General features: G+C 46.6%; 1 protein-coding gene across 1 annotated transcript; it reads right to left on the bottom strand.

Annotated features, from left to right (window-relative positions):
* Positions 1 to 123,555: 123,555 nt before the first annotated feature.
* Positions 123,556 to 382,101, bottom strand: LOC146861088 (uncharacterized). Its single transcript, XM_085645143.1, has 11 exons — positions 381,282 to 382,101; positions 313,067 to 313,254; positions 240,960 to 241,078; positions 221,107 to 221,196; positions 176,143 to 176,272; positions 175,002 to 175,141; positions 174,011 to 174,213; positions 173,009 to 173,118; positions 168,403 to 168,544; positions 155,982 to 157,989; positions 123,556 to 130,212 (listed from the first exon to the last, which is right to left on the bottom strand). The coding sequence occupies exons 1-11, from the start codon at positions 381,338 to 381,340 to the stop codon at positions 130,135 to 130,137; spliced, it is 3,267 nt and encodes a 1,088-aa protein (XP_085501269.1). The 5' UTR covers positions 381,341 to 382,101; the 3' UTR covers positions 123,556 to 130,134.
* Positions 382,102 to 576,716: the final 194,615 nt, after the last annotated feature.

The following is a 576,716-nucleotide window of genomic DNA, read 5'->3' as shown; positions in this document are numbered from 1 at the left end:
CGTCATCAGCCAGGATAGCTTGACTCCAGTGGCATAGTGAGCACGGGTCCCACGTCTGGGAATACCCATCCCACTTAGGGCGAAAAGCGTTACAACAAACAAATGATGGACGGAATGCTGACAATGCAGACATTCTCCCCCAGTCAAGAGATCTGGGTTAAATCCATCGTTCTTTTGCCCACTAAGCCACCCCAGTTCAGACATGGCCATATGCAAATCAGTCTTGACCCTGTGCCTCATGGGAACAGTCCAGCCCGAACTGCCAAGCCATGTCTTCCCTGGACCGGAATCAAGCATCCTAGGACCGGTTTCTGGCTATCAGCCGTCATCAGCCAGGATAGCTTGACTCCAGTGGCGTAGTGAGCACGGGTCCCACGTCTGGGAATACCCATCCCACTTAGGGCGAAAAGCGTTACAACAAACAAATGATGGACGGAATGCTGACAATACAGACATTCTCCCCCAGTCAAGAGATCTGGGTTAAATCCATCGTTCTTTTGCCCACTAAGCCACCCCAGTTCAGACATGGCCATATGCAAATCAGTCTTGACCCTGTGCCTCATGGGAACAGTCCAGCCCGAACTGCCAAGCCATGTCTTCCCTGGACCGGAATCAAGCATCCTAGGACCGGTTTCTGGCTATCAGCCGTCATCAGCCAGGATAGCTTGACTCCAGTGGCGTAGTGAGCACGGGTCCCACGTCTGGGAATACCCATCCCACTTAGGGCGAAAAGCGTTACAACAAACAAATGATGGACGGAATGCTGACAATGCAGACATTCTCCCCCAGTCAAGAGATCTGGGTTAAATCCATCGTTCTTTTGCCCACTAAGCCACCCCAGTTCAGACATGGCCATATGCAAATCAGTCTTGACCCTGTGCCTCATGGGAACAGTCCAGCCCGAACTGCCAAGCCATGTCTTCCCTGGACCGGAATCAAGCATCCTAGGACCGGTTTCTGGCTATCAGCCGTCATCAGCCAGGATAGCTTGACTCCAGTGGCGTAGTGAGCACGGGTCCCACGTCTGGGAATACCCATCCCACTTAGGGCGAAAAGCGTTACAACAAACAAATGATGGACGGAATGCTGACAATGCAGACATTCTACCCCAGTCAAGAGATCTGGGTTAAATCCATCGTTCTTTTGCCCACTAAGCCACCCCAGTTCAGACATGGCCATATGCAAATCAGTCTTGACCCTGTGCCTCATGGGAACAGTCCAGCCCGAACTGCCAAGCCATGTCTTCCCTGGACCGGAATCAAGCATCCTAGGACCGGTTTCTGGCTATCAGCCGTCATCAGCCAGGATAGCTTGACTCCAGTGGCGTAGTGAGCACGGGTCCCACGTCTGGGAATACCCATCCCACTTAGGGCGAAAAGCGTTACAACAAACAAATGATGGACGGAATGCTGACAATGCAGACATTCTCCCCCAGTCAAGAGATCTGGGTTAAATCCATCGTTCTTTTGCCCACTAAGCCACCCCAGTTCAGACATGGCCATATGCAAATCAGTCTTGACCCTGTGCCTCATGGGAACAGTCCAGCCCGAACTGCCAAGCCATGTCTTCCCTGGACCGGAATCAAGCATCCTAGGACCGGTTTCTGGCTATCAGCCGTCATCAGCCAGGATAGCTTGACTCCAGTGGCGTAGTGAGCACGGGTCCCACGTCTGGGAATACCCATCCCACTTAGGGCGAAAAGCGTTACAACAAACAAATGATGGACGGAATGCTGACAATGCAGACATTCTCCCCCAGTCAAGAGATCTGGGTTAAATCCATCGTTCTTTTGCCCACTAAGCCACCCCAGTTCAGACATGGCCATATGCAAATCAGTCTTGACCCTGTGCCTCATGGGAACAGTCCAGCCCGAACTGCCAAGCCATGTCTTCCCTGGACCGGAATCAAGCATCCTAGGACCGGTTTCTGGCTATCAGCCGTCATCAGCCAGGATAGCTTGACTCCAGTGGCGTAGTGAGCACGGGTCCCACGTCTGGGAATACCCATCCCACTTAGGGCGAAAAGCGTTACAACAAACAAATGATGGACGGAATGCTGACAATGCAGACATTCTCCCCCAGTCAAGAGATCTGGGTTAAATCCATCGTCAAGCGATCCTGGCTGATGACGGCTGATAGCCAGAAACCGGTCCTAGGATGCTTGATTCCGGTCCAGGGAAGACATGGCTTGGCAGTTCGGGCTGGACTGTTCCCATGAGGCACAGGGTCAAGACTGATTTGCATATGGCCATGTCTGAACTGGGGTGGCGTAGTGGGCAAAAGAACAATGGATTTAACCCAGATCTCTTGACTGGGGGAGAATGTCTGCATTGTCAGCATTCCGTCCATCATTTGTTTGTTGTAATGCTTTTTGCCCTAAGTGGGATGGGTATGCCCAGACGTGGGTCCCGTGCTCACTACGCCACTGGAGTCAAGCTATCCTGGCTGATGACGGCTGATAGCCAGAAACCGGTCCTAGGATGCTTGATTCCGGTCCAGGGAAGACATGGCTTGGCAGTTCGGGCTGGACTGTTCCCATGAGGCACAGGGTCAAGACTGATTTGCATATGGCCATGTCTGAACTGGGGTGGCGTAGTGGGCAAAAGAACAATGGATTTAACCCAGATCTCTTGACTGGGGGAGAATGTCTGCATTGTCAGCATTCCGTCCATCATTTGTTTGTTGTAACACATGATTCAGAGGCAAGGGTGTCTCAGGGGACTGTAGTGGGCACACTGCTCCATGGTCCTGGAATGATCTGACTGTAACATGAGCGACCGTCCCGGCACTATGCATATCTCCCACTCAAGCACATCATGTCTGAGGCCACAACATTGGTCATGCATGCTGCAAGTCTGTTAATTTGAAACCTCACACTCCTATGTTGAGAGTCAGCATCAGTGCCAACAAATATGGACCCCCAAATGACTGAACAGGACAGGGCACAGGCAAGGTACCAACACATGTCACAGACCACCCCCACACATGATGCAGAAAGCAATGTGCACTTGGATTAACTGGCAGCCTAGATGACCATGTGCAATAGTGTTTACACACAGACCAGGGAACACATGTCAAGGAGGGGAAGAGAGGAAGAACAGCACCGGTTGACTTGGGGGGAAAGGATATGCACTGCACATATAAACCCTGGCAGTGTATCCAGGCGACTGAGCACTTCCAAAAGCTGGTGATACACAACAAACACACATGTACCTACCCCCTTCCTGCTGCTGCATCTCCTGTAACCGCCTATCCATGTCAGGGAAGACCACCGCCAGGACACGCTTCATCTGGTGGGTCAGGCGTCGGCGCCCGCCGTGGGGGCGTGGAGGTGAGTCCTTCAGCAGGACCCGGGCGATCCTCCGGGTCCAGCACTGGATGTCCTGCCACCGTTTTCTTACTTGGGCTAGGTGCCGACTGCGACCCTCCACCGTTCTCACGGCCCTGACGGCCTGCTTCCAGATCTCCCCCTTGGCGTAGGCAGTTACCTGTGAGGATGACAAAGTGAGACAACATCACTACACCTGCTCCATGTCAGAGAGACACACATTTGAAGATCTTTGATATGTTGAACAGGGCATAGGATGCTGCCAAGGAATTGCATCTCAGTCATATGGGCATTGGCCTCTGTGGAAGCCCCAATGCACTACATGGCATATAAAGTACACAGGTGGCATGAGGGGTGCGACACACTCCATGAACATGGCACACACTGTGCATCACAAGCAACACCAGACTGGTGGACAGCACCTCCAAGCAGTTATATGCCCCAGGCCACTGACGCAACCTCAGCAGAGTACACAGACACACACAGGCACAGAGGAGTACATAGTGATTGGTCAGATTCATTCGCATCTTACGTTTACTCCAATCCCTTTCCACATACACCAGTGACAGCATTTGCATCGTTCAAAATTTGAGAATCATGTCAAGTGAACAACCACTTTGAAACATTGTATTTTGTGGCCAACTGACTTTTCCAGGCCACCTGATGGAAAATTTGAACTGAACTCTGTATCCATGACAACCAGCATGCATTTAGTGCCTAATACGTGTCCCTTATGTGTCCCCTATGTAATTTTCAAATCCACACACAGGTACGGTGCGTTTCACACGTACCCCTACGGCACCAGTTGCACAGTGCCTTTGACACGAACGTGTACGCAGTGGTAGTACACGTACGTGTCCGCAATGGTAGTACACGTACGGGTACGTGTACTACCAGTGAGTGCCTACACGTACGTGTACTACCAGTGCCTACACGTACGTCTAGGCACTGGTATTACACGTACGGGTTTTGAGCAACAAGAAATTCTAAGAAGATCTTAAAACTTCTGCAAAGCATCAGCAATGGAAGGGCATTAACCTAGTGCCCCTAGGTGCTACCTGGAGGCTGTGCGTTGCTGCAGCCAGGCCCCAGGTTATGGGATTCTGAGGGAAGGGGGGGCGTGAGAAGGCTACAAACATGGGTGTGCTGCCTGGCTTTTGGGAGGCTCCCAGGCCATGATAGTCTCTAACTTGGCCTAGAGGGGCTGCATCTTACCCCTGCCCACCAGGTGACCAAAGTACACTACAGACCCCTGCGCTAGCTAGCACTTACTGGCCTTGATAGTCACAGCTGCCTGTTGCAGAGCCTGAAGCACTTCCTGGAGGTGAAAGAAGTGGTCCTTTCAGCTGCTACTGTAGACAGCTATATCATCCAGGTAGGCAGCTGAGAAGGCCTCCATACCAGCAAAGACCTGGTTCACCAACTTCTGTAAGGTGGCCTGGGCATTTCTGAGTCCAAAGGGCATCACATGAAATTGGTAGTGGCCCTCTGGAGTGGAGAAAACTAACCTCTCCTTGGCACTTTCTGTTAGAGCAATCTACCAGTACCCTGATGTAAGATCAAAGGTACTTAAGTACTGGGCAGCTCCTAACCTGTCAATAAGCTCATCAGCCCGGGGATGGGATAAGCATCTGCCTTTGTCACTTAGTTTGTCCCTCTATAATCCACACAGAACCTAAGTTCATATGTGGTGCCGGTGGAGCAGCTTTTGGTAGGACTGGATCAGGAGGTACTTGGAGGATTCTATCACTACCAATTTCAGTATTTTACAGATTTCATTCTTAATGCTGACCCCAACCTTATCTAACAACCTTTAATATTTATTCTTAACAGGGAGGTTGTCATCCGTGTCCACATTATGTGTACTCAGGTGGGTAGTCTCAGGAATAAGGGAGAACAGCTAGGAGTACTGTCCCAACACTTAGAGGCAGTTCAAGAGTTAGACTGGGGAAAAGGATTACTACCTCCACCAACACATCTTTCTTGGAGTCTAAGAGGTCAGGAAGAAGTTCACTCTCCTCCTCCTCTCTCCTCTCCATCTGTCACCAACAGCATGGTGAGCTCAGACCTCTCAAAGCGGGGTTTGAGGTGATTGATATGGAGCACCCCGCCGGGAGGTCTTGAGGTCCACCAGTTAGGTGGCCTTACCCTTCCTTTCAATCGCCTCATAGGGCCCAGCCCAATGGTCTTGGGTTGCCCTGGGCTCCATTGGTTCTATCACACACACTTTCTGTCCAGGAGTCAATTCCACAGTGGTTGAACTTTGGTTATACCACTGCTTCATGACCTGGTGGCTGGTTTCTAAGTTGTCAGAAGCTTGCTTCCCCAACTTAGCCATTTAGCTTCTGAAGGCCAACATGTAGCTCACTACATCCTGGGGAATCTTCACGGAAGCTTACTCCCACCCCTCCTTCACTAAACTCAGAGGTCCTCTAACAGGGTGACCGTACAGAAGCTCAAAGGGGCTGAAACCTACTCCCTTTTGTGGCACCTCCCTGTAGGCAAACAACAGGCATGGCAAAAGAATGTCCCACTTATTCCTCAGGGCCTCAGGTAGGCCTCTAATCATGCTCTTCAAAGTATTGTTGAATCTATCAACAAGCCCATTTGTTTTGTATGGTAAGTGGTGGATAACTTGTAGGTACCCCACAATCCTTCCACACTGACTGCATGTATGTAGACATGAGTTTGTGGCCCTGTCAGAAACAACTTCTTTGGGGAAACCAACGTGGGTAAAAATTAGGCCTGGGCGGTGAACTCCGCTCCGTTCGCGGAGTTTGCGGAGTTTTCTGCACTCCACACTCCGCGGAGCACGGAGTGAAGAAAACTCCACTCCACGTAGTGCAGCGGAGTTTTTTTCCTGCTTGCGAACGGTAAGTTCGCGAGCGTGAGCTGCAGCTCAGGTAGAATTTCTACCCGAGCGGCAGAAAAACCAGCGCGAACAGCAGTTCACTCTGCACTCCACCACTTGCGGAACTTCGCTGAGTTTTTTTGTCACTTTGCAGAGTTCTGCATAGGAAAACTCCACAAACTATGCCCAGGCCTGGTAAAAATCCCCATCAGGGCCTTTCCTGCTGCAGGTGAAGTCATGGTCCTCAGACGGATTGCCTCTGGGTAATTAGTGGCATGATCCACCAGAACCAGGATAAACTTGTTGCCTGATTCAGCCTTGTGATCCATAGGCCCAACAAAGTCCACTTGCTTTAAGAGTTTGCCAATGACAGGCAAGGGATTAAGGGGGGCTTTCTGCCTTTGCCCTGTTTTCCAACTGGCCTGGCAGGTCACACAAGTCCTACAGAATGCATCTGAGGAATTCTTGATCCTAGGCCAATAAAAGTGGGTATACGCCTTGCAAAGGTCTTGTCTTGGCTCAGAAGTCCTGCCAGGAGAATTTCGTGAGCCAGCTTCTGCAGGAAGGCCTGTAGCACTGTGGGACCACCAGGACCCTTGCTGTCCCATGAACAGGAGACTTAGACTCACTGTAAAGGAGGTTATCATCCCAGTAAATGGGATGATTCCCAGGGCATCACCAGCTACTTGGGCTTCAGCCTGTTGCCTCATGTCCTCAAATGTTGGACACTCCCTTTGTGCCCTACAGAACTCCTCCTTGGTGGGTCCTCCTTCTACATGCCATCCAGTTAGTGTAGGCAGTTCACCAAAGGATGCAATGCCCTCCTCAGTGGCCTTCGGGGTGGCCACCGCAGGTGCCCCATCTATTTGACAGGAAGTACATTCAGGGGCTAGTTTCCCATGCCCTCTGCCTTTTCCCTTCTTAGCAGCTGGTGTGTGGTAGCACAGATCCACTCAGGTAACCCCAACACCTGCACATGAGCCTTAAGCTCCACTTCCTTTCTGGTAGTGTTCTCAGGGTCATTACCAAGCAAATAGTCCACAGGTATGGCAGGGCTCACAGCAACCATCATAAGACCTGAGACCCCCTCCCACTCAAATGGAACAAGGGCTACAGGATAGTGACCCTCTCTGTTGTAAGCCACCACAACCTGATGGAATGTATTGGGAATTACCTGCTCTGGGTATACCAGCTGACGTCTTACCATAGTCATGCTGACACCTGTATCCTTCAGGACCTCAAACGCTTGCCCATTGATGGTGACCCATTAGCTATACTTGGTAATATTAGAGGGCCCGTGGATCTTAGAAACCATCTCACTGTCACCCAGGGACACTAGGGTAACCTCACTAAACTCCCCCTCATTAACTGAGACAAACCCCTCTCCCAGCATTACACTAGCTATCCCTGGAGTCTTTCCCCCAGTGGGAGGCAGTGCTCTTTTTGGACACTTGGGATCCCCTTTGGAGTGTCCATCCACAAAGCGCACATAGCACTTGAGAGTTTTGGGCTGCTGACTTTTGTCAGTGTAATTTTTCTTCTGGTGGTCAGATTGGGAATGAGACACTTTGCCCTTTGAGTTATTTTTGGGGCCTTTAGAGATATCTGTCTTTTAATCTCCCCCTCTTCTGGTGGGAACCCTGACCATCCTTTTGGGAGTCCCCTCCAGATGCCTTCTTGGACACTCTGGTGTTGACTCAGATGCCCCCCTCCTTCGCAAGCTTCTTGGGGTCAGTACGCTTGCCATCAACCAGGTGTTGGCTCAGATCTGGAAAACAAATGTCAAGCATGTGTTTGTTAAATATTAAGTTGTAGAGCTCTAAATAATCATTAACCTTACTGCCTGTAACCCAGTCCTTCAGTGCCCATGCTTGTGATGAGATATTGTGGCTGCCCCTGAATCTGAGCCTATACTTCTCAGGAGTCAGTCCACACTTACTTTCTAGGATGGCCTTCATAGCAACGTGGCATGTCTGGTCCTCTACCTCTAGTGTAAGGAGTGTGTCCCTTCCCACTGTGGACATAGACTACCACCCCAGAACTCCTCTGGGACCTTGTGCACTCTTAAGCCACTTCATAGGCTGCAAACCATTTGTCTATGTCATTCCCCACCACATAACTGGGCACCAAATCTTTGGCTATCCGCACACTGGACTCACCAAAGGACACTGCAGGTATGCTGACACCATTACTGTTTCTGGACCCCACTTATAGGGCTATAATGTCCAGCTCTTTGAGGGTGAGCTCATTGGTCAGTTTTCTCTTCTCTGTGGCCAGCCTCCTCTCTTCTCAAGACAGCTCCAATTTAGCAAGCTCCACCTTTAATTTCCTTTCTTCCCTCCTGTCTGCCAGCTCCTCAGGGGACAGGTTTTTGGAGGAGACACTGCTCTCTGCTCTGGGAATCACCAGAGCTTCCAGCACATTATTGGCCCCCTCTACAGGCAGTCCCAGAGCCATATCAGACTCCAGAATCAGTTTGTGCTCTTACTTACGAATTTCCTGCAACCTGGGTACCTGCCCAGACTCTCAAGGCTGTCTGCTGCGCCACCTTCCTGGCGAAGCCTCTTGTAGAACCTTGAAACTCCTTGCAAAAATCTCTCAGCTGAGGCACAGTGTAGAACTCTAACCGGGCCAGCTTGAAATCAATTCCTGCAGGTGCAGGTGCTGCTTCACCAGAGTGAGATATAATTTAGCAGAAAAAATCAAAAGGCCAATCAGGGAGAATTGAAAAAAATCAATATCATTTTAGTATGGAGTAGTAGTGAACAATTGGTTACAATATATTATATTGCACAAACACAGGTCCTATCCTAAGCCCTGATCCCAATATTAGAAATGTGGTTTCTTGTTGGCAGAGGTATGCACTCTGTCCAAGCAGGAGCCACCACTTCAGTCAGGGCAAGCTAGATACACACTAAAAGATAGCCTGTGCTCACCATCTGGTAGCTTGGCACAGAGCAGTCAGGCTTATTTAAAGAAATGTCTAAAGTATTTGTGCAACATACACACACACACACACAGTAACACAATGAAAACACCACACAAATACTCCAGACAGGGCTAGAAAAATACATTATATTTTTAAGAGTAAAAGAAGACCAAAACAACAAAAATCCAATAAGTATAACAGGAGTCAATACTTCTGAAAGATTAAATAAAATAGTAGGGCTTAGAAGCAATTAGTGCGTAGGGGTCACTTGAAATCGCGGTTGACTGGGGTAAATCCAAAGTTCAGGTCAATCGCAATGGAGAGCAGGCTGTCTACAGGACTCGCGCAGATCCTGCTGAAAAAGTACCTTGGATGTCTTTGATGGCTCTGAGGCTTCAGAACAGGGGGCAAATCAGCAAGCCCTCGGAGTCACTCTGGGTTCAAGTGAGATGGGTACAGTCCTTCTCCTTAACAGGGCCGAGATCAGCAGGCAGCAGGGTAGCACAGCAAAGCAGAAAAGCAATTCTTCTAGAACAGCAGTCAAGCAGAGTGGCAATCCTTCTAGCACAGCAGTGTTTAATCCTGGCAGAGTTCTTCACAGGTCCAGTAGTGTGCTGTCTTGGTAGGGTTAGTATATACACCAAGTTGTGCCTTTGAAGTTGGGTGACTTCAAAGCCGGCCCTTGACGTGCACAGGTCCCCCTTTCTTCCCAGCCCTGGCTCCAGACTATCAGTAGGGGATTATCTGCCCTTTGTTAGGGAAACAGGACACTGCCTATTCAGGTATGTCAGCTCCCCCGCTCTCTTCCTACCCAGGAAGAGCTATAAGAATGCAGTTAAATGCAGATAAGTTGTCTGTCACACCCCCTTCCTATGTTTGTTGCTGTCTAGAGGGAATGCACAAAATGTAGCTGTCACCCATCCCAGACGTGTATTGGAGACAGGCTGCAAGGAATACAGAGCAGTAAGAGCAGAGAAATGTCCACTTTCTAATAGTGGCATTTCTAAAATAGTAATAAATCCAACTTTACCAATAAAGAGGGTTTATTATTATTGTTGTTTCAAAGATATGAAACATCATGCAACTACTCCTTTCTAATCAGGAATTACAGCTAAAAAGTATATTAAGGAATTCCCAATGCTATCCTAAGGGAGGAGTAGGCCTCCCAGTAGTGAAAAACGAATGTGGGTGTTTGTCACTACCAGGACATGTGAAACTTAGCAGTACGTCTTAACTTTTATTTACACAGTACCCTGCCCTTAGGGCTACGTAGGACTTACCTTAGGGGTGACGTGTAATAAAAGGGGAGTTCAAGTTTTGGCAAGTGGTTTTAAATGCCAAGTTGAAGTGGTAGTAAACTGCACACACAGACCTTGCAATGGCAGGTCTGTGACACGCTTGAAAGGCTACTTGTGTGGGTGGTACAATCACAGGTGTATGAAATTTAATAAAATATCTACTTAACCATGGGGCAGGTTGGTTCATAAATCTGCTTGTCCTGTAACAAAATCCACTTGCCCCTTTGGTGCCATGTACTGCAGTGACAAATTATGGCTGCAATCTCATTACATAAGAGCTCTGATATAGCCTCTCTGATTATGCCAGGGCTCATACCATAGTAGTGATTGAATACCTGCAATCCCCTTGTGTTGTCATGTTTCCGCAGATCTACATACTGGGGCTGAAGGTAGTGGTAAGCAATAGTTCTAGGGTTAGAATGCCCTTTTGCGTCTGTGCAAACCTACTAACTTGCATGTTTTAAGGGTTTTCAACAACTGTTCTCTAATATTTTTCCATACTGAGAAATATTGGAAATTTACTCCTGACAATAGCAGACGTAAACCTTCTTCCAGAGTTAGGAAAAAAGTGGTTGGAGGGAAAGTGAACTTGAAAACATGAAGGGCCACATGCATCAACGAGAAAACTGCTCGCAAACGGGCAGATTAGCAGAATCTGCCCCTTTGCGACCGGTATTTTTGCATTTAGGATGCATCATCCCAATTGCAAAAATCGCAATTTAAGGAATCTCTAAATAGCGATTCCTTAAATTGCGATTGCATTTAAGGAATCCCAAATTGAGATTCCTTAAATGCAATGCATTAAAGTTAACAAATTTGCGATTTCGCTAATAGGGGGAGCAAATTACCATGAAGTTGAACTTCATTGTAATTTGCAAAAACTTTGAAAAATGCACTTTTGTGTATTTTTCAAAGTTTCATGTTGCGCACACACATGCCCTTAGAGCATGTGTGTGTGCAACATATATGCACAGATCAATTTCAGGGGTGCAATAGGGTGTCATTTTGACACCCTTGCACCCTTGAAATTGCATGAGCAATTTGCGAGTACCTACTGGTACTCGCAATTTGCTCATGCAATCTCCAATTCATTCCTATGGGCCTGGAGGCCCATAGGAATGATTGGGTCGGCATTCCTTAATTGCGAGTCGCAATTAAGGAATTTGTAGGAATCGCTATTTTTATAGCGATTCCTACATGCATTGGCTTTTGCAATTCCTTAATTGCGATTCCTTAAAATTCGCAATTTAGGAATCGCAAAAGTCTTTGTTGATGCATGTGCCAGGAAGATTTTTGCATGAGCACATCTACACATTAAAATTTGCTCATACTAAAATGCAGTTCACAAATATTTTCTGGGAGTACTATTTCTTGTCCTACTTCTGTAAATTCTTGGGAATTCACGAAAGCTGTACAGCTGCACTTAATGCAATGACATATACCATGGATGCACTTTTGAGACTTTTTAATAATTGAGCCCCTAATTTGGTCTGGGGTTGACCGTGACCTTTTGTGTTTATTAAAAATCTGTCTCTCTCTCTCTCTCTCTGTATTGGCTGGCTTCACTGTGAGTGACAGCAGTCTGCTCTTTCACAAGGAGCATATCGGCACTTAAAGTAGTTTTGTTCAGTGTCAGACCAAAAAACAATTTTGTTTTTTGCTAATGTTTGTTATAATGGTGAGGGACCGGCAGCTCCCACACCAATAAGGTTTTACAAAAACCATGCCAAAACAAGTCACATATTGACAAAACTAAAAAGCTGCTCACCAATTTCACACCTACTGGATTTGCCAATGCTTGTTTAGTTTTGTTTCCCATAATCTTATTGAAACTGCTTACACTCATTTTCCATTATGAATATTTTTGGAAACTACTAGCATACATCAACACATGTTACTAAATGATGCTACAAAGAAATGGCACATGAAATTGTACAGTAGTTTAGCAAAATGTTTTTTTCCTGCTTTCATCTTTTTTATGAACATTTTATTTTCAAAGCGAAGAATCATCAGTCTGGCTTTCAAGCTTCTGCAAATATTTGGATCAAATCAGAGAGTATTCTGGGAGCATTATACATATCCTCATATTGCTAAACTTTGAAAATGTGTGTACACATTTTTATAGTGGAACCACTGTCAGTAGTGCAGTCGGAGATTACAACATTTACTTTGAGCGCTCCACACTAATAATAAAGGCTTTCAATTAATGAACCATGATTACAAGTTTGAACAGCATTCACATATGGGCAAAAATATTACCTTAACTGCAGACAGTGCCCTTCCCTGATCCATAATGTGGGACTGCAAACTGGCAGCCAAAAGGTTTGTGCTGCAGGGGGCTGGGCCTACTTGCACCAAGGACAAAATACAAATAAAAACGTATTGCCTTTGACCCCAAACAATATGTCCTGGGTGTTGGACTATGGGAATTCCACATCTCTGAATCAGTGCTGCACACCTACTAGTAGCATTTAGGTTACAGGCCCTGGGTGTAAGGTATACCACTTTACAAGGGACGTATAGGTAAACTAATTATATCAATTAGGAATACACCATTGTCATCATGTTTAGGGGAGAAACACATGCACTTTAGCACTCTCAGCAGTGGTAAAGTGCTCAGAGTCCTAAGGCCAAGAAAAAGATACAGCAAAAAGAGGAGGTAAGCAGGCAAAAAGCTTGCGGTAAGACCACCCTAAGGATGACAAATCTAACAAAGAGTTTCACAGAGTTACACAAAAAAAGAAGTGAGGAGGCATCAATGTGATCCATAAATGTTCCTGGCCTTGCACCCTAAGCATGCCAGGAATACTCAACTCCACTGTCCTGCTGACATACCATTTCCCACTCTCTGCAACTCAGACTCCACATTGTGTCTTGTCTACATCCCTCACAGGCAGAACAAGGACTTCATTCATTAATTCGTAAATCTTCTCACCACCTCATCCTTCTGCCATGCACACACCACCTTCTTGGATTAATTCAACCTCCCAGACCAGCAATTCTTAACCTGAGCTCCATGGGCCCCTGGGGGTTTCCAATGCCTACTCAGTGGGTCTGCAACTGTTTAGAAAATAAATATCAGCAGACTTGAAAAGTACACATAGCTAAAAGGCAAAATTGAGAACATATTTTAAAATGCTGTGAATTCGAAACTGGGGACCAATATTTGAGTTGGTATTGTTATCTTTACTTGTTAAGGTAGCACAAGTACAGCAAACAGAATCTCATATGGACAGTTGGTGACCTCAATGAAAGCACAGATATGCACCAATAAAAAAAGCATGCATCAGGAGCAAAAAAGACAGAGCAAGAATATTTAGTGAGTCTCATCATGAGCGAAGTATTATTTCTTTGAACAAATCTTGCTATAGCTAATTAAAGCACTATTCTCTTCCAACAAAGAGCAATTATTATTATTTCTTGGACTCTGAGAGTATTATGCGGAATCCAACGAAAACTTTGTTACCAAGACCAAGAGTGTGAGACAACTCAAGATAAATGTGTTTTATGAATGGAATGCCCATAAGCGGAGTACTTCTGAAGTGATAACAAAAGATATTGGGTCTGGTAGAGCTTTGAAATGTTTCAATCCAGATTTAATGTGTAACATAACTGTTGATGCAAGTAATTAGGGTTGGGGTGCTATTCAGAGTCAACCGGAGCAAGCAGCTGATAATACAATTACTATTGCTTCCAAAAGCTTTAAACCTTCTGAACAAAAATATTTTGTCATAGAAAAGGAGACATTAGCATGAACCTGGGCAGTTGAATGGTTTAAACAACTTATTTGGTGTTGGACTTGGCCCTTTGTTCAGGGTCATCTCTGAACTTTTTGCCTTCCTCCTAGTCTTTTTTCTGACCTGGTGTTGGTGGTTTTAGGACTCTGGGCACTTTAACACTGGTGTCCAGTGTAAAGTGCGTGTGCTCTCTGTGGTAAACATGGTAAGATTGGTCTACACATGTTTGGCGTATTTAATTTACCTGTCAGTCCCCAGTAAAGTGGTATCTCATATACCCGGGGCCAGTAAATTAAATACTACTGGTGGGCTTGCAGCACTGCTTGCGCCACCTACCAAAGTAGGCTTTCAAACCTGTCTCAGGCCTCTGCCATTGCAGGGCTTGCGCGCGCAGTTTACTGCCGCTGTGACGTGGCACATAAAGTGGGTGCCACGTCTGTGACTCCCCTTTTACTACATATCAGTCACCCCTAAGGTAGGCACTATCTAGCCCTATGGGCAGGGTGCATTGTAGGTAAAAAGTAGGACATGTGCCTTAACTGTGTGGCATGTCCAGGTAGTGACAAACAGCCATTCTGGTTTCTCACTACTGTGAGGCTGCCCTCTCATAGGAATGCATTGGGGATTCCCTGATAAATTCCTGATATGAGAGGAGCAGCGTGGTCAAGTTTGGTATGTTTGGAATAGTGGTAATAAATGCTGCGTAATGGTGTGCGCAGATTTATTATCACTATTTTAGAAATGCCACTTTTAGAAGTTGGCATTTCTGTGTGCTATGTGTCTTTGTGCCTGCCTGATGTGTATTGCATGTCTGGCTTTGGAGTGACAGGGACTGGGGAGGTGCCGAGGGTCCAGAAGGGCTGGGTGAGTCAGTGCTAGGCTGAATAGGCAGATCTACATTTGTAGTAGTAGTGGAGTAGCCCCTGACCCTGAATAGGTCTGTGCCTGCCTTGAACAATGCTGGCTCCGCCCCCCCTGTGGTGTGTCTGGGGCCAGGACCTGCAATGTCAAAGGGGACTGTTGGGCACTGTAAATAAAATATTGAGTGCCCCCCAGAACTGGTTTTGACTGGATCCCCAAGCCCTGTGCCAGGGCAGAACAAAGACCTGGCTGGTACAAGTATTGGGGCTGTGACCCCATGGAAGTTGAACCTGCTGTGTGCTTTCTTGGGGCTTTGAGGCTGAAGGACTGCTGGGCAAGGAGGAACTGCCGTGGGACCGAGCTGCTGCTACCTGGGGGTCCCTACGTGCTGGCCTGCCTGTGCCCAGCTCTGCCCTTAGTGGCATTAGACTTAGAGCGTGGTGAGCCCTGGACTTTCCCCCTGGTTTGCTGGGGAGCTGCCTGCCATTGCACCAAAGAGTGCGCTCGGAGAACACTGCCAGGCTTGAGGGGGGTGATCTGCAGAAAGCGCGTGCTGAGCGCTTTTGCTTCCTTGCCCTTGAGCCCTAGAAGGGGGCTCTTGCTTCCCGGCGCAGCAAGCGTGGGGCGCTTAAGGATTCCGTTAGTGCCGCCAGAGAGCGATACCGGTGTCTCAAGAGGAACAGAGCCTCGCGGGCTCCCTTTGTCAAGCTTCACGCCTTTCCCTGCAGCCGGTCGTCTCTTGCTGAGGAGACCCGGAGACCACGGTGAGTGGGGCCTGCAAGGCACACTGGGTACTGGTTTTGGGAGAACCGCTACACCGCCAGATCGCAGGTAGTTACCACATGTAAAGGCGAGAAGCCCCGGTGAGTGGGGCTCGGTGGGCATCCTGTTGGTGCCGATTTGGGTCACACAGATGCACCACCAGATCGCGGGCAGCTGCAATGAGTGACATACGAACAGGGAGGACGCAGGTGAGTTGCACCCCCCTCCCCTTCTGTGAGGATAAAGGAAGTGCTGCATCGGCAGCCTAGAGCCCTGACTAAGGACATAGGGCATTGCGGGGAAGTCCCAGACGGGCCCCCCGAGGAAGGCCAGTTGGCCTGTGAGCACCTGGTGTGCTGGTAGGGCGCAAGGCCCTAAGGTGATGTATGCACCTGGGGAGTGTTACTAAGATGCATTGCAGATTTGATTTGTGCAAAGTGTCTGTACCAGTAGTTACTGGTTAGTTACTACTTATCTATGCATAATGTGTTTATGCCCAGTGTTTAGGCTCATGTGTCTATGCCTAAATGTGATTACTGCATAATGTGGGTGATGCCCCATGTGACTGATGCTTAATGTGTTTGTGCTAAGTAATTACTGGTTGTTTTTATTACTTACCAGGTCTGATGGTTCTGACAGCAGCCCGATTGGCCCTGTCCTGTATATAAGTCCCCACTAAAGTGATACCTAAGTGCCAGGTGGCAGGGTGTACATTTGTGATTACATTCTAATGTGTTTATGAGTAATTCAAAGGCAATTGTTTTATATAACCTTGTATGGAGTTTCTTTTGTGCTATGCCTAGTGGGTTGCTGCTGTGTGTGCGTTGCACATACGCTTTACACATTGCCACTCGGATAAGCCTGACTGCTCGTGCCAAGCTACCAAGGGGGTGAGCAGGTGTTATCTTCAGCGTGTAACTCCCTTGCCCTGACTAGAGTGGTGGTTTCCGCCTGGCTTTAGCACAAGCCCTAGCCAACCAGAAATCCCATTTCTAACATTTGGGCATACAGATACTATATTGTCACCGGCCATAACAATTAGTGCAAATTTTAACAAAAGAAAACAACATGAATTTTTTTGCTGACTTGAATAGGTTAACTGCTCCGATAAATTAATATCAATTTGGTGTGGGTTATATTCAAGAAAAAATTGTAATGTGCTGATTGCCTAGCTCATCTAGCCAATTATGAAAAGTCATATGAATATGCTATGGATGACCGAGAGGATTCCATCATTGCTAGTTTTGTAGATGGTGAGATTACTGATATGTGTATTAAAAATAGGACCAATGGGCTGAGTGCTTACTGAATGATCAAATATGAACTGACATTTTGTGTTTTATTGAGCAAGGTTAGCCTAATGAAAGGAATAGTTCTCCAATATTACAGCCATTTTGGAAAATTAAATAAAAGTTGCCGGTAGAAGATGAGTTGAAGTGATATAGTTACAAATTTGTTCCCCCTAGCGTGTTATGGCAGAGGCTTATAAAATGGTCTTACTGTGGACACAGTAGTAGAGATATGACAAAGAAATGACTGTAAGAGGGCTTTTAGAGCTCTATCTTGCGCAATCAAAGTGGGGTTAACTCCAGAAATAAGGAGATGTCGCGCGGCATATAAGCAAACCCAATATTTAGCAAAGCGGATGTTTGATGAGTCTCGTTGGAGGGATTTGTTGTTATCTTGTAGGGATAGGAATTGGAGTAAATTCTGGCATCTAATCAAATGGGGAAGTGGTGTTGATAATCCTAATCCGGTAAACCATGTATCTCCTGAGGACTGGGTTATCTTTTTTTAAACACAGTTCGCCTGTTCCAACTCGTCGATCCCGTTTTCCTTCTTGTCTGACTCAAGAGTGGGGACACTATTATTTTTTTATGCAGAGGTGGAGCTTGTATTAGATGGTCTACCGGCCGGGAAAGCACCAGGCCCGGACGGGATCCCTTCCGATATATTTAAAATTGAACGTGTAAACTGGGTTAAATATATCCAAATACTGATTAATGGTATCGCAGGAGGCGCCCCATTACCCGATTCATGGCTCGGGGCTGAAATCATCCCTATTTATAAAAAGGGTGATCGGGCCCTGCCATCTAATTACAGGCCTATCAGCCTGATCGATACAACTCAGAAGCTGGTGGCCAAAATTGTACTTAATCGGGTATTAGAGTGGATAGTCGAAAATGACATACTATCAAATTTCCAGGCGGGTTTCCGGAGCCATGTCAGCACTATTGACCAGGTTTTCAGATTTATGATGTTGTATTGGAATACAGTAGTGCTGGGCGGTGGTGTCCTATATGCAGCTTTTGTGGACCTTAAATCCGCCTTTGACCTGGTTCCACGAAATAAGCTTTGGGAATCCCTGGAAAGGGCTGGGATGCCATTAGAGATTTTATCGTTCATTGTAAGGCTCCATGGAAATAATTTTGCTTGTGTGAGATGGGGAGGGCAGGGTGAGACTACTAATAGTTTTAAAGTGGCTAAAGGCGTGCGTCAGGGGTGCGTGCTAGCTCCCACCTTATTCTCCCTTTTTATTAACAATGTCGTCCCCTACTTTACTGATTATCCCACGGATGCCCCCACACTTGACGGGTTAAGAATACCGATTTTAATGTTTGCGGACGATACTCTTTTATTGTCCAAAACTAAGCCCGGCCTCCAACGTGCTCTGGATCGCTCCCAACTCTTTTGTAGTGATAACGAGTTGGAGGTTAACGTTGGGAAGACAAAATTTATGGTCCTTCATAAGAGGAAAAAACTCAGCACTACACTTAGAATGAATGATGCCCCTATTGAACAAACTGATTCTTTTGCATACTTAGGGGTGAATCTGGGACGGAGACTTAATTGGAACCATCAGTTGGATCTCTCGGTAATTAAACATAATCAGTTAGCGGGAGTCCTTCTAAAAGAACACAGATCCTCTTTAACTAAACCCATAGCTCCAGTAATGAAGTTGTACCATGGGAAGGTTAGAGCGTCAATACTTTACGGTGCGGAACTCTGGGGTTTTGAAAACTTGCGACCCCTGGTACTTGCCCAAAATAAGTTTTTGCGATCTCTTACTGGTTTACCTCAATCTACACCCCTAAAACCATTGCTGCAGGATTTGGGGTGTGTGTCTTTTGAAGAGACAGCAGGGTTTAGACCATTGGTGTATTGGAGACGCTTGTGGACTACCCCAGAGTTAGCACCTTACGCTTTGGCTCTTAAACATCTTATAGGGGTGGATAAGTCCCGTCAAATCCCTTGGCTTTACAACATCAGAGCGGTCCTTATGGCTATGAACCTAGGTCATCTAAGGTTAGATCCAGAAGGGACTCCCTTCCCATCGAAGAATGAGCTTAAGAGACTGTATGTTGAGATGTCCCAATTTAAGTCTCACGCCCAGATTACCAGGGATTCATTAACTGATCTCTTTATGGACCATAAGGTCGATTATTCTTTGGAACCCTATTGAGACATTATTATTGGAACCGGTGATAGGAAGTTGTACCATCAATTCAGAGTTGGATGCTTACCCTTAAAATCTTTTACTAAAAATTGGTGCAAACATCAGGGTTTAAATACGGATACTTCCTGCCACTGTTGCCCAGGGATCCCTGAGACTATTTCTCATGCGTTATTTGTTTGCCCAGCATACAGAGCACCCCGCATGAAGTGGATCAAGCCCCTGTGTAAACAGCTAGGCATAAGCTCTGCGCAAACCGCTCTGCGTATCCTCAAGTGTGACACTAAGGAGGTTATTGTAGTTGCTGTGTGTTAGACCTGTCAGCCCTTTGGGTGGTCCCTCCTCATCATTATTTATTTTGTCCCACTTTTGCCTCAAACCCTGTTTGAATTTTTCCTTTTTGGGAACCACCAGACTTTTTCGTGTTGCTACAGATTCAGGGAGCCATTTTAGCTAACCCTGAAACTTCTGTCTGAGGGCCTGGAGCACAAAATGGTGGCCACCTGTGACATCACCAGCATCCACTGGAACCTACCAGCACCTTCCAGAACATTCCAGAACTCTGTGACAGTTGGAGGCGGTTTAGAATGTTGGGAGGTTAAGACAGAGTGTTGGCAGTTGGAGCTGGCAGTTGGCACCTGACTGGTGAAGGGAGAGCAGCACAACAGTGAAGGAGGAAGGAGTGAAGCAGCAGGGGTGGAAACTTGTGCCTGGAGTGGGGTCCATAAACCCACCCTTGATACTAGTCCCTACTGATGGATCCCAGCCTGTAGCCCTGTGTGGGAAGAAGCCAGAAAAACTCATCCTAAGGACCTGGACAGCAGGAACAGGCCTTAGAAACAGAAAGCAGCAAGATCCTGACCTGGAAACTGGTTTCCCTGGAGTCCGGCGTCGAGTAGCCTGAGACCTGGAGCCCGAGGTGGAGAAGCGGCGCTGACTGAGGAAGCAGACGTCGTACCCGGAGCTGCCTGAGGTCGTAAGAGGGCGCCGACGGAGGTCGTGAGGAATACCAGAGGTCGAGGAGGAAGTCAACCGAGGTCGAGTGAGCGGCGTCATCGGAGGAGTGAAGTCCGCCCTCCGGAGTCGTCGGAGACCGAGGTGAAGTGTACCGGAGGTCGGGAGTGAGGATCGCACTCCGGAGTCGCCCGGAACCTGAGAGGAGGAGCACCGGAGGTCGGGGGTGAGGATCGCACCCCGGAGTCGCCGGAAGTCGACATCGAGGCCAGGCCGGCCGACGTCATCGGAGCCGAGAGCGCCATCGGACCGGAGCCGCCCGAAGTCGACATCGAGTAAGAGACTGCCGACGCCGTCGAATCGGAGGTCGAGATCGAACCGAGGCCACCGACATCGGACCGGAACCGCCTACCGGCGTCGTCAAAGAACTGACATTGTGCCGAGGCCGCCGAGACCGAACCGGAACCGCCTCACGGCGCCGACACGACTCCAGCGGCGTCGGAACATCAGAAAAAGGGCAGTAAGTGGAGTAGAGGGCGCCTAAGGCCCTGTGGAGACCTGAGAGACTGCTCTAAGGGGCTAGGGAGGTGCTGAAACCAACCTGACTGTGCCTGGGGTGAACTGGGACTAACCTAGAGAGGTTGTGTGGAGAGAGAAAGCCAGGGCACTGGTATTCCCCCCTTTGATCTACCTCAGTTTAGGCCTCAGCCTTGTCCCAGCCAGGGAGTAGCCCCCCCTCAAGCCTTCCACAACCCTACAAGCTGTGCCTGGGCCAAATCAGCCCTTAGAAATTGAAGTCATCTGATTACATGAGTGTTGCTGTATACTTTTAATAATTTATTGGGGGCACTGTATTTATTGAGTTTTTACCTATTTATTGCTTCACTATATTTATAGGTCCACAGGACTTGATGGTGTACAATATTTATTGGTACAGTATTTATTGCCTCAAAATATTTAATTGCCTGTATTACCTGCACTGATATTTATGTCCCTTGTATTTATGATCATCCCTATTTATTGAATTTTCAGATAATATTTATTTGACCTGCTCTATTTAAAATTTGTATATTGTGATTGACCTATCTATTTTCCCAATCAGCAACTAAGAGAAAAAGATAAAGAAACATATTTTCATAATTTTTACGGTGTAGAGTCGTTTTTGGAACGGATGCACGCCTGGTTATTGTATGGGTATATTGTACGCTTAGCACGGTGCCTGATTCCTGACCACTCGAGCCAAGCTACCACAGTGTGTCCGGAAGACCACCACCACCCTTTCTAGTGTGGGAGTGGTTTTCCAACATAAATTGGTGTTCAGCGGTGGGATAGAGCTGTGCCTACATATACTCAACAATAACTGTGGGTAGTCCATAGGCCTACACCGGGAGTTTTCTCAAAGCGGCCTTCCTAATTGTGGGATTTTGTTTTTTCCAAATTTACTCTGGTGGTGGGAGGAGGTATTATTAAAGGTACCCCCCTGCATTGTTACTGCACAAAACCTGTCCTCTAACCTGAGTGGGCGAGATGGAGTTTGTACTAGAAAACCTAGAAACGTACACTGTGGCCCAACTCAGGGAGTTTTGCCAGCGGGAGGGGGTGTACTGTCCCCCAGGAGCAAAGAAGGGTGCACTCCAAACCAGCTTAAGGGCTTGGGGGGAGGCACGCAGGGAAAGCAAGGCTGAGGAGGAAGACAGGGATGGAGAGCCTGACCCCGAGGGGGCTGAGATGTACCAACCTGAGGTGGGGAACCTGTCAGCAGGGCCCAGGACACTTTCTAGGAAGGGCAGCACTGTCTCTAGTGGGGGCTTATCCGAAGTGGAGTTAGCAGATCGGAGGGAGAAAAGACAGCTCACATGGGACTTAGCCAAGCTGGAGAAGGAGAAGGAGGAACAGAGGATGGCTCATGAGACGGAGAAACAGAAGATGGCTCATGAGATAAGACTGAAAGAGATAGAGCTTCAGATCCTAAGAATTGGGGCACCAACTGTTCCTAATGGTGGCAGCAAAGACCAAGAAATCACCAGGGAATCCAAACCTTACCTGCCAAAGGACATAGTAGCTAGCTATGGGGCGGGTGACGACATCGCCAAGTGGCTAGCAGCCTATGAGGTCTCGTTGAGGGCCCATGGGGTTCCAGTGAAGTATTGGGGAGGAGGATTGTATAAGTACATGCCTCCCGCTGGTAGGGATGCTTTATTGGCCCTCGAAGAGGATGAGCAGACCCACTACCCCACCATGAAACTGGCGCTCATCAGAAAGTTTGGACTAACACCTGAAAAGTACAGACAGAAGTTCAGGGGTAGTCACAAACTGGGCACACAGAATTGGGTGGACTTCCTGGACTATGCAAAGAAGGCAATGGAAGGTTGGATTCAGGGCAGTGAAGTGAGGAACTACGAGGAGTTGTTTGACCTAGTACTGAAGGAACACCTGCTCGAGAAATGTTTCCCTGAACTGCGGCAACACCTGGTGGATAGCAAGCTGACCAGTCCCCGGAAGCTTGCTGAGGAGGCGGACATTTGGGCTAGTACCCGGGTGTCCACAAGGGGGACTGGAGGGGATACTCAAAAGGCCGGACAGGGCGCCCCCCAGAAGAAAGAGGGAGGGGAAAAGAAAAAGGAGTTCTCCAAAGGCCCCCAAAATAACTTCCAAGGGAAGGGAACAGGATTCACCTCTAAGGCTAACCCACCCAGTAACCCTAATCCTGGCCAGAGTCAGCAGCCAAGGGTTGTCCATTGCTACGAGTGTGGTGGCGTTGGACACTATAAAGGAGACCCGAAGTGTCAGAAACGATCACCCCCTCCCACTGGAGGAAAGACCCCCGGAGTAGCTAGTGTAGTGCTCGGGGAGGAGATGCCCTTAACTAAGGGAAGGGAGTGGGCGGGTGTCACTTTAGTGTCCCTGGGAGAACGGGAGATGGTTCCTAAGATCCAGGTGCCCGCAAATACCGCAAAGTATGGGCAGTGGATCACCATCAACGGCCAAAGAGGGGAGGCTCTGAGAGACACAGGGGCCAGTATGACTATGGTGCGTAGCCAGCTGGTGTCTCCAGAGCAGGTAATTCCCGATGTACTCCACCCAGCCGCGATGGCTGACGGCAGAACAGGCCACTATCCCGTGGCCGAGGTTCCCTTTGAATGGGGGGGGGTTGCAGGTTCACTTCGAGTTGCCGTAAGCCCTGCCGTGCCAGTCGATTGTCTGCTGGGAAATGACATGGAGCACAACGCTTGGAAGGAGGTGGAATACCGGACTCACACCGAGATGCTGGGTACACCTGACTGGGCCTGTGTTAGCACAAGGTCCGCGACTACCCGAAGAGGGAGTTCATTCCGGCTGGAGCCTGGAACAAAGGCCCAGCCAGCTGCCAGTCAAGGGAAGAACCGAGGACAGGAGGAGCCTGCCTCGGCGTCTCCACCCCGTAGGACGGATAGGCCACCGGAGGTGGTGGACTAGGAGTCTGCGGAGGGGGACGTTACCAACCTGGAGGACCTACCCATCCCGGCCGAGTGGCACGTGGAGGGAGGCCCGACCAGGGAGGAATTCTGCCAGGGCCAGAGGGAGTGCCCTACCCTTGAGGGGCTGAGGCGACAGGCCGAAGCCCAGGCAGCAGGGAACGTTGAGGGGAACTACAGTGTTTACTGGGAGGATGGCCTCCTCTACAGTGAACCCAAGGCACCCCTACATGGATCGTCACGAGCCTTGGTAGTTCCTCAACGTTATCGAGCCTTCCTTTTGGAGTTGGCTCACGAGATACCATTGGCAGGACACCTGGGGCAAGACAAGACCTTCGCCCGTCTTGTCCCACACTTTTATTGGCCTCAGATGAAAGTGTCGTCCGATACCTACTGCCGGACATGTGTGTCTTGCCAAGCCAGTGGGAAAACAGGGGTGAAGCTGAAAGCTCCCCTGGAACCACTTCCTGTCGTTAGCACCCCCTTTGAAAGGGTGGGCATCGACATTGTGGGTCCATTAGATCCACCAACTACAGCTGGTCACAGGTTCATCCTGGTTCTGGTGGATCATGCCACACGGTACCCAGAGGCAATACCTCTGAGGACCATAACAGCACCTGTTGTGGCTAGGGCCCTGATGGGAATCTTTACCCGAGTGGGTTTTCCCAAGGAAGTTGTGTCCGACAGGGGGACCAACTTCATGTCAGCATATATGCGGGCAATGTGGAAGGAGTGTGGAGTGACCTACCGGTTCACAACTCCTTACCACCCCCAGACCAATGGTCTGGTGGAAAGGTTTAACAAAACCTTAAAAGGCATGATCAGAAGTCTGCCTGAAAGCCTGCGGAGGAAATGGGACGTCCTCCTACCCTGTTTACTCTTTTCATACAGGGAAGTGCCACAGAAGGGAGTGGGCTTCAGCCCCTTCGAGCTTCTGTATGGGCACCCTGTACGTGGACCTCTTAACCTGGTGAGAGACGGATGGGAAAGAACTCCCAGAAAGCTCCCCCAGGATGTGGTGAGCTACATGCTGGCCTTCCGGAGCCAAATGGCTAAGTTGTGGAAGCAAGCTTCTGACAACTTGGAAGCCAGCCAAGCAGTGATGAAGGCGTGGTATGACCACAACGCTCACCCGGTGGAGTTGGAGCCTGGCCAGAAGGTGTGGGTGATCGAACCAGGAGAGCTTAGTGCCCTTCAGGATCGCTGGTCAGGACCCTTTGAGGTGTTGGAGAAGAAGGGTAAGGCTACCTACTTGGTGGACCTGAAGACCCCTCGTCAGCCCCTGCGGGTGCTGCATGCCAACCGCCTCAAACCCCACCACGAGAGGCCCGAAGTCATCTTGATGATGGTGACTGACGGAGGAGAGGACGTGGAAAGCGAGCCTCTCCCTGATCTGTTTGCGTCTCAAGAAAAGGATGGGTCGGTGGAGGGAGTGATTCTCTCCCCATCTCTAACTCCTGAACAGCAGGAGGACTGTCGCCAGGTCCTGGGGCAGTACTCTTCGTTGTTCTCCCTTGTCCCGGGTAGGACTCACCTGTGCGTCCATGACGTGGACACAGGAGACAGCCCACCTGTGAAGTCCAAGATCTACCGGATGTCAGACAAGGTGAAGGCCAGCATTCATAGTGAGGTCACTAAGATGCTGGAGCTAGGAGTGATTGAACCTTCTAGCAGCCCCTGGTCCAGTCCGGTGGTGTTAGTACCAAAAGCTGCACCACCGGGTGCCCAACCAGAACTGAGGTTCTGTGTGGACTACCGGGGACTGAATTCAGTGACAAAAACTGATGCTCATCCGATCCCTAGGGCGGATGAATTGATTGACCGGCTGGGAGCTGCCCAATATCTAAGTACCTTTGACCTTACTTCGGGGTACTGGCAGATCTCTTTGACTGATGGAGCAAGGGAAAGGTCAGCCTTCTCCACGCCCAATGGCCACTACCAGTTCTGTGTGATGCCCTTTGGGCTCAAGAACGCACCTGCCACGTTTCAGCGCCTGGTAAACCAGATCCTCACCGGAATGGAGAGTTTCTCTGCTGCTTATCTGGATGACATAGCCGTCTTCAGTAACAGCTGGGAGGATCACTTGCGTCACCTGCAAGCTGTTCTCCAGGCCCTGAGACAAGCTGGATTGACGATCAAGGCCAGCAAGTGCCAGATCGGGCAGGGGTCGGTAGTGTACCTTGGACACTTGGTGGGTAGGGGAGCGGTGCAACCCCTCCAGGCGAAGATCGAGGCCATCATGGCCTGGGAACCCCCCAAGACACAGACTGAGGTCCGAGCATTTTTGGGCCTCACGGGATATTACCGCCGCTTCGTGAAGGGGTACGGTACCATCGTAGCCCCCCTCACGGAGCTCACGTCCAAGAAACAACCTCGACGGGTAGTCTGGACGGAGGCTTGTCAGCAAGCCTTTGAGAGATTGAAGAAAGCCATGTGCGAGGCCCCGGTCTTAAGGGCCCCAGACTTTTCCAGGAAGTTCATTGTCCAGACAGATGCATCAGAACATGGCATTGGGGCAGTGTTATCGCAACTCAACGAAGAGGGCCTGGATCAACCCGTGGTCTTCCTATCCAGGAGACTACTTCCCAGGGAACAGAAGTGGAGTGCAATAGAGCGTGAAGCCTTTGCAGTGGTATGGGCTCTGAAGAAGTTGCGGCCATACCTGTTTGGCTCGCACTTCCTGGTTCAGACCGACCACAGACCCCTTCGCTGGCTGATGCAGATGAAGGGGGAGAATCCCAAGTTGTTGAGGTGGTCTATTTCCCTACAGGGGATGGACTTTCAGGTGGAACATCGGCCTGGAGTGGACCACGCCAATGCAGACGGTCTCTCAAGGTATTTCCGCCTTAGTGATGAGAACTCCCAAGGGGTTGGGTAGCTCTCCCCACTTTCAGCTGGGGGGGACGCGTGTTAGACCTGTCAGCCCTTTGGGTGGTCCCTCCTCATCATTATTTATTTTGTCCCACTTTTGCCTCAAACCCTGTTTGAATTTTTCCTTTTTGGGAACCACCAGACTTTTTCGTGTTGCTACAGATTCAGGGAGCCATTTTAGCTAACCCTGAAACTTCTGTCTGAGGGCCTGGAGCACAAAATGGTGGCCACCTGTGACATCACCAGCATCCACTGGAACCTACCAGCACCTTCCAGAACATTCCAGAACTCTGTGACAGTTGGAGGCGGTTTAGAATGTTGGGAGGTTAAGACAGAGTGTTGGCAGTTGGAGCTGGCAGTTGGCACCTGACTGGTGAAGGGAGAGCAGCACAACAGTGAAGGAGGAAGGAGTGAAGCAGCAGGGGTGGAAACTTGTGCCTGGAGTGGGGTCCATAAACCCACCCTTGATACTAGTCCCTACTGATGGATCCCAGCCTGTAGCCCTGTGTGGGAAGAAGCCAGAAAAACTCATCCTAAGGACCTGGACAGCAGGAACAGGCCTTAGAAACAGAAAGCAGCAAGATCCTGACCTGGAAACTGGTTTCCCTGGAGTCCGGCGTCGAGTAGCCTGAGACCTGGAGCCCGAGGTGGAGAAGCGGCGCTGACTGAGGAAGCAGACGTCGTACCCGGAGCCGCCTGAGGTCGTAAGAGGGCGCCGACGGAGGTCGTGAGGAATACCAGAGGTCGAGGAGGAAGTCAACCGAGGTCGAGTGAGCGGCGTCATCGGAGGAGTGAAGTCCGCCCTCCGGAGTCGTCGGAGACCGAGGTGAAGTGTACCGGAGGTCGGGAGTGAGGATCGCACTCCGGAGTCGCCCGGAACCTGAGAGGAGGAGCACCGGAGGTCGGGGGTGAGGATCGCACCCCGGAGTCGCCGGAAGTCGACATCGAGGCCAGGCCGGCCGACGTCATCGGAGCCGAGAGCGCCATCGGACCGGAGCCGCCCGAAGTCGACATCGAGTAAGAGACTGCCGACGCCGTCGAATCGGAGGTCGAGATCGAACCGAGGCCACCGACATCGGACCGGAACCGCCTACCGGCGTCGTCAAAGAACTGACATTGTGCCGAGGCCGCCGAGGCCGCCGAGACCGAACCGGAACCGCCTCACGGCGCCGACACGACTCCAGCGGCGTCGGAACATCAGAAAAAGGGCAGTAAGTGGAGTAGAGGGCGCCTAAGGCCCTGTGGAGACCTGAGAGACTGCTCTAAGGGGCTAGGGAGGTGCTGAAACCAACCTGACTGTGCCTGGGGTGAACTGGGACTAACCTAGAGAGGTTGTGTGGAGAGAGAAAGCCAGGGCACTGGTATTCCCCCCTTTGATCTACCTCAGTTTAGGCCTCAGCCTTGTCCCAGCCAGGGAGTAGCCCCCCCTCAAGCCTTCCACAACCCTACAAGCTGTGCCTGGGCCAAATCAGCCCTTAGAAATTGAAGTCATCTGATTACATGAGTGTTGCTGTATACTTTTAATAATTTATTGGGGGCACTGTATTTATTGAGTTTTTACCTATTTATTGCTTCACTATATTTATAGGTCCACAGGACTTGATGGTGTACAATATTTATTGGTACAGTATTTATTGCCTCAAAATATTTAATTGCCTGTATTACCTGCACTGATATTTATGTCCCTTGTATTTATGATCATCCCTATTTATTGAATTTTCAGATAATATTTATTTGACCTGCTCTATTTAAAATTTGTATATTGTGATTGACCTATCTATTTTCCCAATCAGCAACTAAGAGAAAAAGATAAAGAAACATATTTTCATAATTTTTACGGTGTAGAGTCGTTTTTGGAACGGATGCACGCCTGGTTATTGTATGGGTATATTGTACGCTTAGCACGGTGCCTGATTCCTGACCACTCGAGCCAAGCTACCACAGTGTGTCCGGAAGACCACCACCACCCTTTCTAGTGTGGGAGTGGTTTTCCAACACTGTGGCAAAGTTTTGATCTGCGTGTTGGGTTATAAGAAGGAAATATCTGCAAATTTAAAAGCTATTATTGGGTTTTATGAGTGAATATTGCTTGTATTGTTTTACTGTTATTATACTAGTCTTGGTGTATTTAATATTTGTTTTATGTAATTTATTGATGTGGCTTGTACATTTGTTGATGCTGTGTCTTTTATGATTTTTAATCGAATAAAGACTAAATGATGATGATGATGATGATGATGACTGAATTAAATGTTTGGGTGGGCCAGAATGGACATTGGTGTGGAAATATTTCTAGATTGATGTGCAATATGTGCTAACGCTGAGAAGTCATTAATTACCCATGAAGCAAATCTCACTCATGTGCAGTCTCCTGACATACCATGGCATACATTAAGCATTGACTTCCTTGGTCCAGTTAATTGATTGAAGCTGGAAATGAGGCATCTCAATGCGTTACTTTTTTGTATTACTTTTCTTAATGGTTTGAACCAAATTTTGCTGAAGACGCTATTCCAACTAACAGAACCACATTTTTATAATATTGTTTTGTTAGAGAATTTAACCTTGCTGTTATGGCAATGAAGTCTTTTGTAAAAGATTGTGCCATTCAACATAGGCAAACTGCCTTTTACCATCCCCAAGCAAACGGAATGACAGAGAGTTCCAAGTGCATACTGAAAGAATGCATTCAGTGGACTGTGGCTAATAAATTTGATATCTCAAAGGCGTTGAAAGCAATAACATGGACACAAAGGAACACTTTGTTCTCTGTCACCAATGAAACTACTTTTTAGTTCAAGTCCGACATCACAAGCTGCCAGGTTGTAAAAGACCTATTGTACAATTATAGTGTCTGCACATTACTTACCACAGGTTGGCTTTATTGTCACTATCATTAGCTTGCTCTTTATTTAGTGCGCTCTTTGAGTATGCCTTCCTCTTCTGTGTATGTCCCTCCCCTGGACCATGGCTTTTTTACTTGTGTCCTTCCACTGCATACTCACTTTTCAGGAAGTACGTTTTTCTTTTTGGTGAAGTACTATATGGTAGTGCCTTTGTTTCCTAGCTGTCTTCCTCATGTACTTCTCTTCTCCTCCCTCTGCTGCACTCTGTGTTACTCTGTGTTACTTTCTCGTCCATGAGTTTCTCCTCGCCCTCTCCGTTTTGGGCAGGCCCTTGTGTGCTTCCGCCACATGTTGCTTCTTGGTTGTGTGCTTCTCCTTCAAGTGTTGCATTTCCCCTCACTCACCTGCACCCCACTGCTTCCCCATCCATCGTCCTGCTCCCCGCTGCTGTCCCCATCTACTCTCCAGCTCCCTGTTGCTGCCACCTACCCGCAGTTTTTTGTAAATGTATTTTTTAGGAGGTCTAGGTAGCAAATTGCTGCCTGCGCCCATCCACATTAGAAACCTTTGCACACCTTTTCATCTTTGAGCACTGCGCCATCTGCCCTTAACTTAATCATTGTATATATGTCATATCACACCTATTTAGGAGAATAAATGGAGTGAAATATTGCTCATACCAAGAGATAGAGTTATATTGATTATACACGAAATGAGTCCCACACAACCATTTGCTGTTTGTTTAGAAGCCCATGATGGCAGCATGAAACAGGATGGTTGTGTGGTTGATTCAGGGGTTAAATGATTCAATATACATGTACCTTTTTCAAACTGTGACAATGCACTAAAATAAATGTGACATGTACTTACAAGTGGTATAACTGTGTCTTTGCACTAATTAATTTCTTGTGGCTTCATAAATGTTTTTAATTTTTATACAATCAGAGAAATTTAAAAAAGAAGAATGAATTTACAAATACAATGAAATGACAAAAAAGCAAAATTAGTTGTATGACTTGTCACGTCCAGTAATGGGCTGCCCATAGAGCTCTAGTGAGCCAATAGTGAAAGTATATAGGTCGTGGGATCTCCTTTCTTATTCTGGCGGTGGCAGCATGAACCATTGGCACCCATCCCAGAACCAACTGTAAGGTGTTTACTATGCTGCTGAGTGGTCAGACAGAAATTCACACGGTGGTCACCAAGCTCCTGTGGCCCCTGGAATGCCTCTTCTTTCCTGGGAGGGGATAGCGGAAGCGTGTTGTGGCAAAGACTCCGACCGCAGCATCGCTGATAGCCGAGGTGTTTGGGCTGGGAAAGCTGTGAATTTCCCACTCTCTGCCCTGCAACACAGGGACTAGGGCTGAAGGCCTGGCGCCAACCCAGCCTCTCCGCCCTGGGACCCTGCCTGTTAAGGCGGCAAGAAGAAGTGAACGGGTGAGCTGCCCGTGGGAGCCCAAGGCCCTCACTAGTGCAGCCCAATAGTGCCAAAATCGGCAACATTCCCCATCCCCCCCATAGCAATATCCTGGAGAAATAAATAGACAAGACACCTTCTTTGTGGAGAAAATTGCTGCAGGTTTATTTGCATAACAAATATGCCAACATGGTGGATTATCTTACGGGCGATCCCAGGGCAGGCAGCCCCTCGCCGCCTGCCCACCTGATGAGCCAAATTACACCGTGGCCATAGCCAATCAGTGTTTGCCAGATTTGGGGGAGGGGATAACCCCTCCCACCGGTGGACCGCCAGTCCACCCCATTACTCACGCCCCCAGAAGGAGGCGGAGCGTTCCAGGCAACCCACAGTTGCTCAGGTCCACAAGCGCCCGTAGGACTAACGGGGCGCTGTCGCTCCTCCAAGGTCCAACGCGAGGACCTCCCAGGGGATATTTGGCCTTGGCACTCTTGTTGTGCTTGTGCAGAGGATACCCCTCTGTACCTTACAGCCTCTGGATTGCCCTGTAACTCCGCCTGCAACACAAAATAATAAGTTAGACAAACTCACACCCCCACCCCCTGCCAGTAGGGAAGGAAACGGCGTCATGGCCGTGGGAAAAGAGGGTGCCCAGTGGGCGGGAGGGGTATATATACCTCACCCCCGCCCACTCATGCCCGGAAGTGACGTGGGCATGCGGACCCTTAGGGGGTTGTAAACACTGGGCGGTTGCCTCGTGTGCCATCATGTGACACTAAGGGGGGCCGCCCTCTGAGGAGGGTCCCCTTCGTGGACCCGGGGCAGCCCGCATAGTGCCAATGTCGGCAACACTCCCCATCCCCCCCCCCCCCCAGCAATATCCTCGAGAAATAAACAGACAAGACACCTTCTTTGTGGAGAAAATTGCTGCAGGTTTATTTACATAACAAATATGCCAACATGGTGGGCAATCCCAGGGCAGCCAGCCCCTCGCCGCCTGCCCACCTGATGAGCCAAATTACACTGTGGCCATAGCCAATCGGTGTTTGCCAGATTTGGGGGAGGGGATAACCCCTCCCACCGGTGGACCGCCAGTCCACCCCATTACTCATGCCCCCAGAAGGGGGCGGAGCGTTCCAGGCAACCCCGGTTGCTCAGGTCCACAACCCCCCGTAGGACTAACGGGGCGCCGTCGCTCCTCCAGGGTCCAACGCGAGGACCTCCCATGGGATATTTGGCCTTTGCACTTTTGTTGTGCTCGTGCAGAGGGTACCCCTCTGTACCTTACGGCCTCTGGATCGCCCTGTAACTCCGTCACAGCTCTGGGTGTGGACACCGTCACCCCAGGGCCCCCCGCCAAGCTGGGCCTAGTTACCTACACCCTGCTGATTCCAAGGCCTCCCCCAGATCAGGCAAGAACAGGTCCATTCTCACTCTGGACAGGTATAACCCCTTTGTTCGGTGAATTTTCGCATGGTGCTGTTAGACCTCCTGCGCGAGGTCTCCATGGCTTCTTCTGATTGCCCTCCTACCCAGGAAAGTCAAGTCATTGCCTCCCAGGTGTATGGCCAAAATTGTTGGGAGGGGAGACACCCCCCCCCAGTCTGTGTCGCAGCCTCTACAGCAAGCTGTTCTGGCGCATGCCTGGGACCCCCACTCACAGGACGCCCGGAAGGCCCTCCCCCCAGACTGTTGGTCCTGGCAACTAGAAGAAATGCTAGGTTGCAAAACCCCCTTTGTTGAGCACTGCCCGCTATTCTATACAACTAATCCAAAATTCTGTCCCATACGGGGATCGAACCCGCGACCATGGCATTATAAGCACCACGCTCCAACCAACTGAGCTAACTGGCCAAGGCTTGCACATATTTGCCTAATAACACTGCACCCCAACAAACTTCAGGTGCCTCACAGGGGTACCTATGGTATCTTCACCATTCGCCTGTACATAAAACACTTAACCTGTCATCCGGCCACTCCCCTGGGTGGCTGTTGACGGATGTACCTTTTAACACACTGGGTTTCACCTCATCCCACCTGCATGATGCGCTCAACTGACAAGCCTGCCCAGAATGCAGGGCTTGCTGCCCCTTCAAGAGAGTGCTTGCAAAGTTGCCTGCCAGGACCCGCAAGCCTGACATTTAATCATGCCTTCCATACCCGTTCGACCGCAAAATGGTAAGGGCCGCGCTGTCAGCATGAACCAGAGTACCCCTCTCCCGACGGGCCAGGTAAGGGGCGACCAGACACACTGGGCCATACATCTATCTCCCATCTGGGTGTAACAGAATACCCTTCAGCCAAGCCTGGTTGGAATTTGCCCTTCTCCCTACCCCTTGTAAGGGTGGACCACACCTGCCCGTCTTCCTAGGCCAAAATTGGGAAATTAGTCCCCTTGTGGGCTGACCGCTCCCAAGGATATTTTGCTTAATTGAAGCAACCTGTATCATGCCGCTGTGGATCAGAGGACATGGAGTAAACCTATGGTCAGTGTACCTGTACCCTCTTAACTATACAAAATGTGCCCTGATAGTAGTCAGTCTTTGTGATCCTAACCCTCTATTCCAGCAATATTAGGGTACCAGCACCCTATTGGGAATGGCAAACTCACGCCCCAGCTGACAGGATAGAGCCTATTCGTACTCGATCCAAAAGACCCAACCGACACCTCAAACACTGACAGGAGGAGGCCTGCAAACCTGCCCCCACTGTGTGTAAACAACAACCTGTGCAATAGTTGGGGAAGCTGCCACCCAGAAAACCCTCCCCGGCACCCGGGGGTCATGCAGTTGCTCCTTGGCCTGAAACTAACGACGTTCACAGGTGGATGAAGTCAAAGGACCCATCCCTCAGCGCATGCTTGCAATCTGTCCCCTGCATCAGCCTAGTCAGAGATAACGACTGCAGGGAACATGCCGAGCAAGTTGTCCCCAATTGCCGGCCCAGGTCCCCACCCTCACGTGAGTAACCCATGGCCAGACTCCTGCTGCCGCCTACCAGAATGCAGGCCTGCGTGTGGAAAAGCTACTGGAATGGGGTGAACAATCAAGCGGTTTGCCTGCACTTTCTAAATATGTGAATGCTCAAAGTCCAATAACTTGCCACCTCTACTCTTTGTGCTGTAGCGCTCCAAGCACCAGTGGCATTTTTCTAAGAACCGGGTGCTTGAACCTATGGGCCTATTGGAGCTGAAGAGGGAGGTGCCAGGCTGAAAGAAAACCCACGGGGGGGCCCACTAAGCACAATAAATATCCTAGACCTCCCCCTAGAAAGGTAACAACCCCTCAGCCTCTGAAACTTGAATGAGATCAACTGGCTGAAGCCGTGGCTAAACTTTAAAACAATTGTTTGCGCTCGGGCCTGTCAAAAGTAAATGTTAGTCCGTTATAACTGATGTGCAAGATCCAAAAGCCATAGGCTCTCCATGTGTTTGTTCCCTGTCCTTACCACGTTGTGAAGAAAGCTTGGCAACTGAGGTTGACCTGGGCTATTCCAAACCTAACCTGGGCGTGTTAGCGCACCTTCACCCCGAGGGATATCTTGGCACTGATTAACAGGTTATTATTGCACCCAACTCGGAGGTACTCATTTTATCTGCCTCAGGAGGGTGAAAGGCTGAGGGGGCGGCACACTATCTGATGGGATGGCCTTAGTAAAAGGTTGCCCCCAAGAACATCAATCTGAACCCTGCTAAAGGGTCATGTGTGCAAGACCTGTCTTCTTGAGTGCGGGGCTTGCTAAATACCTTCCTGCTAGCATAAAATTCCGGATGCCTTACCAATACCAACTGAAAGTATGCGTGCCCCGGTAGCTTATCACCCTTGTAAGCTGGCACCTCAGCCTTCCCCCTAATGCTCTACAGGGTGAAAGGCTGAGGGGGGCGGCACACTATCTGATGGTATGGCCTTAGTAAAAGGATGCCCCTCAGTACTTTCAATATGCCCCCTGCTCAAGGAGATTGAAACCAAGTATTGATTAACAAGCATGCTCCGCTGTTGCAGGAGTCTTGCCCATATGCTGGCCCAGGTGTACCTTACGGGGTAAGTATCTTGCACCGCAAACCAATGTCCCCTTTGCCCCACACATTGCTCCTGCTGTGCTGCCACTCCCAGTAACATCACAACTGCTAACCCTGACATGCCGTTAAGCATCAATATACAGAGATAGTGACTTGTGTTTTCAACATTGGAACACAGCAGCAGCTCACTAATATTACTGCAAATAACATTGGAACACAGCAGCAGCTCACTAATATTACAGCAAATAACATTGGAACACAGCAGCAGCTCACTAATATTACTGCAAATAATTCCTGTGACACCCGCCATTCTATTTTTTGAGGTCCTGTTTTGGTCTAAGAGATACTTAATATGGATGTTGCGTGAAACCAACACAATATATCTCTGCAAAATAACTAACATCTTCACACACATCGCCCGCGTGATTGTGTAATACTTATACTGATCTGTAGATAAAAGCATGACAGTCATCCCTGTTCCACTCAATTTGAATCCATTACCAGGAGGCATACTATACCTGTACATTCCTATGAATTATGGGTCTTCACTTCGTGTTTACTTCACTACCCACATTTGTCCGGACATCTACGTGCGTGAGAAGCTCCTTATTTTGGACAATCCCCAGAAGTTGACCAACCATCTTATCACAATTGGCCTATTTGGTGTAAACATTTTAAATAATTCTTAATGTTGTCCGCACAATGGAGCAAACTAAGCTGGTATTATATAGGACCGCATAAATAAGTTCCCAGGCTGTTTGTGTTGTTCCTAGCCGTACACCAGGAACCACCATATAGCACTGGTAAAGTAGCTGCTGGAATAGCAGTAGTAGCCATTGCAGCACTTGAATAAAGTCCATGGGCAACTTCCTCACAGTGTGCTATAAAACAAAAGAGGCTGTAAATATAAAGCCTGGGTCGAATATGTGATGTGTGCATCACTGTGACTTTTTGTGGCAGGGTGAAATATATGTTTGTGTCCTTCCCTCTGCATTGTTCAATTCCCAATTGTATATCCCCAATATGATCTGAAGATGAATGAATGTGATAGTTATCCTTGTACATCACAATGCAATCCAGTTAAGGGACAGGTGACCGAGGATGTGTTTTATACCTTGTCTGATCCCTTGAAGTGCCGAGCGCATTCCTCTTTGAGCCGATAGCCTGCATGGGGCGAACCTGCGACCATGGCGGAACCGACAATGGCCCAATAACGCAATAGACGGCCCAGCTAGAAAATTAACAGTGATGTAATTGTCAAGCAAGGCTATGCCGATACACCCTGCACCGCAGGTATCCTGATTCATCAACTTAGACATCCCACACACCCCTCCAAGAAATGCTATTTGTTCAGCACTTACACTTCTAGCTGGTTCTAGCAGTGACTCACGAAGAGACAAGCTCATGTAAGTAATGCGTAGCAGAAAGGAAAACAACGGAACCCGTTTGCTGCCCCCACATGTCACGATGCTCGATGGAACTCCCAGCTCATTAGGTCAGCTGGAGCATGTGAAAACTTTCACTGCACGAGGAGAGCGAAGTGGTTAAACTTCCAAATATGTAAAGTTTAGTAAGCCCGCGAGAAGTCATATGGTTAACCTTCCATATATGTAAAGTCTAGGAACCTCGAGAAGCCATATTCAAGTGAATATAAGCTTTACCAGAAGGCATTACAGACTGCTTACGACGCTACTCTCTGCAATCCTATCGCACCGTAAGACTTGAATCACAGGAGATAACCCAGTTACACCAAAATATGTCTAGGGAATGTCCCCCATACTCCTTCAAATGGGTTGTCGGTGCGACAATAAAATTCACTGACACGTGTATAATGATGTCCATGACCAAAGTGGACCACCTGCTACAGTTATACCCATGATCCCCCACCTGCAAGCACAGTCTGCACCAATATGGCATCGGTCTCTTCTGTGTTCCTCCCCCCCAAAAGAACATACAATACATGGAGTATCCCTGGTATTACATGTTGGACACACGGAGATTGAGGGAAATGCCCAGAATCACAGGTTTGCAAGCCACCGCCAAGACTCGAACCAGAGCTAGGGCAGACCAGGTCCGGGACACAAGCGGGGCCCCACAGTGAGCAGGCCGGGTGGGTGGGGTGGGGTGGGGTGGGCGGATTACCCCTGCACCCACCCGGCTAACCTAGACTCCCCATCGGCAGTTACCTCCTGCAAATCAACCTAACTATGAAGGCATCAGGCCATAAGCGGCACGGCGGAGGCACGGGCAAATCTATTTGCCAGTGCGTACCAATGTCCCCTGCAGTCTAAACGGGGGCATTGCAGTGCGGGCAAAGAGCCTAACAAAAGCTGGAAATAATTTCCGCTCGCCCCCTAACCAAGCAAAGGCGCAACCACCACTGCGGGGGGGGGGGACGTGGCTGCGGCTCAGAACTGATTGCGGTGTCGCTAGGGGTGTGTACTCACTTGCTGTTCTAAACCCAAAGGTCCCACTGCAGCCTACCCACGGGGGTTGTTATGAACCAAGCTTGCCTCTGCCACATTGGGCTAGCCCATATGTGTGCTGCCTTGTATACTCACAGCAGCTGCATTTCTCTTCCAAGTTGCAAAGAACTGGCAGCAGCGGGACTCGGGGGTCTCTTAAGAGTGGCGTGGCCTAAGTAACTGAGGGCGTGCTTGAAACACGTCCGTTCCGAAACTGTGCTTGGACTAGTGTGCCGCCCTACCTGTCTATGGCTGTTTCGTTCATTGCATCCAGGTGATGATATAACAAGTAACATCATACCTAAAGCCAGTCAGGCCTGCTGGCATTGTACTGGATGTGGTAGTATGAGCTGGATAAGTAGCACTCGAGAAGGTCCGCAATCCTTACACCAGCTAGAGCGGACCAGGGCTGGGGCACAAGCCGGGATCCACCGGCTGGCCGGGAGGGGGGCGGTTGGCCCATGTGACCGCCGAGCTCGGTAACCCCGGTTCCCTGCATCAGTCAGGCCCCCATCCCCACAATCTCTAGCCCCCACCGGAGGCTCCTGCACTCAGGCTCCACTTCCGACCACGTGAAGAGAAAGTTGCCGGGGTGGGCGGAGTCTCTGCGGGCGTAGAACTCGTGCGATGTGGAGCTGCCGGGGCCAGCCCTCGTTGTAACTGCGCACCACCGGTGCTAAAACCCCCACTGTCGGGACCAGCACCAGGAGACCTGCCCGCCCCGAGAAGCTGAGGTAAGACCTGCCCCGCAGTCCCCCCAACACTGACAACTCTGCCGCTGTCATACCTTCTGCCTTATTCCCTTCACATTGCCTTTGGCGTTCGGGTGAGGTCTGAACCTCTGCACTCTGCGCCGGGTAGAGTAGCAATGATAGCCGCTATACACCTGTTACGGCTCGGAATCATGGGACCCCAGACCGCCTCATGGGTCCAAAGCACCCGTTGGCGTCCGTGCCCCTTAAAGGCCCATGCCGGGGCCCCACAGTTCCGAAACTGTGCTTGGACTAGTGTGCCGCCCTACCTGTCTATGGCCGTTTCGTTCATTGCATCCAGGTGATGATATAACAAGTAACATCATACCTAAAGCCAGTCAGGGCTGCTGGCATTGTACTGGATGTGGTAGTATGAGCTGGATAAGTAGCACTCGAGAAGGTCCGCAATCCTTACACCAGCTAGAGCGGACCAGGGCTGGGGCACAAGCCGGATCCACCGGCTGGCCGGGAGGGGGGCGATTGATCTTACTAGATCACCAAGCTTTGGGATCCTGACAGGCCTTGCTGGGATGGCCGGATTTTCCCCAGTGATGGTTGGCTTCAGGAGCACGTTGCTTTGTTTACTTCTTAGCTCATTTAAGTCCTGTAAAACAGCCAAACGATCTTTGATATCAAACTTTTTATTTTCCATCACTGTGCCTTGCATATCAAGGTCCGGAATCAACATTCTAGTTTCAAATAGGACTTCATATGGAGTGACACCCCCTAGAGAACTTCTTGGCAAGTTGTTAAGTGCGCTCTGGACCCCATAAAGATGTTTGACCCACCCATCACCCGAACCTCATACCCTAGCTGTTATAGACTGCTTTATGTCCCGTTTTTTTCATTCCACAACAGAATTTCCCTCAGGATGGAATGGAGAAGAATACCGCAATGCTACGCCCAAACTGGCCATGGCTTCTTTGTAAGCTCGAGAGCTAAACGCAGGACCCTGGTCAGAATGTAGTGTGCCAATTGCGTATGTGCCGATAAAGACTCACAAATCTTTTATAACAGTTCAAGCGTCAGCCAAGCGCTGAGCCCACATCCATAGGAACCTAGAACACGAATCCACTGCGACCATGATATATTTCAATCAATTCAAATACTTTATTCAACACTTAAGTTGTAAAAGTGACATAAAAACAATGTACACATGATTCCAATACAGATTTACATTTAAAAATGCATGTTGTAAAATAGCATATAATAAAATTATCAGTACGCAAAGATACATTGATAAACCAGCCCACATGATATATCAATCCAGTCAATTGCCTAGTGAAGAATCACTTTGGCATTTAATCAGTTTAGACCGAATTGCCCAAGCCCACTTAATATATTTTGACATTGCAATAGTAATGGTCGGGCTTGGGTCGGTAGACAAGATTCTCATAGCTACCTCATATCTTCGGATGCCCATCAATCGACAAACAGGTAGTACCCATTTCTTACGTGGAATGGTATACAACGGGCAAAAAAGGACAAAGTGACTCATAGATTCAGTCTTGTCCAAACACTTTGGACACCTATTTTCAGACCCCGCTGCCCAATGGGATGTAAATGAGCGCACCGGGAGTGTGCCTATCCTAAACTGGAAAAAGAATTTACGATCAGACGGTACTTCAATTAAGCCCCAAAATGGTTCCAGTCTGACATCAACCTTAAATTCCAGGAATCTGCCGGTTAGAGTAGATGAGCACCCCTTAGCAAATAATTCTAGGCCGATCATCTCCCAATATCTAATTTTCAAAGAGTCTTTTGAGGGGAAAACTGCATTGGAAGGGTCGTCCCATAGATCTCTCAGCCCCATGCGATATAATAATAATTTTACTGATTTCAGCCATTCAATCTTATGGGAAGTATCTTTTTCTTTAATTTCCTTTAAGCCCGTTGCATAGTGACCAAGCTCATCAGTTGTCCATACCCTACACCAGTATAGCAAGGGACGCAGATATGCTACGTCTTGCAAGGGTTTTAAGCCAAGATCACAAAAAAGAGGTATCAAGGGAGTGCTCTGGGGAACGCCAACAGCTTTCCGAATAAACTCCTTTTCCATGGTATTTAAACGCTGTGGATTTCTACCATATCCCCACAACTCAGACCCATACAGAGCCGAGCTACGAATCTTCATCTTATAGATCTCTAAAAATGGCTCCATAGGTTGAGACTGCGAGGTTTTAAAACGTTTCATTAACATACCAGTCTGTTGTTGGAATAACGAAAGATCTATATGGTTATTCCAATGCATATTTTTCTGCAGAGTTACTCCCAGATATGTAAATGCATCTACCTGCTCTAGTGGGGATCCATTCATTAAAATTACGCCTTTAAATGGCCTATACATTTTGTTGGGTCTAGGACCATTAAGAACCATGAACTTGGTCTTTGCGACATTGATTTCTAGTCCACGCAATAGGCAAAACTCTTCGAAACGCCGCAAGGTAAGCTGGAGGCCACTCTGAGTTTTCGAAATCAGCAGAGTGTCATCCGCGAACATGAGGACCGGGACGCGAGCTCCTGCCAAAGCTGGGGCATCAGTGGGGACACGGGAGAGGAACTCGGCCACCCCGTTGACGAAGAGTGAGAACAGAGTAGGTGCCAAGACACAACCCTGCCGCACACCCCGCTCCACGGGGAAGGAATCCGTGACGTCTCCCGGGCTACCCCAACGTACCCGAGCAAAATTGTCCTCATGTAGGCAGATGACAAGTGCCAGCAACTCCGGTGCCATCCCCAGCTCCCTGAGTACCTGCCACAGTTTGCCACGCGGGACCAGATCAAATGCCGCCCGCAGGTCGACAAATACTGCGTACAGGACGCCTTTGTCCAATACCACTGTCCTCCAGTATAATATTAGGAATCTAAAAACCTGGTCAATGGTGCTGGTCTTGGGACGAAAGCCAGCCTGTAGGGGGCTCAAAATATTAGCATCCTCCATCCAGGACTGGATTTTGCCCAAGACCAGCCGTCCAACGATTTTTTGTATGGCATCTATTAGGCTGATAGGCCTGTAGTTGCCAGCCAAAGTCTTGTCTCCTTTTTTGTATATCGGGACTATTTCGGCGCCTTTCCAAGATTGAGGTATGGCCATGCCCTGGGCAATAGCATTGGCCAGATAGGTAATGTAAAGGCGCCATCTCTGTCTATCATATACAAACACATCTACAGGAATTAGATCCATACCCGGTGCCCGACCCAGATTTGCAGTATCGAGAGCTCTATCTACCTCTTTACTGCTAAAAGGTGGCTCTTTATAGAAGTCGAGTTCATATTCAAGTGGGCTATCATCTCTGTCTTTAGCATATTGGTATTTAAAAAACTTTATCCAGGAGTCTTGGGGAACACAATTATGTGGACTTTCTATAACTTCCCCCCTTTTCCACTTAAAAATCTCCCAAAACTTCTTTTGATTCTTTCCAGTACATGTTATCTTAAGATCTTGCCATTCACTCTCCTCCCACTCTTTTTTGGCGTTCCATTGTACCCTCTTATAATTACTCCGTGCTTGCCTTATTTTATTCGAGTCCTTTTGTTTAAGCGCAGTTCCTAGTTCTTCCCGGGCTTGTTTACAATTACTATTAAACCAATTCACTTGCTTTTTTTTATAGGACCGTTTTACTAAAGTTGTTTCACAGAAATGATTTTTGAGTTTAGCAAAAAATGTAGTGTGTATATTCTCTACAACTAGGTAGGGTTGGCTATTATTACAATCCATCCCCATTAGTATCAACACCTCATCCAGACTGTTTTTTATATTGTCCACAAGGTCGGGTTGTTGTAAAACTTTTTCCCACTTCAGGTGGCGTTCATCATTTGTTAGCCGAATAGGCAAACCTTTCGTAGTAGTTACCTTTTCTGATCTTTCTCCCATTCCTGATCTAAAATGGGCTACTAATGGGTTATGGTCACTTTCGATTCGAGGTTTTACCATCATATCCTCAAGGCCATGCCACATTCCAAGATGGACCAAAATATAGTCTATAGTGCTAGACCTAGTACCATTATCAAAGGTTTTGCACCTCGCCCTATCAGAGGGTGTCCTACCATTTGCCGCCCTCAGTTGGTTGGCCAGGCAGAACCCCTTAAGATACAGGGCAGCCTCAGTCCATTTACTTACTGTTGTTGTCTCGAGTTGCGGGATGCCCCATCTTAGGTCCTCCTCCTCCGTTAGGAGCAGGTCATGATATATTTATAATTACCATCCCTTTGTTATGGACCGCAGTGGTCCAGGTAAGCACATGCTAATGGTTTATCTGAAATTAACAGGGGCGTCTGCGCAGGACGTTTCACAGTTGAGACTTTCATCTTCTGGTATATTTCGCAGTCCAAAACATAATTCCTGGTCTGTTTCCTAATGCCTGGCCACAAATATCTCTGTTTTAATAACGATACTGTGGCGGAAACACCTGCATGGGCAGAGGCAATTCCTTCATGTGCTGCTAGGATTAGTCCTAATCTATGTTCCATGTTTGGTATTACCCTATCCCCCACTCCAGGGATTCGAGCAAACAGAACATTGTTCGCATCAATTATATATGAGTATTTGAGTGGAAACTTTTTAGGTAACGCTGCACCGCTGCCTTTGCTTGAAGCATTGACAGGCAGCATTATTTCACTGTCTATTTTAGTTTTTGAACGAGTGATTGCAGCTACGAAAGCCGTTTGCACAGCCCCTTTCGCGGCTTCATCAGCCAATGAATTCCCTTCAACGTCAACGCCATCACGTTGATGACTCAGCGTGTGTATCACGTGAGTGTTTTGTAGTCCGTTTCGCAACTGAACTACTTGTTCCCAAAGCGTTTTATGCTTGATTGTGCCACCTTTTGCATCTTTGAAACCATTTTGAAGCCAATTCTGTAAATATTAATTGTAAGATTGAACACAGTAAAAAGAATCGCACACTATGAGTGTGGGGAATTCGCAATCCGTGTTTTCAAGTGCCATCTTGAATGCTTGTCCTCCTAGAAATTGCGTTTTTGTGACCATTGGTCTGAATTTGCCATCGCGCATACGATCTTTAACGATTTGCCATGCTGCACTGTAAGCTTGTTTACTCTCTGTAGCGGGCTGTGCAGATCCGTCAGTATAAATTATAAATTTGTACTGATCAAGAGGGAGAATTTCAGTAGGCAGAGGACATTCATGTTCTTATTGCAGGAATGCTTGTGTTTTCAAATAAGGATCAAAAACATATTCAACATCAGTTGCAGCAAGAGAATTAACCCATTGTATCCATCCTGGATGTAAAGCTTTTGCATTTGGAATGCTAGCTTTAGTAACTGCCTCTAAGGCTGGTACAGGGGTGACGGTCATAATGCTTTTCCCCTGTGCTAGCGCTCTTTCTTTTGCTACAGCGGTTGGAACTGCTGTCAGAATCTTTTCTGTAGAAGTGAATTTAATTTCTGCTTGTGTATACAAGTGTGATTTTGTATGCAAGTGGTACTTTTTCACCTTCGTTAAAAGTTAAGTAGGTGAATCCGCATTGACCCGGAATGATTCTGATCACTAAGTTGCGTACGTTTACGCGTGTCTGTAAATGTTTAGTTGCTAACATGTCTGTTTGAAGTGAACGCAGAATTTGTGTGTGTTCTTGTGTCCACGTTGTGGCTTTGAAATCAGGTTTGATTAATTTCTGCGTAGTTTAGAATGTATGTTCTTCCAAAATTCAGGAAGCCTAGATTCAACTAAGTTTTTCAGTGTTTTTGGAGGTTGGAGCAGCGCACACTTTTCTAAAAAAGTTGGGTGCCAGGCTTTCGGAGTATCTTCGGCTGCGGAAATATTTCAGGATGTCTTCCCCTGAGTAATTCAACCTGTCACACATGCTTTCAATTACAGTGATGACATACAATAAATTTGGGACAACAAAAAAAGGGCATGAAAAGGTCCTTACACCTGTGTGGCAATTACATGCTGATGCAGGTCTCACTTTGAATGCGGTAAAGTGTGACTTTCACAAAACCAAACTCAAATTCTTTGGGCTCATATTCTCTGATGGAGGAATGACTCCTGACCCGATAAAGTGCAAGCATTATAATCTACTTGTCCCCCACAAGATATAACCATGCTGTTATCCTTCTTAGGCATGGCTAGTTATTGCTCAAGATACATTTGTGACTTTGCTACAGTGAGTGCCCCATTGAGAGACTTAACAAAGTAAAATGTTCCATTCCAGTGGTCTCCTAAATGTGAACAAAGTTTCAACGACACAAAACATGCGATTGAGAATTCAACTGAAATGGCCTACTTTGACCCCAAGTTACATATTGAGATCACAATCGATGCGAGACAGAGGGGCAATCGTTGCTCAACACAATGGCCATCTGAATGTCCAGAGACACATTGTAGCCTATGCCAGTAGAAGCCTGTCTGAAACAGAAAATGCCTACTCTCAGCCAGAAAAGGAGTGTCTGGCTGTAGTGTGGGCCTGCGAACATTTTCATGTGTTTTTATTCTGGAAATGTTTCACTATCATCACAGACCACCAGGCGTTGCTTGCTATCTTTCGAAGCCCGAAAGCTAAGATGACCCCTCATATCGAGAGGTGGGGGTTGCGACTGCAAGAATACAACTATGTGATTGTACACAAGCCGAGGAAAGATCAAAACCCTGAAGAGTGTCTCAACTTCATTGTGAGGTCGATCTCGCCAGCAGCTCTATCCATTAAAAATATTATTGCTCCTACGAATGCACAATAAGGACATACTCATCATTAAAAACACCATTACAATGCAATCTTGGAAGAAAAGTGTTCGACCCTTTCCTGATGATGTTGAATTTCAAAATGTTTTAAAATGTACAAGATGAGTTATCCGTCATCCAAGAAGGTATTATACTGAGTGGCTCAAAAATCGTCATACCTGTGAGCCTGAGACAGCAAATCATTGAACTAGCCCATGAAGGACATTGTGGCATTATAGCCACCAAAAGAGCCCTAAGAGACCAAATGTGGTTCCCTCGCCCAGATGAACGAGTTGAAAAAAAGCTGAAAGCGTGCCACCTTTGTAACTGATTATCCCCCAAGGTGACACAACATCCATTGACAATGTCTGACCTTCCTGCACATGCCTGGGAGAGAATTACAATTGATTTTTTTTTTAACCTCTAGGAAATGAACATCAGTTCATGATAGTGATTGATGAATATATGCATTTTCCTTTAGTTATAGACTTGTCATCGACAATCCATGACAAAGTCATTGAGCAGCTTAATAACATCTTTGATGATGGGGCATTCCTGCTATTCTCAAATCTGACAATGGCCTACCTTTCAAAAGCAAAGAATTCAAGACGTTTCTTTTCCGACTCAATGTCAAGCATCAAAAGGGTACACCTCTCTGGCCACAAGCCAATGGTATCGTTGAACAATTCATGGGCAACCTCAAGAAGGTAATTCAGTGAGCATCAATAGAGGGACTCGATCTCAACCAAGCCATGTGTCAAGCCCTTCATGCCTATCGATCAACTCCTTACTCCACAACTAGAGACAGTCCTGCCACCTTGCTATTTGGTAGAGTCATCAGAACCAAACTACCACAATGGACATCGGAACAAACGAATGTAGATGAGGTTCATGTCACAGACACTTCTCAAAAGTGCAAGACAAAAACATATGCTGATCAGCGCCGACGCTACTAGGAAACAGTCCTCGGAAAAGGGGACTGGGTACTGGTCAGACAGAAAAGAAAGCGAAAAACAGACACTCCATTTGATGTTGACAGTTTGAGGGTTGTAACGTGCAAAGGATACATGGTGACAGCGCATCGTCCCAGAAAGTCCATCACATGAGACTCATCATACTTTAAACATCTATCTCGATGTTCATTAGTTCCTGATTTCACGAGTGAGGCGACCCCGTCTACCTGTCCAGATCAAGCATCTGAATCGATGCCATCGGCATCTGATCAAGGAATCCCTCAACTACCTCATACCATCCAATCTGGCCGACCAGTGTGAGCATCTCTACAACTCATTTAGGAGCTATGATACTAATGCTGTCCACTGTTTATTTAACAAATGGGGAGATCATGGGCCCGATTCACAGAACTAACTTAAGACAAAATCCTAAACTTACTACTATTTTGGTATTCACAGAGGGCACTTACTCATTTTGGTATTCACAGAAGACACTTACTCACTTCGGTATTCACAGAAGTTAGGAGTCCTAACTTTAGGACTCCTAAATGCCTTCTGTGAATACCGAAAGTCTTAAAATTAGGATTTTTCTCAGTTTAGAAGTCCTAAAGTTAGGAGTCCTAACTATACTACCACTAAACTGAGAAAAATCCTAATTTTAAGATTTTCGGTATTCACAGAAGGCATTTAGGAGTCCTAAAGTTAGGACTCCTAACTTCTGTGAATACCGAAATGAGTAAGTGCCTTCTGTGAATACCAAAATAAGTAAGTGCCTTCTGTGAATACCAAAATGGTAGTAAGTTTAGGATTTTGTCTTAAGTTAGTTCTGTGAATCGGTCCCGTAGTGTCTTGAGGTTAAACACTTGCACCCTTACGGTTCTAGGCGAACTCTAAACAGAAATTACGTAATATGCAGGGAGGTGCTAAGGTGTGGTTATAAAAGTTATGACGCAGCGTTTACAGTGTAGTTGTATGTTGAAGAATAAACACATATATTGCAGAGCTCCGCATGCAGTGTATTTCATTTGCATGTTCCCGGGCTGGGCAGGAAGCTACAGTGGGTGTGGGTAGAGAGAGAGAGAAAGGAAAGAGAAATAAATTACAGGTAAAGGCAGAGAGAGGTAGATGTAGACAAGCAAAGTGATGAGGTAGTGACAAAGAGATAAGAAAAAAGGGGTGACTGAGAAGAGGTGAGTAGAGGCAGTGGTCGAAGTGTGCGGGCTTGGAGGGGCACGATGTGCCCATACTTTTTTAATGTATGAAGAAGCATTCCCCTACTTTATGTGAAAACACAACCAGCCCAGGACGGTTAATTCCGATAGTTTAAATGATTCCACTGAAGTATCATTCAGGGAGTCTCTTGTGCTTTGAAACCGTTGGCGGGCAGACAGCTAAACAATAAACAAGCCTTCTTGCCAGGGTGCCTGCTTTTCGGAAATAAGTGCAAATGTATGCAACTGGTTAATCTGCAAATGTAAAGGGTATTTGAGAGCCAGTACTGGCTTTAATTGATGGAATCACTTCATGCTTTGTGATGAGAAAAATGTACTCTTTTTGAGTGGTAGTGCAAAGGAGTTACTAGCTGAGCTGTGCAGTGCTTGCCTTTAAGGGACAGCAATATAAACAAAAAATGTATTACGTACAGTCTGGCTAGTACTAAAATCTATATTTTGGAAGCACCATTTCATCTTAAACATGTTTGCGCATTTTGCAGCAGTCTGTTTTGCATTACACACAGTTTAAGTTTAAAATAATAATTCACAGTACAGCACTAAAAATACACAAGTCACTATTCTCCAGTGCACCAACCATGACTTAGGGCCAGATTACGAGTTTGCGTACTGCCGCTGTGGCAGTCCCAAGAAGAAAGCCACAGCAAATATTTGTTCATATGTGTCGCGGCATATGTGTATATTTTGACTGCACAAGTGTTGAATGTACACAAATGCATGACACGTGAAAAAAAAACTACTACGAGCACTTTCCCATTGCTGGAGTCTGGACCATATGTGCCCAGTCCAGTCAATGGGTAAATAATACAAAATGGACCTACCTGGATTTCGGCGCCAAGAGGGTCGTTTTCTTCTAGGTCAAGATGCTGATGTGAAGGGAGACCCGGAGGAAGGGATCCACATGGGAATAGGGAGGGAAGAAAATGAAATGGGTGACTATGCACCCCAATTTCTTTGATTCTGCCGACTCGAAGTAGGATGTATTCCCACCACGGTCAGCTCGGCAGAAAGCTAACTTGTAACTCTGACAGCTGCTTTTGCCCTACTGCCATTGAGGTGATCTGCTTATTGCTGGCAGAGGCGGCGGTGCTCAGGTGGTCTTTCGTTCAGAAAACCGCACTCACTGACCACGCCCATATTGCATGCAGCATCACAATTCCCATACGTTTTTTTGTGCACTTCAACCACTGAGGAGAGGTGAGAAGTAAGGAGAGAGACAGGACAAAGAAAGGTTTTTTTTAATTAAATTGCCAGGATTTTTGACTGCCCAAACGTTTCGCTAAGGGTACCTTGGCTGATGTCTTAAAACGTTTCTGCAGAAGTGCCACCCTCGTCAACAAAGAGATGTGAGTAATAGCGAATTACAGAACAAACATGCAGCCGAAGAGTATGGAAGCTGCGTCAGAAAATACCGTTAGAAACGGGCTCCACGGAAATAGAACACTGAGCCGAACGCTCTAAGGAACAATACCAAGTAATTATAGGGAAAACGGGTAGAAGAACAAAAGGAGAGCACATAACAATTCAAGATATAACAGGCCGATATATTTTCTAAGAACGGTAGCAACCCAAACTGTTCACATCAAACACACGCAATCAATATTTTTGTTGTTCTCCTGGCAATAACAATTTCCGCTTGTCCGTAAACCGTGGTGGCCTGCATCAGTGACTAAAGGCTGACTTCGTGCGTCGCAGGTCCTCCCTTTCAGGGTCACCCACCGTGCATCGTGCGCATCTCGCCACCGCGTTCCCCTCGGGCCGGACCGTGGAGCCCACCTGCGCACAACCGCGCACTTCATTCCCGTTGAGAGAGCAGGGCGTCTGTGACACCATCTACGTGAGGTGACGGGGTCTTCGAGAGGACACGAAAGGCCTTATTCCACCCCGGGGCTGGAGTAATTGGTGCACCGGTCCCAGGAGCAGTCACTGGAGCGCACACTGTCTCTCAGCTGGCACGCAGGGGGAGAGCGCTAAAGTGTGTAATCCGCCTGACGTCGAGTGTGAGCGTGGTGTCACCGGCAGTATTGAGGTGCGTGGGTGCGTGCTCGCCTGCGTAAACCTGTTAATTTGTGGACAGTGAGCGCATACTTTCATGGGGTACCTGCACGGTGTTGTGTAGGTGTGGAGTTCCATTTTTTTTTCGTTGTATGTCTAAGCCTGCAGGTGAACGCATACAAGTATGTTCTTGCAGGTGTTTAAAGGGGGTGAAACGACTTCATATCACAAGGGCAGGCAGTTTCCAGTTCTGGGCAGCCCTTGAATAATATGCATAGTCATAGTCATGCTTCTCGCCAACTGGACGAACACTTGATGACTGGTTAAAAAACATAGGGGCATATTTACAAGGGCATTATCTCCGCTTTAGCGGCACTTTTTGCCGCTAAAGCGGCGATAATTTCATCGCCCTATTAACAAGGCGGCACTACCATGCATTAGCGCATGTTAACTGCCATTTTTGTAACGCCACGCATCTTAGCGATATACATCGCTAATGAGGTGCACAGTAGGCGTACCTTACCGTAACACCGTGAAAAAAGGTCCCCAACAGGACAGCACGTTATTTACAACGTGGCCTCGGAACCACGAAGCGATGATGGAAGCCGCGCTAACCGCGGGTTACGCCGGATCCTTACGCCTGGTCAAAACTTGACTTAGGCATGTTTTGAATGGGAGGTGGATTCTTTGGTTACGTCCACACTTCCCTATTATCAAGCTTTTCATTAGCGTGTGAAATCATCGCTTGATTTCACACGCTAATGATGAATATCACCATCTATCGCAGGTTTGTACATCGCCTGTGGCAACGCATTGTAAATATGCGGCTAACCCGGCGATGTAAACCAGCGATAGGCGGCGATATTCCAAATCGCGCTAAGCGGGAATTCCGATGTGTAACGCGATTTGTTGTTAATATACCCCATAGAAAGCGCAATTTTGGATAAGTGACTGGTCACCGTATGCGAGAGTGCAAGTGTTTATTTGTTCATGCAGGTGCACGGTGGGTGTAGTAGTTTGCATGTTTTTGCTGGTTTGTCCATGCTGATTGACTTGCCGCTGAAGGTTGGTATGTCTTTGCAGGTAACTATATTAATATGTGCTGTTTATGCAGGATTTGTATGTGCAAACATAATCTTTAGGGAAACTAGGGCTCAGCAGTGGGACCTTACTTCCCTACCCCAAACAGGTACTAAGTAAATACGTTTTATACGCATAGCCATATTTCCTCAATGTACAAAGTTTTTTCAATTATTTTATAGGTAAAGGGTTTTCCTTAGACAAGGACTGATTCACAAAGGTAAATTTACATTTGTGAGTAAGTTTACTATTTTTTTACTATTCACAAATTACGAATCAATAGTAAGTTTACTGCTGCAGAGAGTCCACAGTCAGGTGGAGAACTCTGCACATAAAAAGATAGCCCTGTACTATATTTTTATGTCCAGAGTTCTCCACTCTGACTGCAAAATCTTTGCAGTTGCAGCCCTGCTAAGTAACACGCATCAGGAGTTAGACTAACGCATTTTCGTTTGATGGTCTGCATCACTGCACTAAAATGCATGTCACAGATTTATAGCGCTTCCTGACAACATTGGAGCTGCGTGGAGCAAACCAAGACAGATGTTGGGTCTGTATTCCATTAAATAAAGCAGCGCAAGCCTGGTGAGTGCAGTGCACACACTGTGTGCTGCCTGCCCACAGCCTGCTGCACACAGATTGGGAAGCATTGCAACCAACTACAGCTAAATTTAAGTGGGAGTTCTCTGTGACCGCTACGACACCCACCTAAATTCCTTTCTCTGATGTGCAATTATGTTAGAAGAGTGTCAAGTGTGACACAAACAGGCAACACTTTTCCTACTGTGACTTTTGCATGATGAAGTTTTTTGGTCAAAGTTTCAAACATTTAACAGTACTAACCGTGCCTCTTCTAAAAACCAACATCGAACATTGTTTAACCAGCTTGCTATTAAATCCAGTGTTGTTTCCTCCTATCAAGAAATTACATTATCCTAAGCTGAAAAAACCACAGCTACCATAGTTGGTAATGTGAAGATGGCCACCACATTGTTTTCTGATAGCACTCTTCGCTCCACTTTGGGAATGCTAATTGACTACTACATGTATGTAATCTTACTGCCAATTTGTTATTTTTAAAAAGATGGGTGGCAATGATTTTATATTGGGCTTGGGACAAGTTGGTGGTGTTCTGTCATGGAGGTCTTGTACCTGGTGTGTGCTTCCGAGGTTTTGCTGTTCCTCCATGCTTTCTCGAGTTGTCCACAAGTGCGCTAGTATTCTTCAAGGTCCGTGGTGAACCAGGTGGCTTTTGTGGTGCATTGTCTGTCGGAATTCTGGAGGGGTAAGCGTGTTGGCGCAGTCGCTGATCCATCTGTGGAATTCGTTGGGTGCAGAGTTGGCTTCGGTCGTGGTGGGTGGAGGAGTGCGCCTGAGGGCGGAGTTGAGGTGCTCTTCGGAGATCTTGCTCCAGTTTCTGCGCAGGGGGCGTGGTGTAGGTTTGTGTGTGGTGGGTTTCGGGAAGGAGAAGTTTGTTCGGGCTGGCGGTTGTGAGTCGGAGGGAGTTTTTGTGTACGATGGCAAGTTCACCTCCAGGATGGTTGGGACGGTCTTTCCTCTGGATCTTGTACCCTTTGGGGATGGTGGTTGCGATGTCGGGTGCGGAGCTGGCATTGGTCCAGGTCTCTGTGAGGAAGGCAACACCGGGCGAGAGGGTGTTGAGGAGGTCCCAGATCTCTACTGCCTTGAAAAGACCAACGACCACAACACCTCCACCCTCGTGGACAACCTCGCCAACCTCGGACTTAAACAACTAGTCACTTCCCCCACCCACATCGCAGGTCACACACTCGACCCCATCTTCACATCCAGCAATCATATCTCCTTCTGCCACACTACGGATCTCCTCTGGACCGACCACAGCTGCGTTCACTTCATCTACAACAAGCCGAAACCCATCATCCACTCCCAACCTACCCTGCAAAGAAACTGGAACAAAATCACCACGGACCAAATCTCCGCATCGCTCCTTCGAAACTCCCCAGCCCTCTCTTCTAACGCCAACGAAGCCGCCGCCAACCTCACCCTATGGTTATCCAACACCGCCGACACCTTAGCTCCACTGAAAAAACGTCAAAGCAAACCTGGCAGCAAGAAAGCCTCATGGTTCAACGATGATCTCAAGAAGTCCAAGAAACTCTGCCGCTCCCTTGAAAAGGCCTGGAAAAAAGACCCAACCACCAGCACCAAGGACGCCTTCAAAAGCGCCACCCGCACCCACCACCAACTGATCCGAAAAGCCAAGAAAACAGCTTTCAAGGATCGACTTGACAACAACGCCCACAACAGCAAGGAACTTTTCAACATCGCCAAGGAATTTTCCAATCCCTCGGCCAACTCCAACGACATCACCCCCTCTCAAACCCTCTGCGACTCCCTAGCCTCTTTTTTCCACAACAAGATTGCAGACATCCACAACAGCTTTGACAACCAACCCGGAAACCAACCCACCCTACCATCTGCTGACCACCTTCCCCCCGTGAACACCCTTAACGCTTGGAACCCAATCTCCACTGAGGACACCATCCGCCTGATGAATTCCATCCACTCAGGATCCCCCACAGACCCATGCCCTCACCACATCTTCAACAAAGCAGACTCCGTCATAGCACCGCACCTCCGAGACGTCATCAACTGCTCCTTCAACTCCGCTACCTTCCCAGAAGACTGGAAACACGCCGAACTCACTGCCCTTCTGAAAAAACCAACAGCGGACCCCACCGAACTCAAAAATTACCGCCCCATCTCGCTTCTTCCATTCCCGGCCAAAGTCATCGAGAAAGCCGTCAACAACCAGCTCGCCGCTTTCCTCGAAGCCAACAAATCCCTCGACTCCTCACAGTCCGGCTTCCGAGCCAAACACAGCACTGAGACCGCCCTCATCGCAGCAACAGACGACATTCGAACTCTACTGGACAACGGAGACACAGTCGCCCTCATCCTCCTCGACCTCTCTGCAGCATTCGATACAGTCTGCCACAGCACCCTTCTACAACGCCTCAATAACATCGGAATCCAAGGAAAAGCACTTGAATGGATCACCTCGTTCCTCACCGGAAGAACCCAGAGAGTCCACCTTCCTCCATTCAAGTCCGAGGCCTCTGAAGTCATCTGCGGCGTCCCTCAAGGATCCTCACTCAGTCCCACCCTCTTCAACGTATACATGAGCCCCCTCGCGGCCATCGCACGCCGACACAACCTCAACATCATCTCCTACGCGGACGACACTCAACTAATCCTTTCTCTCACCAATGACCCTAGCACCGCCAAAACTAACCTACACGAAGGAATGAAAGAAGTTGCCGAATGGATGAAACAAAGCCGTCTGAAACTGAACTCAGACAAAACTGAAGTCCTCATCTTAGGTACATCCCCCTCTGCATGGGACGATTCCTGGTGGCCTGAAGCCCTCGGAAAAGCACCCATCCCGACAGACCACGCACGGAACCTAGGCGTCATCCTGGATTCTTCACTCTCAATGAACAGACAAGTCAGCGCCGTATCCTCTTCCTGCTTCAACATTCTTCGCATGCTCAGAAAAACATTTCGCTGGATCCCCCTCGAAACAAGGAAAACAGTTACCCACGCTCTTGTCACGAGCCGACTGGACTACGGAAACACCCTCTACGCGGGTACTACCGCAAAGCTCCAGAAGAAACTCCAACGAATCCAAAACGCATCAGCCAGGCTCATATTAGACATCCCTCGCAACGAACACATCTCTGATCACCTTAAAGACCTCCACTGGCTACCCGTCAATAAGAGGATCACCTTCCGACTGCTTACCCACGCACACAAATCACTCTACGACATCGGACCAGATTGCCTCAACTCTCGACTGTCCTTCTACACCCCCTCCCGCCAACTACGATCTTCCAGCCAAGCCCTCGCCACTATACCTCGCATCAACAAGACCACCATGGGAGGCAGATCCTTTGCATACCTGGCTGCTAAAACATGGAACTCACTCCCCGCCTACCTTCGCCTCACCCAGAACCACCTAGCGTTCAGAAAGCAGCTTAAAACGTGGATATTTGACAAATAACCCTCCTCCCCTTCCTAAGCGCCTTGAAACCCTCTGGGTACGTAGTGCGCTATACAAATTCTATGACTTGACTTGACTTGACTACTGCGTGTGTGTGTAGGGAGTGTACATGGAGGAGGATGCAGCTCAGGGGTTTGGGCTGGCTGGCGTCCAGTGGGTTGATGGTGGCTGTAGGGGTCCAGAGGTGGGAAAGTGCGGTGGCGGTGTCTGCAGGAGAACTGGCCTTGGGTGGTGTTCATGGATGGCCGCGGACGGGCTTGCATTTGGTGCTCCTTTGTTGCGCCAGCGGCCGCCATTAAGTAGGCGTCGGGGGAGGGAGAGCAGTCGGGAGGTGGCAACAGGCAGGGGGAGCGGGGGAGCGGGGGCGCGGGGGCAGCAGCGGCGGCAAAGGGAGCAAAAGCAGTAACAGTGAAAAACAGGCAATTAAGACACAAAACAAGACAAAATGGCACAAAAGGCAACAAGGCACAAGAGACAGAGGCACAAAAAAGACAACGGGACACAAGGGGCAAAGGCACAAAAAGAACATCCACAAGAGATAAATGCACAAAAAGACACAGGCATAAGGGACATGACTTATGGTGAATGCTGACTGGTGTTGCACAAGCCTCCATGTGCCTCAGCGCGCATCAAGTCAGCCCGCTCAGGCCAATCACAACAATGCTCTCATGCTGGACCTGCATGAGAGCAGTGCTGTGATTGGCCTCTGGGAGCCTGTGCAGTGAGCACCAGCGTCCGGAGAGGAGCACTGAAGAGGCGGCTGCAGAGGCAGGGAAGTGTGTTCATTTATTATTTCCGCCGTCCCCTCAGCGTTCCCGTTTCCCCACCACTTCAAAATCAGAGCAGCCCTCATTGGCTTTGTGGATGCCCCTGAATATAACCCAGTGTCAGAAGATTGCACCGTAACAGGGTTCACAGATTTAACTGGGGTTGACCGAATGCGGCTCAATAATAGTTGCTGGATTGGGGTCCTGAAAGGTTTCCACAAATTTCCAGCACTAGATAGAAGGGAATCTGAAACTTGATTCCTGGAAGTCAGTCTTTTATCGAATACAAGTCCCCTTAATGGATCCCAGGTGTGCAGGCCTTATGGCGAATGCTGACTGGTGTTGCGCTTTCTTCTTGAGCATCAATGAGAAAAAATTACAGCCCTCCTTTAGAGCCACCAACATCAAAAAAGTAAAGGAGGCAACACTCTATTTTTTAAAGGAAAGTTTCATCTAATATTTGTATTGGATGTTTACATTTCTTAATTAGCATTCAACTATTCATCCAAGGCGAAACACTAATATGAATTGATTTTAGCCTTGGTATATTGTACATCTTATAACTGTTTTATATTAGAAAAATTGATTCTGTCATGTATATTTCGAATGACTGTATTTAAAAATATACAATAAAGTATCACCCAGTAGCTTTTAGATGCAGAATCTTCTGTGAACAAGGCAAGGAATGAGATATGGGGTTGGCTGTAAACCTATTCAGAGCTCTCAAGTTGCCTAGGTCCATGAGTAAATAGCTCACTCACTCCGGGTTTTTTGTTGCATCCAGGGGTTTGTAGTTCCAGAACAACAATTACCAGAGCTCAAAGTTAATAGCTGGACTGGATGGATTTCCCATGCATGGAATGGAGAAACGTTAGCGCTCTAAACACACAAAACTTACCCATTTAAAAGAAATTTGGCATTGGTTGAGTAGTGAAGTGAAGTGAGGAGTGTTGTACTCTAAGCCAAATGTATATTTTTATTTCAATGCTGTCATCTTTGAAGACTGTGCTCTGGATCACTTTATTAAGAATACGCATGACCTTCCAGCAGGGCTGTAGCCACGGGGGCATTTAAGAGCCGGGCCAGCAGATAAGAAACTTTGCCCCCCCCCGCCCACAAACGACCAAGGCACCTGGCACAGTTTAGAGGTGCGGGAGTTCAGAAGGTGAATGAGCAATACAAATGCATTTCAATTTTGGTTTTATTTTGGTACATTACCTGCGTGTTCCAAGACAGCTTAAAGAAATGTGATGCTTATTCTTTTATTGTGGAGATGTTCACTTTTCTTCCTTTGACTGCAACGTGAGAGGATTTTGTAAAATGAACAGTCGCTGCTTGTACTGAACAAGGGTGGCGGGGCGGGGGAGGGGGTAAAAAAATAATATCACTTACCTTGTAAGTGCTCCGCCTCTCCTCCATCGCCATCTCTCGTCTGCTTCAGTCTGGCCGGAACAGGAGGCACAGAGGGTCCCCTAAGCCAATCACAATGCTGCTGTTAGCAGCGTTGTGGTTGGTTTGAGCGCCGTGGTTCGGCACTCAGACAGACAGTGGGAGCCTGTGAATGTTCCCCACCAGCCTTTACAGTACATGTTAAGTGGGCATGACTGTTTGGCTTACTCAAGATGGCCAGCCAAACAGCCATGCGCACTTAAGTGCACAAAGTTTCCTCCTCCCCCTGCTGGCTGTGACACAGCCAAGCCCCACCCACCCCAAAACCTGCCTCAGTATGGAAAAATAAAATGATAACAATGTCGTGCTGTTATCATTTTATTTTTCCTTCTTTGCACTGCTGAAAAGCAGTGGGCCAACACTCCTCTGCGTCTGCGGAGCCACTACTGAAAATGAACTATGTTTTAATCTCTGTGTGGTACAGACAGGGCCACTAGGGTTATACAGCAATGGAGGCCTAAATTATGCAGCAATTTTAACTAAATTATTCGGCAAGAAAACAAAAATTGTTCTGTTTAATGCGACACGATTTCTTAATAGTAGTACTTCCTTATTTTGTTATTTTTGCACATGTTAGCACTGTCTGGGCAAAGGTTTCACGTTATTAGTACCAATTTCACATCCAAATACCGCTCGCAGTAAGTAAATAAAAGGTGATCAGTCAAGGTTTCCGAAGGGCCTTCCACTGCACGGCAGTATGCATTGCAGCATTTTTAGCAACTTTTGATCTGTTTGAGCTAGAAACAAAATCTGCAGATTATGCAGCAGATGTTGGATTATGTGGCAAATGAGGTAAATTCATAATTACGCTGTAAAGACCGTGGCCGCAGAATTGCATAATTCCAGTGGCCTTGTGTACAGAAATTGCGAAACAAATACTGTAGGATATCAACTTGTTTCTAAATCACAAAAAATGTAAATACCTGTAAATTAACTGTAAAAATATTTCAACATATACCAGCAGTTACAAAAGCACAAATTACATTTTGTTTTGTAACTCTGAAGTAATAGAAACAAAGATTTTAATAGGATCTAAATACATCTTGTATATGCACTAGTGATAAATATTGTATTGTAGTGATCATTTGTATATCACTTACTACCCTTATTTGTGGCACTGAAGTACTTACCTACATGGGCAGCAAGGTACGCCAGATAGGGTGCTATGTGTTTAAAAGGATGTTGTCTTTGTTCTTGGATCCAATGTGGGAAGTTTTTCCAGATCAGGTGTGATGACCACTGAGGTGCGGTTATCATATTATGAGATGCAGAGCGTAGCAGTGTGGCGAATGATTCGGTGTGAGAAAGACACACAATTTATGTCTTTTCAGTATAGTGGCAGCTTTGAACAGCTCTGTAGGCCCCATTATGGCATTTCTTATGATTATAGTCTGCCTAGGTGGTTACTGCACTGGGTTATCCAATCAGAAATTTTGGGGCAGATTTGCTTAGATTTCTCGCAACAGAATGCAGTGAAACATCTTCCTGCACTACTCTGCATGAAAGACAGAGGGCAGAAATGTGCAATTTTTTACAAAGATATGGTACATTTCAGCTGTCTACTAACATTGGTGCACTGTGTACTGCCTAGCACCAATACAGATACTCTTGTGCACAATGCAGCGCACATAGGATGAGGAAGTAGCAAGAAGAAATAAATGCATTTCTCCTTGTTATGCTTCACTGGGGAAGGTGTACCATTTTGACTCATTCCCAAGTTTACCAGCTTTAGTAAAGCTGAGAATGCACCAAATTCCACAAGTGGGTGTGTGAGAACACCTGTGCTCCACCCATGGAACACCTTCCCAATGCACAGTAACTCAAGGCACCAATATGAACTGCCTTGTATTACTTCGTATATACTAAAGTACACAAAGCCACACAAGGTGGCTTTGCATTCTTAAGTAAATACCCACAATTATTTTGCATCGGGCTGCACCACAAAAGTGAAGCAAGCCTGACAAAGAACCTTAGTAAATCTGCCCCTAGTGTATAGTTCTGGGACATACTGGCATTATTGAAGGGAAAGAGAAGTGGAGAGAGATGCTGGGATGGGTATTGTTACTATCATCTCATATCTGAAAGCCGTTGTGCGTTGTAAAGAAGTGGCCATAGTGTATAGATATTTGGGACCTGCAGTCATGGACTAGATTAAAGTCTTTCAATTGAACCTACGTGTGTGACAGATCTCTTCATTTAAGGATGGCTGGTTTATTGGCTGCTCAGTACTGGTGATGGACAACCGTTGTAGCAGATATGTCGTATGTGAATGTAAGAAGTGTAAGATACAGTTTGCTACCGACTGCTGAGATTTATGATATTAGTATCAGTGTAAGCCAGAAATGTTATGTATGAACTTACATAACTATATACCCCGACGTAGTGTAGGTCAGCTCTCCTTAACTTACCTGCCTACCAAAAGTAGTTTGTTGATTGGGTTGTTTCCAATCTGTGAATCTTAAGCTGAAGATTGAGTTTGAGGGTGCAAATGTCTTTTCTGGTTCTGTTGTAGGGATGTGTGGTCAGGGCCGGCTTTAGCATTGGTGGCGTCCCGATTGACATTGGTTGTTGGAACCCCCCACCTCTGCCACAGATTAATTCACTACCACCCTTAAACAGTGCCTCTCAAGTCTCCAAATCACTCTCTCTCTCTGTCTCCCTCAGATGCATTTAATTAGTTTTATAGCACTACTCATGCCAGTGTAGGATGTCATAGCACTTTACATCACACACACTACACAGAGACAATTAATCATTGATGTGCAAATCAGTGTATAGGGAATGATACTTAAGACAGAGGACCACAAGGTGTAGGTGTCACATGTCATCCATACTGGTAGGCAGTATAGCTTAATAGTGCTTGGTCTGGAGAAGCACAAACTGAATATAAAACGTAATACTATCGTTGGGGGTTCTCTTTAATAATCAGAACTGACTTCTGTCCAAATTAATCCTTTTTCCAACATTAGAATAATGAAAGACTGGTAAAAATCATAACGCTCTAATTTATACCTTGCAGGTTGCCTGCAGTTCTTTGATGACAGTTAATAGCTCACTGTTCTATGGTAGGATGTGAACTTATAAACTGCAAGTAACAAAAGGATCTCTCTGACAAAAATAATAACGCACTGACCTATTTACATTATACGCACTTTGTAATCTTCCTGGGATAGGTTCTTTGCAGCAGGCATATTAACCCTCTGCGCTACCTTACCAAGAGTCAGGACATCCACTAGACAAACCACTGATATTTCTGTAGGAAAAAAAATTGATGACAGATTTATCTTGAGATTTTTATTGTTGGCTGAAAATAGATGGAAGCCAGGAACACTAGCAGCAGGTGCTTTTAAAACCCTTATACACTTGCAAACACAATGCCCCCACCTGAAGGCAGCACCTGGTGCAGTTGCACCGCCTTAGAGCCGGCCCTCTGTGTGGTGGGGTAGTTGTCTCGGAAATAGCCATGTTTTCAACTGTCTCCTAAATGATATAGACTGCTTGATGCTTCGAATGCTGACTGGTAGGGTGTTCCTGAGCTTGGCAGCTTATAATTAGAAAGCAGTGCCTCCTACAGATTTCTTATTAGAAGGTGGTATGATAAGTGGTGCAAGTCTCAAGGAGTGCAGTGTTATGATTTGTTTGTATTGAGTCAATTTAGTTTTAAGTATAGCTGTCCTTTTCCTTTGAGGTTCTGTGAACAATGCAAAGTGCCTTGAACGTTGCCTTTCCTGCTATAGATAGCCAGTGGAGTGATTGCTAGACTGTAGTCATGTGTTCTCTTGGGTGAATTCAGAGAAAAAATATTGCAGCAGTATGTTGGATAAGTTGTATTTTGCGTATCATAAATGTGAGTGTGCCAAGATATAGGCTGTTGCACAGTCAAGCTTGGAGAGTGAGGATGACTCGCATTTTCTGCTGGTATCCAAGGTATGGGAGGATGCAACGTGGTGTTTACATAGTGCAGAAGGTACTCTGTTTTACGGTGTTAACATGTGGTATCAAATATGGGTCTGAATCCATGGTTACCCCTAGGTTTCTGACTTTTCTTGATATTGTCGGAGGGGCCTCATATTCCTTAGGCCATAAAGCAGTAGGCTGGTATTTTTGTCACTGTTTGCAGGTCATAAGCTCTGTCTTTGAGATATTTAGCATTAGATGGTTATTCATCATCCATGTGTTTAAGGCCATAAGGTAGTCATCAAGTTTTAAACTGTGGAGGTCTTTCAGACCATCCATTTTTAGAAATTATTTAGGTGTCATCCACATAGCTGTAACAGGTGAAGTTGAATGATTTAACCAGGTTGGGTAAGGAGGTTAGGTAGATGTTGAATAGTAGAGGGGATATGATTTACTACTGTGTTGTATGTAAGGAGCTGAAAGAAAAGCTAAACCTACCAGTCATTCGGAAGCAACATCCAATCAGGAAACTCCAGATTCCGATATGGCATGGTGCTTTCCTTAGCCCATTGTGCTGAGACAGAGTTCTCGAGTCAGTTACGACTTATATTACATTGCTGTAGCCTACACTGGCCTGTGGTGAAATATAGCCTGGTGAGATTAGGTATCCGCTCTACAGATTGTTATTTTGTTTACAGGAGCCACATAGTTTGTTAGGTTAATGTGCCTGCTGCAGAGCGGTACAAATACCCTAACTATCAGCAGTGTGAATGTGAAATGACCCAATATAGCCTGCCAAGTCACAAAGGGCTGCTATAACTGACTGTCTTTCAAAAATGGTTTAATATCTAGATAAACCTGACAGAGTCAACACACTGAGGATTTATCTCCTTCCCCCAAATAATGTGGAAACCATAATCAGGGCATTTGAAGCTGAAAGTATTTGTATTATAATTGACCTCTAAGGAACATCGACAACATTTTTTGATTTCTGTATAATATAATTTAAGATCTGTGCAGTATGTATCTGCTTTTTGAACTTGATTGACTCCTATGAAATTCTGCTTTATCTTTATCTAATTTATGGTCATACCAGATAAATTGCTGTTATGAGGTCCAATGTAAATAATTTACTAAATGCTAAATATAAGGTGAACATTTAGGGTACTGTTTTTATTGGGAGAAGTGTGGGAACGCTGGTTAGTAGGAATATTATGAACCCTCATAGATTCTGGAAATTTCCTTCAGAGAAATACAAAGAAAATCTGTGATTTAGCCTAAGTTTGGAATTTGCAGGCCATTCTGGGTAAGAAAAACTATTGGAATTGACACAAACTACACCACCCCAACCTTCCCTAGGTACCTTGTTTGAAAACATTTTGGGGTCTGGAAGGTTTCTCTGGGTGCAGACCGAGTCCTGGCTTAAGTACCACAGCTACCTGCATTGCCAGAATTGGTCAATTTGCAAATAAAGAATCTTGATCTTTCTTTGTGTTTAAGGAGCCTTAGTAGACATTTCTTTTCACCGATGATAGCTCAGTCACATAAGTGGAGAACTACTGTTATTAGGAGAAGTGTAGGAACACTGAGTGGTTGGACATTTGTGGATCCCCATAGATTCCATTATCTGGATCCACTTTCACTTTCATTTTGCTGTGTAGAATCAGTGCACACAGTGTACTGCGCAATACAACAAAACAAAAATCAAACATGGAACTCATGGGAAGCATTTCCCTCGGCTACTGACTTTGATTATGGAAGAGAAAACGTTTCTGGTGTTTTTTCCAGAAACATTTTCTTTTCTAATACTGTGGATGACTCATTGAAGTCCACTGAACTGTGAAAGTAGTGTGGTGGACATCAATGGGTCGCATGCCCTAAAGCCAGTCGAGGCTCGCATTACTCGTGGGTGGTGGAGCGGGGGGATCGCACGTGGTTGGGGGGGTGTTAAAAGAAAAAAAGCCACACTTCTGGCACAGCTGTTGGACTAGTGGTCAGCAATGGACTGGTGTGTCAAGATGGAAGAACCGATATGCAGGTTCAGGGGTTGCCTTCGCATAAATACGAAGATATGGGGAACTTGATGGGGGTACTTTGGACTGTTCAGAGGGAGCAGGGACTTATGACGAGATCTCAATTAACCTTTACCCTTGCTGTTGGGCATCATCTTAAGATGTATACAGTGCTGGGAAACCGAGTACTCACCGCTTGGTTTTGGTGGTGTTTTGCTGTCCCACAAAACTCAATAAAGTCTGTTATAAACAATGTGGTTAAACCATAATTTATGCTCTGACCAACAGTCTGCTATCCATCATTAATTCCAATGCCAATCAAACTCATTTTTCTCCCTATTAATCTTATGGCTTTTAATTATTGATGATGGACATTTAACACTGCATTTTCAAAACATGGAGCTGAGAATTATTTGGCTCATTCCTTTCTTATTCACTTGCTCTTTGTCTTGAAGCAACAGGTGTCCTTAACATGACACTTCTTAATTGCCTGACTCTAGCAAGTATTTGGGACTGTAGGGTTCGAGGTGAATGTGGATTTTTATCTTCATCTCATAATGATTTCCTGTGGTGCAGGGACTGTACTGAGGATTATGCCATTGTCCTCTGCCATCTCCCATTCCTCCCCTTGCATTGCTTCAGTTTCAACCTTCTTATGTGTTTTATGTGGAAAGAAAATGTAAAATTACAAGGGGTTTACAGCTATCCTTAATAATAATCTTGTCAAATATATAATGCCATGTAAAGAAACAGATATCTATTAAAGTCTGTTTCATAAACAAATTTATATGACATATTTATATTGTTTAATTTTAGAGTAATTTAAAAATAAACTACGCCATGAAGTACAGTTCTCATATTGTAATGCAAAAGTGCTAATTAATTGCACTTAAGAATGACCTGTCTCAGAACAATTAGTTCTATATTTTAATGTACTAATTTTTAACACTCTACAAACTTTTTTTTTCTTTTTCTTCTTTTTATTAACCAACAAAAAGTCGACATTATAGGGCACTGGAAATGCGTACATATATGCTTCGAGTCTAGAGCATACATGGGTACAAACATACAAATTACACCGCATAATAACAGAGGCTATGGCGTAAGCTGGTCGTCTGAAACAGGGTCCGGGGGGGGGGCACAAATACATCTGCAATAGTTATTCCATTTGCTCCATATGGAGGACCATTTTCTGGGACATCCACGGGAAACATACACAGTTTTTTCTCTGAACATGCACCAATCCATGTCGTTTTTCTAGGAGTCCACCCTGGGTGGCTCCTTCGTACCCCATAACTGCGCTATGTTCCGTTCAGCTATCATTTGGCCCAGCGTAGCCCATATCTTATCTCTGCTGTTGAGGTCGGTGGGCTCCCAGATATTCAAGAGGCATCTCTTGGCCTCCGGCCGTATGACTACTCCTGACACCTGACTCATACATTCAAGCACTCATGACCAATAGGACTGGACAAGGGGGCACTCCCAAATGATGTGCATAAATGAACCAAGCTGCCCACATCCGCGCCTACAGTCACCCTCATCCATTCTTCCCATTTTAACCAGTGTTGGTCCAGAAACATATATCCTGTGGAGGATCTTTAACTCAACCAGACGTAGTCTAGAAGAGATGGCAACCTCCTTTGGGGAGGCCAGAGCCTCCTGCCACTCCCCATCGTCTGTCTCCATCCCGTCTCCCTCTCAACGCTGCCTCAGGAGTATCAGGGGATCCGGTGTGTTATTAACCAGTTTTTTGTATGTAAGAGATATAACCCCATCTGGTAAGTAACCATCTAAAAGTCTGTCCTCCAGTGGCGAAGCGTCCGATGGGGAGGTGTCCTTGGGTAGGTTCGACTGTAGTGTGTGTCTAACTTGCAGATAGCGGAAGTACTCTGAGTCTGCAAGGTTGTGGCTTTGTTGCAAATTGGAGAACGACAGCACCGCCCCGTTTTTCCACAGGTCTCCGACAGTAAAAATTCTGATCAGGTTCCACTTGTCGAAACCCTTGGTGGTGCCCAGTGTGACTAGCCTTTCCGAGTCCCACAAGGAAGTCTCCAGAGTGAGATTCCCTTCCCACCCTAGGCTCTTGCTAGCAGCGTGCCATATAGCCACCAAATGTTTGGTCAGGCCTGTAAGGGGATACCGTTGGGGCCTAGAGTAGAGGGCTCTGTAGTACGTGCCCCTGGGAAGTAGCAATTTGTCCATCCTGTAGGTAGGATCATCTCCAAGTTTATATACGCAGTGGTTTATGGCAGCCAGGTGCGCGGCCCAGTAATATCTCTTTATGTCGGGTAGACCGATACCCCCGTCATACCAACCCAGGACCAACTTCTGCAGCGCAATGCAAGGCCTACCCTCCCACAACAGGTTCCTCTGCAAAGCTGCTATCTCGCTAAACTAGCTGGCTGGGACTAAGTCGAGGGAATTCTGCAGCGCGTATAAGAAGCGTGGCAGTGACATCATTTTAAATAATGCCGCCCTCCCCAAGAGTGAGAGCGGGAGCTGCTTCCAAATGGCGACATCACGTTTGAGCCTCATAAGTGGGGGGAGTAGATTACGCTCATAGCAGAGCCTGGGGTCAGCCGCGATAAAGATACCCAAGTAGCGGAAGCCCTCGCTTGCTATTTGCATGGGACAGTCACGGGGCGGGGGGGGGGGGTCACCACTGAGAACGTACAGAAGAGACGTACTCCAGTTAATTCTATACCCGGAGTATCTCCCGAAGATAGTAAAAATGTTGAGGACGACTCGTAGGGAGGACTTAGAGAGGCCAAAAATAGAAGTATGTCATCCGCGTATAATGAGATGCGGTCTTCCCATCCCGCATTCCACTTGAGCCCTCGAATTGAGGGACTCCAACGGATTCATGCCGCCAGGGGTTCCAGGGATAGGGCAAAAAGGAGAGGTGAAAGGGGACACCCCTGATGGGTCCCCTGACCCAGACCAAAGACCACTGATTTTTGTTATTGACTACCACCTGCACCAGGGGCTCAGAGTACAGGAGCCACACCAAGCCAATGAAACCAGGGCAGAAGCCCAGCTTTGTCAGGACCGCAAAGAGATAGGACCACTCTATTGTATCAAACGCCATCGAAGCGTCAAGCGAAAGTACCACCGTCGCCTCTCGAATTGTGCCGAGTCTGCCCAGGACGCTGTGAAGGCATCGTAGGTTTAGCGCCGTATTAAGGTGCGGCATAAAGCCCGATTGGTCAGGGAGTATGAGTTTACAGATTACTCGTACAAGGTGATTTGCCAATGCCTTAGCTAGGATTTTGGGTTCGGCATTCAACAGGGAGATGGGCCTATAGGAGGAGCATTGATTCTTGGGCTTTCCATCCTTGTATATCGTCACCAGAGTTGCTACATGTTGGTCGTTTGGCAGAAGTCCCTTCTCAAGGCTCTCATTGAACATATTGCGCAGGTGGGGAGCAATAACGTCCTGTTTCAATTTGTAGAGCTCGATCTGCAGTCCATTGGGGCCGGACGTCTTGCCGGGGTGTAGACCCCGGATTGCCTGTGCCAGTTTGTCATCCGTGAAGGCACTGTCAAGCGTATCCCTTTCGTCCGCAGTAAGGGCCGGCATACGGATGTCTCTGAGGAGCTGCTCTGAGTCTGCAACGGGGAAGGTGGAAGTCGACCTATACACAGAGCTGTAGTAGTCTACAAACGTATTCGCGATTGCTTGTGTGTCAGTCACTATATGTCTCCCTTCGTCTGTCAATTCCGGGACTAATCTGTTAGCCAGTTCTTTCTTGTCCAAACAGGCCAGCAGTTTCCCGGCCTTGTCCCCAAGATCGTAGAGTCTACCAGCTTTTTCTCTCCCCAGTGCTTTGGCCATGTCTGTAGCAATGTTCCTATACTCATCCCGTTTAAGCTGCAGGGTATGGAGCGTCTATGGTGTGAGTACCTCCGCCTCCGTATCTTCGAGGTGATGGATCTCGCTCTCCACCCGGACTAGCTCTTTGACCTTATGTCCATGCATGTCCCATTTAGTAACCGTTACTCACTAGAATCTGTATTGGCCGCCCATTTTGCTGTGTGTGAACATGTGCTGCATAATAATATCATTTTATATCTGGGAGCCCCAACCCAACCTCCTCCTGTTGTAATTTTAAGCTGTTGAGAGCCACACGGCTTCTCCTTTCTGTCCATACCAACAATAGCAATAGACTGTCTAGTTGTTTGAATCGGGCCAAGTGTAGCAGTCATAGAAAGTTTAGTATCATGTAAAAACATCTGGGGAGAAACAGCATCTTAGCACCGACAACCCTCCAGGATTGCAACCCTTCCATTACCCTGCCAACATTATATGCATACTGTTTCTAGGGCGGTACCGCTATAATTATGCTAAGATATGTGAATTTATCTGCCTTCCAGTGAAGGCCAAAGTCTACAGGACTTTACGCCAGGGCTCTTAATGGGAATAGTATTGTTTTATTTCTGTTAAACTTCAGGCCCGCTACCCTACCAAATTCGTCTACGTGTGCCAATAAACTCAGTAACAACTCAGCTGTGATAAGTAAAACAGAACATCATCTATGTACAGAGAAAGCACTTGGGTGGTGTCTCTTAACTGGAACTCCCCAGTCCCTCAGCACCCTCCGAAGCTTCACAGACAGCGGTTCCAGCGTAAACACAAACAGGAGTGGTGAGAGTGGGCATCCCTTTCTGGAACCCTGCTGCACCTCCAAGTCCTCAGACACAACTCTCCAACTCTTAACTTGGGCTCCGGGATTCGTGTAGAGCAACTTGACCCAAGCACAAAAATATGTCTTGAATCCCATCCTTTTGAAGATCTCCACTAAGTACTCCCAATCTAGTGTATCAAAGGCCTTAGCGATATCTACTGATGCCATGACCAGCTCCGTGTCAGTCTTACTCTGAGTCCAAAACATGCGTCAATTGTCGCAGATTCATAGCTGTGCTATGACCAGATATAAATCCACACTAGTCCACATGGACCAATAGGCCCACCACCTGTCAAAAACGCAACTCTAAAATTGTACTTAGGACCTTAGCATCCAAATTACTCATAATCAGTGGTATAAGAGGTGGCATCCGATAAGTCTCCCCCCTGGTTTTAGTATCATATATATATAAGACCCTCCCGTATCATGGGAGGTAATTCGGCTAGTGTCCGGCCTCCCTGAAGACCTCTAGATGTTTTTCATTGTAGGGGCTTAAGCAATTAGTAAAAATCTATCAGGAAACCAATGCTACCTGGAACCTGGAGCCGACAGACCTTGATGAACTGGATGCTGCACCTCCCCCCCCCCACCCCCCACCCCCCCAGCGCCTTGAGAACCTTGCGGGTGAGTAGTTGTGCTTAATAAACCCATGATCGAATGATTGAACTTCATTTGTGGACAGTGACCACAGGGACCCCCACAGCTCATCCAGAGTAACGTCTGCTTCCAACTCTTCCCTAAAAGCCTCAGGTACTCGTGGGAGCTCCAGCTCAGTCAGAAAGAATGCTTTGGACTCTGTAGTGGCTGGGTCCTCACTCTGGTACACCTCACTTAGATGTCCCCAAAATGCAAGATTAATTGCAGCCAGTTTTAGGGCCTGTACACCATCAGTGTGCCTTATCATCATTGCTGCCGACTCACTGTTTAGAATCCAAGCGAGCAGTTTACTGGGCTTGTCCCTTTCCCTATATAGGCACTGACTGTAGTCCCTTCGAGTCAACTTGTCAGGCCTGTCCAATAATTCTCCCAGGGTCCTGCTTGCATCTGTCAGTTCCATCTCAATCTCCTCCCCTGTTGGTTCCCTGCGCTGTAGGCCCACCAACAGGTCCTTCTGTGGGGCCAGATGTTTCTGCAGGTGTCACTTAACCTCATACACCTTACCAAAACACACCCAAGGACCACCGCTTTCAGTGTTTTCCATTCATTCCTTCTAGTGGTCATGGGTCCCCTATTGGTCATCAGGTAGGAAGCCAACTGTTCGCTTAGGGCTTTCTGACACTATGATTCTAGCATTAGTCTCCAAGACAGGGACCCGTCACACCCGCTGCCCCACTCGACCAACATTGGGGAATGGTCTCATAGAAATCTTGCAAGGTAGTGCGTCCCCTGAACCCAGGAGAGAAAATCTCATGAACCCAGGATTTGAACCAACCTACTAAAAGTAAGTCTTAATGAGTGTCATGAGCATTCCTTATCTAGCGAGTGGAGTACTCTCCACAAAGCGATGTTTCCTGTGCTGGACATTACTTACTGTAATGCAGTCCCTATGTAAGGCTTTGTGTTATATTTCAGAGGGTATCAAGTCCCTCATCTAATACACAATTGAAATCTCCCGCTCATAATATCGGGACATCCAGGCAGTTCATCACCAAATCCTGCATCCTATAGAAGAAGCTCTTGTCATCAATATTTGGTGCATAGAGATTATGGATACAAATCTCTCTCCCATTCAAAGTCCCCTGCAGGAGGACATACCATCCCTCCAATTCTGCTTCAGAGTATGTAAGTCTGAAGGGTACCCCGTGGGCCACTCACACAGAGACAGCCTAGCGTATGCCGAATAAGTGGACAAATAGTTTTAGTTCTCCAGTATTGGGGTATCATTCATAGATTTACATGCTTGAATCATTCCCCGTCATCGAAGTGGGAGTCCCACGGCACATAAAAAGCAGTACGAATTACTCTAACATTAAAGTTAATAGAGAAAACCATTCGCTTTAATATCTTGTCCTAGTCATGGAGATGGTCCATACTCCAGCCACAGAGGCTCCAGGCTCTCAGATTTTCTACTGCACGTCATGTGAAGGGAGTCTCCCTGAGCTCTGCTCACTACTTTCTCTCGGCCTTCTGGATTTCTTCAGATCTTCAATCCAACATGTCTTCTTCTAAAAGATCCCTCTTCAGGCATTGTGATTCTTGTGAGAAACTAAGACTTGATTCTGAGGATCCCCACAAGAAGTGTATCTACTGCCTTTACCCTGAACACCAGGTGAGACTGTAAAATCTGCAGCACTTTCTCTCAAAAAACCTTGAGAGATAGAGAAGGACGGCTTCTTCTGTGGCTACAGACGCTTAAAAATAAAAGACAATCCTTTATCTGACGAGGAGAGTGATTCCTCATTAAAAACCACAACTTCTAAGAAAAGAGCTAATGAGGCGGAGCTGGTATCTCCTAAGGCTGCTAAGGTGTTAAAAAAGCATCACCACACCTCAAAGCATAAGGACCAGCCTTCATCTTCTAAAAAAGATCCAGCCTCTCTTGAGGGTCAGTCTGTGCCCTCTTCGCCTTCTAAATCTTCTTAAAAAATGAAGCAGGCATCAAGGTCTCTTCCAGAGACAACTTTACCTTACTAAAATGATGCTCCGTCGACGAAGCCGTCAACTACACCTTCGTCGGCGAGAAATTCTGTCGCCACGACTACGACGACATCATCCACTTTTTCACCTTCACCTCAGACGAAGATGATCATGTTGGCAGCATCTTCTCCATCGACGTTAGTCTCTGTGATGGTGAGACTGTCATTGAAGACCAATTCGTCTTCTTCGTCGACGGAAAATAAAGGACTCCTGTCAGGACCTTCGTCGACACCGCGCCTTGCTAATTAGGTCCTCCCCTCCTGTTTCTCCGTTACCTTCAGCAATGCAACAGCAGGACCAGGAGGCTCACACCACTGATGAAGATAGAGAAGACGTAGAGTTAGATCAGATATCCCTTCCCAATGAATGGGATGACTACCAGAACCAGACACAATCGCCTTCCACCACACCTCCATTAGATTCACCACCTGAGGACATAGAGGGTTTCGATTCCCTTATGGAGAGAGCAGCAAGGGGGTTTCAACTTCCCATGACAACTAAACAAGCTGATTGTTTCTGGTATGATTTCAAGGAACAGACAAAAAGACAGGTTCGCTCTATTCCCATAGTAGACTTCATATGGCAAGAAGGCTTAAAAGTAATGAAGACACCAGCCTCAATTCCGGTAGTCTTGCCTAAGTTGGAGAAGAAATTTAAGGCTCCTGATAATTCGCCTGCCTGCCTTATCGGGCAACCTAAGCCGGATTCTGTGATCTCGCAAACGGCTCAACGCCGTGCAAGAAATCCTGTTTCTCCACTGTCGGCCTCTCTGGATAGAGATGTAAGACATCTCGACTCCATCGGTAAAATAAAATTCCACCTTGGCGGCAACCACAGTTAGCGTGGCCAATTCGCTTGCCATTCTAGGCAGATAAGACAGTCAAATGTGGTCAGACATGTCGCCCTTTATAGAAATGCTACCAGAAGAATCCAAAGCTGAGGCGCTCAAATTTCTGCAGGAAGGAGAAAGGATCTCGGCTGAGATCATCGATTGCACAGTGGATGTTTCATCCACAGGATTCCGCCAACTGGCTGGAGCTGCAGTCCAGAGGCGTCAGGGCTGGCTAAAGGCTGCTTCTTTCTGACAAGAAGATCAGATGAAGGTGATTGACATGCCTCTTGATGGCGAATCCCTATTTAGACACCACATCAACGAAGCCCTTCAGACCATCAAGAAGGACACAGATACTGCAAAGGCTCTTGGCACTCTACAATTCAAAAAGCAGCCCTTTTATGGAGCAAGAGGACGCGGTTCGTCCTCCTTTCGGGAAGGATACAGCCAGTACATCAAGTACTAGCCATATCAGGGTCAGCAACAGTCTTTTAAACAACCTCCTGCAACTTCCTTCAAGCACTACAGGCGAAAAACCGCCTTCAGAGGCAGGGATAACCCCAAGAAGCAGTGACAGAAGCCCACGACTGGCTACAGTTCCCATCAATTCTGTCAAAGTTGGTGGGAGAATTTCCTTTTTATTTCCTGAATGGTCTGCAATAACATTTGACAGATGGGTTTTAGATATAGTTTCCAATGGTCACACTTTGGAATTTTTAAAGATTCCTCTGAACTGCCCTCCCAGAGGTCCCCCTCCTGCTCATCTGAAAGAGCTTTTGTCTCAAATAAAGATAATGTTGAGATAGGGAGCGATTGAGGTGGTACCCGCTGTACAGCGAGGAACAGGGTTCTATTGGAGGTTTTTCCTCATAGGAAAGAAATCGGGAGAGTGGCGGCCCATCTTGGACCTTCGTTGTTTCAACACATTTCTAAAAAAGCAATCCTTCCAGATGTTGTCACTTCGGGAGGTGCTTCAATTGAGAAATCAGGATGATTTCATGGTGACCCTAGATCTTCAGGATGCCTATTTTCATATCCCTATCCTCCCCAGGCACAGGAAATTCTTACGCTTCAGAGTGGCTGGCAGGGATTTATAATTCTGAGTCCTATCATTTGGCCTTCGTTCTGCGTCCTGAGTGTTCACCAAGGTCCTAGCACCAGTGCCAGCTCACCTTCACCAAGCAGGAATTCAAATCTTCCCTTGTCTGGACGATTGCCTCATTAAGGCAAAATCCTTCGCAGTGGCAAACACTGATACCCAACAATGTCTCTCTCTCTTCCAATCATTAGGTCTTTCCATAAATTTCCCAAATTCTCAGTTAATCCCCTCAAAGGTGAAAACATTCTTAGGGGCAACCTTGGACACTCATCAGGCAAAGGTCTTTGCTTCACAGGAAAGACATTAGAAGATCCGCAAGCTGACAACTTCACTTCTCACAAGAAAGTCCACAAGTACAAATCGCTTCTGGGAATGTTGTCCTACTGCATTCCCCTCGTTCCCAACTGTCGCTTGCGGATGAGACCATTGCAAGAGGAACTGGACAGTCAGTGGCTGCAAATTTCAGGGTCCTTCGACGATATTATCAGGATAACACCTCAAATGAAAGAAGCACTCCAATGGTGGACTCACATTCCGAACATAGCCACAGGCCTTTCGTTCCTAGTGGATTTGCCAGGTTATATAATAACAGCCAATGCATCTCTCGAGGGGTGTGAGCACATCTAGAAGGACTGACAGTGAAGGGAAAATGGGACACCCATCAACGGACATTACACATAAACCTTTTAGAGTTAAAAGCAATATTCCTGGTCCTGAAATCTTTCCTCTTGATAATATCAGGAGCTTCAGTATTAATTCGGACAGACAACACAACAAGCAAACTCTATTTAAACAAACAGGCGGGGACAAGATCAACTATGCTATCCCTACAGGCCCAGCAGATTTGGGATTGGGCAATTCAACACCAAATAACATTAACAGCAGAACATGTTCCAGGAGTAGCAAACATCCTAGCGGAATCCTTGAGGTTAGACCTATATGCGACTAGTCTGAACCGCAAATACCAATTCTTCCCAGTTGGCTAACCCAACAGGGATCGTACGGAAATGCGTTTTCGATAAACTGGTCAAAGATTTATGCCTATGCTTTTCCTCCGATTCCTTTAATCCCAACGGTGCTTCGGAAGATGAGAAAGGAACCCTGCCTAATACTTCTCATAGCTTCCAGGTGGCCTCGCCAGTTCGTTCTGGTTCACAGAGTTTCTGCTCCTATTGGAGTGCAGACCCAGGTTGTTACGCCCATTACAGAACTTGCTGACAATGAATTGCGGCCAGGTCTGTCATCCGTACCCAACATCTCTATGATTAGCAGCTTGGCTTCTGAACACTATGAGTTTGCCGACTTAGTAATACCGGCTGACTGTTGGGAGGTCCTGGCTAATGCTAGAGCTCCTTCCACTATTAAGACTTACAAACTCAAGTGGAAGAGAGTCTCTCATTGGTGCGTAAGCTCTGAGGTGCACCATATTTAATCTTTACTGGAACAATTACTGCCTTTTTTCCTGCAGCTGGCCAAATCTGGCCTTAATCATTCTACTAATAAGGAATTCCTTGTCGCGATTTCCAGGTTTCGGCGGCAGAATGGGTCACAGTCGCTTTGGTCATCAAGAATAATAAAACAATTTCTTAAAGGATTGTTTAGAATGTTCCTTCCAATTAGGCGTCCACCTCCGCCGTGGCATCTCAACATTGTTCTAACGCAGCTTCTGAAGGCCCCATTCGAACCTAGTTATTGGGCTGACTTAAAATACATTACATGGAAAACGTCATCAGCCAGATGAGTAAGCGACATACAGGCTTTCACCCCTCGTCATCCTTTCCTCCAGTTCACTACAGACTCTGTCATACTCCGTACAAATCCTACCTTTATACCCAAGGTCCATTCGGATTTTCACCTAAACGAGCCAGTTGTATTGAAAACTTTCTTCCCAAATCCACACTCACCTGCGGAAAGATCTTTGCATTCCCTGGATCTAAAAAGGTGCATAAAATCCTGCTTACAGAAAACAGCCAGCATACGTAAGGCTGATCAGCTTTTTGTGGCTTATGGAAGAATCAGAAAGGGATATCCTGTCACTAAACAGACTATAACACATTGGATATCTTCTGCAATCCAGTTTTGCCGTCAACAAGCAGGTAAACCTCTACCTTCAACAGTGAAAGCTCACTCTACGAGAGCAGTTTCCTTTTCAACGGCTCTCTTTGCCGATGTGCCTATTCAACAGATTTGCAGAGCAGCAACCTGGTCCAGCAGGCACACTTTCACCAAACATTACTGTCTGGAAGCTGCAAGTAATGCTGATGCAGCTGTGGGACAGGTGGTGCTACGTAATCTTTTTCAATAAAGTGAGCCTCTATTCTTCCCACTTTCCTTTGTGTTTGACAATTGCTGTGAAGATAATTGATATTATTGTTTTTCTATACATATGCATTGTCAGATACTAATGTATGTAGATACATTTTTTATATGCATGAGTAGGTTTATACGTATATAAATATATATATATATTTTTTCACTGAAAAAAACATAGGTTTCAGACATGTTATAGTTAGGAATTAGCATTTAAAAAACCTTAGAAATTCACTGAAAAAAACATAGGTTTCAGGGCTGTTATAGTTAGCTGGACATTTCACTCATACAAAACCATTGCAATTCCTCCGTTATAGTTAGTTCTGCTAACTATAACTCGCGCGCCCGCAATCCACTGCTGATGATGTCACATATTACATCATTCATGACATGGTCAGTGACATTACTGATGACATCACTGATGACATCTCAAATGACATCACTGATGACATCACTGATGATGAAGTGCGGCTCGAGGCATGGAGAGAGGAACTGTCAATTCAAGCTAAAGGTCGAGCACGCTGCATACCCGGAGGGATGCCCTGTGCAGGTTTAGTGCGCTGTACCTGGAGGGACTGTGCTAACGCTCCATACCTTTTTGTGGGGGGATGCACTGTCACCCCATTGTGTGTCTACTGCACTGTCGGACTGTTGTAGGGCTCACTATATCATCCGTTCGGTTGTCAGTTGTGAACCAGTGTGCACGCTGCATAAAGGTGTGTGCACAGTACCGCCTGCAGGGGGATGAGTGCCCTGTGATTTCCGCTGAACTGTGCGGAGAGTGCATTGTTCACCTTGCAATGTCAGGTCTGTGGATGTGAGTGGTCTGTAGGCTCCCCTGAGCTGTGCATGGATGGTGCAGCGCTAAGGGGATGACTGCACTCACTGTTAGCCTCGATATAGGTAATTATATGCTGTTCGCCCTTACTTGGGGTGAGTGCACAATACACCCTGCTGAGGAGGTTGATCGCAACTGCAGGATTGACGAGTAGGGACTGCACTGTCGGGTATGCAGCAAGGTGAGTGCACTGTACACCCATGCTATGGTGTGTGTGCACCAGTATTCTTGTCGTGTGAGTGAAGTGCTTTGTACTATTGTATCGTCAGGTCTGCTGCGTACACCTTGCTGTGTTGGAAAGAATAAGTGACCGGTTAATCCTGATGTGGGGTGAGTGCGTTGTCAGCGCTGCTTTTGTTTTAACTACATTTATTGTGATTGCGCAGTGGGGAGAGCAACCCTATGCAATCCACACCTTGAAGAAGGGTGAGTGCACTGTACACTCTGCTGTGAGTACACTGTTACCAAAAGCACATTAGGTACTCACTGTTTTCAACTTGATCACGGGGTTTCTCTCGGACCGGGTTGAAGCTGGTTCAAGGAAGGAGGGAAATACGAACCCAGCGCAGGAAGCAGTACTTGAAATCCCGCCTCCTATTGTCGTAGGGTGACTGTATCAACGGTCATCCAGTCAGAGGAGGAGGCGGGATCCTAGAACTAGAAGAATGTTCTGAGCTACGTCAGAGATCCAGGCGAGCCGAAAATCCGACCGAAGTCCTGGAAAACCAGCAGCTTCGATTAGCGCCTGCTTGCCCTCACCACTGCCTCACCCACACTCTGTACATGCATGACTAGGGCGATATTGAAGTCAGACGTCCACCACACATGTGCAGGGTGTGTTTGTACACAGCTGTGCTGCACTGCTAACAGAGTGCCGCAGCCTCAGACCACCAGTCTCCTTTCAATCTCTTTCTCCTTCTTCTGAGACTGGTGGGGCTCCGCCTCATACACCCTCATGCAGGAACCGCGCCTGCTGACTGGGGAATTGAAGGTGTGAAAGACAAGTGTGTAGGTGGTTAGAGGACTGCATGCATAGTGTATAGGCGTTTGAAGCAGTCCATGTGCTAAGGCCTGGCTCAGTGCATGAGTACTTGGGTACGGACTGAATGATTAGAGTACTGCAAGGAGAGTGCCTGGGTGAATTTATAAGTATTTGGGCTTTGGCGCAGTGACTGGATTAGTACATGGTGCTGAATGGGTCACTAGAGGAGTGCAAGGAGAGTGACAGGGTGTTTCCTGGAAGTGTATGGATACTGACTGGGAAATTGAAGGTGTGACAGACAAGTGTGTAGGTGGTTAGAGGACTGCATGCATAGTGTATAGGTGTTTGAAGCACTCCATGTGCTAAGGCCTGGCTCAGTGCATGAGTACTTGGGTACTGACTGAATGATTAGAGTACTGCAAGGAGAGTGCCTGGATGAATTTATAAGTGTTTGGGTTTTGGCGCAGTGAATGGATTAGTAGATGGTGCTGAATGGGTCACTAGAGGAGAGCAAGGGGAGTGACAGGGTGTTTGCTGGAAGTGTATGGATACTGACTGGGGAATTGAAGGTGTGAAAGACAAGTGTGTAGATGGTTAGAGGACTGCATGCATAGTGGATAGGCGTTCAAAGCAGTCCATGTGCTAAGGCCTGGCTCAGTGCATGAGTACTTGGGTACTGACTGAATGATTAGAGTACTGCAAGGAGAGTGCCTGGGTGAATTTATAAGTGTTTGGGTTTTGGCGCAGGGAATGGATTAGTAGATGGTGCTGAATGGGTCACTAGAGGAGTGCAAGGAGAGTGACAGGGTGTTTGCTGGAAGTGTATGAATACTGACTGGGAATTGAAGGTGTGAAAGACAAGTGTGTAGGTGGTTAGAGGACTGCATGCATAGTGGACAGGCGATTGAAGCAGTCCATGTGCTAAGGCCTGGCTCAGTGCATGAGTGCATGAGTACTTGAGTAGTGACTGAATGATTAGAGTACTGCAAGGAGAGTACCTGGGTGAATTTATAAGTGTTTGGGTTTTGGTGCAGTTTTAAAAAAAAAATTCAGTTGGGTACTGGTGGTAACTGACTCTGACTAACCAGTCCTAGAGCCAGTGCTATGCTAAAAGACAGTTAGAATACAGTTAAAACACCTACATACACTAGGGAACACGTTGGGGTACCCCTGTGATTAGAATGACCTCCTCTGTAAACCCCTAGTACATAATAGGGCAGGGGGATTATAACTACCTCTTAAAACGCACCACATGGTGCGTTTGCACACTGGTGAAGGGGGGGGGGGGGCTGAGCTGACGTATGCAAACACGCCCTGTGGCCGTTTTAATTTGGGGGATAAAGTCCCCTTGAATCCTGAGTGTCCCTTGGGTCCAACTAGCTCACCAAGTATCTCCAGTTAGCGCCTGGACCACCTCTCTGTAACGCAGCGCAGTGGCACTGGAAGCACCTGGTGGACTAGTTAGCCACCAGGGTCATTCAAGATTGAAGGGGAATTATTTCTCCATCTTAAAACCCGCCACAGGGCGTGTTTGTACACGTCACCTCAGGCCCCACTGTGTAAACGCGCCCTGTGGCTGTTTTAATTTGGGAGATTAAGTCCCCTTGAATCTTGAGGGTCCCTAGGGTCCAAGTAGCCCAATAGGTACCTCCAGTAAGCGCCACAGAGCTGCATTATAGAGAGGTGTAAAAACGGGCACGGCCTGGACCACCTCTGTGCAACGCTGCGCAGTGGCGCTTACTGGAAGCACCTGGTGGACTATTTAGCCCCCAGGGTATCTCAGGATTGAAGGGGAATTATTTCCCCATCTTAAAACCTGCCACAGGGCGTGTTTGTACACGTCACCTCAGGCCCGACCCCCTCCCTTCACCACTGTGTAAACGCGCCCTGTGTCCGTTTTAATTTGGGAGATTAAGTCCCCTTGAATCCTGCGTGTCCCTAGGGTCCAAGTAGCCCACGAGGTACCTCCAGTAAGCGCCACAGAGCTGCGTTGCAGAGAGGTGTAAAAAGGGGCGTGGTCTCTGAACACCTGTCTGTAACGCAGATCCGTGGTGCATACTGGAGATACCTGGTGGGCTAGTTGGCCCTCAATGACCCTCAGTATTGAAAGAGAATTAATTCCCCCCAACTTACAACTCGCCACCGGGCACGTTTTAAGTTGGAGAATTAATTCCCGTGATTTAAAAAAAAAAAATTTTTGGGGGCCTTGTGGGACCCCCTAAGCAAGCCCAGGGGGTCAGGGTGTTTCTACCCTGCCCCCTTTTTGCGTTTTTTTCTGTGCTTTCTTGTGCCTCGGTTCCACCGAGGCACAAGATGGCTGCCAACACTTCCTGGTTTGAAGTGTTGACAGCCAATTAGCATAAAGCTCGTGCTCTGGAGGATCCGCGGCCCTAGATATATCTATGATTTTACTTTTCAATTTCTCAGGAACTACTGAACGGATTCACACCATTTAACCAAAAGGCACGACTCTGAACCAAGGGCTACCTTTTTGCCAAATTTGGTGTAATTCCGTTCAGCAGTTCGGGCTGTAGCTGCGATTAAAGGTTCCTATGGAAAATTGCATGGGGAAAACACGTTTTGGCACCCCCTTTTTTTCTCGTCCCCCGCTTGACGAATCACCTCGAGACTTTCAGGATAGGAGCAGACCGGAGTGCCCCACCAGTTTTGAAAATTTCACGAAGATTCGTCAACAGGCGCCAAAGTTATTCCAAATAGAATGTTGCGGATTTCCTATGGATAATAGGTCCTAACTATAACTACCTACTGGCGACCGCCAGTAGGTAATATCAATATATATATATATATACATAAGTATATGAATTAGTGGTATGAGAATTTGCTATACACTTGGTGATGTACAAGATTCTGTACATTTTGTAAAAACATGCATACCTACGGTACAACTGATATCTATTCAGATTCAAGCATGTAACTCTATGAAAGATACCCCAATACTGGAGAAGAAAATAAGTTACTTACCTGTAAACTGTGGTTCTCCAGTATTGGTATCTTTCATAGATTCACATGCGACCCACCCTCCTCCCCATAGAGGCTCCCCAGGATTATTATTAGGTTTATACTACACTTGTGCTCGAAATTCTGAGAGCCTGGAGCCTCTGTGGAGAGGGTTCTATAGGGTGCTGTCACTTGATTGGCTGGAGTTTGGACCATCCTAATGACTAGGACGAGATATTAAAGTGAATAGTTTTCTCTATTAACTTTAATGTTAGAGTAATTCTTACTGCTTTGTATGTACCTTGGGACTCCCACTTCGACGACGGGGAATGATTCAAGCATGTGAATCTATGAAAGATACCAATACTGGAGAACCACAGTTTACAGGCAAGTAACTTATTTTCTTTCTCTACTTCAGAGTCTTTCATATGTGTCTGCTGGAGACATGCTATGTGTACCTTATGTCCACTGAGGTAGGTCAAGACGTTGTAGTGTTTTACATAAGTGCCTAATCCACAGACATTTAAAGTAAGAAAATTATACCTATCACATATCATGGGTCCAATGTATACTCAGATGTAGGCGGTCTCTCCCCCTCCGTCGCCCCCCCCCCCTTAATCAGGATCCCCCTCAAGTCATTAAGAGATCGCTTGGACATTGAGCAGGAAAGTATTGTGTCACAGCTTTTCTGAACATTCAACAACCACCCCCACCCACAGACCCACCCCTGGTAAACACTTCAAAACATCATAATAGCATGTCTGCTCCAATGAACTCCCCCAAAACAAGTGGCAAATCCTGATACCCACTGTAACCTTAAACACTGTTCTAATGAGTAGAATATGTGAAGCGAGTCCCACCCCGTGTGCCTCAAAATCAGAAGCGGTCAAGGCACTCTGTAGTGGGCCCCCTCAGCTTCACCAAAATAACCCTAAAATGAGTTGTCCTCAATCGGATATTAGCGCATAACATTTAAGCACCATAACTTGCACAAACCATATTTGCAATTGAGCCAAAAACTGCTTTAGTGCTCTCCATCCCCCAGAGAGATGGGGAGTATAGAGCATTCAACCATTTGCTCCTTATCTTGTCATGTTATGTTATATTAATTACTTATTGGTATAGGGCAACGACTCATCCCCGAGGGGACATCTGGGAGCTGTGACCGGGAGGTGGATGAAACATAATAGCAGCTGATTAAACAGCCAGGTTTTAAGATTTTTTTTAAACCTGTAAAACTGGCACATGCCTGAATAAATAAGGGAAGTCTGTTCCAGTGGAACGGGAAAAGGTAGGAGAAAGCCCAGCCACGGTATTTCAATGTACGAATACGTCAGGGCATAAAAGTAGTTCATTTTTTGATCTTAGGTTCCTGTCAGGGAAATACAAGAAAAGTCTGTCCTGTAGATATTTTGGACCTGAGCCAGACAAACATTTGTAGGTAAGGTAGAGCAATTTGAACAATACTCTCTTTTGGTGGGGAGCCAATGAAGAGCTCTGAGCCTGGGAGCTTACAGTGTTCGTGGAGGCAGAATGTTAACCATTTCGGCAGCGGTGTTTTGGAGCACCTGCATTTTGGATCAGAGGGATTCATTTGACGCAAGGATTATGGCATTGCCATAATCCAAGCAGCTGATGATTAATGCCTAGTTGAGCGTCTTCCAAGAGCTCAGCGGAAGCTACTGAAGGATTTTCTGAAGTAGGCGCAGTGTGCCAAAGCAGGTGCCGCAGGTAGAAATGATCTGGTCTTTCATGGACAGTTTGTCATCTAACAGTATGCCCAGATTTCTGACTGTTCTGCTGTGTTAAGGGACTGGACCAAATGTAGCCGGCCACCAGTCATCCGTCCAGTGGAGCTGGGCTTTCCCAAACACAAGAATTATCAGCTTTGCCCCCATTTAAGTGGAGACAGTTGAGGGACATCCAAATGGCGATTTTTCTCATGGTGGCGACAAATCGCTATTTGACATTCTCAAAGGCTTGCCCAGATGAGATGACTAGCTGGGTTTCATGTGCATAAGAAATAATTTTGAACCTGCAGGACTTAACTAGTTGGATTAGTGGGGTTACATAGATATTAAAGAGCATAGGGCTCAAGGAGGAGCACTGAGGAACCCTCTTGTCCAACGAGATGGTTTTAGAGTGAAAAGACAGGCTGGACCATGTCTTTGAGAAAGTCTTTGAACCAGTCAAGAGCGATGCCCTGGATAGCTATCAGGTGGAGACGCTGTATCAAGGTGGAGTGAGGGATGGTATCGAACGCCGCCAACAGGTCAAGCAGGACCAGCATGATGGAGTTTCTGGCATCCAGGAATAGCCTGATAGTATCTACAACTGCAATTAGGGCAGTTTCAGTGCTGTGGGAAGGTCTGAAGCCTGACTGTGAGGCGTCCAACAAACTATGATCTTCCAAATAGCAGGAGAGCTGTTTGTTGACGTAGGTCTCAGAACTTTGCCCAGCAAAGGGAGAAGAGATGACCCCGCTCCTTCAACAGAGCACCGATCACGAGGAGTGGGCCAACTGTGTCACCATTGAGTCCTCCATGCTTTCCAAGGTCTCCTCTACGGATAGTTCCCCTGTGGACATAATTTCCTCGTCCACAGCCAAAGTGCCATCCTCCTGTACCGATCCATTGTTCCAGGAGCGCTCATCTCCTTCAGTGAATCCCAGATTGTTGCTGTGTGAGCGCCCTTCTGCTTCCTCAAAACTATCTTCCAGAGTCCTGGTCACCGCCATCATCTTAGGCATCTGATCCCTAAGTGTTTTTTTATTTCTTGTTGTAGGGTTCCTATTGATGCTCAGCAGTTTTCACCCTGACGGCTATGTTATGCAAGTCCGTTCAATGATGATTCACCTCAGTGGATACCAAATCAATTTTGCCCTACAACGCAGTCCTGGAGCCCTGTATAGCTGCCATAATTTCTGACCTCAAGGGTCCCCGGAGTCTTCCGATGTCATGGCACGTACCTGGCATGTGGCACGTTGGGCAGAACCCTGAAGGGAAACAACCTTTACAACGCAACTATTACATCGCACTACACTTACAACACAGGCATTACAACGGAACATCCTTTACAACGCGTGACACTACAACGCATACCATTACAACGCATACCATTACAACGCAGACACTACATCGCATGTCACTACAACGCAGGCATTACAACGCATACCATTACAACGCATACCATTACAATGCAGACCATTGGAGTTAGAATATTAATTTTTAACCCCTACACTATCCAACACTTACCCTACTGTTGCACCCCCTGGAGTTAGAATAGTAATTTTTAACCCCTACACTATCCAACACTTACCCTACTGTTGCACTCCCTGGAGTTAGAATAGTAATTTTTAACCCCTACACTATCCAACACTTACCCTACTGTTGCACCTCCTGGAGTTAGAATAGTAACTTTTACCCCTATACTATCCAACACTTACCCTACTGTTGCACCCCCTGGAGTAAGAATAGTAATTTTTACTCCTATACTATCCAACACTTACCCTACTGTTGCACCCCCTGGAGTAAGAATAGTAATTTTTACCCCTATACTATCCAATACTTACCTTAAATGCAATGTAACATTATGCGTTGTAATGGTATGCGTTGTAAAGGTAGTATGCGATGTAATGGAATGCGTTGTAAAGGTAGTTTTTTAAAATGCGTTGTAGTGTCATGCGATGTAATGGAATGCGTTGTAGTGGATGTTGCGTTGTAAAAATTGCGTTGTAAGTGCATGCGTTGTAAAAGTATGCGTTGTAACGTCATACATCCACCCTGAATTTATTGAGTGATTGTTTTGGCCTGCATAGCGTGGGCAGCCTAGTCTTTTCCCATGGCTCAATGCCACTGCAGTGCTCACATCTCCCCAACTTAGGGCCTCTCACTCCTGAGACCCGCTGATCTCCACTAGGGCTTGTCTTTGCCCACCGGCCTCTTACCCAGCTGGCCCCTAGTTCTATGGTGACAGCAGGACCAAAACGGGTCCAGTAATGTGAGGCAAGCTGGGACAACCCAACGTCCTCTGACAGTGCTCCAAGCATGGCAAAGTGGGACACCGGGAGAGACCCCAGAAGGGCCCAACAAGACGCAATTAGGCAGCTATGTTTTCAGGCAGGCTCCCAAGAAGCGGCTCTGATAGTATGCCGGGCTCTAATATTCTTTGTCCTCATCTGGCAGCCTGCCCAGCCCAACTTCAAGTCATCTGTTTCTGCAATCCAGATGGTGCCCAATGCTCTTGAACCGAGGGATACCTTTCCAATATGTCTGCCTATGGTCTCACCCGGTGCAGCTCTCCAGTTCCCAAAGGGTTAGTTGCCTTGCCCCTTGTGTGCTCCCCCGAGCCTCCTCACCAGACCCCATGGGCCCAGAACTGCCCTGTGAGGCCCCGAGGGGGGCAATATTAACAAGGTGCTTCCAGTGCACTCTGCAAAACAGGCCCCCAGCGACCGGACCCAACTAGCAAGGCCGTATTGCCACTGCGGTGGTTCAGTAAAGCCTCTAGGGAGCACAGGTCTCACCTCCCTCCTCTGCCGTCCTCCGATGCTTCCGGCCAAAGGAGCCCTTTCTAAAAAGGCCGCCACCGGTATCACCTGGTGCATCCTTCCAGGCCTCCAAGAATGAGTGGCCTTGTCTCATGGGTGCTCCACTGATTCTCCTCACCAGGCCCTGCGGGACCAGAAAGTCCAATCGAGCCCCTCAGGCCAATAGGACCAAATCACTTCACTGGCATGCCACAGTGAGGGCCCCCAGGAACCAGCACTCGGCCATCTCTCTCCTGAGGTGAAGCGGCAGAGCCTCCAGGGAGCATAGACTTATCCACCGCATCTCTCCCAGTTAGAAGCGGTCAACATTCGGTGCCTTCTGTACCCTCGGGCTTCGTGTTTGAAAAGCGCTCCAATAGTGATTGCTGCTGTCTGTTTTTATGAGCAGGATTCCTTAGGATTTCATGTTAGGGCAACAAAGCCCTCTAGCCGCACATCCCCACAAAATGCCCCTCACTGGAAAATTACTTAGCACTGCATTTTTGAACATTTACATCTCCAGTTACCTACAAAAAGCGAACATCAGTAATCAAAAGAAGACACTGCTCTCTGTTTAAATTATGCACATTACCACACATTGAGCGTCGGATATGGTCTGTGCATGGAATATATGACAATTCCCATATCCTTAGGAATTGTCTGTACGAGTCTTGATGGCCACAGACATGGGCTCACCTCTAATGCATACTCATTCAGTCTCCTTCACTTCTCTCCCACGTCTATTTCATCCTTCCCTTACTGTAAAAAAAAAGGCATGTTCACCCTGATTTGTTTGAACACAGGGTACCCGGTATTTTGACCTCTGGGACACTGGGTGTGCTAACCAGCTCCCAGAAGCATACAATCTGCCTTAGAACTAAAACATGTTTAAATAAAAATGCATAACTGTTTGGTGCAATGGCACAACAATGAGATTTGAATGTCGTATTTTCACCACTTACATTTAAACTTACATTTAAATAGATACATACCCTTAAAAACACTTTTTATGCACAGACAGCAGCATTCTGCATTGCAAAATGCAACAAGATAGCCTGAACACTATTTGGTAGAAAACTTAGCACCTCTTAGATTAAAAACATATGACAAGAAAGATCAAAAATAATATTGCGTTTAGACCATCTATCCTTGTCAAATAAGTTTGATGAGGTATTGTATTGGCTGATTGAACTTTATTAAGTATTAGCAAACAGTTTGAAGATGGAAGGTGAACCAGGAAATGGAATCAAAGTCGTATATAGAAGTCCATCAGTTTTCTTTATTAGTAATGGTAGTAAAAAAGGCCATCATTTTTGCAGAGCATTGTGTTCAAATGACCATCTCCAAAGGTTTATTGACAATGGGCATCAGGGATTCCCATACCCGGCGGCTCATACCCAGGCCATATCTCCCTTTGTGAAGCCTTTCACAGCATGAACTGGCTGCAGCTAAGTCTTGGAGGGTGGGGATTTTCTCTGATCATTTGTGGCAGGAGTGGAAAGGCGTTGGGGAAAGCCAGAAATACGTTGAGGGAAGCTTGGAGCAGCCATTTTGGGTCTGAAATGAAAAAGATGCTGGGAAAGCTTTGGCGACAAAGCAGTGCTTAATTTGTAAAAATAAAATAAGTGCCAGGGCTCTCGTCGAGAGGCCACTTCAGTTTGCAACACCCATTGACACTTCGAGCCCTGCCAATGACACTACCAACAGAACTACTAACCATCACACCCTACAAGTGTGACAATTCAGACTATTGCAGGCTCCCAAAGTAATAAGAGTGGCTTGGGAGGCTGGTATTAGCCATTTAAAATATTTTAATATTGAATTAATCATACCCCCAGGATATTGCGACACAAAAACTGAAATTTTGCAGCACAACAAATGAAATTTTGCTGCATTATTGAGGCACTTTATTTTACTCGTAATCATTCCTTTGCAGTCTTAAATGAATGGAAACTGTTTTAGCAGAGTATTCCACTTTCAAATAGTCATGTTTAAAGTGTCTGAGAGTATTTGTTTGCAATGCTAAGTCCCAGAGTCCTGTCATGGCTGGCAGCAACATTTTTCTCATGTTGCTGGCAGCCAATCAGAGAACTTGCGGGACTCTGACTTCCACAGGGGCGAGATGGCCCAAGGGAATTAAAGATCCCAGGAGAAATCATAACTCTCTACTTTCAAACTGGCACGCCTGAGAGAGTCTAAGACACTCTTGCACGCCTAAATGCACCCCTGCTGGGTCCTGAAACAAGAAGGGAGCTGATGCGTTGGTGCCCAACACTGCTCCCCGCTTCCTGTCTATTCTCACCCCGAAAGAAGGCGCAACCAGTGGCATTAACCCTTCCACTCTCCTGCCACTGATCCTGCTTACAAGCCTACACCATGGTTTGCTGTAATTCGATTATCTCCCAGCTGCATGTTAGAATTGTGTAGTAAACAAGTTGAACACGTGATTATACTGACTGATCCCCCCCCACACACTTTCCACCTACCAACACCCCCTCCTTCAGGCCACAAGTCCTAAAAAAAGAAGTGGGGGGACTAACCAAGTTAGGTAGTTTGCAAGAGACATCATGGCGCGTGTCACCATAGCACGTGACGTCACACGCGCGACATTGCACATGGGGTCACAGGAAGTAATCTCTCTGGAAGTGACATCAGATATTAAGACCTCACAAATATGTTTATCAGGTAAATCGTAAGTACATTTAAACACATTATCAGATTTAACTAATTAGATTTTGCTTTGGGCTTGTGCCAAGAAAAGGGGTGCAATCCAGACGCAAAATCTGGGCCTCAACTAATAACATATTTTTTTTCAAAACATTGCCACAAAGAAATTGGCAACAAAGGAGTACCATGACACTACATCTCTTGTGCTTAATTGGTTGCAAAGTCTGCATTTTAAAATATTTTATGGGGTTAAGGCATCTGCTACAGAGGTGCCCAGTAAATCTCAGGGAATATTAATAATGGTGAGATAACTCTGGAGGTTAAAGCATTTGTTGGAGAGATCTGTGTTTTGTATAGTCGCAAATTTGCATCAAAGTATTATAGAAGGTTAATGTGTCTCCTGCAAAGCACATCACGTACGATTCAGATGAGAGATTTTTATTTTATTTAGCTAGGTAAGTAAGTTACTGCTTTGAACACAGAGATCCTTTTGTTAATTGCAGTTTATAAATTGTAATCCTTATAATATAGTACTGTGAGCTATGAAGGACGTGACCCCTACACATTATAACCCTCACTGACTCATGTAACACATCTTGTACATTGATTTTACACACTTACATGTTTTATTATTATAGCCTTATAGCCCGCCGTAGCGGGCTATACCGGCTGTTAAAGGCCCGCTGCAGCGTTAAAGGCCCGAGCCGAAGGCGAGGGACTTTAACAAAGCAGAGGGACTTTAAAAGCCGGTATAGCCCTGCTACGGAGGGCTATAAGGCTATTAGAACATTCTGCCACTAGAGGGCAGAATGTTCTAACAAAACAAAGCCTTCAGGGAGCGCAAGGGGATTCAAATCCCCTCAGGCTCCCTGAAGTCTTTGTTCACAGCCAGAGCTGTGAACAAAGACATATTGGAATGTTGGTGCTCCGGGCTTATACCAGCCATTATAAGCCCGGAGCGCTCCATTGTTTTCAATGGAGCTCCCAACATTCCAATGTTCTAATAATGTATAATGTGTATGTTATGTAAAGCACTCTGACTCCCTGCATCGGGATGGGTAACGCTATAAAAGATATAAAACAGTACTATTTAAATTGTTATATTTTTTAAATACTTGGACAGACCAACACACCTTGCAGTGCATGCACTTACTTACATAAAGGTACTGAACAAAGTCAAAAGCATGCCTTTCTTAAGTACTTGAGAAGGGATAACAAGTTTTGTGCCTTTGTTTTCCCTCCGTTGTATTTGCATTTACGTGAAGTTCAAGGCCAGGTCCAGTCAGGATACTCGATCAAAAGGAGCCACCTGATAGCCCCTTAACTTGGCCTTTATCTTCGGCCCATCTGGAGGTGACAATACAAAAAGCCCCCCTTGCTGCCTGCACGTTGTGGCTGAGACCCGAATGCAGGAATTGCCCTTCACGCGTGGTGCATGAAAGGGAGTATTTGCCTGTTTGGACAGGACTGCTGCAACTTTCTGCCGCCCAAGCCCTAATTAGACCTGAATTCGCGGGCACTTTCGTAAAAAGCACGGCCTTTTTACAAAAGTGCCGATTTCGCAATTATTTAGCAAATCGCGAAATCCTGGAGGGTCTAATTAATATACAACTGTTGTTGTGTCCATCTCTAAATTAGACAGACAGCGCCACCATGAGGCAGACTGTCATAAGCGCGTGTGTTGACAATTAAGTGCTGGTGCCGAGCACCAGACACCACCGGCTCAAAATAAGCATGAAACCAAGCACCTTTCAGGACAGGAACTGTGTCACATTGTTGTATTAGACTATGAAAGTGCAGGAAATTTAAGACCTGATTTAGAGTTAGGCAGACAAACGTGATGAATATCCCGCCCACTAGTGCCATTGGATATAATACACTTGTACTGCTGCGGATGGAGTATAACTTGCAGATGTAACTTATCTACCAAAATCTATATCAGGCCCTTAGTTTGATATTTGTTAATTGCCTTTTATAAACGGGGAGCTGCTTAGAACAAAAGACGAGACTTTCCTTCTTTCTGCTGCAGGATCTCCATCTGCCTGATAAGCCTGTGCCCTTATTTGAACTTCCCTCCTGAAGTGGGAGAGTGCAGATAGTCTTGAAGAATGAGGAAGTTGAATCGCCTGGAAGAGAAAAAGAACAACAACCTGGCCTTTCTGCCAGTCCTAATGCCTAATGAAATGCCTCTCCTGTGTCTGGCAAATGAAAGCCCCTGTAGAATGAGCAACTTGGGGCTGCTTCAAAACCCAGGAACTGACTGCAACTGGACATTGTGCAGTGGACCTGAACAGGAGCTGTGGGAGACCCTGCTATTGGAACCCGATAAACCAGTCCTGAAGATCTAGACATGTTTTTCATCATCTACTTTTTGAATTAGCACAGTTCCTGCTACAGGTGAGTAGGACTATTTTTATAAAGATATAAATGTTTCTCTGGGAAGCTGGTACCCCTTAGGGCATTGCGTTCTTTGAATGCCCAAAACAAATGTTATGTTGCCCTCGTGGCTGTGTTTGGTAACCATGCATTACATGTATCTTTGCTTGAATTTGCTTCCTAGAAATTACCAAGAATATGCATTTCAATTTGTATTTGCTATAACTTTTCATTTCTATCCCACAGTCCCTTCTTTTTGTGGCATTATAATTCTCGTTTTAACTAAGTTGACTGGACATTTTTACTTTGTTTATTGTTTTTCTGGTCCGTGGTCATACGTGAACTGCGCACAGTTCCACAAAGGAAGTCTCTGCTTGAGCCATCACCCAAGGGTTAACCAGGTAGTCCTCACAGAAACGAATTTACCTTACAAGAGCCACACTGGGCTTTGCAGGAGTTCACTCACAACTTTTCTTTACATTGTGACATCTCTCTACCCTGGCTTAACGAACCGGTTATGTGCAGTGACTTCAAAAATCAAATTCTCCACCCACTCCTCTCTGGCATATCCCATCTTCAGGTATACCAAGCAGAAACTCATCGAGTCACAATTTTCTTCTGTCACACATTCTACCAGTATGGTACAAGAAGAATTTGTATTATAAACTTTGTAAAACAAAAACATACTTTAATTTATAACAAAACAGGCCATATAAATCAGGCTGTACATAGGAAGCTGCACAAACTCGCACACAAATACAATTTTCTTTTCAAATAAGACAAAACGGCACCACACACACGCCAGAAGTCATGAAGTGGCAAATGAAAAATGAATATATAAATGTATATACACTCATACATACATACATATATGTATATATTATATAATGATTCAATGTATGTACAGTATATAACAAATACGATTGTAATACGCAGTGTGACCATTACAGGGGTACATAGCATGTATGACATGAAGGGTTGCGCATCCCCGAAGCAATATTAAAGTGCCCTCCTCCTAGGGAGAGGTGCTTGGCAAACCCAATTACGTGCAGATTCTTTCAACCACATATTGCGTTACATATGGAGCCAGTACATCTGGTGAAAGAGAGGGTCCGGGAAGCTTGGTGGTAGCCAAAGATGTGAGCAGGATCAAAGACTCTCTACACAGCAGCACTGCTGCTCCCATGAGAGAGGCCTTGGGAGGTAATATCTATAACACCATTGCTCAAACAGGTTAGCTATGCCCATCCCCAGCCTTTCTCGTGGGGAGGTTACATCGTGAACCCCAATTGCTGCAGATGTTTAAGGTTAGGGGTCTTTTGTTCAGAATGTGACTCATTCAGCAGTGTAGGAGTGTGCAGGCTAAGCTGCAGTCACTAGTAGAGGCTGAGTCCTTGTATACAAGTGTAGCCCATCTGATCTCTGCCAGCGAACAGCTTATTTGAAAGGATATACCACCCAGTTACCCCATGCATGCTGTGTTTCTGTAGGCAATGAGTGCCCAAGCCCAGGGCGGTAGCAGCCTATGAGTTGTCCACCTGAGGCATATCCATGGTGTAGTTCCTCAGATACATGCAGATTGCTTTCTTATTCTTGCTTCAGCTACACAAGAAGCCACATTCCCAGTGCACTATGAACTTGTAATATTGCCCCTTAAGTTCACTGGGATCTGGCAGCTCCTCAAAAAACACAAATTACGGTCCTTCAGGTAAAGTTCATAGAACTGAAGTAAGCGCGCATGACCAAAATGTGTGGCAAACACTGGTGACTCAATTTTGTGAGCTTGTACTATGGGTTCAAAATGGAATGACACCATGGCCATCCCTTAACTCTCAATCACTGTACTCCGTGGCCTTTGCTGTTTCTTGTGGTGGCACCTCCACATGGGTTAAGATCACGACAGGAGGCACTTTTGGCACCTGCACGTGTAGGAAAGGCTGTGAAAATCCATTACCTTTGGCACCTCCATGTAAATAGGAGATTGTAACAGGCTGCCCTTAGTACTTCACAGCAGATATCCATCAAGTGTTGGAATTAGACAATCAAACAAGGGAATAATGAGAAGATTAGGGTGTGTTTTATCTACGAGGGAACAAGAAGTTTCACTGAGACCTTTTCTAATCACTCTTCCTAGTACGTGGGGAATATTTGGAAACATAATAGGGGGTGAAACTAGAATCTGCTGAAGAGGGGAGGCCAGCAGATTGATGGTAGCCTGAAAATAGAAACAGAGAGATTGCAACAAAGCATTAAAATGGAGAGATATGATGCAGCACAGAAGGAAAGTATACAAAGGGAGATAATGCAATGGTAGAGGATGAGGACAGAGACTAAACAATACACAAAGGCAGAAGAACGAGAAAGACAATGTAATCAAGGGAAACACAATCAAAAGAAGATCAATGCAGAAAGAGAATGCAACATAGAAGGTATGAATACAGAGGAAAATAGTGCAATGGCGAATCCATAATCACAAAATGAGAGTGAATCAGGACATAAGCAGGAAATGCACTGCACTGAAGATGAAGACAGAGCATCAGAGACCACACAAGGAGAAGGAGAGAAAAATTCAATGGAGAGACGAGGTGCAAAGAGGAACATGATGCACTGGAGAGATCACGAGAAAAGAAAAAATACATAATTAACAAAGGAGGAGGGAATGGAGACTACACAACTGAAAAATGATCAAGACAGGCAGAAATTTTCAACAAAGAAAGTATGAGGGCAAGGTTAAATTAATGAAGACAGATGTAGAGAATACACTGGAGGGAGGGTTTGCTCTGGGAGGTTATACAATGCAGACAGTTGAGTATAAAGGGAAACAATGCTTTGGGAAAACAATGCTTTGGAGAAAGGGCGAGCACAGAGAATAGCAATGGAAAGGAGAAAGGATTAAGACAGGTAACGAATCCTACACAGAATGAGTACAGAGGGGGACAATGTGATAAAGAATGTAACAAAGCAAAATGAGAACAGACATTGGAGAATCAGGACAAAAGCAGACAGTGCTTTGAAGAAGACAGGACATAAGGAGACAATGTAGAGGACTGAGGATACCCAAAAGGATGCATGTAGTGGAGAAAGATTAAGGACTGTGAAGCAATGACATTGATAAAGGGTCGAAACAAGATGACCTAGCAAAAAGGAAAACACAAGAATAGAGGGAGATGATGCAAAGAAGACAAGATGATGATAGGGAGACAATTCAATACAGACAATAAGGACAGAGGGAAACTGCATCAGGGTAAAGATCAGGACAGTCTGGAATCCTGGCTTATTTTGGCCCTGGTGCCAAATCTATAATGTGCATTGAGGTCTAAGCCTTTCCTTGACAATACGAAGTCCAAGACCTGTCCTGTGAATTCAAGTGGTCCACCAAGCATACTCTCATCGTCAACAGATGGCTACTGGCCTGGTCGCGGGTTGAACATACAGCAGTAGTGGTAGTGTACTGTACTTTCTGCAGCCTTAGCGTGACCAGACCTTTTTATCTGTGTCCATTGGAGTAAGGCCCATTGGCCCCACTTGTGTAAAGTTCTGCTGTTATATGAAACCCAAAACTTTGTGGTTTGTATGTTGAGAGGCTGTATATATACAGTATATGTATAACGTGGTAGTTAGACTGCTTGTGTGTTTGAGTCAAAGTACTGAAGCCCGTGGGAACCATTTTATTTGTCCCTTGTTTAGCAATGGACAAGTTGGAGGATGAGGACAGCTTCCCCAGACAGTGAAAGTGTATTGTGTGCATTCCTGTGGCTGGAGTGTGCAGTTCTATGACACTGAAGTGAGAAGGAAAGACACCACAAGGCTATCTTTAGAAATCCAAAGAAGACTTTGTTAGCAAGGATGAGTGCCCTGTGATTTCCGCTGAACTGTGCGGAGAGTGCATTGTTCACCTTGCAATGTCAGGTCTGTGGATGTGAGTGGTCTGTAGGCTCCCCTGAGCTGTGCATGGATGGTGCAGCGCTAAGGGGATGACTGCACTCACTGTTAGCCTCGATATAGGTAATTATATGCTGTTCGCCCTTACTTGGGGTGAGTGCACAATACACCCTGCTGAGGAGGTTGATCGCAACTGCAGGATTGACGAGTAGGGACTGCACTGTCGGGTATGCAGCAAGGTGAGTGCACTGTACACCCATGCTATGGTGTGTGTGCACCAGTATTCTTGTCGTGTGAGTGAAGTGCTTTGTACTATTGTATCGTCAGGTCTGCTGCGTACACCTTGCTGTGTTGGAAAGAATAAGTGACCGGTTAATCCTGATGTGGGGTGAGTGCGTTGTCAGCGCTGCTTTTGTTTTAACTACATTTATTGTGATTGCGCAGTGGGGAGAGCAACCCTATGCAATCCACACCTTGAAGAAGGGTGAGTGCACTGTACACTCTGCTGTGAGTACACTGTTACCAAAAGCACATTAGGTACTCACTGTTTTCAACTTGATCACGGGGTTTCTCTCGGACCGGGTTGAAGCTGGTTCAAGGAAGGAGGGAAATACGAACCCAGCGCAGGAAGCAGTACTTGAAATCCCGCCTCCTATTGTCGTAGGGTGACTGTATCAACGGTCATCCAGTCAGAGGAGGAGGCGGGATCCTAGAACTAGAAGAATGTTCTGAGCTACGTCAGAGATCCAGGCGAGCCGAAAATCCGACCGAAGTCCTGGAAAACCAGCAGCTTCGATTAGCGCCTGCTTGCCCTCACCACTGCCTCACCCACACTCTGTACATGCATGACTAGGGCGATATTGAAGTCAGACGTCCACCACACATGTGCAGGGTGTGTTTGTACACAGCTGTGCTGCACTGCTACCAGAGTGCCGCAGCCTCAGACCACCAGTCTCCTTTCAATCTCTTTCTCCTTCTTCTGAGACTGGTGGGGCTCCGCCTCATACACCCTCATGCAGGAACCGCGCCTGCTGACTGGGGAATTGAAGGTGTGAAAGACAAGTGTGTAGGTGGTTAGAGGACTGCATGCATAGTGTATAGGCGTTTGAAGCAGTCCATGTGCTAAGGCCTGGCTCAGTGCATGAGTACTTGGGTACGGACTGAATGATTAGAGTACTGCAAGGAGAGTGCCTGGGTGAATTTATAAGTATTTGGGCTTTGGCGCAGTGACTGGATTAGTACATGGTGCTGAATGGGTCACTAGAGGAGTGCAAGGAGAGTGACAGGGTGTTTCCTGGAAGTGTATGGATACTGACTGGGAAATTGAAGGTGTGACAGACAAGTGTGTAGGTGGTTAGAGGACTGCATGCATAGTGTATAGGTGTTTGAAGCACTCCATGTGCTAAGGCCTGGCTCAGTGCATGAGTACTTGGGTACTGACTGAATGATTAGAGTACTGCAAGGAGAGTGCCTGGATGAATTTATAAGTGTTTGGGTTTTGGCGCAGTGAATGGATTAGTAGATGGTGCTGAATGGGTCACTAGAGGAGAGCAAGGGGAGTGACAGGGTGTTTGCTGGAAGTGTATGGATACTGACTGGGGAATTGAAGGTGTGAAAGACAAGTGTGTAGATGGTTAGAGGACTGCATGCATAGTGGATAGGCGTTCAAAGCAGTCCATGTGCTAAGGCCTGGCTCAGTGCATGAGTACTTGGGTACTGACTGAATGATTAGAGTACTGCAAGGAGAGTGCCTGGGTGAATTTATAAGTGTTTGGGTTTTGGCGCAGGGAATGGATTAGTAGATGGTGCTGAATGGGTCACTAGAGGAGTGCAAGGAGAGTGACAGGGTGTTTGCTGGAAGTGTATGAATACTGACTGGGAATTGAAGGTGTGAAAGACAAGTGTGTAGGTGGTTAGAGGACTGCATGCATAGTGGACAGGCGATTGAAGCAGTCCATGTGCTAAGGCCTGGCTCAGTGCATGAGTGCATGAGTACTTGAGTAGTGACTGAATGATTAGAGTACTGCAAGGAGAGTACCTGGGTGAATTTATAAGTGTTTGGGTTTTGGTGCAGTTTTAAAAAAAAAATTCAGTTGGGTACTGGTGGTAACTGACTCTGACTAACCAGTCCTAGAGCCAGTGCTATGCTAAAAGACAGTTAGAATACAGTTAAAACACCTACATACACTAGGGAACACGTTGGGGTACCCCTGTGATTAGAATGACCTCCTCTGTAAACCCCTAGTACATAATAGGGCAGGGGGATTATAACTACCTCTTAAAACGCACCACATGGTGCGTTTGCACACTGGTGAAGGGGGGGGGGGCTGAGCTGACGTATGCAAACACGCCCTGTGGCCGTTTTAATTTGGGGGATAAAGTCCCCTTGAATCCTGAGTGTCCCTTGGGTCCAACTAGCTCACCAAGTATCTCCAGTTAGCGCCTGGACCACCTCTCTGTAACGCAGCGCAGTGGCACTGGAAGCACCTGGTGGACTAGTTAGCCACCAGGGTCATTCAAGATTGAAGGGGAATTATTTCTCCATCTTAAAACCCGCCACAGGGCGTGTTGGTACACGTCACCTCAGGCCCCACTGTGTAAACGCGCCCTGTGGCTGTTTTAATTTGGGAGATTAAGTCCCCTTGAATCTTGAGGGTCCCTAGGGTCCAAGTAGCCCAATAGGTACCTCCAGTAAGCGCCACAGAGCTGCATTATAGAGAGGTGTAAAAACGGGCACGGCCTGGACCACCTCTGTGCAACGCTGCGCAGTGGCGCTTACTGGAAGCACCTGGTGGACTATTTAGCCCCCAGGGTATCTCAGGATTGAAGGGGAATTATTTCCCCATCTTAAAACCTGCCACAGGGCGTGTTTGTACACGTCACCTCAGGCCCGACCCCCTCCCTTCACCACTGTGTAAACGCGCCCTGTGTCCGTTTTAATTTGGGAGATTAAGTCCCCTTGAATCCTGCGTGTCCCTAGGGTCCAAGTAGCCCACGAGGTACCTCCAGTAAGCGCCACAGAGCTGCGTTGCAGAGAGGTGTAAAAAGGGGCGTGGTCTCTGAACACCTGTCTGTAACGCAGATCCGTGGTGCATACTGGAGATACCTGGTGGGCTAGTTGGCCCTCAATGACCCTCAGTATTGAAAGAGAATTAATTCCCCCCAACTTACAACTCGCCACCGGGCACGTTTTAAGTTGGAGAATTAATTCCCGTGATTTAAAAAAAAAAAATTTTTGGGGGCCTTGTGGGACCCCCTAAGCAAGCCCAGGGGGTCAGGGTGTTTCTACCCTGCCCCCTTTTTGCGTTTTTTTCTGTGCTTTCTTGTGCCTCGGTTCCACCGAGGCACAAGATGGCTGCCAACACTTCCTGGTTTGAAGTGTTGACAGCCAATTAGCATAAAGCTCGTGCTCTGGAGGATCCGCGGCCCTAGATATATCTATGATTTTACTTTTCAATTTCTCAGGAACTACTGAACGGATTCACACCATTTAACCAAAAGGCACGACTCTGAACCAAGGGCTACCTTTTTGCCAAATTTGGTGTAATTCCGTTCAGCAGTTCGGGCTGTAGCTGCGATTAAAGGTTCCTATGGAAAATTGCATGGGGAAAACACGTTTTGGCACCCCCTTTTTTTCTCGTCCCCCGCTTGACGAATCACCTCGAGACTTTCAGGATAGGAGCAGACCGGAGTGCCCCACCAGTTTTGAAAATTTCACGAAGATTCGTCAACAGGCGCCAAAGTTATTCCAAATAGAATGTTGCGGATTTCCTATGGATAATAGGTCCTAACTATAACTACCTACTGGCGACCGCCAGTAGGTAATATCAATATATATATATATATACATAAGTATATGAATTAGTGGTATGAGAATTTGCTATACACTTGGTGATGTACAAGATTCTGTACATTTTGTAAAAACATGCATACCTACGGTACAACTGATATCTATTCAGATTCAAGCATGTAACTCTATGAAAGATACCCCAATACTGGAGAAGAAAATAAGTTACTTACCTGTAAACTGTGGTTCTCCAGTATTGGTATCTTTCATAGATTCACATGCGACCCACCCTCCTCCCCATAGAGGCTCCCCAGGATTATTATTAGGTTTATACTACACTTGTGCTCGAAATTCTGAGAGCCTGGAGCCTCTGTGGAGAGGGTTCTATAGGGTGCTGTCACTTGATTGGCTGGAGTTTGGACCATCCTAATGACTAGGACGAGATATTAAAGTGAATAGTTTTCTCTATTAACTTTAATGTTAGAGTAATTCTTACTGCTTTGTATGTACCTTGGGACTCCCACTTCGACGACGGGGAATGATTCAAGCATGTGAATCTATGAAAGATACCAATACTGGAGAACCACAGTTTACAGGCAAGTAACTTATTTTCTTTCTCTACTTCAGAGTCTTTCATATGTGTCTGCTGGAGACATGCTATGTGTACCTTATGTCCACTGAGGTAGGTCAAGACGTTGTAGTGTTTTACATAAGTGCCTAATCCACAGACATTTAAAGTAAGAAAATTATACCTATCACATATCATGGGTCCAATGTATACTCAGATGTAGGCGGTCTCTCCCCCTCCGTCGCCCCCCCCCCCTTAATCAGGATCCCCCTCAAGTCATTAAGAGATCGCTTGGACATTGAGCAGGAAAGTATTGTGTCACAGCTTTTCTGAACATTCAACAACCACCCCCACCCACAGACCCACCCCTGGTAAACACTTCAAAACATCATAATAGCATGTCTGCTCCAATGAACTCCCCCAAAACAAGTGGCAAATCCTGATACCCACTGTAACCTTAAACACTGTTCTAATGAGTAGAATATGTGAAGCGAGTCCCACCCCGTGTGCCTCAAAATCAGAAGCGGTCAAGGCACTCTGTAGTGGGCCCCCTCAGCTTCACCAAAATAACCCTAAAATGAGTTGTCCTCAATCGGATATTAGCGCATAACATTTAAGCACCATAAATTGCACAAACCATATTTGCAATTGAGCCAAAAACTGCTTTAGTGCTCTCCATCCCCCAGAGAGATGGGGAGTATAGAGCATTCAACCATTTGCTCCTTATCTTGTCATGTTATGTTATATTAATTACTTATTGGTATAGGGCAACGACTCATCCCCGAGGGGACATCTGGGAGCTGTGACCGGGAGGTGGATGAAACATAATAGCAGCTGATTAAACAGCCAGGTTTTAAGATTTTTTTTAAACCTGTAAAACTGGCACATGCCTGAATAAATAAGGGAAGTCTGTTCCAGTGGAACGGGAAAAGGTAGGAGAAAGCCCAGCCACGGTATTTCAATGTACGAATACGTCAGGGCATAAAAGTAGTTCATTTTTTGATCTTAGGTTCCTGTCAGGGAAATACAAGAAAAGTCTGTCCTGTAGATATTTTGGACCTGAGCCAGACAAACATTTGTAGGTAAGGTAGAGCAATTTGAACAATACTCTCTTTTGGTGGGGAGCCAATGAAGAGCTCTGAGCCTGGGAGCTTACAGTGTTCGTGGAGGCAGAATGTTAACCATTTCGGCAGCGGTGTTTTGGAGCACCTGCATTTTGGATCAGAGGGATTCATTTGACGCAAGGATTATGGCATTGCCATAATCCAAGCAGCTGATGATTAATGCCTAGTTGAGCGTCTTCCAAGAGCTCAGCGGAAGCTACTGAAGGATTTTCTGAAGTAGGCGCAGTGTGCCAAAGCAGGTGCCGCAGGTAGAAATGATCTGGTCTTTCATGGACAGTTTGTCATCTAACAGTATGCCCAGATTTCTGACTGTTCTGCTGTGTTAAGGGACTGGACCAAATGTAGCCGGCCACCAGTCATCCGTCCAGTGGAGCTGGGCTTTCCCAAACACAAGAATTATCAGCTTTGCCCCCATTTAAGTGGAGACAGTTGAGGGACATCCAAATGGCGATTTTTCTCATGGTGGCGACAAATCGCTATTTGACATTCTCAAAGGCTTGCCCAGATGAGATGACTAGCTGGGTTTCATGTGCATAAGAAATAATTTTGAACCTGCAGGACTTAACTAGTTGGATTAGTGGGGTTACATAGATATTAAAGAGCATAGGGCTCAAGGAGGAGCACTGAGGAACCCTCTTGTCCAACGAGATGGTTTTAGAGTGAAAAGACAGGCTGGACCATGTCTTTGAGAAAGTCTTTGAACCAGTCAAGAGCGATGCCCTGGATAGCTATCAGGTGGAGACGCTGTATCAAGGTGGAGTGAGGGATGGTATCGAACGCCGCCAACAGGTCAAGCAGGACCAGCATGATGGAGTTTCTGGCATCCAGGAATAGCCTGATAGTATCTACAACTGCAATTAGGGCAGTTTCAGTGCTGTGGGAAGGTCTGAAGCCTGACTGTGAGGCGTCCAACAAACTATGATCTTCCAAATAGCAGGAGAGCTGTTTGTTGACGTAGGTCTCAGAACTTTGCCCAGCAAAGGGAGAAGAGATGACCCCGCTCCTTCAACAGAGCACCGATCACGAGGAGTGGGCCAACTGTGTCACCATTGAGTCCTCCATGCTTTCCAAGGTCTCCTCTACGGATAGTTCCCCTGTGGACATAATTTCCTCGTCCACAGCCAAAGTGCCATCCTCCTGTACCGATCCATTGTTCCAGGAGCGCTCATCTCCTTCAGTGAATCCCAGATTGTTGCTGTGTGAGCGCCCTTCTGCTTCCTCAAAACTATCTTCCAGAGTCCTGGTCACCGCCATCATCTTAGGCATCTGATCCCTAAGTGTTTTTTTATTTCTTGTTGTAGGGTTCCTATTGATGCTCAGCAGTTTTCACCCTGACGGCTATGTTATGCAAGTCCGTTCAATGATGATTCACCTCAGTGGATACCAAATCAATTTTGCCCTACAACGCAGTCCTGGAGCCCTGTATAGCTGCCATAATTTCTGACCTCAAGGGTCCCCGGAGTCTTCCGATGTCATGGCACGTACCTGGCATGTGGCACGTTGGGCAGAACCCTGAAGGGAAACAACCTTTACAACGCAACTATTACATCGCACTACACTTACAACACAGGCATTACAACGGAACATCCTTTACAACGCGTGACACTACAACGCATACCATTACAACGCAGACACTACATCGCATGTCACTACAACGCAGGCATTACAACGCATACCATTACAACGCATACCATTACAATGCAGACCATTGGAGTTAGAATATTAATTTTTAACCCCTACACTATCCAACACTTACCCTACTGTTGCACCCCCTGGAGTTAGAATAGTAATTTTTAACCCCTACACTATCCAACACTTACCCTACTGTTGCACTCCCTGGAGTTAGAATAGTAATTTTTAACCCCTACACTATCCAACACTTACCCTACTGTTGCACCTCCTGGAGTTAGAATAGTAACTTTTACCCCTATACTATCCAACACTTACCCTACTGTTGCACCCCCTGGAGTAAGAATAGTAATTTTTACTCCTATACTATCCAACACTTACCCTACTGTTGCACCCCCTGGAGTAAGAATAGTAATTTTTACCCCTATACTATCCAATACTTACCTTAAATGCAATGTAACATTATGCGTTGTAATGGTATGCGTTGTAAAGGTAGTATGCGATGTAATGGAATGCGTTGTAAAGGTAGTTTTTTAAAATGCGTTGTAGTGTCATGCGATGTAATGGAATGCGTTGTAGTGGATGTTGCGTTGTAAAAATTGCGTTGTAAGTGCATGCGTTGTAAAAGTATGCGTTGTAACGTCATACATCCACCCTGAATTTATTGAGTGATTGTTTTGGCCTGCATAGCGTGGGCAGCCTAGTCTTTTCCCATGGCTCAATGCCACTGCAGTGCTCACATCTCCCCAACTTAGGGCCTCTCACTCCTGAGACCCGCTGATCTCCACTAGGGCTTGTCTTTGCCCACCGGCCTCTTACCCAGCTGGCCCCTAGTTCTATGGTGACAGCAGGACCAAAACGGGTCCAGTAATGTGAGGCAAGCTGGGACAACCCAACGTCCTCTGACAGTGCTCCAAGCATGGCAAAGTGGGACACCGGGAGAGACCCCAGAAGGGCCCAACAAGACGCAATTAGGCAGCTATGTTTTCAGGCAGGCTCCCAAGAAGCGGCTCTGATAGTATGCCGGGCTCTAATATTCTTTGTCCTCATCTGGCAGCCTGCCCAGCCCAACTTCAAGTCATCTGTTTCTGCAATCCAGATGGTGCCCAATGCTCTTGAACCGAGGGATACCTTTCCAATATGTCTGCCTATGGTCTCACCCGGTGCAGCTCTCCAGTTCCCAAAGGGTTAGTTGCCTTGCCCCTTGTGTGCTCCCCCGAGCCTCCTCACCAGACCCCATGGGCCCAGAACTGCCCTGTGAGGCCCCGAGGGGGGCAATATTAACAAGGTGCTTCCAGTGCACTCTGCAAAACAGGCCCCCAGCGACCGGACCCAACTAGCAAGGCCGTATTGCCACTGCGGTGGTTCAGTAAAGCCTCTAGGGAGCACAGGTCTCACCTCCCTCCTCTGCCGTCCTCCGATGCTTCCGGCCAAAGGAGCCCTTTCTAAAAAGGCCGCCACCGGTATCACCTGGTGCATCCTTCCAGGCCTCCAAGAATGAGTGGCCTTGTCTCATGGGTGCTCCACTGATTCTCCTCACCAGGCCCTGCGGGACCAGAAAGTCCAATCGAGCCCCTCAGGCCAATAGGACCAAATCACTTCACTGGCATGCCACAGTGAGGGCCCCCAGGAACCAGCACTCGGCCATCTCTCTCCTGAGGTGAAGCGGCAGAGCCTCCAGGGAGCATAGACTTATCCACCGCATCTCTCCCAGTTAGAAGCGGTCAACATTCGGTGCCTTCTGTACCCTCGGGCTTCGTGTTTGAAAAGCGCTCCAATAGTGATTGCTGCTGTCTGTTTTTATGAGCAGGATTCCTTAGGATTTCATGTTAGGGCAACAAAGCCCTCTAGCCGCACATCCCCACAAAATGCCCCTCACTGGAAAATTACTTAGCACTGCATTTTTGAACATTTACATCTCCAGTTACCTACAAAAAGCGAACATCAGTAATCAAAAGAAGACACTGCTCTCTGTTTAAATTATGCACATTACCACACATTGAGCGTCGGATATGGTCTGTGCATGGAATATATGACAATTCCCATATCCTTAGGAATTGTCTGTACGAGTCTTGATGGCCACAGACATGGGCTCACCTCTAATGCATACTCATTCAGTCTCCTTCACTTCTCTCCCACGTCTATTTCATCCTTCCCTTACTGTAAAAAAAAAGGCATGTTCACCCTGATTTGTTTGAACACAGGGTACCCGGTATTTTGACCTCTGGGACACTGGGTGTGCTAACCAGCTCCCAGAAGCATACAATCTGCCTTAGAACTAAAACATGTTTAAATAAAAATGCATAACTGTTTGGTGCAATGGCACAACAATGAGATTTGAATGTCGTATTTTCACCACTTACATTTAAACTTACATTTAAATAGATACATACCCTTAAAAACACTTTTTATGCACAGACAGCAGCATTCTGCATTGCAAAATGCAACAAGATAGCCTGAACGCTATTTGGTAGAAAACTTAGCACCTCTTAGATTAAAAACATATGACAAGAAAGATCAAAAATAATATTGCGTTTAGACCATCTATCCTTGTCAAATAAGTTTGATGAGGTATTGTATTGGCTGATTGAACTTTATTAAGTATTAGCAAACAGTTTGAAGATGGAAGGTGAACCAGGAAATGGAATCAAAGTCGTATATAGAAGTCCATCAGTTTTCTTTATTAGTAATGGTAGTAAAAAAGGCCATCATTTTTGCAGAGCATTGTGTTCAAATGACCATCTCCAAAGGTTTATTGACAATGGGCATCAGGGATTCCCATACCCGGCGGCTCATACCCAGGCCATATCTCCCTTTGTGAAGCCTTTCACAGCATGAACTGGCTGCAGCTAAGTCTTGGAGGGTGGGGATTTTCTCTGATCATTTGTGGCAGGAGTGGAAAGGCGTTGGGGAAAGCCAGAAATACGTTGAGGGAAGCTTGGAGCAGCCATTTTGGGTCTGAAATGAAAAAGATGCTGGGAAAGCTTTGGCGACAAAGCAGTGCTTAATTTGTAAAAATAAAATAAGTGCCAGGGCTCTCGTCGAGAGGCCACTTCAGTTTGCAACACCCATTGACACTTCGAGCCCTGCCAATGACACTACCAACAGAACTACTAACCATCACACCCTACAAGTGTGACAATTCAGACTATTGCAGGCTCCCAAAGTAATAAGAGTGGCTTGGGAGGCTGGTATTAGCCATTTAAAATATTTTAATATTGAATTAATCATACCCCCAGGATATTGCGACACAAAAACTGAAATTTTGCAGCACAACAAATGAAATTTTGCTGCATTATTGAGGCACTTTATTTTACTCGTAATCATTCCTTTGCAGTCTTAAATGAATGGAAACTGTTTTAGCAGAGTATTCCACTTTCAAATAGTCATGTTTAAAGTGTCTGAGAGTATTTGTTTGCAATGCTAAGTCCCAGAGTCCTGTCATGGCTGGCAGCAACATTTTTCTCATGTTGCTGGCAGCCAATCAGAGAACTTGCGGGACTCTGACTTCCACAGGGGCGAGATGGCCCAAGGGAATTAAAGATCCCAGGAGAAATCATAACTCTCTACTTTCAAACTGGCACGCCTGAGAGAGTCTAAGACACTCTTGCACGCCTAAATGCACCCCTGCTGGGTCCTGAAACAAGAAGGGAGCTGATGCGTTGGTGCCCAACACTGCTCCCCGCTTCCTGTCTATTCTCACCCCGAAAGAAGGCGCAACCAGTGGCATTAACCCTTCCACTCTCCTGCCACTGATCCTGCTTACAAGCCTACACCATGGTTTGCTGTAATTCGATTATCTCCCAGCTGCATGTTAGAATTGTGTAGTAAACAAGTTGAACACGTGATTATACTGACTGATCCCCCCCCACACACTTTCCACCTACCAACACCCCCTCCTTCAGGCCACAAGTCCTAAAAAAAGAAGTGGGGGGACTAACCAAGTTAGGTAGTTTGCAAGAGACATCATGGCGCGTGTCACCATAGCACGTGACGTCACACGCGCGACATTGCACATGGGGTCACAGGAAGTAATCTCTCTGGAAGTGACATCAGATATTAAGACCTCACAAATATGTTTATCAGGTAAATCGTAAGTACATTTAAACACATTATCAGATTTAACTAATTAGATTTTGCTTTGGGCTTGTGCCAAGAAAAGGGGTGCAATCCAGACGCAAAATCTGGGCCTCAACTAATAACATATTTTTTTTCAAAACATTGCCACAAAGAAATTGGCAACAAAGGAGTACCATGACACTACATCTCTTGTGCTTAATTGGTTGCAAAGTCTGCATTTTAAAATATTTTATGGGGTTAAGGCATCTGCTACAGAGGTGCCCAGTAAATCTCAGGGAATATTAATAATGGTGAGATAACTCTGGAGGTTAAAGCATTTGTTGGAGAGATCTGTGTTTTGTATAGTCGCAAATTTGCATCAAAGTATTATAGAAGGTTAATGTGTCTCCTGCAAAGCACATCACGTACGATTCAGATGAGAGATTTTTATTTTATTTAGCTAGGTAAGTAAGTTACTGCTTTGAACACAGAGATCCTTTTGTTAATTGCAGTTTATAAATTGTAATCCTTATAATATAGTACTGTGAGCTATGAAGGACGTGACCCCTACACATTATAACCCTCACTGACTCATGTAACACATCTTGTACATTGATTTTACACACTTACATGTTTTATTATTATAGCCTTATAGCCCGCCGTAGCGGGCTATACCGGCTGTTAAAGGCCCGCTGCAGCGTTAAAGGCCCGAGCCGAAGGCGAGGGACTTTAACAAAGCAGAGGGACTTTAAAAGCCGGTATAGCCCTGCTACGGAGGGCTATAAGGCTATTAGAACATTCTGCCACTAGAGGGCAGAATGTTCTAACAAAACAAAGCCTTCAGGGAGCGCAAGGGGATTCAAATCCCCTCAGGCTCCCTGAAGTCTTTGTTCACAGCCAGAGCTGTGAACAAAGACATATTGGAATGTTGGTGCTCCGGGCTTATACCAGCCATTATAAGCCCGGAGCGCTCCATTGTTTTCAATGGAGCTCCCAACATTCCAATGTTCTAATAATGTATAATGTGTATGTTATGTAAAGCACTCTGACTCCCTGCATCGGGATGGGTAACGCTATAAAAGATATAAAACAGTACTATTTAAATTGTTATATTTTTTAAATACTTGGACAGACCAACACACCTTGCAGTGCATGCACTTACTTACATAAAGGTACTGAACAAAGTCAAAAGCATGCCTTTCTTAAGTACTTGAGAAGGGATAACAAGTTTTGTGCCTTTGTTTTCCCTCCGTTGTATTTGCATTTACGTGAAGTTCAAGGCCAGGTCCAGTCAGGATACTCGATCAAAAGGAGCCACCTGATAGCCCCTTAACTTGGCCTTTATCTTCGGCCCATCTGGAGGTGACAATACAAAAAGCCCCCCTTGCTGCCTGCACGTTGTGGCTGAGACCCGAATGCAGGAATTGCCCTTCACGCGTGGTGCATGAAAGGGAGTATTTGCCTGTTTGGACAGGACTGCTGCAACTTTCTGCCGCCCAAGCCCTAATTAGACCTGAATTCGCGGGCACTTTCGTAAAAAGCACGGCCTTTTTACAAAAGTGCCGATTTCGCAATTATTTAGCAAATCGCGAAATCCTGGAGGGTCTAATTAATATACAACTGTTGTTGTGTCCATCTCTAAATTAGACAGACAGCGCCACCATGAGGCAGACTGTCATAAGCGCGTGTGTTGACAATTAAGTGCTGGTGCCGAGCACCAGACACCACCGGCTCAAAATAAGCATGAAACCAAGCACCTTTCAGGACAGGAACTGTGTCACATTGTTGTATTAGACTATGAAAGTGCAGGAAATTTAAGACCTGATTTAGAGTTAGGCAGACAAACGTGATGAATATCCCGCCCACTAGTGCCATTGGATATAATACACTTGTACTGCTGCGGATGGAGTATAACTTGCAGATGTAACTTATCTACCAAAATCTATATCAGGCCCTTAGTTTGATATTTGTTAATTGCCTTTTATAAACGGGGAGCTGCTTAGAACAAAAGACGAGACTTTCCTTCTTTCTGCTGCAGGATCTCCATCTGCCTGATAAGCCTGTGCCCTTATTTGAACTTCCCTCCTGAAGTGGGAGAGTGCAGATAGTCTTGAAGAATGAGGAAGTTGAATCGCCTGGAAGAGAAAAAGAACAACAACCTGGCCTTTCTGCCAGTCCTAATGCCTAATGAAATGCCTCTCCTGTGTCTGGCAAATGAAAGCCCCTGTAGAATGAGCAACTTGGGGCTGCTTCAAAACCCAGGAACTGACTGCAACTGGACATTGTGCAGTGGACCTGAACAGGAGCTGTGGGAGACCCTGCTATTGGAACCCGATAAACCAGTCCTGAAGATCTAGACATGTTTTTCATCATCTACTTTTTGAATTAGCACAGTTCCTGCTACAGGTGAGTAGGACTATTTTTATAAAGATATAAATGTTTCTCTGGGAAGCTGGTACCCCTTAGGGCATTGCGTTCTTTGAATGCCCAAAACAAATGTTATGTTGCCCTCGTGGCTGTGTTTGGTAACCATGCATTACATGTATCTTTGCTTGAATTTGCTTCCTAGAAATTACCAAGAATATGCATTTCAATTTGTATTTGCTATAACTTTTCATTTCTATCCCACAGTCCCTTCTTTTTGTGGCATTATAATTCTCGTTTTAACTAAGTTGACTGGACATTTTTACTTTGTTTATTGTTTTTCTGGTCCGTGGTCATACGTGAACTGCGCACAGTTCCACAAAGGAAGTCTCTGCTTGAGCCATCACCCAAGGGTTAACCAGGTAGTCCTCACAGAAACGAATTTACCTTACAAGAGCCACACTGGGCTTTGCAGGAGTTCACTCACAACTTTTCTTTACATTGTGACATCTCTCTACCCTGGCTTAACGAACCGGTTATGTGCAGTGACTTCAAAAATCAAATTCTCCACCCACTCCTCTCTGGCATATCCCATCTTCAGGTATACCAAGCAGAAACTCATCGAGTCACAATTTTCTTCTGTCACACATTCTACCAGTATGGTACAAGAAGAATTTGTATTATAAACTTTGTAAAACAAAAACATACTTTAATTTATAACAAAACAGGCCATATAAATCAGGCTGTACATAGGAAGCTGCACAAACTCGCACACAAATACAATTTTCTTTTCAAATAAGACAAAACGGCACCACACACACGCCAGAAGTCATGAAGTGGCAAATGAAAAATGAATATATAAATGTATATACACTCATACATACATACATATATGTATATATTATATAATGATTCAATGTATGTACAGTATATAACAAATACGATTGTAATACGCAGTGTGACCATTACAGGGGTACATAGCATGTATGACATGAAGGGTTGCGCATCCCCGAAGCAATATTAAAGTGCCCTCCTCCTAGGGAGAGGTGCTTGGCAAACCCAATTACGTGCAGATTCTTTCAACCACATATTGCGTTACATATGGAGCCAGTACATCTGGTGAAAGAGAGGGTCCGGGAAGCTTGGTGGTAGCCAAAGATGTGAGCAGGATCAAAGACTCTCTACACAGCAGCACTGCTGCTCCCATGAGAGAGGCCTTGGGAGGTAATATCTATAACACCATTGCTCAAACAGGTTAGCTATGCCCATCCCCAGCCTTTCTCGTGGGGAGGTTACATCGTGAACCCCAATTGCTGCAGATGTTTAAGGTTAGGGGTCTTTTGTTCAGAATGTGACTCATTCAGCAGTGTAGGAGTGTGCAGGCTAAGCTGCAGTCACTAGTAGAGGCTGAGTCCTTGTATACAAGTGTAGCCCATCTGATCTCTGCCAGCGAACAGCTTATTTGAAAGGATATACCACCCAGTTACCCCATGCATGCTGTGTTTCTGTAGGCAATGAGTGCCCAAGCCCAGGGCGGTAGCAGCCTATGAGTTGTCCACCTGAGGCATATCCATGGTGTAGTTCCTCAGATACATGCAGATTGCTTTCTTATTCTTGCTTCAGCTACACAAGAAGCCACATTCCCAGTGCACTATGAACTTGTAATATTGCCCCTTAAGTTCACTGGGATCTGGCAGCTCCTCAAAAAACACAAATTACGGTCCTTCAGGTAAAGTTCATAGAACTGAAGTAAGCGCGCATGACCAAAATGTGTGGCAAACACTGGTGACTCAATTTTGTGAGCTTGTACTATGGGTTCAAAATGGAATGACACCATGGCCATCCCTTAACTCTCAATCACTGTACTCCGTGGCCTTTGCTGTTTCTTGTGGTGGCACCTCCACATGGGTTAAGATCACGACAGGAGGCACTTTTGGCACCTGCACGTGTAGGAAAGGCTGTGAAAATCCATTACCTTTGGCACCTCCATGTAAATAGGAGATTGTAACAGGCTGCCCTTAGTACTTCACAGCAGATATCCATCAAGTGTTGGAATTAGACAATCAAACAAGGGAATAATGAGAAGATTAGGGTGTGTTTTATCTACGAGGGAACAAGAAGTTTCACTGAGACCTTTTCTAATCACTCTTCCTAGTACGTGGGGAATATTTGGAAACATAATAGGGGGTGAAACTAGAATCTGCTGAAGAGGGGAGGCCAGCAGATTGATGGTAGCCTGAAAATAGAAACAGAGAGATTGCAACAAAGCATTAAAATGGAGAGATATGATGCAGCACAGAAGGAAAGTATACAAAGGGAGATAATGCAATGGTAGAGGATGAGGACAGAGACTAAACAATACACAAAGGCAGAAGAACGAGAAAGACAATGTAATCAAGGGAAACACAATCAAAAGAAGATCAATGCAGAAAGAGAATGCAACATAGAAGGTATGAATACAGAGGAAAATAGTGCAATGGCGAATCCATAATCACAAAATGAGAGTGAATCAGGACATAAGCAGGAAATGCACTGCACTGAAGATGAAGACAGAGCATCAGAGACCACACAAGGAGAAGGAGAGAAAAATTCAATGGAGAGACGAGGTGCAAAGAGGAACATGATGCACTGGAGAGATCACGAGAAAAGAAAAAATACATAATTAACAAAGGAGGAGGGAATGGAGACTACACAACTGAAAAATGATCAAGACAGGCAGAAATTTTCAACAAAGAAAGTATGAGGGCAAGGTTAAATTAATGAAGACAGATGTAGAGAATACACTGGAGGGAGGGTTTGCTCTGGGAGGTTATACAATGCAGACAGTTGAGTATAAAGGGAAACAATGCTTTGGGAAAACAATGCTTTGGAGAAAGGGCGAGCACAGAGAATAGCAATGGAAAGGAGAAAGGATTAAGACAGGTAACGAATCCTACACAGAATGAGTACAGAGGGGGACAATGTGATAAAGAATGTAACAAAGCAAAATGAGAACAGACATTGGAGAATCAGGACAAAAGCAGACAGTGCTTTGAAGAAGACAGGACATAAGGAGACAATGTAGAGGACTGAGGATACCCAAAAGGATGCATGTAGTGGAGAAAGATTAAGGACTGTGAAGCAATGACATTGATAAAGGGTCGAAACAAGATGACCTAGCAAAAAGGAAAACACAAGAATAGAGGGAGATGATGCAAAGAAGACAAGATGATGATAGGGAGACAATTCAATACAGACAATAAGGACAGAGGGAAACTGCATCAGGGTAAAGATCAGGACAGTCTGGAATCCTGGCTTATTTTGGCCCTGGTGCCAAATCTATAATGTGCATTGAGGTCTAAGCCTTTCCTTGACAATACGAAGTCCAAGACCTGTCCTGTGAATTCAAGTGGTCCACCAAGCATACTCTCATCGTCAACAGATGGCTACTGGCCTGGTCGCGGGTTGAACATACAGCAGTAGTGGTAGTGTACTGTACTTTCTGCAGCCTTAGCGTGACCAGACCTTTTTATCTGTGTCCATTGGAGTAAGGCCCATTGGCCCCACTTGTGTAAAGTTCTGCTGTTATATGAAACCCAAAACTTTGTGGTTTGTATGTTGAGAGGCTGTATATATACAGTATATGTATAACGTGGTAGTTAGACTGCTTGTGTGTTTGAGTCAAAGTACTGAAGCCCGTGGGAACCATTTTATTTGTCCCTTGTTTAGCAATGGACAAGTTGGAGGATGAGGACAGCTTCCCCAGACAGTGAAAGTGTATTGTGTGCATTCCTGTGGCTGGAGTGTGCAGTTCTATGACACTGAAGTGAGAAGGAAAGACACCACAAGGCTATCTTTAGAAATCCAAAGAAGACTTTGTTAGCAAGGATGAGTGCCCTGTGATTTCCGCTGAACTGTGCGGAGAGTGCATTGTTCACCTTGCAATGTCAGGTCTGTGGATGTGAGTGGTCTGTAGGCTCCCCTGAGCTGTGCATGGATGGTGCAGCGCTAAGGGGATGACTGCACTCACTGTTAGCCTCGATATAGGTAATTATATGCTGTTCGCCCTTACTTGGGGTGAGTGCACAATACACCCTGCTGAGGAGGTTGATCGCAACTGCAGGATTGACGAGTAGGGACTGCACTGTCGGGTATGCAGCAAGGTGAGTGCACTGTACACCCATGCTATGGTGTGTGTGCACCAGTATTCTTGTCGTGTGAGTGAAGTGCTTTGTACTATTGTATCGTCAGGTCTGCTGCGTACACCTTGCTGTGTTGGAAAGAATAAGTGACCGGTTAATCCTGATGTGGGGTGAGTGCGTTGTCAGCGCTGCTTTTGTTTTAACTACATTTATTGTGATTGCGCAGTGGGGAGAGCAACCCTATGCAATCCACACCTTGAAGAAGGGTGAGTGCACTGTACACTCTGCTGTGAGTACACTGTTACCAAAAGCACATTAGGTACTCACTGTTTTCAACTTGATCACGGGGTTTCTCTCGGACCGGGTTGAAGCTGGTTCAAGGAAGGAGGGAAATACGAACCCAGCGCAGGAAGCAGTACTTGAAATCCCGCCTCCTATTGTCGTAGGGTGACTGTATCAACGGTCATCCAGTCAGAGGAGGAGGCGGGATCCTAGAACTAGAAGAATGTTCTGAGCTACGTCAGAGATCCAGGCGAGCCGAAAATCCGACCGAAGTCCTGGAAAACCAGCAGCTTCGATTAGCGCCTGCTTGCCCTCACCACTGCCTCACCCACACTCTGTACATGCATGACTAGGGCGATATTGAAGTCAGACGTCCACCACACATGTGCAGGGTGTGTTTGTACACAGCTGTGCTGCACTGCTACCAGAGTGCCGCAGCCTCAGACCACCAGTCTCCTTTCAATCTCTTTCTCCTTCTTCTGAGACTGGTGGGGCTCCGCCTCATACACCCTCATGCAGGAACCGCGCCTGCTGACTGGGGAATTGAAGGTGTGAAAGACAAGTGTGTAGGTGGTTAGAGGACTGCATGCATAGTGTATAGGCGTTTGAAGCAGTCCATGTGCTAAGGCCTGGCTCAGTGCATGAGTACTTGGGTACGGACTGAATGATTAGAGTACTGCAAGGAGAGTGCCTGGGTGAATTTATAAGTATTTGGGCTTTGGCGCAGTGACTGGATTAGTACATGGTGCTGAATGGGTCACTAGAGGAGTGCAAGGAGAGTGACAGGGTGTTTCCTGGAAGTGTATGGATACTGACTGGGAAATTGAAGGTGTGACAGACAAGTGTGTAGGTGGTTAGAGGACTGCATGCATAGTGTATAGGTGTTTGAAGCACTCCATGTGCTAAGGCCTGGCTCAGTGCATGAGTACTTGGGTACTGACTGAATGATTAGAGTACTGCAAGGAGAGTGCCTGGATGAATTTATAAGTGTTTGGGTTTTGGCGCAGTGAATGGATTAGTAGATGGTGCTGAATGGGTCACTAGAGGAGAGCAAGGGGAGTGACAGGGTGTTTGCTGGAAGTGTATGGATACTGACTGGGGAATTGAAGGTGTGAAAGACAAGTGTGTAGATGGTTAGAGGACTGCATGCATAGTGGATAGGCGTTCAAAGCAGTCCATGTGCTAAGGCCTGGCTCAGTGCATGAGTACTTGGGTACTGACTGAATGATTAGAGTACTGCAAGGAGAGTGCCTGGGTGAATTTATAAGTGTTTGGGTTTTGGCGCAGGGAATGGATTAGTAGATGGTGCTGAATGGGTCACTAGAGGAGTGCAAGGAGAGTGACAGGGTGTTTGCTGGAAGTGTATGAATACTGACTGGGAATTGAAGGTGTGAAAGACAAGTGTGTAGGTGGTTAGAGGACTGCATGCATAGTGGACAGGCGATTGAAGCAGTCCATGTGCTAAGGCCTGGCTCAGTGCATGAGTGCATGAGTACTTGAGTAGTGACTGAATGATTAGAGTACTGCAAGGAGAGTACCTGGGTGAATTTATAAGTGTTTGGGTTTTGGTGCAGTTTTAAAAAAAAAATTCAGTTGGGTACTGGTGGTAACTGACTCTGACTAACCAGTCCTAGAGCCAGTGCTATGCTAAAAGACAGTTAGAATACAGTTAAAACACCTACATACACTAGGGAACACGTTGGGGTACCCCTGTGATTAGAATGACCTCCTCTGTAAACCCCTAGTACATAATAGGGCAGGGGGATTATAACTACCTCTTAAAACGCACCACATGGTGCGTTTGCACACTGGTGAAGGGGGGGGGGGCTGAGCTGACGTATGCAAACACGCCCTGTGGCCGTTTTAATTTGGGGGATAAAGTCCCCTTGAATCCTGAGTGTCCCTTGGGTCCAACTAGCTCACCAAGTATCTCCAGTTAGCGCCTGGACCACCTCTCTGTAACGCAGCGCAGTGGCACTGGAAGCACCTGGTGGACTAGTTAGCCACCAGGGTCATTCAAGATTGAAGGGGAATTATTTCTCCATCTTAAAACCCGCCACAGGGCGTGTTTGTACACGTCACCTCAGGCCCCACTGTGTAAACGCGCCCTGTGGCTGTTTTAATTTGGGAGATTAAGTCCCCTTGAATCTTGAGGGTCCCTAGGGTCCAAGTAGCCCAATAGGTACCTCCAGTAAGCGCCACAGAGCTGCATTATAGAGAGGTGTAAAAACGGGCACGGCCTGGACCACCTCTGTGCAACGCTGCGCAGTGGCGCTTACTGGAAGCACCTGGTGGACTATTTAGCCCCCAGGGTATCTCAGGATTGAAGGGGAATTATTTCCCCATCTTAAAACCTGCCACAGGGCGTGTTTGTACACGTCACCTCAGGCCCGACCCCCTCCCTTCACCACTGTGTAAACGCGCCCTGTGTCCGTTTTAATTTGGGAGATTAAGTCCCCTTGAATCCTGCGTGTCCCTAGGGTCCAAGTAGCCCACGAGGTACCTCCAGTAAGCGCCACAGAGCTGCGTTGCAGAGAGGTGTAAAAAGGGGCGTGGTCTCTGAACACCTGTCTGTAACGCAGATCCGTGGTGCATACTGGAGATACCTGGTGGGCTAGTTGGCCCTCAATGACCCTCAGTATTGAAAGAGAATTAATTCCCCCCAACTTACAACTCGCCACCGGGCACGTTTTAAGTTGGAGAATTAATTCCCGTGATTTAAAAAAAAAAAATTTTTGGGGGCCTTGTGGGACCCCCTAAGCAAGCCCAGGGGGTCAGGGTGTTTCTACCCTGCCCCCTTTTTGCGTTTTTTTCTGTGCTTTCTTGTGCCTCGGTTCCACCGAGGCACAAGATGGCTGCCAACACTTCCTGGTTTGAAGTGTTGACAGCCAATTAGCATAAAGCTCGTGCTCTGGAGGATCCGCGGCCCTAGATATATCTATGATTTTACTTTTCAATTTCTCAGGAACTACTGAACGGATTCACACCATTTAACCAAAAGGCACGACTCTGAACCAAGGGCTACCTTTTTGCCAAATTTGGTGTAATTCCGTTCAGCAGTTCGGGCTGTAGCTGCGATTAAAGGTTCCTATGGAAAATTGCATGGGGAAAACACGTTTTGGCACCCCCTTTTTTTCTCGTCCCCCGCTTGACGAATCACCTCGAGACTTTCAGGATAGGAGCAGACCGGAGTGCCCCACCAGTTTTGAAAATTTCACGAAGATTCGTCAACAGGCGCCAAAGTTATTCCAAATAGAATGTTGCGGATTTCCTATGGATAATAGGTCCTAACTATAACTACCTACTGGCGACCGCCAGTAGGTAATATCAATATATATATATATATACATAAGTATATGAATTAGTGGTATGAGAATTTGCTATACACTTGGTGATGTACAAGATTCTGTACATTTTGTAAAAACATGCATACCTACGGTACAACTGATATCTATTCAGATTCAAGCATGTAACTCTATGAAAGATACCCCAATACTGGAGAAGAAAATAAGTTACTTACCTGTAAACTGTGGTTCTCCAGTATTGGTATCTTTCATAGATTCACATGCGACCCACCCTCCTCCCCATAGAGGCTCCCCAGGATTATTATTAGGTTTATACTACACTTGTGCTCGAAATTCTGAGAGCCTGGAGCCTCTGTGGAGAGGGTTCTATAGGGTGCTGTCACTTGATTGGCTGGAGTTTGGACCATCCTAATGACTAGGACGAGATATTAAAGTGAATAGTTTTCTCTATTAACTTTAATGTTAGAGTAATTCTTACTGCTTTGTATGTACCTTGGGACTCCCACTTCGACGACGGGGAATGATTCAAGCATGTGAATCTATGAAAGATACCAATACTGGAGAACCACAGTTTACAGGCAAGTAACTTATTTTCTTTCTCTACTTCAGAGTCTTTCATATGTGTCTGCTGGAGACATGCTATGTGTACCTTATGTCCACTGAGGTAGGTCAAGACGTTGTAGTGTTTTACATAAGTGCCTAATCCACAGACATTTAAAGTAAGAAAATTATACCTATCACATATCATGGGTCCAATGTATACTCAGATGTAGGCGGTCTCTCCCCCTCCGTCGCCCCCCCCCCCTTAATCAGGATCCCCCTCAAGTCATTAAGAGATCGCTTGGACATTGAGCAGGAAAGTATTGTGTCACAGCTTTTCTGAACATTCAACAACCACCCCCACCCACAGACCCACCCCTGGTAAACACTTCAAAACATCATAATAGCATGTCTGCTCCAATGAACTCCCCCAAAACAAGTGGCAAATCCTGATACCCACTGTAACCTTAAACACTGTTCTAATGAGTAGAATATGTGAAGCGAGTCCCACCCCGTGTGCCTCAAAATCAGAAGCGGTCAAGGCACTCTGTAGTGGGCCCCCTCAGCTTCACCAAAATAACCCTAAAATGAGTTGTCCTCAATCGGATATTAGCGCATAACATTTAAGCACCATAAATTGCACAAACCATATTTGCAATTGAGCCAAAAACTGCTTTAGTGCTCTCCATCCCCCAGAGAGATGGGGAGTATAGAGCATTCAACCATTTGCTCCTTATCTTGTCATGTTATGTTATATTAATTACTTATTGGTATAGGGCAACGACTCATCCCCGAGGGGACATCTGGGAGCTGTGACCGGGAGGTGGATGAAACATAATAGCAGCTGATTAAACAGCCAGGTTTTAAGATTTTTTTTAAACCTGTAAAACTGGCACATGCCTGAATAAATAAGGGAAGTCTGTTCCAGTGGAACGGGAAAAGGTAGGAGAAAGCCCAGCCACGGTATTTCAATGTACGAATACGTCAGGGCATAAAAGTAGTTCATTTTTTGATCTTAGGTTCCTGTCAGGGAAATACAAGAAAAGTCTGTCCTGTAGATATTTTGGACCTGAGCCAGACAAACATTTGTAGGTAAGGTAGAGCAATTTGAACAATACTCTCTTTTGGTGGGGAGCCAATGAAGAGCTCTGAGCCTGGGAGCTTACAGTGTTCGTGGAGGCAGAATGTTAACCATTTCGGCAGCGGTGTTTTGGAGCACCTGCATTTTGGATCAGAGGGATTCATTTGACGCAAGGATTATGGCATTGCCATAATCCAAGCAGCTGATGATTAATGCCTAGTTGAGCGTCTTCCAAGAGCTCAGCGGAAGCTACTGAAGGATTTTCTGAAGTAGGCGCAGTGTGCCAAAGCAGGTGCCGCAGGTAGAAATGATCTGGTCTTTCATGGACAGTTTGTCATCTAACAGTATGCCCAGATTTCTGACTGTTCTGCTGTGTTAAGGGACTGGACCAAATGTAGCCGGCCACCAGTCATCCGTCCAGTGGAGCTGGGCTTTCCCAAACACAAGAATTATCAGCTTTGCCCCCATTTAAGTGGAGACAGTTGAGGGACATCCAAATGGCGATTTTTCTCATGGTGGCGACAAATCGCTATTTGACATTCTCAAAGGCTTGCCCAGATGAGATGACTAGCTGGGTTTCATGTGCATAAGAAATAATTTTGAACCTGCAGGACTTAACTAGTTGGATTAGTGGGGTTACATAGATATTAAAGAGCATAGGGCTCAAGGAGGAGCACTGAGGAACCCTCTTGTCCAACGAGATGGTTTTAGAGTGAAAAGACAGGCTGGACCATGTCTTTGAGAAAGTCTTTGAACCAGTCAAGAGCGATGCCCTGGATAGCTATCAGGTGGAGACGCTGTATCAAGGTGGAGTGAGGGATGGTATCGAACGCCGCCAACAGGTCAAGCAGGACCAGCATGATGGAGTTTCTGGCATCCAGGAATAGCCTGATAGTATCTACAACTGCAATTAGGGCAGTTTCAGTGCTGTGGGAAGGTCTGAAGCCTGACTGTGAGGCGTCCAACAAACTATGATCTTCCAAATAGCAGGAGAGCTGTTTGTTGACGTAGGTCTCAGAACTTTGCCCAGCAAAGGGAGAAGAGATGACCCCGCTCCTTCAACAGAGCACCGATCACGAGGAGTGGGCCAACTGTGTCACCATTGAGTCCTCCATGCTTTCCAAGGTCTCCTCTACGGATAGTTCCCCTGTGGACATAATTTCCTCGTCCACAGCCAAAGTGCCATCCTCCTGTACCGATCCATTGTTCCAGGAGCGCTCATCTCCTTCAGTGAATCCCAGATTGTTGCTGTGTGAGCGCCCTTCTGCTTCCTCAAAACTATCTTCCAGAGTCCTGGTCACCGCCATCATCTTAGGCATCTGATCCCTAAGTGTTTTTTTATTTCTTGTTGTAGGGTTCCTATTGATGCTCAGCAGTTTTCACCCTGACGGCTATGTTATGCAAGTCCGTTCAATGATGATTCACCTCAGTGGATACCAAATCAATTTTGCCCTACAACGCAGTCCTGGAGCCCTGTATAGCTGCCATAATTTCTGACCTCAAGGGTCCCCGGAGTCTTCCGATGTCATGGCACGTACCTGGCATGTGGCACGTTGGGCAGAACCCTGAAGGGAAACAACCTTTACAACGCAACTATTACATCGCACTACACTTACAACACAGGCATTACAACGGAACATCCTTTACAACGCGTGACACTACAACGCATACCATTACAACGCAGACACTACATCGCATGTCACTACAACGCAGGCATTACAACGCATACCATTACAACGCATACCATTACAATGCAGACCATTGGAGTTAGAATATTAATTTTTAACCCCTACACTATCCAACACTTACCCTACTGTTGCACCCCCTGGAGTTAGAATAGTAATTTTTAACCCCTACACTATCCAACACTTACCCTACTGTTGCACTCCCTGGAGTTAGAATAGTAATTTTTAACCCCTACACTATCCAACACTTACCCTACTGTTGCACCTCCTGGAGTTAGAATAGTAACTTTTACCCCTATACTATCCAACACTTACCCTACTGTTGCACCCCCTGGAGTAAGAATAGTAATTTTTACTCCTATACTATCCAACACTTACCCTACTGTTGCACCCCCTGGAGTAAGAATAGTAATTTTTACCCCTATACTATCCAATACTTACCTTAAATGCAATGTAACATTATGCGTTGTAATGGTATGCGTTGTAAAGGTAGTATGCGATGTAATGGAATGCGTTGTAAAGGTAGTTTTTTAAAATGCGTTGTAGTGTCATGCGATGTAATGGAATGCGTTGTAGTGGATGTTGCGTTGTAAAAATTGCGTTGTAAGTGCATGCGTTGTAAAAGTATGCGTTGTAACGTCATACATCCACCCTGAATTTATTGAGTGATTGTTTTGGCCTGCATAGCGTGGGCAGCCTAGTCTTTTCCCATGGCTCAATGCCACTGCAGTGCTCACATCTCCCCAACTTAGGGCCTCTCACTCCTGAGACCCGCTGATCTCCACTAGGGCTTGTCTTTGCCCACCGGCCTCTTACCCAGCTGGCCCCTAGTTCTATGGTGACAGCAGGACCAAAACGGGTCCAGTAATGTGAGGCAAGCTGGGACAACCCAACGTCCTCTGACAGTGCTCCAAGCATGGCAAAGTGGGACACCGGGAGAGACCCCAGAAGGGCCCAACAAGACGCAATTAGGCAGCTATGTTTTCAGGCAGGCTCCCAAGAAGCGGCTCTGATAGTATGCCGGGCTCTAATATTCTTTGTCCTCATCTGGCAGCCTGCCCAGCCCAACTTCAAGTCATCTGTTTCTGCAATCCAGATGGTGCCCAATGCTCTTGAACCGAGGGATACCTTTCCAATATGTCTGCCTATGGTCTCACCCGGTGCAGCTCTCCAGTTCCCAAAGGGTTAGTTGCCTTGCCCCTTGTGTGCTCCCCCGAGCCTCCTCACCAGACCCCATGGGCCCAGAACTGCCCTGTGAGGCCCCGAGGGGGGCAATATTAACAAGGTGCTTCCAGTGCACTCTGCAAAACAGGCCCCCAGCGACCGGACCCAACTAGCAAGGCCGTATTGCCACTGCGGTGGTTCAGTAAAGCCTCTAGGGAGCACAGGTCTCACCTCCCTCCTCTGCCGTCCTCCGATGCTTCCGGCCAAAGGAGCCCTTTCTAAAAAGGCCGCCACCGGTATCACCTGGTGCATCCTTCCAGGCCTCCAAGAATGAGTGGCCTTGTCTCATGGGTGCTCCACTGATTCTCCTCACCAGGCCCTGCGGGACCAGAAAGTCCAATCGAGCCCCTCAGGCCAATAGGACCAAATCACTTCACTGGCATGCCACAGTGAGGGCCCCCAGGAACCAGCACTCGGCCATCTCTCTCCTGAGGTGAAGCGGCAGAGCCTCCAGGGAGCATAGACTTATCCACCGCATCTCTCCCAGTTAGAAGCGGTCAACATTCGGTGCCTTCTGTACCCTCGGGCTTCGTGTTTGAAAAGCGCTCCAATAGTGATTGCTGCTGTCTGTTTTTATGAGCAGGATTCCTTAGGATTTCATGTTAGGGCAACAAAGCCCTCTAGCCGCACATCCCCACAAAATGCCCCTCACTGGAAAATTACTTAGCACTGCATTTTTGAACATTTACATCTCCAGTTACCTACAAAAAGCGAACATCAGTAATCAAAAGAAGACACTGCTCTCTGTTTAAATTATGCACATTACCACACATTGAGCGTCGGATATGGTCTGTGCATGGAATATATGACAATTCCCATATCCTTAGGAATTGTCTGTACGAGTCTTGATGGCCACAGACATGGGCTCACCTCTAATGCATACTCATTCAGTCTCCTTCACTTCTCTCCCACGTCTATTTCATCCTTCCCTTACTGTAAAAAAAAAGGCATGTTCACCCTGATTTGTTTGAACACAGGGTACCCGGTATTTTGACCTCTGGGACACTGGGTGTGCTAACCAGCTCCCAGAAGCATACAATCTGCCTTAGAACTAAAACATGTTTAAATAAAAATGCATAACTGTTTGGTGCAATGGCACAACAATGAGATTTGAATGTCGTATTTTCACCACTTACATTTAAACTTACATTTAAATAGATACATACCCTTAAAAACACTTTTTATGCACAGACAGCAGCATTCTGCATTGCAAAATGCAACAAGATAGCCTGAACGCTATTTGGTAGAAAACTTAGCACCTCTTAGATTAAAAACATATGACAAGAAAGATCAAAAATAATATTGCGTTTAGACCATCTATCCTTGTCAAATAAGTTTGATGAGGTATTGTATTGGCTGATTGAACTTTATTAAGTATTAGCAAACAGTTTGAAGATGGAAGGTGAACCAGGAAATGGAATCAAAGTCGTATATAGAAGTCCATCAGTTTTCTTTATTAGTAATGGTAGTAAAAAAGGCCATCATTTTTGCAGAGCATTGTGTTCAAATGACCATCTCCAAAGGTTTATTGACAATGGGCATCAGGGATTCCCATACCCGGCGGCTCATACCCAGGCCATATCTCCCTTTGTGAAGCCTTTCACAGCATGAACTGGCTGCAGCTAAGTCTTGGAGGGTGGGGATTTTCTCTGATCATTTGTGGCAGGAGTGGAAAGGCGTTGGGGAAAGCCAGAAATACGTTGAGGGAAGCTTGGAGCAGCCATTTTGGGTCTGAAATGAAAAAGATGCTGGGAAAGCTTTGGCGACAAAGCAGTGCTTAATTTGTAAAAATAAAATAAGTGCCAGGGCTCTCGTCGAGAGGCCACTTCAGTTTGCAACACCCATTGACACTTCGAGCCCTGCCAATGACACTACCAACAGAACTACTAACCATCACACCCTACAAGTGTGACAATTCAGACTATTGCAGGCTCCCAAAGTAATAAGAGTGGCTTGGGAGGCTGGTATTAGCCATTTAAAATATTTTAATATTGAATTAATCATACCCCCAGGATATTGCGACACAAAAACTGAAATTTTGCAGCACAACAAATGAAATTTTGCTGCATTATTGAGGCACTTTATTTTACTCGTAATCATTCCTTTGCAGTCTTAAATGAATGGAAACTGTTTTAGCAGAGTATTCCACTTTCAAATAGTCATGTTTAAAGTGTCTGAGAGTATTTGTTTGCAATGCTAAGTCCCAGAGTCCTGTCATGGCTGGCAGCAACATTTTTCTCATGTTGCTGGCAGCCAATCAGAGAACTTGCGGGACTCTGACTTCCACAGGGGCGAGATGGCCCAAGGGAATTAAAGATCCCAGGAGAAATCATAACTCTCTACTTTCAAACTGGCACGCCTGAGAGAGTCTAAGACACTCTTGCACGCCTAAATGCACCCCTGCTGGGTCCTGAAACAAGAAGGGAGCTGATGCGTTGGTGCCCAACACTGCTCCCCGCTTCCTGTCTATTCTCACCCCGAAAGAAGGCGCAACCAGTGGCATTAACCCTTCCACTCTCCTGCCACTGATCCTGCTTACAAGCCTACACCATGGTTTGCTGTAATTCGATTATCTCCCAGCTGCATGTTAGAATTGTGTAGTAAACAAGTTGAACACGTGATTATACTGACTGATCCCCCCCCACACACTTTCCACCTACCAACACCCCCTCCTTCAGGCCACAAGTCCTAAAAAAAGAAGTGGGGGGACTAACCAAGTTAGGTAGTTTGCAAGAGACATCATGGCGCGTGTCACCATAGCACGTGACGTCACACGCGCGACATTGCACATGGGGTCACAGGAAGTAATCTCTCTGGAAGTGACATCAGATATTAAGACCTCACAAATATGTTTATCAGGTAAATCGTAAGTACATTTAAACACATTATCAGATTTAACTAATTAGATTTTGCTTTGGGCTTGTGCCAAGAAAAGGGGTGCAATCCAGACGCAAAATCTGGGCCTCAACTAATAACATATTTTTTTTCAAAACATTGCCACAAAGAAATTGGCAACAAAGGAGTACCATGACACTACATCTCTTGTGCTTAATTGGTTGCAAAGTCTGCATTTTAAAATATTTTATGGGGTTAAGGCATCTGCTACAGAGGTGCCCAGTAAATCTCAGGGAATATTAATAATGGTGAGATAACTCTGGAGGTTAAAGCATTTGTTGGAGAGATCTGTGTTTTGTATAGTCGCAAATTTGCATCAAAGTATTATAGAAGGTTAATGTGTCTCCTGCAAAGCACATCACGTACGATTCAGATGAGAGATTTTTATTTTATTTAGCTAGGTAAGTAAGTTACTGCTTTGAACACAGAGATCCTTTTGTTAATTGCAGTTTATAAATTGTAATCCTTATAATATAGTACTGTGAGCTATGAAGGACGTGACCCCTACACATTATAACCCTCACTGACTCATGTAACACATCTTGTACATTGATTTTACACACTTACATGTTTTATTATTATAGCCTTATAGCCCGCCGTAGCGGGCTATACCGGCTGTTAAAGGCCCGCTGCAGCGTTAAAGGCCCGAGCCGAAGGCGAGGGACTTTAACAAAGCAGAGGGACTTTAAAAGCCGGTATAGCCCTGCTACGGAGGGCTATAAGGCTATTAGAACATTCTGCCACTAGAGGGCAGAATGTTCTAACAAAACAAAGCCTTCAGGGAGCGCAAGGGGATTCAAATCCCCTCAGGCTCCCTGAAGTCTTTGTTCACAGCCAGAGCTGTGAACAAAGACATATTGGAATGTTGGTGCTCCGGGCTTATACCAGCCATTATAAGCCCGGAGCGCTCCATTGTTTTCAATGGAGCTCCCAACATTCCAATGTTCTAATAATGTATAATGTGTATGTTATGTAAAGCACTCTGACTCCCTGCATCGGGATGGGTAACGCTATAAAAGATATAAAACAGTACTATTTAAATTGTTATATTTTTTAAATACTTGGACAGACCAACACACCTTGCAGTGCATGCACTTACTTACATAAAGGTACTGAACAAAGTCAAAAGCATGCCTTTCTTAAGTACTTGAGAAGGGATAACAAGTTTTGTGCCTTTGTTTTCCCTCCGTTGTATTTGCATTTACGTGAAGTTCAAGGCCAGGTCCAGTCAGGATACTCGATCAAAAGGAGCCACCTGATAGCCCCTTAACTTGGCCTTTATCTTCGGCCCATCTGGAGGTGACAATACAAAAAGCCCCCCTTGCTGCCTGCACGTTGTGGCTGAGACCCGAATGCAGGAATTGCCCTTCACGCGTGGTGCATGAAAGGGAGTATTTGCCTGTTTGGACAGGACTGCTGCAACTTTCTGCCGCCCAAGCCCTAATTAGACCTGAATTCGCGGGCACTTTCGTAAAAAGCACGGCCTTTTTACAAAAGTGCCGATTTCGCAATTATTTAGCAAATCGCGAAATCCTGGAGGGTCTAATTAATATACAACTGTTGTTGTGTCCATCTCTAAATTAGACAGACAGCGCCACCATGAGGCAGACTGTCATAAGCGCGTGTGTTGACAATTAAGTGCTGGTGCCGAGCACCAGACACCACCGGCTCAAAATAAGCATGAAACCAAGCACCTTTCAGGACAGGAACTGTGTCACATTGTTGTATTAGACTATGAAAGTGCAGGAAATTTAAGACCTGATTTAGAGTTAGGCAGACAAACGTGATGAATATCCCGCCCACTAGTGCCATTGGATATAATACACTTGTACTGCTGCGGATGGAGTATAACTTGCAGATGTAACTTATCTACCAAAATCTATATCAGGCCCTTAGTTTGATATTTGTTAATTGCCTTTTATAAACGGGGAGCTGCTTAGAACAAAAGACGAGACTTTCCTTCTTTCTGCTGCAGGATCTCCATCTGCCTGATAAGCCTGTGCCCTTATTTGAACTTCCCTCCTGAAGTGGGAGAGTGCAGATAGTCTTGAAGAATGAGGAAGTTGAATCGCCTGGAAGAGAAAAAGAACAACAACCTGGCCTTTCTGCCAGTCCTAATGCCTAATGAAATGCCTCTCCTGTGTCTGGCAAATGAAAGCCCCTGTAGAATGAGCAACTTGGGGCTGCTTCAAAACCCAGGAACTGACTGCAACTGGACATTGTGCAGTGGACCTGAACAGGAGCTGTGGGAGACCCTGCTATTGGAACCCGATAAACCAGTCCTGAAGATCTAGACATGTTTTTCATCATCTACTTTTTGAATTAGCACAGTTCCTGCTACAGGTGAGTAGGACTATTTTTATAAAGATATAAATGTTTCTCTGGGAAGCTGGTACCCCTTAGGGCATTGCGTTCTTTGAATGCCCAAAACAAATGTTATGTTGCCCTCGTGGCTGTGTTTGGTAACCATGCATTACATGTATCTTTGCTTGAATTTGCTTCCTAGAAATTACCAAGAATATGCATTTCAATTTGTATTTGCTATAACTTTTCATTTCTATCCCACAGTCCCTTCTTTTTGTGGCATTATAATTCTCGTTTTAACTAAGTTGACTGGACATTTTTACTTTGTTTATTGTTTTTCTGGTCCGTGGTCATACGTGAACTGCGCACAGTTCCACAAAGGAAGTCTCTGCTTGAGCCATCACCCAAGGGTTAACCAGGTAGTCCTCACAGAAACGAATTTACCTTACAAGAGCCACACTGGGCTTTGCAGGAGTTCACTCACAACTTTTCTTTACATTGTGACATCTCTCTACCCTGGCTTAACGAACCGGTTATGTGCAGTGACTTCAAAAATCAAATTCTCCACCCACTCCTCTCTGGCATATCCCATCTTCAGGTATACCAAGCAGAAACTCATCGAGTCACAATTTTCTTCTGTCACACATTCTACCAGTATGGTACAAGAAGAATTTGTATTATAAACTTTGTAAAACAAAAACATACTTTAATTTATAACAAAACAGGCCATATAAATCAGGCTGTACATAGGAAGCTGCACAAACTCGCACACAAATACAATTTTCTTTTCAAATAAGACAAAACGGCACCACACACACGCCAGAAGTCATGAAGTGGCAAATGAAAAATGAATATATAAATGTATATACACTCATACATACATACATATATGTATATATTATATAATGATTCAATGTATGTACAGTATATAACAAATACGATTGTAATACGCAGTGTGACCATTACAGGGGTACATAGCATGTATGACATGAAGGGTTGCGCATCCCCGAAGCAATATTAAAGTGCCCTCCTCCTAGGGAGAGGTGCTTGGCAAACCCAATTACGTGCAGATTCTTTCAACCACATATTGCGTTACATATGGAGCCAGTACATCTGGTGAAAGAGAGGGTCCGGGAAGCTTGGTGGTAGCCAAAGATGTGAGCAGGATCAAAGACTCTCTACACAGCAGCACTGCTGCTCCCATGAGAGAGGCCTTGGGAGGTAATATCTATAACACCATTGCTCAAACAGGTTAGCTATGCCCATCCCCAGCCTTTCTCGTGGGGAGGTTACATCGTGAACCCCAATTGCTGCAGATGTTTAAGGTTAGGGGTCTTTTGTTCAGAATGTGACTCATTCAGCAGTGTAGGAGTGTGCAGGCTAAGCTGCAGTCACTAGTAGAGGCTGAGTCCTTGTATACAAGTGTAGCCCATCTGATCTCTGCCAGCGAACAGCTTATTTGAAAGGATATACCACCCAGTTACCCCATGCATGCTGTGTTTCTGTAGGCAATGAGTGCCCAAGCCCAGGGCGGTAGCAGCCTATGAGTTGTCCACCTGAGGCATATCCATGGTGTAGTTCCTCAGATACATGCAGATTGCTTTCTTATTCTTGCTTCAGCTACACAAGAAGCCACATTCCCAGTGCACTATGAACTTGTAATATTGCCCCTTAAGTTCACTGGGATCTGGCAGCTCCTCAAAAAACACAAATTACGGTCCTTCAGGTAAAGTTCATAGAACTGAAGTAAGCGCGCATGACCAAAATGTGTGGCAAACACTGGTGACTCAATTTTGTGAGCTTGTACTATGGGTTCAAAATGGAATGACACCATGGCCATCCCTTAACTCTCAATCACTGTACTCCGTGGCCTTTGCTGTTTCTTGTGGTGGCACCTCCACATGGGTTAAGATCACGACAGGAGGCACTTTTGGCACCTGCACGTGTAGGAAAGGCTGTGAAAATCCATTACCTTTGGCACCTCCATGTAAATAGGAGATTGTAACAGGCTGCCCTTAGTACTTCACAGCAGATATCCATCAAGTGTTGGAATTAGACAATCAAACAAGGGAATAATGAGAAGATTAGGGTGTGTTTTATCTACGAGGGAACAAGAAGTTTCACTGAGACCTTTTCTAATCACTCTTCCTAGTACGTGGGGAATATTTGGAAACATAATAGGGGGTGAAACTAGAATCTGCTGAAGAGGGGAGGCCAGCAGATTGATGGTAGCCTGAAAATAGAAACAGAGAGATTGCAACAAAGCATTAAAATGGAGAGATATGATGCAGCACAGAAGGAAAGTATACAAAGGGAGATAATGCAATGGTAGAGGATGAGGACAGAGACTAAACAATACACAAAGGCAGAAGAACGAGAAAGACAATGTAATCAAGGGAAACACAATCAAAAGAAGATCAATGCAGAAAGAGAATGCAACATAGAAGGTATGAATACAGAGGAAAATAGTGCAATGGCGAATCCATAATCACAAAATGAGAGTGAATCAGGACATAAGCAGGAAATGCACTGCACTGAAGATGAAGACAGAGCATCAGAGACCACACAAGGAGAAGGAGAGAAAAATTCAATGGAGAGACGAGGTGCAAAGAGGAACATGATGCACTGGAGAGATCACGAGAAAAGAAAAAATACATAATTAACAAAGGAGGAGGGAATGGAGACTACACAACTGAAAAATGATCAAGACAGGCAGAAATTTTCAACAAAGAAAGTATGAGGGCAAGGTTAAATTAATGAAGACAGATGTAGAGAATACACTGGAGGGAGGGTTTGCTCTGGGAGGTTATACAATGCAGACAGTTGAGTATAAAGGGAAACAATGCTTTGGGAAAACAATGCTTTGGAGAAAGGGCGAGCACAGAGAATAGCAATGGAAAGGAGAAAGGATTAAGACAGGTAACGAATCCTACACAGAATGAGTACAGAGGGGGACAATGTGATAAAGAATGTAACAAAGCAAAATGAGAACAGACATTGGAGAATCAGGACAAAAGCAGACAGTGCTTTGAAGAAGACAGGACATAAGGAGACAATGTAGAGGACTGAGGATACCCAAAAGGATGCATGTAGTGGAGAAAGATTAAGGACTGTGAAGCAATGACATTGATAAAGGGTCGAAACAAGATGACCTAGCAAAAAGGAAAACACAAGAATAGAGGGAGATGATGCAAAGAAGACAAGATGATGATAGGGAGACAATTCAATACAGACAATAAGGACAGAGGGAAACTGCATCAGGGTAAAGATCAGGACAGTCTGGAATCCTGGCTTATTTTGGCCCTGGTGCCAAATCTATAATGTGCATTGAGGTCTAAGCCTTTCCTTGACAATACGAAGTCCAAGACCTGTCCTGTGAATTCAAGTGGTCCACCAAGCATACTCTCATCGTCAACAGATGGCTACTGGCCTGGTCGCGGGTTGAACATACAGCAGTAGTGGTAGTGTACTGTACTTTCTGCAGCCTTAGCGTGACCAGACCTTTTTATCTGTGTCCATTGGAGTAAGGCCCATTGGCCCCACTTGTGTAAAGTTCTGCTGTTATATGAAACCCAAAACTTTGTGGTTTGTATGTTGAGAGGCTGTATATATACAGTATATGTATAACGTGGTAGTTAGACTGCTTGTGTGTTTGAGTCAAAGTACTGAAGCCCGTGGGAACCATTTTATTTGTCCCTTGTTTAGCAATGGACAAGTTGGAGGATGAGGACAGCTTCCCCAGACAGTGAAAGTGTATTGTGTGCATTCCTGTGGCTGGAGTGTGCAGTTCTATGACACTGAAGTGAGAAGGAAAGACACCACAAGGCTATCTTTAGAAATCCAAAGAAGACTTTGTTAGCAAGGAGCTTCCTGAACACTATCATTTGGTAGATGGTAGGGGTGAAGGTTGGGACTACAGAATCTATTGTTCAAGGTGAGGACGTTTCTAGGTCAGGCCTGTCATTTCCTGATTACTGCTTCAAGAAGAATTACGAAAGCCAGGTGAAGAAACCTCACACTTCAGTGTGCCCATGTTGTAGATGCTTCTGATTGAAGACAGACCCAATGCTATCTGCTGTGAGAAGCATCACTGTACAAAAAAGCTGTGTCTGGAGAGCAGCCTTAGAAGAACACTTGAAAGAGAACTAACCCAAACTAGTTGCGAAGTTTGTCTGGAAAATGTGTATAATAGTGTGATCCAAACGCCGCACTTTGTTCCTGTTCCAGGTTCTTCATGACAACGGAGATTACTCGAAAAACTGTAGTGTGAAAATGGCTGCCTTACACCCAGCCTCCTAGAGATGCGTGGATATCAAATGAAGTCTGCACATTTTGCTGGAATAATTGAAGGTCTGTCTAGTGCCTAGAGACTTGCCTGTGTTTTACGAGAGGGAAGACTGTGCCTGGCCCTGCAGGAGAGACTATCCAGGATGTTTCTAGTGTGGGGAAATCTCTAAGACAGCAGACTGACAGAGTGCACTAGACAAAATCCGTGCTGCAAGTGGCCCCCCAGGACTTCCTCTGTGAGTTCCAACGAGAAATGCACCTGAAAGACTACTATGTCACCACCATCCATATGCCCCTGATGGCTGCTGTGGGCCATGATTTGGTGCTGCCGCCTTAAACAACATAAAAAGCTGGAACTTTGCTGAGGAAGAGCTGATCAGAATGAGAAGGCTGGAACTGCCTGGGGCATCCACCTGTGTATCATTTGACCCAAAAGAGGGTCGCAACTACCAAGCTGTAGGATTTGTCTGCACTGGCCCTGAAGAGAACCAAAACTGCCAAGGCCATAGAATCTGCCTGCTTTTTTGTCCACATGCTGATCGCAACTGCTGAAGGCAATGGGATCGCTACACCAATGCCAAAATGTATTCATCAGTCCTGCCGCGAGGTAGAGCACAACAAAGAAAACAGGCTGAAGTTGACTGCCTCTCAACAACTGAGAAATCTACGAGTGAGTACCACAGGTTCCCACCTGTGGTGGGGACCGAGAACTGTATTTTACTAACTCAAGCTCAAGGATTTGAAAATTATTCTGCCCACAACCACAACAGGGGTAAGATCTAAGTGACTGTGCAATTAAACCTGTGGTAAGCGTTATCTGTACCTGAGCATAACGCATTCCTCTGCTAGAGATTGCTAGGTGACTATAGTGAATAGAGTAACAAACTGTATTTGCAAACTAGACTGTGCTGCTGTGTAATTAAAAGTACATTCTTCTTTTTTTTAAAAGACATGCACTAGGCTAAACATTAAGTAAGTGTATGTGTTGGTTGATTGTTGAGTCCTAAACTCTTGCACCCCCTCCCCCCAAACTGCCTCCATAAAAAGGTTTTGTCTGCTCACTCTCTCTATCCGATGAGTCAAGAGTAGAAAATATTACATTTGGCCCAGTTCGCAGAGTTATACTAGTACACAACCTCAACCATCATGACTGGGGCCCAGGAGCCTCTCAGCTGTGTGGCCACACCCTAATGTGGTCTGACAAGGACAGATGGAACCTGCAATAGAGAGGATGAGGACAAACAGACAATGCAATGCAAGATGTGCAAACAGGGAGGTGATGCAATGTAGAGGTAAGCATAAAGGAAGACAATGTAATACAGATGAGATGTGCAGAGGGGGGAAATGAAGGGAAGAGAGACTGAGCACAGAGAACAGCAGTGCAATGTGGAGGGTGAATGACAGAGACAATGGAATGGAGAGACGATCAACATGGAGACAATGCAACTTAGAAATAATGAGGTCAGATGTAGGCACTGTGATGGTGAAGTGATCAGGACAGAGTGGCAATAGAGGGAAGAACGGGACAGAGAGAGGCAACCCTGTAGAGAGAGAGGACGAGCCAGCGCTGTGATCAATCGTAAAGAAAGACTTAGACAAAGCAACAGAGGACAGATTCTGGAAAGATGTTGCTAAAGAAAGAGGAGGAATTCTGCAGTATATGAGGAGATACTGCAGGGAAGGTATTGAACGACGAACTTAGTCCTGTAAGGTGGACATATATGAGGAAGATGCAGCGGTAAAGTGAAGGTGGACAGAGGTGGAGGGGGAGGGGGAGGGGGAGAAGGCCTGGAGTGGCGATAGTGACTGTCAGTGCAGTGATGTGGATGATAAAAGCCTGCACTGAGGTTATGACTGACAGCGTGAGGGCAGGTCAAGAAAGATGGTGAGCTATGAAGCTGTACTCTGAAAAGCGAGAGAGGAGCATGCCATGACTGTACAACGACCATGGAGAGAGAGATGAAGACTGTGGTGAGGACTGGGAGGAATAGGGAAGATATGACAGTGCAGTAAAGACAACGAGGAATGAAAACTGGTTATAGGGAGTAGGAAAAGATAGTGGAAGAAAGATATTCCAGTGAGGTCAGACAGGATGAAAACAATGCAGCAAAGGAGATACACAGTTGGAAGAAAGCTGAAAGATGGGGTCTCATTAAAGGTACTGTTACTGCCAACACAATAACAAAAAACAAATGCTGATAAGACTAAAAGTTGAAAATGATTCGCCTTGTAGCCTTTTTCGTAACCTGGGCTCTTTGGGCTGAATGAAAATGTGGGTATACAGCTGCCTTAAATGATTTAGAACAGAGTAGAGAATAGCGCTAGTCATTTAGATCTTGTCTCAAAAGCACCAGGCACTGACAGGGTCACATAAAGTTTGATGCAGTCGCCCCATCTGGACCGCTCAGTGGTCTGTACTGCTCCTAAGCTGCTGAGTTGGTGCATTATATACAAGTGTAAGGGGAGAGGATGTTTTAAATTGTGGTGTTATGAACCACGGGACATTCCCACCAACACACACAGCAGGCTGGAATCTAGGGAATTGTGCTGCATTTTAGGTGGCATTGTTAAGAATCAGTGTGTGAGGGGTAGAGGTACGTGCTGTCTTTTAGCCGGGATGTGCTTATGAGCCAGAAGGCAGGGGGTGAATGCTGCCTTGCAGTGGTGACACACGGATGGGCATACTAAGGGCAATGATCACCACAAGAGGTGATGGCTGGATGCATGGGCCACACAGTGCCTATTCTGTACTCCTCTGATCAACAGCGGAACCAGCGGGCCGGCTGTCTAGAGGCTGGATGTGTTCATGTTAACACAATCCATCAGGCATTACATCTAAAGGACAAACTTTCATTGTTGCATTCCTGGGTCCATGAAGGGTGACCGGTATTGTAGTGCAAAGAATAGATGCTTTTAAGGCCAGGTTATCCCACGGTGCTCTTTCATCCATCCATTCACTCATTCACTTGTCCAGGTCTCAGGAGAAAATGTGTCTTTGCGTAGGCGCAGCTGGTGTGAATCCCACTGCAACATTCTCATCTGTCCGTTGACACTGCTGTAAAGGAAGTATAGAGAAGACAGGTCTTTAGTCGGGGGCAAAGGACAACAGTGAAAACTTTCCAAGGAGAAGAATTTGTCTAGTGTGTATGCTAGTTTTACCAAACTTTTTCAGCTTTATTCATTAAGATTAACATTGGATAAGATATGGATTTGCCCAAAGAACAAGTTGCTTACCTTCGGTAATGCTCTTTGTGGTCGATACTCTTATCTAATCGCAGATTCCTCACCTTTAGAATATCCCCAGAAACCAGACTGGATCCAGAAGATTTTTCTAGCAATGCTCCTGCGCACCGATGGGTGGCACCATGTGGCCCCACATTCATTTTGTTCCATCCCAAAAGTGATGGTAGAGCTGCATGTAAGCGGCGCCCCAGCAGGTTAACATCAGTTTCTTTTTTGACGGAACCCAACAATAATCAGATGTGCAAGTGGGAAGATTCCTAAATTGGGAACTTTTTAGATGGAAATGAGACTATTCTACAGAACTGCGAGGCGGGAGGGCAGTGAGCAATCTGTGGTTAGGTATGAAGAGCATTATTGAAGGTAAATAACTTGTACTTCTGGTGTATACTTCTAACCACAGATTCCTCATCTTTACAGCATATCGCAAAGCAGTACCTCTAAAGGGGGTGGGCCAATGGAATGGCTCAAGTTAAAAAAAAGTCCTGCAGGACCGAACAGGCGAAATGCCCATCCCATCAGATCTGCTTGTCAAGGTAATAGTGCTTTGTGAACGTTTGTACCGATGCCCACATCACAGCTTGTCAGATATCAAGAACAGGCACTCCATGTGCAGGCGCAGCTCTATCAGACTTGGCCTAGTAGAACGGGTCCACAATCCCTCCATGAGCTGCTTTTTAGCCAGTAGGCAGACGATCTTAATGCAGAGGACTATCTTTTTCTATACTGCCCGGCCCTTTCCCCCCCCCTGAGAACAACACAATGAGCTGATCATTCACCCGATGTTCCTTGGTGCGATCAATGTAAAAGTTTAAATCTCTTTTGGAGTTTAGTCGATGGAGACTCTACTCCTCTTTAAAGGCTGGGCAAAGAAAGTTGGGAGGGTGATGGATTGTCCAAATTGGAAAGAAGTCACAATGTTTGCTAAAATGGTTACACTGGTCCTCAGCACCATTTATTTTGGAAAAAGGAGGTGTAAGGTGGCAGCACCCCCAAGATGGCCGCCTGAGTGGGAGGCTCCCTAGGCGCTCCCGGTTTGGGGATTACCATTTGGCGAATATCCCCGGAAAAACAACCTCACCGGCCCAACACTCACCTGCCCCCTGGACCGGACTGCGGACACCGCCGAACATTCCCACAACAACGGAGTTTGGCAGTCAACTTACCCGGATTTTCGACCTCCGCAGCTCAGGTCGGCGCCATCGCTGCCCGGACCCTGGCGCCTCTCTGCTGGTGTCCAGTTCCCAGGCTGGTTCGGCACGTTGACCTGGTGCTGCTCTGAACGGTGGCTGCATGAGGACGGATACCACGTCGGTGAGTTCCTGACCAGCGGTGTCAGTTCCCGGACCCCCGTGCCTGCCCCGGTGAGTCTGGAACCCCTGGCGTGGGGGGTCGTGCCCGGTGTAGCGGAGCCAGCGGTGGGAGCTCTCTTGCGGGCCAGGGGAGCTTGTGGTGGGATCCTTGCTGCCGTCCCTTGCTGCCGTTCCTCATGCTGGGAGCTGACTTGGCCTCACGATCTGCACTGGGGCTGTGGCCAGCTACGACTGCGCGTTTGGGCGCCGTCAGCCCGCCTTCTCACGCGGAGGGCTGCGACTCGTCACTGCCGTCAGGTCATCTAATTTCCTAGGAATCGTCATCTCTCTGGGGCCTGCCAACCCGGAGGCTGCCCTGGTGCCATCGTCCCATATCCCAGGAGCTGCCTGGGTCCTGCGCTGTTCACAGGACTGGAGATCAGCCTCTGGTGTGCGTGTGCTCACGGGACCGGAGGATGACCGCTGTTGTGCTCTCCATGGCGCCATCAGGCCCCATAAATCCGCGCGATGGTGTCTAATGAGCCCCTCCTTTGAAAATCAGAAACGACCGTGCCAGGCTATAGCGAGCCGCGTGTCCTATTAAATATGAATAAGTACAGGGACCGATGGCTGCCTGATCCTAAAATGGCGGCCCCTCGGTAAACTTGGGGAACATTGCTCTTTCTTGTTGGGTCAGGGGAACATCATATAAGATAAGGAGGCAGCGCTTCGAAATCATATTGCTCATAAACCATCTGAGCTGCAAGTTTCTGTCGATATCTACACAGTAGCCATTTCACCGGCAGACTGCTCTTTGCCTGACCCTAAAATGGTGATAGTGTGAAGACACTCCAATCACCCTACATTGCCTGACCATGAAATGACTGAGCTCCTAATACAAAGTGATTATCCTCACCCTCACCACCTATCTTTCAAGAGCGGCTAACCACTTATCCGCACCCTCACCAGCTATTCTCTCAAGAGCTGCCAACCAGGCTCCTACACTAAGAGTGCGTTCCCTTGTGGCACTGTCACAGTACAATTCTGGCTCCCACACGGTGGGCAGCCCACCTTGCTGCATAACTGTCCCTATTGGTGCTTGAGCAGTCCACCCGAGCCAATATGGCAAGACCTGGCCTGTCCACTATGGGGAAAAATTCTTACACTCTGGTCTACCCCCCAAACCTCTCCAAAACCACCACAAAATCCTTCAAGCACTCCACCCTGAAAAGACACCCTGAGACACTGATCTCTGACCTGCGTTACAGCGCAGACAACGGCACAGTCATGAATGACCTCGTCTTCTATTCTAGAAGAACATCTGCCTGGCGCAAAACCTTTGCTCACTACTTCAATGTATGTGCTACTAAGAACATTCCGTACAGCACTAAGCTAACTATAGCACCCTCCTCAACCCTGCGAGCTGACCTCATCATCACTCTCTATACAAACTGCATCGTTTTGATCCAAGCCTCGACCAAAAACTTGAATAAATTTACAGACCTCTTTACCCTCCTCAGAAACCACGTGCACGACACTGGCAGGGTAATTAGGTCCCGCCCTGATGAGCCCTCATCCAGCCCATCCAACGTGGCTAGCCACCCACAAACCTCTCTAAGATCTTCCAACACTGGCCACCCTAACCTCTCCAGCAAGTCTCCCGGTCTTGTCAACAGAATCACTTCTAGACCTTTGGTCCCCTCCCTACTACCTCCCCAAGTAGACCATGTCACCGGTACGACCTCACTGAACTACGATACAGGTCGCACTTACCTTTCCCGCACCGCTGAGTCCTCAGCCAGCCCTTTCAGCATGGCCAGCCACCCACTAACCTCCCTTAGGTCTCCCATCACTGTCCACCCGAACCACTCCAGCACGTCTCCCGGCCTCACCAACAGAATCACCCCTAGACCTTCGGTCCCCTCTCTACTAGCTCCCCAAGTAAACTATGTCACCGTTACGCCCCCTAAGACTTACAATACAAGTCCCGCTTGCCCTTCCTGCCCTCAATCCAACCCGCAAAGGGGCTCCAACATAGATCCTATGGCTTACAACACAGGCCATACTAGTCCTTCCCCCCATCACCTATTCACGCTGTCAGAACTGCTCCCGAACCATTGCCCCCCTGCCCTCTAGCACCTCCTTCTTATAGGGACGTTGATTCTCTGCACACCAAAGCTGCCAAACTTACCCAGAGCATTCATATTTCCATCCTGGAGCTAATGAACCTCCTCCACCTCGCTGAACTCTCCCTCGCCAACCTCATGCCCCTGCCAAACGCCACCCCCCCACATTTGACAGAGCTCACTAAACAACCTCTTCCGCTAGCCTTGAGACATCTTTGCCCCGCAAGCACACATGCCACCTCTCAGAGGAAGAAATCCGTGCTCTTGTCCTATCCTACAACTCCACCTTTGCCACTCCAAGTCCACTAGATCTCACTGAAATGGAAATCCTTGCCACCCTCCGAGACTACAACTCTACCCCAGCTATCCCTCATACTTTAGATGCAAAGGCCGAACACGCCATCTGCACGGTCACTATCAACCCCAACAGACCAGCTACCCTCCGCAACAGAATTGTGGTCAAGAGTAATCAAGCACCTGTTCACCTGTCCGCCCAGACTCCCGAACCTCCTTCCAAATCCTCTCTATCTGGTCTTTTAATTAATTGCCGGTCGGCAGCTAAGCATGCCGCGGATATTGCGGATCTCATCCTCTTCAAAAATCTCGACTTAGCAATCCTTACCGAATCATGGCTCAACGAATCCTTATCTCCATTCCTGGACCTCCTAGTCCCTCCTAACTACAACATCGCAAGGCTAGACAGACAAACTGACAAGAAAGGAGGAGGCATTGCCTGCATCTACCGCTCTAACCTTCTGGTCACGGAACTTCTGGTGGACACCACTAAATTCTGCGAATACCTCGCCCTCGCTATTCACAGCAACTCCACCCTACTGTGCAACCTGCATATCTTTTACCACCCCCCAGGCATGAACGACTCCTTCACCGACCACCTAATGGAAATCATCACAGCTAAGAGTCCCAATATTGCCAATGATATTTTCCTTGGTGACTTTAACTTGCACTGGAACGATCCAAAGGATTCACATGTCAATGCCATCAAGGACCTCCTGGCTGATCAAGCCCTGACCCAAGCCTGCTCACTACCAACTCACTCAAAAGGGGCCACCCTTGACTGGATTATCTCCAAAGAATCAACAGTCAAGCTCATCTCTATAGACCCATGCGACTGGTCTGACCACCACGCCATCACCTTTCTCCTACCTGGCACCCACAAGACAAGGGCACCGCAACCGGTGATTCCTAAACGCGGGATCAGAGCCACTAAGAACCTGGACCGCAGGGAATTCGAGGCTCGCTGCAAATCCGACCTCCCCCCCCTCCCCCCCCCCCCATCGCATATCACAACAGTCATCGGCCTCAATGATCACTATTCCGCGTCTATTTCAAACATCCTGGATGATCTAGCCCCACTAAAGCTGAAAAGAACCCAAATCAAAGACAGAAACCCCTGGTTCACGGGATCCCTTAACAACGAGAGGAGAGTCCTCTGAGAAGCTGAAAGATCCTGGAGGCAGCACCCCTCCGCCGCTCATCTAAAACTCCTCCGCCAGGCCAGAAATGCCTACAACAGGAACATACTCAAGTCTAAAAAAAGACTTATTCAGAACCACACTAGAGAAGGCCAAGAACAGACCCCACAAGCTCTTCGAACTGGTCAAACACCAATCTAACAAATTGGTCAAAACTTCAAAAGAAACCCCCAAGTCTCTTATATCCTCAGAGGAATTCTCCTCCTTCTTCGCTGACAAAATCTCAGCCCTCGGAAATGAACTCAACTCCATCACATACCCCCAAACACCTCTCGACCCGCCTCCTCCAGCCACGTTGCCCCCTCAAGCTTCACCCAAAAACCATGCTCACTGGTCTGACTTCAAACTCGATGACGACGACTCAGTGTCCAAAATCCTATCTTCCCTAAAACCTAATAACCATTTTAATGACCCGCTTCCTTCCAACTGCCTAGCTGCCGTCGCCCAATCCATTATTCCTAGCTGGACTACAATAATTAACGCCTCTCAGGCAAAACCTGTCTCCTAATCGTCCTGGACCTATCCTCGGCCTTCGACACGGTCAACCATGAAAAACTACTCGAACGCCTCAAATTCAGGATGGGTTTGGATGGTACTGTTCTAGAGTGGTTCAGGTCCTTCCTCCAAAACCGGTCCCAGAGATTCCTTGTCAACGGCAACCTATCGGCACCATCCCCGGTCACGGTTGGAGTCCCTCAAGGATCAACAATTTCCCCCACCCTCTTCAATCGCTACCTGGAACCGCTTACCGAAGTACTACGCACTGCTAATATCTCCTATCATATGTACGCTGATGACACACAGATCTACATCAAAACCTCATCTCTCGAAGAGATCCTCACCCTGAACGAAGCCTTGAAACTCACTGTCCAATGGCTCGCATCCAATCAACTCGAACTCAACGCAAAGAAAACTGAATTTCTCCTGACTGCCCCGCCCTACACCAACCTTGACCTTCAATCATGGATTAAGGCTAGCACAGCCTTGAATTGCCCACCGACCATCGTGGATTCGGCCAAATCCCTGGGAATCACCCTCGACAGCAATCTGAACATGAGGGACCACATCAACTCAATGGCCAAAGCAGCCAGATTCCACCTGAGCTACCTTAGGAAATTGAAACCCTTCCTCGATGCTCCCGACCTAAAAATGACAGTCCAAGCACTTGTCATCTCTAGACTGGAATATGGCTGTTCTACCCTTTCGGGTCTACCCAAGATCTCCCAGCACCGCTAAAAGCCTGCCTCCACGCGGCCGCTAGAATACTCACCGGCACGAGGAAATACGACCATATTTCCCTGCACTTGAAAGCTCTCAACTGGCTTCTCCTGGAGGCAAGAATACAGCTCAAAGTAGCATGCATCATGCACAAGGCCTTATATTCTAACTCTCCTGCATATCTGAGGCAGAAACTTGTGATTTCCGGAGGAATCAGAAACTCCCGATCTGCCAGAGACCTCCTGCTCCAACCTGCACGCTTTTGGAAAAAAAAAACTTACAACCGGGCATTCTCCGGGGCTGCTCCAAGAATATGGAACTCTCTCCCACCTGACATCAGAAGAATACCCTCTCTGACTCGCTTCAAAAAGGATGCCAAAACATTCCTCATGGGTACATTTCTCGCTTAAACTTTGCCTCTACCACCACTACGGCCCTAATCTATAGCCATCTATTGCCTCCCTTCGGATTATCTAGCTCGCCCCATCAGAAACCTGGGACCTTGTCGCGAACATTGGTTAACGTAATCTGTAAATATGTTATCTCGTCTTGAGTATTTGGATATTTAATCTGTAAATTTGTGCCCTATCTCCCTTATTTATCCTGCACCCTGCCCTCCCTCATTCGATCCGCAACTGGATGATGCTATGCCTATTCTGTACATGACTATGTTTTCCTGTAAAGCGCTCTGATACCCTAACGCTCTATAAAACACATAAATAAATAAAAGCACCTAGAGCGCTTTGAGTTCACTCACACGACAAGCTGAAGTCACCATGAACAGAAACACAGCCTTTATGGTCAGGAGAAGTAGTGAACAACTATGCACTGGTTTGAATGTCATGCACATGAGGAAAGTGAGTACCAAATTAAGATCCAACTGTGGTATCACAAACGGTGTAGGAGGAAATAAATGAATCAAACCTTTTAGAAATGTCATCAGAATGAGTGATTTGAACAAGGTTTGTTGGTCCGCCAAATGTAAAAAGGCACAAAGGGCCAACAGGTAAACTTTAATGGTGCTCATTGAAAGTTCTTGATGGGCCAGAGATAAAACAGGATATCTGAACCATTGGCCTGCATTGGATCAGTATTGTAGGTGCACACCAGGCTACAAACTTGTCTCCACGCATGGAGGAGCAGATTATGCAGATTTGGGGGCAGGGCCCTGCCCTGCTACTGTAACAGACAGTCCTCCTGGAGTTGTAGCCTGATCAGAGTACAGATGCTCATACCCAGAAGTTCCAGACACCACACTCTCCTTGCCCAATCTGGAGCAACTAGAAGTCTTAGCCCCAGCGTTCCAGATTTCTTCAGAATTCAGGACAACAGAGGCAGAGAGGCGCCCAGAAGTCCCGTGCTCCTCTTCATACGGAATAGATCTCCGAGAGACAGCCTTCTTGGTAATTCAATCACACAAAAGTATTCACATTGAGCGTTCTCTACGGTAGTGAAAAGATCTAACCAGGGTTCTCCCCACTGTTGGAGGATGTCCTGTGCCACCTTGGGGAGTAACCACCATTCGTGATCCAGCACGTACTGCTACCTGAGTTTGTCTGCCCTGGTTTTTCCAAGATCCTGCTAGGTGATTTACAACCAGAGATGCCCTGCTTTCCGGTGAGCTCCAGACACAAAGGGCCTCCTGGCACAAGGACCCTCCCCTGCCCTTACTGTGGCAGTAACACATGGAAGTGGCACTGTCGGTGAGAACCAGAGCCAGTCTCCCCTTGATGGCCGGTAGGAAGGCATTCAGTGACAGCGGAAGGTCTGCATCTCCAACAAATGTGTAGACAGGTCTCCTTCAGAGACAAGATAGCCTCCCGATCCCCAGAGTGACGCATCCGTAACCACCGTCAGCTGTGGATGGGGAAGGAAGAGGGATCTGCTGCCGGTTCACTTGCGGTTGAGCCACCACTGCCGGTCTTTTGCAGTCTCCTGGATGGATTCAGATAGGTTCCTCTGGTGCTGGCCCCACTAAGACTTTAGGTTCCAATGCATGGTCCGGATATGCCCCTTGCCACTGACAAGATGCAGGATGCTAAGAGGACCAGAAGCCTCACAGAGACTTTCACTGAGACCCAGGACTGAGGCTTAAATGTCTGGATAACAGCCCAAATGTCCTGGAATCGTCGTGGTGGAGGTAAGGCCTTAACCCGCACTGTATCCAGAATGACTTCAATCAAAACAAGCCTCTGTGAAGGAGTTAGGCGTGACTTTGGCACTTTGATAAAGAACAGCAATGTTAGGAGGTTCCCCATTGTCTGGAGGTTGTCTACGATTGACTGTGGTGATCATGCCTTCAACCGCCAGTCACCGAGGTAGGAAAAAAATGGAATCCTCAGCCTCTGTAGGTCTTTTGCAGCCACCACCATCACTTTCATGAATACCCAAATCAGCACTGGTGAGGTTGAAAGGGAGCATGGCAAGTTAAAAATGTCCAAGGCACACCTTAGACTTCAAGTTGCACCTGTGGGACTGCAGAATGGATTCAAGTAAAAAAGGACTCCTGCAGGTTTAAAGCCAAAATTCAGTCACCTGGATCTTGGGCAGGCAGACCTTGGGCCAATATAGATCTAAAATAGGTTGAAGGCCTCCGTCCTTCATCGACATGAGAAAATAGCGGGAGTAACTGCAAGTCTCTATTTCCAGGGCCAGGATCTTCTCTATGACTCCTTTTGCAAAAAAAACGTACACTTCTTAGAGCAAGATGGATTAATGCTCCTCCGAAAGATGCTCTGATGTCGGCTTATGGTGTGACGGGTCTATTGGGAATAAAGGCAGGGCATAGCCCCAATGAGCTATTAGTAGGACCAACCTGGTGGATGTTATGGTTTGCCACTTGAGGAGGAACTGCCTGATCCTACTTCCTCCATAGTGGCCGTGTGCCACAAAGGACAAACTAAAGCTGCTTGGATGTTGTCGCTGCAGGGGCATGTGGCTGGGAAGTGTGTTGCCTCAGATGACCTCAGAGTTGCCTAAAGAACACCCCAACCCCGAAAATATTGGGACCCTGTTGTAGGGATGGTGGGCCTTAATGTTACCGATACGACCACCATCTGGGGTAGACATGAAAGGGGCAAAACTGTTGAAGGTACTATCATGCAGGGGTGTAAGGATTAGGCTAACGTAGTGTGGCTTTTCCTTCCTTAAATCATTCCAACTCTTAATCAATCTTCTTGCCAAACAGGCAAAATCCATCAAATACCATTTCCATTAAAGAAATTAAAATACCGAAGAACACAAAAAGAAGCAGTCCACTATAATCGTATATAAGACAATATAATAATCTTCTTTTTTCAGACTCAAAGTATATATACTGTTTGTTTTTTATTCTTTGCACAAACACTTGTACTCTCTGTTGTTGATGTTGTCTTTAATAAAAGCAAACAGTCGAGACATGTTTTGTCCGAAGACTTTCTCAAGGCTGAAAAAGGTACTGTCAGGTAACGTTGATGGTATCCAACTCTTGAGCAAGGTAAAGCTTCAATTAGATGAAGCCCATATATTTGCATACTGATTGTGACAGAAGAAGCTTATTGATGGTACCAGGACCTCTAGTTTATCCTGCGCTAGTATAACACAAAGGTTAGTGATGAAAGGTACATGTATCAGTATATGGGCATGATAAGCCTTGCAGGGCGCGATGGGGCCTCCTGGGTGTCTGTGTCAGATGTGGCTTCTTCTGCCGCACACAGTATGCGCCTGAGGCGGATTCAGGAGACACAGGTGGCGTCGAGGAGGCAACCTCACTGGAGGACTCTGTAAATCCTTGGGGTCCAAAGGTGCACCAGAGAAAGCAGGAAAGTGCAAAAAATTTGCAACATATTCTCTTGAAAGGCCTCAATCTGTTGCAACGTCGCTGATGGACCAGGAAACTCGGGATGCATTTGAATCAGAGGCGGTATTGGCTCCTTGGTAGAGGACCGGGAACAACACTGAGAGGCACCCTGACATCCTCGCAACTTCTCAGGTTGAAAGTAGAGGGACTGGGACAAATCCTACTTGGCCTTCTTGTTTCTCTGCTTCGACTTCCCACGATGAGGACCTGTTGTGCTAACATGCTAGAGAGTGGGATGAAGTTCGCACCCTCAACTTCGAGTGGGAGAAGGAATCCTAAGACTTCTTGTGTGGTCAGCAACATACAGCTTCACTTTGTGCTCCCAAATCGCCTTCAGGTACATATGGGCACACTTCTCGCAGGACTTGGAGTCATTAGCCGAACCCAGATGCTGGAGGCACACTTCGTGGTAATCTGTCAAAACACATTTAATTGCGACAGTCCTTACAAGGTTTAAACTTTGTAGTTTGCGGACATAGTTTCCTTGCACATTGGAAAACAGAATTGTGCAAGAAACAACTCGCCAAAGATAAGGAAAAAGTTGGGAACAAGGTCTGGGTTCGCATACGAAGGTGTGGAAAGAAAGGAACTGATGTTGTTGTACAAAGCTGACACTTGTATGCAGCTTCACTGTCACTTCCAGGGCGGAACATATTTAGCTGGACTGCATCACCTACCGGTGAGCGGGACAATTGCTGTAAATATCTTTCAGATTCAGTCTGGTGCCTGAGGATATTATAAAAGTGAGGAACCTTCGATTAGAAGTATCCATCAGAAGGTGCTCTTATGTAATCAGTGTATCTTTAAAATTCAGTTGAGCGACAGTAAGTGTAGCTTGTAAAGAAGTATTTCCAAATTACCCAGGGACCAACCATATTTTCTCGGGAACAAAACCATAATGAACAACTTGTAACTTGTGGTCTAACGGTAAAATTCTCCAGGACACTCAAATTAAAAAAATATTTTGCAAGCTGGCACAATGTCATGAATTTGTTTGCAGTGACACCAGTGCAAAGGATCTGGAATGTACTGCTATCTACTCAAACAGCTGGCACAATATCATGAATCTGATGGCAGGAAACATCCATTACAATGCATGCCATTACAATGCATATCCCTCACTGGCCATATCCCTCACTGACCGTTGTAATGGCATGCGTTGTAATGGAGGATGCGTTGTGATAGTTTGCATTGTAAAGGTATGCGTTGTAATAGTTTCCATTGTAACATCATACATCCGCAGTGGCACCAGTGCAAAGGATCTGGAATGTGCTGCTGTCTACTCAAAAATTGGAGCAAATGGACAGTGGCAAATTGCAGATCCTCTATGCTGGTGTCACTCAGAATAATGTCCCAGCACTGTACCAATCTGCTAACTTAGTTTCTGTACGATAATTTTTCAATCTAAAACTATATAGTTTAGTTTCTATATGTAGGTGTATGCATTTCATTGTACAAAAGTATCTGATTTCTTGAAAAAGTTGGGATTGCATCTTGCGACAGACATCTGTTCATGTGCATATGATAAAGTATTCAACGTATGACCTTGTTAACAAGACAGTCTGGGCATGATGGTTGCCACCAAGTCTACAATATGATCATAATGTTTGCACTCATTGTGTGTGTTTCAATTATTATGTCAAATACAGTATTTTCAAAATAAATATTTAATTACTGAAACATTTAATAGAACCTATTGTTCTTTACTAAAGTGAGAAAGTAAGGAAATTGTTATTTACCTGCAACATCTGTTTTGAACTTGTAGTCATGCAGATTCAAATTCTGTGCACTATACTGCCATCTAGTGTTGTGTTCAGAATGCTGCAACTGTTTTTACTCCAAAGTCTTTGGTTTGGAATTGAGCATAGGCAGAATGACTCACAGTTACACTTCTCTAAAAACTTAATGGGACTTACACTTCATCTCGAATTATATATTTTGTCTCCACTGGTAAACAGGTGGTGGGACAGGAATGCCTCCTACAAGTAAACAGGTGTGTGCCCCTGCCCTGAGCGCCTGACTGCGCATAAACTGCCATCTTTACTTCTATTTTAAGCCTAGTCACTCAAACCTAGCATTTATAATGAGACCTAGGCCTATCCATGGTAATGTAAGGTACAGAATCTGTTCTATGACCTTAGATGGGGAACATGGGCCGAACAAGGTGTGTTCTCATAGTGGGCATTGGAGTATTGTCCAAGCCCTGGGTGTATCACACAAAGCCATGGTGGCATCGTACCGTTCGTGTTCTGTAAATCAGTAGGGTGATCAGTACTGCATCAGTGAGGCGCAAATATGCTTGCTCCATTCAAGTAAAGCTCCACAGTTATGTAAAACCCAAAACCTTGCATTGATCTCATGTCTGCATGTTGAGTACCTGTATGAGCAGTGAGCGTCTAGCAGAAGGACTCTTTATAGATCTAAGAACTGGGGCAAGAGATGTATTTCAGATGCCCCTGGTTTACCACGGACCATATGGGGATGATGACAGCTTCCCCAAACAGTGGAAGTGTATTATCTGTATTCCAGAGGTTTGTGGATGGAAAAGCAAGACACTTATGTGAAAGAGGATGCAGACAGGACTACCTTTAGAAATTCAATGAGGGTCTTGTTAGCAAAGGGTTGGCGATTAGTACTTCCTGAGCACGGCCTTTGGTAGATGATTGGGGTCAAGAGTGAAACTGCAGTTTTTCAGGTTAAGGTGGGAACATTTCCAGGCAGGGCTTGCCCTTTTAACAGTCCCTAATTACTGCTTCAAGAAGACTGACAACAGCCAAGTGGGAATGCTGTCGCTGAGGTGCAGCTTGGAAACAACACCTGTTGCTTCTAATTGATGGGGAGGTGGGATGGGTCTCTTATGGACCTACTGTACTAAACGCAACCCGAGTGTTCCAGGTAAGTAACGTTTTCCATTAGCAGTATGTTTTTGTAAATCACATGCATAGACTCTGAAGCTACACCATCCACCCCCAAGCCTGTGGATTACAGAAAGTATTAGTATTAATAGTAAAAAAGAATGTAAACAGTTTGACCCACTTGTGCTTCATTCCTGGCATCAAAACAGAAATGTTTCGTAGATGTGTGGATTGATGACCATATAGAAGTTTTACAAATGTATTATCAGGGAATGTTTCCAACAAAATACATAGTGGTTCTTTTTTTATGTATGGAACGTGCCTTTGGCTTCTCAAATGATGTGTTTCGCATGAGCTTAACAAACAATGCACTTTTTGGTGGATATTCTGTCTAACTGTATATTCCACACTTTTTGTTTACTCCCCAGGAATCAGACTGGATGCGTATTATGATTAGCAGTACTACTATGCACCGGGAGGTGGCGTTGTGCAGAGCTAAATATGAGCTCCACCCAGTGCTTAATTTGTAAAATATTAAGTGCCAGGGCTCTGACCAGGAGGCCAATGCAGCTTGCACCACCCATCGCCCCTGTCATCACTGCCAAAACAACTACTAACCCTCTCTCTCGCATGTAAATGCGACAGTAAAGATTATTCCAGGTCCCCAAAGGTAAAGGAATGGCTGGGGGAGGCAGGTATTAGTCATATTTTAATGTATATTGTTTCTCTAAACAGCTGATATACTGCTCCTTTCTAAATTACATGAGCAGCGGCACCTTGTGGCAGACTGCCCTAAGTGTGGTGTTGACAATTAGGTGCCGGTGCCGAGCACCAGAAACCAATTAAGTGCCGGTGCTCAGCACCGGAAAGCTCCGGCTCAAATTAAGCACTGGCTCCACCCATGTCGATATCAGTTGTTTTCTAGACTTTCTGCCCTCCCAGACGTAGAGCCCCTCAGCAGATTGGCTGTGACCAGTGTGCAGATCTCTAGACTTGGGACCGTTTTAATTGGAGAAATGAGACCAGTTCATATTTAGGGGAGAATGGGAGGTGTGCTGAGGAATTGGCAATTAGATAAGCGTATCAATCAAAATAAGCATTATTGAAGGTAAGTATCTTGTTCTTCTGATGGATACTTCTAACTGCAGATTTCTCATCTTTCGAATAAATACTACAGCAGTACCTCCAAGGTGGTGGGTCTGCGAACTAGTTTAGACCAGAGTCCTGCAAGATTGAGCTGGCAAAGTGCCTGTCTCGACAGACCATGCTGTCCAGGCATTAGTGCTTTATGAACGTATGAAGCAACTCCCATGTAGCAGCCTGAACAGGCACTCCGAGTACCAATGCAGTGGTGGCAGCCTTGGCGGAATAAACCCGTAAGCCTTCTAGGTGCTGCTTATTTACCAATGCATACCAGACTTTGATACAGCGCATAATCCTACGAGATGGCTCTCTTTTGCACTGCCTCGCCTTTTTTTTTTAAACAGCTTTTATTATCTTTTACACAATTCTCACAGTATACAGAATCTCTGTTGCGAGTAAGGCAATTGCACAAAAGTATCTAACTACCCATGTAACATGTAAACATATGCTGCTTCTCACATTACAATTGCCTCTAATATTGCTGTACGGTTCCATGCATGGTCTGCTTTCGTATCCCCCCTCCCCCAAACTCAAACTTAAACATCTCCTTCCCCCACCCCCGGCACTGCTGTCTCCTATAACTACCGGATGTCATCCTGTGGTCTCTCCGCGCCTCACACGTCACATTATGTGCGCCGCTATTCTCTGGCCGTTCTAAAGTTGCCCAGATCCTCCTCAGCGCATGGGGCCCTACTGATCCTAATCCCCTGGCGCCTGCCCTCCCCTTTCCCCCTGGCTCCTTCTCTGCTGCACTGCCGTGCCTTTTTTGGCTAAAGAGAATCCAACAAAAAGCTTATTGTCCACTTGATGGGGCTTGGTACGAACGATGTAAACGCTGAGAGGTCTTTTAGGATATAATAAATAGAGCTGTTCCTTCTCCTTAGAGGGATGAGGGGGAGTGAAAAACACCGGAAGGGTGATGTTTTGCCTGATGTGAGAAGGCGTCACCATTTTTGGAAGAAAGGAGGCTCAGGTCCCCAGTACCAACTTATCTGGAAAGAAAGTTGTGTATGGCGGGTTGGAGGAGAGAGGGCTTCAACTCACTCACATGTCATGCCAATGTTACAGCGATGAGGAAAACTGGAAACATATTGAAACTATTTTTAAAAAACACATTATAACAGGTGATGTGAATAAAGAAGGCTGATCTGACGAACTCAAAAAACAGAAGGAGCAGATAAATAAACTTGCTGGGCTATGGACAACACAAAAAGCAATACTTCAGAGAGTTTGGCCTGAATTTTGTCAATCTGCTGAGTTTTGCACCAAGCCACAAATCTGTCCGAACGACAGGCGTATACCGTTTTTGTGGAGGGATGCCTGGCTGCAAAGATGATATCAACAGCCTCAGAAGGTAGGTTGAATGTAGTCAACTGCCACCTTCCAATCTTCAAGCATGGAGGTGCAGACTTCGCAAGCCTGGATGCAAGAACGAATATTCTCCTGAAGCGCCAGCCTGATCGGAGGACAAATGCTCATGCCCATTAATCTGGATACCATACTCTCCTGGTCCAATCCTGGACCACTAGGATACCATGGGCCTGGTCGTTCCTGATCTTCTTCAGAACTCGGGGAAGGAGACGTAGCGGTGGAAAGGTGTACATGAATACCAAGCTCCACTCTAGGCAAAATGCATGTCAAAAAGAGAGCCACCTGGGAAGCTTGAGCTCACAGAAGTGTGGACATTGCAAGTTCTCTGTGGTGCTGAAAATATCGAGTCAAGTTTCTCCCCATTCATCAATTATACCTTGCACCATCTCCGGATGTAACTGCCATTCATGATCTGCTACATAAGTGTAGTCCACCATGTGATTTAGAGATCCCATCAGGTGGTGCACCACCAGAAAAAATGCCCTTGAGTTCCAGACACTTCCAGAGGCATAGCACCTCCTGACAGAGGGTCCACAACCTGACCACGTCCTACTTGTTGCAGTACCAAATGACTGTGGCCTTGTCCATGAGCACCTGTACTAGCCTCCTTTTGCTGGATAGCAGGAAGGCTTTCAACACCAAGCGGATGGCCCGCTGCTTCAAGAGGTTGATGTGGAGCCGGGCCTTCGCTGGAGACCAAATGCCTCTAATCTCCATCCCTCCCGTATGGCCTCCCCAACCCAGCAGCAATGGATAGGTGACAGCTGTTAGCTAAGAGTGGAGTTAGGGTAGGTGTCTGTAGCTGACTCGATTGTTGTCCAGCAGCCACCACTGCAGGCCATTTGCAGGCTCGTCCATAATCTGTAAGTAGGCAGAAAGTTCCCTCAGGTGCTATGCAAACTGGGCCTTTAGAATGATCTCACTGAGGAGTCTGCATATGCCACCTGGCATGCTTGACCAGCAGGATGCAGGAGACCATCAGTCCCAGCAGCCTCAGAGTCATTTTCACTGAGATCTAAGGCAGAGGCTGAAACATACGGATCATAGCCTGAATATCCTGGACTTTCCATTCCAGGGGGAAGGCACAAACTTGTACTGTGTCTAGAGCAGGTCAGATGAAAGGGATCATCTGAGAAGGAGTCAGCTGTAACTACGGCAAGAGGTTTGCCATAGTCTGGGCGTGGGTCATGACTACCTGGGGAGAGCCTGCCTTTAGCAGTCAGTCGTCGAGGAAGGGGAACCACTGACCTCCGAAGATGTTCTGCAACCTTTTTTGTGCACGCCCAAGGGGCACTAGTGAGGACAAAAGGGAGCACAGCGAACTGAAAGTGCTCCTGCCCGACCACGAAAGCGTCTGTGGGTCTGCAAGATGCGGATGTGGAAATAAGCACAAGGAAGTAGTGGGAGTAACACCTAACTCCTACTTCTGAGGTCGGAACCCTCTCTTTGGCCCCTCTGAGGGCCGGCACTTACTGTTGCAAGAGGGACAGCTAGTCCTCTGTCAGCCACTGTGAGGACAGTGGAAGGAAAGGGGGTGAAAAAAAATGGAACGGCGTAGCCCTCCATGGACTACTTTTAGAACCCACTTGTCTGAAATGATAGCTTGCCACCCTGGGAGAAAATGTTAAATCAAAACAGGGCAGCTTTAGCTCCTGCAAGGGTACACCAAATAGGGTTTGCGGCTACAGCATCTGGGAGAGTGAGGGACTGTATGCACATTACCCATGTCATCTTTGTGTACCATGGCCCTTGTCACAAAAAAGCTGTATGGTCTGTTGGGCTCATTGTGTGGGTGGGTGCTAGTGGTATTGAGAACCCCTACCATAGCCACAGAGGGGGCATAACTACTAGTGGGGCTGACACGTTGGAACAAAGGAGGGTGCTGTGGCCCTGCTGTCTTTAAAGTGCCCGACAGCTGAGTCTATCGTTTAACCAAAGAGGGGAGAGCCATCAAAGGGCATATCCAATAGCAATGATTGGACATCCCCAGAGAAGCCCATAGACCTCATCCAGGCACATCTTCTGTGTGTCACACTGGCGCCAACTGCCCCGACCAAGGCAATCTGTAGTGTCCAACCCAAACACAAATCATGAATTTTGCCACATCGCGTCTGTCCTGAATTGCTTGTCTAAGATTGGGGCGTTTTCATCAGGCGCAGGAGGTACGATCTGAGCAGCAAAATCCCAAAGGGCATGAGTATAGCAGATACAATAAGCAGCTGTTAATGACGGACCGCAATTCCAGGCTGGTAGAGCACAACATGTGTTTTCTGAAAAGTCTCAAGATTCTCTATTTGAGGGGTTAGTAGGGAAGGCACTGGGGATGATCTTGCTTGTGGATTCCTGCACCACCAAGCTCTCTGGAGTCAGATGCTTGTGTAGGAGGGCTTTATCAACCAGGACAGGGTGATGGCGCCTCGCTTTCTGCCTATTCACTGGTAGTCCGGAATGTGCCTTTGCTCTTATTCACAGAAGGGTGTCTCTGAGGGTCTCATTGGGAGGTGGTAGGGGTTAAGTAGTAGTTTGTTCGAGTTGGAGTACTTTTTGGTAAGAACATTGGTGTTCACCTCCATAGTGGGCAATTGGAGGCCAAGAACCTCAGCCGCCTTCGGTATTACAACTGCCAAAGAGGCGTTTTCTTCAGCAGCTGGCTTAGGTGGCGAGACCAGTCCAATGTCTGGAGAAGTATCTAGTCCACTGGCATCTTGCAGCTCATCATACAAGTCGTCTTAAGTATAGGGTTGACCAAATGTATTTCCATCATCGTAACAGCTGTTATTGAACCAATGACAAAACGATTGTTGATGATCTGGGCCCTTTCTTGAGACAAAGGCAATATATCAATTTCCAATGGGTTGCCAGAAAGCTGTGACCTAGTGGGACCAGGATGTGGCCTCCGTTGAAGTCACAGTGGTCAGCTCAGAAATCACTATCTGTTTTCTGGGGTCAGCATTGGTGTCAATGCCTTAGGGTTTGGCGTAGGTTGTAGTTTACAAGAACGACATCAGCATTGAAGCCAGTGCAGGGCCCATAAAGTGTTCAGAGGTTCCAGCTGGCACTGTGGATGGATCGGCCAGTGGAGTTTCAGGTGGAGGTCCTCGCAATTCCTTGGGGCTCAGAGGTACACCAGAAGGAGGCCGGAAGCACACCATAGAGACGCAGCCAAGCTTTGCAGAACTTGTGGATTTGTTGCAGCTTTGCCAAAGGACACTAAAATTCGGGTTGCCCCGGGACAAAAGAGAGAATCAGCTCCAGTGGAATAAAACTGAGAGGTACATTAACACCCACACACCTTCTCACGAGTTTGAGAAAGGCGGGAAGGGTCCGAGTCCCGCTTGGACTTACTTACTCGAGGACTTCAACCACGACAAAGATCTACAAAGGTAACAATTTTGAGAGCGGAAACTGAACTTTCCCTTCAACTGCAACTGTACAGGCATGGAGTCCAGAAGCATACAGCTTTGAATAGCCTCATTAAGGTGCAGTTGCTACAGGTCTTGGAATTGTGTTTCCACCGAAGCACCGAAGACAAAGTTGGTGGAGAGCTGCAACAGATATTTGCTTGCAACAGTCCCTACAAGGTTTGAACCCTGTGGTTTTAGGGGGTGACGTTTGTTTTGCACACTGGTCACTTTAGGTACGTTTTGAGAAAACAGTCTTGTGAAGAGATGAGGGGTAGCTCTGGATCTGCATCTGGTGGCAGAGAAAGAAAGAAACTGACAACTGTGTACATTGGGGGGGCTAATATGCAGCTCCACACATCAATCCTGAAGTGAGACAATGTTGGTGTGGAGCTGCACGATGCCACCTACCATTGCTTAGAAGTACTTCTGAAATTTTTCCAGATCCAGTCTGACACCTAGGGAATAATCAAAAGGTGAAGAATCTGCAGTTCGATGTATCTATCAGAAATATCTGGATACATTTCAAAGCTCAACATGCAATCTTTGACTTTGAAATGTTTTTGCCTAAATGAGGGTGAGTAAAGGATACAAACTGCTTTGTCTTCCTAATAGTTTTGTTCCGTCCATATAGTACATCAACAAGTAAAGGGTTCATTCTGTTTGTCTTGGTGACTAGGGATGAATGTTTGGAATTCTAGTGACTAGCTGACATGAAAAGGTGATATAAATGTCGGTTTGTAGAACCACCCTATCCATATGTACTTGCATTTATGGTTCCTCTACAGATAGAATCTCTAGTTCACAGAATCTACTTAATCAACAGCAGGTAATAACTTTTCAGGGCAAAGCCTGCAATGTAAAGAACTGTAAAGGGCCAACAGGCAGTTCATTAATTATGTGAGTTAAGTCAGTCAGTCAATTATGTGAGGACAATATTTAAATACCACGAGGGGCTAACATAGTTCTTGGTGAGATCACTCTTCAAGCTCTCAATGAGAGCTTTAGCTGCAGGAAACCTTGACATGGAGGAGTGTTGTCTGTTTTTGCAAGTGACAGCTGCTAGAATAACTTGACTGTAACTGGAAAATGTACAGACTCTCTTTTATGCCGATTATACTGTCATGTTGGATCTTATAAAATGAGAAAGTAAGATATTTGTAGCTTGCAACTGAACTCCTGTAAATTAGAAAATGCAAATTCCAATACCGACTTGGGAGTAATTGATAGGACAAATTTGAATTTTACAGAACATGTTATATCTTTGAGAAGTTTTAAATGAAGAAATTAAGTAAAATGTAGTAAACGTGTTGCTCTATCGCAGTTAGATGCTCGTACAAAAAGATACTGAAAGGATTCAAAGTGCTGAAATCATGATGTAAAAAAGATGGGCTGGATTACCATAAGAAATTGCCAGGTATTTATGAGGCTATAATAGCGCTTGGCTGAATAATATTTACGTATTATAAAATGTTTTTGAATTTTTGGGGCCAAATTATTTTTCTGATTATTTGTATCTGATGATAGAAGCTTTTGCTGGATTATTATTTTTTTTTAAAAGCATATTGAAATGTGTTTAGTTACCCAATATAGTAAGACAATTCATATAGTCAAGTAGAATTTAACTTTTAATGATGAAGAGATTAAAGCTATTACTTCTCATAACATCTGGAAGAAGAAGATGAAATCAGCTGTAAAAGTTCTGTCTTGTAATTTTGATTATGTACTATGTAAAAATAGAGCAAGAATGGTCACACCTGTTTACCTGTGAAAGAAAGATCTCCCTAATATCACCAGATGATGGCTTTTAAAAATAAAACTGGGTAAATTCTAACAAAAACTTGCATTATTTATCAATCCATAAGAAAGAAAAGGATACATATTTTGTCTACTGGTGGAATAGCTGGGATTTCATTGACCTATATAATTATATTTTGTACATCTTTAATCAATTTGTGTAAACTCTTGCTGCTGCCAATAATGAGCTATTTACAGATTTGTAAAACTACTGAAATTATTTCTTATTTAAAGCAATGTGAAAATATTGTTTTTCGTTTTAAATTGGGAAGGTTATTTAATGCTTGAGAGGGCAAAATGAACTTCCTCTTACTAAAAAATTTAAGTTAGGATTAGCAGAAAAGTAATGTAAATGCTAATAATGAACTGCTAATACTGTATGCTAATTTTGTAAAGAAAGAAGGTATTCAACAAACATCCAAGTGACCAATGGATAATAGGGTACTATAAGTGGTAAAAATGTGTATTTATCAGCATAACACACTAGCAGTGTGCTTTCTTGCAAACTTGAAGACCTCGTGAGCCTTATCACAAGAGTGAGCATTTGAGGTCTGGGTGATTAATTTACACATGGCTGGGTCAAAGCTGAGGTAGCATGGTGTGCAAAATAACAATGGACTGGGATGCGGCCCAGATAATTACCAGTGGCTGAGACTAATTCAAGCATTCCATCCATCACTTTTTGTATACTTCATTGTGCCAGCCTAAGTGGGATGGGTATGCCCAGACGTGGGTCTAGTGCACACTGTGTCACTGGAAACAAGCTATACTTGGCTGATGAGCCCTAATAAGGATAAAAGCAGTCCTTGTTGCTTGTGTTCGGGCTGGACTGTTTCCATTGGAAAAGGGTTAAGAATGATTTGCATACAGCTGGATCCAAATTAAGGTGTCATGGTGTGCAAAATAATGTTGGACTGGGATGCAGCTTTTGTAATTACCAGTGACTGTGATTAATTCAAGCACTCCAGTCATCATTTTTTGTATACTTTACTATTTAAGAGTAGAGGCATCTCTACCTGGGGTCTCTTTACTGCAGCCTTTATTGGAGCCGAGAAATTTAATCCATGAAAGAGTTGGCTTAATGGTGACTGATGTAAACAGGATTGAAGTATCTGGCTTCCGCTTTAATTGGACTGAAAAGATTGTCTGACTGTGGTACCTTAAGGTCACTGCCCCACCAATCTGTTATACAATAATCTTTATTGTTGCGATACTCCCAGGGATTTTACTATCTCCATATCTTTTTTGACTTCATACAAACGACCGTCTACCTGAGGGCCAAATAAATGCTACCTGTCATATAGCATATTGAAAGTACAGCTGGCCTGATTTCTAAGACACTTGGTCATGCCTGTTGATTCATTAGGATATTATTGTTCATTTGACAACCAGTCTGTCTGTAACATCCAGGGCACTACTTATACCACCATTAGTAAAGTATTCCCCTTTGCTACAATGTCTTCCCCCTTTTGAACTTCAGGTAGAATCTGTAGTAGATATTCCCTCTCCCCGCACCGCAGCATGTCATAATGGTTGCCCTTATTGAAACACTTTTCCTGCTGCATCAATACATTTGCTTTTCTTGTCAGGAGGTGGCCCATCTGTGGCGCCCTGCTGATAAGCTCTTTTATGTGCAGTATGAACCACCACAGGGTCTTGGCGCCTGATTCACAATGGGCCTCCACACTTGTGACAGAGGCCCCACAGTTGTGGAGGAGTCTCCACACTTGGGCGAAATTTCCGTGATGAGAATTCTCACTGCGGAATTTCCGCCCAAAGTGTGGAAACTCCCCCGCGACTGTGGGGCCTCCGCCACGAGTGCGGAGGCCCTCTGGGAATCAGGCCCTTGGTGTTTTCAGCCTTCAATATAAAGTGTGACTTGTGGGGCTGCTCTATACTTTTTCTCCACTCTAGGTGTCACTAAGCGCATCTTCATTGATGTTTTTGAAAAAAATATATATATTTTAAAACAAAGTGCCTGATTTAGAGTTTAGTGGATGGTTACTCTGTCACAAACATGATGGATATTCCGTCCTCCATATTACAAGTGCCATTAGATATAGTGCACTTGTAATACGGTGGATGAAATATCCATCAAGTTTGGGACAGAGCAACCTGTTCGTTGAGCTCTAAATAAGGCCCAACGTCTTTAGCAATGGTAAGTATAGAACCTCTTTTATGTCATGTGCAGTAAATTGTCAATGAGGACATCAATCTCTTCCTGCTCTATGGCCATGGTTGCCCCATACTGAGAGGCTGTTCCTTGTAAGATGAAAAGGCAGGCCAAGGTTTTGTAGGGGGAAGAGGCCTTCGTGGAGTAATAGCCTAAAGATTACTCCTTCTCTGAGTTCAATATATTTTATTTTCAAGCATCATATCCAGATTTATCCTGTTGATGCTTTTTTTGTATTAGAGATGCCTCATCTGAGTCTAGTGTTAACGCTGGTGATGTATCTAGTTCCCTTGTGGGTCTTTGTCCTTTAGACCGTTTAAGAATCTTATGTGTCTTTTCATTGGAGCAGAAATTACATGAAGAGGTTTTCATTTTGGCAGCCTTATGTCTTCTATGTAGGCTATCGCGAGACTTTCCCTGTGAATTTTCTGGTTACTATGCGACCCGTGACTAAATTAATACATATTCTCCTCTACAATTGTGTGCATCTTCACCCTCAAAACAGTCAAAATTTTTCCATCAACTTTGGGACCTATGTGGAGCCAAAGGGGGGTTTCATAGCCAAAAGTACGAAAGACTTCTTTTACAGACTGAGTAATGGTATACTTAAGTGACTGTTTGCGCGGCCAGCCTTTAACTAGATGCTCTTTGGGCACCAATAATTTATTTTGGGACTGTTTGCTCTCCAACTCTAAGGCTTTCCTTTTCCTGTGTGGCCTTTTTTGCAGTCAATGTCCACCCTCTGGAGTGAACTTGGTACCAAGGAGCAGAGGATCCTTTCGAATCGATCCTCCTTGGGAGGTCGCCATTTCCTCCTCCATACGTGTAATGTGTGATATGGTTTTGGTACACCTACCCCTGAGCTTCAAAAAGAGTAAATCTTTCTTTAATGTCCTTGGAGTCAGAGGGCTGATAGTGTAAATGTGACTGGCCTTGAACCTCTTTCTATGGGTCAGCTATCAGTAGGACTGTATTGGCGCTCCAGCTCAACACCACTTTCAATCTACTTATATGTTTCTTAGACAGCTTCACTTGTATCTCCATTCCATGGTGAACACAGTGTATATGTTTGGCTTGTAACACTTACATGGCTAGCGCACTGAACATCTAGATTTGCTGCGATCTTGAGGAGGGCATAAATTGCAAACCCGATGAAGATCGCACTCTGCAAAACCAACTTAATTATCCTCATTTGACATGATATCCCAGTCAGCGGATCGTTGGCATGGCACTGAAATTTTTAACAATATTCGGTCATTGAATGAAGCTCTTAGGTGTTCATTGTGCCCAGTCAGCTTTGAAATTCTCTTACCTAGTCTCGATGCAGCTTCTGCACAGAGCACCGTCATTCAGCTTTAAACCTGATGGCAGAGCAATCTGAAGTGCAGTCTGTGAACCGTCGCATTCTGGGTTTTGGTAGTGTGATTATGAGTCATTTTGCATCCATTCAATTCCAAAACAAAGACTTTGAAGAAAAATAAACTGGAGAATTCTTAACTCAACACTAAATGTAAGGATAGTGTACAGCATGTGATCTGCAACAAAACACGCCACAAATTGTCTGTTGCAAAAAACAAAAGAAATCCTAATACCCTCTTTTAAAAAAGTCAGGTTATGATCCAAAAGCTAAAAGTGGGACTTCTGTCAACAAATGGGGTATTTTCCATTGCTTGTCCACTGCATTCCTCTGCTGCATTTTGAGGACAGGAGAAGGCAGCCACCCCCATGGATGAACCACCACTGACTTTGACGAAAGGAAGACAAACAGTTCTGGGGACTTAAGGCTGCTGCAAATGCCTTCACACTGGTGGACCAAATTACATTGTTTGGCCTAACACTATTTCTTGTAATGTCATTAAAACATTGACAATAAATCTCCAGTGATGTCCCTATTACCCAGGAGGAAAACACCCAGCAGCTTAGGGACATTGTTACTGGAAACATATCCCCAGTTTGGAGGTACAGTTTCAGTATCCACACAATTCTTCTAAGCAATCATGGCATGGTCTCTTACTGCCATGTAGCTGTTCACACCAAAGCAGATCTCGACATGCAGACAGGAGCTGCTTCAGTGAAAAGAGCTCGCATCCCAGGTGGGGAACTCAACATCAGACAGATCACCCTCCTCCGGTGGCGTCGAGTGGACTGGTGGCTTGTCTGCCCAGGCCTAGATCAGGCCAAAGATTTGTGCTCAGAGTCACTGTATCTACTCTCCAAGTTGATGAAGCCCCTCTACTGCACCTTCTCCTCCTCAATGTCCTGCTCAAATATAGTATCAACAATCAACTGCCCCACCTCACAATGACAAAATGAATATTTGCATGTCAGTAAACATTATCTCTGGCACTTACCTAGCCAGACAATTAATGCTTAGAGTTATCTCTAATGCCTTTTCGTTGTATTTGCTACAGCCAGCAAATATGCACCCCTCATCGTGCAAGCAACCACGTCTAGTATCCCAATCACCATCTCCTCCTCACTGTGCCTGCCCAGAAAATTAACATTAACCTCAATCAACACCTCACCTCATCATACCCACTTGGTAAGTGCTTCCCAAATCTGCACCCCATCCCCACTAAAGTTCCATTTTGTATCCTCTAAAGTGCGTCCACTTTAAAGTGGTACTATTAATAATCAATATACTATTCTCAGTGTGCTTGCTCTGACTACTGCTCTGCTGTGCTTTGCTGCCCCAGTAATCTCCCTGTAGCGCTGCCATCAGTCCACGGTTGACCAAAAACACACATCTGCCCTGCTAGGGCGTGCAATACCATCCCAGCTTCTCACTGTGCGTCTCCAGATGTTGGTGCTACACATAATTAACACCCTCTCCTCAATGTGCCTGTTTTGCTATGCCACTATTAGTCTCTCAATTACCTCGAGCTGAATGTTGTAGCTGAAGAGCTGCTGGCCATCAGTTAAAGACACAGATGGACAGCCAGGTTCGAACTGGCAGAAGGATGACATGCTGAAACCAGGGTCCATCTGGGAACCTGTAGTTAAACCCAGTTGGCAATCTTCCGGAATGTTCTGGAAAAGGTAAGCGTCCCCAGCAGAGCTAAGAGCACAACACGCCTCCAAGCGTTGATGATGGGGGATGCTGCCTTTGAGCGTTGAAGGGGCAATCGTGTCATAGCCACATGGAGGATACATGTAGTCTGTAGGGGCAGATAGTCCCAGTCGGGCATGAGAATCACGCTCCACCACTTGGCCACCCAAGTCGGAAGACGTGTGATACTCTGATTCGTCTACAAGGCCACCAGGCATAACAGGACTGTCCTGGTGGGCTGGGGTCAGCCTGCAAGGTGCAGAAGGCTGGAATGTTGCTCTGCAGAAAGAAGAGGAAAATGGCTGACGCTGGGAAAGCATCTGCTGCTGCTGATAAGCTTGACCTACTGCAAGAGGCGTTTGTGTGTGAAAGTGTCGGTCTTGAATGTTGCTTACTGTATTCGCCTGCCCCTGATAATACGCCATGCCATTAACATTCCCTTGAGAACAAGCCATGCCCTCTCCTTCAAAACATGATTGTCCCCTGTCTCGAGAATATTGAACACCACCTTCAAGGAGGACTTGCATATCCCTCGCCTGTGAATACTCCATACTGGCATCCCCGGGAAGTCTCTGTAATGGGGCTGTCCACTGGTTACTCGCTGTTAGCGGGCCCTGTGAGGATTGTTCTATCTCTGTTGAGTCTACCACTGAGTGTCCTGTCACCAGTGGTTCCCAAATGTTTCTTGTGTTGCTGTCCAAATGCTTTGGAGCCACACCCATTAGGTTTTGAGGGCTCCTGAAGGACGAGGTCAGGGGGACAGTGTTTGTTGCCACAGGCCAGCAATGCGTATGAACACGAGTGGATGGTGCCTGCTGGTGGTGGGGAGCAAATGGTGTATCATCCTTCTCTGATGGATTACGGCAGTTGAGGTCCATTGATTGCCTAGAAAACTCTGCAGGGTGTGACCCTTCAGGTGACTGAAACACCCCCCTTGAGCTGGAAAAATCCCCTGGCAGGGGGCACTGACTACTGCAAATGGCTGGATTCATTTTCATTTTCATCTGATCCGGAACCTTTGGCTTGTCTGAACTGTCCTCTGTATCCTGTGGCACACTTGGTGGGAAAGGATCCTGAAGGCCAAGTGCATTTTTAGGTGGTAAATGCATCATTGGTTGGTGGAGTCTATGAGACCCTTCATGATCCGGGCAGGGCCTCTGGTTGCTCCCAGACTCTGAGTTCTGCCATCGGCTGGTCAGAGATTTAGGATTAAGCTGTCTTGGTGTCATGGGCTGGAGGTAGACAGGTGCCGGGCTCGCTCCATCAGGGAAAGGAGTGTTGTTGGACTTCTCCTGCTTGAACAGAATATCCTCCAAGAAGGAGGTCACTTCACTGCTCAGGTGGCTAATAACATTAGAGTGTCCATTCATGTCCTGTTCCATTTGCAGAAGGTTGTCCTCCAAGCCTTCCAGGTCTAGGTCACCTACGTCCAAGTCCTGCAGAGTGCCCTCACCTGCTTCACTCTTCTCAAGCAGTGTCTCCAATATAGCCAGTAGCGGGTCATCTTCTTGCTTGACGCTTATGCCTTTGTGGTTGATCTGCCAGTCTTCTACATATTTATTCATGATTTCAGGAAGAGGGAAGTGGTTCTCAGTTCCTGGATGCGATACATATACTGCTTCATCCTGCTTCATCATGGCCCCAAGGATCGAGCTGGGATCCACTGACTTCTGCTCCACCTCTGAGGCCTTGTGGCCTTTGAAAATTTTTGGTTTTGGCGGAACAGGGTCGGGGAACTGCGGCAAATTGTTCTGGTAGAGGACGGCTTCCCCTGTGGTAAAACTGAAAGGCAGTTGTAGAGCTCGTTTGCGCAGATGCTCCTCGCCTTCCTCGTTGCTGGAAGAAAAGATAAAAAAACAAGTGCATTACTACAAACTTGGCAAAGCAGCACACAAATGTTTCTTGGTTAACTCATGCCCAGCAAAATATATGCGAAGTAGAGCACAGAGGCTGAACAACTGAAGTGTAAGAGAACAGATGACTAGCTAAAGAAAACACATAGGGAAACAGGAGTAAATTGAGTAGCACAGCAATAGCTATGGGTTATTACAGGGACTGTGCCAGAAAGCTAAATTGTAATACAGTGTTAGTATATGGCTAGCACACGAGTAGCAAAAGGCGTTGAGAACGAGAGGAAGCAGAAGGGTGGCACAGTGAAAGAGAACACAGGAGGGTGTCACATGGCGAGCAAATGGATATCACAGGGGTATTATGTGCATAGTATAGAAGAGGCATAGGGGTGCATTGGGCAGGCGTACTCTGAAGGACTTTTTGAAGCTGTGCTACCATGTTCACTTTTTTATCTGCTTTATATTTTAACTCATTAGGAATAAACAATCAGACAGTTCACTGAAGGGGCCACATCTTTTAACAAAAAAAGGACTCAATAGCGGAGCCCAACTCTACTAAAGGCATGTACCAAAAGTGCTCCCCTGACCAATGGTTGCTACTGCTTCCTTATACCAGGTTATGAGGTGACTAGTGGTGGGGCCAGCATGTCATAAATTGGGGGTAAATGCCTTTATTAGATCTCGCCTAGGCATCGCGCATGCGCTGCTCTAAGAGATGACCTTTAGAAATTGGTCAGCTCTTTTCAAGCACTCGTGCTTGTGCTGGCATCCACCTTGCGGGAGCGAGCAGCGGCGCACGCCGCCACGCTAATCGAAAACAGATGGCCCGCGCACCGCTGCTCGCTCCCGCAAGGTGGATACCAGCACAAGCACGAGTGCTTGAAAAGAGCTGTTTGCATTTGCCTACTCGAGGTTGCTTAAACTTTCAGCGCGCTATGAACTTGGAAACCACCCTCCCCCTCATATTCATTTCCTTACATCCGTGACGCGGGAACTGTATACCTCCTAATGAACTGCTTATAAGTAAGTGAATCCCCTGTTTATCTTAAGGAGGCACGTCGTATCTGCATTACAGATCTAACATATTGGCTGCCGCCTGCGAGGTTTGTGTCCCCAGGGTACAATCGTGGACTTAAAACAGTGCAGCAAGGAGATGTATATCTACTCTGTGTGGTGAGGAATTGTAAACTTCGGAAGTTTAACTCTCTTCAACACCCTAGGATTACGCTCTCTCGCGTGCATTCCGTCTCTCTCGTTTTCCTCTCTCCCCTTCCTTCACTGCCTCTCTCCCTCACTCTAGTCCTCTCCTCCTTCTCATGTTCTCATCCTTTCTTTATCTTGCACTTTCTCTCTCCATCTCTGTATCCTCTCCCCGTGTATCTTTTTTGCTCTCTGTGACATTGTGTGTCTAAAGCACACACACTTGATTATATTTGTTTATATCAACACACCGACCCAGTCCGCTTTTCCTGTTTACCATTGGTTACGTGCCTTTAAATTTTGTTTTACACTCTATGGTTGTCTAGACACTCTATCCCTTGAGTACGCCATCACTAAGGGTTTCTCATGAAAAATAACAAGATTCACGGTAAGAATGTTTACATGGTCACACAGTATTTTTCACTAAGTTTACGGCAACAGGACACTGAAAGCAAAAGAGCATGTGACTTTAGTCCACCTGTCATTATATTCGGGAATGCGACTGTTTCACTTTTCTATTATTGAGATCCAGATTCCTACGTGGACACTGTTGGCGCTTTATGTGCTCACACATTTTACGAACTGCTGCATGATTTGGTTTCTCTTCATCGTTGCACGCGTACGTACTACACGATATTTCCACGTAATTTACTTCAGTGTACCAGTCGTAATGCTCCTGCATGCTGGGGAAAAGACACTGTCTTGCTTTTTGACTTAAAATGGCAGCTTTTATGATACGATCTGTGCACGTCTCATTCATTTACTTTTCATTGATTTGTTCACCCTCCCCTTTTTACTTACCCTTTCAGAAAGCAGGAATCTTCACCAAGTTGCACCACTGGTCTCCATGTCATAGCCATACATATTTAAATCACCGGAACACCCAATTCATTTTAATCACGTATACTTACCCTGTGTTGCTGGTTGTGTGTATTCCACCAACATTCATTTATGACTTTCCAGGAGAGTATATCCTATCCCCGAGTAGGGGGAGGAGCAATTGATTCACTGTATTAAACACATAAATTGTTCTGTGTTGCAAATGAATCTTTCAAATTTTTGTAAATGTAATGTCTTGCTTTATCGTGCTATCTCATGCGCACATGCCCCTTTTTTTTTAACCTTCACCCTCTTCCACCCAGGGAATCTCCATGCTTCTAGGTGGTCATAGCAATTTACATATTTAAGTTTCTCTGAAATGGTAACACAGTCCCACTGGCCTTTCTCCTCACTTTTGCCTTGCATGTTTTAGTGTTGCATTTGAAGCCGCACATGGAAGCACTTAATAACCAAGTGCACATAAAGCTTCTCTTTTGTGCTACCTATTACCAACCTTCTTTAATGGTGCAACATTGCTTAAAACTAAATCCACCCAACCCTCCCCCGAAACCCTATTCTACTGCATGGCTAAACACTTATAAGCTCCCGTCGGCGAGACCTATTGGCTATGCCAATGCTTCTTACCTGTATCCCTGGTGGGCAGGCTGCCTCTTCAGTAAAGGAGTACCCAGTCATCGACCATAACTGTGGTTCATGCCTTGCGGTATGTATGCAGAGTTTGTGGTTTGTGTGTTTAATGTGAGTCAGAAATCCATCTACTAACACTGGTGGCCATTGTTTTACATATCACTAAGGCATTGTACGCCGCACTTCAGGAGTTAACTTTAGTTTATTTAGTGACCATCCATTGCCACAAAGCACACCAACACCAATGCGTTTGGACTTCAAAGTCTTGTTCACTTTTTGTAGTCGAAACGCGTTGGTGTTGGTGTGTTTTGTGGCAGTGGATGGTCACTAAATAAACACTGCTGTGAAAAATAATTACTGGAGTGTGGCGTACAACTTTTTGGTGAGAATTAATTGCAGGGCATGGTTCCGCCCTGAACACCTGCACCGACCGTGGTAGCGAGATGTATTTGGAGCCAATTTGGAGGAATATATATATATATATATATATATATGTTGTCTATGCACCTCACCTGCAGCACCTCAAGATTTACACTTCATATGGAGAACATCTAAAATAAGGAGAGTGGAAGACCACAGTACCCCACAGTTAGAAATTGGGTAGTTGGTTGACTGGGGTGTGAGCCCTGGTCAAGCAGCAACCACAATCCTAGACACGGTGAGGCACAAGCAAACCCCAAATTGACCTGTGCTCAGTCCCTGGTAGCTTGGCACGGAGCAGTCAGGCTAAACTTAGAGGCAATGTGTAAAGTAATTGTGCAGCACTTCAAACAGTAAAACAGCGAAAACACCACGCTAAAAAATCCCACACCAGGTTACAAAAATAGAGCTTAATTGAATACATAAAACAAGACCAAAATGTAAAAAAATCCCATCAGTATAACCAGAGTTACCGTAAAACAAACTGTGTAACCAGAGTTACTGTAAACCAAACTGTAAACCAAACTGTAAAACAGCAACCAAAAACATATAGGGAAAACCACGGCTATTTGGTTGCGCTGGACGGTATAAAAATTTTAAGTTCAGGTTGACCACAATGGAACGTGCATCGGCTACAATCCCAGATTAGTCCTGCTGAAGTTTTACCTTCTCAAGTTTTTATGCCAAGGGTACCGCTCGCATTGCAGAGGGTCGGGAGCAGCAAGTAGAGTGTCGCTGGCAATGGTCGGTGTGGCACAAAAAGCCTGCCCAGGCATCGCAGACTGGCAGGATGGAGCTTCGCTGGCAGCGGTTTGTGCTGATTTTTGCAAGCAGCACTGTTCAATTGCGAAATAGGCCCATTCGCCGTCAAGAGGAACCCAAAAGCTTGATTTCAAGAGTTAAAGAGCCACACCAAGGGTCCTAACCTGAAGGCAACACTTGGGGGAACTCACTGAAGACTGGACCAGGAACTGTGGGGAGCCTTTATGTCCCTGAACCTTTGAGTGACTCTGTGGTCCTGGGTTCAAGATGAAGTTGTAGGTCCAGTTCTTCTTCCCCAGGCCAGAGGGCTGAAGGTCAGCACAGAAGGCCAGCAGTTCCTTTATAGCAACAGTCCAGCAGAGTGGCAGTCCTTGTAGCAGCACAGCAGTCCTTCTTCCTGGCAGGTCCACAGGCCGAGAAGCGGTGGTGTCTGAGTTCCTTCTTTTATACACAGTTGTGCCTTTGAAGTGGGGAGAAGCTTCTGGAGGCATGTATTTGAAGTGCACAGATGCCCTACTTTCCCTGCTCTGCCTCCAGACTAACTACAGGGGGTATACAGCCCTTTATGTGGAGACAGGACACGGCCCATTCAGCTGTAAGTGAGGCTGTGCCCAGCTCCTCCCTCCCATCCAGCCAGTGATTGCCCATTCAGACACATCCAAGCTCCCATTGTGTGTAGCTGTCTAGCAGGAATACACAAAGCCCAACTGCCAACTACACCCAGTCATGTGACCAGAGTCAGGCTGTAGGCACCAAATAGCTAAGACAATAAAATGCCAACTTCATAACAGTGTCATTTTCAGAATTGTACTTTAAATCCTGACTCAACCATAAATTCGGATTTTAAATTAGGATTCCAGAGACACCAACCATGAACGAGTTTTCTCTTCCCATTTGTAAATTACACTTATAAAATGCAATACGGCAACACCAATGTTATTCTATGGGAGGGCTAGGCCCTTGCAGTAGAGTTTTTCACTACTAGAGCATGTAAAACTTAACAGTACATGTCTAGGGCCTACCTTAGTGTGACTTACATGTGTTAATAAGGAAGGTTTGGGTCTGGCATAAGGTTAATTTTGTCTGGTTGACATGGCAGGTTAAAACTGCACACACAGGCTCTGCAATAGCAGGCCCACGACATGTTTAAAGGGCTACTTAAGTGGGTGGCACAATCGGTGCTGCAGCCCCACTAGTATTTATTTAGGGGCCCCGGACACAAGATGTGCACTTTAATAAGCCCTTAGAAGTAAATTAACTATGCCAATTGGGTATAAGTCAATATTACCATGTTTTAGGGAAAGAGCACAAGCACTTTAGCACTGGTTAGCAGAGGTAAAATGTGCAGATTTCTAAGGCCAGCAAAAACAAAGTCAGCAAAAACAGAAGCTCTGAAGGCAAAAAGTTAGGGGGAAGCCATGCCATGGATGCCAGGTCTAACACCTACTGAAGAAATGTAATCAAAGCTTTCTGACTAAATAGGCAGATCATAAATCTTGTAGACACATGAATACCAATTTCAGGACTTTTTTGTTTTTTAAAACGACTCTGGCATTAACAAGAAGCTAATGGAGCAATTTCCTGATATCCAAAACATGACTTTATTTAAGTGGCCCAAAATTTAACCGAACAAGAACGTAGAAGAGCTTGAAATGTTTCACGGCAGCAACCACCACCCTATACATGCTTACAGGTACAAACTTGAGTAATTTTTACAGCTTAAACCTGCCATTCTGATACTTTGTCTATCTGCAGAATTAGACTCCCCTCAGATTTTTACAAGTGTAATTGAGTTTGGTAGAGATGGTTCATACAGCTGGAGGGTGCGGACAGAGAGATGAAAAGTGAGGGTATATCTGGCATCAAGTAGAATAACTTTTTGTCTGTATTCAGTTTCAGCCCGTTATTTACTATTGAGTGAGCATTCTCATACAGACCGGCTGCAATACCATTAACTTCATATTCGTGACTGAATCAAAAATAACTTTGTGTGTCATCAGTTTATGACTCGTAATTTAACCATTCAGATCCAATTAGTTGTAACCAGGGCCCAATGTCCAGTTAACACAGAAAAACTGGCAATGCCAAGCCTAGTGGCGCTGGCTTACCTCCAATGAGCTAAATATTGGTACTCTTGAGACAGTAACTTGTGCCTCACTTGGATTACAAGGAGACTCTGCTCACCAGTTTACAAACAGAATGTCCAAATCTAGATGGCAGGAGTTTGCAGTGATCTACAGCAGTAAGTGGTGCAAAAAGAACAACCGCTGTGGATAAACCTTGGACTCTAGAGAAATCCTTAATGGTGTTATCAACCAGAGGAGGAAAGAAGCAATCCTCTGACTGGATCCCTACATTGGCCAAGCAACTGAAATCTGGCACAGATGTAACCCCGGGAGAATGAGTTGCCTAGGAGCCATGAGATGACTGCAGCCAGGCTGGACCGTTTTACAGGAACAGAATTTCAACTCTCACTAAATCAACCCAGGTCATTCTGACATACTCAGGAATGAGTGGATGCAGTCATTCAGGCCCACACTCTACAGGCTTAGTAGTATAAGCTTGTTTTAAGTATTCTCTAACAAAGCACCAAGCCCAAGAGGGCTGTGTCACCTCTACCTTGGCCCCAGATTAGTGTCTAGTGTGCCATTGCAATCCAAAGTAGGTGGGCCAGTCCTAAAGGTGTGAGGGCAGTGCTATAGTCTACTGTGCATTTGTTGTTGGGATGTATGACGTTACAAAGCATACATTTACATCGTGGTACATTACATTGCGGTTTTGACAACGCAAGTCGTTACAACGACTTGCGTTGGAGGGCGCTGGACTTAGGAGTAGTATAATTTACTATTTCAACTCCAGTCTACGTACAGTAGGGAAGGTGTTGGATAGTAAATTATATTATTCCTTTTCCTAGAGCGCCATCTAGCGCAAGTCGTTGTAATGACTTGCGTTGTAAAAACCGCGATGTAATGGCATCGCGATGTAATCCCCGCGTTGTAAACGATGTTTCCCTTGTTGTTGGCTCCTAATTAATTATCTCATTCTTACCTGGTTCTGCAACTTCAACTATCTGAAATATGGCTGCAAGAGGGAATTTGTTAGGAAGGCAAGGTACTAAACTAATGCTGTCAGGTAAGGGGATGGCATAAATACACCAATGCATACACTAACCCACACACAAGGTTGTGAGCTTCACGAAATTGGAAACAGTACAGCGCCACTTGGGCCCCATGCACACTGGTCTCCTTATACCCCCAAGTTGTGAATGGAGAGCCTGCTTCATGATACAGCGTGTGTACCTCCTTGCTTGCTCATCTGTTGTGATACCAAGGCTGGAACCCCAGTTTCTTGTTTCAGAGTATATAGTCTATCATTTCGGATGTGCATGACTGGCTACGAGTATCAATGTAGTGTCGATAACACCAGTCGTTCCTTGCAAGGACCACCCAGCACTCAATGCAGAAGGAAATTACAGATGCAGTTCATGTTGCATCTTTCTAAGCAAAAATATTATTGTCTTTACTGTGCTCCTTCTGACACAAGGTACAGTTCTAGATGGAGGTGATGCATATAGCGTGAACCACAATGGTTCTTAGTTATGGCTTCAAAAGGTGAATGCAACATTTGTGCCTCCTTGGCTAATGCAGACTATTGTTTCAAACAACTAAATATCTACTTCAAAACCCCATGTGCGTTCTGTGATTGACAAGGTTTAAAAAATGTACTCTCTCCGAGAGAGAAGCTGCTGGCTAAGCTCTAATTCTTAAATCTGAACTGAGATCTAAGGTAACAATAGCACATTATTCACTGCATAAACCAGAGGATCCCTAAGACTGCAATCGGACCACTAGGCTTATAAGAAAGCTGAAAAACGTGTCAGAGGCAAAAAAGTCAATAACTAGGGAAAGAGGAACCTCTAACAATCCAATCCCTAAATGGTTTGACCAGTCCTGCACGAAGGCCCTTTTAAATTGACATCAAGCACTTAGATCTACCCCAAGGGACGCATCACTGGTTAAGACCCTAAGGCTTCGTTACTCAGAGGCCAGGAAGCAAAGAACCAACACTCTCAAGGAAGACGCTTGGGAGAAACTTCATCAAGCGGCTCTCTCAAAAAACTCTAGGGATTTTTAGAGAGTCATTAATGCCCCATTCCTTAAACCTTTGGAAGATCCGAGCACCGCATGCCACGTAGACGAGGATTCTTAGATCGCACACTTTTCCTCTATTTTTAACTCCCATACGGAGGGGTTGGTTAGCCAGTTGCTACCAAATAGCTCCCCCCACAAATCTGCCCATGTGTTTTCACTTACAGGAAATTACATTGGCCCTCTCACAGTCCTCCACTAATAGAACCCTTGGCCTAAATGGCACTCCAGTAGACCTTTTTATGGAGAACCTCGACCTGTGGGGGCCGGTGGACACTAACGTTTTTAATGTAATAGCCGCAGTGGGTCCACCTGATTCGTGGAAGAGGTCTATTATAATTTCAATTTACAAAAAAGGAGACAAAGCCCAGCCCAAAAACTATTGTCCAATTTCTTTACTAAATAGTACCGCCAAATTGATGGGCTGTGTCTTAATTAATAGATTAGAGGAATTGGCCACTGACAATAACATCTTGATCCCTGTACAATACGGGTTCAAAAAGGGGAGTGGTACCCAGGATCAAAGCCTCAACCTGACCCTACTAATGGCTAAGTATACTAAAGCAAAGCAGGAGAAACTATATCTGGCATTCATGGACCTCTCAGCAGCATTTGACTGCGTAACCTATCACCGCCTCTGGGAAATAATGGCAGAAATGGGTATTGACAGCTTTATTCTTCAGCATCGCCAATCGTGTGCTACGGAAACCAGGGTGAGTGCTCTAGGTCGTTCCCAATCTTGAGGGGAGTCCGCCAGGAGTGTGTTCTTGCCCCATTCCACTTTTCCAATCTATACGAATGGGGTAGAAGCACCCCTACTGAACTCCACCCCGGACGTCTTATTGATTAAGAATGTATGCACTCCAATTCTACTATATGCAGACGATGCTGTCTTGATTACTCGTACTGGCCGAGCCTTACAACAACTATTAGGGATTTATGTAAACTACATGAGTAGCCTAGATCTAAAAACAAATGAGGCAAAGTCTCTTGTTTTAATAACCGGACGTAGAGAGAAGAGGCCTCCACATTTTTAAATAGAAGGACATGAATTGGCCCATACTGACACCTTTTCATATCTCGGAATAACCTTTGAGAGACAACTATCCAGGTCCAACATGATCATAACTAGAGGCCTGGCGCTGGAAAAAGTATAATAGCACTTAATTCCTTTACAAAGACCCTTGAGATGATCAAAAGGGTTTATTCTGCCATATCAATATCAGTGGCAATTTACAGGGTAGGAATATAGGGATACACCAATGCCCACTTTCTTCAGACCATCGAAAATTCCTTTTGGAAAAGACTCAGTGGCCTTCCAGCCAGCTGTTCTAACTTCTTATGCCACACCAAGCTGGATGTCCCTTATATCGACAACATAATTAGGTTGGCACCCATATTGTTGTGGCATTCCATCTGGAGAAGAACTTCAGTAAACCTTACCCAGAGACTAATAGACGGTTGTCTCACCTTGGAACACGTGCTAAAGATTCCGTGGTTATTTTATATTAAAAACAGCCTCTACTCTCTTGGTTTAGGCAGACTATTTACATCTCCTTCAACCTGCATCACAGTATAAAAAAAAAATATTAAAAGATCTTTTTTTAATCAAAGGACACTGAAGCAATCTAAATTAAATTGCTAGAAAGCATTTGTAAAATTATATTTAGAGAGCCCATTTTATTTTTTGTGACCAATTCACACAATCGTTTTATTCTAGTAAGGTTTCGGTTGAACCTCATTCCTTGTATGCTTTCTTTTCCAGCTGGTATTTATTCTATAGCGGATCTTCCGCCCTGTCCGTGCGATGGCTCCTCTCTCCAATCAAATCTAGACATTCTCTTTTATTGTAAATTTTATAAGACACACTGCATAAGATATATTTGGCCGCTTATGCATAAATATCATTTTACTCAGTGTCACCCGGCTCTGCATTTTTTTTTACAATTATTAGCTAATGAATCAGTATGTTCTACTGTGGCCTCATTTTTTACTCCTTTCATGGAAGACTAGGCGGCTGGACCATTTTGTCTTATGAATTATTAATCTAATACTGTTTTTAAATTTACTGTTTTAAACAAATTACTGTTACTATTTGAATCATGAAAGTTGTATTTTTGGAATGTATATTTTATATTGTGCGTTTTGTACTTTTATGATCTTCATAATTTAAGCATCGAATTAAGTGATTTGACTGACTGACAGACTGACTAGTCATAGTACTAATAAGTGTTTTTCAAAAAGCATAGAAGCACCTTTACATCACCCATTATTAAACCTGGCTAGCTGGCTTCTACCTCAGAAATGCCAGCCTTTCCTGCCATCACAAGTTTTATCTCCCTCTCTACAACCGTTTATCACCTGGTTCAACCAACCCCCCTTCCCAGCTATAATGTACTTACGATAATGCCCTCTGACGAGCAATGATGCAGTCGGGTCGTCCCCCTTTGTACACTAGACGAGCGTTGGCCTGAACCCAGATCCAGCCGGCATCTTTCGTCAATAATCGGAAAACTGTCATCCCACTTTCTCCAGTCTTAATCACTAGACAACCAAAGAACACAGTAAAAAACAGTATGAGGTCAGTATGAGGAACGTAGACCAACTGTTACAAAAAAAAACATGACTGAAATCAACTGGCTGACAAAACTGATGGACAAGACAAGCAATGAAATGTAAGGCGAGCCATGGGAGTAAAATAAACTTGGAGACAACTGTAAGGACACAAACTAATTGTGAGAAAAGAAGAGGGTCAGAAATGAACTCAGAGACAAGCAGAGGAGCAAGTATCTACAGCAGAGCCAGCAAAAACACAGAAATTAAATATGAAGATAAGCAGAGGGACAAGAATCAATTAAGAAACAACAAACTGGTCATAAACTATACGAGAGGTAAGCCTCAAATGTATCTGAGAACAATCACAAATCAACAGGATTATGGACCGAAATTAACTATAGCGATGGTAGAGCTCGCAGTGGAGGTGTAACTTTCTGATGATAGAACGGTTAGGTGGTGCTGCTCTTTTGCCTGCACACTTGGTTGGGGTACCTTTCACGTTTTGTAGTGCAGGCTTGGGGCTAAAACCACACCATGAAAAGCCCATGCGATAGTGGTCTTTTTCTGGATGTAGTGTACAACATGAGAGTACCATTAGCTCACACACCGAAAGTCCCCCTTAAAGTATGATAGACTGGGACGGTGGCCTTTTGTCAATAGCAACAACAATCGGAGGAATTGGGGATCAGAAAAAAGGTACAAGACAAGGTATAGTATATTATGCTCAAAGTGATTTTACCATGGACACTGGCTTTCAGGCAGCGCTCTGGTGCTTTAGTTATGTCACCATTGACCACTTTCAATCACTTGCTTTTGTATTAGCTGCTCCTTTCAAAATCCGAGTGCTTCTGACCTGACTGCACACATAACAACTAGCTCTCTTTTGAATAACCACACGCTTCTTGAAAGGGCCTTTGTCTTTGGCATCATGTCCCCATAACTCCACTTTTGAGAGATCTCTTATGAAGTATGTGGGATTTAGAAGCTCGGAAACAGAAAGAAGCAGAAACATTAGGTGAGTATGAACCATCAGCTAAACAAGGTATAAGACCTTCCTTTTTTTCTTTCATTTTCTTTATAATTTTTGTAAAGCTCTTCGTGGAAGTTGTGGATGTTTCAAAATTCTCGCTGGGTAAGGGTGGGAGAAGAAAGAGAGAAACAACAGGCAGAACACTTCTACTAATTCATGTCCAGGTCCTTGATGGAAGAGGTGTGTCTTCAAGTCCTTCCAAATGTCCTGAAGTCTGGCTCGAGGTAAAGAGGCAAATGAGCCTTGAGGGTACAAAGACATTCTCTCAAACAGTTTGTAGCTCAACAGGAGCAACTCGAGATGAGACAGGGAGGCTAACCTCAGATAGGGTGCAACGGGACAAACAGTCTGCCTGAACTAGGCAATTCAACCCTTGTTTAATCATTGCATGGGAGGAGATCAGGACGTCTGAGACCGAGAATGAGTCAGGCAACAAAGTTCTGTCATCTTTTTTAATTCACTCACCAGCTTTACAGACCTTAGCGCAACAGTTACGGTGGTCGATTAGTCAGAGGCCCTGGTTAGGGTGCAGCAATTTGGTTCTGATTCAGCAGAAAAAGAGGCAAGGGAAGTAGCAGACATGTTTTGGTCATGCTGATAACTTGCAGGGTATTCATACTAGGAGAATATGTCAGGACGAATGCCACATTACCCCAGTATGAGTTTATGTCAAAGACGTTCAAGGGGATAGGCACAAAGTTGTAGCGGGGAACAACCTTTACAACGCAACTATTACAACGCACTACACTTACAACGTAATTTTTACAACGCAACATCCACTACAACGCATTCCCTTACATCGCATGACACTACAACGCATTTTTAAAAACTACCTTTACAACGCATTCCATTACATCGCATACTACCTTTACAACGCATACAATTACAACGCATAATATTACATTGCATTTAGGGTAAGTATTGGGTAGTATAGGGGTAAAACCCCTACACTATCCAACACTTACCCTACTGTTGCACCCCCTGGAGTTAGAATAGTAATTTTGACCCCTACACTAGTGGAGAAGTGTGGCTCAATGATTAGAGCGGCAGACCCTGATGCAGAGGTCTAGCCCGGGACCAGGGTTCAATTCCCTGCCTCGGCGGGTCTTGGGCTAAAAAATTCCACGGACCTGATAATTCTCGCCTCGGTGCCATTCCAATCATGGAGTGCAACTCTGGGCAATAGCTTGCTTAATCTCCACAACGGACCCCACAACGCTAAGGATGCCTGGCCTCCACCTTGGGGGTGCCCAGGAGTGGACGCCTCACAGGGAAAGCCAGGATGGGTTCCACAGCGGTATTCGTACAAGCGCCTTGAGACCCTTGCGGGTGAGTAGTGCGCTATTCAAGTATCAATTTACATATCCAACACTTACCCTACTGTTGCACCCCCTGGAGCTAGAATAGTAATTTTTACCCCTACACTATCCAACACTTACCCTACTGTTGCACCCCCTGGAGTTAGAATAGTAATTTTTACCCCTATACTATCCAACACTTACCCTACTGTTGCACCCCCTGGAGTTAAAATAGTATTTTTTACCCCTACACTATCCAACACTTACCCTACTGTTGCACCCCCTGGAGTTAGAATAGTAATTTTTACCCCTACACTATCCAACACTTACCCTACTGTTGCACCCCCTGGAGTTAGAATAGTAATTTTTACCCCTACACTATCCAACACTTACCCTACTGTTGCACCCCCTGGAGTTAGAATAGTAATTTTTACCCCTATACTATCCAACACTTACCCTACTGTTGCACCCCCTGGAGTTAGAATAGTAATTTTTACCCCTATACTATCCAACACTTACCCTACTGTTGCACCCCCTGGAGTTAGAATAGTAATTTTTACCCCTATACTATCCAACACTTACCTTAAATGCAATGTAATATTATGCGTTGTAATGGTATGCGTTGTAAAGGTAGTATGCGATGTAATGGAATGCGTTGTAAAGGTAGTTTTTAAAAATGCGATGTAGTGTCATGCGATGTAATAGAATGCGTTGTAGTGGATGTTGCGTTGTAAAAATTGCGTTGTAAGTGCATGCGTTGTAAAAGTATGCATTGTAACGTCATACATCCAGTTGTAGCTACTCACCGCAATGATTCTTCTACCTCAAGTCGTTAATGCCCATTCCACATTCACGAGATATGCTGACAACAGGAGAGTAGACCAGAAAATTCTCTGCACCGAAAAAGTGATAGGAAAAAACTTTCAAAGGGAGTTTGGTGTGTGCATGTGGCTAACGGCTGTACCCTCTAAGCAGATTCCCACGATACGCAGGGAACGGAAAGAAGAAATGCAGAGTTGAAGGACTAGAGGGTGCTATGGAAGTACAAGACTCTCTACCGGAGTGACTAGTTCTTACTAGTACAGCAAGTCGCATATCTCCACGATAAAAGAAATGAGTTAAAGGCACCGTGTTAACAGCATGGAATGCCAGCAAAAGATGCGGCAGTGTTCATTATCAATATTTTTGAATATGGCTTCATATTACTGAGTTTATACCAATCATTCTTGGAGTATGAGGAAAACCACACGTCTGCCACAAGATATATGGCCTTCAAACCTGAAGCCGGTGACTGAGCGCTGGCATTGTGCGCGTGAAGACCAGCAGGAGAGAGGATCCAGCTTAGGATAGAATTCCATTATAGAGGATACACTGAGCTATAAAATGTTATTCAACCACTACCACACACACGTTATGCATTTTTAAATAAAATTAAACATATTTCTAGACTTCATGCAATGGCTGTAAAAGCACCTGACATTCCTGTCCCTTAGCAAATGCTGCGAAGAACCCAAACCCACTGTTACTTCTGCAAACTAGAATTTGCTATGGGTATAACTGTATTTAATTTAATATTGCATCTCAATCAATGGTGGGGTCGTCGGTGAATGAGAGGATCTTGTCCATTCATTTCTGATTACTACAGATGTCAGCACAGATAGATTTTGAGATTCCCTTTCAGTATTTCTACTTTGTTGACCTGAGCGGTGCCCTCAGGGCAGCGCTTTCTGCCATTCAAAATGGCTACTTTTCAACCATTCCTTGGGGAATGTATATCTTTCCCCAAAATATTCCAGGACTGAAGTTGAAATACTAAATATGGCTCCTGGAATCTCTGGAGGAAAGGTGTTCTTTCCCCAAATATTCTAGGACTGGAGTTAGAATAGTAATTTGGACCTTCCAGTGTCCACCACGCCCACTGCTGCCCTTCTCCCTAACGGTAATATGCCCTTTTTGGAGATTGCCTCTGTAATGTTATCACAGACTTTGCCCCCTTGTTCATTTCTCAGGTTATACAAGTTGCCTTTGTAGAGGCACAGTCCTTCATAACAGATCTGTCTAGCAGACTTTCCCGCAACGAGTCCCCTCTCTTCAGATAATCTCACAGATATTAAAAGCACTTACTTCTCACATGGTTGTCAGCACAGTACATCATGTCTGCTGCGTGGATGAACTGGTATCCAGTGCCGCGCATACACAGCTCCATCTCTGTATATCCCAGCACAACCTTTCCTCTGTAAGTAAGAAAAGGGAACACTCAAGAAATCTTCAGAAACACCAAGTGACCCACTAAATTTAACCAACCGGAGGTGGTCTGCAACAAGCACTCACCACCACCAATGATCACCTAAGCACAGTGATTTTTTTTAACCTTTAAACTGTGTGAAAACCGAACACATGCAGGTTGCTGAGAGCAATTGCAACCATTCTGCAAATCTAGAAACCATAATCTCAGGTATTAACCTACTACAGCAGGATCGACAAAGATTAGTTTGATGCGGTCTTCACTTTCTAGTTAACTTACACCCTTGCCCATGCGAGACTTGTTACAGAGTTTTCACTGATGAGAGTGCCTGGCTCTACCACAGTCGCCTCACGAAGGGACAGGTCCAGGGCTTTGATCACGAGACATGCACTGATGCCTGTGGCACACCTGAGATCCTCCCCAGATTGGGAGCACTTAGGGGTCTGAAGGCGATTTAAGATGGTTTCAACAGGAAGAGCTTACATGTGTGTTAAGATGCCACAAACAATAATCCCATGCTTCTCCCAGCCAAGTGCACACACCGTCGAGTCTGGACCAGCTAAACTGCTTCATCCTAATGTCCCCACATCACTCCCACAAGTGACATACCAGAGCACCAGCACAGCTCCTTCCCCCAATTGTTTCCTCCTCCAATTCTTCTTCCTCCCTCCATTGTATCATTTTCATCTCTCATTTGTTTCCTCCTCCAATTCTTCTTACTCCCTCCATTATATCCTTTTCCTCTCTCATTTGGTTCCTCCTCCAATTCTTCTTCCTCCCTCCACTGTATCCTTTTCCTCTCTCATCCCTCGTCCGTTCCAGACTCTCTGTTTGCCCACTACATTACTTTTAAGCCCACTACATTACTTTCAAGGCCCCACCTGGAGTCGCAGGCCATGGGGGTAAAGTCCAGCTTGTGCTTAGTCTGGAAGATGAAGGTCTTAGTACGAAGCTCCAAGATGGAAGGTGGCTGCAAAGGGGTGGCGATAGCAAAGAACGCCAGCTGGGGTGGCTGGACCGACCCATCCTCAGACCGCTTATTCTGTCCATGCAGGAACTTTAGGCGCCCTTGGAAAGTGAGGGCCTGTGGAGACACATTAGAGACTGGTAAACATACAGTGAAAATGGAGGTTTAGAGGAGCACACACAGGCTGAGACATCCAGAGAGGCACAGAAGAAACCCAGGCTAAGAAGTATAAAGACTGGAGAGCCCTTGTGACCTGGCAAAAGACCAAAGCAACTTACAAAATCCCAGGACTGCACAGTAGCTGTAGCAGAAACGAGGAACATTGGGAGCAGCAGGGCTGTATGTGGGCACTAACACTGGAACTCCAGCGCTGCTGGTTACTGGTGAGTCGCTTTGGCAGATATGTGTGAGCTACTGCTATTGAAACAGGAGTGACTACTGAACACCACGGCTGAGGTGCACTTGAAGACCCAAGTGTGGGTGCCAATACATGTACAGCACCAGGTTTTGTACATTAAGACTGAAATGCAATGGCAGTGTAGGTAATAGAACTGGAACGGTAGAGAGGCTGCGGATCAGGGAACGAAAGAGGTCATGAGTGAGGTGCAAAATCAAGATGTGTGTAGATTCTAACTCAGAGTAGCAGGGGATGGATGGGCCGCAGGTCAGGATAGATGTATTTGTTGATGAGTGATACTGTGTGTATATTGTTAGTGATTTGTAAGCTGGTAAAGGTGCAACAATTGAGCACAAAATACATACAGACATAAAACGAAGAGGGGTTAAAAGATGAGTCTAAGTCTTGAGTATTCTGTGGAGCTACAGCCTTCACAGCTCATTCCAATCATTTATAATACATTTTCCCCAGCTACCGTTTCATCTATGATACAGTGGCCAGCACCTACCAGAAACCCAGATGAATTGTCCAGCAGACAGCGGAATCTGCAGACAAAGTTGCGCTCCAGGAAGGCAGAATTTTCTGGTGGCAGCTGGTCGGGGGTATAGGTGTTGGTATTGCTATGTAAATTCTGCTTTGCAGGCACCACTGGAACAAAGAAAGAGTGTGTAAATATGAAATACCAGACAGTTATTCTCTGTGCACTGAACATGTTTTCACCGTGATAAGGAGAGACACAAAAGCCAATTTGATAAAATCTGGTTGAATCTAATGTGGAGCGGGCTGAGGGAACTCCATTGTTTTCAGTACTGCTGTGTCTCTGACTAAATGGTGGGTCTTGGGGATATAAAAAAAACTATGGAGTGGCAAGCTCCACTCCACAGTTCCAGGTACCCCATCTCCAGGTTTCTACAAACTGTCAGTTCTCCCTCTCTGCCCCTCTCTTCTCTCACTCAAACCCTGTAACTCTGTGTTGAGGTTCTTGGCGAGTTCTTCCCTTATGACCCTTAGCCAAGGTGCACCAAATGCTCTCATCTCCTGGGCCCTTCCCCCATTCTCACCCTCTGCCTACATCCCCTGTCTCCACACTCTATATTTCCTACTATCTATTGCCCTTCGACCTCCAGTTCTCTTGTTGAAAGGCTGTCCTCAGTACCAAGAGGTCATCTCCCTCCTTTCGCTTGGTTCTCACTCTTTGCTCCTATCATTTGGGCTCCCAGTTCAAAATTTCTACAGGGCCAGACGCTAGGGATTCTGGCATTTTAGCAAAGGACATTAGGCTGCACTTTCCCTTGGCAAGAGTTTTGATACTTGTACAGTCAATTTCCCGCCCTTTGCAGCTGTAAAAAACTTACTACACCTTGACTCTGGCCTTGCCGCCATACCCCATGGGTGTCACTCTAATTTCTTCTTACCAAGAATCTTAATTTCTCACTCTCTGCCTAAAACATTTGGGCCATTAGCTGGTTCCCGCACACTGCCTCATACCCCAGGGTCTTCCCCAGCTGTCACTCATTACCCCCTATGATGCGGGTCACCCCACTGTTTCATAATCCGACTCCTTCCTGCAGTTCACACTCAGTCCACAGTTACTTTTTCCCAGGTGCTCAGCCTCTGCCCATCTCCCAAGACTCTCCCTCAGTTCTTACCTTCTGTCCCGTTTTCGCTCTCCTGGTTACTGCATGATGGTGGATTAAGTGCCCAGTGCAGCTGGCAGCGGAACATGGCCCGGTCATCGGTGTGAATGAGCTCATACACACTTTGGTAGATGACGTCCGACTGATAAAAGAGAAGGCAAGTATTTGAAAGTGTTAAAGTTAGTAACTGAAGTTAAGTGAGCTAGAGGTAAAGCACCACTGGAAAGAAAACATTCATTCATCAGATTCAATGAGCAAGCACCACCCAAGTGAGACAGGACTGAGCGCCTCACTAAGAACCCCAGACATCGCCCCAGCTATCCGAAGGTGGACAAGAAACACCTCAAATGTTGCTAGAGCTTTCTGATCACTGAGAAAACCAGCATTTATGCCCGAGGCCAATGCAAACATCAGAATGGCCCTCTCGCAGTGAGAGAGAACAAGAACTGAAGTCTTTCCAGCACTGCTTTAAGTGGGATGAAAAGATGGCAGGGCCCCAAAATGCGTGGCTTGAGAAGCCTTTACACGAGCCATGGCCAATATGATGATTACATGTGATAAGGTATCCCGTGTTCAACAAATTCATTCATGGGGTCTCACTAGACAGAGCATAATCGAAATCAGCAGGACACTTTCTTTCACAATTTATATAACACCTTTATCCAGAGCCAAAAGCAATAAAAGAAAACTAGACAAGGGAAGTTTCTAATTAAGTGGCAAAACATTAGTTATTCAGAATTCTTTAGGACCTGGAACATCAATGGTAAACAAAAGCCTCCACCTGTTACTTAGTCCCGGTGTCACCAGACTTCTGGTGACATTGTTTTGCAGCACTAGCACGCGAAAATATTACAAAAAGAACCACTAACACTTACCTCAAGACGAACACGACGTCCTCCACTCCGGAACTCTTCTTCCAGGAACTGGATGCTGCAACTCCCTTGACCAATCCTGGTGCTGCTCTCAAGCAGCATGAGAGCTGCGCCCTGATTGGAGGAAGCGGCCTCTCTCAGCGCGCCACACCACTCTGGAGGCTTGCACTTGCTCTAACCCAGCTGTCTTAAAACAGCTGGATTAGAGCTGTTTAAAGTGGCATGTGTGGCTGGCCTTCTTGAGACAGCCGATCAAAAAGATATGCGCACTTTAATCAGTGCGTAGACAGCTCACCCTCCTCCCTGCTGATGTCACTCAGCAGGCCCCGCCCTGTCCTGATGCTCTGTTCAGGACAAGGGATGAAAAATGAAATGGTAATGAATTACTATTTTATTTTTTCATCACTGGGGCTTTGAGGGTAATTTAAGTGGGGCAACGCTCCTCCACTCAAGCGGAGGAGCCGCCCCTGTTTTGACCGAAAACAGCCAAACTAGGTGTGGGTCGGGAATATTAGAACAGATTTTCAAAGGGTCACAATATCGTGTCCAGAATATCGAGCAACAAAATATCAAAAGGTAGGTTTCCATAGATTTTCTGTACCGAACTCCAAATATATGTATCATTAAGGGACAAATATGTGGAGTTAAGAATAGTAAATCCATACCTCCCTCTATGCACATACCTCTTCTATATTTTGTCTCTTGATATTATGGGCACAATATTCAGACTTTTCAGTATTCTACCAGGGGCGGCTCCTCTGCTGAGGCGGAGGAGCGTCGCCCCACTGATCTCCCAGCAGTTCAAAAAGGAAAAATAAAATGATAATAACGCAATGTTATTATCATTTTATTTTTACTACTGCAGTGGCTCAACTTGTTTATTGCGGGCGAGTCGGGGCTGAGCTCCGTGACTCTGGAGCACTATTGGGGGAGGAGTGGTGGCACAGTCATGCACACTTTGCATGTTCTCCACCATCTCCACCGGCTGTATTGTACAGCCTGAGTGGAGAACATACCCAGGCTCCCATTCTCCATCTAAGCGCCGAACCATGGCGCTCAGACCAATCACAACGCTGATTGGCTTAGGGGAGCCTGGGAGCACGGGTGCTTCCTGCTGGCAGGACTCCGGACAGGAAGAAGATGAAGAGAACAGAGGAGAGGCGGCGGCCGTTCCCAAGTAAGTGGTTTTGTTTTGTCTTTTTCATTTCCCCATCCACTCTCCCTCCCCGCCTCACCACCCTCGTCCATTAGCAGCCGCTACTGCAGCCTACCTTAGATATTCTCTTCTACAATCACCAAACCAGGATTACAAATAGCGTATTGTCCATTCCTGCAATTCCCAGGTGTGGTAATTCTTAATTTGTTACCAGGGAAAAACTACCTGACATCATACCTGTAGAACTTTATCCTCTGTAAAATGCCTGGAATTAACAAGTTTGTATGTACGAAATGGTGGCTAGCAGGGGCTCTGACCTAACTCATCATGCCGTCTGTCACCACTTCCTACAGTCCAACAAGAGTAATTCCTTTGCTGTGCACTACTTTAGACATGGCACAGTGAAGATCTGTTTGTATATGAAGGCACAATCGACTGGGCAGATCTGACAGCCATCTTGTCAAATCTACATCTCCCATATACCATAGGTTTCATACTTTCCTAGTCACCTACTCTGAGGGCCACAAAGTAAGCTTTGATTGTGTTTTAAAGTGAAGGTTAAATAATTTGAGCACAACGACATTTGTACATATAGTGACCCTTCAAATATTTTAATAATATTGATGACTCAGTTTTAACAAACTTGAAGCAGTTTCATAAAAAAGAGCATTTTCTGCATTTTGGTTCAGCTAGTTTTGATGTTCAGTTTCCATGAGCACGAAACATAACTACGATAACAAAGAGAGGGTGAGGGAAAATCACTCTTGATCCCCCTGGCTTAATAAATCAACAACAAAAGAGTGAACAGGGGAAGGAGCAAACTAAGAGTAACAGCGTGGGCAAAAACCAAAATAATGTGTTAAAAGAACCCTCACTCACCACCTAGTTGGTGACATGCTTCATCATCGGGTTCCCACCAGAGAGGCCGAGTGCCTCTCTGGTGTGCTGCAACGCCTGAAATACAGCGGAGCTGGTTTTTGAATGCAAAGGGAGTGAAATTAAAAGGTGAATGGTTTTAACCAATAACTAATTTAATCCTGGTAAACCAAAGACCGAATAAAAACAAGTGAGTTGGACAGGAGCCGGCCAATTAGGTAAGACAGGGCTCGTCCGAATCAAGAAGAGGTCAACATGTTTCTGCTTATCAAGCCCAGTCGGCTAAGCATTCATCAGGACCATAAAGAACACCACGGCGGTATGCACACGCTAAGGTGCACCCTAACCAGTGGCGTTTAGGCGGTAAAACTCACTGTTCTACCGCAAAGCCATCCTACAATTCCGGGGCTAGTAACGCCTGTAAAAGAGAAAACAGACATAACGCACATAAAGACATATAGAGACAAACACTTTTTGTCACTTGAATTGTTATACTTTACGTGATTCAGGTGAACACATAATTTGGTAGTCCCGTGCTGTGGAGCGGGGGTGGGTGTCAAATAACGATTGGTGGTTAAAAAAACGCCCACAGTAGAGTGTAGTGCTCTATAAGAAGCAGAGGACCTATAGATATATCGAAATGTTTCCATAAGGTCCTATGCACTAGTTGTGCCTGCGAAGAATTCAATAAGTGTATTGACAGATCGACAGACGATGTGCAGTCGAAATGGCTATTTAACCGTTATGTATGCCGTAAAAGTAGCAGACTCGTGCAAGTGAAATGCATGCTGAAACGAGCGCACGTAGTGTTTGCCAGGCGCCGTTGCTCCAGTGCATGACTAGCTATAAAAGATTGGTAAAAACAGCAGCATGGAAAAAAGAACCTCTTACTCTGAAAGTTGGTACTGTTAGCGTCATGGGTCCGAGAGGGGGGTAGTGAGCTATAGTATCTGTGAGGATAGATAAACAAAAGAACCTTATCTGTCTAGATACTCTTAAGCAAACTACACAGGGACCAAAGGGATGTGGCAGAAAAGAATTTCCCACTTACTTCCATGCTCGCACACTCCCGCGAAATACCTGGTTCAGTCCTACTCGGCCCGGATATTGGTGAGTGTAAAGCGAACCCGGAAGAAGTACTAACGGGATCCCGTCACGTGATCTAAACAACGTGCGTCAAAGTATGATGTCATAGGACGGGGTGTGTCGAATCGGACGGGCTCCCAAAGCGTGAGTCAATAGGGATTCAGCCCTTGTGAAGGAAAAGGGAACGTTATTCCTATGATTTCTGAGCTATATTTAAAAGAAACTGAGGGCTGTGGTGATAAATGATTTCTGCATGTAAAAAATGCGTAAACATTAAGTCAAGTAGTGCATTTTCACAGCGAAACCGCTGTCCCGATGTGGGATAAATCGTGTTAGCTGCCTCCAGGGAGGACAGCGCAGGTCGCCCTGATGTTACGGGTGGAACAGCCCCTAGTAATGTTGTGTGCTTAACTCAAGGAATTTCTGAATAGTCTACCGGTGAGTCAGTCTATAATAGTTTCACCCCGGAAAGATGTGCGTGCTCAGTTGCAACAGCGAGCAAAACTCGGGACTGGAATGCTAATAACTATCTGCCTGTAAACAGTACATTGTGGTTAATGTTGTGATAAAAAAGCATTAATTGATCATACGTCAACAAAAATAGATCTTATGTCAAAATGTAGACCAACAATATGTTAGCTGTCTTAAAGAGGATCTTGGTGAAAGGCACAGAGAGAGACACACCATGATGTTGCGGGTGATTGGCAGAAAAATACACTGAAATTATGGACTATGCTGCACGGAGGCCATCAGGGTATTATCCTGGATAGGTGAAATTAGGTCAGCACATCAGTGTTTGAGGACAGAGTTCCACTGAAATTGTGGACTATGCTGCACGGAGGCCATCAGGGTATTATCCTGGATAGGTGAAATTAGGTCAGCACATCAGTGTTTGAGGACAGAGATCCACGGAATATTGTCATTTAGACCAGAGAGGTGAGTTGAAAGGCGATAGACCCATCGTTGTTCTTTCTCGAAGAGTAACTGCTGGGTGTTCGATCCAGGTTTCAGTTTCTCAATGATTGACCACTTCATGTCATTTGTTGTGTGATTTGCCACTAGAAAATGTTCTGTCAGTTGTGTGCTTAATTTGCGACAGCGAATGGTGCTGCGATGTTCGCAGATGCGCTGTTTTATTTTCCTGCCTGTCATTCCGACATATCTCAGTCCGCAGGGGCAGGTAATTAGGTAGACCACGTCGGTAGAATTGCAGTTGGTATGCGTTCTCTGCACCCATTGTTTTCCTTGTTCAAGTTCAAGATACTTCGAAGGGGAAGTCAGATGGCAGACACTGCATGAGCCACAAGGGTAGTGGCCAACAATAGGGGGAAGACCCCACGCACTGGTAATGGACAGATGCTGATCTTTGTCTAGTGCTTTTGGGCGAGTGTGAACCAAAGCATCCTTCAAACTTCTCGCTCTTTTATAAGAGAATAAGGGTTTCTCCCAGTTGTGTTTGTTGCTTGTCAGGATATTCCAATGTTTCCTGATGGACTTACTGACTGTGTTAGATGCTGCATTGAAGGTGGTAACACATGTGAGAGGTAAGGAATCCTGACCATCTCTCACATGGTCTTCCAATAGAGCCTCCCGGTTTTGGTTACGGGCTCGCTTATTACTCTTCGAGAGGATCTTATCAGGGTAGCCACGGGCTTTCAGTTTCCAAGTAAGTTCCTGCGCTTGTTTTTTGTATATAGAAACTTCGCTGCAATTTCGACGGAGACGAAGGTATTGGCCAAAGGGGAGGTTTTCCCTCAATGGGCGAGGATGGTAACTGGAAAAATGTAACAGATAATTTTTTGCCGTGGGCTTGTGATGAGTTTTGGTTTGCAAGGTGTTGCCTGTTCTGGTGATGACCACATCCAGGAAAATCATCTCGTCTTTGTTGTGTGTGTGGGTGAATCTAAGATGAGGATCGCAAGTGTTTACCCAGTTAAAGAATTCCTGGAGGGATTCCTCCGAGCCCTGCCAAATGATCAGTACATCATCGATGTATCTTTTCCAAAAGAAAATGTTTGACAAAAAAGGGTTAAGTGGAGCTAGGATGAACTTGCTTTCAAAATCGAACACATACAGCCCGGCTACCGAAGGCGCAAAGGTGCTGCCCATTGATGTACCAGTCGTCTGCAGAAAAAGGTCTCCCTTATATTCGAAAAAGTTCTTTTTTAATGCGAGAGTAGCGCAGCTGACAACGAAATCCCGTGGAGTGGTATAGTTCCAGCTGCTGGACTCAAGAGTGCGCCTTACGACATTAATGGTGTCGTCCTGAGGGATACAGGTGTACAGACTTTCTATATCCATTGTTACCAAGAAAGACGCACCATCTGGGAGAAATATCCCTTGAAGTAGTGCTAATAGACTCTTAGTATCTTTGAGATAAGTGCTAGTAGATTGGATAAGAGGTTTTAGAAAGAAATCACAGTAACGTGACAGGGGTTCCAGCAGTGAACCGATCCCGGACACTATAGGGCGGCCAGGAGGGGGTGTTCTGTTCTTATGAGTTTTGGGCAGGGTGTAGAAGTAAGGGATCGTGCCTTCACTGGTAGTAAGGAAGGTTGCTTCCTGTTTGGTGATAAAGCCCTTAAGTTCGGCGTCCTCGACCAAATCGTGAATAATGCCTTTGAGTTCCAAGGATGGATCCGTAGTCAGGGGAGTGTAGCTGATGGGATCATCCAGGAGGCGTCTGCATTCCCTGTCATAAGCAGTAGAGTCCTGGATAACTACTCCGCCACCCTTGTCTGCTGATTTAATCACGATGTCGGTATTCGATTGCAGAGAAAGTAAGGCTTGAAATTCACCAGCCTTCATGTTCTTGAAACGGTTGGGTTCAATGTAAGCTTCAACGTCATTAGATACTGCCTGCTCAAATGCTGTGATTTCAGGCGGAATAGCGTAAGGAGGAGGGGTAAAGGTAGATTTAACCTTAAACCCTGTATCGCTCGACGGGGGTTGGGTACTGCCTGGAGGTTGTTTTTCAAAAAAGCTCTTGAGCTTCAGTTTCCTGAAAAAATTTGAAAGTTCGCATCTCAGTTTGAAGCGATCAAAACGGGCTGTGGGTATAAAGCCCAACCCCTTTTCCAGGACTGAAGTTTCGTCGGCCGTGAGTGTCACTGACGAAAGGTTCGTGATCAGACTCGTTGATTGCTGGGGCCTGCTCGTTGAGCCTTGCTCCGCGTATTGTCCCCCCACTGCTTCGTCTTGTTGCCAGTGGACTTGAGTGGAACCTCTTCTTCGGCCACGACCTCTCCTGCCCCTCTCTAAAAAAGGGGGGCGGTATTGGTTCTGTTGAAACTGTGGAGGTGGAAAGAAACCGGGGTTCCAACCCATCATCGGGTGGAACGGAGAGGGTTGAAAAGATGGTTGTTGGTAGGGAAGCCAGGTCTGATTGTTGTGTTGTCGTCTATTTCTTCCTCTACCCCGCTGACGAGCCTTGTAGCTGTCGCTGCTTGAATCACTTGCAGTGGAACCATCAAGTGAGCTGTCAGTGCCGTAGTCATTCTTGGTAGGTGGGATGTAGTCTGGGCTGGTATAAGGGTATGCTCGTACATAGGACCATTTTGCCAGATCCTTCTGGAATTTCTGGGCTTTGGAATGAGTGAGAGAGTCTTTATATTCATTCATTTCTTTGTTTAGTTCGTCGAGCCGTTTCTTATAACCGATTAGTGTTGTTTTAAAGTGAGTTTCCGTTAGTTGGATTTCTACCATTATGGCCTCTGAGAGCCTAAGAGCTGTTTTAATGATTAGCACCAGCCAATCCCTGGTACAGTGCCAGGCGATTTGAGCCCATTCCTTCCTAAATTGTGCGTCATCTAGAAAAATGCGTGGAGCATTTGTGACTAGTAGACCCTTGGGTGCTATATTATTTCTGAGATATTCAGTAAGAATTGTGCCATGGAGGATAGTGCGTATCCGCCCTCTTTTCTGCTCACTTAGTTTATCCCACTCAGTGGTTTGTGAGATGGTTTGAGCAATCGAGGGATCAGAAAAAAGTGAGGGGTCTGCCAATAGGGCATCCACTTCCTCATTTGAGTAGGAGAGGCCCAAATTATCCATGCTGCTGTGTGTGAAGAGTCGCTAATAAAAGGCAAAACAAAGGGAAAATACCCTCGCAGCTGTGCGCTGCAAAATACCACGATAACAAAGAGAGGGTGAGGGAAAATCACTCTTGATCCCCCTGGCTTAATAAATCAACAACAAAAGAGTGAACAGGGGAAGGAGCAAACTAAGAGTAACAGCGTGGGCAAAAACCAAAATAATGTGTTAAAAGAACCCTCACTCACCAACCTAGTTGGTGACATGCTTCATCATCGGGTTCCCACCAGAATCGAACACATACAGCCCGGCTACCGAAGGCGCAAAGGTGCTGCCCATTGATGTACCAGTCGTCTGCAGAAAAAGGTCTCCCTTATATTCGAAACGCGTGGTGTTCTTTATGGTCCTGATGAATGCTTAGCCGACTGGGCTTGACAAGCAGAAACATGTTGACCTCTTCTTGATTCGGACGAGCCCTGTCTTACCTAATTGGCCGGCTCCTGTCCAACTCACTTGTTTTTATTCGGTCTTTGGTTTACCAGGATTAAATTAGTTATTGGTTAAAACCATTCACCTTTTAATTTCACTCCCTTTGCATTCAAAAACCAGCTCCGCTGTATTTCAGGCGTTGCAGCACACCAGAGAGGCACTCGGCCTCTCTGGTGGGAACCCGATGATGAAGCATGTCACCAACTAGGTTGGTGAGTGAGGGTTCTTTTAACACATTATTTTGGTTTTTGCCCACGCTGTTACTCTTAGTTTGCTCCTTCCCCTGTTCACTCTTTTGTTGTTGATTCACGAAACATAACTATCAAAAAAAGGCTGCCCCACTTACTGAAGACGCTACTAGACCTGATCAGACCTCAAAATGTGATAAGTAGACTACACAACAGCAGAAATCTGAAAGCTATAATCAGCAGGAAGCAATGACAGAAGAAAGATGACTGCCATAGAAATGAAAGAGACTCAAGACCCAAATCGGGCAAAGCACATGCTGCTTTGCAAAAGTGGTGGAGTCTATGTAGACCTAGAGAGTAAGACATTACTGAGCCCATAGATGGGAAGATGGACGACTTGGGTTCTGCTCAGTGGGCTGAGGCTTTCCACTGTAAACTACAGGATACAATATTTTTGCCAAATGACTTTTAGGGCACGATATTCTGGTACAATACCAGAGAAGGCTATGGGCCCAATTCACAAAGGTAAATTGAGACGAAAGTCTAACTTTACAACTTTCGGTATTCACAAAGGGCATTTACGAGTAGTAAAATTAGACTTTTGTTTCAGTAGACCAAAACTTAATTTAAACTGAGACAAATGTCTTAGAGCGCTGTGGCAGGCGGTGGCTGTATTATGCCTAACTGGGTACCCCGCTCTTGCTGCTCTCGCCTGCCCTTCGGGGCGTTGCGGCGGGCGGCGGCGGTGCTGCGCGGCTCTGGCAGTCTTCGCAGCGTGGGTCTCTTCCTACTCGGAGCGGCTCCTGCAGGCTGTGTTTCTACTGGCTCCCCGGACCCCCCTGGCTTACCTGCTTTTCGCTGGCTTTCCGCCCCGGGCCTCTCCTGTGAGTCTTCGTTGGGGGCAGGGTGCCCCTTTCGGCGGCGTTTTGGTCCATCCTCTGGGGGCGGCTCTGGCCTGGTCCAGCTTCCCGCGCTGCTTTTTTCTCTCAGGGGTTGGGTTTTTCTGTCGCGGTGCTGGTGTAGGCGCGCTGTCGGCTCTGTTCCTTGGGTGGACGGCTGGTAGGCTCGGTGTGCTGTGGGTCCTCCTGCCTCTGCCATGCCTCCATTTTCTGCGCACGGCCCTCTCTCGGTCCATGCAAGCCGGGGGCCACTCGCTTCTTCCATTGCCTGTCGGGCTCGCTCCCATGCGGAGCTGCTTTCTTTCCCGTGCGACTTGTGGCCTGACATGTTTCCCACTGTGACTCCGGTCCTTCGTGTGGGTCTTACTGAGGTTTTTTTCTTTGCCTTCCTTTGTGTGTGGTAGTGCGGTCACCTTCAATCCAAGGTTTTCGTTTGTGTACGGTTTTGGTGTGGTTTCTTGCTCACACGCATGCACGAAAAAGCTTCACTTTTCTCAGGGTGGAGGTTGTGTCCTTCCGGCTTGCGTGGCTGGCCTCGGAGCTGGGTTTCCTGGTTCGTGCCTCGGCTATGGCGCTCAACCTCCTGTAGTTCTGGGCAGCTCCCTTGTACACCGTGACTGTCTCCCTGGTGTATGTGCCGTGGCCTGTTGGGAGTTCTCGCTTCGGCTTGGCTCTTCTGCTGCTGTCCCGTTTTTGCCGCTGTCGGGTACGGATCTGGGTCCTTCTTCTTTTCTGGTGGTAACAGGCCTGCTTCATGGTTCAGGGTGTAGGAGCGGTTTACGGGGCGCCCGGTCTGGTGGCTCAGTGAACTACTGCATCCACTGCCTGTGTTCGACTTCATGGTCACAGGTTCAAATCCTGGCGGCCCCACTCAGCCTTTCATCCATCTGAGGTCGATGAAATGTGTTCCATTGAGTTGGGTAACGATATACATCTGTTATTCAGCGCCGAGATGCCCCGTCTGGGGTGAGCGTGCGCTTTACAGATGCACAAATTTGGCATTTAGTCCTCCACATTCTGCTATGATGCAGTTTCTGTTTCCTTGGTTCCGGCGTCGAGGTGTCGTCGTACGCCCTTCCGTGCTCTGCATGACCCTGCATTGGGGCCTTCCAGGTGTTTTCTCGCTCTGGTTTTCTTCTATGTTGGCCTCGGCGTGTCCCATTGGGCTCTCCACTTTTTTGAAAGGTTCCCAGATTTGACTTGGGTAACTTTAATGCGTCCGTTATTCGGCGCCTGTGGCGTTGGGTTGCAGGGCCTCAGCTTCTTGGTTTGCTGTGTTGTCCCTGTCTCCTTCATCACTTCCGGGCTTTGGGCCTGCGGTCCTTTCGTCCTGTGGACTCCTGTTCCCGCCGTTGTTGTGCGGGGTCTATCCCGGTCGGTTCCTTGTTGGCCGTCCTCCGGGGGTTTCCAGGGGCTGTGGGCTGCGGCATGTCTGATGTGGGCGGGCTGCAGTTGGCACCTGTCCATCCGTCTCTGGGCTGCATCGGTGGGCGCCTGGTGTTTTCTTGTTAGCTGTTTGTGCTCCTGGAGGGCTCTCGCTGTCTTGTCCAGGTCTGCGGCTTTGCCGCTCCCTCCTCCTCCTGCTCCCTGTCTCGGCGGGTGGCTCTTGCACCCCTTTCCTGACGGCTTCCTGCTGTCGCTATGCTTCTCCTCACCCCCTGGGGGTCGGGGTTTTGGTGTAGTCCTTCTGTTAAGGTTTCCTGCCCTCTGCCGGGCTGCTCCGGTTGTCGGTTATTGGGCTCCCCTGCTCCTGTCCATGGAGCTGTGGCCCTTTGGTTGTTCTGCTTCCTTTGGGTGGTGCCTGCTTAGTTGGGCCGGGGGTTCGGCGCCCACCTTTGGTGGGGTGTGCGTTCTATCCTTTTTATTGCAGGGTCGCTTTTGGCGGTCTCGCTGGTCCTTCTCCCCCCTGTTTTTCCGGTTGGGGTTGTCTGCCTTGGTAGGGGCCTTCCTCTGTCGTGTTTTGGGTCTTGTTGACTGGCGGTGTTTCACCCCTGTCTGTCCTTTGCGGATCCTCCCCTACCTGTTGGTCTCGGTGCCTCTGGCCCGTCCTTGGTTCTTTTGGTCCCGGGCCCTTCCTGCTCTATCTCCTGGTACGGCTAGGTACCTCCTTCCAGAGTGTTGGCGACATTTGCCTTCCTGGGGGGCATGCTTGGGTTCCCGATCTGTACTGGGTCGGTGGGTTTCCCTGTGGGCGGTTTTTCCGTCTGGCTTCTGTTTGCCGTTCCTTGGCTTCTCTGGGGTTTTCCCCTGCCTTGCTGGAGCTTGTTTGTTGCCATTCTGGTGGGTTTGTCCCCTGCCTCGTGCTCCGGGGTGTTTGCGGGGTTCGCCCCTGTTGGCTTTTTGGCCCGTTGGTGCTGTCCTTGCCTGGATCGTTTTTGGCTCCGGGCATTCCACCGTGAATACTCATGTTCTCATCGGCTCTCATTAGGTGATTTGTGGGTCGGCCTCTTTATGGCCTGGTTGGGTGTTCTCCTGGGAGCGTCTGGTGTTGTCTGCTTCCTTTGGGTCCCCGGTGTTGGCTCTTCGGCCTTCTCGTCCGGGCTCCCGGCTTTGCGCTTTCCTGGGGTCCTTTTGTCCTTTTTCTTCCAGGGTTTCTGGGCTTGTTTGGTCTGGCCAGGGCTTTTGTCCTGTTGGTAGTGCTCGCCTGGGTGCGTCTCCATTGGCGTCTGCTGCTGCGGTGGTTGACTTGGGCCCTGTTGCGTATTAGTCCATGTTTTGCCTATGTGGGCGCGGGTTTTGTGTCCTGCCCCTGCTTTCTCTTTCCCTTGCTGGTTTGTGTTTCCAGCAGTACTGTTGGGTGTCCGGGGGTGCTGGGACTCCCGGTTCTCATCTCCCTGGCGGGGCCCTGCGCTTCCGGTGTGGATTGCATCCTCTTTTTTTGTCCCTGGTTTTGGGGTCCCGGGGCCTGTTGGCTCTAGTGGCTCCCTGGAAGTCTTGACGTGGCTCGGGCTCGTTTTCGCCCTGCCCTTCTATCCTTCTCGCCTTTGGTGTGTTTCTGCCTGTGGCTTTTTCTCCCTGTGCGCTCCTGTTCCAGTCGGTTCTTCGTTGTTAGGCTGGGCGGGGCCTGGTTGTTGGCTGGCTGGTTGTATGGCCGCCTGGGTGCTCGCTTCGTGGGCTCGCTTCCTTCTTGTGGTACGTTCCTGGGACGGTTTGTTTGGTGCCTGTGCGAGGAGGTCTCGGGCCACCGCGCTGCATTTCCCTTCCTTTCGGACGTGGGCGGACCTATGGGTTTTCCGCTTTTCGCTGTTGACCGGTTGGGTTCCCTTGGTGGCCGGGTCTCTTCAGTGTCGTTTCCGGCGACTTCCTGGGTCCATTTTACCTTGTGCCTGCCTGGGTTCTCTCCTTGGGGTCGCGGTCCCTTTCGGGGGGTCTGTCGTGTGACTGGGGTATATCCCCCACCTGTTTCTCTTCTGCGCCCCTTTCCGTTCTTGTGGCTCTTGCCAGTCTGTTTGATTACGTCTGGTTCCTCTGCCCCGTTCCGCTGGTGGTTTCGGCTCTCTCGCGGATGGTGGTCAACCTTGCGGTGTTGCTGTGTTTGTCGGACTGTGTCTCTCTTTCTGCTGTGGCTTTTTAGGTCTCGCCTGACTCAGCGCATGCGCTGGACTGGCGAGACTTTTTGTGAGGGCTCAAAAAAGTGCACCACTGTAGCCTAGAGCTACAGTGCATGTGCGCGGGCGCCTCACTTTCGCGGGCGCACGGCCGCTTTGATGTTCTCCATGAGCCATATTTTTATCTCCTGTTTATTACTTCTATGTAGTAATGGTGGCACCCGTGCGCCGCCATTACTACAGAGCAGTAATAAACAGAAACTAGCATTAGCATAGCCAATAGGTCTCGCTTTTGGGACCTTATAAGTATTTAGTTATGCAACTGTTGCATGGCTAAACACTTATAAGGTCCCAAAAGCGAGACCTATTGGCTATGCCAATGCTTGTTTGTTGGGTCGCTGTGGTGGAGATGCCCTCTGTTCATTCAGTTCCTCTCTCTGGGTTTTTGCTCCCCCCTCACTTTTGGCTGTCCGTTGGGCAGACCTGGAGTGTTTGGTCCGGCTTGCTCTTTTCTGTTCTAGGCCCTGTTTGCTGTTGCCTTTGGCTCCATGCGGTCTGGTCCGGTGCCTTTCTCTGTCCTCCTTCGGCTTTTGCTTGGAGTCGATTTCCTGGCGGCACTTCGTGTCTCTGGGGTCCGGGTTTTCGGCCTTCCCGGTGTCTTTCGGTCCCGGGCTGGTTCTTCCTGCTCGTGGTTGCCTCCCTCCTGGGTGGTCCTTCCACTCGTACTGGTCTGTTGGGTTTGCCCTCTTTCGTGGGCGTCCCCTTCTGGTCTGTTGGTTTCTTGTGAGTTTCCATGAAGCCGCTTGGCTTTGGTATGTGCTCACTTTGTTAGTCATGTGGCGAGGAGGACTAACGAGGAGGTAATGCCCCGATTACTTACCGGTAATCTTCATTACTCCGAGTTAGTCTTCCTCGCCACAGGAGTTCTCATCCCTCCCTCCCTGGCTATCGGCTTCATGTTTGGGCTTGGTAGTTTTAGGCTTTGGGGTTGGGCCAGCCCGCCTCTTATAGTGGTCATGGAGTGTAATGGGTCGGCCATATTGGGAAGGGCGGGAGGCTGACTTTTTTTTGCTTTTTTAGGGTTCTGGTGTGGAGCTGAAGCTCACTTTGTTAGTCATGTGGCGAGGAAGACTAACTCGGAGTAATTAAGATTACCGGTAAGTAATCGGGGCAATTTCTCACTTTCTTTTCTGGAGCAGACCCTGAGGTAACTTCATGATTGTAGGAGAGTGGCATCGACTGCATAGTTGCCCCCAAATTTTTGCTGATGTTTTGACTGTTTTATGACTCTAGCCAGGCTGTGGCCCTGCTATCCAGGACCCCAGCCTATCTGCTTCTTCTCTAAACTGATGTGAGTACCCTAGGTACAACCCAATTGGATACTGAGGATACCCTGTCAGCCCTTGTAGATGGTACCCTAGGTACCCAGGGCATGGGTCCCTCAGAGGCCTACCAGGGCGGCAGCACTTATTGTGCCACCCTGGGACAGCCATACCAAATGACACCACCAGACCACTACTGTAGTCTGGGTAAGGTGGTGATTGCACCCCCTTACAGGGATACAGGTACCCTGTATCCCACCTATGTACAACACATGTATTCTCATTGGTCACCCCTCAAGCAGGCCTTGCTAATCCTACAAGGCAGGGTGCTGGGATATGTGTGAGGAGGGACCCCTACCTGAGTAGGGCCCCTCTGCAACCCTCGTAAAACCGTTGCTGGGTTGTTTGTAGTGTAGCCATACCATATACTCTTAACCGCATTATAAGTATATCGCGATAGCGTGATAACTTGAGAATGGCTACACAGAACCATATTGTGTTTGGTGTCAAACATGTAGGAATCATACCCCCAGTCCAGTCATGGGCATGAGGGCATGATTCCCCCCTGCTAGAGGGGCGATATGGGAAAAGCGGCAGAATTGAGACACCAATTTAAAAGTGCACACGTATCACAAAATGGATGCTACTCGCCACCCACACGACTCTGGCTGCCTGTTGCTGGGCAAAACCCCAGCCTCGGCAGCTGGACAATAGGGATCCTGTTGCAGGGAGGTGCCAGCACCTTCCCAGACAGGCTATGTGGATTGGAACTGGGTGGGTGCACCATAGGATGCCTTTCAGAGTTGCACGTAGGCTGCTACAGCGCCTACATTCTGCATACACCGCCTGGAACCGGTTCAGGGGCATCCAGCCCCTCGCCCAGGCGGGAAACACACAAAGCGGAAAAGGTGTAGCCACCCTTTCCCGCCTCAACTCCCATTGGTGGACACTGATCTGGACACACCCCTAATCTTGTGGATAAAGGTGTATAAAGTGTCCCCAGAGAATCAGATTAATCTTGGACTTCACAGACTTGACCTTCGACGAGCTGCTGCCCAGCTGACTGAAGAAATCTCCCTTGGGGTAAACGAGTTACCCCCCTGCTTGGCAGGCACCTGAAACACTGCAAGTGACCCTGTTGGAACTTCGCTGCTCCTACGGACATCGACGACTCCTCTCAACCTTGAGGTGGGTTTCCTAGCATCCCAGAGGCCAGTGAGCGTGCCCAGCAAGTCTGAGCACCGTGGACCACGTGGGTGCCGAGATCCCTGATACCCCAGGACACCGGCTACCTCTTGCGTAGCACACGACCCTGACCAGTGGGGAAGTTGTGCTTTGGCCCAATATTGAGCCAACCTCTCAGCAGCAACTGTGCCAAAGATCAGCGCCCTAGCTCACTCCGGTGGCCCGTGGGCACCCTTTTACGCACTCCAAATTGCTGCCTTCCGCGGTCCCTTGTCTCTCGACTTGTGGGCCCTGGCGGAGGACAATCCTTACTTTTAAGAGTTCCCCTGGTTGCTCCAGGCCTGCTCTACAGTGTCCTCGAAGGAGACCTCTCTCAGACCTCGTGGGTCTGCACCAGTCGCTGATTTGTTCATCTTGCGTGGGTTGCGGTTGCCAAGGCTTAGTGGATCCAATCCGGACACTAACACCGCAACGACCCTCATCCTTCGTGGGACAGTCGCCCTCCAGAAGCTGGCCTTCCTTGACGCCTCCCGGAGCCCGTGGCTGCAGATCCAAGCTACGCCTTTTCCACTTGAAGCACCCGACATTGAAGGGCTCTTTTCCTTGAGCTCCCTGGTCACTGTGCCGTGACCCAGACTCTGTCCCCTCTGCTTTCAGGTTCTTCTTTACAAGATCTACAACTTCATTCTACACGGCATCATCGACGCTTTTGGCTAGCAGCAGTTTTGCACATTTTCCCATTGAAAATCAGACCGCAACCCGACATCGAAAACGACCTATACACCTGGCTTCCCTGGGGCAGGTAACAGTGGTACCTCGGTACTCCCGTGGTAGTGGGCTCCTCAAAAGCTTAACTCTAAGTATTTAACTTTGAACTCCTGCTAGAAGTTTCTTTAATCTGTTTAAATCAAACCGCGACATTCTCCATAGGCTTTAATAGAGATCCCGATAGCAGCTATTTCCACTGCACACGCCTCCCGTGGGTCCCCTTCCTCATAATCTGGGGTGGATTCTCAAGGGGCCAGCGATCCTAAATGCCCTAGGCATTGTCTGTAGAATTGTCGTGGTTCTTATACCACTTTTTTTAATATATGGTTTGGTCCCCCCCTGGGGCCCTGTGATTCCAGTGCTATTTATTGTATCTATAAATGCTTGCTTGAATTGTAACTTTACCTCTAGCCTCATAAAGAGACTTGTGGGATTCTGTTTAGAATAAATACATATATTTTATATATATACCTGTGTGGGCTACTCTTTCATTTGGTCATTCAAGAGGTTATCTATGGTAAAACAATAAGCTTAACACTCCTTCAAGACTTAGCCTGAAGGTTGCTCTCCACAGCTACCACTAGGATAGCTTTCTTTAAAGGTTGTCTTTTAAACCTATCACCTTAAGAGTCGAATTGGACTGGTGCAAGGTGGCCACTATAACTAGTGACCAGCATATGCCAGGCCAACTTCTCACATTGGTGTGCAGCGGTTGGATTCAAGCTTGCCATTGTTTTACCAGATAACAAATTGAATTTCTAAAGTGAAAGCCACTTGGTACTAAAGGTACATATAAATTCAAGCTTAGAATATAATAAGTTCTACTGAACTTAGGACTTGTGTGTAGAGGGTTTAGCACACCTTGACTACAACTCAAGAAAGGGTTCAGTAGGCCACACCTAGTGTAGGTAGATACACCAGTACCACTACACTAGAAATGTATTTAAGTTCAGGTGCCCATAAGGCTCTGGAAGGACCCCATAGGGTTCCAGCCGACAAATATGATCATCTCTCCTTTGCTGAGCTTAGGGAGATGTGCACCACTAGGCAATTTAAGACGAACAAAGGTGCCAATACTCAACGTCTCAGGGAAATCCTGCTCATAGCAGACTTTAAGCAGACTTTAGTGTCTGATGGGGTAGACAGGTTGGGTGGGCATCCCCCAGAAGAGGACACCCCTGGGGTGGACTCTGATGAGGACCAGGAAGAGGAAGATGAACTTGACCTGGATGAACAAAACCATTCACAACATGGAGGTGATGGCCCAATAGGCACTCTCTCCATCCCTAAAGGGAGGATGGTGGATCCAAACAGAAGGAACAGATCCCCCTCAGAGGGGTCCAACCATTCTGAGAGATCCAAAGGGACCTCTGCCTCTTCTCAGAGAAGAGAATCCTCCCAAGAGAGGAAATGCAGACTGATCCAGTTTGAGCAGGCTAAGCTACAGCTCAGGAGAGAACAGTTAGCATTGGACAGGGAATCCCTAGAGCTTCAGAAAGCTTCAAGAAAGTGGGGTCTAGAGACCCCTGGTGGCAGTAATACCCCTAGAGTTAGAAAGAAAGCTCCTGACAATAGGAACCTACATAAGATTGTGCCCCCCTACCAGTCAGGGGATGATATCCACAAAAGGATCACTGCACTTGAGAGGGCCTGTAAAGTTCAAAGGGTCCCAGTAGAGCAGTGGGCAGCAATCTTATGGCTCTCCTTTGCAGACAAAGGTAGAGACAAGCTCCTCTCTGTCAGAGAAGAGGATGCAGATGATTATTATATCTTGAGAGATGCTTTGATAAATGGGTTTGGCTTAACCACTGATCAGTATAGACTAAAGTTCAGAGACACCCAGAAAGCACAGAATCAAGATTGGGTAGACTTTGTGGATTGTGCTACCAAGGCACTGGAAGGTTGGTTAACTGGCAGTAAAGTAAATGATTACCAAGGATTGTATAATCTCATAATGAGGGAGCAGATCCTTAATAATTGTCAGAATCAGCTCTTACATCAGCACCTGGTGGACTCAGATCTGACCTCTCCCCAAGAATTGGGAAAGAAGGCAGACAAATGGGTCAGAACCAGGATTAAGCAGAAGGTCCAGCCCTTGGGGGGTGCAACTAAAAAGGAAGATGCCAAGAACTCTGAGAAGGGCGGGGAAAAGGGAAAAGACCAGCAGTCTTCAACAGGCCCCCAAAAATCTGCATCTGATAATACCCAAGCTACTAAAGCTAAACAACCAAGGAAGCCATGGTGTAAAGTCTGTAAACAGAAAACCCATTGGACTTCAGATTGTAATAAGGCCAAAGACTTCACAAGTACCACACCTGCCCCTAAGGCACCTGTTCCCCCTAGTCCAGCTATAGGTGGTGGTACACAGCACAAGGGCATATTAGGGTTGACCCTGGGATCTGGAGAGGATTCTGGCCTAGTCAGAACTCCTACTCAGGCTGTCTTAGTTTGTGATGGGGACTTGTTCCTATTTGTGAGTCCCAGTGGTCTGGGCAAATACAAGCAACAGCCTAAAATCAATGGAAGGGAGTCATTAGCTTACAGGGACACAGGAACCAGTGTCACCATGGTGACTAAGGACCTTGTGGACCCTAGCCAGATCATACTTGGGGAAACTTACCAAGTGACCAATGCAAGCAACGTTAGTACTAACCATGCTCTAGCAGTTGTAAACTTCTCCTGGGGAGGGGTAACTGGCATAAAGAAGGTTGTGTTGAGTGCAGACCTACCCGTTGAATGTTTGCTAGGAAATGATTTGGATTCCTCAGCATGGGCTGAGGTGGAGCTAACTACCCATGCAGCAATGTTGGGTATATAAAGCAGAAGTATTTGCCCTGACAAGGTCAAAAGCAAAGCTGACAGGAACTGAACAGGCCTTGGATCCTGGACGAATGGACCAAGGACCTTCCAAGAGGAGGAGTAGCAGGGGTAAGGCAGAGCCTTCCCCCCAGGAACATGTCTGTAGAGACTCTTTTAGCAGAAGAGGATCTAGCTCCTGAAGAAGGAACTGCCCCAGATGAACTGGAACCTGATCAGGTTGAGTTCTTGGGGGCAGGGGGACCTTCTAGGGCAGACTTGAGCCTGGAGCAGCAGAGCTGCCCCACTCTTGAACCCCTCAGACAGCAAGCTGCTGCTGAGGTTGCAGTGAATGCCAGTGGGACCCATAAGATTTATTGGGATAATGGGCTCCTATACTCTGAGGGTCGAGACCCCAAGCCTGGTGCAGCCAGGAGGTTGGTCATACCTCAGAAGTTTAGGGGTTTCCTACTCACACTGGCCCATGATATTCCCTTAGCAGGACACCTAGGCCAAAACAAGACTTGGGACAGAATTGTCCCTCACTTTCATTGGCCACAGATGAGTGAGGACTGTAAGAGCTTTTGCAGCTCTTGCATTACCTGTCAAGCCAGTGGCAAGGCAGGCAAGTCTACAAAGGTCCCCCTGATACCATTGCCTGTGGTGGGGGTGCCCTTTGAACGGGTGGGGATTGATATAGTTGGTCCCCTGGACCCACCAACAGCATCTGGGCACAGGTTAATTCTGGTGGTAGTGGATCATGCCACCAGATACCCAGAAACTATTCCACTTAGGACCATCACAGCACCTGTGGTGGCAAGGCCCCTCCTGGGAATCTTTTCCAGGGTGGGTTTTCCTAAGGAGGTATTGTCTGACAGAGGTACATACTTTATGAGTAGCTACCTCAAGGCAATGTGGAAGGAATGTGGTGTCAACTATAGGTTCACCGCCCCTTACCACCCTCAATGCAATGGTCTTGTTGAGAGATTCAACAAGACCTTAAAGGGTATGATTAAAGGGCTCCCAGAAAAGCTTAGGCGAAAATGAGATGTTCTTCTGCCCTGCCTTGTCTTTGCATACAGGGAGGTGCCACAAAAGGGGGTTGGTTATAGCCCCTTTGAACTTTTGTTCGGCCATCCTGTTAGAGGGCCACTCTGTCTAGTGAAGGAGGGATGGGAGCAACCTCTCAAACCCCCTAAACAGGATATTGGGGACTATGTACTTGGTCTCCGCTCCCGGATGGCTGAGTACATGAAGAAGGCAACTAAAAACCTGGAGGCAAGTCAGGAATTACAGAAAGCCTGGCATGACCAAAAGGCTGTACTGGTGGTGTACCAGCCAGGACAGATGGTATGGGTGCTGGAGCCAGTGGCCCCAGCAGCTCTCCAAGATAAATGGAGTGGACCCCATACCATTTTGGAAAAGAAGGGAGAGGTCACCTATTTGGTGGACCTTGGCACTCCCAGAAGTCCCCACAGAGTACTTCATGTTAATAGACTGAAAGCATATGTGGACAGGGCTGACATGGGCTTGCTCATGGCAACAGATGAGGGACAGGAGGAAGAGAGTGACCCTCTCCCAGACCTGCTCTCTCACAACCCTGACGATGGGTCAGTTGATGGAGTAGCCTTGGCAGGCAGCCTCACTGACAAGCAGCAAGCAGACTGTAGACACGTTCTTCAGTCTTACAGACATATGTTTTCTCTGACTCCAAGTCAGACCCCCTGGTGCACTCATGAAGTGGACACTGGGGACAGTCTACCTGTCTAGAATAAAATCTACAGGCAACCTGACCATGTCAAGGACTGCATAAGGACAGAAGTCCAAAAGATGTTGGAATTAGGAGTGATTGAGCCCTCAGAGAGCCCTTGGGCTAGCCCAGTAGTCCTTGTACCAAAACCTCACACCCAGGATGGTACGAGGGAGATGCGGTTCTGTGTTGACTACAGGGGACTCACTGCAGTCACTAAGACTGATGCTCACCCAATTCCCAAAACAGATGAGCTCATAGATAGATTGGCCTCAGCCACGTATCTGAGCACATTTGATCTGACAGCTGGCTACTGGCAGATAAGGTTAGCTGAGTCTGCAAAAGCCAAAACTGCATTTTCTACCCCTGGTGGGCATTATCAATTTATTGTAATGCCCTTTGGTTTGAAAAATGCACCTGCCACTTTTCAACGGTTGGTGAACCAAGTCCGCTCAGGCCTGGAAGACTTTAGTGCAGCATATCTAGATGATATTGCTGTCTTCAGCTTCACCTGTGAGGATCACCTGATCCACCTGAGAAAAGTTTTGGAAGCCCTGCAAAAGGCAGGGCTCACTATCAAGGCTACTAAGTGCCAGATAGGGCAGAGTCAGGTTGTGTACCTGGGTCACCTTGTAGGTGGAGGCCAGGTTCAACCACTTCAGAGCAAAATCCAGACCATCATGGACTGGGTTGCTCCAACCACCCAGACTCAGGTCCGAGCTTTCTTGGGCCTGACTGGTTATTATAGAAGGTTTGTAAAGGGATATGGACCCCCTTGAATGACCTAACCTCAAAGAGGATGCCCAAAAAGGTTCAGTGGACTGTCAGCTGTCAGAAAGCTTTTGATGACCTAAAACAGGCTATGTGCTCTGCTCCAGTGCTACAAAGCCCCAACTACTCCAAAGAATTCATAGTTCAAACTGATGCTTCTGAGGTGGGGGTAGGTGCTGTATTATCACAACTGAATGAAGAGGGCCAGGATCAACCGGTAGCTTTTATTAGCAGAAGGTTGACCCCCAGAGAGAAACATTGGTCAGCTATAGAGAGGGAGGCTTTTGCTGTGGTCTGGGCCTTGAAGAAGCTGAGGACATACTTGTTTGTCACTCACTTCCTTGTTCAAACAGACCATAAGCCTCCTATGGCTAAAAGAGATGAAGGGTGAAAACCCCAAACTACTCAGGTGGTCCATTTCCCTACAGGGGATGGAGTTTACAGTGGAACATAGACCTGGGAGCAACCATGCCAATGCAGATGGTCTCTCCAGATATTTCCACTTAGAACATGATGACTCAACTGGTCAAGGTTAGTTTAATGTCCCTGCGTTTGGGGGGTGGTTATGTAGGAGATTGGCATCGACTGCATAGTTGCACCCAACTTTTTGCTGATGTTTTGACTGTTTTATGATTCTAGCCAGGCAGTGGCCCTGCTATCCAGGACCCCAGCCTATCTGCTTCTTCTCTAAACTGATGTGAGTACCCTAGGTACAACCCAATTGGATACTGAGGATACCCTGTCAGCCCTTGTAGATGGTACCCTAGGTACCCAGGGCATGGGTCCCTCAGAGGCCTACCAGGGCTGCAGCACTTATTGTGCCACCCTGGGACAGCCATACCAAATGACACCACCAGACCACTACTGTAGTCTGGGTAAGGTGGTGCTTGCACCCCCTTACAGGGATACAGGTACCCTGTATCCCACCTATGTACAACACATGTATTCTCATTGGTCACCCCTCAAGCAGGCCTTGCTAATCCTACAAGGCAGGGTGCTGGGATATGTGTGAGGGGGGACCCCTACCTGAGTAGGGCCCCTCTGCAACCCTCGTAAAACCATTGCTGGGTTGTTTGTAGTGTAGCCATACCATATACTCTTAACCGCATTATAAGCGTGATAACTTGAGAATGGCTACACAGAACCATATCGTGTTTGGTGTCAAACATGTAGGAATCATACCCCCAGTCCAGTCATGGGCATGAGGGCATGATTCCCCCCTGCTAGAGGGGCGATATGGGAAAAGCGGCAGAATTGAGACACCAATTTAAAAGTGCACACGTATCACAAAATGGATGCTACTCCCCACCCACACGACTCTGGCTGCCTGTTGCTGGGCAAAACCCCAGCCTCAGCAGCTGGACAATAGGGATCCTGTTGCAGGGAGGTGCCAGCACCTTCCCAGACAAGCTATGTGGATTGGAACTGGGTGGGTGCACCATAGGATGCCTTTCAGAGTTGCACGTAGGCTGATACAGCGCCTACATTCTGCATACACCGCCTGGAACCGGTTCAGGGGCATCCTGCCCCTCGCCCAGGCGGAAAACACACAAAGGGGAGAGGGTGTAGCCACCCTTTCCCGCCTCAACTCCCATTGGTGGACACTGATCTGGACACTCCCCTAATCTTGTGGATAAAGGTGAATAACGTGTCCCCAGAGAATCAGATTAATCTTAGACTTTACAGACTTGACCTTCGACGAGCTGCTGCCCTGCTGACCGAAGAAATCTCCCTTGGGGTAAAGGAGTTACCCTCCTGCTTGGCAGGCACCTGAAACACTGCAAGTGACCCGGTTGGAACTTCGCTGCTCCTACGGACATCGACGACTCCTCTCAACCTTGAGGTGGGTTTCCTAGCATCCCAGAGGCCAGTGAGCGTGCCCAGCAAGTCTGAGCACCGTGGACCGCGTGGGTGCCGAGATCCCTGATACCCCAGGACACCGGCCACCTCTTGCGTAGCACACGACCCTGACCAGTGGGGAAGTTGTGCTTTGGCCCAATATTGAGCCAACCTCTCAGCAGGAACTGTGCCAAAGATCAGCGTCCTAGCTCACTCCGGTGGCCCGTGGGCACCCTTTTACGCACTCCAAATTGCTGCCTTCCGCGGTCCCTTGTCTCTCGACTTGTGGGCCCTGGTGGAGGACAATCCTTACTTTTAAGAGTTCCCCTGGTTGCTCCAGGCCTGCTCTACAGTCTCCTCGAAGGAGACCTCTCTCAGACCTCGTGGGTCTGCATCAGTAGCTGATTTGTTCATCTTGCGTGGGTTGCGGTTGCCAAGGCTTAGTGGATCCAATCCGGACACTAACACCGCAGCGACCCTCATCCTTCGTGGGACAGTCGCCCTCCAGAAGCTGGCCTTCCTTGAAGCCTCCCGGAGCCCGTGGCTGCAGATCCAAGCTACGCCTTTTCCACTTGAAGCACCCGACACTGAAGGGCTCTTTTCCTTGAGCTCCCTGGTCACTGTGCCGTGACCCAGACTCTGTCCCCTCTGCTTTCAGGTTCTTCTCTACAAGATCTACAACTTCATTCTACACGGCATCATCAACTCTTTTGGCTAGCAGCAGTTTTGTACATTTTCCCATTGAAACTCAGCCCGTGACCCGACATCGAAAACGACCTATGCACCCGGCTTCCCTGGGGCAGGTAACAGTGGTACCTCGGTACTCCCGTGGTAGTGGGCTCCTCAAAAGCTTAACTCTAAGTTTTTAACTTTGAACTCCTGCTAGAAGTGTCTTTAATCTGTTTAAATCAAACCGCGACATTCTCCATAGGCTTTAATAGAGATCCCGATAGCAGCTATTTCCACTGCACGCGCCTCCCGTGGGTCCCCTTCCTCATAACCTGGGGTGGATTCTCAAGGGGCCAGCGATCCTAAATGCCCTAGGCATTGTCTGTAGAATTGTCGTGGTTCTTATACCACTTTTTTTAATATATGGTTTGGTCCCCCCCTGGGGCCCTGTGATTTCAGTGCTATTTATTGTATCTATAAATGCTTGTTTGAATTGTAACTTTACCTCTAGCCTCATAAAGAGACTTGTGGGATTCTGTTTAGAATAAATACATATATTTTATATATATACCTGTGTGGGCTACTCTTTCATTTGGTCATTCAAGAGGTTATCTATGGTAAAACAATAAGCTTAACACTCCTTCAAGACTTAGCCTGAAGGCTGCTCTCCACAGCTACCACTAGGATAGCTTTCTTTAAAGGTTGTCTTTTAAACCTATCACCTTAAGAGTCGAATTGGACTGGTGCAAGGTGGCCACTATAACTAGTGACCAGCATATGCCAGGCCAACTTCTAACAATGATGTAATAACATTTTAGGCTCCTGTTGCTCTATTACGGTGTGCTCCTGTGCACTGCTTTATTCAGGCAGGGCCCTTTGGGGCTGGCTTAGACATGTTGTCTGTCATGGGATCAACTGGTGTAGTTGTGGATTTTACATTAACTTCTTTGGTTAGCTTCAACCGCTTGGACCATCAAAGAGAGGTAATAATTTCAGAACTATGGTTGTTGCACTGCGTCTATGAGGAAGTCATAGGAATAGCTCTACATCCCTCAAAATGACAGCATTATAAGTATATTGCTTGTGTTTTATTAAAATTGACACATGAACTATTTTCTCATGAGGAGACTGGACTCTGCGTTTGTCCCATAGACTCTCATTATCATCCTGCAAGAACTGAAGATCCTCCTCCGCTGGCAGGTACCCTAGTTTTCTCACTGAAATTTCTCCACAAGATTTCTGGTTACTGGGTAGAAACTCTATCCTAGGAATATTTAGTATTGGTGACTGCAGTGATCTGTGAATCAGCTGTGGAAGGGACACTGAAATTGCCATCGTTCTCTTCAGGGCTCGTGTGACAATGGGGTTCCAAATTTTTCAATCTTGATTAGATTTTCTTAACTGTCATCTTCTTTCTGGTACTGGAGGCTGTGGTATTTTTAGGGTTAAAAAAGGATGGGTCAGTTTTGAAACCTGATCGTTCTCGATATTTCTTTGACACCATGCAAAGTAACATCTTCAGGATCTCATTTTTTTTCTTGATTTTATTCTGGGTTGATGACACCAGACCCTTTTAGGGACTTTTGAGCATCGATTTGTCTCAACACTTTGCGCTATTTGTTAGGTCTGGTGTTAGTCAACACCTTTTGATTTTTACTAAAATTATAAATATAATATACTTATTAATAAGGCCTTTCAGCCAGTCCTCTTCATTCACTTGGATGTTGTTGTGTCATTCACATTGTTCTTCAGCCCACTACAGCAGAGCATTGGGCAATGGATAGACCCCTTGAGCCACTGCTTAACTTCACTGTGAGTCACAACATTCTGCTTTCACATAGAGCAGATCTGCACAGAAAGCAATTTTATTCAGTGCCAGGGACTACTTTGGTAATGTAATGTGTGCTTTTGAGTCCAAAAAAAATGTTTGATTTCAGCCAGTGTTCGATTTTTATATTGGAAATGGATCGAAAACTCCCCCAGCAATAACGTTTTACAAAAAAAATTACTGCACAAAACAAGAACCGACAAAGCAAAAAGGATGGCAGCAATTGTCACACCTGTTGGCTTTGACGATATTGGGCACACATGCTCTTGTGATGCCTTTTATAGCATTGACACAAAACAAGAACCGACAAAGCCAAAAGGATGGCAGCAATTGTCACACCTGTTGGCTTTGACAATATTGGGCACACATGCTCTTGTGATGCCTTTTAGAGCATTGACACAACAATTAATTGTGGAGAATGTTTTGCCATGAAGCCTTATGCTAATTCCGAAATGGAATTTCGGAATTTATTGTTGGGGCTACGCATGCAAAGTCAACCCATCTGCCCTAAAACAGCTGAAGAGGCCTTAGAGCAGCAGAGCCGACGCCCAAGCAGCCAATGTAACGGTATGTAACATCAGCCCCCCTCTATTTACCGCTCCCGAACGACTTCCTTTTTCATGAGTGCCACGATTATGTTCTGTTCCCTGCAGCGCGCGGAAGCGGCCAGGAGGAGGCAGTGTACATACAACCAGCGTGACGTGACATTACAACTGAACATCGACCCTGGAAGCAGGGGAAAGGGGCCCTGTTTCCACATTAGTAAATGTCCCCGGGTAGTGGGAAGGGCGTTGTCTCTGGGCGAAGAGACAGCCAGGAGTCGAGGGAGGGCGCCCCTGTCTCCGGATTCCTGAAGCTGCTTCACTACCACATTCCTGAATTAAAGAATAGCTGCTTGTTCTGGACTGCGCTGAAAGAAACGAAGCCCTGAAAACAAACACTCGCTGCTCTGCTTTGAAAAGAGAGCGAGAGGGGGCGGGAGCTGGCGCAGGGAGGAGAGGAGGCGTGCGGGGGCCGAGGGGAGACAATCCTCCCTCTTGTTGGGAGGAAACCGGCTTGAATTCCCGGCAGTGCTGGCCGCGTTAGATACCGCAGGGGCTCTCGGGCCAGGAGGAGGTCCATGTTACCAGCAGAGAGTCCGTGCGCCCCAAGGCCTCACGAACAGACCGCGGGGAAGGGCTCCAACAAGCCTGGCCTCGCCCACGGGCCTTGGGCAGGGTTTTTGTAATCGACAGTCACACTACACTCAGAGCTTTAAGTGGGCCAGGTCTCACCGGTCCTGAGCACCGGCAGGTTTTTTAAAGGAGGCCTCGTAAAGGGTCTCTGTCAGGCTCTGTTTTGTGACTTGGCACAGGCGGTCCGTTTTTCCCCCGGACTGCAGTGAGTGGTGACAGCAGGCACATCGATGTGCGCATGCTCACACTGCTCACTTCTCACTCGTGGAGAAGTTACGGCATGATGTCATGCCAGGTGAGCGTTGTAGGGGAAGGGAAATCCTTTAAAGAGAGTCATTTTCTCTCTGGATGTCCCTTCTCTTTATGAAACTCAGGAGGAGCAACATTGTCGTGCTGTCACCAGGGCTTTAACCCCTTCGGTGCTCATGACGGAACGGTTCCGTCATGAGCCACGGTTGAGCTGTGCTCATGACGGAACCGTTCCGTCATGACCACGCCCGCGCAGAAAAGATCAGCACAGCAGGGGAATCCGTCCAGCATGGAAGGGGTTAAGTGGAAGCTTTTTCAATATTATACACAAGCCATAGTTGCTGCTTATTTATCTTTTGCAACTAACAACCATTGACAAAGCCAATAGTCCTAACTTGTTGTAGGTCTAATGTTACTTGTTGTATCGTATATCAATCAATCAAGATACTTATAAAGCGCACCACATACCCGTGAGGGCCTCAAGGCCCTAGGGGGGTGGGGGAGTGGCGAGGGGGTGCTGCTACTGATCGAAGAGCCAGGTCTTGAGGAGTCTTCTGAAGGCCAGTAGGTCTTGGGTCTGTCGTAGGTTGGTGGGGAGGGTGTTCCAGGTCTTGGCGGCGAGGTGGGAGAAGGATCTGCCACCGGCGGTCATTCTTCGGATGCGGGGGACTGTGGCGAGGGCGGCGGAGAGGAGCTGGCGGGTGGGGGTGTAGAAGCTGAGGCGTCTGTTGAGGTATGCTGGGCCGGTGTTGTGGAGAGCTTTGTGTGCGTGGGTGAGGAGCTTGAAGGTTATCCTCTGGTTGACGGGGAGCCAGTGCAGGTCTCTCAGGTGTGGTGTGATGTGGCAGGGGATGTCGAGGATCAGACGTGCTGAGGCGTTCTGGATGCGTTGCAGTCGTCCCAGGAGCTTGGCCAACGTTCCTGCGTAGAGGGCGTTTCCGTAGTCCAGTCTGCTGGTGACGAGGGCCTGGGTGACTGTTCTTTGAGTTTCGGTGGGGATCCACTTAAAGATCCTGCGGAGCATTCGGAGGGTGTTGAAGCAGGATGAGGAGATGGCGTTGACCTATTTAGTCATGGAGAGGGTGGAGTCGAGGATGACCCCTAGGTTGCGTGCGTGGACGGTGGGTGTTGGGGCTGTTCCCAGTGCGGTCGGCCACCAGGAGTCGTCCCAGGCCGAAGGGGTGTTTCCGAGGATGAGGACCTCCGTCTTGTCCGAGAATTAACTTCAGTCGGCTGTTCCTCATCCATTCGGCGACGGCCTTCATGCCTTCGTGGAGGTTGGTTTTGGCGGTGTGAGGGTCTTTGGTGAGAGAGGATCAGCTGAGTGTCGTCGGCATAGGAGATGATGTTGAGGTCGTGCTGTCGGGCGCCGTGGGCAAGGGGTGCCATGTAGATGTTGAACAGTGTCGGGTTGAGCGAGGAGCCCTGGGGTACGCCGCAGATGATCATGGTGGCCCTGGAGCGGAAGGTGGGGAAGCGGACGCTCTGGGTTCTGCCGGAGAGGAAAGACGTGGTCCAGTCCAGGGCCTTCTCTTGGATTCCGGCAGCGTGGAGCGTGTGCATAGTGGCAGACCGTGTCGAAGGTGGCTGACAGGTCCAGGAGAATGAGGGCCGCTGTTTCTCCGTTGTCAAGCAGGGACCTGATGTCATCGGTGGCGGCAATGAGGGCGGTTTCGGTGCTGTGGTTGCTGCGGAACCCCGACTGGGATGGGTCCAGGATGCTGTTCTCCTCGAGGTAGCGGGTCAGTTGTTTGTTGACGATTTTCTCGGTGACCTTTGCTGGGAACGAGAGCAGGGAGATGGGTCGGAAGTTCTATCTGGATGCAATGACAGAAACAGCAAAATTCAAGTTGGGCAGCACACTATGCTAAGCACAGATTTTTTGCTTACGTGTTTTTAAGCAACGTCCCTAATTACAGTGGCCAGGCCCCTATGAGAGACCCCCAGTTTTTTCATCACACTTAAAGTTCTGACTACACTTGTAGGCATCGAGGTTGTAGTTCAAATATCGTGGCCATTATATCGACTCCACAAGTATCGCCAAGTAGATTTACTAGTATTAGCTGCGCTGTGGCAACATTTTGGCAGTATTCTACGTAAATCTGTAGGTAGTTATTTGTACCCTGATAATGTAGTGCAATACCCGCTTCCATGCGGCGCTTGTGTGGCCCCCTCATTGTTGACATCCGCTTTTCCGTGACCCAATGCCTTGGTTACTCCCAGCGTGCCCCCCACTCGCCCCCCAATGTTGGAAAATAGCAATGGTGCAAACGATTTTAAGCATGCCTGCACTATCACGCTTATCTGCTCATCATTCCTAGTCTTGGCCTTCTTGCTGGCGGTGGGTGTCACCACCGGGTGGGGCGTACAACAAAGAATCAATAACAGTGTAAAGCAGAGTGCAAGAAAGTAAGATGAATAGTAAAAGGAAGAAAGGCTGGGGCTTGATGTACGTTTAAAAGTAGTGCTGAAAGGGATAACGGCACATTCATCAGGCCAAAGCCATTTCCCCAAGAACCTTCTGTGCCGGGCTCATCACATAGGCATTTGCGGCAAAAACATACTCTGAAAATGTTATTGCATTTCTGAACTCTGGCCTGGACTGAATAGCAGGCGTCTAATTTATTCTCCAATAAAACCCACAGATGTTTTCCTTCACTGTGTGCGGCTGAATAAGTGGAAGCGCATGGGCAACAAATCAACTTACAGGCAACTTTTAATTTTCAAGGCGGGCACACTCTCAGAACTGTGCTACGGAAACTGACTGCGCTTGTAAGTTGATATGCAGATTGGCATGACGCGCCACATTAGAGCTATGTATTTTGTTTTGTGTTGCTACGGCAACTGGGAAAGTGCAAGACGCGTTGTAGAGCGCCATTTTAGTTTGGGTAAAACATTGTTCCCAATGAAGATACAAAGGTGGCATATGTGGAGCGGTGCAACCAGTTTGAATCTCATTCGGAGGCATAACCTTCAAGCACAGACTCTACAACGCTGCCTTTTAATAAAAAGAGAGAAACATAGGCGGGATGTCTATCGTCTACATTAGCGCTCTACTGAACATCTGACAGAGCTCACGTTATTCCTAGTGGGACGCAAAGTGAAACAAGCAGGGGTGCTGGCACACTTGCTTATGAGAAAGCGGTTCCATCAAAGTGGATGAACACAGTACTTGGCCGATGGGAGAATGATAAGAGAAACACACAGAGAAACAACAGGAAATTGTATGCTACAGCTGACCGAAATAGGGGGAAAGTAAGGGGCAAGCACAGGAACCAATGAAAAGCAAGGGGGCAGAATGTAAGCCTCTTTTAAGATTTATATTGAATACAATAGATTTCACAAGCACAGCACAAGCGCTGTGCAGGCGAAGAAACTAAAAAGGAGCACTGTGTCAGCCTCAAGTAATAAAGACTCTAGATGCAAGACTATGAGCAGAGACTGAGGCAACAGGCAGCCTCTCTGCGCAAATTTAAGTAGCAGAGCAGCAGCTGCACAGCATAGAGTAATGCACCGGTGTCCTGACACCGGTCTCACTCATGACAGGCCTCCTAGCCTCTAATAATTTCAGCACTGCCCGAGGCCCTCATGCCTGACCTGGCTCAGCCTAGTTTGTATAAAGTGGACCTGTCCTCTGCCCTCTCATTGCTTTCACGGGAGCCAGTAGCACAGTGGGTGCAGCGCAAGGTTATTTCAATATTAAATGTATTCATGATAAACTCGGGAACAAAATAAAAACATAATCTGTCCACTCATGTAAAGTACAATACACTTTTGTAATTTCATGTGATACCTGTCCTATAGTTAGAGCCACAAACACTAAATGTTGCATATTGCCAGTACCAAAAAAAGTAAAGTAAGTTTCCTAAAAATGAATATTTGAACGTAATATATATAATATATATATATATATATATATATATATATATATATATATATATATATATATATATATATATATATATATATATATATATGTATATATATTATCTACTGGCGGTCGCCAGTAGATAGTTATAGTTAGGACCGTGTTTCCATAGGAAATCCGCAACATTCTATTTGGAATAACTTTGGCGCCGGTCGACGAATCCTCGCGAAATTTTCAAAACTAATGGGGCGCTACGTTCCGCTCCTACCCTGAAAGTCTCGGGGGGATTCGTCAAGCGGGGGCTGAGAAAAAAGGGGGGTCCCAAAACGCGTTTTCCCCATGCATTTTCCCATAGGACCTTTAGTCCGAGCTACAGCCCGAACGGCTGAACAGAATTACTTGAAATTTGGCAGAGAGGTAGTCCTCAGGTCAAGGATGTGCCTTTTGTAGGTCTGGTGTAAATCTGTTCAGTAGGTCCTGAGAAAATAGCATTTAAATCAATATATATATCTGTAAGCGCGCTCCGTGCGCTTACCGTAAGCTTACCGTACGCGTACGGTGCCGTGCGCGAGCTCAATTCTGATTGGTGGTTACATGACTGTAAACATTCGAATCGGTCGAAATCAGGAAGTGTCGGCCGCCATTTTCTGTCTCTCGCACTGAGAAACAAAGGTGGGGAACGTGAAACGGGGGCAACGAAGAGAGTTGCAGACCCCCTAGTGTTTGTTAGGGGGGCCAAGAAGGACCCAAAAGTACGAAAAATAAATTTAATAATTTAAAAAAAAAATCGCGGGGTACGCGTACGGTAAGCTTACCGTACGCGCACGGCAAAAAAAAAAAATAATAATAATAAAGAAGTAACAATCACATTTATTAAATAAATTAAAGGACCCACAAGGGAGAAAAAAACAAATGTTACTGCGTAAAAAAAGACGAGGTGCGCACGGCATGGACTGCGCAACGTGGGCGCTCGGTGCGCGAAGCGCACCGAGCGCCCACAGCGCGCGCGTTAGTGCGCATAGTGAAAAACCAGAAAAAAAAAAAAAAAAATACATAACTTAGCATTTAAAAAAACCGTACAAATTCACTTAAAAAACCATAGGTTTCACACATGTTATAGTTAGCTGTACATTTCACTCGTAAAAAACCAATGAAATTCCACTTTATAGTTAGATCAGGTAACTATAACTTGCGCGACCGCAATCCACAATGTGTAATTTCAGATGTCATCATTGATGTCATGAGTGATGTCACTGACCATGTCCTGAGTGATGTAATATGTGACGTCATCAGCAGTTTATTGTGGGCGCGCAAGTTATAGTTACCTGATCTAACTATAACGTGGAATTTCATTGGTTTTTTACGAGTGAAATGTACAGCTAACTATAACATGTGTGAAACCTATGGTTTTTTAAGTGAATTTGCAAGGTTTTCTAAATGATAATTCCTAACTATAACGTGTGTGAAACCTAGGGTTTTTTCAGTGAAAATATATATATATATATATATATATATATATATATATATATATATATATATATATATATATTACCTACTGGCGGTCGCCAGTAGGTAGTTATAGTTAGGACCACGTTTCCATAGGAAATCCGCAACATTCTATTTTGAATAACTTTTGCGCCGGTCGACGAATCCTTGCGAATTTTTCAAAATAGGTGGGGCGCTACGCTCCGCTCCTACCCTGAAAGTCTCGGGGGGATTCGTCAAGCGGGGGCTGAGATAAAAGGGGGGTCCCAAAACGCGTTTTTCCCATGCATTTTTCCATAGGACCTTTAGACACAGCTACAGCCCGAACGGCTGAACAGAATTACTTGAAATTTGGCAGAGAGGTAGTCCTCAGGTCAAGGAAGTGCCTTTTGTAGGTTTGGTGTAAATCTGTTCAGTAGATTCTGAGAAAATAGCCTTTAAATCAATATATATATCTGAGCCAGCTTACGGTGCGCTTACGGTGCGCTTACCGTACGCGTACGGTGGCGTGCGCGAGCGCGATTCTGATTGGCCCTTAGATCTTAGTAAACATTCGAATCGGTCGAAACCAGGAAGCGGCGGCCGCCATTTTCTCTCTCGCACTCTGAGGGGGGAGCTGATAAACAAATGCCAAAAACATATAAAGGGGCTGTTTAGACAGCGCCCATGCACATAACCATGTTAGTTGAGTCTTCAAAGATCCCCCAAGGCAAAAAACGGTAATTTTTTATTTTTCGAAAATTTCGCCGATTACGCTTACCGTACGCTTACCGTACGCGTACGGTAAATAATTATTAAAAAAAAAAAACCCCACTCTCTCCACCCCGTGTGCAAAGCATTTCCCAAAAAAATTTCAACAGATTACCTATCACAAGGAAGCGCATAATATGTCCTCCATGTGCGCACGGTGCGCGAAGCGCATCGTGCGTACATGGCCCATCTAGCGTAACGTGGGCACGCGGTGCGCGTAGCGCACCGCGTGCCCACCGTGCGTGCACGGCACTAACTGCGTAAAGTGGGCGCGCGTGCGCGAAGCGCACCGCGTGCTCACCGTGCGCGCTCGGAACGAACTGCGTTAAGTGGGCGCGCACGCCACGAATGGCGTAAAGTAACTTAGCATTTAAAAAACCGTACAAATTCACTGAAAAAACCATAGGTTTCACACACGTTATAGTTAGGAATTAGCATTTAAAAAACCTTGCAAATTCACTGAAAAAACCATAGGTTTCACACATGTTATAGTTAGCGGAAATTTTACTGATAAAAAACCAATGAAATTCCCCCGTTATAGTTAGTGCAGGAAACTATAACTCACGCGACCGCAATCTTCTGCTGATGACATATGTGTCTTTATGAAAAAAAAATATTTGTAATATATGTATAGCTAAAAATGTATGGAAGAAGACATGGGCAAATAAGTGTCTAAATACAGTATTAGCATCAGCAGAGGATTGCGGTCGCGTGAGTTATAGTTTCCTGCACTAACTATAACGGGGGAATTTCATTGGTTTTTTATCAGTAAAATTTCCGCTAACTATAACATGTGTGAAACCTATGGTTTTTTCAGTGAATATATATATATATATATATATAGTGTCATAGCTCTGCAAAGATGACACAAGGTTGTTTTTAAAAGGTGCTTATGTACTGCTGCACCCTCTAGTTCACCACCACCAATGTGGCTTCGGTTTAACATTCTGTAGTTTCACTATTTTACATAAATTGTGAACTCAATATAACACACAATTTCTGTTAGGTGGGGAGCTCAGGAAAAATCTGCTAAATAGCCTCGTTTCTTGTGACTCCGACTTTTGACCAAGCCCTCTTCATATGGATAGCTATTCGGAGTCAGTTTCTTTAATATTATACACATTATACTAAATGGGGAAATTTCTGTCAGTTATTGCGTTATACATTTGTTTGTACTTGTGATAAAGTGTCACTCAAAGTGCCACTCTTAAAACATTCAAATGTCATACATTTCCCTATTGAATGCATAGAAATGTCACACATGAGGAGACTGAAACCTTGGCAGCTATGCATTACGTTCCACTTTTGGTTCTCAGTTATTAGTCTTCCTAAAATGGCATTCTTCAGAGACACGAACGCCACACGCTGTACATTACAAGTCGAAGAGTAGGTTGAAATAATACGGGGGCTCACTCAGTAAATAAAGTTGAGGGAAAAGTTTGAATACGAGTCCCAACTGAATGGATAGAGTTTACATAAAGGCATCAACTTAAGATATAAGGAAGGGTCTGAATGTGGGGCATTATTCATAGGTTGGTTGGAAAGGGGCAGATAGAAAGCCTCACTTGCTAACCGAGGGAAATATTCAATTACAAGGCTTTACTCACAGGCAAGGGTTGTGGCGTTTTCCAAATAACTATGGATTTGCCACATTTCCCTTATAATCCATCTGGTGCATAATCTCCAGATTTTAACAAAAATAATTGTTTTTAGCTCAAGTGAATGTAAAGTTACTAAAAACGGAGCTACATTTGTTGCCGCGAACTGGAAGGCCCTTTGCAAATGTTGACTGGCTACCTTTCTGTACCTCATTGCTGTATTTCCCAGACATTTTAAGAATGTGTAAAAATGACAAAATATCGACGTAATACTATCAGAAAATGTGCAGCATTAAGCTGCCTAATTTAGTAACCCTGCTTGCTGCACAATGTGGTCGTCCAGTGCCGCATAATTCCAGTGATCTTGACTACGAGGAATCCCTCACAACCAGAGAAGACTGAATGGAAGATCCACTCAAAGGACAAAGAGAATTTGAATGTGAACCTCACTCAGTCTAGGGACTGCATACAAGTTCCCTCTCAACGGCCAACGCCGGGTTTGAAAAGAAGACTCTGCTCGAAGGCTAAGGAATTGACTTAAGGCCTCACACTAACAGGCCTTGGAAGTAGCTTGAATACAAGGCTTCACTTACAGGCCTGGAAAAGCGTCGAAGCGTCGAGTCCTTACTTCTAGGATGAGGAAAGAGTTCCAAATACAAGTTTACGGCCTCGTGCATGTAAGAACTCAAGGACTCATCCATTGCCAAAGGGAGAGCTTGAAGACAACGCTCACGAGCGACAACATTTCAATACAAGGCCTCGATCAAATGCCGATAAAGACTTAAGTTAAATCAAATCTTTTCAGTTTTAATTCAGTTGTAGATTCGGTTTCTGATGACTGTTTTTTGTTGTACTTTACGTATCATTGGATTTGTTCTACGATGTCTTGCGCCTTCAAGCTGAACGACTTCCTTGCATTTGCGCATTACAGTTCGAACTAACAGCCATAACAAATACAAGGAACCACTCCCAAGCAGAGGAAGGATCTTAAATATAAGGCCCTGCTCAACAGTAGACAGAGGAACCTGAACACAAGGCCACACTCAAGTGCCAAGAAAAGGGCCCGAAGAAAACCAGGCGCCAATTATAAGCACTGGAGGGAATAAGGTGTCTGGACGCTGCAGTGACTCACAGCTGAGGCAGGCAGGTTCCTGGCAGGATGGCAGAGAGCCCCGATCCGGATGCAGGAGAATTCCAGGCTCGTCTCTCATCCCTTGTATGATGATGCTATAAAGTCGGCAGCTGCTTCTTATCGACAACATTCGCTCTGTGCAAAGGGCTTTTGAGTTGGGGAGTGGAAGAGACAAAGTGTACATTTCTAGGTGCACAGGCCCATCTGGGATGAGTTATGAGCCTTACTTTTCATCCCTGTGAGAAACCCTAAACCATTCCTACCTTCCGGGCGGAGTTCGCCCCTTCCAGCTGTTGACACAGCCTCCTGTAGGCGGACACCTGCTGTTCCTGGTATATGCCAGCTTGGCAGGAGCGGACAGCATGATGTATTGCTGATGACTCTAGTTTGACTACTATTGGGCATAAGCACTACGTTTCATGCATCTTTTTTAAAAATGGGGCTTCCAGGGATAGATGCTAAATGAGTCTCATTGCCCCACTATTATAGCAGATTTGTCAGCATCCGTGCAGGGCGTTCATAGGCAGATGTGTGGCCCGAACGCACTCTCTTCCAGCCTCCCAGTAGCTGAGCAAGAGCATGTTTTCCTTCCATTGGATTTTGTAATAAAACAAAATGATTTACTATTTACACATGGGTGACAGTATCACGTGTGCGCAGTGGGGTTCCCAAGGCCTTCAATGATATTGCAACACATGCAAATAATGCTATTTCTTTCTACAGATTAGCATGCTGTCTCAGAAAGCCTCCTCAATATTCCTAACAAGCATCTGCAATGCAAAAGGTATCACATTTATGCGAGTTTGAGCTATTGGCATTGTAAATAAGGCCTTTTATTTATGTTTTTGTTTTTAAAACATAAACAAAAGGCGTTGCCAATAGCTTAACATCTCACAAATGCGAGACCTATTGTATTCCAAATGCTTGAAGGCATCGCTGAGTTGCCCCCTTCTGTCTCCCATGGCCCCTGAAGAGCTCCCCGTTTGCTACGAGTTAAATAAACAAGCCGGTGGTCACAACTGAGAGACCCTCCTGCAGTGAGAGAAACTCATTAAACAAAATAGTGCTTACAGACTAAAGAAGACTACCGTGTAACAACCGAAGTAAAAGGGCCAGTCCACAGTGAAGGATACAAATGAAGACAAGACGGTACTAATGAGGGAGTAACAAGCCTAATAACGAATCAGAAGCCACTATTTATGAAGGACAATGACACAAGCCAATGACAAATATGGGCGGAGAGTGGGCAGGGCTTCAAGAACAGACTCCAATACAGCATGGCTTGCAGAGCAGCGCATGCCATGCCCAGGTTCGAACTAAAAACCCTGAATGATATCCGACTCTGACGTAAACTCCTAACTTTCCTTTTTCTTTCAAATGACTCTTACCTTCCTTTGCATCCTCTGCATGCTTCTAATCTTTGAGTACAGCTTACTGTAAACCACATGCTATTTACCTTAATTCCTATTATTGCATTTTCACATATTACCCACAACTCATTTTACATGTCACAACCACCCCTTTAAAAGTCATACCCCTGCAACCTGACACTACATAATTCTCCTGTAGCTCATCTATTAACACCGCTAACAAAGACATGATATTTCCATATCCCCCACTCCCAATAAAGATCACACCTATTTCCTACTAATGTAATTTACCACAGAGAAACTGAGGTAAAGGCATGAAATGTCTCATGCAGAGCACAAGATTAATTCCAATAACCAACAATAACTACCAAAACAAAATACTAACCGTCGGACCTGGAGCCGCTTGCTGCCCTGTTTGATGGCAGAAAAATGCCTTGTCGGGTTGTAGTAGGAGCTATATAATACAATTCCAATACAATATCTATCTATCTATCTATCTATCTATCTATCTATCTATCTATCTATCTATCTATCTATCTATCTATCTATCTATCTATCTATCTATCTATCTATCTATCTATCTATCTATCTATCTATCTATCTATCTCCCACACTAAAACTAATACCACAATACTCAACAGTCTGAAGTCATTTGTACTTCATACAGGCTGCTTAATACATCCCTTTTACTGCTTGATACTCTTACACTCACATAAGACAAACTACTATGGGTCTCATGTCCATCACCCACTGCTGTACCAGTCGACGGCAATAAATCACCCATCACTAACTGAACAGGCACAGAATAAGTGAAGCGAAATGCCACATACGGCTGGCCAACAGAAGACTAATTTCACCTAACACTGCAGTTCCTGAGTAGCAACATACTGCGGCCACTTCTTGGCATCTCACAATGACAATCAGATTTGGGATGATATTAACAAAATCCATCCCAGGAGGTCTCTCCACCACTACTACCTTTAACCCATGCCTGCTAATGTCCATGAACTTTAAACAAAATATCTCAAAATGGGCAAACCACTATAGTAACCAGCTACATGAAGATAAGAAATGCTAAATGAAGCTGGCAGCTTAGTGAAAACCATAAAGTGCATGCCTATCCCTCACACTTCTTCATCCATCACACTGCTAAATTCTGCATCCCATAACACAATAATCACACCTCATTGGCCCTCCCGCACAACATGGAAACACTTTCCACACAGGATCAAAACAAAGACAACACACTTCCAATCAAATACCCCACACGGTGTAGCGTGCTACCCATGTCGACAATTGCTTCAGCGCCCCACAAAGGGGTAGTAAGCGCTGTATAAATGTTGCAATACAATACAATCACAAACAGAAAGCATCTTCTTCCAACCCTCAGGCAGTGTTATATGACTGCACGCCAGTAGATGTCACTGCTTCTCTTGTCCTTTCTCTATGTATGATGCATGGGAGCATGAGGGGGGTGTAAATTGTTGCAGACCCGCAACAGGTGCAATAATGAGTGAAAGGGACCAGCTGGTGTGATGCACGCATTTAGATGGATTGCTGTTTTGATACCAAATCTTCATGGGTAGGCTTCCAATATAGAGGAATTTAGCACATTTCAGTGCGCGTTTTTAGGTCTGGTATAGCCAAGCACGTGAGTTCAATAAAATGAGTTTGCTTTGTGTCCGCCCCTTCCAAACCAATGTTTTACACTGGTGAGCTGTTAGCTTGAAACACTGTCAATTCCATTTTCGACCAGCTCAGAGGAGTATTTTAGTCTCACCATCATACTACTGTGCTTGGATATCAGAATATCGACTACAGAAATATTGTACTACAAAAATATAGGAAACATATACAAAACGAAAATGCTTTGGTAAGTATAAAATTACTATTCTTAACTCCACCTCTAACTACCTGGAACATGTATAATTAAGGCTATTCTTTGTTGGCCATCTTATCAGTATTTATCCATATTTATTTTGTGTTTTGTGAATAAATTAAGATGTAAACTCATATATTTCTACACTTATTTAACTGATTAACATGCACTTATATTTGATGCCTGTTCTAGCAAATTAAGCACCAACATATAACATACCAATATACCCACAGGTAACTATTAGCATTACACTACAAATTATGCTGAGGTATGTCGTTATTTAAGGGAATGTCATCCAATTTTTAATTCCCTATGCTATCTATCTGCTCAGCGGTTGGCCTGGAATTGATGAAAGACAGCATGGAAAGTCACTCAAGCTCAATTTTCTGTATTTACCAGTTTTTAAAAATAAATGCAGAAAGAAAGCACACTGTTTGTATTCATTTAAAAAAAAAATCAGTAACATTGAAAGCTGGGAGCCTTATATGTAAGTATAGTAAAGCTGTACCTACCTTGTTCAAATAGTGGTCGGCGATTATTTTTTCTATGATATTTACAATGTCACAACATTTAAAACACCGGATTCCAGGACCATACAGGGTATTGGCTGTTTGGGTATCCTTCTACCTCCTAGGAAGTGCTTTTATTGGTATTCATGAGGGACTGTGTGATGTCTTAAAAGTAGACCCAATCATCATACTTTTGGACACTTTCAACTCCTTACTTCAAATGTTCATTTCATACAAGAAGCAATGCTTTTTGTTATTTTTTCACGCTAAGAACATTTGTTTACCTACCATCAAAAGTAAATATTTACTAGGGATGCCAATGTCTGGGCTCCTGCAATGATCTGCATTAGAGGAAAGTTATATTGCATTCCTAGCAACCCTATTCCATAAGCTCCAGGGCACCTGCCCAGCAGTGCCCCTGCTCCTGCCACAGGGCTGCAGCTGAAATACAACTTTAGCAATCCTAACAACACTAGCTTATCAAATGCAAGGCGGCCTTTTTGATTTGCCAAAGCTTGTTTTCTGAGGACGGAAAGGAGAAGAAAGGCAGGCATTAACTTACAATATTCTATTTAACAATAATTCTGTATATCAATAATTTATTGCTACTGGCACTTCTAACCTCTGTGTTTGGCGAAACCTGTGCAAGCACTATTTCACAAAATTCGGAGAAAAAAATATAATGCTAAAAAGAGTTTTTTCAGAGTCCTCTTTTCTCAATTAGAAACACCCTACTAAGAAAATAATGAAGTCCCTAGGCCCATCTGATCTTTGGCATCTCCACTACTGGAGTCATTAGTGTCAATCAATCAAAATATATTTATCCGATTTGCAAAAGTAATCATAAAAGCACATCATTAAAAAATATTAATAAAATAGCGCTAAAACACCATTTGAGTTAAAAATTGTTTCACAGATTAGCATGGCACACCCGTTAAAACTTGAGAAAAAAATCAACAGACTTTTAAGGTGTCTAATAGTTGCAAGTACCATAAAGCTGGTCTCACTTGATTAAAATTCAAGGTCACAAAAAGAAGGCAAACATACTTTTGTCTTTAAACTGACCATCGGGGCAAATAAAAACAACACGTAAAGTGTCTAGTGCAGAAGTCATATCACATGCACAGAAAGAGCGATCTGATGGTTTATGCTACCCCACCAACAGCTGCAGGAACAGGTTTAAACGAATATATGTTAATAGTCTTCTATGCTGGACCGACATGTCCAGAGTTAAATACATTTCCATTTTGTTCATGGACTTCACCATCATGAATTCCTTGTACCCATTTTTAGGTCTCACCTGAGCCAGCGCTTTAGCGCTGCTCTCGCGAGAGCTTTTGTAAAAGGGGGATTTGGAAGTGCAAACCAGTGCTTTCAGGCCGCCAACTACAGTGCATGTGCGCCGGGCGCGCGCACCATTTGGCAGCCTGCGTGATCATTTCGCGGCCGCTTTGATGTTCTCAGTGAGCCGCGCGGCCACTGAGAACATCAAAGCGGCCGCAAAATGATTACTTTCACTTTATCGGCCGCACGGCCGCTTTGATGTTTGATCGCGATTGCGTTTTATTTAGTTATGCAACTAGTGCATAGCTAAACACTTATAAGGTCCCAAAGGCGAGACCTATTGGCTATGCCAATGCTTATGTTTATTGCAGGAGTTACTTTTCTTTAAATCACTTCGGTGACATTAGGGGTTCTTAACTTCTGTTGTGAATGCGAGTTTATGTTGTCTGAAATATACCCTGAGCAGTTTCTTTGTGTACGTTCGGTTCAGACACTCTTGGGTTTTCCTGCATTGGCCATCTGTGTGCTCTTGCTTGGAGTGAATTTGCAAAGGAGTTGGAGTTGTAGTAACGACGACAGTACAGGGACAACTGTCAGTGCAGGGGGTAAGTACGTTTGATGTAACCCATTTGGATCATGGGTACGGGCTGTCTACCAGAGCGCTGTTTCACATCTTCCACAGTGTCTGCATTTCTTTTCTGCGTTGCCCCCTGCGAATGAAAGCAGCACACTGCCAAGCAGGTGCGATTCCTACTATAGTGGGCACTCCAGCGTGCAGCGCGCTACTGGTCTGCCAACGCGCTTCGAAGCCTGATCAGGAGCCTGAACTGTTATTGAAATACAAACACTAGCCTACCACAATGCGTTGTTTAGAAAAGGCCAGCTCTAAACCGTCAGGTACTAGAATGAATATCAGCTTTATGTTGATATGCCATTATACAGGGGACAGTATATCTAGTGAGAAGACACCTTGGTACACAGGGTGCTCCGGTGACGACGTTTGAACCTGAGGACATGGAGGGACTTGCTGAGTGTCTTGCAGCGGAACCTCATTCACACCGAGAAGTGCCCGAGCTCTCTCACTGAAAGTAAACGGCCGCAGAAAGAGACTCCACCCAGCACGTACAGTCCGCGCAGGCACCCAGGACCTGCCAGCTTGAAGCATTGACTCTTCTGATGGCAGTCTGTCTGTCTGTCCGGCGTGCAGCGCCCCTACTCATTTTCGGCAGGAGGTTTATATAGTTCCTGAAGGAGGTGGTTTTTAGGTTACGGTTTGAACTTGAAATATTGTGTTGGAAGGTCGTAAGTAGCGGATACATAAAGAAGCATTTGCAATGCAACAGGTCTCACATTTACGTGAGTTTGAGCTGTTGGCATTGTAAATGACAATGCCTTTTATTTATGTTTTGGTTTTGAAACATAAATAAAACACGATGGGCCCGATTCACAGAACTAACTTAAGACAAAATCCTAAACTTACTACCATTTTGGTATTCACAGAAGGCACTTACACATTTTGGTATTCACAGAAGGCACTTACTCATTTCGGTATTCACAGAAGTTAGGAGTCCTAACTTTAGGACTCCTAAATGCCTTCTGTGAATACCGAAAGTCTTAAAATTAGGATTTTTCTCAGTTTAGTAGTAGTATAGTTAGGACTCCTGACTTTAGGACTCCTAAATGCCTTCTGTGAATACCGAAAGTCTTAAAATTAGGATTTTTCTCAATTTAGGACTACTAAATTGAGAAAAATCCTAATTTTAAGACTTTCGGTATTCACAGAAGGCATTTAGGAGTCCTAAAGTCAGGAGTCCTAACTATACTACTACTAAACTGAGAAAAATCCTAATTTTAAGACTTTCGGTATTCACAGAAGGCATTTAGGAGTCCTAAAGTTAGGACTCCTAACTTCTGTGAATACCGAAATGAGTAAGTGCCTTCTGTGAATACCAAAATGTGTAAGTGCCTTCTGTGAATACCAAAATGGTAGTAAGTTTAGGATTTTGTCTTAAGTTAGTTCTGTGAATCGGGCCCATTGTCATTTACAATGCCAATAGCTTAAACGTAAATGCGAGACCTATTGCATTGCCAATGCTTGTTATTATATTGGGCTGTTTTTATATTGGGCCACCGAGAACCTTGTTTCTCTTGTAGTTAATCTTAATGTCTCTTTAACCCAGGCTATATCCGATTTGCAGATCATTTCTGGTGCGCTGATCAACTGAGGTTTACCTAGAGCCCCTAGAGTTGTTTTAACCTAGCTTAGCCAGGGTATGTGGTGGCTATGATCCATATTCAAACAATCACTCACAATATTTCTATTTCATTCGAACTCACTTTTGAGACATTTTGAGAGCCAAAGAAGTATTGGGCGGAGTTGAATAAAATCAGACTTAACATCTGCTCCCATCTCTTCATGCACTATTTCCTCTGGGATGCTCGGTGGAATTCGTAATAGTCTCCTAAAGAATTTATTTTCAGCTGCTTGTATTGGGGGCAGGGTTTAGATCCCCATATTTCTGCTCCAAACGCCACACACTTCGCATTGTAAAAATGTAATATGGAATTTATATGACTATGTCCTAGGCACTTAGCAAAGCTATCTATGCCGTGGGCTACCCTATTGAATGATTGTACATGCACTCTTACCAGAGATCCCCGATTTATTTAATTATCTGACAGGATTAATGGGACCCAGAGATCCATGCATGATTTATAAAGATCCCTATCTGGGCCTGGAGCTTTCCCTTGTGTAATTCCCGCTATGCCTCTGGCATTGAATAGGAACTAGGGAAACAATCGCTTGAGTAAATGTTTTCAAAATTAGTATCTTAATTCTTAGCAGGGGTGGTTTGTCTCATATCTGGTGGGGCTATCTCATTAAAAGTGGGGGATTCACAATCCTCCAGAAGGCTAAATTGGTCCTATCTTCACAAGCTTCCTTTAAATCTTTTCAGGCTACTTTTGTTAGGAGACTCTTCCGGTCCTTCCGTGCTGGTGCATATTTCCTTCTGGCCACTTTAACAGCAAGCGTGTTCCTTGGCTTTTGTTTGAGGGCCAAGTTTAACTCCTTATAAGCCTTCGTACAGAACTTGTCAAACCCATTTAGGACCTTCCTCATTGGATTTGAGCTTAGGTCTAAAATGAGCTTTCTGTACCTCACTACAAATATTGGAGTACGCGTTCACAATGGCCTGATTAGAGGAGTTGAGATTTAAACACACCTCAAAATCGTGAATGCACACTGTAATCAATTTCCTCAAGAAATCTTCTGTGACTATTTTGCCCAAACCAATGTTTCTACCCTGTTCCTTTAGTGTAAGGGGATTTTTTTAAATAAATATTTAAAGTCTTCTCCCCTAATCCACTCCAACCAAGTTCAGGCGTTAGAGGGTTAGAGTCATTAGTGTCAATGGAGATCACTGGCCCCCTTAGGTATGAGGCTGAACTATACAAAGACACTTTGTGTCAAAGGTACCCTCATACCTCTAAAGTGAAGACTAAACTAAGCGACAAGCCCATGTCCGACTGGCCTGAGACAGAGTGTGGTGCAGTGAAATGAATAGACCAGTGTGTCTTTGGAAGAAAACACTATTGTCTCACCTGGTGAAAACCCAGGTAGTCCTGGATGGTGGGCGACACATAGAAGATGTACCCATCAGCTGTCACTGCAATGATGAAGCCATCAAGAGCCTACAAGAAAGAGTGAAAAAAAGATCAATGTCAGTAATAAGGTCATGAAATACACATACCTGAGATGGTCTGTTGATGCATACAGGCAATGAACGGCAATAGCAAAAATGCACTAACAAACTGAGCAGTAAAGTTCTAACTGATTCTCATGACCCTGTCAGAAAGGGTTTCGTTAGCATCATTGAATTGTAGTAGCAAAATTTAAGCACCAGTCCAATCTCAAGCAGTTATCAAGTAGGCCATGACCGCAACAGTAGCTATTCTTTGCTAGTCTGTAAAAATCTACTAAGGTCCAAAGAAATGTGCCGTACATTGCAGAGCTCACTTGACAACCCTTCATGCTGGAAATAAAAGAAACCTGTGGTGAACTTCTGGTCGCACGTCTCTGTTGTACTAAATTAAAATCTTTTAGGAGTATGAACACTGTGGTCAAGAATATGAATAACTAGCATCTGGCTACTCGCTTAACTAGTTAGAAAACTTTTTCGTTCATAGAATGTGTGGGTCAACGGACTCTCTCTGGAGACAAGAAACACAAGCACTGCCTAAGGAAAGAAGAGACTCTGCCCGCTCATAGAACTCAAGACCTGATCCATGATTATTTTGGTCACCACCAGGGCTGCTGTCCCAAACATTTCTCCATTCCGCCCCAGACAAGTTGAAATCTGTGTGGGAGATTGAATGACATCTGGCCCTGTGACATCAGAAAAGAACTTGCCCCTGGTCCCAGAGATCCAAGCATGTTTCCTGTGGATGACCTTGCAGACTGTCATGACTGGGAATTAATGCTGACCGAATCCTCTTTCAAGCTGATCCACAAGGGTATTCAACCTACCTATGTTGAGATGACTAACTGCCCTTTTCCTCCACATGTCATCAGACTTCATCCTGAATTTGTACCTTCAGAATATATACATTAAATCTACATGCTGTGTAATACTGGCCTATATTAACATTGTGGGATTCCGGTGACACGTAAACCATGAGGCAAACCTTCAATAAAAAGAGAAACCTCGTTTTTCAAATAATATACACATTTACTGTGAATTATTTCATGTCACTAACAATGTTGAATTAATTTGCAGGCCAATTTTCTTCTCTAAATAAATACAAAAGTAAAATTGAATGGTTGGCACAATTTCTTCTTTCTTTCACTGCTAGTCAAATCTCAAAACTTTTTCACGACTGTGCTGCTCCCAGAGCATTAATCAGCACCCTTGCCCACCAATCCTAGATGCAAGCATCCATCAGTGAACCCTCCCTGGTGTTTGGAAATAAACATTGGAAAGAGAACTGTACCAGCAAAAAGTAAGACTGTCCCACATTACACTTTATTTTCTTTCTTTATAAATGTTTTGTTCAACATACTGGCAATGTAATTCAAACGAAAAGCACATTTTAGAATCAATGTTTTTGATTTCCTAACAATGTGCTTTGAATGTAAAATATTACTTATAATAATACACGTTGCATTAAAGACATTTTAAATATTTGCCCATTATCTCCCCAAACAAAACAGACATTTCTCAAAACACTGACAGTCATATCTGTAGACTCAGGCAAATAATGAATACTAAACACATGATGTTCATATGCTCCAAATCATTTTAAAGAGTACTGAAATAATTCAATAAATCATGATATATAAAAACACGAGTAACATTTATTATAATCCTATATTGACATCTTAGAGTTCAAATTACATTTATAAACCAAGATGCCTCATGATTTGTAAATGTCCAACAGGTTCCCATTCGAAATAAGGCCACAGGAAGATAAATATCTTTTACTACGTTTAATGGCAGCATGCAAGCAGATGGTTTCACAGAGTCCCGCATCAAACACAATCCATACGCCAGACGCGTTTCGGGAATCTAACAGTCCCTTCTTCTGTGGCGTGTTGTCAGCAGAAAATGGTAGCGCTGTTGCATAGCGCGCGATTTCATTCCAACACCTGCCTCAGTGGGCATGGCCGAATACACGGCCTTCTGGGTGTCGTAGTGCGCTATTGGTCATCCACAGTGGGCGCGCCACATTTTCAAAGATTAAAACAAGTTCTTCCCCCAGTGGGTAAGTGCAGGAACCTGCTGCCACCTGCCCCGCTTTGTTGCTGTCATTCGTGAATGTGCTGGCACCACCCTGCATGGCGTCAGCACATCTTCCTTCCTGCCACTCAAACACCAAATCGGTACTCGAAGGATCCGCCTTTACCGCGGTGGGCCGAATTTCACGACCGGAGACAGCCGTTATAAATCCAACAAAACAGGTTCCCATTCGAAATAAGGCCACAGGAAGATAAATATCTTTCACTACGTTTAATGGCAGCATGCAAGCAGATGGTTTCACAGAGTCCCGCATCAAACACAATCCATACGCCAGACGTGTTTCGGGAATCTAACAGTCCCTTCTTCTGTGGCGTGTTGTCAGCAGAAAATGGTAGCGCTGTTGCATAGCGCGCGATTTCATTCCAACACCTGCCTCAGAGGGCGTGGCCGAATACACGGCCTTCTGGGTGTCGTAGTGCGCTATTTGTCATCCACAGTGGGCGCGCCACATTTTCAAAGATTAAAACAAGTTCTTCCCCCAGTGGGTAAGTGCAGGAACCTGCTGCAACCTGCCCCGCTTTGTTGCTGTCATTCGTGAATGTGCTGGCACCACCCTGCATGGCGTCAGCACATCTTCCTTCCTGCCACTCAAACACCAAATCGGTACTCGAAGGATCCGCCTTTACCGCGGTGGGCCGAATTTCACGACCGGAGACAGCCGTTATAAATCCAACAAAACAGGTTCCCATTCGAAATAAGGCCACAGGAAGATAAATATCTTTCACTACGTTTAATGGCAGCATTCAAGCAGATGGTTTCACAGAGTCCCGCATCAAACACAATCCATACGCCAGACGCATTTCGGGAATCTAACAGTCCCTTCTTCTGTGGCGTGTTGTCAGCAGAAAATGGTAGCGCTGTTGCATAGCGTGCGATTTCATTCCAACACCTGCCTCAGTGGGCGTGGCCGAATACACGGCCTTCTGGGTGTCGTAGTGCGCTATTTGTCATCCACAGTGGGCGCGCCACATTTTCAAAGATTAAAACAAGTTCTTCTTGTGAAACCATCTGCTTGCATGCTGCCATTAAACGACATCATCGAGTGAGTGTGTCTTCTAAACGTTTCTGAATGTTAAAGATACATACTAAGATACTACAAAACTTGAATAAGTATATTTTGTGTACTACTAAAGAGTAATACAATTTGTGTCACATGTTATGTGAGTGGCTGTGTGACTGTGTGTATCCGCGTGTGAGTAGATGTCTGCGTGGCACTATGGGTGTATGAGTAGTTGTATGAGTGAGGGGCTGTGTGGGTGAGTGAGTGTGTGTGTCAGTGGTGTATGGGTCAGTAAGTGGGTATGTGAGAGGCTGTATAGGTGAGTGATGGGGTGTGAGTGGCTGTATGGGTGAGTAAATGGATCCATAAGTGGTGCATGGATGCGTGTGTTGGTGTGTAAGTGACTGTATGGGTGAGTGTGTCAGTACACCTTTATCAGTGCCATTAGATATTTAGGTATATTGTGCTGGTATGTAACTGCTGTAATACCTCTATGGATGTCTAAATGTGTATCTAAGTGGCTGCGCAAATACGCCAATGCCTGTGTTAGGCAATAGAGAGCTATGTAGGTGTTACTGCAACTACCTTTGAGTCTGATGCATGCACGAATAGTTTATAGTGAGTGATTGAATATATAAGTGCTTCTGTAGCTGTCTCTGTAACTGAAAGAGAGGATCCATGCTTTTGTGAACATCTATCTCAATTGTTTTAGGGTTGGCATACTCTATGTAGTACTTGGCATAGCGGCCTGTAAGTGCAAAAGTAACTTATTCAACTCAAAAGGACATCTCTTAAGTACAAAACATCCTCCTTTATTGCACACCTACAACATATCTTAGAAGTGTATTATGTGCACTAAAACGTTGGTTTGATACTTGAGAAAGACCTATAACATGTCAAGTTAAGCTTGGAGTAAGAATACACAGACAGGGTCTGCACTAGTAGCCATCACCCATGATTCACTAACTATTTCTCTGCATTGTTCAGAAGCTTCTGTCAGTACTTTCCTACATATATAGGTGAGTGTAGCAGTACACCTGTATGAGTGCCATAAGATGTTTAAGCAAATGTGACTGTGGTATGTGACTGTGTGTTTTAGTAGCTCTATGACTGTCTAAATGTGTATGTAAGTGGCTGCACAAATACTTCAGTGCCTCTGTAAGGGAATAGAGAGCTATGAACGTGTGACTGCAACTACCTCTGAGTCTGCTGCAGGCATCAGTAGTTTCTAGTAAGTGACTGAATGTATATGTTCTTCTGTAGCTGTCTGATTAAGTTGCAGAGAGGGTTTATGCTTTTGTGAACTAATATATCAGTTGCTTTAGGGGTGCAAACTCTATGTAGTACTTCACATAGGGGCCTACAAGTGCTCAAGTAACTTATTCAACTCAAAAGGACATTCGTCAATCTCTTAAGCACAAAACAGCATCCTTAATGGCATATGTACAGTATATCTTAGAATTGTGTTATGTGCACTAAAACATGGGTTTGACACATCAGAAACACCTATAACATGCCAAGTGAAGCTTGCAGAGACACGGTCTGCACTAGTAGCCATCACCCATTTTGAAATACTATTCCTCTGCATGGTTGAGAAGTTTGTGTTAGTACTTGCCTACATATCTGAGAGAGTGTAGAAGTACACCTTTATCAGTGCCATGCGATGTTTAAGTAAATGTGCTGGTATATACTGTCTGCTGTAATACCTCTATGGCTGTCTAAATGTGTATGTAAATGTCTGTGGAAATACTTCAGTACCTGTGTTAGGCAATACAGAGCTATGTAGTTGTGACTCTGGTACAGTGTTGCTCCCTTGCCTTTGCAAACGAGTGATGGACCCACACAAACTGTAGCAGGCATAGCAGAGCTAAGTCTCTGTTTTCCCTTCAGGCCTTTGCAGCTCTCCTTCAATGAGCCCCAGACATATCCCCTTACATTTCAGTTCTGTCAGCAACGCTGATTTTCCATCACTACAAAAATACTTTGTTAGGCCTTCTGCTTTCAATTCTGAAACAAGGATTAGTATTTGTTTTACAGGTCCTTCATCAGCCATGAACCCTGGATCAGAATGCTGCACGCAGCTCTGATGTCACTGGATGATCTAATACACGGATCTTGTGTCAAAATACTACTATCCTAATATAAAGGAGACCTGGCATTAGCATCTTCGATGTTGTAGAATGCTGCTATACTGTCACAAAATGCTGTCATACACAACGCAGAGGTTACAGCCTGCTGCATAAACTGATCCAATGTCACAGCATGCTCAACAACAGAGCAATTCATATCACTTGTTTGTGTGCTGCGACACCACACAAAACCACATAACTTGCAGTTTGGTTTCTCCCTGCTTCCAACATGCGTCCAAATCCAAGGCCAATGGTGGAAAGGGTAATCTGATGATTGAAGTAATTCGACATATGTCTATATCGACACCCACAGTCCAAACCTTTGGGAAAAACAAATAACCACACTGACTCTGACCACCTATGCACAGTATGCCCATTTCTAATACAACCACATTGCAAAATGATGTCACAAACAGCACTGCTTTCACAGAATGCCTTAACGCGCAACTCTACTCTCACAAATTGATGTTAATGCAGATTAATACAGATCTACAGGAGAAGCATAGTGAAGTAAGTACAAACTTCATCTTTATGGTTAATCATATTTATTCAAGTCGAGAAGTAACTGCATCCTCAGCTTACTGGCATGAACATCAAGTGAAGGCAACCTCGTCAACATTCTAAGGCTGCCTTCATGACAACATTCTGAATGTTACATTACAACTGTAGGGGATGGGGGTGGCCGGAATGTACCATGTGGTAGATTACAACACATCTCCCTTTTTTTATGGAAGACCTGAGCTCCCCCTAAACGTCCCCGACGAACACAGCCCCAATAGCAGGGCAAAGAAAAGTTTTATTAACTCATATGAAATTCCTTGTGCCAACTTGGGGGTTTACGATCCCTAAGTTCCCTGCCTCCTTGCTCCCTTTCTGCTGGGGAACTCTGGGCCAGAGACCTACCCTCTCCTGCTTGGTCTCTTTCCCTGGGACCCTTGGCCACCCTGTCCATGCTCCATTTTTTCCCATCCTCCATGATGACCACATTTCTTTTGACCTCTCTTATTTTCCCAGGTTCATAGTACTTCTCCTCCTTGCCCCCAATGTTCGTTGGTCTCCTTATCACCACCCTTTGTCCTTCTCTGAAAGATCTTTCCTGCACCCCCCACTTTCTGTCGTACCACCCTTTATACTTCTCTTGTCTGGCATCAATTCTCCTGCTTATTTCCTCTCGATCCACCACCACCGGATTCTTGGGGATCATCCAGTTGGGGGATAGTTTGGAACCCGCCCTTCTCCCCCTCAATAGTTCAAAAGGCGTGTGACCTGTGGAGAGGCTAGGCGTGGTGTGGTAGGCCCAAAGCATGTCTCTCAAAGCCCCCTCTACAGGATTCCCCACTTTCACAGCTAGTTGTATACACTCTTTCAACATCCTGTTAGCCCTCTCCACCTTTCCGTTTGCTTTAGGGCAGTACAAAGGGGTGCGTATGTGTGTTATAGACATGTCTTTCAGGTATTCCTTCATCTCTTCCGATACCAATTGGACCCCATTGTCAGTGACTAAGGTGGAGGGGATGCCCTCCTTTGAAAACACATCGTTCAAGAATTCAATCAATGATCTGGTGTTGATGTTGGTCACGAACTTGTGTGTGACCCAGTTCGAGTAGTAGTCTATAAGTACTAAGATGTACCATTGCTGGGGTCCCTTAGCCCTTATGGGGCCTGTGATGTCAAATCCCAACTTGTCCCATGGAGCGCATGGTACTTCCACGGGACTAAGCGGAGATTTCCGGATACATCTTGTTTTATCACTTATGCCACAAGCATGGCACTCCTTCACCTTGTCTTCCATTTGTGTATCCATTCCTGGGAACCAATATTCCGCTCTCAGTCTTGCCTTGCATAGGCTCCTTCCCAGGTGCCCCTCATGTGCCAGGTCCATGATCTGTCCTCTTAATCCCGTTGGTGGTATAATCCTACCTGACTTGAGGAGGTATCCATCCACAATGGACAGATCATTTCTTACGTTCCAGTATGGCTGTATGTCTTCTGGTAGAGTCTTGCATTTCATGGGCCATCCTTTGATTGTCCAAGCTTTCACCCTATTGATAATGCTATCCTGTTCCAGGTGATAGTCCCACTGACTCCTTGTCATAGCTGGGAGTTTGACCTCTAACACTCCCTCATTGCTCTTGACCTCCTCCTCATGGCTTCCTACTGGTGCTCTAGATAGAAAATCCGCCACCTTGTTCTGTTGGCCCGGGACATACTTTGTCTTGAAGTTGTAGCCCTGTAAGCCTAGCACCCATTTCGCAATCCTCGGAGTCATGTTTTCCAAGACTTTGTTGCCGAACAAGAATATTAAAGGCTTATGGTCAGTGCATACTTCAAAGGGCAATCCCCACACATAGAAGCTGAAATGTTTTATTGCCCAATATACCGCCAATGCCTCCTTCTCTATTGTAGAGTAGTTAGCCTCCGCCGCTGACAGTACTCTTGAAGCAAATGCTACCACTTTGACTTCACCATCTCCTCTTTGTGTAAGCATAGCACCTATGCCTTTGCCACTAGCATCCGTGGTTATTATAGTGTCTTTTGTAACATCAAAGTTGCCAATATATGGTGCCGCCACTATTGCTTCCTTTATGTCCTCAAAAGCCTGTTCTTGTGTCTTCTCCCACACGAACGGTATGTCCTTCTTTAAGATCTCTCTAAGGGGATTGGCTAGCATTGCAAAGTTCTTAATGAATTTGGCCATGTATTCCGCTAGGCCTAAGAACGATAGTACCTCTTCTTTACTTGATGGTGTAGGTGCTTTACGTACTGCTTCAACGAGATCTATCTTTGGTTTTATCCCTTCTTCTGAGATGGTATGCCCCAGATAGTCTACAGCCGTTACACCTACTTTGCATTTGCTCTCCTTTGTGGTAAACCCTACCTCTTTTAATTTGTTTAGAACTCTTTCTGCATTCATATTGTGTTCCTTCTCATTAGCTCCATAGATTAGAATGTCGTCCTGGAAGCACAATGAATTGGGACAATCCTTCAACACGTGTTGCATCACCCTTTGGAATGCCGATGCTGCAGATGCTAGCCCAAAGGGCATTCTTAAGAATTTGTAGTTTCCAAATGGGGTGGTGAAGGCCGTTAACGGTTGTGATTCCGGATGGAGTTTGATTTGGTGGTAGGCCGATGAAAGGTCAAGAACACTGAAAAACTTAGCCCCTTGCAGTGTGCTCAACATCTCATGTATCCTTGGTAAGGGGTGTCTGTCCACCACGATGTTGGCATTCAGTGTCCTGAGATCCACACATAGACGGATGCTCTTTCCACCCTCCTTACTTGTAATGACAATGGGCGCCAACCATGCCGCACATTCTACTTCCTGTATGACCCCTTGCTCCACCAATTTTTCCAATTCCTGTCTCAGGGGTTCCCTCATAAGTAAAGGGATCGACCTAGTCTTATGCACCACAGGAATAGCTCCTTCCTTCAACTCAATTTTATGCATGTAATTTTTCAGTACCCCTAGCTTGTCACTGAATACTTCAGGGAATTCTTTTACTAAATTTGACCCCACCACTGGAGGGTCTATCAACAACACCTGCTCATGGTTGTTCGGGTCAAGCTTTATTCCCAATTCCTTCTGGTGTTTCCACCCCAATAGACTGGACCCTTCCTTGGTAACATACACTTTACCTACTGTGTGTCTGTCCTTAAACGAGATCCTCATTCTTATCATCCCCTCCAATGGTATAGGTACCCTATTGTAACCCATGGGGGCAATGTCCGCTGTTTCCAGTAGGAGCTGGTGTTTTGCAAATTTCTCCTCAAACCTGTTTTTGTCCACCAGGGTGAATGGGGAGCATGAGTCAGCATACACTCTAAACTTTTCCCCATTTAGTTCTATCTCGCATGTGGGATACTGTGTCTGCTCTCCCTTATTTTCATCTTCCAGCTGAAAAATGTAATTTTTTTCTTCAACCTCCCCTCTCTCACTGTTCTCCACTACATGGACTTTATTTGTTCCTACGTTACATACTTTTGAAAAGTGTCCTTTCCTATTACACTTCCTGCAAACTACATTACGGGCAGGGCAGCGCCAATTGTTAGCCAGGTGATTGGGCTTGCCACATCTAAAACACTTCAGGACTTCCCCTTTATTTCCTGTGTAATCCCTGTTCTTGTTCTCTACTTTACAAACAGCCTCCTCGTTGACATTCTCCTTCCCTATACTTTTCTCTTTTGCTCCTTCTGAAACTTTCATTTCTCTCATACACAGTGCTGTATGCTCCAACCCCTTTGCAATACTAATGGCTTCCTCCAAGTCTGGGTTTCTAGTCAGTAGTTCTTCTTGAACCTTCTCCTCATTGGTGCATCTCACCAATTGGTCTCTAATAAGAGAGTCCGTAAGTTGCCCAAACTCACACGTGGCTGCCATGCCTCTCAATACTGCTATATATGACGACACCTTCTCTTCCTTCCTTTGAGCCCTCTTAAAGAATTTGTGTCTTTCCAACACCACATTTATCTTAACTTTAAAGTGAGCTTCTAGTTTCCTTAATGTGTATTCATACACATCCACCCCTTCATCTTCTCCACTACCTTCATCCTCCACCTGTCTGCCTGTAATGTCCTCAAAAACCTTCCTTCCATGTACTCCCAGATTGTGCAGAAGGATGTGTTGCTTTCTTAGATTAGAAAAATTCCCGCCTCCAATTGCTATTAAATACGACTTAAAAATTCCTTCCCATCTTTTCCAAGGTATTTCAGGCTCTCCCAGCTCATTAAGGAATGGAGGCGGCTGACTCATCCCTGCCCCTGCCATTTGTAGGAATGGGCTGGCTAGAAAGTTGAAAAGCAAAGGCAGGCAAAGTGCTGAGCTTCTGGGTAGGAGGAATATACCCTATTTATTTAAAATAATATCCACTTCTGATGTCTTTATGCCGTCAGTGAATTCCAAATGTACTCCTCTATATTCAGCACATAGACCATGAGTCTACCAGAAAAGAGAACCCCTGTCAATTTCACTCACTTTCTTCTCTAAAACCTAGTCCTCTTTCTTTGTCTGCTGAATTTCCCAGCATGCCGCTGTGGCGCATTGACGAAACCCTACTTCGCCCGCCTGACGATGTCGAACTTGTGAGGAGAAGTCTGCTGCTGAGGTAAATATGCACTCCTTACTTTGAGTTACTTGGTAATTCCCTTACACCTCTGTTCCCTCATTCTTCACTCCGCGCTCTAAATACGGGGAAAGTACAGCTTGCTCGCATACGCCCCTAGTCCTGCGGGAGTCCGCTACAGTCGGCTGCCTACGAGTGTCGGAGCTGCTTCCGCGCTCGAAGTGGAATGAGGAGGGATGATGATGAGGAGAGAGGGAACCGGGGGTATGTTTTCCTCTGAGCCCTTGATGCCACCCGGATAACGGTACACTTGGAGCGGCATACGCTCAGAATTCAGCAAAGTCCGTGAACTTCCTCAGCCACTCCTGACTTTAACACCACCTCCGGACACACGACACCAGGGTTCTCGGTGCTCCTCTTAGTACAACACCCCTCATTTCATCACTGTCATCCTTTTCTCTTATTGTACTCTCACGCTGATCCCATGAAGAGTGTGTTCGTTAATCACGCAGCATTCCTCAATAATTTTCCACTGTACCTTTAAGCGCTGTCAGTCGCGGTCACGCCAATATATATTGCTCCGCTCCCCGTGACAGGGGTATGATGATGGAGGGTAAATCGACCAGTCTCTCTCCCCTCGCTTATCTCCTCACCGCTGAAGCGATCGCTGTCAGATCGTCTTCTCACGTCTGTGACAATCCGGTGTACTAGCGCTGTCAAATCGCCTCCTCAATGCGATGACTGAAGTACTTTCCTTAAGACCAGTAAGTCGAAGTTATTACAGGGGAAGATGCAACGCTGTCCCTGTCACAGCTCCCGTCATCCTCGTCGCCATCTGAAGTAAGTACAAACTTCATCTTTATGGTTAATCATATTTATTCAAGTCGAGAAGTAACTGCATCCTCAGCTTACTGGCATGAACATCAAGTGAAGGCAACCTCGTCAACATTCTAAGGCTGCCTTCATGACAACATTCTGAATGTTACATTACAACTGTAGGGGATGGGGGTGGCCGGAATGTACCATGTGGTAGATTACAACACATAGCTCATTATGGGCACATTGCACTTTGGTCAGACATCGGATGTCCACTTACAATATCTCACACCAGCAGTTTCTAGAATTAACGTAGCTCGGTGCTGTGTCTGAAGTGTTTTATATGGTTTGTTACTAGGGTAGCGTTGAATTAGCCAATGTTTGGGATGTGTATTTTAATTTGTGTTGGTATTTTGGCCTCAAGAGCCAGCGTTTGCATGGTCTTTTTCACGACAAAACTACTTAAGACTAGAAGACCTAATCTTAATGATTTGTTGCACTGGCTGATATGCTGGATCTGTAGTAAACTTGCATTTGAGAGCTGAAAAAGTTAGGAATATCCACTGTTTGTTACATGAAGACTGTGGAAGAACCCACCCACACTGTGCATTAAAGTAGGGGCCTGTACCACCTCCACTCCAAAACAAGATTGTGGTTTAAAAGCCTAAAAACAGGAACAAAATGTATAAATGCCGCAGTGGAGAAAGGAGAGTCAAATTGTCCTTTTTTTACACGTTGCTCATATGGAATTGTTCATCGAAGTATTCTGCAGTGCCAGTTAGTAGAATGCTGTTACACACATATCAGGGTGTGCCTTGTTGCTGTGAGGTTATAGGTATGTTATAGTAACTTCTAAAGCGCAAATACCCGGAGATGTCTTGGTGCTAGCTTTATTGAGTGGGCGGTGATCGGTCCTTACCTAGAGAAGAGCCAAGTTTTCTATTCCTGCCTAAAGTATAGCATATAAGGCCTGGTTCTAATATGAAATGGTAGTTGCTTCCATTCTTTTGCGGTGCTGGTCACCTCCCCAATCGATCCATTTGAACCTGGAAAGCTCACGTTTCATGGCACCAGAGGAGCGCAGGTTTCTCCCAGTGATGTACCATTTGAAGGCTTGTTTCAAATAGCCCGGGCCTACATCATGTAGGATAGACTGACAGCTATAAACCTTATTCGCTGCCTCATAGGGAGCCCATGTACTTGCTGATGGCTTGAGAAGCAGGGTTATGCTTGGGAATGCCCGCAAACAGTCTGCCGGGTGCATTCTGCAGACTTGTAACCCATTAGGTGTTGATGTTGCATATTTAAGTATAAGCCATTGCAATAGTTTATCTTTGGTCAACATTTTATTGGCATCCATAGGGATAACAGGGGAATTTGTTTTTTTAACATCCTCAAGATATAGCAATTGGATGACGTGACTGCATTCACCTGCTGGCCAAATGTTAGTTTATTGTCCATCTACTCCCAGATTCCTCACCTTACTCACTGGGGAGGGCAGGGTTCCTAGTTCCTCTAGCCACCATAATGGGACCAAAGGGTGGGATTATTCACAAAATGAATGACCTCTGTTTTTCCAGAGTTCAATTTCAGGCAGTTTATATTCATCCAGTTCCCAATAGCTGCCATGCAGTCGTGAAATCACAATCCCTTTCTGCTGTCACCAGTTGACAACGCTACCACGATTTGAGCATCATCTGCATAAGACATGAGATCAAAACCAAAAGACCTAATCAAGGCTGCCAGAGGTTTTATGTATACCTTAAACAAAGTACGACTGGGTGAGGATCCCTATGGGGCCCCTCAAGGCAGAGAAAAAAGGTCCAACACAAACTGATTCAGTGCTACCACTTGCTTTCTCTCTGAGAGAAAAGATTTTAAGAGAGCAAGATCCGTCCCCTCAATACCGACAGCCTGGAGACGGTCGACCAAAATCTTAAGATCGACCGTATCAAAGGTTGCTGATAAATCGAGAAGGAAGAGCGCTGCACTGCCCCTCCATCGCAAATGGATCTCATCTCTTCTGTTGTCTTGAGCAAAGCTGTTTCTGTACTATGACTGTTTCTAAATCCAAATTGGGTAACATCTAGCAGTTAGTTATCCTGTAAAACAGTGCCTGTTGCTGATTCAAAACCTTTTCCACAATCTTCACTGGCAAAGGAAGTTGAGAAATGGGGTGATCATTATTCGGGTCCCTTGGGCTCAAGTAAGGCTTTTTTATGAGAAGAAGTATACATGCTTTCTTCCATTAAAATGGAAAAGCGCCCTGACTCAAACATGGAGTTAAATTGCTCATCATATGAGTGGCACAGTTTCCACCACTAATCTGATCACAACCAGGGGACATGGGTCCATGGGAAAGCCTGGTTTAGTGGCTTGAATTAAAGATACTAACTTTCTCTTAATCAATTAATCAATGCTGAGAATATACACACTGAAAAAAACAAAGGTTACAAGAACGTTATCGTGAGGAAATAGAATTAAAATACTTGAAATTCACTAAAAAAAACAAAGGTTACAGGCACGTTATATTTAGGCTCCCATTTAACTCATACAAAATTAGTTGAATTTAGCAGTTATAGTAACCTAAGCTAACGATAATGTACGCCCTTGCACTGCTTATTTGATAAACATGCATTTGTCCGTGACTTAAGGCAGATTAAACTACACCATCCTGTCTAGTAATATTATTTTGATCAAATTTGTTAACAATTTGTACCATTTTGTCCAGAAAAAAGCTGGCAAGTGTGTTACAGAAGGCATGACTCCTATTGGCTCTGTTATTACTGGGACCTGAGGATAATTTGGCCACAACCTGAAAAAGTTATTTTGAAGAGTTTCTGGCAGCTACGATTTTTTGTGTAAAATATAACATTTTGTCTGTGAGCAAAAGCGCTTTATAGTTATCCATACATATTTTATATTTATACTTTTCTTCCTTATTGTATTCTTTCATCTATTTCCGCTCTTGTCTACTACAGACTTGCTTCTGTATTTTAAAGTTCTGGTAAACCATGGAGCCGATGGTTTAACTCTCTGCGAAGGAGAAATTCTAAGCGGGGCAAAGATGGATATGGCTGAGTTTACCCATTTGGTACAATTCAGGGTGGTAAATGTGTTGTACTTGTATAGCACACTATTACCCTAGGGTGTCCTGGCGCTGTACTCATACCGCTGTGGAACCCTTCCTGGCTTTTTCCTGTGAAATGTCCACTCCTGGGCACCCCCAAGGTGAAGCCAGGCATCCCACCGCTGTTGGGGCCATTGTGGAGATTAAGCAAGCTATTGCCCAGAGTTGCAGAGTGGGACCCATGATTAGAATAGGCACCGAGGCGAGAATTAACAGGTCTGAGGAAATTGAGCCCAAGACCCACCAAGGTGGGAATTGAACCCTGGTCCCAGACCAGACCTCTGCATCAGGGTCTGCCGCTCTAACCATTGAGCCACACTTCTCCCAGGCACGAGATTTAAGAGAGCATGGGAGAGGCTTTTTAAGAGAGTCTCTAGTCTGTAATATAGCCTTCTAGCGTGCCACAGTGTACTATACCGGCCATCAGCTCAGGCCTTTAACAAGGGAGTGGGACTTTAACGCCAGTATGGCCCAGCAAGGCAGAATGTTCTAACAAATAAAACAAAGGCCTCGTGGAGCCCAATGGGATTGAAATCCCCTCAGGCTCCGTAAGGCCTTTGTTCACAGCAACAGCTGTAAAGGACCCCATTGGAATGTTGGAACTCCAGGCTTCAATCGGCCATTAGAAGTCTGAGCGCTCAACAATCCAGTGTTCTAATATAATGTCAAATATGACAGCATAATGGTCAGTCCAAGCGTCTTTTATTTTCACTTGAATAGCACCAGAAAATAGTGGTCTAAATATAGTCTGACACATGTCATATTCTGAATATCACATACAAAACTACACTTTCCCTGGAGTCAATGTTACAAAATTGACAGACAATGCAGGAATATTTTCGTATCATAAAATATTTGAGACCACAATATTTATGTCGCATGATATTTCTGTTACACCAGCAGTATCACATCATGCTGTAATACACTATTATTTTACGGAGTTTTATATAGCGCAAACTTGACCCGAAGGTATCAGAGCGCTTTACATAGCACCAGTTGTGTTACATAAGGACACGTTCATTTTTGTTAGGCACAGGGAGATGAAGTGATTTGCCCAGAATCACAGGATGTTCAGCGTCAGTGCCGAGACTCGAACCCGGTTCCCCAGACTTGAGGTCGACCGCCCTAGCCACTAGGCCAACTCTTCTCCCCTACTTCTTGTGTCACCACAGGCTGATGCATCAGGTCACTGTTAAGCACAAGCCTAGTGTCACAGAACAATATCCCACTTACTTCTGGTACCACAAAATACTTTTAAACAGAGCACTGATGTAAAAAAGGATTGTAAACACTTCTTTCATGTTATACAGAGAATGCTGTTATAAAAAGATCTATTGTTACAGACAACATTAAAGCATATATCTGGTATTAAATCATGCTCTATTGTACTGTTCTGGTGTCACCCAAATCTGATATCGGAGGCAACCTTAAACAAACGTCTAGCACCACAAAACATAGCCATAGCTAGTTTCGATGCCAAAGAATGCTTTCTATGCCGCCACGATTTAATAAAATGATGTTACACACAGCCCTGAAGTTGTCGATTGATGTTACCTACTGTTCTGAGGTAATTGTGCTGGCACTGCAACCCGAAGTGAAAGTAAATATCAACCATATAACAAAGGCTGTGGAATGTGGGTGAGATAGGTCTCATTCCAGGCACCAGGGCCGAGTCTAGACGAACGCTCAAGGCCCCATAGGCCTGGTCCTTGGAGGCGGGGACTGGTGCTGTCCACTTCCTGTACAAGTACTCTTATGACTCACACAGATTCGGTCTTCGATGGATAGAACAGACGTACACTGCTAACAACCATGTGATCTGCGTAGCACACACACAATTGTAAGTAATAGAAGGGAGACTACACATTTTCAGCACACATGTGCCAAGCACCACAGATATACAGTCCTCGGTACATGAGTTGTGCACTTCATACACGTGGTTCAAGCCCCGCTGATCTAGGCGGTGCAGTTCATGCACACATGTAGTAAGCACAACAGATTTACAGTGCCAGCAAAAGGGTGGCGAGCTTCATACATGCATGCTCTAAGCACCACAAATATGCAGTCCTCAGATCAGGGGTGGTGCACTTCACGCACACATACTTTTACACACCACAAATATAGAATCATCATTGCGGGGGAGTGGACTTCAAGCACACATGCTCCGAACACCACTGATATATAGTCCTCAGTACAGGCGCATTTATGTGTATTTGTAGAGCATGCTGTCACCCGGGAGGGTATCCTGGCGCTAAGCAGGCATGGGTGAAGCCTTGCTTAAGGTGGTGCGGGTAACTTTTCGAAGAGCTAGATCTTCAGCTTCTTTTGGAAGTCGAGAATGGAGAGGAGGCTCTGATGTGTAGCACTAGGTTGTTTCAGGCTTTGGGAGCGATATAGGAGAAGGGCTGACCGCCTGGTCTGGTTATGCGTGTGGGTGGGATGTGTGCAAGAAGGAGTCCAGACGAGTGGAGGTGCTTGGATGGTTTAGGAAAGGAGATACAGCTATTAGAGTAGGCTGGGCTGGTTTTGTGTAGTGCTTCGAAGGTGTGTTTAAGATGTTTGAAACCTGTTAATTTATGTACGAAGAGCCAGTTGAGCTCCTTAATGTGCAGAGCAATGTGGGTACGGTGTGGAAGGTTAAGTGTGATTCTTGCTTCTGAATTCTGAATGGTTTGAAGTCGTCTTGTGATTTGTTTGCTGATCCCTGTGTATCGGGTAATCTGATAATCCAATCTGCCTGTGGGAGCATGAGGCTGTCACAACACTGATCTGGGAGGCCATGTTGAGGTTACTGTTGAGGATGATCCTAGGTTCTTATCGAGGGAGGTGAGGCAAGCGCAGGTCCTATTTCAGTGAGCCAGCAGGTGAAGTCACATGACTATGAGCTTTTCCCAAAAATCACTTCTGTATTGTTGGTGTTAAGTTTGAGACAGTTGGTCCCCATCCAGTCAACAGTAGGATCTCATCCTTCGGTCATGAAAGTGATGAACTTGTTCCTGGTGTTGGGAGACTTGTCTGAGAAGGAGAGTATGGGCTGAATGTTGTCATCTTAGGAAAGGACTTCTATGTCATGGGTGCGGATGATGCTGACAAGAGGGACCATGTATGCATTGAAGAAGATTGGGCTAATGTAGGATCCTTGTGGCACTCCGCACGAGGTCGCAAGGGTCCGAAGATTAGGAGGCTGGGCTGACTGATTGGGTCCGTCCAGTCAGGAAGTAGCAGATCCAGTGATGGGTGGGCCCTTGGTTTCCAATCTCATGTAGGTGTCAGATAAGGAAAGTGTGTGATACTGTGTTGAATGCAGATGAGAAGACCTGAAGGACGAGGGCAGAAGTGACTCCTCTGTCCATGATCATGCAAATGTCATCTGTAGCAGTGATGAGGACTGTTTCCATGCTGTGGTTGGGTCTGAAGCTGGACTGTGTTACGTCAAGGAGCTGGTGGTGGTTGAGGTGGTTGTTGGGGCGTTTGTTGAGGAGTGTCTCTAGGTCTTTGACTAGGTATGTTAGCAGGGAGATGGAACTGTAGTTGGTGAGTGGCCTGCAGAAGGCTTATTAACCCCTTGCGTGCGGATGACGGAACCACGCCGTCATGAGCCACGGGCGGCGTGTGCTCATGACGACGTGGTTCCGTCATGCTGTGGCCGCTCCGCCCACGCGTCGCTGATTCCCCGCCAGTGCGGGCGAAATAAAGAGTGGGCGGAGTGGTGACGGAACCACGCCGTCATGAGCACAGCTCACCCGTGACTCATGACGGTGTGGTTCGGTCACGAGCATGGCGGCGCCGCGCTCACCCCGCACCCCCCAGCGCCGCGGCGGAATTTGCGCCGCGGCGAGGGGGTTAAGCAGGGGGAGGATTGTGGCGTGTTCCCATGTAGTCTAGAAGGTGGCAGAAGTGATGGAGGCATTGAGGATAGGAGTGAGTGCTGTGCTGATGGGTTTATACTTTTGATGTGGTAGGGACAGGGGTCCGATGGGGCCCCAGGGTGAATCAACTACTTGATGGTGGAGGTTTCTTTTGTGGTGATATCAGGCCATACTTTCGAGGTTGTATACTTAGATGTGACGGGGAGCCTCAATGCAAGGTCTGTTGGGTCCAGTTAAGGGTTGAAATTGTAGTATCTGGAGGTTATCTTTGTTATCTTGTTGCAGAAGAACTGCAAGAGCTGGTTGCAGAGGTCCAATGAGGTAGTGGTGCTGTTGGAGGCAACATCTGGTAAAGGTGAAATCCTTCAAAATGGTGAACATCTGTTCACTACTGTTGGTGTCGGCATCGATGCTGTCTGCGAGCACGGTGCGTTTGGTGGTTTGGATCTGCTGGTGGTATTTTCTGAGGGCAGATTTGAAGGTGTTCATCAATGTTGTGTTGACTCGCTCTCTACTTGCGCTCCAGTTGTTTGCAGTGTCTCTTTGTCATCCTGAGTTCCTCCGTGTACAGCTGGCTTTTGGTCTTGATGTAGTGGTTTTGTTGTGCTTGAGGTGGGCCAAGTTGTAGGTGCAGGCTGTTATCCTGTTGGTGAAGATATTGATAGCTTCTGGTCGACTGTTGCTGTGTTCAATCGAACTTCTGTGAGTTGTGTTGTTCAGTCTTCCTCAGTGGTGTTGTTCCATTTGGAACAGGCTCGCCTGGCAGTGGTAGATCAGTGAGGGTGATAGATGGGAATGGTGAACATCATGCACACATGCGGTGAGCTTCATGCACACATGCTTCGAAAACCACAGATATACAGTCCTCAGTAAAGGTCTGGTGTGCTTCATGCATGCATGCACCAAGTGCCAAAGATATACAGTCCTCAGTACAAGGGTGGTGTGATTCATGCACATATGCTACAAGTAACACAGATATAGTCTCTCAGCTGACTGAGAGGCCAGGTAAGCAATGGTTTCTAATTTGTTTTCTGATTTAGAAACGTGTGTCAATTTAAGATACCCAGCTGAATCTACGAGGTCAAGCTACTAAATCAAATGGAAGAAGACTGCGCATCTTTAAGAGATGGCTCAGGATCACACCAGAAGTCTATGAGCGAGGTGTCTTTCAGGCACTGTCAGTATACATAACTTTAGATGAACTCTTCCTTACCAAGCAGGAACTTTAAAAATGTATGTTCTTTACTGTTAGTAGTTCTAACTTGTATTTTGGCTGCAGGTTGCTGTTCCTAAGAGAGTGCCTCAGTTAACTTTCCAAAAGCTCTGCGTCCTCCTCCACAGCATGTAAGGGCACCATCAGATCTTTGGGACCATCATATCTCAGAGGTTCACTCCCTGGGAAGAGCACACGCACCTTTTTTTCCTTTTCTGTTCCTAGCTCGAGGGCCTGTGACACACTTCCTGGAGGCACAATCTGGTCTGCCTAATTTCTGGGACCTCATCGGACCCCAGGGAGCATGCTTTTCTCCACAGGATGGCAAAATGGGTGTTTCCATTAATACAAAGCCTGAAGGAAAAATCAACTCCCCTACATTAGCAGTGACTCCCGTGGAGGCATGGTTGGGTTTCAGTAAGCAGCTTCTTCACTTACCTGCAGGACCAGTTCCGCTTCCGAGATGCTCTCTCCGTTGATCTGCAGGCCGCTGTGTCCATTGCCCCCAAATGCGCCTGGCACGTCCCCCAGCCTGCTGGCGTTCTTTTTCAGGGTAGCTATGAAATTAAAGAGGACACGAACAGCCTTGAATGGTATGACATCAGGTAAAATGGAAGATTCTTAATACATGGGTTTAATCAGTGCTTTTGGTGCAAAAAGGTTATATATATCGTGAACAGTTTTTCAATGAAACAAAGTCACAGATCAAGAGTGGAGTGCATGGCGGTCAAGAGGCTTATTTTTTTCCAAATTCTATGGGCTTGCCCGCGAATCCAAACATTCTGGGAACATATAGTGGAGGTCATATCCAGGGTCACAAGGACGAAGGTCACATTAAATGCCAAAGAACTCCTGTTGAACATATCAGCGGAGGAACCGAGACCCAGATACCAAATCATGAGGGTGAACCTAGCGGCTGGTGTCACTAAGCGTACTGTAGCTCGAACATGGGGTAAACCTGAACCCCCAACTGTTGAGGAGTGGGAGCTAGACTCGGACTGGTGTCAAAGGGCGGAACATGCAATATACCAAGGACGGGGCTTCCTCAAGAAGTGGGAGAAGATCTGGGGAGGGAGGGAGTTCAGGGGCTTTTGACAATAACAAATAGAGGGGGGCTAGGTAAGGTTTACTGTGACATCGGTGACAGTTTCTGGGATCAGATTCCCCGAGGGACACGGTCCCATTGTGAAATATGTTGTGAAGTACTATATGTATTACTGTATCTGAATCAAAAGTCTATTTGTACTATATCGGAAAGGCATTACTTACCCGTACATGCTGTATGATGCAAAAGCTCAATAAAAAGATTTATTTAAAAAAAAAGAGTGGGGTGCATGGTTAGTGTTTTTTGTGGACCTCAGTATAGGACCAGCAGAAAGTGAAGCCAATGAGGGTCGGTTGTGTGGTTTTACACATTATCTGCATTGGTGCCAACCACTGACCTTTAGTTTAGGGACCTGGCTGTTTACTGACATTGCTGACTGCTTTTTTCCTATTGCCTATTGTATTTCTTTTATGTGTTGTGCGCAGCATATGCCAGAACATAACTCTGGACTCTGGTCGCAGGGGGGAGAGGCAGGGCAGGGAATGGGGCGAAGATGGGAAAATAGCAATCATGAACAAATTACCCAAACATATATGTATTTAAAGGTTCAAGAATCCATTGCACATCAGACCTGCGAGTACGGAAAGTTTTTTTTTCTTCATAATAGCTTTGAATCTCTTCAATGTCAGGGTATTTTTGCAGTAGACGAGAAGATTATTTCATAGCTCTGCCACTGCTGTAGCAAGGCTTTTCCTTTAACATTTGGAAGAAATGAGCTTGGTGTCTTTGTAGGAGGGGTGATTTCTTCCCCCGACCCTTCCCCGCGCCTGCGAAACCTTAACACTGCAACAGGCACAGAGACTGCTTCCTGACATTAGACTCACAATGCTTCTATTCCCAGATTTGGTCCATTCCCCAGTTTATATATCCCCAGTTCATTAATAGCAATCCGGTGGCTGCAATTCCACGACCTATGTGACAACCCACACAGGGGCTAAGGATACATGTAGCAGCCCCCGCATGGGGCGGCGTCCACAGCGCACATTAGCGGGATGGGCCGACATAGGCTTAGTTAGCCGGCTCCCAACTCAGAGATAAGGTTGGGACCATAACATTATATGCCTGCACGCTCTGCTGATTATACAAGCAGCGCCAGTACACTCCGGTTCAAGGGCTCGTATCTACTGTAAATTCGATTGTGGAAATGTATGCAATGTTTATACTACAAATGCCAATAAAAAGAGTTTATAAAAAAAAAAGGAGTGGTGATTTCTTTTGGTTGGCACAAATAAGTCTGGGAGGTTCTAGGGGGTGTTTTGATTTGTAGACTTCCCATTTATGTAGAAGGTGTTTAGTTTGTTTTTTGTTTGAGTTCATATGAAACCCATTTCATTCAGATCACCTGGCAGAAATGTGTTGTTTTATTTCTGATTGAAGCTAAGTGTGATAGCTCAGTTGTGAACCACTTGAAGCTTAGACAACATCGTGAGTGGGGCTTTGAGAAAAACTATAGAGCAGTAAAAATGTCTGGATTGCACAAGTGCCTGAAAGAGGAGGACCCCTTGAAGAATGTCGAGCGAGAAGCAGACTTTAAAGACGTTGTAGAGGTGGTAGTGGGCATTTTTGGAAACTGTTTAAGCTTCTAGTGTACAGAAGAGGACTCCAAGATTTTAAGATAGTTTGACTAGAGTAGGAGGTGACGCATGGTCTGCAAGCCGTTTGAAAGGGATCACTGCTAACTTTGTTTAAAAGCAGAGTTTCTACTAGGGTTAGTGTTGAGGCAGACATATTTTTCCATCCATTCTTCCGTGACCAACAAGCACAGGCTGATGTTTATAGAGTCTGGACTGTCTTGATGGAGGTCGATTAGAGTTTCAATGGCATTGGCCTACATTTGGTAGTTTAGACCAAAAGAGGAGATTACATTCGGAGTGATCGCTTGTGCTGAAAAAATTTATGGACAGGGAAGAGTCCAGAGATGTTAGCGAATCTGGATGTGGCAAATGTGATAGATTGTTTCTTGTTAGAAAGAAGCATAACCAGAATAGTGTGCTTTTTCATTCATATATTTATGTATGGTATACTGTTTTGCGTAGGCCTACCGTTTAGTTATATGTAAATTCTCAAGTATGAGTAAGAATTCCCACAAGATTCATCACACACGGAGTCATATTTCATAGGGATACCTCCTCAGTATAGCCCTGTAAAACAGTATACATAAGATGCCTTGATCTCTGAAAAAGAGACTCGGATGCATCCATGGACTTTGTGTCTCCACGGACACTGGTTGATAACCCATCCAGGCTCTGACTGACAGGACGTAGACTTGTAGGCTGAGATCTGTCAGCCCTTACCAATCAGGCTAGCAATAATTACACCTCTCAGAGTGGTAGACCTATTGGATGCTAATTCTTTTAGAACAGGCACAATAAGAAAGGTTATCTCATGTCATAATAATTAGGTTCTGCACATAATCAGCGGCCACTTTTTGCATTATTCTGAATAAGTTCTGTACCAGTTTAACTACCTCTAACAATACCTCTGCTGGCGTCTTTTCTGTGTCCTGTCTCTGGGAAAAGAGTGAGAGGGAAAACACAAAATATATCTGTTATTTCTGCCAGATTCACATGTTCCTAATAAGGATCCTTTTCCAGATACATTTTGGAGATGTTCACCTGTCCATCTCTCTTCAAGGGGTAAACTGATCTAACTGCACTGCATGGCGGCCTGGGGAGATGACAGAATTTGACCAATATTGGTTTGGTGGCGCGACTCAATGTAAAGTCGAGAAAAGCCAGGATGTTCCAGCTCAAGGCTGGGATACTTAAACAGAGGCCTGTCTCTGTCTGTGTACTAGAAGAGCAGGGGTGCTAGGCTCACGGGTGAGGTGCACAGGATTCCCTAGGACTGGAAGGCTGGACTGAGGGGCAGTGTCAGTGGTTTGTGAGAGCGCCAGTAGAGGGCCGTCAGTTGGAGGTGTGGGTCAGGACTGAGGTGTGTTGGTGAAGCAGTCTCTGGGTCTCAGTACTGGGATGCTGCAGGTCATGCTGGAGGTGCAGCTGCAGAGTGTTGGGTGGGGCCAATGGAGCAATGACGGGAGAGGATGCTGCAGAGCAGGACTGAAGATTATGGTCTCCTGGGAAAGCTGTTCCCGGGTCTCAATACTGGAATAAAGAGTGGGTTGTATGTCAGGGTTGAGGTGTGCTGCTAATGCTGGCTCTGGATGTCAGTGCCGAGCAGCAGGAGTGGGTAGGTCTGGATTGAGGTGTGCTTCCTGTGCCTGATCGAGCTGTCAGAGATGCCTAGTATCGGAATAAGTGAGGGAGGAGGACATCCCGCTGCCTTCCCTGGGACCAGTCTTCCTGCGTTGCTCCATCAATGGCTGAATATAGGTTGGATGTATTATTGTAGCGTGCGCTTTTCAGTCAGCCCTCGGAACGCAGTCGCCTGTAAGAGTTTCCAGTCCTGAGTGTACAGCTCAGCTCAGAGGTAATTGGGGACAGATGTGCCCGAGCTCAGCTTACAAAAGGCTTGTTTTTAGAGCGTCTGAAAAACTGACGGGCCAGTCTATCACCCCAGCCTTTCCCACGGTCCACACAAAACTCATGTTAGCGCGTTGGAAAATGTCTCTTTTTACCTGACATGTACATACACTGCAACTTCAATGTCATGCAGTACACCCGGTGTCTGGGTAAGGAAGCGCGTGCGGACGCTGCACCTGTTCGACTTCTGCTGCAGAAGCAAGCAATGCTGATGATTGTGCTACACCTCTTGAGTGTGAAAGAAGTGGGCACTGCTGATGATTGTGCTACAGCTGTTGAGTGTGAAAGAAGTGTGCACTGCTGATGATTGTGCTACACCCCTTGGGTGTGAAAGAAGTGTGCACTGCTAATGATTGTGCTACACCTCTTGAGTGTGAAAGAAGTGTGCACTGCTGATGATTGTGCTACACCCCTTGGGTGTGAAAGAAGTGTGCACTGCTGATGATTGTGCTACAGCTGTTGAGTGTGAAAGAAGTGTGCACTGCTGATGATTGTGCTACACCTCTTGAGTGTGAAAGAAGGGTGCACTGCTGATGACTGTGCTACACCTCTTGAGTGTGAAAGAAGTGTGCACTGCTGATGATTGTGCTACACCCCTTGGGTGTGAAAGAAGGGTGCACTGCTGATGACTGTGCTACACCTCTTGAGTGTGAAAGAAGGGTGCAATGCTGATGATTGTGCTACACCTCTTGAGTGTGAAAGAAGTGGGCACTGCTGATGATTGTGCTACACCTGTTGAGTGTGAAAGAAGTGTGCACTGCTGATGATTGTGCTACACCTGTTGAGTGTGAAAGAAGTGTGCACTGCTAATGATTGTGCTACACCTGTTGAGTGTGAAATAAGTGTGCACTGCTGATGATTGTGCTACACCCCTTGGGTGTGAAAGAAGTGTGCAATGCTGCTGATTGTGCTACACCTCTTGAGTGTGAAAGAAGTGTGCACTGCTGCTGATTGTGCTACACCTGTTTAGTGTGAATGTGAAAGAAGTGTGCACTGCTGATGATTGTGCTACACCTCTTGAGTGTGAAAGAAGTGGGCACTGCTGCTGATTGTGCTACACCTGTTTAGTGTGAATGTGAAAAAAGTGTGCACTGCTGATGATTGTGCTACACCTGTTGAGTGTGAAAGAAGTGTGCACTGCTGATGATTGTGCTACACCTGTTGAGTGTGAAAGAAGTGTGCACTGCTGATGATTGTGCTACACCTGAGTGTGAAAGAAGTGTGCACTGCTGCTGATTGTGCTACACCGAGTGTAAAAGAAGTGTGCACTGCTGCTGATTGTGCTACACCTGTTGAGTGCGAATGTGAAAGTGTGCACTGCTGCTGGTTGTGCTACACCTGTTGAGTGTGAAAGAAGTGTGCACTGCTGCTGACTGGGCTACACCTGTTGATGTGAAAGAAGTGTGCACTGCTGCTGATTGTGCTACACCTGTTGAGTGTGAAAGAAGTGTGCACTGCTGCTGATTGTGCTACACCTCGAGTGTAAAAGAAGTGTGCACTGCTGCTGATTGTGCTACACCTGTTGAGTGTGAATGTGAAAGTGTGCACTGCTGCTGACTTTGCTACACCTGTTGAGTGTGAAAGAAGTGTGCACTGCTGCTGACTGGGCTACACCTGTTGATGTGAAAGAAGTGTGCACTGCTGCTGATTGTGCTACACCTGTTGAGTGTGAAAGAAGTGTGCACTGCTGCTGACTTTGCTGTACCTGATTTTAATGGGATTATTTCATGAGCTGCTGCTGTCTGTGGTGCTGTGTTCAATAGACACTTGCTATTTGCACTGGCCTTGTTTTTCTTTGAGGCAATGCTACATTTGTACTACAAAAAAAAGGTAGAGTGGTCCAAAGTTTAATTAGGAACTCTTCGCCACAGTAGCTGCATGCCGGGGTTACCTAATATCAAGGCTGCCCAGTTTTGATTCCACCTTTTAGCTAACCTGTACTGGAATAGCAAAACGGAATTTCACAAAAATAAAGCGCGTACAGTAACAGAATTAGCACTGGCAACACCAATAGGTCTTGATGCCTGATTAAAACAGGAAAACGCCATGCTGCAGAGAAGAAACCAAATGAAAATATGACTGATTGTTGTATACAATTCATCTATAAGATAAACAGACTCCTCAGGGTTTTGCGGCACAGATTAACAAATTTTGCAGCACAAAAATGTAAATTTGGCGGCACACAATTGACTTTTTTGAGGCATTATTGCAGCACTTTATTTTACCAGAAATCCTTCCTTTTCAGCCTTAGATTCATGGAAACTGCTCCGTCAGAGGGTTCCCTCTTGGTTCAGGCATGCTGAAGGTATCTGAGGGTGTTTCTTTTCCATTCCCATCTATTTTATCGACATCAGAAGGGGTGGAACTGAGCTGATTCTGCCAGGGCTCGAACTCATAACCTGCTAGTTACCCTAAAACGCAAGCCACAGGCCTTAGCTCCTCGAGTTACTTGGGGCTAAAACACCTGGGCCTAGATCTTCAAAGGTTTTTCATTGGCTTTGTGTTACTTTTTTAGCTTAGAAAGGAAGCAACATTCTACCAACACTCCCTGCAGGGACTCTGCTGCATGCACAAAATATTCCCTGCAAGAGCTCACAGCCCCCCCTCACTCTTCACTCTACAGCACACCACTGCACTCCTCACTCTCCGCACCTGCACAAATTCAATGATCCACCCCCACTATACTCCATCACTGCAAGAGCTCCCGGTACCCATCACGGCTCTCATTCACTAAAGGAGCTTCTTGCAGCACTCACTCGCCTCCCAGAAGGCGCACTCTGCCCCCTCCTTCTCCATCGCGCAGGTGCTCCTTGTGCCCTTCGTGGTCATCACTGCAGGAGCGCCATGCACCCCTCCCTGCACCATTGCAATGCTCAATACAGGAGATCCTTGTACCTCTCATTCACCTCCCAGAAGGAACACTCTGCACTTCTCCCTTTCTCCCTGCAGGCACTCCCTGCACCCCTCACAGCACTCACTACAGGAGTTCCCTACACTCCTCCCTGCATTAATCCAATGCACCCTCACAATGCTTCCTGCAGGAGCACCCTATAACTCTCACTGACTTCCCCACACTCTTAGCACACCTGGCTTCCCTCCCTGCAAGAGGTTATTGCATTCCACGCACTGGTCCATGCATAAGCAGAAGTAAAGGTGCACTCACACACTCCCTGCATCCCCAGCTCTCCTCCCAACACCTCTCAAAGCCCTCCCTGCCTTAGCACCCATTCTCTTCCAAATCAGACTGATACCTACGTGTTGAGGTGGGTGAGCCACTGAATGCTTGAGTCAGGCTCGAGCTTAAAGCCTGGCTCTGGCTCAGCTCGAGTGTCCAGTTTGAGGCTCGAGCCCATGACAAGCCGAGCTTTCATACGTCTTCTACCCGCTACCTTTGCTCTACCCTCACGCACTAAGGGGTAAAAACAAAACATTAACATTTGAGATAAAAGAATATTTAGTAGCAGATTTGTATAAGGTGAAACCAAAAAAACATGGACTAATCATGGCTTCCACGCTTAACTAAATCGTCTGATCTTATGCAAATATTTTATTTTACTGATCCTTTTGTTTCTTCACTTTCATATATCAAAGATCCATATACATGACCTCAGAATACCAGTGTGGAAAAACCTATTGGGCTTGATTTAATAGGCTGTAATGTTGCTCTGGCTGCAAGAATCTGGGCCCCATACATGGGTCACATGACAACTGTTTTGCCTCTTACTTCACTAATGGCACTGTTGCCGGGTGGGGGCGGGCAGGAATAGTTCAACGTTCATGTTTAAAACTTTTTACTTTTAATAAATATAATCATTGCAGTGCTATAAAGTGAAATAATAATGTCAGAGCATTCACATGTTAACATTACGTGCAGTTTCCTTCCCAGCACTGTGCTGACCCACTCAACCTCCAGACCCCCTTTTTTTTAGGTCTTGGCTGGCACCATTAAGCCCACTCACTTTCTGCCCATCTTTTTAATTGGTTCCTGTTACTGTCCTTTATAAATGGTGGCTTTTCATTGGTCAGTAGGCTTAGTAGTCTCTCCTTAGTACCGCCTTTTCTCTTGTTGTAACCTTCCATGAGGACGGCGCACGATACATGTGTTGTTACTCTAGATGTTTTCATTAAACTCTCTGAGCACTATTTTCTTAAATGACTTTCTCCTGCCTGCCCTTGCAGCACACCTCGCCCGTATTTAATTTAACAAAGTTTTTTTTTGTTTTTAAACGCCCCATGTCGGGCTTTCATTTAACTGGCAGCCGCTGCCTTTCTTTATAGCAGCTTGCCGTTTTTACCTTAACAAAGTCTTCATTTTTTTTTAGGTCTCGCCTGACCCAGCGCATGCCGCGCTTTACCGGGATTACGTTCACTTTCGCGGCCGCACGGTCGCTTTGATGTTTGATCGTGATCGCGATCACTTTCACTTTCGCGGCCGCACAGCCGCTGTGCATAGCCAATAGGTCTCGCTTTTGGGACCTTATAAGTATTTAGTTATGCAACTGTTGCATGGCTAAACACTAATAAGGTCCCAAAGGAGAGACCTATTGGCTATGCCAATGCTTGTTTTAAAACGCCACATGCCTTCGCTTTAATTGCGACCGTGGCCCTTTCTTTATTCGCAGCTCGTCGGAATCACATTGGAAAACAGACAACTCCGTAGGTTTGTCTGTTGTTCTTGGCTGTGACTGCGTGCAGTGTGTGGCATCATTTCCTTATTCCCTCGGCCTCACTGTGCATTCAGGCTCACTGTGTTACGGTCTTTCTCAGTCGGTACCCATTTCACAAATGCCCCACACCAGTACAAGACTGTTTTTTTTTTACTTTATTCATGTGCCGCTTGGGGCGCCCGTTTCTCGAGCGCCTGACTATACTCATCATATAAATAAGATGAAAAAAGCTACTGTGAATTAAAATCCATTTTAAATTTTAAAAAAATGATTTTCAGTTTTTCTAGCACAAGTTGCCTATCTGTTGATTCAAAGAGCTTTGTTTAGGGAGGGCTGAGCTTTGTATAGGATAACAAATCCAATAGCAAAAAGTTAGGCATCGTGGACAACTGCAGTCCAACACGGATTATCCTTCTGGAAATTAGGAGATTTCCGACTTTTTCTGAATTTCAAATAGTCTCCTTTGAGTCAGAAAACGACATAAGGGGAATACAGTGGAAACTTTGAACACACAGATTTCCCACCCCAAAATAAGGGCCACCGCAATTATGTGGAAGTTGGAGGTCAAAATTCAATGACAGGGTTGACCAATTGTGGCAAAAAAATTAAATTGCGCATTACATTATGAGATTATTGGAAACTTTTGCAAATTATGTGAAACTGTCTGGTGATAAAAACGCTATTTCTTTCCTATAAAAATTAATGTTTTTTTAAGAAATGAAACTATAAACATTTTCCAGCTCCTATTCAAAGTGTTGTCCAACAATAATTATATATTTTGTATTGCATGGAAGTACAGGAAGGCCACTTTAGTAACTTTGTCCTTTCTGCCTCCCAGAGAAAAACACATACGGTTGGATGCACCATTTAAAACATTGGGCTTAACAGTAAAAAAGTCTAAATGTACAGATTTTATCAGTCTGGTCGATGTAAAACCTTGTTGCTCTGAAGTTGAAACCATATTCACATATGCATTAGGTAGATTACTGCTTCAGCATGGCATAGCCACAATTGTTCTTACTGTGGTAACGTTTTACCTCTGATTGATGAAAACACCACTTCAGACAATCACATGACAATGAAAGCAGCATCAGTAAAGACAACAGTGAAGTTGTGACGACTTGCTTGTTCAGACTACTACATTAGCTTTGATTTTGGGAGCAAACACTCCAAACCAAAACACATAGATAAAAGACATTGTCATTTACAATGCCGATAGCTCTAACTCTGACAAATGCAAGACCTATTGCATTGCAAATGCTTGTTATGTATTGCAGGCGACTTCTCAAATCCCCGGCCCATTATTAGGCCTCTTGTCATGCTCCTGGGTTACTGCTCATGTCAACTGCTCTGCAAAAGGAAGCAGCTACTATTTACGGCTGTATCACGGCAGGTAATTCTGTTAAGTGCCATTAAGCAACTTAAGCAAACTAAGCTCACTGAGAGCGTCAAACGCTTTGCTTTCACTGCTGAGGGACTATTTCTCTTTTTCTCCAGCCAGTATATTAAATAGGGCAGCCTTTGTGCTTCTTAACTAATTTTGCAATTATTTTGTGGATCAAAAAATGCTACAGGCTCTGGATGAATACTTTAATTTGTGTCATTCAGAGTACTTTTAGGATAAAAAATTGTTCCTCATGGATTGCAATGCAAGAACTTTACTAGGATGTGAAATGATGATGTCATGTATGTGTGCTGTATAGGGCCCATTGTAGTTTTTCCTATGTTAGCCTAATTGTGCACGTTGTAGGCCTCATTTTCCTTATCATACGTTGTTTGCTTTTGTGCCAAATTATATTTTCACACAGAACCTGCAATTGTTTTCTCGTTCAGTTCTTTCCTGAGGTTTAGTCTGAACAGCAGACAAGGTCAAACAACGTCCCTTGTTATTTTGTTCTGGTCAGGCACTCACACCTAGACACAACACCGAAATGCAGCTGTTTATGAACATGTGAACCTTGTCATATATGTATACACAGCAATGTAACACAGAGAGACAGAAATTTTCGGAGAGAAGAACACGGCCGTGTCTGAGATGTAGAACGTCCATTGCCGTATTCTAAGGTACGGGTCCGCTGTTAAACCCCGAGATCTTTCCTTTATTATCAGTTTGATTCTGTAGAAGGAGAGGGAGGGTTAGACTTTTCTGTCTATTATGACAGGGCTTTCCTTTCCCTAATATATGGTCTATTGACCATGCTGATGGTATTTTTATTAGGCAGTTGTTTTTCCGATTGTGGCACGTATACTGCATTCTCGAGCACAATAGGTTAAATAAACATTTCAAACTTCCTTCGTGTCTCTGTCAGATCTTATTGTGGATGAATACAAGTGAAAGTGGATGTCCTGTTGCCGCGATCCCTGAGCGGGTCAGGAGTGTTGTGTTCTGGGGTGTCAATTCACTTCTCTCTCTGGTTAAGAGAAGGAGGGCAAGTGAGACACTATAGCTAGTCGGACTCTGGCTCATGGTACTGACTTGGTATGGTGACTCAGTCCCCATGAACTAATGTTCTATGGCCCCAAGCATAGTTCTTTTCCTGAGCAGAATCCCTGCAACGATTTACTAAAAGAACAATAGCATAAGGTGAGAGAGAAAAACCCCTGTATGGATGCGTACAATACACAGCAGTATCTAAAAGGGTCGCCTAAAGATGAAACGCTCTTTCTAGATCAAAAGTAAAAAGCATATAAGCTTATCTATCCTTCAGCCACCTAAAAAAAAAACTACTGATGGTGGAACTCCCCCTTGCCCTCCATGTCATAGATCAATCCCGGTCAAACACTGGCTGGACTCTGAGTGTTCTGAACCGCAAACCCAAAATCACTGAATGCGCTATATTTCTCTGTATCACCCTCGACAAGACTCTGAATATAAACGCCATAAAAGGGAGTGCACATCACCAACGTAGATTTGTAAGAAATATCAAACCCTTTGTGTGAGGAACAGATTTTAAAAATGTGGTACACTCAATCTTTTGGCATCTCTTGACTCGACTATGGTGATGCACTACTCACAGGAATCCCCAAAAAGTGCCTGTTTCCAATTAAGGCAACCCTCAATGCCGCAGTGAAACACAGCTCAAGAGAGCGATGCCTCAATCACATTTCTCCAGTGCCCATCAGTGTCAACTGGCTCCCAGCACAATAGGTAAAGAGAAAAAGCTGCCTGTGAAAGTCAGCAGTGTACAGTAGCCAGCAATAACTGAGGGCAATGCAATAGGAATACAATGTTGGTACATTAAGACAAAACATTCAGAAGTTTTGCATAAGGCTCAAGGTGATTGGAAAATCAAATAAACAAGTACACAAGAAAGGCACAGTATTGATGTGAGTAGAGACTGCGTACAATAAATCAGCGGTTTATGGAGGAACAGAAAGTATGAGCAATGTAAAACTTAGCAGTGGGTTTTTCTATGCAGCTGCGATACGATTTGGTCAGGTTTGGTAAACCATTTTCATGCCTGAAGATTTTAAACGTGGAATCAAGTTTTCTATCAGTGGGTAAAACATTCCATGCCTCAAGGACCACACCTGGGAAGGTACGTTAGAGGGTGGGCAACTTTTTCAATGGCAGTGTTTTGAGAAGGAGTGAGTTTTTGCTTACTAAAATCAGGATTTTGCTTGATAAATCCAGTTTTTGAATGAGGTGGGGGATTATGGTGTAGAGCCTTGTATGTGTTAGTCCTGTAAATGGAATGAGCTTAAAAGCCATTTTAGAGAGCTGAGAGCAGATGTGTTTCTATTAAACTGTCATATTCTGTTTATCAATCTGGCACCCGCGTGGAGCACGGCTTTGAGGGGGAGAGAGGATTTAGGCAACCCAGTTACATTCGCATTCTTGATGTAGGGAAGGACCAAATACCATAAGACAGTTCTTTGCCCTTTCATGCCTTCCTCTCTTTTGCTCTAGGTAAAGTCTAATGATGAACATAGCCCAGCAACCAGCAGCACATACAGGCACTGCTTTGAGAGGGGCTTGCATATTCATCTCTTGAAATTTCACAGATAGAAATTGGTTCATATCTAGAAAAAACCCAGCTATAATTAGCATGCTTACCCCAGGGGCATTCACTAAGCGCCCAACAGGGATGCCCTTAGGGGAGGGAGAACGAGTGACGTCAGCACACTGGTTTATAATATGCACCCAGCTAAGATGGAGGGGGGGGGGCTGGCAGCTGGGCTTCGCGCACCCACCAGTACAGGGTAGGTGGGACTCGACGCGCCCTCGGCAATGGCGCTGCGCTCCACCCAAGGAGGGCAGATGGAGAGTCCTTCGCTAAGAAGCACTTTTGCAACACTACGTAGGTTCCTAAGATGGACTCCAGCGCCCCCAGTCACCTTGAAGGGAGGCACGGAGAGCATCCGGCCGCACACCTGCTATTTATAGCCCTGCAGCAGGAGAGGCGGCACTCAGCTGCTCAGAGGCCCTGGGCCCGGAATGGGGCCCGGCAGAGGAGCCAAACGCGGTTCAGAATCCCCGGTAGACAGCCGGTCTGCTGCGTTTTTGTGTGGTGTGCGTTGGGCATTCAGTGGTATACTCATACATGGATGCGCGCCTCCTTTCCCTGCACAGGTAAGCGTGTCTCTGCATGCGAAGCCAGCAGAGGAGGGCTGGCGGACAGGACGCGTGGAATTTTCTCGACGGTTGGTGTCTTTGAGAGGCCTGTCCCTTATCAGTCACGCGCCAGCAGCTGCTCGACATTCGTCTGAATGGAGATTTGTATATCAGCGACCTCACCAACCCAGGGTCAGTAACTGATCAAATGTTTGCAACTACGGTCACAAACTAATGACGCACACCTTTCAGAATTGCAAATAGCAGGTGGGCGCCACTTTCATGCCATGCCCCCCACCCTCATTTGCGAATTGGAAAAAGCCGCAACTTGTAACAAGGCAGAAAGACTTTTCCAACATGTAAAAAGTGCTTTTATTTTGTACATTGTCGAAAGCACTTTTGTGGTCGCAAAGGCTGAGATCTGGGGAATCGCAGGGTTTCGAACCACACAAGGGCTTTTTCTATCTGCCCCCCACTATCTTGATATCACGTCTGCTAGAAGTTGAGGATTTGGATACTAGTAACGTGTAATGCGCCAATGTAGCCCCTCTCAGACATAGCTGCCAAGGTTTCAAATTGCTATGTGTGACATTTTAATACTTTCAGTGTAATTATGAGTGACATTTCAACGACTATGAGTGACACTTTCTCGCAAGCAAAATTAAGTCACAATCCAGGGTGGTCAAGTCTGGGCGAAGTTTAACTTCCATGTATCCATATGGGAAATCTGGTAGCCTGTAAGCAGCATGTACATAGGGCCTCCCGGGCTCCTTGGATGTGAACAACATAATACAGGGGCGGCTAGCAGCATCAGTGAAAGACAGTCATTATGTTGTCTTGGGGAGGGGGGTCAGGAGCATGAGACCCATGTTAAAGATATGTTCTCGCCTGACTTCCCTGTGGTGCACGCCACAACAAAAACAAAATCATCCCGGATCCTGCACCGTGCCCGCTTCGCTACCCACTGACAGTGGGGCAGGCGCCTTGCAAGAAAATCAGCAACACAGGAAGAGCACTAAGCAGAAGCTAGTCACAGAGCTGCAAGGTCTGGGGAGTAGTACTATTAAGATACATTTAGGATGATGTCTAGGGTTAAAACAAACACAGGGTTAGTGATGCTGCAAATATTACAGTGTGGTCAAGGCTTAGTGTAAGGACGTACAGTTCACGTGTGGTTAGGGCTTGAATTTGTATGGGTTTTCAGTGAGGGTGATTCACATTTCTTTTGGTTTCAGAAGACTCAGTTGTAGATAGCCCACAGTGGTGGGTAAAGTTGTGGTAATTAAAACATCTGTTTGGAGTCTCATTGTTAAGGATTCTCAGAAAATGGCCCTCTGAGTAATGGTATGCTGGAATGACAAGGATCTCTTGCACAGCGCTCCTCCGCCAGAAGACACACTGACGAAAATGCCACATGTATTTTTCTCCTTGTTTAACTTTCCACTAGGGGTGCTTAGACTCTACTGTCCGCTGTGCTAGCTCTAACTAAGTAAATACACTACATGGACTAAATAGTAAATCCAGAAGCAAGGACGAAAACACACACACCAGTGGAGTAACGAAAGTTGAGCCCACCCCCCCCCCCCCCCCCCCCCCCTCCTCCGCAAGGTACCTGGAGGGGCCCCACTCTGAATTTAAACTGGAGCTCTCAGGCCTGAGTACCTTGCTGAGGGGGCCCCTGCAGCCCGGGGCCCCCCGCACCGCGGGTGCTGCAGGGGCCTGTGTTATACACCTGACACACACTGCATTTAAACCTACACAAACAGCATCCACTCCTGTACATATCACTGATGGGGTGAAGTAAAACCTGGCATAGTTCATAATAGTTCATAAAATCAGTTGGTATTCAAGAGTCCCTTCACTGGTCTGCACTCTGCCATTCCCACTCGGTATCTCAGTAACCTCACGTCATTAATTTTTTTTTATAAACAGTACGTTTCATCTGCTACAAAAGTTCTTGTAAAATGTAAGAAGGATGCCTTCTCCTCCAAAGCATAATTTTCAACACAATGATGGCAACTCCATTTATGTTATGTTTTTGCAACTAACGGATTTCAAGTGAGTATGCGGAATTTAAAACACTTTAATGCGATCCAGGTAGCACGCTTACTGTGTGTGTTGTATTTCACAGAGGAAAAGCGAAAGCTATAGCTGCCTATTTCAAATAAACAAAATGTAAAAATTATGTAAGTAATAAAACAATATAACATGCATAACGAGGAAGTCGGCAAAGAAAATAAATACTAAGAAACAAAGCAAAACATGCCAGAAAGCAAATATATATATATTTCCTGGGAAGATAGTCCAGCCTGCTAAGAGGTACAGAAAACATGTTATCCAAACATTTCATTACCAATAATAAAACAGCTGAAGTCAGGAAATTGTTATGAATTGGTTAAAAAGCAAAAAATGGAGAAAAAAAACGAAGTAGTGTGAAGTAAGTCACCTTGACTTGGAAGACAGCATTAATCTCAGATGGCTGCAGCTTTTTTCACACAACTGTTCAGTGGGTGGGGAGGTTCCCTGCTGTGATGCCGGAGACCCCCATGCGCAAGTACAGGCCCTACTTTACAGGGATGCGTCACTTATAATTCAAGCACAGACATTAGTTACACCAGTTCGGGAGCGGGACCAAGCGGTCAACATCCCATGAATTTATTGCCTTGGCTCAGGGTTTGCGTTCTACCTCACCTCCATGAGAGTAGAGGCCGGGTGGCCCACTAAACCTGCATGGCGAGCTCATTGTGGTCTTCCAGACCACTGTGTAATATTGTGGGATCAGAATGGTGATGCCAGTAACGATGTGGGAATCCCAGATTCTAAGGCAGGTGTCAGCGACTGGGCCCCTCTGCTGCCAAGGTGCTTGCCATGTTGACCCAGGAATTCATACACTGCACTACCAGTGAGCCCGCGAGAGGTGACAGGAAGTCCTAGATGGCCTCCCGCAGACGGTTACAATGTGAGAAGCAACCTGTTACCAGACGTAGCCGAGTTGTATTTTAAGTATTTCTTTATTAAGATCAAGTTGCAGGATGGTAATAATATACATCATCTTTTCAACCTGGTAATCAGGGCCGCACTGGCCGTTGCGGGCACCGGGCGTTTCCCCGGTGGGCCGCTAGGGTGGGGGCCAGTTTTGGGCCCCAGAGGGCCGTTTTTGTTACAGAGATGTTTTTGCAGCTGAGCTGCAATATCGGCTGTGAGAAGTTGGCCTGGCATATGCTGTCCACTAGTTATAGGGGACACCTTGCACCAGTCCAATTCGACTCTTAAGGTGATAGGTTAAAAGACAACCTTTAAAGAAAGCAATCCTAGTGGTAGCTGTGGAGAGCAGCCTTCAGGCTAAGTCTTGAAGGAGTGTTAAGCTTATTGTTTTACCATGGCTAACCTTTTGAATGACCAAATGAAAGAGTAGTCCACACAGCTATATATTCAAAATATATGTATTTATACTAAGAACAAATCCCACTAGTCTCTTGTGAGGCTGGAGGTAAAGATACAATTCAATAAAGCATTTAAACAACAATAAATAGCACTGGAATCACAGGGCCCCAGGGGGGACCAAACCATATATTAAAAAAGTGGTATAATAACCACAACAGTTCTGCAGACAGTGCCTAGGGCACTTAGGGTTGCTGGCCCCTTACAAAACCACCCAAGGTAGTGAGGAAGGGGACGCACGGGAGATGGGTGCAGTGTTTAAACTACAGTCGGGATCTCTATTAAACCCTATGGGAAATGTCGCGGTTGGAAATTACAAGAATCTGGACACTTCTAGCAGGAGTTCAAGTTCAGGAGCTTAGAGTTAAGCTTTTGGAGGGCCCACACCCACGACAGTACCGAGGTACCACTGTTACCTGCCCCAGGGAAGCCGGGTGCATAGGTCGTTTTCGATGTCGGGTCGCGATCTCGTTTTCAATGGAAAAAGGTGAAGAACTGCTGCTGGCGTGAAGCGTCGTCGATGTCGTGCAGATTGAAGATGTAGATCTTGAAGGTAAGGACCTGAAAGCAGAGGGGACAGAGTCTGGGTCACTAGCCAGTGACCAGGGAGCTCAGGAGAAAGAGCCCTTCAATGTCGGGTGTTTTCAGGTTGAAGACGGGTAGCTTGGATCAGCAGCCACGGGGTCCAGGAGGCTTCAAGGAAGGCCAGCTTCTGGAGGGCGACTGTCCCACGAAGGATGAAGGCCGCTGCGGTATTAGTGTCCGGATTGGATCCACTAAGTCTTGGCAACCGCAACCCACTCAAGGATCACAAAACAGCTACGGTGCAGGTCCACGAGGTCTGAGCGAGGTCTCCAGCGAGGAGACTGTAGAGCAGGCCTGGAGCAACCAGGGGAGCCCTTTAAAGTAAAGATTGACCTCCGCTAGGGCCCACCAGTTGAGAGATAAGGGACCGCGGGAGGCGGCAATTTGGAGTGCATAAAGATGAGCCCACGGGTCGCCGGAGCGGGCTGGAGCGTCGTCCTTTGGCACAAGTAATGCTGAGAGGTTGGCTCAGTGATGGGCCAAAGCACAACTTCCCCACTGGTCGGGGTCGTGTGCTGTGCAAGAGGTGGCCGGTGTCCTGGGTGATTGGGGATCTCGGCACCCACAGGGTCCACGGTGCTGAGCTTTGCTGTGCATACTCACTGGCCTCTGGGATGCTTGGAAACCCACCTCAGGGTAGGTAGAAGGCTTCGATGTCCGTAGGAGCAGCGGAGTTCCAACCGGGTCACTTGCAGTGTTTCAGGTGCCTGCCAAGCAGGGGGGTACCTCCATTACCCCAAGGGATATTTCTTCATTCAGTTGTGCGGCAGCTCGTCGAAGGTTCAAGCCTTTGAAGTCCAAGATTAATCTGAGGCTCTGGGGACCCTGCACCCCCCTTTATCCAGAGATTAGGGGAGTGTCTGAATCAGAGCCCACCAATGAGAGTTCAGGCGGGAAAGGGTGGCTACACCCTCTCCCCTTTGTGTGTTTTCCTGCCTGGGCAGGGGACAGGATGCCCCTGAACTGGTTCGAGGCGGTGTATGCAGAAGTAGGCACTGGAGAAGCCTACGTGCAAGTTTGAAAGACATCCTATGGTGCACCTACCCAGTTCCAATCCACATAGTCTGTCTGGGGAGGTGGGAACACCTCCCTGCAACAAGATCCCTATTGTCCAGCTGCCGTGGCTGGAGTTCTGCCCAGCAACAGGCAGCCAGAGTCGTGTGGGTGGCGGGTAGCATCCATTTTGTACTACGTGTGCATTTTTAAATTGGTGTCTAAAATCTGCCGCTTTTACCATATCACCCCTCTAGCAGGGGGGAATCATGTCCTCACTCCCATGGCTGGATTGGGGGTATGATTCCACGATGTTTGACACCAAACATGACATGGTTCTGTGCAGCCACTCTCAAGTGATCACGCTATCGCGATTACTTATAATGCGGTTAAGAGTATATGGTATGGCTGCACTACAAACAACCCAACAATAGTTTTAACGAAGGTTGCAGAGGGGCTCTACTCAGGTTGGGGTTCCCCCTCACACATATCTCAGCACCCTGCCTTGTAGGATTAGCAAGGCCTGCCTTAGGGGTGACCTATGAGGATATATGTGTTGTAATTAAGTGGGATACAGGACACCTATATCCCTGTAAGGGGTGCAAGCACCACCTTACCCAGACTACAGTAGTGATCTGGTGGTGTCAGTTTGTATGGCTGTCCCAGGGGTGGCACAATAAGTGCTGCAGCCCCTGGTAGGCCTCTGAGGGACCCATGCCCTGGGTACCTAGGGTACCATCTACAAGGGGCTGATAGGGTGTCCTCAGTATCCAATTGGTATGTACCTAGGGTACTCACACTAGTCTAGAGAGGAAGCAGATAGGCTGGGGTCCTGGATAGCAGGGCCACAGCCTGGCTAGAGACAGAAAACAGTCAAAACATCAGCAAAAAGTTGGGGGCAACTATGCAGTCGATGCCACTCTCCTACATAATCCCCCCCCCCCCCCCCCAAACACAGGGGCATTAAACTAACCTTGACCAGTTGAGTCTTCATGTTCTAAGTAGAAATATCTGGAGAGGCCATCTGCATTGGCATGGTTGCTCCCAGGTCTATGTTCCACTGTATAGTCCATCCCCTGTAGGGAAATGGACCACCTGAGTAGTTTGGGGTTTTCACCCTTCATCTGTTTTAGCCATAGGAGGGGCTTATGGTCGGTTTGAACAATGAAGTGAGTGCCAAACAAGTATGGCCTCAGCTTCTTCAAAGCCCAGACCACAGCAAAGGCCTCCCTCTCTATGGCTGACCAACGTTTCTCTCTGGGGGTCAACCATCTGCTAATAAAAGCTACTGGTAGATCCTGGCCCTCTTCATTCAGTTGTGATAATACAGCACCTACCCCCACCTCAGATGCATCAGTTTGAACTATGAATTCTTTGGAGTAGTTGGGGCTTTGGAGCACTGGAGCAGAGCACATGGCCTGTTTTAGGTCATCAAAAGCTTTCTGACAGCTGACAGTCCACTGAACCTTTTTGGGCATCCTCTTAGAGGTTAAGTCATTTAAGGGGGTCACAATGGATCCATATCCCTTTACAAATCTTCTGTAGTAACCAGTCAGGCCTAAGAAAGCTCGGACCTGAGTCTGGGTGGTTGGAGCAACCCAGTCCATGATGGTCTGGATCTTGCTCTGTAGTGGTTGAACCTGGCCTCCACCTACAAGGTGGCCCAGGTACACAACCTGACTCTGCCCTACCTGGCATTTGGTAGCCTTGATAGTGAGTCCTGCTTTTTGCAGGGCTTCCAAAACTTTCCTTAGGTGGATCAGGTGATCCTCCCAGGTGGAGCTGAAGGCAGCAATATCATCTAGATATGCTGCACTAAAGTCATCCAGGCCTGTGAGGACTTGGTTCACCAACCTTTGAAAAGTGGTAGGTGCATTTTTCAAACCAAAGGACATTACACTAAATTGATAGTGCCCACCAGGGGTTGAAAATGCTGTTTTGGCTTTTGCAGATTCAGCTAACCTTATCTGCCAGTAGCCATCTGTCAGATCAAATGTGCTTAGATATTTGGCTGAGGCCAACTTATCTATGAGCTCATCTGCTCTGGGAATAGGAGGTGCATCAGTCCTGGTGACTGCATTGAGTCATCTGTAGTCTACACAGAACCTCATCTCTTTCTTGCCACCCTGGGTGTGAGGTTTGGGTACCAGGACTACTGGGCTAGCCCAAGGGCTATCTGAGGGCTCAATAACTCCCAATTCCAACATCTTCTGGACTTCTGTCCTTATGCAGTCCCTGACATGGTCAGGTTGCCTGTAGATCTTATTCTTCACAGGCAGACTGTCCCCAGTGTCCACTTCATGAGTGCACCAGGTGGTCTGACTTGGAGTCAGTGAAAACATATGTCTGAATGACTGGAGAACTTGTCTGCAGTCAGACTGTTGCTGGGCAGTGAGGCTGCCTGCCAAGGCTACACCATCTACTGACCCATCATCAGGGTTGTGAGAGAGCAGGTCTGGGAGAGGGTCACTCTCCTCCTCCTGTCCCTCATCAGTTGCCATGAGCAAGCCCATGTCAGCCCTGTCCACATATGGTTTCAGTCTGTTTACATGAAGTACCCTGTGGGGACTTCTGGGAGTGCCAAGGTCCACCAAGTAGGTGACCTCTCCTTTCTGTTCCAATAAGGTATGGGGTCCACTCCATTTGTCTTGGAGGGCTGCTGGGGCCACTGGCTCCAACACCCATACCTTCTGTACTGGCTGGTACACCACCAGTACAGCCTTTTGGTCATGCCAGGCTTTTTGCAATTCCTGACTGGCCTCAAGGTTTGTTGTCGCCTTCTTCATGTACTCAGCCATCCGGGAGCGGAGACCAAGTACATAGTTCACAATATCCTGTTTAGGGGGTTTGAGAGGTAACTCCCATCCCTCCTTCACTAGACAGATTGGCCCTCTGACAGGGTGGCCAAACAAAAGTTCAAAAGGGCTGTAACCAACGCCCTTCTGTGGCACCTCCCTGTATGCAAAGAGAAGGCAGGGCAGAAGAACATCCCATTTTCGCCTGAGCTTTTCTGGGAGTCCTTTGATCATACCCTTTAGGGTCTTGTTAAATCTTTCAACAAGCCCATTGCATTGAGGATGATAAGGGGTGGTGAACCTGTAGTTAACACCTCACTCCTTCCACATTGCCTTGAGGAAACTACTCATAAAGTGTGTACCTCTGTCAGACAATACCTCCTTAGGGAACCCTACCCTGGAAAAGATTCCCAGGAGGGCTCTTGCCACCACAGGTGCTGTGATGGTTCTAAGGGGAATAGCTTCTGGGTACCTGGTGGCATGATCCACTACCACCAGTATGAAACTGTGCCCAGATGCTGTTGGTGGGTCAAGGGAACCAACAATGTCAATCCCTACCCGTTCAAAGGGAACCCCCACCACAGGTAGTGGTATCAGGGGGGCCTTTGTGGACTTACCTGCCTTGCCACAGGCCTGGCAGGTAATGCAAGAGCTACAAAAACTCTTACAGTCCTCACTCATTTGAGGCCAATGAAAGTGAGGGACAATTCTGTCCCAAGTCTTATTTTGGCCTAGGTGTCCTGCTAAGGGAATATCATGGGCTAGTGTGAGTAGGAAGCCCCTAAACTTCTGAGGTATGACCAACCTCCTGGCTGCACCAGGCTTGGGGTCTCGACCCTCAGAGTAAAGGAGTCCATCATCCCAATATATCTTATGGGTTCCACCAGCATTCCCAGCAGCCTCAGCAGCAGCCTGCTGTCTGAGGGGTTCAAGAGTGGGGCAGCTCTGCTGCTCCAGGCTCAAGTCTGCCCTAGAAGAACTCAACCGGTCCCCAAGAACTCAACCTGATCAGGTTCAAGTTCATCTGAGACAGTTCCTTCTTCAGGTGTCAGATCCTCTTCTGCTACAAGAGTCTCTTCAGACTGACCCTGGGGGAAAGGCACTGCCTTACCCCTGCTACTCCTCCTCTTGGAAGGTCCTTGGTCCATTTTTCCAGGATCCAAGGCCTGTTCAGTTTCTGTCAGCTTAGCTTTTGACCATGTCAGGGCAACACTTCTGCAGGGATTCCCAGCATTGCTGCATGGGTAGTCAGCTCCACCTCAGCCCATGTTGAGGTCTCCAAATCATTTCCTAGCAAACATTCTGCTGGTAGGTCTGCACTCACCACAACCTTCTTTAGGCCAGTTACCCCTCCCCAAGAGAAGTTAACAACTGCCAGAGCATGGTTAGTACTGACATTGCTCGCATTGGTCACTTGTTAAGTTTCCCCACGTATGATTTGGCTAGGATCCACAAGGTCCTTAGTCACCATGGTGACACTAGCCCCTGTGTCCCTGTATGCTAGAGACTCCCTTCCATTTATCCTAGGCTGTTGTTTGTATTTGCCCAGACCACTGGGACTCACAAATAGGGACAGGTCCCCATCACAAACCAGCACAGCCTGAGTAGGTGTTCTGACTAGGCCAGAGTCCTCTCCAGATCCCAGGGTCAACCCTACTATACCCTTGTTCTGTGTACCACCACCTATAGCTGGACTAGGGGGAACAGGTGCCTTAGGGGCAGGCGTAGTGGTACTGGTGGAGTCTTTGGCCTTGTTACAGTCTGAAGTCCAATGGGTTTTCTGCTTACAGTTTTTACACCATGGCTTCCTTGGCTGTTTAGCTTTGTTAGATTGGGAATTTTCAGATGCTGCTTTTTGGGGGCCTGTTGAAGACTGCTGGTCTTTTCCCTTTTCCCCACCCTTCTCAGAGTTTTTGGCATCTTCCTTTTTAGTTGCACCCCCCCAAGGGCTGGACCTTTTGCTTGCTCCTGGTTCTGACCCATTTCTCTGCCTTCTTTCCCAATTCTTGGGGAGAGGTCAGATCTGAGTCCACCAGGTGCTGATGCAATAGTTGATTCTGACAGTTATTAAGAATTTGCTCCCTCATGATGTACAATCCTTGATAATCATTTACTTTACTGCCTTTTAACCAACCTTCCAGAGCCTTGGCAGCACAATCTACAAAGTCTACCCGATCTTCATTGTGTGCTTTCTGGGTATCTCTGAATTTAACCTGTATTGATCAGTGGTTAGACCAAACCCATCTATCAAAGCACTTCTCAAGATATAATAATCATCTGCATCCTCTTCCCTAACAGAGAGGAGCTTGTCTCTTCCTTTGTCAGCAAAGGAGAGCCATAAGATTGCTGCCCACTGATCTACTGGGACCCTTTGAACTTTACAGGCCCTTTCAAGTGCAGTGATCCATTTATGGATGTCATCCCCTGTCTGATAGGGGGGAACAATCTTATGCAGGTTCCTATGGTCAGGTACTTTCTCTCTAACTCTAGGGGTATTATTACTGCCACCAGGGGTCTCTAGACCCCACTTTCTTGAAGCTTTCTGAAGCTCCAGGGATTCCCTGTCTAATGCTAGCTGTTCTCTCCTGAGCTGAAGCTTAGCTAGCTCAAACTGGATCAGTCTGCATTTCCTCTCTTGGGAGGACTCTCTTCTCTGAGAAGAGGCAGAGGTCCTTTTGGATCTCCCAGAATGGGCAGACTCCTCTGAGGGGGATCTGTTCCTTCTGTTTGGATCCACCACTCTCCCATTAGGAATGGAGGGGATACCCCTTGGGCCTCCACCTCCATGTATAGAGTGGTCTGTTTCTTCCAGGTCAAGTTCATTATCCTCTTCCTGGTCCTCATCAGAGTCCACCACCTGGGTGTCCTCTTCTGTGGGATGCCCACCCAACATGTCTACCCCATCAGACACTAGAGTCTGCTTGAAGTCTGCAATGAGCAGAATTTCTCTGAGACGTTGTGTGTTGGCACCTTTGGTTGTCTTCAAATGTCTAGCAGTGCACATCTCCCTAAGCTCAGCAAAAGTGAGATTGTCATACCTGTCGACTGGGACCTTTGAAGGTCCTTCCAGGGCCTTATGGGCTCCTGATCCTGAACACATTTCTACTGTAGTGGATTGTTGCATCTACCTACACTAGGTGTGGCCTACTGAACCCTTTCTTGAGTTGTAGTCAAGGTGTGCTAAGCCCTCTACACACAACTCCTAAGTTCAGTAAAACTTATTGTATTCTAAGCTGAATTTATATGTACCTTTAGTACCAAAGTGGCTTTCACTTTAGAAATTCAATTTGTTATCTGGTAAAACAATGGCAAGCTTGAACCCAACCGCTGCACACCAATGTGAGAAGCTGGCCTGGCATATGCTGTCCACTAGTTATAGGGGACACCTTGCACCAGTCCAATTCGACTCTTAAGGTGATAGGTTAAAAGACAACCTTTAAAGAAAGTTATCCTAGTGGTAGCTGTGGAGAGCAGCCTTCAGGCTAAGTCTTGAAGGAGTGTTAAGCTTATTGTTTTACCATGGATAACCTCCTGAATGACCAAATGAAAGAGTAGTCCACACAGGTATATATTCAAAATATATGTATTTATTCTAAGAACAAATCCCACTAGTCTCTTGTGAGGCTGGAGGTAAAGATACAATTTAATAAAGCATTTGAACAACAATAAATAGCACTGGAATCACAGGGTACCAGGGGGGGACCAAACCATATATTACAAAAGTGGTATAAGAACCACGACAGTTCTGCAGACAGTGCCTAGGGCACTTAGGGTCGCTGGCCCCTTACGAGACCACCCAAGGTAGTGAGGAAGGGGACCCACGGGAGACGGGTGCAGTGTTTAAACTATAGTCGGGATCTCTATTAAACCCTATGGGAAATGTCACGGTTGGAAATTACAAGAATCTGGACACTTCTAGCAGGAGTTCAAGTTCAGGAGCTTAGAGTTAAGCTTTTGGAGGGCCCACACCCACGACAGTACCGAGGTACCACTGTTACCTGCCCCAGGGAAGCCGGGTGCATAGGTCGTTTTTGATGTCGGGTCGCGATCTCGTTTTCAATGGAAAAAGGTGAAGAACTGCTGCTGGCGTGAAGCGTCGTCGATGTCGTGCAGATTGAAGATGTAGATCTTGAAGGTAAGGACCTGGAAGCAGAGGGGACAGAGTCTGGGTCACTAGCCAGTGACCAGGGAGCTCAGGAGGAAGAGCCCTTCAATGTCGGGTGTTTTCAGGTTGAAGACGGGTAGCTTGGATCAGCAGCCACGGGGTCCAGGAGGCTTCAAGGAAGGCCAACTTCTGGAGGGCGACTGTCCCACGAAGGATGAAGGCCGCTGCGGTGTTAGTGTCCGGATTGGAGCCACTAAGCCTTGGCAACCGCAACCCACGCAAGGATCACAAAACAGCTACGGTGCAGACCCACGAGGTCTGAGCGAGGTCTCCAGTGAGGAGACTGTAGAGCAGGCCTGGAGCAACCAGGGGAGCCCTTTAAAGTAAAGATTGACCTCCGCTAGGGCCCACCAGTTGAGAGATAAGGGACCGCGGGAGGCGGCAATTTGGAGTGCATAAAGATGAGCCCACGGGTCGCCGGAGCGGGTTGGAGCGTCGTCCTTTGGCACAAGTAATGCTGAGAGGTTGGCTCAATGATGGACCAAAGCACAACTTCCCCACTGGTCGGGGTTGTGTGCTGTGCAAGAGGTGGCCGGTGTCCTGGGGTATTGGGGATCTCGGCATCCACGGGGTCCACGGTGCTGAGCTTTGCTGTGCACACTCACTGGCCTCTGGGATGCTTGGAAACCCACCTCAGGGTAGGTAGAAGGCTTTGATGTCCGTAGGAGCAGCAGAGTTCCAACCGGGTCACTTGCAGTGTTTCAGGTGCCTGCCAAGCAGGGGGGTAACTCCTTTACCCCAAGGGATATTTCTTCATTCAGCTATGCGGCAGCTCGTCGAAGGTTCAAGTCTTTGAAGTCTAAGATTAATCTGAGGCTCTGGGGACCCTGCACCCACCTTTATCCAGAGATTAGGGAAGTGTCTGAATCAGAGCCCACCAATGAGAGTTCAGGCGGGAAAGGGTGGCTACACCCTCTCCCCTTTGCGTGTTTTCCCGCCTGGGCAGGGGACAGGATGCCCCTGAACCGGTTCGAGATGGTGTATGCAGAAGTAGGCCAGAGGCGTAGCTAGAGCTTGTGGCGCCCGAGGCTATCCCTCAGATTGCTGCCTCTGGGGGGGGGGGTTTGCTGTGGAAAAAGGACGGCAAGCACTTGAAAGAGGACCGAGAGACACGTAGTATCACCGCTAATAGTTACCTCGATCATACAAGTTACATGCACATACATGACACGGTCCAAGGCTACACAGTTGAATACACCGGTGACTGGCAGTGACTGGCAGTACAAAAGAGAACACACAGACTGCATGATCTATCTGGGGACTCAGAAAAACCGCATGTGACATCCATCAGAGAGCTGCGTGAACAACCTGGTAATCCCCTCAGCACAATGCAAACATGCACATACATAACACTGTTCAGGGATCCATCATCTACAGCTGAAATTAAATGACCATTCATCATGGTCCCCCCATTAAAGCAGTGCACTTTGTGATCTGCATGGTACATGTTCTTTGCAGCAGGCATACTAACCCTCTGTGCTACTTTTCCAGGAGTCAACCCTTCCACTAGACAAAACTCGGATCTCTCTCTAGGAAGAACATTAATCACCGAAGTTATCATGACATTTTTATTGTTTCTGAAAATTGCTGGAGGCCAGGAAGGTGGCAGCAAGTTTTTTTTAAACCATAATATACTTGCAATCACTACACACCCACCCGAAATAGGTACCCAGTGCGGTCACACCGTTTGCACCGCCCTAACCTGCTCAAGGTTCATGTGACCTCAGTGACAGAGTCACAGTGACTGGATCACTGTTGCTCTAGGGTGTGCTGCTTTGTAGGCCTGCCCGCAAGACTGGAGATGAACTTCAGTATGGAATGTGGTGGACAGGCCTTCAAGGTTAACTCACAATTGACACCACTAGAGTACACCTGCTTGTGCTAAAACATCAAGCCTTCTAAGTTCTAGTGGGGCCTTGTAAGGTCTAGCATGGGAATATGCTCCCTCAGTAGAGGGGTCTGGTGGACTGGTCATGAAGGCTGAACCCAGTTCCCCAGTTCCAAATTCGACAGCTCTGGCCATAGTGCCACATCCTCTCCCTCACTGAACACCATACTGCCCCATTGAGAGAAACTTGCACTGCCCTCAGCTACAACCTAATTGTGCCCGCTATAAACACTTGGATGTGGCTCAATTCAAATTATGCACTTGATAAGAGTAATATGCTGCCTAAAAATAAAAGTGAAAGCAAACACTCATAGGGAATGCAAGATTAAGTAAAGCATGTGAAATGTAAGCAGAAACAACATGGTTACCTTAACGATCTCTCACTCACTATTCAGAAATCAGCGAGCGGTTTTACCTGAAAAGTTAAGGACATGACTAGAGGGCCCTGAAGGGAACCGTTTCAATGTCCATTGCTTATATCATTACAAAACGTAAGCAGTATGGTTTAAAAAGACCACATCCATAAACAGAGCCATTTTGTTTTCCAATCCATCCATCAACCAGGTATTGCAGTACCTCCAGGAATGGTGCACTTCCCCACCTGGGGACAACAATGCTGTTCAAAGAAAGACGGGAAAACAAAAGTAGCGCTTCACTGCAAAGTCTGTAAAGTGAGGCTGATGTGTTTGGATGTGAATAAAACCAATTTGGCCACTTTGCAACCACTCTGTCTTGCTTTATTTAGCTATGTATTTATTTTTCATATTTAAAACCTTCTATTTCTCTCCATCCCGCTGCACTTTGGAAAAGAAAAATGTCAGAAAAAGGGCATTTCCCGCAAGAGTGTTTTTCTTTTTTGGATCCATTTCACAGGGAAGCAACTAAATGAAAGAAGGAAAGAGGTTGTGAACCGTTTCTTCAAGTTACGGTTTTCAGTAAGTGAGGAGCAAGACAGAAAGAGAGGGAATAATAGGAAGAGAGGGGGAGATAGCTGGCAGCACAAAAAAGAAGAGGACATTGCCCGAGTCCTATTCCTTCTCTGCCCGTCCCCGAACGTCCACGAAAGCAAGCCGAGCCTTATCTGCATGCCTTTGTCCGCCCCCAAAATAGTGCCGCCTGGGGCGGACCGCCCCCCCTAGCTACGCCACTGAAGTAGGCACTGGAGAAGCCTACGTGCAAGTTTGAAAGACATCCTATGGTGCACCCACCCAGTTCCAATCCACATAGTCTGTCTGGGGAGGTGAGAACACCTCCCTGCAACAAGATCCCTATTGTCCAGCTGCCGTGGCTGGAGTTCTGCCCAGCAACAGGCAGCCAAAGTCGTGTGGGTGGTGGGTAGCATCCATTTTGTACTACGTGTGCACTTTTAAATTGGTGTCTAAAATCTGCCGCTTGTACCATATCACCCCTCTAGCAGGGGGGAATCATGTCCTCACACCCATGGCTGGATTGGGGGTATGATTCCACGATGTTTGACACCAAACATGACATGGTTCTGTGCAGCCACTCTCAAGTTATCATGCTATAGCGATTACTTATAATGCGGTTAAGAGTATATGGTATGGCTGCACTACAAACAACCCAGCAATAGTTTTAATGAAGGTTGCAGAGGGGTCCTACTCAGGTAGGGGTTCCCCCTCACACATATCTCAGCACCCTGCCTTGTAGGATTAGCAAGGCCTGCCTTAGGGGTGACCTATGAGGATATATGTGTTGTAATTAAGTGAGATACAGGATATCTATATCCCTGTAAGGGGTGCAAGCACCACCTTACCCAGACTACAGTAGTGGTCTAGTAGTGTCAGTTTGTATGGCTGTCCCAGGGGTGGCACAATAAGTGCTGCAGCCCCTGGTAGGCCTCTGAGGGACCCATGCTCTGGGTACCTAGGGTACCATCTACAAGGGGCTGATAGGGTGTCCTCAGTATCCAATTGGTATGTACCTAGGGTATATCACAGAAAAAAGAGAGAGGGGGGGACCAGAGAGCTAATTGAGGTCCAGTGTCCATGCTCCCTATAGCAACATGTAAACCCATAAAGGACACTGTTCCTGTGGCCAGGCGCAAAAAGTCACCCATGCCCAAAAAGACGAGAAAAGAGAGAAGAGTGAAAGGAAATCCTTGGTGAAGGACCCACTCAACTAATGGAAGACCACTCTTTGTCCTCTAATGCCCTCACACACCCCGAAGGGTGTCATGCTTCATCATCGGGCAGTGCTCCTCGTAGGGCCGGCGCTGCAATTCCCTACGGGCCCCCCGAAGGGTCACTTTATCGAAGATCTTTTAAGGACTGCCGGATGATGCATGCGGGTGTGTGGGTCCTCTGTGGAGGGTGAAGACAGTGCGTGCAATTGTGTGAAAAATTAATAAAGGGTCATCATGCAGGCAATGTAAAACAGATGTACCCTTAGCAGAGTCTGACTGCTAAATAAAATGTTCCCCTGAAGGCATACTATGCCCAGGTGTCGTTGGTCATAGGCAGACATGTTTCGCGCCTCAATCGCCATAAGGGTCGTTTGCGCTTCTTCAGGACCAGAACTAAAATGAAAGTGCACGTGAAACACAAAAAGTAAAATATCCTCCATGCAGATCAGGGCAGTAACCTGTATACCCTCACTGTGGTTACAGCGTAATGATGAAAGCCGCTCCTGATCAGTACCACTACCAGGGCAGAACCGTGAGTTGACTATGAGTTTCAGTCATTTCAATACGGAGCTTTATTTATTTATTTATTTGTTGGCTTTTCACTTAGTTGGGGATACGCAATTGACAGTATTTCTGTTCGTATCATTGTCGTTTCAGCCCGGTACTTGTGGGCAGTCCATGCCTCCAGTCTGTGGAGCGATCGTCTTGGTACAGCTTGGTAAGGACTCGACGATCCCTTTCTGTGGCATTTATCTCAGACGTGAACCAGTTGGAGTTTAGGTTATTTTGCCTGCACTTAACCCTTAATCTCTCAGTATCATTTATTGTCATACCTATTTATTGTTTCTAGGCAGCATTTTTATGTTGTTTAGGGTGTCATTCCATCTAGCACCACTAATGTACCGGTGTTACTCGTGTACCTATTTATCTATTTTATGTGGTTGTTGTGCACACAGCTGTGGCACACGAATGATGCATAAAGTTTTACTGATGCACATGCCTGTTGTCTATCCTGTTTTTTCTTTTCCAGGTACTGATCAGGAGCGGCTTTCATCATTACGCTGTAACCACAGTGAGGGTATGCAGGTTACTGCCCTGATCTGCATGGAGGATATTTTACTTTTTGTGTTTCACGTGCACTTTCATTTTAGTTCTGGTCCTGAAGAAGCGCAAACGACCCTTATGGCGATAGAGGCGCGAAACATGTCGACCTATGACCAACGACACCTGGGCATAGTATGCCTTCAGGGGAACATTTTATTTAGCAGTCAGACTCTGCTAAGGGTACATCTGTTTTAAATTGGCTGCATGATGACCCTTTATTAATTTTTCACACAATTGCACGCACTGTCTTCACCCTCCACAGAGGACCCACTCCCCACACACCCGCATGCATCATCCGGCAGTCCTTAAAAGATCTCCGATAAAGTGACCCTTCGGGGGACCCGTAGGGAATTGCAGCGCCGGCCCTACGAGGAGCACTGCCCGATGATGAAGCATGACACCCTTCGGGGTGTGTGAGGGCATTAGAGGACAAAGAGTGGTCTGCCATTAGTTGAGTGGGTCCTTCACCTAGGATTTCCTTTCACTCTTCTCTCTTTTCTCGTCTTTTTGGGCATGGGTGACTTTTTGCACCTGGCCACAGGAACAGTGTCCTTTATGGGTTTACATGTACCTAGGGTACTCACATTAGTTCAGAGAGGAAGCAGATAGGCTGGGGTCCTGGATAGCAGGGCCACAGCCTGGCTAGAGTCAGAAAACAGTCAAAACATCAGCAAAAAGTTGGGGGCAACTATGCAGTCGATGCCACTCTCCTACATCGGCCCTCTAACAAAAGCGGCCGAATCCGGCCCTGGAAGTAGCTCGGCCGTCCCCCCAACCCCCCGGGGGGAAGGAAAGGGCGGGGAGGGGGGGGCGGCCGAGCACTTTGCCAGGGCCAGTTTTGGTTCCCAGTTAGGCCCTGCTGGTAATCCTTATACTACAGCCCCACTCGGAGCAGCCTGCCTGCTACTTAGCCCATCTTCTAACTGTCACTACTCATCCACAAAGGCACCCAAGCATACGAAACACCACAGTCACACCAATATTCCACTCTCAACTCTCACTCTGGCTGAGCAGCAGGGAGATAGGTAAACTTGGATACATAAACTTAAATAAGCAGGATATAACAGGGTCCTGCCGTAAAGACTCCTGGGGTTTGGCATAGAGTACCCATGCTGTGCTCATTCAGAGGGTACCCCTATGTACCAATCAGTCTCCGGATTGTCCCGTAACTCTGCCAACGCCCTGGATGTGGCAGCCGTTGGAGGAAACAATGAGCCAGTGGGTGAGGCAGGTATAAGTACCTGACCCTAGCTCCTTGCGCGCTGGAAATAACGAGGTGAAAGCGCAGACATGGGGGACTCCTGTGGGGGTCCCAGCAAGTAGAGAGCGGTGAATGTACCAGAATGCGGCACTAAGTTGGCCACCATCTTACCAGGGCACATTGCGTGCGCCATGGGCAACCGTACAAACATAGCAACGGAGCCCTGTACGTTATTACATCTTTTGTACTATATTTCCATTTTACCTACTTACCATTTTAGGCACAGGGAGATTAAGTGATTTGCCCACTTCCCAAAAAATGTCAAATAAGTGCTGAAGCCAGACTTGAAACCAGGCCCTAAGTCAGGCTCAGCCACTTCAGCGCACATCCTTTTGGGACAGACTTTCATGCAGCAGCATCCCATTTGATCACATGCCAAGAATTTGACAGCATCCGCCCTTCCTGACTGATCTACACTGATTTGCTTTTCAGGAGAGCGTCCATTTATTTCACTGTCTACTTTCTACTCAGACTTTCTTACTTCATCTGCAGTTCCGCCATTGCTGTACCTATTTCTGACGCAGAATATCCTATTTTGGTTTTTGTATTTGTAATTATACAGTGCTTCATCCCCCTGCACACGAGTTGCAGAAGCTTCTTTGCTTAAAAGTAGTTTGTTCCTCTGCGGAAGTGCTGTGTATCTGTAACGTGGCCTATGTGGGTAGTGTTTGACGTTGTGTGTGGGGACCAGAGATGTGCTCTCTTCGTCAATGCATGAATCTGAAGCAAAAAAAGAGAAATTATAAGGCATAGATGCGATAAGTAGGCAGCAGGTGTTTTAAACTATAATAGCTGAGTTTTTCTTTATTTTGAAATCAATCTCTTTTACGAACTGTAGCGCCTGGACGCTGTGTGCCAATCGAGTTACTGGGTCCAAGTGTAATGCTTACTGTAGGTGGGGTTCACCAACCGCAGTAAAGAGGCCTTTCCCTACGTCTGCTACCAGGCAAAGAACCTTGGTACCTAACAGGAGCCATTTTCCATTGTGATGTAGACGTGCGTCTGCCTGATTTGACAAGACATCTCACCTTGAGCTCTCTGAGCATTAACCAGCTCTCCACCTTAGCGAGGGCTGTCAATAATCCTTACAGATCACGCGAGCATGTATGAACTAAGGAGAGAGTGCTCGTGACCTCTGGCGAGAGCCCAGCGCTCGGTAACAGGGGCAGAGCAGGAAAACGTGGGGGCGTCAGAGGATGGGGTGTTACGAATTAAGTGAAGCACAAACAACCCTAGGCTGCAGCAATGCAGAGGTTGTAGTGTGTCACCTCTCCACACATGCCAGCATTGTATTGGGTGGTAAAATGGTGCAAACTTTCAGATGCGCTCACAGCGAAAGAGCTGCAGTGTGACACTACGCTACCGTGCACTGCCCTTCAGATGCCTTGGCCGTGCAGGGGATGCAGTATGGACGACCCCACGAGTGCTTCAGCAGAGTCTGGGGTGTGCGCGCCTCTACAGCACAGGTGTACCGGTGGTGCGCGTGAGACGTGCATTGTGGATAACAATCCGAGGCAAAACAATGCAGGAGGCGAAAATAGCACCACCTCACATACACCCAGAAGTGCACGGGTTAACAATAAACAACGCACTGCTATTGGCCCAGCAGTGCAGTAGTTGCACTACTTAACACGTGCCCCAGAACTTCAGGGGTTAAGCATGCTGCCCCTGGGAACATGTTCCTATCCGATGCAGAGGCCTATGTGGGTCAGAGCTTCCTCCAGAGCTGGAGATGTGCAGACAGCAGCTTCCTCTTCGCATCAATTATTCAAACCAGTTTTGCAGGTTCCCATCAAAGAGCGCGGGAGTGAGAGGAGACAACAAGGGGAAGAGGGGGCGCGCGGGAGCTGTGGTGAGCCGGCGAGCGCGAGGCAGGAGGAAGGCGGGGAGGGGGCAGTGAGAAGAAGAAATAGAAGATGAAAGCAGAGTGGCTGAACAAGAGCAGGAGTTAAAGTATAAGTGGGACACGGGGATAGGGACGCGACAGGGGGTAGCAGGACCAACAGAAAACCACGGGGCGAGTCGAGCTGACAGAGAGGGAAAGGAATAAGAGAAGGGACCTGGGAGTGAGAAGGGAGATAGAAAACACTGCAGCGAGGTCAGGAATGAGGGGCCAGAGATCGATTATGGGCAAAATAGGGGAGAGGAGGAGGAAATTTACTCTAATTGCATATATATAGCGCTTACTACCCCAGACGGGCGTTGAAGCACTTTATGGTAGGTAGTACACTCCTCTGGAACACAAGGTTAGAGGTTAATTTAGTAGCTAGTGGGTTATTGGCAAAGCCAGTAGAATTATGAGATTCTCTAGCCATGGTATTTTCCGCATAATTATGGATTGGCCACATTTGTGACACAATCCATCATCTGCTGCTTAATCTGCAGATTTTAACAAAAACATTTCTTCCTAGCTCAAACAGATCAAAAGTTACAAAAAACATGGCTGAACATGTTCTTGCACAGTGGAAGACCCATCACAAAGATCAACAGGCCATCTTTTAGTGCTGTATTATTGTATTTGTAAGTTAAACTGGTACAAATACGATTATATTTTTTCCCAGTGTTGTAATGTGTAAACATGTCAAAGTAATGAAGTAATGCTATCATAAAATGTGCCGCATTATGCCACATAATTGTTATATAATGTTGTCACCCTGCCACATAATTTCGTCTTCGCCTGCCGTATAATTCCTGTCGCCCTGGTTATTGCTTAGTACTGGTTATTGGAATTAGTCTTCTGTTGTCAAGTAAACCATGCATTTACTCCAGTTTCTTTGTGCCAGACAAAACTGGAGTTGAATTAGAGGTGAATGTGAGTTCATGTAATGGTTGGTGAGGTAAATGGATAGGCGAAAGATCACATATTGCTAGATTGCAGGAATATAACTTAAAAGAAGGAGGTTGTAATACATGAGGGAAGGTGATGGCAAATTGCAGAAATACAATAATGGAGAGCCGGCAGATAGGCATCAGCTTAGGGTAGGCTACCCTCAGAGTGAGGCATGCAGAGGACTGACGGTAAGGAGTGGGTCAATTGATAAGAAGGAAGGGAGAGAAACAGTCACTAATTTTAAGTCAAGGTCACTTTTTCATGCATAATCTCATGAAAATAGAGGTGTCTTTTGAGATAGCGTGCAATCTGAGGATGTAAAACTGAGGAAAGAAACAACAATATTTGCATGTGGGATAGCACACTGCACTCCCTGGAGCATCTGTACAGCGCTTGAAGCCCCCACATGGGGCGCCCAAGCTCCTATCCACATAGATAATGGGCTACACAGAGAAATGCAAAATTAGGGAGAAAAATGTGCACCCTGCAACAAAAGCTTGAATGGAAACTTGTAAAGCACTTACTGCGCTGTTTCTCTCTCTTGATCTTATACTGAGAAGGGGGTAACACTCTTCATACATTTTTCAAGGAAAGGTCCATTGGAGATGGGTCACTGGTAATTTTAAGGGTCGTGTGGAATCAAGCTGTTGGTGTGAGGAAGTGAGAGAGAGATCGTAATGACTTAACGATTTGTGACCAGCGTGGCAGCTCTGGGGCACTATAGGTCAAGAACATAAGCCGTCTTTGGGTTTGGGAGCAGAAAGGGTGTTCCGCCCATGGATTGCCACAGGGTGAGGGTGTGCCAGTTCTGCAATACCTCAGAGAGTGGGTGTGCCAGCTGTGGAGCCAACCACAAAGTAGGACAGGACAAACGATATGTCACACTGGAGTATTACATGTAGGATGTATCAATCTTGTAGTATTACAATCAGGGGATGTGCCAACCCTGATTTACTAAAGGAAGAGAACAGACAACAGTGGAGTATTATAGGAAGAAGTATGTGCCAGCCCTGGAGTACTACAGGTGTATTATACTAGTTCCAATTTGCAGACAACATATTTTCTGTATAGAAAGTTGTATGATATGGCAGCACTGAATTAATGCAGAAGTATGCAGTCACCTTGCTTCGCAATACTATAAATATTAGGCTGACTTGCGAAAATAGCAAACTGTGGGTGTAATTGTTGGATTTAAAGCTTAAGATGTTCAATGGTAGACTACAGAGCACTATATTCTGCAATTCAACTTCTATGAAGATTATTTTACATTCTTTTTTAATTAATGTTTTTATTCGTTTACAAGATCACGATGACCTCAAATCTTATACACAGCTATTCCTAACAATACAATGATCTGCATATCATATAGTACATTTTGGTGTTGGCAGTCTCGCTGCACACATTCCTAAGAAAAGACAGCACTGTTTCAGTTGTACAGCTAAGACTGAGTGTCGTATCCCATGGGTGGCATTCTTACATTCCGATATCTGTCTGCTGTTCTGCATTGGTACTCTCAATATGTTTCTCTAGGTCTGTCAGTGCTGCAGCCTAATTCATAGCGCTCACTGTCTCCCCCTCCTGGTATTGCAGACGTCTCATCATCCCAGATTCCACCATAACCCACCCATGTTAAGTTCCTAGAGTTAAAACCCTGGTGCTACCAGCCTCTTTCATTGTAGTGCAATTGTCTTCTAAGCCAGGAACAGCCCCAGTTCCACCACTCTGATTAGTAGATTCTCAGTCACCTTTCTACGTGGAACTAACCTGAGCAGGTAAAGGTGGTATTAGCGGAATGCTAGGACGGGAAGATAATTCTTGCATCACCTCATGCTAGAATTTTTCTAATTCTTTGCAATCCCACAGCATATAGGTGTCCGTGTTCGTTATACATTCTGGACACTCGGTACCATAATCCAAATGAATCCTTTGCAACAATTGGGGAGTCGCATGTCATGTGTATGCATTCGTAATGGTTTCATTTAAATTGATATTTCTAGTTACCTTCCTACAATTTGAGTAAACTCAGCACCAATCTACTTCACCGAATTCCACCCCTCTAACTGCATTCTTTGACAACTTTTTCAGATGGGGTATTCTTGAATAGGTGAGGAAGTTGGCATTGCTGAAATCACACTTGGTGCAGAAATATGCGAAACGCAGCAACAGACCCTCACATCACATGCATCTCTCAGCCTCTATGGTCTAACCCTATCTTGAGCAACTCTCCATAAAGTCAAATGTGACATACGGTTTTGGCACTTTTCTTGGAGAGCAGTGGTGAAGCTTGAAGCCAGATAGGGGTCCGACTTCTTTAAAGGATACCTCACCAGGTATCAGTAAAGATCTCAAGACCTGGCTCTTCAACTGGACCCCTGCGCCCAGATGGATCAGCAGCGCCCCCCTGCAACTCCCCCACAAGCGCCTTGAGACCCTTACGGGTGAGTAGCTATGCGATATAAACCCCTGATTGATTGATTGACCAGGTTTCAGCTGGGCATCTAATTGACCACAAAATGACAGTACCATACAAGGAGATTATATGGCATGTGTTTCTCACCTTCACTCCAGTCACTGCATACCTAGACTGCATTGTTTGCGCCAGTGGTTCTATAAAAAAAATGAAAACCACTGGGGACAGCGGGCATCACTATGTCGTACCACAAGCAACTCTCACACAATTCTGCCTATTCCTTATAAAACTCGACAAGCAGGCTGTCGCCCCAATGTGCTTTACCAGTTTCCATATGTATGGCCCACTTTATTTCATCTACCTATAGAGAGGTGCAATAAGTTCATCCCTCAGGGCTGCTTCTGCTTCCAGGGCAGGCAAACCTGCCCTATTCAGGACTAATTCAACTAACCGATGCTTCACCTCTTCATGCTGACAATACAGATCAGAGGCATTTAGCACTGTTTGTTCAATTTAGAAGCCGCTACTCACTGTCCCATATCACCGTATTGCCTTATTCTCTTTCTTTCACTTCACCAGCCATGTCAAGCGGTGCCCAGCTTTACCTCCATTTTTATGTCGTTGCTCAACGTAACACCTGTAATCATGCATCACCAGTCTGACCCATGTGGCTTACAATTCTTATTCTTCCATAGCCATCATTCTGTCAGTAGTAGGACCTTTGACTAACTGCACCTCTCTTTCTGTTTGATACCAGCATCAGATTCAACAAATTGATAGAAGAGAAATGTACATCACTCACTAGCTCTTCGGGGGCAATTATTAAATTCGCACACAGGTTGGGACGATGGGCCCTGAACAAATCGGGAATTTGTATAGGGCTATCTGTAAGGCAAAAATGCTATACGGTAGCGAGGTATGGGGATTCGCAGACCCATCAAGGATACAAGTTGAAGAAGACAAATTTATGCGAAGGTTACTTAGAGTCCCACAGAGCACTCCATCCTACTCAATTCATGAAGAGCTAGGTCTCTCTTACATCAGAGATGAGATACAATTAAAACCTCTTTTGTGTTGGTTAAAAATATGGATTAACCCAGAAGCCACCTTGGGTAGGCAGATTTTAACCGATTGCATTAATAGGGAGCATGGGCATAATATTAATTGGCTGAAATATGTAAAGGAAACCCTTTCTGGTTTGGGTCTTGCCAACTATTATAATAAACCGGAACTGTTGGCAGCAAGGGATAAGACGATCATCAAGTTGGAATTTTTAAACTAGAGGGCATCTGCCAGAGAAGACACTGAGATGGTTAAACCTACTGTGAGAGCCCACTTACTCACAAAATCTAGCCCAGGCTTGGAACCATACCTGGGGTACCTTTATAACGCCCATGACAGATTCCTGATGACTAGATTTAGGATGAACCTACTCCACCAAACATTGGGGAGCCCATCAGGGTTTTTTACGTCAATCGAATTGCAGGGTCCATGCGGCTGCGACTATAAGCCTCTGCAGGACACGCTTCATTTTGTTTTATTGTGCCCTTTTTATGCTCACCCCAGGAGGCTGTTTTTAAAGAGTATTTTAAAGTCCTTGAGGTTCAAACATGCAAGGGTGGCGTTGTTATTTTTAAAACTGTCCAAGGAGGCTCTTACACTTTACTGCACTGTGAATTTTTTAAGGATGGCCGCGAGATTAAGAAATACAATAGATTCTGGCTGCTGAATTGGGTTATGAAATTCCTCTTCCGGTATTTGGGTGGTTCTGCATGCCGTTTTATATAGTTTTTCGTTTTGTTGTGATCGGGGGTAAATCCCCCCTTCTCAGGTTGGACTTATTGTTGTTTCGGTCCAGAAACCCATATCCTTGCTTTTTACTGTGACGTGGAGCTTCATTTAAAATAATTGTTAGTCTGACCTAGTAGTATTCTTACGATGTCTTGCACTGATATCTGTACATAATTTTATTAATTATTTAAACAAATGTAGAGGGTTTTATCGATTGTGTTTTTAAATAACTGTTCTGCACTTTTATGGTATTGTTGGATACCGAATAAAGTAAATTTGAATTGAAAAAAAAAAACTGCACCTCTCTATTGAGGATGTTGCTTTTAGCTTAGTTATTACCTCTACCAGAGTCCTTCTCACCCCATATTAACTACTCTTGCACTTCCAAAATATTGTGAACTTAAAGACTTCCTATAGTACTCTAGCTGATTCCACTGTGTCCCTGATAATGGACAAGGACTCTAAAGTGTGGACTTGTTGATGTGTCCCGCTTAACAAGTCTGCAAAATCGCTATTCACTCCTGACAGGTGCTCTGCTAGGAGGAGAATATGGTTGTAATTGCCCCGTATCAAAACCTGTACCATAGTGCTGACAGCTGGGTCAAATGAGCCTCCCCCTCAACCCCCAAGCTTCCAGATGCAATAAATAGCTGTCACATCATCCGTCTTTATCAGGATTATTTTACCCCGAATGAGATAGGATAATGCTCTGAGTGCCAATTTGATTTCCATGAATTCTAGGTAATTTATGTGACAACCTTGTTGCTACTGCATCAAGGTGTCCTGAACAGTTATGTGGTTTCAAAGTGCTCCTGACCAGATGAGCCTGGCCTCTATAATAATGGTCTCTTGTGGGATAGGGTCCAGAAACGGCTACCCAGCAACAATTTGTTTTCCACCATACGAGAGTGCATTGAGTGCTGGGGTGTACCAACACTAGATCTTCCCATTGGCCCTCCACCTGTGACCCCTGCCTCGTTAGACACTCATGTAGTGCAAGCTGGGTTAACATTAAATCCTCTGCTGACAGCTCAGTAACTGCTACTCCTAGGTTGCCGTTAATGCATGTTTTAGAGCTTCGACTTTTTCTTCGACCAGTTTTGCACTGGTCCATGTGGATCAGCCAAAACTATGATCTTTTCAGGGATTGCCCCATTTCCAAGACATTTTCAGTGGCATCCCCCGTTGCTCTGAGTAGGATTTGTTGCCTTAGGTCCTCTTCAGGTTTGCCGGCTACCCTATGCTCACCTATTCTCTAAGGAGAATATAAAATCTGTCAAATGGTTTTCGATCCACCGTCTTGGCTTCTCTCTGCATAAATCTTTTGGAGCGGACACTGATCTGAGGGTCAAGGTGAGTGTTCAGCAACCTATGGATCGATGTGACGTCATCGGCCCCTCCCATGCAGAGAAAAATGAGGAACATTTGGCAGATTTCCTCCCCCACAAAATAAGGCTGAATAGAGCATTAGGGTATTTTGTTTGTCTCCCGAGTAGTTCACAAATTGTGCCACCCATCGTCTCCAGCTTGATTGATAAGAGATGATGGGCTTCAAAGCACCACAGAGGGCATTAGTTACTCAACCTTGGCACCAGCACTCTCTACACCAGACATCTTTTGCGAGCTTGATATTAAAAGCATTAAATTCTGTGTCGTGGAGACCGGTCCCACCAATAGGTTTGGGTTCTTTGGTAAACAAAACAGAGAGTACACAGAAGAGCTTTAACTGTTCCTACTTTCTACTCACCCCATGCATGATCTATGGCACCCACCTTTGGCAATTGCCGCTCTCCATAGTTTCTCAGCTGTCTATCTCTACTCAACAGCTTCTGCAAACCCTAGATTAGAGAACTGCCTTCTCACTTCAGCAGTTCATACACTCTTTTCTTCACCCCTCTGTTTAGCTGTCCCCTTAACAGTCCAACTCTTTGTTCTTTTCTCTTCCCCACTTTCTACTAGCAAAACAATGCACCCCTTATTTCCTTTATCCACCTGTTTCCTAAGCAGTTGAGTTTCCCGTTTGCTCCTACCTGCTTCCTTTTTTCCTCTGTGGTGTGAGCCCGCCATCTTTGTGCCCAGTCCATATTGTAGCCTCTCTCTGCCAGCGCAGGCATGGAAACCACAATAAGTATTGAGAAGATAGTGAGTGAATCAGCCCTACACTATAGCGAGAGAGCACAACCGTTAATGGAGTGGTTGCGGAGGACTCCTCATCCGGAACATGATGGGAACAAACTCTACTTTTTCGAGTAATTTTTGAAAACTTGAAATAAACTTGAACTTGAGTAATTTTGCAAATATATCAGATAAAGCATTATAGGTTAATTGCCTGTTGGGAGTACAAACAATATAAATGTTGAACTACATCAAGGTCTGGCAAACTAGCTAAAGTACTTATTTGTTGCAGCAAATCAAGTTGTAGTATCCTGTGCGCAAAACGCTGAATGGAGAGCACACATTTTTATTTGTGCCATACGAAAAGCAATGCCTAGCTGATGCACTGAGCCGCACTGCATTAATGGCCGTTAATATCCTATTCCAGGAGTAATAACATTGTTTTAAATACAGAGCAAGAACATAACGCCACTACTTTTCATATACAGTGTAACAGCCCCTCAAAATACTCCGGCATAAGAAAATAAAATATCATCAGAATTGAAGCAGCTATATGTCAAGATTCTACAAATGTTCTTCTGGGTGTAGTTCAATGTTTTAATGTCTCGTCATCCAGCAGATTTTAGCTGTGTTTGTGAAGATCTTCTTGGAAACCCTACCAAAAACGTACCCTGGGCTTAAAGCCCGCTCACTGATTGACTTAATGGTCACTCTCATTTACTTGGTTCTTATTCAATGGACTGCTTTCCTATTATAGTGGTTGTCCCTCCCCTGCAGCATAGACTCTTCTTCGCCCTTTCTATTGGCTGACTTGTAACCTTTGACTGCTCACGTTTAGGAAAATATTTGTTCTTTAAGCACTCCATGTAAGTCTGCGTTTTCTTACTCTCTCCCTCCTATGCTGCTGCCCCCGCAAACACCGCCCCCGTGCGCTCTATGCCGCTTCCTCCTTTCTCCCACCTGACCTCTTTATTGTCTGCTGCTTCTGCTCTCCAATATCCCCCACACACACTCCAATATGCTCCCGCTTTCCCCGCACCACAAATTTTTTCTTGACCGCGCTGGCCATTTTTAGGTCTCGGCTGACGATAGCAGCACGCATGCTGTGCTCTCGTCATACGAGGGCTTCTTGGAATCAATACAGATTCCGAAGCTCTCGGAGGCGGAGTTGAATCCCTGCCCATCTTCTTCCTTCGCTAGCGTCATCCTCCATGCAAAACGCAGGCTCAAGATTGAAAAGGAGGCTTCTTAGTCCCTCCTTGTTGCCACCTTGTCTCCTTTTAGTCCCGCCCACCGGGATTGGATCGTTTACTGGAGGCGTGACACCCCCTCCTTCATTAGTCCCTACGCACTTTTTCCTTCTCATTCAGCTTTGGAAAAATCAGCCGCGTGTTTACTTTCACAACGCGCTTTCACTTAAAGTGAAAGCGCGATGTGAAAATAAACATGCGGCTGCCTTTGCGGTACCGCGCCTTTTCTTTCCACTGCTTGTTCTCCCTGTTATTTCCTTCTGGTGTCTAAAGCTGATGCTTTTCCGCATGTTCCTGCAGGGCGCCTGTGCTTTTCTGTGAATTGGCAAGCCACATTTGATTTGTACTTCTGCACAAATGGTTCCAGATCCACAGTTCCAAAATGGGGCGCTTGTGACTTCAACCAATGATACATTCTTGACGCCTTATCATTTTCAGCAGCCCTGCCCCGGGGCGCTTTGACGTGTAAATTACGAACCATAGGTGAACTATGGCGCTCAGGAGAGGATTCGGTAGTTATATCCAGTCAGATATAAATGTCCCTTGCTCGTTTCATTGGAGCCAGCGGGAGGCTTTCCATGCCAGGGCTTCAGCTTGGGGTGTCTCACTTGTACAATCCGTACCATCACTTTTGGGCATGGAAAGCCTGCCAGCCTGTAATAAAGAGCCGCTGAGGGCTCCCTAAGCCGCTCTGCAAACATATGCGCAAGCTCTGAAGTGGCAGCTTTGGCGCTAGCTGCTCGAGCCTGCATCAGTCATGGAATGAAACTCGGGGCCTTTTACCTCTGTCTCTGTGCCCTTATATTCCTCCCTAGACGTGGAATACCGGGACACGGCCGGCGGGGACATTCGGGTCTCTGCGGGCGGACTGCTGGGCTCATTTCTGAAAGCACTGTTTACAAGTACTTGGCAGAAGGGAACCAACTCTAGCTCGAATCTGAGAACAGTATCGCCTAAAGCTCGCAGTACGTGTGCCATGTCTAGAAGTAAAATGAGTGCGCAAATGTGCGTGCATAGTTCTAAATGTTGCGCGTTTGGTCCACTCCCGTCGCTGTCCCCGTACTGTTTTTTTAATCGTTCCTGTGTCATATCGTCACATTACGGTCATGACAAGTAGTTTTGTCGCTCATATAGAGCTTAAAGTGATTCTTCTCTCAAGCAGACCTTGTTCTTTGGGTACTCAGTGGCTCGCCATATGTTGCAATCTACATTAAGTGGTTCGATGCCCACGTTTTTCAAAACCTTCAGCTAAATAAAAGCTTGACGTTTGTGAGTACTGCATAGTGATGTATTAATACCGATCTAGCGCCTCGGTAACTCAATGTCATTGAAAGCACATGGTAAAAAGCTCAATAACACCAGCCTTATATTTTGGGATTTAAATAATGCAGCACAGTGAAATGTACTTTTCTGGGGACTGCCGCCTGTTACTACTCTCATTAGCAATTTCCACCTTTATTAGCCTTTCACACCTGGTTACCCCTGGTCGTGTGGCAGGTGCACATCTACAGATGGCCAGACCTAGCAGGTCAAAATAAAACAAACTGTCTGGCAGTTGTTTTTAGGGATGATGGGAGATGTTTGGTGTGTACATGTTAATATGTTACATATGATAGTGTAAAATTACTTTATTTGTTGGCAACACTGTATTGTTTGTGCAGTGATTGGATGGCACTGGGAGAGGCAAGATCCTGTTTTGTTTTGTCTTATGCATTCTGTTACACAACAGCATTTGATACGTCAGTTAGTGTTCTGCTTACTCTAATAGGTGACGCTACGGTAATTTTGTAAAAGTGCATATTACACTTGACGCTTCCAAAGGCATATCATATAGCTGTTTGGATTGCTGTTTACTTTTTATTTGTTCTTTTATATTGTGACTCCAATTGTGTTGTAGCCTCCTCTTTGATAACCTCTGGTGAATGTGGTCTGGGTGGGAGTCTTATAGGACGTGGAGGGGTTGTTAGAGGAGTAGCCTCTGGAGGTGCCCTTGTAAGAGGAGCGACGAAAGGAACGTCTGGGAGCTTGCGATTGCAAGGCTCCCATTGATTTAGCCGTGTCGGTGTCTTTTTACATCTTATCTGGAGATGAATCCACGGCAGGCCCAAATAGATGTTCCTGATCAAATGGCTGGTTAAGGATGGAAGTTTGTACTTCAGGTTTAAAACCTGAAATGTGTAGCCATGCATGTCTACGCAGAAGGACACTTGTGTTGATGGCTCGGGAGGCGGTGTCTGCCACATCTACAGTGCAACGAATGGAGGTGTTTGTGATGAGTTTACCCTCTTGTATGAGGTTGTTGGCTTTTGTTTTGTATTTGTCAGGAAGGTGCTGCAATAGGGTCTCTAGCTTGTCGTAGTGTGCCCTATCGTATCTGGCTAACAAAGCTTGAGTGTTGGCAATGCGCCACATATTAGCTGCTTGTGACGCTGTGCGTTATCAGAGGCGTCCAAGAGTTTTGACTCCTTGTCGGGAAGTGGAGCGTCCCCTGACGTTTGTGAGTTAGCCTTCTTTCTGGCATTGGAGACCACTAAGGAATCCAAGGGTATTTGGCCCTTAATGTATACGGGGTCTGCTGGGGCAGATTTGTATTTTTTCTCTATCCTGGGGGTAATAACGCTAGCCCTAACAGAATCTTTGAACACCTCAGGTGCATGTTTCATTACCCCTTTTAACATAGGGAGAACGGAGGTGGACTTTTGTGAAGTATCAAAAGTGCCCATTAAGAAATCTTCTTCCACAGGGTCTGTCTGTAAAGCAACCCTGTGGTATTGTGCAGCCCTGTGAACGAGCTGGGTGATACATATGGTATCCTCTGGAGGGGAAGGTCTAGAGGGGTAGATGTCGTCTTGTGGTACATTAGGGGCATCTGGTGTATTGCAATCGTCCCAGGAGTCTTGGGTATAAGGCGGACTAGGATACCATAGTGGTTCATCATTTGCACCCTCCCCCATGTCATGAGAGGTGTCATCATCGTCCACTGGTGGAGGAGATGGTGTAGGAGAGTGGTGAGGTGGGGGAGGAGGTGGAGAAGGGAGTCTGAGAGATGTTGCAATGTCTCTCTTCTTAGGTGGAGATGGAGCTGGTAGAGGCGTGTCCATTGGTCTCTTCTTGGAACTGAGAGTCAGTTGACCTGTTTTTGGGTCTTTTAGAAGAGTTTTTTTGGGTGGGATCCGGTTTAAAAAGGTCTTCTTGGGGAGGCTGGTGTTTTGGCGCCGACTTTTTCGGTTCCGAGGGCTTGTGTGTCACCGAATCTGGGGTGGATTTGTGCTCTTTTGGCTCTGAAGTGTGATATTTTTTAGTCTCTGTAGGAGCCTGCCGAACCGGTTGTTTTTTCGGTTCCGAAGGTTAAGAATGTGAACTTTTTGGTAGTGTCTTTTTACTCGGTTCCAATGATTTTTTCGGAGTCGAGGGGTCGGTGCCTGTTGGTTTCGGTGCAGAGTGCGTCGATGTGGAGGCAGTGGTCGGCACGGAGGTGGAGGAAGGTTTCTTTTTGGGTGCTGGGGTTTGGGTTTCGGCAACGATGCCAGGCTGACTCATCCAGAGTGGCCTGAAGGCTTAGTTGTCGACTTCTTTGCCGGGCCCGAAGGCAGAGCGTGAGAGGTATTGTCTCGGTGTGCACCTGGGCCCGAAGTTGAAGGTGTTACCGAAGCCTTTTTCGTTGTGGGGGAAGGGGGAGGAGTCGACATCACTACTTACGATCCGCTGCCCAGGAGTGATGTCTTCGACGTCGGAGTCATTGGCTTCGGAGGCGCTGACGGGGCCTTCTTCGACCCACTCCTGTTCTGGTACATCGACGCCCTCCTGGAAGATGTCCTCGGGAATGGATGTCGACGAGCGAGCCACTGTTCTTCGAGCTCGACGATCCCGAATGGTTTTCTTGGAGCGGAAAGAGGCGCAAGCTGGACAGTCTCTGGCCTCGTGCTCCGGAGAAAGGCAGAGGTTACACACCTCATGAAGATCTGTGTGTGGGAATTTCGACCCGCATTGAGGACACTTCTTAAAAGGAGTCCTTTCCATGAGCCAGATCTAATGGCCTAGGTAGGCGCAAAGGCCTTCGTTGACGACCGGAATCTAGGGATCGCGATCGAAACAGTACCAGAGAAAGAGTGAAGGACTGCGCGTTGAAAGTTGGATCCTAATGGCACCGAACTGGAGCGCGATAAACACATCTGAGCCCGATGGCGGGAAAAAAAAAAAACTGGGGATGGAGCCGATGCCCATGCCCTCTATGATCCAAAGAAGGAGTCACCTTTCTTGTGACTTCCAAAGACTTTTCCAAGACAAAAACAAGTGCAAACATCCGGGCCCAACAACAGATGGCGATCTATGCTCAGTGAGTGATCTGCAGCTCATATGCCTCGAACATATTTATATTGCGAAAGGCTGCGCGGGGAAAGGTTTAATGTTACTTATTTTTTAAAGGACGAACTGAGCATACATATTGCTGGGTCTGTTGCCTAAGGTGCAGACTGCAACATTTATATAATGGTATTGCCATTGAAGAGGACAGAAATTAACTTGTACAAACATTAAAATAAACAAGCATTGGCATAGCCAATAGGTCTCGCCTTAATTAAGTTAAAGCCATTTGCTTTGCTATACAATACCATTAGCAAAGCAAATAGTTTTAACTTAATCAAAGGCGAGACCTATTGCATTTTCAATGCTGTTTTGAGATTATTGTTATCCCCCTGCCTCCAGCCAAAAGCTCGCCTGTAGCTCCGCCCGGTCCACTTCCTAATCCTTCCTGTCTCCAATGCGTCCTGCAGGATTGCTCTCGGCACTCCCCTCTCAGGCACAATATCCCCTGCAGCACATGTTCTTGTAACTGCACGCCTATACACACACCCCTCTCCCTGCAATCCCTGCTCTGGGCTCCGGATGCTAATATTTTTAAAGAATTCCGAGTTTGGAACAATCAGAGGAAGTGAAACGAGCATTAACCATTTCAGTCACGACAGAAGAGGCTGGGTGGTCAGTCAGTGATTCAAGTTTGCAAAGAACTAAAACCAGTAACATAACCGCTTTCCAATACCAGTAAGAGTCTGCTTCGGATACAATGAATATAAGAGGCAGTGCACCCCCTTATAAAGGGAACTGTTTAATCCCCTTCTTAGTATTGTGCCTCGCGGGCCCTTGTACCCGAGTGTCTGCCCCGCCAACACTTTCTTTCGATGCCCGTCTTTGTTTCGTGTGAGACTAACGCCCAAGTTACACAGTCCATGTGGACGCCACCGTGGGCCTGTGTGACCCTCTTAGCACTGGGGAGCAGAGACCCCTGTCCTCTCGTTGTGGTGCTGAATGATCCTAGCCCTTGGGGGTGCTGCCGAGAGGCGCGTACCTGTGCTGTTGGGGAAACCTGTTTATGACGCAGGAACAACGTGGAAAAGTGGGTGCTTTCATCAGTAAGGAAAAAGGCCATTGACTGAAAGTTTATTCTTCTTCCGCAGACCGGAATCTGGATAATATTTGGAGCCCGTTGCTATGTAATTAAGCACAGGATGTGTAATTACCAACGGAAACTCAGTGTCTGCTCCAAACTACAGCCTGTCCCCGGAGCATACCCTGCACAGTGGCCTGCCCCCTCCGCTCAGCATTGGTATCTTCGGGCTACGGCACGTGCATTCGAATAAAAAACGGTCAGATATCTAACATTTACATCTGGGGTGAAGGAAAACTGCACTGAGCGTCTCGGTACTTTGAAAAACGTTGGCTCCATACCACCCTAACAGCAATCACGTGACTGCTAACTTACACTCGACTGCAGCGGCCTAAGTGCCGGACTACAGGTATCTGGCTGTCAGGCGGGCTGTCTCTCTGCAGCCTGCAGAGGTGAGGTTTACTTATAAACTGGCTGCCCGGGTGTCTACAGAGCAGCGGTAGGCACTTGAAGAAACACTTGCCATTTTACCTAAATCACTTTGTGTCCAGGTGCCTGAGATTGTAAATGTGCTGTGTAAATAAATGCATGTATATTGTAAATTATTATTGACTGTAACAACCGGAAATGTGAATGGCAGATTTCTGCTATTAAACACAACCATGTTAATTGATTTATGGCCTTCATGATGAATAAAGTGGACTTTTTATATGAAAGAACTGACATGACTAACCACCTCCGACAGTGCCAACAGTTTGCCTGTTATATATGATACATAATGGGTAACTATGTACTAGAGTTCAATATTGGTAGTGACTTTACTGAAAAAATAAAAGAGATCTGGATCATTAGTCCATGGATGGTACACGAAACCAGGTATGCAGAACATTTGGAGGATACAATTAAACATTTAACAAATTTGATTTAACAATATCTTTTATTCTCGTCGACCATTAGGGTCAACAACCCCGAAGGCTCTGCTTGGCTGCCACAATAGTAAACTTTGTCTTGCAGCTGTCATTACACAGAATGCTGGGCCCGGTCCCCATGTCCTATGCGTTATCAGGAAAAACTCCCAAACTATGCAATTCTGGCTTGTTTTTCTCGTTCCAGAGTCTCCTCTGTGCAGATTAGTTCTTCCTCTTTTTGAGGAGCAGGGACTCTTGAAGGTATTGGAACCTCCTCTTCAGATCTGCCTCCACATTTGCTACTAAGAGGCGCATTGTAAGCCAGTTAAGGCCTCCTACTGGTCTTAAAATGGAGGATGTAGCTCGTACACAGAAAAAAACGATTTGGTTTGGTGGAAGGAAATGTAACCTTTTACCAAATGAAAACATCAGAAAGCATTTAAAGTGTGCTGAAAGTTTTCCGACTCTAAAAAAGGTCTGAAGACTTTAGAGGCTTAACTGCTTAACTCCCTGCCAATTTCCATGAAGGGTTCATCAAACAGCATCAAAATTATAAGAGAATGATATTATTATTGTCCCTATGAACTTTGTCCCCTCCAACATATAGGCACACAACTTGACATAGCAATGGAAATCTAAATATGTACAGGACTGGAATTTCAGACAGATATGTCAGAGAGCACCAAAGGTATTAACTAATTAACACTTTTTTGACGCCCCTCCTCCTCCCGTTTTAAACGTATCCTATTTACCCTTTGTCAGATCTGGATGATACCCAAGATTGCTGCACTTGGCTTCCCTTGACTCCTTGACATACCAACAGAAAACTAAACATTGCATGTCAGCAACATTTTGCATGCATTTGTCAGGGGTTGTTAACGAATAAACACTTCTTTTTGCCTCCCTGTAGCTGTGTCACATCTTAAGAGATATGAATGAAACTCACAATAGCAAGAGTAAGCTAGCTATACAAAAAATCTGCCAAACTGAATGCAAAGCCATAAAAATCTACCAAAGTTATTTTCAACCAGAGATTTTTCCCCCTGTTCACCTTTTCTCTCTACCTTGAGCATCAACTCTAATTGAAACCCGAGATTCCTATAGTGTGCCTAGCTTCCTAACTGCCTGCCAAATTTCATGCAGATCCATTAACTGGTGTCAAAGTTATTAGCAAATTATTAGGTTTCCCCCACCCCTATAACGTTGGCTTCCTTGATCGAGCTGCATTAATTTTGAATTACCAACAGAAAACAAAACATGCTGAAGGCTTGCCAAATTTCATAGGAATTCTTCAAACAGTGTTATAGTTATAACTAAATGAACACTTTTGACACCTGCCCCCCTATGACTAGTTTAATGGATTCTCGTTAACTTGAAAGCATGCTAAAAGCCTGTCAAATTTAATGCAAATCCGTCAAACGATGCTAAAGTTATAGGTAAATCAAAAAAAAACACCTTTTCAGCTGTCAATCGATCTCTAAACTGTATCCTTCTTAGCTACTGAATACCTTTAATCAACCCGAGGGCCCAAAAAGTTGCACATTCACATTTGATCTCCTTAAGGAAATTTTCCTCTCCATAACAATAAAAACCTGTGAATAATAATTCAACCGAGCATGGCATGAACCGAGCACTTTACTAAGAAGAATGCCTCTGCTTGGTGTGATGTAAACCCATTCTCTACTTTTCGAGAAAATTGCTTTACAAAAAGGAGTTGGGCTTGCTTCAATGGGTAAACTCAAAACAAGACTTCTGTATCCTGACTGTTAATTCACTCACTGATAGTTCACATACCAAGATTCCCATCCTTCAGACGCAAAATTTTAAAACGAAACAAATCCCATTGGATGAGGAACCATTTTGTCCCATCATCGCATGAGGGTTTGCAAACCAGTCAAAAAACTAACTGCATTTCTTTTATGGGTAGGTTACGGTTTCTTACACTCATAACACATTAATATATGTTTTTTTTAAAACTCAGAAATTCTCCTAAAAACTCACAGTTAAAGTGAGGTTAAGGTTACGAAGAAAAAACCTAATCCCACACCCGCACTTAATGGCCAATTTGAGGTCAACTACACAAAGTTTAACTCCCATTTCTGTCATGAAAACTGAACTTGCCAACCAAATGTACTACTTATGACTTTACAATGTATATACCAACAAATAACAGACATTAGCAACCTAACATAATTAAATAACAACACGTATCTAAACAAAGAATAATGTATCTGTAATGATGTCAATGGTAACATGATATTTAAAATCACCAGAACTGTCATCAGTATTATTTGTGATTCCATTTCTCACATGATGTGCGAGGTCATAAGCAGTGCTTTTGAGGGATCTCAAAGGTTGATCCTGCAAACAGCTGAACTATCGCTCATATAACAGGTGCAGGCTTCGGACAGTAGACTTTTCCCTAAATCTACACAGATCTTATAAGCTTAACCATCAGAAGGTAAAATATCCTTAATGTTAAACAGAAAACACAAGTTCGTGCATGTTTGAATTGCTTTACTGGTGCTTGGTAAGGTAGCCTTTTTTTTTAATGAATTGATGGCATTGTTAAGGACGGTAAGAAGGTGTCTGAAAGAATGAAATACTATTTAGTTTCCATGTCAGTTTTACACAACATTTATTGTGTGAATGTCTCTCATCAAAAAGGGATCTGTGCATGTTGGAATGCAGTCTTGGGTAAATACAGTATTAAGGCAATGCACAAGAATATATTTGCAAAGAAAATCTAGGAATCCGTGTAAACATTTCTTCCCACTAGCAGCACACTTGAAAGGTATACAACTCGCACGATTTTCAGAGGGACTGCATGCATGCTGCCTGCGCACATGCATGAACTATGCAAGGGCAGGCAACGGGAATCTAGACATAGAGGTTGATAACACAAAAGGGAAAAAAGAGCCTCACACAGCCCCTGCCTCTGTTGGGATCCTAGCACGTTGCTCCTACCAGCTCTGAAGCCAGGGGTCTCAAGGACAGTGACAGGCTCCCCAAAAGGAAAGTCAAGGCGAGCAGCTGCTGCCTCTGGAGATCCCAAATTGACGTCCCTTAACTGCATGCCCTGATTACAGGCAACTGACTAGCTGCCTGAGTGAGTGCAAGTGTCTGACTCACTGCCAGGCTGTGGGCCTGAAAACAGCTTATATTTTGCTGCAGTCTATGTCACATACATTTTTTTGCAATCAGGCAAAAAGGAGAAAATGAATTATGAAAGCATTTGCAACACACGATTCATATACATTCTAACAAATCGTAATCATTTTTACATTTTTTTTTTAAATAAACCTAATTGATTTTGCGCTGTTTTTTTTCTACAAATGTAATAATATGGAGCAAATTGATTTTATGTCAGAGACTTCATATTCTACATTTGAAACGCGAGACAACTCATTTTACTCACTTATTGTGCTTTTTGAAATCAGTTTGCTTTTATACTGGTGCACATACAATTTACTTCCTTCCATACTCCAGAAGCGGAAAAATTGTGCTATTGGATGTGCACTGTATCTTTTTTCTGTATCTAAAGTTTCTATGACCTGGCCCAATTCGTGCCTGTGCAAAAAACGCCCCTGTGGGTAACTCGTGAAAAGCTTACAGTAAAAAGTCTTGCAGTACAAAAGAAAGCGTAGGAAAAAACAAATACAAGAAGACGCTAAGGAAAAATAGTATATTCAGTAGAAACGAGTGGGAAAACATTTTTCTGTGGTGCACCCATATCGAATTCCATATCACAAGCTCTACATTTCACAAAACTGGAAAAAAAAGTTTAAATTTTACAAAAGAGATTTTGGCTTTCAATGGAAAGTGGGGTTTGTGGGCGTCCCACTTCACCCACAAATCAATAAATTCTTGACAGATATTAGGGCCTAAGGATCTTGAAAGATCACTGCATTAATCCGAAAGTCGAAGGTTCTTGTGAAATGGAGACTGATAGGTCCCCTGGATAGCAAGTTTAATTTCAACTATAATAAAACTTATGATTTATTAAACTTGTATTAATTTAATTAAAGTACTGTACTAAAGGCAGGCACTAAATGGGTCACTAGAAATGCACTTTTGCAGTCTGTTGTAGTTCTGTATGTTTCCATGCGTAAATAAGATGGAGGAAAGAGTTTTGTTATTGGTGCAAAAATATTCACTGTACCATGCGGGCCTCGCTGTCTCTCGTTTTCTCTGCTGGGGAGTGCTGTCAATTATGTATTATTGTGCAATTTGGTTGTGGCTAAATTGTAGTCCGACGTCAACGTCTGTGGCCGGATTTTTGATTTTCAAAATCTGAGCACCCTAACCCCGGCTACATTCTTATTCTCCTCTCTCTGGCAGGGCGTTACACGGGCCCCCTGCTGCTCCTGCTTTTAAGAGGGGCCCAAATTCACCCCAAGGCCAATGAATATCTGTATTCTGCAGGCGGGCCCCATCAGTTTGCGTAACTGCTCTCTGCCCTTGAAACGGCCACGGTGACCTCCACAAGTCGGGTTTGTGAGGAAAATATGGGTTTAAACGTTCACTTCCTGCAGAACAACCCTTACGCAGGCGGCGCTGTCAGGTAAGGCGTCAAGCATGGAAAGAGAATATTTTAACTTGCCACATGTGCTGCTTGCACCTAAGCAAGTTATGTATATTTACTGTTCAATGAAAGGTGCTCTTAGGGTGGGAGGGTGCAGGGTGCAGCACAAACTCCCCAAGGCTCCCGGAAAGGATTGTATTTCCGGTCAGGCCAAAGGTGTTTTTTGTATCCTGCTGGTGTGTTCTCATACTTCAAAGAGCTCTTTGTTTAGTGGGTATACCGGCACGTCTCTCACACACCTTGAGCAGTCTACCACGTGTTACGCCAGTCTCTATGTGTCATACAGTTTAACCCAAACAACTAGTCTGGCCTCCGCAGTAAATAGGTGAGCAGGCAGGTCATGTACAGACAGTGTAAGGAGCTGACTTGGCAACTCTCAGAAGGAGGCAGTCACAAAGACAGATGGATGCCCACCTCCTCAGGGATGCTGGGGGTAGCCAAGACATGGAGTGTTGGCCGAGTGGTAGAATCCATCAACTGTCCAATGCGTATCACTGAGATGGGATGGGTTTAGGTAAGAACACATTTAAGAGTGTGCCCACTTCCAGTTGCCTATTTTAGCTCTTGCCTACATATAGCGTCTAGCTGTCTGCTGTTGAAGCCCTATTGTGGACAATACCAATACTTACAGTGGTGGTTAGGACCAGCCTATTGCTTAACATTGGTTGGCTTGCTTGTCAATCTCATTTGCTTGTTACTTATTTAGTGGCTTTATTTACTTTTCTTTTTTTGTGCTGCACCTGGACCATAGCTTACCATCCTTTTGATTTCTGATTGGATGACTTTTATCCTTCCACTGCTCACATATGGAAAACAACTGTTTTTGTTTTTAGCATTTCATGAGTCCATGTGTTTTCCTGCTGTCTCCTCTATGTGCTGCTCTCCCCCTCAAATATCTGTCCCCGCACACTCTATGTTGCTCTCTCCTCCCACTCTCCTGCTGCTTTCCCCCCTTCCTTGCCCAACTTTTTTTGTGCTTTTATTTTTTTCTGTTCGTCCTCTCTCACTGCCATAAACTCCGGTAGTGCTGGTCCGGCCCCCAGTTTCCATTGCTCCATCTCCTCCCTGTGTTGACTTCTGCCCTCACCCACTCCTCTGTTGTCCACTCTCCACCAAGGCCTTCAAGTTTCTATTAAAAAAGCTTTTTAAAAAATGTTCGGAGGGACTGCAGCTTTAATTTGTTGTGGGACGCTCCTTTTTAGGTCTCGCCTGGCGAAAGCAGCGCGAAGCGCTGCTGTCGCCAGCGAGATTTATTGTTGCTGACTTGCCTCGGAAGGGGGACAGGAGATGGGCACGCGCAGGCTCTTAGCGGATTTGAATTGGTGTACGCGCTTACAGCCACGCGGCGTGCACATCTCCTGTCCCCCTCCGACCACATGTCAGCCCTGTTGGAGCAGCCCGCTGCAAGACGGGGCCGCTCAGAATGCCAAAAGGACGCTGTGCCTCGATCAGGCACCAACAATAGCCCACACGGAGCCCCCCAGCAACTCTTCACTCACCGGGCTGCTCTTCTGGGGGGACTCCTCCTCGCGGCTGCAGCACTTCTCTTGCGGGGCTTCCCTGGAGCCCCGCGCTGCCGTGTGCAGCCTCGGCCGCCGCAGTCAGCCTCAGCCGCCACAGTCTTCACCCGGGCCCCCTCCTGGAACCCGGGGCTTCGCTCCACTCTGGTCGCCACCGCGGGGCTCTCCCTTCAGCATGGGAGCCCCGCGTTACCATGGCACGCCGTTTCTCTTCCTGCCGGAGCAGGCCCCACCCACATCCCGGGCAAGGACGCCTGACTTCCGGCTTGTTTCTTTATGCATAGGGTACGGTTGACTGCTTTTGTTTCTTGTTCTAAAACCGGATTACAAGGCAACCTAAATGAAAGAGCAACAGAGCATAATTGTTATCGGTGCCACGTAGCCAGGGTGCCCAATCAAGTGCCATGGTGTGTAAACACGGTGTAATGTGATATTGGTCTCAGCCGGATCCCTTCAGTTTAGCATTAGGAACTTTCGAGTTCAGTACATCTGTGAGGCGAGCAGAGATGGCGCTATATTCTTGGGCACAGAGGACGGTAAAATCTGTTTGGGACACAAAGGGGCCTTTTATAGCTGCACTTTAGGAAGGTACACTCAGATTAAGCAGTTTGAAGTGCAGGACGGAATGTGACCAAAGGTTTTGATCTTAACCTAAACCGGAGGAGCAAACACTGTTCACCGAACGAGACAAAGTCTGCAAAGAAATTAATATTACCTCACCCTAGCCCTACCTCTGGCCTGGAGCTGTATTAATAAGGTCAGGATTGTAATTTGTACAGATTGGCATTTTTAACTTAATAGTACTTTTGCTGCCTCTAAGCACTGTGAGTAACACTTGTTACTATTATCCATTGTAATGGGACTTAATTAACCGGCCATTAAATTATTGATAGTCTCAATTGGCATACTGGGACTCGAACTATCAACCTGCAGGTGTCCGATGCGAGCATTTAACTCGTTGAGCCGCCTTGCTACTTGGTGTTTCACAAAGACCCCTCCCCCCCTCACCCATGCCCCCCTGCACAGTGCTCCAAAATGGAGCATGGCGCGGACTTACATAGTATTTTAAAAATGTTGTGCCACATTCGGAGAGTCCATTATGCTGCACTTTGGTGCATGCATGGCAGACTAATTACGTTTTAAGCAAATTGTTATTCCCCTCTGTAAACTGATAGTTTTTCATGCACAGTACAGTGACAGTGGCACTGGGATAGCTCTGCATCAGAGTCACACAAAACACATTTTTCACTCCACCAAGGACCAAACTATTGGCTTTGTCTGTGCTTGTTATGGAAGGGGATGTCCTGGTCTCCCGCTCACAGCTCTTACTACGGGGCTCCCCCCTGGCACTTGTCTAAACAATGCAGGTGATGTCACAGGGACATTTTAAGCTAGAGTAATATTGTGTACATCGGAATTATTTGGCTGTATTACATGTTATTTATATTTTTTGTCTGATTTTCGTGTAACATTGGCAAGCAGCACACACACTCAAGGACACAAATTCATGCATAATTGATATCCTCAATGTGTGCCACAGCCCTTATTGGACATTACATTTGTAAATAAGGGAACGACCCTGGGCAGGTCAGCAGAGATAAACAAGCATTTGCAATGCAATAAGTGTCGCATTACTAAAAGTTTGAGCTATTGGCGTTCCAATTAATGCAACGTAATTAGCTCAAACTTTAAGTAATGCGAGACCTATTGCATTGTAAATGCTTGTTCAAAATGTGCTTCTACACACAGGTAAATATTGTTTTTATTCACTTCTCCAAGATAGCCGTCTGCGTCTTAGAACGGAACATGTAAAGACAAAAAATGACGGCTGCGGTATGCCATATACAAGCGCATGCGTGGTGACGCAGACGTGATAAATTCATCACAATGGACCACTGGAAACATCATGAAGTGTATGCAGCTGCAGGATAATGCATACACGTACATATTATCACATTTTGTTATTTTCCTTTGCTGATTCTGCATTGGCAAAGCATATTTTTCTTATTTTGTCGATGTTAAACAGCATCAGCAGAAAGTATTGACAAAGCCAAAAGGTCTATATTGCCAAACAAAAGAGAAGACCTATTATCTATGCCAATTCAAGTGACAGGTTGTTATTGTGGTCTCATCCTCTCTTTTTGCTTAGAGATTCCTTTGGGGGGGGAGGGGCTTTTGTTGCATTGCTGGTTTTGGTCTACTGTAAACAGTTTAGTCAGCCGGCACATACCTGCATTTTTGACATTTTGTTGTTTTAGGTCTGCCTATTGGGGATTTTTTTATCCGCATACAGGACAGTAAACTTCTGCTGCTGAAGTGGATCAGCCAGCTATCAGCTGAATTTGAGGCAAGACCTTTTTTAAAGGGGTGCATGGTGATGTCTGAGTAGGTACTTGGAAGTGTGCAAGAACTGTAAGTTCAAGAAGTCAGAGGCAGAATACAAAGAGCTTATAGCACTGGTTAAGTAAGCTCTTTTGTTCTGATTGTGAGGAGCAGTATGCATAAGTAAACAGGTCATTCTGAGAGGAGGACAGGATACAAATGACTCATCCTTGGGTGGGTTTAGCATTTAGGTCTTCCAAGAAAGGTACTGCCTATATTAAAATAATAAGCAGGTCTAGAGTGTTAATGTTGGTGTTTATCACACTGCTCGATCTGGCTACAGGCAGCCTATTAAATCTCATGAAATCAATTCTTTCAAAAAGTGCAACACAAAATACAGAGTGGCTCTTGGCCAGCCTTCTTCACTCATTGTTTCATCTAGTCTTAATGGTTTCCCATTGTTTAGATGGGCTGCCAATCAAAACACTAGGCATTTTGTGGATGGTCATATTGTCCCATTTGTGTTCTCATAAGGGTTTGGTTATGGGGCTCAAGAAGTCTTTCTGTTGAACTAGAGGTAATGTCTGTCCTTTCATGTATTTACTTTGCTGACACAGTAACACATTTATGGCTCGTTTAGTAAGCGTTTGCCGGTTGGATGCCGTTACATACATTTAGCACTGTTCATTAATCACCCATGCAAGTTCATTTGTTTTACTCTGTTATCGTGATAACAATATGTTACATTCACAGCTTTTTTTGTTCACAAAGAGTTGTGCACACAGTCTGTCTTAAATACTAGCCCTTTGTCAAACGTACGTACTACACTATTTTGCTGTATTTACGTTTTAAACTCACTGCTTACACCACAAACTTTATCTTTTGGCTCATTTTCATAACACTTTTCTTTTAGACCATAGCATTTTATTACCAATTTTCCCCCCAGCACAATGCCAGACCAAGTGCTTTGCCAATGATTGGGTGGTATTATTGTGCTGTGTCGCCCAAGAGCAGTCAAGTCTCTTTCCGCCTTGTTAATACACAAACTGTGTCGCCAATGTGTGGAGCAGGGGGAGAAGGAATAAAGTTGTACACGAGCCAGGGCTGTGACAGGTCACCTTTAAAAATATACTGGCACAATCTGAAAGATCACCAGACCTCTTAAAACACCTATGCGCTCTTTTAAAGATTCCGTTCCCCACATTCACCTGTCCCTCTTTAAAGAGGCATTCTTTTGGGAACCTGCATGATAAAAGACTGTGGAAGCAACCTCTTGAGACAGGTGGGATGTGCGGTTGAGGAAATGACACCACCCAACCCAAAATCCGCACAGCAAGCCAAAAAGAGCATATTTTAAGAAAACCTATTGATGCCCGTATTCACCCAATCTGGTGAAATATTTCTTTGTGGTTTTGTGCTACAGGACGTTTTAATATTTAAAAACAATTTTACACCTTTTTTTCTCCACAATATTGTTTCACTAACATTGCATTTACAAACCAACAGAAACGATGCTTTGTGTGATCATGGTAACCCCAATTTCCTTTCCAATGCCTTCTGTGCCATGATCTGGCAATAGCTGGCTTCAATTAATCAACAAAGTTAGTCTTGCCGAATCCAGAGATCAGCACAGTAAATGCAGAATCAAACTCTCTCTTTCTCTCTGCCCCACTCCCTATGTGCTCACGCTAGAGATTGCACCAGACAACGTAAAAAGAATGAAAACCCATCTATGAAGACACAATCAGCCTTTCTAATAAAAAGAATTCTACTACTTTCCCAGACCGAAAAAATATATTCACCTCAGAACTCAGCGCTGAATTCAATACCAATAGGGAAGGCGATCAAAAGAAAAACGTTGACTTTCGCGAAATTTCTGATTTCAATGTATGCAAAATAGACTCACCTGGCAGATGACGCTTAGCATAGTGAATGGCTTTCTCTCCTTAGTCTCAGCATGTTTTCAGGCTCTTCGGCAATCGACTGTATTTTAACTGGGAGTGTGTTTACCCAGAGTTGCCGTGTTTTTCAATGCGTGCTTTCATTTTCAGAATGATCCAGTCCCGCCCAGTGATGAGGCAATGTGTGACTTACTCACAGAATGTTGGGGGGAGGGGGGGCCGGGGGGGGGGTTGGGTGCTGACTGGATTTTGAAGTGAGACAGTTTAGAGAAAGGATCAAGATGAGATATTTGGATTTATGACCACAGGAGGTGAAAGGCCAGAGAGCTGCATTTCTTTTTTTTTTTTAACTCTGTTTATTTAACTTAGAGAAACCTTGGTCATGTGATACAGTTCTGCACCTTACATTTTCTATCTGCACCAGTTTTAACACATGTCAGTACATAATTTCCAACTTAGCGGGTACTGTTACAATGCATGCAATGCAATTCTTAAACTGTACAGTGCTCTTCTGGGTCCGAGATGGTTCACACAACCCCCCTCGGTATACATTCCATTTAGTCCAGATAGCTAACGAGCTGCATTTCTTTATTCACAAAGACGCTTTCACACAAATAGCTCCCAGGATACTTTTTTTTAGAGACCTACCCGGGTACTCTCTCAGTTTAATCCAGCGAGAGTTCCAAGCTCGGTAGGTAGGTGGAGCCGATCTCTTACCGCAGGGCAATGTTGGGAGGTGCAAAAAGAACAAATGATGGACGGAATGCTAAACAATGGCGAGCACTTACCCCCAGTAAAGCGATCTGGGCCCAAATCGATCGTTTTTTTGCTCACCACGCTATTCCAGTTTAGACCCAGCCATATGCAAATCAGTCTTGACCCTGCGCCAAATGGGAACAGTCTAGCTGGAACTGCCAGGTCAGGTCTTCCCCGGACCAGAAACAAGCATTCTAGGACCAGTTTTGGGGTGTCACCCCTCATCCGTCAGGATAGCTTGACTCCGGTATCATGATGAGCACAGGACCCATGTCTGGGCATATTCATCCCACTTAGGGGAACTAATGCAAAAAAGAACAAATGATGGACGGAAAGATGAACAATGTCAAACACTCACCCCCAGTACTGAGATCTGGGCCTAAATCCATTGTTTGTTTTGCTCACCATGCCATTCCAGTTTGATATGAGTTGATACCCTGAAACCGGTCCCACCGTCCCAGGATGCTTGTTTCCAGTCCAGGGAGGACCCGGCTCGTCAGTTTGGGCTGGACTGTTCCCATGAGGTGCAGGGTCAAGACAGATATTCATATGGCTGGGTCCAAGTTGGGGTGGCAAAGTGAGCAAAATAACAATGGATTTAATTCAGATCTCTTTACTGGGGGGTTACTGTTTTATTTATTCAGCATTCCGTCCATCATTTGTTGGCGCAGCATTTTCACCCTAATTGGGATAGGTATGCCCAGAAGTGGGTCCCTTGCTCGATGTGCCAGTGGATTCAAACTAGCCTGGCTGTTTTGGGGTAATACCCCGAAACTGGTCCCAGGATGCTTGTTTCCAGTCCAGGGAGGACCCAGCTTGGCAGTTCGGGCTGGACTGTTCCATGAGGAGCAGGTTCAAGACCGATTTGCATATGGCTGGGCCCAAACTAGGGTGGCATAGTGAGAAAAAGAACAATAGATATAACCCAGATGTCTTGACTGGTGGTGAATGTTTGATTTATTCAACATTCCATCCATCATTTGTTACCGCAGCATGTTGGGAGGTGGACTCTGAAGTCATTAGGACACGTGAACCATCAGGATCCAAATTTAGTGGCATTATGGGAAGGATGTCACCGACTGACGTTGAAGGGAAGACTGGATGTAGGACGAAATAGATGACTGAATGACTGTGGGACACTACAACGGATGTCTGGAATGTTCCATGAAGTAGACCTGTTGTTTGGCACTTTCACCGAGCCTACATCTTAGATGAATCAATGAATGAGGGTATTTGTACAGCGCAACGTTCACTCCAAGGAGCATCTTGGCGCTAGCGAAACAATATCTGAAAATCTGTAGTAGGGGAAAAACCAGGTTGAGATACTAAAATCAAGGGATTAAATTAGATAAAACAGTGTCGTCTGGTATGGTAAAAGTCCAGGTTTTTAAGAGCTTCTTAAAAGTGGGTTCAATGTGTGTATGTCTAAGCTGGGTGGGCAGGGAATTCCATGCTTTAGTTCCTAACACCGCCATTATCTTGCCCCTTCTCGTTTTCAGTTTAAAAAAGGGGGGTGCTAGCAGATTCTCCGCGGATGACCGCAGGACTCGATTGGTAGTGTACGGTGTGATTCTTGATCTTAGATATCCTGGTCCTGTGGCTCTTATGGCTCTGTAAGTGATATTCAGGATTTTGAAGAGAATCCTCTTGTGAATAAGCAGCCATTGAAGCGTTCTCAGTGCTGCTACTGAAGAGGAGAATTTTGGCAATTTCAGGACCAACCTCACTGCAGCATTCTGGACAATCTGCAATTGTTTCAAGACCGTCTTTTTCGTTCCTGCGTACAGACTATTACAATAGTCCAAACAAGATAGAATTAAAGCAGCTGTAACCGTTTTCCTAGCAGGTAATGGAAGAAGATCCAAAAACTTTCTCAGAGTTGTTATCATTTGGAAGCAAGGATAGAGTGGAATCAAACTTAATCCCTAAATTGCTCACCGTATCCACTGTATTGGGAGGCGGGGCTGAATTAGAAGGCCACCACTGAATTGGGGAAAATGAGTTGAATTTTCCAAACATAATTTCTGTTTTTGAACTGTTGCATTTAAGATGATTCAGTTTCACCAAGTCCATCGCTGCTGTTAGGCAATGATGACATTTCTCTTCCGCTACTGTAGAAATGTTATTGTCAAGAGTAAAAATCAACTGTGTATCATCTGCATAAGCTATGGATTCAACATCAAATGTGGATAGCAGGGTGAGGAGTGGTGCCATATAGATATTAAAAGAGTTGGACTCAGGGATGAGCCCTGGGGTACCCCTGATGACACCCGTTTTTCTTCAAATGTATAACTACCCGTTTTATTATCTGGTGCCTGTTTACCAAAAAAGATGTGATCCATGCTAATGCCTTGTTCGTAATTCCGCTATGTGCGAGCCTATCTCTCAAAATATCATGAGAGACAGTATCGAACACGGCTGACAAGTCCAACAGAACCAGCACTGCATCCTTGCCCTGATCAAGGGCCAGTGTCAAAGTCTCGGATGTATGGAGCAGCACTGACTGTTGAATGGCCAGGTCTAAAACCCGATTGCTTGGGGTGTAATATATTGGCTTTTTGCAAGAAATCATTTATTTGTATATTTACTAATTTCTCAGTGATTTGAAGAGGTTTCACAGCTGCAATTTTCCAATTTTCAGGAACTCTCGCTAGCCTGAAGGTTGAATTAATTATCTGATTGACAGTAGGATTTATGGTATCTACCAATGTGTGTAGAACTTTTGGAGGACAGGGCTCGAACGGTGAACCTGACTTACAGGAGAGAATAGCTTGCTTAGATTGATCCAAATTGATTTTCCCAGAGTTGAATATCATTAGGTGGAGAAAAACTGTCCGTAAAAGGCCGAATTTAAAGGGAATTAACTTGTGGTCTGACCATGTTAAAGGAACTGGGGGGTCAATGGTTAGGCTAACAGTGTTGGTGCATATTCCATCAAGGGTATGTCCTGCACAGCACAGTTTGTGGACCCCTCTATCTGTTGCTTTAGTCCCAAGGTATTTGTAATTTCTATAAAAGTTTTAGTGTTAGAAGTGTCAGCTGTTTCAAGATGAAGATTAAAATCACCTAAGATAGTAAAGTTAGAGTATCTGACCACTACGGGGCTTACACTTTCCCCTAGGGTATCTAGAAAGTCAAGAGCAGATCCTGGGGGCCTATAAATCAGAGCTCCCGCAAATGTAGTGCAACTGTCTAGCTTGAAACTGAAACAGAGACTTTCCGCCTTCTTTAATTCATTAATATTGAAGGTAGAGCATTTAAGATAGTCTTTGTAAATTATGGCTATGCCTCCTCCTCTTTGCCCAGTTCTATCCAGTCTAGAAATGGTGTAGCCGGGACGAAGGGCTTGCACTACATCAGGATTTGAACATTCCGTTAACCAGGTTTCTGTGATAAAGAGGCAGTCCAGATTCTGATCTACCAGCATGTCCTGGATATGTAGTTCATTTTTTGCTAGAGATCTAGCATTTGTAAGTCCACAGCACACCTGTTTGCCATGAATCTTACGCTCAGGGGGAGCAGTACGTCCGGCCGCCATATTGCACTCATAATTGAAGTGTGTTTACATGTGCAGCAGACCAAGGGGCCTTTAATATACTCCATATGCGGGAGAGCTTGACAAGTATTAGCTGATGAATTAAGTGTCAAAAGCTCTTCCCTGGTATATGAGAGCACTGGTCCAAAGCCAGCAGTATTTCTGGCCCTGGCTTTGGACCAGAGCTCTCAAATACCAGGGAAGATACCATTACGATATGCATGATACCAAACAGAACCCAGTGTGGGCACAGTCGTATGCGTCACACGCTGTCCACAGGGATCCTCTGCAAACTTCAAATAATGCACCTTGAGTAATGCATACACGATCGCTAATTATGTCCTATACCGATGGGCCATAGACCAAATTGCAGAGAACTGGATCAACAATTTAAGAACACAGGCTAGACCGCAATGCTGCTCTCCATAACAGGCGACAGGTAAAAAGACTTGCCCCACTATTACATCTGTGTTTCTACCATCACTAACAATCATCGACAGTCCATATCTGAACAATAGGTACACTCATTAAATGATGGGAGCACTTGCTGTTCCCCTCAGACTAGACAGCCCACCCTCAGGGTCTGACTGCATATCACAGAAAGGTGTCAACGGACATGCATTATCACTTTGATACCGAATTCTATGGGATCTAGAGACTTATACAACATAAACATGTACAAACGAGTTTTGCTTTGATAACGGTTCAATTGCGAAACATGTTCATGACAGGTGAGGGGCTGAGTGGACGAGCACTCATCAGTAGGATCACTCCTAGTAGTCAGAACACTGCAGCTTTCTATTTTCATCTTACTACTTTAACCTTGGCCCATAGCTCTGATTGGGTTATGCACCCTTTCAGTTGAAAGCCTGTGTTCTAGCATTAGGAGAAAATAGATGCACTTAAATTCATGTAAAAGCAATTAAATGGTTGCTTTGACATGAATCTAAATTTAGAAAACTGCTAAAAAAATAGTTGTTTTCCTCCCGGTGGCTGATGAAGTATCTTACCTTGTTCTCTCTGTTCAGCGCCGGGACGCCTATTTAGCCAGTTGTTTGCACTTAATAAATGTAATCATTAATTGATTGACACTTCCTGGTCTGGGCCATGGCATGAAAATCATATCTGTCACTTCAGGATAAAAGCCTCATTTGCAGCCCTTTAGGAATAAGCGACTCAAGGTGTACCACCACCGGGAAAATCCCTCAGTGTTAAGCCCACCACCACAGATGTACTGCTTCCCAGCATAGGGTTGACAACCCCAGTACTTAATTTGTAAAAAAAAATGCCAGGGCTCTCATCAGGAGGCCACTGCCGCTTGGACCATAAATATAGCCTGCCATGCTTCCAATGATAGTAACAACCAGGGTCGGACTGGCCGTAGCGGACACTTGGCGTTTCCCCAGTGGGTCGCCAGGGTGGGGGCCAGTTTTGGGCCCCTGGGGCCGTTTTTGTTACCCGGGGCCGGCAATATCGGCCACCGGTAACAAAATCGTCCGAAACAGGCCCTTGCAAACAGATCGGCGCAACCCCCTGCCCACCCAGAGGGGCCAGACGAGCAGTCTGCCAGGGCGGGTTTTGGTTCCCAGTCAGGCCCTGGTAACAACACAATTACTAACCAACTACAAGTCTGACAATTCAGACTATTTCAGGCCCCAAAAAGCTATAAGAATGGCTTGGACAGCAGGTAACAATCATTTTTAATGTCTACTGAATTAATAATTGACTGTTGTTGTGGTCATCTCAGACAGCGCCATCTTGTGACTGCCACAAGCACCGGTGTTGACAATGAAGTGCCGGTGCCGAGCCCCGGAAACCACTGGCTCAAATTAAGCACTGGACAACCCCACACCACCCTGTCTGTTGGTATTATGAATGGTGGTGATGTTGTGAAACAGAATCTGAATGGAGCTTCCTGAATTGGAAGGAAGGCCTTTATGGCAAGGCATACTGTCCTTACCTCCAGCATTTTAATGTGCAGGTGCTGCTCTGACATAGACCACAGGCTCTGTGTTTTCCTGCTGCCCCAGATGGGCTCCCGAACCCAGGGGAGAGGCATTTGTGACCACAGTACCCTGCAGCTTCTGAGGGCTGAACGGACGACCCTCCAACAAGAGGGAAATGTTCCTTAACCAGTGCCAGAGTCCCCGCATTCACCACCCTGTAGTCCATGAATGGAAATAAATGGACTCTTGACCTCTGTAGGGAGTCTGCAGCAACTGTCAGCACTTTCATGAAAACATATGGAATGACTATCAAACCAAACAGCTAAGGTAGCATCTGTGGGTGGACAGGATTTATAGATAATAGGTGTGTTGGAGTTCCAGGGACACCATACCAACCAATCCCCGTTACTGAGGAATAGCCGACTTTGCTCAAAGACATTATCTTGACCTTCTCCTCCAGGTTCAGGAAGAAGAGGCAGACTATTAGTCTCCAAACCGTGTCATTCTCAGGAACCAAGCAGTAAAAGGAGTAGAATCTTGAGCCCTTTCCTATGAAGGCACCTACTCTATGGCCCATTTGTGCAACAGAGCAAGAACTTCCATCTCCAAAATCAAGGTGCTTCCCAGACAGCACATCGTGGTGGAAGGAGGGCGATCCAGGGGCAGGGAGAGGAAAGGTAGGGCAGAGCCCTAGCAGAATACCTGGATGACCGAGCGATCAATCATGATTGTCTCCCAAATGGTGGAAAAATAGGAAATCCTCCCCCACACCAGAAGATGGAGACTAAAAGGAGTGGAGGGCAGTCAGAGTGTTTTGAGGCAGCAGAATCAGTGGTGGTGGCTCCTCCTCTAAGGCGGAGGAGCGTTGCACCCCTAGCATCGCCCCACTGCCCATTGAGCAGTAAAAAAAGGAAAAAATAAAATGATAATAATAACACATTGTTATTATCATTTTTCCCCGTACTTGCTCATTTCTCAGTGTGGGGCTGGGCTCTGCAGAGCAGGGGGAGGAGTAGTGAGCACTTAAGTGCGCATGACGGTTTGACAGGCCATCTTCAGACGGCCAAACAGTCATGCGCATTTTGCATGTTCTCCACTGGGCTGTAGAGAACATGCACAGATTCATAGACCCTCTCTGAGCGCTGAACCACGGCGCTCAGACCAATCACGATGCTGCTGTCATGGTGACAGCAGCGTCATGATTGGCTTAGAGGAAGTATGCGTGCTTGCTGCTTCCCTTACGGGAATCAGAAGAGACCAGGAGAGGCGGAGGCACGGCAACCGCACCCAGGTAAGTTAATTTTTTTAATGATTCCTTCCCCCAACCCTGTTCAGTTGCAGCAGCCACTGCGAATCAGCAGTAGACAGCGTTGACCGGATCTGCTGCTGTTGTTTGTTATGGAGCCCCCCTAGATCCACCCTTGCCACAAAATAAAGGGTATAATTCATGGGGCATCTTGATTGACTGTGATGGTTGTCTCTTCTAGGATTATTGTGCCCTGTACTAACCTCAAAACTTCCTGTACTGTAGTTGGAAATGTCACACAGGAAGGCAAGGCCCAGTGAGCGAGCCGTAGCTCTCCTGTTCTTAAAGCATTCCAGGAAGGAATTGGCCTTCTCGCTAAAGAACCATTTACCATCAAAGGGTATGTCCAAAATGTGGACATCTCAAGAGAAATCTGAGGACCACATCCAATTATGACATGGAAGGGTGGCAGCTGTGCCCATGGATCGAGGTACATTGTCTGCAGAATCTAAGTTACACTACAGGATTGCTTAGAAGTGACCAAACCATTGTTGAGCAGATGAAAAAATGCAATTTTTATGATAATAGTTTTGCTAGCTTCCACAGGACGTGGTCATAGTGGTCTAGAAGGCAACTGGAGTTTGTTGTGCATAGAGAAAGACTGTCAGAAGCAGACAGTATAGTAGCAAAGACGTTTTGACCCACAAAGTCCAGTCTTTTAGACTCTCGATCTGGATGGGCCGCAGGGGAATGGTATTTGAGTTCAGCTTTGTGGAAGAAACTCGTATCACCACATTTTTCAGTCAGGGGGTGTGACGACAAGAACTTCAACTCACAAGTGGTAGGTTTATACATCTAGCTTTTTGTCTATAAACTGCTCAGCCCAAGCAGGTTTTTTACCAAGCAGCCAGACAAGCTCCAACACCTCCTCATTGAAAGGTTTCAGAGGCTCCAAAACTGTAAAAGAGAGCTGCAAGACCTCCATCAAAATGTTTTGCCTCTGCAAACGATTTTTCCCCTTCTTAAGGCAAAGTCCGCTCCAATGACTATGCTGCTTTTCATACCAACTTAGTGAACAAAGAAGCTTCCTCTCAATGAGGGCCAGAATAGGGAAGGGATATCTCCCTTCTGGGGGGGTATTCAACCCACTTAAATTTGTACATCAAGGGATAGGCCTGTATCAGTCTTTTAAAAGGGGAGGCCGTTATCATGGTTTTTCTATACGGACAAATATCTGGGGACCTGGACAGAGACTGCGCCAAGAGCTCACCATCAAAACAGGCTTTATCTTTCTCGTTTAACAGTCAAAACATGTCAGCTTCGAGGGCAGTACCATAGGTGGCTCCAATGGCAGCAAGATGCCTGTGCTGTATGCAGGACCACACACACTGAGGACATCAACCTAGAAGGCATTGACTTTAGAGCTACTGCAGCTGAGGAGCTGGGAGGCATCAAAGGTGAAACCACCGCAGTCGCTAAACTACAGGTTCGGGTCCATCCTTTGGAGATGGCCCAAAGGGTACCCGAGATATCCCAAAGAGACCCAGCAAAGGTAGCCTGAAGGCATCGAAATTTGTATTGTCGCCCGACAGACCCAACAGAAATGGAAAATACAGCTTCATCTTATTCAATGTCATATTTGGCTATGATGATGTGGAAGCGCCCTTCATCAGGGAACTTCACTGAGACTCTGAACTGTGCCGGGAGCTGGCCTGTTTTCTCAAGGATGAAGAGAATTTCTCTTTCCTATGGAGCTTTTTGTAGGAAGATCTTTTGCGATCCCTCTCCAGGGACTTCTCTGATAGCGGACTTTGCCATTTCCCTTGGAGACTCGCCCAAAAATAGCTTGGCCTTCCATTCATTGATGGCCTCTGGGTGCATTAGAGAACAGGAGTTGCAGGTCAAGGGGTCGTGATCGGCTACAAGGCATCCCATATAGATGTCATGATGCCAAGGACATCTTGCGGCATCTGCAAAAGGCTTTCAACCCTTAGGACCTAGCTGCTGTAGAAAAAGTGAGCAATTACATTAGCAGAGGATGGAGAAGCGCTCCAAATCCACAACGATAAGGGCCAGAAAAACAGGAACCAATGCATGCACTCAGTTGTTGCCTTATGTAGTCTGACATTGTCACATCCTGTTCGGTAGAGTTGTGGCTGAAGCCACCTGGCACCACCTGGTTGAGCTGAAAAGCTTTTGTTGGGAAAAAACGTTTTGAGATCCAGTTTGGCACTTGCAAGATTATCATAAAGCGAGGAAATCTGTGTCCATCAAAAAAATTCACCTGCCTGATTTCCCATCACCTGCATCGCAGGCACCTACAGACTTTAGCGTTTAGTGCAACCTATAGGGACTATCAACCATCCAACAAAATTTAAACTCCCAACCTATGAGGACTGCAAGAACTCTGCATTTACTGGGGCCAAGCGAAGAATAACTTCAGGCTTCATGGACAATTTAAGTCCAACAATGGTTTTAATTTGATGAACGATTTCACCTGAAAATTTTGCCAACTTCGAGCATTGAATCCCTGAATACAAGTACATTCCATGCCAACTGCACCCTCTCAAACCAGCCCAGATTCACATTACATGAAAAGCGAATTATTTGGTGGCACCATACAGCATTTAAAGAGCAATTTCTAGGCTTGTGCCCCAGTTTCAATGCATGGACATCATTTTCCAGCTGACACACGTTTGCCATCCAATTGTTTGCCCAGATATTTGTGGCATTTTTTAATACAGTTTGGTAGCCCCAGCCTTTCTACCAACATGCCTCACATCCCGTTGCACATAGAGCAATCAGACCTGTAGAGTAGTGGGTAATTACTACCATGGGTTTTACAGAACTCATAAGACCTCTGACAGCACTCCAGCCAAACAAAATCCATTAGCCAATGGCGACATTAAAAATACTGCTCCAGTTCCCCCACATTAAAGCCATTCTTATATTTAAGAAAGGTTTTGATTTGCATCCTTGTCTCTCCACCACTGAAATTTTAGTAGCTTTTAAGCCGCGATCTAGAGGGGTTTAACACGTACAACAAGAGGAGCAGGGTACCGGAAATCGAGTTCAGTGTCCTCCCAATGAAATGGCATTCCACACTTCAAATGTGCACCTACTGGACAGACAGTCGTAAGTCACAATTGGTGTATGTGAGACAGAGCCCTCAACCATTCATATATCATAAAATGTTTTTGCACTGGCTTTGCTTCACAATTGATGTTTTGTCAATTTGTTTTTCTTCAGATCAACATTAAAAATGTTGTCACTCATAGTTAACGTTTGGGATGAATTGAAGAGAGTTCTATGGCTAGTCTGCACTGTGACCTAATCAATGTGCATTCTGTCGGAATCTTGCACCAATATTGGCTGGTGGAAAAGGGCAAATAAACATCCACCTTGATTTACTCTGATGACATTCTACAGTATCTACTGTTGGCTAATGGGATGAGAATTTCATAATGTCAAAATAGTTCTTCAGCATGCAGTCATCTGTCTTTGAAAGACTAGAAGGCGGAAAGAGTCTACAAACAGTACACTGAAATGTTGTTGACTCCGCAGTCATGAAGAAAGAGATATTGAATTTCCAGAGAGTGCAAAATTAAGTAGCCAGGCTCTGTTACAGCTTCCAAGAAGGCATCAACATCACACCAGCCTTCAAAGAACTGCTTTGGCTGCTGCTGGCAGAGGCAATGAGGTTCAAGATTATCTCTACCGTCTTCAAAGTCTGTTTGAGCACTGCTTCAGCCATTTTTCTCGAATTATGACCCAATCTCAGTCTGAGAGCTAGAAATACAAATCTTCTCCGTTGAGCCAGATTAAACCGACGTCCTATGGTGAGACGAGTACCCCCTGCAATGCTCTGTGCCTAAATCTGAAGGGCTCACTCAAACTGAGAATGTAATTTTTTTTAAACTTGAAAACAAGGATATTCAAAGAAGCATTCCCAATCCATCTTTGAAACTATTGCACACCCAATGAACGGACAGGACCCCACTCTGTGCAGTTTGACTTCCACTGGAGATTGAAGCTGAAACTTGTGCCATATTGACCCTCCACAACTGCAGGCGCTGTTTCAACTAGGGTGGGGACAAGTAATCACCATGAAGTGTCACTGACTGTTCAAACAGTCATTGGTGCTATGCAGAAGCAATCAGTCACACACCACCGCTTAACAAAACAACAACAAAAATCGGTGAGTTTAAGGCGTGTTGTATGAATTCGTTTAACAAATCCTATTGTAGATTTTGTGCATATACATTTATCTTGTTTCTGGGTGTCTTCTGGGTCTTTAATTAGTGCAATACTCTGAATGACGACTGGGACCACTACTAAATCTTTCATCTGCTCTATCCCAAGACACAGACAGACTACCATGCCCCCTCGTGGCCAGAGCTTTGCAACAGATTACTTTCTTTACTTTCTTTACTTTCATTCTATGCCCACCCCCCAGAACGATTTGCAGTCTGCCAGACATTTTGATGTGCCCCTCTCGTTAAACAGAAATTCTCTGCTTCTGTTTATTGCCCTGGTCACTAAAAATAAGGAAGACTTCAGAAAATAGATGCGGCCAGGAAGCTTCAAGGAGCCTTTTCAGAAGCACTTCGTGGCACCTTACAAATTGTAAACAGGAGCTGTTTAAAGGTACTAGTGAGGTGCCAGGGTTTATTTAAACGAGTATTTTATTTATGGAGCTGCAGCACTGAAGAGTCCTTCCCAACACGGGTTTAGGAAGACATTTCTCTTTAGGCTTTTCATTAGAAAGAAATGCTAACCTCTACAATAAAGCGCCTTGAACGAGCAGAGAAGGAGTTTTAAGCCAGCAGAGGTCTGCCATGAAGACCTTACATTAGTGGAACTGAATTAATAGCCAGTCCACTAAGTAAGGGTAGAGTTCCATAGCATTTTTTAATTAGCAAGTTCTGATTGTTAAAACTTTACTACTTGGATGGGGGTGGTGCGGATAAGAAGGCGAGTGACAGCCATCTTGATGTGAATGCCACTGTGTTGGACGGTCTGCCCATATTTTTAATACTGTGTTTACAACCAGCATATTTTGCTAAAGTGATAAAGCTAGGATTATACATCAAGTCCTCTAGTACCATGGATAAAACCAATCCAGTGGACTGCGTCCTGTGGTGGGAGTGGAGTTGAGGGGTCTGCATTCCTGTGAAGTGCCTATTGTATTGAGTCTCCTGTTAAGGTGTCTTAATAGTGCTCACAGACTTAAATAAGCCTGTTTTTAAGCACTTCCAATATTTAAAGATATGAAAATAAAGTCAGTACGAGACTGTAATGGTTTTTTCTGAGTCCTGGGGCAGTAGCCAGCTAGTGGGCAGCATCCTTGGTGTAAAAAAATATTTACCATTCGTGTCCCAATACTATTTAATTCCAATTGAATAATCAATGTACTCCCTTTGCACACTTGACCTTTCAAGGCAGGTAAAAGCAAGCGTTCAATGCTAATGCAGGGAGACAGAAAAGGGACAACAACTGTCATCACCCTTGATAAACTCAATGTCAGTGAGATCTATAGCTCTTAAAGAGATTAGTAGCCTAACTGAGATGAGGGTGGTATGGAAGGAAACCCCAAAAGGTGCTCCAGGCTAACAGCCCCCATGAACACAATTTTTTTCACACTCTTAATACCTACTGACAGCAACGTGGTCCTCTGCCACAACCCAGACCCTACAATTTGACCCCTGAGAAAATGTTGTGATTATCTTCATGGGTGTTTGTAAAACTTACTTTGAGTGTAATTTCAGTGCTATGGTTTTTCACTGGTGTCTATAACGGATGAATGGATTAATTCACACGTGAGCATGGACAAGGCCAGATGAGTGATATAACGGCCACTTACCTAGAAAGAATCCTTTCACCTTCAGGTATCCCACAATGAGACGTAGGATGGACAGCTTGTCGAGCCTTGCCCGCACATCTTCAGGGAAGGGCAGAAGGCTGGTAAGCTTATTCAGCTCCTGGTTCAGGCGGTCCCTGTGCCGCTTTGAGGGGTTTGACTTGATGCTCTCTGGAGGCGGCGGCTTCGGGCTGGTGTATCCGCACATGGAAGAGGCAAGAAAATGAAAAATACAAGTTTTAGAAGCAGAACCCATGTGTGAAAGACACTGCCATATGTCATTGGCATGGAAAGAGGCACAAGGAGTCCTGTCCTCCTTGAAAGATCAAACTGCCCTATGTTGCATACAATACACCATTTCATTTTGAAACAAGCATTGGAAATGCAATACGTCTTGCATTGAGTTAGAGCTATTGGCATTCTAAATGGCAATGTATTTTACCTACAAAGGAAAGAGACATGGAGCAGTAGAGAGACACTGAGGTAAGGGGCTTATGCCTGGAATGCAAGAGAGAGGAGTAGAGAAGATAGAGGGGAGTATGAAGAAAGACAGGGGTAGGGAAAAAGACATGGGTAGGTAGAAAGTATGAGGTAAGGAGAAAGAGACAGGAATTTCTTTCTAAAAATAGAACTATTGGCTGTGGAACATGAGAGATGCAGTGAGCGAGAGCTTGAGGGTATGGATCAAGGAACAGGAACAGGTACGAGGAGCATAAGACAGGGAAGAAGACAGGGAAGAAGACCAGAGTGACACACAAATACAGTGTAATGAGTGCCCAAGACATAATCGTATGTCTAGACTCAGCCACTGAGCCATATTGGCCGAGGCTTCCTTACCCAATCCGGCTGGTTATGGGGGAGGGGGTGGTCATGAGAGGGGAAAGAAGATAACAGTGCAGCACTGTGAGCCAGAGATAGGTGCAGCCGATCTGCGAGAGAGAGAGCAGCACCGAGGCGGCGGCAGGCAATTTATTTTATAGGTGCAGACACATGCATGGAATAGTTGGAGTACCAGAATACAAAACAAGCATTTGCAATGCAATAGGTCTCGCTTTCTCGCGCGTTTGAGCTATTGACATTGCAAATAACAATGCCTTTTATTTTTATTTTCGTTTTAAAAACATAAATAGTAGGCATTGTCATTTACAATGCCAATAGCTTAAACTTGCGTAAATGCGAGACCTATTGCATTGCAAATGCTTGCCCTGGCAGACTAGTAACCCACAGCATCATCAGCAGTCTCCCAGCTCTCAGAGACTAATAGTCTTTTACCAACAGCAGGATCACAGCCCTCACAGAGTACCACTCGCACACAACCAGCAACATCCTCCCAACCCTCGCGGATTGCCACTCACACACAGCCAACAACATCTTCCCACTCCTCACGGATAACCAGTTGCACACAACCAACCACATTCTCCCACCCCTTCCGGATTACCACTTGCACACAATAAACAACATCCTCCCACCCCTGCAGATTACCACTCGCACACAACCAACATCCTCCCACCACTCACGGATTACCACTCACACACATCCTCCCACCCCCTCACGGATTTCAGGATTTAACAACCTGTTTACAGCCCTGCCAAATTTCGGGGCCAATGGCGACTGCTCTAGTCCAGATTTTTTATTCTTTTATTTTGAGTCTTGTTTATCCCATTATAAAAGCCAGGACTACAATTCCCAGAATTTCAAGGAAAAAAAACTGTTCTGGAGCAGCTTATCAGGTATAATTTGGTAGATTTGGCGGCTGGGTGTTTATTTTATTAGAATGCTGAGGGAAAACCTGGCCTTGGAGAGCTACTCACTGCTACTCACCCACAGTCCTGGGAACCCTGATAGGTCTGGGCTTATAACAGAAATAAAATACAATACTTCGACTTGTTGCAAAAACAAGCGCTCTGGAGCGGATTTCCTTTTCTGTGGCAGTTTTATACGCCTACATGTATTTCTATGGCGCATAGCCTTCGCCATGCGCTGAAAACCCATGTGCAATGATTTCCAGTTCACCTTATGGTTCACCGTGTGAAACTCGCTATTTACATGCCGGCCGTGTGATGAGCGCCTAAACCGCATGCAGGGGTGGCATTGTGTGAGATGACAGGTCTGTGAAGGAGCGGTTTATGTAGGTATCTGGAGGGCGTTCTGGAAACGTTTCTCGAACTAATCAATGACAGCTGAACATACAGACCAGCAAAACAATTACCACCCAGATATGAAAGTGCGCACCACCACGCCGACTGCATAAAAGTAATTTCCCTACAGCACCTTGCAGCGGGGAATTCCTTTTTCAAGGAGTACATTTGGCGTTAACAATATGGCTACATCATAAGGACGCCTCGTTGCCAGTTTAAGGCCTTTGGTCGCTACTTTCTGAAGCCCGTCCCCGTTCATTCAAGATTTTTACATAGAGACGGGTTTCTCCATATCGGATGGCTGTGGATATACATGTAACGAACTCGAGACAAGTGTGAATCTCGATAAGTTAATATAATCAGTTCTGTGCTTGAATGCAATCAATTGTCACACTTAAAACAATGATTTGTAAAAGTAAAGTTCAGGGGTGGAAAAGCTGTGTCAGTGTGAAAACAGGCGCGCGGTGGGAGCGTGTGAGGCAGAGAGAAGACGCCATGCGCGTGCACATCGCCTGTCCGTGCACGCACATGGTTTGTCTCCCTTCGCGCACCAAACCGACAACAATAGTCTCGCCAAGGCGAAGCAGAGCGCAAACACTGCGTTTGCTAGGCGAGACCTAAAAAAACAACAGGTTGGTTTCTCTTTTCACCATGCTAGTGTAGCTCAAACAGCCCTGCTTTTGTTTGCTTTCTGGTACTGGTAGGTCTGCATTTGGCAAGTGTAGAATATATTGTTCCTTCAAACATTCACCAGCGCAGTGCTGTACAAACACGGCAGTGGGATCATGCAGGAGACTGGGCTTTAACAAGAGAAGGAGCATTTTATAGGGCTTGGGGGAGGTGTGTTTTCTTCCCTCTGTATTTCCTTCTATCTCCTATTTTTCTTTTCCCAGTTTCTGTCTTTTTCATCCGTGTACTATTCCAGGGCTCCTGGCAATCAGTGTTCACACACAGTAGCAAAATGGCCTGATTCTGGCAGTCAGGTCCCTCACAGATACACTACAACTAAGAAACTCTGTCTTGGAGCTCCTGGCTATGGGAGTCAGAACTCGTGCTCAGCCATCACAAATTATACATAATAAAGCGCTATAATGCCACATTAAAGGCAGAATGTGTACTATGTAAATACTTCGAACATAACATATCCTAATAACCGTATTGTGCTTGGAACAAAAAATATCAGAAGCCGACACTGTGTTTGAATTGTTTATTCCTTCCTGCTATTGGCAGGGCAATCCTGTCAATAATACAAGCAAGACAGATCCCCAAGTGCGTGTGTGAGTCTATATATATATATATATATATATATATATATATATATATATATATATATATATATATATATATATATATATATATATATATATATATATATGTGTGTGTGTCTATATATCTATATGTATATCGACACACGCACACACATATATATACATACACACATATATATACACACACACATAAATATATATACATACACACACATATATATATAAATATATTCATTCATATATATATATGTGTGTGTGTGTGTGTGTGTGTCACAGGCCATGACTGCGTCACTCACATTAAACAAGCAGAAAGTGATTGTCTGCAGCCCTAGCTTGCCCCAGGACAACGCGTCACTCGCTGCCCTTTGCCGCAAGGATACAAAGAGATCGTTTCCCAGAGTGCACGCGCCAAAGCTTCACTGACATAATTTCCAATTAGTCCTATTTGATGGCATATATGACCTGAGCTGAAATCTATAAGCAATCAGCAGGGGTGGACGGTGAGCGATAGATGGCCGCCCTCACTCCCCCAATGTGAGTGCATCTGGCTGGAGACCCTGTAGTTTGTTATCGTGCTCAGAACAGACAGCACCGTTCAAGCACGACAGACTTTCTTATAGTGTAGAAACCCCCTTAAATGAGACCATGGCACACGCCTAAACATTAACCTGGCACCATGCCGTATTCGATTATATATAACACCGCTTCACTATCTTCCCCAAACCTTGAATTTCCCTTTTTCCCGCCACGTCCTGCATGTGAGTACCCTCCAACTACAATGGAACCCTAACCCCCCCCCCCCCCCCTTTACACCCGGTTGTCAGTCGTCTTTCCTTAATCCTCAACTTTCGGAGCCTGGAGCCTCAAGCCTCAAAACTGCCCTCCCACGGACCGGACTCACCCGTTCAGGCACCTAGCCAACCTATCAAGCCCCCACCCCCAGGGGGTCCAGGGTCTAGCGCCACCTCTACCCACAACTTTCTCCCGAAAGAATGGTGCACAGGGGAAGACAAGAAACAGTAAGCACTTCCTGGCACCTACTCGAACGAAGCCCCTCTAACCCCACCTCTCGCTCCGGTAAGTGCTCGCTTCGGACCCCCCACCAACCGTCCGAAGAGCCCAGGGAGAACGCGACGAGCCTCCCACACCTCCGCCCCCCCCCCCCTCTCCCCCAACACACACACAAGGGGGGATTTCGGGGAACCTGCGGGATTCACTGAACATGGCCTCTTGTCAGCGCAGGGAGGCACCGGCCGGAAGCGCTCCCTTGTCACCAGCAACCCCTTGTCGCCTTACCCCGCTGGACGAAGGAGTGCTAGACCGCCCCGTTCAACACGCACACCGACGAGGGTGGGTCTGGGGCACCTGAAAGCATTTTGCCCCTCTAATAACCTCCCTGTCCCATCACTGCTTACAGACGGGCCCTCCAGCTGCTCCATGACGTCGGTCCCCCTACCTTTCATAACAGTCTAGCACTCCAACCGACCACTGGGCACCTCAGGCCTTCAGTGCGCACTAACGCCCCCAATAACCGCCTGCCATCACCACAAGTCACAGAGGGCCTTCACTTTCAGTGGCATCGCTCCCCGCCCCCACCCCCCTAATAAAGGCCTTCTACCATCAGGGCACTGCATTGACCGCCTGCCCTGGCTTCAGCGACGCCCCCCCCTCACAATAACTGCCTGTCACCACAGGGCCGGAAACCGAGGTGAAGGGAGTGTCACCCGACAAGAATTACCGGTCCTGTGAGTGTTTGCAAAACACGAGCAGTGCGCACTAGTGCGCTCTATACCCAAGACCCCAACGGGTTTTGCATGCGGATTACATTTAGTTCCTCCTCACCTTTCCCCCAGACACCAGTACCCCATACTCCTAAAACCCACAAAAACAACGACTACGGTCTCTGGGGACATGAGCTTGTCAGCAAAGCTTGCTGCAGGTAACCAAGTGGAATCTTTAGGTCACAAGATGAAATTCTGACAGGGTAGTGTTTGCCTTCCATCATTCTGGTGCGATGAAAAGCCTATCACCGACTTTGCTGTTAGTACCCTGGAAGGATAAGAGTTTGGGTGGCTACAGCCAGCAGCTGCATGGGAGTTGTGGCGCGAGGCCTCATTCAGAGACCAGCATGAAAACTATTCAGGTGCAAAACCTGCAGCCACCAGCATAAGCGGTGCTCAGACGTGCTGGCGAAACCGGAGGCACCAGACACCAGAACGAGGAAACGAGACAGAGAGGCTGGAACTGCGATGGGAAGCTCAGCATCCCTCGAGGCCACCCCCCACGTGTTTATAGGACTTTGACGCCAGTAGCCTGGTTCCTTTAGGCCATTGCCAATCAGAAGAGGAGTCCCTGGGAGCATGAAAGCAAGAGCTTTTCGGGGAAAGAAGAAAGGAGGGAATGGGCATCTAGCAAAGGCATTCACACGACGTCTCCCTGTGCGGCTGGGCTCCCCCGGGGCAAGCCCTGACAAGTGTGCACCCACCGCTCTGGGAGGCAGGTATGCCAGCGTCTGTGAGCAAAGCTACCATCTTTGCTGCTTTCAACAGCCGCTATCAAGTAACTTCTCGCTGACAGGAGAGTTCCCAACCAGGCCCTGAACTAAACGCAGACAGAACCCACTCAGACGCTGACTTCCAGGCATGCCCGCCCCAGAGATCCCGCTCCAACTGTATTCGAGGCATTGAGATGAAATGACAAACACTGAGCTGCAACTCCATCTCTAATTGAAATACGCACATACAAATCCATTTCAATCAATCAATCAAGGATTTATAAAGCGCAGCATATCACCCGCAAGGTTTCAAGGTGCTGCAGTTCCTTTCTGCTTCGTGGTGATGTGTTCATTTGGACAGCCAGGTCTTGAGTCCTTTCCTGAGACCATTCCTGAATTCCCGGAGCAATGGGCGGCCCTGAGATGCAGGGCAAGGTCCTTCCGCGGCGGATCCGGGAGGTGTCTGTGAGGAAGAGGGAGGCAGATCATAGGTGTCTGGTTGCTTGGTGGAAGATCATCCGTTTGTTGATGTATGCTGGTCCTTCGCTGTGCAGGGCTTCGTATGCGTGGGCCAACATTTAGAACTGGCATCTCTTCTGGATCGGGAGCCAGTGCAGCTTCGTGAGGTGGGGTGTGATGTGGGTCACTGGGGAGATCGAGGGTGAGTCTTACCGCTGAGTTTTGTCTGTAGTCCGTAGCATTTATAACCAGTACACTGATATTACTCCATGTGTAAACGATACACTGAGAAAATACTTCATTTAGAGCCAATAAGCTGAGGTACAACTCCTTCATCGTCAAACCACGGAGATCCTACTATATCTATATCTATACCTACAGATACAATTTCACCTCCCACCAAAACACTGAGGTACAACTCGATATGTGACCAGATTACTGTCATACATCTTTGTCTGCTTTCAATACACTGAGCTCCATCTCATCTGTAACCAAAGCAATGAGATCCAGCACCATCTGTGTCACACCCCTTTCAGGAGGGGGCAAAAGACAAGCAGGGGCTACCGGGTCTCAGTCACAGGGGCTGGGTTTGTTTTCATCTGATGTCCCTAAGTCCGTCTCACTGTGGCTCTGCAATCTCGGCAAAGTATAACCCTTGCTGCACTTGACACTAGTCGTGGTGATGGCGAGCGGTCACAGGCTTTACAGGGATATTAGTAAGGGGGTGCAACAAGCTCAGCACACAGCAATCACCCAACAGAGCAATGATTGAATGTCCAACCCAGTGCTTGCCCTTACAATAAAACATTTTTTTCATGCACTTTAAAAATAATACTGCACACTAAAAGATGCAGGTACTGTGTCTCTGGCACAGGGCCACTGTACCTCGGGCAAGGGTACCCCGATGGTCTCCTTTCCACCCCCTTCTATGGCTTAGGGTTGTCTGTGGTCGGTCTCAAGCACAGGTGTAGTATTACCCACTCTGAGGTAGAATAGTGCGTTCAGTCTTAGTCTTTAGTATTTCTAACCTATCCAAGTCCTCATGACAGGCCCAAAGTTTGGGCTGGAGCACCCGTCAGACCTTGTCTATCTCCCTCCTGTATGGAAGATGTGTCAGTGCAGATCTGTTGGCAACCAACTTCTGTCCTAGGAGCAGATGTGGGGGCTGCTTCTTGAAGGCGGTAGCAGTCATGGTCAGGATCAGTGGGGGTCTTCCGAGACGAAAAGCCCTCTTCCGGCAATTGCTTGGGGTAGCGTTCCAACCTATCGTTCTTTTGCCCACCATGACATTGCCGGTTGGATCCAGCAATACACACATAAGTCTTGACCCTGCTGCAATAGGAACAGTCCAGCACACACTGCCAGGGCAGTTCCTCCATGAACTGGAACACAAGCAACTTAAGACCGGTTTCGCCCTCAAGGGGCTTGTCAGTCAGCATACTTTGAAGCTGGTGGGCTTCGGTAAAGTCATTCGGTATGTTTGGAGTCAGGTCTTTAAGTTTCACTTTGTTCGTCTGCGTGTGAAGTGAGTACGGAAATCTGTGAGTGGAGACTATGTTCACACACAGTAGATTGGTACATTGCACACATTTTTTTTCATATGAGTGTGAAAATATTGTATATACAATCTCGTTTGATATCCACCTCTGTACAATGTTTATGTGTCATTTACAGATTGTCCCCTGAAGAAGCATTGGGCATGAAGATAAACGTCCTAATAAACTGCTTTGTATTTTGTATATTTTAGAGTTTGCTAGGAGATTGATGTTCTCTCAAATGTGACTCCCAACACATGAAATGTTTCTCAATTTCATGAATGTATAAAATACATTTGACAAGAGAATTGCAGAAGGATTATTATTTGTAGTAAGACATTTACAGCGTGTAATATACTTCATTGTGCACACTTAGTTCAAGTTTTTTTACTTGAGTACATTGTTCTACTTACACCACGTATGTGAGACAGCATACAATTTAGTGTAGCACACTTTTTGATTATATTTTAGATTCAGAACATGGATTACAGGGAGTGCACTACACATTCCTCTTGCGTTACAATGAGCACAGGACCCATGTCTGAGAATACCCTTGCCACTTATGACACTACATCAAACACACAAAATGTGATGGAAGGAATGCTTGCAATTTGTCAAAACACTGGCAATCACTTGGAATAGCATTCCAACACATCGTTCTTTACCCATCATGCCACCTCAATCTGGACCTAGCCATATACAAATCAGCCTTGACCCTGTTCCATTAGGAACAGTACAGCCCGAACTGCCAAGCGAGGTCCTCCCTGAACCGGAACACAAAAAAACGAAGTTTGGTTTTGCCCTGATTGGGGCTTGTCAATCAGTGTAGCTTGGTTTCAATTTTGCAATGAGAACAGGACCCACATCTGGGTATACCCTTTGCATTTAGGGCGTCGCACTGAAGTAAACACAAAAGTGATGAGTTGGATGCTTGAATGAATTAAAGGCACTTCAGGACAGGGAGACAGCTCTTTCAGATCAGACTCCAGGCAATGTCTCACCTCTGGGAAGCTGGCTGATAGCGGGCACCAGCTCTGGTTGCACAGCGGTTCTCTAGGTACTCTGCACAGCACCTCCTTGGTCAAAGAGAACTTGGAACTTGAATAACATGTGCCTCAGCAGCTCTCACTTTTATGCAAATAAAGCAGACAGGGGTTGTGGATTTTCTGTCTGCACTTTCAGAACCAGTTTCATTTGGTTCTCTTTTCCTGTGTCCTTGCCAGGATGATGTCCAGACTCACACTTTTTGTAGGCATATGCTCCTCACAGCAGGGTAATTTCCAGAATGTAGGTCCCTTTCCTTCAGTTTCGGGAATGTCAGAAACACACCTCTGCTGTCAAGGACAGTAATTTCACTTCCATCTTGTGCACATGAACAGGTCTGGGGCTTCCCAAAAGAAATCTACAGACTTCTTTAACTTTGGGTCAATCAGAGAAGCGCTATGTATCACGCAGACTACACACTTACATGCAGGCACATACATACTGGGATGTTAGCACTTTTGGCTCCAAAATCCAAGATATCAGCTACTCACTGCTCAACACTCAGGGCAGAGGACAGAACAGTATACATGCAGGAGGCATTTCTGTCCCAACAATCAGTAACTGAAGTATCAAGCTTCAGGCCATCTGCAAATGAAGCACTGAAATATGTCTCCATCTATAAACCTCTCCAGTGAATAGCTTAGTGTCAGAAGAATTTTGCTACAAATTTGCACACTACTTTCGTAGCTTTTCATTAGGTTTAGTGCACAGAGGGTGGATGCATACTAAGGCAATTTAATAGAAGATGGTATGAATTGTCCTTTGCTCTCACGATCGCGCCCCTTCACGTTCCTTGCAGGGAGGCCCCCTCAATTTTCGTTACGCCAGTGTTCTTTACTGTGCTACTAGAAGAACCCCTGGCCAGTTGTAAGCTTAACATAAACTTATAAAATGCCATAAATGTATTTAGTATGATCGAAAAGACGATCCAAGGCATGATGAGTATAGTTACACTTATGCAAAAGTTGAAAAGTGATGCAACATGTTCAACTTTAGTGAAGTTCTGGATCACTGGTCATCGAAGCCTACTTACCCTGCCCAATTCCCCAATTTCTCAATTCAAAATGCATCTGTAGCTTAAAACTTAAATAATCCTAAAATTAGATATCTTTCCGAAATTTGTGTGCGATAGGCATACCTCTGGAGGTGAATGGGGTCACTGGCAGAATGTTCCAAGAGAACTATTCTCTTTAAGTGGGCCTGGCGACCATTACCAGCACAGGTGCAACAGCCACTGTACACCGTTGAACTAAGAACCAGAAAGGCTGTCTAGTTCCCTTTTTGAATTCCAGTTGCACCCATATTTCTGGGTTGAGAACAGGGTTCACATTTGGGTGGAGGACTATCAGTGCCTAATTTGTAAAAAAAACTCACCCCCAAGGCCCTTCTTGGGAGGCCCCTGCAGATTGCACACCCTATTGCCTATTGTGGTAGATATTTTTCATTTTTAACGTATGTTGAATTATTTAACACTGTTTGATTAGCTCAAACATTTGATAGACAGTGCTACCATGTGGTAGACTCCCAGAGCCGGTGTTAAGAATAAAGTGCCGGTGCCAAGCACCAGAAACCACCAGTTCAAATTAAGCACTGACTGGACTATTGGTTTCTGACCACGTTCGTTGCAACACAGGCTCAGACTGGACAGGTGGGGAGAAAAGAGAAGCCAAGAATTAAAAATCATTATCACGTACAAACATGATGTGGACAGGGGGATTTATGGTACTACAATATTTTTGGTATAGTGTAGAGTGAAATGCATGAAATATAACAACGGGAATTGGCCAGAGGATATAAGCGACTATTCTGGCAGTACATGTGACGTCTTGGGGGACTGGCTCTCACTAACCATTTGTAGCTTTAACTTCTTAACTAGAAAACTCACAAGCCAGACTACAGTCTCAGTTTCCCGAGGGTTCGCTGGGTTATATCAATATACCTTTTAACTAGCAGAGTCTACATTTCAGTCTCATACGTCTATGTGAGCGCCCCCAAAATTCTCACTCTCTGGATTTCAGCGGTAAACTACTAAATGATACAATCAGGATTTTCCTTGCTGTTTTGTTTAAAGGGGAACTATTAGGGTCTGCTGCTCATTGTGCGGGCTAGCTGCACTTTCATTTACACATTAGTGTTTGCTAAGCGTGATGCCACATGGAGCGGTAATTCAAATATAAATTCACATACTTTTACATACCCCTACACGTACCTCTGCCCTTTTTATACCCACACCAGAAACATCCACCCCTACCTAAACCTTCACAAAATAACCTCCAATGCCCACACAAACCAAAGATGACTCATGGGGAAGAGAAGCAAGAGGGTGGAGTAAGGGACAATAGAATCGATTGGGGGAAGGGGCAAGGTAGAAAAGAGTAGACAAGAGGAATGGAAATGGTGAACCAAAAAGCAGCAAAAAGAGAAATATATGAAAGAGGGGAAACGAGAGGCACTGAGTAAAGAAGGAGCAAGGAGCACTGAAGTGATGCATGAGAAGAAAACGAATCCAAATTCAATATGGTGATCAGGATAAAGGAAAGAAGCAAGCTGGGAAGAAAGAAACACATAAAGGGGCAAAATGGAAGCATTACAATATGAAATGGTCAAGAGAAGTTAGGAGGGGGCTCGGAGGGCAAAAGGGGCAAATGTCCTAAGATAGCCCTCCTTAAGACATGGGAAATAGCCATGCAGAACTGTGCAGTAGGACGACCAAGCCAGAATCTGAGTGTGTGCTGTTGAAGCCCAGAGCAGGCACTTTGTAGAAAAGCAACAACCTCAAAATACTCTGCTTGCTCACAATGAAAGCACCCCTGCCCTGCATGTGAATGCCATACTGCACTCACTACAAGGCAGGAGAAGAACCTCTCCACTGCTGAGGAAGTACATAATGATGGAGGGCATGTGCCTTCCTGGAGTGAGAGGAGGTCCTTTTAAGTGCTGGAGTGGGACAGCTCCAATGCAGCGACATGTGGGCTTCCACAGGAGGAGGCCATATCGATGCCTGAGGTAATAAACATCGGCAATGCCAATAGGTCTAGCTAAGTATGAAAGAGCAATATGTGTCATTAATGAGCTTAGTAACTCAATAAGCCATCATATAGGCAATCTGTCACTCATCGTTCCATTCCTTCATCCCTCACTCATTCCTGCAATCTCCCTCTGACACAACCCGTAGGGCGATAGTTGCGCTATATAAGTTCCCCATCAATCAATCAATCAACCATAATAAAACACAGACAAACTCTACAATATATGCAAGATTAACTACAAGAACACAAATAGAAAAAGAAAACATGTTGCAACCTAAACTCAACGGGTATATGCTTGCAAAACCAAAACTAAACATAAGAGTGGGTGTCCATTTTGCAGAGGTATTGTAAATAGTCTTTTGTTGTTTTAAACTTCCAGCATGGCCACCCCAATTAGAACCAATGTATTGAGCTAGGGGCTGAACTGATACACATGTTATGGAGCTGCCCCCGGATAGGTGTACACTGGAACGCAGTAGCTAGAATGTTACATACATGCACAGACCGTGAATTGCCTTTTGACTGGACAGTATATCTATTACACCAATTTAAGAGGACATCAGCCACCAAGGTAACATCAAGGTTCCTAGATTTAGGGATAGTGGTTGCTAAAAAACTGATAACTAAACCGTGGAAAGCGGCGGATCCACCCTATGCGCAGGTATGGCGTCATTCATTGCTAGTACGGGCCAATGCAGAAAGCATCGCCATTAGATGCGAGGAAACGTGTCTGCGTCAAGACCCCATAGCAACATACTGGGACGCCTTATTACATGAGCTGCGGCAGACTGAGGAGGGGGGACCCGAGGGGCCATTTTACTGAGGGGCAGACGAACAGATAGAATAAAATACACATACCACTTCAAGGTACGACGCGATACTCCACTGGCACATATATGCCAATCTAATGACTGCGGAGGCGTGTACGCCACAAACGGGAGACACCAAGTAATGTACTAGCAAGGCAATGCTACGTAAACACATGCGAAGACAGGGGGAAGGGATAATATGGGCAGGTCACTGTTGTTTTCTTTTTTGTTTTTTTCTTGTTGTTTCATCTGTTCATGGGCCTAATGTGACAGGACTAAAAGAACTCTTGCAGAGCTACACAACTGTTATGTTTACACTCAATTGTACCTATCTGTAAACTCTGCATAATGTGCAACGATGACCAGAAGATGAATGATGTAAATGCTTTTTAATTTGGAAAGCCATTAAGATATATTAGACATGCATGTTACACAATATGCAATTGATACAGTACTCGCATTGATGGACTGCAGATGAACCTGCATTATACCATGTGCCCTTGTTGTTGGGGGAAAAGCATTGCATATATCTGTCATACTTCATAAAAATGCATAAACTCAATAGAACAGATTTAAACAAAAAACATTAGAACCAATGTGTTTACCACCTTGGAATAGTAAAACAATGATACACTACAGACAACATTCCATAATGGTCTCCTGGTTTAGAGGAAGCGACCAAGTGTGGCGCACTGCAGATGAAGTGATAGCAAGCAAGTGACCCATTAGCACTGCCTGGAGAGCTGTGGCATTCTCTTAAGAAACACTGAAATTAAAACAAGCATTTGCAATGCAATAGGTCTACCATTTGCAAGAGTTTGAGCTATTTTTATTGTAAATGACAGTGGCTTTTATTTATGTTTCAAAAACCAAAACATAAATAAAAGGCAATGTCATTTACAATAAAAATAGCTCAAACTCTCACAAATGTGAGACCTATTGCATTGCAAATGCTTGTTTTATTTGTTTGCAAATGAAGCAAGGCATATGTATACAATACCTATTGGCTTGGCCTGAATGGCACTGAGGGAAGCTTAAAGCCAAACTGAAAAATTACACATGCGTTAAACAGGGTAAGGTTAAGACTAGCATTTGAACAGAGGTCAGCAAACCTAAACCATTGTAGGCTACTTGAAAAAACAGAAGCCCACACCCAGTCCCAGAAGCTCCAATGGGTGTTATTTATATGTTTTCCTCGTCTTCATTGCTTGATTTTGCTCGCGAGAAAGTGTCACACATTGTCGTTGAAATGTCACTCATAATTACACTGAAATTATGAAAATGTCACACATGACAATCTGAAACCTTGGAAGCTGTGCGTGAGTTTAAATGCAATAGTTGGCTCGAAGACTCTACGTTCTCCACATTTGCACAGTGCCTCAACAAACGCTGTTCCGTGACCACACACCACATCGACATCTGTGCCACGTACTGGCCACAAATGACACGAGTCCACTTGAAAGAAAATAAGCAAATGACGTCACTTACGATCTGGCTCCCGATATAGTCTGCAAAGTACGTCGAGCTCGGCGCGCAAGAGACAATAGTAACGCAAACCAAGTGCCACGAGTTAGTACTCGAATTGCACAAACATGCTGTTTCCGGATTTTTTTAGCTGCTTAACAAATTGTTATTAATTCACCATTGTTTACATATGTCTGTATGAGCGGTGTGTGCATTATGACTGCGCAGCCTGAAAGGAAGCCCGTTTTTTGTGGGATATTCCATTCCGCCTTTGATCAGAAAATTAAGCGCAATCCCCGACAAAGATAGTGTTTTACACCCGTATTATCTGAAGCCAATAAAAGCATGGAGGTTTGGCTACAAAAATAAACTCTTAGCAGCTGCAGTCACCTCAATCAATGGAAAAATGCCATTGGCTTTTATCTGAGTGACGAGAACCCTAGTGGGGCCTACGGCACTGCAAAGCGCCATCTATATGTTAACGAGCCTGTAAGCAAAAACAAGCAGCAGTGAAAGCGATCGCTTTCACTTTCGCGATCGCTGCAGCAAAACACTGAAACACGCGAGTGGTGTGCGGGCGCCACAGCGAGACATGTGCTTTCAATTTATCACGCCCGTGTCTCGGCACGATAATTGGAACCACATGGGCTTTGGTGCCTGTAACAGACACCAATAGGCCATGGGCGGAGCAATGCGCCCGCCTTTGGCCTATTGCGTGCTCTATTTAAAAAAAACACACAATCAAAGCCCAATAGCGGAACCCAAAAGGAAAAGCACACGCAGGAGCATGTGCGATTCCAGGGTCCGTTTTCAAACCCCGGACAAAAGAGCTCTCGCCTGCGCGAGCAGTGGTGCGCTCTGCAACGCAGGGCACGAGCCCTAAAAAGGAGAAGCAAAATGAGAGGGAAACTATGAAAGGAGAAAACTGAAAACTAAAGGACTGGCAAACCAGCCCAGACACTAAAGCTCAATCATATTCAGGTGGATGTACACACGTGATCAGAAAAGGCCCTCATTCACAGGGTAAGAGAGCCAATGTCTGATGTGGACTGAACCATTACTCCATGCAGTATGATGTCATAGGCTGAAGCTGAGCCTAATTGTCCTCCAGACAGACCAATGGTAGAGCAGAGTTGACCCAAAGGCTTTCTATGGATCTATATGGATATATATTTGTATATATTGATGCATTATTTCATGATAGCTATATGGATAGAAATTTGTATATATGGGAGTGTTATTTCACAATTTCTTTCTTACAAGATTGTGGCAGAGAATTAAGGAAAGATTCTGGTAATCTTTATTACAATGCAAACCTTCTCCCCCTAGGGTTTGTTAGAGACAGTAACCAACACCAACATTCTTCCCCATGAAGGTAATCTGAGGTGTTTCATGTAACAAAATACCTATCTATAGGCATTAATATAGAGAAATACCAATCCTCCCTTAAATACCTATTGGATTTAGCACATGCTTTAACAATCAATGTGTCAGGCCTACTGCGCTTAGCATAACATTCCACAATAAACAGATCAGGCCTATGACATCAGAAATATTTTTTCCCGGTGAGTAATCAGGGCTCTGAAGGTTAACATTAGCTTGTCACTAAAACCAACGTAGGCTTCCTGTAGTTTAACCTGAAGATTCCAAGCAACAAATACATATCTGGAGGTTTTAATACAGAGTTTCTGTAGGCTTTAATCCAGAGTAATCACAATCATCAAATGCCTATTGAATACTTGATGAGTGGGTTGCCATCTTCATGGGCCCTGTAGGAACAAAACTCCAATGGGATCTACCTGACAGGAATTAGGGCACTGAATGTAACTTTCTATTACACAGCGATGGTGAGACGAGGAGTGTACTGAACAGGCTCTACTGTGTTTTGGCTATATCATTCTGAGACCTGAAATGGTAACTTTCTAAATAAAGAATTCTAGATTAGCAGCCAAATGGAGGGAAAAAAATACTACATCCACAGTTTGACTGTTTCAAGTGTTGTTATGGAAAATGAATAAAGATAAAAAAAAGACTATTGAATTTAACACATGCTTTTCAAAAATCAATATGTCAGGCCAACTTATCATCCTCTTTTATTATAAACAATCAGGACTATACACTTTATCATTGGATTGTCCAAATAACCAATTTAAACCTATTGTTTTGGCCATAAGCCTTCCGATTTCCACAAGGCAACCATTAGGTATACTGTAATAAAATTATAAATATGTAATAATTACAGTTGTGAAAACAATATGAAATCCCTACTAATAAAGCCCAATAAGGAATACTATAGTGCAAATGATCTATCCCCATGGTTTGTTCGGGTGAGTCAGTAAAATAAGACAAAGGTACCCTCACAACAAGGATACGGGGCACTGTATTAGACAATAAAATAAAATCTCCCCTTGGTAAGTCACTGTGTCACCTACATATACTCTGTACACTTTACCAAGCACCCTTCAGGCAAATATCACATGATCCCTCTTTTAAACAGAATCAGTACAATACGAAGAAGCACAAAGCTATTAATAACGTGTTCACATACACCTTTTCAATTGCAGATTGTTATAGTATATGTGTCAATAATAATATAATGATCACATCACCATCATACAGATGAAAAACAATGTTGCATAATAAAAAACCACAAAATTTGGTACAAAAAAATATAAATGATCAAATTTAAATAAAATGAAAAAGAAGAGACAATTAAGACGGCAAACAGTTTCGGTGGACTTCATAGACTTTTGCCACCTTCTTGAGGACAAAATATATATTCTCCCATACATGTGAGATATAATGTAAAAAACCCTGCAAAGAAAAACATTTTACAGATATTACGAAATTCATGTAACAGTTAAATAAGTGTAAAGCTTATAGCAATTCTACTTATAAATGACAGAACAGCAAGTACCAGAGCATCCTTTACTGTAGCAGTACTGTCTTAAATAAATACTTCTCCATCACCATGCGACATCAAACAAACATTACTTACATCTCAAACACACACAGCATACATACATTTTACCATACCACATCAGCCCTTTATATTTATTACATCTTTCTTGAACTGACTGTATTTTCAAAAAAGGAGTATGGGCAATGTTCAATGCAGGACTCTGCGTTCCCTGTTTAACAAGTTGTAACTAGGTAAAATTAGCTGGGGGGCTTCCTGCTGGGATAAAATAAATTGTGCTGAGTGAACTGACCGCATTTTTGAAAAGTAGGACGGCAATATATTCAACGCATCAAAATGTTTGAAGAGGTGGTCAACTCCAGTGTTGCCAGTAGGGCAGTATACAAGTGATACTCCATGGGCGCAATGTTTAAAAGAGTGATGGAGCGATATATACCTGAACGGTGTTTGGAAATGTGTACAGAGTATATGTATGTGACAAGGTGACTTCCCAAGGGGAGATTTAATTCTATTGTTCGGGTGGGTCACCAACACCGAAACCATTGCCTATTACAGTATTCTGTGAGATTTCATGTCACAAAATACCTGCCTACAGGTTTTAGCACAATGTAACCAGCGACCCTTAAAAGCTTATTGCCCACAGTGTATGATTTTTGCACTAAGTTAGTAAGAACTACTTGTTGTGTCATAAATTTCCATTATAAACAGATCACACCCACGGAATCTGAGATAGCCTTTCCCAGTGAACCAATATGATTTCTAGCTTTACCAATGGTTTGGAACTACATACAACACATGCTTCTTGAAATGCGCATAAGCTGGCAACCATCAGGTATACATTTATAAAATTACAAATATGTACAAATTTACAGTTGGAAAAATATACAACCCCTCTCAATAGGGCCCAACACGAATAATCGCAGTGAAATTGTACTCCAAAGGTTTGTCTGAGTGGGTGAACAACACCAAACTAATGCCTACTACAGTAATCTGTGAGATTACATGTGAGCTAAAGCCTTGTTACAGCCTATAACTCAGTGTGATATAAATCCACTGTTAGAGGGCCTGTGGCTTTACCATATGCTTTTTACAATTGAAAATCCATGCCCACTGCCTTTATAATAACTTTTCTTAATAAACAGGTCAGACCAATGGCAACTGGCATAACACTTCCCAGCACACCAACCAAGCCTACAGCTGCTATCATTGGCTTGTCACCAGAACGAATAGAGACCTACTGTCTTGAGTGTAAGCTTTCCCACAAAGTAACCATCAGTCACGCAGTTATAAAATTGGAAATGTAAACAAAATTACAGCTGGCAAAGCAAAATACTATCTCTGCAAACAGGCCTTAACAAGGATTCTCATAGTGCTAATATTCTATACTCATGGTTTGTCAGAGGGGGTAACCAACATCAAAACCCTTGCCTACTAAGGTAATCTGTGAGATTCCATGTAACAAAAAACATCTGTAGGCTTTAATTCATAGTAATAACAACCCACCTTTAAATGCCTATAGACTTTAGCAAGTGCTTTTCACAATCAATATGCCAGGCCTACTGGCTTTATCATAACTTTTCATAAAAAACATTTAGCCGTATAGCTTTTATCTTGGACATATCGCCATAGCCAAATCAAGACTACTGTACTGAGCATAAGCTTTCCACAAGGCAAACATCAGACATGCCTTCCAAACAGTGCAAATGTATAGGAAATTACAGTTGGCAAAGCAAAAAAATACTATCTTGTCTAAAAGAGCCTAACAAGGATTATTTGTTTGGGGGAATCACCAACACCAAAACCTTATCCGACTATGGTAATCTGAGAGATTCCATGTAAAAAAATAACTACCTGTAGAATTTAATATGGAGTAACAGCAATCCATACTCAAATGCCTATTACCTTTAACATATGCTTTTTCACAATAAATAGGTCAGGCCTAGAACCGTTAATGGTAGCATTTCATAATAAAAAAGATCAGGCCTAAAGTCATGTTCACTGGCTTGCCACCATAACCAACTCGGGCCTGCTGTACTGAGTATAACCTTGACCACAAGCCAAAAAGTGTAATACAATAATTCTTTTAAGTGTAAGCACTCAAATCCGGCCCAATCATGTCATGTCCTAAGGGAAACCAACATGTGGTGACAGACTAAGATCCTCTCTCAGTAGTACTCTGGAAGCTCTTTTTTGTTGATCGCATAAGGTCGCGTGACAGTTGCACTATCAAGCCAGACCTGAAAATCCACATAGATTACTGTAGCCTAGGGCACCCGATACTGCTCTCAAACACAAAACTACACTTTGAAGTCGAAAGTTAAAGATGGAAGGGGAGGGTACTGGGACTGCAATATATTCTTCATGACTTCCCTCCTCCCGTCTGAGCTGTTGCCAGAGAAGTTAACACAGCAAATTATCTCATTATGTAAGACACTTCAACTGTGTTACAATGATATATTTGTGCCCCTGAAAATTCAAGCTCAGGCAGCTGGATAAATAAAATAATCACAGCTGGGTGTAGAGGAATGTCGATTCTCCAATTTATATGCAGAAAGAATTTTGATTTCATTAAATACAACAGAGGCTATCATTATGCATTACGCTTTTATTGCTGCCCCAACATGCAGCCCTTTAGAGAATATTAATACATCATAAACACTGGAATGTTCGTGAGGGAGTATAAGTATCCAGAAAACAATGTCATCTTCCTCTTTTAGCTGCGAACACACAAGAAACTGACCATCCATCTTGCTAATTATTGTTGAATCCTATGACCCATTATCAAATAAAAGAAAAAAGGGAGAGGAAATTATTTAGTAAATGCAATCTAAACAAAGTTTCAATTAACAATATTAACAATGCTCAAATCCAATACACATACATTTGTTACATCTTATTTTGCTACATCTTTTTTAATTTAAGATCCTTAAAACACGTCGATAAGAGAGATTGCTCACCTTACATCATACCTCCCCTCAGGGTGAGGAGGGTGAGATAATGTTAGTCTCTGTTGTCTTGGATAAAATCGAGATTCTCCCTGCTTATAAATTGGAGAATTGACATTTCATTACAAGACTGGAGGCTACCATTATCCATGTTTAAAGCCATCTAAAGCTATATTACTAACATGCTCTACTGGTCTTAAATAGAATTTCATAAAGGTATTTGCATTTGACCAGTCTGCTGTTTTTAAGAATTTCAGGCAGGGAGCTCCCTGCCCAAAAGACCTCCCTAGACATTGCCCCTCTCGAGGAATAGGATCCGAAACTTGATAGGTCGATATCCACTTCACTCATAATAATGCATATCCATCTGGCTAGTGTAGCTGTAGAAATGTGTTTATAGGGTTTTACATAGGATAGGAGAAGTTGATCAACACCATGCGCTCTGAATTGCAAAATCTCACTTTCATACATTTCACCACACATAGTTTTTCATAATCATGAAAAAGGGATAAAATACAGAATCAGACATAGTCTTAGTTCTTTCCCAAACATCGAAATGTACACCCTCAGCCAAATAGAACCTGTTGGATAACTCAAGGGCTTTAATGTCAAAAACTATTTTGAAGGAAATTAAGCATAGCAAGGTACTGTGTTTTTGGTGGTCTCTTAAGTCTCATGCCTTTCATTACTCTTCTTATTAGAAGATTGCTACCAATCGCTAAGTTATCAACTAGGGCATTGCCAGAAGAAATTTCAGATCTATAACAATTGTTTGTTATATACAAAAGACCTGAGTTAAAAAGGTCTGCTAAGTAATTGACTATCTGCTGTACAGGGACTTCTACGGGATCCAAATTCATTTCCATGCACCAACTACACCACTTTTTTCCAAATGCCTTTATATCTTTTCCTTGTTCCTGGTGCCCAAGATTCATCCAATAAGCTTTTAGCTTCTGTTGAAAGATCTGTATATCTACTTGATCCCCAGAAATCATACAAACAAGAAGGCTCATCCTCCCTTCTAATACCATAGGGTGTTCCTCCCCGTCTGGCCCTTGTAGAAAGCCAAGGATACCGGGAGCAGGCGTGGAATAGCTATTGTGAGTTCCATCACTACTGGGAAGCAGGCCTGGGACTTCCAGAAGGGAGTCTCCTGGATTATACTGCTGGACTCTAGTCTCACTTTTGACAATACTCTGAATCATGGCGAAAGAAGGAAAGGCATATCCTCTGTTCTTGCCCCAGCACTGAAGAAAGGCATCTACGTCTGCTGCCCTTGGATCTAGTCTCCAATTGAAGTACGTTGCTACTTAGAAGGTTAGTTTGCTTGCAAATAAGTTTATATGAATTGGTCGGCAAAGATTTTGTATCAGAGAAAAAACCTCTGGTTGTAACCTCCCGTCGCTCTGATCTCTGAGGAATCAGGAGTTCCAGTCCGCCCTTACATTCTGAAGCCCTGGAATACATTCTGCTCTTTACACAATCTTGTGTTCCCAGCAAAAATACCAGATTTGTTTTGCTAATTCTGACAGCATTTTGGATTTTGCACCCCCCCCCCCCCCACCCAAGTGATTTATATAAGACACTGCTGAAAAACTGTCGGATCAGTGTTTTTGAATTTTGAAGTAAAGTCTTGAAGCACATGAGGGCATTCAGGACAGCCAACATTTCCAGACAATTTATGTGGAGAGACTGTTCCTCTAGGGACCATCTACCCCCATATTCTAGATTGACTATCCAGGCTCCCCAATCCCAGATGCTCGCATCTCACTATAGGAGGAACTCTGGTACATTCCCGAAGATGGCCTTGCCATTCCATCCTTCGAGGTTTTTTAGCCACCAGACCAGGTCCTCCATGCATCTTCTAATAGGGATATTGAATCCCCGTACCATAAACCTTTTGTTAGTCCTAACACTTTCAGTCTCTGTAAGCCTCTGTAGTGAAGCTGGCCCGGGGAGATGGCTTGAATGGAAGATGATAAGAGTCCCTAAACTCTTGCCAGATCCCTGAGAAGTAATGAGTCTTTGAATAGCACCGCTCTCACATCTTTTTTCAAGTTTACCACCTTTTTGTGTAGGGGTACTAATTGGGATACAATGGAGTCCATTGGAAACCCAGTAACTCTTTCTTTTGCGTGGGAACCATGATGGACTTCTCCGTACTTATTTTAAACCCTAAGCTCTCTAAGAGTTCTATTGCTCAGGATAAATGTTTTTGAAGCTCAAGTCTGTACTGTGACATAATGAGTATGTCGTCTAGATATATAATCAAGCAGACTCCCCTTTCCCTGAGGTAACTGACTTCTGGACGAAGCACTTTGGTAAAACACCATGGGGGCAGAGGACAGCCCAAAGGGTATACAGAGGGATTGGACAGTATGCCCATCCAAGCGAAACGAAGATATTTCTGGCTGTCCTAGACCATGAGTATCGTGAAATACGCATCTTTGAGGTGTAATTTTTCTAGCCAATCTTTGGCCCGTTCTTTGACCCGCAGAATGTCTCTCAAGAGATGGACACCTTCCATCTTGAAGTGTCTGTCATTTAGGAATTTATTTAGTTCCCTCAGGTTTATGACCGGTCGGAAGCTCTTGTCTTTCTTTTTTACTAGAAATATTAAACTTACAAATCCCTCTGTGGATTTCTGTGTTATTTGGGTCAATGCTCTTTTGTTTAACATTAAGAACACCTCCTGGTCTATCAGGGTCTTCTTTTCAGCATCTAAAACCAGCTCTCTGGGTTTTGTCAGTTGAACTGGGTATTCCCAAAAGTCTATTTTGAAACCTCCGGCAGTTTCCAACATCCAAGGGTCCTATGTAACTTCTTTCCAGCTCTGGACACATTTTTGTATTCTTCCCCTATCTTTATGGTTGAAGAAATTGGAATAGTATTGCTCACCTTGATATCTTTGGTCTGAGGATCTGGGCCTTCCACCACGGTTTCTCAGGGTTCTCCCTCTTTGTGGATAGGAGTTTGAGTTTTCACGGTAGCCCCTTCTATAGTTAGGGAAACCTTGGTGTTTTCGAGGGTAGAACTGGGACCTAAATGACCCGCCGCTGACAGGCAGTCCCCTCCTGTCAGCCCGTCCAAAAAGAGAGCGAGAACCAAAGACTCTGCGCATGTTTGTTTGCGCTTTGCTGAAAGCAGTGAAGGTAGAAACGTATTTTCCTAGTGACTTAACAAAGTTATCGCCAAAGAGAATAACCTTAGTGTCACCCATGGGCTCTCTAGATGACGGGTCTGCTAATTTAGTGCTCATCCTCATCAGGACTGCTTTTTGTCTCTCCATGATCAGATTGGCATTGGCATTGCCCACCATGCAAACAACTCGTTTGGCCCAGACCCTTAATAGGTCAAAATTAACGCATCAGTTGTTCCCCCTAGCATCCTCTGCCATGACTAGAATGCGTGTATGTGGAACTAGTATGTCCAGGAGTTTGTCCTGGCATTGTTTTAGGCATTTTTCTATACCTTTCCTTGGATCCTACCCGAATTTAAACGGGAAAGTTTTCAATTCCAGATCCAAGTTAGGTGTATTACAGACCTTATCTCCAGTAGAGGGTCTTGGACACTTGTTTCTAAGCAGATTACGAGTCTACCTATCTAGGGGTTTTCTTGCCCAGTGAGTTAGGTATTTGGAGATGTGGTCCATAGGCACCCCACTCTGCGCTACGCAGGTGTCTAATTGTAGTGGGCTTAAACATTTCACCCCGAAGGGGTCTCTAATCTCCTGCAAGGCAGAGGGTTGTTCTACATCCTCATCTAGGCCTTCTAAGGTATTACATTTATCTTGAGGGTCACATATGAATTCTTCCATATCCATCTCATCATAAATTATATTGTCTGCCAATGAGCTGAAACTGTCTCTAGAATCTCTTGTGCCAAGAAGGTCACTCTTTCCCATCATGCCACTACGGGCTATTCTTTCATGTGCCCCGTCCAGGTGGCCAGCTTCTCCTGTGCTGCTACGAGCACCATTTTCTATTGTAGTTTGAGGGCTACCATTACCGTAGGCGCTGTTGGATGCCTTTTCTAGTTATTTCCTCTTTTGGGAAACCTTCCCCACACTCTGGGGCTCAGAGGTAGTAGGGGACTCTCCATCTGAAAGGGAGAAATAGTTCTCCTCTACAGGGGATCTCTTCTTCCTCTTAGTTAGTGCGGCATTCACCGCCTCTCGTACAGAGGATCTAAGTTCCACCTCTAGGAATTTTTTTATGTTATCCCCCATCAGCTCAGGAGCAATATAGGGATTGGGGTGGTTATTTTCCATGTCTCCCCTTCATTTTTTGTTAGTCCTGCTATTTAATAATTATCTGTATTCTTTAGCTTATAAATCGTATTTGTTTTCGCAGTTTTTTTTTGTTTTTTTCATAATTTTCTTTCTTCTTTATAGCTCCGTAGTCGCTCTGGTCTAATTTCCCTCCCGCTAGTAGGTGAGAGTAAAGCACCATTATGAGTTTAGGATAAAAAGAAACGTCTTGCCTGAGGCTCCGGTAGTGTGAATGGGATGGCCGTTGCAGATCCAGCGAGGAGCTTTTGCTAAGGCTCCTCTAACCTTGGGAGTGGGCGTCGACAAGGAGGGAGGACTGTAAGTTTTCTCCCTTTGTTGACGCTTGGCCGTGGTGATGTAGTGCGGCCCTGCGTCGAAAGACGTAATCACGTTTCTCTTCGAGGACCCTGTCAGAAGACGCGTTGCTGATTCTTTGAAACCGGGTAGAGCCTCTGGTTGTTTAAATTTACAAAGCGATTTCTAGGGCAGAGGTCGCAACAGCGAGGTCGCTTCCTCACTACTCCCTTTTTATTTACTTGTATATTCATTCTTCTTGTACGCGGTATAGTCAGCAGTGGTCTGTGCTTGATAAACCAGCATTATCTGCAGTGATAGTGGAGTCAAAGTATCGCGTTCTCATTTCCTGATCATTTGTTAATGCGTAAGTACAATAAAAACTAGTATGTTAGACATCATTAAGAATATTATAATAACATTAGGATTAAGGTGAATGTGTGTAAACCATATTGTTAGATTTACAAGTTAAGAGCAAGGAAGAGTATACTTATATTGTTGAGGAGCAGCTAATAAAAGAGGAAGATAACCATGTGCGCTGGATACTTATACTCCGTCATGAGCATTCCAATGTTTATGATGTATTAATATTCTTTAAAGGGCTGCGTGTTGGGGCAGCAATAAAAGCTTATTGCATAATGGTAGCCTCCGCTCTTGTAATGAAATCACTTTTTTTCTGTGGAAGCACACAACTTGTGCCTAATCAAAACATGTACTCCTGACTACCAACATGTGGGTGAAGCCCTCTCTGTAGTACTCCTGAGGGTCTTTTGGAGTTTAATCACATTTTGTCTGGTGACAGCTGTGCTTTCAAGCCAGGCCTAAAATGGACTCCCAGTGGTGACAAAGCAAGTCCTTCACAGTGCTGGGGAAGAGGGTCTAGCCCTCAGCTGAAAGCAGGATGGCATCTCCAAAGTGAGGCTAGGGGCTGTAGCAGGAGCCCCAATACAATATATGATACAAAGTGTATTGTCATGAAGATAAATTAGACAAGTATTTACAAAGCAAACACAAGGATTACAAAACGTGATACATAAATACAAATTCTGTATGCTGCCTTGCCAAACTGTTTCATAGGCAATGCTGCATTTACTATGTCCTCTCTCTTCTGCTGACGCGCAGAGATATTTTCTTGCCACTCCATAGGTTCGGCTCTTTTTATAAGGATGAGGCGTGTTTTGTCATCTCTTTGTCCTCAGGTTGTAGTCTCATTCCTCGCAGAATGTTCAAAAATACCACTCTTACATGTCTTTATATGTGGAGAAAGTAGCTCTCAGTCTGCGCTTCTCCTATGTCAAGTTGTTGGCAAACTCTGCCATATTGGATTTTGGAGTCTCTTATTCAAGACTGTCATCAGTTTGGTTTGTTGTATTGCCTCAGTTGTGTAATGGTACCTACAGGCCATATTGGAAACCTCAGAAGAAAGCTCATCTTTTAGGAGGAATCCCATAGTGAGAGGATGTAGTGTTATGGCCAGAGCTGCCGACTTTCGAACAAGAGGACCAGGTTTCAGTCTAGACGTCGACTCAACATCATGGGATTCTGCGGAAATCACTCAATTTCCCAGTGCCCCAAAAAATTACACTGTTCTTGTGTAATCTAACTGGCGTTCATGTAAAGAACTCAGATACCTTCGGGTCGAGATAGCGCTATATAAAACTGCAAAAACAGTGTGATTCAGACAGATTTTGTTTAGTGATGCAGCGTTTCTCTGAGTGCTTTACCCCATTCCACACAAATGTTTCATATAGGGCCTCAGACCTCACTCCCATAGAGTAGGACTGAAGAATGTATACCATTGAGCTTTGCTTTTCCCTGAATAGTCTATTTCAGATTCACAAAGCCAATGTCTTTAATTTACTACCTGAAACCACTGATGAATCATATTAAAAGCATACTTACAAACCAGGTCGGATCAATGTGACGACACACAGATTTCGACCCCTTTCCCAAATTCCCTGAATGATTCCAGAAGAATTGCTTGTGATCTCTCCTACCTCTCTCCTACTTCTGGATTCATGCCATGATTACTAAGAGGATCAGTTACTGCCCCTACCTCGAACTTCACATGTTTTTACTCCCTTCCTAAGGCTGCAAGGTGTAGTTGCTCATGGGGCCAAAGTCCCATCAAATATTCAAAACAGGGACTCACTAATCATGACCATTCCTGCCGGAGAGTAAAAGGAGGCAGTGCACTTCCTCACTTAACCTCGACTCCCCTGACCATGAGCTAAGGAAAAGGGGACCTGGGATGGCATCGCTGAAAGACACACAGAAGTCTTTCCATTTGTGTTCCATGTACGGTCTACTCCCAAGTGCCACCCGAAAAGTTTTGAGGGACGGAGGAGAAACAAAGACTCGAAGAAGTAAAGAGTAAATAAATAAAAAATAAAAACATGTTAGGACATAGGGCAATTAAGATAGGTACAGAAAACAAGGAGCTGAGAAATTAAAAAAAGGACAAGTAGTGGAAGAGGACAGAAGGGAAATGGAGAAGTGACCAGGGGAGGTGAGGGTTATGGGAGGAGGATCTCCCTAGAAATAGCAAACCACGTTTTATAAGCAAGTATTTGCAAAGCCAATAGGTCTCACCTATACAATTTTTTGGGACTTCGGCAATGTGATTTAGACATTATGCACATCAGTGTGGCTGCTGTTCAGCATGGTTAAAAGTTAGTGGGGTGGGGAATATTGGAGTGGGGTAAAGAGGAATCGGTTAGACTGGGGTAGATAGGCGTATAGTGGAGTGGGGTAGAGCGGGGTAGAGTGGAGTGGGGTGAATTGGGGTAAAATGGAGTAGATTGGAGTGAGGTAGAATGGAGTGGGCTAGATTGGAGTGGGGGAGTTAGGTAGATTAGCGTGGTAGATTGGAGTGGAGTCGATTGAATTGGGGTAGGTTGGGGTGGAGTATATAGGGGTAGATGGGATAGATTAAAGTGGGATCGATTGGAGTGGGGTATATAGGAGTAGGCTAGATCGGGGTAGATTTGGGTAGAATGGAGTGTGATATAGTGGGATAGATTGGAGTGAGTTGGGTAGATTTCGAAGGAGTGGAGTGGATTGGGGTAGATGGTAGTGGAGTTGAGTAGAGTGGGGTAGATTTGGTGGATTATAGTAGAGCAGAATGCAATGGAATGGGGGTAGCTTGGGGTAGTTTGGAGTGAAGTAGATCGGAGTCGAGTACATTGGGGGAATTGGGTAGATTGGAGTGGTGTGGGGGTAGACTGGAGTTGGGTAGATTGGGGTAGATTAGGTTAGAGTGGGGCAGACTGGAGTGGAGTATATTGGGATAGATTGAAGTGGCATAGGCTGGAGAGTGGTAGATTGAATTGGGGTAGATTGGGTTTAAGTGGAGTAAATTGGGGTGGAGTGGGGTAGATTGGGGTTTAGTGGAGTGGGATGTATTGGGGTGGAGTGGGATGTATTGGGTCAGAGTGGAGTGGGGTAGATTGGGGAAGAGTGGAGTAAGGCAGATTGGGGTAGTTTTGAGTGGAGTGGGCTACACAGGAGTGGGGAGGAGCAGACTGGAGTAATGTGGGGTAGATTACGGCAGAGATGAGTGGAGTGGGGATGATTAGAGTGGGATAGATTGGGTGGATTATGGCAGGGTAGACTGGAGTGAAGTGGGGTGGATTGGAGTGAAGTGGGGTGGATTGGAGAGAAGCGGGGTAGATTGGAGTGAGATAGATAGGAGTGGGTAGATTGGAGTGGAGTTAGTTAGAGTGGTGTGGAGTAGCTTGGGATGGGGTGTGGGTAGATTGGGTTATGGTGGAGTAGATTGGTGTAGACTGGAGTGTGGTAGATTGGAGTACGGCAGATTGAATGGGGTAGATTGAAGTAGGGTAGTTTGGGTGGAGTGGGATAGGGTAGTTTGGAGTGGGGTGGATTGGGTGGAGTTGATTAGACTATTTTAATATATTTATTTTATTTGGAGGTTTTATATAGCGCGACCAAGACCCTTGCGGGTATCAGAGCGCTTTACATGGCAGATGTTGGAAACAGGTACAAGCATAGAAATATAAAATTATAGGTGATTCCGATACAAGGTGATCACTAATACAGACTAGTAATTATATTACAGTAATAAGTAAGTAATTCAAGTGAATTTAGCCATGAGCATAGCTTTAACTTCTTTTTTGAAGGAGGCAGTAGAAGGGTTCAGTCTTGTTTCTGTGGGCAAAGCATTCCAGGTCTTGGGAGCCATTCCAGAGAAAGTCTGGCTGTAAGTTTTCTTCTTGGCAAATCGTTGTGGTTTCAGTAGAATATTCCTGGAGGGCCTGGAAACTCTATCTGGGGAGGCATCATATTCCACTCATGGGATTACTAGGGCTTGAACTGCTTGTTTGAAGTCGTTTGCTGGCAGGAAGGGTTTCAGTCTTCTCAAGGTGTTCATGTGGAAATATGTTCCTTTTGTGGAGGCGCTGTTATGTTTCTGCATCTTTAGGTTTCTGTCCAGTGTCACACCCAGCGATTTCGCTGATTCGACAATGAGAATTTGCCCTTTGAGTGCTGTTAGGTGCTTCATTCATTCGAGGATGATGGACGATTCGTTGGGGAGGAGGGAGCGATTAAGAGGAATTCCATTTGGAGGGAGTTTAGTTTCAAATGGTTTTCGGCAAACCATGAATGAGTTTTTTTTAGCGTTGAGTTGAAAGATTTGATGTCCTCAAGTGAGTGGATCTTGATGTAGAGTTGGGTGTCGTCTGCATACATGTGAAAATGGACAGTGGAGAAACTGAGAAGTTCGGTGAGTAGCTCCATGAAGAGGTTGAAAAGTGTGGGTGAAAGGGAAGAGCCTTGCGGTACTCTTAATGTGACTGGAATGGGGTTGGACAATGATTGATTGACCTTGAATCTTTGAGATCTATTTTGGAGGAAAGAGGTAAACCAGGTAAGCACAGATCCAGATAATCCCATTCTGTTTCAGGAGCTCTAGCAGGTTGTCTTGTTTGACGGTGTCAAATGCCGATGAAAGGTCGAGTAAGATTGGTAAGCAGGCTTCGTTTTGGTCAAGGATTTTAGTGCGTCGTCTATTATGTGGGTCATGGCTGATTCCGTACAGTGACCTGCCCGGAAGCCTGATTGGTATTGGTTGAGCAGGTTGAATTGTTCAATGTGGTTGCTAAGCTGCGTGTGAACACATTTTTCCAAGAGCTTGGCTAGAGTGGGGATGTTGAATATCGGCCGATAGTTATTTAAGTCCGTTGGGTCGGTTGTTGGTATCTTTAGGATAAGGGATACCTGACCTGTTTTCAGGATTTCTGAGATGGTTCCTTGATGGAGGGAGGTATTTATGATCTTGGTCCATAGAGGTAGTAACAGTGGAATGAAGTCTTAAGTAGTTAGCAGGAAGCTGGTTTGTGAAGTGACTGGAGGGATTCAAGGCGGTTAGCGTTTTTAGTATAGTATCTTCACTGTAAGTGTGAAAGGAGGGCCAGGATGCGTTGTTTTTAAGGTTGTATTTTGTGGAGCATTTGACTGGGGCACCTGTCGGGGGCAGTGAGGAGTTCTTTAACGTGTCAGTAAGGGATAAAAGGTCATTGAATAGGTCGGTTTTTATGGTTTCTGACTTCATAATGAAAAAGGAGGCAAATTCCTCACAGTTGGGTAGGGTGTCGGGGGTAGTCTTTGGGTGGGTGGGTACTCTCTCGGTTTGGGCTTTGATTAGTTCGAATAGTTTTTGGGACGGTTCTTGGCTTGGTCTAGTTGATTACTGAAGAAGTCGGTTTTAGATCGTCTGATCTTTCTAAAGTAGGAGTTTCTGGTGGTTCTTAGGTGCTTGAGGTGGTCAGAGGAAGGTGCAGATCTACATCGTCGTTCAATTGATCTTAGTGATCGTCTGTTTTCATTTACCCTATCATCATACCAGGGTTTTGAGTCTTTTGTGGTGATTCTTTTCAATTGTAAAGGAGCTATTTTGTCTAATAAGCTGTTCATGGAGTGGAAGTAGTGGTTGGTCAGACCTTGTTCATCAGCTAGGTCTTCCGGGGGACGTAGGATGTTAGGATTAGAGGTTGCGAGTAGGTCGAAACCGACGCTTTTTAGATTCCTCTTCGAGGTCTTTGTTCTCGGGGGTTGTGTCGAAAGTCGTTTAACTGATTCCATGAAGTGGAATGTATTGATGTGATGGTCAGACCAATCACAAGGGAGGATTGAGTCGAGCTGAGTGGAGTCAACTTTGGAGATTACTAGGTCAAGGGTTGAGCCTTTGTCGTGTTTGGGGCTGTTATAAATTTGGTTAAGATTGAGGTCTGAGAGAAAAGCTTTGAGGCTGTTGACCCCTGGGTCTTTCGGGTCATCCCAGTGTAGGTTGAAGTCACCCAGCAATATTTGCATATTTTGTTGGCCGTCATTTGTAGCTAGAATATCCATGAGGTGTTCTATGAATGTGAGGTTATCTCCTGGAGGGTGGTAGAATGTGTGTAGTAAACATATTTGTTTGTAATTACTAGAAATGTTTAAACAAAGGTATTCACAGGAGGATAGTGCAGGGGCATTGGAATTGGTCATTGTTAGATTGCTCTGATGTATGCAAGCGATCCCACCACCCGGTCTATCAATTCTGTCTAGTCTGTTGATGTCATAGTTTGGGGGTACTAGTATGTTTAGGATAGGCGTAGACGATTCATTTAGCCATGTTTCAGTCAGGATTAGAATGTTTGTTTCGTTAGCGAGTAAAAGTTCAGCTATATCGGTTGCATGTCTAGATGCTGACCTGCAGTTTAGGAGTATACATTTTAGCCGCGTCTTGTTGGGTGCTGTGGTGGGTTCGAGTGTGAGAGGGATTCGCGTGAGGTTGTTTTTAACTATGCCTCTGGAATTGTGTCTTGTAGCTCTGTGGGTGTTGATATGGATAGACTGGATTAGGGAATCTATATGTAAGTTATCGGGGTGCCCAGCGTTAGGTGGGCGGTATGATAGCTTGTAAGAGCGAAGTAGGGAGAATAATTCTTTAGATTATAGGGTTTTTCATCCTGATTGGGCGGGTAAGGCACTGGGGTAGATTTGGGTGGCATGTGGTAGACTGGAGTGAAGTGGAGTGGGGTAGAGTGGAATGGAATGTGGTAGATTGGGCTAGAGTGGAGTGGGGTAGATTAGGTGAATTAGAATGGGTAAATTGGAGTGGGTTAGATTTGGGTAAAGTGGAATGGAGTAAACTGGGGTGGAGTGGAGTTGGATAGATTGGAGTGGAGTTGAGAGTGGAGTGAGATAGATTGGGGAAGAGTGGAGTGGCATAGATTGGAAGATCAGAGTAGGGTAGATTGGAATGGAGGAGATTGGAGTGGGGTAGACTGAAGAGGGATGATTGGAGTGGGGTACATTGGGAAAGAGTGGAGTAGACTGGAGTGAGGTAGATTTTGGATGGTTAGATAGGGGTAGGGATGAATTGGGGAGGGGTAGATTGGGGTGGAGTGCGTTAGATTGGAATGTAGTAGGATATATATGAGTGGAGAGTGGTGGACTGGAGTGGGGTAGATTGGAGTGAAGTGGAGAGGGTTAGATGTGAGTAGAGTGGAGAGTGGTAGATTAGAGTGAAGTGGAGTGGGGTAGGTTGGGTGGATTGGAGTGTGTTAGATTGGAGTGGCGTGGGGTAGATTGTGGTAGTTTGGAGTGGGGTTGATTCTGGTAGATTGGAGTGGAGTAGATTGTGGTGGAGTGGGGTAGATTACAGAGTGGGGAAGAGTTTGATAGACTGCAGTGGAGTTTTGAGTGGAGTATGGTAAATTAGAATGGAGTGGGGTAAATTGGACTGGGGTGGAGTGGGTTAGATTGGAGTGGAGTCAGGTAGATTGGAGTGGATTGGGGTAGAGTAGATTGGGAAGATTAGAGTGTGGTAGGTTGGAGTGGGGTAGATAGGAGTAGGGTAGATCGGGGTAGAATTGGGAAGAGTGGAGTGGGACATATTGGGTCACATTGGAGTGGAGTAGGATAGATTGGGGAAGATTGGAGTGGGGTGGTTTGAGGTAGACTAGAGTGGAGTGAGTCACAAGGGGTAAAGTGGGGTAGATTGGGTTAACAGGCTGGAATGGAGTGGGGGTAGATTGGGTTCGTTTTGAGTGGAGTAAATTGGGGTATTTAATCAGACTGGACAGCCTAAAGCAAATAAAGCTAGTAAAAAGAAAATGTGAGTTACAAACCACAAAGCCAATGGTAAGCAACGGGCAGCTTGTATTCCTAAGTCAGCTTTCTGAATGTGCCAAAGATGTCTTTACCAAACCAGGGGCCAGATGTAGGTGGTTAAATACCAGTCGGTAACGGTGAAATTCTGTAAATTTCAGCATTACCGACTGGTATTTAGCCATGTGCGATGTAGGTAAGGAATCGGTAAATAAGAAATCGGTAAATACCGATTCCTTATTGCTCTTGCATTTAAGGAATCGGTAATACTGATTCCTTAAATGCAATGTAGGAAGCACTGAAAACAGTGCAGCTCAGCCTTAAGGAATCGCTATTTACCACCAACTTCAAGTTGGTGGTAAGTAGCGATTTCCTTATAAAAAGTTCTTTTTTTGCTTTTTTAAATGTGCCATGTGGCACACATCCATGCTCTTAGGGCATGTATGTGCGCCACAAGTGCACACATGCACATTTCAGGTGTGCAACAAGGTGTCCTTTGGACACCCTGGCAACCTTGAAATACCTCCCGCTATTAATGATTCGGTAATACCGAATCGCTAATAGTGAATGTCTTCACATTAATTCCTATGGGCCTCCAAGCCCATAGAAATGAATGGGTAGGTATTCCTTATTACCGGATCTCAATTACCGATTCGGTAATAAGGAATATTAAGGATTCGGTATTTTTTACCGAATCTTTACCTACATAGGAAATACCGATTTCTTAATACCGAATCGGTAAAATTCGGTATTAAGGAATCGGTATTTCACATTTACCTACATCTGGCCCCAGAAGGCTTCGGCCTAAAAAGGGCACAGGAAGAGATTTGAGGTGGAGGGGGATGGCTTTTGTCCAAGAGGGAAAGCAGAGAAAGGGAAGACAACATAGGAACAGGAGCATGTACCCCAAACCCTTTTGCTGGCAAAAGGCCAAAAAACATTAGCTAAGCCAATACGCCTCTCCTTTTGGCTTTACCATTCAGATTTACTGGCTTTGCCAATGCTTTTTGCTGAAGCTCAACAGCAGCAGCAAAAAAGAAAGAAATAAAGTGCAATGATACATACATGTACATGCATCATCACACGTGCACATGTACACGTACCACCATTTTGTTTTTTAGTAGAGGGCACCCATCTAGCAGTGATATTTTTTTTAAAGTGTGCAAAAGCACCTTTTGAGAAAGTAGCAGCACTAGAGCAAATTGTAGCAGCAAAGCCCTAAAAAAAAAGATAAATTTTTTTTTATAAAGGAAGCTTCATGGAGGGGCGGGAGAAAAGGTGGAGCAGGTGGGTGGGGTTTAATAATAAATGCAGCTCATCAGCAAGAACAATGGAGACCAGATGGGGCAATGGAGGCTCTGGCTGTTGAATTAAATAAGAAAAAAGCTAAGTGGGATAGGGAGGGGCGTTGAAGGAACAGACATCATTTGGGGGGGGGGGGCTAGAGGGGAAGGCGGGTGTTGGCAGGAATCGCATCACAGTGGGAAGTACTTTCAGCAAAAGAAAAAAAAGTCCCCTGAATGTCAGCTGTCAAAGGATACAAGTCATCTAATCAAAAGGACAGTAAAGAAGCTACGCTCCAGGAAAGGGACAAACACAGGAAGAGGAAGAAAATTCATTGAATAGGAAGCAAGCAAATTATATTTACAAGAAAGCCAACCAATGATAAGCAATGGTCTGCCACAAACCCCACAATTAAACTGTTAGTATTGGGCATTATCCATAACAAATTATGTGGCAACACACTGCTAAAGGTGTCTGTGGGCAAGACCTAATACAAAACATAAGTTCATTTAAATTTCATAACATTATTATTTTTATAGAAATAAGCGGAAAAAAACAGAGGTATCAAAAATACAAAGTGGCAAATAAAAAAAATCTAAAAGCCTGAAACAAAGATGAAAAGAAAAAGAAAGAACAAATAAACAAAGGATAAACAAACACAAAAATAAATGCAAGTCTGGTATAATCTTCCTAGTTCTTCCAGTATTAGTGAGGCGACTACAGGGCAAAAGAGTAAACATAAAATTGTATAGACGCCACAGCCTGTGTTAAGGCTTGAAATCAGTCCCGTTATAATGGGTTGAGACCAATTTAATAAAATTAAAAAAATTGTCTGTTCATCTTTCGGGTGGAAGCCACTGCCAAGGGATCCTCTACACACGCAGTAATCTCCTTAACTTCAGGTACTCCCTTGAATAGGCCACTATAGCTTGGTATCCCTGCCTGATAGTGCCTCTTAGTGGACATCTTGGTTGATCCTAAAGGGCATGCTGACTCCAGGAACCTATCCAACGATGGGCAGATGCTTGCTTTAAGACCCATGGGTGTTGCTAGGCTGCTGTAACTGTCTTTACTCAAGAGGCATGTTTACATCCCTCATACTCCTGTTTCAGGAGGAGGGTGAAGTGGGGCAAAGAAAGGAGGCACCAATTTCTTCAGCTGGTAGCTCCTGTTGCACAATTTGATTTACACTGCATGATCTCAACTTATGAATTATCTTGGGAAACTTTACCTCCAACTTCATGAGCGCCTACAAGGAGGGGCAGGACACTTATATCTGTGACAGCTATCAGACATGACTCACCAGTAAGAAATGGGGAGGAGCAGGAAGCTTTGGACAGGAAAGGGGCAGGAAGGCTCGACCTCAACAAGTCAATGAAGCAATAGCATGATCAGAGACAAGGAGTGGGGTCTCTGAAATTAGAATAGGGACAATAAAGTTCTTTCCTTCGATTAGCACACGCATATATTGTTGTAAGTGCACCCGCCAGATGGGAAACAAACCAGACTGCATGTGACAGGATAGGGACATTTTTGCCTCTCTGCGTGTAGTGGTTGTACTGCTGTCTAGAGGCTGTTACCTTCAAAGATGCCGGATGCTGGTGGCTGCATCATTGTTGTGTGGTCTGCAGAATCAGGTGAAGGCTGTCCACAGCACACAGATGTGACTGGACGATTCTGAAAGCCTCAGTGCTTGTGGGCTATGCTCACACCTGAGGCCTGATGTTCTTCCTGTAGTTGAGAAGAACAACACTCCCCCTTATAAAGCTCTTTCGAGCATCTGAGAGCATGGAGTCTAGGGGCCCCTGGGAACCTAGAGCTGCTGGACCCCACGCTCCTGTGCAATCCATGGCTCTTTGTAGCCCAGACGGGGAATCTGTGGATGGGTTACGGCCCGCAAAGCAACCCTAGCGGCTGAAAATGAGGCCCAACAAATTCCTCTTATTATCACTCGGCGTTGCGATCTGCTATGACCAGCTTGATGCTGGCTCCGCTCCCAGTGAAATCCTGGTACTTCTCCACTTCAGCTCTTCTATTATCCCTGTGACATGCTGCCTTCTTGGGTGGGTTTCACACATCTGACAGTGACCAGCCTATCATATTGCTCACTACTGGCACCAAAATGAGGGCAGGTAAAATGAATACGTACTGATCGGCTCGCCTTCTTTGTGTATGGGCTTGGCACTGCTACATCAACTACATGCCACCCTCTGCAGGAGCCTATTATTTAATGGAGTGATCACTGTGCTATTTTATTGGACACTCAGAATTTCCCATGCAAATGAATTGCTGGATAGTGATGGCTGGAGCTTCGGTCAAGATCCCCAGGCCCAAACCAGATGTGAAGACCCTGGCTATGTGGTGGCATACTCAGGAAACCAGACCGACACCCTTAAATTAACTGAAAACAGAACAAACATATGCGTGCATCATGGAAACAAGAGAACGGAGCGAGCAGTCCTCATTAGAAAGTAGGAATAAAAATGCATGAGGACAATAATTGCAGCTTATGATTCAAGCCACAATCAGACGTGTGAACGTGCAACCAGGAAACAAAACAATGAAAAGCATTTCAATGGAACTAGCCACAGACTCCAGTGTCACACACTTTGCACCGGTCACGTGCCACTTCGAATATAACACGTGCGTCAGAATAAGAGAAGATGGCAATGAAACTCCATCTATCAACAGTCAACGCCACCGTGTTTCATTGTGGTATCGAATCACCAATGGCAAACCACGACCACATTCTGAGGCATGATAGAGTTGTGATTGCTCTTCGAGTTTAAGGCACTATATAAGTTTGTGATGATGGAAGAACAAATGAGTCCGAATTCATAGTAGCATTCCGTCCTGCACACTGATGCTCTTGCATCTGCTCTTCTAAGCATAGTCATGGTGTAGCTCATGATTGATCACAATGACTTTCAACGTAATCACCACTCATGGTGTGAAAAAGAAGTGCCTGGTGCTCTGACAATGTCTGGTGAAACCCAAGGACTCGATCACACTGCGTAGTCTGTCGGTTTCGCTGCACACAACTGTTGTATGGATTCATCTGCAACCCAATGCTGAAGAACAACTATTCTGTTCAACCATGTCATCAACAAACCAATAGTAGGTCCAATGCCATGGGTTCCACAAATAGTAAGAGGACCTAAGACAAACACTGGCAAAATACAAATCTGTGTAGACACGGCGATCAACAGGGAGCAACACCTAGAACTACTTGTTACAGCATTATCGGTCTCCCCAACAATACCTAAGTATTCTCCAAGGTAGATTGCTGCTAAAGCTTTTATCAACAAAAATTTCAGTTGCAGTTAAAGCATATTCCCACTTTCTCCACACAAGACCTCAACAATATCAACTAGAAAACTTAAGCAAATCTATGATTTCCCATTGCCCATCAGCACAGGAAGTGGCATAACTGGATTTCCCATCATTCAGCTGCACAGGAAGTGACATCGCTGGTTTCTTGCACACCGTACCCAGCACTCCTCCCTCCTCCCGGTTCCTATTTAATGGGCACGCAGAGGATGCTTGCAGTGGGTGTGCCACTGGTGTGTCAGAGGCGCACCACAGGCAAGCTCTTCTGTGACCGTCCGTGCCTGGGCCACACCAGCACCAAGGATACCTGGTTCTCCTCCTACCTACCAATACCTTGATGCTCTTTTCCATGCTCTGAACCCTGGCCGCAGCTCTCAATGCTGCTGCCACATCACACCGCACAAAAGAGAAGAGGCGTTCACATGTGCCTCCTGCTAGTTCCCACGCACCCTCCCACACCATACACCGACCACTCTTGCACCAACAGCACCCCACTCGCTCAAACTCACACTAACCAGCCACCCATGCACGCTCCCACAGACCAATCACCACACAAACATCCTGCCAAACTCACATGCATGCTCCTCAACACCCACTCGCTTACCAAACATGCCATGGACATATGGGACCTACAGCACAACCACACTCCAGACCTGTTCTTTCTCATAGAAACATGGCTGAACTCATCGTCAGCACCAGATATTGCTACAACCATTCCCACTGCTACAAGATCACCAGGCAAGATCATCAGCACAAGCCTGGAGGTGGAGTCACCATCATATTCAAAGATACCTCAGCTGCCCCACCTACACCTACACCCTCACCAGCTACATGGAGAACCTCACATTCAAGATAAGCCTCACAGCTAACCTCTCCCTGGGAGGAATCCTCGTATACAGACCACCAGAACCCATGTCAATTTCACCAGCAACATCACAGGCTTTGCGTACCACTCATCGATGTCCTTAATTTTCACCCAGAAGACAGCACCAAGCCAAACTCCATGGCCCGTCTAGAAAACCTGAGAAACTTTTGGGCATCACACAAATATAGACAAACCAAGCTGAAAAAGCATCCCAGAAGAGGAGTGGAATTCTGTCCTCTCCAAGCACTGGCCCAAGGACACCGCAACTTGCAGAAAGCCATCAAGAACCCTAACAGCTAGATCACTGCAAATACTAACACCCTTTCTCAACTCAAGTGCAACCCAACAGCAAGACCCTGAACACAGGCCAGCTGGTACACAGAAGAACTCAAGCTGACGAAACGCCACTACACTCAACTGGAGCGATAATGGAGAACAAGTCAAGACACCACAGATAAAGACATCTTCAAATCAGCCTCAATATGCTACCACAATCAGATACAGAACATCAAGCACACAGCTCTTGTAGAGCACATCAACTGCAGCACTAACAGCAGCAAGGAATCTTCGCCATCATCAAAGAGTTTACTGCGCCGCCTGCTGCCTCTTGCAACACAACACACCTCAAGACCTTTGCAACAAGCTCTCTGAATTCGTCTGTAACAAAATCACATCTATATACAGCAACTCCGACCCTCAACCAGACCTCGTCACAGTCGCAACTCAACTTCCCATCATGGCCGATGAGCAAACCTCATGGCTTGCTGTAACCACCCTCGAATTCATTGCTACCATGAAGACCATCCACTTGGGTGCTGTATCTGATCCTTGCCCCTACCACGCCTTTATAAAGGATTGCTACTGATCAGCAAAGCACTAACACTCAATGTCTACATTGACTCAGCCACATTCCCAGACACCTGGAAACATGCCACCGACATGTCATGCCCCTGCTTAAGAAACCATCCACTGACCCAGCCACGCTTTCCAACTGCAGACTCATTTTCCTTTTGCCATGCCCGGAAAAGGAGTCCTATGGCCACAAACAAATTGGATGGTGAGCAATTTATGTGCACGCTCAATAAGATGGTCTAACGAGCAGCAATACAGCAAACTACCAGTGAACCAAGCACTGTTTCAGGTGCCAAGAGTATACAGACACATTCTGCACAACAAACGGGTTGCTGTCCACTGGAAATGGTCTATGGCTGTCAAGTACAAGCAAGAGAACCTCAAACAAAACCCGGATCACTCAAAGGTCATAAACCAATAAAAAAGAAGCAACCAATCCACCAAAGACAAACATTTTAAAATATACACTGTCTGGAAAAAAAGCTCTCAAAAGACACTTACAGAAATATAGTCAGACCACAAAGTCAGACAATAGCGTTAAAGCCACGCCCCTGGTGGTGAAGGCAATAAACGGCATGAAAGTTCCTTGCTGTGTTCAACCAGTATAATATCAGGCCGACTTTGAGGGGTACCATGAGCTTCAACCAAGAAATCAGCCTTATACAAAGACAGAATCTATGGGCAATTACCACAACTATGAAAGTCATTGTGCATCATCAGGCAGCCTCAGTGACTTATGAAACAAATGTGATTATTGCTGTCTTTTGTGTCATGTGAGCCTCTGTATATATTGACCTGTCTCAATGGTGTAATGTTAGTATAATACGTACGTTGTGCCGTTTGTCTGTGTGCTCCATGTGTGACTATTGATCCATCACTTGACGCTGGGAACCTATTAATCACCATGAGAGCTTATAATGGAGTTTCATAGACTTGTGCTTATACATCTCACTGTGCAATTTAAGAGGAAACATTATAAGTGTGACTGCAAGACTTTTTGCATGAACTGTGTCACTCTTTAAAAGGGGGGGCAGTAAGGTCCTGAGCTTAGTGACACCGCCAGCATGAACCAGTACACCCAGTTCAGAGACCGCAATTGCTGCACATGGCTTCTCATTAAGGGAATGGGAGGAACAGGAATCCAAGGACAGGGAAGGAAGGAAGCAATACAGATCTTCAACGGGAACAGAAGAAACTGAATCAGATGAGCTGTGACCAGTTGTAAGTTCCCTTTAACTGGCATAGGTCCAATAAATGGATCACTCCAAATCAACACAGCACAGCACCTGACATCTTTGAGCAGACAGCAATGACCAACCACAGTCAACCAAGATACTTTGCAAAACTCTATTCTGGCCACAGTGCAACCGAATATCTCCCCACATGCTACATGGCAGCGCCGGGGAGGCTCACTGCCAGTGCCTCGTGTAGCCTGGTACTCTTTAAAAATTAGAAGACCCCAACAGCTTACTTTCGTTCACTATAAGCCCTTGACAGACTTGCTAATTCCTAGGAAGGATGGTCAAGCATGTGTCGCTACCACACTATGTTGCTGCCATATTGGCTTGTCACAATCGTATGTGTGGAAGAGGAGTACTCCGCAGTTTTATTTGTTGAGCTATCCTCTGATCTCATATCTCAAGCAATCCTCTTTTTTTGCAGTACCAGACCAGGAGCTTTGCACGCCGCCATGCCCAATCCAGGAGGGCGTTTGCAAGAGCCATTGTGGAATGTGCCTAAGAAACTCACAAGTCTGCACCAGAGCAAATGAAAACGATTTCCATAGGAAATATAAATGCAGCACAACCAAATCTTTTACCATTGATAATTCTTAAATAAATAATAATTCTTAGATAAGTATCAATTCTTACAAAAACAATGATTCTTAAGCAAACTTTTATTCTCACACATGGGCCAATTTTTAAAACACACAGAGCTGTGCAAATATTGTCATTGCTGCCCTAGCCAAGTGAAATTTTGGCACCTTCTACTCAGGGAATGTGCCTTTGCCTCATTGTGCCACCAACTCTGACAATGTATTAACTCTTAGGCACATAGTGCTTTCTTTCCCAAGTACTGATTCTTACGCCATAGCTGCAATTGCAAATGGCACAGTTCCCTTTGTGATAAATATTGTACATGATAAAATCTGGTACCGAAGTGTTCGAAATGTACTGTGTGCGATAATTGGACTTCTTCGCTCTAGCACCTTATTAGTTCATATTCTGTTCATATGGAATCCTTGAAAAAACTGAAACATTTATTTCATCCACATAAAATCCTTCCCTGTAAAATACATCAATGTAACTCCTATAACAAATATTACTTCAGATGTGTCGCTTTCTGAAAACATGGATAACTATAGTCTGTACTGCTTTCCAAAGGTGCTGCTTGGCCAGTCTGCTCCATTTCATGATTAAGTAAATTATTCAGTCTTGTGGTGCCAAAATAATATATATTTTTAACCAATCAGGACATTGGAAAGACGTTAATAGTTTTCCACTCTTAGATGCACCCTCAGCTCAGCTTTATCCCATTCCTGAAAAGTCTCTACTTAGCAGCTCTTGTGCGTTTCTTAACTGCATTGAACCGTCAACCAGAGCCTTTCTCCTTCATCTTCTCCAAAGCTTGCCACCCTTATTTTCTGCTGCACTGCTTACAAAGAGATAGTACATAGGCAGCTTCAGCCTGGTCCAACTACGTAGCCAGAGAGGTCCTCCTCCAACATCTTTGAAATCAGTCCCCTGAGTAGGCGATCGCAGATTAGCTTCTCCCAAACTCTACTCCCGGTCTCCAACTTCCACATAAAGTGGCAGCTGGTACCTATAGCCAGTACAGTGGATACAGATTCAGCTTATGTAAGAGTGGTTTTGGAGAAAAGCAATGAGTCTAGCAACAATCGGTCCATCACAAGAAATGTTGCATAAAAGTTGTCCCCTGCAGAAGGGCATTCAGTCTGAAATGCATTGGGCTGCAGGGGAGGTTGCCAGATAACTGTTGAAGAATACTCATTGTAACCGGAGTTACACTGATGTATTATACAAGGAAGGATTTAGTGTGGGTGAAACTCATGCTTCATTTTTTCAAGGACTACCTATGGACAATACATGAGCTAATGAGCTGTAAGAGTGGTGAATCAGATTTTATAAGAGAGCAAATGAGCCATCTGGAATAGGGATAGCGGTGCTTGGGGAGAGTGACACAAACCACTGTTTGGTGTGTGTAATCATCTGTATAAACAAGTAGTTCTAAGACTAAAAGGGCATCACCTCTGGTAAACACAAAGAGATTAAAAGTGGAATAATCAACAACAGAAGGGTTTGGTGGGAAGTGCCAGTAGGGTTTCAGTAGTGCCTCTCCAAAGATAATTCGCCTGGCAGGCCTCTCAAAGAGATTGTAGCAAGAATTCTTACATTGCTAACCTTCCACTAGTTGGGGTTGTCTAACGGGATAATCAATAACAAAATCCTTGCCTACAGAGGTAATCTGTAAGATTTCTTAGAACAAACTGTATGTCTGTAGGCTTTAACAAGGTGCAAAAATAACTCACTCTGAAAGGCCTATTGACTTGAACATTTGTATTGCATAACACATAAATCAAGCCTCTAATCAGATCTATCTATGGCATCTGAAAAAACCTTTCTAAGTGAACCAATAAAACCTATGACTGTTCCTGGGTGACTTCGATATCCACTGGAACAACCCAGAAAACACTACAACCCAGAACCTCTCTAACCTGATTGAAATTACCAACCTCAAACAACTCTGCAATGAACCAACACACATCAAAGGAGCAACTCTGGATACGATCATCACCAAAAACGAGCTGGTCTCTTTGAGATCGATTTCTCCCATTGGCTGGTCTGACAACCACCTCATATTGTTTAATATTGACTCACATGTCAGAAACCATCCTATACGACCTGACAAACCTAAGCACTGCACCAGGAACGTCAAAGGAGTCCCCACAACCGAACTGGAATCCAGGATTCATGCCTATCTACTACCCCAGCCCTCCAATGTGCCGGCCGATGACCTCACAGCCCACTTTAATTCCACAATGACAGAGGTATTAGATCAAGTAGCACCACTCAAACTCAAACATTTGAGATCTATCAAATCTAAATCTTGGTTCAACGTGGAGCTTAATAATGAAATAAGACAACTCGGACAATCAGAAAGGACTTGGAGGGGAGGAGCCTAGCGCGCAACCAAGATGGCCGCGTAGGCTTACGGCTCTCGAGGGCCTCCGCAACCTCCCACGTCTATCCTGACTTAATCCTGGTTTTATTGACGGGCTTTTGCTGATGAACTTGCGCTGAGGTGCCACCCGTTTTCCAAATTCAAATCGGAGGCCGGGAACCGGAATGGTTGCGCTCCGAAGTTTGCGGCCTGCTCTTGCCTTGGTCCCGACCTCGAGTTGGTGAGGTGCCCGGGTACGAAGTGAACAACAGCGGCATGCCGGGCTTGACCTGCCACGTACCCCGCACTTTCACTTTCGTTTTCAAGCTTGTTTGCTGATATCGGCTGAGGGACTCTGGTGTTTCAGAGGAGCGCGGATGGCGGAGTGTCTGGCCTGACTCTCGGACTATACACGGGCTTACTGTCTACGACGGCTGTGTTCAATTGAATTAGCTGTCTGGTCCCTATTCCTGGTACTGGCGGGTGCCAACCTTGGTGGCCTCCGGACGATGGCGGCGAGACTAGACGGAGACAAGTTGAAACCCAAGTCAACCCGGAGGGGAGCCTATACTCAGGCCAATAACATGGATCGTTATGCGCAGACAAAGGGATCCCCTAGTGGCTCGCATAAATCGCCTGAGAGGTCCAAAGAGGTCCCGGGCCCATCTTCAGAATTGACTTTGCTGGACGTCATGGGCGCCATTGAGGAGATGAAGGCTGCTGTGGGTCAGCAGTTTGATACCCTGGCTCATAAATTGGACACGGTCCTGATCGATGTGAATTTGGTCAGGGCAGACCTGTCCAAAACTAACGAGCGGGTCGACTCCTTGGCGCAGGCTGCGTCGAGCCTAACTGTGGACGTGGCCGCCCTGCAGACGGAGGTCCATAGGTTGCGGCTAGCCAGTGACCTGACGGACCGTCGACTTGAGGACTCCGAAAGCAGGGCTAGACGGAACAATGTTCGTATCATTGGAGTGCCGGAAAGATCGGAGGACTCTGCTGCTGATCTTTTTGTGGAGGATCTGGTGATCAATCGTCTCGCGCCCAAGGGACTGAGCAAGTTCTTCGCGGAGGAGCGGGCCCACAGGATTCCGGGTGGTGCGCCCAAAGTGGGTGCTCCCCCGCGGCCTATAATCGCCCGACTCTTTAACTTTCGGGATAGGGATGCTATCCTTCAGGCGTCGAGGGTGGCCGGGCCGCTGAAGTTTGAGAACTCTAATGTCAGCTTTTACCCGGACTTCACGCAAGCGGTCCAAAAACAACGGCTGGGATTTTTGGGCGTCAAACGGCGCTTGAGGGACATGGAACTGAAATATGCGATGCTATTCCCGGCTAGGCTGCAGGTTGAGTTCGGGGGTCGCTCACACTTCTTCGACCGGCCGGAGGCGGTTGGAGACTGGTTGGATGCCCTGCCTCGGGGACAGGATCGGGATGGTCGGACGGCAGAGAGCGGAGAGGGTTTGGCGGAGCAGGACTAGAACTTGGTTCCTGGTGATGGACTACGTTTTGTACCTTATCTCAACTGGACTCTAGTTTGGCACAATATGCCCTTCAAGTGCTTGGAGGTTGTGGGGAGCTTATTGGGGCCCTTTCCTCCTTCTGGGGTTCTTTTTGTGGTATATGTTAGGGCGACAGGCACACTGCGAGTTGGGGGGCTGTTTGGGCTCAAGCTGGGGTGCAGGGAGGGGGGAGTTGTGGTTGGGGGATTGTTTGTTTGTTTCGCAAGGCAATGTGAAGTTCTCTGCTGACTTGTCTGGGTTGTGCTCTCCGGGATGTGGGTATCATGCACAGGAGTGGGGTGGGGGGTAGGGGATTGAGAATCCTTTCGTGGAATGTGAATGGATTGGGGGACAGGATCAAGCGCGGGGTGGTGTTGCAGTTTTTGAAACGGATTTCGCCCGACATTGTTTTCCTGCAGGAGACACATTTGATTGGGAACTCCTTCCATGCCCTGAATAGGCGGGGCTATCGCCTTGCCGCTCACTCTGGTTTCACTTCTGGCTCAAGGGGAGTGGGCATTTTGGTTAGGGCCTCTCTCCCATTGGAGGTGGACGAGGTGCTTCACGATGATAGGGGGCGCTATGTGGCACTGGTGGGGAGATGGGAGGGTAGGACTGTTTCGCTCGTTGCTGTTTATGTGCCTCCGGGATTGCAGACGGCTACATTTGCTGATTTGGGGCGTCTGGTCCTGGGACTCCCTGAGGGGGTTCTGGTGTTGGGGGGTGACTTTAACGCTGTTGTATCCGGGTTGGAGGACCGTCGCCCCCCCAGGGATCTCCCTAGGGCTCAGGCCTGGTTGGGTGGCTTTCTGGACACTTTGGGACTTGTAGATTGCTGGAGATTGATTCACCCGGGACAGGCGCAATACACCTTTCACTCGGGGGCCCATGGGAGTCTCTCGAGACTTGATTACATGCTTATGCCGGCGATCCAAGCTGGGATGATTGGGGAGGTGCGTCATTTGGCCCGAGGTATTTCTGACCATTCCCCTATATGGTTGCAACTGAAGGTTGTCCCTGGGGCAGAGGGGAGAGTAGCGCCCATTAACCCCTGGTATTTACGTAATCCTAAGATCCGCACGGAACTGGTCAAGTCCATCGATCACTACTTCAATGATAATGTGGGGTCGGTGTCGTCGGCTGTCTCCCTATGGGAGGGTTATAAAGTGGTGATCAGGGGGCAGGCCTTGTCACTTATCTCCCATGCTAAGAGGTGCGGGAGAGCAGAGGTGGTTCGCCTGGAAACTGAAATAGCTGAAATGGAGGAGGACTTGGGGCGGGGCGTTACTGATGAGAAATTGCACGTTCTCAGCCTCAAACAATCAGATTATAGAGCGCTAGTCACGGATGCCGCTAAAGGGATGAGTAGAGAGCAGCAAGGACGACTGTATGATGTGGGGGATAAGGCCGGAAAGTTGATTGCTTGGTTGGATAAAAAGGAGAGAGCGAGCAGGGTGTTGCCGGTTGTGGAGAGAATGGATGGAGTGTGTGTGACTGACCCTGTGGAGATTGTTGACTGCTTCGCGGATTATTTCCGCGGGGTATACTCTCCGGTTTCTGTGCGTTCGGAGGAGGATTCTCATCTGTTGCTTAGAGACATTGCATTGCCAACCCTATCGGAGGCTGATGCAATATTGATGGAGGCGAAGTTGTCGTCGGATGAGATCGCTTTGGCCATTCGCTCAATCGCTTCTGGTAAGGCTGTGGGTCCTAATGGTCTTCCCATTGAACTATATAAGTTGCGTCCCGATAAGATAGCGCCGTATCTTCGGGACATGTTTTTCGCGGCACGTGCGGCGGGCTTCCTCCCCCCTGACCAACGTCTCGCCACCATAGTTGTGATACACAAAGAGGGGAAGCCGCGAGATCGCTGCGCCTCCTATAGGACCATTTCGCTGTTGAACGCAGAACCCAAAATTCTGGCTAAGGTATTGGCTAATCGGCTGGTTCGGGTCGTGGGCGACTTGATTCATCAGGATCAGTCCGGTTTTATACCCCATCGGAATACCGCCCTGAATTTGAGGCGGTTGCACGGCGTGCTTGCTAGAGCGGAGTTTATGCATGAGCCGGCCATCTTGGCATCTTTAGATGCTACCATGGCGTTCGACACTTTGGAGTGGCCGTATATTTGCGCCGTGTTGGTGAAATTCGGGTTTGGCCCTGAGTTTATTGGTTGGGTAAAATTATTATACTCTGACCCATTGGCACAGGTTGTGGTGAATGGTAGGGTGTCGGCTCCCCTCGCACTGGGGAGAGGTACGCGGCAGGGCTGTCCGTTATCACCCCTTCTCTTTGCACTTTCTTTAGAGCCTCTCGCCGCCTGGTTGCGTTGGGAGCCGTCGCTGCGGGGCATTAGATGGACGCCGGAGTTTGAGGACCGTGTCTCCCTTTACGCGGATGACATCCTTCTGTATCTTACCTCTCCTCGACAGTCGCTAATTGTATTGGTAGACGTATTGAATTCCTTTGGTCGTAACTCTGGCCTGGTTATCAACTGGGCCAAGTCATGTGTTTACGTCCTCTCGGGCGAGGCCCCCCCTCCTGCCGCGGGATTGCCCTATCCAGATTGCTACACTGGGGTTCAAATATTTGGGAATCTTTATATCTCTGGATCCCGCGGTCCGCTATGAGCGAAACCTTCTCCCTCCCCTCCAGCGATTGAAGGCCGACGTCACGAGGTGGCGACGACTTCCGCTCTCGCTGCTCGGACGGGCGGCATTGTTTAAAATGATGTCGCTGCCTCGCTTCTTGTACGCTTTGCAAAATACTCTAGATGTCGTGCCAGCCCGTTATTTCCGTGAGGTGGAGGGTCTTCAGCGCCAACTGTTTTGGGACGGGCGGCCGCGGATCGCTCTCGCCAAGTTGACGCTCCCTTGGTACGATGGGGGGGTCGCCCTCCCCGATATTAAAAGATACTATTGGGCGTCTCAATTGGCGGCGGTGAACCACGGTATATACGGTCCTGCCTTGAATCCGGCCTTCGAGATGGATAAATTACTGCTCCCGGGTGGGGATTATAATAGGGCGCTGTATTCGGCGACTCCGGATGCACGGTTGACAGGACCCACGCAAGTTGCGGTACGTGTGTGGCATGCGGCGAATGCTGCGATGGGGTGGAGGGATCGCTTGACTCGGGCGACGCCGTTGTATGCCTCCCGGCGGCTGGGTTGTTTGTGGAAAACGAAAGGCTTTGAGAAATGGGATATGATTGGTATATGTAAGGTGGGTGATCTTTGGGCGAAGGGGTCTTTCAAAACGTTTGAAATGCTTAAAAATGAATACAAATTAAATGATAGAGAGTACTTCCGGTATGCACAGGTCTACCATGCGCTGTGTTCGGTCTTTCCGGACGTTGCTGCTATCCCCGAATATTCCCCGCTGGAGGATAGAGTGTTGGATGGCTATGTGCCCGACAGCACTATTTCTCTGATCTACAAAAAACTTATTAATGATCGCGCGGACTTGCTGATCCGTCTGCGGGAGGCGTGGACGGGCGACGGCTTGGAACTGGACGATGAGGACTGGGTATCGGCGGTGGCCTCCCCGAAAGAGGTGGCGATCCCGGCCCGCTTACGATTCGTACAGCTGAAGATCCTCCATAGAGTGTATGTCACGGGGCCCGGTTTGCTACGTATGGGTTACTCGAGGGATGGAATGTGTAAGCGTGGTTGTGGCCTGTCGGGTACCTTTCTTCATATCCTATGGGAATGTTCGGAGGTTGTGCGATTTTGGAACGGTATCCACACCGTAATGGAGGAGGTCACGCACGTTGCTCTGTTGCCGGAGGCTAGGAGGTGTTTGTTGAATGTCTGGGAACCGAACGACTATAATGTGGCACAGACGCAGTGGGTGACTCTGGGGTACATGGTGGCTAAGCGTAACATTGCACAGCTGTGGGGCTCCCCGAGGCCGCCCACGATCGCGGTATGGAAGGAGAATATGGACTGGTGTATGTTTAGGGAAAAGACGGTGTATGTGGCGAGAGGCAAGCCTGGGAAATGGACTAAGGTATGGGGTCCATGGAATTCATATCGTGGACATATCTGCGCCCCGCCTCTGCCGTTAGAGGTTGATATTGCTTTGTCCCCCTAGCCACACATTCTGCGGGATTGTGTAAGGTGTGTTCCATGCTTTGTCTTCCCATCGCCCCCCACTACCACTTCCTGTCAAGAACTGCTTCGGACACTGTACGTTGTCCCCCGTCCTGGGAAGCGCACGCTGCTATTTCGGACTCTCATTGCCTTGAGTGTGTGTTGTATTTAATAGAAAATGAAACTGTTTTTTCCGATTGTTCTTGGCCTATGGCCACGGCCTGTTGCATGTGCTCACGAACTGCCGGGAGCTTCGCCTCTGGTTCATTTGAATGTGTGGCATTGCATTGCGGGCCCTCGGGCTCTGTAGCGGCCGGCCTTGGTGGTTGTAGGCCCTTGTATGTATTTTTATTGTGTAATAAAGGTTTCTTAAAAAAAAAAAAAAAGAAAGGACTTGGAGACTACACCCTTCGACTCTTAACCTAGCGCAACTTAGACCAACCCGGCTGGCATATAAAAAACACATTTTTTAGAGATGAGGCCAATTTCTTCCGCGGCCAACTAGACCAGGCGAAGAATACACCTAGAGAACTCTTCAACATTGTCAAAAGTCAAACAAACGGCACACCCCCACAAGAAATAAAAGCCACCAAAGATCGATGCGAAGAAATCACCAGCTTCTTCACAGATAAAGTCTCAAAAATTGAGCAATCCTTCATCCAAACCTCAAATCCTCCCTCCCTCACAACGTGCCCCAATTTAGCCACCCTTGACCAAACAGAACGAAACTATACCACGGACAACCAGGCCCGCTTCCATCTAAAAAATGACGCTAATTGGTCGAACTTCGAACTCATGTCGGAAATCGAAGTCTTCAATATAATTGCAAGCTTAAAGCCTACTTTCCACACTATGGACCCCCTCCCATCCACAATAGTAAAAAAAAACTCAACCACATCATTACCACTTTCTGGACAAAAATCATCAAATCCTCTCTCACTTCAGGTTGTATCCCACACTCCCTTCAGCTAGGACAAATCACACCTATACTCAAGAAACCAGGGGCCGACCCCAATGAGCTCAACAACCTCAGACCTATCTCCAACTTTCCGTTCCTAGCTAAAACATTGGAGAAGTGCGTTCTCCAACAACTTAGCAAACATATTAATAACTTCAACCTCCTCGACACCTTTCTGTCGGGTTTCAGGAAAGGTTGTAGCACCGAAACAGCGATGCTCAATATTGCAGACGATATCCACAGAGCCTTAGATGAAAGTGAAGTCTGTCACCTCATCCTTATTGACTTACCAGCAGCATTTCACACAATCAACCATCGAGCTTTACATTAGACTCTGAAGAGGCACTCTGGCATTAATGGCACAGTACTAGAATGGTTCACTTTCTTCCTTCAGCACCGTTCGCAACAGATTAAAATCAACTCCTGCCTCTCTGTACCAACACGAGTCAAACTTGGAGTCCCGCAAGGATCGATCCTCTCACCATCCCTCTTCAATCTCTTCATGGAACCTCTTGCAATTATTCTGAAACAAGCAGGGGTTCAATACCACCTATATGCAGATGACACACCAATATACTACAAAATCAAATCACCCAGTGACGTTCGACACCTCAATGTCACGCTAACCAAATCCAAACCTGGTTTAACGCAAATCACTTAAAACTGAACCCGGACAAAACGGAATTAATGCTGTTCTCTCCGAAAAGTAACCACCGACCAATTCAAGAGCTTGATGGTCTAAACTGCTCACTCGTCCTATCCGACTCGGTAAAATCACTTGGCATTACCCTGGATAAGAGCTTGTCAATGAAGGACCACATCAAGAACTCTGCAAAAAGTGCACTTTACTCTCTAAAACACCTCAAGAAAATTAAACCTTTCATTCCTCAAGATGATCTCAAGACAATCGTACAATCCTTAGTCCTTTCTAAACTTGACTATGGAAACGCCATCCTAACAGGGTCACCAAAAGCTCACCTAACCCCACTAAGGTCAGTCCTTAACATGGCAGCTCGACTTATAACTGGTGTACAAAGATTTGAACGCATCTCACCAACCCTAAACGCTCTCAACTGGCTTCCCATAGAAGGTAGATGTATTTACAAACTGGCCTGCATCACACACAAGGCCCTTCATGCCCAATCCCCCAACTACCTAAACAGCAAACTAATAAAAGCAGGAAAATCCAGAACTCTGAGAAGCACCAACTCACTTCTTCTCATCCCTCCGAAACTGAAAAAGAAAATGACCCAGTGCCGGTCCTTCTCTAGTAACGTATCCAGGATGTGAAACGCACGCACTCCCTATTGACCTCAGATGCAACCCCTCCTTCTCTTGCTTCAAAAAGGACCTAAAAATCCTTCTCCTCAAACAATACTTTACCGACCAAGTCAACTAACCTAGGCACCAATAACCTAATGGACTCCCCCCTCACTCTGACCTTCAAGGATGGTGATTATCTGACTGAGTCAACCATCTGCGTCTTTCCCCCCTCACTGGATACATAAGTATTTTGCCTTTGCTTATATCTTTATGCATCCTCATATCCTGCGATATTATGGAATTTTTCTTTCCTTTTTGTATGTAAAGCGCTCTGATACCCACGGGTCTAGCTAGAGCTATATAAAACCTTATAAATAAATAAATAAAATAAAAATATGACTTTTATCATAGGCTCTACATCAGAACCAACTCAGAGTACTATATTGAGCATAAGCTTTCCCACAATGACTTATACCGTAAAACAATTACAAATACGTATACATTTACAGTTGCCAATTACTTTAAGATCCCTAAGAGGGCTCATAACGATTTTCAAAATTCAAATCTTCTATCCCCATGGTTTGTTCGAATGGGTCATGAACATTAAAACCCTTGCTTACTACAGTAATCTTTATTATTCATATAATAAAATATCTGTCGGAGGTTTTAGCACAGGTGTTATAGTATTCTACCCTTAAACGCCTATTGCCTTTAACATGTGCTTTTTAAATACGTACATCACTCCTACTGGCTATGCCATAACTTTCACAATAAATAAATCAAACCTATGAAATATTAAAATTCTGTTCTCAATGCACAAATAAAGCCTATTAGCTTGTCACCATAACCAACGCTAGCCTACTGAAGAGCAAATAAATTGGCAACAATCATGCATAGTCATAAAATAAAAAATATGTACAAAATTGTACACAGAGAAAATATTCTACCCCATGCGTTTGTCAGAGCCTACTAGGGTAGTCTGTGAGATTACACTTAACGCAATACCCTGTGACACAGTGTGATAATACTCCACTGTTAAAGGCCTATTGTCTTTAACAAATGCTTTTCACATAAATGACCCCAGTCTACTACTTTGTCACACATTGTCATAATAAACAGATTAGATGTACAGTATCAGACATAAATGTGCCCTGTGAACCAACCAGGTCCTTAGTTTGTCACCATAACCAACTCAGTCCTACTGTGTTAAGCATAAGATTCCCCAACAGGCACCATTAAACATACAGTCGCAACATTACAAATGTATACAAAATGACAGTAGGCAAAACAGAATACTACCTATCCTTGGAGGCCCTAACAAGAATGATCACATTGCAAATCTTCTATCCCCAGGGCTTGTCATAGGTGCTAACCAACAGCAAATCCCTTGCTACTGTAATCTGTGATACCGTGTTACAAAATACCTCTGTGTGGGCTTAATTAGAGAGTAACAACAATCCACCTGCAAGTACCTATTAACTTTAATATATGCTTTTCACAATAAAGGTGTCATTCCTACAGCCTTAACAATAACGTTTCATAATAAACAGATCAGGCCTGCGGCTTTGATCAATGTCTTCCCGCTATAACCAACTCAGGTCTGCTGTACTGAGCAGAAGCTTTGCCGCAATCCAAAAAGTATAATGAAAGTACTCTTTTTTTAGTGGAACTACACAATTTAAGTACAATCAAATGTATACTAGGGAATCAACATGTGGGCGCAGCCTAAGCCGCTCTCTCAGCAGTATGTCTGAAATCTCCTTTTCTCTTGATCACATATGTTTACAATAGCTGCAATGCAAGTCAGCTCTAATAAGCATATAAATTGTATCTATCTTGCGCCACATCCTGCGGTGCCTATGACCGCGCAAGTATCTTGGCTATTATTGTAGAACAAAAATGTTGTGCACACTATTCTGACCTACAGCAGCCATTGATTGTAATCATTTTACTAAGTCTTACAGAAGACAAGCTCTTAACCCCTTCAGCGCGGCGCGGATTTCCGCGCCACGCTGAAGGTTCCATGCGCGGGCGGGGCCATGACGGAACGGTTCCGTCATGCGCACAGCGCAACCGACGTGCATGACGGAACCGTTCCGTCATGCGCGTCGAACGGGTTAAACAAGTGCGGAATCTTAAAAAATATTCTAAAACAAGTATCAATTCTCATACAGGTACTTTTTATTACAGTGTACTGAATCCTATACAATTACTGAATCTTACATAAGTGTGAGTTTTTACACAAGCACCAGTTTCTACACAAGTACTGACTGCTATACTGTACCAAACCTTACACGAGTACTGATTCTTACAAAAGTGTCTATTAAATATAACGAATCTTAAACAAGTTCTGGGTCTTTCATTAAGTGCTGCTTCAGACATAACCTACATATACCGGTTCTTACAAAAGTACCAACTCTCGCATTCTACTTAGAGCCTGATTAAGGTATAGGTGGTATTTATCGCACATGAAAAATAATAACACAATGGGGAACGTTATTTATCGAGTGCAATAACTACCATCTATAATGAGTTGTCGGGGGTTAACATGCAGATTTTGGTGTTTAATGTGTAAAAACCAGCAGGATACAGTAAATACTGTATGGTTTTCCCCCCATTAAATATTGAACCCCCCCGAAATGTAATGATGATTGAGTTATTTAACGCATCCAATCGTTATTGAATGCACTAAATACCTTAAAACGTGTAATTCCTTCCAGTGCGTAAACAGGGTACGCACGGGTCGGAATTAACCGCCAAAATCGTAATCAGGGCCAAAGTTTTAAATAGAAGCTGATTCTCAGGCAATTACCAATTATTAAAATGTATCAATCTTGCAAGGCACTGATTCTTTCACAAGCGCTGATTCAGGGGCACAACGCAGACCCCTACAGCACGGCGGGGCACTAAAACTTCAGGGGCCCTCAACCTTTCATTGGAGCCCCCGTCAGCCCAAAGGCAATACATAGATATTTGTGGGATATGAGAGACTCAGAGACTCCCCTTCACATTCTGCGGGGTGGGCATTATTTTCAGTTAATGTCACTGTACTGTACTTTAAACAAGAAGAGTTTTTAACAAAGATAGTGATCCTCACATCAAAATGGATCTTACAGCAGTATGAACTCTGCACTTAATTCTTTCAAAGCACCGACAAAGACCTATGATTTATGTTTAGGTGTTTACTTGTAAACACCAGGGCTTGTCAAGACAGCTAGTCGAGCTAGGGGGCAGTGGAACCGAACTGGAATGGGGAATCGGGTCTACTGTTTGTTGGTATAGTTAATAAACATAACCAAGTGGAACAAATTCCAGTCTAAAACCTCAGCCAGAACTATAACCCAGTTGTCTTTGCATTATGCTGCTAATACTGTGCGGTGTTAAAGAATGATTAATGTGCGAGTTATTGAACATGTACCTGTTCATTGTACTGTTAGTACTGTATGCCACTATCAAATACCATTCTACACTTCACATGTTCTGCCTATACTCGAAACAGTATAATAAAGCACATACCCACACCCTCTACAACCCACGTGCATTATTCTGAAGCAGTGTAAAATAGTAACAGTACAAAGTACAGGACAGAACTCACCAAGCTTCAAACGTCGTTATTTTGTCGAAGCATGCAGTGATAAGAGAACAGTTAAAATGCAGCGGCACCCACATTTTACATGAAGATTAATCGTCTCAAGCGACGTAAAAGTTAAAAGTGCCACCAGCAAAATAGGGTAATACACAGTCCCCGATGATAACAGAGAGAGAGATAGATATATTTGTTCCTCCTGGCCATTTTTTCTCTTTCTCCTTGTAATTTTTACCCAGGTACAGGAGGGTAATTTGGGTAAATCACTAAATACTTTTTAAATACCAGCAAAATAAGTGCTGGATTTGGAGATGGGCTCAACTGTAGGAGCTACAGCAATGAAGAGGCCACACCAAGCACATACCTGCTTAATCGGCTACACAGAGTCCAAGCAGTGGCGGCTAAACTAGCCCATAATACACCCAGAGGGTCATCTGTATCATTGGCCTTGAAGGACATACATTGGTTACTGTTAGAAATGGGATTTCTGGTTGGCTAGGGCTTGCGCCAAAGCCAGGCAGAAACCACCACTCTAGTCAGGGCTGGGGAGTTACACGCCAAAGATAACCCCTGCTCACCCCCTTGGTAGCTTGGCACGAGCAGTCAGGCTTATCCCGGAGGCAATGTGTAAAGCGTTTGCGCGTGCACCCAGCAACAACACCCAAGACCCACCACAAAGGAAACTCCACACAAGGTTATATATAAAAATAGCCTTTGTATTATACCAAAACACATTAGATAATATCCACACAATTTACACTGTGCCAACTGGCACTGGGCAGAATTTTACAAGGGACTATTTACACGGGACAGGGCCACATGGACCACTGTCAGAATCAGCACAAATCACCAATTGTACATGTAGAACATAACACAAATTAGCACTGTAGAACACAACCAGTAACTACTGGCGCAATAATGACCTCAGCGTCATCACACTAGCATCAGGTATAAAACCTATCCTGTATCCATCACAGGGGCATAAACACGTTATGCAATTTCTCATTAGTCTGACGCATTAGACCTAGCCACCTAAGTATAACTACACTAGGGGCGTACATCACAAAGGGAAGCATTATCTCCCTAACATCAACCTAAACAGGTAGAACAACCTCCTAGGCAGAAATCCTATGTAGAGGTATAAAACACAGGGTGCGCAAAACATGCTATACACAGTACATTTCCTAACACCCAATCACATTAGCATGAATCACAATAACACCTCAATCACATTAGGGTCCAGGTCGCACCAGAACCTAAACGTAGCAGCTGCCCACTACTTGCTGGGCAGCTGGGGACAAGGACAGGGCCTAAACGCTGCAGCTGGCACTAAGTGCTGCGCAGCTGGGGGAGTAAAATGAGGCTTGGGCTCTCAATGGCCCTTGAAATTGTGTTCAAAACGTTGGAGCCACCTAGGCTCTGAAAACAACATATCCCCATAGCGTTGGAGCCACAGGGCTTTTAACATCAATCAGGCCCCGTTGGAGCGGAGTAGCGCTCCAATCAAGCATGACCTCAAAGGAACTGGCCCCTCTCGTTGGAGTGGATGGAGAGTGGCAAACAACAATGCCCCCCAAGCCCCCACGGGGGCCTATAAGGAAATGGTCACTGCCCCTCTTGTTGGAGCGTAAATACCACGCTGAAGCGGGGGCCTGGCACATCTGTGCCCTTGACGTTAGAGCCACACACAGGCTCTAAAAACCAAACATGCCCGCCTCGTTGGAGCGGCCCCCCTAACAGGCAGGGGCCGCTCAAGAAATCGGCCTGGGCCCTGTGCCCCGAACCGGCACCAACACCCAGGAAAAGGAGGACGGCCTTGGCCCCACTCACCGGACTCCGCATGTGGGCTTCGCTTGGCTTGCTGGCGCCCTCGGGGCTCTCCCTCACTCTCGGGAGCCCCTGCACAGGCAGGCGCTGTCCTCAGGTAACCCTCTCCTCTTCACCCGGGCCCCCTCCTGGGACCCGGGACTGCCGCGTGTAGATCGCGAGGTTCCGGACTTCTTCGGCGCTTCCCTCGGGAAAGCCGGAAGTCCCGCCTCGCATCAGGCATCACACCGCCTGACTTCCCCTCAAGCAGCTCTGTGATTGGCACCCTCCGGCCGGTGCACTTTTCACTCGGATCGGGCTGCGGCGGTGAAACGCGGGGTGGGCTCCTGCATTAATTTACATAAAATGAACCAGGCAACATGCGGGGTGGGCACCCGCCATTAAAGACCAAATAAGCGGGGTGGGCACCCGCGGAAGCACGATCACTGAGCGGGGTGGGCTCCTGCTCGGCAGCCATCACGGGGAATCCCTCCAGTGGGAGATTCCCTCTAAAGGGACGGGCAGCGCCGCGCTGCATCGCCCACGCTCCTCGGTAACACACAGGGTAGAGAAGCACAGAGCTCTCCTTAGCAGACAGGAGCCAGGTGCCTTCCAAAATAAAGCAGAGCGCTCACAGGGTGCAAGGAGCAAGGAAAAGACATAAAGCGCCCCCCAGGCGCTTCAACAGCAACCAAAAGGTCCTGGAGACCTCAGGGGGGGCAATGTAGGGCCCAGGGGCCAGCACACAGGGCCCTCCAGCAAGGAGGCAGCCCCCATGGCGGTCCCTCCTGGGCCCCACCAGCAGCAAGCCCCCTCCTGTTAGGATCCAAAGCAGAACATTTTTCTGGGGTCCCAGCCCCTTCTTTTATACACCATTTCCCTTTGTCTCAAGGTGCAGGGAAGGGGCGAACCAGACACAACTGGTTCTTGAGCACTTTGGTTTTGCTCAGCCCCTCTCCCTATTCACAGACCAGGCCAGGGTCATCAGTCGCACCACAGGGGGCGGAGCCAGCATTGTGTGGGGAAAGCCCAGCCCTATTCAGGTCCCAGGTGTACTCCTCCCACTCATCAACATGCAGCTCTCTCCATTCACCACTGGGGCGGACCCATCCTGACTCTGGGGATTACCTAGCCCATCACATGACCTCAGCCAGCCAATCGCCAGACAAGGCACTCATCTCACACTGCACACAGAAATGCCAACTTCCAGAAGTGGCACTTCCACACTAGGTACATTGACGCCGCACACATCATCGTGCAGCATTTCATCACACGAGTCCACACATACCAAACTCGCACCTGCACTCCCCACGCATCAGGAACTACCAGGGACACATACATTCCCCCATGCATTCCTATGGGAGGGCAGGCCAACTTCACTACACGCACGCACTTTACCCTGGGACACAGTGGTAAATTGCGCAGAAGTCAAAAATCACTAACACCAGGTCACCATAAAAAGCAACAAGTTCAGGGGTGAACCTGCCAGAAGGGCCAAGTCCAACAGTTACCCCTGACACAAATAATTAGGTTTAAGGTCCAGTGTATTGTTTACAAATCGCTCCATGAATTTGGCCCTCTGCAAAAGAAGATTGAATGGTATACACCAGCCGGGAGCCATCGCTCCGCGTCAGCTAATCTGGCCTATGTGAGTGGCCAAAGCTAGAAGAACAAGACAGGGGGGGCGAGCATTCATGATTGCAGCTGCTCGTTTATGGAATAATCTTCCAGATGCTTTGAGATCTTACCCCAACTTATTGCACTTCAAAAAAACCCTAGCCGTTCCCAAAAGTTGTAAAAAAGAGTGTTAAACACTGTCTCTTCTAGCACGCTTAATTACTGCTTACACTGTAGGAATCGTTAACTCTTCTTCCCCTGTAGTTTCATTTAGCACCAGAATATCTGTTAAGTGACAGAGCGCTTTATAAATTATATAAATTTAGCATAAATATAAGGAGAAGATGATAGCTCCATTTCCCCTGGATTATGCCCAAAGCAAACGAACGAGCGAGCAAATAATATAATGCACGGACTTGAGGCAGCCGTCATCCTGGAAATGCTGGGCCACATCAAGGATGAACTTGAACCACGACTAGACCTTGCTACTGCCAAACCCAACACTGCTCAGATTACTGCCAGTCTTGCATTTATGTGCTACAGGATCCTTCTACACGCCCCCTCTCAGCCAGCATTCAATAATATATTACAGCAGGTGCTAATAACCATCTATCTCATGAAAGCACAAACACATCAATCATCTTTACTGAAATAGTTACCGTGTATGGATTTGAGAACAAATTCATTCAGCTTGCCATCTTTCCTAATGTTGTTAAATATACAGATTACACCGTTGCAGAACTTAACCCCTGAAACTAGAGGTCAGCTGTGCCAGGACCGGGAAAGAACCTATGCATGAACATGGAAGTGATAAGTGATGCAAGCCTCACCACCACATGAATATTTGCATGTTTCTGTGCTCCAAATACAACATAATGATCCTCAGGTCAAACTGCAAACCAGAAGTCATGGCGGCAAACCACCACGTCCAAACGTGTCTGCTGGAACACAAAGAGTATACTTTTGTGTGCCTAAGTGGGCCCACGACAGGTATAGACCAAGTGTTATACTGGAGTAGTGTCCAGCAGAACCTAATGTATCCAGAAAACATATAACCTCACTACAAGTTCCACAAGCATGTTGTCGTTTCTCCACAAATTATGCTTAAGCGCAGTCGTGTGGTGGTATAATGGGCACTCCAGCTAATGATGGTGCAGAATACATGACCATGGTAAAGATTATACATTAGTGACAAGCATGTAAGGATCTGAGTTCCTGACATTAATGAATGCAACAATATCCACAGATGTCGGACATTCTTTAAGACAGTAGCCATTTAACGACATCCCTGAAGTCTGGTACAATGCATCGCACTTTACGACTTGAAACACTATAGATAGGACAAAAGATGTCCTCATAAACATGTTCAAATGTTTACACAGCAGGCGCCCTTCTATACTCCCACTAGAAGGTATATCTGATCATAGTATTACGTCGCATCCTACATCGCATTGCAATGCAGTGGAGTTTTTTTTTACCATGGGATTGGCTTACCATTGATGTAAAGATGACAAAAAAGACACGTCCACATACAAGAGCAGGTGAACAGAGGCACATACACTGACCTGAGACAAAATATCTCAACCTCAACTACAGTCAGAAATCATTATACATGCAAGTCAAACTCTCAAACACACAAACGGATATTCAAGTGCCCAACAAACACTACATCAAAAGGAAAACAACTGAGAGTAGAAACGCAAAGATGAACTTCATCTACAGCTAGAAGCAATATAGTCGATATCTCATGAATTCACATGTGGAGAAAGGCAGAAGGTTTGGGTAGGGTAGTGTTTATAATGGTGTGTGACCTAGACAATTGATCCATGCTGACTCTCCACCCAGCCGAATTAGCCAGTTGGCCAGCAAATAAGGGCAACATGTCCAGTAAGGGTTGAGTTGATGGAACCGTTACAATCACATGACGTCCCCATCAGCTTGGTCCAATGTGGAGCAGATCTCTTTCTCCTCATCCACCTAGTGCCACCACCTCATCCATGTAGTGCAAAATACATCACAGCCATATGCAGGGGCATAATCAGTCAATGGATATTTCGTACTACTGGTTGCACTGTTGTGGTAAAAATATTTGCGCTGTACTGGCAGTAATGATAGAATGTGGTGCATTTTCACTTTCGTGGATCGCAGTGTTTGGCTTGGAAGAACTGTTTTTTTGGAACATTCACCTTCTCTTTGAAAGAGGGAGTCAGGGTATTAAATATCCGTGGCCTAGAAAATTGCTCTCCACTTCCGCCACAGGAAATATTCACTTCCTCATGGTGTATTTACTGCCTCAGAATACACTTAGGCCAAGTGGGCCCATACAATGTTGCCTTTCACTTGGAAAGCATGGAAAATATGTAAAGATTGCATCAAAGAGAGCAAAATTAGTAGGAGGCCTAAAAGGAACAATGCATAGGGTCCAATGACAACGGATGATCTGTTTCACATGAGTACGTAATTGTGTGTATTTTAAAAGAAGTCCAATTTGCCCTTCTGCACTGTCCAAACTTCACTCTAAGTTTATTTATACATTTTTGATCAGGAAATTTTCCTTTTAAGTATATTACTTACTACTACTTAGTGCCCTTGAATGTATAAGATGCCTCAGAATATAGTAATTGCCTCAAAATATATCCACTGACACTGAAAGTATCAACTCACTCATAACACGTTGTTTTCGAGAAAATACCCTTCACCTCAAAAAATACTTACTTTGGCTGCACTTCATGCCTGCAATCATGCGCACGTTCTATATTTGTACTTGTACTGCCTCAGAATATACCATTTGTTTCACACCCATTTCCTTTGAATGTACACGATGCAGCAGACTTAAATGGCTGCCCCAGGAAATAGCTACTGCCTTAGAATGCACGGCAGACTTCAGAAAGTGCCCTCCGTCTCCTGATACATGCAGTCTCAGAATACACTGTGACTCACTCAGATATTACTCTCTGCCTTAAACATATCACTGCCTCGCATTGTAGCCACTCCTCAAAAACTGGCTGTCTCAATCATGTTCATTGCCTCTAAAAACTTGCAAAGCCTCTGACTATTTCTAATGTCTCATCTTGGCACGCTCATGTGCCTCAGAAAATAAGCACTTTCACTTAATGTAGATGATGCCCGAAAATGCTAGCTGACTTGTAATGTACGCAATGCCCCTTAATAATTTGGTGCCCCCCAAAAATAGTCACCCTTTCAGTAACTACTTTATACTTCAGAAACAATAATGTTCTCAGAACTTGGTATTTACTCCTAAAATCCCTAGTGCTCCTCAAGAAAATCCGTCTTGGAGAATCCATGGTGCCACAGATTTCAGTAACTGCATCAAACTGCATTAGCTGCCACTGTAAAAAGCGCCCGTCTCAGTAAATAATCATTTCATTAAGTGTTTTAGAAATGAAAACTACTCGCTGCCTCAGAAAACACCAATTCGTTTATGGAACAGTTGCCTCACAATAACTCACTTCTGCAGGAACTACCCAGTACCTCACCAAATGCCACTGAAAATCCCTGCTGCCTCTGAGTGTACCCCTTTTACCTTCAGATTGTACTCAGTGCCTCCGGATGTAATCACCACATTAGAAAATGTCCACTGTCTCGTGGTATGCCCAATGCATGCAGAAATGTACCTAGAGGTGCCCTAGGACTTGCTCACTGCCTCAGAACATGCTTTGCACTTCAGGACAATTTTACTGTCTCGGGAAATACTCAAACCATCGGAATATGCTATCAGCTTTAGAACACCAGTAATAATGGACTGAGCAAATTATGACTTAAAAAGTACTCTCTTCATTGCAAATTAGTAAACATCCTTGAAAAACAGAACCTCAGTAAATACAAGCTGCTTCGGATATTCCCAGTGCCCATAATACTTTCTGTATTAGGAATTATTCACTGCCTCAAAAATTATTCTAAAAATAGCTCTACTTCTGAAGTCATCACCCAGTGCCTCGAGCATGTCCAAGAGCCCGGAAAACATCCCATGTCTAATTATATATCAATGACAAAGAATGCTCCAGAATATGCTGCCTGCGTTAAAATGTGTAAATTTACTAGAATATATATTAATTTCCTCAAAACATATTCACTACCTCAACATATATTAAATGTCCCAAAAATATATATGATGCCTCAAAAAATGCTCACTGCACCAAAATATTCAAACTGAGAAATTCTCAATGTTCACAGACTATGTACCTTACAAAATACTTCCATAATCAAGCCTTGGAACATGCTCAGTACCTCGAAACGTGTGTGTTGTTTCAAAAAATGCTAAATTCCTTAGAAAATACTCACTTCCTGTGAATGCAATCAATGCCCACAAGAATACAAACTGCCTGACAATATCCTTACTGTCTCAGAAAAATCGTTTGCCTCAGAAAAGATTCAATACATCAGAAAATAGAAAAGCTTCATAATTTATGAACTTCCTTACATCATGCAAGCCTCAAAATATACCCACCACCTCAAAATGGAACCGTTGGTTCAAAACAGCGTGCCTAAGAAAATATTCTTTAAAACATCCAATTTATTTTCAAACACATCCACTAACCTTTAAATATATTGCCTCACCAAATGCATAAGACAATAGCCGATGTCTTTCAAAATACGCAGTGCCAAGAAAATACCCAGTGACTTTGAAAATGAAAACTTCCACTACTGTGAATGCACCCCACCCCCGTTTCTGATTGTACCCGATACATCACAATGTGCCCACTACCTCGTGTTAGATTCACAGATTCAGAACGTAACCACTGCCTTACAAAACACTGTTTCAAAAAATGCACAATGCCTTATAATTTAATTTGTCTCAAAAAAAAAACCACTGAATTTGAAAGTACTGCATCGCGATATACCTACAGCATCATTGCCTTACACATTTATTACAAAGTCACAGAATATACCCACTCCTACCCGGTGCACCCAGTACCACCGAATACACGCACTGCAAAATAATGTTCACACTGCTTCGGAAAAAATTCTGTACTCAGGATAATCCAATGAAAATAACAATAACATATGATATTGTAAAGTTTGGGTAAAAGCATGGATCTTTACAATTGGAAAAGTCTGGAAGGATAACACCATTTAAACATGTTAAAATGTAAATATATATGCTACAAATAATCACCCACATAGATATAAACTACAACCGGAAGTGTCAACAACGTTGTCTTGGATGGTTCCTGCTTTTCTCTTGCACACAGTGCACAGAAATCTATATTTCTGCTTCTGTTCTAAATAAATTATGTAAAGGGAACATACATGGTAAAAATACATTTGAAAAACAAAGACATTGGTTGGTTGAAGCTATAGGTTCACCGATTGGTACTAGGGAGTGGAATATAATATATGAAGGGTTAGCAACATCTACATTAATTTTTAGATTAAAATAGATACATTTCATGGTTATTTGAGAGCATATTGTCACCAATTCAAATTATAAGGTTGGATTTACAAGACTAAAAGCCTAGAGCAATTGCTGCATTTGTTGAAAAGTAACTCCGTTTTAGAAAGCGGCATTGAACCGTATGATGTTGGTCCTTGGTATGAAACTAGAATAAATTCTTATGTTGATATGTTGCCATTTTTTTGCTCCTAAAATCAAATGTTCGCGTGCTGTGCATAATTCGAGCCCAAACTGTAGTTAAAAAAACAAATAATAGGAGAATGGACGACAGATGGAGTTCCAATAGTTGAACGCTACATTTTAGAAATGGCTCTTCTTTCCAAATGAAAGAACGTTTAATTTTTAAAAAAAAATTAATTAGGAACACAAGAATGAAGGAATCTGGTGTCATGTTAACGACACACATGGTTAGAGTTGTAATTTATTTTTGTATTTTATTTTCCCTAATTCTTTGCCCTATTGTTCACATTGTCCTATATCGTGCAGGTTCCTGGCGTGAGAATTTTTTTTTATTATGTATATTATTGCTGACTTAGACATAGATCAATATATAGAATTTTTATGGCTAGTTGAAGTTTATGTTTTGATGCCCCACAATGTAGACGTTTTTTCGCTCTTCTGCTTACTGCTTATTAGACAAAGCACAGTGTAATGTACTGCATACTACTTTAAATGTTACATATGGGTATATACTGATTATTCTCAAACTAATAAATATAATCGAGATCTTTGGTAGTTGTTTGTGTAGGTCATGTCAATGGCAGCACTGGCAGAAGCAATGTCTGGTGCAAGCTGCAGTAGCCTCCTGACGAGGGCCCTGGCACTTATTAATTTAAAAATTAAGCATTGGCGGTCAATGTACTGAGAAACGTAGGGCAAGCGACAACTGGTAGAGTCCAAGGAACAATGGGCCAAGGAGATTAAAAAAGGGGGCGAAAAATAAATACAGCACTTCTGCTATTTTTAAGTGCAAGCCTAAGAGAGACTGGAAAAGCTACAAGGAAGCTCAGAACCACATGATATGGAGAACCAGGACCAAGAACAGAAAGACCCACAGCAGAGAAAACAAGTGATTAGATACAGAGTGGCCTGGTGCAAGGAAAAGCAATATCACCAGATTAAAAAAGAGAACAAAGAAAAACGGACAGAGACACCTAGGTTGAATGGACGGAGTCAGCCAGGGCAGGGGTGAGAGTGATAGAGAGACTGCTGTGTGTTTCTTTTTATGTTTGGTTAACTGCTTAATGGGGTGTGGGGTCTCTAAACCACACATTTTAATGTAGAATTTCAAAAGTTTCAATTACCATCTGATGATATGAGATATTAATAACATTTTATCTTCCTGCAATGTAATGCATTCAGCAGGGTAGGGTCAATAACAACTTTTATAGGTGGCTATTGTTTTCTATTGTGAGCACTCTTTGGATTATATATGCGTGCACTCAAATTATTGTGCCTTAACTCCCCTGACAGCATGTTTACATGCAAACCCAAAGTTACCTGGAGACCATAAGCTACTAAGGATGAAACGTGGGCATTTGTCTATTGTCGGGAAACATAAACTGAAATGAAGAGCTAATTTTGTTTGACTTGGGCACGCAGAGAGAAATCCCCTATGAGGAAGTATCTACTGTGCCACATAATAGTAATTTGTTTGCCAGACTCCCTGCTTCCGTCCGTGGCCCGCCTACTGCCTCCCCACTGGTCCGCTTCAGCCTAGCATGCACTGCTGCCAGGATACAGTCCATCTATGGGTTGTCAGCCCTGCCCAGCTTCTCCTAACACGAGAAAGCAAAAGACACACAATTGATAGACGGAATGCAGAACAAATCAAAACATTCTCCCCCAGTCAAGAGATCTGGGTTAAATCCATCATTATTTTGCTCACCATGCCACCCCAGTTTAGACCTGGCCATATACAAATCAGTCTTGACCCTGTGCCTCATATGCATATGGCTGGGTCCAAACTGGAATGGCATGGTGAGCAAAAAAACAATGGATTTAGGCCCTGATCTCTGTACTGGGGTGAATGTATGACATTGTTCTGCATTCTATCCATCAATAGCTCTTTTTGCATTTGTCACCCCAAGTGGGACAGGTATGCTCATACGTGAGTCCTGTGCTCTCCATGCAACTGGAATCAAGCTATCTTGGCTGAAGATGGGTGCAACCCCGAAACCGGTCCTAGGATGCTTGTTTCCAGTCCAGGGAGGACCTGGCCTGGCAGTTCGGGCTGGACTGTTCCCATTGGGCACAGGGTCAAGACTGATTTGCATATGGCTGGGTCCAAACTGGAATGGCATGGGGAGCAAATAAACGATGGATTTAGGCCTGGATCTCTCTACTGGGGTGAATGTATGACATTGTTCTGCATTCTGTCCATCACTAGTTCTTTTTGCATCAGCTTCTCCTAACATGCACCACCATTCTCAATTCTGGTGGTGGTTAAAAGTGTGAATGTACGACGACTCCCCGCCCCCCTCTGATTAGTGCAGCTGTTTTGACCCTGCTCATATATTATGCAGGTTTGGGTTCAGGAACTGGCACTCATGTTGGGATCCAATTTAACACTGCAGCCCCGGAAGAGCTTCTGTGGCAATTCACCGGTTGATCCACAGTGCCAATTCCCTAACCTTGGTAACAAGATTAGTCTGTTCTGAGACCATGGCTGCAGTGCTGTGACTGTGTTGTTGTCCCTCAATGGCTGCAAGAGTCCTGTTGAGGAAGCACCAGCCTGCCCTGTCAACATCACCTTGCAGAAGAGCATTACTGTATCTGACTGCACTGCCCAGTGGACCAGCTGCCTACTATTGGTTTCATCCAAAAAGTGAGATTACGGCCCCTCTGACATTTAATTACCGCCTGTCCTACACCAGTTCCTTTAGGTTAGTGTGTCCAAACAAGCTCTTGTGATCCACTGGGAAGGTGCCACAAAGCTGTGGTGACATATCTTAGAATCTACACTGCACTCTAGATCCACCGAAAAGACTGGGTTATGTGATCCCCTATGCCAAGAATGAAACACAGCACTAGACTGCAGGTGAAAGGAGATGTAGGTTGTAGCTAGGTAGGTTTCCGTGTATATTGATACCTGCGAAAGACCGCAGTCAAATATTACAGAGCATTCCATTTTGCTGAAATGATGCAATCAGACTTTTGGTTATTTCTTGTGTCCACACAGTGTCACTAGCATTTGCAGAAACCCTCAGGGACAATCCACGGAGTGATGCAGGGAGGTGGATAATGAACGCACTGCTGTGAATGGTGCATGCCAATATCGGAGAAAAGAGCTGCATTTGGGAGAGGCATAAAGGCCTTAGCACAGAGAGAATGGGAAAACGTGGAGCTGAGAGACATTAGACCCAAAGACACAAAAAACCCAGAAGAAGAGCATAGAGAGACCCAGGGCAAAGGAGCAAAAAGGCAGAGAGGCGTGAGACACTGAGGTCAAGGGACAGAGAGTATATGGGCAAGAAACACATTCCTATGGCTAAGAAAATAGACCAACAGCCCGTCAACCAAGACATCAAGAAACAGAGAGACTCAGTATTGTAGAATAGAAGGTCCTAGGACCAGAGGGACCCAGGATCAAAGGAATGAGAGGCAGAGAAACACAGGGCCAAGGAAGAATGAAAGTGGCATGGCAACTGGACAGACAGACGCTGGGTCTTTATGGTCTCTAGCGCAGAGGCAAGGCTAGGGGGAGAAATTAAAGGACAAGGTACAGTACGAACCTAGAACCAAAGGTAGAGGAAAATCCAATGGAAAGAAGGAGCCATGCTCAGAAACCACAAGACCAAGGTCCATCAAGAGACTACGCAATCCATGGTGAAGCACAACAAAGACCAGGACACGGAGACATGGTCCAGAAACAGACAAACCCATGGGCAAGATACCAGCACCTAAGGACAGTGAAACATTATCACGAGACAGAGACCACTCCATGGGAAAGAGACTAAAAGACTAGAAATAAAGGACAGCAGAACGAACATACACAAGAGAAAAGAAACCCCACAATCAAGTGATGACGAAACAACTAACCAGGGACAGAGAAACTTGCCCAAAACGGCAGATAAACTCATAGCTAAGAGACAGAGACCGGTGCCAAAAGACAACAAAACATAGTCAATATGCAGGCAGCCCCATGGCAAAAGACAGAGAAATCAGGATCCAGGAACATCGATTGTAGGGACAACAGCGATAAAAAAAACACAATACTCCCAAGGGACGAGATAGGTGGTACAGGGGCAGAGAGACACGGTGTTGATGGGCAGAGAGGAGGCAGTGAAAAAGGCGGAGACCAGTGGCAAGGGCTGAAGAGCCCGGTGCTATGAGAAGCACCAGGTCCTATAAACCGCAAGGAATGTAGAGAGGGGGCAAGGAATAACATAACATAATGTCGTGTGACGGCAGTAGGGGCAGGCCTATGCCATATTTTTCCACTTGTTGAGAGATGTGTGGACCGCTTGAAATATTCTATTTTCAAGATGGAGACTTATGTTTCGAGTAATTTTAAGTCGGATTCTGTCCACCCGGGGAAAGGGGTTCGGCTGGAACCTGTAAGGTTGGGTTTTTAGGGGGGTCTGAACACACAGAGGGGCTATTTCTCACGGACCCTTGTGGTGGCGCGGATCTCATGAGAGGCGACAGCGGGTTTAGGCCGGAGAGTTAACTTCACCTACCTCTTTTGCACAGGCTTTTTCCTCTTCTTCATCGCATATATTCCTCCAGAGGGCAACATGGTGGACTCCGCAGAAGCAATGTTTCCTCCGGGATAGCTACTCCTCAGGCAGCCTTCCCGCCCCGGCCTGATATCCACTGAAGCGACGAGCAGGTCCGGGCACTCCCAGGGACCCTGGGCCGCTCCGTGCCAGGGGCTGAGGGTGGTGATTAGTGAACGCGCATTCCACCGGAAATCTTTGAAATAAATCCAGTTTAAAGAAAACTGAGGGTCGGTAGCGGTCAGAACAGAAATCCTATTAAAAAATTATAGCCGGAAACCCACGGGCTGGTCAGCAGCGCGAGTCCACCGAAATATACCCACGCCGAGAATAAAAGTCTCCACAAGAAGAATGGCCGAAAAGCAAAACAAGCTGGTTAAATACAGTAAGACTTGTGACAATCGGAAATTTGAAGCATCACAACAATGTTTTGCAGCCTAGATGAACAAGCCGTCTACAAGGCTTCAAGGCGCCTTGGGGGCCGGGAGAGCAGGTGGGAAGCCCGACACAGCGCTCGAATCACATCCGGGGAGCCCGACTGGCAGGTCGGTGCTGGGGCCAAGGGGCGTGTTCACTGCTGCAGAGCCGGTGGGGCGGACCAGATGTCACCTTCAGGGCCCGCTCCGATCGAAGACAAACGAAATGACACCGAGAAAACTTTCAGGGAGCCGAGTCTTTCAGCTGGCAAGACGAGCAATTAATTCCAACCTTCCCTGACTGTCTCCCTCTCGTGGCCCCCTCCTTTCTGCCCACCTCCTTCCCTCTTTTCCTCCCCTCCACTGCCCTGCCGCCCCCTTTTCGCCCTCCCTACTCCTCTCCCTTCGCTGCCTCCTCCCCTTTTTTTCTCCTCTGCCCGCCCGCCCATCCTACACAACATGATACAATCTACTTTATTGGCACGACAAGTCAGACAAGTATTGCCAAAGTAAATACATGGCAGCCCCCACATCCCCGCCCTCTCGTCTTTCCCGCTCTCCTCTCTCTCACCCATCCTCCATCCCCTACTTTCACCCTCCGCCCCTGCCTGCAGTGCCACTGCCACTGCCTCTGCAGGGCCCCCGGGGCGCACAGGGGCTGCACCCGCGCCCCTTCATACGTGTTCTCAATACGTGTGTGTGTTTACTTGGCTGGCACCCGCGCAGACGTGCAGTGCCGGAGTTACACTAGAGCCGTGCACTGAACTGCAGAGGCGGGGAGCGCGAGGCAGGCCAAGTTGAAGGGCGTGCTTCTGACAGGACAGGCTCGGTGGTGGTACAGTGGCGGCCACGCCCCCGGTGACGACGACATGAATATACACATACATACATCTATAGAGCTATACAGTATGTTGACGCCGTCTGCAACTTGGCCCGCTATTGGCTCCGGTGGCGGTGACAAGAAACACCCCATGCTCTTCGTTGGCGCACAGCGTTATGTTTCTGCATGGCTCTGTTGTGTGTGTGTTTTTTTTGTTTGTTTGTTTTTTTACGTTTCAGGTCATTTGTATGCAGGTGATAAGGCTGACAGGGTTCATGCCGTCCACGTCATGCAGTATTATCTTGGGCGGAACTTGCGGCCAATGGCATTTTTTATTCTGCTCTATTATGTGAGTCCCTAGGTACATTAAATTGGGGGCGCGGAGCTGCACACATGACACATGAATGTGTCTAATGCTGAAGCTCACACCGGTTGGGACACCGGACATGCGCTACTTCATAGCTCTTCCTCTTTTTCACTTTACATATTAAGGCGGATCTGAAAACGAGTTTCATAACTTGCCCGGCTCCTCCCCGCCTCACCCATCGCTGGTCTGCAGCCTCTGCGGAGATGAACAGTAAGGCGGCTAGAGAGTCCCCGGTAGGGTGTCTGTATTTTGCTCGTCTTGTAACAGTCTACTCTGGAAGTCCGACGCTCTTGACCTGTCGGCGTGACCCTCTCCACCTGTAGTTAGTTGTAAAACCTACAGTGCAACGGGCTTCACAACAGTCTAGTATTCAAGTGTGAATTCTGTCTGCAGTTTAAACGGATTGCGATTAGCCCAAAGTGCCAATATAGGCAACTCACCCAACATGAAGAACATAGCATGCACATCAATAAAAAAACACACAAGACATGTTTGTTGGAAAACATTTTGCTGCAGTTTTATTTCATATAAGAAATATGCTAAAGTGGTGGGCAGGGACGGATTGGTACTGCCGACACTCTGGCATTGGCCAAAGGGCTGGTGTCTCAGTGCCCTCTGTCGGCCATGTTTTTTAGGCCTCGCCTAGCGACGCAGCGCTTGCGCTGCTTGCTTGCGAGACTATTGTGGTTGGTTTTGCTTTAGAAGCGGGGTGGAAGCTCCACCCATGCTTTTAATTGGCGCACATCAAAAATGCTCTCTTTTGATTGCAAGGGAGGCATGTTTGTTCCCTCCCTGTCTCCCGTTTACCGTGCCTGCCCAGACAGGAGATGTGCACACGCACAGCGTCTCTTTTGCTCACGGCGGACTCAACAGGGCTTCGTTAATTGGGTGTTATATATATTGGTTTCGCTTTTGCATTTCACTGCATCTTGCCATGGGCGGACTCGCTCCCAATAAATAAGATTTGATGCATAATGCATCTGTGGTTCTCACTTACCACGGACCGTCGTTGTACCGTAGAACACGTTTAAAATGTTTCTAAAAGTTCTACTGAAAGATTTTTGTTTTCGTTAGCACCGGAATCTTACGGTTCCACTGTAGTTTCCAGAAACGTAAGAAGCAGTGTGGACTCCCGGTGGCTTTAGGCAGAGGATGGGAGTGGAGCCGTACGCTGTGAGGAAATTTGATTACGGCTCCATCTTGCGTATTGACACCATTTTCATGTTGCCCTCACTCAGGCGCCAACAACCTTTGTAGCGTTTCTTCGTACTCTGAGCTGTAACATGTTAAATAACCTTTTTCCTGTCTCTCTGAGGAAAGTACATTCTGGGACCCGGCTCGAAGCAACTAATTCCTGTGATAACCATCTATTGACCCTTGGTGATCCTTCTCTGCCTCTCCTTTTGTTTTACGAAACACCACCTGCATCACGCAAACACGTCCTGTTGTAAATTAATTAAACTTAGGAATGCTCAAAGCTGGTATGTTCTTGCCACTAACGGACTAACGGTGATAACAGCCACGAACGTACCGGTGCTCATTTGATCCCTGTGGGCTGCTGAGTTCCCTGCTGCTCGCTCTTTCTCCCTCCCGCTGCCGCAGGACAGCGCGGCCGCTGTGTGGGGGGAGGAAAGGACTACACCTCCCACGATCCCTTGGCCGGAAGCGGAAGCGACGGATTTCGCGCCCGCAGGCGCTACAAAAGTAAACCTTCCTCCGGCAAAGCGGGGGGTTCTTGCCACTAACGGACTAACGTTGATAACAGCCACGAACGTACCTGTGCTCATTTGATCCCTGTGGGCTGCTGAGTTCCCTGCTGCTCGCTCTTTCTCCCTCCCGCCGCCGCAGGACAGCGCAGCCGCTGTGTGGGGGGAGGAAAGGACTACACCTCCCACGATCCCTTGGCCGGAAGCGGAAGCGACGGATTTCGCGCCCGCAGGCGCTACAAAAGTAAACCTTCCTTCCGCGTTGCCCTAAGCCCGGGCAAAGGGCGGGCCCTCTGTGGCCCTCAGAGGCACAAGGAGGCCGGGCTGGGCCACTACCATTCACTATTGTAGAAAAATTTGGGTATTGGAGTTGCCTTGCAAATAAGTGCTCAGTGCTCTGTGGCAAAATTGTTAAAGTGGTAGTGGTGTTTGGCCTATGCAGTATTCATGGGTTGGTTATTGTGGTGATTATGAAGTATATTGAGTAATACTGTAACGGATATACATGAGGCGTATTGATACTGTGAGTAGATAATCGCTGAGTACCAAATCTTGATAAATATTTGGCCACTCAGTCGCGATCATAGTGGGGGAAAAGTGGGTTGTCAACAGAAAGAGCATCATGGCTACTAAACCAAAAACTAGATCAACCAAGCGTAAAGCAAGCACCCCGTTGATTACGACAAATAGCCAACTTAACACAGATACTCTTGTTGGGCACTCTGCACCCCCAACGGCCATAGATTTAATGTTACGTAAGGTCATTGGGGTAGTAAACAGGGAAATTGAACGTACCCAGAGACGCCTATCAATGACCCCCACGCGAAATTCCCATTTACAAACACACAGTAGTCCCATGCAAGCCCCACAAGTAAACCTTTGTGATAGCCTGCTGGATATTAGCCCGGACATTTCAATTGGGAATTTACCCTGTGGCCAGCAGCTAATAGAGGCCGATTCACCTATTGATAAGGTAACAAAAAGACCTAATTTAATTAAGCATAGGTTGCCCAAAAGAGGTTCCAAGATCACGCAAGAAAGGAAGCCAAAACCCTCTAATAAGGGTGGGAAGAAACAACTAATGGAGGAAGAGCTTATAGAAGTAGATACACCAACTCCATTAAGTCCACCAGGATGGCTACAACCAGTTATAGCCGATTTGCGAAAACATCTAGAAACCTTCATTACTGCCCAAATAAAACCACTCTATAGTAAACTAGATAAAATTACTAATGAGCTTTATAAACAGGCGAAGTTGAAGGAAAGCAACTCTAACCCTATTGGAAATTTAACTTCAACTGTAATTCCTCCCCTAAGGCCACTACCTATGGAAAACATTGGCACCAGAAATGAGCTATGCATTACTGCACAGGTTCATGATCCACCCACAAGAGAAGACCAATCACAGGATAGATGCCGCCCTGAAAATACGAAAGATTGTCACCCCATAAATAAAGATCAGCCGAGGAGATTACAGATAAAGCCAGGGCAGGTTGTGTCCCATGAGCAGGTGGATGTATGGCAGAAAGTCCCTGATAGTAAAGGAAAAACCCACCCTCCCCCCCTGGAGTAAATCTACCCCCCGAAGTAAGTCCCTATGTTGTGATTTTTGCCGGGGTTCCTGAACTCAGGGAGGGTCAAAGGGAGACACACCTAGAGTTAAAAAACAAGATTATATACTGGTTAAATATACACAGACCTCTCCAAGGGAGGGAAAGGGGAGAAATCATCCATGTAAGAAGAGTACCATGGTTGGGAAATAGAGGAAAGGACATTGAAGGGGATTGCATTATTGCAAATTTCAGGAACCCAAAGCTGGTGGAGTATATACTGGGAAACTATAACAAAAATGCAACCAGTACTTTTCGAACTATGCCTCTGGCCTATTTTTATCCCAGACATGGCCTTATGTTCCCTCAGGGTCACAATTTAGGCAGGAAGGGAGGAGGAACAGATGGAGACTGGAGAAGGGAATATGAATACAGCTCTCTATCACTATTAAATTTGAATGGTCCGCAGTGGGAGAATAGATTTAGTCCCCTTCAATCGCTGGATGGAAATGATTGACTAACGAATTCAGAGGTAGGTCTGGTAGGGAAGAAAATAAGGGCATCCACGAAAATAAATGAATTAACATCAGAGGGAAGGCACACATCGAATCACCCAGAAATTGGCCCGCAAAGCCAGATTGGGGAGAGGCAAGACCCACCACTAGGAAGGAGGGAGGTACATGAATTAGATACTCATGGTCCAAGGCTGTCCGGGACACAGGGGGCAAGGGTGAAAATAACATCTTGGAACATCGCAGGCCTAGCTGGAAAAATAAGCAATATAGAGTGGAGGAATCAACTAAGGGACTCCCATATAATAGCTTTACAGGAGACCTGGGTAGTTGAGCTCGATAATCATCATTTAGAGGGGTACAAGTCCTTCTTTGTACCAGCTCAGGAGAGTAGGGCTGGTAGAGCGAAGGGAGGCCTAATAATATACGCTGATGTCAACTTAAAGGGGAGATGGACTGTGTCACCTTGGTCCTCAGACAACTTGCAAGCAGTAACCTTCCAGGGACAGGGGTTGAGGGTACAATTATTTAACTTTTATAACCCTGGCCCAGGAAGTGGCACTAATGCCGTGCTGGAGGAACTAGATCTTAGACTAAAACAGGAATCTGATCTAAGAAAAGGTGGAGAAAACTTATTCGTCCTTTTAATGGGGGATCTAAATTGTCATCTTTGCTCACGGTTGATACCGATAACTACCCACTGGGATCTTTGCCCACTTAAAAAGGGCCCACATTTGGAGCACACAGCTGAGGGTATATTAATAACAAAAATACTAGGGAGTCACTCACTAGCACACACTATTGATCTGGTAATTTCAGAACCAGAGGGCACCCTGATACCGACTTTTAAAGGAAGGGGATGTTCGTCTATTATAGACTACATCTTTATATCCACCTTTGCTAAACACCGGATTGGGAAGGTAAACACTAAATGGAGTGCCTTTAGCGATCATAACCCTCTGGCTATAGAAATACCGTATAAGGATTATATTAAAATGAATAAACAGCTGGATACCATTTTACAACCTACCGACCAGGGTAGGCGCTTAAAATGGACAAAAATCAATGCCCCTGAATTTTATACCGCACTGGTGCAAAAGGGGAAAAAGTGGCTTGAGGAGTGTTTAGATCTCCAAATAGAGGGAGTTGACCTAGTTGCCGCTTTCAGGGAGCTAACTAAATGCGCTGAAAAACTATTGTTGACAAAAGGTCCCAGAAAACCAGTGACTCACCCAAGATGGTTTGACGTAAACTGTGCACGAGCACTAAGAAATTTAAAGTCAAGTCTTAAGGTTAATCCGAGGAACATAGTGGAGGTGGCAAAGTATAGGAAAATCTATAGAACTAAGATCAAAGAAGGGAAAACCACCTTAAAAGCTGAATTATGGGCTGATTTAAGAGAGGCGGGCAAAAACAGAGATTTCACTGAATTCTGGAAGATTATAAATAGGCCCTCTTTTTATGATTGTAACACACCGGTCCTCAGCACAAATATCCTCCCACAGCAATGGGTAGCTCATTTTGAGAAACTTTACAATCATTCCAAGGTTTGTAAACAAGAAGGGGAATGGGTTGGTAATAGGAATGAGGCGCAGGATTTTACACTCACTGAGATCACGCAAGCAATTATTGGATTAACACCAAATAAAGCACCTGGGCCTGATGGCACTCCCCCAGATCTGTATAAAAGTAATGTCGATTTGTGGGCACCAATTTTAATGAGAGTGCTAAACGCAGCCATTAAAACAGGACTCCCGAGGTCATGGTCTACTGCCTTAATAGTTCCTATTTTTAAAAAAGGAAACAAGGACAACCCCCAATGCTACAGACCTATATCATTGATTGATGTTTCGGCTAAAATACTGGGGCGGGTGGTTTTAAATCGTTTAATGGCCTGGACAGAAGAGCAGCGCACAATAGTTGATACCCAGTATGGCTTCAGAGCGGGAAAATCGACCAGTGATCAATGCTTAAATTTATATTTACTGGTCGCTAAATATACTAGTGCAAGTAATGGGACCATTTACATGGGATTTATGGACTTAGCAGCGGCCTTCGATAATGTGAATAGAAGCAAGCTTTGGTAAATGATGACTTCTTGGGGATTGATCAGGGTTTGATAAACATTCTGAGAGAGCTACACTGGAACACTACAGCGAGGGTTCGCTATAGTATGGAGGGGGGGCAAACTGATTCCTTCCCATGTTCCAGTGGAGTAAGGCAGGGATGCATTCTTGCCCCCTTCCTATTCTCACTATACATAAACGACCTGGAGTCAACCCTCATAGCCAAGGCATCCGATTGTCCTAGGGTAGGAAAGCGCCAAATACCAGTCCTCCTATATGCGGATCACGCGGTTCTCCTTGCTAGGACACCGCGAAGTCTTCAAATATTGATTAATGGATTTGTAGATTTTATGGGAAAATTAGATCTGTCTGTAAATCTGACTAAATCCTTTGCGTTGATCGCAGGCAAAAAACCGGCTAAAAAAACGATGTTCAATATTGGGACCCATGTCATGGATATAGTAACTACCTTCCCGTATCTAGGCCTACTGTTCGACTGCAAAATTCAATTTGATAAGTTGTTGGAGGAACGCTGCTCCAAACTAGTTTCGTCATGTGGTGCAATCATGAATTTTGCACAAAGATTAGGTTGCTGGTCCCCCGAGCAAGTTATGACCTTATATAATTCAATAAGTATAGCTAAAGCGGTATATGGAGCAGAGGTGTGGGGCTTCAGGGACGTTAAACAGCTACAATTGGAAGAAGATAAATTTATTCGTAGGATCCTGAAGATCCCACACGCGATACCAGCCGAAATTGCACATTCTGAACTTGGTATCCCATACATTGCTGATTTGGTCAAAATTAAACCAGTTTTGGCTTGGCTCAACATCTGGGCAAACCCGGATGCTGAGCTAAGCAAGGAAATTCTTAATGATTGCTAACAAAGGGATAAAGGAATGTCAATCCCATGGCTGAAATATGTTAAAGTAACTTTAGAATCTGTAGGCCAGCACACACTTTTTAGTACCCCTGCTCTAATTTCAAGAAATAGTAAAATACAAATTAAAAGTCTGTTGCTGGATAAAATGGAATCCCTCAGGGAGACTAAAGCTTTCACATTAAAACGCTCAGTGGTAGCGCATTGTTTAGTTAAAGAGACACTGGGTATGGAACCCTATCTATTTCTCTTGCATAATCAACAGGATAGATTTTTAATGTGTCGTTTTAGGCTCAATTTGTTGCATAATATTTTATCTTACCCATCGGGTTTTACTGCGACTATTGAGCAGAAGGGTGCCTGCGGCTGCGACAATTTGTCTCCGCAGGACGCCCTTCATTTTGTATTATTGTGCCCATTTTATTGTCTTCCTAGACGCATGTTTTTAATTCATATTTTAAAACGTGGAAAATTTCGACATGCGAAGGTATCCTTGTTGTTCCTTCAAAGAGCAAATGATATGTATACGCTATGTTCAGTGATAAGCTTTTTGAAAGCTGCAGTAAGATTAAGGAACACTAGAGACTAATTTACCTCTCGCATTTATATGAATTGTAACAGTTCGGTTGATGGTTATTTTTATACTAATGAAATGTATAATTGTATATGTTGTGTATTTTTAAATATGTACTTTTTATGATGATTTTTTAACCATCGAAATAAAGAATTTGAACTGAACTGAACTGGTATGTTGTATCTTGCTATGGTTGAAGAGTCTGGGCCACAGAGCTTCGCTGAATGTGTCTTTGACGAATAAAATTTGTTTACAAAAAAAAAACTTAGGAATACTCATGCCACCTGACCTATAGGGTCAGGTAGAGAACACAACCCTAGGGAAGGAATTTCTATTACCTATTATCCTGTATCTTGTACAAGGAATGTTTGCTAGTGGATGACATGTTGTTTTATTGCACATTGAGGGGGTTGTTGCTTCAGGGGATTCAAGCGCTATAAAAGACTGTGAGCCACGGATTGAAGTGGCAGTCTCCTGAGAACCTACCACTGATGTACTTCTAGGACAACTGTACCTAGCTGCAGCTAATAAATTGAAGTTCCTATGCCAACAGAGTGTTCCATGTCTCTGTACAATTTGGAAGGCGAACTCAGAAGATTTCAGGCGTACCCTGCGCCGCCAGGCCCTATTTAGCCTGGTTCTTCAAATGGTGCCCTCTGTGAGGCGGCTTCAGAGGTCGTGGGTCCAGCCCGAGGATCGTGAGCAGCCCCGCAAGGAAATTCCGGAGGACGCGCACCACGTGATCGACCCCTGCATGTCGTAAGTGGACCGAAGGATTTACAGTGTGGCTTCTCCTTTCCAACGGCTGCAAAGACCTGCTGCCCTGACTGCCGCCACGCTTTGGCTCCCTTGGTGATTGGTATTGCGAGACATCAGACTGACCTCTGTTCACGTAAGAAAACATCTGGTTAAGTTAAGTATAGTGGCCACTCCTTTGTCTTTGTTTTGTCTTTGTTCGACTTTTGCAAAAGCCGAAACCGAGGGGTGAGTGCAGTTTTTGTACTATAAAGTGACTAATTAACCCCTTGAAGTTTGAGAGGAAACTAGTGTGATAGCGATGCCTGGTTTCAGTAAGTTTGGAAGATGGTTTTGTTGTTATTGCGATAGGGATTCCCGACTGGAGGACTCTTGTCCAATTCCTCCAGCCGGAACTCCCACTTATGAAGTATATTCTAAACATGGTATTGGCCCCATAGCCTTTAATGAGGCGTGGGTTCGCTATACTAGGAAAGATGGTGTTTTACGGTGGCCGCAGAATGGCAGTTTTGAGCTCAATTTCTTAGATAATTTGGAGGACACTTTGTTTAACCCCTTGCATGCCCGCCCCTTTCCCCGCCCAGTGCCGCGCTTAACATTAGCGGGCGGAGTTCATGACGAGCTGGACTCGTCATGGGCACAGCGCCACCGCAGCCCATGACGAGTCCAGCTCGTCATGGGCACTGAAGGGGTTAAACGAAAAGCCCGGCCGGCTATGTTTGACTCTTTTTCGCTTATGGCGTAAGGAGGCCAAACAGAAAGAAATAAAACAAGCTAAAACAGATAGGAGGGATATGTCTATTTTACAAGCTGCCCAACAGTTTAAAAATAATGAGACTGATCATGCGATTGAGGTTTCAGATAGGCAACATCGTATGGCGGTAGATAAATGTTATCCAGTGTTGCCAATTTCCCCTACAGAGAAAAATGTGGACCCTGAGAAGGATCCTTTAATGTCCCATCTGTTGAGATTACCTCCGCCCTATGCGCAGGGGGCTAATGTACCTTTTGCACTACCGCCTGCCCCGGGAGCAAATGCACCTTTATTATTAGCACCTGTCCCACCTGTTCCACCTGTTGTTCCACCCGTCACTCATCAATCGGTTCCTGCACCCCCATCACAGCCTCTTCCGGTATTACCGAGCTCTCCCTTACCTTCGTCTCCCTTTGTACCTGGTACTCCCTCTTCTGCCCCGCCTAATATCCTGTCTCCTGTCCTAATGACGAATTCTCCCTCCGTTCGGAGGCGAATGGTTGATACCGTTTCTGGCCTTCTGTCCCCTCTCTTTGGGACACTTCAAATGACCCCTGTTCCTCCTCGTAGACAAACTCGTAGTCAGCTCCCAGGTCCAGATGAACGGGAAGTGTTAGATCTTCTTGCCCGAAGGTGGATCACGAATGGCCCCCAGTATAGTGTGCAAGACATTATGGTCACCTTTCAGCAGTGGGAGGCACCAACGCAGAGATATGTTTTTGATACTATGTGTAACATTTTAGGTCAAGACCGGGAGGATATGGGATTGAGACCAGCCCCTCAGGGCCTGCTAGATGTTCAGGCCGAGTTTCATAAAGGGCTGATTGTGGGTGCAGAGGTTCAAGATGCGGTAGGTACGCTTGTCACATTTAGAATGATGTTTGCTTGCCGGTCTTTGCCAAAACGCGATTCCTCTGTTAGGCGAAAATTAAATCACTATCCTATGAGAGAGGTTCCCCCAGTGTGGAGAGAGGAGGTTGCAGCTCAGGGTGGTAATCCTCTTATACCTGCTTACTTTCAACGTGTGTGGGTGCACGTTCCTTGGAAACGATCTGAGGTATTGGCCCTTAAACAGTCCTTACCGGACCCCCGTAAAAATCCTGCTGGGTACTACAAAGAGTTGTCCCAAACTGTAGATGCATTTATTATGAATTTGGCCGATATAGACATGCTAATGGGTAATGTGGTCCCACAACCATTATGGGCTAGGATTCGGAAGGAGGACCATCCCGGGGAATTGGGGGTGATTGGGCTGCCATACTTGCCGCGGACAGACTGCAAGTGGGTGGTGCCAAACCCGAGGCTTTAATTACAGAACTCCCAGCTAGGATCATTGCCTTACTGAAAACTATGATGCCCCCTCTGCGAGTTAATTGGGATAAGTTAGCAGCTTGTAAGCAGAAAGCTGATGAAAACGTCTCTGATTTCTTCACTCGTTTTGAGCAGACGTTTATCGATCATAGTGGTCAGGATATGAGCACGGAAGGTGGCCAACGACTGTTTGTAGATAAATTTGTGTCTAATTTGGTCCCGGAAATATCTAATAAATTGAAGAATTCTGAAAGTGCGTGGGCGGTCTCCTCTTCTGCCCAGATATTGGCTACTGCTCAGTATTATGAAAATAGGGATAAAGAGGAAAGAGAGAAACTTGATAAAAAGACTAAAGAGCTGAAAACAAAAGTTCTTTTGCAACAAGCTTATCCTCCTCGCCCTGCCCAACGTGAATTTCAGCCGCCTCCACAATTTCAGAGACAGTTGCAGAGGTCTGGGCCTTTTGTTCCCCGACCCCCACTGGGCCAGAATCAATGCGCATACTGTAAAGAAGAAGGCCTTTTAAAGTATAATTGCCCGGTTTTGTTACAGCGTACGGGCGGCATTGCCGGGTCACGAGGCCGGGGTGGTTATCAGTCAGCACCCAGAGGTAGAGGACGAGGTACGCCGCCTAATAACCAACGTCCCATGCCCCCTGGAAACTCCACTAATTATTTTGATCAGCAAAATGTTCAATCTACCAACTATTACAATGATGATTATTATCCCGAGGATGAGAGTCAGAATTCCCAATCTAGCTAGGACAGCCATGGACAAAGTAAGGGAGTAGTATCAGTTCCAGTGGACCAAAGCGGGCCTTATGTTGATGTGGTAGCACTAGGTGTTACAGAGCCATTCCTATTAGACACTGGTGCGACGAAGAGCTCTATGATTCACTCTAAACTCCCTGGGGCACCTTTGTCTGGCTGTACGAATGTTTCTATAGGTTTTTCTGGCGCCCCAGTTCAAAACCCAGTTTCACGCCCTTTGCCCATTTCAATAGGTCCTTACAAATTGGAGGCCCCGCTCCTTTTAACAACTGGTTGTGGCGAAAATTTGCTGGGTTTGGATTTAATGAAGAGATTGTATGCGACATTACACTGTTCCCCTTCTGGTGTACGTCTTACCTTAGGTAAGAAATTGACCTCACCGATGTATTTGTCTAAAGACCAGCTCCCCCATGAATTACAATCTCTTCCCGCCACCCTCTGGGCCACCGGCCCCAATGATGTGGGCCTTCTGCGGATTCCGCCCTACATTGTTACCCTCAAGCCTAATGTTAAATTTCCTCGCATTCCACAGTATAGAATTTCCAGTGACGGCGAAAAGGCTCTTTTAACTATAGTTCATGATTTGGTACAAAATGGTGTGGTTGAAGAGACTAGGGGAAATGTATGCAATAGCCCTGTTCTGCCTGTTTTTAAACGAACCGACCCCTCTCAGCCACCTGTCTATCGTTTTGTGATCGATCTCAGAGAGGTCAACAAGATTGTAGTACCTCAATTCCCTGTTGTCCCGGATATAAATGCCCTATTGACAATGATACCCGCCTCAGCATCATGGTTTTCTGTCATTGACCTCAAAAATGCTTTCTTCAGCATTCCCATTGCTGAGGAAAGTAGGGATATTTTTGGCTACTCCTTAGCAGGCCGAAGCTTCCGGTTCAAGCGGGCTCCTCAAGGTTATTGCGAGAGCCCCTCCATTTATAGTCAAGCATTAAAATCACGGCTCGATACTATGTCTTTACCACCAGGGGCCACTCTCATTCAATATGTGGATGACCTGTTGGTTGCAGCAGATTCTGAGGACACTTGTAAAAAGGTTACTATTTCACTGTTACGCCACTTATCTGACCACCACCACAAGGTTTCACCATCTAAATTGCAATATTGCTGCCAAGAGGTTACCTATCTAGGTCATCTCTTGTCAAAGGAGGGACGGCGATTGACCTCAGAACGTATTCAAGCAATTGCCCAAATACCTATTCCATGTACGCAAAAAGAGGTGCGTGCTTTCTTAGGTATTACCTCTTATTGTAGACAACGGATCCCCAATTTTTCCCTTTTGGCGAAACCCTTGTTGGCACTTACTCTTAAAGATACACCGCACCCTCTCCCATGGACTGCGGAATGTCAGAAAGGTTTCACTGATTTACGTACTGCCATGTGCTCTGCTCCTGTGTTAGGTACTCCTGATTACAGTAAGACTTTCACACTCTATGTTCATGAGAAAGAGGGTTGCGCATTATCAGTTTTAACGCAACGATTTGGGGACAAGCAACATCCCTGTGCCTATTATTCGGCCACGTTAGATCCAGTGGCCAAGGCATTACCTAGCTGTTTGAGGGCTACAGCAGCAGCAGCAGTTTCCATTCGCCAGTCTGCTGGATTGGTATTAGATAATACCCTCATTGTTATAGTGCTGCATGCAGTAGACATCCTCCTAAATAGAACGAAGACTCAACACCTCATGAGTGCCCGCCTTTCGGGGTACAAATTGACGCTCTTGGCTAGCTACATACACATTAAGCGATGTAATGCCCTGAACCCGGCAACATTGCTGCCAATTCCAGTAGAAAATGGTACTCAGGAGCAGCATGATTGCTTCCTCCGCACAGAGGAAGAGACAAGAGGCAGAGTTGATTTAAAGGATACTCCACTCCCGGACCCGGATGGGATCCTATGGGTGGACGGTTCTTGTTTTAAGCTTCCCAATGGTGAAACGACCTCAGCCTATGCAGTCACTATCTTGTACACCGTTGTGGAAACAGCGCGTATTATGCATAATTCAGCTCAGGCAGCCAAATTGATAGCACTGACTAGAGCTTGTGTGTTGGCTGAAGGAAAAAGGGTGAATGTGTATACTGATAGTCAGTATGCGTTTGGAGTGGCCCATAGTTTTGGCCGCCTGTGGAAGGAAAGAGGGTTTCTCACATCCCATGGCACTAAGATACAGCATGGCCAATTGGTAAATGACCTTCTTGAATCGCTTACCTTGCCTACTCAGATAGCAATTGTGAAGTGTAGTGCACATAAGAAGATTACTGATGATGTAGGTCAAGGAAATGCTTTTGCAGACCAGATAGCGAAAGAGACAGCTAGAGACACTACAAGCCGCATGTATGTTGCGGGCTCTGCTAGATGGGTTGCACAAGGAGGGATGTGTGAGAATATTGTGGACAGTGTGAAAATGATCCAGGCAGAAGCCACAGAGAAAGAATTAAGTAAGTGGAAAGAAAGTATAGGAAGGTTGGATGTGACAGGGTGCTGGACAGACTTATCGGAACATCAACACTGGTTGTTACCAGATGCTTATGTACTCCCAGTAGTTACCATGGCACATGGTCCAGCCCACATTAGCGCTAAAGGTATATGCAAACTTCTGGCTCCGGTATGGCAGAATGTGGGGATCCCTAAATGCTCAGACAATCTGGTTAAGCATTGTATTGCATGCTTGATGCATAACCCGGGGAAGGGAACACCAACACCGGCAGGCCACTTTGCTCCCCAATGTACCCTTTTGAGGTGTTGCAATTAGATTACATTCACATGGAACGATGTAACAATCTGAAGTATGTTCTTGTTGTGGTATGTGCCTTCTCCCGATGGATAGAGGCCTATCCCCTGAAAGATAATACTGCTCTATCCACGGCAAAAGTCCTTTTGAAGGAGTTTCTGCCGAGATTTGGGTTACCCAGAATTATTTGGAGTGATAACGGAAGTGAATTTGTGGGTCAGATCATGCAGAAAGTATGTACAGGCCTTGGCATCAAACAAAAGTTCCACACAGCAAACCATCCTCAGTCAGCAGGCTTGGTAGAATGCTATAATGGCACTCTTAAGCTTAAACTCGCGAAAATACAAGCCAGCACGGGTCTTGCTTGGCCTGATGCCTTGCCCTTGGCTCTCTTATCCACTAGAACAACCACCCATTCCCGTATGGGGCTTAGTCCTTATGAGGTTGTATTTGGACGCCCTGCAAATGTTTGGGGAGTCCCAAGGCCAAAGAAATACTCCGAGATAGAGCATCCATTGTTAATTGACTATTTGCATGATCTAACCACTAAGTTACGTGTCCTTTACCAACAGGTACAAGATACTTTGCCTCAGGCTTCAACGGATCCTGGTCATACCATACGGCCCGGAGATTGGGTCTGCATTAAAAACTTCCAGAGGTCGAAGAACTTGGAACCTCGCTGGAGAGAGCCTCGTCAAGTACTTCTAACGTCGCGTACTGCAGTGAAGGTGGTCGGCAAAAAGAACTGGGTACATGGGGTACATTGCAAAAAAGTGCCCCTACCCTTGACTTATGATCAGTGGGTTTGTAACCAAATTGGCGATTCTGAAAGCGAAAGAATACCAAGATTTGGACTGTTTAGCGATGCACACTTAGACATTGCCAGATCAGAGAAAGAAGACGACGAGGTCCTCCAAGCAGCTATACCACCGGCATTGAAGTTGGATACTACTGAACCACATCTCCTTTTCCAAGAACAAACTGTACCTGGTTCCCAGATGTACGATTTGAGGCCCAGACTGAACAAAAATACCTCAATAGTGCCTCATTGACTTTGTCTTTATCCCGATTTCCACATGTTGCAGGGCCGTGATCGTAGTCTCCGAATTGTGACCCAAGGTGTGGCTCTAGGCCTGTGGGACTTGTAGGAAAATAAAAAGAACTACAGACAATCACAGCTGAGTGAAGCAACCTCCCGTCACGGGCAACATTTAGAGATGGAAATGACTGTTCAAAAGAGAATGGACAAAATGCAAACAATGAGCACGAAGCATTGTAAATTATTGCATAATCGTTTTGTAGTGGCTTTAATAATATTGATTTTAATGTGTATTATATTGCCTTGCATAGGATGGGGACTACATGTAATTTTTACGCAGCCTATTCCCAAAGTTACCGTTGAAATGCATACACATGTCGCTCTACCCCCTCATGTTGAGTCGAGAAGGGGTGAATTCCGTAACAACACATTTGTTTCTATGCTACACCAACATCAATTGGCTACTAATGCGACAAACTGTTGGGTTTGTGGTCTTCTGCCAAGTTCAGTGAATACTGAAATACCGTACATTACCCTTCCTTTTTCATTTAATGGTTTGTGTAGTGCATGGTGGGAATTGAGTGCCAGTTGGGTATTTTCTGGAGATGGTGATACCCGAGACGTAAGGAGCTTGGTAGTACATCTATACCATTTATGTTGGCGGGACAGAAAAAGGATATATGGGACGAATAGTGAGAAGTCAGAATATGCTGATCGCCAAACCAGATCTACGGATTTGTATTTCCTGCCCTCTAATAAAACCTCTCGAAAAGGACAAACTTTTCTAGTGGTACCTGGACAAGCACCATTCTGCATTAGGAAAGGAGGGTTAGAATATAAAGGTACAAGCAAATGCCAGCATATTGTGACCTTGAATGGGACAGATTGGCTTCACATGGTTCCCTCACGTAATACATACTTCGTGTGTGAAAATAAGGCTTACACTTCTCTACCTGGTAATTGGAGAGGCACTTGTTATATTGCTTGGTTGTTGCCCCCTACATATATAGCGGATGCCAAGCATCATTTACAGAAAAGAAGGGTGGTGTCTGACCAGGATACGTCAGGACAAGAAGTCGGGGATGTCTTGAAAGGACTCCTTCCATTCTGGGGCCCAATAGCCAACAGTAGGGACATAAGACAACTAATTCGAGTTGTAGAAGCCACTGTCAATGAAACAGCTAGAGCTTTGAGTAATCTCACTGCATAACTCGTTGCTGACCGCCTTGTCACGCTTCAGAACAGGATGGTATTAGATATTATTCTTGCTGACCGTGGGGGCGTATGCAAATTGATCGGATATAGCTTTTGCATTTATATTCCAGAAAACGCCCCTACAGTATACCAAGCCATCTCTAAACTACATAAGATCGCTGAGTCCGTTCACCAGGATGAAGGGAATTGGTATCTAATGGGATGGTTTGGGGGACTACTGTCTACATTGGGATGGAAGATCCTTACTTTTGTCGGAGCGACTTTGGCTATTCTCTTCTCATGTTGCCTTTGCCTGCAATGTGGTCCCGCTATATGCCGGCTCTGCACCACCCTGTGTGTTCCAAATCCTGTATCCCAGAAAGCAGAGAACACGAAAATAATGCTGCAACAACAGCTTGTAGATTTCATGGCTATTGAAGTCAATTCTGATTAACAACAGCCTGTGTGTTTTTTGCCTGAGTAATGGCAAATGGAGGGTCTGAGGAAATTTGATTACAGCTCCATCTTGCGTATTGACACCATTTTCATGTTGCCCTCACTCAGGCGCCAACGACCTTCGTAGCGTTTCTTCGTACTCTGAGCTGTAACATGTTAAATAACCTTTTTCCTGTCTCTCTGAGGAAAGTACATTCTGGGACCCGGCTCGAAGCAACTAATTCCCGTGATAACCATCTATTGACCCTTTGTGATCCTTCTCTGCCTCTCCTTTTGTTTTACGAATCACCACCTGCATCACGCAAACAAGTCCTGTTGTAAATTAATTAAACTTAGGAATGCTCATGCCACCTGACCTATAGGGTCAGGTAGAGAACACGACCCTAGGGAAGGAATTTCTATTACCTATTATCCTGTATCTTGTACAAGGAATGTTTGCTAGTGGATGACATGTTGTTTTATTGCACATTGAGGGGGTTGTTGCTTCAGGGGATTCAAGCGCTATAAAAGACTGTGAGCCACGGATTGAAGTGGCAGTCTCCTGAGAACCTACCACTGATGTACTTCTAGGACAACTGTACCTAGCTGCAGCTAATAAATTGAAGTTCCTATGCCAACAGAGTGTTCCGTGTCTCTGTACAATTTGGAAGGCGAACTCAGAAGATTTCAGGCGTACCATGCGCCGCCAGGCCCTATTCAGCCTGGTTCTTCAGCTGTTATCATGGTAACGAAGCAGTAGCTGCGCCGCTGCAGGATGTGAGGTGGGTCATGTGCTACAGCAAGATGGCTGACCGAAGTCCGGAGGATGCTGTCTGAGCGCATGTGCAAGCCTCAGCCTGAGAGTGATTGCCTTACCCCGGCCACCGTGACCGCACCGCTTCGGGCGCTTACAGTATCCCGACTCTGCCCCTGATGCTGCAACCTAAGAACCGCATGCCGTGGCACAGCTGAGCGCGCTGTGCTTACAGTCACAAGCACGCCTTTGTGTGCTGACTTGCCCCTAACTTTGTGTTGATGCAGCATTTCCTGCAGAGTCCGCTTTTTGCGCATTGGCAGCTGGTCTTCACGCGCTGAACCTAAAGGCTTACCATGGCACTGACTATGTTTGGTAAGTCTGACGCACAATTTATATTTATCGTATCTGAATGGGCTAATGCCTTTGTGACTGATTCGGAGACGGTGACGGTCTGTGTGATACAGTGCTTGTGTCTGCCGCCTGAGACAGTATAACTGTCTAAGGAGAGCTCCTTCCCATTGTTTCCTCAGGCAGAGCCCATGGGCTTGTACTCCTGCTAATTTTAGCCTCGCTACGGCTTGTCCACTGAATCTCAATAAAGATTTAGCTGGAGGACGAGTGCTCGATTTCCAGCCATTGGTGATTTTATTATGCACAGCTGTTTAACTGGACGAGACATTTACCTGTATTTCACATTCCCATTGCATGCGCGTATTATACAAGAAAGTCGGCCAGTGGTTAAATTGATCCTTTTAGCCTCCAGCTGTTTTTCATACATGTGAAAGTAACATGTGTCTTACGCCCTGCCCTTCCACAATCGCAGGCACACCATCTGAAACAATTTTAGTAACCCATGCATTTCAGCGCTCCTCATTTATTGTAACACGCTGGCCTCTGCTCTCTTTTGTCATGCAAGAACATAACATTGTACCTTCTGACGTCGCTTTTCCTCATCAATTGGTGCATTGCTGCCAATTAATCCCACTGTCTGTCATTACACAGTTTTTTTAATTATGTGGAAATTATTCATTCCTACATGCATGGTGATAAACGCAGCGACTGTTCACCCTCTTTTTATTTGCCATACCAGTAGCCCTCTTCATTTACTGTCCTCCATATTTTTCCTATTTTTGAACCTATGTGTAAGCATCTTTTAACTGAGATCTTTTGCCTATACTACTACTACATTATTCTTATGTAGCACTTTATACCTTTGTTTTTGCGGAACTCCATTTATCAACCTCAGAAGGATGAAAGACTGACTCAGCTCCGCTGTGATGTGATATTGACCTGCCTGCAGGCGATACAAGATGCCAACAGTTGGAACTTTACACACTTGGTCACGTTGCCAACTCAGATTACTATGTGCAGGAGGTGTTCCTAACGTAATTCAAATCTGCATTGAATTCATAGAGGTAACAAAATTGTGACAACAAAAGCTTGTACTGGTTATTTCACTTTCAGGGGTCCGCAGCTTTTCGACACACCTACAAACATTTTGAGGTCTTCAGTTACACCCTAGTTTAACTTTTCTCCAAACGACTATTGATCACCATTATTCAGACCATGAAAGGCTCTGGCCAAGTGGTGCATGGGTTCAGCTGGCACTCTTCCTGCATATTCTCTTTCTGCTGAAGATCTACGTTTTGTTTCTACAACACTTCTGACCAGGTTATGTTCTTTATAGATGGTTGTCCTTTTCCAACTTTCTATCTCTCGTGCTCTAGGTCAAAGCCCGATGTTGAAAAATAAGTACTCTTCCCTAAGAACGAGTGCACTTTTAATTGGGGCAGATCACTAAGAATTAAGCACTTAAAACAAGTATTTGCAATGCAATAGGTCTTGCATTTCAGTTTGTGTTATTGGCATTGTAAATGACAATGCCTTTTATTCATTTGTTTTGAAAACCTAAAAGCGGTGCATACACACACACTTTTGTATAGTCCTTGCTTACAAGAAGCAAGGCTGGTAGTAAAAGAGACTGCCAGCCTTGCTTCTCATAAGCAAGGACTATAAGTACAAAGTGCTTGTTTACGCACAGCTTGCAGGTTTTCAAACGCATAAATAAAAGGCATTGTCATTTACAATGCCAATAGCTCAAACTCTCGCAAATGTGAGACCTATTGCATTGCAAATGCTTGTTTTCTTCTTTCCCAGTCCACAAAGGGCACTGGACAGGGAGAGTAAAGCAGCCTCTCTGGGCCGTTCAGCGATTATCAGCTGTGGGCTCTCCTGACCCCCTGTCCTACCAAGCAATCACGCTTGGTAGGACAGGATCGGCCTTCCTAGGCACCAGGTGTTGCTAAGGCCATTGAGCTGTTTTCACCGCAGCCCCCCTGTGGCCCACGCAGCCCAGAAACAGTGTTTGCATTTGACACCACGCCCACAGCCCTTCTCATGCAGGGCATAGTGAGCGAAGAACAATGGGTCTCGCTGTGGGGGCCAGGTGATGTTGGGAACTCACACCATCTTCACCTTGAATGTGGGCCACTTTTTTCGTCAGTGCCCGGACCAAATTGTGATCCCAATCCAACCCTGGTGGTGGGTCAACTTATGGGCGATCCAAGGGCAGGCAGCAATGACTAACCTAAGCTGCCCTGCCCACCTGATGAGCCAACTGCAAAGTGGCCAACCCAATCAGTGCTAACATTTATTGGGGATTATCCCCCCTTGAATACCGTGGACCACCAGTCCATCCTTTTACTCACTCCTTTTTAGGGCCGGAGTGTGTCAAGGCAAGCCCCCCGTTGCTCAGGCTTACAACCGTCCGAAGGATTAGTGGGGTGCCGCCATTTTCCTCCAGGGTCCTGCTGTAAAGACTCCTGGGGTTTGGCATAGGCACCACTATTGTGCTTCTGAAGAGGGTACCCCTATGTACCATTCAGCCTCTGGATCGCCCTGTAACTCCGCCTGCAACACAAATTAACAAGACAACATGTCCCTTCCCTAGCTACGCACCCCAGCCAACACGCCGGGTATGCGGTAGGGAGCGAGACGGCGTAATCAGAAGGCACAAAAGGAAAGCCTGATGGGCGGGGCAGGTATAAGTACCTTGCCCCGACCCTCTGCTGCAGCAGAAGTGATGCGTGGTCTGCGCCGGACTTTGGGGACTCCCGGAGGGTCCCAACCACTAGACATGTTGCTGTGCCTATTTCGGCACTAGGGCTACGCCCCCTTGAGTGGGCATACTGTGTGTGCCGCGGGCAGCCTCATAGTTCCAATATAGGCAACTCACTCAACATGAAGAACATTGCATGCACATCAATACATAAACACACAAGAGATGTTTGTTGGAAAATATTTTGCTGCATGTTTATTTCATATAAGAAATAAGCCAAAGTGGCGGGTCAACTTACGGGCGATCCAAGGGCAGGCAGCGGTGACTAACCTAAGCTGCCCTGGCCGCCTGATGAGCCAACTGCACCGTGGCCAACACAATTGGTGCTACCATTTAGTGGGGATTATCACCACTTAAATACAGTGGCCCACCATCCCCCGGGTGCCGTCGTTTTCCTCCAGGGTCCTGCCGTAAAGACTCCTGGTGTTTGGCATAGGCACCCCTAATGTGCTCCTGAAGAGAGTACCCCTATTGACCATTCTGCCTCCGGATCGCCCTGTAACTCCGCCACAGATCTGGATGAGGCAGCCGTCACATCCAGGGCCCCCCCACCAAGGCATGCAACTTTCTTCACTTACAACCCGCTGTTACCAGAGCTTCTCCCTGGTCAACAAGAACAAGTCAATGCCCACATTTGGCAGGTGACTCCGTTCTCCTCCAAGTACATCAGGGCGTTGGCATGTATCAGTTCATGTCAATGCCAACATGGGCCTTCTGATTAGGTGTTGGCTAAGCCCTGTATTTACCCCTCACCGCTAAGGCCCAGATTTCAGGATTCGCTGCTAAGCATAGTGGAATTCACCGCCAAGGCCATCAGTATATTTGTTAGCAAGTTATTGTTTGTGGTCTACTCAATACCCATATCTCTACCCGCTGACCTCCAATTGTATGGGAGTACAGCGCCGGCAAGAAATACTACCCCATAGAGAATTTAAAAACCACTGCTCTCTTTGTAACCACAGTTCTGGGTATTATAATCCATGTACGCTGTGTGCAAATATGTGCAGTTGCATTTGGGGGTTTACTATGCCCTTGTTTACTTCCCCTCCTTGGCGAGCTCCAAATTCGAGGGTTTAAACTGATGTCCATGTGCCGCACCAGCAAGTGAAATCAGGACCCCCTGGGGAGGGTCATTGCTAGGGTACGGGGTGTAGACTAATGACCGATGGCACCCCCCTGCCAGAGCTGGCTCCTAAGCATGTCCCTCTCATCCATAGGAGTCCTATGACATATATCGAATTTAAGCTGTTTCATGTCCTTGTGAGGACACCAGGTGAGCCTCCTCACCTAAACCTAGACCAAGGTAGGTCTGACCACAGGGAGTGAGGCCTGAGGGCCCCTAAGGGTACTCCTAATTTTCTGCGACATTCTAGACCTTATTGCCTGCAAAACCCATCAGTCTCACTGCAATCTTCCGTTGCTGTGTCGCCATGCAGGTCCCCCTACCCCAGCGTTTGTAGCCCATAGACAGCTTTAGCTAAGGGTATATCAGAGTGGCAAAATGGTTTGCCACTGCTTTTGGATTTGAGGACATCGAGCAAACATATAAGCAAAATTACCTGCCCCTTCTTACATATGAATGCAACGTGTTCATGGTCATTGTCAGCATTTGTGCCCCCAAACCCGTTTTACAACCCTGTTGGAGTAACAGCACCCTTTTTGGAATGACAAACTGATGCAAACCCCCCAGCTGTGATCTGCGGAGGGCTATCTAAAATGCAAGGAACCTGCCACCTACCCTCATCTGTTACAGTGTTCTGCTTCATTTCATATAATCATTGCCTGCAAGCCCATCACCATCTATCTGACTGTCTGTGATCTATAGCTGAGTAGCCATGCTGATATCCCCACCCTCGTGTGAGTAGCCCAGGGCCAAACTTCTGCTGATGTATACCAGAATGCAGACAAGCGGATGGAAACGCTACTGGGATGGTGAGACCATACATGCAGATCTCCTGCCCTTTCTTAAATTATGGGACTGTTGAATGTCCAATAATTGTAGCCTAAATGCTGTAACCCAGTATATCCCAAAACTTTGGAACCCCGACACACTTTTTAGACTAACTAATTTACGCAATCCGCCTAGCCGCAATGGCCATAATGCGGGTGATTTGGCTTAGCTACCATTTCCGTTGAAATGACCAATATGTTTGCACGGGCAGTTTTCTTGGTAAAACTACGACAAACAGATTAGTAATGTTTCATATCCGGGTTCAATGAATGTTTGTCCTATGTGCACCAATCCCAGGATATGGGTGAATGGAACGTTTTTAGCATTGCAAATCCCCACACGGAGCTTGTGGGATGGTGAGAGCGGGAGGAGAACCATATTTACCAATTACTTGCCGTTTCTAACATTGTTGGAATGCTGAATATTTTCAAATAAATCTGGCCTTGTTGCTCTAACCCAGTGTTTCACCAGATCTTTGGAACCACAGCATGCTTTTGGATGACAAGCTTAAGCAATCCGCATAGCTGTCATGGTGGTAGGCGGGCAACCTGTAACACGCACTTGTTTGGCGCCTTTACTGTTGAACTGAAAATTACATTTGCAAAGACCTTTCATTGATAAACTATGGAAAACAAGCTATTAATGTGTCAATCCGGTTTCATGCATTTTTGTCTTATGTGCATCTGCCAGTAAGTAAGTACTTTGATTTGTTTGGCTGTAACTCGCTCGTATGCAGAGAGCCCCTCTTCTGTCGCAATGACAGATACATTTTCACAGACAGTTTTATTGACAGACTATGGCGAACAAATTAATACTGTGTCAAGTCCGGATTCAGTGAATGTTTGTCTATAGTGCATCTGCCAGTGAGTACCTACATTTGTTTTGGCTTGGCTATGTTAAAATAGTTGCTTTTGTCACACTTCAGGGTGACAAGAAATGTGCTTAATCTTTTATCTTTGACTGCTGAGAGTGTCCGGTCCTTTTGTAGATATCACTTTGCCATTTCCTAGACCACAAATGGAAGGGGATGGTCAGCACCAAACCCCGTGCAAATAGAAAATGTTATAGTCCATTCTGTTGGGGGACATGGCCTCATGTTCACCCTCAATGGTGTGCTCTGGACTGCTTTGACTACGCGCCACTGAAAACCTCGGCAAGCAACATTGTAAGGAATGATACAAAACGTTTTACTCAGCATAAAAGGGTCAGTCTCGTGTTGACGGAGCCATCCCCCGTCCCGTGCCCCTTAGAAACCACCATCTCTGCTCCCTGCGCGAGTGGCACTTGTCTAAGAACCTGATGAGTCAACCCGTCGGCATGTCGGCGCTGAGTAATAGGTGTTTATTTATACCCCACTGAATGATACTCCTTTTAACAACCTCAAGGGGATGCCAGGCTGAAAGAACCCCACGGGGTAAAACCGTGACAAAGAGGTCAAGCCCAGGTCCCCACAGTGGAAGCTGCAGTCACTGAGCCAACGGACCCTGTAATACATAGGTCCTGGTCAGTGCCAGTAAAACCTGTGTTAGTTAACAGTTCAGCGCAAAAGTCCTTGTTTCCAGCATTTCAAACGCTATAGAGACTTCAGTTTGTATAAGGTCTGTGTCAATATAATGCCAAGGCCTACCCAATGGCCTGTTCTACATTGGTGACTGTCCCACTATGGTGTGTGATGGCTCAACTTTAGACGAGCTAGAATTGTGTGACATTAAGCAAAGGTTGTCCTTATGTATTTGCCATGTGTCACCCTTTTCGTGCAGGAATTCTTGTATGTGCATTTTAACCTGTGGTGTTTTGCCCCCCAATCTTCCCAGGCTGCTTACCTACTAACAATGTGAGCAGGTGCTGACATTAATGGGCTAATCCAATTGTTGCAACCTTGGTATTTTACGCTGCCAACCTTATGTGCTTCATAGTAAGTAATTAATTTTTTATCTCTTCCCCCGAAAAGATATAACACTCCTCTTTGATCACATATATAACTAAGCACACATTTTTTAACCTGGACAAACCTCTAAAGGTCTCTGAGGTGGGTCAGCTGATCAACAAGACACAGGCAGTGTGCAAAAATAGACTGGCTCTACTCGGCCAGAAAGACACATAGACCTGCAGCGACACCAAGAGGTCTGCTGACCTGCCCCAAGCATTTACCCCATTGCCGGACAACCAACCCTCGCTGAATAAAGTTATCAACTAGAGCTGGATAGACCAGAAGGCACAAAAGGAAAGCCAGATGGGCGGGGGCAGGTATAAGTACCTTGCCTCCACCCTCTGCTGCTCCGGAAGTGACGTGTGGCCCGCGCCAGACTTTGGGGACACCCGGAGGGTCCCAACCACTAGACATGTTGCTGTGCCTAATTTGGCACTGGGGTGACCGCCCTCTTAAGTGGGCACACTGCATGTGCCGCAGACAGCCTCAGGTAAGGCGGAGGGAGGAGGAGGGTCGGGCAGAGAGGTCATTAGTCTTCAAGCCCCATGCTTTTTCAGGGCCCCACAATCCTGCTGTAACTGCAAAATGTAAAGACTTTTTTGTATTTCAATTCTTCATTACATTTTAGTAACAATCAAATAACGAGCAGTAAACAAATATCTGCACAAAAACAGAAAGTGTCAAAGGTACAATATGAAACATAAGCAGAAGTAATACAAAGAAGGAAAGGAAAACAGCATAAGTAAAAATATCACAGTGCCTCAGTAACGTACAAAGAAGATAAGTTGAAGCATGAAAATTTAAATGTAAAATTACATTGAAATACAATTACAAATCAAAATCATTGAAAACTTAAGAAGAGGCCCCATATAGTATCAAACTGATGTAAATTGTTGTTCAGAATATAAATAATGTTCTCAAAGTGAACCACGCCAAACATATCTGCAAGCCAGGAATGAAGAGTTGATTTAATATTGGTTCTACAATAACTTCAAATATTAACTGTGGCTAGACTAAGAGCTGTGGAAAGCCATTTAAAGATATAAATGGAGATATACAGGTTTTCAGAAGTATCGTGTAAAAGTGATAAACTCTTTGTGAAAGAGAAGTTAATAGAGGAATGTGCGTTTTTTTAAGTAGTCTTCAATCTAAACCTTGATATCAAGGAGAGGGGGCTCTTTTCTCCAAAGGGATAGAGTACCCAATAACTGAAAAGTTAATAAAATGTTCCCTTTGGGTGAGGCCTATGTTCAACCAATCACACAACAGACTCCCATGCCTATATACCATACATAAAGTACTCACAAATGATTAAGGCACTTATAAGTCGATTGCTTATGGTCAGTTACATTAAGTCCTCTACCTTATTTTTGACAATGTATTCTACCACGGGGAAATTGTTTTACCATTTAATACAGGCAACCATGGACTTTACCGGGGTACGAGTCGTATCGGGGCATGACAAACCTGATTTGAGTACATATAATTGCAGTAATATATATCAATATATGTACTAATACACAGTTTGTGTTATTACATGCAGCCACAAACAAATTACGCTATCGCTAGAACTGCCGGGAAAACACAGATACCCGTGATTAGAAGACGTAACATGATTTAAGACAGTTTCGTTTTTAAACAGACTGGATGATTCTGGAACAAGGTCTTGGATGTACCAACGTAAGGTGAGATTGGTGCACATGTTTTGGTTACTCAACCTCGAGACATTATTTCTTTAGAATATAATTGAGACCTGAGATAACTTTGTTAAAACTACTTCCATTTAAGGGTCCATGACTCCTGAACCAGATTGAACTATTCAAGTTACACCTCTTTTTAGAAGATTTGTAGGAAAGGATACAGAGGTAACAGACACATGTAGTATATTTAAAACGACATTTGTTATAAATAGGAATTAAATATAAGGTAATAATGAGTATTCATTAACATTATAGATTATATGAATTATTCATCCTCAACTATCAGTCGCAGCGAGTTGAAGATCCTATAACTGAGTGCGGTTGCACCGTTGAGTCAGAATATGACAATTAATATGGTATAGATATAGTGTGCCTGTTAAGTAGTATGACGGGAATTAAATGATTGAGACCACAGAACTGCCCCGTCAGTCTGGATGTTTGAAGCACTTATAACTCGAGAGATGTTTAGATTGAAGCAATTTGGCTATAATTAAATAATACTGTTTCAGAATAGAACTACATTGATTGAATAAAGCTTTAAAAATTGTAATATATTTACAACTGTGACTGCTTGTCCATGTAGTGACACACACGCTTATTTTGTTTTTATTTTGTACTATAGGTTGATACATTATCACTTTTAAATCAAAGGAGATAAAATGTTAATGTCCTGAAGAAGGTGGTTCTATTACAAATTTGCCACTGAAATGCGTCAACGCCCACACATAAAGTTGTGTTAAATTTGGAAGAGACAGCATTGAGTCATGGGCAGGGAATTTAGATCCATGCTTTATGCTCTCTATGTATATGTCCAAATTAACATGCCAAAAACAGAGTGGATTGTCTTTTTTTAGTCTCCTTTTTTGAGTTGTGTTTTTACATCATTGATTTTTATATTTGTCATGTATATGAACTTATGTGTTTTTTATGTATATGAATCTACGTGTTTTTAATGATGTGATTGAAAATCTGTGTGTGTCATATAAATTTGGAGAAAACTTTTTATAGTGATTAAAATATGTCTAGTCTCTGACTAAAATAAGCAATCGACTTATAAGTGCCTTAATCATTTGTGAGTACTTTATGTATGGTATATAAGCTTGGGAGTCTGTTGAGTGATTGGTTGAACATAGGTCTCACCCAAAGGGAACATTTTATTAACTTTTCAGTCTTCAATCTAAAGCCAAACTTTGTGAATATTGGGACATTCCCACATAATATGAACTATGTCACAGTCTGGTGTTCTGCATCTCAACAAAGAGAATCAGGATTAAGTCTAGCTGAGTTTAATTTAGCCAGAGACCAGTGCCATTGATGCAAAATTTTGAAATAATTACATTTAAGATGGGGGTCTCTAAGTCCTTTAATATAGTTTTCTAATATAATGCCCATGCTTTGTCTGTAAATTCCATATTCAAACGTGAGGACCACCATGATTTGAAGTGGTTGGAGGTTTCTATAGAAAATGACAACTCAATTAAAAGGGCGTGTAATCCAGAAACAGTACATTTTTAATGTTTCCAAGCATAGATATATTGTGCAATTGGAGACTGAGATGTTAGATCATGAGTTTTAGCCGCACTTACAACAAGGGCAGAGGCGGGTTGGGTGTATCTGGTAAATTGTGTTAAAAGAAGACTAAAGTCATGTTGTAAACTTGAGAAAAATTTCAGGCACTGAAGATGCGTGAACACATCTGCTATACGGTATATCTTATGTCGGATCCAGATAAGCCAAATAAGTTTAGGCCCATTGTACTTAATCTCTGCATTATTACATGGGGGGGCTTGAGAGTGAAGACAGACATGAGTATTCGTAAATGTATGTGCTTTCAGCCATGCCAATTGTAAAGATAAATAATAGATTAAGTAAAAAAAAATAATTTCGTGTCTGATTTAAATATGGATCGTTTAAGCGTAACCCAGAGTGGTGTATTGCCATGAGCAGGTAACACCTAAATAGTATGGGCCAATTGTTGTGCAATCCAATAATATTCCAAATTAGGAAGGTGTAGGCCTCCTATAGTTGATGATGAGCGTAACGTTGAACCACTCAGGTGAGGTATATCACCGCCCAATATAAACCAAGAGATAGTGGATTGAAATGTTTTGGAAAAAGAGATTAAATGAAGAGTGGAATCGTACTGAAGATATAGTTGCGTTTAGGAATCATGTTCCTTTTTATAATCTGAATCCTACTCCACAGTGATAAGTTAAGGAGCGTCCAGTGTTGAAAATCTCTTTTTGTCTGCTTGAATATGGGATTTAGATTATCAGAAATCATATCCTTCAGGGCACTATTAAGGTAAATCCCTAGATATTTTAATTTCAAATGTAGCCATTTAAATGGGAGGCAGCTGAGGGAAGTGATAGTAGTAACTGGAGTCAAAGGTAGAGCTTCACATTTATATACGAATAGACCAAACCCTGCCTGGTAAACAAATATAAACAAGGTACAGAATAATGTATCAAAATAAGCAACTAGTCACAGTACAAACCACAGAATACAAATCCCCATGGATCTCATAATACAATTGTTCTTATGAGAGTAAATATTTTGTATTTATTCATTGTTATCAATCACATCAAAAAATATTTCCTTTTTAGACAATAAAGACAATAAAAGACATCCAGAATATATACATAGATGAAGAGGGAGATCTCTGCAAACCCCCAAGAACATCTACAAGCCCAACCTACACTCCCTCAAAACTCACACTCAGACAGAATAATCATACTGAGTCAATCTCACACTTCAGTGATTCAAACATCAAAATCCAAATTCGATTAAAAAAACCAGAAGGACTAATTCTAAGACCGGGGAGGAATCAATTAAGCAATAGCATATCCTTATTCAACATGTTCTGAGTATTTAAATAGTACATGACAATGGGTTTCTTCATCCAATGGTCCTCCAATTAAATGAATATCCTAGTCTGGATGGTTGTGAAATGACGCTGAAGCTCGTTTCGGCAATGGACCTATCTCAGAGGTCAACCTTCTTCAGGGTGCAGGAGGAATGAATGAAAATGGAACCACCCAGGGGGAGGAGAGAGTCTTTTCAAAAAGATAACCAGGGGGTGACGGGTAATGAAAAAGGTTGCGTGGGCTGTATAAAGCCACATACATCATCGGGATTAACAACGTACTGAAAGAAAAAAACCTTCTATCAGAGTGATGACCAAGCATGCAACCACCTTAGTGTAAACCAAATACTTAACATCATACTAAAAATAGAGAAGAAAATAACAACACCATGTTTTAAAAAGACAGACACCCAAATAAGTGTATATTACCAGCTATATAATTTTTAAAAAAAACATAATAAAAACTGAATAGGAATATGTACACCCTAGACCATTTGCAGAGCCTCGTTGGAGCAAGGGGATCGCAGCCGGAGGCGCAGTGTGGAGCCTGCTTGCAGTCTCGAGAACCAGAGCGGAAATGTGGGACTACGGCGGAGGTGAGCGGGGCTGGCCCAGCAGTGCCTCCACATCTGTATACGGCAGTGGAGAGAGGCGGAGTGGCCTATTGGACCCGGGCCGCACATGTAAATTGAGGCAGTGGCGCCGGCCTAGCAGAAGCCGATACCGCAAGGTGAAATCACAGGCCGCGCAGGCATACGGGCGGCGGTACAAGCGCATACACCACCGTGGAGGAGCAACATTCATCAGGGACACGCAGAGTCGCATATCTGGTCTATCGGAGGTCGCAAATAGCAGAAACAACCGTGGTGTACTCAGCACTTCTGCAGGAGGCAAACCCATGCTGAGAGGTACATGCCGGCCCAAGAACACAGCAACACACACTGCAGAAAATCCTTCTTCGCCTGTGGGACAGTCCCCCATATCACACAGCTGAACCCCAAACAACGTGGTGGACGAGGGCACCCATTCAGTGGTGATGCACTGCCGCAATCATTGGTGTATTTTACAGGGGCATCAGAGGCCTGAAATCGCCTGCTGGACTATCTGCCTGCGGCCATACACTGGGGCAAGAGAGTCGAAGTGCGGCAATAGTATGACTAGGGACCGGCGCATTTCTGGAACAGGGTATTTAATTTCCTCACATACATCCTCACCACTTGGGTTATCCGGGAGGCATAGGTGATCGCCAGCAGTCACTAACAACAATATACTATGAATCTAAACCTGGTGAGGTGCACACATCGCTGCCGTAACCGCATAGGATTGAGACCTGTCGAGACCCCACTGCACCAACAGCCACATACGTCAGGAAGGGAATGGTTGAGAGTGCTCACAATGAGGAAGGTGGACAAGACACAGGCAAGACTAAATTTTGAGGCAAGAGGTTCGGCAAAACAACCCTCGGACACTGGCGCTGCAGAAGGGAATACCCTAGAAGCAACACTCCTGGCCATGCAAAGTAGCTTTCAATCCATCGATGGAACGATAGACACACTGAATATACGCATCGATAACATGGCGGCAAAAATTGACAAGCAGTCTTTATGTATTGCAGAAACAGAACAGAGGATCTCTAAGGTCGAGGACGAGATCCAAACAGTGAGCTAGAAAAATCTGAACATGGAGCACGTCTTGGCAGGTATTCAAGCAAAAACTGATGACTTAGAAGTGCACTCTTGCCACAATAATTTACACATAATTGGGGTCCTGGAATCTACAAATACCGACAAAATGGAAACCTATATTGAGGGCATACTGAGGACAATATTTTGTGCCGAGAACTTATCCTAACTTCTAGTGGTAGAACAAGCGAACTGTGCCTTCATGATGCGACCCCCGCCTGGGACTCCTCCGTGTCCCATCATAGCAAAGCTTTTGAATTATCGCGACAGGGATGCTGTCCTCCAGCGGGCCCGAGAAAAAGGGGAAGTCCAATATCAAGGAAACCGGATCACTTTCTATCCTTATTTCATAGTTGTGGTCCAGTCGGCTAAGAGGGAGTTTCTACCGATCAAGTGCCAGCCACAAAAAGCTAATATTTCCTTTGCCATGCTGTATCCGGCGTGCCTACGTGTGAAAATCATGGTCAGCAGAAGATCTTCATGACGCCAAAGTGGCCACGGAATTCCTGAAGACGCTTTCACCTGGTAAACATGCCCGGAGTACAACGGATGCAGACGATGAAGAACTTTGACCATTCCTGCTGAGCACTGTTCCAGGACCCTTAGCGGCTGCCCCGTGACCACAACACCTACGCACCTAATATCGATGACCCAGATTTCTTCACAGTCATTTAGAGACAGATACTCTCCACCTCGCCGGCCCTCATCCTCTGGGGAGTCTATCTAAAAACACACCTAAACCCTGCGAATGATCGTTCTGGGAACAGAGACTGGCATGGGAAGCAGGCCGCTATGGTGATCCGGGGTGGGATGGAGGAATACAGGCTGGTAGATGCCTGGCGACTGCGACACCCTACACAGAAGGATGGCACATTTGTGTTCTCTACACGGCACATGGTCCAGATTGGACTACTGGCTTATATCTACTGAGGTCTGCCAGTGAGTGGGTGGAGGATTTACGCCACTTACCTAAGACTTTATCAGACCATGCGCCCGACCTAATGCGACTGAAGCTACTGCATGTAACCCCCGCATCGTTCACTTGGCGTTTTCACCTGGCAGCACTCCTAGATGCAGCCTTCAAAGAGGAGCTATGGAAAACTATCTTAAAGTACATTGCAATAAACACCGGTCCAGCATCAAGCCAGGGCTCTCTGTGGGAAGCCTTCAAGGTAACAATACATGGGAATTGTATTGGCTCCCAGGTAGGGGTGCTGAAAACAATTTGTGAACAGATAAATAAAACTGAAGATAAGCTTAATTCCGTGGAGAAAGAATATGAACGCCAGCTAAAAGAAGCCATATTGGCTTCCATTAGTCAATAGCTGACTGAATTTGAGACACTTGCTGAACAAGAGGTGGGATTCATATCCAAGTGTCATGTCGCATGGGTGTACTGAAAAGGCGGGGGAAAGGGGCACAGCCTCGCACAAAAACTGAAAGCACAGAAAGGTGCAGACCTCATTGTCCACTTGGTGGATCGTGATGGCACCTCACTCTACTCCAACTCAGATATACTGGAGGCTTTCTGAAGATTCCATGCAAGACTATGTGAGACACAGAGCTCAGCATCATCGACCGAGCTTGGCCATTATTTCGAGGAGGTGGCACTGGCATGGCTTTTGCCGGAGCAGAGAGAATACCTAACTCAGCCAGTCACAGTTGAAGATGTCAAGGAAGCCATACGCACCCTACGGGATAGAAAGGCCCCAGGAATAGATGGTATCACAGGGGACTTTGATAAGAAGTATGCAGAACTGCTTGCTCCACAGCTACATACAGTGTACGAGGAAGCTTAACGTAACCATATATTACCGGCGTCTCTGCGAAAAGCATTGATAGTGATGCTGCTAAAACCCGACAAGGCCCCGGAAAAGTGTGAATCTTACAGGCCACTTTCTCTCATTAATATAGATGCCAACATTTTAGCTAAGGTGATTGCAGTGCACTTATAGCCCTTGGTATCACAGTGAGTACTGCCAGATCAGTCTGGCTTTATACCTGCTCGGTCAACTACACACAAGCTACGCACTATCTGTGCACTATTGCTTCAAGTGGAGCCCATATTACAGGCGGCAGCTGTTGTATTGGATGCGGCCAAAGCCTGTGACTCCATCGCATGGGCATACATGTTCACGGTACTAGGTCGCATGGGGATACCCGGGATGTTATTAAGATGGATCTGTCTCTAATATGACTCCCAAACGGCACGGGTGCTCATCAATGGTCACACGTCAGACACCCTTAGAGTTGGTTGGGGGATGCAGCTGAGTTACCCCCTGTTGCCGCTCACCATGGAGCCACTGGCCTGCATTATTCAGCAGAAATATGCCACTGCCGCCCTCAGATTTCATCTACGACCCTTGAATATTTTGCTGTATGCAGATGATATGGTATTGTACATCAGAGAGCCGTTTGCATATTTGGCCCCGTTAATCCAAGAGTACATCAAATTCGAGTACTACTCTGGCTCATGTATCAACTGGACAAAATCCATAATCCTCCCACTAACACCTGCTACACTACGCTGTGACATAGAGTTCCCACTGGATTGGGCCGACAGGCCCTGTCAAATATTTAGGGGTGTGGGTGCCCAGAGACCCTCACGACGTGAAATGTGAGAACTATGGGAGGGCAATGTCCAGATTGGAAGATCACATTAAACGCTGGACAACCCTTCAACTCTCCCGGGCACATAGACTAGCAGTCAGTAAAACGGTAGCATTGCCACAATTTCTATATCTATTCATTAACATTCCAAAAGTGCTATCTGAATCCTTTTTTAAGCAACTGCGTTCCGGCAAAAGACTCTCACCCTTCTGTACGCGGATGGAGGATTTTGTGCCCCAGGTTTTAAACTATATTATCTGTGTGCGCAGGCACATTTCTCACGCTTCTGGTATACAGCATATGATTTCACACCTTACATAGCGATCAAACATGATGATGCTACTCCAGTTCCACTCAGGGCCATCCCACCACATAAGTGGACGGGACTTCACGAAATGAGATAAACACATTACACTCCAAATTGACGGCATTGCATGCATTGCCTTGGCTAGCTGGAAAGAATCTGCTGTATGCCCCGGCAATGCCCCTACTACATCATCCAGACTTTTTTTTTTTTTTTTTTTTTTAAACCGTTTATTACAGGTCTTAAAAGTATACAAGTATGGGCCCACAACCTTCCGGCCGGCCGCTAGCAATGGTAGGAACATACGACATACATTTATGGGACACGTGGTATTACAGGAGGAGCATTTCTCAGTAGGTAACAATGTCAAAAGCCACATCATCCAGGCCCCATTATGCGGTTTCATTTTAAATTAAGAACAACAAAAAATTAAAACCACACCCACAAGGCAACCCACAATCAAAAATAGCAGCACGTGCTCCCCGAGAGGGGGGATCCCAACTATACACAGAAGTGTGAGGAGGGGGAAGAGAACAAAGCGAGGACTGGGGGAACCCAATGCCCGGCAGCGGGGGAATGAGTCGGCTAAGGGGATGGGGCTGGCGAGGCATCAGGCAGCAGCGGTGGTGCGCAGATACCCCCTCGGTAGGCGTTCCAGGGGCCCCATACTTTCACCCATGTCCCAGGCTTACCCCTCGCCACATACACCACCTTTTCGCGAAACATGCACCAGTCCATGTGTTCTTTCCAGGCCGAGACCGTCGGGGGCCTCTGGGATCCCCACAGTTGAGCAATATCACGCTTGGCTATCATATATCCCAGAGTCACCCACCACGTCTGCGGCGCCGAGTAATCAGTCGGTTCCCACACATTCAACAGGCATCTTCTCGCTTCAGGCAACAGCGCCACATGCGTAACCAGTCGCAGCACCTCATGTACACCACGCCAGAACCCCTCTACCTCCGGGCACTCCCACAAAATATGCATAAAGGTCCCCAAAGCACCACACCCACGCTTACACAACCCATCTCCAGCATAGCCCATACGCAGAAGCTTTGGCCCCGTCATGTAGACCCGGTGGAGTATCTTGAGCTGGACGAAGCGAAGGCGAGCCGGTATTGCCACCTCCTTCGGGGAGGCCACCGCGGAGGTCCAGTCCTCGTCGTCCAACTCCAGCCCGTCGGCAACCCAAGCCGCACGAAGGGCAGTCAACAGGCCCGAGCGGTCGTTTATGAGCTTTTTGTATATAAGTGAGATCGTGCTGTCCGGGACGTGCCCATCCAGCATTCTATCCTCCAGGGGGGAATATTCCGGGATGGAGGCAACGTCCGAGAAGACGGAGCCCAGCGCATGACGGACCTGCAAATACCGAAAGTATTCACTGCCCTGCAACTGAAATTCCATCTGCAGCATATCGAACGTTTTAAATCCTCCCCTCGTCCAAAGATCCCCCACTTTACTGATACCTATTATGTCCCACTTCTCGAAGCCCTTAGAGGTCCACAGGGAACCTAACCGCGCAGACGCGTATAGTGGTGATGCCCGGGTTAAACGGTCCTTCCACCCCATAGCTGCATTGGCCGCGTGCCAGACTTGCACCATGACACGCGTGGGGCCCGTCAGACGAGCGTCGGGTGCGCTAGAGTAGAGCGCTCGATTGTAGTCGCCACCTGGCAGGAGCATCTTGTCCATTTCAAATGCCGGGTTTAGGGCGGGCCCGTAGAGGCCATGGTTAATGGCAGCGAGCTGGGAGGCCCAATAGTACCGTTTAATATCCGGGAGGGCAATCCCCCCGTCAAACCATGGGAGCGTCAGCTTAGCCAGAGCAATGCGCGGCCTCCCGTCCCAGAACAGGCGGCGTTGCAGACTCTCCACCTCACGGAAGTAGCGCGCCGGGACCAAGTCCATAGTGTTCTGCAAAGCGTACAGAAAACGCGGCAGCGACATCATCTTGAACAATGCCGCCCGGCCGAGCGGCGAAAGCGGCAGGCGCCGCCAGCGTGCGACATCTACCCGCAGACGCTGGAGGGGGGGAAGCAGATTCCGTTCATACCGGGCCTCCGGGTCCAGAGTAATGAAGACACCCAGGTACCGAAATCCCTGCGGGGCGATCTGGATCGGACAGCCCCGCGGGAGAATAGGAGCCTCCCCAGAGAGAACATACACACACGATTTAGCCCAGTTGATGACGAGACCGGAGTTACGACCAAACGAGTGTAAAACATCAACTAGCACTATAAGTGATTTACGTGGGGAGGCTAGGTACAGAAGGATGTCATCAGCGTATAGGGATACGCGGTCCTCATACTCGGGGGTCCAACGGAGACCACGGATGGAAGGCTCCCACCGCAGCCACTCCGCCAGGGGCTCCAAGGCAAGCGCAAAAAGAAGCGGCGACAAGGGACAGCCCTGTCGCGTGCCCCGGCCCAGCTCAAACGGGGCCGATACTCTTCCGTTCACGACCACCTGCGCCAATGGGCCCGCATACAACAATTTGACCCAACTGATGAATCCTGGGCCGAATCCAAACTTCGCAAGCATCGCCCAGATGTATGGCCACTCAAGCGTGTCAAACGCCATGGTGGCGTCTAAGGACGCCAAAATGGCCGGTTCCCGTATAAATGGGACGCGCGCAAGCACCCCATGCAAACGCCGCAGATTAAGGGCTGTATTGCGATGGGGAATAAAGCCAGACTGGTCCTGATGAACCAGATCTCCCACCACACCGACCAGCCGATTGGCGAGTACCTTAGCGAGAATTTTGGGCTCCGCATTCAGTAGTGAGATAGGCCGATAAGAAGTAACCCGATCCCGAGGTCTCCCTTCCTTGTGGATCACCACGATTGTAGCCAGACGCTGGTCAAGCGGGAGGGAGCCCAGCGAGTGGGCCGCGAGGAACATTGCGCGGAGGTGAGGCGCCAATGTATCCGGCCGCAGCTTATACAGCTCGATAGGGATACCGTTCGGGCCCATGGCCTTGCCAGAAGCGACCGAGCGTATGGCGAGGGCGATTTCGTCGGAGGTGGGAGCGGCGTCCAGCGACACCCTGTCCTCCCCGGACAGGGAAGGCAGCGCGATATCCCTGAGCAGGGCACGGGAATCCTCTTCCGAGCAAGAAGAGACCGGGGAATACACCTCGCGGAAATACTCCGCGAAACAGGCGACAATTTCTTCTGGCTCAGTTACACACACACCATTCGTTTTCTCAATCAGCGGGACCACACGATTCGCTCTCTCCTTTTTATCCAACCACGCTATCAGTTTACCAGCCTTATCACCCACATCATACAGCCGCCCCTGTTGCTCTCTACTAAGGCCCCTGGCCGCCTCCGTAACGAGGGCCCTATAAGCCGCCTGCTTGAGCTGGAGGACATGTAGTGCAGCATCCGTCACCCCATCTTCTAGATTACCCTCCAGCTCAGCTATTTCAGCCTCCACCCGGGTCACCTCCTCCCGCTCGCGCCTCCGGGCGTGGGAAATAAGGGATAGGGCCTCCCCTCTAAGTACTGTTTTGAAGGCCTCCCACAGGGAGATAGCTGAAGGCACTGACCCCACATTCTCCTCAAAATAGCGCTGGAGGGATTTAATCAAGTCAGCGCGAATGGTGGGGTCGCGCAGGTACCAGGAATTGATTGGGACCACCCTGCTCTCAGCCCTCGGAAAGACATCAAAATGCAACAATAGCGGGGAGTGGTCCGAGATACCCCGTGCCAAATGGCGCACCTCCCCCACCCTCCCGACATGGGCCGCCGGGACAAGGATATAATCAAGCCGTGAGAGACTACCATGGGCCCCCGAGTGGAAAGTGTATTGCAGCTGCGTGGGATGTTTTAAGCGCCAGCAGTCCACCAATCCCAGTGTATCCAAGAGGCCGGATAGCCACGCCTGTGCCCGGGGGAGGTCCCTAGGGGGGTGACGATCCACAGTCCCAGAAACCACCGCGTTGAAATCCCCCCCCACCACCAGAAGCCCCCCCGGAAGGCCAAGGAGGAGGCGCCCCAGATCTGCAAAGGTGGTCGACTGCAACCCCGGTGGGACGTACACTGACACAAAGACAACCACTTTGCCCTCCATTCTCCCCACCAAGACAGTGTAACATCCCCTGTCATCGTGGAGCACCTCATCAATTTCTAACGGGAGCGAGTTCTTTACCATGATACCCACACCGCTCGAGCCTGACGTGAAGCCCGAGTGGGCCACGAGGCGGTAGCCACGCCGATTCATGGCGCAGTAGGAATTGCCAATAAGGTGTGTCTCCTGCAGGAAGACCACATCAGGCGAGAGTCGCTTCAGATACTGTAGGACCACACCTCGTTTGATCCTGTCCCCCAGTCCATTGACGTTCCAAGACAACAAAGTTAATTCCCTACCCCCCATCATACACAGAAACCATCATTCGTCCCCCCGAGAGCACAGTAGAACCAACACAAAAAAGGGTTGCCTTGTGATAATAACGAACAACACCCCATCCCTGCCCACCCACCCCAACAAAACTCCCCCCTCCCTGCACCCCTGCATGAGCCCAGACAGCCCCCCCAACGTGCAGTGTGCCTGTCGCCCCATAGATAGTTAAACTAACTAGACCCCCAGAGGAGGAGGGAGAACCCCCAAGAGACCCCACACAACCTCCATAGGAGGGGAACTTAAGCAATCCGACGTATAGTCAAAAGTGGCATCATTTTTGTCCCGAGCGAGGCCTAATATTAGTCCCTCAGTCTTGATCCGGCGAGCCCTCTCCCCCGGCCGCTCCCCCCCCGCCACCCCGATCCCGATCTCCAGACAGAGTATCCAGCCAGTCCCCGGCCGCTTCGGGACGATCAAAAAAGTGTGTGCGACCTTCCACCTCCACTCGCAGCTTAGCTGGGAAAAGCATGGCGTATTTGAGATTTAGGTCCCGAAGACGGCGCTTGACACCAAGGAAGCTCAGTCTCTGCTTCTGGACCGCAGGGGTGAAATCAGGATAGAAATTAATATCCATATTGTCAAGTCTAATCGGTCCCTGTAGTCTGGAGGATTGCAGGATAGCGTCTCTGTCCCGAAAATTAAAAATCCGGGCGATGAGAGGTCTCGGAGCGGCTCCGACCTTAGGCCTTCCCCCGGGAACCCTGTGGGCCCTCTCCACAGCAAAGAATTTACTCACTCCCCGTGGCTGGAGATGGGTAACAATCAGGTCTTCCACGAAAAGGTCCGCCGCCGCTTCCTCACGTCCCTCAGGCACCCCGATGATACGGATGTTGTTCCTCCGGGCCCGACTCTCGGAGTCCTCCAGGCGACGATCCATCAGCGCACTCGCCCGAGCAAGCCGGCGCACCTCCGTTTGCAGGGCCGCCACATCTGTCGTAAGGCCCGATGCGGTGTGGGCCAAAGAATCGACTCGGTCGTTGGTCTTGGAGAGATCGGCCCTTATCAGGCCAACATCTACGAGGACCGAGTCGATCTTCTGCGCCAGTGTGTCAAAACGCTGGCCCACAGAGGCCTTCATCTCGGCGATGGCGCCCATGACATCCCGCAGAGTCAGATCCGTGGGCAGATCGGGGGCATCAGTAGGGCCCTCAGGGGACCTGCGTGGCACCTCAGGAGATCCCTTCTGGAGGGTATAGCGATCCATGCTGTTGGACTGATGGGCTGCGCCACGCCGGGTCGATTTTACCTTTGCCCGATCGCCATCTTGTTTCGTGGCCATGGTCCCAGTCTCCCGATCGCACCAGCCACGTCGTGAAGGGCGGACAAGCCGGTCCACGGGCTCCGGGGGGATGCCACCCCAGATCTGCGGGGCGGATCACAGCCGGCGGGCAGGCAGGGCCCCCCAGCGAGGCCACACCAACACACAAAGCCCCGCGACCCAACCTCGCATATACAGCAAGGAGGGTGCGAAAGCGAAAGTGAAAGTGCGGGTTACGCGAGCCACCAAGCCCTGTCCGCCGCTGTTATTCACTTCGTCACTGGATCGCCCCACAACGCAAATCCGGGGTTCGGCTAGGAGAAGGCCGCAAACCTCAATCGGTGCTAAAGTCGGTGTCCGAGGTCCGATTTGGAAGCGGAAAACGGGCGCCACCTCAGCTCGGGCTCACCAACACAGTCCCCTCATCTGGGACAGGATATGTTCAGGATAGTCATAGGAGGTCGCGGAGGTCCTCGGGAGCCTCGCACCTACGCGGCCATCTTGGTTGCGCGCTAGGCTCCTCCTGACATCATCCAGACTTAACAGTGACACAGGAGGATAGATCACTCCAAATGCCACGGGAGGCAGGACTACACACTATGGGCGATTTATATACGAATGGCAATTTCCTAATGCTACCCGATGCGACAGCGCTGCGGGCAAACACCCCATTATTTATTTTCCTATATTACTGTCTCCGAGCGTCTATACTCTTGCATAATTCAGTTCACATTTTTACTTTAAATGTATTACACCCCAATGCAGTTGTATAGGTATAGGCTAAAGGAGGACTTGAACTGTGTATGCTGCAGAGCTGAAGAGGCAGACTTTATACATCTGGCGTGGTCATGTCCACGGGTAATGCAATACTGGGCTCAAGTTACATACACACTATCTGATATGATTGGAGTGAGGGTGGAGTGTGAGCCGGCGATTTGAACGCTGGGGCTGCTGAGCAAATTTCGGTCACTAAATTGGAAACTCTTGTCAGTGAGCCTACTACTAGCAAACATAGAGTGGCACTACATTGGGGGAGTAAATCTGAACCTACAAAAGCAGCTTGGCTGGCTGACATGGCACATTGTAAGACACAACTGGAACTGTATGCCGAGGAGCAGCCCATTACATCAAGGCCAAAAGACTATTGGGGGACATTGATGACTTATTTGGAATCCAACATTGGGAATGGTGGGTAGGACATGGAACGAGAAACGTGTATGTACCGACACTAAAGTTTTGTGTAATGTTTATAATTGCTATTTGCACTGGATATGCGATCAATGGTGCACTTGTGTTTTCTCTATTTACAAAACGTGGTGTGTAAGAAGGAACTTATTGAAATTGTAAGTGATGATGTTGGGTCTTACTTGTAGTATGACACCTCTTGGATTTGTATGTTGTATCTAACTTGATGAAATTGATAATTAAAAAAAAGAAAACTTGTCAATGAGGTCTTTCAGCATATTCCTATCTGTAGTAAGATGAATGGTTTGCCAGATCTATCTATGAATGGGTCAATAGTGATGTTCCAATCTCCTCCAATTAACACACGTATTGGCCCAAATGCTGTTAATAATCTTGGGGCCGATTCACAGAACAAATCTGAGATAAAATCCTAAACTTACTACTTTTGGTATTCACAGAAGGCATTTAGTAGTAGTAAAGTTAGGACTCCTAACTTTACTACTACTAAACTGAGATAAAATCCTAAACTTACTACTTTTGCTATTCACAGAAGGCATTTAGTAGTAGTAAAGTTAGGAGTCCTAACTTTACTACTACTAAATGCCTTCTGTGAATACCAAAAGTAGTAAGTTTGGGATTTTATCTCAGATTAGTTCTGTGAATCGTGCCCCCTATGAGGTGAGATATGAAAGTGAGGTTGGAAGTGTTGCGAATTTGAAGTTTGACAAAAACATATCGTCCCTCAATGTCTTCCAATGTCTGCAGTAGTTTACAAGGTAAGTGTTTATTGAAGAGAATAGCCTCACCACACTTCCTGGATGGTGCTGAAGTGGTATCCAGCGACTTTGATGTGTCGCTCGCGTGTATAACTTGACCCACCCAATCTCATTTTAATTTATCATTTTCTTGTGGAGTAAGGTGGATTTCTTATAGTAGTGCAATATCTGGCTCATTATGACCGATATAGGTGAGTATTTTTTTCCATTTGATAAAGTGTGTCAAACCATGTACATTCAAAGAAACAATTTTCAATGGTTTCGAATGAGTGGACTGCAAGGATGAACTTGATTTTGTAAGCTAATAACAAGAACGTAGAATGACACATGGAAATACACTGAAAATGATTGTATTACAAGATATGGTATTGATGTGAGACAACTAAATCAAAAGTCAAGATAATGCGAGCAAAGGTACCTGTGGAATATACAATATGATACCAAGAAGGGGAAAAAAGGAAAAAACAGAAGAAAAAAATATGCAATTAGGCTTCAAAGAATATGTCCTACAGTAAACATTCAGACAATAACATACAAACTTTCAAACATGAATTAACAACTTTTAACTGAGAAGAGCGTAAGGAACAACATGGAAGGGAGGGTGAAAAACCAACAGCCTTGTGAAGGGCGGTACCAATACCCAGTATATGAACAGTTGTACTGATTAGGTAAGAAAGAAAGCAAAAAGAAGAAAGAACAATCAGAAGAGTAGAGTGCATTGAAATAAAAACAGTTGTTTCAAAGGACATCATAATATCATTAAAAATAGGAAGATAAGAAACAAGAAGAAGAAAAAAAGAGGAAACAAAGAAAAAGACAGAAGAGGAGAGCCAAATTACATTGTAAACACAAGAGTCAATATTGTACGAGAAAAATAAAAGGATATGGGACTTAATTTGTCCTTTGGTTGTGAGTTCTTCCAAGATTTGAATCTACAACAATCGTACTATTTACGAGTCGCGAGTTCCCAATTGCCATGATCATGTGTTTGAATTTGAAGAAGTATGACTAGTCAGGTCCTGTGTAGCTTAACAATTGGCAGACTTGTGTTCTATTTCTGCAGTGGCAGCTTCTGGCATTCGTTAGTGGTGGGCGGTTGGGAATACCACCAAAATGGAACATAATTAAAGTAAATAAAACTGCACTTACCTTCCGCTCCGACAGACGCTGCATCGCTTCACTCTGATGATCGTCGACTCCATCTGCACACTCTGCAGGCTCCCAAATGCCAGTCCCAGCGCTTCTCTCATGCAGCATGAGAGAAGCGCTGGAATTGGTCTGAGCGGCCTGGTTTGCCGCTCAGGTAGTAACTGGGATTCTGTGGCGTTTCTCTAACTCAGCTATGCAACACAGCTGGGTTGGAGAAACCTAAGTGCGCATGACGGTTTGGCCGTTACAGGGTATGCCGAGTCCCGCCTGCTGAAGAAATTAAATGATAATAAAATGCTTTTATTATTATTTTTTTTCTTCATTTTTAGCAGGGGGGGCGACGCTTCTCCAGCCATTACAGTGGAGCCGCCTCTGCATTTCTGAGTCATTTTCTTCCAGCTCATTAAAAAAAATTCTAAATCATGAAGGTCAAAATGCTTCTTTGTTTGTCCTTGATACTTGACGATCAGGTGGCTGGTTCCAAAAGCCCATGAGATGAGCCTGCAGCACACAAATGATCAGATTGAGATCTTCCTGCTCTGCTCAAGTGTTGAAACTTACTTGCAGTACACATTTAGAGATTTACATGCAGAGCACAAAGGTTAAGATGGTACCTGCAGTACATGAAGGTTAAGGCTAAGTCTACCTGCAGTCCACAATGGGTTGGGAGCCACCTGCAGTGCACACGTTTTGAGGTTGAGATCTACCTACAGTCTACGAGGGTAACAATTGAGATCTATACATCCACCATTACTTTCCCCATTTCTGTGGTACACACTTGATTGGACTATGTCAACAAAGACTCCTTCATAAACTTCTTTCTTCAAATAAATATCTTTAGAAACTTTGTAACGTTTGAATAAGTGGAGTTTACTAAGTCTCATAAAAAGGGAGTTCTGCATCACAATAGATAAATTATGTTGAGATTGACATTTACATGCAAGCAATGCCTAATTGCAGTTCAGAAGGCTTGAGATCTGATTGCAGTACACGATGGTTGAGTGAGGTCTACCAGCAATTTATGAGACCTGAGATATTACTACAGTGCACAAGAAATTAACCAGAGACTTATGCAATGCATTAGGTATTAGAATGCAATCTGTTTGCAGTGTTCAAGGTTTGAGACTGATAAATATATGCAGTGCATGAGGGCCGAGATCTACCTGCAAAGTGTGAAGGTTGAGATCAATCTGCAGTGCAAGAGGATTGAGCTATTACTGCACTGCCTGTGGATTGAGATTGAAGTCTATTTCCAGAGCATTCTTGTTGAGGACTATCTGCAGTGCATGAGGATTGAGATCTAACTGCAGTGCATGATTGGTGAAATGGACATCAACTAGCAGTGCAGAAGGGATCTTTGGCATCTGCCAACAGTGCACAAAATGTGGGTTCTAACTGCAATGCGCAAGAGAGCTACCTGCGGTGCCAAAGGTCTCATATCTCTCTGTAATGCACAAGGAGCAAGACTGTGGTCTACGAATAGTGCACAAGCATTAAGAAAGAGATCCAATGCCAGTTCATGAGGTGTAAAATTTATATGCGGTGCATGAGTGTATAAATTAGGCTCTACAAACAGTTCACCACTTCAGTGTACAAGGGTTATGCCTAGGATTTACTGGCAGTGCACAAGTGGTGAGGCTGACCAGCAGTGTATAAGCATTGATATCTCTCTGCAGTGCACAGGAGATGAGTTTGAGATCTACCAACATAATACAAAGGTTAGGAATGAGATACACCAGTAGTGCATGAGATCTGATATCCATCTACAGTGCGTGAGTGTTGAGATTAAGGTCTACTTACATTGCATAAAGGCTGAGATTGGGGTTTCCAACAGTGCACAAGATGTGCCATCTATCAGCTGTGAACGAGGGTTGAGTTTGGGATCTACCAGTCAGTGCATGAAGTGTGAGGTATACGTGCAGAGCACGATGGGAGGCTTCTACTTGCAGTCACTTAATTGTGGAGCTACCTGCCGTTTGCAAGCAGTAAGGTAGCACTCTTCCTCTAAGAGCAATAAAGTACTGCAAGATCAAAATATTATATTGTATCACAGCATTTATATAACTTGATACCCCTGTTGAGGTCACAAAGCACTTTGACCGTTAATAGCCTACTGGGAAGCCATTCTGAGTACATAGTTGAAAGGATGTGGGTTTGTGTGCCCAAGCATACATGTAGCTGATACATAATGTATTTGGTGTTTTCCTGTCCTGTGAGGAGATAGGGATATTTGCCATTAGGGCAGAAACATCAGCTTTTACCCAACTGGACTAAATTTTTATGTCACTGTTGCCTAACATCAGGATTTCCCGAGACCTGAATCCCTTAAAGTTACTTTTTTGACTGCACTGTATTATTTGAACAGCCCATTTATTTCCCAGCATTTTGGCACTACGCTATTATCTTTTTCATTTGATGTACACCCTGTAGAAGATATGACCATGTCGATGCAATAAAGATATCTCTTGAAATGTTTTGAAACTTCGACTATACTTCCCTTCTTGGCATTGTACTCTGAATCTTAGATTAATGTATAGTGAATTTATGTAGCTAGTTGAGAGTGAATGCCTAGGAAGCACGGTTTTTATTAATATATTAACGCGGGTACCCTGGTATCATATGGCGTGGCCCTGATATTTTTCATCTAACACAGAAGATTATCATTTCCATGATGATTTTGTTTAACTTTATGTTCCGTTCTGTAACAACACAGTAAGCACGCCGATTAGACAAAGTACATAAAAGGAGGGCACAGTTGAAGAAAAGCGTTCCTCACCGTCACAACTATTGTATAACAGTACAGCAATTTAGTATGTGGGCCCACAATGGGTGAGGGCCATAGTTCAAGGTCTATGGTGGTTTGTGGACCTTTCTGTCAAGGAACTAGGCAATCATGCTTCTTTAATGGCCCTTGATAAGGCCAAGTTGCCTTAAAAAGGTGTTTAACAAGAGCATTTTTGGAAGAGTCTTAAGATGTAGTATCATCTACAATCTTAAATCTGAGGGTTTCCTCCAATTTCACAGGGGCATGAGAAATCGAGGCTTGCAAGAGTCAAGGATATTCTTATGTTCAAAATTGAGTAGAACATGTATCAGCCCCTGACTTAAGACCAGATTTCTCAAAGATGCAAATCCTAATAGGAAGTATGGGAGGAACTGGAAACACGGTGGCAGAGGCACTGTGGCTGCTTCGAGGCTTGGTGGGCCATCTCCCTCACGCATCGCAACAACGGTGCAGGGGGTGGAAATGGATGCGGACATGCAACTCCTACCATGCCACCTTTGCACACGCCATGCCACCATTTTGAAGGTGCTGTGAAGTCCAGTGGACACCACCGTGCACTAAATCAGACATGCACACAGACTTTACACTCAGCCACAGTCATAAATGTGTACACTGACCCTCCATATATGTGCCTGGCAAAATTGAGGTTTCAGAACCCAGTTAGGGAGATTAAATGGACATTGGTCATGGGTGAGACCAGTAGACATCTTCCTCGGATAGGTATAAGTAAAAAATAAGTTTCCCTTCACTACAGTAACACCACCATCATCATCAGTGCCTCATAGCCTTGGTTGAGAGGTGTTGTGGGAAAACTGAAATAAAGAAAAAAAAGACTTCTCTTTCCAAGGCAAAGGCAGTTGGGACTGGGCTGTTCCCATGAGGCACAGGGTCAAGACTGATTTGCATATGGCTGGGTTCAAACTGGAATGGCATGGTGAGCAAAGAAACAATGGATTCAGGCCCAGATCTCTGTACTAGGGTGAATGTATGACATTGTTCTGCATTCTGTCCATCAATTGTTGTTTTTGCATTAGTCATCTTAGCCAGGAGAACAGCTGTCTTCGCAGAGGTTACCAGTTGAACTCAATTTGCCATCCTAAAGCACATGCTTCCACACTGCAGCCGGCATTAAATCTCACAAATCAGAAAATTAGCAGCTGACTTCTTAGCATCACAGTGAACACAAGGTCCTGCTTCAATCCACTGGGGAAAAGAACAAACCACAACTATGAGGTACCGATAGTTGTTGCGTTGATCGATCATGTCGATAAAATCATTGTGAAGAGGCTTAAAAGGACCTTATGGTTGTGGTATAGTAAAACCTATTACCTTCAATGTGGAATGTGGAGAAAAGTATTCACAAATAGTACAAATATGAATTTACATAGTAAGCATATCGTGCACGTTGGGAACAAACCAATCTTGTTGTATTTGCACAGACAAGTGGTCTCTCGAGATGTGAGCTGGTAAATACAATTGATCAAGATCTGTCATGAATAAAGCCTAAGGCATCACTGGTTTATCTGGAGATATTTGTCTATAGCCCAAATTGTCTCCTGACTGGGAGCCTCCTCCAGTATCCCATAATTGTTTCCCATGTAATGGAGCAGCTTCCTGTAGTTCTCAAATATGTAAACATGCTGTATCAGCATAATGAGTTGTAAAAGCATATGTGGTAGTGTTTGACTCAGGCTCATGCAGCAGGGCAGCCTGGGCCACCAAGCCTGGAATATGTTGTGAAACTGATGGTACAGACGAGGGTGCGCCTGTGTCTTTAGCTGCCCAATGTGCTAATGCATTTCCCTGTGACACAAAATCCTGTCCATTTGTATGTGCTACACACTTCACAATTGCCACTGCTTGTGCTAAGGCAAGTGCCTCTATTAGAGCTTCTAAAAGATTCCTATGTACGACAGGACTCCCATCATATTTGAGGAAGCCTCTCCTGCTCCCTCTCATGATGCTTGAATGTACGGTGGTAGTTACGTAAGCTGAATCTGAACAGATCATGATGACTTTTCCTATTCCTTGCTTGAGAGCTACTATCAAGGCTATCAATTCTGCTGCTTGTGCAGAATAATGTGCTGGCAGTGTTAGCTGCATAACTATATGAAATGTGTCTGAGGACTCGGGCCGTTGTGCTCTGACCACTGCCAAACCTGTGTGTCTTACTCCTGTAGCCTGGTCAATAGTAGAGGAACCGTTAACAAAATATACAACGCTGCAGGGAATAGGATCCTCTGTTGCTTGGATAGATTCATTAGGGATATACGTTGCACAATCATGTGCATCACTTCTCAGAGTCCAATATCGGATGAGCAAACAATGTTGCAGGGTTCACCATATGACACTTTACAACCTTCGAAGATGGGAGTGACTGTATTACCTCGTATCCTGGCACTCTCTGTGTAGTTAAGGTAGTCGCAGACTTCTGAATGGCAGCAAACGCTGCATGTTCTGCATAAAGTGTCAAAGGTGCCACCATAACAATGAGGGTGCTTTTCTGTACCACAAAGGCTGCAGTCACAAACTTGCTCACAGGGGTAATATAATTTCATTACTGAGTCCAACACACCTCTGAAGTATGAAATGGGTTTATGTCCTAAAGGATATTTTTGTGTGAGGACAGCTGTCATCACTTGACCATTGCAGTGACAAAAGAGGTCAAACTCTTAAGTATGATCAGGAGTCCCCAAAACTAAGGCGTTTGTTATCTTCGTTTTTAACTTTTGAGGGTTTTCCCTCATTTCTGGTGTCCATGTTATCTTTTCGTATCTGTCTTTTGCCTGTTTAATAGAAGTCAGCAAAGGTGCTATTAAAATACTGTAATCGAAGACCCATTGTCTCACATAATTACAGAGGCCAAGAAGCTTCTGCATTTTCGTAACAGTTTCTGGCTCAGTCATTTGGCATATAGATGCTGCTCTTTCAGAAGTTACTTGCAAACTAAAAACTGACAGTAATTGCCCTAAATAATGGACCTCATCCTGAAAACACTGATATTTGTCTTTCTCCACTTTATATCCTCTCTGTGTGAGAGTAACTAGAAGAGACATGGTAACTTTCCTACTCTGTTGTTCTGTAGGACTGCAGACTAATATGTTGTTGACATATTGCAACGACTTACTGTCACACTGAAAGTTTGACAGGTCCTTTTTCACCACCCTGTTGAAAATAATAAGGGATTCACAATACTTTTTCCTGCAACTCCAGAAGCGTCACATGAAAAGGCTGCCGATTAAGCGCACAAAACACACATGTCCCTGAAGGGGACAAGGTATTACGGACCAGTATACAGTGGAAAAATTCTTTAAGACTCGACAACCGAAACTGAACAAAACGTAATAGGTCCGATCGAACTGGGCCACCGTTTTTAGGACATCGTTCGAAATAGTGTGAACACAAATTACTTGCCCTGAAGAAGCCCGCAATGGTGAAATGCGTTGGCTGCTGTGTATTTAATTGTGAATAAAGAATCTACAGAATCAACTATCTGAAAGACTGGCCTTTTCTGTCATCACTGTCCTCCATTATTTGCAGGATTTGAACCAGATGAACTCTTTCTCAATAACAATGCCTCTCTCATCTTATGTCTGGATGAAGAGGGATGCTAAAGAAAGCATTCATAAGATCTATAACAGAATTGTTTTTAGCATCCTGAGAAATATTTGTGAAAATGATGGAAAGGCCGGGAACTATCAGGAATTCTGGTACCACTACATAGTTCAGGGGTTGCAAGTCCTGAACCATACGCTAAGTATTACCCTTAAATTTCTTAACCGTGGTGTTATAAGCAGACACTCTGGGGTAAATTACTCCGGGGAAATGCCCTCATCTGCTTTTTTGGAAAAGAGATACTGTCTCACCATAGGTAGGATTGCACCCTCCTTAAATTGTTATTCTGAATGGGGTGGTGGTGCGAATAAAGCCTACATCATGGGGGCCCTTAGTCCACACAGTATTCAGTATCTGGGAAAGATCTGGTTCCCTAACAGTATCAACGGCTCTACCTGGTGTGGGCATCCTTACTTTTTTTTTAGCGTTTTCTATAGTGCGAACTTGACCCGAGAAATCGGGTATCAGAGTGCTTCACATGGGCACCAGTTGCTTTACAGATGAACACATTCATTTTTGTTAGGCACAGGGAGGTTAGGTGATTTGTCCAGAATCAAAGGATGTCGAGCGTCGTTGACGAGACTCGAACCCGGTTCCCCAGCTTCAAAGACGACCACTCCAGCCGAAAGGCTACATCCTCTCCCCTATCCAATGTTGTCTTTAGCTGTATGTCATCCTGAAAAATGATGACCATTTTTTTAGGCTCACCATTAAAAAACTGGTCATCCAATATTTTTCCTAACTGTTTTACCTGGCTCAGTGAATATAACACATTCCTATAGGACATGGTTATGATAACAAGCTGGTAGAGTGGCATAGGTCGGTGTTATTTCTAAGGCTCCTATTTGTAATATCAACTTGCTATCAGGTATCCAACAATCTTGACCATGACATCAGAAAAGGAACTCCTTGGGTAGTTGGACCTCCCTTCCCAATAGTTCTGGCGTCTCTGCTACTATTGTATATATTGCAGTGGTATATGCCTCTATGTCAGTGGGTCGAGCTCTGATTTGGTCTCCAGTGGAAGAATCTACTGTAACAGCCATGATCCTGGAAGGAGGGACTCCAGGGGTAGAACTAGCCATAGTACTGTCAGGCTGAAAATGGATAGTCATGTTTAGTTTAGCCACAAGATATCTCCTCAATAGATTAGCTGAGGCAGCCAGTGAGGACAGTAAACACCCAGCAATGTACCTTTCTCCTATCTCCATCTCCACTTGTTTAGTGAACAGAACCCTCATTACTGCCCCAGAGAATCAGTGGGTGTCCATTGATCTGTTAGAAATTGGAAAATCTCTCTCTCGGATACAACATTGGGTTGCTCCCATATCTATGAGGAATGCATTCCTCTTATTATTGATAGCTACTGTCACAGTAGGTCCCTCATTTGGCCTCTGCATCACTGACAATACTAGACACATGGGACTACGCTGTAAGCACCTTCACTGCGTATACCTTCCCATGTAATTTGTTTGAAAGGGGTTTCCCCCTCTCACAATCACACCTCCCTGTCCAACTTGGGGTGGAGTCGCCATTGGGGGTGCTTGATACCATTGCTGTGGCGGCATTTGTTGCACCTGAATAATTACTGGATGCTATGTATTTTGCAGTGGTGTCTTAGGTACATATATTATTTGTAGGTTTGACTGTGGTTGCATTAATGCATTCCCTGGCTGGTTATAAATCCCTGTCCTCCCACATCGTTCATCCCATTCTCTTGATCCTCAAATCTTTAGTAAAATGCCCATATCTGCTACAATGACATGTTTGATCTATCCTCTGGGGGCCCACCCTGCCCCTTCCTATACCTCCTCGTCCCCCTCTGCTACTTCCTTGTATCCTTGCAGTATCCTGCTGTTGCAGGTACTGTTGTTCATAGTTCCTGGGACCGATCACATAGACATTGCAGCCATCTGAGTAGTGGGTGCTACTACACCACCTTCCTTTGCCCCCTTCTTTGCCAACTTGTGCTGCACCAACTTGGCTGCTGCTTTCTCCATTACCCCCTGCTTATTCCTTTCATTTTTCTTGTTTTTTTGATATTATCCTGCACATCAGAGGGTAAACCATTCTTTACTACATTATAGAACAACACAGCATTTCCCCCTTGTTACATCCCAACCTTGGTCTATTTCTTTGTTTTTTTTTTTGGGTTTTTTTTTTTAAACTTTATTGTGCAGAGAATCAAAATTACAGACATGGGCCTACAACCACCAGGGCCGGCCGCTAGTTTGTGCCAGTCAATTACATCGCGTCGCAGAGCAGCAACTGATCTCCAAAGGCACAGCAGGAATATAGAAGTATTCTCGGCAACTCAAAAGTTAGACAGGATACAGACATTTTTAAATTTTGAAAAGAACTACAAAAAAAAAAAAAAACTCAAGGCGAGAAACACTTGGTCTATTTCTTGAGTTCATTTTTGTTTCATCCTGCTGAGAAATTGAGCAGGGTCCTCGTTCGGTTGCATTGATTGAGCCATGAGAGACCCGATGTCTGGCCTATCAGGATACATTTTCTCCCAACTGATCCCAGACCTCTGTCCAGAATAAGTGAAATGGGGACCCATCATACTTGGTTTCAGTAAGGGTAACATTGTCACTCCAGCCTTATGGAAGAACGTATCTGTCTCATCTCCTATAAGAGAGCTAAGTAGACTCTTTATTTCCCCTATTACAAGGGTAACACCTGCAGTTTGTTTTTCAAAAGTCCTAATTAATTTCCCTGCTCTCTCTGTAAGCGGTGGCAACATCTTTTTTAGGTTTTCCTTATCCATTTGTGGCCAGGGAACATAGTGAGGTGCCCCAGGTCCCTTACGTATTAGGGGCATCTGGTGTACAGGGGTAAAGGAATATTGGGACTAATGCTGTCTGGCATACTTCTTCCATACATGCAGACTTTTCCGCATATAAGGGTAATCCCAATCTGGATCTCCCTCACCACGGAGAATGCAATCCTCAACATTTGCCATGTCACATAGATCGAAAGACCCTTCTCATGGCCATGGGCTTATCTGTGGGACTAAACCTTCAGTCTATCCTGCTAAATTGTACACATCGAGTTCAACGTTATACCAACTATCTTCCCATTGGGCAACTATCTCATTCAGGACTGAGGTCAGTTCAGAGGAGAACTGATTGAACACTCATCTGTTCTATCGGTCTATTGCGTTGCATTAATCTCCCAGTTACTTCATAAGATCCCATCCTGGTATATGGCTGACCATGTGTTCCCTTATACCGTAGCGGCTTGAGCTTTGTCACTCGGGGTCTCCTAGTATTAGAGAAAGTGCCCTGTTCTCCTTCTCTAGTGGTTTTCATAAACATATCAGTGCGACTGGGGACCCTATCGATCTCTCCATATGATTTAGGTCGATGAGATCCTTTCTCGAGTGCTACTGTTCTAAGTAGGGCATCTAGCTTCTGAAGACTGAATTATTTGACCAATGTTATTTACACGCCTATGTATCGATTCTACCCTGTCTGCCTTCCTCCCAAAAATTCCCTGAATTTGTCCTAATAGATTACCACGAAGTACGTCCCTCCCTGCATCTCTCTCAGCTTTTCTATCTTAACTTTGTGGCAACCATTTCTGAATGTAACTAGAACACTCTTTTTCTCCTTTTGCCAAGATGGCAAATCATCCTCAGTCTCTTTAAAGTCCTCATTTTTTTCTCGAGATATTGGCCATCAGGCCATACCAACAGCCCTATCTACATAATCATTCCAACTTGCATCATCTGCATACCTCCGTTGTGGGGTGGACACCCGCTATTTGACTACCCTTCCTGTGAGATCCTTTTTTGTAACAGGTGTGACGTTGCTGATGAAACAAGTGACTGGTTGTCACTGTCACCTGGTGTTGCCTTGAAGATTCCTCGGGAGCGGATCGATGCCAAAAGGGGTCCACCTCTCGACAGCCCCAACCCTGATTGCTGTAAAAGCACAGGAGAGCGGGATGGTCAAGCGGGGGAAGGAAAGGATGGGAACAGCAGGGAGGGAGATCTGAAAAGGAAAAAGACACTAGCACATTAGCCTCATTGAACACTGTGGAGGTAACTCAAGCCTGTGGTGGTATCGTATCTAACGCACCTGTAAATCAATAAAACTCTTGTTCTCCAGGTGTAAACATCCTGGACTTCACACAAGCAACAATCTGTTCTGTTTGCCACAGGGCTTCTATGGAGAAAAGGGAGGCGTTATGAATACGTGCTCCCATCACACAACAACCATGCACCAACGCTCAGCCTCGCTCGGTATCCATACACACCAGAATTAATGCCGTGCTTCACGTCACAGGGGAAGAGCAGACAGCCGCCTCTTAAACCCCCTGTTAAAACACACAAAGGAAGGAGAGTTAAAATACGTCTTTTAACTCTATATACTATGCAAATGTCAATGGTGTGAAGCTGCCTCTGCCGGGGACTGGTTTCCTAATCACCTAACCCCGTGAGGCCAGCAAAGGTAATGCAAACTGTTGAGCAGGGTTCGTAAGTTACTTTACAAGGATACGCTCAAAGCGTAAGAAATGTCAAAAGGTAAACGCGGTACTCCGCGTTTGTTCTACAAGAGCCGGTCGGCTCACAAGGTTCCTCTGGTGCAGGTGCACCCTTACCCTACATGGGTGAACTGGACGTCAAGAATCGCGGGCTGCTCTGAACTCCTCGGCTCCTTCAAAGAATAACCAGCGGTGAGTGAAACACCAAGCAGCGTTTTGAACTGGAGCTGCTTCCGGGTAACGCACACGTGATCGGCGTCAATTACGGAGGGCCGGGGAACCTGGGAACTGTAATTCTGCTAAGTGGCGCCTGTCCCTGTTCGGGCTCTGTGTTCTTAGTTTTCTCGAGGCGTTCCCCACCACTCCGTTAGCCACCCCCACAGGGTTTTTGCTTTGAACTCCGGATGGATGCCCCCACCACCTCTCGGTGAATTCAGCGGACTATCAGGTACACACGATGCTCGGGGGGGGAGGAGCATGACAGCACATCCGTCTTTCGGGGTCCCTTTCTGTGGACCGGGTTTACTCGGATGGTTCTTATGAAACAGTGCTACTAGACGAGGGGCGTGTACGTTAGTCGCTGGCTCCCATGAGTTCTCTTCGGGCCCATAGTTTTTCCACGCCAAGAGGTACCATAAGGAATTGCGTCTCCATTTGGAATCAAGAATCCTCTTCACCTCGTACTCGGGTTCCCCATCTATTACTACAGGGTTCAGTGGTAGTTGTTTAGGTCTAGCTGAGGGTTTCAGAAGGGAAACATGAAAAACCGGATGGATTTTTATGTGTGAGGGCAAGGCAAGTTTGAACGCGACTGGATTGATTTGTTTCACTATGCGGTATGGCCCGATGTACCGTGGATTAAAAATGCTGTATTTGCGAAATCGTATATTCTTTGTAGATAGCCACACGAAATTGCCCTTCTTATAGCTTGGACCCGCTCTACGGTGCTTATCTGCCTGTTTTTTGTATCGTTCCTTAGCTTGTTGTAAGTTCTTCCTAGCGAGTTTCAAATTGTCTTGTATGATTGTGATTCTTTCATGTACTTCAGGTATCTTTTCCTCGCCGTGAGGTTTTATCATGGGGAGAAAGCGAGGATGAACCCATATGTACAATAGAATGGCGATAGATTACTGGAACTATTCAGGGCATCGTTATATGCGACTTCTGCCAACCATAGTAGGTCCACCCATTCTTCCGTTGTTTGGTCTACATAGCATCTCAAGTAGTTTTTCAGGGTTTGGTTAAGACGCTCGGTCTGACCATCTGTCTGTGGGTGGAAAGCAGTGGACATATTGTTTGATATGTGTAGTGTTGTGCACCAGGTTTTCCAAAATTTGCTGGTGAATTGAGGGCCCCTATCTGTAATAATGACCTTGGGTATTCCGTGAAAACGAACGATATTTGTGAGTAATATCGTTGGCAACTGGGATGATGATGGGAGACCTGTACATGCTATGAAGTGGCCCAGCTTCGTCAGGCTATCCACTACTACTAATATGACAGTGTATCCCTTGTCCTTGGGCAGTCCTACAATGAAGTCCATAGACACGTATTCCCATGGTTTTTCAGGAGTGGGCAATGGTTGAAGCAATCCTGATGGTTTCATGTGGTCAGCCTTGGCCTGGCTACATACTGTGCACTGTCGGATTCGTCCCATAACATCTTGTCTGATCTTGGGCCACCAAAAGTTTCGTGATATTTTCTCCACGGTCTTCTCTACACCTGTGTGTCCTGCACTTGGATCCATATGGCACCATTTGAAGACGGTTTGTCTTATGCCATCGGTTGGGATTAACAGCTGACCTTTTTGCATGGGAAGACCGTCTTTCACGAGCCACTCGGTATTCTCTTCCATCCATTCCTTCCACACTGCACTTTTCATGGCTTGTCTCACTTGTTCCAGGAATTTATCTGTTTGGATAACACAGATAACTTTGTCGGAGGAAATGATGGCTTGCCTCTCGGGTTGGTCCACAGCAAGGGTATTGTCACGGCGCGATAGCGCATCTGCCTTCCGGTTTTCTGCCCCTGGTCTATATGTCACTATGAAATCAAACTCGGCGAAGAATAACATCCACCGTAGTTGACGGGGTGTAAGTAAGCGAGCTGACTTCATGAATTGTAGGTTTCTATGGTCTGTATATACCGTTACGGTATGTTTGGCTCCCATTAGATAATGCCTCCATTCCATAAAGGCGTCTTTGATTGCTAGGAGTTCCTTTTCCGCTATAGTATAGTGGGTTTCTGCCGTGTTTAATTTGCGGGATATATAAGCCACCGGGTGCAGTTGGCCGTTGTCTTTATTTCTTTGGGATAAGATGGCTCCTACTGCCACATCCGAGGCATCTGCCTCTACAATATAGGGCTCGTCAGTGTCAGGGTGGGCCAAAACAGGGGCAGTGGTGAAGGCGGTTTTCAACCTGGCGAAAGCCTTCTGGGCGTCTTCAGTCCAGATATAGGTGACATTTTTCTTTAGTAGTCTGGTCAAGGGAGTTGACACCTGTGAGAACTGTTGGATAAAACGCCTATAAAAGTTGGCAAATCCCAAAAAGCGTTGTAGTTCTTTCACGTTCTTTGGAGGTGACCAATCAAGGACTGCCTGTATTTTACGTGTTGACATTTCTTGTCCATTAGCTGATAGGATTATACCCAAGAATTCAACCTTTCCCACATGAAACTCGCATTTGCTTATCTTGCAATATAGGCGATGTTTCCTCAAGGTAAGCAAAACTGCCCGAACATGTTCAATGTGGTCTTCTTCTCTTTCTGAATACACCAAAATGTCATCTATGTAAACGATAACTGTGATGTCAAGGAATTCCCGAAGTACATCTGTCAAAAAGAATTGAAATGCGGCTGGGGCGTTGCATAGTCCATAAGGCATTACGCAGTACTCAAATAACCCATATCTGGTGCGAAAGGCAGTTTTCCATTCATCGCCTTTGCGCATCCGTACTAGGTGATATGCGCCCTTAAGATCTAAACGGGTGTATATCACCGCTTGACGTACTTGATCTAGTAACACGGGAATAAGTGGCAACGAATAACGGTTCTTAACGGTGATGCTGTTCAGTGCCCTAAAGTCCACACAGGCTCTGAGTTCACGGTTTGCCTTAGGTATAAAGAAGAGAGGCGACGCTGCGGGGGATTTGGATGGTCTTATAAATCCGTTGTGCAAGTATGTGTCTAGGTAGCGGCGCAAATGTTCGTTTTCTGGTTCGGTGAGGGCGTACACCCTTCCACAAGGCACCACCGCCCCGGGTATCAAATCTATTTGGCAGTCGTAACTGCGATGTGGTGGCAGCACATTAGCTTGATCCTCGTCGAACACGTCCTTGAGGTCATGGTAGGATGTAGGCAAGAGGACATCCTTTTCTTCTGCTGTAGCTATTACATGGGTTGGGGAAACTTCCTTCCTCGATCTATGGTTCTGGATGCAATTCTCTAGGCAGTAGGGCGAGGTAAAAGTGATTCTGTCTTTCTCCCAATCAATGGCTGGATTGTGTTTCCTAAGCCATGGAAGACCCAAGATAACCCTATACTGGGGTGCATGTATTACATTGAAACAGAGTGTTTCCCAGTGTTGTTCTTCCCAGGATATTACAAGGTTTTTGGTACAATACCTTATAGGGCCAGATAGCAGTTGCCGTCCATCCACGGTCATCACTATTTCCGGTTCGGATTTTGGTATCAACGGTATCTGCAACAGGGTAGCTAGTTCTTTATCCATAAAAAGGCCGGTTGCCCCTGAATCCACCATGGCTGTAAAGGAACACTTCCTATCCTCAAGGTGTACGCGTAGCCGTACATGGAAGTGAGATGTCGGGCCTTCTACGGTGTTTTGAACTGAAGGGATCGTTTTTATGCCCAAGAACCTCCCTTCTTGTCTTCTTGAGCCCTGGGGTTTTCCGTCTTCGTACTTTCTCCACTTAAACGAGATAACAACTCTCGGTCCTTTCCCTTAGGTTTAGCTACACAATCTTTCACGTAATGTCCCTTCTTACCGCAGTATAAGCACAAGCCATTCCTGCGTCTCTGCTCTTTTTCCTCTGCGGTGAGTGGGGGCCGAACTGAACCGATTTCCATGGTTTCTGGACCTGTGTTATACGATCCTGGAATGCTTCTGGCTCGGTCATACCTGAGCGCGGGTTTATCCCCCCGTCTTTTATCCACCCGACGGTCTGCTAGGCGATGCTCTAACCTTTGGGTCAAACTAATAAGAGCCTTACAGGAGGTGGGTTGCGGGTCGATTGTCGCTAAGGCATCCTTCAATTCATCCTTAAGGCCCTGGTAAAACAACGCACTTTGCTTACTCTCGGGCCATTCAGTTTCTGCGATCAACCGTTGGAAGGTGTTTACGTAGGCTACTAGGTCCCTATTCCCTTGTCTTAATTCCAGCAACTCACGGTCAGCTGTAAAGGTGGCTGCTCTACGGTCAAACACTCGTTCAAATTCCTCACGGAATGCATCCCAGTCGTACAACAGAGGATCATCGCGCCTTACTAAGGGAACGGCCCACTGGGCGGCATCGCCATTTAAGTAAGAAATGGTAAAGGCTACTCTAGACTGGTTCGAAGGGAATGCCTTGGGTTTGCAAGAAAAATGTAGGAGTATTTGTGTGATAAACACCTGCACCTTATGGGCTTCCCCTGAAAACCGTTCAGGCGCTGCAAGGGGAATAGGCGTTGGTAATTCTACGCTGAATGGTGTGGCTGAGGACGAAAAGCCCCCTGAGGGAAACCGTCCTGTACCCACACCAAAAAGGATTACGCTGTATTCCTTCGATTCTTTGTTTTAAGGCCGCTGTTTCTTCTCGAGAGGAGGCTAGTTCTTGCTGCACTAATGACAAGGCACCTAAGACCTCTTCTAATGAGGCCATCTCTCGTATCGACCCGCCCAGGAGGAAGTCAATTCGTGGGCTGGTTATTCTGTTGCCTTGAAGATTCCTCGGGAGCGGATCGATGCCAAAAGGGGTCCACATCTCGACAGCCCCAACCCTGATTGCTGTAAAAGCACAGGAGAGCGGGATGGTCAAGCGGGGGAAGGAAAGGATGGGAACAGCAGGGAGGGAGATCTGAAAAGGAAAAAGATACTAGCACATTAGCCTCATTGAACACTGTGGAGGTAACTCAAGCCTGTGGTGGTATCGTATCTAACGCACCTGTAAATCAATAAAACTCTTGTTCTCCAGGTGTAAACATCCTGGACTTCACACAAGCAACAATCTGTTCTGTTTGTCACAGGGCTTCTATGGAGAAAAGGGAGGCGTTATGAATACGTGCTCCCATCACACAACAACCATGCACCAACGCTCAGCCTCGCTCGGTATCCATACACACCAGAATTAATGCCGTGCTTCACGTCACAGGGGAAGAGCAGACAGCTGCCTCTTAAACCCCCTGTTAAAACACACAAAGGAAGGAGAGTTAAAATCCGTCTTTTAACTCTATATACTATGCAAATGTCAATGGTGTGAAGCTGCCTCTGCCGGGGACTGGTTTCCTAATCACCTAACCCCGTGAGGCCAGCAAAGGTAATGCAAACTGTTGAGCATGGTTCGTAAGTTACTTTACAAGGATACGCTCAAAGCGTAAGAAATGTCAAAAGGTAAACGCGATACTCCGCGTTTGTTCTACAAGAGCCGGTCGGCTCACAAGGTTCCTCTGGTGCAGGTGCACCCTTACCCTACATGGGCGAACTGGACGTCAAGAATCGCGGGCTGCTCTGAACTCCTCGGCTCCTTCAAAGAATAACCAGCGGCGAGTGAAACGCCAAGCAGCGTTTTGAACTGGAGCTGCTTCCGGGTGACGTCCACGTGATCGGCGTCAATTACGGAGGGCCGGGGTACCTGGGAACTGTAATTCTGCTAAGTGGCGCCTGTCCCCGTTCGGGCTCTGTGTTCTTAGTTTTCTCGAGGCGTTCCCCACCACTCCGTTAGCCACCCCCACAGGGTTTTTGCTTTGAACTCCGGATGGATGCCCCCACCACCTCTTGGTGAATTCAGCGGACTATCAGGTACATACGATGCTCGGGGGGGGAGGAGCATGACACCTGGACCCTGCCCTTTGTATCTACCCTCCTGGGTAGGGGCTTTATTTAAATGTAGTGTAAACTGTGCTTCTATTTGTCCTGAAAACTGAGAGTCCCTACCCTTGTTAGTTATTTGAGAGTACTCATATGTTTGGGCTTTGGTGTTTGTAGGGCAACTCTAGAGGGCCCCTTCGGAGAGAGTGGAGGGGTCTCAACCTCAGGATTCTCAAATACCACTTCACCTTCCTGCAACTGCGCTAATGGATAGATGCCAGGTACCTTGGCAGAGATATTTGTATGGTCGTATGTAGGTGGAACAGCAGACGGGATACAAGATATGTCAGTATTTGAAGAGTCTTTAGGCTTTCACAAAAGACTCGCCACAAGGCTAAGGTGGCTTCTCGCTTCTGCAACTTGACTCCTGTATATTTACTTTTAAGATGTGTGGCAGTAAGTTTTAATATTTTATCATCAAATATGCCTTCATGTGGCCAGGGGAACATGTGTCTCTGGGTAGCTTTAAACCATTCTTTACTATGTTTCTGTAACCTTTTCTGATCACCTAGAAAGGTCTTCTGCATGTGTTCTAAAGGAGTCTCTATAGTCCCCCGTATTTATAGCAACTTTTTATAGTCTAACTTTTTATCAAAAACGTATTTTCTTAAATGTGTACACTTTTCCTCACAATATAAAGAATCCGCCAATTTGTCTTTTAGCCATACATTATGCATGACAACATTATGTAATGACATTACTCTGTGGCCACATTTCTAGTACATGTTCATCATCAACATATTTAAAATATAAACCCTTTAACTATTTCTAAAATCAATCACATTTTCCTTACTCTAATCTGTGTACTGAGTAGGTAGCCACTGGTCCCTTCGCTCCGAGCTTAAAAGAGTATACCCTCAAACCATGCACCTCATAGGACATGGAATGACTTCCAGCCATTAGGTCCAGGGCAGTGATTAGAGTATTCAGTTCTTACTGGAGGTCAAATTTAACAACATCGGCTTTTCAGCCATCCGGCTATGTCAAATTTTTGGAACACATTTTGGACTCCCAACTTCGAATAACCCACATTGACCAATTCCAACTTTATATTTAGATACACTCTCTTCCGACTATGTAGCATCTTAACTTAACATTGTGCACTGCTCTTACAAAATCTTGCATGCAATAACCTTATTTACATTTCATCCATGTTTACCATTGCCAATGTAACAAGTCACGTAATATACAAACATGGTCTGCATTGTTCTCACCTTAAAGACGGCACCACCTGGGGTCCTACCCGTCCCCGTGAATAGGCAGAACGTCAGGCTACACGGTGTCTGCTTACGTTGTCAAAAATGTGCAATGGTCTATGCAGTGGGAGGTAGATGGTATTCTGGTGGCAGCAGTCGGTTGAGGACAAATGGGACTCCTAGCTGGCTCACCAACTATTATGGAAAACTGAAATAAAGAAAAACAAGACTACTCTTGGCAAGGCAAAGGTCGGGAGAACTGTCCTAGAAGAGGTTACCAACTGAACTCAATTTGCCGTTTGCAGGCAGAACACTTATATATTGCACAAAGTGCTGAGCTACATACAATTATCCAAAAATTCAATAACAGGTCACAGGGTACATCTGATTAATCACAAATTTTACATAACATCACATCACCTGTGTCCTTTAAACTCGTAGCCCTTCATCTACATGTTCTTATCATAATTCTAACAAAGCTTAGTACATCATTGACTTCCCTTCAAATGTGCATTCATGTTTATTGTTCTGCTACCAAGACTTCTTATCTGACTCGGTGTGCACTTAACTGAAGTTATCTTTCACCTATATTCTCCAGGTCACATTCCCATTACCGAGGACAATGAGATACATGCTTGTGCTGTGATCATAAACACTTCAAGGTTTGTTTAAACATGTGTTGCCATTTAACTGAACCTTGCTGATCGTGCATTCTAATTTCTAGTGAACCTACATTGCATCACCGTGAAGCTTAGGCCTGAACTGTTCTTTAACCATGTATACTGTTCTTTAACCATGTATAATTGTGCAACGCTCTCTACTGATGTCTGGTGTAGTGACATTTCTTTGTGTTCTATTTTCTCCTTAACAAGAGAGCTGCTTTAAAAGAGGTTGTTCCCTCAATTTCAGAAACCACTGGGGTAGCAAGGGTGCCATGAGCCCTAATGAAAGCAAGCGAAATAACCATCTTCCCACAGTATGGTAGTAAACGGCAGACATACATGGGATCCAGGGGCACACCAATGCCCCAGTGCCACTGCACCTGCTGCACTATTGGTAGCTAATCCCTTGTCGGTCGGTTCCGGATTCTCATTATCAGTTACAGGAAGAATTCAGATAAAAGGCAAATGGGCGAGCAGCACATCTCTCCCAACCCATTTGCTCTGTTTGTCCACAAGTACTGATCTGATCCTACTAGGTTTCCATTGATGCTCTTCTCACCTCCCTTCCTCTTTGGCCCACATCCCTCTATGCCTTAAATTGACAGAATCCAGAAAAGATACCCACACCTTCAGACCACAGTCTATATCTTACCTATGTTACCCCTCTTTGCTACAAATGTTGTTGCATCTCTCACCCATATAACTATTGACTGGCCCAAATGAAACATTATACATCAGTGCTATTGCCTTCCCCGATATTCGCCTATCAATCTATTGTAATATATCAATGTCAATGTAATAAGTTTATCTTTCCTTTTGGCTGATATTGGTGCAAGAATGCACATTTTATGTTAGTGTAAAACTACTCAGTAAATATCCTATTATAACAAGTTGATGATCTTTGTCCATCTGTTCTGCACCATGGAGATGCTCTGCATCATGAGGAAAAAAATGTCTGTTCCTCAAAATCACACAGTGGAATTTTTAGGGTCTACTACGTTTAAATTTGTGCACCCTCATAGGTGCGAGAGAGCTCTAGTGAAGTGACCTAAAATGTATTAATTTTAAGTTAGCATTGAATAACTCCATCCTTGTGGGTCGACATGCTCAGGCCCATTCTTGTTCCAAAATGTGCACAGCCTTGTCTACTTCCCATTGATTTTCAAGTGTATTTCATGTGCCGTGGTTGAAATGTATTGGAGACTCATAAATAAGTTTACCACCTTCTTGGATCTCAACAATTTACCCAGTTTTGTTAATAGTAATGATTCCTTTTTTCCACAGAGATCTCAGATCACCGTTTCTGGCTTATCATTCTTATCTTAATATGTGTCAGTAATTGTTCTTTCTTCAATTAATAAAAAACCCTAAGCATGATCAAAACATCATAATTTACCATGTAGAAGAAAGTTTCCCAGTTTTCTACAACCCTTTTCCTTTCACTCTACGTTCTCCCCTTTTGATGTCTTCTCTCGCAGTGCTACTATCGGTGATGCTAATTGACACAGTTACATGATCGACACAATGGAAATAAATAGTCAAGTCACCTTGCTGCGTTGCGTGAATGAGAAAGGACAGGAATTTGTCATACTTAATATAAGATGTTGCACTCCTGTTCTTTCCTTGCGCTGGCACTCTTTTGACTACCTAGCGTCAACGCAGGCACCCTTGCGCCATGGCACAAGGGTGCCTGCATTGCGGACAGGATTGTTTTTGTGCAGAAAGGCTAAACCTTCCTTCACAAAAATAATCCTGAGAGGCTTTTTGTTCTTTCTATGTGTGCTGCTGCATGTAGCAACCATAGAAAGAGCAAAAAACGAGGAGAAATAAAGATATAAATAAATATCGATATTTCTCCTTGTAACATCTCCCTTGGGGAGGTGGAGCATTTTACGCATTCCCAGGTGTACCAGTGTAGGTAGATCTGGGAGTGCGCCAAACTCCATGGGTGGATGCGTGGAAACACCCACGCTCCCTTTGAACGTCTTTCAATGGCATAGTAGCGCAACGTAGCTATTTGCACTGCGCTGTTTTACTCTGGATTTGTCAAGCCATGCTGGGTCATGCGTGGCTTGATAAATCTGACTTAGGTTTTGTGTCGCCCTTGCCCCCCGTTACGTGGCATAAAGGTGATGCAAAAGCTTCATAAATGTGCCACTCATTGTGGTATTTTGTTGGTGAGAACACGTCAGTGATGGAAACGCCGCTAATGCCGTTGCATGGATAGGCATTACGTTATTTGGACCTACATACCCCACTTTAGTAACAAAGAAAATGTTTTTGTGATCACTAGATTTAAATAATAAAGCAGTGACAATGCCATTTTAGCAGCGGCGGCCGCTCCACTAGAGCGGAGGAGCACTGCCCCCCCACCCCCCGGCCACAAAATGATCATAAAACTGGTTTTACTTTTAAACCCGTTTTATTATCGTTTTCTTTTAATCCCCAGGACCCGCCCCCAGGACTCTGACGAGTCTTGGGGGCTGATCTAGGGGGAGTGGTGGACACTCTCTTCACTGCCCAAGAAGTGTTGTCAGGCCGGCCAAACTCCTCATCATGGTAAAGCTCTCTCCAGCCTCAGCTGTGTTGCTGGGGCTGGAGAGAGCTGGCACAGGCTCCCAGTCTGCCTAAAAGCGCAAGTTGCCGACGCTCAGGCCAATCCTGGAGCTGCTCTCTTGCAGGAGGAGCAGCTTCAGGATCGGTCGCAGGGCAGGCTGGGAGCCGGTGCCCCAAAGCCAGACGCAAGAAGAGCTGATGCGCCGGAGACGGCGGCTGCAGCATTAAGATAAGTTTATGTGCTCAAACCCTCTCAACCTCCCTCCTCTGGTCCAGCCCGCCCCCCCATCTGTGGCAGGGGACGGGCCGCTACTGCATTTTAGTTTTCAAATGTTTGACCGAACATTGGTAGCATGGTGGTAGTGAACATTTTACAAACTGGTGCATATAAGAACTCCAAACAGTACCCATTCATTGGGAAATTACAAATCGAACTTTATAAACTCGAACAAAAGTTAAAAAGAGAGACATTAAACCGTGAAGAGAAATCCAACGAGAGCAACAAAGAAGTTGATTTTTCAAAATGAAATTGAAAGCTGCACCAAGTTAGAGTCTACTCAGTAGAAACAGACAGAAGACCTCATGTGCTTTGTGAAGGTCCTGAATGGGGGTATCTTTAGTGTGAGATTTCTTACATTTAGGAAGTATTTGCAAGTGATTTTAGATTATGGATTTGTTGCACCGTAATGAGGTTTTTGAAATTCCATGTCATAATATGCATCTGCCTCCTACAGTGCTGGACTATTTTTGCTGTGCATTTCTGCATTGCCCTGGGCATCTCATAGACAAGAGTACAGACTCCAGGACTTGTGTTGGACATTTTGAGAGTTCAGCCAATTAGTAGTCTATTGTTTGCAATATTTTTCGAATACAGATCTGTTTTACTGGGAAGATAGCAAACCTTTTTTTTGCACAATGTTTAGGAAAATGGCTATATACCTCGAGGCCCGTATGTATTATAATAATCACTATAATAATAGCTAACTCAGCAAATCACGAAAGTTATCAGAATACCAAACATTATTCTTCACACATTCATTATCAATTAGTTTAGAACTCCTTACTTACCTTAGGGCACTCTTATATTTATGTTATTTGTTGCTGAGTCATAAAATGCCCCTGCCTGTCTGCTGTGATTAAGAAAGTTTTCAGTTAAATGTCTCTACAAACAGCATGTCCCAAAGCTTCTGGTTTCTTTCTCTGCCCCAGTCTATTTAGGACAGTATATTTATATGTATTCTATTAGCATGTCTTTGGAGCTGGAGGGGACCCTCTCACTCAGAACCAAAATGCTGCCACCCAAATCTCTTTGACTGGTTTTAGATTTAGCAAGGAAGCAGAGTAACAATAACATGGAAATGTTCTCCCAATGAGAACTTAAAGAACAGTACAGAATGGGAGACCGGGCAGTTTCACAAACACACAAAATGTTCTGCTTATTTTGCACAAATTAAGTAAGTATCTGTCAGCAGTGCTCAGCACAATTGGAGTTTGATGATAACCCACCCAAGAGCTTAATGTATAAAATATTAAGTGCTGGTGCCCACATGTTTTTTGCAGGAAGCCACAGACAGCACTGGCAGCATAGTCTGGAATGCATCTGATGCTTCTTTCTTGCACCGCCATACACCCCTTGTACCTTTATTCCTCTCTTGCAAGGTCATTTTCATCCCTGCTTTCTCCCTTTGTCACTGTTTTCCCATCTTTCTCTTCCTCCCCATTTTCTGTATACGTATCACTCGGTCTGGGTCAAAGTTTCATTAGCAAAAGTGTAAGTGACGGTCCCCAAAAATGAGTGCCGGAGGACCCCACCTACTCAAGTTAAGCACCAACTCATCCCCATCGCTAGATCTTATCATCTGCACCTACAGTTGATCTGAGCAGGCAAACTGGGTGTTTCTCAGGAGGCAGTTTGACTGGCCAGGACTGAGAAAGAGCCAAAAACATAGCTGCGTTTCTTCAAGATTCACCAGAACATGTGGATAGGTGTAAGGCCAAGCATGTGTCTCAGAACCTCAGCAGTGTGGTCTCATATATACTTATGCTGAGACTGGCACCAAAAGGCTGAAAATAGGCTTTATAGCAGCAAAAGGTTACAGCCAATAGCCACTTTGCAGTTGTTACTCACTGGCTACAGTCAGATAATCCGGGGCTACAGCTGCAGAATGGCAGTCACAAGTAGTATCCTCAAGAATGGAGGTACTTACATAAAGCAGAAGCTGATGGGAGAAACAAGAAAGAATCCAGAACCTCCTTGGACACAAACCTGAAGGGACCGAAAAGAGGAAAAACAATAATTTGCGGGGACGCAAGTCATGCGCCAACTTGGCGAAAGTCTACAAGCCATGTGTTGCAAAATATATATGTATATCCATTTAAATTCATATGTATGCACTCACCCTAACATGAGGCCCAGAGCTCCAAAGGGCTTCCTATCTGTCCTTGCCTGGACAAGCTTCCAGCAGCTATTCTGAATCAGCCTTAAAGGTCACTTTCCTTGTCCTGACGTCATCATAAGTTTCCTTATCTGGTTGTGCAAGGTGCTTACACAGTGCCGAGCCAGCCTTTCTGGTCTGCCCATATCTAGCCATTTATAATTGCATGTTACACATCCCTGTTAGCCATATTTGGCTTGGTGCCTTATTCTAGTTCCGCTGACATGGCATTACTAAATGTATATAGCACCCAGAAACCTGTCACTCTGGGAAGAAGCGGTCTGAGAGCCCCTAAGGCAGGAGACCTGACTTCTTCCTTGCTAATTAGCAATGATGCATGCTTTTGGTACCAATAAATACATTTTACTCTGTTTCTGAGCAAACCTGCTATGTCTGGTGAGTTTCATTCATTTGCTCCTGGGAGGGTGCCAGTATTTCCCCATCAGAATGGTGTCAGAAAGTGGGACATTGGAGGACTGTGATATCACCAGCCAGTAAGTGAGCTGTAAGCTAAATAACTAACTTGCCTTGCTGCAAGTGCCTTTCGGTCTTTCAAATGCGTATTTAACCCATAGTATTAATAAAAGGGGCATTAACTGGCATTTAAAATAAACAGGGGACTGTAGAGAATTCTTTTTAATATTCTCTGTATCAATACACTAATTGATATGTGGCATACACTGCAGGAGAGCCTGAGTTAGAGAATAATCTATGTGTACCAACACATATAAGAAATAGTGAAACAGGTGACTGATAAGTGACTAAGTTACTTTATGTCAATAAATATTGACAAATGGCTAGACCCTTCGGGGTTTTATAAAAAACCATCGCAGGAGACCCTATGCTAGGATGGGGTATTGATTTTACCCACAAAAAAAAACTATCCCAGAATATAGTGAGTGGAGCTTCTGATTTGCGGGTTGCACCGGAACACAGAGAAATGATTTTGAAATATGCGTAGTTATGTCATGGATGAATGACTGCATTTGAAAAGGGCATTGATCTTCAGTACTGGACCTCTGTGTTTCCTTGAAATGCTTCTTTGATTGATATAAAAAATGGAGCGCATTAGTTCATGAGAGAAGGAAATTGTTTCTATATGTGATGTATCTGGCTGGTCCATAACTGTTGATTTTCCTCTTTTTAACTCATTCTATCCACTACCTAACAACTTTTCCTTTGTAGGAGATCTTTTGTATTTATCTTTCAGTGTGTAAATGCACATTTTGAGTACAAAAACCACATTTCATGAAAGTGGATTTTGAAGAAAATCATGGTAAGCCCACTAGAAAGTTGTTTAAAAAAATGGCAGGAGAGAAAAGTTCAAAACAAATCATCAGCAGATAGCCCTGCAAGTAAAGGTAAGAATATAAATTATATAAAATATGCTAAGTAGCTGCGCGCTACTATGGAAAGTGCAGCAGTAACAAAGTATAGATTTGTGAACATTCAATTATTATATTTGCACAATGATAAAAAATTTGAATTAAAACTTGAGGCAGAATTGCCTAGCATTCCATATTAAAAGAGAATGGACTGTCCTGTGTTTCATAGAAAATATTTTGTGTTTGTTTATGTACATAATTGATGTATTAAGGAATGTTCATGTTTTATGTCCCTCTTATAGATGTTATCTCACAACAAATAAAGCGCTCTGAGACCTTTGGGTATAGCTAGAGCTATATAATGTTAAAACTAAATTTACCTAGAAAAAGGCACTCAATAGGAAAAAGTAGGCCTCACAGAGAAAAACGAATTTGTGTGTTTTACACAACTAGGACAATAAGAAAGCTGAGCAAAATTTATCATTGATGTGGCGTAGTTTTGACCCTCCTTAGATACATGATATTAAATATTAAAAGGCATTCACGTGATATGAGTAATTGGTGGCTGCTGTACGGGTAAAATGCTAAAATAAAAGTGCCCTCCCTTTTTACCACACTGAAACAATGGATTTTGACTGGCTTGGAATGCCTGGGTTTTAATAGAATGAACTGAGCTGAGTCCCAGCACCAGCTGCTGCCTTCTCTCCTGAAAAGTGTAGAAGCTGACACCTGCCGGTCATAAAACACAGCTAGATAAATAAGACAGATAGCACAAGCTACAAGTAAAGTCTGTGGCAACTAGGTTTTAAAATAGTATCAAATAGCACATACAAGCATGTGCCTTAAAGACAAATAGTCTTGAAAGTTTGAAATAAGTTGATTATTTTGGATTTTAAAAAAAGGATGAAAGTCAGGACTTTCTTTCCTAAGAAGCGCATTTGTGGATCTGATGGTAAATAATCACTCCTTTCTAAAGGGTGAAATACTTATTTCTAAAGGGTGAAACAAACTTTCAATGTTTCATTTAAGCTTCTGTGCTTAGCTTCAAACGAACTTTTGTAAGTGTTATAAAAAAAATGCTTTTAAAGACAAAATGAAAGGAGTGAGGCTTGCTTTTCATACCTAGACACAACCAAAAGAGTTAGTGATTATTTTTCAATAATGACTACATCTAAAATAATTAAAAGTCATTGCACTAAAATAGTTTTTGCATTTTAATGACCTTTATAATGTCTAATAACCCTACTGTAAAAAACAAAAAAATGTGCATTCAGATTTCAAATTGCACATTAAGATTTCTATGTCCAAATGGTTAAATATGTTGTTGCACCAAATTAAAAGGGTGAATATTAGTTTATCTAACAACATCAATATTACTGTCTCTTAGTAACAAACTTAAAATGCAGTATCGCCTAATGGCTGCGGTGTCAAATACAAAGGCTATTAAAAAGTTATGCAAAGAGTAGCAGTACAGACATGTGAATTACATCACACGCCTTAATGCACAATAGGTCTGGGCGCCTTATGGCATTCTGAAAACTAACTGCACACTGCACACGAATAAAAATAAGAATAAAAAAAACAGCAGAAGTTAGATCCTACCTTTCAAATATCAGGACGGACGCCCCTCAGTCATGCTTCTCGAGAGATACTTTCAAATGTGATGGCCACATGGGGATAACCTTGCTCAGACAAGAGACAACAGGTTTAAGGGTCAGAGGCCAAGTTCTGTATTTAGCAAACTAGCAATGCTAAAAGCAAAATGCCCATGCAGGGTGTTTTGAGCATTTTTTTTATCTGAGGGAAGCCACTGTGACTGTACAGCATTTTCTAATGTGTACATGTACATTTATAATTGTGTAAATGCAAGTTGTACATTTGGGTGCCAATTCCGATCCTGTAAAAGCCGGGTACGAATGGTCGTACGGAGCGTATTCTCCGTCCGACTCGTCCCCAGGCAAAACACCTTACAAACCCGCAAGTACGATTCGTACAGAAATACAATTTGCGTACGAGTCGTACAAAAGACCGACCGACAAAAAAATACCCACAATTCCGATCCGGGACACCGTGTACGTGACGTCCGGACGGAGTCAGGCAGCGTTTTACGAACCAGCAAGTACGATCCGTGCCTACGTCACTCCGCACGGATAATATTTTACGGCATCCAAAAACTCCCGGGAAATTTAGGACGACGCGAACAAGGAGCACCGGTATGCGACGGACAGCCATGGACCCCATCCTACGTGTCATCCCGGCCCGCATAGCCTACGACCTTGTGTACAGAAACCGCCGCAGATGCCGCAGAAGGTCAGAACAACCCCCAGGGGCAAAGGGGGGGGGGCAAGGGGCAGGAAACATAACCCACACCCCACAAAAAACAAATATACCCAGCACATTAATTACCTCCATGGTCTGCTCTCTTTGGGGGGCGTATCCACCAATCCCATGTCCCGCCATAACGGAAGTGGACGTGGACGCGTACCCGTCACCACCACAATGGTGGTACGGGACGTACCCACGCCCCTCAGAGCGTGGGTACGGTCCGTACCACCATTGCAGTGGTGATATAGGGGTACGTGTGTACGGACCGTACCAACGCCCCCCAGAGCGTGTGTACGGTCCGTACCACCATTGCAGTGGTGAAGTAGGGGTACGCGTGTACGGACCGTACCCACGCCCCCCAGAGCGTGGGTACGGTCCGTACATGCGTACTCCTACATCACCACTACAATGGTGGTACGGACCGTACCCACGCCCCACAGAGCGTGGGTACGGTCCGTACACGCGCACCCCAACATCACCACTGCAATGGTGGTACAGACCGTACCCACGCTCTGGGGGCGTCGGTACGGTCCGTACACGCGCACCCCAACATCACCACTGCAATGGTGGTACGGACCGTACCCACGCTCTGGGGGCGTGGGTACGGTCCGTACACGCGTACCCCTACATCACCACTGCAATGGTGGTACGGACCGTACCCACGCTCTGGCGGGCGTGTGTACGGTCCGTACACGCGTTTTCCGACATCACCACTGCAATGGTGGTAGGACCGTACCCAAGCTCTGGGGGGCGTGGGTACGGTCTGTACCACCATTGCAGTGGTGATGTAGAGGTACACGTGTACGGACCGTACCCACGCTCTGGGGGGCGTGGGTACGGTCCATACCACCATTGTAGTGGTGATGTAGGGGTACGCGTGTATGGACCGTACCCACGCTCTTGGGGGCGTGGGTACGGTCTGTACACACGTACCCCTACATCACCACTGCAATGGTGGTACGGACCGTACCCACGCCCCCCAGAGCGTGGGTACGGTCCGTACATACGCGATGCTGGGTGAGGGTGCTGGGGTACGGGGTTGGGGTGCTGTGCATACATGCGGTGGGGGTACGGCGAGTACAGGTGCGGGCCTGGGGCGGTGGGGGTACGACGCGTACAGGTGCAGCCCTGGGGCGGTGGGGGTACGGCGCATACAGGTGCGGGCCTGGGGTACCTGTGTACATGGGGGGGTACGGCACGTACATGCGGGGGTACAGCGCGTACTGGGGGGAGTACGGCGCGTACGCGTGCGGGCCTGGGGTACAGTGCGGACAGGGGGGTGTACAGTGCTGACATATTGGGGGTGGGGGGGCTGTACGGCTCGTACACGGGCACAAGTTTACCCGTGTACATGTGTGCTACTGCGTTGGCTCCGTACAGGACCTTTTACATGCGGTTGTGTAATCGGACGGGCGGTATGAATCGTACTTGCGCGTTCGGACTTTTGTTTTACGATTTGCACGTAAAAATGTCCGGCTCCCTCTTGTACACTTTTCACGAGGCCATTCGGACGTAAAATATTCCGACTCCCTCTCGTAGACATTTCCCGACGCTATTCGTAGGTATTTTTCATGTCTGAATCGTACTTGGCCGTTTGTACGGTACTTGTACGATTCGTACGTAAAAAAATACGGATACAAGTCGTACGGTAATTTTTTTGAACGGATCGGAATCGGCACCTTAGTCTATATCCCTTGTAGTAATAAGACAAATAAATAAATAAAAAGGACTGTATTTGATTGAACGGGGAAGATATTCCTTTTCAGCAGATTTGCTTCTATTTTGGTCTACAGCAAATAAAACGTGTTAAGCAAACCCACATTCCAGTGCCACTTGTTCTAAATAGGAAAAACATAGAAATATAATACCTGCTTGTAATGTTGAAGAGTAGTTTAACAACTTAATTCCTTTGTATTAATTACATTTCCTGATTCTAACATTGTAGGATAAAACACTACAGGTAATTTACAAATAAGATCATAGCATTTAAAAGAATTGCTAATTTATGAGAATGTTAAAATAAACTTAGCTGTGTTGATGTCTCAGACTATCATGTGCCTAGGAAAATTAGGGTCAAATTAATGCTCAATTCATGTAAATGATATTCAGGATATCGTCATTAGTATTTTAACTACATTTCAGAAATGGAATAATTTACATAGTTGTTTCAATGAAATTATGGCCTTGATTAAGCATTCCCGGAACTAGGTTGAACACCACAGATCTGTTTTAGGTACCATTAGCTAAAGGAAATATTGCATATTGTTTTAGGAGCAGATGGGGATATCACTGTTTTCTTGAGAAATAATACCTATGTAGGAGATACGAAGGGTGGGGTTTATCCTACTGTATAACATTATCAAGGGGTGCAACGTAGATACCAGAGAGTAGATAAGAGTATGGTATCAGTGCTATTGTGCCCAGTGTTTCAAGATGAAGGTATCAAACACGTCCCTTCCTGAAACACGCCCAAGGAGAATCTCATATTTCCACTAAGGTGGGAGATGATTCCACTAACGTGGGAGATAAAGGGATACATTTCACAATTTTAATATAAATAAATATAATTTTTTGCAGCAGTATATATATATATATATTTTCAATAAATAGATTATACTCACAAATACCTAAGGATAGGTTCGAACAGGGCACTTACTGCTTGCAGCTTCAGTAAGGATTCTCTGTTGTACGCACCCCCTGTAGAGCACGTGTGGATGTGTTGAGAGACGATGAATGATTCTGTTAGACTGCAGTTTGTTACAAATTAAAAGGAAATGGATGGATGTACACATAACTAACAATAAGGTTATAGAACTAGGGAAGAGAGAGGTTTTGAAAAATGCCCTCACCATAAAGTGATATTTAAAATAAATAAATAAAAAGAGAGGTTGGTGAAAACATGCTGTCCCCATAAAGTGATTACCTTATGAACTTGTGGTTCCCTTACAGCTTGTTGTGCCTGACACCAGTACTATATTATTATTTACACCTGTAGATGCAGAGTATTTTTCTCTCCTCAGTGGGTTTTATCATTAAAGTCCATCTACAGAGTGAAAGCCTCTTTGCAGTCATGCTGGGATACCCAGTACACTTTGTTCACTGTGAGTCCCAATGTCAATGCGCAGGCAGTAAAGAGAGACTTGGACCACCTATGCCTGGAAGGTGGTAGCATCGTCCTGCAGTAGGCTGATGACCTCCTTGTGACATCTCCATCATTTGAGGCCTGTGAAAGCCTGTGAAAAAGACACTGTAGCTCTGAACTACCTCCAGGAGAAAAGACACAAAGCCTCATTGTCAAAATGCCAGTGCTTCCAAAAAAGAGGTGACTTACCTGGGTTTTGTGATATTCCAAGGTACACGCCGCATGCCACCTGACAGAATAGAATTGTTTCAGGGCATTCAGCTCCTGCCCACCAAGAAAGGAATGATGTCCTTCCTGGGGATAATGAACTGATGCCACCAATGGGTCCATGAATGCAGATGCTATGACTAATGAACTTGTAAACTGTTTCAAGAAATTGAAAGAGACATTGTGTACTGCGCCAGCATGGGGACTGCCTGACTACAAACTGCCTTTCCATCACTGTTTCAGAGCAAAATAACATTGCAAATGAAGTGGTGTTGCACATGGTGTGCTGACACAGCTTGAAAAGAAAGGCCTGTGGGACACAACTATGTGACTTTGCTTCCTGCAGTGATTAGGGGTCAGCAGCTGTGATGGTGGAGAGGATGGCTCTAATTGTGTTGGACAATACTTGTAATGTCTAGGTGCCACATTTGGTGCAGATGCATTTGGTACGGTTGTTGTTGTTGTCTGGATCGACACAACATTTTCCGCTGGCAGGCACACAGGTTATAATGGCACCATGTTGTGTAATTGTAATGTCATAATAAGATGCCCACCTGTTAATTTGGCAAAAGTATTACCTGCAATAGGTTATTATGATGAGATCCATTCTCTTAGAGACAAATGAGACCCCTAAGTAAGTTGCAGGCACATGCATCAAAATCAAAAATAGCGAATTCTTAATTGCGAAAAATAAGGAATCGCAATTAAAAATTAGCTATCTGGAATGCATGAAGCAACTCGCGAATAAATAGCAATTCGCTATTATTCGCAAAAACGATAGCGAGGACCCAAAAGCGACTCGCAAAACCAGAAAATCCCAATTTGCGATCTCGCTATTAGCGATCTCGCTATTTGCGAAATCCCTAATAGTGAAAATCGCAAAAAGCATGTCGCATTGGATGCAGGCTGATGACTTCACAACCAGGAAGTTATCCAGTACATGCTTCATTCAGTGCCCTGAGAAGCTCAGAGGATGAGGCAGAGTACTGAAGCTGACCTGGAACACTTCCTAATCTGTATCCAGCTACTTTGTCAGACACATGATAGACAAAACAACATCAGGGGAGAGTGCCACGCCCAGGAAGAGGAAGATGAAGTTCTTAGAGAGGGAACTGGAATATCTAATTGAGGAGGTCAGCAGAAGCCATGATAAATTATTTGGCAAATTGTCTCTGAAAGTGCCAGAGGCAGAAAAGAGGAAGATATGGCTGCTCATCAAGGCAAAAGTGAATGCTGTGGGAGTCACACACCGCAGCCTTGATGACTTAAAGAAAAGGTGGTACGACCTGAGGATACGTGCCAAAGAGCGCATAGCCGAAAGGCTGAAGGAAACAGGTGCCACAGGAGGGGGACCACCGACTGCACCCACCAACACAGCCCTGGAGGAACTTGTTGAGGCGACAATCCAGCCTGAGGCAGTCGTTGAAGTCATACAGCTGGACACATCCGGCGCAGCAAGTACCACACAATGTAAGATGCATGCAAGCGTTAATACTTTGCATTATGTATAATCGTGCACATACCCCCAGGCAAATCACAGTGTACAGATCAAACTCCAGGCCACGTTTCCCCTCCTACACTAAATGCATCATGGGAGTTGTAGTCATGTCAGCCAAGTGGGCATTCAAAAGCAACAATGGCAAGCAAGACACACCAACACTGCATGGCAGCCAGTTTTTCTAGTCAGTGATTTAATCTGAGCAAAGTATGACAAATGAAAAACAAGTGTAGGATTAACCAAAATTAACATAGCACTGTTTCACAACACAGATGCAGCTGAGGCAGACTCCGAGGATAGTGAGAGCCTTCACATCTCAGAGACACCTGCTGAGACCGATGTAGAGACTCCAGTGGCCCCAGCATGCACACCACCCCCACCACCAAAATGCAGGGCACATGTACCCTCACTGCAGCCAATGGAAGCCGAGCTGACTCCAGCACCCACTACAGACTCTAGCCAGCCACGTGTTGCAACACCAACTCCACCACAAGCACAGGTCCAACCAGGACAACGGCGCAAGTCCAGGGCCTGTATTGCTGCACGTGATGAGCAGGCAACGAATGTGTATGGTGGCGTAGAGTCACATATGTTACGCGTGCAGCACCTGCAGGAGAGACACATGGGCACAATTAATCAACAGATCTCAAAGCTGGCAAAGAACATCAGCACAATGGCAGACAGTGTGCGTGAGCTGACAACAGTGGTTGCTGAGGGTAATCGGCAGACAAACTTGAGCCTACAGGAGCTCACCCGGGCGGTGCTTGCAGGAGAAAGCACTAAGCGAAGAAGGCATCGCCAGAGCTTGATCCGCATGTCAGCGAATACAAGGGCCATCAACAAGCTCAGCAACACCACTGCGCTATTGGCACGGCGCTCCGTGGCAGTCCAAATCAAACTTGGACATTTCTGTGGGGATGTTGCCAGTGCCTTAGGACAAGTGACCACTGCTGTGGAACACATCCAGTCTGGGACTGTGAGTGCCATCAACTTGGAAGGGGAGGAGGGGAGTGAGGAGGCATCGAGCCTCAGTAGCCTGTCGGTGCCAGTGACCACTGCCAGGAGGCGCAGTTTGCGCAGCACCACATCCACAGTCACACATCAGGGTGATGTTGCAGAGGCAGGCAAAAGGAGGCTGGGGGTACGTGGCAGGAGGCGCTAGCCATGCATATCCTCCTATCTTTGGCCATAGTGGTGTAACCATGGTCAATTACAATAAAGTGATTGCCATTCAGTGCTTTGAACTTTTTTCATTTGACTTCATACCTCAATGCAATCACCGTCCTAATTTGCACTATTCTCTTTGTTGATTAACATGTGCTCATGTTAATAAAACATTAACATTCACCATTTAGTTGTTATGGCTCATTATTACCTACCTCAGAAATGATGTTGTGTGATGTGTGCACATCTCCTGTGCCCTTCTGCGGAGTTCGCAACATGTGCTTGTTGGTGTTGTGCGTGTGGTTGGTCGTCCCCATCAGACTCACTGTCAGACATCTCGATGTGTATGCCTCTTCTAGTGGCAATGTTGTGCAACATAGCACATGCAGCCACTATCCTGCAGCAGGTCTCTTTTACAGTATTCCAAATGTGCGTTCAATCACTTCCGTGTGCTGATGTGTGCCACATTGTACCTCTCCTCATGTGGTGTGGCTGGGTTGAGGTATGGTGTCAAGATGTAGTCCCGCACCGCGTATGCGTGGTCACCTACAGGGTAGAAAGCAAAGGGTTACCCACAATTATGCAATTACATTTGTTTGTTGATGGAGCAAATAGGTATATGTGTGTACCAAGTAGATGTCCCTCGCCAAATTCACCCCTGAGCAGATGCCTGTGGATGCCACTGTGCCGGATTATATAGGAGTCATGGGTGCTTCCTGGAAATTGTGCCACAATGTCCGTTATAATATGCTTAGCATTGCATACAACTTGCACGTTAATTGAGTGATAGGCTTTCCTGTTCCTGAAGATGTATTCGTTGTCTGCTGGGAGACAGATAGGGACATGCGTACAGTCTATGCATCCGATCACATGAGGGAATTGTGCTACCTGGTAGAAGTCAAGTTTTGTCTTATTCAATTCCTGTGGGGTTGTGGGGAAGGTGATGTGGGTGTGGATCCTTGTCATCATGGCGTCAAGGAAATGAGTGAGTGAGAGTGAGCTTTGTGATACCCCTCCGGCTACGGCTACTTCCCCCTAGAAACTGCCTGACGCTAGTAGGTGCATGCAACATAGGACCTGTACATCTGAGGGGATAGAATGGGTCCTACAGGTCTGGTGCTGCAATAGGGGTTCCAATTCTGCAATTAGCTGCATGATCATTGCACGGTTCAGCCTGCACTTATCGTAGATTTCATCCTCATTTTGGCCCTGCAATGTAATGCGCACTCTGAAAATCCTCTCCTGTATCCTCCTTCTGCGCTGGGCTGCTGCATTGATCCTAATCCTCCTTGCCAGCACGTAGAGGGCTGCCATTGTGAAAGGCTTCAGGGGTCTCCTGAGTCATTTTTAAACGGTTTCAGATTAGTGGCACTAGTGCAATTATTTTTTTTTTACTTTACCACCTGATTGTGATTCCCCTTATTCTGCACTTGCCAATTAGCGATTTTCTAGTAAATCGCTCTTTGCGATTTTCTGTGCATTGCATTGCATTTCTTTAATTGCTAATCGCTATTTGTGGGTGCCGTTTTATGTTTCGCTGTTAAGGATTTGCAATGTTGCATCTCGCTAATTTTGCGGCTGGGTTTTTTGCGAATTTCTTGCATTTTTGGTATTTTGGTTGCTGCATTGGGAACTGTTGTTTTGCGGTCGCAAATGGTCTATTTTACTGAATCGCAATTTTTGCGAGTTGATTTTGGCTTGATGCATGTGCCAGTTGGTGTTGAGATTGTAGAAAACTGCACCGCGCCAAGATTAGACACTATTAGTAAAGACAGACTATGAGTGGTACACTGATGGTTTCTTCAGCAGACTGATAGACACTAATTACAGAGCAGGGTATGCCATAGCAATAGCAGACAACAAAGTTGAGAGTGCAGCTCTGCCACTTGAAACATCTACCCAGTAAGATAAGCTGTATGCTGTAACAAAAGCATGAATACTAGTCAAGGGTATAACTGTTAACACTTAAATTGACTCACATTATGCTTTGCAGTTCTTATTTGTGGCCAGCTGTGGAAGTATTACGGATTCATAACAGAAGCAGGGAGCCTTATTAAAAATGGTCCTTTAGTAAAGATCTTGTTAAAAGCAATACTATTATACACCAGGATAGCGGTAATAAAATGTGAAGCCTACACAGGAGCTAATACTAAGTTAGCCAAAGGTGATGCCATCGCTGACACAGCATTAAAAGAAAGCATGTTACAGCCAGTGCAGATGGAACTAATTAATAAAGCATTCCCAATAATGCAGCTCATTGAAAGACAATTGTTGCAAGCTAATGTAAAGAAGGCACAATGGTCTGCAAAACCAGATGAACATAGAGGGTGGATTGATGTTGGATGTGAGCCGAATAATGAAGAGGGTGTGGGCCTGCCAGGATGAGATGCCTGTGTCCCCACGCAATATGTACCTTTCCCTTACAAGACTGGAGCAGGGACCCTTTGATATTGCACAAGGGAGGATGAATGCGCAGATGCATGTTGCTTCCCAGTGAATGGATTTAAATATTTACTGGTGTGGGTGGATACGTTTTCAAAATGAATGGAGGTGTGTCCAACAGGGAAGAAGATGCAGCAACTGGGGCGCAGTGCTTCAGGAAAGCCAGCTCTCCGAGGTTAGGACCTACCAGGGCATAAATAGCGATAAAAGGAGATCACTTAGTGACTACATTTATGCTAAAGAGGTTGTTTTGGGGAATAAAGTATAACATGCATACCCCATACCACCCTCCAACGTGAGGCCAGGAGGAGTAAATGAACACCAAAATAGAAATAAAAATAGATTATTAGTAAAGGCAACTGATGGAACAGGCCTGAAATGACCTGATGCTCTGACTTTAGTACTGCCTGCAATGGAGCAAAGACTTCTAAAGTGATTATGGAGACATGGTCATGGTGACAAAAATAAAAGCTGTTTCTTTTAGTTCTAGGTGGACTGGACCACAGACGGTGAACCAACGCCATGAATGGATTGAGAGGGCAAAATGCAGGGCAGCACCCCAACCCCTGAGTGGACAGTACCAGAAATTGATGACCATCTGTCACCAGAGGACCTGCGCAACACAGCAGTCAAGAAAAGGACAGACCAGACCATTTCTACGATCCATGAGGGCCCATCATAAAGTGTCAGAGGGACGTGTCATAAACTGATGCTGTTGAGTGAAGAACATGACACAGTCTCGAAGAAAGGTGATGGTCTGCCCCTGCAGAAAAATAGACTGAAGAGGACAACGCAGGGCAGGTCCGTGAAACCGCCCCTGAACAAGACGACTGCGGACCAGGAGGAGAAGCAGATGACCGCTCACTGCGTGCCTTTAAATTACTGACACTTGCAGAAAGTGCCCGGGAACTGAGTGACTAAGTGACAATGTAGCCTGATGCATTGCATAGAGCAGACAATATTTGTTGGACACTTAATTATGAGTATGCTGCCGGTATCACAACAACCTGCTGATATAATAAGGATCTCATCAGGATGTATCAATCAATCAATCAATCATAGCATTTATAAAGCGCACTACATACCCGTGAGGGTCTCAGAGCGCTGGGGGGGGGGGAATTGCTACTGTTCGAAGAGCCAGGTCTTGAGAAGTCTTCTGAAGGTTAGGAGGTCTTCGGTCTGCCGCAGGAGGATGGGGAGGGTGTTCCATGTCTTGGCGGCAAGGTGGGAGAATGATCTGCCGCCGGCGGTCACTCTTTGGATGCGGGGGACGGTGGCGAGGGCGTGGTCTGCAGAGCGGAGCTGGCGGGTGGGGGTGTAGAGGCTGAGTCGGCTCCTGAGGTACGCTGGTCCGGTGTTGTGGAGTGACTTGTGTGCGTGGGTGAGGAGCTTGAAGGTTATCCTCTTGTTGATGGGGAGCCAGTGCAGGTCTCTCAGGTGGGGTGTTATGTGGCTGTGGCGAGGGATGTCAAGGATCAGGCGTGCTGAGGTGTTCTGGATGCGTAGGAGCCGTTTAAGGAGTTTGGCCGGGGCTCCAGCATAGAGTGCATTTCCGTAGTCCAGTCTACTGCTGACGAGGGCCTGGGTGACCGTCCTTCTAGTTTCAGTGGGGATCCACTTGAAGATCCTGCGAAGCATGCGGAGGGTGTTGAAGCAGGAGGAGGAGACGGCGTTGACCTGCTTCGTCATGGAAAGGCTGGAGTCGAGAATGACCCCTAGGTTGCGTGCGTGGTCGGTGGGTGTAGGGGGTACTCCTAGTGCAGACGGCCACCAGGAGTCGTCCCATGCCGAGGGGGTGGATCCGAGGACGAGGACCTCCATCTTGTCTGAGTTCAGACTTCAGTCAGCTGTTTCCCATCCAGTTGGCGACGGCCTTCATTCCTTCGTGGAGGTTGGTTTTGGCGGTGTGGGAGTCTTTGGTGAGGGATAGGAGCAGCTGGGTGTCATTGGCGTAGGAGATGATGTTGAGGTCGTGCCGTCGTGCGACTTGGGCGAGCGGTGCGATGTAGACGTTGAACAGCGTTGGGCTGAGGGATGAGCCTTGGGGTTCGCCGCAGATGATATCGGTGGCTTCGGAGCGGAAGGGGGGGAGGCGGACGCTCTGTGTTCTGCCACAGAGGAAGGAGGCGGTCCAGTCCAGGGCCTTCTCTTGGATTCCGGCGTCGTGGAGATGTGTTCGTAGTGTGTGGTGGCAGACCGCGTCGAAGGCGGCTGACCGGTCCAGGAGGATGATGGCCGCGGTTCTGATGTCCTGATGTCGTCAGTGGCGGCTATGATGGCGGAACACGGACTGGGACGGGTCCAGGATGCTGTTCTCTTCGAGGAAGTTGGTTAGTTGCTTGTTGACGGCCTTTTTGATGACCTTTGCCGGGAACGGGAGCAGGGAGATGGGTCGGAAGTTCTTGAGGTCCGTGGGGTCCGCTTTGGGTTTCTTGAGTAGGGCGTTGATCTCAGCGTGTTTCCAGCTAACCGGGAAGGTCACTGTCTCGAAGGAGATGTTGATGGTTTTCCGGAGATGGGCTGCGATGGTGCTGCTGGCTTTGTTGAAGATGTGGTGTGGGCAGGGGTCTTCTGGGAATGTTCATGATTTTGACGGTGTCGTCGTCGTTGATGTTGGTCCAGGCGAGCAGGCGGTTGGTGTGGGTGGTGGTTGTGGGAGCGGGGGTCTCAGCGGTTGCCAGGGTGGTGACGGCGTCAAAGCTGTCGTGGATGTCTGCGATCTTGCGATGGAAGAAGGTGGCCAGCGAGTTGCACAGGTCTTGTGACGGTGGGATGTCGTTGGTATTGGAGCTAGGGTTGGAGAGTTCCTTCACGATGTTGAAGAGCTCTTTGCTGTTGTGTGTGTTGTTGTCTAGGCGGTCTTTGAAGGAGGTCCTTTTGGCGGATCTGATGAGGTGGTGGTGTCTGCGGGTGGTGTTCTTGTGGGCTGTGTAGCTTTCAGGTGTTCGTTCACATATCCAGTTTTTTTCGAGTTTTCGGTGAACCAGCTGGCTTTCTTGTTGGTGTGGGTGCTGGAGGGCTTCTTGAGCGGGGCGAGGGTGTTGGCGCAGTTGTTGATCCACTGTCTGAGGCTACGGGCTGCGGCGTCGGGGTCAGTCGGGTCTGCGGGTGGGCTCTGGGCGAGGGCGTGGTTAGCTGGTCCTCGGTGACTTTGCTCCAGTGGCGACGAGGCTTCTGCTGGGTGCGGGGGTGTGTGGTGGGTTTCTGGAAGGGGAAGTGGATGCATCGGTGGTCCGTCCAGTGGAGTTCGGTGGTGTGGTTGAAGAAGACGTGGGAGCTTGCTGAGAAGATGGGGTCAAGTGTGTGGCCGGCGGTGTGGGTAGGTGTTGCGACGAGTTGTCTGAGTCCGAGGTTGGCGAGGTTGGCGATCAGGGTGGAAGAGTTGGAGTCGTTGTTGTTCTCGAAGTGGAAGTTCGCTGATGAAGTCGGCGATGGAGTCGCTGAACTGTGGTCGGGGTCCAGGGGGTCTGTAGATGAGGGTACCTCTGAGGGTAGTGTCGAGGTCGGTGTGGATCTGGAAGTGCAGGTGTTCGGCGGTGCTGAGGATGTCGTCGATGTCTGTTGAGATTTTGAGAGTGTTTCTGTGGACGATGGCGATTCCTCCTCCTACTCCATTGGTGCGGTCCTTGTGGGTGATCTTGTAGCCTTCCGGGATGGCTATGGCGATGTCGGGTGCCGAGGAGGGGGTCAGCCAGGTCTCCGTCAGGAAGGCAAAGTCTGGGGCGTTGGTGTCGACTAGGTCCCAGAGTTCGATGGCGTGTTTGCGGGCGGAGTGGGTGTTGAGCAGGATGCATCTGAGGAAGTTGGGTTCTTCTGTGGGAGGGTTGGCGGACCGGATGCTGGTGAAGCTGCAGTTCCGGCAGGAGAAGGGTCCTTGGGTGCGTCTCGAATGGCCAGGCATCAGGTGCGTGATCGTCCGGTGTTGAATGCTTGGAAGGTGCTGGAGCCATAGTGGAGGCGGGCATCATGGCGTTCGCGGGGGCCAGGGGTCCTGGTGCTGGGCGCGGTCCAGGCACGGACGGGCGCAGACGGGCTTGCCTTAGGTACGCCTTCGGCGCGCCAGCGTCGCGCACGCTGCGTGCGGCCGCGCAGGCCTCCATATAAGGGGTTAAGGGAGGGAGGAGCAGTTGGGAGGTGGGAGCGGGGCGGCGAAAGGGCGCTAAGGGGGCGGGCCGCAGGGGAAGGCAGCAGCGGGAAAAGAAAACGGCGGGAGCGGGCACAGCGGATCACAGAAAAAAGGGGGAGAAAAAACAGGGTTACCACAAAATGAAGATACAACAATATCAAGAGGGGGGCGGAAAATAGAAAAACGGCGGGAGTGGGCACAGCGGATCACAGAAAATAAAAGTGGGAGAACCTATGTGACAATATATGCATTTTATGCAAACACTGTGTAATGCCATCCAAAGATATGTAACTAATGTTTCCTTCATATATGCATATATATATTTTGGTTTTACACTAATGTCGGATAGGTCTAGCCAAAAGGGAGGATTGTTGCAAAATATATATGTATATCCATTTAAATTCATATGTATGCACTCACACTAACATGAGGCCCAGAGCTCCAAAGGGCTTCCTCTCTGACCTTGCCTGGACAAGCTTCCAGCAGCTATTCTGAATCAGCCTTAAATTTAAAGGTCACTTTCCTTGTCCTGACGTCATCATAAGTTTTCTTATCTGGTTGTGCAAGGTGCTTACAGAGTGCCGAGCCAGCCTTTCTGGTCTGCCCATACCTAGCCATTTATAATTGACATGTTACACATCCCGGTTAGCCATATTTGGCTTGGTGCCTTATTCTAGTTCCGCTGACATGGCATTACTACATGTATATAGCACCCAGAAACCTGTCACTCTGGGAAGAAGCGGTCTGAAAACCCCTAATGCAGGAGACCTGACTTCTTCCTTGCTAATTAGCAATGATGCATGCTTTTGGTACCAATAAATACATTTCACTCTGTTTCTGAGCAAACCTGCTATGTCTGGTGAGTTTCATTCATTTGCTCCTGGGAAGGTGCCAGTATTTCCCCATCACCATGGAACACAAAGTTTTGCCATGCATCAATGCAAGTCATTACTTCTCTTAATATCCTTCTCTCTCTACATTGACTTAGAAGCCCCCTCCAACACCCTTGGAGTCGTAACCAGACAATGAACACTATTTCCACGCCCAAGCTGCCATAAGCCAGTCCAGCAGAAACGGCGCTTTGTACAACCACACCACGCCAACAGAACACCGAATCCTTTTAGAAGGTCCCGTTTTAGGCCTAATGCCAAGTGCACACACTCAGCACACACGTCATGACACAGGAGATTGCAACACGCCAGATTACATGGAACTGTGGCTCAGAGTCAGTGCTAAAGGGCCGATTGCCCCTGCCAGCGGGAGTTGTTCGCCGCCGGCCCGTATCTCGTCGGGTTAGGACTGAGCTGGTGGCTGCGTCTGCCCGGTTGTTGTGTTTTTTTTCCAGGCGAGGAGTGGCCTGTTGCTGAGGAGCGGGGAACAATTGGGTGTGTTGATTTACGGTGGCCTTTGATGTATATGCAGGTACATGGACATTTGCTTGGCAAAGTCAGCGGAGTGTGGTTGGTCTGCGCGCTGTCTGCCCTTTCAGAGTGGGGGCCGCGTCGTGCTCGGGCGGAGAGCGTTACAACAGGTAAGGGCCTTTTGCAATCTTTCCTTTGAACCCCGGTTTATTATGCCTACAACTTCTCCCATTGTATTGGTTTCGGCTGAGCCTTCTGTCTGGTCGGATTGTGTCCAAGCTGCATTTGAGATGCTGGGTCTGCGGAGACAAAGTTTCTTTGATGCGCCCTTTCTCCCCGTGGGTGCTAGGTCAGTGGACACCTCATTCCAATGGGCGACTCTCCAACTCAGGACGGAAATTGGCTCTGCGCGGGCTACGTATGGGGGAACGGGACAGTTTCGGCTGCCACCTCGTGGTGCCTTCACCCACCCCGATTCATCGGGATGAATTGCCTTGCTTAGAGTTTCGGTTGTGTGTGGACAACATGCCAGTCCATGACTGACAGCGGTGAAGCTGTTTGCGAAAATGTAGACACATTTTATTGGTTTCAGTTCGTGGTGTTTTAATGCGACGTGGGTCTGTGTTAAGGGATGTTCTGTGTCGAAGGTTGATTGTAACGGAGGGTGGTTTCTAAAGTACTTGCATGTGTTGGCGGTGGTTCTCCTTCCCAATCTTGTTCTAATTTTGGGACACTTGCGTTGGCTCTCGTCACGTCGTCTGGAGGTCACGCTCTGCAGTTCATCGTGAAGCGAGGTGAGTGGCTTGCCACGCTCTATCCCCATATTGTGATTATCTCCAGGCGGGTCTGGGACCGCTTGCTCGCCTCCACGCTGCACAAGTTGGGTACAAGGTCCTTGTCTCCGACCGAGTGTGACCCCCGCTGAGACCCCCCTCCCAAGCACCTTTTATTACCACGCGGGCATGAAGCCAGCCCCATTTTCAATGCAATCTTAAGCAAGTGGCCAGGCAGCAGTAACTTCAGATGCCGCCGGCACTGGTGGTGCGTGACTACCGGTGCAGTATTTACGCTTGTTTTGGAGACAAGATGGGGGTACTAGCACCCAAGCAGGCGAGTTTGGAACTACGAAACCTTTATTGAGTCCCAGCTCTACATCTAGTGATTCTGGGTAAATAACTTATTTCCCCTAGCACATTCAAATCGTATCTGGCATTGCGCCAGATCCGATTTGCATTGCAACCAGGACTTATTATTAAATTGCTCCAATCAGCAGGACAGCATTTGTGTTTTAAACATGCCAATAGTTAGCACTCTGGGGGATCAGATTGTTGACCTCTTGATGGACCTTGCCAGGTTATCCCCTTCCATGGTGCCATCAGTCAGGCTGATGCTCCCTGCTGTTCTGAGCTGGCTCAGTTCTCTTCATAAACGGTAGCACCCAGCTCAGAGGGAAGAATTAATTGTGCCTGTCCTCTTTTATCGCGCCAAAAAGGAAGGTGTAACTCAAAGGTATCTTCGCAAAGGTGGCATCACGGGTCAGCGTGCGCGCACCAGAGCGGGGGTGCTCTGTGTAGGAAAGTTGCGGACTGCATGGACCATTAATTTGGGTGCCACCCCAGAGATATTTACATGTTGTTCTTTCCTCCACAGTAATTCTGCGAGTTTCCAGTCACACCGGGTCTTCCAGGACCAACTCGCTCCGCCGGGAAACGTAAAAAAAGGAATGATGTCCTTCCTGGGGATAATGAACTGATGCCACCAATGGGTCTATGAATGCAGATGCTATGACTAATGAACTTGCAAACTGTTTCAAGAAATTGAAAGAGACATTGTGTACTGCGCCAGCATGGGGACTGCCTGACTACAAACTGCCTTTCCATCACTGTTTCAGAGCAAAATAACATTGCAAATGAAGTGGTGTTGCACATGGTGTGCTGACACAGCTTGAAAAGAAAGGCCTGTGGGACACAACTATGTGACTTTGCTTCCTGCAGTGATTAGGGGTCAGCAGCTGTGATGGTGGAGAGGATGGTTCTCATTGTGTTGGACTATACTTGTAATGTCTAGGTGCCACATTTGGTGCAGATGCATTTGGTACGGTTGTTGTTGTTGTCTGGATCGACACAACATTTTCCGCTGGCAGGCACACAGGTTATAATGGCACCATGTTGTGTAATTGTAATGTCATAATAAGATGCCCACCTGTTAATTTGGCAAAAGTATTACCTGCAATAGGTTATTATGATGAGATCCATTCTCTTAGAGACAAATGAGACCCCTAAGTAAGTTGCAGGCACATGCATCAAAATCAAAAATAGCGAATTCTTAATTGCGAAAAATAAGGAATCGCAATTAAAAATTAGCTATCTGGAATGCATGAAGCAACTCGCGAATAAATAGCAATTTGCTATTATTCGCAAAAACGATAGCGAGGACCCAAAAGCGACTCGCGAAACCAGAAAATCACAATTTGCGATCTCGCTATTAGCGATCTCGCTATTTGCGAAATCGCTAATAGTGAAAATCGCAAAAAGCATGTCGCATTGGATGCAGGCTGATGACTTCACAACCAGGAAGTTATCCAGTCCATGCTTCATTCAGTGCCCTGAGAAGCTCAGAGGATGAGGCAGAGTACTGAAGCTGACCTGGAACACTTCCTAATCTGTATCCAGCTACTTTGTCAGACACATGATAGACAAAACAACATCAGGGGAGAGTGCCACGCCCAGGAAGAGGAAGATGAAGTTCTTAGAGATGGAACTGGAATATCTAATTGAGGAGGTCAGCAGAAGCCATGATAAATTATTTGGCAAATTGTCTCTGAAAGTGCCAGAGGCAGAAAAGAGGAAGATATGGCTGCTCATCAAGGCAAAAGTGAATGCTGTGGGAGTCACACACCGCAGCCTTGATGACTTAAAGAAAAGGTGGTACGACCTGAGGATACGTGCCAAAGAGCGCATAGCCGAAAGGCTGAAGGAAACAGGTGCCACAGGAGGGGGACCATCGACTGCACCCACCAACACAGCCCTGGAGGAACTTGTTGAGGCGACAATCCAGCCTGAGGCAGTCGCTGAAGTCACACAGCTGGACACATCCGGCGCAGCAAGTACCACACAATGTAAGATGCATGCAAGCGTTAATACTTTGCATTATGTATAATCGTGCACATACCCCCAGGCAAATCACAGTGTACAGATCAAACTCCAGGCCACGTTTCCCCTCCTACACTAAATGCATCGTGGGAGTTGTAGTCATGTCAGCCAAGTGGGCATTCAAAAGCAACAATGGCAAGCAAGACACACCAACACTGCATGGCAGCCAGTTTTTCTAGTCAGTGATTTAATCTGAGCAAAGTATGACAAATGAAAAACAAGTGTAGGATTAACCAAAATTAACATAGCACTGTTTCACATCACAGATGCAGCTGAGGCAGACTCCGAAGATAGTGAGAGCCTTCACATCTCAGAGACACCTGCTGAGACCGATGTAGAGACTCCAGTGGCCCCAGCATGCACACCACCCCCTCCACCAAAATGCAGGGCACATGTACCCTCACTGCAGCCAATGGAAGCCGAGCTGACTCCAGCACCCACTACAGACTCTAGCCAGCCACGTGTTGCAACACCAACTCCACCACAAGCACAGGTCCAACCAGGACAACGGCGCAAGTCCAGGGCCTGTATTGCTGCACGTGATGAGCAGGCAACGAATGTGTATGGTGGCGTAGAGTCACATATGTTACGCGTGCAGCACCTGCAGGAGAGACACATGGGCACAATTAATCAACAGATCTCAAAGCTGGCAAAGAACATCAGCACAATGGCAGACAGTGTGCGTGAGCTGACAACAGTGGTTGCTGAGGGTAATCGGCAGACAAACTTGAGCCTACAGGAGCTCACCCGGGCGGTGCTTGCAGGAGAAAGCACTAAGCGAAGAAGGCATCGCCAGAGCTTGATCCGCATGTCAGCGAATACAAGGGCCATCAACAAGCTCAGCAACACCACTGCGCTATTGGCACGGCGCTCCGTGGCAGTCCAAATCGATCTTGGACATTTCTGTGGGGATGTTGCCAGTGCCTTAGGACAAGTGACCACTGCTGTGGAACACATCCAGTCTGGGACTGTGAGTGCCATCAACTTGGAAGGGGAGGAGGGGAGTGAGGAGGCATCGAGCCTCAGTAGCCTGTCGGTGCCAGTGACCACTGCCAGGAGGCGCAGTTTGCGCAGCACCACATCCACAGTCACACATCAGGGTGATGTTGCAGAGGCAGGCAAAAGGAGGCTGGGGGAACGTGGCAGGAGGCGCTAGCCATGCATATCCTCCTATCTTTGGCCATAGTGGTGTAACCATGGTCAATTACAATAAAGTGATTGCCATTCAGTGCTTTGAACTTTTTTCATTTGACTTCATACCTCAATGCAATCACCGTCCTAATTTGCACTATTCTCTTTGTTGATTAACATGTGCTCATGTTAATAAAACATTAACATTCACCATTTAGTTGTTATGGCTCATTATTACCTACCTCAGAAATGATGTTGTGTGATGTGTGCACATCTCCTGTGCCCTTCTGCGGAGTTCGCAACATGTGCTTGTTGGTGTTGTGCGGGTGGTTGGTCATCCCCATCAGACTCACTGTCAGACATCTCGATGTGTATGCCTCTTCTAGTGGCAATGTTGTGCAACATAGCACATGCAGCCACTATCCTGCAGCAGGTCTCTTTTACAGTATTCCAAATGTGCGTTCAATCACTTCCGTGTGCTGATGTGTGCCACATTGTACCTCTCCTCATGTGGTGTGGCTGGGTTGAGGTATGGTGTCAAGATGTAGTCCCGCACCGCGTATGCGTGGTCACCTACAGGGTAGAAAGCAAAGGGTTACCCACAATTATGCAATTACATTTGTTTGTTGATGGAGCAAATAGGTATATGTGTGTACCAAGTAGATGTCCCTCGCCAAATTCACCCCTGAGCAGATGCCTGTGGATGCCACTGTGCCGGATTATATAGGAGTCATGGGTGCTTCCTGGAAATTGTGCCACAATGTCCGTTATAATATGCTTAGCATTGCACACAACTTGCACGTTAATTGAGTGATAGGCTTTCCTGTTCCTGAAGATGTATTCGTTGTCTGCTGGGAGACAGATAGGGACATGCGTACAGTCTATGCATCCGATCACATGAGGGAATTGTGCTACCTGGTAGAAGTCAAGTTTTGTCTTATTCAATTCCTGTGGGGTTGTGGGGAAGGTGATGTGGGTGTGGATCCTTGTCATCATGGCGTCAAGGAAATGAGTGAGTGAGAGTGAGCTTTGTGATACCCCTCCGGCTACGGCTACTTCCCCCTAGAAACTGCCTGACGCTAGTAGGTGCATGCAACATAGGACCTGTACATCTGAGGGGATAGAATGGGTCCTACAGGTCTGGTGCTGCAATAGGGGTTCCAATTCTGCAATTAGCTGCATGATCATTGCACGGTTCAGCCTGCACTTATCGTAGATTTCATCCTCATTTTGGCCCTGCAATGTAATGCGCACTCTGAAAATCCTCTCCTGTATCCTCCTTCTGCGCTGGGCTGCTGCATTGATCCTAATCCTCCTTGCCAGCACGTAGAGGGCTGCCATTGTGAAAGGCTTCAGGGGTCTCCTGAGTCATTTTTAAACGGTTTCAGATTAGTGGCACTAGTGCAATTATTTTTTTTTTACTTTACCACCTGATTGTGATTCCCCTTATTCTGCACTTGCCAATTAGCGATTTTCTAGTAAATCGCTATTTGCGATTTTCTGTGCATTGCATTGCATTTCTTTAATTGCTAATCGCTATTTGTGGGTGCCGTTTTATGTTTCGCTGTTAAGGATTTGCAATGTTGCATCTCGCTAATTTTGCGGCTGGGTTTTTTGCGAATTTCTTGCATTTTTGGTATTTTGGTTGCTGCATTGGGAACTGTTGTTTTGCGGTCGCAAATGGTCTATTTTACTGAATCGCAATTTTTGCGAGTTGATTTTGGCTTGATGCATGTGCCAGTTGGTGTTGAGATTGTAGAAAACTGCACCGCGCCAAGATTAGACACTATTAGTAAAGACAGACTATGAGTGGTACACTGATGGTTTCTTCAGCAGACTGATAGACACTAATTACAGAGCAGGGTATGCCATAGCAATAGCAGACAACAAAGTTGAGAGTGCAGCTCTGCCACTTGAAACATCTACCCAGTAAGATAAGCTGTATGCTGTAACAAAAGCATGAATACTAGTCAAGGGTATAACTGTTAACACTTAAATTGACTCACATTATGCTTTGCAGTTCTTATTTGTGGCCAGCTGTGGAAGTATTACGGATTCATAACAGAAGCAGGGAGCCTTATTAAAAATGGTCCTTTAGTAAAGATCTTGTTAAAAGCAATACTATTATACACCAGGATAGCGGTAATAAAATGTGAAGCCTACACAGGAGCTAATACTAAGTTAGCCAAAGGTGATGCCATCGCTGACACAGCATTAAAAGAAAGCATGTTACAGCCAGTGCAGATGGAACTAATTAATAAAGCATTCCCAATAATGCAGCTCATTGAAAGACAATTGTTGCAAGCTAATGTAAAGAAGGCACAATGGTCTGCAAAACCAGATGAACATAGAGGGTGGATTGATGTTGGATGTGAGCCGAATAATGAAGAGGGTGTGGGCCTGCCAGGATGAGATGCCTGTGTCCCCACGCAATATGTACCTTTCCCTTACAAGACTGGAGCAGGGACCCTTTGATATTGCACAAGGGAGGATGAATGCGCAGATGCATGTTGCTTCCCAGTGAATGGATTTAAATATTTACTGGTGTGGGTGGATACGTTTTCAAAATGAATGGAGGTGTGTCCAACAGGGAAGAAGATGCAGCAACTGGGGCGCAGTGCTTCAGGAAAGCCAGCTCTCCGAGGTTAGGACCTACCAGGGCATAAATAGCGATAAAAGGAGATCACTTAGTGACTACATTTATGCTAAAGAGGTTGTTTTGGGGAATAAAGTATAACATGCATACCCCATACCACCCTCCAACGTGAGGCCAGGAGGAGTAAATGAACACCAAAATAGAAATAAAAATAGATTATTAGTAAAGGCAACTGATGGAACAGGCCTGAAATGACCTGATGCTCTGACTTTAGTACTGCCTGCAATGGAGCAAAGACTTCTAAAGTGATTATGGAGACATGGTCATGGTGACAAAAATAAAAGCTGTTTCTTTTAGTTCTAGGTGGACTGGACCACAGACGGTGAACCAACGCCATGAATGGATTGAGAGGGCAAAATGCAGGGCAGCACCCCAACCCCTGAGTGGACAGTACCAGAAATTGATGACCATCTGTCACCAGAGGACCTGCGCAACACAGCAGTCAAGAAAAGGACAGACCAGACCATTTCTACGATCCATGAGGGCCCATCATAAAGTGTCAGAGGGACGTGTCATAAACTGATGCTGTTGAGTGAAGAACATGACACAGTCTCGAAGAAAGGTGATGGTCTGCCCCTGCAGAAAAATAGACTGAAGAGGACAACGCAGGGCAGGTCCGTGAAACCGCCCCTGAACAAGACGACTGCGGACCAGGAGGAGAAGCAGATGACCGCTCACTGCGTGCCTTTAAATTACTGACACTTGCAGAAAGTGCCCGGGAACTGAGTGACTAAGTGACAATGTAGCCTGATGCATTGCATAGAGCAGACAATATTTGTTGGACACTTAATTATGAGTATGCTGCCGGTATCACAACAACCTGCTGATATAATAAGGATCTCATCAGGATGTATCAATCAATCAATCAATCATAGCATTTATAAAGCGCACTACATACCCGTGAGGGTCTCAGAGCGCTGGGGGGGGGGGAATTGCTACTGTTCGAAGAGCCAGGTCTTGAGAAGTCTTCTGAAGGTTAGGAGGTCTTCGGTCTGCCGCAGGAGGATGGGGAGGGTGTTCCATGTCTTGGCGGCAAGGTGGGAGAATGATCTGCCGCCGGCGGTCACTCTTTGGATGCGGGGGACGGTGGCGAGGGCGTGGTCTGCAGAGCGGAGCTGGCGGGTGGGGGTGTAGAGGCTGAGTCGGCTCCTGAGGTACGCTGGTCCGGTGTTGTGGAGTGACTTGTGTGCGTGGGTGAGGAGCTTGAAGGTTATCCTCTTGTTGATGGGGAGCCAGTGCAGGTCTCTCAGGTGGGGTGTTATGTGGCTGTGGCGAGGGATGTCAAGGATCAGGCGTGCTGAGGTGTTCTGGATGCGTAGGAGCCGTTTAAGGAGTTTGGCCGGGGCTCCAGCATAGAGTGCATTTCCGTAGTCCAGTCTACTGCTGACGAGGGCCTGGGTGACCGTCCTTCTAGTTTCAGTGGGGATCCACTTGAAGATCCTGCGAAGCATGCGGAGGGTGTTGAAGCAGGAGGAGGAGACGGCGTTGACCTGCTTCGTCATGGAAAGGCTGGAGTCGAGAATGACCCCTAGGTTGCGTGCGTGGTCGGTGGGTGTAGGGGGTACTCCTAGTGCAGACGGCCACCAGGAGTCGTCCCATGCCGAGGGGGTGGATCCGAGGACGAGGACCTCCATCTTGTCTGAGTTCAGACTTCAGTCAGCTGTTTCCCATCCAGTTGGCGACGGCCTTCATTCCTTCGTGGAGGTTGGTTTTGGCGGTGTGGGAGTCTTTGGTGAGGGATAGGAGCAGCTGGGTGTCATTGGCGTAGGAGATGATGTTGAGGTCGTGCCGTCGTGCGACTTGGGCGAGCGGTGCGATGTAGACGTTGAACAGCGTTGGGCTGAGGGATGAGCCTTGGGGTTCGCCGCAGATGATATCGGTGGCTTCGGAGCGGAAGGGGGGGAGGCGGACGCTCTGTGTTCTGCCACAGAGGAAGGAGGCGGTCCAGTCCAGGGCCTTCTCTTGGATTCCGGCGTCGTGGAGATGTGTTCGTAGTGTGTGGTGGCAGACCGCGTCGAAGGCGGCTGACCGGTCCAGGAGGATGATGGCCGCGGTTTCACCGTTGTCAAGCAGGGTCCTGATGTCGTCAGTGGCGGCTATGATGGCGGAACACGGACTGGGACGGGTCCAGGATGCTGTTCTCTTCGAGGAAGTTGGTTAGTTGCTTGTTGACGGCCTTTTTGATGACCTTTGCCGGGAACGGGAGCAGGGAGATGGGTCGGAAGTTCTTGAGGTCCGTGGGGTCCGCTTTGGGTTTCTTGAGTAGGGCGTTGATCTCAGCGTGTTTCCAGCTAACCGGGAAGGTCACTGTCTCGAAGGAGATGTTGATGGTTTTCCGGAGATGGGCTGCGATGGTGCTGCTGGCTTTGTTGAAGATGTGGTGTGGGCAGGGGTCTTTTGGGAATGTTCATGATTTTGACGGTGTCGTCGTCGTTGATGTTGGTCCAGGCGAGCAGGCGGTTGGTGTGGGTGGTGGTTGTGGGAGCGGGGGTCTCAGCGGTTGCCAGGGTGGTGACGGCGTCAAAGCTGTCGTGGATGTCTGCGATCTTGCGATGGAAGAAGGTGGCCAGCGAGTTGCACAGGTCTTGTGACGGTGGGATGTCGTTGGTATTGGAGCTAGGGTTGGAGAGTTCCTTCACGATGTTGAAGAGCTCTTTGCTGTTGTGTGTGTTGTTGTCTAGGCGGTCTTTGAAGGAGGTCCTTTTGGCGGATCTGATGAGGTGGTGGTGTCTGCGGGTGGTGTTCTTGTGGGCTGTGTAGCTTTCAGGTGTTCGTTCACATATCCAGTTTTTTTCGAGTTTTCGGTGAACCAGCTGGCTTTCTTGTTGGTGTGGGTGCTGGAGGGCTTCTTGAGCGGGGCGAGGGTGTTGGCGCAGTTGTTGATCCACTGTCTGAGGCTACGGGCTGCGGCGTCGGGGTCAGTCGGGTCTGCGGGTGGGCTCTGGGCGAGGGCGTGGTTAGCTGGTCCTCGGTGACTTTGCTCCAGTGGCGACGAGGCTTCTGCTGGGTGCGGGGGTGTGTGGTGGGTTTCTGGAAGGGGAAGTGGATGCATCGGTGGTCCGTCCAGTGGAGTTCGGTGGTGTGGTTGAAGAAGACGTGGGAGCTTGCTGAGAAGATGGGGTCAAGTGTGTGGCCGGCGGTGTGGGTAGGTGTTGCGACGAGTTGTCTGAGTCCGAGGTTGGCGAGGTTGGCGATCAGGGTGGAAGAGTTGGAGTCGTTGTTGTTCTCGAAGTGGAAGTTCGCTGATGAAGTCGGCGATGGAGTCGCTGAACTGTGGTCGGGGTCCAGGGGGTCTGTAGATGAGGGTACCTCTGAGGGTAGTGTCGAGGTCGGTGTGGATCTGGAAGTGCAGGTGTTCGGCGGTGCTGAGGGTGTCGTCGATGTCTGTTGAGATTTTGAGAGTGTTTCTGTGGACGATGGCGATTCCTCCTCCTACTCCATTGGTGCGGTCCTTGTGGGTGATCTTGTAGCCTTCCGGGATGGCTATGGCGATGTCGGGTGCCGAGGAGGGGGTCAGCCAGGTCTCCGTCAGGAAGGCAAAGTCTGGGGCGTTGGTGTCGACTAGGTCCCAGAGTTCGATGGCGTGTTTGCGGGCGGAGTGGGTGTTGAGCAGGATGCATCTGAGGAAGTTGGGTTCTTCTGTGGGAGGGTTGGCGGACCGGATGCTGGTGAAGCTGCAGTTCCGGCAGGAGAAGGGTCCTTGGGTGCGTCTCGAATGGCCAGGCATCAGGTGCGTGATCGTCCGGTGTTGAATGCTTGGAAGGTGCTGGAGCCATAGTGGAGGCGGGCATCATGGCGTTCGCGGGGGCCAGGGGTCCTGGTGCTGGGCGCGGTCCAGGCACGGACGGGCGCAGACGGGCTTGCCTTAGGTACGCCTTCGGCGCGCCAGCGTCGCGCACGCTGCGTGCGGCCGCGCAGGCCTCCATATAAGGGGTTAAGGGAGGGAGGAGCAGTTGGGAGGTGGGAGCGGGGCGGCGAAAGGGCGCTAAGGGGGCGGGCCGCAGGGGAAGGCAGCAGCGGGAAAAGAAAACGGCGGGAGCGGGCACAGCGGATCACAGAAAAAAGGGGGAGAAAAAACAGGGTTACCACAAAATGAAGATACAACAATATCAAGAGGGGGGCGGAAAATAGAAAAACGGCGGGAGTGGGCACAGCGGATCACAGAAAATAAAAGTGGGAGAACCTATGTGACAATATATGCATTTTATGCAAACACTGTGTAATGCCATCCAAAGATATGTAACTAATGTTTCCTTCATATATGCATATATATATTTTGGTTTTACACTAATGTCGGATAGGTCTAGCCAAAAGGGAGGATTGTTGCAAAATATATATGTATATCCATTTAAATTCATATGTATGCACTCACACTAACATGAGGCCCAGAGCTCCAAAGGGCTTCCTCTCTGACCTTGCCTGGACAAGCTTCCAGCAGCTATTCTGAATCAGCCTTAAATTTAAAGGTCACTTTCCTTGTCCTGACGTCATCATAAGTTTTCTTATCTGGTTGTGCAAGGTGCTTACAGAGTGCCGAGCCAGCCTTTCTGGTCTGCCCATACCTAGCCATTTATAATTGACATGTTACACATCCCGGTTAGCCATATTTGGCTTGGTGCCTTATTCTAGTTCCGCTGACATGGCATTACTACATGTATATAGCACCCAGAAACCTGTCACTCTGGGAAGAAGCGGTCTGAAAACCCCTAATGCAGGAGACCTGACTTCTTCCTTGCTAATTAGCAATGATGCATGCTTTTGGTACCAATAAATACATTTCACTCTGTTTCTGAGCAAACCTGCTATGTCTGGTGAGTTTCATTCATTTGCTCCTGGGAAGGTGCCAGTATTTCCCCATCACCATGGAACACAAAGTTTTGCCATGCATCAATGCAAGTCATTACTTCTCTTAATATCCTTCTCTCTCTACATTGACTTAGAAGCCCCCTCCAACACCCTTGGAGTCGTAACCAGACAATGAACACTATTTCCACGCCCAAGCTGCCATAAGCCAGTCCAGCAGAAACGGCGCTTTGTACAACCACACCACGCCAACAGAACACCGAATCCTTTTAGAAGGTCCCGTTTTAGGCCTAATGCCAAGTGCACACACTCAGCACACACGTCATGACACAGGAGATTGCAACACGCCAGATTACATGGAACTGTGGCTCAGAGTCAGTGCTAAAGGGCCGATTGCCCCTGCCAGCGGGAGTTGTTCGCCGCCGGCCCGTATCTCGTCGGGTTAGGACTGAGCTGGTGGCTGCGTCTGCCCGGTTGTTGTGTTTTTTTTCCAGGCGAGGAGTGGCCTGTTGCTGAGGAGCGGGGAACAATTGGGTGTGTTGATTTACGGTGGCCTTTGATGTATATGCAGGTACATGGACATTTGCTTGGCAAAGTCAGCGGAGTGTGGTTGGTCTGCGCGCTGTCTGCCCTTTCAGAGTGGGGGCCGCGTCGTGCTCGGGCGGAGAGCGTTACAACAGGTAAGGGCCTTTTGCAATCTTTCCTTTGAACCCCGGTTTATTATGCCTACAACTTCTCCCATTGTATTGGTTTCGGCTGAGCCTTCTGTCTGGTCGGATTGTGTCCAAGCTGCATTTGAGATGCTGGGTCTGCGGAGACAAAGTTTCTTTGATGCGCCCTTTCTCCCCGTGGGTGCTAGGTCAGTGGACACCTCATTCCAATGGGCGACTCTCCAACTCAGGACGGAAATTGGCTCTGCGCGGGCTACGTATGGGGGAACGGGACAGTTTCGGCTGCCACCTCGTGGTGCCTTCACCCACCCCGATTCATCGGGATGAATTGCCTTGCTTAGAGTTTCGGTTGTGTGTGGACAACATGCCAGTCCATGACTGACAGCGGTGAAGCTGTTTGCGAAAATGTAGACACATTTTATTGGTTTCAGTTCGTGGTGTTTTAATGCGACGTGGGTCTGTGTTAAGGGATGTTCTGTGTCGAAGGTTGATTGTAACGGAGGGTGGTTTCTAAAGTACTTGCATGTGTTGGCGGTGGTTCTCCTTCCCAATCTTGTTCTAATTTTGGGACACTTGCGTTGGCTCTCATCACGTCGTCTGGAGGTCACGCTCTGCAGTTCATCGTGAAGCGAGGTGAGTGGCTTGCCACGCTCTATCCCCATATTGTGATTATCTCCAGGCGGGTCTGGGACCGCTTGCTCGCCTCCACGCTGCACAAGTTGGGTACAAGGTCCTTGTCTCCGACCGAGTGTGACCCCCGCTGAGACCCCCCTCCCAAGCACCTTTTATTACCACGCGGGCATGAAGCCAGCCCCATTTTCAATGCAATCTTAAGCAAGTGGCCAGGCAGCAGTAACTTCAGATGCCGCCGGCACTGGTGGTGCGTGACTACCGGTGCAGTATTTACGCTTGTTTTGGAGACAAGATGGGGGTACTAGCACCCAAGCAGGCGAGTTTGGAACTACGAAACCTTTATTGAGTCCCAGCTCTACATCTAGTGATTCTGGGTAAATAACTTATTTCCCCTAGCACATTCAAATCGTATCTGGCATTGCGCCAGATCCGATTTGCATTGCAACCAGGACTTATTATTAAATTGCTCCAATCAGCAGGACAGCATTTGTGTTTTAAACATGCCAATAGTTAGCACTCTGGGGGATCAGATTGTTGACCTCTTGATGGACCTTGCCAGGTTATCCCCTTCCATGGTGCCATCAGTCAGGCTGATGCTCCCTGCTGTTCTGAGCTGGCTCAGTTCTCTTCATAAACGGTAGCACCCAGCTCAGAGGGAAGAATTAATTGTGCCTGTCCTCTTTTATCGCGCCAAAAAGGAAGGTGTAACTCAAAGGTATCTTCGCAAAGGTGGCATCACGGGTCAGCGTGCGCGCACCAGAGCGGGGGTGCTCTGTGTAGGAAAGTTGCGGACTGCATGGACCATTAATTTGGGTGCCACCCCAGAGATATTTACATGTTGTTCTTTCCTCCACAGTAATTCTGCGAGTTTCCAGTCACACCGGGTCTTCCAGGACCAACTCGCTCCGCCGGGAAACGTAAAAAAAGGAATAATGTCCTTCCTGGGGATAATGAACTGATGCCACCAATGGGTCTATGAATGCAGATGCTATGACTAATGAACTTGCAAACTGTTTCAAGAAATTGAAAGAGACATTGTGTACTGCGCCAGCATGGGGACTGCCTGACTACAAACTGCCTTTCCATCACTGTTTCAGAGCAAAATAACATTGCAAATGAAGTGGTGTTGCACATGGTGTGCTGACACAGCTTGAAAATATAGGCCTGTGGGACACAACTATGTGACTTTGCTTCCTGCAGTGATTAGGGGTCAGCAGCTGTGATGGTGGAGAGGATGGTTCTCATTGTGTTGGACTATACTTGTAATGTCTAGGTGCCACATTTGGTGCAGATGCATTTGGTACGGTTGTTGTTGTTGTCTGGATCGACACAACATTTTCCGCTGGCAGGCACACAGGTTATAATGGCACCATGTTGTGTAATTGTAATGTCATAATAAGATGCCCACCTGTTAATTTGGCAAAAGTATTACCTGCAATAGGTTATTATGATGAGATCCATTCTCTTAGAGACAAATGAGACCCCTAAGTAAGTTGCAGGCACATGCATCAAAATCAAAAATAGCGAATTCTTAATTGCGAAAAATAAGGAATCGCAATTAAAAATTAGCTATCTGGAATGCATGAAGCAACTCGCGAATAAATAGCAATTTGCTATTATTCGCAAAAACGATAGCGAGGACCCAAAAGCGACTCGCGAAACCAGAAAATCACAATTTGCGATCTCGCTATTAGCGATCTCGCTATTTGCGAAATCGCTAATAGTGAAAATCGCAAAAAGCATGTCGCATTGGATGCAGGCTGATGACTTCACAACCAGGAAGTTATCCAGTCCATGCTTCATTCAGTGCCCTGAGAAGCTCAGAGGATGAGGCAGAGTACTGAAGCTGACCTGGAACACTTCCTAATCTGTATCCAGCTACTTTGTCAGACACATGATAGACAAAACAACATCAGGGGAGAGTGCCACGCCCAGGAAGAGGAAGATGAAGTTCTTAGAGATGGAACTGGAATATCTAATTGAGGAGGTCAGCAGAAGCCATGATAAATTATTTGGCAAATTGTCTCTGAAAGTGCCAGAGGCAGAAAAGAGGAAGATATGGCTGCTCATCAAGGCAAAAGTGAATGCTGTGGGAGTCACACACCGCAGCCTTGATGACTTAAAGAAAAGGTGGTACGACCTGAGGATACGTGCCAAAGAGCGCATAGCCGAAAGGCTGAAGGAAACAGGTGCCACAGGAGGGGGACCATCGACTGCACCCACCAACACAGCCCTGGAGGAACTTGTTGAGGCGACAATCCAGCCTGAGGCAGTCGCTGAAGTCACACAGCTGGACACATCCGGCGCAGCAAGTACCACACAATGTAAGATGCATGCAAGCGTTAATACTTTGCATTATGTATAATCGTGCACATACCCCCAGGCAAATCACAGTGTACAGATCAAACTCCAGGCCACGTTTCCCCTCCTACACTAAATGCATCGTGGGAGTTGTAGTCATGTCAGCCAAGTGGGCATTCAAAAGCAACAATGGCAAGCAAGACACACCAACACTGCATGGCAGCCAGTTTTTCTAGTCAGTGATTTAATCTGAGCAAAGTATGACAAATGAAAAACAAGTGTAGGATTAACCAAAATTAACATAGCACTGTTTCACATCACAGATGCAGCTGAGGCAGACTCCGAAGATAGTGAGAGCCTTCACATCTCAGAGACACCTGCTGAGACCGATGTAGAGACTCCAGTGGCCCCAGCATGCACACCACCCCCTCCACCAAAATGCAGGGCACATGTACCCTCACTGCAGCCAATGGAAGCCGAGCTGACTCCAGCACCCACTACAGACACGTGTTGCAACACCAACTCCACCACAAGCACAGGTCCAACCAGGACAACGGCGCAAGTCCAGGGCCTGTATTGCTGCACGTGATGAGCAGGCAACGAATGTGTATGGTGGCGTAGAGTCACATATGTTACGCGTGCAGCACCTGCAGGAGAGACACATGGGCACAATTAATCAACAGATCTCAAAGCTGGCAAAGAACATCAGCACAATGGCAGACAGTGTGCGTGAGCTGACAACAGTGGTTGCTGAGGGTAATCGGCAGACAAACTTGAGCCTACAGGAGCTCACCCGGGCGGTGCTTGCAGGAGAAAGCACTAAGCGAAGAAGGCATCGCCAGAGCTTGATCCGCATGTCAGCGAATACAAGGGCCATCAACAAGCTCAGCAACACCACTGCGCTATTGGCACGGCGCTCCGTGGCAGTCCAAATCGATCTTGGACATTTCTGTGGGGATGTTGCCAGTGCCTTAGGACAAGTGACCACTGCTGTGGAACACATCCAGTCTGGGACTGTGAGTGCCATCAACTTGGAAGGGGAGGAGGGGAGTGAGGAGGCATCGAGCCTCAGTAGCCTGTCGGTGCCAGTGACCACTGCCAGGAGGCGCAGTTTGCGCAGCACCACATCCACAGTCACACATCAGGGTGATGTTGCAGAGGCAGGCAAAAGGAGGCTGGGGGAACGTGGCAGGAGGCGCTAGCCATGCATATCCTCCTATCTTTGGCCATAGTGGTGTAACCATGGTCAATTACAATAAAGTGATTGCCATTCAGTGCTTTGAACTTTTTTCATTTGACTTCATACCTCAATGCAATCACCGTCCTAATTTGCACTATTCTCTTTGTTGATTAACATGTGCTCATGTTAATAAAACATTAACATTCACCATTTAGTTGTTATGGCTCATTATTACCTACCTCAGAAATGATGTTGTGTGATGTGTGCACATCTCCTGTGCCCTTCTGCGGAGTTCGCAACATGTGCTTGTTGGTGTTGTGCGGGTGGTTGGTCATCCCCATCAGACTCACTGTCAGACATCTCGATGTGTACGCCTCTTCTAGTGGCAATGTTGTGCAACATAGCACATGCAGCCACTATCCTGCAGCAGGTCTCTTTTACAGTATTCCAAATGTGCGTTCAATCACTTCCGTGTGCTGATGTGTGCCACATTGTACCTCTCCTCATGTGGTGTGGCTGGGTTGAGGTATGGTGTCAAGATGTAGTCCCGCACCGCGTATGCGTGGTCACCTACAGGGTAGAAAGCAAAGGGTTACCCACAATTATGCAATTACATTTGTTTGCTGATGGAGCAAATAGGTATATGTGTGTACCAAGTAGATGTCCCTCGCCAAATTCACCCCTGAGCAGATGCCTGTGGATGCCATTGTGCCGGATTATATAGGAGTCATGGGTGCGTCCTGGAAATTGTGCCACAATGTCCGTTATAATATGCTTAGCATTGCACACAACTTGCACGTTAATTGAGTGATAGGCTTTCCTGTTCCTGAAGATGTATTCGTTGTCTGCTGGGAGACAGATAGGGACATGCGTACAGTCTATGCATCCGATCACATGAGGGAATTGTGCTACCTGGTAGAAGTCAAGTTTTGTCTTATTCAATTCCTGTGGGGTTGTGGGGAAGGTGATGTGGGTGTGGATCCTTGTCATCATGGCGTCAAGGAAATGAGTGAGTGAGAGTGAGCTTTGTGATACCCCTCCGGCTACGGCTACTTTCCCCTAGAAACTTCCTGACGCTAGTAGGTGCATGCAACATAGGACCTGTACATCTGAGGGGATAGAATGGGTCCTACGGGTCTGGTGCTGCAATAGGGGTTCCAATTCTGCAATTAGCTGCATGATCATTGCACGGTTCAGCCTGCACTTATCGTAGATTTCATCCTCATTTTGGCCCTGCAATGTAATGCGCACTCTGAAAGTCCTCTCCTGTATCCTCCTTCTGCGCTGGGCTGCTGCATTGATCCTAATCCTCCTTGCCAGCACATAGAGGGCTGCCATTGTGAAAGGCTTCAGGGGTCTCCTGAGTCATTTTTAAACGGTTTCAGATTAGTGGCACTAGTGCAATTTTTTTTTTTTACTTTACCACCTGATTGTGATTCCCCTTATTCTGCACTTGCCAATTAGCGATTTTCTAGTAAATCGCTATTTGCGATTTTCTGTGCATTGCATTGCATTTCTTTAATTGCTAATCGCTATTTGTGGGTGCCGTTTTATGTTTCGCTGTTAAGGATTTGCAATGTTGCATCTCGCTAATTTTGCGGCTGGGTTTTTTGCGAATTTCTTGCATTTTCGGTATTTTGGTTGCTGCATTGGGAACTGTTGTTTTGCGGTCGCAAATGGTCTATTTTACTGAATCGCAATTTTTGCGAGTTGATTTTGGCTTGATGCATGTGCCAGTTGGTGTTGAGATTGTAGAAAACTGCACCGCGCCAAGATTAGACACTATTAGTAAAGACAGACTATGAGGGGTACACTGATGGTTTCTTCAGCAGACTGATAGACACTAATTACAGAGCAGGGTATGCCATAGCAATAGCAGACAACAAAGTTGAGAGTGCAGCTCTGCCACTTGAAACATCTACCCAGTAAGATAAGCTGTATGCTGTAACAAAAGCATGAATACTAGTCAAGGGTATAACTGTTAACACTTAAATTGACTCACATTATGCTTTGCAGTTCTTATTTGTGGCCAGCTGTGGAAGTATTACGGATTCATAACAGAAGCAGGGAGCCTTATTAAAAATTGTCCTTTAGTAAAGATCTTGTTAAAAGCAATACTATTATACACCAGGATAGCGGTAATAAAATGTGAAGCCTACACAGGAGCTAATACTAAGTTAGCCAAAGGTGATGCCATCGCTGACACAGCATTAAAAGAAAGCATGTTACAGCCAGTGCAGATGGAACTAATTAATAAAGCATTCCCAATAATGCAGCTCATTGAGAGACAATTGTTGCAAGCTAATGTAAAGAAGGCACAATGGTCTGCAAAACCAGATGAACATAGAGGGTGGATTGATGTTGGATGTGAGCCGAATAATGAAGAGGGTGGGGGCCTGCCAGGATGAGATGCCTGTGTCCCCACGCAATATGTACCTTTCCCTTACAAGACTGGAGCAGGGACCCTTTGATATTGCACAAGGGAGGATGAATGCGCAGATGCATGTTGCTTCCCAGTGAATGGATTTAAATATTTACTGGTGTGGGTGGATACGTTTTCAAAATGAATGGAGGTGTGTCCAACAGGGAAGAAGATGCAGCAACTGGGGCGCAGTGCTTCAGGAAAGCCAGCTCTCCGAGGTTAGGACCTACCAGGGCATAAATAGCGATAAAAGGAGATCACTTAGTGACTACATTTATGCTAAAGAGGTTGGTTTGGGGAATAAAGTATAACATGCATACCCCATACCACCCTCCAACGTGAGGCCAGGAGGAGTAAATGAGCACCAAAATAGAAATAAAAATAGATTATTAGTAAAGGCAACTGATGGAACAGGCCTGAAATGACCTGATGCTCTGACTTTAGTACTGCCTGCAATGGAGCAAAGACTTCTAAAGTGATTATGGAGACATGGTCATGGTGTCAAAAATAAAAGCTGTTTCTTTTAGTTCTAGGTGGACTGGACCACAGACGGTGAACCAACGCCATGAATGGATTGAGAGGACAAAATGCAGGGCAGCACCCCAACCCCTGAGTGGACAGTACCAGAAATTGATGACCATCTGTCACCAGAGGACCTGCGCAACACAGCAGTCAAGAAAAGGACAGACCAGACCATTTCTACGATCCATGAGGGCCCATCATAAAGTGTCAGAGGGACGTGTCATAAACTGATGCTGTTGAGTGAAGAACATGACACAGTCTCGAAGAAAGGTGATGGTCTGCCCCTGCAGAAAAATAGACTGAAGAGGACAACGCAGGGCAGGTCCGTGAAACCGCCCCTGAACAAGACGACTGCGGACCAGGAGGAGAAGCAGATGACCGCTCACTGCGTGCCTTTAAATTACTGACACTTGCAGAAAGTGCCCGGGAACTGAGTGACTAAGTGACAATGTAGCCTGATGCATTGCATAGAGCAGACAATATTTGTTGGACACTTAATTATGAGTATGCTGCCGGTATCACAACAACCTGCTGATATAATAAGGATCTCATCAGGATGTATCAATCAATCAATCAATCATAGCATTTATAAAGCGCACTACATACCCGTGAGGGTCTCAGAGCGCTGGGGAGGGGGGGGAACTGCTACTGTTCGAAGAGCCAGGTCTTGAGAAGTCTTCTGAAGGTTAGGAGGTCTTCGGTCTGCCGCAGGAGGATGGGGAGGGTGTTCCATGTCTTGGCGGCAAGGTGGGAGAATGATCTGCCGCCGGCGGTCACTCTTTGGATGCGGGGGACGGTGGCGAGGGCGCGGTCTGCAGAGCGGAGCTGGCGGGTGGGGGTGTAGAGGCTGAGTCGGCTCCTGAGGTACGCTGGTCCGGTGTTGTGGAGTGACTTGTGTGCGTGGGTGAGGAGCTTGAAGGTTATCCTCTTGTTGATGGGGAGCCAGTGCAGGTCTCTCAGGTGGGGTGTTATGTGGCTATGGCGAGGGATGTCAAGGATCAGGCGTGCTGAGGTGTTCTGGATGCGTTGGAGCCGTTTCAGGAGTTTGGCCGGGGCTCCAGCATAGAGTGCATTTCCGTAGTCCAGTCTACTGCTGACGAGGGCCTGGGTGACCGTCCTTCTAGTTTCAGTGGGGATCCACTTGAAGATCCTGCGAAGCATGCGGAGGGTGTTGAAGCAGGAGGAGGAGACGGCGTTGACCTGCTTCGTCATGGAAAGGCTGGAGTCGAGAATGACCCCTAGGTTGCGTGCGTGGTCGGTGGGTGTAGGGGGTACTCCTAGTGCAGATGGCCACCAGGAGTCGTCCCAGGCCGAGGGGGTGGATCTGAGGATGAGGACCTCTATCTTGTCTGAGTTCAGACTTCAGTCAGCTGTTTCCCATCCAGTTGGCGACGGCCTTCATTCCTTCGTGGAGGTTGGTTTTGGCGGTGTGGGAGTCTTTGGTGAGGGATAGGAGCAGCTGGGTGTCATCGGCGTAGGAGATGATGTTGAGGTCGTGCCGTCGTGCGACTTGGGCGAGCAGTGCGATGTAGACGTTGAACAGCGTTGGGCTGAGGGATGAGCCTTGGGGTACGCCGCAGATGATATCGGTGGCTTCGGAGCGGAAGGGGGGGAGGCGGACGCTCTGTGTTCTGCCAGAGAGGAAGGAGGTGGTCCAGTCCAGGGCCTTCTCTTGGATTCCGGCGTCGTGGAGATGTGTTCGTAGTGTGTGGTGGCAGACCGTGTCGAAGGCGGCTGACCGGTCCAGGAGGATGATGGCCGCGGCTTCACCATTGTCAAGCAGGGTCCTGATGTCGTCAGTGGCGGCAATGATGGCGGAACACGGACTGGGACGGGTCCAGGATGCTGTTCTCTTTGAGGAAGTTGGTTAGTTGCTTGTTGACGGCCTTTTTGATGACCTTTGCCGGGAACGGGAGCAGGGAGATGGGTCGGAAGTTCTTGAGGTCCGTGGGGTCCGCTTTGGGTTTCTTGAGTAGGGCGTTGATCTCAGCGTGTTTCCAGCTAACCGGGAAGGTCACTGTCTCGAAGGAGATGTTGATGGTTTTCCGGAGATGGGCTGCGATGGTGCTGCTGGCTTTGTTGAAGATGTGGTGTGGGCAGGGGTCTTCTGGGGATGTTCATGATTTTGACGGTGTCGTCGTCGTTGATGTTGGTCCAGGCGAGCAGGCGGTTGGTGTGGGTGGTGGTTGTGGGAGCGGGGGTCTCAGCGGTTGCCAGGGTGGTGACGGCGTCAAAGCTGTCGTGGATGTCTGCGATCTTGCGATGGAAGAAGGTGGCCAGCGAGTTGCACAGCTCTTGTGACGGTGCGATGTCGTTGGTATTGGAACTGGGGTTGGAGAGTTCCTTCACGATGTTGAAGAGCTCTTTGCTGTTGTGTGTGTTGTTGTCTAGGCGGTCTTTGAAGGAGGTCCTTTTGGCGGATCTGATGAGGTGGTGGTGTCTGCGGGTGGTGTTCTTGTGGGCTGTGTAGCTTTCAGGTGTTCGTTCACAGATCCAGTTTTTTTCGAGTTTTCGGCAGGTACGTTTGGAGGCCTGGTGTGGGTGCTGGAGGGCTTCTTGAGCGGGGCGAGGGTGTTGGCGCAGTCGTTGATCCACTGTCTGAGGCTACGGGCTGCGGCGTCGGGGTCAGTTGGGTCTGCGGGTGGGCTCTGGGCGAGGGCGTGGTTAGCTGGTCCTCGGTGACTTTGCTCCAGTGGCGACGAGGCTTCTGCTGGGTGCGGGGGTGTGTGGTGGGTTTCTGGAAGGGGAAGTGGATGCATCGGTGGTCCGTCCAGTGGAGTTCGGTGGTGTGGTTGAAGAAGACGTGGGAGCTTGCTGAGAAGATGGGGTCAAGTGTGTGGCCGGCGGAGTGGGTAGGTGTTGCGATGAGTTGTCTGAGTCCGAGGTTGGCGAGGTTGGCGATCAGGGTGGAAGAGTTGGAGTCGTTGTTGTTCTCGAGGTGGAAGTTCGCTGATGAAGTCGGCGATGGAGTCGCTGAACTGTGGTCGGGGTCCGGGGGGTCTGTAGATGAGGGTACCTCTGAGGGTAGTGTCGAGGTCGGTGTGGATCTGGAAGTGCAGGTGTTCGGCGGTGCTGAGGGTGACGTCGGTGTCTGTTGAGATTTTGAGAGTGTTTCTGTGGACGATGGCGATTCCTCCTCCTACTCCATTGGTGCGGTCCTTGTGGGCGATCTTGTAGCCTTCCAGGATGGCTATGGCGATGTCGGGTGCCGAGGAGGGGGTCAGCCAGGTCTCCGTCAGGAAGGCAAAGTCTGGGGCTGTTAGACCTGTCCGCCCTAGGGTGATCTTCCCTGTTTTTTTTCGCCCTTGCCTCATTTTTTTCCACCCTCTTTTTGGTTGGCTCTAGGTCTTCGGGCACCTTACCATTGCTGGTCAATGCTAAGGTGCAGGTGCTCTCTACCACTAAGATGGCTGCCACAGACCCCTGCTACTGCGGAGCGGTCTTTCAAGTAGCGCCCTAGTTGCCAGGAGCTGTCTAGAACCCTTAGGTATTGTGACATCACTAGCCTGGTTCCCCTGACCATCCCTAGAATGTAGAAGCCCCTGGAACCTTCCGGAATAGAGAGAGGTCACCTGACCTGGGAGTATAAATAGAAAGGGCGGGAAACTTTCTAGTCAGTTGTTGAGGTACCACTGACCTGGGGGGGACCCTGTGCTGGAGATTAGGCGGAAGGGGGAGGGGGCACCTATACCACTAGGGGTGACTAGGTCTAGGCCTTGCCCGCTAAGCTGCGTGAGGATTCCTGACCAAACCCACTGACCTGGCCCAGTGTGAGGGAATCCCCTAGGGACCATCAGGAGAGGCCTAACTGGCAGCAGCCTCCAACTCAAACCCCCATCCCCCGAACTGTCTAACTAACCCCGTGTCAGGGGAAAGGGCCGTGTACCATCAGCGCCATAAGGAATCACCAGCTATGAAGAACTGCTGAAGACTCAGCCAAGAATCCTCCTCAGAGCCCCCACTGGTTCTGTCAGCACTAAACTGGTAGTGCGCTATCCTGCCCCTGAAGCGCTGTGGTGGTGAAGCGCTAGTTGTTCCCAAACTCACCACCGCTGCCCGAGTCCTGAAGCGCTGTGGTGGCGAAGCGCTAGTTGTTCCCAACCTCACCGCCGCTGCCCGAGTCCTGAAGCGCTGTGGTGGCGAAGCGCTATTTGTTCCCAACCTCACCGCCGCTGCCCGAGTCCTGAAGCGCTGTGGTGGCGAAGCGCTATTTGTTCCCAACCTCACCGCCGCTGCCCGAGTCCTGAAGCGCTGTGGTGGCGAAGCGCTATTTGTTCCCAACCTCACCGCCGCTGCCCGAGTCCTGAAGCGCTGTGGTGGCGAAGCGCTATTTGTTCCCAACCTCACCGCCGCTGCCCGAGTCCTGAAGCGCTGTGGTGGCGAAGCGCTATTTGTTCCCAAATTCACCGCCGCTGCCCGAGTCCTGAAGCGCTGTGGTGGCGAAGCGCTATTTGTTCTCACACTCACCGCCGCTGCCCGGGGTAGCTGCCATTGCACTTGTCAGGGGGCTGGACGACCTTTTCGCGACCTCCATCACGTGACGGAGCGTCGGCCGTGTCAGAGGCCTCGCCCCCGCCCACGACCAGCCTTCCCCGAGCTCTGTCATCGCCTCACGCCAGCGGCGCTACTCCCAGCGGGAGTGGTTGGACTCGCGCCTTCCCCGGAAGCCTCCCTCAGTGACGGCGCCTTGAAGAGACCAGCGCAAGGGCCCCGGAGGGCCGAAGATCTCAGGTAACTTTCCCGGGGGGAGGGGCGCGGAGACCCGAGTAGCGCAGGGGGGTTGCCGAGTTGTGTTCACCCCTCGAGAGGCAGCCCCGCATCCGCCCCTCCCCGGGAGAGACTGGGACGGGACCTCTTGGGCCTGGTAGGTCCTTGGGAGGCTCGGGACATTAAAGACGATATAAAAGCAAGAGCGTGTGAGGCGGAAGAAAGCCACGTGGCCAGCGCCACAGCCCCCATTAATGTACCCCTTTTGACGGTGATGACTGGAAGTCCTACTTAGAGCGGGTGGGACTACTGGTAGTTTCTTGGGGATATGCCTTTACAATGCTTTTGCCATACAGTAATTGATGAGTATATGCTATTATACTACTATGTCATACAGTCATTGATGAGTATATGCTATTATACTACTATGTCATACAGTCATTGATGAGTATATGCTATTATACTACTATGTCATACAGTCATTGATGAGAATAAGTTATTATACTGTGTAAGTCATACAGTCGTTGATGAATTTACGTTAAATACTGCCAAGACTATTCAGTTGTTAATGAATACATACTAATGCACTGCATATGTTATTCCCAGTTATTAATGAACACGACATAAAAAGTCCTGTTTTTAAACACAAGTGGTGTGTAGTCGTATTATTGTGTGCGTTACTCTGCTAAGTTGGATGCGTGTGCTGCACGGCTACTGTATACAGAATGCCTTTGGGAGCCTTCCTGCCACGAGCCAGGCTACCCTTGTGAATTGGCAACCCCAGTTCCAACAGGGGCATTGGTGTCGATTAGGTCCCAGAGTTCGACAGCGTGTTTGCGGGCGGAGTGGGTGTTGAGCAGGATACATCTGAGGAAGTTGGGTTCTTCTGTGGGAGGGTTGGCGGACCGGATGCTGGTGAAGCTGCAGTTCCGGCAGGAGAAGGGTCCTTGGGTGCGTCTCGGAATGGCCAGGCATCAGGTGCGTGATCTTCCGGTGTTGAATGCTTAGAAGGTGCTGGAGCCGTAGTGGAGGCGGGCATCATGGCGTTCGCGGGGGCCAGGGGTCCTGGTGCTGGGCGCGGTCCAGGCACGGATGGGCGCAGACGGGCTTGCCTTAGGTACGCCTTCGGCGCGCCAGCGGCGCGCACGCTGCGTGCGGCCGCGCAGGCCTCCATATAAGGGGTTAAGGGAGGGAGGAGCAGCTGGGAGGTGGGAGCGGGGCGGCGAAAGGGCGCTAAGGGGGCGGGCCGCAGGGGAAGACAGCAGCGGGAAAAGAAAACGGCGGGAGCGGGCACAGCGGATCACAGAAAAAAGGGGGAGAAAAAACAGGGTTACCACAAAATGAAGATACAACAATATCAAGAGGGGGGCGGAAAATAGAAAAACGGCGGGAGCGGGCACAGCGGATCACAGAAAATAAAAGTGGGAGAACCTATGTGACAATATATGCATTTCATGCAAACACTGTGTAATGCCATCCAAAGATATGTAACTAATGTTTCCTTCATATATACATATATATATTTTGGTTTTAGACTAATGTCGGATAGGTCTAGCCAAAAGGGAGGATTGTTGCAAAATATTTATGTATATCCATATAAATTCATATGTATGCACTCACACTAACATGAGGCCCAGAGCTCCAAAGGGCTTCCTATCTGACCTTGCCTGGACAAGCTTCCAGCAGCTATTCTGAATCAGCCTTAAATTTAAAGGTCACTTTCCTTGTCCTGACGTCATCATAAGTTTTCTTATCTGGTTGTGCAAGGTGCTTACACAGTGCCGAGCCAGCCTTTCTGGTCTGCCCATACCTAGCCATTTATAATTGACATGTTACACATCCCGGTTAGCCATATTTGGCTTGGTGCCTTATTCTAGTTCCGCTGACATGGCATTACTACATGGATATAGCACCCAGAAACCTGTCACTCTGGGAAGAAGCGGTCTGAGAACCCCTAAGGCAGGAGACCTGACTTCTTCCTTGCTAATTAGCAATGATGCATGCTTTTGGTACCAATAAATACATTTCACTCTGTTTCTGAGCAAACCTGCTATGTCTGGTGAGTTTCATTCATTTGCTCCTGGGAAGGTGCCAGTATTTCCCCATCACCATGGAACACAAAGTTTTGCCATGCATCAATGCAAGTCATTACTTCTCTTAATATCCTTCTCTCTCTACATTGACTTAGAAGCCCCCTCCAACACCCTTGGAGTCGTAACCAGACAATGAACACTATTTCCACGCCCAAGCTGCCATAAGCCAGTCCAGCAAAAACGGCGCTCTGTACAACCACACCACGCCAACAGAACACCGAATCCTTTTAGAAGGTCCCGTTTTAGGCCTAATGCCAAGTGCACACACTCAGCACACACGTCATGACACAGGAGATTGCAACACGCCAGATTACATGGAACTGTGGCTCAGAGTCAGTGCTAAAGGGCCGATTGCCCCTGCCAGCGGGAGTTGTTCGCCGCCGGCCCGTATCTTGTCGGGTTAGGACTGAGCTGGTGGCTGCGTCTGCCCGGTTGTTGTGTTTTTTTTCCAGGCGAGGAGTGGCCTGTTGCTGAGGAGCGGGGAACAATTGGGTGTGTTGATTTACGGTGGCCTTTGATGTATATGCAGGTACATGGACATTTGCTTGGCAAAGTCAGCGGAGTGTGGTTGGTCTGCGCGCTGTCTGCCCTTTCAGAGTGGGGGCCGCGTCGTGCTCGGGCGGAGAGCATTACAACAGGTAAGGGCCTTTTGCAATCTTTCCTTTGAACCCCGGTTTATTATGCCTACAACTTCTCCCATTGTATTGGTTTCGGCAGAGCCTTCTGTCTGGTCGGATTGTGTCCAAGCTGCGTTTGAGATGCTGGGTCTGCGGAGACAAAGTTTCTTTGATGCGCCCTTTCTCCCCGTGGGTGCTAGGTCGGTGGACACCTCATTCCAATGGGCGACTCTCCAACTCAGGACGGAAATTGGCTCTGTGCGGGCTACGTATGGGGGAACGGGACAGTTTCGGCTGCCACCTCGTGGTGCCTTCACCCACCCCGATTCATCGGGATGAATTGCCTTGCTTAGAGTTTCGGTTGTGTGTGGACAACATGCCAGTCCATGACTGACAGCGGTGAAGCTGTTTGCGAAAATGTAGACACATTTTATTGGTTTCAGTTGGTGGTGTTTTAATGCGACGTGGGTCTGTGTTGAGGGATGTTCTGTGTCGAAGGTTGATTGTAACGGAGGGTGGTTTCTAAAGTATTTGCATGTGTTGGCGGTGGTTCTCCTTCCCAATCTTGTTCTAATTTTGGGTCACTTGAGTTGGCTCTCGTCACGTCGTCTGGAGGTCACGCTCTGCAGTTCATCGTGAAGCGAGGTGAGTGGCTTGCCACGCTCTATCCCCATATTGTGATTATCTCCAGGCGGGTCTGGGACCGCTTGCTCGCCTCCACGCCGCACAAGTTGGGTACAAGGTCCTTGTCTCCGACCGAGTGTGACCCCCGCTGAGACCCCCCTCCCAAGCACCTTTTATTACCACGCGGGCATGGAGCCAGCCCCATTTTCAATGCAATCTTAAGCAAGTGGCCAGGCAGCAGTAACTTCAGATGCCGCCGGCACTGGTGGTGCGTGACTACCGGTGCAGTATTTACGCTTGTTTTGGAGACAAGATGGGGGTACTAGCACCCAAGCAGGCGAGTTTGGAACTACGAAACCTTTATTGAGTCCCAGCTCTACATCTAGTGATTCTGGGTAAATAACTTATTTCCCCTAGCACATTCAAATCGTATCTGGCATTGCGCCAGATCCGATTTGCATTGCAACCAGGACTTATTATTAAATTGCTCCAATCAGCAGGACAGCATTTGTGTTTTAAACATGCCAATAGTTAGCACTCTGGGGGATCAGATTGTTGACCTCTTGATGGACCTTGCCAGGTTATCCCCTTCCATGGTGCCATCAGTCAGGCTGATGCTCCCTGCTGTTCTGAGCTGGCTCAGTTCTCTTCATAAACGGTAGCACCCAGCTCAGAGGGAAGAATTAATTGTGCCTGTCCTCCTTTATCGCGCCAAAAAGGAAGGTGTAACTCAAAGGTATCTTCGCAAAGGTGGCATCACGGGTCAGCGTGCGCGCACCAGAGCGGGGGTGCTCTGTGTAGGAAAGTTGCGGACTGCATGGACCATTAATTTGGGTGCCACCCCAGAGATATTTACATGTTGTTCTTTCCTCCACAGTAATTCTGCGAGTTTCCAGTCGCACCGGGTCTTCCAGGACCAACTCGCTCCGCCGGGAAACGTAAACAACGGTAAAAGCAGTAAGTAGGGCAGTGCTGTCCATGCCCAAGGAGCAGAGAGTGTCTAGTTTGGGATGGCACACCAAGGGTGGGTCTCCCTGGTGCAGTCAGCTTGGTACGCGTTACAGGGGGGCAATAAGGGTCGGAGGACTTGGCGTGTAAACCATGGTCCGTGGTGCGGGCCCGAATCATTAGACATTGTGTGGCTGTACTAAGTACCTTTAAGTGGTCAGGTGGCACATTTGACAATGGTGCAGGATACATATTCTTTAAGGTCCACTTGTGCCTGTCAGATGGGGACGAACCGTCCGATAGAGGAACATGTATTTTAACCAACAATTCAGTCGGCAATGTAGTACCATTGACAAGGTCAAGGGCCCTGGCTTGCTGTAGGTACAAGGTTAAGGGTGATCATATACAGGACGCAATGACAAAAGAGGTAGAACTGAGCGACACGCTAAGCATAGGTATCGGCTTGCATATTTTAATGGAAATGATAAAGACTGAACAAGTGTTCAGGTCAGAACCAGTAGGCCACGGGGTGGCTCGACAAAATATTTTCAAACCATCGCTATCCTTGTAAGGACGTTGCAATTCTATCATTGCAGGTAATCATTATCCAGTATTAATCGAAAGTGCTGTAGCGATGCACGCGTGGCTTCTCCCTACTCAAAGGTTAAGAAAAGCATCATTCCCCTGTATGTGACACGGGCCTCGTCTTGGTCTTGGACGTACTGTGTCCGGGTGAGGAGGTGGCGCTCGGCATTGTGTGGGGGAGTGAGTACCGTCATGGTTTGCGAGGGTTTCGCTGGAATCTGTTCAGTGGTGCTCGCGGGAGAGGAGTTAGCGCCGGTAGTGGCCGCGCTCTGTGCATTAAGTTTGCGTGATGACTTATCTGGAGTGTCATGAGGGCACGAGTGAGCTGGCAGCCCATATTGTGCTTGCTGCCAGGCGGGCGTTCTGCATTTGTTCTGCATTACATTTTTCTATGTCTTGAATGTAGAAAGTGCTCTATGGCGGGGGCATCTGCCTCTACCTTCCTCTGTCCCAATATGCATGGCTCCCTCAAGCACACAGTAGGTGGAACCGGGTGCAAGTACACTGGAGGTATGCAGTAGGAGTTGGAGCTAAGTTTTTCTTTTATGAAGGATACAAAGGATCATTTTAAATAACCTTGTATGGAGCCTCTTTGGTGGTGTGCATAGTTTCCCAGTGTGTGTGGCACATACAATACACTGCCTCTGGGATAAGCCTGACTGCTCTGCCTAGCTACCTAAGGGGTGAGCACACGTTAGCTTAAGTGGTAACTCCCATCTCCTGACTGGAGTGGTGGGTTCTGCCTGGCTTGGGTGCATACCCTGGCCAACCAGAGACTCCATATATACAATATTGGTAGAGAATGCCTTGGAGTGGTTTGCGATCCATTTGCTACTGCCCCACAGGGCGAATGTCTTAGGCCACATGGCTTGTGGAGGGCTCTTGTGGGGGTGCCTGGTTGAAGGGCTAGTGTAAAGTATGCCTTGCGCTATCATCGCACGGTTAAGCCTAGTCACGAGTTGATTGTATCAGGGGAGCTGGCCGTGGGTCAGGGAGCGCAGATGCATCAGATGCACTGAGCAGCTGGCAGCCATATGCAGTACGGTTGGTATCCGATGCAAGGGGCATATGTTAGACTAGAGCTGTACCTGAATGTAACACCTTCATTGATGGTGTCAGCCATCCCCCTAAGACATGAAGAGCCTCTTAGAAAGCAGCTTTGGGGGCCCCTAGCAGTGGGGGCCAATGGGGCACCTATGATGCCCCCCGTAATACCTGCCACACGGTGCAGGGATTTACAGGGACTCCCATAGTGGGAGCTTGTGCTGTGGTCGGTTTCCGACAACCTCACAAGCTCCCAAAGAGACATGGAATTCTGCGACCGGTTGCATTGTATTTGCGGATTCGGACTGCTGACCCCGAGGTCCGTGAGTCTCGAAACCGCAGGGATGTCGGTCGGAGAAAACTCCGACCGACATCCTAATTAGGCCCCTAATGTTTTATGTCAGTTGTAGAAATGAGTTTGTTCGGTTAAACCTATTGGCCTAACAGAGAAGCCCGTGGCTGGAAACATGCTATCCATGCTAACATGAATTCAGGAGAGAAACGTATATTGCATGGAATACACCACCTATTGCGCTTCTGGCACTTGAATAATGGAACTATTGATTGCCAATTGAATGGTACGCATTTTATTGTGCAATACACCTCGGCTGCGGGTTCCAAGTCCCACAGAGGGGCAAGAGTGACTCTTCCGAACAGTGGGGTCGAGGGCGCTGAGTGACATTCTACTCTGCCTGACTGTGTACTTTCCAACCCTACTGATGTAGGAGGCAGGCGTGCTTTTTCACCCAGACTACAGGCTACAGATGTTCCAGTCTTCTCTTCCCACTGCTCTTAGGAGAAGCTGTGGATTGAACCCGGTAGAAGGTAAACCAGCTGGCAAAGCAAGAAGAGTGATAACAGGGGTCTGCAAAGCCTTGTGGTGGTCTGCTATTCATGTCTCGCCGCTGCTGCGCCCGCTGCAGTTACTGACCGCCATCACTGCACCACGCAGATATGTCTGCTGATGAACAGATGTATCATGAAAGGTTACATCTCAAAGGTCAGTTACTCATGCCCCGATATGCATTTCCTTGGATATCGTCCGGGTTAGACACCACGTGGTTATATTCTCTGACGTAAGACCCCCTATTGTAGTTTCCTGTGAAGTCGTCACCGGGCCAATAGTCCAGTGATGTCATTTACAGTGACGTCATCATCACATTAGTTAGTGGTTTTAAAACGTGTAAACCTGCTAATTTATTCTGGCCACACGAGGGTGGCAAGTGTGCGACTATGGGACTGCGAGCTGTCAGAGAGCAAGCACTGTCTGTCAGGGCTGGTTTCTTCCATCCATCCTTGTCTCTTCCATCCATCCCCGTCTGTCCTTACTTCATTTGTAACCTTCCCGGATGCAATCACTCTCCGCGCCGCCGACCCAAGCAAGGGCCCCGGGGGAGACACTTAACCTGGTTCTGAGGCGAATCCGCGAGCACAGACAGCAGCCCTCTGCCCAGCCAGACCCCTCTCCCGCACTGCCCCTCCCTCCCTCCGCGTGCCACCCGCGCCTCCTCTGCCCCCAGGTCCACGGGGGCCGCATAATCCTAAACAAACACACAGCACACTGACAACGGAGTGCATAATTCAGCAGTGGCATCCATGCATTATTCACAGGCATGGGCAGCATGTTTGGGGGGCAGCGATATATATGGAATTATGGCGAGGACTGATATATCGGAGAACAGGGGAAATGTGAAGACAGGGGGGTAATGTGGGGGAGATAAAGAGAAGGAAGAGACAGAAAGGGGAGTTGAGAGGAGAAAGAGGAGGGGGCGGTGCGAAAAAGAGACGAGGAGGCAGAAAGGAGGTGCAGTGAGGAAAGGGAGAGAGGCAGAGCGGGAGAGAGGCACAGAGGCGAGAAAAATACGGAGATCAGCGGGAGATGCAGGGGCGGGGGATGGGCAACGAGGAGGGAGGCGCAGGAATAGGGGAGACTAGACAGAAGTTGAAAGACGGGGAGTGGGTGATGGAGAGAGTGGCATGGTATAGGATGGTCAACAATGCCAGAAAAAAGCAGAAACACGGAATGAAGTAACAGTGCATGTCAAGGTGACTCAAGGGGACTGCACAAAAGGCGATAAAGCATGAGGGTGAGAGAGAATAAAACAGAAAACATGCGAACGTGTGATAGGGCAAGGAGTGGGGAGAAGAGATAGACGGATCAAGGAGGCCGAGCGACTGCATGTTCTCAATGTGCACAGCACTCTTGTACACGCACAACACACGCAGCTGTGTATTGTATTGTAATTTGTATTGTAATCGTATTTATATAGCGTTTACTACCCCTGATGAGGCGTCGAAGTGCTTTTTCGGCCAGTAGCATGCTACTCCGGAACCCATAAAGGATTAGTGTTAAATTAGTATAGTGAAAAATGAAAATAATTTGAGTGGTGGATAGGTTAGTCAGTGATTTGGATTGAGAAGGATAGCGGAGGGATAGAAGAGGGAAAAGGGTTTGCATTTATATAGCGCTTGTTACGCCTGATGGGGTGTTGAAGCGCTTTTTCGGCAAGTAGCACGCTACTCCGGAACCCATAAAGGATTAGTGTTGAATTAGTATAGTGAAATATGAAAGTAATTCAAGTGGTGGATATGTTAGTCAGTTATGTTGATTGAGTAGGGTAGCAGAGGGATAGAAGAGGGGAATTCTGTACAATATTCTCGCAGCATTGACTAAATGGGTGACCGCAGCCATCGCATGCTTGCATGAATGCAGCCATTCAGTTACATCAAGAGCAAAAGTATTAGGCTACAGATTTCTTTTTATTACTGTGATCCTGAACCAGAATACATAGGGCGAAAGCCTCTCTGTCATGGCAGCATAATGTGAAAGGTTGGAGTAATCAGGTAAACCAGGTAAAAAGGACAATGCTTAAGAGATAGAAATGCTTGTTCTGCTTGCTTGGACTCAGACAGAGGTTCAGGAGGGAAATTCTTTAAAAAAAGAGTACATATCAGGGAGATAATAACTGTCTCTGTAGCTTAAAGATGGCTTCAATGCGCTCCTTATACATTATGCCCGCACAGATTTCCCCCACGCTTGTTGCCTCTCCTTAGATATACATCAGGCATTCGATTCCTTAAGCTGGCCCTACGTGCTGGCTGCTCTGGCCAAATATGGGATCCCTCCAGAATGTATCAAGTGGGTGGAACTGCTCTATACTAAACCCACAGCAAGGGATAAAACTGGTACTAACACCTCACCAGCCTATGATGTTTTTCAGGGCACGCGACGGGGTTGCCCCCTGTTGCCCTTGTTGTTGTGCTCACCTTAGAACCCCTGGCACAACGTTTGCACTGCACGATGGGTCCATTTGGGATTCCAGTAGGCCGGATACGTCACGCTGTCTCGGCTTATGCAGATGACATGTTGCTCTACTTTGCAGACCTACATGTAGACACAACACCTGTGGCCTCACTGTTTGAGCAATTTGGGGAGATCTCAGGTTTGCACCTTAACGCTTCCAAATCGGTAGCTTTCTCCTTCTATGATACATATAGTCATCCTCTTTTCCAATTTGGTCCAATACAGTTTAAGGTGGAGCCTTCTACCTTTAAATAACTAGGGATCAATATTTACAGGTCCACCTCCGACACCATCGATGGAAATGTGGTCCATACACTTAACAACCTTAGGACCCAAGTAGCGTTTTGGAACACTCTGCCTCTCACGATCGCCGGCCGTATAGCCGTCTCTAAGATGGTAGTGCTCCTTCGAATAATGTACCACTTTGTGAATCTCCCTGTGGTCCTCCCTGCTTGGATTTACAGAGCACTCAATACTTTATTAACCTCATTAATATAGGGACAGGGCAGTCACAGATTGGCTCTTCCCAAAATGCAGTTGCCAAGTACCGAAGGGGGCATGGGAGCGCCTATTGGTTGGCCGGTCATAACTTATTTGAGATTGGTTATTCCCCCGAATGGTTGCAGGCTGGTTCCCTACAATCACTATTATGCCCCTGTGAAAACCGAATGAGAGACCCCCCATATCTCTTGCATATTGCAATCCAGTATTGGAAATTAGCGCTGAAATATACTGGCACGCCCGTGTCGTACGCCCCCAATGTCCCCCTATGTGGCCTGCCAACGTTACGTCGAATACTATCTACCACTAGATTACGTAGCTGGGTGGAGACTGGAGTGACGACACTGGGCGACTTATTTTTAGATGGGAACTTAATGTAATGCCCCACGATGAATTCATGCAGACTTACTCGGCCCCTCCCACGCTGTTTTTAACACATGCTGCGATTACACAATATGTGCGGAAATACTGGTTGGTTGACCAGAGGGAACCCCGACCTTCGTACTATTTCAGACACTGCACATAATGGGTCATGGTAGTCATCTGGTCAGATGGCTATACCGCAGCTTACGGTCCCATCTAGTACTCTCCCTGTTGACTCTTCTACATAAATGGGAGGTGGACATAGCCAGGGAGTTTACTGACAGAGAATGGGTGTAGATCCTTGAATATCCTAGGCGTGTTTCCCGAAATGCTCGGCTCAAAACAATACAATTGTTTGCACTACACAGGGCCTACGTTACGCCCCGGGTGATAAAGCGTATGTACCCAACCTCCCCTTCGGAATGTCCTTGATGCCACTACCCGGAGGCAGATTCTCTGCACATGCTCTTGTAGAATTCTGGACAGAGGTTATGCAGGGCCTTACACGCCTCACCGAACGCCCTACGTGGAATGCTCCTGAAACTTGTCTTTTGGGTCTCCTTCCTCTCCCTAAGAAGGCGAAGGTATTACGGCGTTTTACGGGCCTCGCCTTGATATTGGCCATGAGGCTCATCACTCAGCGGCAGAAATCACACAAGGCACCTCACAATGGGAGGTGGCGGGAGGAGGTTATACAGTGAGCCACTGCTGAGAGGGAAGCGATGCAACATGAAGAGTATAGAGGATTAAAAAAGAAACCGATATCAATGGACTGGGCTCAGTTATTAGAACATTTAAAAATACAATCTACAACCCTTACTGATGAATGAGGCATCATTGTGGTCATAGCCTGTGTTCTCCCCTCCTCCCTGCTCTCTCCCCCCCTTGCTTTCCCCCTCCCCTCCCCGCCCGGTCCAGCGGCCATCCGCCCTGCCTTTGCCGTCAGATATAGGAAGCAGGCACTAAGTTGGTAGTAGCTCAGTTGTATATTGTTAATTTTTTGTTGTACATGATTCAGCTTTATTATTTGTATTTTTGTGGAAAGATATTGCATATATGATTCTAGCCTCCATGACACTTAGCTAGATTTGACATCTGTCAAAGTCTTTTCCGCTGTTATTATATACGCGATCACTGTGCGCAAATAGATACTATAGAGGATAATACTATTGTACTTCTCACTGTTAACATATAACTTGGTACACCTTAGATTCGAAGGATGCCGATGATCACATGTATACATGATGTAATGTATTCACAGCTGTAAACAACTTAAAAAACTCAATAAAGTTTGTGTTAAAAAAAAAAAGATGGCTTCAATGCGCTCAGTGGACAGGTGTTGTTCCCCTGCTGTAATGTTCTAACCTGAACATCGGAAACAGAGCAAACAAAACTGTAATGTTTCTTTAAGTGCTTTGTGCCCCTTCTTAGATTATTCAGTGAGCAGATGTAAGGCATCAACCTTGCCTTGGTCGGATACGCTTGAAGCAACCAGCAAATGATCAACATATTGAATCAACACAGATCCTTTAAAGTCTGTGAAATGATGCAAGGTGCTCGGTCTACACCTAGAGGAGACAAGACCATACTATTTGGCTCCAAAGAATGTAAAGGCAAAAATATAATGTCTGTCAGGGTGTATTGGGATGGAGAAGAAAGCAGAACACAGGTCCACAATTGTGAACCGTGAGGTCTCCAATGTACATCACAGAATAGTAGCAGGATTGTGCACAACAGGGAAACTTGGTAAGACTGCAGTAGTAAGAGAAGATAAATCTTGTGCAAAATGATATGTTTCTTTAGCAGACTTTCGATTGGTAAAATAAAAGTGTTAGAGACACACACAGCGGGCTGTAGAACCCCTTGATTCCGCGGCAATGATTAGGATGTTCAAAGCCTCTACTTCTGAATGTAACGGTTAATGGGAAATTTGCAGGAGATTTTTTTATAGGATTAACATTTTTTTGACTGGTTCTGCATTTCATTAGGGCGTTCAACCCATAGAGTGGAAGGAACTTTGTTAAACACATTAGACATTGATTGTCATGAAGATTTAGCGTCACCAGTTTCACATAAATCATTATTTTCTCACAAGACCGCCAAAAAAGCATTCTCAGTTTTTTTAGAAGTACATTCAACTAGACATAATCATTGATACAGAACACAGTGCATTTCAATTTACAGAAAATGTCCCTCCCTAGGAGCTTTGCAGGAAAGCCAGGGCACAAGAGGATGGTCAGTGATAGAACAGAAAGAGTTGAACACAGGGGCAGTAACATAGTGAGGACCATTTGTGCTACAAATGCCCATTGCCTTGATAGTGTAGGCCATGAGAGGTAGTTAGAAGGCCTACTAGCACTAGTATTAATAGGATGGGCTTTCCGATGATGACACGTGATACATATGGCCCACTTCTGATCTTCATGGTACATAGGTACTCACAGAGCAGTTGGCTTCTCTCAGATTGTTCCACAAGGTAGTGCATCAGTTTTGTGAAATCTGGATAAATTCAGGCAGTTTGGGCTGATCTTGTGAGCTCTGGGACAGCTGTCAGCTCTGAGACAGCGTAGGGTATTTGCATTTCCATTGCCCCAACTGCCCACAACTGGGAAATGAAGACCCACCAGGCAGAGCAGAATCCCCCATCCCCCCATTGCTGGCTACATCAGAGCCTTCCTCCTCCCTGCCCTCCGCAGTCCTTCTGCCTTCACACACCTCTGACTATTTGATGGAAGGTGCAGTATATAGGAAATAGTGTGCAGAAGACCTTGTGACGCGAAAGGGTTAACTAGCTTAGTCAGTCTTGATGAGTGAAAATGCATGCAGAAAACCATGCAGTGCTAGCAGACTCTCATGAAGCTTGTTTTGCTACTTCTACTAGACAATATTAAATGTGCTGCCAATGTGCCATATTTATGGTACCAGGTTGCGTTGAGCTGTGATGATTGTTTTCAACATTCCATAGACACAGCTATCTGTGAAGAAGCTCTGTTTATAATACACTGGGGCAGCCAGGTGGATCATGAAATAGACATACTATTGAGAATGTAGTGAGCCAGAGTGGACCTGGGAGGATGATTGATGAGTACCAGAGAGAGCAAAGTTCTAAATACTGATAACAGGGCTAGAACTTGCAAGAAGGGAACAACAGAATATTGCACAAGCCAGTTTTAGTGCATTAAACAGGGGAGCAGAAAACTCTGATGGAAGGTCACAGACAGAGTCGTGCAGTGCTGATGTCAGCCGAAAGCTGCTGCCTCCCCAGTTGTGCTGTTCCCAGAGAGGGTGTTGGAGAGGTTGGAGTGGGCTTCCCAACACTGTGGAAAGTTAAGTTCCAGGGAGAGATGAAGGGCCTAACTCTGTTCCTCTATCCTAACTTTTTAGTTTCTTATTAATGTGCTTTTAATTAGCTGCATTGCAATTAATGTAAGACTGTGCGTTTCATCGTTACTGTGCTAGCATTGTACTGTACATATAGATGCATTTATAGGTGTGATCATTTTGCTATTGTTAGCTGAAAGGTTGTGTATGTTTCACCATCACTGCACCAGCATTCGACTGTCTACTATTGTTAGTTGAAAGGTTATATTCTCCTACTCTACAGAATTAATCTTGGGCTTTTGGTTTACCTCATTGTTACCTATCCTTCATTTGCACTATTGCATTATAAATGCACATGCAACTATTTTGCTACGGCATGTCACCATTAGTGTGAGAGCATTATGCAGTATGCTCATATATAGTTCTGTGTTTGTTTTGCCATCATAAGCTATTAAGTTAAGCACCAGGATTGAAAGGCTACACTTTCCTGTGCTGTTCACAGTTACAAAATTACTTTTGTGCTTTAACCCACTGCATTGTGAGTGATCTCACTTTTTGTACCAATGTTGCCTTACACATACATATAACCATTCTGTCAATGTACAACTATAACACGCTAATGTTTTATTATGGTTTAACTCTTTTTTATTAAAGAAACAGCCAAAGTATCACAGTGCAGTTTGGAAAGCAGCAGGTCATGGGCTATGCAGAGCCCTAGCATATGGCATGGCTTTAAACAAATGAAACCTAAAATTAAATGAAAACAAAAAAGAACAAAGAAAGAACAACCCTCCCCCACCCCTTGTCCCCCCCACCCCCGGTAGGAGTGTAACGATAACAATTGTACAAAGGCTCATGGGGCCTCAATGTCGGGTGTGGTGAGACGCAGGAGGCGTAAGTACCTGGGGCAGGTAAGTTCCCCAAACTCCTGAGTGAGGATGGCCAAGAGTGGTTGCCAAAGCTCTTCAAATGTCGAACCCTTCCCAGCCAGTGTCAGCAATATTTTCTCCATTCCTAGTATGTGCCAAAGGCGTTGGAGCCAGCCTAAGTGAATGGGAATACGGTAAGTCCTCCAGTGAAGCAGAATGTTTTGGTGATTGTGCCCAGTGCCATCGCTATCTGGCGGCCTCTTTTTGACTTGAGTGGGTATGTTAAGGGGGTTCGGCATGCCCAAAGAATATAGCAAGGGAATCTGGGAAGCTCCGTGTCTAAATGCTTATCAATGTCGTCTAAAATCTGGGACCAGTATTGTTGCAGGTGTTCGCATACCAAGAGGAGGTGGACCAGTGTGCCAGTCTTCCCACAGCCTCTCCAACATTCCGCGCTGTGCGTGGGGTCCGCTTGATGCAAGCGTTCTGGGGTGTAATAGCAGTAGGTGACTAATTTGGTTAAAGTTTCTGTGAGGCCCATATTGCTTACTGTGTGTCGAGCCCTGTAGTACACCCCCTCCCATTCTTAACCGCTCAGTTTGCATCCCAGCTCTCTTTCCCATCGTGAGCAGCCTGCGTTTTTGTGTGTGTATTTGTATCGGGAGAGTAGCATCTTGTAGAGGTCTGAGATCAGTTTCTTGTCGGATGATTGTGTGATTAGCCATCGTTCGTATGGAGTAAGAAGTCTCTGTGCGTATGGCCTATTGTCCAGGTGAAGTGCCCAGTGTCGTAGCTGCAGGTAATGGAGCTGTTCGGACCCTGGCAGTCCATAATCAGACCTGAGCTGGGAAAAAGGAATCATCCCCTAGATATCAAAGAAGAGACCCAGTGCTCGGCATTCCGTGGCTCGCCACAGTTTGAAGGAAGTTTCCCCCATCCCTGGGCTGAGGTCCGGATTGTCAAAAAGTGGGGTGAAAGGGGAGGGAAAGGTCGTCAACCCGTGTCTCCTGTTGGTCTGATCCCATATTGTTAGGGTAGTGCGTGTGATGTGAGAGGTGTAGAGGTTAGGGGGTCTATGCTGTTTCTTGAGGAAGGGAATCTTCCTGAGAGAAGTACCCATTACTGCCCGGTCTTGAAATAACCAATGTTTCGCTAATTCTGTGCGACTCCACTCAATTAGATGACAGAGCTGCAAAGCTTTGTAGTAGAGTTGGATGTCAGGGATCCTGAGTCCCCCTTCAGTGGGTGGGAGAAAGCTAACTAATTTCTTCAATCGTGGTTTGCGTCCCTGCCAGATGAATAATGAAAGTTCTAACTGTACCCTGTTGAGCCAGTCGTCTGGTGGCCGTAGAGGAAGCGTCTGAAAGGGATACAAAATTTTGGGCAAGATTGTCATCTTGACCGCTGCTATCCTCCCAAGCCACAAGATAGGGTAATGTTTCCACGGCCGCAAGTCGGAGCGTATTTGAGCCTCCAATTTAGCATAGTTAACGGATGAGGGTAATGTTTCCACAGCCGCAAGTCGGAGCGTATTTGAGCCTCCAATTTAGCATAGTTAACGGATGCAGTAGAGTGGAGGGTAGCCGCAAAGAAAATTCTCAAGTATGGGACCGTGTCTCGAGACCATTGCAGGGAGTGCTGCCTCTGAAGGCATGCCTGAGTGTGTGGGGATAGAGAGAGATTAAGAGCTGTCGACTTTGCGATGTTGACTTTAAACCCAGAGGCCTTCGCGCAGGAGTCCAGCTCTGAAAGGAAGGCTCTCAAAGCTACTACGGGGTCATCATCCACAAATAAACTAATGGTGTGCGTATCGCACCCAAAGGGGATGCCCGTGATGAGCGGATGGTCCCTAACTCTCTGGGCCAGTGGTTCCATATAGAGTGCGAAAAGCAGGGGTGACAGGGGACACCCCTGCCTCGTGCCTCTGCTAATGGGGAAGGGAGCTGAGGTATGTCCATTGAACCTGACCGATGCCGTGGGGTCGCAATAACAGTTCAGGGCACGTGTCCTCATTTTCTCTCCGAGGCCAGCTCGGATCAACACCTGTTCTAAATACGGCCAGTGGACCCGACCAAAGGCCTTTTCGGCGTCAGTGGTAAGGAGCATGTAGTCCCCTGAGATCAGCGATGCCTTTTCTATGAGATGCAAGACCCTCTTAGTGTTATCGCTTGTTTGTCTTTGGGGGATGAATCCCGCCAGATCTGGGTCAATCAAGATCGGCATGTGAAGAGCTAACCTGCTCGCCAATATCCTAGTGTATAATTTCAGATCAATGTTCAAGAGTGAAATGGGGCGGTACGCCCCGCAGTAAGTTTTATCTTTTCCTGGCTTGGGAATTACCACTACAGCGGCCTCAATCATAGACCGGGGACGTGAAGGTGTTATATAGCCTAGTGAGCAGGGGGGCTAGAGTGGAGCAGAACTGTTTATAAAAGGCTGCAGTGTAGCCGTCTGGGCCAGGAGATTTAGCTAATTTGAGACGTGCTATAGACGCTATGACCTCCTCAACCCGTATGTCCCCATCCAGGTGTTCCGACTGTTCTGGCGTCAAAGTGGGGAGATGTGCCTGCTTCGGCGTCTGTGGCTTCTAACCTCTGCTCGTCATATAGCTGGGCATAGAAGCCCCTAAATGTTTCTGCGATAGTCACATCGTCTGTGGTTACCTCCCCCGTCTGGTCTCTGATCTCCTGAACCCCCTGCCGCAGTCTACCTTCGCGCAGCTTGTGAGCAAGCAGACGCCCTCATCTGTCGCCCCCTATGTAAAAAGAATGGCGCAAACGCAGTGCTGGGTATTCTGCCCTGTCTTGATCTATGGCCGCTAGTTGCGCCCATGCTGCTGACAGTTGGCGCCAGGTTGGGGTGCACCAGTTCGGCAATACATTTGCTCCAGCTCCCTGACTTTTGTAGTCAACAAGTCCCCTTTGCGCTTGCGGTCCACATTGTCTGCCGTGGAAATGATGATTAGTACGCCTCTGATCACGGCCTTGAGTGCTTCCCATCTGGTGGACAGGAGGGTGTCGCGGTTGTCATTGTGTAATAAATACTCATCTAACGCACGTTGTACCTGGTCCACCACGTCAGTCTGCTGCAGGATGGCGTCTTGAAGTTGCCATTGTCGTGCGGGCCGCTAAAGAGGAGGCAGGGTCAGAGTGGCCATCACCGGCGCGTGGTCAGACAGTGACTCCACGAGAATGTCAACCGCTGACGAGATATCGCGGAGTGCCGTGGAGCCTATCAAAAAGTCCAGCCTGGCATAGGTCTTATAGGTGTTAGAGTAGAACGAGTATTCTCTAAGCTGTAGGTGTTGGACCCTCCAAAGATCCACCAGGCCAAGCTCAGTCAATCTATTCAGGCTGCTCTGTGAGAGCACCCCCACCTGTCCGAATCGCTGGGCCTACCTGTTAAGTACTAGGTTTAGGTGTCCCCTCAGAGGATCTTGCGTTCCGTTGTAGCGGTGGCCTCCGTCAGTGCCTCGTAAGGAACCTCTTCTGACCCTCGTTAGGCGCGTATAAGGACCCGATGACCAGTGTATGCCCCGTGATTAAAAACTGATAGGAGAGTAGTCTCCCCTTGATTTCGGCCATCTTTTCCCCCACCTTCCCCTGAAACGCTTGTGACACTAGTATCGCGACCCCCCGTCTTAGACGGGCCACACAAAAGGAGTTGATTGGGAAACTTGCAAGATTTTAATCGGTGGCAGTCCCTGGAAAGCAGGTGCATCTCTTGCAGTAGGCAGATGTCGGCCCCGGTACTTTCCAGGTATGAAAGGATTGACCTACATTTGATGGGGTTGTTGAGTCCTCTTACATTAAGCATGAGGACTTTAAGAGCCTTAGGAGGCATCTAGTAGGCAGGAAGTATAGGATGCAGTGTGCGGGCCGGTACGGGGTCATCCTGTGGGGACTACTGTGCACTTGTAGAGGGAGGCCCGTGTATGAACCCCAACTCGGTACAGGCCAAAGTGTAGTGGACGGGGGACCCAGGTAACAGAAAAAAACATATAAATAAATGGAACAAACTCAAGAAAAGAAGTTGAGTGGTCAAAGTTCAGTCCGTCATCCGGGGACGATCGGCAGAAAATCTTCATGGGGTTCATAATGTGGCTAATGGTGTTGCCCCACCCCCCCCATCCCCTCCGCCGCCCACCTCAAATGAAAGGAAGAGAGTGCAGACAACCCCTGCGGTGTTTACGAAGTTTGCGTCTTCGCCAAGGCTTCCGGGAGGGCCTCCAACACCGCCTGTTGTCCTTTTGTGATCTCTACTGGTTCCTGCCGTTTGGTGCGACGCCTGCGGCCCTATTGTCGCCACCTCGATTGTGCTTCTCCTGTGCTTGGGCCAGGGATACAGCCTCCATCCTCCTCCTCGGGAATGTCAACACCCAGCAGTTGAATGCCCTCTGTAAGGGAGCGGAGTTGATACAGCTTGCTATCCAGCCGGAAGATAAGGCAGAACGGGTGCCCCCATGAGTAAGAAATGTTGCGTTGTCGTAGATGAGCTGTGATGGGGCAGAAGGTCCTGCGTTTCTGCAAGGTGAGCACCGCAAGATCCTGATACAAGATTGGGGTCCGGTCTCGAAAGGTAATCGGATGCATGGTCCTGGCTTTGCGAAGCATGTCCTCTTTTGTGCGGAAGTCCTGAACGCAGAACAGGATGTCCGCGGGTGGAGCTTTATCTGACCTGGGGAGGCCCACCCTGTGTGCTCTGTCTAGTTTAAGGTCTGTGTTGGGTGGGTTGCCCAGGATGTGATTAAAAAGCCCCCTTACATAGCTGAATATATCGCCGGCTTCTTCATTGGTTCACACCTCTCTGAACCTGATGTTGTGCCTGCGGGAACAATTCTCCAAGTCCTCGAGGTGTGTTTGTAAGTCCACCTGTTGCTCATGAATGCGGATGACCTCCTGCTGAAGGGCCATTAATTCTATGTCCCTATTATTGCTCTTGTCTTCTAGTGCGGCTACCCGCTCGTCGATGTCGTCTACATCTCTACAGATGTCCTTCATTTCAGAAATGAGGTCACGCTTGACCGTCTGTAGATCTTCACGAAGCATCGTGAACAGTGATTCAAGGAAAGCCCGCATCACTGGTTCCTCCTTGGTGTCTTCCACCGGTGTCGTGGAGGAGTCCCCTGTTGATGGGAGGTCCATTGTGGTGCCCCCCTGTTGGTGTGCGAAGAGCTCTTTCAGTGTCTTATCTTTCTTTCCCCTCGTGGAAGTCATATCCCGTGCTTAGTGAGGATATGTAGCCGGTACGCCAAGGCAGTCGTGCTCTCTAGTACTCTCCAAGCTGATCCAAGTGTGTGCAAAAAACCTCTCTGTTTCCTGTTTCACTCCCTGTGCATGCCCCATCGGGGGGCTAAATGGTCCAACCAGACCGTGGGGGTTGCTGCCCTGTAAGAGGCAGTGATACACGGGCGGTAAAGCGCCTGGTTCATCCTGTTTAGTGACCTCCGCCCGTGGACTTTGCTACAGATGTAGAGGCTTGCTATGACTGGAGGCTCCGCGGCTGAGTGAGAGCACAACGTCCAGGCTCAACGCTTCCCGCCGCCTCCGTGCGGTCCACAGGTGGATCGACCTGCTTAGTGCAGGAACCTCGGTGCTGCTCACCCCTCAGGGGCCGCTCTCTCTGACGCCACCCGGGCGTCTCGGACTATTCCGCCTGGTAAATCCGTCCCTTCTGCTACCATTCCTATTCAGGGGCCGAGCCTAGTTCCTTGCGGACCCCGGACTCTAGTAGAGAAGGCAATGCTCGTCCTGGAGGGGGCGCTGGACAGGGTTTCGAGCGGGGGACCACTGCACACCTACAAGTTGCGCCCAGGCCTAGCCGGACTGCCTCTGTAGGGCACCTGGTTCCGCCCTCAGTGTCTGCCTCTAACAACAGCCAGTGCCTCCTTATGTTCCCTTCATGTATCTTCCCTTCGGAGGTGGCTGGCAATGCTAGGTATCAGGCCGGCGATGTAGCGTGCTCCGATGGCCTAATCGTTTCGCTTTAGAATGCGAGCTTGGCCTATGTAGGTCTGTACCATGTGTCGCTGGAGTACAGGCCGCGCCCGAAACTCTCGCAGCCGTGCGCTGGTCGCTCTGCGCCGTGTGGCATGCGTCAAGCCGCCCCACACTTGCCTCTGTCTGTAGCTTGGACTGTGTCACTCCTACGTGTGAGGCCCGACTCACTGTCCGTCCACAAGAGCAGGTAGATAGGTCTAGGCCACTCCCAGACAGCGCGCTGTATCGACCGAGGCTCGCTGCGTGCACTCACTCCTACCACGTTGCTGCCACTGGGGTGAGGGTGTAATCTCGCTGATGCCGGTGCTGCGGTGCGGTGGCTTTCCAGGCCCACTCTCACCTCTCTCTCCTTAGGGCTCGACCTGCGTCAGTGCTTTGCTGCCGGACAAGATGGCGGGTTGGCCCTCCAAACCCACGGCTGCTGCCAGTCCTGGCACCTCCTGTGCTATTTCCCGGTCCGCTTGTCGCTGCGGGTGCTGATAGCCGCACGCGAGATTCTAGACCATCTAATGCGGACCTCGCCGCTCTAGGGCTGTCTCTGAGGCTGCGACAATCCTCCAGGCGGGGCCGCCTCACGGGAGCCTGTGGAGCCGCCTCTCTGTGCCAGACTCGGGCCGCTTCCATCGCCTCAGCAGATCTCGTTGCCTCACACTCGGGCTCCTTAGGTATAGCGCAATGGGAGCTTGGGGGGCAGCCGAGCACAGCGAGGTCTGCCCCCCGGGCAGATTGGGAGGGGGAGGGGGGGGGGGAGTGGCCGTAGCGGCCATTTTGTGAGTTTGGGCTGCATTTTGGGATAGCCCAAATGCAGCCCAATTTCGGCAGAAGTAGCCCAAGGGCTTTATAGTCTAGTTACGCGCCTCCCCAGCCACCATTTTAGGTTTGGTGACCTGGTGGCTGGGAGCGCGGCGGTAGGAAAAAATTTGGCGGCAGAGGAGGGGTTTTTTCTCTCACGGGAGCTTCGCCGGGCGGGGGGTGGGACGGTGGTTGTGGGTTCGGGTCCCATCTGAGGTGAAAACTAATGTGCTCCCTCTTTCTTTAAAAAAGCTCGTTTCCATGTCTGCGGACTGTTTTCGCTCTGGGTGGCGGTTTCGCCGAGACGAGTGGGGGTGGGATCCGCCACGGGAGCAGTGTGGACTGTGGAGCACATCCGACGATTTCGGTGGAAACGGCGGGCGTTGGCGACAGCGGGGCTTCGTTGGGGCGGGCTCCAGGTGCCAGCACGCGACGAGCTGCATCGACGGGAACGCGGAGAAAGTCTTAGTGGGGCTGCTCGGCTTCCATGGTGGAGCGTGCGGCAGCCGGGGAGGGTGGGGGGGGTACGGCGTGGGGGAGTTTTTGACGGGAGCCGGCGGGCATGGCGGACTCCCACTGGGAACAAAGACGTGCTAATTGATTTCAGCCCGCTCGGGCAGCGTATTTACAGTATTTACAGACTTCCGCTGAGAGCAGGTACAGCGCTGTCTCCGGCAGCGTTAATTTTTGATTTACAGGGTGCGCGCTCCTCGGGCGTTGAGATTGAGGGGAGTGCAGCAGGGGGGGACTCCCCGGCGCGGTGGAAGTCGGTACCGGGATGGCCTGGACAGGTTGGGGTTCTGGGCCGAGGGGTTGGGGGGGGCGACCGGGCTAAGGGGGTCTGGCCGGGGGACGAGGGGACGGGGGGTGCAGGGTGGGGGCGGGCGTGAGCAGGGTGGAAGTCCGGGGGGGGGGGCGGGGACAATGGCGGGGGCGAGCGGACGGGGGTGGGGGGGGTCGGGTAGATGGGTTTGGAGCGTCGGGGGGGACAGGGACGGAGACGAGGGGGAGGTGGCGGATTGGAGCGCGGTGGGTCGGGCGTGGGTGGTAATACGTTGGGGGCGGGTAAGCGGGGCGGGGAGGGGAGTCGGAGAGGCGGTAGGCCCAGCACACCAGACCAGTTAATTTCTTTTCAGGTGGGAGAACGACAGTTTGACCGTCACGGGGTGCCGGACTTGGTAGGGCTGGGAGCGGCTCGATGGCACCAAGGAGAAGGGAGGGTGGAGCCTTGGGCGGCGTATCCTGTACCGGCGAGGGATCCCGGCGCGGCTGGCATAAGTAGGCCACGTACGGGCTCGCCAACCCCAACACCCACGGGGTCACGGCGCCCCGGGGAGCATCGGCAGTGGAGCACAGCAGCGGAGAATGTTTGTTGACCACGCAAGCAGTTGGCGCCACCAGCGGGGAGCGCTGGGGGTGCGGGGCAGGGACAGGGGGCCGAGTAATGTTGTGGCTAGTTTCTTGCAGGTGTCACGACGCCAGGCGCGGCCCACGGGTCGGACATCGAGGTGGGAAACAGCTCGGCCCCCAGGACAGGCCGCCGGGAGGAGCGGCAGACAGAGGCACTGGCGCCAGGTAATAAACATTTGCTCGGGCGCCCAGTGATGGTTTCCAGAGTGGGTGGGGGGGGCTGGGGAGGAGGAGGGGGGGTCGGGGGGAGGTTGCGCGAAGGAGCGTACGTTATGGATGTGGCAGTGAGCCTGGAAGGCGCAGAAGAGGGGGACAAATGTAAGACCACTGAGAGGGGACGGACAAGAAAGGGGCAGCTGACGCAAGGACAAGGGGCCCGGGTAGCTCAGTCGGTAGAGCATGTAGACTCCTAATCTCGGGGTTGTGGGTCGGGCCCCATGGTGGGCCCCCCCAAAAAAGAAGAAAAAAAAAAAATAGCTCAAGTGGAAAGGAGGAATTGAAGATCACGCGGTGGCCGGAGATGGGGGTAGCGAAGCCCTTGGGGGGCATTTGCTGTTGGTAACAAAGTGAGGTTTGGAAAGAGGAATATGTGGAAATGGTCAAACTCCTGTATAGGAGGGTCGGGGCAAAGGAGGGCTCCAAGGAGGAGGAATTAGAGTGGGCAAGGAGGCTTCAGGTGCCTGTGACGATAGGGAACTGGACAGCGGCTTTTCTCAGTTATGACAGTGGGTACGGTGGGGAGCTGCCGGGGAGGTCAGTGGCCATGTGTAAATACAAGGTCGTCATGCGGAAAGCGCAAATTACATAAGGGGGGATATGCCTGGGCTCAGTATGCTGAGGAATTCCGGGCGCGCATGGCGTGGGATGCGGCAGCGAAGCGGGGAGAGCATACAATGGGGCTCGCGGGGTCGGGGAAGACTATTTTTATGGCCAGCGGGCTACCGCTCGATTATTAGCCCTCTCGAGGGGGGCCCACCCGAGGGGGGGGCTCAGGGTCAATTACACGGCGGTCAACAGGGGCAGCCCGGAGCCTTTAAGGCTGGGGGCCAGTAGCAGGCACGGCAGGCGGGATGGGGGCTGAGGGGCCTGGGCCACAGGGATATTAGTCCGGTTAAGGTGGAGATGTTGTGGGGGTATCCGGACAGGGCGAGTGTCGCTGGTGTAGTGGTAGCACGCCAGATTCCTATGCAAAAAAAAAAAAACAGTGGCGGAGTGAATACGTTTGGGGGTTTCTGGATGGGTTTAGGTTGGGGTAGGAGGGTACAAGGGTGCGGGGATGGGCAGTTACGTTGAAATTGGCGCAGGAGCGCCCACCGGTATATATATAAAAAAAAAAAAAAAAAGCGAAACTGGATAAGGAGGTACAGGAGGGCCGCAGAGCGGACCCCTTTTGGGAAGTGGCTGTTGCATGAAGTTGATGGGGTCACCCATTGGAGTGGTGCAAAAAAAAAAAAAAAAAAAAAAAACGAGCAGGGGCAGTTGGCTGATACAGCACTGGTCATGGCCCAAAGGTGGGTCGATCGAGGAATTTACTGAGGAAAGGGCGGCCACTGTGTTTTACTCCTATGTTGACGTGGCATGTCACTGGGGGTGACCACGGGCGCAACAGCGCAGATGGCAAAGTGCGACATGCAGTCAGCTTTCCGGCTGCTGCCAGTTCATCCAGATGACTCGGATCTGTGGGGCATACAATTCGGCGGTCACTGGCATGTGGACAAAGCATTGCCGATGGGCTGCTCCATGTCTGGCGCACTTTTTGAAGGTTCGGCACATTCCTACAAGGGTTAGTTACGGAACGGACGGGTCACCAAGGCGCGATGCGGGACTTGGATGACTTCTTTTGTGTCGGCACCTCAGACTCAGCGGACTGCCAGAAGGGCTGGACAGTTTCCATGAGATCATGAGGGTAATGGGTGTGCCATGGGCACTGGTGAAAACGCAAAGACCCAGTATGGTGCTGGCTTTTCTAGGCATGGAGCTGGGTTTCCGTTTGGTGGAGGCATGCCTTATGGTGGATAAAAAGCGAAACATGTTAGAACAGCGAGCAAGTGTGTTGACCTGACAGAAGGTGACGATTAGGGACATACAAGGAACGCTGGGGCATCTCAATTTTGCAGTAGAGTGGGTAGAGTAGGGCGGACGTTCTGGAAGTGAGTGGGGAGACCGGTAGGGGGGCAGAGGCCCCCACACCATCCTGTTCGGCTGTCAGCGGGGTGAGGGTAGCCTCGAGAATGTTGGCAGTTTGTTACGGCACCAGTGGCCGGGGTGCGTTTGATGGGGGACGTGGACATTGGTGTGGAAGGTGCAGATTTTCTCAGATGAAGAAGGGAGCAGGGGATTTGGGCTGTACTGGCAGGGAAGGTGGTGCACAGAACCCTGGCCCGCGGAACGGTTGGTGGGAGGCAGGAACATGGCTGTCTTGGAGGTCTTTTCCTAGGTAGTGGCTGCCCCGCGGTGGGGGGCTCTGTTAGATCACAAGAAGGTCCCGTTTAGGAGTGACAAAACGGCAGGGGTGCAGGGGAGCAGCAGGCAAGTCGGCACGGGGCGAGCAGGTGCTCGAGTTGTTGAGGGTTTTGGGCGGGGGCGTTTGAGGCATGATATAACGTTCCACGCGGCGCATGGGCTAGGCGTGGTCGATGGCATTGCGGTTGCCTTGTCTAGTTCACAACGTGAAGATTCTGTGGGCTCGCCTAGGACGCGGACGGGACTCTGCTCGGAAGGATGACACAGCTATGGGAAGTGGGCAACACCGGAGGCTACACTGGGTTTTCGGCACCTTAGCCCTGTCTACGAGGTCGACATACCGGGCGGCGTGGGAGGAGTTTGTCCATTCAGAGGCGACAGGGCGGGTTCCCGGGGTGGCAGGACAAGAGGCGGTTTGCAGTTCATATTGGACTTGGCGGTAAAGGGTCCGGCCGAGGGAGGATTGTGGGCAAATTGGCGGGGGTCGGTTTCGTTGGGAACTGGGTATGGGGAGGTCTCTTTCGGGGCGGAGGTGCCTAGTAGTTGGCTCCGAAAGGGGGAAAACGGACCACAAAAGCCGGGGGTAAAGGTAGCTGGGACGAGGGTGCGTTCGCCGCCGGTTGCCCTGCGCGGTGGGTTTGCGTTGGAAATCTTGCTCGGGGGGTTGGGGGGACTTGGTTTGTTCACCTAGGCGGGGCGGGGCGTTAAAGCTTCGTACTGCGGGCGGGGCTGCATACAGCGATGAGGAGACGGGGTATCGAGGAAAAGGGTTTTGGCTCTCATTCCTCCCACTTTGGGGCAGCATCAGGGGCACAGGCGAGGGGTTGGGAGAGTAGGGACATCAGGAAGTTGGGCAGGTGGTTACCGAATTATTATCAGCGGTATGGGTGTAAAAAAAAAAAAAAAAAAAAAAAAATGTTTAGTTAGTGTTTCCTGGTTTTTATTCTTCTTTTCTTTTCAGGTCCGGTTATGGGGCCCCTCGCCAGGGAGATGGCCATCGGGATCGTGTGGTATTCTTTGTGAGACGGGCGCGGGTCCCGGCCCGGGAGTGTTATTTTGAGGACAGCTTGGGGTTCCAGACAGACTTATTGGCTGTGGCATGGCGGGGTAAGGGCGTTTTGAGCGGGAAGGAATTGGTGCCAGTGGGGAACGCAGTTTACGGGCGGGAAGGTGCACGTCTCTGTTGGTATTACAGCTGGGGGAAACTGACAGGGTAAGGGGGACAGGTTTGGCACTGAGGCGGGTTATGACAAAGGAACTGGTGTGGATCAGGAGGTGATGGGTGGCGGTTTCCATGGTCAGGTCGGAATTTGTCCCCGGGAGGAATTGGAAGGGGGCGGTGTAATGCTTGATTTTTTCTGGCCTTCTTGTGTTATAGAGCGATCAATATGACTTCAGTCTCTTTCCATCCAAGTCTAAGGACTAGAGTAGTGAATAGGGCCTATCTATTAGACACGTTGACACAATCCTGTGCTCCTACCCATAGATCAGGGCCTACATACATAGCCTAGGGGATAGATTCGTTAGCATTAGGGGTAATCTGTTCTGTAGTGAGGGTATTTAATGGAGCTGTGCTGCATTCAGGCCTGGTAGGCCTTAAACGGGAGAGACTCCATCTTTCCTCCTGCTCTGGCAGCTTGGGAAGTTTCCAGGTCACAGGCAGTGTTTTAGTTAGGAGGTGTTATTCGCTTGGAGAGAACCGGTTCAGGCCGGCCCTTATCGAAGGATTGTATTCTCCTTCATGCCGAAGACACTACATCAGGCCGGCCGGCTGGGAACGTGTCCTTGGCACGGGGAGGTACAGGAATTTGGTGGGCGGCAGGTTTCGAGCTGGAAATTTCCATGAGAGAATGCACATCTATATTAGTGAAAGTCTGAGGCAGACACTGGCACTTGCTTCTAGACCATAGGCGGCATCTGGCCGTTAGCAGAAAGAGCTACTACTTATTCCAGGGAAGACAGATGACGAACTTGAATCTAAAGAGGAGAGAGTAGCCGATGAGGAAGAGGTTCCAGTGACTCGGAGAGGGAGAAGGGAGTAGATCCGCGACTGCGGAGGTGTGACTTCCAGGCGAAGCCGAGGCACAGAGGGAGAAGGGAACCTAGATGACCATTGAGCACAGGCTACATACAATCCAGGTGAAGTCGACCCCTTTGTCCTTTGAAGTGTATAACTTAACCTTTCACTTTCCTTGCAGGTTATATATATATAATGTATTCTGCGAATGTGCATGTGGCATTTAAATAAAGTATTTAGCTTGTCGTGAGTTAGCATGTGTTGTGTATTTTTGTATAGGAGGATAGCCTATTCTTTTAGTCAGAGTTAACTCGACCTGAACAGAGGTTAATCCTGGTCAGGTAAGTGGTAACTGGATGAGGGGGAAAACGAGCCCCTCGAACTAGAGAACAGGTTGTGCTCAACCAGTAGTCTTTGTGTGATCTGATCTATGGTAATCCCGATTCCCTTGTCATGTACTACGGTAACAATAGGATGAGCTCGTGCTAAGGCTGCCGTCTAGGTAGGAGATTCTGGGTCTGACTGAGGCCGCGAGACTATGTGTGTTGCTGCCGGCTGGGTAGGAGATTCTGGGTCTGACTGAGGCCGCGAGACTGTGTGTGTATTGCTGCCGTCTAGGTAGGAGATTCTGGGTCTGACTGAGGCCGCGAGACTGTGTGTGTATTGCTGCCGTCTAGGTAGGAGATTCTGGGTCTGACTGAGGCCGCAAGACTGTGTGTGTTGCTGCCGTCTAGGTAGGAGATTCTGGGTCTGACTGAGGCCGCGAGACTGTGTGTGTATTGCTGCCGTCTAGGTAGGAGATTCTGGGTCTGACTGAGGCCGCGAGACTGTGTGTGTTGCTGCCGTCTAGGTAGGAGATTCTGGGTCTGACTGAGGCCGCGAGACTGTGTGTGTATTGCTGCCGTCTAGGTAGGAGATTCTGGGTCTGACTGAGGCCGCGAGACTGTGTGTGTATTGCTGCCGTCTAGGTAGGAGATTCTGGGTCTGGCTGAGGCCGCGAGACTGTGTGTGTATTGCTGCCGGCTGGGTAGGAGATTCTGGGCCTGCTGAAGGCCGCGAGACTGTGGTTGCTGAGATCGCTAGACGGTGAGGTCTTGACATATATATATATAATAGGAATTCCCTGTCCTTAGGTGGTACATATATATGTGGTTATTTAGGTGTAAAAAGGCCCTAGGGAGGGGGTAACGTTCTGTTTTGGGTCAGGAGGGCTCTGTAGAGCGGGTTCCACCCGATCTGAAAACCCAAGCAGAACATTTGGCGTCACGAACTGTTTACGAAACCTGTGTGCGTTGTCTTTGTCTTGTGTTTGCTTTCAGCGTGTGCGTGGTTTTCTTTTTTATATATTTGCGTGTATAGTTTTTTTTTCTCTTTTTTTTTTTTTTCTTTTTTCTTTTCTCTTTCTCTCTCTCCTTTTTCTCTGCGTTTCTTTTTCTTTCTTTTTCGCGATGTTTTCTAAGAAATCTAAATCTACTCTTAAATTGTCCGTTGATATTCCCGGATGGGATTCAACGCCTTATGGAGCCCTAGCCCGTGAGTGGGCTGACTCTACTGGTCTGAGTGAAAATTGGAACTCTTCTTTGGAGTCAGCGGAACCGGCTGACGTGATTACTTGTTTGCGGACGGCACCTGTATTGAAGGGTGAGGAGGTTCCCGCTTTGGGGCGCAGAGGTTGGGTTATTCTGTCTGCGTATCGGATTCTGCATGAGAGATTGTTGAAATTGCAGATCTCTCTTAAGGATGTGGAGACACACTTTGTTGAGATTCAGATACTAATACTTTATTGCGGTGTCAAAATAAGTTGCTTTCTGACAAACTTGACACTTACCAAACGGTTGCCGAAAGGGCGGCTGTGCGGATTGCTCGTTATAAGTACAAAAACAGGCGTGGTCGAGTTTCGACGCGTAAGGTGCGTCTGGTCGTGGCGAAAGCTGGACTAGATTGGAACCCTGATGAATGGGATGGTAATATCTGGGACTCGACTACATCTTGTTCCTCAGGTGAGGAGTCTGTCAAGCACGAGTCTTCTCGTTCCCGTCATGAATGAAGGTCTGCTTCTCGCACCTCTGATGGTGCACCCCGTGATTACGCTCGCTCTTCGGGCGGCATCGATGCTTCTTACACTGATTGTCCCTCTACTAGTACTGCTCGAGCTCCTTGTGATGCTCGTCCCGTGGTCTCTGCGCATCCGGTTTTTCGTCGGAAGTTGCAGCAGTCTCCCAATGCTCCGCAGGGTATTTCTTTAGACTGTTTAGAAGATTTTACCCAACAAGAAATTAGTGATATTTTGCTGCGCTTTCGGCAGCGGGCTGGTGAGGCTTTGCTCACATGGATGGTGCGCCTTTATGAACTAGGCGCTGCTGGTATTATGTTGGATACTGGTGATTGTTTGAAATTTTGTTCTTTGAGTTTGGATTCTACTGTGCAAGATCATTTTCGTAACTATAATGGTGGTGGTCAAATTTCTTTGCTCCAATTGGCGACTGAGGGTTGTAATCTGAAGTATCCTACTGAATCTGACTGGCCTGTCAATGACAAGCCATGGTATACCTTGCGTGATGCTGCGCAACGTCTTAAGGAAGAAGTGATGAAAACGGCGATTTTTCTGGGCACTGCTGACAGGTTGCTTGATGGGATGTTGACTTCTTCTGTGCGAAATCGTATCATTCGCTCTTCTCCTGTTGCCTACAAGCAGGTCATGATGACTTTGTTGATTAACCAGACTGGTAATGTACTGTCTACAGTGTTGGAATCGGTACGCCAACTCGGTGAGTTGGGTGAGTGGTTTAAACCTGAACGTCAGTCCCGGCCTGACACTCGTACTCCTGGTGAATATAAATTTACTAGACGAGATATCTTTACTGGTCTTTTGGCTGATGGTGTGCGTCGGGAGGACATTGATGGTGAGACTACTGCTCGTTTGTGGGAGATGTTTCGCAAACGGGGCTTGGATCGGAAGGAGGGTGCTCGGCGTGTTCGAACGACTGCGTGTGATCGTGGTTGTTCTGATGGTAGCAGTGATGATGATCGCCGTGGGCGCTCTGATCGTCGTGATGATCGGCGTCCTGCACGTGATCTGTCTCCCCGTCGAGAACGGGACAGGGAGAGAGAGGGGGAAAAGGAAAGGGGGAGAAATGATCATGCTTACAGCAGACGTAGAGATGATAGGGATCAATCCCCGGAGTTGAGAAGGAGAGAGGATCGACACAGTTTGGCCGATCGAAACCCGCAGTACAATGCAGAGGACAGGAATCCATTTCGTAATAGAGATGGATATGAACAGGAGGTATCGATACCTAAGAAACGTGAGAGCCTTTATCCTGATTTGTCCTGGTACACAGAATGCAGTAAGAATGACTAGGAAATAGGTCAAGCTCCGGTACACAGATGGGCTCACAGAGATAATAGACCCTATGTAGATATTGATATTTATTGGAGACATCGTAATATCCAAAGGGCCCGAGCATTAGTTGATACAGGAGCGGAGGCCACTCTTATTCATGGAAAATCAAAGAAATTTACAGGGCAGCCTTTTACTATTACCGGATTAGGAGGAAAAGAAACCCCTGCAGTTCAAACTTTGCTTGAAATGAGAATAGGTAGAATCCCTAGAAAGGAATATTCTGTATTAGTGGTGCCACTTTTAGAATTCATAATTGGAATTGATATTTTGAAGGGAATGACGTTGCATCTTGATGATGGGTGTTACCAATTTGGAACGACGCATTATATCTCGTCCAGACCTATACGGGTTGGTCGTTTAAGGATGCCCCCTATACAAGTTCCCCAGGCGACCAAAGTGGTTTGTCAGAAGCAGTATCGCATTCCGGGTGGTTATGAAGAGATTAGTACCACCATTCAGGAGTTGGTTGATGCAGGCGTTATAACTCCAGTTACTTCTGCTTGGAATAATCCTGTTTGGCCGGTGCGTAAGAGTGATAATTCTTGGCGCATGACTGTTGATTATCGAGAATTGAACAAACACACACCCTCTTTGACTGTTGCAGTACCGGATGTCATTACTTTAATTGAAAGAATCCAAAAACATCCGGGTACATGGTATGCGTCCATTGATATTGCTAATGCCTTCTTTTCTATTCCAATTGCCCCAGAGTGTCAGGAACAGTTCAGTTTTACGTGGAACGGGCGCCAGATGACGTTCAGAAGTCTTCCTCAGGGCTATGTGCATAGTCCTACGATTTGTCACCGGCTGGTGGCAGAACATTTGGCTGAAGTACCAGTTCATCCCAAAATTCAGATATGTCATTATATTGATGATGTTTTGATCCAAGGCGAAACACAAGAGGATGTTCAGACACAATTAGATAGAGTCATTGAGTGTCTGCGTGGGAAAGGTTGGGAGATCAATCCGGATAAATTACAAGGTCCGGCTCAAGCTGTAAAATTTTTAGGTATTAATTGGCACGAGGGACACCGCGAGGTGATCCCTCAAGTTAAACAGAAGATTCTTGATTTTTCGGTTCCGAGGAATAGGAAGGAAGCCCAGAGCTTCATTGGCTTATTTGGTTTTTGGCGCCAGCATATTCCTCATTTGAGTCAAATATTGGCCCCTTTGTACCGAATTACACGTAAAAAGAATGCATTTGAATGGGGTAAGCAACAGCAAGATGCATTTAGTTTGGCGAAAGAGGCAATTCAACATGCTATGGATCTATGGCCTGTACGTGATGGTGATGTGGATTTGAATGTGTCTGTGCAAGGTCCTTATGCAAATTGGAGTCTATGGCAGAAACAAGGCAGGAGTAAGGTACCGTTAGGGTTTTGGACCAAAAAGCTACCTGATGCTGGTGAGCGTTATACACCCTTTGAGAAACAGCTACTTGCTTGTTATTGGGCTTTGGTGGATACCGAGCAATTGACTTTGGGACGTGACATATTTTTGCGTCCTGAAATTCCTATTATGCAGTGGGTTTTGAGTTCACCAAAAACTCATCGAATTGGGCATGCTCAGGAGGCGAGTGTGATTAAATGGAAATGGTACATACAAGACAGGGCACGTGTGGGTCCGAAAGGAGTTGCGTTTTTACATGAGCAAGTGGCGCAAGCACCATCGGCTGAGACTGAGAGTGAGTGTTCCGTACCTTTAGAACAGGAGTCCCCTGTCAAGTGGGGTAGACCTTTTGATGATTTGTCCGCTGAGGACAGAAACCATGTTTGGTTTACAGATGGGTCGGCGAAGTTTATTGGAACGACACGACACTGGAAGGCGGTGTCTTATAATCCGATCACACAGAGACTATTGAGTACAACTGGTGAAGGGAAGAGTAGCCAATTTGCCGAGCTTTATGCTGTTTACCAAGTTTTGAAACAAGAGTTACCCGGCACATGCCACATTTTCACCGATTCCTGGTCCACTGCCAATGGACTGGCTGTTTGGTTGCCGACCTGGCATTCCCATAATTGGAGGTTACACTCCAAAGAATTGTGGGGAAAAGAGTTATGGCAAGAGATTTGGGAGATGCTCCCACAGAGTACTGTTACCATCTTCCATGTGGATGCTCACACCCCAATAGACTCCCTTGACAAATTTTTTCATAACATTGCAGATGAAAAATCTAAAATTGCTGAGGCAGTGGTGGACAGACAGGATCCTGACATTGCGGGATTGGCGAAATGGGCACACCAGAAGGCAGGACACTTTGGAGAGAAGGCCACTAGCAGGTGGGCTGCTGATAGAGGAATTTATATTCCTCTGGATCTAATCAAAAATGTTATCTTACATTGTCCCGTCTGTCAACATATCAGACAGCGTAAGGTACCCCAAATTGTTAGAGGCCATTTACATCGCGGGAAACTGCCCGCTCAAATTTGGCAGATTGATTACATCGGGCCCCTTCCCATGAGTAGAAATTGTCAATATGTTTGCACAATTGTCGATACATATAGTGGCTTGCTGGTAGCTCTTCCATGTAAGCAAGCCACCCAATTGAATACCATAAAAACATTAGAATTGATTATGATGTATTATGGTGTGCCATTCCAAATTCAATCTGATAATGCATCCCATTTTCGTGGAAGATTGGTACAGGAATTCTGTGTGGAAAATAACATTGAATGGATATTTCACATACCCTATTACCCGCAGGCCTCAGGCCTGGTGGAGAGATTGAATGGCCTGCTAAAGGATCAGTTGCGAAAGTTAACCGATGACAAGTATAAAAATTGGCGAGACTTTCTACCCCAAGCACTATTGATCCTGAACAATCGTCCTTTTTTAAATGCTGAATCTCCGCTCATGCGTTTGTTTCCCCAAAATGTTGAGACTATGCCTAATGTAATCAATGAAACTGTGATGTACTGGGAAATTACTCCCGGAGCTCTGGCTCCATGCAGAGCGACCCCAGGGTCGGCAGGTTTAGACTTGCATGCTATGGATGACACTGTTCTGGAAAGTAAAAATCGGGTCATCATTGCTACCGGTGTTGGTATTCATATACCACCGGGGAATTTTGGATTGATCGCCCCTAGATCGGGGCTGGCTGTAAAAGGCATCCAGGTGCTTGGAGGAGTTATTGACAGCGACTATCAGGGAGAGATTAAGGTACTTCTGCTAAATAGCAGTGAGATTGACTTGCTGATACATCGTACTGACCGAGTGGCTCAATTACTCATTATGCCTGTTTTCAGTGGTGAAATAATGAAAGGCACTGCCCCAACTTTGCTAACTGTACGTGGCCAGAAAGGCTTTGGCTCTACGGATAACCCTGGGGCCAAGGTTTGGGTGCAATCGCCTAAGAATCCCCCTGAACAAGCAGAGGTTATTGCCACCGGTCAGGATAATACCATTTTGGTTATGAGGCCAGGGAAAGATAGCTGGGAAGCTGTCCCAGCTGATAAATGTTATTTACGAGAATGATTAATGCCTGTATTTGGTTCTTTTTCAGATCATTCTTGGGATTGTTGCTGCAGGATGTGCCGGTCTTGGACCCCCTTCGGACTACTTCGGCGAGAGGGAAGGGATCCCATCAACCCGGGATGAACTGGGAACCCGAATGTTGCGTTCCTTCAATGCGTGGGATTCATCATCGAACTTTTGGACCCTACTGGCCAAGAGAGTAACTGATGCCCCTCACTTCTGTTTGACACCGATGAGATCTGTGCACGATATTCTTGCGACCTGCCTAGTTGCTGTCCCCGCCTCGCTGGAGACTTTAATCAGTATCTTTAACATTTCAAAGGCTCGTCCGAATATTATCTTGGGTGATTTTGCTACCCATGTATATTGTCCTTTGTGTACTGAACTGCCGAATGAGCAACTCCCCATCCAGTCCCAAATAATTACGTACAATATTACACAAGGTGACTTATGCTTCTTTCTTACATGTAATCCTAATGCAATTTCTGAATGCCTACGCCTCAAGTTAAGGGGCGCCACTTCCTTTACACCTCATGAACGAACTCTGTGTTTCCAGAGGACACCGACGACATGTGTCTCAGTCCAGAACAATATGACTTGCAATAGTTTGGTAGTTACTCCCAGTCACTATCGTGCGATGTTGCTACCTGCCGGATGGCTTTTCTCATGTGGTAATACTTCCTGGCCATATGTCCCTGCAAACATTTCCGGAGGCCCGTGTGCCATCACTAGACTGAGTCTACTTATGTTTGCTTCACATCCAAATGCCAACTCTCGTGTGCTTCGAGATACAGTGATATTACAAGAGGATTGTGACTCATCTTTGCATTTATATTCCAAGTCTGAATATCTTAGCCTAGCTGTTTCAATTATTGGTGTTCCTGCTTTGGTGGTTTACAATGCCAAATCCATTGGGAAAATGGCTTGCTGGATGGTTAAATCTATTAATCATACTTCTACAGTCTTGTCTGACTTGCTATTAGACGCCCAGGGTGAACGTAGGGCCATTTTGCAAAATAGAGCAGCCATTGATTATCTTTTGCTTAAACATGGACATGGTTGTTCAGATTTCGAAGGTCTCTGCTGTTTTAACTTATCTGATCATACACAATCCATTCGTGCACACATAGATAAATTGCATGACTTAACCGATGAAGTTAGAAAACACATTGATCAGGGCTGGTTTGACTGGCTCTTTAATTGGTTACCGGACATGCATATGCTACGCTACATATTAGGTGGCATTTTGATTGCTATTGCTGTTTTGATTTCTATCTGTTGTTTTATTCAATGTATCCCTTCACTGCTTCAATTCTGCACATCTGGTACTAGACATAGATCGGTTAGTTTTGTTTCATATTATTCTTCCACCGATGTGAGTTCCGTTTAAATGTATGTATAATAGACTGAAGTCAAGGGTGAAATGTAATGCTTGATTTTTTCTGGCCTTCTTGTGTTATAGAGCGATCAATATGACTTCAGTCTCTTTCCATCCAAGTCTAAGGACTAGAGTAGTGAATAGGGCCTATCTATTAGACACGTTGACACAATCCTGTGCTCCTACCCATAGATCAGGGCCTACATACATAGCCTAGGGGATAGATTCGTTAGCATTAGGGGTAATCTGTTCTGTAGTGAGGGTATTTAATGGAGCTGTGCTGCATTCAGGCCTGTTAGGCCTTAAACGGGAGAGACTCCATCTTTCCTCCTGCTCTGGCAGCTTGGGAAGTTTCCAGGTCACAGGCAGTGTTTTAGTTAGGAGGTGTTATTCGCTTGGAGAGAACCGGTTCAGGCCGGCCCTTATCGAAGGATTGTATTCTCCTTCATGCCGAAGACACTACATCAGGCCGGCCGGCTGGGAACGTGTCCTTGGCACGGGGAGGTACAGGAATTTGGTGGGCGGCAGGTTTCGAGCTGGAAATTTCCATGAGAGAATGCACATCTATATTAGTGAAAGTCTGAGGCAGACACTGGCACTTGCTTCTAGACCATAGGCGGCATCTGGCCGTTAGCAGAAAGAGCTACTACTTATTCCAGGGAAGACAGATGACGAACTTGAATCTAAAGAGGAGAGAGTAGCCGATGAGGAAGAGGTTCCAGTGACTCGGAGAGGGAGAAGGGAGTAGATCCGCGACTGCGGAGGTGTGACTTCCAGGCGAAGCCGAGGCACAGAGGGAGAAGGGAACCTAGATGACCATTGAGCACAGGCTACATACAATCCAGGTGAAGTCGACCCCTTTGTCCTTTGAAGTGTATAACTTAACCTTTCACTTTCCTTGCAGGTTATATATATATAATGTATTCTGCGAATGTGCATGTGGCATTTAAATAAAGTATTTAGCTTGTCGTGAGTTAGCATGTGTTGTGTATTTTTGTATAGGAGGATAGCCTATTCTTTTAGTCAGAGTTAACTCGACCTGAACAGAGGTTAATCCTGGTCAGGTAAGTGGTAACTGGATGAGGGGGAAAACGAGCCCCTCGAACTAGAGAACAGGTTGTGCTCAACCAGTAGTCTTTGTGTGATCTGATCTATGGTAATCCCGATTCCCTTGTCATGTACTACGGTAACAATAGGATGAGCTCGTGCTAAGGCTGCCGTCTAGGTAGGAGATTCTGGGTCTGACTGAGGCCGCGAGACTATGTGTGTTGCTGCCGGCTGGGTAGGAGATTCTGGGTCTGACTGAGGCCGCGAGACTGTGTGTGTATTGCTGCCGTCTAGCTAGGAGATTCTGGGTCTGACTGAGGCCGCGAGACTGTGTGTGTATTGCTGCCGTCTAGGTAGGAGATTCTGGGTCTGACTGAGGCCGCGAGACTGTGTGTGTTGCTGCCGTCTAGGTAGGAGATTCTGGGTCTGACTGAGGCCGCGAGACTGTGTGTGTATTGCTGCCGTCTAGGTAGGAGATTCTGGGTCTGACTGAGGCCGCGAGACTGTGTGTGTTGCTGCCGTCTAGGTAGGAGATTCTGGGTCTGACTGAGGCCGCGAGACTGTGTGTGTATTGCTGCCGTCTAGGTAGGAGATTCTGGGTCTGACTGAGGCCGCGAGACTGTGTGTGTATTGCTGCCGTCTAGGTAGGAGATTCTGGGTCTGGCTGAGGCCGCGAGACTGTGTGTGTATTGCTGCCGGCTGGGTAGGAGATTCTGGGCCTGCTGAAGGCCGCGAGACTGTGGTTGCTGAGATCGCTAGACGGTGAGGTCTTGATATATATATATATAATAGGAATTCCCTGTCCTTAGGTGGTACATATATATGTGGTTATTTAGGTGTAAAAAGGCCCTAGGGAGGGGGTAACGTTCTGTTTTGGGTCAGGAGGGCTCTGTAGAGCGCGTTCCACCCGATCTGAAAACCCAAGCAGAACAGGCGGTAAACCTTCGGGCAGTGGATAAAGTGAGGAGGAGGTTACCCACGGAGATGGTGCGGTTTTAGTAGTCATGTGGGGATAGGACGATTGGGTCATAGGGACATCTGTTGCGATGCGCAAGTGCTGTTCCGGGACGATGGGGTACACTTGTCGCGTTGGGGATTGCCCCGGTACCGCTTGGAGTTTTTGGGAGGTTTTAGCACGGTTGCTAGGGGTTTTACATGCGTTCGGTTTCACGTGCGGTTCCGTGGGGTATGGGGGGGCAGAAAAAGGGGAGGAAGAGGCGTATCCGCCTACACTCCCCCCCTTGTTTCTGGGTGGCGGGGTGGTTGACAGTTGGCCGGGATTGGCTAGAGTTGGTTGTTATAAGTTTGGTAGTTTGGGTCCAGGAACAGGGAAGGGTAACCAGTTTGGATAAGTTTAGATTAGAGGTTGGATAGTTACAGTTGCACAGAAGGCAGGTAGTGGTTACGGTCAGGGGAGTTTGGGAGTGGGAAAGGCTACATGGTGTAGGATTGGATTAATTGTTGGTTATGGAATGTTATGTTGTATTTTGGGGGATGGGGGAAATGATGTTGGGATCGTAGGGGTGGGGGAAGGAACAAGAGGTCAGGAAATGATTGTATAGCGAGGTGTTCGTTTTGTAAGGCAGTGGCCAAGGAGTTAAAATTGTGATATGCACCTGTTTCAATAAAGCGGCCTTTTTCACACACAAAAAAGTGGTCTGGTGTCGGCTTGCCCCCCCCTCTCCCCCTTAATTCCCAACGTCGGACCACCGTTTCTGAAAGTTCCTGGCTCCACAGGCGGCCGGAGGCCGGTGCTTTACTCGGTGGTTGGCGGGGAGGCAGCGAGACACATCCTACCTCACAGCCATCTTGGCCACGCCCCGCTAATGTTTTATTAAAGCTAAATTGCATCCGCTATTTGTGTGTGTTGCTCTTTGTGAGTGTCATTATTGATTTGTACTTGATTGAGATTGCTTGGGTTAATTGCCAGCAGCCAGTCCAACACAGAAGAGTTGCATAAATAAACACATTAGTTAATGCTAGTAGATTATTTTTAATTTTCTTCATGGAATGGTTTGCAGCAGAAACCCACTCACAGTGATGTGCAACAGAAACAAACTCAGTAACCATCCTATGCAGAAGGCTAACAGCTCCTCCTTCTTTGAGTAATAGTCGCTGACCAGATGCAGCGCCAACAGTTTCTTCAGTAGCATTAGCAATACCAGAATAACATTTAAATCATCAAGATAATCAAAAGAAGTTCAACCTTTGTTCTCTTTGCAATTATTAATTTTGGTCCAGTCTGTTGTGACCGGTCCTACATCAATAGCAGCATTTAACAGGGCATCTCGAGCATCAATAATAACTTTGCTTGGCATAATGATACTTAACAGTTGATTAGCATCATCCTAATTAGGTGTGTAACATTAAAATACAATTTGCAATTATTCACAATACCTTTGAGGGTTATCTTGCATATAGGGGAATTGCTGTTTAATGTTTACTACCCATGTTTGATGGTGACTAACCCTGCTGCATTGCCATGGAATCCTCGCTGGGGCAGATGAGCATCTGGCTGGGTATGGGTAATATCACTTTAGTGCCACTGTTTTCTTTGCTATCCAAAGAGGGATGCTACTGTGGTCAGGATGTTCTATTGGTTTTTCTTGCTCAAGCCAAGCAGTCTTTCTTAGACTCTGACAAGCGATAGTCAGACTACAGCCTTACCACTTCAATGTGTTGCTTGCTTCAGAATGGTGGTGTTAAACTTGGCCCTCTCTGCAGGGTCACCCCCAAACTGTGTTGCCTTCTCCCATCCTTTATTGCCGAATTCGTTTTTGTTGGCCTAAGGAGACTGTGCACTTTACTACTGCTAACCAGTGCTAAAGTGCTTGTGCTCACTCCCTAAAGTATGGTAAAATTGGCTTACACCTTACTCATAAAATTAATTTACTTATAAGTCCTTACGAAAGTGGAACACCATATAACCAGGGCCGGTAAATTAAATGCTATTAGTGGGCCTGAGCACTTATTGTGCCATCCACTTAAGTAACCACTTAAAATGTGTCCCAGGCCTGCCACTTAAGGCTGGGTGCAGGTTTAAACTGCAAACTGACTTGGCAAAATAAACTTTTTTCCAATTCAAAAACTCCCCTTTTGATGCATATAAGGCACCCCCAGGGTAGGCCCTAAACATCCTTGAGGGCAAGGTGCATTGTATTTAAAAACTTGGGCATGTACATTTAAGTATAACATGTCCTGGTAGTGAGAAGCTCACAAATGTGTTTTTCATTACTGTGAGGCCTACCTCTCTCATAGGATAACATTAGGTTACCTTATTACATTTAATAGGTGATACATTTTGTTTGGGAGCAGGTAGAAATGTCATGGTTGGTGTCTACGGAATTTTAATTTTAAAAAAACCTCTTGAAAGGTAATGTCAGATTTTGAGTTACAGTTCTGAAAATGCTACTTTTAGAAAGTTGGCATTTTGTTGTCCTAAACGTTTGATGCCTGCAGCCTGTTCCTGGGTCACATGGCTAGGTGTAGTTGGCAGTTGGCCTTTGTGTATTCCTTCCAGACAGCCACACAATAGTGGGACTTGGTGTTGGTAGGATGGGATGGAGCTGGGCACAGCCCCACTTGCACTTCAAAGTAGCTGCCTTAGCTCACACACAAAGAACTCCACACCAGCCTTTTGTGCCCCTAGATATCCTGAAACCAGGGCAGGGAGGCAGGGAAATTCCAGGCCATTCTTTTGGGATGGGGAAATCCAGACATTTCTTCTTCTTCAATCCTGACACTAGATATAAAATTAGGACCCTCATTCCCACTCTTTAGTTCACTTCTGGACATGCTGGGCACTCTCAGATGACTGCTCTGCTGCCTGTGACCTGCTATGTAGTTCAGAGTACTGCCCAGATGCATCAAGTGGACTGCCCTGCTGCCTGAAGCCTGCCCTATGACCTCAGAGAACTGCCCTGCTGCTTGAGACATGCTTTTCTGCTTGAACCTCGGGCAACCAGAGTGACTCCAAGGGCTAGTTAGCTGGGCTCTTTATCAGGGCCGCAGGGACACAAAGGGGTCCAACCATCTTGAACCCACACTTGTACCCATCCTGATTGAGTCCTGACCCTCCAAGTGGTGCCGCTCCAGTCCTGGTCGCCTGGAAGTGGTGCTAAATGTGCCCAGATAAGCCAAATCAAAAACTTTGGACACAGAAAATGTTCTGCCCAAAAGTGCTCTCAGAACCGAGAGTAGACTGGTACCTACCTATTCACTGGTCCGTCCAAGGTCTATCGCCAGTCAGCCTGACTTCGTGGTAGCTCACACTACATTCTTCTCTGCAGCAGCAAATCCTGTTCAGTGGCTGAAAGCAGAAGAGGAATCCTGCCTCATGGAGCATTCGTTGGCTACAACCTGCAGCTTTGTCCCGCTGGAGATTTTTGAATTCCATAAAGGAGACTAAGTCTGAACATAGAAATCTTCACTGCAACTTCAACCAGTGAGGACGACAGCTCCCCCTCAGACACCGCCGGCTGCCTTGCTCTGCGGAACTTTATTTGCTCTGCTATTTTTCTTCAAAAATACTTCTAAGTCCGAAGGTAAGCAGAGGCTGTTATGTATCCACTTGGTGTATCTGAACCGCGCTCCATTAAGGTAGACCATAACTTTCGACTTTTCCCCGGTCTTGCGCAACTAGATGTACACGGTTGGGACTGTCATCTTTTAGGTACTATTGTTCACTTTAAAAATTCATAACTCTGATTCTACTGATAGGATTTTTGACATTTTGGTGTTGAATAATTTATTGAAATTTACTCTATTTTTCTAAATTGGTGTGTTTGATTTAACTTGTGTTTTATTTTCACTTAATTTCTGTTTAAGTGCTGCATAATTACTTACACATTGCCCCTAAGTTAAGCCTGACTACATTTCTACCAGGCTACCGGAGGGATAAGCACAGGTTACGTTAGTGACTTTTCATCATTTACCTTGACTAGGATTGTGGCTGATGCTTGAGAATGGTTCAGACCCCCACCCCTCAACCAACAACCCAATTTCTCACAGGAGGGGTACTTATATTGCCTCTGAGGTGGCACGTGGGATGTTGTGTCAGCTTCTTGTCTTGTCCTTGCCCCAGTCACTTCATTGCATGCTGCAGACATTGTGCTTGCTTATGCTGAATTTGTTGGGGTCCTTCCAGGCAGCCCAGTGGTTAGCACTTCTTCATCCCCAGGTATGCCTTGTGGTGCATCGCCAGTTTCACCTGATGGTATGAAGAAATATCTAGCAAATCCTACTTCATTTTTTCCTATTACGTTGCGGCTCTCACTAGTAATTTGGGAAACATATAAGGAGGAGGTGGCGCAGTGGAGCCAGAACCCCCAATCCTGTCCCCCCAAGTGATAACATTGGCATCTAAGTTTATGCTGGGAGTCTTTCAATCCTAGCGCCTGAGATTTTTGTCTACATTCCATAGCATCACCGTACTAATTCAGAAAAGCTGCCCATTGCCTCGGGCTAGATTTATATTTATAGGCCTTCAACCCTTTCTTAAGGTTATTGTTGTAATCACGACACAACACTTGTGTAGGTTCTTCTAGTTTATTGGCAGGAGAAGAACCTGTGCCTGAATTGTCAGACACCATAACCCATATCTCTCCCAACCGCCACAGAACACCCTCACATCACCAGCCCAGAATCCCTGTACATCACCCATTACATGCATAACGGTCCACCATGACCTCACAAACACTGGTGGATGCCTCCCAGATGTAACCCCTCATTATAAAACAATCCCTTACTTCCAAAATACCAAACTACATCACAAAACAACCAGAGTTAAAACAACAACAATGAACCCCACAAACCCACTGATAGACACCTAAGCATAACAGAGCTGCAGCACATCAGTGACACTACTGACACTACTAACCCCAACAAAAACACTTGTGTCCCCCGTAAAACACTGAAATCCTATGAAAATCTACATACTCCATCAGCAATTAACTCGAGCACCTTTCACCGCTCTTTGTAGGTTTGACCACACCTCTCCCATCCTTCTGAAACAAAGCAACTCTCCTTTTTTACATTCTGACCAATTTCCAATTTTACCCAATTTCCACCAACCATTCTTACGATGTAGGGGCCTCGTAATTTGGACAGACCACCATGCGCACCAGCTGGCTTCACTTTGACCCAATCACTCACATTAATCAGGCGCTCACCCTTACATGTTTCTGCTGTCCCCTCCAAAACATTCATGCCGCCTTCCCGCAACCATGAAAGCACCAATTTGGTTCCTGGCTGCCTACCATGCGTCAATGTAAAGGGTGTTTTACCTGTGGCAGTATTCACTGTTGTGGGGTATGCCCACAACATCTCTTTGACAGCACTTTAGACATCCAAACCAGCTGTCCCAGCCAACTCCATAGTGGCAGAGACAACTACACATGGATTTCATTGCTTTTGAGAAAGCTTTGGCAGTATCCACCGTGAGAGCCGCTAGTGTATACTGAGAGCATATGGCATACCGCCACAGATAGTTCTCCTCATCAAGAGCATCTATGATAATTTTACCTCCAAGGTGGTAGATAGTGAGCATAGCTTCGAAGTCAAGACCGATGAAAGACAGGGATGCGTGATGCCAGCATTGTTCTTCAACCTAGTCATCGCCTTATTCTCTATACTGGAGGATCTTGGCTATGCTGATGACCTAGTCTTGCTCTCTCACGCACACACATTCATATGCAAGAAAAGACGTCTCACCTCAATATCTGCACACAGCAAGTGGGCCTGAAGATCACCATAAAGAAGTCAGAAGTCACGCCACTCAACATCCTAAACGCGTCACCAATCAAGGTGGAAGGAGAGGACCTAGCCATGAATGAAGAGATCACCTACCTAGGCAGAACTATCAGATGCGATGGAGAGGCAGGCAGTGACATTAAGAGCAGCACGAACGAGGTCAGGAATGCTTTCAGGATGCTGAACAATGTTTGGAGGTCATCTAAGTATAGCATCAACACCAGTCTGAGGCTTTACCAGAGCATTTTGTCCACACTCTTGTATGTATCAGAATGCTGGAGATGATGAAAAGTGACATCACCAAACCGTCAGCCTTCTGCACCACTAACTTGAGAAGAATGTAGCACATTTTCTGGCTGCAAACCATCTCCAACCAGAAACTGCTCACCAGATGCAAAGAAGATGGAGATGGACAAGACACACCGTCAGAACAGAGCAAGACTCCATCACAGAAACAGCTATCCATTTATTCCAGAAGGCAAATGAAAGTGAGGCAGGCCAAAGAACACCTGGATGTGAACTATGGAAACAGGAATGAAGATCCTGAATCACAGCTGAGGCACCGTACAGAAACGTGCCCAAGACAGACAGAATTGGACACCCTTCATTGCTGCCCTACATGCCAGTCAGCATATTGGGCAGTAAGCAAGTAAGTAAGTAAATTAAAATATGCCTTGTGAATAGAAAGTGTGATAGAACCATAACTATATATATATCTATATATTTGAGATTGAAAAAGCCTGCTGTGACAGCCGAAACACATCTCTCTTTGCTGTTGGGTCGGAGGAGGCCCTAAGGAATAAAAGATGCCTTTATACTCAGCATTCCTCGTGTGCGTGCTCTCTTCCAAGCGGAGTGGGGTTTTGCTGGATATATATATATATATATATGCAAACACAGATAACTCGATTAGGGAAGCACTCGAAACAAGCAGCAAAAGGTTACCAGCCTTTAATGTAGAGGTACGGCACAGTTCATACAGCTGGTAAATTGAGGCAGCCTTTCGTACACCTGACGCGTTTCGATTTCTCTTTTTCAAAGGTTTCACGGAAGGTACGTGCTATGGTGGAACTCCTCCCCCAAATATGCCCAATAGCACACCCAAAATTGCAGCAGTTCCAATGAGTCTGTGTATATATATATATATATACATGTATAAAGCACTCCGCAGATGAGCAGCAGCTAAGTCTTCGCCACTTTGCAGCATACACGGACACGGACCAAACAAGTTAGTGCTAATTATTTTATTTCATGCAGTTTTGCCGCCATAACGTTTCGGCTCCTCCGAGCCTTGATCACATGACAACGTGAACCAATAAAACCACAGTTTATAAAGTGACAGTGCAAAATTGAAACCGATCATGTGACTTGATTGTCGAAAGAAATGGAAGATATACTATGCCACAAGTCCACAAAAACAGTTGTAATGATCGAGCATCAGAATATACATTTTATAAATACCATGTATGGTAACACAATACTTCCAATGGCTTTAAAGATGTGCAAAAAATGTTTTTGCAATAAATGTGCAAATGCGCTTAAGTGCAAAGAAATGCTGTAAACATTGTTTCATTTTAAGGTAGTGAGGATATATGCATAAATCCAACTAGTTATTTAATACCTCATCTACAAAATATTATTGCGTAAGCAATATATATTCCATGCAAGGTTAAATCCTTGACTAAAAATTCAATGTGCAATAAACCAATTTGCAGAAACATTTCATCATCTATCGGTGCATCTCACATCGCTATGGGCAATATATACATGATTGTTGTATCATACTTCTATATATGCCGAATAGCTGCCATCATATTTGTATAGTGTAATTACTGTATAACCAGATGTACAATCGAAGCAACTGTGGTCAATCATGCCACATATATATATATATATATATCCAACGAAAGAAGTCGCTTCAACTCAAGCCGCTTGACGATGGCGGGCCGTGACGGGTTAGCGAGACCCTAATATTCCAAATCTGCATTGAATAGCTCCAATCCAAAAGAAACAACGCTTCACGGCACACAATGCTCTTAAGGCAGAGTTTTTAATTTGGCAACACCAACTCTACGCGTTTCGGGAGACTTGGTCCCTTGTTCACGAGTATTCAGGCATAGTAAAACAAACAAATAAGTAACATCAGTCACGTGACCTGTGACTTCCAAATGAAGAAAAGTGAAAACAGACTTTGCCACATAATAACGAGTTCAAAAGGAGATTCTTTTTTATAACAACACATTGCCTGTCCTCTCCTGTGACAAACAAAGGAGGCGAAATATGAACACATTTGTTAGCCCACGTATGCCTGTAGCATATTGTGCTAAGCAATGTTGTTGATAAAGTTTTTCTTTCTGAATGCTAAAAGTAAAACCGAGGAATCAGACCCGTTTTCATTAAGAGTTAAGATGACTCGAGGGCGCACTATTTTGAAAGAATGTATTTTTGTTTATCAAACATAAATCACAGGAGAGGACAGGCAATGTGTTGTTATAAAAAAGAATCTCCTTTTGAACTCGTTATTATGTGGCAAAGTCTGTTTTCACTTTTCTTCATTTGGAAGTCACAGGTCACGTGACTGATGTTACTTATTTGTTTGTTTTACTATGCCTGAATACTCGTGAACAAGGGACCAAGTCTCCCGAAACGCGTAGAGTTGGGTGCCAATTACGATCCGGTAAAAAAATTCCCCGTGCGACTCGTATCCGGTCTTTTTACCGTACGAATCGTACAAGTGCCGTACGAACTGGCAATCACGATTCGCATGGTAAAAAGTCCATACGAACCGCATCGGGAATGATTTCCCACACGTCCTCGGGTCGGAAAATGTGTCCGACACGTCCTCGGACGATTTACCGTACAAATGTGAAAGGTGAAGTCCGACCGAGGAATCACGATCCATCCCGTGCGTCCGATGTTACAACCGTATGGAAAAAACACCGTCCGCACCGAACTCCCATAGCAACCATGGAGACATGTGCCCGCATACGCGCCCAACACACCCCCGCCCCCGTACGTCCGAGACGTACCCCCCGTGTATGTACACCCCCACCCGTGTATGTACACCCCTGTACGTCCGAGTCGTACCCCCACCCCTGTACGTGTCGTACCACCGTCTATGGACACCCCAGTACGTTCGAGTCCTACCCCCACCCCTGTACGTGTCCGACCCCCATGTATGTACACCCCAGTACATTCGAGTCCTACCCCCACCCCTGTACGTGTCCGACCCCCATGTATGTACACCCCAGTACGTTCGAGTCGTACCCCCACCCCTGTACGTGTCGTACCACCGTCTATGTACACCCCAGTACGTTCCAGTCCTACCCCCACCCCTGGACGTGTCGTACCACCGTCAATGTACACCCCAGTACGTTCGAGTCCTACCCCCACCCCTGTACGTGTCCGACCCCCATGTATGTACACCCCAGTACATTCGAGTCGTACCCCCACCCCTGTACGTGTCGTACCACCGTCAATGTACACCCCAGTACGTTCCAGTCGTACCCCCACCCCTGGACGTGTCGTACCACCGTCTATGTACACCCCAGTACGTTCCAGTCGTACCCCCACCCCTGGACGTGTCGTACCACCGTCTATGTACACCCCAGTATGTTCCAGTCCTACCCCCACCCCTGTACGTGTCGTACCACCGTCAATGTACACCCCAGTACGTTTGAGTCCTACCCCCACCCCTGTACGTGTCCGACTCCATGTATGTACACCCCAGTACATTCGAGTCGTACCCCCACCCCTGTACATGTCCGACCCCCATGTATGTACACCCCAGTACGTTCGAGTCGTACCCCCACCCCTGTACGTGTCGTACCACCGTCAATGTACACCCCAGTACGTTCCAGTCCTACCCCCACCCCTGGACGTGTCGTACCACCGTCAATGTACACCCCAGTACGTTCCAGTCGTACCCCCACCCCTGGACGTGTCGTACCACTGTCAATGTACACCCCAGTACGTTCCAGTCGTACCCCCACCCCTGGACGTGTCGTACCACCGTCTATGTACACCCCAGTACGTTCCAGTCCTACCCCCACCCCTGTACGTGTCGTACCACCGTCAATGTACACCCCAGTACGTTCGAGTCCTACCCTCACCCCTGTACGTGTCCGACCCCCATGTATGTACACCCCAGTACGTTCGAGTCGTACCCCCACTCCTGTACGTGTCGTACCACCGTCAATGTGCACCCCAGTACGTACCAGTCGTACCCCCACCCCTGTACGTGTCGTACCACCGTCAATGTACACCCCAGTACGTTCCAGTCCTACCCCCACCCCTGTACGTGTCGTACCACCGTCAATGTACACCCCAGTACGTTCCAGTCGTAACCCCACCCCTGGACGTGTCGTACCACCGTCAATGTACACCCCAGTACGTTCCAGTCGTACCCCCACCCCTGTACGTGTCGTACCACCGTCAATGTACACCCCAGTACGTTCCAGTCGTACCCCCACCCCTGGACGTGTCGTACCACCGTCAATGTACACCCCAGTACGTTCCAGTCGTACCCCCACCCCTGGACGTGTCGTACCACCGTCTATGTACACCCCAGTACGTTCCAGTCCTACCCCCACCCCTGTACGTGTCGTACCACCGTCAATGTACACCCCAGTACGTTCGAGTCCTACCCCCACCCCTGTACGTGTCCGACCCCCATGTATGTACACCCCAGTACGTTCGAGTCGTACCCCCACCCCTGTACGTGTCGTACCACCGTCAATGTACACCCCAGTACGTACCAGTCGTACCCCCACCCCTGTACGTGTCGTACCACCGTCAATGTACACCCCAGTACGTTCCAGTCCTACCCCCACCCCTGTACGTGTCGTACCACCGTCAATGTACACCCCAGTACGTTCCAGTCGTACCCCCACCCCTGGACGTGTCGTACCACCGTCAATGTACACCCCAGTACGTTCCAGTCGTACCCCCACCCCTGGACGTGTCGTACCACCGTCAATGTACACCCCAGTACGTTCCAGTCGTACCCCCACCCCTGGACGTGTCGTACCACCGTCTATGTACACCCCAGTACGTTCCAGTCCTACCCCCACCCCTGTACGTGTCGTACCACCGTCAATGTACACCCCAGTACGTTCGAGTCGTACCCCCACCCCTGTACGTGTCGTACCACTGTCAATGTACACCCCAGTACGTTCGAGTCCTACCCCCACCCCTGTACGTGTCCGACCCCCATGTATGTACACCCCAGTACATTCGAGTCGTACCCCCACCCCTGTACGTGTCCGACCCCCATGTATGTACACCCCAGTACGTTCGAGTCGTACCCCCACCCCTGTACGTGTCGTACCACCGTCTATGTACACCCCAGTACGTTCGAGTCTTACCCCCACCCCTGGACGTGTCGTACCACCGTCTATGTACACCCCAGTACGTTCCAGTCCTACCCCCACCCCTGGACGTCTCGTACCACCGTCAATGTACACCCCAGTACGTTCCAGTCGTACCCCCACCCCTGGACGTGTCGTACCACCGTCAATGTACACCCCAGTACGTTCCAGTCGTACCCCCACCCCTGTACGTGTCGTACCACCGTCTATGTACACCCCAGTACGTTCCAGTCCTACCCCCACCCCTGTACGTGTCGTACCACCGTCAATGTACACCCCAGTACGTTCCAGTCGCACCCCCAACACAACCTCCTAAGTACGGAGCGCACCCCAGGCCCCAACATCACAACCGCATGTACGAGTCGTACCAAGCCACACACAAGGACAGCACCGTACAACCAAATGGCCCATGTACACACCGTACACACGCTCAAAACGCACGTACACAACCAGGACAAAACAAAACAACACAAGAATACACTATTCGAATGGCACAAAGCCACTAAACATGGCCAACAAACACTAAAAAAACACATTCACTGACCTGCAACTGCCAAAAACAAACAGAGGCCCAAAACACCACCACTCCTTATAACACACCCACCCAAACTTCAAACACAGCCACACCCACCAATGGACCAATAAAAAGGGCCCACACACACAAACCATGAGCCTTTGCAACAGACTCACTGCTGCCAGACACCACAGAACCATACTACAAGCTTCACCACACCTTACACTTGCACACCTTCACACAACCACCTTCACAAACACCCCCTCATCACATTCACACACACACACCTGCACAACCACACCCACAACCAGCCACACACCCCCCCCACCATCCACACCCACACCCCTCACCATGCCCACTAACAAGAATCCAAAGTTCAGTAACCGTTGGAGGTCCTTGTTGATGAAATCCTCAGAGTCGAGCCACAGCTCTTTGGAACATTGGTCAGACAGACCAGCATGGCAGCAAAAACAGCCATGTGGCAGACCATCGTCGATGCTGTGAATGCTGTTGCGGACACCAGAAGGACCAGGCAGGAATTGCAAGCCAGGTGGTACGATCTGCGGAGGAGGGTCCGAGCCAAGATGCTGGAGGAACACAACCAGGCCAACGCCACTGGAGGAGGGCCCTCCCGCAGACCCGTACACTACCAGCCCTGGGAGGAGAGGGTGATGGCCATACAGCCGGTGGAGGCAGTCGAAGGATTAGGAGGACTCCGAGACCCGGGTGAGTACACGAACAACGCACCTCACATGGGGGGGACCTCATCCACAACCAAACTCACAAACAGGCACGCAACCACCCCAACCTATCGCATGACTCAACCACACTCCATGAACACGCACATGCCACTGCCGCCACCATGCCCCATGCACCCAGCTGGACAATGTCAAGTCACAGGCCACAGAAGACACCAACACATGACAAGGTAACCCGGATGGCGGGAGGGTGGGCCCCAAAAATCACATAGTGCAACTCAGAAGCAGACAACAATGCCCTCTGCCCATATGGCCCAGGTCACAGCCAGACAAACAGTGTGTCCCCACACAGGAAAGACTCGCCAGCAAATGGCGGACGCCTTGCATCAACACATGGGGGTGAAGGCACTGTTTTGCACACGACAGCAGCTAATGAACAGCCAACACTGTGAAAGAGTGGCAGCACACACAACCACAGCAGCAGCGCACACACAGACACTACACCCAATGGGTGCCTGGAGATCAGAAACAAACTCACATCAACAAGCCAAGGGCCATTCAAAGGACTGGAAAAAGTGTGTGTCTAGGAAGCTGGGCTGAGGTGACAGAGGGTGACACACAGAGGGAGGGAGAGGGAGACAGAGAGGGAGGGAGAGGGGGACAGAGAGGGAGGGAGACACAGGGACACGGACAGAGGGAGGAGGCTGACACACAGAGGGAGGGAGAGGGGGACAGAGAGGGAGGGAGACACAGGGAGACGGACAGAGGGAGGAGGCTGACACACAGAGGGAGGGAGAGGGGGACAGAGAGGGAGGGAGACACAGGAAGACGGACAGAGGGAGGAGGCTGACACACAGAAGGAGGGAGAGGGGGACAGAGAGGGAGGGAGAGGGGGACAGAGAGGGAGGGAGAGGGGGACAGAGAGGGAGGGAGACACAGGGACACGGACAGAGGGAGGATGCTGACACACAGAGGGAGGGAGAGGGGGACAGAGAGGGAGGGAGACACAGGAAGACGGACAGAGGGAGGAGGCTGACACACAGAGGGAGGGAGAGGGGGACAGAGAGGGAGGGAGAGGGGGACAGAGAGGGAGGGAGAGGGGGACAGAGAGGGAGGGAGACACAGGGACACGGACAGAGGGAGGATGCTGACACACAGAGGGAGGGAGAGGGGGGCAGAGAGGGAGGGAGACACAGGGAGAGCAAATCAGCCGTGTGGTGTGTGGGAATGTCTGCTCGTCAGCAGATAGACTGCGTGCATGTAGCCAAGGGTGGCCAGTGCCAGAACCCCCCCTCTTCACCATGGCAAAACACAGGGCCATGTCACAACCTGTTCACGAGCACAACGACAGCTACCTGCATTATATAAGTGTGTGGATCCACTCCATGTGCACATGTACAGTGCTACACGGAAGGCGCCAATGCATGGCTCGCCACACCTGCCCACTCCACTGCTGACTGCAGTCACACTTGACGCAGCAAGTAAGACTGTGCCACACATAGTTAAAGGGGCCAAAGTGGTGCCCAAGGGACACACCCATGCACAAGTGCACTGTGAGTGGAATGCAAGACAGATCCTAATTCCAAGAGGAAAAGTGCCAACATTGAAACTGATGAAACATGGATGTTGCATGGACCAAAATTAACATTGTCTCTCTCACACACAGGTCAACGTCGTGGTTCACCCCCCAACACTGGGGGGGAAGACTCACAGGACCCGGATCTGCGGGAGCCGGATCCCACCGGCAGCGACGACTCTCACCACTCTGTGGACGACCCCGACCGACCTGGCCCCTCTGGTGTCCAACCACCTGCAGCACCTGCGTCAGGTACAACTGTGCCAACCACCACCCCCACTCCTGCCACATCCCAGGAGACACCCAGGATCCCTGCCCCACCACCACAATGCAGCTAGGCTGGCCAGGAGGGACACGGTGTCCCGGGCACGCAGGAGGAGGCAGGCGACAACGCCAATGCCACCCCTCAGGGGTCCCGGAGACCCGATGTACCCACAAGGGCAGGCCAGGTGCAAGTGGGCAGGGGTGGTGGGAGTGGAGGACGGCGGAGGCGCGAGCCTGACCAGTTGGCTGGGAAACCGGTATATTCCCATGTCCGTAACATCCTGGACACATACCGGCAGGACACCACGGGCATGGCCCAGGTTGTGTCCACCCTCAATGAGATCAAGGGGAGCCTCGATGAGATAAAGACCCAGCAGGCCCAGCAACATGCCTGTCTACTGCAACACCAACGGAGGATGGAGGACAGACAGGCTGAGCAAGTGACGGTGTTCCAGGGGATTCACGATACACTCCGTCGGATGGCCGACAACAGGGGCAACCCTCCCTGTGCCAGACGGCGTAGAACATCACCACCCACAGGGAGGGATCAGGAGGAGGAGGAGACATCCGACGGAGCATCCCAAACATCGTCACGGCCTGCTTCTGAGGGTCCCCGCAGGAGGCCGGGACGTCCACGGAAAGGACCGTGAGGGTCAGCGCTACATCACCATCTCCCAGGACACCTGGCCTGGCACCTGGCCCACTGGAGCAACAGCATCACAGCATCAAGAGACATTCTCTGCCACATGGCCCTGCTGGTCACTGTCTGACCAATGTTGACAAAGACTGTGGCATGGACAATGAGGATTTCCAATGGCAAGGACACCAACTCCCATACTGAACTTTGGATTCCAAACTCCCGGAAAGCCCCTCACTTTATCCCCCCCCCCCCCAAAATAAAATATCACACCATGAAGAGAAGATGCCTGCTGGTTGCATTATTACATTACATGTGTGTTGTAAAGTCTAAACATGCCTGAGTTCTCTTTTGACTTCAACCATCCACACCCTGGGGCCTGAGTCTGGCACAGGACACACGGGTCACAGTGTATTAGGCAAGACAGACATGGAGCACCATACACACCCGTGATGTGCCCAACCAGCTGAGGGGGTGGCCGCACAACCGTGCTGACAGACACATTGAGTACAGCAACAGTCATGCGCAGAGGTCAGGGATCATGTGGAGTGTCCTGGGGGGCACCCAGGTATGTGTAGATAGGTGGCAGAACCATGTCCTGCAAGCTTGAGTCCGGTGGATGCAGAGAATGGGGGCCTGGCCAACGTTGGATGCATGGGGATGGCACATGTGACAATACCCACACAGTCATGGACATCATGCCCAATACACAGTCTCAGCCCACACACACAGCTTGCATCTTGCTACTCGACACATCGACACATAGCCACTATCCGGGAAAACCATGCCAGACATGCTGGATGCACCGTGGCAACACACCAGCATTGACTGAGAAGAGGCACCTTGGAGGCATAGGGACACCTTCATTAGTCATGTTTTCGTGATTGCAGAGGCAACTTGAAGTACACATGAACACATCATGTGGAGTGACATGTGGGTCCAACACTGGCACACCCCTTCTGCAGCACAAATGCGTGATAGCCATGGAACTGGCACACAATTGTCGGCCAACAGCTAAACACCCACAGCTGCTCACGGAGAGACTGCCATACACCATTGATCCGCTGATGTAGAAGTCCCACACCACGTCAAGCCAATGCAAACCGTATGTGTCCGAGGGCAGTGTTACACACATTGATGCCATCATCACAATCCACTATCCCATCACTGATGACTGTCAACAAGTCTGACCATCTATTCAGGTGTACCCAGCTGCATGTTATGTGTACCATGGTGATGCTACATGTCTGCAGAGGAACCAAACATCGACAGGGGCAGTGTGCATACATCGTGAACAACTGCCACACCCAATACACCCCTGATGCATCCCTTACCCTATGGAGACTTCCAAACGTGTCCGTGCCTGTAACGCTGAGTCAGCCCACGATGACGTGTCCATGAGGAATAGCAGTGCCACAACAATGCAACCAGCAGACGGCATGCGCAAGTACCTGGGGAAGAGAGACACACAAGAAGTCAGCCACAAAAAGCACAGCCACTTGCATGTGCATTTACTCGACACATGTATGGATGACAACATGCTAGGTCACAATTATGACTGGGGAAATACAACCATCACTGCCACCATCACTCCAGTGACACACCCACACACACCTCTGACTCACGTGCCATACATGCAGGTGGAGACACACATCACAACACATGCCACACGGGGACCAATGCGTGCACACTCAGACACTGGTACTCACCACTAAGCAAAGAAGTCGCGTATGAGCCGAGTCCGGATGTCCTCTTGCGGCTCCACATCCTCCACATCACTAGCCCCATTGCTAAGCCCTTCGTCCTCCACGGGTGGATGGTCCTCGTCATCTTGATCCAGGATGAGTGGCACAGCTTTCTCAACTGCCATGTTGTGCAGCATGCAGCAGACCATGAAGATCTTGCAGACCTTCGCAGGGGCATATGGGAGTGCGCCGCCGGTCTTGTGGAGGCACCGAAATCGGCTCTTCAGCAGGCCAAACGTCCTCTCTATCACTCGCCTTGTCCGGCCATGGGCGGTGTTGTAGCGGAGCTGGGCCGGTGTGATGGGGTTGCGGAGAGGTGTGAGCAGCCATGGCATGTTGGGATAGCCAGCGTCCCCTACATGGGAAGCACATGGACATCGTTAGAAGTGGTGAAGCGGTCGTGCTGGTAGGCTATGCAAAATACAGGACAGACAGACTGTACCCACCAACAACACATGCTCTTTCGTTGCGCAGCTGCATCATCATTTCAGGCATCCTGCTACGCCTCATGATGTAGGCATCGTGTGCTGATCCTGGAAAACGAGCACAGGCATGTGAAATCACCATGTTGGACAGACACACCACAAGGGCATTGATGGAGTGGTAGTGCTTCCGATTGCGGTACGCTACCTCCCGTGCGTGTGGTGGTACCAAAGCTACATGTGTCCCATCTATGGACCCAATGACATGGGTCATCCCTCCCAGGGCATAGAATCCACGCTTGACCGCAGTCAACTGTTCAGGGATTGGGAACTTGATTAAGTCATCCAGGTGAATCAACATGGCCTCTAAGAAATCATGCAGCACACGGCAGAACATGCTCTGGGACATGCCACCAACATGAGCTATGGTATATTGAAAGGTACCCGTGGCAAAAAAATGTAGGGCAGCCATTACCTTCAGCTGGGGTGTCAGTGCCGTAGGATACCTGTGCTGCGGTTGCAGGTGTGGTGCCAGTCTCGCCGTCAACTCCAGAATCAATGGTTGGGGGAAGCGGTAGCACCGGATACTGTCATTCTCCCGCATGGCAGCCAAGTCCGGAATTGGTCAGGCAAGAGGCGGCGCTCTGCAGTAATTTGGAAGTGACAAGGAAGAGTGAGTGCACTACGACAACAATTCATATGTACTGAGCACATGTTAATCTGTCAATACACATATGCTACATAGGGAGTCAGGTATGTGCTACATGCCCTGGACACGTATGGCTGCCAGGTGACACTCCTACCAAGACCCAGCTACACACGGAGATTGAGAACCTCCCCATGCCATGCCATGGGAATAGCTGTGTCCCAGTGCAAGTGAACAGCCAGACGCAAGACAGGAGTGACATACGCCCACACATCAGCAGAAGTAGGATGCCGATTGCAGAGACTGGTAGCGGAACACTAGAGCCACAGGTCACATGACATTACACTAGGACAGCCCACACACCTTGCCATGAAGGTGCACATGTCATGACTCACCACACATTCATTGTGAGGATGCAGACATGTCCTTGTCATGCTACTCCGTGTCCCATGCATACATGTGCACCTCACATCCGATACCACATGTGGCATGGTGTGCGGAACAGTGTGCAATGTCAATCTACACACAGATACATGTTGGTTGCTGCAACAGCTGCAGCTTTTGAGGGTGCTCCAACATCAACCTGATGGGAAGCCCCCACACATACATGACATAGTCACATTGTGCACCGTGGGTAGTGACAAGTCAGGTGTGGTAACCCCTGTACCGGGCATCAGGGGACACTTCCGCGTGTTGGTGTCCGTGCCATGCCAGTGACGCTCATCCCAAGTGTGCAGTACGACATGCACACATGTCAAAGGAGTCAAGGGCATGCCTAGCACACATTGCACCGTCACACAGTACATCTGTACACATCTCATCATACATCTGGTGCCTTCTCGACTCAGGAGTAATGTTCCACATCACAGCCTGTCACACCTGTGCCCCACACATGTAGTAATGCACAGACGATGCCTTGATGTCCATTCATGGACAAGTATGTCCATCCATGGACAAGTATGTCCGCCCTATTCCTACCTGTGTGCCGCCTGTCACCACTGTGATGTGTGAAAACCGCCGTACTGCTGCTAAGAGGGCCTGTGTACGTTCCCATATCACTATGGTAGTGCTGCCGTATGTGTACCCATCGTGATGGCGAGCGTACAGGCATGTGTACGGTCCGTACCACTACGAGTACGCATACGCAAGAACACCCATAGTGGTAGGGCCGTACGCACGCCTGTACGCTCCCTATCACTATGGGTGACCTCGCGTATGCGTACTCGTAGTGGTACGGGCCGTACACACGCCTGTACGCTCCCTATCACTATGGGTGTCCTCGCGTATGCGTACTCGTAGTGGTACGGGCCGTACACACGCCTGTACGCTCCCTATCACTATGGGTGTCCTCGCGTATGCGTACACGTAGTGATAGTGAGCGTACAGGCGTGTGTACCCCATGCTGTATGGGCGACCAGGTTATCAGGTGAGTGCAGTGTCCACTGGCACAGACTGTGTCCCTTTTTTGTGACCGTGACTTCTGCCATTGTGTCCAGGTGTGACACACATGCTATGTACTGTAGGGGTGGTCCCAGGGGGGGGGGGGAATGCCTGATGTCTCCCAGCAGTGCCCTGAGACAGGAGGGGTGGGTGCCTATCACTCCCAGCAGTGCCCTGAGACAGGAGGGGTGTGTGCAGAGTCCTCCCAGCAGTGCCCTGAGACAGGAGGGGTGGGGGCCTATCACTCCCAGCAGTGCCCTGAGACAGGAGGGGTGGGTGCAGAGTCCTCCAGCAGTGCCCTGAGACAGGAGGGGTGGGTGCCTATCACTCCCAGCAGTGCCCTGAGACAGGAGGGGTGGGTGCCTATCACTCTCAGCAGTGCCCTGAGACAGGAGGGGTGGGTGCAGAGTCCTCCCAGCAGTGCCCTGAGACAGGAGGGGTGGGTGTGATGCACAGTGTGAGCCTGGCTCATTGATTGTGTAGTTGCCCTCATTCCACCTGTGTCCTTTCAATGGCAAGTACTGCTTTTGGCCTTCCCCCAGAGGATCATGTCCCTATGACAAAGGTGCAATGCGTTGGATGCACACTATGCCTTGTTGTAAACAGCAAATGTGTTCTAATCTGTGTCCCTGTGACATGTGCAAGGTGTATTGATGTAGTGTCACTTGTTCATCCTCACAGGTAGACGCCTCTGCCAAGGAGCAGATATGGCTGGACGCCGTCAGCGCCGTGAGGAGTGCGGATGGTCGGAGGCGGCACCTGTCCCAGGTGAGGAAACGCTGGCAGGATATCCGGTGCTGGACGCGGAGGATCGCACGGGTCCTGCTGGGGGACTCACCTGAGAGCCACAAGAACCGCGGGCGCCGCCGTCTCTCCCAAATCCAGAAACGTGTGCTGGCGGTGGTCTTTCCTGACTTGGACAGGCGTCTACAGGACATGCAGCAGCCGGAAGGGGGTAGGTACATGTGTGTGTTTGTTGTGTTTCACCAGCATTTGTAAGTGCACTGTTCCATGGATACACTTCCAGGGTTTATGGTGCTGTGCAGATCCTGTTCCCCACAGTATTGCAGTGCTCTCCTGCCTCCCTTCCCCTCCTTGCAATGTGTTCCCTGGTCTGTGTGTAGTCACTCCATCACAAGGTTATGTAGCCTGACACCTTCTCCATGTGTGGAGGTGGTGTGTAACAGGTTTTGTGACCTTGCCTGTGCCCTGTCCAGTTCTGGACTTGTGGGTTCCATGTCAGTTGGCACTAATGCTGAGTCCAGACATGGGAGTTAATCTCTCGAGTGCCAGGCCTTCCAGCAGGCATGTCCCATGTGGTGGCCTGTGACATGATGTGCATGAGTGTGCGTTACGCATAGTGCAGGGATGTTAGCGTTTGTTGCAGTCATTCCCATTCAGGAGCATGGAGTTGTGTGGCCACTACTGTCCCCAGGGGCATATTTTCCTAGGTATCATGTGTGTAATCCGAGAATGTCGACAATCTCTGTGTCTACAGCATAGGTTGTGCTCTGTGCCATTGTCCCCTGGCACCATGTTTCTTGACGTGAGATGTATTACAAGTGTCCACTGTCCAGCCTGACCTGATTTTCAAAGTACATACTCACGGTGGCCATTGCCTGTGTGTCTTGTTGCAATCATCTGATGATGCCCATTTGTACATGATTATTTGGACAGGCGCACCTTGGGTATTTGGTGTGCAATCTTGAATTGTTGCATCCCATGTGTATTTCACCCAGACTAAGAGATGTAAGTGCTTCCTGTGTCTCCACAGATTTGTCTCATGTAGGGGGTGGGTGGGGCGGCCATGGCCTACATGTCAAGACCTGTCATCTCCTTGCTCGGACTGGCCAGTGTGTGATGTTTGTCTGGACATACACTCAAGGTGCAGCGTGCCAGTCAGGGTGGGCATGTTCTCAGTATTACCTATGCTGCATGTGCCTCTAGTTCCTGGATTTGGTCCCTGCTCATCCCAATTTCCTGCCACGCTGTGTGGTGCAGATGCAGTGCTGTATTGTCCCCAGGGCCTTGCTCCTCAGTCAGAATACCATGTCATCTCATTTGCTATTGTGTCATGCTCTCCATAGTTTTTCCATGGCATGGTGGGTCACACAACTGTGTCTTGCAGGGCCTACGTATGTACCTTGTTTTGTAGTTGTAACTCATCCTTTGTTTCAGGCTATGCACTGTAACCTACGTAGATTTGACTCATGTGACATATGTATACAGGTGTATGATTAATTTCTGTCTCTTCACCCTGCCCACAGCATCGTCGGGGGACACGGAGGGAGACATGGACACAGACGGCGCGGAGGGACAGAACACCAGTGCCAGCGGTTACATCGGGGCTGGCACTCCGAGTGGGACTGAGGCAGAGGAGAGTGAACCCGGGGACCTGTCGACTGGCACAACAGAGTATGAAGCTGACGGGTCCGAGGATGATCTCTCCGAGTGGGCGGTGGCTGCACCACCATCTGACAGAAGCCCTACATCTGGCACCGCCCCCTCCATTGGCATCAGCCGCCTCCCACGTGCTTGTGTCCCTTCCCAACGTGCCCGGTCACCACATGTCTCCTTCCTGCCAGGCACCGCACCCCCTGCCCCTGTCTCCACTGCTGCCGCCAATGCTGAGTCTGTGGACATCCAGCGGCAGTTGCAGATTGGTCAGACTGCGATCCTTAATGTCCTCCATGGCCACAGCCAGGTCCTCAACAACATGGAGGCATACTTGGAGGGCATTCATTCATCGCAGGCTGACCAACGCAACTTGCTGAGGTCCATAGACTCCACACTGACTGCAGCAGTGGGTCTCCTGCAGCGCTACGTCCCACCCCCTACCCCTGCTCCTTCCACAATTCCCACTCCCATGCCTGTCCCACATACACCCAGACGTAAGCATGCACCCACCACAACAGACACAGGCACCACACCAGCAGGGAAGGTCCGCCACACACCTCCTGACACGCACACACAGGGTGCAGTAGGCACACCCACTGGGTCGGGGGGCAAACGTGTGACACGCAGCCAGAGTGGGAGTCCGCATTCCACCCAATCCACTCCCTCCAAATCCCCTCCCCTCAGCTCTCCTGGCCACATCTCCCCCAAAGACTCCTTCATGGCCGCTCTGTCCCTGAGCCCCACAGTGACACCACCCCGCAAGCGGTCAAGGAGGTCCCCGGTCAGGGTGCTTGAGTCCCCCCCCTGTCCACACCCTCCCCCAGTGGCGCTGCGACCCATCCCTCTGACCCCCCCCCCCCTCCTTGGGGCCTGTGGTTCCTTCGGGTGCAGGGGAGTCCCTGGAGGACCTTGCTAAGGTGTGCAGCGAGATCCTGGCCTCCGCCTTTGGCCCTGCCCCACCCCCTGTGGTGGAGTCCTCCATCCCTGCACCCACGACGCCTACCCTTCACCCTCCTGTCCCTGCGGTGCCTGTTTCTTCCCCCCCACATGATGCCCTCACCCCTGTGGAAGACAACGGATTGTAACTGTGCAGGCAAGCTAGGGGACACGCATCCCACTGTGTCCCCCATCCAGCTGGGACTCCTGGACTGCCCTATGGCCTTTGTTAATATTGGACTTACGTCATACTAGTTTTTTGCTCATGCTGAATAAAGCTATTTATTTTTTGCCCTTGGAACACTCCTGCATTGCTGGCATTGCTGTTGGTGGGGCTGCTACATGGTTGTGGGTGTTGGTCATGTGTTGGGTGTGTGGGAAATGTAGTAGTGTGCTGCTCATAGGGGGGACCCTGGGATCTGTGTGCCATCACACGGTGTTAGCTACCTTTCTCCATTCATGTAAGCAGTTGCTGTATGTTGCAATTGTCCCAAGGTGTATTCCTTCCTCTGTGTACCCTGACTTCTTCCCTGCAGGGTGTCCCCTGACTTCAGCACAGAGCTGTGTGTCCATTAGCTGGGTGTGTGACGTAGTCCTTCACCTTTGCACATGCATGCTGAGCGATGTCTCCACCTGCATCATTCGTGGCATCCTTGGTAGTCATTGTACTTGTGTATGTGGCCTATTGACATGACTTCATGTGTACATGTTTTCTTTTCTGCGCTATGCATGCGTATACTCCCAGCCTCGCACACATGTGGTACATGTACTGCAGGGTCTTTGTGCACCTGACTGACATTTGTGGGCATGGTATCTGTGGCTACTCCACCCTTTGCGTTCCATGGGCACTGCTGGGAGTGATGGGCACCCACCCCTCCTGTCTCTGGGCACTGCTGGGAGGACTCTGCACACACCCCTCCTGCCTCTGGGCACTGCTGGGAGGACTCTGCACACACCCCTCCTGTCTCTGGGCACTGCTGGGAGGACTCTGCACACACCACTCTTGTGACTGGGCACTGCTGGGAGGACTCTGCACCCACCCCTCCTGTGTCTGGGCACTGCTGGGAGTGATAGGCCCCCACCCCTCCTGTCTCTGGGCACTGCTGGGAGTGTTAGGCACCCACCCCTCCTGTCTCTGGGCACTGCTAGGAGGACTCTGCACACACCCCTCCTGCCTCTGGGCACTGCTGGGAGGACTCTGCACACACCCCTCCTGTCTCTGGGCACTGCTGGGAGGACTCTGCACACACCACTCTTGTGACTGGGCACTGCTGGGAGGACTCTGCACCCACCCCTCCTGTGTCTGGGCACTGCTGGGAGTGATAGGCCCCCACCCCTCCTGTCTCTGGGCACTGCTGGGAGTGATAGTCAACCACCCCTCCTGTCTCTGGGCACTGCTGGGAGTGTTAGGCCCCCACCCCTCCTGTCTCTGGGCACTGCTGGGAGTGTTAGGCACCCACCCCTCCTGTCTCTGGGCACTGCTGGGAGTGTTAGGCACCCACCCCTCCTGTCTCTGGGCACTGCTGGGAGGACTCTGCACACACCACTCCTGTGTCTGGGCACTGCTGGGAGTGATAGTAAACCACCCCTCCTGTCTCTGGGCACTGCTGGGAGGACTCTGCACACACCCCTCCTGTCTCTGGGCACTGCTGGGAGTGTTAGGCACCCACCCCTCCTGTCTCAGGGCACTGCTGGGAGTGATGGGCACCCACCCCTCCTGTCTCAGGGCACTGCTGGGAGTGATAGGCCCCCACCCCTCCTGTCTCAGGGCACTGCTGGGAGGACTCTGCACACACCCCTCCTGTCTCTGGGCACTGCTGGGAGTGATAGGCACCCACCCCTCCTGTGTCTGGGCACTGCTGGGAGGCCTCTGCACACACCCCTCCTATTTCACAATATGTACGCTCATGGCATACACGGATGTGGGTACGCTCCATGCATTCGAGGTGGGGGTACGTGTCGTACTTACACTGTTGGGGTGGGGGTACGCTCCATGCATTCGAGGTGGGGGTACGTGTCGTACTTACACTGTTGGGGTGGGGGTACGCTCCATGCATTCGAGGTGGGGGTACGTGTCGTACTTACACTGTTGGGGTGGGGGTACGCTCCATGCATTCGAGGTGAGGGTACGGGTCGTACTTACACTGTTGGGGTGGGGGTACGCTCCATGCATTCGAGGTGAGGGTACGGGTCGTACTTACACTGTTGGGGTGGGGGTACGCTCCATGCATTCGAGGTGAGGGTACGGGTCGTACTTACACTGTTGGGGTGGGGGTACGCTCCATACGTACGCGGGTGGGGGTACGTGTCGTACTTACACTGTTGGGGTGGGGGTACGCTCCATACGTACGCGGGTGGGGGTACGTGTCGTACTTACACTGTTGGGGTGGGGGTACGCTCCATACGTACGCGGGTGGGGGTACGGGTCGTACTTACACTGTTGGGGTGGGGGTACGCTCCATACATACGCGGGTGGGGGTACGTGTCGCACTTACACTGTTGGGGTGGGGGTACGCTCCATACGTACGTGGGTGGGGGTACGGGTCTTACTTACACTGTTGGGGTGGGGGTACGCTCCATATGTACGCGGGTGGGGGTACGTGTCATACTTACACTGTTGGGGTGGGGGTACGCTCCATGCATACGGGGTGGGGGTAGGGTCCGTACATATCCGTCCCCACGCTATGTGATGCTTGTGCGGCCTGTACCCAGGCCTTTGCCACGTGGGTACGAGCCGTCCCGCCATTGTTGGGGTGACGTGGGTGTGGGCGTGGTACGACTCGTACCCACGCTCTTCAGGCGTGGGTACGGGACGTACCTGTCTGGTTGTGTTGCCGGTTCGCGTCGTGACGGACTTCCGTTGTGGCGGTCGCTGGCTTAGCTGGACACGCCCCACCCCCTCGTAGTGACCAGGGCATGGGAGTCAGGTATGTCCAGGGCATGTGTGCTGTGTGACTTTGGTGGGGGGTTTGTGGCCTGCCCTGGTCCTGCCACCCCCACCCCAACCCACTTTCCCCCCTCCCTTAGTTGTTCTGACCTTCTGCGGCGTCTGCGTCCGAACCTGTAGAGGAGGTCGACTGCTATGAGGGCCGGGATGACACGTAGGTTCGGGTCCATGTCTGTCCATCGCGTACGGGTCCTCCTTGTTCGCGTCGTCCTGTCTGTCCGTCGCGTACTGGTCCTCCTTGTTCGCGTCGTCCTGTCTGTCCGTCGCGTACTGGTACTCCTTGTTCGCGTCGTCCTGTCTGTCCGCGCGTACTGGTCCTCCTTGTTCGCGTCGTCCTGTCTGTCCGTCGCGTACTGGTAGTCCTTGTTCGCGTCGTCCTGATTTCCTGGCAGTTTTTGGCAGCCGGAAAATATTCACCGTGCGGGATGACGTCGGTGCGAATCGTAATTCCTGGTTCGTGAATGGCAGGCTGCGAGCGTCCCGACGTCAGGTCGGCGCTTTCCCGGATCGCATTTGTAGGTTTATTTTGTTCGGTCGGGGTTTTTTACGATTCGTATGGAAATGGTGTTCCCGTGCGAATCGTAATTCCATGTTTGTATATTTTGACGACCGGGTACGCATCGGACGGAGAATATGCTCCGTCCGACGGTTCGTACCCGGTTTTTACAGGATCGTGATCGGCGCCTTGGTGTTGCCAAATTAAAAACTCTGCCTTAAGAGCATTGGGTGCCGTGAAGCGTTGTTTCTTTTGGATTGGAGCTATTCAATGCAGATTTGGAATATATATATATATATATATATATATATATATATATATATATATATATATATATATATATATCCAGCGTGTAGTTTGGCTACACATATGCATATATGTATGTATGACACTGACATTCTAGTTAAATCTTGTAATAATATAAAAACTATTATTTTAAAATAAAAAACTGTTTTAAAATGTACCTGTTACAGTTTATTAAACTAACTATAACTTGCACCCCTCTATGCACTGATTGTCATCTCACATATTACATCACTCATGACATGTTCCATGACATCATTGATGACATTTCAAATGACATCATTGGTGACATAATCCAGTGAATGTGACAGTTTGCTATACGCTTATCACACTTGAAGCTATTTAATAAGCTACATCTACAGGATCTTTTCTGTAAGTTCTATAATGTTAATGAGTGTAACCTTTTGCAAGATACTTGGCCTCATAATAGGTCTTTAACATGTGGAGTAAATGAGCTCTCCATGAATGGTTATGCACAGAGCGAACACTGTGCACAGCAGAGTCTTGCTGACTCGTGCCTTGTTGATTGTCCACAAGAGGTCGGATGTCTGTAAAGTCTTTGCTACAGGGTGAAGGTTGTACGCAGAAGGTGCTAACTCTCCGAAGGGGCCTTGAGTGTCTAGAGGCAGTGGGCTCTGCATGAGAAGTTGTGCATAGGAGGGAAGACAATATACTTGTCCTCCCTTGTGTGTTTGATTGCCCACAAGAAAACAGCTATTGGCAAAGTGCTCAGTACAGGGTGAAGGCTGTCGTAGGAGGCTCTTCACCACCCAAGATGTGTTGGGTGTCTACAATGAGTAGGCTCTCCACAGAGGGATTCTGCACAGACTGTTTGCTGTAGGTACCTTCCTACCCATGTCTGGTTCACTGTACACAAGAGATAGGTGTGATACAGGGCAAAGGTTGTGCATAGTAGGAGCTTGGCCACCTTAGACTTGGGTGTCTAGAGGAGGTAGGTTCTCCATAAAGAGTTGTCCACAGGGCAAAGACTGTCTGTAGGAAGGACTTGCTCATCTCTGTCTGGTTGACTGCCCACATGAAGTCTGCTATCCTGTTCATCTGTGAGCTAGGGGAGGGACAAAAGTTAAAAGGGAGATTATGATGTAAAAGAGAGAATGCTGGCTTCTAGATCAAGCTCATTGGCTTCTCCTGTGGCTTCTTTGCAGAAGACACCACGAGCACTCGTTGTATGTTCCACCCTGGCCTCTAAGTGTAAGCTGCTTCCTTCTCTAAGAGTATGCAACAATCTGTGGTTTCAGGGTAAATTGTAATCTTTAAATTTCAAACAAAAGAGAAGGGTTTTAGTAGAAATACGCCAGGCGTCACTCTCCTCCAGCACAAAACCCCACTGGTACAGTATAGATTAAATGTTAGTTCAAACGGAAGAAAAACCTTATAGTTTAATACAATTGTTGCTTCAATTAAATGATGAACTTGACAACTTTTCACATTTGTGTTTCCTTTATTCCAATTATCGGTTAGAGACCCAAAATCGTATTTTAGAACATAGCCAACACGTAACACTTCTTTTTCAAGGCGTAAACTCAATTTCAAAATCGAATTTCGTTGCACGTCCTAGTTTTGCAAGTATCCAGACTTCCCCATTTCAGTGTAGTGTCAGGAGTGTGCTGCTTAGATCATCGGAACAGGCTCTTGTGACAAATATCCTCGGGCATTCGTCACGAGCGCCCGTTGATCTAAAAAAGTTATGAAAAAGAGGTGTTTCCTCAAAACACGACTGGCTGTGTTCAAATAGAAAATGTTCGGTCTCTAATCAATAATTGAAATAAAGGACACACAATTATGAAACGCTGTCAAGTAATTCTTCATTTTTTGGAGCAACAATTGTATTGAAATACAAAGTTTTTTCCTCCATTTGCAGTAACATTAAATTGTAAGTGGTGGCGTTGCGAGGGGGGGGTGAGGGGGTGTTAGTGGGTGGTACCGATGCCCCATCCAGCAAAAACAGACCCTGCCCTCTCATACTGGGAAGAGCGAACCCTATTTACATTTCACGTTTATTTACTTGTGCATTTGCCAATAGTATTTTCTTGCTCGTTGTAGTATGCCCCACCAGTTATATCTGTGGCCCTTGTGTGCCCCACCCCCCACACCTGCCTCCCGCACATTGCGTCTGGATATGCTACTGGCCTGCACCCTGCCCTAGTGTGATTCCAATGAGGCCAGCTGCTGTGCTCAATATACGCCACATCTGTAGTCCATGCAGGCAGGGCACACCCTATACTTCAATGTAGGCCGCAAACAGTGCTCTCGGGTTTGGCCGTACTGTCTACTCTCAGCGTAGACGGAACGGGAACCCTGTATTCTCAGCTCAGACCATGCTACCCAGGTCAGGGCATACATCTAGGCTCCCCACAGTCTCCTCTGCAGTCAGACCCTGTGAGCGGTACTCTGTATCTGACGCGCAGTCTCCTCTGCAGTCAGACCCTGTGAGTGGTACTCTGTGTCTGCGGTGCAGTCTCCTCTGCAGTCAGACCCTGTGAGCTGTTCTCTGTGTCTGCGGCGCAGTCTCCTCTGCAGTCAGACCCAGTGAGCGGTACTCTGTGTCTGCGGCGCAGTCTCCTCTGCAGTCAGACCCTGTGAGCGGTACTCTGTGTCTGACGCGCAGTCTCCTCTGCAGTCAGACCCTGTGAGCTGTACTCTGTGTCTGCGGTGCAGTCTCCTCTGCAGTCAGACCCTGTGAGCTGTTCTCTGTGTCTGCGGCGCAGTCTCCTCTGCAGTCAGACCCAGTGAGCGGTACTCTGTGTCTGCGGCGCAGTCTCCTCTGCAGTCAGACCCTGTGAGCTGTACTCTGTGTCTGACGCGCAGTCTCCTCTGCAGTCAGACCCTGTGAGCTGTACTCTGTGTCTGCGGCGCAGTCTCCTCTGCAGACAGACCCTGTGAGCGGTACTCTGTGTCTGACGCGCAGTCTCCTCTGCAGTCAGACCCTGTGAGCTGTACTCTGTGTCTGCGGCGCAGTCTCCTCTGCAGTCAGACCTTGTGAGCGGTACTCTGCGTCTGACGCGCAGTCTCCTCTGCAGTCAGACCCTGTGAGCTGTACTCTCTGTCTGCCGCTCAGTCATCTGCGAGAGCTCCATGAATAAATGATGTTTTCATTCAGAACCATCTGACGGGCCAACATCTGCCTTGTATGTGTTACCAGGCAGAACGCTCTTTGAGGTGGGAGCAAAGTAGCCCTGCGCAGTGCAGCATGGCACCGATGCTCCTGTGCCCCCCTCTGCTGTGCACTGTGCCATTCTGACTGCCGCTCCCTCATGCATTGACCACATGGCATTGCCTCCAGCATTGCAAGATGACACTACTGTACCGCCACTTCCAGCACACAATATGTGGCACTATTTCTCTCTGTCATTAATTATTTTATTTTATTTTAAAGTAGTCCATAGCGCAAAAATATGTGCTGTACAAGTTATCAACTATTACATGCACCATCAGAGAAATTATCAATTTAAGTGATTAAGACAACCCAAAGAGTCTTCGTGCCAGTGCAGTGTGTAGGAGGCTGCGCTCTAGGGAGATATGATGTGAACAGGTGTGTCTTCAGTTGTTGACGGAAGGACATGAGAGTGTGGTTCAAGCTCAGGTCTCCAGGAAGAGAGTTCCAGAAGGCAGCAGCAGCCCCTGAAAATGATTGGTGTTGCAAATGGAAGGTTCTGGATCAAGGGCTTTTGAGAAGGAATGTATCCATGCTTTATAGACTTCGTTTACTGTCAGAGATTGTGAGTAGATACTTGAAGCATGAGAATGACTTAAGATGCATGGCCTTGTAAGTGGCAGTCTCGGTTTGAAGTTCTAGCCTGAAACGGAAGTAAATGTCATGCTGAGAGAACTTGGAAAATGTGATCACATACTTTTTCTATGAGGGTAAGAGTCTCACAGTGGCATGGAAGGTGGCTTTCTGTGTTCTGAGTGTGTGTGGCCTGTGGCACAGCCGCCAGGGCCCCATTGTCCAAGTCTAGGTTCGATACTGCATGGTATGGAACGGCCTGCTGCTCCTACTTTTGCATAGCATTACATTGTGCCCTCCAGTGTGCACCTCTAGTCTTAGTACTACTCTATACCACTACTGCATCGCCATCAAGCTCCCCTAAGGCACAGTCACCAATCCACCTGTGCCAGCGTGTAACTCTACCCGCCTGTGCCAGTTCCACAAGTGGCACTGCTGTCCTTTCCTGAGTATCATGCAGATGAGATGCAGTCTCAGGGGGGAGTGGGATTATGGGTGTGTGGCCATTCTGGAGTTTGATAAAGATCGAGCTGAAGTAAACATGTCAGCCTCAGTGTATCCTTCTACAGCACCTGGGTCAGAAAGTCCACCCAAGGTGGGAGAGAAAGAAGGGCCGAAGAGGAGGACTGCTGCCTCCCTTATTTGCAGTCGAGTATTGATTTGGATATGATGCCACTGGTAATTAAGCCTTGGTTTGAGTGTGATGGAGCTTTATTAACTTAGTTTGATTTGCCTCGATCAATTCCTGCTCATTGGATAGTGTGATACTAATACATACTTAAGAAACATGACTAACAGTGTGACTCGTAAAACACATGAGAGTTCAACCTGCATCATAAAAGCATGCAGTACGGTCGCAAACCAGACCAAGATGAAAACTATTCATGAGAGAGAGAGAAACTAATAATGTTAATGAATTTACGACCAATAACGTGTTATGAAAAATCTATAAATGCCATAATGTGTGACGTAATGATTTAGGCTTTAGAAAAAATGATTATGAAAATGATAAAATAAGTGTTCATTTAGTGAATAAAATGGATTAACATGAATTGAAAATGAATAACATCATTTCTGCTCACGTAGCAGAAACTGTCATGAAAACCTGGAATTTCGATATGTCGAGAGAAAATGTCATTTATAAAAGATTTGTTAATGAGTTAATGCTTAAGTAGAAGATAAAACGATGTTTGCATGATAGTTTCCATGAATAGTATAATTGCAAGAGAAATATAATCATCTTATATTCATTTTAATGTTTGATACCTTTCAGTAAATAATAATGTTTTATCAGGCTTTCATGTAGGCCTCAAAATGCATTTTTCCTTTCCCGTGATTTATTTCTCAATAAGACTAGAATATGCTGACATGACTGTACTGCTCGTGTGAGAGCTTTTGCTGAAGTTTCTTTCTCTAGTTTTTGAATAAAGGACACCCTCACTGCTAGTACAAATAGTGTTGACTTTGTTGCAAGCTCAGAAGAGAGCGCTTTGGAACGGACATGAAAAGATACAAATTAACTTCCTAATCCGAGGAGGAATTAAATTGAACTTTTAGCAGAATAATGAAAAATTGAAAATGGCATTACGTATAATTTCCAGATCAATTTGGTAAAATAATGATCACCCCATGGACAGACCATAGACTTTGACCAATGGAAGTCATGCAAACTCCACAAAATATACTTTTGTGGGAAGGAAATATGAATTTTTGGAAGAATAATTGCACTGTGGGAAAAGGACTGCAAGTGGGCTATCCTTGAAATTTTCCTATATGCCTGAAATGCTGTCAGTCAGAACTCTGATTTCCCTGAACTTAACTCTCCTGACTTCCCCTGCGCTTTGCCAACTGGTGAAGTCGAGCAGGCAAACCTTTCGACAGAAGTTACATACACAAAGTGCTTAGGTAACTTGGTCATATCAAAGCAACATGATTTAAATTTCAAAAAAGACCATAGATTGTATGGGTAGTCACAAACTTGAGGCACAACTAAAAAATAAAAAGTTCACCTGTAGTAGAAAATCTATATATCGGCAAGTAAACTTATGATTAATTTAAAAGCGAATTTCTTTGTAGAAGTTTGGCCTTATCTCTTATAGTTCTTAACCACGGACAATTGATAGAGTTATTACATATTGTCCGGTTACATGTGAACCAAGTTCATAATATGACACAGTTATTGATAAAGAAACCACTTATATTGTTAAAACAATGAAAAAATGACTTGTTACAGGTTCGTATGCCCAATTTATTGAAATGTTGGAAGTAAAAATACGCTGCTCTTGTAGCAGATGCTGAACAGCATCAAATGATGTGGGATAAACTTTATTTGAAGTAGTGATCTGCATGATTGACTGGCTCTCTTCCGATTGCATAGTTGTTTTATTTCTTTTGTGTAAAAAAGGCCAAAATGTAGTTAGAGATATTTAATCCTCAGCGACCATGGAACAGAAATGAACAAAATGGTTCAGTGGGACGCTTTTGTTAGCCAGTCAATATAACTCACTCTCTTAACATTTTTAAGCCATCTATTCTCCAAAATAGCTATAGTATGTGATATATAGACAACGTTAAGCATTCTACGCTGCAGGACGACGACCACACAGATCGTCATAAGAATTTACTTATAAAACAGAGATAAGGTGAAATGATGACCATTTAAGGGCCTGCATGTTGTAATTTGGTTAAACTAATACATAGAACATGTTGTAAAACAGAATGGTGTTAGTGTTTACAATATCGGTTCATTCACCTCTCTGTTTTACATCACTTGGGGAAATCACTCGCAAATATATTGACCTCCATTGCAATAGATTGGATGGAGTATTAGAGTGATAATCTACAGGTAGTAGTTTTAATGTTGCACAGCCTGCAACTACATTGTTAAGGGTTAAGGCGCAGTGATATTGCTCACAGGCCCCCACCATGATTTGGTGATAGAATTATCTTTATTTCCAAGTCCTTAATATGACTTATTCATTCCTTGTAGTTGTTATCCAGAAGCCAACTAACCATAAGCATCCCAGTACATGTATGATGTTCACTGCCTGGAGGTAGTTCCCTGCTTATTAAGTATTGGTTCATTGGGACAGATGTGTCTGATGTATGTACTTATCAGCCTCTCTTTACATTCTGCCAAATAGGTGTTGTGCCACATGGCATGCTTTGTGTAATGAAAAGACCTTTATAAGTTGCATAAAGGGGTGAAAAGTAGACATTTTAATGGGATTGTCTGAGAGTCAATCAGTTGTGGACGGGAATCAATGCATACAGAATGAATGGAAGTCGAAGACATCCCACCTGTATATATATGTATCATAGTAAATATTGCACGTCACTTCACCTTTGAGCACTGCACCATTTGAACCTATTGTGCCTATATATGATATACTATATGTATTTTAGAGAATAAATGGATTAAAATGTTAAGAGAGAGAGCTGTATTGATTGGATAACAAAGGGATCCAACAGGACCATTTTGTTTGTTCTTGCCCTTTACCCTGTTTCCGTTATTGGGGTTAAGTTTTAGGTCATGTGTATTGTTACTTACAAGGAATGGAAATAGCATGCACAAAATTGATATTTTGCACTGTTATCCGTGGTCATGAAAGAATGATCACACTTCTGGCGTGAGACTGTAGGAAAATATGTTTTTTCAGAATGCTTTTAAAGCTAGAGTTTGAAATCTCTTCTTCCCATGGATTGCCCATTTCTAGCTCTTTTAGAAAGTTCCATATTGTCGTGTGTCATGGATGTTTAGCATGAGTTGATAAATTGTCGAATTCTTGACATAGTATGCTTCTAAATGTTTTCGAATTTGCCTGAACCAATATCTTGCCAGGGCACCATTTGTTTCTAGCTCCAGATCGAATAGATCAAATTCTAACTTAATTTGTGCTGGGCCTCAGAATTGAGGGAGATTATATATTGCTCTTAGACGGTTTCTTTGATCCAGATTTAACCATGAATTAGGCATACCTTATAAGCATTCCTCACCATGGGTTAGAGATGGTATTTATATTTTGCTTTTACTACTTTTAGAAGTGGCGGAGTCGATTGGCCATCTTGATTTTTGGATAATTTCAATAGTACTTTTTAGGTCTTGGCTAGCGTAGGCTGCGCACATGCGCAGTCTCGCTGGCGAGATTTTATGTTTTTGGGTAGCTTTCACTAGCGGGGTTTAAGCCCCGCCCCTCTTTTCCATTGGCTGACGTCACCGTTTATGCTAAACGGTGGCCAGCCATTGGAAAAATGACGTACACTTTTCTCTTTTAGAGCCATCCCACTTGGACTGGCTTGTCTGACTTCCTGCTGGCGTAAAAGGTTTCTTATCTTCTTTATGGGGCGAAACAGATGGCCCCATAAAGAAGATAATAAACCATTTACGCCAGCAGGGCAGTCCGTCCAAGTGGGACGGCTCCAAAAGAGAAAAGTCTCTGTCGAGGACAGGCACGCGCAGCAAACTCCATCCTGGACGTCCTCGTCGGCTTTCACCCCGGTCATTCGAAAATTGCAGTGCAGTGAGGCGCGAAAGCCCATGGCTTCACTTTTTCTTTTTTGCGCATTTGGTTCTCACTCACTGATTCTGCAAAAGTCATATCTCTGTAACGTTTCCTTTTCAAACTGAAATAAGGAATGAGATGTAAAGGTGCCTTTCCGTATGATGGAGTCCTCCCCCTCCTCCGCTCAGTGTTAAAGTTAGAAAATAAATGATCGCGGTGTCCTGCAAGAGAAACTTTCATTTCTCTGGCGCTGTATTGTTGCGGCTTGAGCTTCACAATCAAACACCCCACGTTTCCCCCTCCCTCGACCAAAGCACCCCAGCACAAGCCTGGCAGACCCTTCAAAGGCTCCGGAGCGGGCACCAGCCCATGGGGGTCCTACTTAATGTGCAGAAACAGCTGCTCCGAGGCGGCTGGGCAGACGCAGGCCCAAACAAAGGGAGGAAAGAGGGTGAAAACAACACACACACGGCCCCCTCTCAGGCCGAGCTGCTGTTCACCCCTGTCCAGGGGCGCTTCAACGCCCTTCATTGGAAACTGAAAGTAGCCCCCCAAACAAAACAAGCAGCAAAAAACATACAGCCCGAAAACTCAAAGCGAATATCACACGCTCCAGCGGGCCGTAATGCCCCGCTAAAGCCTGATCCGGGAATAATTATCATGGGGCCGTTTAGCCTGGTTTGTAGGGGTGGGGACGTCTCTCCCCCTTTTTTTTATTAAACAAAGTAACTTTCCCTGCGGATTAAGGGAAAGGATAAAGGTGTGATAACATTTTAGGAAATTGTTACCCTACCTGAAAAAAGACTTTTCTTCCCGGACAGTGGGGGAAACATCAGGGGCTGTCTTCTGTAAACACCTCCCTGCGGGTGACATGGCCTTTCCAGATGTCTGTCTCTTTTGAGTAGTGCATGGTTCTCATAGTGCAGCATGGCCACCCCCGACATTGTAAGAAGTGTTCCTTCGGAGGACGAGGTGTCCCCTCCGACCAACAACAGAGGCGAGCGTTTGCTGGTTTGTTTCTTGTATTAGTTAGATTACCACAGTCATTATCGAGTGTTTGATTGATTAGTAATGCCTGCCGGTCAGAGTCAATCGAAGGCAACGGTAAAGCTAAATCTGCGCTTGAGACAATCTAAGGCTGGGCGGCCAAAACGGGGCACTTTGTATTTAAGGTCACCGGATAACTCCATGCTCTCCACTCTTACATTGTTTTTAGATGCCGATTTGTTTCAGCTGAAATTAATCTAGTCTGAACTCCCAGAATTGGCCAGAGTGGGGAACAAGGATCGAGCCTCGGCGTTGGCTTGACGTCCCGTGATTCTGGGCAAATCACTTAATCTCCCTACCAAAAAGAAGTGTGTCCTTGTGTAATGCAACCGGTGCTCATGTAAAGCGCTCCAATACCTCCGGGTCGAGTTTGCGCTATATAAATATGCAACAACAAAAAAATGCACTGGGCTGCTGAATGGGAACCGAAGATATGTAAACACTGACGCCATTGAGTCACGTGGTATTCACAGTTCTTACACCAGAGTCCGAAAGGATTATGACTTCAAAATGGACTTTGTAGTTAGTTATAGAAAGCAATACTATACTTTTATACTAAAAGCAATCAATTAAATGAGTAAACAGTCATAACTGTGTATTTTTAGCCACAGAGAATCTTAAGCGTGGATTTCGACGGAGGACACGCATCTAGGAACAGAGTTCAGATCGCATTACACATCTGCTCTGGGGAGCAATCTAGGCCTAAACAAATACATACTTTTGAAAACAAAGACAAAGGGCCGTCCCCAAACACCTTTGTGTTATTTTTTTTACTTTGGAGTGTTTTACGTAGATGGATAGACAGTGACCGTGTTAACAATTTAACACAGACGAGAACAGTGCAGGGTCGAGTCGGGGGTCTGTGCCTGCACAAACGTCAAGACACGGAGTGCAGCTTCAGGTGGGGGCATTATGTACAAAAATTACGGGCAACGCAGGATATCATGGCTGGGATGTGCGGCTCTATGACTCTTTAACAAATAATCTGTCGTTGGGAAAGTGTTTTTTTCTAGAACTTCTAGAGTGAGTGAGCAAAGGCCACTTAAAGTGTAGGGTGTTTAGAAAAATAGATATGAGGTGGAATGAAAACTAGACAGAAAACAAGGATGACCAGGCAAATGAGCCCTCGTGAATACCCAACTTTATCCAGGACTAGATATCGCTCCGGGGGGATGGGGTAAGAGATCTCGCGCTGACTGCGGCTAGCCTGAGGGGCCAAATGGCCACTGAAAAAATACTTTTCTTCCCGGACAGTGGGGGAAACATCAAGGGGCTGTCTTCTGTAAACACCCCCCTGCGGGTTACGTGGCCTTTCCAGCTGGCTGGCTATTTCGAGTAGTGCATGGTTCTCATAGTGCAGCATGGCCACCCCCACCGTTGTAAGAAGTGGTCCCTTGGAGGACGAGGTGTCCCCTCTGGCCAACAATAGAGGCGAGCGTTTGCTGGTTTGTTTCTTGTATTAGTTAGATTACCACAGTCCTTATTGATTGATTGATTGATTGATTGATTAGTAATGCCTGCCGGTCAGAGTCAATCGAAGGCAGCGGTAAAGCTAAATATGCGCTTGAGACAATCTAAGGCTGGGCGGCCAAAACGGGGCACTTTGTATTTAAGGTCACCGGATAACTTCATGTTCCCCACTCTTGCATTGTTTTAAGATGCCGATTTGTTTCTGCTGAAATTAATCTAGTCTGAACTCCCAGAATTTGAGGATGTGGCCTAACGACCAGAGTTGGGGAACAAGGATCGAGCATCGGGGTTGGCTCAACATCCTGTGATTCTGGGCAAATTACTTAATCTCCCTACCAACAAGCATTAAAAATGCAATAGGTCTCGCCTTTGATTAAGTTAAAGCCATTTGCTTTGCTATAGAATACCATTAGCAAAGCAAATGGCTTTAACTTAATCAATGGCGAGACCTATTGCATTTTCAATGCTTGTTAGTACTTCCAAGAGAGTTTTATGGTCACCTCTTTTGTGTAGGGTGACACTAAGATAAGTATGAGCCTCAGCCAATTCCAGAGAATGTCCTCCTATGTTACAAGTGGCGGCCTTCCTTTTTTGGACCAAACAACATCCTTTTGTTTTTTCATAATTAATCTCTAACTGATCTTGTTTTCAGTAATTTAAGAAGTTCTTTAAAGTATGTTGAAAGCCAATGCTAATGTACTCTAGAAGGACCGTATCATCTGTGAAGGGCATAAGTGGCTCAGTGGTCACTGAGCTTGGAAAGATAACCACTTGGATTATTCAAGGTTGCCTCGATATCAGATACGTAACGATTAAAAAGCAGTGGTGGAAGGACACATACTTAATTTAACCTTTTGTTTGTCATGTGTCGTCTGGGTTGTTTGGGAGGTTAATAATAAATAACACAACACACTATGTATCAGAACTCCTTTATTTTACTTAGCATCAGATTTTCCTCATTAGTACTTCCTTTTAACCGGTGTCTTCTGAAATTCCTCAGCGAAGGTACCCATTTGGCATGGTAATTTATTCTCACTCTGGCCTTTCCGTTTAGATGGAAGTCTTCACATCTGGGGTCCCTCAGAAAGATAAAGCAAAACACAAGTAAGTTCTTTATTCTAGGGCATACACGGTTATCCTTTTATTCTTTTTTCTAATGTCTAATTCTCTCATTCTCTTCTCTCTCAACTTATTAGCACGTTTCCTTTTCCCCGCTTTTCTTTCTAAATTTAAGTTCTGTATCTGTCTCTTTACTGATCCCTCCAATATGGAGATTCCTTCAGCTCACACTTTGCTCTCTAGTAGTTTTCTTCTAAATTTGGAGGGTAATGAGTTAATCTTAATAAAAAATCTAACCAAATACACGTGGCATAACTAATATAAATAAAACAACAAATTCCTCAATTGTAAGCGTCTTTATATGATTTTATTCTCGTATACTTTATTCTCTTCTCACAAATATTTTTTTTATACTGTTGTGTAAAACCTTTTACTTCGATGCCTGCAACAGAAATGTTGATCGTTTGCTTAATCTTTTTGCGTTTGTTCGTGAATTATCATTTTTTTTTTGTAACTCCAGTGAGTATCAGTCTTTGGTTGTGAGGTGAATTTTAAAGGATTATTGGTGGTTTTTAATCATTCAGACTTTAAATCTATCATTAGGTTGTGCATAGTACTGGTATAGAGCGGTCATACTTACCAGCCTTCACCATTAAATAGGTTGTATGTTCTGGTGCGCGCTTTAGTTTTCATTTTCTCATTTTCTTTCCCATAGTTGAAGACCACTTAATTTGTTGCAGTGTATATACTCCCACAGTTTCCCCTAATGAGTTTGTACAGGGGATTATTTGTACCCAGGGCCACTGTTTGTGGTAAATGGTCACTTTCTAACCGATGTTGGATTTTGAAAACAATTAAAGAATTAATTAATTTGATGGAAGTGATCGTGTAATCCAATATAGAATTCCTTGATTTTGCTATTTGTGTGAATGGTATGGGTATGTCATCCTTAGTAAGCCCAATGATAACACTCATTTTGAGGGTTGCTAGCAACTGCCTTTATTTACTCCCCAGATAGCCCTTTCTATGGAATATAGTTGATTGATTTTAAATGTTCCAGATTATATGTTGTTCACAATATGAATCATCCCTGGAACTTGTAACATGCACAAAGAGATTAAAATCTCTTATTATTAAGATGGCACTTTGTTTATTCTTGCTGATTATTGAGGATAGAAATTTAATTAGATATATGACTTGCTTGTATTTTTGACTCTCAGTTGAATATATGTATTTAGAGTTGGGAAAGATGTATTGTCACTCAATTTGTGTTGGAATTTTAGTCTAGTTGGCAGTAACCAATGTGCACCTCTTTCCAATTTTTCAATGAAGTTTTGTTGACAACTATGCAAAATTTGCAAATATTTCAAATTCTGGGAGGTTTTATTCATTTTCCAGTTTTCCTGAAAACATATTATATAATAACATAAAATTAATGCTATGGCTTCCTCATGACTATTAAATTGCTCCCATCTTACTGTGTTTCAGAAGTACGTCTGAATTTGCCTTGCAAATTCATGCTCTGTGTCACTTAGTGTGTAATGATCTGAGTGTTTGGCTGTATGGTCAAATCAGTCTTCTATGGCCAAATCAATCATTCCTGCGATATTTGTAGTAATGATTTGAGATCAGCATTTGTTTTTAGATCTTCAACAAGGGAGTACCATAGTGTTTAAATTACTCATTTTCTTGTAAATCATTGTTATTGCAACACAAACATTTTTGTGATATTGCTATGTGCGCCCTAAGTGGCTAAGGCTATGCCCAGACGTGGGTCCCTTGCTCGATGCGCCACTGGATTCAAGCGAGCCTTAGCTGATGAGAGGTGATACCCCGAAACCAGTCCCAGGATGCTTGTTTCTGGTCCAGGGAGGACCTGGCTTGGAAATTCGGGCTGGACTGTTCCCATGCGGAGCAGGGTAAGACTGTTTTGCATATGGCTGGGTCATAACTAGGGTGACGTGACAAGCAAATTAACGATGGATTTAAGCCAGATCTGTGACTGGAGGTAAGTTTTTGAAAGGTTTCAACAAACAGTCTATTATTTTATTTTGTGATGTTGCTATGTGCGCCCTAAGTCAATATGGGTATCCCCAGACATGGGTCCCTTGGTCGGTGCTCCACTGGATTCAAGCTAGCCTGGCAGACGAAGGGTGATACTCATAAACCGGTTCCAGGATACATTTTTCTGGTCCGGGGAAGATCTGGCTTGGAAGTTCAGGCTGGACTGTTTCCATTGGGAGCAGGGTCAAGACTGATTTGCGTATGGCTGGTTCATAACTAAGGTGATGTGGCAAGCAAACTAACGATGGATTAAACCCATGACAGTGACTGGGGGTGATTGAAAAGTTTCAACATTCCGTCTATCATTTTATTTTGTGATGTTGCTATGTGTGCCCTAAGTGACTAAGGGTATGCCCAGACATGGGTCCCTTGCTCGCTGCGCCACTGGATTCAGGCTGGCATGGCTGATGAGGGGTGATACCCCTAAACTGGTTCCAGAATACTTGTTTCTGTTCCAGGGAGGACCTGACTTGGAAGTTCGGGCTCGACAGTTACCATGGGAGCAGTGTCAAGACTGGTTTGCATATGAGTGGGTCCCAACTAGGGTTACGTGGCAAGCAAGATAACAATGGATTAAGCTCAGATCTGTGACTGGGGATGAGTGTTGAAAAATGTCAACACTCCATCTGCCATTTTATTTTGTGATGCTGATATGTGCGCCCTAAGTGACTAAGGGTATGACCAGACATGGGTCCCTTACTCGCTGCGCTACTGGATTAAAGCTGGCCTGGATGATGAGGGGTGATACCCCTAAACTGATTCCAGGATGCTTATTTCTGTTCCAGGGAGGACCTGACTTGGAAGTTCGGGCTTGACTGCTACCATGAGGAGCAGGGTCAAGACTGATTTGCAGATGGCTAGGTCCAAACTAGGGTGATGTGGCAAGCAAAATTACAATGGATTAAACCCAGAACTCTGAGTGGGGGTGAGTGTTTGAAAAGTTTTAACACTCCATCTATAATTTTATTTTGTGATGTTGCTATGTGCGCCCTAAGTGGCTACGGACATCCCCACACGTGGGTCCCTTGCTCTCTGCACCACTAGATTCAAACTAGCCTATCTGATGAGGGGTGATACCCCAAAACCGGTCTCTCGATGCTTGTTTCTGGTCCAGGGAGGACCTAGCTTGGAAGTTCGGCTGGACAGTTCCCATGGGGAACAGGGTCAAGACTGATTTGGATATGGCTGGGTCCAAACTAGGGTGACCTAGCAAGCAAAGTAACAATAGATTAAACTGTGACTAGGGGCAAGTGTTTGAAAACTTTCAAAACTCTGTCTATCATTTTATTTTGTGATGTTGCTATGTGCGCCCTAAGTGGCTAAGGATATCCCCAGACCTGGGTCCCTTGCTCGATGCGCCACTGGATTCAAACTAGCCTGGTTGATGAAGAGTGATACCCTGAAACCGGTCCCAGGATCCTTATTTTCGGTCCTTGGAGGACCTGGCTTGGCAGTTCGGGCTGGACTGTTCACATGGGGAGCAGGGTCAAGGCTGATTTGCTTATGGCTGGGTCCAAACTAGGGTTGTGTGGCGTGCAAAATAATGATGGATTGAACCCAGATCTATGAGTGGGAATGAGTGTTTAAAAAGTTTCAACACTCCATCTATCATTTTATTTTGTGATGCTGCTATGTGTACCCTAAGTTACTTAGAGTATGCACAGACGTGGGTCCCTTGCTCGCTGCACCACCGGATTCAAGCTAGCCTGGCTGATGAGGGGTGATACCCCTAACCCAGTTCCAGGATGCTTGTTTCCGGTCCAGGGAGGACCTGGCTTGAAAGTTCAGGCTGGACTATTCCCATGAGGGGCAGGGTCAAGACTGATTTGCATATGGCTGGGTCCAAACTAGGGTAATGTGGCAAGCAAAATAACAATGGATTAAACCTAGAACTGTGATTGGGGGTGAGTTTTTGAAACGTTTCAACACTCCATCTATCATTTTGTCACTTTATTTAATGATGCTGCTATGTGTACCATAAGTGACTAGGGTATGAACAGACGTGGGTCCCTTGCTCGTTATGTCACTGGATTCAAGCTAGCCTGGCTTATGAGGGGTGATACTCCTAAACCGGTTACAGGATGCTTGTTTCTGGTCCAGGGAGGACCTGGCTTGGCAGTACGGGCTGGACTGTTCCCATGGGGAACAGGGTCAAGACTGATTTGCATATGGCTGGGTCCATACTAGGGTGACGTGGCATTCAAAATAACGATGGACTAAACCCAGATCTGTGACTGGGGGGGAGTGTTTGAAAGGTTTGAGCACTCCATGCATCATCTTGTGATGTTTTCTTTGTTCACTCTAAGTGGATAAGGGTATGCCCAGGCGTGGGTTTGTTGCTCGCTGGTATGGAGCAACCTACCCTAAAGGCTAATGCTATTAATTTTAGATGGATTGATCTCAATATACAAACATTATATTACTGGTGATATTCAGTATCAAAAAACAATTTTACATCAACATATTTGTTTTTCAAAATAACATTTAATCATTGTTTAAGTCACAATAATATTTTTCTCATTTCAATTATACATGGGTCAGAAGTTAATCAAATTCATGCTCGCCCAATGCATTTCGGGGCTCTTTGCGGCCCTTCTTCAGGGGTAAATCTAGAAACAAATGAAAATAATGCAGTCATTTTAACATGTGCGGCTGGATTCAAGCTTGCCTATCTGATGAGGGGTGATACCCCAAAACTGGTCCCAGGATGCTTGTTTCTGGTCAAGGGAGGACCTGGCTTGGCAGTTCGGGCTAGACTGTTCCCATGGGAGCATGATCATCACTGATTTGCATATGGCTGGGTCCAAACTAGGGTGACATGGAGACCAAAATAACGATGGATTAAACCTAAATCTGTGACTGGGGGTGAGTCTTTGAAAAGTTTCAACACTCCGTCTATCATTTTTAGGTCTCGCCTAGCGACGCAGAGCATGCGCTGCTCGCCGTGGCGATATCTATTGTTGTCGGTTTCTTGGGACAGGATATGTACACGCGCGTACAGAGGACTGGCGATGTGCACACGTATGGCTCACGCATTCAGCACAACGCGTGCATGGCGCGCTTTCTCTTTCCCTCGCTCACCGTTCTGGAAGCTCCAGTTGTGCATGCGCTCAGTCTGTTTCCCAGAGGTTGCAGGATATGTGCACACGCGTACAGAGGACAGGTGATGTGCACGCGTATGGCTTGCGCGTTCAGCACAACCACCCTTTATGTAAGTGTTCCAGAGCGTATGGCGTTATTTCTATCATTATGTTTTAGGATACTCCGGGCTGTTTCTCTGGCCTCAATAGAGCGAACGCGTTGGCTTTCTTGTCTCTGGGTCTTGTGTGTTTTTCCCTGCGAGTTTTAGAACCAGGCTTTGTGTGTTCTTAGGTGTTGCGCATGCCTGCCCCCGACTCTTTGTGATGTTCTGTGTGCGTCTGTGTGTTAGTACCGTGCATCTTGCTGGTGGGTCTGTGTGTGTGCAGTGTGCTGCTGCCCATCTCTGGCAGCGGCCTCTCTGGGCACTAGAACACCCCGCCTCCGCCGCCGTCTAGCCAGTGACGGGGCTCAGCTGGCCGCGCCCACGCACTTGTGAATGAGATTTGTACCAGCAATAAAGCGCCAGGAGGCGGCTGATGAAACTCGTGTTTATTGCCCCTGCGGGCACCTGCGCGCCTTTCCTCTGTCTGGTCAGAGTGGGGTCAGGAGCCCGCCTGCTCGGAAGTAGGCCACGCTGCCCACCGTGACTTTTAATGCACCCGCTGGGGATGCGGTGCCGTGCTTGTAGCGCTTGCTGGCACGGCGAGGCGCTGCCGAGTGCGCAGTCCAAGTCCCGCCTGCATGCCGGGTGGGCACAGAGCTAAGCAGGTTAGCGCAGTGACATTGACTGAGCCAGAACACTTGTTTCACCGCAGGCTCCGCGTCTGTCTCTCCCCTCCGGGTGGTTAGTGCACTCTCTCCGACCATCCCGAGAGAAGTTGTCTGTTTGTGTACAGCTGTGCAGAATTTATCTTCGTTGTTGTAAGGATAAGATCCGTACCACCCATCTGTCCCATTTCAGCATGTTTTCAGGTCGTGTCTGCAGATGGGGTTTAGCTGTCGTAGACCTGCTGTGGACCGTACCATTATTTACAGGGGGCCTAAGTGAGCCTGTTGCTTCTTGTCAGTCTTGCTTGGTTCTTGATCAATGACTTTCCGTTGGTATTAATGTCAGATCATGCATACAGCAGTTAGTCTTTTGCAGCGGGCTGCTGGGGAACATGCATGCTACATTCGGAGGTGCTAGCAAGGAAAGTATTTCCTTCATTCCTGTGCCCAGCATCAGCCCCCCAGCAACTCCATAGAAGTGACCAGAGTAACAGATAAACATCACCACTTCGGCATTTGGACCGGGTGTATGTAGCGCAGATATGCTTTAAGTCTCGAGATTACTCTTCATCAGTTGCAGATGTTTTCATCCCTGTAGGAAGCAGGGATGTTCAGTATCTTCACGTGCACAACTAGCTTCTAGTCGAACAAACATGGTGTCTCGAAATCTACCATTCAGTAGTGAGGAAGTGAGATAAATGCTACTTCGTAGAATGTGTGTTCTTAAAAATCAAGAGGTATTTGATGATAAAGCAAGACCAACACTACAAACATTAAATCAGTCACTGCAGAGTTGTAGCATTTCAAAGTACCAGCCGTTCCACGGTAGCTCCTCCATTATGCTTGAACAGTCAATGAAAGTTCCGTGTTTTATATGTGTATGTCTGTGTATGCATTTTCTTTTGCTGTGTGTAAGTTATATTTGTGTAAAATGTAGGTCTGGGCGGTAAATTTAGTTCCGCTTGCGGAATTTGCGATATTTTGACATTTTCACGTTCCGCGGAGAGCGCGAAAATGTAAAAACTTTTGCAATCTGCCGCAAAACGGAAGTATTTTTCTTGTTCGTGCTTTAAAAATTCGTTCTCGCGTGCGTGGTCGCGAATACTGGGTCCCTGCGTTCGCCGATGAGTTTTCCTATCCGTTCGCGTGCCCCATGAGATGTTGGATTGTTGGTAGCCGGTCGCGCTATCCCACGAGAGTTTGCGATCGCGAACACGTCATTCGACCCAGAACAGGAAATAAGCATCGCCAGCAAGATGGCCGCACCCATTAGCGACCGCATGGGCAAGTTGGAGATATATTTCCCTGCGAGCACGCAAAAACACATTGCGAACGGGCGGGAAAAGCAATCTTCGCGAAAGTTCCGTGTGCTCACGGAGATTTTGCGCAATTTCGCGATAGTTTGCGAAAGTCAATTTTGCAAATTCCGCCCACCCCTAGTAAAAGGTCTTCCAAAATGGTGTGCTAGCCTATTTCAGTGATGCGTTGCTGGTTCTGCTTATGCTGTGTTTGAAAGATTTGTGTGAGGTACTTTGCATGTTATCTAAGCTGTGTACTGATTGTTTTTTAAAAATGAGCTGTTATATATTTTTTTTTTTTGTCATCATGACCTTCAGCTAGAGTGTCAGATCGCTTCATATAAATAGAAAGGCAAGCATTTGCAATGCAATAAGTCTCGCATTTACAAGAGTATGATCAATTGGCATTGTAAATGACAATGCTTTTTATTTATGTGTTGGCTTTCAAAATGGATAAATAAAAGGCATTATCATTTACAATGCAGATTGCTAAAACTCTCACAAATGCGAGACCTATTGCATTGCAAATGCTTGTTTTTTGTGATGTTGATATGTGCTCCCTAAGTGGCTTAAGGTATGCCCAGACGTGGGTCCCTTGCTGGCTGCGCCAATGGATTCAAGCTAGCCTGGCTGATGAGGAGTGGTACCCTGACACCGGTCCAAGGATGTTTGTTTCTGGTCCAGGGAGGACCTGGCTTGGCAGTTCGAGCTGGACTGTTCCCATAGGGAGCACAGTGAAGACTGATTTGCATATGGCTGGGTCCAAAGTAGGGTGATGCTGTTGCTAACATGGATCTTGCAAGGCAAGGTATCTAACAGTTTGGGTTTAAAACAATATCTCTTGTTTTAAAAACAAATGTTATAAATCGTTTTTATTGAATTTTACAGCTTAAACAGCCGTAGCAAGAGACAATTGTTGGTGGACATTGTCAACGACCAATAGCAAGCATCTACGTTTGTCTATATAGACTTCAAAGGACTGTACTAAAAAGAGTATCAGGTGGCATAGCATTGTGAAATATTCTCATTATAGAACAAGTGTCAACAACTGTGTGGTGTCGCAATGCGTAAACTAAGGCTTAACTAGGGTTATACATCTAGTGGGGGAGGGCTGGGCAGACGGGTCCAAAGATGGCAGCAAAGGTTGGAGGGCTATAAAAGGATAGCTGTTGGGAGAGACTAGGTTATTCTATGGGTCAGCGGGATGTTGTGCGGATGGGCAGTCGTAGAGCGTGCATGGAAGCTAATTCGCGGCGTTCCGATTAGGGTGTCAGCGGGGGAATATCAGGAGATGGGGGTTTAGAGCAGGATCATGGGGGAAGATCATTGTTCTCTGTCTCTTGTTTAAAACAATATCTCTTGCATCAGCGCCAGATGTTCAACAAAAGATGCAGTAGGTGGCCTTTGCCCTATGCCGCCCCTTCTTTTGTGGCTTTAATTGTTGGCCTTTAAGGAAGCTTTTGCATATATTTTATACCGCCAAAATCATTCCTGATTTTGAAACACACTTGTCCTGCTCATCTTTTTCTAGACTGCAATTTTAATCTTTTGTCATTTAACCAATGTAGAACAAGTATTGTGAGTTTCTTTTTAACTTTAAAATGCTAACTTTTACCAATATTTCTCTCCCTCACAGCTGAGTGATTCTCTTTTCCCCTTTTTAGGTCTCACCTGAGCCAGCACATGCGCTGCACTGCGAGACATTTAGTAAGTGGCTTTTGAAAGTGCCACCACAGGCTTTTCGTGGCCTCAAGCTTGCGTGCACGCGAGCGTGCACTCGCGCAGCCGCCATCTGTCTTTCCTCTGTCACACAACTCCCGCTTCTCCCCCTCCCCCACCACAGGTCGCTTCTCGCAGCCGCTCGCGCGCACGGCCAATTCTTGCATCGCTCGCCGCGCTTGATCGTGATCACTTTCACTTTCGCTGCCGCGCGGCCATGTCACTTTCACGGCCGCGCGGCCAGTGCTTGTTATTCCGTGAACCCTGTTGTCGCCTCTATCACTCATGCCGTGACAGGTCCCTCGCACTATCTTTATAACATCAGTCACGTCACGGCACACGGGCACGGGGTTGAGCAAACCAACCGAGTGAGCTTTCTCGCAATCAATCATTCTGAGGCCGCTGGAGTTGTGAGGGAAAAAATTATGCGTTTGTGCAGATGATACACTGTGCGAAAAATGAGAAAAACTAGACGCTATTCTGGGATTTTAAAGTTAGGCCAGCGTACAGGTGTCGTTCCAAAAAGCAAGCACTCATGCATGAAAGTCGGTGCAGTCCTTCACTTTCTCCGTCAGGGGCGAGGCTTCCATTAGTGCCGCAGGTGCAGTGGCACCGGGCCCCAAAGGCCCGAGGACGGGCCCATTAAACCCTGCTTATTGATGTATTTTATAACTCAAACAGCAGCCAAGTGCTATTTCCTCTTTCGCTCTAAACCCTGTGACACACTAGCTATGCAGCTGTTCTCTTTAAATTGACAAACAAGCGGTCTGGTCTATGAAATATCCAGGGCCACAAGTACTAACAAGCACTGGCATAGCCAATAGGTCTCGCTTTTGGGACCTTATAAGTATTTAGTTATGCAGCACAATATACTTGGTGCAACAACATCAACTGTTGCATGGCTAAAAACGTATAAGGTCCCAAAGGCGAGACCTATTGACTATGCCAATGCTTGTTTTAATTTTATGTTTGATTCATAATGAATGCCAAGTATCACAAGAAATTGGGCCACGGTATTCAGGTTCCAAAGCAACCAGCAGAAACAAATAATTAACAGCTTCGGTGATAGAATACTTACCTGTTAGGCTTGCCAGACCCAGCCAGTGAAACAAGAATAAACTAGGCCTGGGCGGCAAATTTCGTTCTGTTCGCGGAATTTGTGATATTTTGACATTTTCGCGTTCTGCGGAGAGCGCGAAAATGTCAAAACGTTCGCAACCTGCCGCGAAACGGAAGTATTTTTCTTGTTCGCGCTTTAAAAATGCATTCTCGCGCGCGTGATCGCGACTTACCGGGTCCCTGCGTTCGCCGCTGAGTTTTCCTATCCGTTCACGCGCGCCACAAGATGTTGGATTGTTGGTAACCGGTCGCGCTATCCCGTGAGAGTTTGCGATCGCGAACACGTCATTGCGATCACGAACAGGAAATAAGCATCGCGAGCAAGATGGTCGTGCCCATTAGCGACCGCATGGGCAAGTTGGAAATATATTTCCCCGCGAGCACGCAAAAACACATCGCGAACGGGCGGGAAAAGCAATCTCCGCATCTTCGCGAAGGTTTTGCATGCTCGCGGAGATTTTGTGCAATTTCGCGATAATTTGCGAAAGTCAATTTCGCAAATTCCGCCCACCCTTAGAATAAACAGGAGGTAGTGGGCCTACTCACTATTCTGTATATCTCTTGCAGTTTTCCCTCTACACCTTCCTTGTTCAATAGAGTGGTCTATGTGATCAAGCTGCTAAATCCGAGCTGATCCAGGAGTTTCACTGCGCCTGCTGTTGAGGCGAAAACCACAAAAGTTAAAAAGAGGAGAGGTGGGACTTCTTCTTTAACAGGGCTCTGAAACTGAGCGCCCAGAGCTGTATTATGAAAAGTGCCCCGGCGACGCAATGGGCGTGTGTGACTGCTTTATGCGCCCTATGGACACTTCGGCATTACAGAAGGGGCACAGACGCTTGTGCGCCCCCTTCTGTAATATTGATAACACCAGGGCAAATGTAGCGCCTGCGCTATTGTGAGAGGGTGATCCCTCATTTGCATTGGGGGTGGTCCCATGCAAACGAAGAA

Source organism: Triturus cristatus, chromosome 3_1 (genome assembly GCF_964204655.1).
Source record: "Triturus cristatus chromosome 3_1, aTriCri1.1, whole genome shotgun sequence".
Lineage (NCBI taxonomy): Eukaryota > Metazoa > Chordata > Amphibia > Caudata > Salamandridae > Triturus > Triturus cristatus.
This window is presented reverse-complemented; position numbering and strand designations above follow the sequence as displayed.

Bases quoted from the DNA above. Each gene is read 5' to 3' on its own strand.
- LOC146861088 (XM_085645143.1), bottom strand. From the start codon at position 381,340: ATGTTGCCCTCTGGAGGAATATATGCGATGAAGAAGAGGAAAAAGCCT. The intron at 175,142-176,142 runs GTAAGAACTGAG...TCTTTGTTCCAG, and splicing joins GAGCGAAAACGGGACAGAAG to TGGTGCCTGCAAAGCAGAAT. The intron at 130,213-155,981 runs GTAATTGAGAGA...CTTCCTTTACAG, and splicing joins GCTACAACATTCAGCTCGAG to CAGTGTCAACGGACAGATGA.